The following is a 576716-nucleotide window of genomic DNA, read 5'->3' as shown; positions in this document are numbered from 1 at the left end:
GAGAGGGAACTTAACTGATAAATGGTGTAAGACCGTAATGAACTTCTGATCTACAGAACTGTAAAATAATAAATTTGTGTTACTTTAAACCATAAATTTTCTTGCAATTTATGATACAACAATAAAAACCTAATACAATGTCTTCACTCTTACCTTTCTCTGTGTTTACAATGCCCTTTCCTCTCCTACATTCTTCCAAATCCCACATCCTCAGTGAAGCAATCCTGACTTCACTCCCTACTCTGTTCTATGTGTTGGCACATATATTTATGTAGGGCAACTAGTTATTTCTTCATGCTTATGCTCTAACTCTATAATAAGATTGTAAGAACCTTAGGAACATGGATGATGTATTAATAATTGCAGTCCATTGCAAAAATGGCCACAAATCCTTTCCTTCCACAGTCTTGCAATGTGACTTTGAAGATATTCCCATCAAACGATGGATTACATTCCTCCACGCCTTGAATCTGGGTTGGTCCTGTAACCTGCTTTGATCAATGTAGATTAGCAAATGTAGAAGCAGAAAGTTGACTCTGAGACCACCATCAAATGAATGAGTCTGGACTAGCCCAGTCAACTAGCCCAATTGCTAGCCCAGCCAAGAGCCGATCAAATGTCAGACAGGTGTGTATGAACCATGGACCACCACTCACTGCAGACTCAAGGGTGGGTTCAGCTGAAATCAGCAGAAGAACCACCCTGATGACCCCATCCAAATTTCTGATCCACTGATTCCTGAGCTAATTAATGATTGTTGTTTAAAGTCAATGTTTGGGGGTAGTTTATTAAACAGCAAACGCTAACACATATAACTCAGTGCTCTGCATTGACCTATTTGTGAATAATTTTTGATGGTACTCACAATGATGATGACAATGACAATAACAATAATGACAATGACAAAGATTAAAGAAAGCCACATTCATTCCTAGTAAAACAAGAAGGTAAGTGGCATCGTTTCCATATCTCAATACCAGGAAATTTCAGTGCTTATAAATTGAAGAGTTTCAAAATTTTTGTTCAAGTAAATTGGAAAACACAGTGTCTATAGATTTTAGGTTTATTGGTCTGTTATTGGTCTCCAACAAATCCAAAATAGCTCTTAACCTAGCTTTGGTGTTGGTAACTTTTAGTGTTTCAATCTATCTCCCATTGTGTCAAAATATTGGGAGGAGCCAGACAGTCACTGTGCTGCCCCAGTTCTGAACATACAAGCACATTTTGGTTAAAATCTGCAGGGGACTTTGTCACATGAGAAAAACTCAACCAGGAATTTTCATCAAAGGTAGCTTTTACCCAGTAGCCAGTAAATAGCTTATTTCTCATCCAAATGGTCTTCTCTAAAATCTGTTCAACTCCCAACAAAGTCTTCCAAAGTATTGTGCTTATAAAAGTTCTTAAGTGAATTAGGTAATACATAAAACTCTAATATTTAGCCTAAGAAATCTTAAGTATGATGCACTTCTTTTAGCCTATATTCCATTAAAAAAAAAAATGTTTGGGAATGAAGTGGGAACAAAAAAGAAACAAAGAAAACAAGCATCAGAAAGGAGATTGCTTCAATATGGCAGACTAGAAGGACATGCTCTCACTCCCTCCTGTGAGAACACTGGAATCACAACTAACTGCTGAACAATAATTGACAGGAAGACACTGGAACTCACCAAAAAAGATATCCTACATCCAAAGACAAAGGAGAAGCCACAATGAGACAGTAGGGGGGCGCAATCACAATAAAATCAAATGCCGTAACTGCTGGGTGGGTGACTCACAAACTGGAGAATACTTATACCACAGAAGTCCACCCACTTGAGTGAAGGTTCTGAGCCCCATGTCAGGCTTCAGAACCTGGGGGTCCGGCAATGGGAGGAGGAATTCCCAGAGAATCAGACTTTGAAGGTTAGTGGGATTTGATTGCAGGACTTTGACAGGACTGGGGGAAACAGTGACTCCACTCTTGGAGGGCACACACAAAGTAGTGTGCAATTCAGGACCCAGGGGAAGGAGCAGTGACCCCATAGGAAACTGAACCAGACCTATCTGCTAGTGTTAGAGGGTCTCCTGCAGAGGTGGGGGGGGTGGTTCTGTCTCACCATGAGGACAAGGACACTGGCAGCAGAAGTTCTGGGAAGTATTCCTTGGTGTGAGCCCTCCCAGAGCCTGCCATTAGCACCACCAAAGACCACGGGTAGGTTCCAGTGTTGGGTCGCCTCAGGTCAAACAACCAACACAGAGGGAACCTGTTAGCAGGTCAAGTCGATTAGCAGTCAAGTGGATTAAAGTTTTACTGAGCTCTGCCCACCAGAGCAACAGCCAACTCTACCCACTACCAGTCCTTCCTATCAGGAAACTTGCACAAGCCTCTTAGATAGCCTCATCCACCAGAGGGCAGACAGCAGAAGCAAGAAGAGCTACAATCCTGCAGCCTGTGGAAAAAACCCCACATTCACAGAAAGATAGACAAGATGAAAAGGCAGAGGACTATGTACCAGATGAAGGAACAAGACAAAATCCCAGAAAAACAATTAAATGAAGTGGAGATAGGCAACCTTCCAGAAAAACAATTCACAATAATGATAGTGAAGATGATCCAGGACCTCAGAAAAAGAATGGAGGCAAAGATCGACAAGATGCAAGAAATGTTTAACAAAGACCTAGAAGAATTAAAGGACAAACAAACAGAGATGAACAATACAATAACTGAAATGAAAAATACACTAGAAGGAATCAATAGCAGAATACCTGAGGCAGAAGAACAGATAAGTGACCTGGAAGACAGAATGGTGGAAATCACTGCTGCGGAACACAATAAAGAAAAAAGAATGAAAAGAAATGAAGACAGCCTCAGAGACCTCTGGGACAACATTAAATGCAACAACATTCGCATTATAGGGGTCCCAGAAGGAGGAGAGAGAGAGAAAGGACCTGAGAAAATATTTGAAAGGATTATAGCCGAAAACTTCCCTAACATGGGAAAGGAAATAGCCACCCAAGTCCAGGAAGTACAGAGAGTCCCATACAGGATAAACCCAAGGAGAAACATTCTGAGGCACATAGAAATCAAATTGGCAAAAATTAAAGACAAAGAAAAATTATTGAAAGCAGCAAGGGAAAAATGACAAATAACGTACAAGGGAACTCCCATAAGGTTAACAGCTGATTTCTCAGCAAAAACTCTACAAGCCAGAAGGGAATGGCATGATATACTTAAAGAAATGAAAAGGAAGAACCTACAACCAAGATTACTCTATCCCGCAAGGATCTCATTCAGATTCGATGGAGAGATCAAAAGTTTTACAGACAAGCAAAAGCTACGAGAATTCAGCATCACCAAACCAGCTCTACAACAAATGCTAAAGGAACTTCTCTAAGTGAGAAACACAAGAGAAGAAAAGGACCTACAAAAAGAAACCCAAAACAATTAAGAAAATGGTCATAGGAACATACATATCGATAATTACCTTAAACGTGAATGGATTTAATGCTCCAACCAAAAGACACAGGATCGCTGAATGGATGCAAAAACAAGACCCATATATATACTGTGTACAAGAGACCCACTTCAGACCTAGGGACACATACAGACTGAAAGTGAGGGGATGGAAAAAGATATTCCATGAAAATGGATTCAAAAGAAAGCTGGAGTAGCAATTCTCATATCAGGGAAAATAGACTTAAAAATAAAGAATGTTACAAGAGACAAAGAAAGACACTACATAGTGATCAAGGGATCAATCCAAGAAGAAGATATAACAATTATAACTATATATGCACCCAACATAGGAGCACCTCAATACACAGGCAACTGTTAACAGCTATAAAAGAGGAAATCGACAGTAACACAATAATAGTGGGGGACTTTAACACCTCACTTACACCAATCGACAGATCATGCAAACAGAAAATTAATAAGGAAACACAAGCTTTAAATGACACAATAGACCAGATAGACTTAATTGATATTTATAGGGCATTCCATCCCAAAACAGCAGATTACACTTTCTTCTCAAGTGCGCACAGAACATTCTCCAGGATAGATCACCTCTTGGCCCACAAATAAAGCCTCAGTAAACTTAAGAAAGTTGAAATCATAACAAGCATCTTTTCAGACCACAATGCTATGAGATTAGAGATCACTTACAGGGAAAAAACCGTAAAAAACACAAACACATGGAGGCTAAACAATACGTTACTATGTAACCAAAAGATCACTGAAGAACTCAAAGAGGAAATCAAAAAATACCTAGAGACAAATGACAATGAAAACACAATGATCCAAAACCAATGGGATGCAGCAAAAGCCATTCTAAGAGGGAAGCTTATAGCTATAGAAGCCTACCTCAGGAAACAAGAACAATCCCAAATAAACAATCTAACATTACACCTAAAGGAACTAGAGAAAAAAGAACAAACAAAACTCAAAATTAGCAGAAGGAAAGACATCATAAAAATCAGAGCAGAAATAAATGAAATAGGAACAAAGAAAACAATAGCAAAGATCAATAAAACTAAAAGCTGGTTCTTTGAGAAAATAAACAAAATTGATAAACCGTTAGACAGACTCATCAAGAAAAAAAGGGAGAAGACTCAAATCAATAGAATTGGAAATGACAAAGGAGAAGTAACAACTGACACTGCAGAAATACAAAGGATCATGAGAGATTACTACAAGCAACTATATGCCAATAAAATGGACAACCTGGAAGAAATGGACAAATTCTTAGAAAGGTATAGCCTTCCAAGACTGAACCAGGAAGAAATAGAAAATATGAACTGACCAATCACAAGTAATGAAATTGAAACTGTGATAAAAATCTTCCAACAAACAAAAGCCCAGGACCAGATGGCTTTGCAGGTGAATTCTACCAAACATTTAGAGAAGAGCTAACACCTATCCTTCTCAAACTCTTCCAAAAAATTGCAGAGGAAGGAATACTCCCAAACTCATTCTATGAGGCCACCATTACCCTGATACCAAAACCAGACAAAGACAAGACAAAAAAAGAAAATTACAGACCAATATCACTGATGAATATAGATGCAAAAATCCTCAACAAAATACTAGCAAACAGAATCCAACAACACATTAAAAGGATCATACACCATGATCAAGTGGGATTTATCCCAGGGATGCAAGGATTCTGCAATATACGCAAATCAATCACTGTGAAAAAGCATATTAACAAATTGAAGGAGAAAAACCATATGATCATCTCAATAGATGCAGAAAAAGCTTTTGACAAAATTCAACACCTATTTATGATAAAAACTCTCCGGAAAGTGGGCATAGAGGGAACCTACCTCAGCATAATAAAGGCCATATACGAGAAACACACAGCAAACATCATTCTCAATGGTGAAAAACTGAAAGCATTTCCTCTAAGATCAGGAACAAGACAAAGATGTCCACTCTCACCTCTATTATTCAACAGAGTTTTGGAAGTCCTAGACACGGCAATCAGAAAAGAAAAAGAAATAAAAGGAATACAAATTGGAAACAAAGAAGTAAAACTGTCACTATTTGCAGATGACATGATACTATACATAGAGAATCCTAAAGATACTACCAGAAAACTACTAGAGCTAATCAATGAATTTGGTAAAGTAGCAGGATACAAAATTAATGCACAGAAATCTCTTGCATTCCTACACACTAATGATGAAAGATCTGAAAGAGAAATTAAGGAGACACTCCCATTTACCACTGCAACAAAAAATATAAAATACTTAGGAATAAACCTTCCTAGGGAGACAAAAGACCTGTATGCAGAGAACTATAAGACACTGATGAAAGAAATTAAAGATGATACCAACAGGTGGAGAGATATACCATGTTCTTGGATTGGAAGAATCAATATTGTGAAAATGACTATACTACCCAAAGCAATCTACAGATCCAATGCAATACCTATCAAATTACCAATGGCAATTTTTACAGAACTAAAACAAAAAATCTTAAAATTTGTATGGAGACACAAAAGACCCCGAATAGCCGAAGCAGTCTTGCGGGAAAAAAACGGAGCTGGAGGACTCAGACTCCCTGACTTCAGACTATACTACAAAGCTACAGTCATCAAAACAATATGGTACCGGCACAAAAACAGAAATATAGATCAATGGAACAAGATAGAAAGCCCAGAGGTAAACCCACACACCTATGGCCAACTAGTCTATGACAAAGGAGGCAAGAATACACAATGAAGAAAAGACAGTCTCTTCAATAAGTGGTGCTGGGAAAACTGGACAGCTACATGTAAAAGAATGAAATTAGAACACTCCCTAACCCCATAAGCAAAAATAAACTCAAAATGGATTAGAGACCTTAATGTAAGACTGGACACTATAAAACTCTTAGAGGAAAACATAGGAAGAACACTCTTTGACATAAATCACAGCAAGATCTTTTTGAATCCATCTCCTAGAGTAATGGAAATAAAAATGAAAATAAACAAATGGGACCTAATGAAACTTCAAAGCTTTTGCACAGCAAAGGAAACCATAAACAAGACAAAAAGACAACCCTCAGAATGGGAGAAAATATTTGCAAATGAGTCAACACAGGATTAATCTCTAAAATATATAATTAGCTCATGAAGCTCAATATTAAAGAAACAAACAACCCAATCCAAAAATGGGCAGAAGATCTAAATAGACATTTCTCCAAAGAAGACATACAGATGGCCAAGAAGCACATGAATATCTGCTCAACATCACTAATTATTAGAGAAATGCAAATCAAAACTACAATGAGGTATCACCTCACAGCAGTTAGAATGGGCATCATCAGAAAATCTACAAACAATAAGTGCTGGAGAGGGTGTGGAGAAAAGGGAACCCTCTTGCACTGTTGGTGGGAATGTGAATTGATACAGCCACTATGGAGAACAGTATGGAGGTTCCTTAAAAAACTAAAAATAGAACTACCACACGACCCAGCAATCCCAGTACTGGGCGTATACCCAGAGAAAACCATAATTCAAAAAGGCACGTGCATCCCAATGTTCATTGCAGCACTATTTGCAATAGCCAGGTCATGGAAGCAACCTAAATGCCCATCAACAGACTAATGGATAAAGAAGATGTGGTACATATATACAATGGAATATTACTCAGCCATAAAAAGGAACGAAATTGGGTCATTTGTTGAGACGTGGATGGATCTAGAGACTGTCATACAGAGTGAAGTAAGTCAGAAACAGAAAAATGAATATCACATATTAATGCATATATGTGGAACCTAGAAAAATGGTACAGATGAACCAGTTTACAGGGCAGAAATTGAGACACAGATGTAGAGAACAAACGTATGGACACCAAGGGGGGAAAGTGGCAGGGGGTGGTGGTGGTGGTGTGATGAATTGGGAGATTGGGATTGACATGTATACACTGATGTTTATAAAATGGATGACTAATAAGAACCTGCTGTATAAAAAAATAAAATAAAATGCAAAAATTAAATAAATAAATAAATAGAGACTAAAAAAAAAACCAAGTAGGACTTGCACTTTTTTAAGAAACATTATATTTGTAAGGGAAATCTCCGTTTGTAAGGGCATCTCCCTCTCTGACTCTGGAATCAGAGGATGACCAAATCTCCAGAAACTTATCAACGGAATGGGCAAAGACTTAAATCTGTAACAAAATCATCCTTGTTTACTGTGCTTTTCGTACAACCTCTCTTAACTGACTCTCCTCATCCTTGACTTCCTTTTTTCTTTAGCTGAGGATGGTATTTAAGGTAAGGGCTTCAGCCATTTTGACAGGTTACTCAGTGTTCCTAGGTCTCTCCCATGTATGTATACATGTTATTAAACTTTGATTTTCTCCTGTTTAAAAAAAAAAAAAGCATCAGAAACAAGGCAAAGACACCAAGAATGTCTTTGTTGCATATTGTTGCATAGATGCAAAGAATCTTGTAAATTCATGTCCCTGTGCCCAAGGAGGGACACCCCTGGTCACCTAGGCTTGCTTCTCTGTTAGCTGGTGTGGGTAAGGTTTTTGGCAAAGGCAGTCCTTCTCACTAATTATTTAAAATGTTATAAGCCCAGAGCAAGAAAGATTTTGTCACCTCCAAGTAGAAGAAGAGTTATTATATAATCTTAGAAATTTGATTTCAAGGCATCTCAGAGTTGCTCTGATAAAACTTCCCACACAGTACAGACATTCTTTCCAGAGCTAGTCCTCCACACCCTACTTGAATTCCTCAAGTGTTAGGAAAGTCACAATTTCCTGAGACAGCCCATTCTATTTTAAGCACCTATTAAGACAAAGTTCTTTCTCATAATAAGCTGAAATCTATCTCCCACCCACTGAGCCAGATTTTCCCTCTAGAACCACACCCCTAACCTGTTTTCTCCTTCCTCTACGGTTGGGTGCTGTGTTTGTTTACAAGGCCAGGCTTTAGAATCAGCTGGACTTGAGTTCAACTGTCAGCTGTTTCCCTTGCCATCTGCGTAAACTTAGGCAAGCCTAACTCTCGAAGAATCAAAATTTTCGACTATAATACTGGAGTCATCGTACCTGCCTTACAGAGTTGTGAAAATCAGAGAAGGTAGTATACATAAAGTGCATGGTACAGCGTCTGACACATAGTATGTTACCAATAAATGGGATCTGGCTTTATTATTTTGCTTGACAGCCTTTCCGACATTTGCAAGCATCTTATTTTTCCACATAGTCTTCTCCAAGCTGAGCATCTCCTTCAATTGTACTTCAGAATATGGCAAAAATTATTCTTTCCCAGATCTGGATACTACACTGGTTTACAGCTTAAGTTTGCATTTAGGGGCTAGTTTAAATTATACCTGGCTAACACTTCCTGATACAACTGGCAGTTTACCTATTCCCAGAAACTGGGAGGCATTTCCTCTAATAAATAAAACTGGATAGAAAAGCAGCTCATCTGAAGCCTGCCTGTTCCTCCTGACTGCACCCTGGTTCAATATCACAGGTCTACACTTTTAGAGGAGAATGCCTTTTTCTCATTCGTCTGGTCTCCAGAGAAGTCACTTTTGCTAGTATTGCCCCATCTTTTAGTTTGCCTCTTGGAGGTGAAGTGAGTTACCTAGTGGATAGGCAACATCCACTAGCCAAGTTTCTCATCAGAGTGGAACTAATCTAACAAGGTCTTGAGTCCAAGAGATGTGGTATCTTTCTCCTTCCTCTCCACTTGGACTAGCGAGAGCCAGTTGACCTGCTTATTCCAAGAACTAGACTGGTAGGGCGGATGGTAGTAAGACCCTCACATTAAGTTACATCCTCTAACTTAGCCTTTATCAATATAGAAGTGATATTGTGGTTCACCATTTGCACACTTTATGTTCTTATGTATCACATGGTCCAAAACTCAGTGAGTGAAGAGGGGCGCTATTTCCTGGCCACCTCCAGACCTCGATATGTTCTGACCATAATCTGGAAATAGTCCTACCACATGAGTGCTGATGTTCAAGGAAGACTGAGGGCTGCTCTCACCTCTGCCTGCTCCACCCCCAGCAGGAGTTCTCTTTCTACAACCAGCCAGAGAGCAACTATGAGAGGGACAGAAACAGAAGGAGACCTGGTAGGTTGTAGATTTTTACATGGTCCATCTCTTCACTGTCAAGAAGCTAAGTAATAGGGGGTCAGAGAAGATCCTATTTCAGTGCAACAGACTTAACAATAAATGACTTCCAGACACTAGAAATTGCACAAGGACCTACTCATTTTAACCTGCAGTCCAGCTGTAAGTTCTGAAAAAGAGATAAAATCCACGAGTAAGTAGAGAGCAGCACAAATGGCAAACAATGAATCCTGTACATTGACAAGCACTGGATAGATTTCTCATGATAGTATTTTTTTAATGCCAGATGTTCACAGCTCAGCTTCCTTTAGGGGTAGCTATGTGACCTACTTCTGACCTATGAGATGGGAGATATCTTTAGGGGAGCTCTTAGACTTTCCTGTCTCATGAAAAAGAGAGGCAAGCAAGCAGAAGCTTTTTCCCTCTCTTCTGCTTTGGGTGTCGTCGTGTGATTATAGCAGCCATCTTGGAACCATCACCCAACAACACTGAGGCTGATGAAGCAGAAGGATGCAAAGAACCTGGGCACTTGATGACATCAAGATGCTACTGAACAAATTCTGGAAACTACCTACAGACTTCTCAATTGTGTGATGATGAAACGTCATCATTGTTTAAGCATTTTTAGTTAGGTAGTCTATTACTTGTAGTTGAACATATCCTAACTGTTCCAAACCCTAGGCCCCTCTTTATAACATCTTTCTTTTGCTTACACTTTTTAAATATAGATGAGTGTACTATTTACAATAGCCAGGACATGGAAGCAACCTAAGTGTCCATCGACAGATGAGTGGATAAAGAAGGTGTGGCACATATATACAATGGAATATTACTCAGCCATAAAAAGAAACGAAATTGAGTTATTTGTAGTGAGGTGGATGGACCTAGAGTCCGTCATACAGAGTGAAGTAAGTCAGAAAGAGAAAAACAAATACCGTATGCTAACACACATATATGGAATCTAAAAAAAAAAAAAAAATGGTTCTGAAGAACCTAGGGGCAGGACAGGAATAAATACATAGACATAGAGAATGGACTTGAGGACATGGGGAGGGGGAAGGGTAAGCTGAGACGAAGTCAGAGATTGGCATTGACATATATACACTACCAAATGTCAGATAGCTAGTGGGAAGCAGCTGCATAGCACAGGGAGATCAGCTCGATGCTTTGTGACCACCTAGAGGGGTGGGAGGGAGATACAAGAGGGAGGGGATATGAGGATATATGTATACATATAGCTGATCCACTTTGTTATACAAGCAACTAACACAACAATGTAAAGCAATTATACTCCAATAAAGATGTTAAAAAAATTAAAAAATAAAAAACATAGGTGATGTATAAATATACATACATATAAATGTATGTCAATATATACTTTCTGGCTATAATTATGTACAATCAAATATACACAGGAAAAGAGATTTTTAAAAGTAGATGAGTACAGTAAAATGCTAAGAGTGGTAATGAATGATATAATTTCTTCTACGTTTCTATATTTTACAAATTTGCTATGAAAACAGACATTAATCTGCACATAGAAAAACACACTTTATTTTCAAGAAGCAAAACTTTCATAGGGGCAGATTTTTTTGTAGTAATATCAGAATTCAACCATGCCAACATTTCATAGAACTTTCATTTGGCTAAAAGCAGAGTATCCACTATAGCATTACTATACAAAGGAGGCTACGTACTTATCTACTACATGAGAATAGAAAAATGGGAAGTGGGCCTAATTTATACCAGGAAAGATTAAAAACTAAAGCACTTTCTGTTGAATAAAAATAGCAGGGGGCTGGGCTGGCTAGCTGATCTTCAGGGCTACCAGTCAGTGAACTGACAAGAAGTAAAGACATTCCCACAGTTGTTCCTCCCAGGATTTTAGCAAAATTGCATGACCATTGATTAGCAATGTTTAAGGGTTTTAGAAATCAAAAACACACAGCTTTACTATGCAAGACCCTGAGCAAAAAAGTATATGTGTAATTACTGAATGTATGTTCAGTAATTTGACCTTGAATTTAAAGTAGTAATTAGGACTGAAACTTATTGTTGCTTTTGTCAGTGTGAACAGAGCTTGGATAACAGGAATATAAATCTCCCCCAAATGACAGCATGTGATTTATACACATGGCTCATAATCCCATACATTATTACTCTGGGATATCCTTTGGCAAGATATGAGTTGGGAGATAGGATTTATTCTCAGTCTGTTTCATTAAGAGGAAAATATATGTGCAAGGAAAGGATCAAATCTTTTTTCTCTCAAAATTACTGTCTTCAACTATAAACATATATTAACGATTTAGTATATTTCAGGTAACTGGTTACTAAAAGGTAAAAGGCAGTATTTGCTCTACAAAAATAAAGAAATGAAAAATAAACCAAAAAAATCTTTCCTATCTAGTTTTGAAGATGACACACACAGTAAAACAGAGGGAATAAAAGGGAATATGTGGTACAATCAAAGAAGTGCAGGAGTTCTGTTGGGGCAGAGCTTATGGCTGGGGGAGCTCTGATGAGCGGGGGAGAAACAAAGTGAGCCTTCCTGGAAAGAAGGATGAGGGTTGGGTAAGTGATGAGGCACGAGGGGACTCCAGGAAGGTCCTTGAATGAACAAGTTACAGACACAGAACATGGGCCATGTTTAGAAGGCAGTGTAGAGACCAACTAGGCTATAGCGAAGGATGCAAGTAGGGGAGAGAGAGATTGGGGAAATTAGGGAACGGTCCCGTAGTCACGGAGGGAATTCCACACTTAACTAAAAACTCTGACTTTGTCCTACGGTACAGTAGTTACCATCTCATGCTCTGGAGTCAGACAAAGGTTTGAATCCCAGCGCCACCATTTAAGTTGCCACATGACCTTAGGCACATTAATTACGTTTTCTCCTTTACTTTTTCCCTTCCTTCTTTCCTACCTTCCTTCTCACCTCCCTTCCTTCTTTTTTTTTTCCAAGTTTGACTTCACTTTTTTTAACTTTTCATTACGAAAAATTTCAAAGATACGTACAAGTGAACTGTGCAATACATCCCATGTACCCATTGTTCCCCTTCAATAACCTTCGACATCTGACATCCTTTCTTTCATCTACAACCTTCCCACTCCCTCCCCGCTATCCTCCTTACCTATAGCACTAGGCCTGATGTGATTAAGCATCTGGGGAAACTCTATGTGTGGTGCCTGTTTAAGGAGTCCCTGCAGATGGGAAGAATTAGGAAAGGATATCCAAGGAGGACCCATGTGAAAGCAGCATTGCCCTTAGTTTGGAGGTACTGGGGTCCCAAGCTGGGTCTCATGCTTTAAAGGGCTTGCTCCTGCCTGCCTCCGGCGTCTCCCCTTCCCACACGGAAAGGGGTCCCAAGGAAATGTGCAAATCCAAAGCCTGTGCCTCCTTCAACAGGTCTGGTTCCTGGATCCCCGGAATTCCCTGCCTAAATGGCTTAAGGTCACTACCAGGACATGCTCTACCCTGTATGTGCACCACTACATGCTGGCAAGGTGGCTGGTTGAGAGGTGAGTATGGGCAGAGCTTGGACCTGTGGGCTGAGTCCACGCACACATGTGGAGGCCCCTCAGCACGCTGAGGCAGAAAGAAAGGCCTTGTTTCTGCAGACCAAGAGCTCTCTTCCGGAGATCCATTCTTGCCCCCATGCCCCACAAACAATAAGGGCAGCGCTTTAAAAGTGAGGAACGTCTATAATTTTCCTCAACGTTCTTGAATTTAAATTTATGCTACTGATGCCCTTTGTCAGGTCAGCCCCTAGGACTGCCAAAGACCCAGACGAGCAGTGTCTGAGTACCTGGAAGAATGGAATAAGAGGTCACACGTGAAACAAGGAAGTTGGCCAATACAGTTGTCATCAGAATAACAGAGTTGCATTAAACCAGGAGGCCAGGGCAGACCAACATTTCCTTGGTAAGCAGATCTTTTCAAGGGCTTTCTCTATTAGAGAGTCAAAACCCTATAGTATTTAAAAAACAAAACAAAACAAACGAAACTGTGGATGCTTCTGTACCTCTGTACAAAACAGAATTATTGTTTAAGCACATATTTCATTTTGGAAGAAGGAAAGTGCTACAAGTAATACCTATTACATCCTAGAATTTAGCCATTAAAGTACAAGGATGAAACGTAAAATAGATAGCTAGTGGGAAGCAACCGCATAGCACAGGGAGATCAGCTCGGTGCTTTGTGACCACCTAGAGGGGTGGGATAGGGAGGGTGGGAGGGAGGGAGATGCAAGAGGGAAGAGATATGGGAACATATGTATATGTATAACTGATTCACTTTGTTATAAAGCAGAAACCAACACACCATTGTAAAGCAATTATACTCCAATTAAGATGTTAAAAAAAAAAAAAAAGTCCAAGTATGGTGCAGGGGGAGAGTGTGCTAAATGTCTTAACAGGCATATACCTAAAGAAAAAAAGTAGAAAAGGCAAAGTAGGGCAGCCCAAAACAGCAATTAGGATTTTTCATTCCTGAGTGGATAATGTGTAGTTTCATTTAAACAGGAACACAATCTTCATTAACTTAATCTGTAAAAGCAGTAACTCCAACTCCCAGCTATTGCCCGAGTAAGGCATTTTTAGACACATCATTGCTACTTCGAAATTAAAAGTGAATCAGTCCTGTGGAGTTAATTACCAGTAAATACAACCTGAAGTAGGTCTCCCACATGGCACTGAACTAGCATAAGATGTTCTCAGTGTTAGCCAGAAGCACTGCAATGTATCAGATACTTGAAAAGCTAAGTTTATAGACTTGGCAACCGTTTATAGGAATAGCGGGAAAATCGTTAGTAGCACCCACAGTGAGAAACATGGATAAAGGCCTAATTAAAAGAAGATCTTTTTGACAGAGATTTAGACAAGCGTCCCCCAGCCCCACCCAAAAAAAATTCAGCTCTCTGTTGTTGCAGCCTATTCCCCAAATCAGTTATACTTACAAAAAGGAAATTACACTTATTGCTTTTCAATGCTGGCATATGGATCCTATTTAGTTATAAAAGGTAGAAATAATTTTAGAAACTAAAAGTAAAATTAAATAAAGCCAGAACAAAGAAATTACTTTCATCACCAATGCTTCAGGATACAGTGTCATCTGCTTCAGCGTTCTCAAGGAGGTATGCAAGAAGATCAGAGACCAAAGAAAAAAACTCGGAGGAATAGTTGTCTGAACTTTAATTAAATATTTGAATCAAGAAAAATGGGAACAGATGAAACCTTAGTAAGAGAGAAATGGTGCATGCACAAAGGGGATAGATTAATAAAATGGCTGCTGATCTATTATTGGTAATAAACACATTTGTTTTGTTTTGTTTTTCTACAAACATGTCAAAGTTTCCTGCAACTCCCATAATTATTCAAACGCACAAGTGTTCCCACTATCCTGGCTTACAAATGTCCAGGAGGCCAACAAAGCAAGCTGTTTTGGTTCCTGAATTACACAGTTAATTGAGGCTGTTCAGCCCCAGATTTGATGTAGTGAACAGTCAGAATTGCTGGTAGCTGAGTATCTTATTACTTTACTCTCATTTTTATTTTCTAAAGTGATTTCACACAATTTTGCATTTCAAATATTTCTAAATAAATTTAGTAAACCAGAGATGAAAATGACAAGCCTCAAATCATATGTTTTAGAACAGATTCCCATTTGAACTGTTCATTTTATATAACTGAGTTTATTACACCTTCTTTAACAGATATGATATTAATGGTAAGTGTCATGGTAATACATTAAAAACACTGTTACTTTCTAATGTGTGACTTGTCTAAACCCTAAAAAGAGCACAGGTGGCTTTGCAGAGCCAAATCATATTATTGATCCATCTTGACCATGGTTCATTTGCAAGATAAAGTCCCACCTGGGAGTCTTCTCATAAATTGGGTCAAGACAAGAAGAACTCTAGGTAGCCAGAGGTGTCTCTGTGTCTCTTTTCAAATAATTGATGGCCACTTCTTCTGGTGTGTGGAAGAAGTAAAATGTCCTTGTCAAATGGGTATTGCTTTAGTACCACATGCCCAATAAGTTCTAGCATCTAGGAGAGCATGCAATAGAGGTTAATATTAGCTATGCAGTCATGGTATTATTAGTGTTTAATTATATCATGTGCATTGAGATATTTTAAATGTTAAAGAGAAAACAGAAGGACTTATTCTCCTTAGCAACCATTAGAGTACAGAATGTTCACAGCTGCAATCACACTCATAAGGCAGGTTAAATTGATGACAAAATGAGGGTAGCAACTAATGTGCATGCTATAGAAAACCTGAAAGTGGTACCTAAAATAGATAGCCCCCTTATGTTTTCCAAAAATCCCATAGCTGGCTCAGACCATCAATCAACACAATGGAAATCTGTCGCTTTAACACTCAATGCCGATTTTCAGTCTTAGAAGTGCAAAGGGGGGGGGGGGTGTAAAATAATAAATCTGGGGGTTTTCCCCCTCACTGGCTATGATTCTATCTCATTGGGGAATGATTTTACTTTATAAAAATCCTTTTAAAAATAAAGGGCTTAAGGTCTTAATGGCAACTCATACTGGTGTGCACATCTGTGGCTTCATTCTTCAGGTTAATATACAAAGGCTAAATTATAGCAGAAGCATCATCGAAGGTAGGTTACTTTCTAAAATGCTTCATAAATATTATTTCCTTCAATATTATTTCCTTTGGCTCATGCACACTCAAGGCGCTTCATATATATTATAAGATGATGAAGGTGGGAATGGTAATTATGTTATCGAAGCTGTTTTTCCAAAACAGTGTTGAAAGAAATTAACCGGTTCTTTCAAAATGTCAGTGTGCAAGTTCCTGAAGTTTCCCGGTGTTTTGACTTTAGGATTTCTCCAAAACACGCGAACAAAGGGTAAAAATCAGGTGGCCGTCGAAAATGACTTCGCGGACCCCCTGTATACGGAAACCTCGGTTCAGGTATCCCACTGGGGTCGAAGGCGAAATCTTCGCACCGATATATTATTGAGCTTCACCCGCAGGAGTCTTCGTTCAGGCAGGGGATGCTTTCCAAGATCACGAGGCGGTGGTGCCCAAGGGCGATGGAAGCTGGGAATCTCCGCTTCCCGCCCGCCCTGCCCGGGTCACCAGTGCTGGCCTGCGGCGCGAGTGCCCAGCTGCGCCTGGGACACCGCAGGCACAGCCGTGGCGGCGGCGGCAGCGGCCGCCGCGTCGCCGATGCCGGGCAGGACGGAGCGCACGGAGCGGCGGAACTCCTCGTTCCTCCACGTGTAGAGCAGCGGGTTGAGCGCGGACAGAGCGCAGCACAGGAGCCAGCTGGCCGCCTGCACACCCCAGGGCACGGGCAGCGAGAAGCCGCTGGCCAGGCTCACCCACACCAGCGGCTGCGTGGCCAGCAAGAAGACGCAGCAGAGCAGCAGCACCGACAGGCCGCTGAGACGCCGCTGCGCCCGCCGCGGGTGCAGCGCTGGGGGCAGGGGCTGGGCCTGAGCCGGGTGCGCGGCACCAGCCGGGCCTGGCGCGTGAGGGGCGCCCGGGAAGGCGGCGGCGGCGGCGCAGCCGGGCAGCTGGTGCAGCAGGTGGAAGTTGAGGACGCTGACCCGCTTGACGCTGACGCGCACGCGGCGCACGATGCCCAGGTAGCAGTGCAGCAGCAGCGCCGTCTGCGCCAGCAGCGCCGCGGCGGCCAGCAGCGCCGGGTAGTGGACGCGCGGGGGCGCGGCGCCGGGACGCGGCGCCCAGGGCGGGAGCAGCAGCACGAGGCCCAGGGCGAGTGCCCAGGACAGCGCCAGCATGCCGGCCGTGTGGCGCCGCTGGTACAGCGCCTGGTAGGTGGCGGGCGCCCGGGTGATGAGCAGGTAGCGGTTCAGGGCCACCAGGCAGTGGGACACGAGGGACACGGTGAGCCCGAGGCCCAGCAGCCCGCCCCGCAGCAGGCGGTAGCTCCCCCCGGCGCCGTCCCAGTCCCCGGGGGGCTCCGCGGAGCCCGCGGGCAGGAGCCCGAGCACCGCCTCCTGCGGCATCCAGAGGGCGCAGACGCTGAGGTCGGCGGCGCAGCCGTTCACGATGAAGGCGTTGCTGGTCGTCTGCAGCTTTCGGAAGGACGACACGAGATAGATGACCATGCCGTTGGCCAGCGTGCCCCCGATGGCCAGGCCTGAGTACAGGAGGGACACGGGGATGCGCCGGCCCGCCCACGACTCCTCTTCCTCGCAGAGCAGCAACAGCGATCCCCCGGTGGCGGAGGAAGTGGACGTGGAAGAGTTGGTCATTCTGGCCAACTCTTCACACCTCTCTGGCTAGCGTCGGCTTCTCGCAGCGCGGCCCATCCTGACACCCGCCTGCAGAGAGGGCAGAGACATCCCTTCAGCCCTCTGCCACCGACACAAAAGGCTGAAGCAGAATAATGGGCTGGGGGAGGGGGAGAGACGGAGCTCTAGGAGAATGGGGGTGGCAAACGACAGGTGCCTGCCTGGGAAATGTCTCTAGTGCCAGGCGAAGGCCTCTTTACATTCAGCAAGCACCAGGGAAGCCCTAGGACAGAGCAATACAGAGAACAGTTTCCCCTTCTCCCCCTAAACACACACATAGACACACACACGGGAATGGCAGATGGAGCCCCTCGTTTCCAGGAAAAAGCAGAGCTATCCCACCTGGGAAAAATACCAGGGGAAAGGGGTTGGGGGTATCTTACTTTGGGGCTGGTCCTTAGCTGGCAGTAGCAGAGGGAGGGATGCCAGGAAATACCTCCTCAGCAGCAGCATCCGTGGTCCCGAAATCAATAGGAGGAACTCATCTGGGATCAGTGCCAGGAGCAAGTACCTCCTTCTCCAACGCGGCATCCACACACATGGCCCTAGGCAGAAACCAGCAGCTGCAGGGAGACTTCTCAGCTGGCAGCAGGGCTGGAGAAAGGGAAGTGGCAGGCTGCAAGCCCAGGCAGGTGGGCAGGTAGTCAGGCGGCAGCAGCAAGGATGCTTGGCTGCAAAAGCAGAAGCTCAGCTCAAGAGGAGAGCAAGCACCCCGTGCTCAGGAGCAAGAGTGGTGGCTGATGAGGGGAACCCACTCGAAGCTCTCTCCCTGCTCAATTATACATCACGCAGGGAAAAGGCAGCCTTTCCACACTTGCATGAATTATTCAATAGCTTCTAACTTGTGAAAGGGAAGAAAAATATCTTGCTCAGAAAGTCCTGTCATTAAACAAGTTTCTCTGTTTTTTCTCAGTCTCTCAATTGCCCTATTTTTCACTTTGCTTCATTTTTCTTTTCTTCTTTTTTTTTTCCTTCCATCAATGCTAGAATAAAATTTAATATACCCCCAATGTATTTCATCCCAGTCTGATGCATCCTGGGGGTGAGTTTTTCTGAGAGAGAAATATACTCCTAATACCTAGGACTGATCTCTTCCATCCCACATTTTCAGGGAGAACTTATATTCTAATTGAAATTCACTTTTTCTTTGGTAAGGTGGGACATGGGTCATTAGCCACACAAAATCCCCAAGTCTTAATTTCAATCATAATTTCAGTTTTTTGCTCATCACCAAACTCCTTTCTAGAGTGTGGCTTCTGTTTAGTAATGAAATAGAGGGTAAAAATGAAATGGTCAGAAGTTTACATACAAGTGGGTATCCGGGGGAAAGCAAGGACCCTGAATGATCCACAGTTTAAGAGGCAAAGTTGTCTCTTTACTGCAGAACTTTTAATCTTGTGGTCTGTCTTAGATAGAGATTTGCAGTCTGATGTTGGAATCTTCCACATGGGAAATTTTTCATAAAAGTCATCACCTCCCACAAATCATTTTTCACTGGGAAAATCATTTATTTGAAAATTTAACTCAATATAGAATATGGTAATATGGCATAATAGAAAAAAATGCTAGGTGGGGTTTCAGGTCACCTGGGTTCTAAGCTGCGTGTCCACCAAATAAATGGCCTTGTGGTGGATTGTTTTCATTCTTGTCAAATAAGAAGTTTCACTCAGTGACTTCCAAGGCCCTTTCTGTTCGAACTTTCTATGAATCCTCATGCATAAATTTGACATTTCTCCACCCTAGTCTGACACCTGAAATATACCTACTCTGTCTAACATGTAATGTAGTCAGTCTCAGGTCACATGGCAGCAGTTTTTTTCCAGTCTGTCCCTAAGGGTGCCTATTCAGGATGAAGCACAAAGTGCACCTCCTCTGCTCTCTGCTTCCCTCTCTCTCTTTCAAAGACAGTGTTAGTTAATGACAACTCTAAGGAGGGAGGGCTAAGTAGGACTTGATGGATTTGGTCCACTTAAGTGGTATCTAATAGTTGAGTTGGGGGATTTTCTGCCAGTGTCTTTTATCTGTTGTTATTTGTCTTAAGGCTTTGAGTACATCAAGCACAGCAAGCCTGCAAGAGATCCCTCTAATCATTTATAGTTAAAACTTGTTGAAATAAAAATTTCCTCTCACGTGACGGAGGAGGATTCAAGTTCCAGGTCCTTTGTCCCAGCTGCTGCCTTACGTGGAATGAGCGAAGTCCCTGCTGGGGGACTCCGGTGGCTTGCAGTCACACACTTCTGCCAAGACCCTCCCTTCTTTAGCCCTGGCCCGGAAAGGGACAAATTTTTGTTTGTTTGGGGGTTTGTTTTTGTTTTAAGCTACTGAATTTACATAATATAGGGTGGGAATTTTTTCTATCTTATTCCCAGCATCAAAACAGTACTCAATTATAATTAATATACTTGTTAGTGAATCAACGAATGGATGCGTGTATAAATGATTTCATTTCTTTCCATGGTGAGACAGTAAATAGTTTTCATCAGCATCTCTTTCCTCCTACCCCGGCAGGAACTTGCTCTGTGAACTATGCCCTCTGATGCTTGTCCAATCTCTCTGCTCTCCACTGCTTGCTTTCCATTGGCCTTACAAAAATGTTGATTTCACTGCAATCCGATAAAGTTTCCCTGCACTTCACCTCCTTCTCAAGGTGCCTACACAGCTCACTCCCTTTCCTGGCAAAAGTGCTCGCTTTCTGTTTCTATTTCCTTTCCTCGCATTGGATGCCCACCCCACACTGCTTTTGGTTCTCACCACTGAGACACCTTCCAACTGACCAAAGTTCTGCCCATATATAAAACTGCCTACTGGACATCTCCACATGGCTCTTCTATGGGTATCTCAAACCCCAGATGTCCAAAACTGATCCCTTCCTCTTCTTTCCAAATCAGTTCCTCCTTCTCCTGTGTTCTCAGTGACCAGTATCACCAGTATCCTGGTGCCTAAGTCAGAATCCTAGCTATCACCCTTGATTCCTTATTTTCTCTCTTACTCCTGATATCCATCAATCACCAAGTGTCATCACTCTACCATATTAATTTTTTTTTATCTTTTCACTGATCTCTGTTCACTTTGCCACTACCTGGCATCAGACAACCATCATCTCTTCTTTGAATTATTCCAACAAGCTCCTAACTCTATGTGCAATCTTACCTTCCTCCAGACAATATGATCTTTCTAAAACCAAAAGACATCACTTGACATATTAAATATATTTATTTTTATCTGTTTCCTACCCTCCACTCTAATATACATTCCTTGGAAAAAGGAGGTTTTACTTTGTTCACTACTATTATTGGCAGCTCCCAGAACAGCACCAGGCACATAGTAGACCCTTAATCAATATTTGTAGGAAAACTAGTAAGCAAATGTCACATTCTGCTTAAAACCTTTCAGTAGGTCACCTGTTGCCCTCAGGAGAATCATAAATATCATCATTGCTAATGATGTACACATACCATATGTACCAAGCATTGTTTTGAGTATTTTTCATCTCTTGTTTTATTTAGTCCTCATGCCAGACCTACAAGGTAGCCAGGCTAGGGCCTAAATTTGCAGGCCAGGGCAGGAGTCCAGATAGAAGTCCATAGGCCACATGTCTAAATATTTTAAAATTATAAATCAAGCTATCAAACTGTTAAATAAAACATGTTCTATTCTCCTATCTTGACAAATATGCTAGGAAGCCAGGCTCAAATTTAGAATTCTCGGATTTATAAATTGTTTCATGCCACTGGAATGTGACAACTCAGAGAGTTTGCCTCTGGCCCACAGTTTGCCCCAGTTTTTCCCCACTCTCTGTTCGACCATCACATGCCAGAGGGGCCTTATTTTAACATAGGACACGCCAGCCTGCCCATCCGAGTTTCATTCACATCCTTGTCACACAGTCACTCCTTGGCAACACCTCAGACCTAGGGTGGTACCTGGAAGGCATAGTCAGTCATCAGAAGGGCAAAGCCAGAGAGGAGGTCCACACAGCTCATGGAAGTGCGTTCCTGGCCACCAGGCACAGAATTCTGGGGTCCTGGTAACGAACATGGTCTAGAAAGGGGATGTAAGGTTTAGGGAAACTTGTCCCCTTAAATCCATTTAATAGATGACAAAACAGAGTCACAAAGAGGTTAAATAACTTGCCCAAGTTCAGCTAGGAAGTGACTTAACTAAGATTCAAACCCACTACCCCATACTCAACCACTACACTATACCGCCTCCTTTGGTGAAGTTTAATATTCTTAACGTGGATTAGCTGATATAGATTAAGCTAATGTAACAAGGAGACCCAAAACTATAGAGGTTTAAAAAAATAATGAGCAGTCCAGGTGGAAGAAAGATCAACCCCCCAGGGCCATTGAGAAACCCAGGTATCTTCTTAGTGCTCCACCACCCCTTAGGGTGATGATAGTATTCAATTTATGCGGGATGGTCCCTGGCCAGCAGCAACTGCATCACTTGGAAACGTGTTAGAAATGATTCAGACCTCCTGAATCATAATTCCTGGTGATGGGGCCCAGTGATCTGTGTTTTAACGAGCCCTCCAGGTAACTCTGATGCGTGCTACAGTTCAAGAGCCAGTGCCCTGGGATGTTATCCTTGTCTACATGGCTGACATTGTTTCCCTGCTACCATGTCCACATTCCAGGTGGAAGGGATTGGATAAAAAGAAAGTGGGGTAGCCAGCTTTCTACTTAAGGATGTGAACTGCAAATTCTACTTATCACTTTTGCACACACCCCAGTGGCCAAAACCCCAGCAGTCACATGGCTGTCCTTGCTGCAAGAGAAGCTGGGACCACTCTAGCTCACATGCCCTACTAAAACTGGGGAGGGGCAGGAGAACGGAGAGAATGGACGCTGGGCAGTGGAGGGGGGCAGTTATCAGGTTTACGCAGGTTTAAACCTGCAAGTTTAAAACAAGACATTATGATTAGGGCCCTATAAACACAGTGCCTAGAGCATACCAGCTTTTTATTTTTTCATTTTTATTTTATTTTATTTTTTATTGAAGTACAGTTGATTTACAATGTTGTATTAATTTCTGCTGTACAGCAAAGTTTATTTGGCTATACATACATTCTTTTTTAGGTTCTTTTCCATTATGGTTTATCTCAGGATATTGAATACTGCTGCCTGTGCTATACAGTAGGACCTTGTTGTTTATCCATTCTATATGTAGCAATTTGCATCTGCTGACCCCAATCTCCCATTCCATCCCTCCCCCCCCCGCCCCCCGATGGCAACCACAAGTCTGTTCTCTATGTCTGTGAGTCTGTTTCTATTTCATAGTTAGGTTCATTTGTGTCGTATTTTAGATTCCACATATTGGTGATATCATATGATATTTGTCTTTCTCTTTCTGACTTACTTCACTTAGTATGATAATCTCTAGCTCCATCCATGTTGCTATGTATGGCATTATTTCATTCTTCTTTATGGCTGAGTAGTATTCCATTGTGTATATGTACCACATCTTCTTTATCCATTCATCTGTCGATGGACATTTAGGTTGCTTCTGTGTCTTGGCTATTGTGAATAGTGCTGCTATGAACATAGGGGTGCATGTCTCTTTTTGAATTATAGTTTCATGCCAACTTTTTAATACCCTTTGAAAAGGTTTGGTATCTGAAAGAAAGAATTACTGGCTCTGAAAAACAAAAAGAAAACTTCGAAATAGAAAGGGACATGCTATTAAATAGTCAACTGCAATTCAACTCATTGTTATTCATAAATTAGTTTAAGGCGGAATCAGGATACATGTTTCATGTTTGCTATGACGTGTGATGGGGCCTCCAAAAGTGCTGAGGTCTGCAGAAGGTCCCGCATCAATCCCCACGTGACCTCTTACATCCTCACCTCTCCACCGCATCCTCACTCACCTCTGCTCCGGCCATGCTGCGGGCGTGCCCTTCCTGAGTGTGGCCCAGCCTCTCCTCTCCTTCCCAGCCGGGCATTTCTTTGTGTTCAGCGCATGCTATCCCCATGGCTGTCTCTCGACAATCTGCCCCCACTCTTGCCCAGCTAAGTCCTACTCAGCTTCCAGGTATGAGCTCAGGCTTCACCTCGTGCAAGGAGTCTTTCTTGATCTCCACGAGCGAGTGTCCAGCCTGGGTGCCCCCAAAGCACCCGAGTATATCCCAGCCGCAGCCAGGCTTCCCGGCTATATTTATTCCCTCTCCAACCCGTAAGCTAGTCCAGGGCCAGGCTCTGTTTTTGATCAGAGTGCCTGACACACTGGAAATACTTAAACATTTGTTGACTGAATAGGTCCCTTGGGAACCTTTGATGTGTGGGATCAAAATTTCTACCTCAATTTGCTTCTTAAGAGATACAACCAGCCTCAGTCAAGCTGCAAAGCATTGTGATTTTTCTCAAACACTTTAAAAGCTTCATGTAACCATATCTTCATGCTTTATGTCACCAGATTTTCTTTAAATAGAACTTTTGTTCCTAACAACCCCTCCTCATATAACCTCACCCATGACAGGATCCAGTGTGGATTTTCTAGTACTCAATTTCATAATCCACCAAAACAAGATCTAGCAACTGTCTCGAGTGCTTTGCGAAATCAAGGGGTAAGTGGCAGCACTGACAAAGTGCTCATTTCCTGTGCCTTTCCCGTCTGCTGTCAGCCAAGCCACCGAGCAGCCTCACTAAGCACAACACGGAGGCAGTCTAAAATCCCATTTCAAATCCCAGCTGTACTTCCTCGGATCTTGGTCTCTCAGAAGTAACACAACTGAGAATCGTGTTGGTATGGGCCAGTTTGGACTGTAAAAGAGATTTTTTAAAGAACAACAGCTTTTGATGTTTCACAGCCAAACTTAGGAATAATTCAACTGCATGCGAGCATTCTACCATTACCACAAAGCTCAATGGTCGAGTTTTGAGAAATTAAGAATTTAGAGAATTATGAAGCTGAAAATGACCTATAGTTTGTTCTATCCTGAAGCCCTTTACCTGGGGTACGTGAGACCATGTCATGATGGTCCTCAACTTTTCTCCTGCCCTCAGAGAGATTCTCTATTTCCTCCTCAGTGACGTCAGCTCACTATAGTAAAGTGATCGGGGCGGTTGTGGGGGGGGGGGTACCGTGGAGCATGGTTCTCAGCTGGGGGCTAGTTTGCCCCCCAGGGTACATTTGGCAATGTCTAGAGACATTTTTGGTTGTCACAACTTGGGTGGGGCAATGTTATTGGCATCTAATGGATAGAGCCAGGGATGCTGCTAAACATCTCCCAAGGCCCAGGACAGACCCCTGGGACAAAGAATCATCCAGCCAGAGAGGTTAAGAGCTCAGGGTCAAATCCAAGGCCTGTTTGTTATTAGCATGTGACCTCAGGCAAGTGATTTCACCTTTACAAACCTCAGTTTTCTCATTTGTAAATTGAAGATCATGTCAACTACCTCTGAGGAGTCACATAGTGATTAAATTTATGCAAACAGCTTCATGAAGTGGTCATCTTATAAGTGTGCCACACCTATCGGTGACAAAGGTGATTCCCTGCACGGGGCGGGGAGTGGAGGGTGCCCCTTAATGGAACAGATCTGAATGGGAGGGGGTATGAAACATAGTTTAGATGAGCCATTTCTCTCGCTCTGAGCGTCACTGCCATAGGAAGTCCCTGTAAGCTTGTTACGGGAACTGTCACCCTCCCTAAATTGGTGTGCAAAAATGTATGTGTGTATTTGTGTATTTTTCTGGAGAAAAGATTGAAGAATTTTATTAGCTGCTCAAAGGAGACTGTAATCTCAAAAAGGTTAAGGACCATTGATGTCATCCAGTCTCCTCACTTTACAGAAAAGAAAATTGAAACCCAAAGAGAGTGAATGACTTACTTACACACATAGTGACGGATCTGTGTCTCGAACCAAGTTGTCCCATGACACTAAGACAGGTGACTCCACTGAGGTGGGCTAAGAGATAAATTGTGTTTACCTCCTAACAAAACAACTTCACAGCAAAACAACGTAATAAACACAATTCCTCTTTCTAGTCTTACCAACTTATAAATCTCTCTGTTTGTCTTTTCAGTTAATTGAACTGTGATCTTCAAATCTCCTGTACCAAAACCACCCGGGTCTGGGTCAGAGTTACCGTCTGGAAATCTGCGTTTTAACAAGCTCCCCAGGAGATTCTTTCTTACACTAGTATTTGAGAATCACTGCAGTGGAGGACATATAGACTGTTCTTGTTAGTTTCTGAGTGTTGATTTGTAAAGTTGCCAAGGCATTGCTTTTCTGAACTACATTTTCAGCTTTTCCAGGAAAACCAATTTGAACTAAATTTGCTTTGGCTTGGTCTCTGTCCAGAAGTGACTTTTTTCCAGTAAGCTGTTTAATATAGTTTATTTTTTAAATCTGCTTAAAAAATATTTCTGTCTGAAAGAGATGGAAACTGGATGGAGAGAGTTTCATGTTGTCAAGTGTTTAGGAATTATGTTAGGTAGTTTTAGTGGTGAGATCAAATTACTTTAAGAGAGCGCTGTGTGTGTGTGTGTTTTCACATATCACTGCAAAGGAAAAAAAATCATACATTTTTGGGGGTTTGATCACAATTATCATTCTTAATGATGATGGTAAGCAAGACTGACAAGATCAGGAGAGAAATAACAAGAAAAATCTAAGAAATTTCCTTATAATTTTAAAGTCTAAATTAGATTAGGGTACAAGACAACCAGAAGCTGCTACTCTATTTCTGCCTCATCTAGGCAATCAGTGGTGGTTAGAAAAACTAATATTTTCTATTTTCCTCATCTCAGAAATAAGGTGCCCAATCCTCATCAATTTCCAGAAGCCCTTTTCTGAGCATATTCCTTTATTTTCTAATCCTTGAAGACTTTCTCTGGATACCGGGCCAGCCCCGTGAGCCCTGGTGAAAGCAACTGCTAAATAGGTGTTAGAAGACTCCCTGGCCTGGAATTTAAGAGTCGGGGACTTTGCCCCATTTCTGACTGTATCGTACACATCTCCACTTAGGTGTCCCTCAAACACTGTAGATAAAAGTAACCCCTCCCGTGTTGCTGCCCATTGGGTGTAGAGTAGGTGGCGATTCCCTGTGCGCAAACACCCTATTGCACCGCCGCGTTTCTTCCCAAACACCTCCATACCCCACACGCAGTGGGAAACCTAAGTGTATACATAGACCCAACCCTGCCAAGAGGCTGCTCCAAAGGTCCGGCTTTTCTTCAGGTGGGGCCAGCAATACTCTGTCCTATTCCTTTGCTCATTACATCTGCACCACACTCTCCTCCAGGGTTGTCCTGTAACAGTGTAGTGGACGCTTGTTTTGATGGCCCAGCAAACCCCTCCCTGCACACACTTTTCTGGGACTAGAACACCCGTTGTTCAGAAAACTATCCTTCACTTGATTTCAAAGGGAGTTGACCTGTTCTTCTGTGAGCCCAATCCCAACCCACTAGATATGGTTTGTAAGTCCAGAGGTGAATGTGAGTCCCTTCCCAGAGGTGTGGGCTTGGGTCTGAGAAGCAGCCAGGACCTCTCCGGGTGACTGAAGCTGAAGTTGTGATAAAGCAGCAGCTCCCAGCAGCCCTGTTGTCTGCCGTGCAGAGAAAGAGATAGGGCACACCTCCTGGTTTCCAGATCCTGGGTCCAGCTTTTCCTTAAGTCCAGCCACTTCCTAGTCCTTGGGCTAGAAATAAGCTCCTTGTGTCCTAAGCTGGTTAAAGTTGGGTGTCTCTCACAATCCAAAAAACAAACAAAAAACCCAACCAATACATGATTAGATAATTTCCCCAACTGTATTGTGAACTCCTTGAAGATATAGATGAAGGCGGGGAGAAGATACCTTCTTACCCTTTTCCCCCTTCTTTTTATTCCCCTATTCCCTTGGGTTCTGAGCACAAGCCCTTGAGCAATATATTTGTTAACTGATAGATGGGGGAGGGGCCCTATTTAGCTTATTATTTCTCAATCTGAATCTTGATTTTGAAAGCCACTCTGAACAATTAAATATCTTATTTTAAAAAGACAGTGTTAAATATTTGGAAACCTCGGCTTTCTCCCCTCAATTCCTTAATCCTACTGTGTACCAATAATTAATGAAGAAGTTTTTGTTTTTGTTTAATTTTAAAGCCTAAAAAAGCAATTTCAGGCCCCATGCACCACTTCCTGGTATAATTACTCTGAGGTAAGACCTTGGTGTCACTATTTTTAAAACACTCCCCAGGTGATTCTCATGCAGCCAGAATTTAGAATCATAGTTCCATATGAATCTCACCTTACAATCATTTTAATGTTACATTTACATACATCCTTAAAAGCAGCCAGTTGAGGAAATTGAGTGTCAGGAAAGTCACATTCCAATAAAGTTAAAGTGTTTTCATGCCTCTATTCCTGCAGTCCCTCTATGACCCCCTCCAACACACAACCCTGCCCCCCCTCCCTTAGTCGATTTTGTACATTTGTGGAAAAGCAGGAAGGATGGAGAAGGCAGTTCATACGTCCCGCAAACCACTTCATCTCCTCTGGGGCCCACCTTAAAGTCTCAAAAGTAATGATCCTGCTGGGGCAGAGAGCTGGTGGGGATCACCACAGCAGGTGACTCCACCGGTCTCAAGATTATTGTTTCTTCAAGTTCCTTGCTGGGTGAACACATTCAGGTTTTTAATTAGGAAAGAAATACCAACATTAATTCTACACCTCCTGCTGTCCTCAAAACCATCTCAACAAATGCTTGCTGCTCTGGGAAGCCTCCTCGTTTACCCACACGCTCTCCTCGGGACTGCCAGCATTTCCCAGGAAAAAGGTGTCATCAGACTGCATGGGCATTATTTAGGTGTCTGTGTTCTTCCTGAGACTGTGAACTTGAGCACAGGGGCTTTTACTTTATATCTGTAGCTCCTTGGCAGCCTCTCATAAACTTTGTTGAATGAATGAATGAAATATTAATCTACAGTCAACTTTCCAATCTCTGTGGGTCAGTATGAGTTATTTTTTTTTTTTGATGCCTTTCTCATCATCTCCATTCTTTCTAGACCAGCAGAGACACCAGAGCCAGCAGCACATTAAACTTTCCTAAATCCTTTCTGATAAAGCCTCTTCAAAGTTCTGCTCCCAGCAGGAAGATGACCTGAACCAGATTTCACTCAAACTTCTAGATCTAATGACTAAGAGTCTCCCCTAGAAAATAAAACCTATGTAGCACTTAATTTCTGAAGCACTCAGAGAAAATATGAAAAAAAGCAAAGTGAAATAAAAGGGTCCAAACAATCCTATTATGAGTCGGGTACCTGGGATAAGCAACAAAGGGCCTACAGTCTTAATAAAGATGTCACAGCGCAGTGAGGGGCAAAAAATGACAGTTCTCCGAATCCAAAGTAGGAAAAGGCTTTTTGAAGAAGGTAAAAAGTATGCTGACCACTAAAAGGGCTGACTGTATGTGGTACATAAAAATATGTAAGAAGAAGCCTTAAAGCATAACTCACAAGAGGGGACAGGGCCTATTTTTATCCAGCACATTGTTTGGAACACTGAGTATATTTGTGCAGGAACAAGAAAACACATAACATTTTGGGTGTTCAGATAGAGTCATTATTTAAGTACAGAACATGCTTTAGAAAAAAATTCTGGAAGTCTAATCTGTTATCACAATTACTTCAGATTTGAGGGAAAGGAGGATTTGAATCTTTTACTCTATACAGTTCTGATTTTTTTTACAAGAATCATATTACTTTTTTTTAAATTTTATTTATTTATTTAATTTTTGGCTGCATTGGGTCTTTGTTGCTGCGCACGGGCTTTCTCTAGTTGCGGCGAGCGGGGGCTACTCTTTGTTGTGGTGCGTGGGCTTCTCATTACGATGGCTTCTCTTGTTGTGGAGCACGGGCTCTAGGCGCGTGGCCTCCAGTAGTTGTGGCACATGGGCTCAGTAGTTGTGGCTTGGGGGCTCTAGAACGCAGGGTCCGTAGTTGTGGCGCACGGGCTTAGTTGCTCCGCGGCATTGTGGATCTCCACAGACCAGGGCTCGAACCCGTGTGCCCTGCGTTGGCAGGCAGATTCTTAACCACTGCGCCACCAGGGAAGCCCTGTGTTTTATTTATTTATTTATTTATTTCAGGGAAGCCCTACTTTTTAAAATAAGAATAACATATTAACTTAAAACCACAATGTATGCTTTCAATGAAATATTTTATTAAATAGGACTCTAATTCTGAAATGTCAGGTATGTTAATGCACAGTGTTTGAGCCCATTAAAACCAAGAGAACAATATGTTTTGGAAAAGAATTGCCCAGGATTTATTATTAGGACAATGTAAAAATTTATATTAAAAATTCCTTAAATGGCCTGTTTATTAGACATCGCTCATTGTCGTGTGAGGTTTCACTCAGGTATGTGAAAAAGATGCACGGCCAGGTGGCTGTGGAAACTTCAAACCTGAACCCTCTGCTTTTTGGCCATATTTTTTTCAACACTGTATTAAAACAATTTTTTAAAATTTCAAGAATTTAATTTTCTTCCATTAGATTCCAGCGCATGAATTCTCAGCCTTTTTAGATTTTTCATGCCAGCTGAGACTCAGCAAGAAATGATTAATTTATATACATGTCTCTGACTCCCTGCCTTGAAACATGCTCTATTTTCAAAGTAATAATACCTGGCGTGTCTGGTATTTTATTTTGATGTGTTCTTTCACAGCAATCAGGCCATATTTAAAACAGGCTCTTTGGCTACGTGTAATATAGCAAAAAGCTTAGGTGATGGGCTTCGGCATTAATTAAATCTGTGTTTAAATCTGGGCTGTCCCTCTTGCTAGCCGTATGAACTTGGACAAGTCACTTCACTTCTCCACCTCTGTTTTGTCCACCTAAAACTTCTCAGGTCTACATAGTAAGATAGCTTATAGATTTACTTATAGATTTATGGCACTTAGCACAATGTCTGGCTTAAAGCAATGACTCAATAAAAATAACGTATTCTTAATATTCCCCCAAGGCTTAACAGCTTTTGCAGGTCTGCACACGCCAGCCTGGAAATCTAACTGAGAGAATCTGAGCCGACAAAATGTCTTGTTCGTAGGTCTTTTCCTTGGAATATTCTGCCTGGGGATTTTGACTCTCACACCTGTCCAGGGTAGCACAACCTTGGAATAAGGCTAAATGGGAGGGCTGTGGGCATCTGTAACTCTCTCTGCTCAAGCAGCCCTGTTGCTTTGTTAAAAGTGTTTTAAACTTATCTTTATTTTTTATGTTTTAATTTTTTTTAATCCAGACCATTTTTGTTTGATTTATTCTTAATTTATTTTCGATTATTCTACCTCATTCTTTTAAATCTTCAGTTCCTTAATGGTATTATTCCACTGCATATTTTATTATTTAGATTTGCCTTTTATTTTAAGCAGTTTATCAACTTATATAAATCTTTTATCATTTTTATTTTCATTTAATTATATTTTATATTTAATCTTTCAATACTTTTTATCTTAATATTGTAAAAATTGCAATATTTTAAAATTATATTTCTGGGGGTTTTTTTCATATTAGGTGAAGTAAGTCAGACAGAGAAAGACAAATATCATATGATTTCGCTTATATGTGGAATCTAAAAAAATGATACAAATGAACTTATTTACAAAACAGAAATAGAGTCACAGATGTAGATAACAAACTTATGGTTACGGGGCGGGGGAGGGTGGGGAGAGGGATATTTTGAGAGATTGGGAATGACATATATACACTACTATATATAAAATAGATAACTAATAAGGACCTACTGTATAGCACAGGTAGTTCTACTCAATACTCTTTAATGACCTATATGGGAAAAGAATCTAAAAAAGAGTGGATATATGTATATCTATAACTGATTCACTTTGCTGTACAGCAGAAACTAACACATTGTAAATCAAGTATACTCCAATAAAATTTTTTTTAAAAAAAGAAGGAAACAAAATAAATATATTAACCCATATTTTTATTTCTTTTTACATATTAAATAATGGGTAAATATTAGGAGAAAAATTTAGACTAGTTCATCTCTTAAAGCAAAGAAGACTCAGAGAGTTTTTCCTACTCTAGTTTGCCCTGAAAGGGATTAGAATATTGGAGACATTGGGTGGTGGCATGTCTACTATGACCAGTAGTGTTTAGGAAGGGGAAGCTGTAGCACTTCCAAATTTATCCATTTAAAAACAAAGCAGAAACCGGAACTCTGGACCATCTGGAGCAGTGGAGACTCAAAGGATAGATCCCCTGTCTCCTGAATCACAACTCCTCCCCTCCACAAAGAAGTCTTTCGAAAACAGGGACTTTGGGTCAACTTCAAAAGATAAAACTAACTGCACATTAATTTAAATGGGCTTTCGTTACTACAAATCAGTTGGCTAAGACACAGAGTGTGCAAAAAAGGGTTTACGTAGCAGGCCTGAGACAGGTGTCCTTAGAAAAGCCTGCTTTCAAGGTTGGCCTTGGCTTGCACCTGGGAACTTGACTGGTAAACAGATCCCTGGGCTGTTATCAGACTTCCCCTAATGATAAGGGTGGTTCACTATCCTTAGACCATGCAAACAATAAAGTTTCTGCAGAATGCCTGCTTTCCTTCTGCGAGTCTGGAATTTTGGTTCATGCTGGGTGGTGGGTGCTTACATGACCAGCCCCAATAAAAAAAACCTTGGGTGCTTAGGGTCTAATGAGCTTCACTGGTAGACAACACTTCACATGCGTTGCCACTACTGGTTGCTGGAGAATTAAGCATATCCTGTGTGACTTTCTGGGAGAGGACTCTTGGAAGCTTGCACCTGGTTTCCTCCAGACCTCACTCCGTGCAACTTTGCTGATTTTGCTTTGCATCAAACTGTAATAAGTCTTAGCTGTCAGTGCAAACATGTGCTGAGTCTTGTGAGTCCTTCTGGCAAATCGTCAAACCTGGGGGTGGTCCTGGGGACACCGACAAACAGGGCTTCTCCTATCTCCAGACTGGCTGATAAATAATTAGTTCCCGGCTTAGTTCTTATCTTGGTATCTCTCCTCCAGACCAGATGGATGCACTTCCCTCTTTTGGTTTACTCTAAAAATGAACAATCCTGACCACCTGTCACTTAAACTGGAATCCTTAATTAAGGATAATTTTCCCCAACACTTGACTTTAAAAAGGAGATCAAACTATTCTAAAGTCTCAGTCTGTCAGCTTGGTGGATTATCAAGGTCTCTCTCAGCAGTTCCACTTCTTGTCGTGACAGTACAGTCATCTCAGGACCAGCGTCCCTCATTCGGCCGCTGGTGCAGTACCTGAGAAAGAGAACTCCACGGAGGTGCTCTCTGGTGAGGGGACACGAGAATCTCTGAGCGCAGTGATTCTGCCACCTGTGTCTCTGCTCTGTCTTATGGTTTCTGCAGTGTTCCCCTTCAACATGGCCCCGGGCATTTATTCTTTGGTCATTGAAGGCCTGTGATCTAAGTGGTCATGTAAGCTCCTGGCTAGGCCTCAAGCAGCAGGAAAAGTCTGGAATCGGCTGCTATGCTTGTGAAAGAAATTGGTATGAAAAGTGGCCAAGGGAGAAAGAGGAAGTGAATTTTATATATTTCCTAAAATCAGGAAAAACTAGGTCTATCCAACCCTGCTGGTCACTGTCAGCAGATGCCATATTACTTTACAACCCAAGCTACATGAGAGGTGAAATGGTTACACCCTTCTAGAATTGAAAAAAAAACTGCGTGGAACTTGCCTCTTGGAGTATGGGATCTCTCTTAGAATGTGCAGTATGGTGCTAACATTCTCTCTGCCTGCAAGAAACCTAGATTTTTAAAAATGGTTCCATTTCTTCCAGAGTTTTACTTTTTTTTTTTTTTTTTAAACAAAGACAAAATAAACGGGGCTTCCCTGGTGGCTCAGTGGTTAAGAATCCGCCTGCCAATGCAGGGGACACGGGTTCAAGCCCTGGTCTGGGAAGATCCCACATGCCGCGCAGCAACTAAGCCCGTGTGCCACAACTACTGAGCCTGCATGCTGCAAATACTGAAGCCCACGCACCTAGAGCACCTGCAACAAGAGAAGCCACTGCAATAAGAAGCCCGCACACCGCAACTAAGAGTAGCCTCCAGCTTGCCGCAACTAGAGAAAGCCCACGCGCAGCAACAAAGACCCAACAGATCCAAAAATAAATAAATTAAGACAAAATGGACTGACTTCTTTAATCTCAAGTCTCTGGGACCCCTGTATCTTCCAAATTTTACTTCTCAAGACAAAAAGGCACAAGTTACACTTTACAGCTTAGTGTACACTAGCTCTCAGTAAAGGTCAGATAAATTCTAGATAGATGATAGATAGATAGATAGATAGATAGATAGATAGATAGATAGATAGATAGATAGATGATAGATAGACAGACAGATACTTACATAGACTATTATTATCCTATTCTGATCTCTGGTTTCAATTTGTCTTTTGAACTTCCTATGCCATGTACCTTACGTAATCATTTTGGGGGATCTGGATATCAAGACTGACAATCTCACTTGGAGATAACCTCTTCTTTAAAAAAAATTTTAAACTACTTTATTGAGGTATGATTGACATACAAAAAGCTGTACATATTTAATGATGTATACAACTTGATGAGTTTGGAGGTAAGTATACTTCCATGAAAACATCACCACAATCTATGCCATAAACATATCCATCACCTCTAAAAGTTTCCTCCCATCTTCTTTATTATTATCATTATTATTTTGTGATAACTTAAGATCTACCCTCTTAGCACATTAGTCAAACAAATAACAAAGTTTCAGTTCCACAAGATGAATGAGTTCTAGAGATCCGCTGTACAGCATAGAGCTTATAATTAACAATCATGTATTATATTATTCTTAAAGTTTTGAGTAAAATAAGTACCAATAAGGAGCCCTGGAACCGACCAAAGGTGTGCATTTAGTATAAATGTGCCCAACCTAAGAGTAGACCCATATCCTATGACATCTGAGAGGCTGTTCATCTCAGCTTTAAGTCTCCGCATCAGTTGCCTCAAAATTTGGTGTCCAAAGCCCCTTCCTTCTCACTCCTCTATGATATGCCTTCTCCAATCTTTGAAGCCACCTTAAATCCTTTTGGGAGAGAACCATAATATAAATAAACACAACACATTTGATAGATCGTTACCCCTGATTCTGAAGTTTAATGTAAATGTAAACATTTGCAGCTGGAGTCATTTCCACAATTGACGACTCATTTCTCACTTGCAGTCCAGCTTCTCACAAAAGCTTTGATCAACTTAATTCAAACCAAAATAGAAATAGCAAGTGGCATTGTGAGTCATCTCCATTTTGGTGGTATGCAGGTTAAAGCAAGGTATGGTGAGTGAAAAGTCAATTAATTTATGTTCGTCCATTTAAAACCAATTCCAAATAATTTGAATTTTGTATTAAAAGCAGTCTTCCAATATAAGTTTCTACTTGTACTCACCAAAAAATGTTTTAAATTCTCTAGAAAAGCTATTTTTCTCCTTCTTCAGATGATTATCATAATTCAATCCATAGAGAAGGAACTGGGTGGGAATATATTAACATATCAATCCAGCTCAAAATAACTTAATGCAGTTATTTTCTGCTTTCCTTTCTGTGCCATGGGTGCCACCTCTACACAACTTATGTGTAAATAAAAAAGTTTTCTGTTATGCTGTAGATTGTGTCTCTCTGTAATTGGAAACCTCCCTAATTAATCTCCTGAGCAGATACACAGCGAGCAAATTCTTGCTTTGCTGAGTGTTGCCAAGAGGACTGCAAGGCTTTCGCAGGCAACTCTGCCTGAGGAGGGCACTTTGGGAAAGAGCACAGTCTTCTTACATGATATGAAACACCACAGAGTACTGTTCAGCTTACACACTGACAACTGGTTTAAGTAGAAACTTTTTAACATAGTGATGGTTTAACACATGTCACCAAGGAAAGCATACAAGTGAGAAAAATTTTGAAAATACATTTGTAGAGCTTACCATTGGTCAACTCATGTTCCTGCTGTTATTTGAATCACAGCTGAATACATATATAGGGTAGACTCTCCAGGTGTGTTTTGAGATTTAGAAATCATTTGACAGGGACTTCCCTGGTGGCGCAGTCGTTAAGATTCGCCTGCCAATGCAGGGGACACGGGTTCGAGCCCTCATCCAGGAAGATCCCACATGTTGCAGAGCAACTAAGCCTTTGCGCCACAACTACTGAGCCTGCGCTCTAGAGCCCACAAGCCACAACTACAGAGCCAGCATGCTGCAACTACTGAAGCCCACACGCCTAGAGCCCATGCTCCGCAACAAGAGAAGCCACCACAGGGAGAAGCCTGTGCACCGCAAGGAAGAGTAGCCCTGGCTCCCCGCAACTAGAGAAAGCCCATGCACAGCAACAAAGACCCAGTGCAGCCAAAAAAAAAAAAAAAGAAAGAAAGAAAGAAATCATTTGACATCTAAGGGTAACAAAACCATGTGAACTCAATGACCGGCAGGTGAGAAATTTATTGGAACTAGTTAACTGATTTTTCTACTATTTTTTTTGTAAGAACTAAATCTGATTTTCTGCTCTTCTAGACAGGTTCATGAATTCATGAGAAATCTCCTTCTCTAAGATGTGGTCCCGTGACAACCTCGGTACTCCAACTGTCTCATGCAGTGTTGTGAGAAAAGCTAATTGGCAGATTCCCAACTCAAGAAGTGAAACTATCTTCCCACCCACAATCTTTCCTATGTGTTCCGAAAAATTTCAGAAGACAAAAGAGAAGGGGAAAACCTCAGAAACATCACAACCCAAAGAGATCCAGATGAATACATAAAATATCTCCAATAAATAATGCAGCTTCTCCCTCCCACGCCAGCTCTTCAGGGCATAGATCCATCAGTGGCGAGGTTTGTGCCATCTGATTTATTTCTATAATTTCTCCTTTAAAAAAAAGCAGCTACTCTTTCTCCAAAGGAACTGATGACCAGTGTATCATACAATAGTCATAAATGATCAAGCAGGCCCAAAACACTGATATGAACAGTATTTTATTAACAAAAAGGAAAATTATATATAGAGGAAGACAGTAAGAGCCTGACATTACCTGACTCTTGTGAAATTCAAAGTATAAGATTTCTTTGTGCTCACTGTCACGTATTTCAGGAAATGACCACAACCTGGAAAGTCTATAAAAGATAAACTAAAAATCTGCAACGGAGAATTTCAGAAGCTCGAAAGGCACCAACCAGAGTGGATTAAATATAAAATTATAAAAATACTTCAGTACATTGATAACTCCAAATCCAAATTACAAAAGCCAGGGAGAATGTAAATTGCATAAAACTTTTATTATTTAGTAGCAGTGTATTATTCTACACTTTAAAATAGAACAAAATATCTTTTTGAAGGTAAACTATTCATAACAAAATACATGTCAAACAATTTTTATTATTGGAGTAGAATCACTTTGCTATATACTTTCTATATTATACACATATACTTCTTGGTTTGTCTATGTATGCACATGTGTATAAATAACTTTAAGACATACCCATGTAGATACATATGACTAAATACACACATAATTATGAAAAATTTACAGTAGTCAATTTTACAATCATTTAGTAGCTGCACATAAATTAGTATTCACAGAACTAAAAGTGTCAATATGGTTCCCTTTCCCCCACTTCTCAAATATCATCTGAATTACTCTTCGCTGATAATTTTGAAAAAATACTATCATTTTCCTATACAATTAACCAATCATTTTTTACAATAACTCATAATAAAATATTTTACTATTTTAGCTTTAGAAAAGGTATACAGTTTAATTCCAGTTAGTTTAATTTTTGATTCCTAAAACATACAATTCCTTTTTTCATCAGTTTAGTGCAATTGTTTGGTACTGCAGTTTTTGAAGGTTAAATTAACGAACCTGAGTCAAACATTCATTCAAATGCCTTTTTTAAAATGTAAAACATAAACAAGATGTTTTGATGAAGCATGTATAATAGTCTCAATGTACCCCCTTCTAATAAATATATGATAAATAACTCAATGGTTGAGAGTAAAGCACTTCATATGAATCCATTGAACTGTCTCTGAGTAGTCCATTCTTAAGCAGCATGGAAAACAATCAGGATCAAAGACTCCCCAACTCCCCACGGAAAAGAAGCTTACAGGCTTCTGGAGCCTAAATATAAGATTACATTTACATGAAAGGGCTGTGAAGTACCTAGGAGTCCCTTCATTTTCATGTTAGGTTTCAGATATGCTAGCTTGTGTGTCAGGGGTTTGTGATCTGTTTTAAACTTATCTCCTTTATTAATACATTGAACTACTTAGCAGCATCTTTTTCAGTTTTTTTTTCTCTTCGTTGATTTAGAACTGGTGCCAGACCATGTGTGAATACAGGCAAAAACCTCGTACCAAAAACCAGAATACTCTAATTGGGTTACAAACTCTTTTGAGAGGAGGAAAGAAAAGCATTTGGACTGTAGAGTCATTTCATAGAGAAAAACCATCCTTTCAGAAGAAATATTCGATGAATTCTGATCTTCAACTGGATGTTAAATTTTGTTAAAACCCCCAAAGATGCAAAACTAAATGGCTCAGCAACAAAAACAAAGGGAAATGAAATGGTCTAAATAAGCCATATCAAATGACTGTACTCTTGCTAGAGATAAACTCGGATAAACTTAAGTTAGACTGACTTCCCAAAAGAATGAACTGATCTGCCATATTCATAGTGGGAACAGAAAAATCACTTTCTAAAAACTTTCTCCCTTACTTTTTCTTAATAAAGAGGAATTATTTATTCATTGTAGATAAAACCATACCAATCAAATTCAAAATACAAATTTTTGGTAGCAAACAGGAAGAAAACCTAAGTCAAAATATAGTCTAGTTTTTACATAATTTTATATATTTATAAATTTATCAAAATAGTCTTTTGAAGTTCACAATACATACATCACGTAACACTGTACATGTAAATGTAATAACAAATGTATTACGAAATACATTAAAAAATAACCTTTCAAAATACCAAATTCAACATGAAAACTGTCTTAAAAAGGGTTGACATCTTCATAAACATAGTTTCAGTGCATTTATAGTAGTCATTAACCAGAGTTTTCTGGTTTCAAGTCTCATGAAGGTCTTATCTTAGTGCTCTCTTTAATTTAAGGTAAGAAGGCAGAGATATTCTTCTGGCAAAAGCAGCTGCTTTCTCTCTACATTGCTCGTCCAGATGAAGCAATTGTGTCTAAGAGTAGAACAGCTTTCACCGGAGTGGCAAGGCCTTAGTAATGAACATATTCAGACTGAAGGGACTGTGCAGGGGAGAGACATAAACTGAGGTTAAATTCCATCACACACAAAATTTCTTGTACATTATGCAGCTTCTTCCTTCAACACAAGGCAATTTGGGTCTATTATATAAAAGATAAATGAATAAACTAGAAAAGAATAGAAAAAGATGAGGGAAACAAAGTATTTGCTAAGAATGAGATATTCAATTAGGTAAAGCAATTGCAAGAAAACTTTATATTTTAAAAGGCTTACTAATTTAATACTAGTGATTAAAAATTAAGTATTATTTGGAAATTGGTAGGTAGCACTAAACTTGCTTTTAAGCTTTTGTACAATACTATTGAGTTTTACTCAAAAGTACTAAATGACATTTGTAACTAAATAGAAGATTATTAGAGTATACTTTAAGGAATATATATACTTTTTATTTAATGCAATGCATAGCAAATGAATGTTAATGCTTCTAATGCAGTAGAATTAGCTGTCATTTAAATAGATTCCTTAAGGATGTATGGATATAATAAATACCTTATAAATCCTTTCCACTTAGGGGGGACACAAAGCACTTCTAGCTTTGAAATCTGATCTTAAGACCCAAAAAGCTTTTGTGTAGAAGAGTCTTGAAGTCATAACATAATAAACAGTGGGCAACTTTCAAGGAAAATAAATAATGCAAGTTCCTCCCACATTACATTAGATAAGAACATATAAAAGGAGCATGCTTCGGATATGTAATCAGAATGCATTGATAATAGACATAAACCAGGAAAAGATAAAGACAGGTAGAGAAAATCTGCCAAACAGTTATTTTTGAGCAGCAAACAGCAGTTAGAAAGAAGAAACATAAATCAGTCTAAACATTAACAATTTCTTTGCATAATTCTTCTAGTCAAATACCTTAGAAAAATAAAGTTTACTTGATTTGCTACCAAATGCCCTTTTCTCTTCCTCCAATAATTATTTTTCAAATTTATCTGCAGCATTTTATTAATAGGTCATCAATTCTGAGAATGGTCCATTTTATTGATAGTATGGGTATCAGTAAAAAAAGAATCTGTCCATTTTGCATATAATTTACAAAAGGATTCAAACTACCTTTGAACAGCTTCAAAATCCCAGTGAACTTTATACCCTATCAACAGCCATTTACTACATAATTATCTATCAACACCGTGAGTCAAAAGTTATGGTCCTTGTCCTCAAGGGGCAAAAGACCACACTGTCACACAGACATAAAGTGAAAAGACAAAGGTGCCAACATTAAATAATAATATACATAGGGTGAGAGTAACATTGTGCACAAGCAAAAGATTAGGCAAGGGGTGGAAAAGGAAGGTCATGGCAGGGAGGTGCGTTCTCGAGGCTGCAAGTTTCAAGGAAGAGGTTAAATGTTAAGAGCAGCAAGAAAAAAAGGAAAAGGCTTGGCAAACTGGCTTTCTCACTGCAGGATGTAGTTTACGTCAAGGCTTCAAAACAGGAGAGATGATCAAGACTTAGGGTACTATAATGTAAATATACCTGAACTCACAGAGAGAATAAAAGAGGTACAACTCTGAGAAAGTCCAGTGAAACTGGTCCAATGCCTTGAAGCCCATTTAACTTGTGGGACGTCAGCTACCATCCTAGCAGTTAGAGCTTAAAAGTGGACTATCATTTTTCTAGGTGCTTTTTCCCAGTTTCTTCTGAAATCTCTGCAGAGAGGGCAGAGCCATGAGGTCTCCCCAGCAGCAAAAATGCCACACATGCATGCTATACACTGGCCAATGCTTTCTTGGGAATATTTTAACTTTCGCTTTTGTTCTAATTAGAAAAGTTATTCATATTATCAGTAACATAAATTATAAAGCTCCTCTGATTGCTTGAAAATTTACAACAAAGTTGTTTTTGCAAGCACCTCTAAAGTTCCATCAACTCTCAATAAATAGAAATACAGCAAATGAACAGACACTAGACAAGCGACCTTTGTTAAACTAACTTTCTTCCAGGTTAAAGTGTTTTACATTATGCATCAATATATAGGGGGTAAATATGTGTGTACATATATTTATTTATTTTATGGAATCATGATACTCACTGAACTAGAAAATGGAAATAGTTTAGAATATTAGACTAAGGATTTCAATCATTCATGTGAAGTATATATTCATTAGTCTCTGGCAGACAGCCTTTCCTTGCACACAGCAGAGGTCAGAAACTCTGGCTGGTGTTTAATCCAGCCTTCAGATTCAGATGACCACAGTCTTTACTGCTTCCTTTGGCACTCACCCAGTTTGCTCACTTACATTGCCTAATTCTCTCTGCAGGCCTCTGTAAACGAATGAAGACATGATTTGGCCAAAGAATGAAACTTCTGTCATGCTGCTTAATTCATTCAACAAACAATTATTGAACATCAATAGCATGTATATATTAGGTACCATGAGATAAAAATATGATACCAAAATTCTCGAAACCAAACATATCCCATGGTTTCTTTATATGGTGTAAAGAAAGTTAAAGAAAATAAGAGATCAGTAAAACGGGTTTAGCAAATTATTCTGACATCAGTGTTTTGTAACAAATTAACCCCTTTTCATTTTCAGTCTAAAACGAAAATCTTAATGTAACTGGACTTAGGTAAGAAAGAGAATTGTTAAAATCTATAAGACCTATTCACTTTTGAAAAGTATAACTAATATTTCAAGGCCTTTTCACTGGGGAAACGATAGTGACAGAAATTCAGATTTCAGGCACCACGTGTTTATATAATGCGGTTGTACTCAGGGTATCTGGTTCATTTGTTTTCCAAATGTACATGTATCCTAAAGTTATTAATATCCCAGAAAACACAGTAGCCAGTTATTGGCACTTTTAATTTTTATAGTAAAAATGAAAATGCACTGTGTACTCCATAAACAATATCATTATTGCTATTGATTTTATTATTCAAAAAATAGATTAACTGAAGTACAACTAACTGGAATTTTTGATACATTAGATATACTACTTAACAGGTCAACTATTCTGTAAAAGATGCTTATTGAGTACTTTCTACATACCGGGCACAGTTGTAAACATCTTATATGTATTAACTCATTAAATGCGCTGAACAACTCATTTTACAGATGGGGAAATTGAGGCACAAAGCAGTAAAGTAACTTGCCCAAGATCATGCAACTAGGAAGGAATTTGAACTCCAGCAGTCTGGCTGAAAAGCCCAAACTCTTAGCCACCACAATATAATGCCTCAAGACACTTCCAGCATTTGTCCTGTGATTTACTACATATTCAAATGAACATTCTCTATCACATGACACAGACAAATAATGAGCAGGGTATGATCCTGAGCGAGCAAAGAAATACTAACATACAAAAGAGAATGTACTATTTATTACTGTAAAGGAGATATGATTTTTATATGATTTTCAATAGAACTGAATCCAAAAGAATTTTCAGGAATATTCTATAAGGAAATTTTCTTTATAAGAACACCCATGTTTAAATATTCTGATTAAAGTTTTAATTCTGCTTGGCCAATTTTTTTTATCATTACCATAGAATTGATACCTAATGTATCTGGAAAAAAAAAAAAAACCCCTCAGCAATGACAATGATATGGTTATGAAGGAAGTGAGACCTGAGGTGTAAATATTATTTTACAAAGTAGCACTTATTTATATAACCAAGAGATTTTAATTTCTTAAATAGAAAATTCAAGTTCATGTGGCCATTAGGTTCAACTGGGTCACAGTGAGTTAAGACCAGATCAAGTTTATCATGATCATATGGTATTTTTACAGTATGAATACCCTAAACTAGTAATATAGCAATATTCAGCCTGCAAATGAAGGATAAAATTACCTTACATTGCAGCCCCCAAAATTTTTATGTCAAAATATAAGCTTCCAGCAAGAATTCTTGCTCTGAAAGCAGCTGGATTTGACACAAAACACAGTGTTAGGTAAGGAGATCAAGACAATTTGTTCTGTTCTGGAAATGTGCTACTAATCTGTTTTGGCAGATGTAGGTAGTGACATTAAAAATTTAGCTATGCTGGGGGTGTTTCTTTTTTAAACAGCCCAGTTACCTAATCATGGTAGAAAAATGTCTAATAATTATTGATATAAATACCGTACAAATAGTTAATAAATAAAACTATAAACTGACTATCAAAAACAGCAAATTGTAGGCTTCCCTGGTGGCGCAGTGGTTGAGAATCTGCCTGCCAATGCAGGGGACACGGGTTCGAGCCCTGGTCTGGGAAGATCCCACATGCCACGGAGCAGCTGGGCCCGTGAGCCACAATTACTGAGCCTGCGCGTCTGGAGCCTGTGCTCCGCAACAAGAGAGGCCGAGATAGTGAGAGGCCCGCGCACCGCGATGAAGAGTGGCCCCCGCTTGCCACAATTGGAGGAAGCCCTCGCACAGAAACGAAGACCCAACACAGCCATAAATAAATAAATTTAAAAAAAAAAAAACAGCAAATTGTAAAGAATAATGAAAGTTAAGGTCTTTGTGAGCAAATGAATGCAATAATGTCTTAGTGTTCAAACAACTTGAACCAAAGGACCCTACGATCTGGAGTGTTGGTTTCCTAGCAGGTCAAAATCACCGTGTGCTTTTGTCACACTGACTTTTTCTTTCCTGCATTTCCCCATTTTCCTAAGTCCCTTAGGAAGAAAAAATAGTCTACTAGTTACCTTGGTTTGAGTTCTAACTGCAGAAGCAAAAAGCACCTACAGAGGCAAAAAGTGATTTGTTTTACACTTTGCTATACATCTGAAACTAACACAATATTGTAAATTAACTATACTTCAATTTTTAAAAAGTGATTTATTTTAATGGCATCACTGATAGTTAAAGGAAAGAAACACATGTTTGGTAATGTATCTTATATATAACTCCAGTGTTTTTAAGTTTTAATGAACAAATGAGGAAAAAATAAACACTGGGGAAAAATTAATTTATCTATAACTGCCTCTATACCCCTGGGTCTTTTATGGCTTTGCAATGGAGTCTCCAGTTGTAATGTCTGTAAGTTAAAAACACACAAAATGCGTGCATTGATACATATTTCCACAAATATGGTTTCACAATACTACTGATAGTATTCACCTCTACTAACATGATAATACTTCTGCAATAACACTAGTAGAAGCATAGCTGGATAAGGTTTTATTGGCATGATATTAGGTTAAGGTTTGTGATAAAATCAGGTTTGTGATAAAATCAGCTTCAAAAGAGGTGTACGCATTTTTCTACAGTGCTCTCTAAGCATTTCAGGGACCCCAAGATTTAACAATGCAATTTTGGTTGACTAAAATGCTATACAAACTATTCTTTCACCTTCCTGCATAACTTTTAATAGAGTCTTTTTTCTAGGGGAACTTAATATGTGCTCTTCAACAATCTCAAAGAGCTCAATTGTTAGATGACAGATTGTTGACACTCAACTTGACTCAGCCAACCATTACATGCGTGTTTTCAGTTCATCTGAACACCAAAATTATATTGATGCAAGCTTGGTTGAAATGTATTTTTATTTTAGTAAAGTCACATTTCTAGAGAAAAACGAAACAAAACTCTCAGATTGCTGTATATTAAAGCTAAAGCTGAGAAGTTGTTTGCTTTTTGTTAGTGCTTCCTGCGCTTGCAATGATTACGGGCCCCTAATTAGCCCTTTGCTTAACTTTCATGAACCTAGATAGATTAGCCAACGTTCAATAAATATTTATTAGGTGCTTTCCACACTTTGGAACCTGAGAAAACAAATATGCCTCTGAGGAGCTTAAAAGCCAGCAGAGGAGAGAGAATCACACACAGCTGACTGTACTACGAGAGAAACCAGAGGGTGAGAACAAAGTCCCATGAGAGATGAGAAGGACAAGGCATTCCGCCTGGATGGGTCACAAATGCCTCATCAAAAAGATAACTAGTGAGCCAGGCCAGGAAATAAAAAACCAAGCAGAGACAGGAGGAAAAGCAGAGTAAACTGCTTGTGCTAGGGGCTCAGCAAGAGGCAGAATGTCAGTCAGGATGCCGGGTGGAGCTGCTGGAGAAGACAGGGTGGGAGGCACGTGGTCTGATGGGGAAGGGCGCCGAGGGGCAGGCAAGGGATCCAGACCAGACCCTGTGTGCAAAGTGGAGACGATGAATGACTCTTAACACAGGAATGATTTAATCAGCTGTGTCTTAGACATCTAGCACTGGCAGCGGTACAGAGGAAAGTTTAAGGGCACGAGATACTGAAGGCAGGGAGGAAATTTAAAATGCTAGCCCAATAGCCCACGAAGACCTCAGTGAAGGCAGCAGTGATAAGAATGGAGGAACAAAATACGGACATTTCAAAGGGAAAACTGCTAGGACTTAGTGGCTGGATGTGGCAGAGGGAAGGCAGAAGTGACGTCAAAGACGATTCCAAATTTCTAGCTTGGATGATTGGATGTATAAAGATCACAATCAGTAAGCCAGGAAACAAAAGGAGGAGTAGACAACTGAAAGAGTATGTATTCTTTCCCAGGACTGCCCACAGGAAGTTAGAAATGTAAGTTCAATGCTCAGGAGATGATTACCCAGAGAGAGAAGTAGACCAAGGTCAGAGCCTTAGGAAAAATCATTAAGGGGCAGGTGGAGGAAGACAAACAGGTCACTATTTAATGGGGGGAAAAGGAGAAATGGGAAAATAATATTCCAACACTCAGGAGACCAAAAATAACAGGAGAAAAGGGCAGTCAACAGAGTCAAATGCTGCAGGAAGACTAAGAAGAATGAAGACTAACAAGAGATCATCAGATCTGGCTGAAAGAAGTCAGTGGCAGCCTGTGGGACAGACTTTCACCATCCTGTGGTGCCACCTCCCTTGTCCAAGTTTGTCCATAAAGGAGACGCTATGATAGGTGACAGAACTGAGGGGAGGAATTGGTGAGACCACTCTGTACCTGTTCACAGGTGAGGAGACAGGCAAATGGATGGTAAGAGACTGAAGATCTAGCAGAGCAAGGACGTGAATGGGGCAACTCCCAGGAACAGTTTGGAAAGAATAGTTCAGGCAGGTAGGGTTACCACTGGAAAACAGTAGGGCTCCTTTTTCAAAAAAGGATTAAAAGGACAAGTCAGATGCAGGTACACTTTGAGGTAGAGAAGAGGACAGTTAAGAGGAATTATTCCTGAAAACTTCTATGTTCTCAGCAGAACTCAGGACCAGGTTAACTAAGGTTGGAGGAGCTGTGTTGATGAAGAGCGTGAAAAAGCTTCGGAACAGCCAATGTGGGGAAGAGAAAGGGAGCCAAAATGGGATAAGTAAACTACTTATGAGCACTGGAGGGTCAGGGTAAATTAGAAATTCATTTGAAATGGAGTCAGTTGGCAAAGTCATGGGATTTTCTCCAGCAGAGCTCAGAAGAGAGAGACTAGAAACAGACATGAGATGGCTGAACTGATCTAATTTGGGAGTCTAGTGATAAAGTGGCTACAGAAAAGAGGTCCAAGTGGAACAGAGAATGTTGGAAAAAGGAAGCAGAAATGACTATGGGGGCTACAGAAGGAAGTAAACTGTGAGGGGGAACAGGCAGGGGTCATAAAGAGGTCATGGGGAAGAGTCAGTAGGGTGGGGGGGCAGTATGTTTGATATGGGCCTTATAGAATTCAAGACATCAGAAGCAATGCTCTAAGCAATAAGAAGGTCCATGAAATGGATTTCCAAGTGAATAAAAGCAAAGATCACTGAAGTTAAGGAAGTTTAAAATACAGTAGCTGTGAGACTGAGCAAGTCACTGCCTCTCTGAGTCTTAATTTCCTCAGCTGTAAATTATGGGTTAAATAAATAAGATGATGTATAAATATTGCACCTGATACAATGTGAAGCACATAGGAGGTATTCAATAAATCATTGATGAGGATGATGGTAAGGATTAGAAAAATGTTACAGTTGTCACACATGCTGGCAGTAGCTTGGTAGCTAAAAAGTAAAGCCAAAGTCCTCAGTATAATGGTATTAGGCGGCAGAGGCTTTGGGAGGTAATTAGGTCATGAGAGTAGAGACTTCATGAATGAGATTGGGGTCCCTTTTTTTTTTTTAATTTTATTTATTTATTTTTGGCTGCGTTGGGTCTTCATTGTTGCACACGGGCTTTCTCTAGTTGCAGCGAGCGGGGGCTACTCCTTGTTGCAGTGCGCGGGCTTCTCATTGCAGTGGCTTCTCTTGTTGAGGAGCATGGGCTCTAGGCACGTGGGCTTCAGTAGTTGTGGCATGCGGGCTCTAGAGCACAGGCTCAGTAGTTGTGGCGCACAGGCTTAGCTGCTCCACGGCATGTGGGATCTTCCCAGACCAGGGCTCGAACCCGTGTCCCCTGCATTGGCAGGTGGATTCTTAACCACTGCACCACCAGGGAAGCCCCAGGATTGGTATTCTTATAAAAGGGACCCAGAGAGCTCTCTCGCCCTCTTACAGCCATGTGAGGATACAATGAGAAGATGGCAGTCTGCAACCCAGAAGAGAGCCCTCACCTGAACCTGACCATGCTGGCACACGATCTCTGGCTTCCAGCCCCCAGAATGGTGAGAAATAAATTTGTTGTTATAAACTGCTAGTCTAGGGTGTTTTGTTATAGCAGCCGAACTCACTAACATACTGGTTTTTTATGTCCTTTCTTTCCACTCTAATAACTTTCAATCAGAGACTGAACCAGTTCTCTCTCACACATATCAGCCATGTGAGTTCAGATATTCAACAGCAAACAGAGCCTGTGTAATTTACCAAAGATTTCTTCCATTAGGGGCAGATCCAATGACTTTACAAGTAACATGCATGGGGCATCTGTGCTTGTTTGCACATGCATGCACACCTGCATGTATGTGTGTCTGTGTGTAATAGGGGGTTGCAATAAAAACATGCCTTTCTGGGTTAAACGCCTTACACACATACAGTAAATTTCAAATTTTTGGAAGAAATAAATGACCTACTCAATATGAGAAAAGATGACAATATGGAATAAATAAACCAATAATCACATAAGTAAGCAGAGTCCAATGCTAGATACTATGAAGTTAATAAACATAAGATGCCATGGTTTCTAACCTCAAGTTTACCAACCAACTCAGTGGGGATCCAAGGCGTACACCCATGAGAAAGGTGACTCTCAATACGAAACAGAAATGATAAAGGCCAAATGACCAATACAGAGGGGACAAATTAAGAAAAAGTCAAGACTGCTATAGTTGGGTGAGGCCAAGGAAGGCTTCACAGAGGAGGAAGTAGGATTTAGGCTAACTTCTGAAGGGAAGGAGTCTGAAAGCAAAGGTGAACCAGGTTGGGAGCACAGCATGTAAGAAAAGGATGAAGGCCCTTGGAGCAGGGAATATTCAAGTTCCACATGGAAGAAGTAAAAGGATCATGCTCAGGAGTGAAGGGAAATGAGTTTGAAATGAGGGTTGGGGGAAGACTCAAAAAGACCCTGAATGGTTAACCCCAGAGACTGAACCTACTTCATGTCGAGATGGAGCTGAAAGTTATGCTCCAAATGACCACTCTGGGTATAAATCAAATATTTTTAAAATGTGAGGAAGAAAAGGCACAACAGGACACAAAAGTAAGATCAACATGTTCATGGCCCAGAAACGAACTAAGACACAGTGGCAGGCCACTGGCTACAGAGCTGGAAGCTGGTAGAGGTGGCCAGGTGTCCCATTCCTGGGGGTACACAGGCTAAAAGCTGCTGGCCTGAATCTGAGGCTGGGGTCAGGCTCTCCCACCTGTGAAAGGGGCCAAGGGAAGCCACAAACAATGCCTTGGGCCAAGTTTGTGCAAAGCTGCATCCTTGTCTGAGAAGTCAGCCTGCTGAGCTCACCAAGGGAAGAGAAGCTGGGACATGAAGATCTGTTTCTAGACTGGAACACCTAGGGGGTCAAGTGGAGCCAAGAAGAAAGCCAGTAGATGAGGTGGGGAAAACAAAGGGAGAGGGGAGAGAAACAAAAAGCTCCCATCCAGAGTGAATCTACAAATGAAAATTCTAAAACACACAAGGAACGTGAACACCAAGAGAACTGACAAAGTCTGCGATCAGGAGACAAATTCTCACAGGCTGAAGCAATAGGCAAATCACAAAGCAATCTCAAAACAACTTATCATCTGAGATCCTCAAGGTGAGAAAATGAAGAATAGCCATAAAAAGAATAAGAATTTATTAAATGAAATAGGCAGGTCCAATGAGAACAGATGACTATCATAAAGAATGAATTATAAATGCTGGAAATGAAAGCTATGGCTATGGAAATCAAAAAATAGATAGGTTAGGGATACATTGCAGAATGGACACAATTAAAAGAGAATTAGTGAACTGGAAAATAATAGGAGGGAGTCAATCAGAACACAGCCAGAGGGCTTCCCTGGTGGGGCAGTGGTTAAGAATCCGCTTGCCAATGCAGGGGACACAGGTTTGAACCCTGGTCCGGGAAGATCCCACATGCCGTGGAGCAACTAAGCCTGTGCGCCACAACTACTGAAGCCTGCGCGCCTGGAGACCGTGCTCGGCAACAGGAGAAGCCACTGCAATGAGAAGCCCGTGCACTGCCACGAAGAGTAGCCTCCACTCTCTGCACCTAGAGAAAGCCCATGCGCAGCAACGAAGACCCAACACAACCAAAAATAAATAAATAAATTTTTTTTAAAAAAAGGAACACAGACAGAGCAATAGGAATTTCAAAACATAAAATAGAAGGCAAGAATACTGAGGACAGATTGAAATGCTCTAACATAAATTTAGGGGTATTGCAAAAGAAGAGAGTAGGAGGAAAGGCAAAAAAGCACTATCCAGAAAGATAATGGTTGACAATTTTCCATAACTGAAAAAGTCATCAGCCCTTTGACTGAAAGCACACTGAGGCCAAAAAAGGACAAACTATAATGAATCAATATCTAGATATATTATGGTGAAACTGTAGAACTTCAAGGAAAAAGAGAAAAATCTGATAATAATTAGTTTTACTCTTCAACTGAGAAGCTTTGAGAGCAAAGGATAACATTAATAAACTAGGATTTTAAGCATACTTTGGCAGCAGTGCAAAGACAGACTGAAGGACCAGAAAAATGATGGCTGAAGATTAACTAAGCCAGAAGATGCCCTCATGGAGCTTTCAATCTAGTGGAAGACAATGGCTTACACATCTTTGTCTTACCTTCCTCCACTAAAACAATACTGAGCTTATGGTTGACACTCATATAAATATTGGATGATTTTTTAATTGGCTAAGCCTCTATACATATACAAAAAGCACTTACTCTCTTTTACTGCTGGCCAAAAATAAATAAACAACTAGAGGAAGATTAAAATAAGATCCTCTTCTATTGATTTAGCGTATTGTTGACATTATATAAGAAAAAAGGTATCAAATTAAGTTGAACAATGCAGGCAATTAATAACTCCAATGTATTTGAGGTTAAAGCAAGTTCTGTGTTTTAAAGAATCCTTTCAAATGGCGAGTCAAAAACAGCTGTCAGGATTTATACAGCAAACTAATGTAAACCACTATTTAACATTAGAAACTTGAACAACCTTCAGCTCTATCTGCAAAATACCGTGTGTACCTAAATAACTTATATGTAAAACTAGGCATCACCTGAACCGTGCTGACCTCAGAACAATTTGATGCTTTGTCAAGTAACATTCCCAAGTCCCCCTGGGAAGGGAACAGAAGAATACCAATGCTGAAAGAATGCCAAAGATGTAGTTCAATACTGAGACTGAGCTCATGTTCTTGATAGTATTAGTATCCCTTAGCCGAAAAATTGCATCAAATTTAAGGCAATGCCACAACAAAGAGGAGAGATGGAAAAACCACAGTAATTTGAACATACAGCAAGGTTAGAAAGCACGTACTAACCCTATATATTAAATAATATTTAATCCTTTATCAGGACAAGATGATAGTTTTTTAAATGAAGAACAGGCAGAGTGAAAAGACATCAAGTTAAATCAGGAAAAGCTATTACATACCATTGGAAAGTAGGCGCATTTTATTGGGAATGGATGTTCAAACAATCAATACGTAGTTCATCAATGTCACACTAACATTACTCCAAAGTAAAAATGAAGCATGCTTTAATGCACACACCAACTGCTCAGGTTTTTATCAAACTGGTTATTTCAGGAAGCTGGATCTAATAATTTGATCTTATTCCAAGTCCTACTTTAAGAACAAATAATACCTTAAAATATATATTTTCCCCCTAATGCTAGAACACAGAACTTAACCTATTCATAGGCTACCCAGGTTGTTCTGACACTGGTCAAATCTGAGATGGAAACTCATCCACAGAGTCTTCACAACCAAAGAGCAGACTAACCAGCTGAGTATAAAAATGGTAACGACCACTGGGACAGGGAACTGCATTTAAGGCAATTTCAACGGTGGCATAAGGAGAACAATAAAGTAAAGTAGTACACAATATTTCATTTCAATCTTCCTTTCAACTTTAAACCAAATGAGTATTTTTAATACTTTTCTGTGTTTAAAACTGCATTAGAAACCATAAAATAGAAAAGAATTTTATAAAATGTCTACACAAAGAAAGTTTAAACTTTGGAGACTTGCAAATAAAAATTGCATGTATAAAGTCTTGCATGTATAGACAATATGTAAACAAATACAGATGCTTGTGTATGCAAAGCAACATTACATATTGATAAAGTAGTAAATAGTCATCATGAATAGAAACAGAGGCTAAAAAGTAAAACATTTGGTGGGTTCGATTTCTTGAGAAGAGTTTCAGAGCGTATATGGAAGATAATATGTCTTCTCATAATGAGAAATTAGTGAAGACGGAAGGGGCCTTCCAAGAAAGAGTTTCCCAAAGGCCAGGAGGTAGGGGAGGAAACCACACTCCGGGTCAAGCAGGGTAAAGCTGGTACAAAGATACAATAAGGAGAACAAAGGACAGAGAGCCTGAAAGCTCAGCAAAGGAATTCAGGATCAATGTTCTAGCATTAGGGGATCACTGGTCACTTTCAAATGATGATGAGATCAGTATCTATTACCTGGCTATGCTCTCAAGCGGGGATCGGCAAACTACAGCCCAGGGGACAAATCCAGCTCACCACCTGTTTCTGTAAATAAAGCTTCATTGGAACACAGCCACACCCTCCATACACATATATAAAAGAGTTGGGACACAGAGCCAAAAATTTACTCTCTGGTCCTTTACAGAAAGAGTTTGTGACCCCAGTTTAACGTATGAATTAAGACTGAGTTAAGAAGATTATCAACAAGGCTAACACAACAAAGAAGATGAGAAAGCAGCAGAATAGAGAAGAATGGGAAAATTCCAAGAGACAATGAATGGCATCACTGACATAACCTGCAACATCACTAAAAGAATATTCTTGAAAATGTTTGAAGATCAATATATAAGAGTGAATAACAAAGCTTAGTATAAGCTACTACTTAATAATTTTAAAAGTCACAAAAAAGATTTTAATAGGTGATACCCGAAGAAGCTTTCAGAAGAGCCTTATTATAGGACTGCTTATCTTATTTATGTTTATATTCCCTACAGGTCAATACAATAAAAGCTTGTTATAAAAGGCTGTTCCCATAAAGCAAAGATTAACTTCTGACACAGAAGTGACGAAAAATTCTTTGTAGCCAACCTGACTATATATATGTATTTTTATAACAAAGCACATTATTTTACAACTCCTCATGTCAAATGTTGTAAAAAATATGTTTTCTAAGGACCATAATTTTTTTTCAATAGCTAAGTTTCCATTTATAAAAATAAATGTATCATTTAAAATTTCATAGTAAAAATATGTTAGAGCTATTGGTCATATATGATTATTTAATAGTATCTATACTACTACGTATGTGCATTGAAACACAGCGTAATTGTTGAAAAGCATAGAATTTACCCAAAGAAACCTGCTGAGGTAGGGTTGGGAGACAGCAAACAGGGCTCAAACTGGTCTCCTGCCTTCAGGGTTTCTGGCAAGAGCTCCTATCCCCATGAATGCCAGGATTATCTTCATCAAATCAGATCTGATCAAGTCACTCGTGCTGACAAGATTCCAGTAGCTCACACTGCACCTCCCAGTTTGGCTTCAGCTTAATTTTCCAGCCTTACCTTTAGGTAACCACCAATGGCTTTAGCTACACTGGAACACTCACTGCTCTTAAAACAATAATAGCTAAAATTATTGAGCATTATCTATAGGTACTGTGTAAACTATTTCATATGATTTATCTCAATTAATCAACACAACCACCCTATTACAAAGATTATTATCATTACCACATAAGCTTTAAGGCCTCACAGTCACACAAACCCCTTTCAAAGCACACAGTCATATGTCTGTATACAATTTACAAAAATAGTTTGTACTCTTTATCTTAAACAGATCCCACCAAACTGTATAAGTTTCAGGTGCACAAAACCTAAATATGCTCCTGATTATTATTATTCCCATTACTGAGGCTCGGAGAGGTTAAATAACTTGCCAAAGTACTCACCACAAGGAAATGGTAGAGACAGGATTTGAACGCAGGTCTACTCGTCTTTAGAAACTAAGAACCTAACTATAGTACTAAGGCTGTACCTCTGTTCTTGTAGCTCCCATTGTCTGAAATGACCATTCCTCATCTTCCTATTTTCATCACTAGATTTCTAGAAGGCTCCTATTCATCCTCCAAAGCCCAACTAAAATGTTATGCCTTCTTCACAGCTTTCCCTAACCCTTCTTGGAAAAAAAGGCATATCCTTTAGATAGCCCTCTATTTTAAACACATATCACAGCATATCTATGACATGATGTAATCAAAAGAATATGCTTTTTTGGAGTCAAACTGACCCAGGTACAAATTATGGCTCTGCTACATATTTGTGGTACAATCTAAGGCAAAATATTTAAACTCTCAAACCCTCAAGTTATTTATCTTTAAAATGGAAGCAATAATTCTTACCACATTCATTCATTTAAATATCCAACCATCCATAATATACCCATTCAAGAAATACTTAATGAATGCCTACCATATGCAAGGCACAGAGCATACAACCGTGAAAAACAGACACTGGCCCTGCCGCCACAGAGCTTACAGTCTAGCGGAGGATACAGACTAGTGAACAGATGATTAAAATTCAGAGCGAGAATCTGAGTATTGCAATTAAGACCAAGGCAGGGTGTAGAAGAGCTTATGGGGGAAGCATTGTGACCTAACCCAGACTTGCAGGGTCAGGTAAGGACAATGCAGATGAATAGCAATTCAGTGGTAAGTCTCTTAAAAATAACACAGAGCAAATATTCAAGACAGATACCGCAAGTAATTTCAATTTAATAAAATACTTCCACCCCACCCACGCCATAATCACACATCCCTCATCTCTTAAGATTTGAAAACGCCTCTGAATGTCAGGGAGGGAAAACTGATTTTTTACAGTAGGTGGGTCAGCCAAAATGAAACCTGGTGCATTGCACTGGTCAGTAGAAACCTCAAGACTAACAGAACAGTCCAAATAAAAATAAAATCTGCTTCTCAGAATTCTGTCACAACCATAAGGATTCTTTAACATTTGTTCCTGTTACCTGTGTTAAAGCATTTAATGACAGAACAAGGAAATCATTTCCACATTTTTCTGGGGGCTGAACTCCTGCACAAAGTGAGAAGCAATTGCAGCTTTCAAGAGAGATGCTAATTGCAGCTTTTAAAATATTAGACGCCCTCTAAACACCCAGCAACCCCCGTCCCCTAGGAGTTTCTGGGTCTTTCTTAAAGGTGTGAGGAGGATATTGCCATCTAGACTTCATTTCCTAGCTAAGAATTTAAAAGCATTTTTGTTGAGTGATTTATTCCTAGTTCTTCAAGGATCATATGTCTCACATCTTCAGAAGCATTGGAAAAAAGGACCATATTATTTAGACAAGAAACCTGTAACAATTAGAAAAGCTTCATTGAACCGATAAAGGAAAAAACTCCCAACCTCCTACTTTATTCCACATAAAATGGGAATTTCCATCTTAATTTAGACTTTCTGCCAGCGAGCCAGCAGGGGTAGGACTTGGAACCTTCCCTCTCACAGACGTTGTCTAGGCAAAGATGAAGGAGGGAAAATCGGCTACAAGACACCTGGCTATTCTTACTTCCTGGGAGGGTGAGAGGGAGGAAAATGTTGTCCTGCTGGCAATTCTATTTAGAAATGCTTTTCTTTACAATAAGATGACAAATTTAAGAAGGAGGAGGGGAAGGAGAAGCAGCTGCCCACACAGAGTATTACTTTAATTATTGGAAAATCACTGTATTCAGGCCAGGAGAGGGAAAATATGGAAGGAAACCAAAATTAAGTTATATAAACAGGGTGGCTAGGGGACCAACAATCATCTAAAGGAAGCTCCCATGCTGCCACTAGCAAAGAGGAAAACTGAGATCCAGAACAAGTAGAATGTCATTCTCATCAAGCTACCAATCCTGGTATTGAGCTATGAATGTGGATTACACAAAACCTTTAGCCATGAAATCTACAAGGTATTCATATAATTATCTATCTATATATACAACACTTTTTCTGAAAATGGAGAGATCTGTACTCTGGTCTAAAAAAGAGGCTGACCCACAATCAGTATATGAAAATATTGACTGAACTCAATCCCTGCTGTGAAGTATAATGACTTGTAAAACTAGTTATAAAAATGTATAATAAATACACTTCATTTTCCATCTAATCTCAGTTACTAGGATTTAAGTTTTACTGAGACATATGTACCCATAACTTAATGGGATTAGAGTCAAATTAAGGGATAGAGTGGGCCTAGGCTATAATCTCTACAGGAATCTAAAATAATGTTGAAAAACATCACTGGGAATAAAATCAGATTGGGGGAAATCATATGTGCCAGAAAGGACTGTGTGTGGATAGAGTGGGAAAAAAAACTTTGAAAGAGGCCTGAGGTAGGGATGGGAGTAGTAATGAGTCCAACCAACACACACACACACACACACACACACACACACACACACACGCGCGCGCTTCATCTTCACATTCACAAAGTGGTTTCTAAACTGCCTTCTAGGGAAAGTGGGTCCCATTAGCTTTTACCGTGGGGTATGGATTTGCTGAGAGGCGGTGAGAGGCACACTGCCACCTGCACTTCTCCTCCCCTCCCCTCCCCTGCAGAGACCCGCTTCTCCCAGGATAATGGCTGAGGAAGTGTTTGAAGAACAGTGGACATGAAGGGGTGCTAGACCACAGCCTTCCCAGAACACCTGGGGCTTGCTTGTGCCTGAGTGGAGTCAATGTCGCATTTTAACATTGACTGACATTGCCTAGATCTGTGGCATCTATTTCTATTTCTCCTTCCTATCTTGTCCTTGTTCTCTCAAATCAAAACTCACATTCCCATAGATCTCAGTTCCCTTTGAGGCAATCAAAATATGTGATTAAAGTGATTCACGGCAGGGGGTGGTGAACCAACAAGATTTTACTCTAATAGGGATTACTGGTCACAAAGGGGGCTTGGTAACCAAAATGAAGAGTTCATGGGTAAAATGTGTTTGGAGATGTTCCATCCTGTCTCTAGAAGAGTGACAGCTAATTTTAAACGTCCTCTTGTTACCCTGCCTTCCCCTCCCCTACATCCCAAGGACCTACCCATAAACCTGCCGTATAAGCACCCTCCATTTCCCATTTAATTAATTCTGGGTCAGTTCCCTGCAGGTGACCTAGTAAAGGGCTTGATGGTTAGTTCTGAGAAGACACTGTTCATTCAGCACCTTCCACATTTACATACTCCAAATTCATCCACTGATAAATGATGTAGAAAAAGCCAGGCTACCACTACAACCAAAGCAGATGCTGTCTGTCGTATGACTCGACCCCTGACTTTGCTCAGAGTGATTCGAAACTTCAGTGAAAAGTAACTGAAGACAACGGTGTCCGTGATGAAGGGAATGAAAGCTGTTTCCCTTCCTAGAGAAATCACTTAAAAAGGAGTGGGAAAAGGAGAAGAAAAAGAAGGAAGGAAGAAAACTGGGTCGACACTTGGCATTTACTTGAAGAGGAGCCAGCAGAATGTACGTGCAGAGACAGTTTCACAGCACAGAGGGAAGGCATCGATCAGAAGTCTTCCTTGGCGCAATTAAATTTCTTTGGTGGCGGCCTCGGCTGGGAAGGCAAGGCACAAAAGTCGTGTTCAGGGTTCTGAGGGCCAAGAGGTGGTGTCTGCGAACTTACGGGGATTGATCGGCTCAGGAATCTCGCTGAGGAAGAAGAAAGGCCGGTGTAGGAGGGCCTCAGGGCGGTGGTGTGCTCCTCAGTCTTGGCGCTGTGAGGGCCCGGCTGACTGTTCAGGGCACTCCCGCTACTGCCGTTGCTTCTGCTGTACTGGTTGTTGTTGAGCTCAGGGTAATTTCTGGCAGGCGGCTGGGAGCTGCCATTCAAGAGGCTGGTGAACGGGTTGGCTACGAAACCCACCTTGGAGGGTGAGGCAGTCTTTTTGTTCTCTGGATCGTCTGCTGCAGCGTTCAAGTTCCCTAGAGAACTGGCTAGCCGGGAGTTTATGGAAAAGCTGAATGAAAAACACAGGTGGGGCAGGGGGGGAACACAGACAGCCATGTGTACTCACGCAGAGTTCACGTTTCTAAAACACACGATTACGACATTAGGGGAATGGGATGAAGACAGTTCTGATCAACGCAAATGGCGACAGAATTGCTCTTGGTGATATTATAATATGTGGCCTTTAGTTATACATGGTAAGTTCCTCTGTCAAAAGTAGTTAAGACTCAAGAAGCTGGCTAAAACACTTTGACCAGAGATCCTGAAATAGAATATGTGCGGGTTTCTACTTGCCCTGTGGCAGGAAGTAAATGAAAAGGACTATATAAGGGGAGAGTACAAAGCAGATCTAAGTACAAGATTTAACGTCTATATATTCAATCACACAATTACGTCAAACATCCCTACCCATTTTAGTTTGGCCCATACACATCAGGGGAGAAACGACCATGTCATTTATTATTAGTCTGCGCCACTGAGCTCTGTTCCCTGGATCATGTTAGGCAAGCTCTGGAAAGGGATGCCGTATGGCATTCCCTCCACAGCCATGTCCCCACAATTCAAGACAGGAACAGAAGGCTAGAGGGTCGCAGCGCTTTTTGTGGTTTCTCCCCTTCCCCCGGTCCCCTCCTCTCACAAACTTCAGCCAAACTCATTGTCTGCTGCTGCCTTCCTTTACCTCCAGCCAGTGCCTCAGAAGGAGGAGAGAAAAATTACCTTCTTACACTGGTGCCTGAGGACAAGGAGCCTCTGTTTATCCTCTTGGCCATCACCGAAGGGGACAAAGCCACTTTTGAGGTCTTCAAGCCAGATGCAGATCCTTGTGGGGAAGAACTCAATCTTTGTGGAGAAAAATGGGCAAAGCGTCACACAAAAGCTGTGTTATCTTAACATTCAGCAATCGACTAGGACAAGATAAACTAATAAACGCTAACGAGATCATGGCAGGTCCTAATAACAGTAGCCAACATGGTCGCAGCCCTCACTCTGTGCTGAGCGCTCATCTAAGAACCTGACGGACATTAACGCAGCTCCTCCTCACAGCAACCCCACGAGGTAGTGAAGACTGCACTTTGCAAGTGAGCAAACGGAGGCACAAAGGAAAAGCTCCTCGTCCAAAGTCACTCAGCAAGTAAGAGGCAAAGCTGGGATTCAAATCCAGGATCCAAAGCCCTGGGGGTAACCACCATCCTGCCATCCTTGGTCACTTCCCTTCCTTGACACTGACATTCACTCCTTCCAAGTCCTTAGATTCTACTTCTCTATATTTCAAATCTATCCTCTCCTTTCCATTCTGCAACTGCCCTAGGTGAGGCCATCATTATTTCTTATCCTTGACTCCTAGCAGCAACTTTTAATCTGGTTCCTTAAAACTCACATTCTGAATAGCCTCCAACAAAATCTAAAATATCTAATCATGTGGCTTCACTGTTTAAACCATCTAATCTTTCTTCAGTGCCCAGAAAGCCTAAACTTCTTGGCTTGGCTTCTAAAACCCTCCAAAATCTGGCATTTGCCAATTCTCCGCATCTTCCCACCAGACACCTCTTCTCCAGCTACAGAAAATGCCCTGAGATCCCTGGACGGACGGCATCCACACCTTCGTCCAGTTTGCATACGCTATTTTTCCTGCCAAGGCATCTTCTCCTGTCCTTACCTCACCTCTATACACACCTTTTTCTTCCACCTCCATCTGACTCACTCCTATTGCTTATCCTTTAATGGTCCAATCAGCTGCTACCTCTTACAGCAAGCCTCCGCTGAATTCCCAGGCGGGGTAAGCATCCAGTTTCATCATATATTCTCATAGTAAATCACAGCTCTTGTACCACATTTCATTGTCTAATATCGTCTACTTCCCTCGAAATTAGCTCCATTACGAGCAAAGAACTGTCTCTCGTTTCAATTCCCAGACTAGCACAGTGCCAGACTCAGAGTAGGTGTTCAGGAAATATTTGCTGAGTGAACAAAAAGGGAAAATTGACTCAAATCTGGACTACTAGGGCCCAGTCATGGTTTTAATACCAAATGTGTTTTGTCCTGGACAAATCTTTTAATGTAGCTGGACCCTGTTTTCTTATCTGCTATAGGAAAGCTATTTACTTGTAGACTCTTTTCTTCATCATCTTCCCTCCAAACAGCAGCTTACCTCTAAATCAAGAACAGGAAAAGTTATACAAGGAAGCAGCTCAAGCTTCTGGAGAAGTCTGGGCCATCTCAGAGCTGCCCCCACTAAACAACCCTAAAACCTAGAGCTGAATAAGAACAGAGCTGAGGAGTGAATCAGCTTTTTTTCTCCATCTATTGATGACAGTTTGGGGCAAACATTTCTACGGCCCTCACCAAGACCTACCCTGGATCCTGGTACCACTTAGACCAACAGGGAGTGTTCAGGGAACATTTTTCCAGAGAAAAACACTAATGTTTCCTCCTCAAATGGAGAATAGGGAAGGAAATAAAACTAGAAAACAAAGGAAGGGAACAAATCCATGCAAAAATAGGAGGAAAGAAGAATAACAGAAATGTTAAAAATTCAAGGCAAAACCTATTACTGGCTTGAAAGGCATGTTGCAGAGCCACTGTAGTTTATTAGGCACTGGGCACACCGAGTACATTGGCATCATTCCCACAGCCATACGGCCCCGTAGACACCTCAGGAAAATAACTGTTTTTCATGGTGAGCATTAAATATAAAGCATATTATAACGATCTAGAATAGAAAGGAAGGAATTTTAAAAGTGAAAAGCTGTGGGCAGTTTATTTCTATGGGCTTAAGGGTTGGGAAATGTATCTAAAGGGTAGCATTTGTTTATAAGCTACTGGAAATTCAACCTGGTTGACAGTACCTGGAAGGCTGGGACACTGCTCTTGGATGCCCTTTCATATCCTCCAACCTACAGAAACCAAAGACAAATGTTCACACAACACCAGGGTCACACATTTAAGCCAAGACCAAAAGTCACATCATCTGGAGTCAGACCAGCAAAATTATTAAACGGGCAAGAGGGATAAACCTTGCAAATGGATATTAGTATTTATTCACTTTATAAAATAAATCCTAGAACCAGCAGGAAATCTATTTTAGTCATTTTGTTTCCTCTTGAATTTCATTTACAGCAAAATGCTTTTTCAGCGGAAGGTGGTATTGCATCTACTCAGGTTAAAAATGTTTGATCATGGTGCCATGATGCTGTTAAGAAAAGCTAAATTCCAAAAAATGAGCAGATTTCTGAGGATAAAAAGAAAAAGAAAAACACCATGTTGGAACGAGCCTTCTAAAGTTTGTGTAGTGAAGATTCTCTTGCTTCTTTCGCCTTCTTATTTGCCAAGTTACACCCCAACTTACCCCTTCCTCCCCCTTATGATTTCTTAAAAATCAAATATAAATCTGTTTGAAGTTAATTTTAATCAATATAATGCAATTTCTTAGAGTTTCAAACAAAAAATGGTGAATAAAAAAGATTGGTAATGTAAACTGATCTTGAAGAAACTTCCACCGACTTAGACAATATACACAGTGAAAAGAGCATGAACTTTGAACAGTGCTGGGTTTGAATAACAGCTAGGGAGTGATTTAACCTCTCTGATCTCAAGCAACCAACACAAATGTGGGTAATGGTGCACACCTTTCGTGTTAACTCAGTTAATCCTCATGTCCAAACTAGGCACCTAACAAGATTCCTGGCCCATAGCAGCTGCTCAGTAAATGGTACATTTCCTCAATTTCCTAGTGGTAGTTGGTGATTATTACTAAGTACCAAACTTGCTATCCCACCTTTCCATTTTACTATAGAAAACAATCACCTCAACTTTGAGCTATATGAACCTTCATTTTTCAGGGCAGGAAACCAGTACCCATAGCACAGATAACGGTATGACCAGACCCAACCTGACTTAAGTGTTATAATCCTCCCAGATAATACATAAAACTAAATTCCCTGTCAGGAGTCTGTTTGACATTTATCATACTAGCAAAACATCTCTCTTGCTATGCATTTCTCTCACTTAAAAATCAAAGGAAAGTAGCCACTTCTGGTTATATTCATTTGTGGACTTGCCCTTCCTTACATTACAATAAAGAATCTTGATATGTACAGATTTTTGTACCTACGTTGATTCTGAAGTCTTTTTTTTTTTTCACTTAATCTGAATTATCAGAAGATTCCAAAGGTTGTGGTCAGAAGTTAAGTCCCATCAATTGATTCTGATGAGTAATTTCAGACCTCCAAACCAAGATGGTTTATAACTTTACAGGCAAGAATTGCTTATTCAATTCTCAAAAATAGAAAGTAAGGCTAAGGAGTTAGGATATACAAGAAGCTTGGCATACTATACTTATCTGCACACTCTAGACTAAATACAAATGCTTGGCACATCTGTGAGAATTCACCATAGGACAGGAAACCCACTCACAAGAGAAGAGTCCATTCCAAGTGGAATTTTGAAGAGTCTCAGAGACAACCAACTGCTTAGCAGTTTAAGGTGGAATTCCAGAGATTAAGATGCAGCAGCTGCTTTCAATAAGCTTCTAAAATTTAGCTACTCCCCGCAGTGATAAAATAATTTAAAAAATGACACCAAATAGTAATAAACCAAAAAATGAGAGGTAAACATAGTACTTATAGAATGATATTCAAAAGAGAAGATTAAATATTCTATCCACAAGTGGAGGTACAATATAAATTTTAAAGTTTCAAATAGATCTACCTAAATGCACAAGATGGTGAGGAGCGTGGCTGTCTCTGACTTTTTAAGGCACGTAGTTTGTCTCCCTGGGTTATATTATTTTTCATTTCCACATCTTCATCCTCTTCTAAATTATTCTGGAAAAAAAAATTCATGTTCCACAGAAAGGTCATTATGAATAATTCTACTTTATACAGATTTCTTAATAGTTTATGGATTATCTCGGTATATGGATATGTTTTATACAGATTATCTTAAATAGTTTTAACGCACTATGAATTCAGCATTGGCCACATATATACTAAAGAACACTGGACTAATCACCAATTAAATATACTGGTCAAATTCCAAATCAAAGAAGCATGGGTACGGATGTGGTAGAATTTATTAAAAAGAGCTCTGTTACAATGGACCACAACCATGGAGACTTTCTTGCAGACAAAATCATGCTTTTGAATATAGCTTAGACATAGGTTGGCTCAATAGGTACAGTACAAATATTTTTCCAGAAGCTACCAGCACCCATCACTGCAAATTCCATAACTTGTTTACATAAGTGAAAGATAAAACAATTTAGGATATCTATACAGTAACTTATTAACATCATTTAACACTATTAAAAGCACTGAAGATTTTTGCAAGCTTACTAGACTGGGAAAGTGTATTTCCTGCTGAAACAAGTCTTGTAGTTGGAAATATATATATAAGTACCACACCAGGCCTTTTTTGCATACCAACTCACATTTAATTCTCACAACCCAGGGAGCGGGGGTGGGGAGGGCACCATTACCCTTAATTTAAAGATGAAAAAAGGAGGTGCTTGTGAAAGATAAGACTATTGCCCAAGCTCCCCTAAACTCTTCATGATAGAGCTGATTTTAAAATCAGATTTCTTGTCCTCAGATACAATGTTCTTTCTAAAATATACGCCACAGCACACTAACATTGCACCATAAAGATTGCATTTTGTATTCTTCCTCACCTGAAAAAAAATCAAAAGGTTTGAATTTGCTAAGATCATTTCTAGCCATAAGAGTCTCCTCTCTTCTTGAAAGCTAGAAGTCTTATTTGATGAAGAATGTACAAAAACGCACTTCCCTCAGTCACAGTTTAGTCATTTTTGACAGTCATTCCTGAATCAAAACACTTTTTTGTTCCTTGCCATATATTTTGGGGTCCATGGATTCATCTGGGGCTCAGTAGGCATGTCCTGGGTAAAAAGACCACACCTCACTACTACAGCTCTGATTTAAAAAAAAAAAAAAAGACATACAAAATATACAGCTAATAGGAAAGAAAAAGAAATGAAGATGAAAGCTTCCCAGAGGAGACAATCCCTTAGCTGAGTCTTAAAGAATGAGTACAAGTGAAGCAAGCCAAACCAAGATCACAGGAAGGGCCATGCTGGCAAAGAAGACCAATTTAACAGTCACAGGATCATGGAACCTCAAAGTCAGGGGGTTCTCTTAGAGTCATTAAGAAATGCCCACCTATAAAGTCCCGAGGAATCAATTATACTATTCATCTTTGTCCATACAATCTCAGTGGGGGGAAATCTACTACCACCCAAGGAAGCCTGCAGGAACAGAAATCAGGCATGCCTGAAGGCTAGGCTTGCAAGCAGGATAGTACACCTGAGAAGTTGAGCTTAGCTTCATCTAGCACCCAACATGCTGGGTTGGTAGCAGTTACTTCTGCCTGAGAGAAGGACAAGCACATAGCCAAGAGGCTCCAAAATATGAGGGGGTATCAAGAAGTATATAAGCCTTCATAAGATTGGCAAGGAGAGCTTCTTGAAGGTCTGACCGGATCCACACCCCAATCAGTTTCACTGTCTAATGAGTGCCTTAGTGAGAAAGCCAGGAAAGCATGTTTGTCTATTCAACTAGGAGGATCTTTGTGTTCCCAGCTCTAAAATGCCTTCAAAATTCTAAGGAAAAGTAATTCTCAACTTGAAATTGCAATATTCAACCTATCTGTCAAGTGCAAAAGTAGAACAAAGGTACAAAAAGTTACCTCCCTCACAATCTTTCTGCGAAAACTATTATAGGATATGCTTCAAGAAAAGGAAAGAAGACAACATGAGATCCAGGAAAATTAGGGATCCAACTGAGAAGTGTGAAGAGAAGGCCTTGGGTCAGAACTCTATATTTTGGCTGTAGAACAATTAGTCCAGGTTGGAATGCAGAAGTGTCTTCAGAAAAACAACGGACTTGGTAAGATTTTTTTGTTGTGTTGAGATTTTGAAAAATTTTTAAATTGCTTGGCACAATTTGGGGAGCAGGGGAGAGTAGCATTCTCTTTTCCCAAATATATAGAAAACTACACAAATAAAAAGAGCAACTAACTCTAGGGGGAAAAAAGAGAGCTTCAACAAAGAAAACAGTCATAGTGGGCTAGTAAGCTCAACAGTGAGCAATATTTACATAGTAATAATGTATACATTATTTGGGTTTAACCAAAAATTATAATATAGCTATATTGGGAAGCTAGGGGAAGTAGAGGTGATAGCAAGGTAGGAGAACTAATCCTATCTACCATAACCAGGAGGCAATAGAAAAATGTCCAAAATTGATAAGCTTTTAAAAGTAGCATTATAGCAAGATATTTAGAAATTTGGCAGTGAAAATATTAGTATAATTTGCTTACAGGTTTCTCCCGTTTGAGAATGGGTCTTGGGATACAGAAAGGTGGGATAGGGAACTGATTTTTTATCAGAATTCAATACTTTTGATATTTCTAAAACTGTGGTCATATATTATTTTCTAAAATAAAAATTAATTTAAAAATATACAGTTAAAGAAAGTAACAGTATATTTATATTATAGTTACTTTAGATGTGTTTATTTCTCCCACTTTATTGTAAATCTTAAAGGTGAAAAATTTTTAAATTATAATACATTTCAAACACGTAGAAAACAACAAAATGATGTAACAGCCAGCCATGTACCTAACTACCCAGAATTAATATATTTTTTCTTAAGCTCCTTAAGGAGTTTACTTAGGTACACTGGCTCTCAAAGAAAAAGAAAACATTATATATTAAGTCTCAGCGCTCAACCTCTGGAGAAGGAAACCATGTCTTTTCCAAAGAAAATATATATATGTTTTACCATATAATACTTGTTTGTCATAGGTAACAACAAACTACAGAAAAGAGATAAAAAAAAAATTAAAGCCACCTACATACTTACCATCAAAAGTAAAACACATTAGCATTCTGTCATATAGTCTTCCAGACTTTCCCCTGTGCTATACATACCCCACCGACATATTTCTTCCTCTCAGAAGGAGGTTGAATTATACATGCTGCTTTGTAACTTACTTTTTCACTTAAATATACTACGGAAGTGTTTCAGGGTAAATTTTAAAAATCTTCTACATTATCATGTTTTATGGCTCCATAAAATTCCATTGTCAAGATGTATCAAATTTTATATATTTTGCCCTAAGTCAGGCTGTTTGCTGTCTTTCATCACTATAAACAGTTCCCACAAACATCCTTCTATAAACACATGGTTTTTGAACGCTGTCCTATTATTATTGCCTTAAGATAAATGCATAGAAGTGGAATTGCTAGGTTAAAGTCTCCTGCTACATGTTATCAAACCGACCTCCAAAAAGGCTACACCATTTTAAACTCCAACTAGCAATGTTTAAGAGCTTTTTAATCCCCAAACCCTTGCTAATACTGCATACATTTCTTTAATCTCATACAAGTTGATAGGCATAAATAGCATCTGTGTTTCTTTCATTCCTAGAGAAGTAGCATATTTTTTTATATTTACCAACCATAAGGGCCCCCATTTTGTTTTATTTGTGTACATGGAGTTTTCACATTGATTTTTTTTTTAAATGTTGCATACATTATCAAATTTTATTCTTACAATGATTCTGAGAAGTAGGTGGGAAAGGAATTTTTTTTTTTAATTAGGGAGGAGTTTTACTATTTTTATTTATTTATTTTATTTTTGGCTGTGTTGGGTCTTCGTTTCTGTGCGAGGGCTTTCTCTAGTTGTGGCAAGTGGGGGCCACTCTTCATCGCGGTGCACGGGGCTCTCACTACCGCGGCCTCTCTTGTTGCGGAGCACAGGCTCCAGACGCGCAGGCTCAGTAGTTGTGACTCACGGGCCTAGTTGCTCCGCGGCATGTGGGATCTTCCCAGACTAAGGCTTGAACCCGCGTCCCCTGCATTAGCAGGCAGATTGTCAACCACTGCACCACCAGGGAAGCCCTGATTTTTTTTTTATAAATTTATTTATTTTATTTATTTATTTTTGGGTGCATTGGGTCTTTGTTGCTGTGCACGGGCTTTCTCTAGTTGAGGCAAGCAGGGGCCACTCTTCGTTGCAGTGCGCGGGCTTCTCATTGCAGTAGCTTCTCTTGTAGAGCACAGGCTCTAGGCGTGAGGGCTCAGTAGTTGTGGCACGCAGGCTAAGTAGCGTGGCTCGCGGGCTCTAGAGCACAGGCTCAGTAGTTGTGGCGCACGGGCTTACTTGCTCCGCGGCATGTGGGATCTTCCCAGACCAGGGCTCGAACCTGTGTGCCCTGCATTGGCAGGCGGATTCTTAACCACTGTGCCACCAGGGAAGCCACACATTGATTTCTTAAGGGTTCTTTACATTAAAAAAAAATACTTTCATTTGAATGTGTTGTAAATATTTCCTCCCAGTTGATTAATGTGAGGAGAATAACTCAGAGAGATCAAGACTGGGGGCGGGGGGCACAGCAGTGCTCTGGTGAGAGATGACAGATTGGATTAAGGTAGGAGAAACTGCCTGGAACTCAGGACCTGGGGAAGGAGGAGGGAGGGGAAAAGATCTGGACACACAGTACAGGTCTGAAAAAAATCTGCTAAAATATAAATCATGGGGTTTTTTGTCTCAACCTGTCTCCCCTTATTTTATTTCTGTGGCTATTGTAAGAAGTTTTAGCCATTTTTAGGACTAAGAATATAAAACATATGAGTTATAAGACTCTTAGTAAATGATTAACAGACTTCAAACTCTTGACAAAAATAGTTATATACAATGTTATTCAAAACACATTTAAATTACAAAATTAAGAAACAAAAAGCCCCACACACCTATGGTCAATTAAACTTTGACAAAGGAGGCAAGAATATACAATGGGAAAGAGAGAGTCTCTTCAGCAAGTGGTGTTGGAAAAGTTGGATAGCCGCCTGTAAATCAATGAACACACCCTCTCACCACACACAAAAATAAACTCAAAATGGCTTAAAGACTTAAACATAAGACAGGACACCATAAAACTCCTAGAAGAGATCATAGGCAAAACATTCTCTGACAGAAATCATACCAATGTTTTCTTTTATCAGTCTCCCAAGGCAACAGAAATAAAAACAAAAATAAACAAGTGGGACCTAATCAAACTTACAAGCTTTTGCACAGCAAAGGAAACCATAAAAAGAAAAGACAACCTACAGAATGGGAGAAAACATTTGCAAATGATGCACCCAACACGGGCTTAATTTCCAAAATACACAGCTCATACAACTCAACAACAAAAAAACAAACAACCCAATCAAAAAATGGGCAGAAGACCTAAATAGACATTCCTCCAAAGAAGAAATACAGATGGCCAATAGGCACAGGAAAAGGTACTCAACATCACTAATTATTAGAGAAATGCAAATCAAAACTACAATGAGGTTCCACCTCACACTGGTCAGAATGACCATCATTAAAAAGTCTACAAATAACAAATGCTAGAGAGGATGTGGAGAAAAGGGAACCCTCCTACACTGCTGGTGGGAATGTAAGTTGGTGCAGCCACTGTGGAAAACAGTATGGAGGTTCCTCAGAAAACTAAAAACAGAATTACCATATGATCCAGCAATCCCACTCCTGGGCATATATCAACAAAACTATAATTCAAAAAGATACATGCACCCCTATGTTCATAGTAGCACTATTCACAATAGCCAAGACACGGAAACAACCTAGATGTCCATCAACAGATGAAGAATAAAGAAAATGTGGTACATATATACAATGGAATACTACTCAGTCATAAAAAAGAACAAAATAATGCCATTTGCAGCAACATGGATGCAACTAGAGATTATCACACTAAATGAAGTAAGTCAGAAAGAGAAAGACAAATACCATATGATATCACTTATGTGTGGAATCTAAAATGTGACACAAATGAACCTATCTATGAAACAGAAACAGACTCACGGACATAGAGAACAGACTGGTGGTTGCCAAGTGGGAGGGGGTTGGGGGAGGGATGGAATGGGAGGTTGGGGTTAGCAGATGCAAACTTTTATATATAGAATGGATAAACAACGAGCTCCTACTGTATAGCACAGGAAACTATATTCAATATCCTATGATAGGGCTTCCCTGGTGGCACAGCGGTTGAGAATCTGCTTGCCAATGCAAGGGACACGGGTTCGAGCCCTGGTCTGGGAGGATCCCACATGCCACGGAGCAACTAGGCCCGTGAGCCACAACTGCTGAGCCTGCGCGTCTGGAGCCTGTGCTCCACAACAAGAGAGGCCCGCGCACCGTGATGAAGAGTGGCCCCCGCTTGCCGCAACTAGAGAAAGCCCTCGCACAGAAACGAAGACCCAACACAGCCAAAAATAAATATAAATAAATAAAAATTTTAAAAAAAATAGACCTATGATTTTAAAAAAAAAGTCCTATGATAAACCATTAACAGAAAAGAATATTAAAAAAAGAATATATATATATATATATATATATATATATATATATATATATATATATATAACTGAATCACTTTGCTGTACAGCAGAAATTAACACAACATTGTAAATCAACTATACTTCAATAAAAAATATTTTTTAAAAAAAGAAAAAAAACTATATAGAAGAGGACTTTGGTCTCCTGGAATCCTGAATAAGACATGCAGACAGGAATATAACCAACCCCTGTATTTATCAGGGCACTTATAACATATACTAGGTCACAAGCACCTGTGTGGGGAAAAGTATATTAGAAAATAGAGTTCCATTTGTCATGAGGCATAAATCAATCCCAAGAACTGGTGGACCTAGGGCAGTTTGAAGATGTTTCTCATCAGGTACTATTACACCGCATTCTTTATACCAAATTCATTCCTCATGATGACTAACGATAAACAAAGTCACAAACGATAAATGCCGAGAATCTAATCCAGGCCTCCGTGTGCTCTTGGGCTCCAGCCCCTTTCCCCAGAGTCCCAGTGCAGCCCCCCTCTTGCTCTCAGCTACTCTGGAAGCAGCAGATCCCCTGAAACAAAGCCACACGATTGCCGGCAATGGTGAAGATGCCTAGTTCAGGGAAGACCCTGATATCTTGGCTACCCCAAGAACAGGGGTCTGTTCTCAGACCCCCTGTCGCCCTCTGGAGGATCTGAGCATCAGTGCGTTTTCTTTTGGATACAAGCCTGCCCTACATAAAGACAGGAAAATAAGAGCCAACTAAAACACATAAGGAAGGAACATTTTTAAAGATATTGTTATTTATAGGTGATGGTCTAGCTAAAGAACAAATAATAGCATAAAATATGAAGATGTATTTTATTCCACCAGTTGTTCTCTATATGCAGACAAGATGAAAACCAAAATCAAATAAATTAAGTTGTGCCCATAGATTTCAGTTGGATAAATTACTGACCAACACATTAATAAAATGATAATGGAGAAAACTACTAGGGAGGCCATTGTGTATGCCATTAAGAAAAGATCTTTGAGATGAAATATAGCACACTATGGAATAAAGACGGAAGAGTTATAACAGAAAAATGACATAAAAGGAGAGTTTGAAATAGAAACAAGTAAAAATAGAAGTCTAAGGCCTGAAAGAAAAAGACAAAAATGGAATTTTTAGCAGATTTAAATGATTTGGCAAGGAAAAATGACTAGGTCATCTCTAAAATTCTTTTCATCTCTCAGATGTTAAACCTATGAGATGTAAAAGTTGGGGAAAGGCAAAGAGGTCATCTTCATAAGTTGTTTCTGATCAATAAAAAGTTTGGATTTATCAGAGCCCCCCAAATTCGTCTTCTCTTCCTTCTCCCTGCCACTGGTTCAGACCTCTGTCACCTGGACCGCTGCCTCATGACCAACTCCCTGGCCTTCCACCCCTGGCCACACACAGACACCAGCACCCCTTCCACAGCACAGCCAGGGTGAGCTCCTCAAAGGGTGAATCTGCGTACTGTCACTCCCCTTACTGATAGCCTCTGGTGGATCCCAGCGGCTTTCAGATTGGACCTGGGATGCCTTAGTGGGCCTAAGAGTGGAAAGAAAGGTGCTTAAAAGTAGGGCCTTAGAGATTTAATTTGTACTTCATAGATTTTTTTTTAAGATGTACCCTGCTCATGGGCAAAGGATTTTATAAATCATGGTAACTCAATGATGTAATTAAAACACCACACTCTTATTTACCTGATTGTCAATTAATGTGAACATGGCTAAACCTCAGCAGCACCTGTATCTCATTAATATCTCTAACTCAAGAGTACATACTGAGTGGTGTGCTAATACTGGACTATCACCCTAGAGGAGGAAAAGAATTAAAACAATTGCAATTCCAGGAGAAATTTATTAGGACACGTTGGCTAAGGTTATGTCCAAAATGACTGTATGCAATGTACTAGAGCCACAAAGAGGACCCAGTGGAGAGGCAGCATAGTACAGTGAGAGGCCTCAGGGTCAGAGGCCAACTCCGGAGCCAGAGTGCCTGGGTTCAAATGACAACTCCACTCTGTACTTTGTGATCTTGGGCACGCAGCTTAACTTCCTCTACCCCAGTTATGTCATCTGTGAAATGGACCTAGTAAAGGTGCCTATTTCATACAGCTCTTCTAAGTCCTAAAATTAATCCATGTAATAAAGTGCTTAGGACAGTGCCGGGCACATAGTAGGTGCTATTTAGGTTGTTGTTGTTGCCCTGTAAGCGCCTCATTTAACTCCTTATACATCTGGCACTTTAAATAAAGTGCATTAGGTTCCATTTAAAGCCATTTTTTAATAACCCCAATACAGAATGGATCCTAAGGCCACTCAATGTCAAAATGAGCACTTATTGCTGGTACTATTTTATATTTGAGCACATGCTACCCTTGGATAGCTTGGATTATTACCAGTTTCATGTCTGTATTCTTGTTTGTTTTCTGTGAAACTGTCAGTCTTCCTTCATTCAGGTAATATTTACGAAGGCCCTGTGGGCTAGGAATAGACTTATGATGAGGGCAGATAGAAGCCTCCATCCTTACAAAGCATATTGCCCAGCAAGGAAGGTGAGGTAAGGACCATGGAGGAAACGGACAGTGCAAGGCAGGGGCATGAAGCAGGGAGCCCACTCCAGACCCACAGGATGGGCTGTGTACATTTCATAGTTCCTAGTCCAGCACTGAAGACCAGGTTAAATAAAGGAAAAGCCTCTATTTTTAAAAGATTTCTCACAACTCTAAGTGCGTGAAAAGAATTCATTAAAGCCACAACCTACTCCATTACTATGGCCTGAATCATTCTGGTTCATACTTTTGATTATTTTCCTTTTACCCACCCCATAAGCACTGAAAAACTATACATTCAAGCTCCCCAAATCAGGTAACTATGGAGCTTCCCAAGCTTCCTAATAACCAATCACAGGAAAATTCCTGTAGGCTTAGAAACCAAAAAATAATTTGCTATCTCTGCTTTTAATTTGACTTTAAAAAAAAAAACTACCTCTAGAAGAACACTGGCTTTTTGCACTTTCTCTGTATATAAACTAAATAAATCCAGAATTTCCATGGGCTTCTGTCCTGAACATTGGTATAGAACTTAAAACATTAAAACCCTTGCAGCATTCTTGACGTATTTTCCCAATTGGAATTCACAAGAATGATAAAGAAATCACTAACTCTGTTACACTCACTTGAGTAAACTAACTCCCCATATTCATGGAGACAGCACCAGATAAGCATGGCAATAAAAAGGCTCAGAATCAGAAGAGGTACTTGCACAAAGCATCACCTAACTATAAAGTCGTCCAAAACCCATAGATATGTCACTGTCTATAATCTTAACCACACCATCATTCTCTAGTATTTCTGAACTCTTTCATTTCTGTCCTCTAATTTCAAAAATAATAGCACTTCTGAATGAGAGCTAAGTAATTAATTTGGGGGGGTGGGAAATAGGAAGGAGGTAAAACAGCCAATATCTGAATATATGCTCATATTTAAAACTGACTTATTTTAAATTTCAATCATATTGCATTCATCACCCTTCCAGTGATAAATGTTAATCAGTCTCAAGTTCAACAAATTGGGATCTAAAAGAGTATGAGAATGAAATGTTCTAACTACCAGATGTTAATTTAATACAGATTATGATATAAACAGCATTATGTTCCTGCAAGATAAATATATTTCTCAGATAGATGGATGGGTTTCGCATGTGCCTCTTTAGAGGTCATAACTCAAAAGACTTATTTACTTGAACTCAAACCTGGGGAGGAAATGCTGACCAGAGCAACAAAGTGTTCTTGTTTAGCTACATTATCTCATTAAAATGTCAGATCCTTTTTGTTTGCTTTGAAAAGGCCAAACCATAACACAGAGACAAGAAAACGTCTACAAAGGCTCTGAACATCAACACAACCTTGGGTAATAAGATTTACGCTTGGTCAGGACAGATGACTCAAACCAGTAAACTTAGCCACTTCATCAGTGGCTGTCCTGGAGAACATACCACAGGGTTGAAAACTCAGTTCCTCCAGCAGTCCCCATCCTTCCTCTTGAAGAAAACACTCCCTATCTCCAAGCACTCCTGTTATCTTTCCTGGTGAAAAAAAAATCTGTTTGGGATGCCAATTGTTGACCTAACAGAGCTATGATGCATTCTTTCCATCCTTGAGGGCTAAGCTTGTTCAAGGCCCTTGTCCATGTCTAATGGGTCACTGCCTAATTGAATGTAAATCTACACTTGCTGCTTAAATATTTTAATAGCTTTTTTGCCCCTTTAGTGACATAAAAACATAAACTAGGTGCTTAGCTTCACCTCAGGCATATTGTGGTAGAAAGAGCTAAACTAGGAATTAGACTACCAGCTCTTAAGGTGGCCCCACTGCTTAAAAACTCTGTAACCTTGGGCAAGTAAAAAATTTTGTGCGACCCGGGTTTCTGATCCACACAAGAGAGGAAACTAGAACAAATTATTTCAAGGTTGCTTCTAGCTCCAAAAATGCCCATGATCTTAATTCTTAGTAAATCACTACCGTTTTATTTAGAGGTAGCAGGTGTAATAGAAAAAAATATGGATGTGAAATCAGATAGACCTGGACTGGATCATGTTTCTGACACCGAGATTAGAACTTCTCTAATATTCAATTTCCTTATTATAAAATAGAGATAATATTGCCTTACTCACCAGGTAGTTATGGAGATTAAATCAGATGTGTATGTCAATTGTTCAAAGTGGTTTGTTTATAATGGAGTCTCAATTAAAAAAAAAAAAAAAGTTGCCCCTGATTATGTTTTCAACTCTGGACTTACTTTAGAAATCATGAATTTAAGGTTTCAATGTACCACTTGTGGTATGTAATATCCAACTGTCCCATTAAGATTTTTCTTCTTGTTATCTATTTCCATTTTCAAAGAGAAAGTTTGCTTTTCTATTTCTTTTTTGTAAGTATTTTCCAAACCAGATTAGACTCCTTTATAATTGTACTCCTTAAATTACAGCTTTTTTCTTTTTAAGGATAATTGCTTTCTTTGCTTTTATTATTGCTTTATAGGTGTTGACTCCATGCCTAAAAATTTAGTACTGCAGCATTCAGAGAAGAGATGTGGCTATGTTATATGAGTTCAATTGGGAAACAAAGAAATGTAGAACGTTAGTCTTAAGGAGACACAAAAATCTTTCTGGAAAAAACTCACCTCTCCAAATCTCTCCAAGTTTTGTATTTTAGATAAGTTTCCACCAATAGACATATCATCCAAGCTAGAAAGAATTTTATTAATACTTCCTTCACTGGATGGTCTATTTTTCAGTTTGGATCGGAAAATGTCTCCTTGGACCCATAACGATGCCTGTTTTCTGTAAAAAGGAGAAAAAAACAAAATAATCTTTGAAATAAATGAGTATCACCTCCTCAAAAGTATATCTTATAGACAAAAAGATTAGCAGATAGACATTTGCAGATCAGACTAGAAAGATTATGAAGTCTTAAAGAAAAATAAAGTCATTTTCTGAATGCCAAAATAAATTATTTAAAGTTGTACAGATGAACCGGTTTGCAGGGCAGAAATTGAGACACAGATGTAGAGAACAACCATATGGACACCAAGGGGGGAAAGCGGCGGGGGGTGGTGGTGGTGGTGTGATGAATTGGGGGATTGGGATTGACATGTATACACTGATGTGTATAAAATGGATGACTAATAAGAACCTGCTGTATAAAAAAATAAATAAAATAAAATTCAAAAAATAAATAAATAAAGTTCTATATTAAATACAAAACCCTTCTTCCAATATATGTCTATATAGCCCTACATGGGTTGACTATTAAGGTTCTCAGTGCTTAAAACAAATTCCACAGCCATAAAGATAGTGAGCCAATTTATCTTTTAAACATGAATTTGAAATCTGTAATATAGTTCTCAAATAGCAATTTGATACATCTGTAAAAATAGCTGGAGTGAAATGGACTCAAAGATGTAGGTGAATAAACTTAAGTTAGATGGAGATAGTACCTTAAAAAAGTACCAAACACCTAATTGTATGTGGTATCATGAAAAGCCATGAACATATAACTTTACAAACCCACTCTTATAACCTAAAAATAAGGTTTAGAGCCTCAGTTAGATGATCCTTTGGGAAAAAGAAAATGTATTTGACGTTCATCTATAAGCTTTCCTTTATTCAAACAAGACATTTACAACTGTTTTCAAGGTTATAAGAAAAGAACTTAAATGTATAAGTAAAATGACAATCTGGGGCTACTATTTTTACTGATCGAGTCACCTTCATGTATTTCTTTTAAGATAAATTACCCCACAGAACAGTTTTTGTTCTGTACTATACCATACTGTACAGATTAGAATTCAACCAGAAACATTATTGTTCATCATAAGGAATACCAACATGCAATGAAATAATAGCATTATCAGGGAGATGCCACCAATAAGAACATAGATTTCTTTTGTAAAGCAGCAGGAAGACCGAGTAATACTTTCTCTCAAAGGTTCCACATATCACAGAAAATCCAGGTTAAAACATGAGGAGAAAAACAAATAATGCTCCCTGAAATGTACTGTCTCATTGAGCCCTCAGGAAAGGAATCCATCTTTCCTTTTAAACAGGAATCCGTCTTTCCTTTTAAACCATGTTTATTCTCAAATCAGAACTTTATTGTTTACAGTTAAAAATTGTTGAAAGTCTTGAAGAAGAGTTTATCCTTTAAATTACAGCAAAACTTTACATATGCAATCCCTCCAACCAAGCAAATCCATATCTAGGTATCACACTACAGAAATACACGCTTGTGTACAAGATACAAACATGCTTGTTACAATATTATTTGTAATAGCAAAACAATGGAGACACCCTAATGGACAACAGCTTATTAAATTACAGTAGATCTATTCTGTGAAATATTATGTAGTCAGTAAAAAGCCTGGGATGGACTCTCATGTGGTGACAGGGAAGAGCAGCCATGAAATAAAGCATTAGTGAATGAATAATATAAGTGACAGAGTGTGGAAAGTGTGTTCCTGTTTTTAAAAAACAAAAACAAAAGGGAAAAAGGTTACAATTCACAGTTCACAGTTATTTAGAAGATTATATGCCAAAATATTAATGAGTTACCCCGAAGAACAGTGACAAAGGAAAATTTTGCTTTCTACTACATAATGTCTACACTTTTTTACTTTTTTAAAAACAATGTGCTTTGTTTGCTTTTGTAAAAAATAAATGATCTGAAAATAAATAAATAAAAATATAGCTCAAAGCAGAACAAAGAGTAATTTTGAAAAGGAACCTTTAAAGTTGCTATCATAAAAGATAGCAGGCAGCACATGACTACACTGTGTTAACAAGAGCACCTTTAGAAGTCAGAAGAAGTGCCCAAATGTTAACAGCATAGGGTAGAACTGAATGGTTGAGGGGCTTTCTTTATTTTAAATATAATATCCTACCCTACTTTCAAATAAGAAATTTTGTTTTTCTTTTACTTTGTTCTCATTTTTCAATATTTTCCAAATAAAGCAAAAGAGGAAAAGAAATACCTTTAGATATAATTTCTGAGACAGCCTGTATGGATACAGACATATAGATGGAGATGTAGAGATAGATATGATACATATATAGATAGCCACTATAGATATAAAATGCTGTCCACATACAAGACTGACTTTTCATTCCTAACATTGTTCTAAAATTGAAACTACATTAAAGAATGTTTCTAAATACATTAAATTTTAAAATAAAAATTTGGTAGATTTTTAAATATATGAATAAAATTAAAATTCCAGAAATCCACACACACCAATTCACTAAGGAGTGTGGCAGTATCTACATTCTATCATGGCAGATTTTTTTTTGCTTCTTGGAAGCAAACTACTGAGGAGTGTTTCCTGAGATTAGGATACATAAGTTGATGAGGTAATTTTTCTATACCAGTTGTAAAAATATGTATTCAGGGCTTCCCTGGTGGCGCAGTGGTTGAGAATCTGCCTGCCAATACAGGGGACATAGGTTCGAGCCCTGGTCTGGGAAGAATCCACATGCCGCGGAGCAACTAGGCCCGTGAGCCACAATTACTGAGCCTGCGCGTCTGGAGCCTGTGCTCCGCAACAAGAGAGGCCGCGATAGTGAGAGGCCCGCGCACCGCGATGAAGAGTGGCCCCCGCTTGCCACAACTAGAGAAAGCCCTCGCACAGAAACGAAGACCCAACACAGCCAAAAATAAATAAGTAAATAAATAAATAAATAAATAAATAAAAAATATGTATTCAAAATGAACTCTTCTTAACTTTTTCTCCCTTTGTGGAAATCTTCATAAAACCATGGAATAGCCTTCCTGATACTTTGTATCTTCAAAAATTCTTGCTTTAATTTTTTGCTCCTCCAAACTTTTTTCACTTACTGTTACATCTAGCATAACCTTTTATATGATGCTTGAATCTATATCCTTCCAGTAGTAGTAAACAAAAGCACAGTCCTTGGCACAGTATAGATACTTCAAAAAATAACTGTTAAATTTATAAATAATAGAGGTCTTGGACCTCTGGTCAAAACTCCCCAGTAATAAAGAACTACTTCTTCACAGGGAAAGAAAACTCAGCCCTGTCACAGATAATGAAAAAATCAGCTACATGAAACACACAGAAAGGACAGGGATAAACAGATAAGACAGAATTCCTGTCCCTCAAGAAATTCCCAGGTTAGTATGAGAAAAGTAAACAACTGAAATCCAATATTAAAGCTCTATGACCAAGATTTGCTTAGGAGCCTAGGAGAAGGGGCCCTTAACTCAAACTGAAAGAATCAGACTGAAGTTGTCTGAGAATCCAGACATTATCTAGAAAGATGAGCAGGGCTTAGCCAGCAAGAGTATTCCCCAACAGAAAAAACAATGTGGGCTTGAAGAAACAGTGATATCAAAGAACACAGCATGTATGGAAAACTGTTGCTTGGCTTGGCTGAAGCCCTTCTGCTTCATAGGAGAGGAGACGGGAAGCAGCTCCTGGCAGGCTCTGCACACCACGCTAAGGGGCTTACCTTCGATCTCAGAACTGAAGGAAAGACCCTGTAAGGATCTTTAGGTATAAAAAACATGAAGAGGGAACAGAAGCTGAGAAGCTGGAGGCCCAAGAGGATAAATTGAAAAAAATTCTAATTCCAAAATGTTATAAACTTGCTGCCAACCTAAAGATGAAGGTGACAACATGACACCTTTCACTTGCTCAGTTTAAAAGACTCAATCTATCCCATCACTGGAAAGACTTGATTTAAACCTGAATATACAGATGATAAGTTGTCAAAGTTGATTTGTGTGTTGCTAAGCGATGCTGTACTCAAGTGCTCCTTAAGAAAAAGCAGCACTTCATGCAAATACCTTTTTTTAATGACAGTGGAAACCACGCTAGCTTTTATTGTGGTGTCTATTACTCCTTAAAAGCCTCATCTCAAACAGAAGAAGTAAAACATGTATTTTTAAGTATTCAGCATTTAAAAATCAAATCCTGTGAAGCTAACACACCAACTCAAAGTAAATCCTCCAGTAAAGTAGTGCATTTTCTAAGAGAGTGTGACATAACTGACCCTTTACCAAAAAAGAACAAGTGCTTTGAAGTAACTTTGAACAGAGTCTTGTTGAGAAAAGTAGCCAGTGCTAGGGTCATTATTTTTGGCCATGTCCTGGCCCTAAGTTAGTCAGGTTTGGGCTAGCCAAGCCTGGGACATAAGAAAAAAACTAATTAACCTGGCCTCATTACAAGCCAAGTCATAGCTAATTCTGATATAAAACCTTCATGAGTCTTTAAAAAAAAAAAAAACTGCTTTTAAAATTCCTCTAAAGAAAGTCAGGTCAGTTGCATTGTTACAGATATTCCTGGTTTTGAATTCAGAACACAGTGGCAGCTACAGTGCAGCTTCTTCTGTTTGTGGCTGACCTCTTCTCTCTCACTTTCCTGACTGTAACCGAATCCCATCTCCACACCATCCTAACTCTTCCTCTTCATCACTTCTTCCATCCTCGACACATATTTTTCTCGTATGACCTAATCCTGACCCCAGTGTCCATCCAAAGCCACCATTTGGTCATTTCATATAGAAACCCAACCAACTTTCTACCTCGACCTAGGTCTCCTCTAGCTGTGACTTGAGCCCCAATCTGCCCTGTGTGCCTCCTTCCACTGCCCCAGGGCTCTTACGGAAACAGAGTAGTTCCTGGTTCAAAGAATTGGACTAATGAAATGGTCTAACCTGATATCAAAGGAAGACAGACTAGACAGCAGTACCCAAGATTCAGGGGGTGGGAAGGAGACAGGTATTCAAGGAGTTCTACTCTCACTTTGAAGAGTAAGAGTGGAAGATTTAATAGGAAGATGCTTAGAAAGAATTTATGAGGGTGTAGGGAAAAGTTCTTGATCCTGAAATACACAAGGAGAGAAAAAAATGACTTAGGGAATTCCCAAAAAGATTCAATTAGTTAATTCTCATTTAGGGATAGAACCCCACAATTAGGAGCTAGATCACTGGTATCATACCAAAGTACAAACTTTATAAGTAAACCTAATGCTTTATGGCTTACATTTTGTTTTTCCAACTCTAACCCTTTTACACAGGAAACATAGAACTAGCATTATTCAGTCAACAAATAAAACATATTTTAATAAGAAAAAAAAGGAAACAAAACAAAAATCATTCAATCTTCTATCTTCAGTAACTGATATGAGTATTTCAAGATAAATTTCTGATGCCATCGTTGCCAAAATTTCTTACATATACCTTATCCTTTTTACTTAGACCCATATTAGAATTTTATTTTTGCTTAGTTAGTAGATTCAATGCCAACTGAGAGTCAATAAATGGATCAAGTGATGCAACAGTAAATACTGAAAAGCAATATAACTGAGTGTTACTGCAAAAATATGACTGTCAAATAAACAGTGCAAACTCAAACCTATGCAATGTGCTTGTTAGCTTAATAAACAAATCACAATATTGTCTATTATTATTTTAAATTCTTTTGTTCACAATATTTCAAATTTTAAGTACTGTATTTTAGGAAAGACAAGTTCTTAAATCTTAAAAAAAGATTATTTAAAAAATTTAATCCATATTTCTTGACCTAGCCCACGTATCTTAAAAAAATACTATAAATAAATTATAATTTAAAACTCAAGCGGTTATTGTTAGACATTTTTAAGCACTTTTCCATTTTCTTGAACAGGTCTTCTTCATCTTATTTTTAGTAATTTCCTGAAATAAAAACCAATGGTTGAACTATTAATTTCTATCTTTGTTCAATCCAATTGTGAAACTAACCAAATGCCATAAGCACCAAACTAAATGTTGTATAAGCTGATATCTACAAGTAAAAATGAGCCACAGACTCTTGTTACACAATGTGGTTGGTGGTCCAGCAGCATAGTTATCACCTGGGAGCTTGCTGGAAAGTGCATTTCACAAAATCCCCAAATGGATGTGACACACTTTAATATCTGAGAAGTACTGCAGATAACCAAAGGCTTATAACTACATTACAATGCTGAAAAATATCCAACTTACTGGAAGTTGATGAAAATATCTATGATAATAAAGCAGAATGGGGCAATTTCTGATTTATGGATTTAGGAACAAAAGAGTTCAGCCACAACATTGTTTTCTTAAAGATAACTTCATTCAAAGTGGAAGCTCTACTTTGCAAATACAGAACTCCCTGCAGAATCCAGACTTAAGCTCTGAGTTCTTACTGCCTCAGGAGGATTTTAAAAAATAAAAACAATAACAACATCATATCAGTTCCCATAAGTAAAGGATCTCTGTGAGCTGAAAGTCCCCATGGGAACTGCATACCTGTCCCTCAAGGATCCTTTTCTAATGAATGAAAGCTTCAGTGGATCATGATCCAGAGGTCAGCATAGTATCACACAGTGAATATTCAATAAAATAAATCATAAAAGCAGCCTGATCCCATCTATATACTATATATATTCTACAGGCTCTCTCTGAGAAGGATGAGTCTAGACTTGGTTCAGTAATAAAAGAGGCATGTTTGTGCAGCATTTTAAGAACTTTGAGGATATTTGGCAGAAGACATATTTTGGGTGCAGAATGGTGTTTTTAGCTTAAGAATATGAACTTTAAGTAGAATAAAAACACCTGATGGTTGTTTTGCAAACAGCTTTATTTATATCCTAGAAAAAAATTTAAATATAAAATTTCAGTCCGTAACAAAAGGGATGTCTTGATCTGCCAATACATAAATTCATCAGCTCACAAGGATGTTAATAAACATCTCTCTTACTGCTGGTGACATTAAGAGGAAGATTTCTTCAAGGCATAGAAACCAACACCTGGGTACATTTTGGTGTTCAAGGACTAGCACGATGTGACAAACCAGCTTTCCTAAAGTCACAGATTTAGAATGAACATTATCTAAAAAGCACTGACTGGATTTTTCACTTCTGAAAGAATACAATCCCTCTAACTTGTTCAGTCATTTTCGACAGATGAAAACCTATTAGAAAACTTTTGAATCCTCTTTCTTTCCTAATGAACCTGTTACTTATTCATGCTTCTACGTCATCACTGACATCACGCTCTTCATTTCTCATATCATTAGTCAGTCTTCAAAGCCTGAGATGTATTTCCTTGAAATGCTCTGGTGCCCATCTCTAATTCTTCGGTCTAACTTCCAGCCCCTTTGACAAGTCCCCGTCCCCTAGATTTTAGTAGTAGTCTCCTTTTTAGCCTCTCTGACTCCAATCTCCCTCCATTCGATTCATCTTATACATTGTTGCAGCCCAATCTTCCTGAAATAACATGTCAATCATGCAACTCTACTACATCAAATACTCCAAAGTAGAAATATGATGAATAAGAGAAGTCTGGGGCTTCCCTGGTGGCGCAGTGGTTGAGAGTCTGCCTGCCAATGCAGGGGACACGGGTTCGAGCCCTGGTCTGGGAAGATCCCACATGCCGCGGAGCGACTAAGCCCGTGCGCCACAACTACTGAGCATGCGCGTCTGGAGCCTGTGCCCCGCAACGGGAGGGGCCGCGATAGTGAGAGGCCCGCGCACCGCGATGAAGAGCGGTCCCTGCACCGCGATGAAGAGTGGCCCCCACTTGCCGTAACTAGAGAAAGCCCTCGCAAGAACTGAAGACCCAACACAGCCAAAAATAAAGAAATAAATAAATAAAGTAGCTATAAAAATTAAAAAAAAAAAAAAAAAAAATTTAAAAAAAAAAAAAAAAAAGAGAAGTCTGGAATATACATGTTCAAATTAGGATCTGTGTATCTTACTGTACATATTTACTGACTATCTACACAAATGTATACAATGTACACAGCTGTATTAGTTTCTTCTCTGAACAAAGCTGCTATCACAAATTACCACAAGCTTAGTGGCTTAGAAGAACACGTATTTACTTTCATACAGTTGTGGAGGTCAGGAGTCCATCATCAGCTTCACTGAGCTAAAGTCAAATTGTTGGCAGGGTTGGTTCGTTCTGGAGACCATGAAGGGAGAATCTGTTTCTTTGCCTTTTTCAGCCACCAGTGGCTGCCCATACTCCTTGGTGTATGGTCCCGTCCTCCAGCTTCAATCCAATCTCTGTTTCTATCATCACATCACCTTCTTGTCTATTTGACTCCTCCTGTGTCCCTGTGATTATACTGAACCCACCAGAATAATCCAGAATAATCTCTTCACTCCGAGATCCTTTACTTGATCATATTTGCAAACTCCCCATTTATAAGATCAAGTGGGATTTATTCCAGAGATGTAAGCCTCATTCAATATTTTTTAAAAATCAGTGTAATCCACCATATTAACAGGCTAAAGAAGAAAACCACATGATCATATCAATCAATGCAGGAAAAGCATTTGACAAAATTCAACACCTGCTCATAATAAGAACTCTCAGCAATACAGAAATAGAGGGGAACTTCCTCAACTTGATAAACCTACAATTAATATTTCATGGTGAATGCCTGCATATTTTCCCCCACCAAGACTGGGAACAAGGGAAGGATGTCTATTTTCACCACAATTATTCCAGTTCTAGCTGGTGCACCAAGGGAAAAAAAGGAAGTAAAAGACATAGAGATTGGAAAGGAAACAAAATTCTCCCTATTTGTAGATGACATGATTGTCTCTGCAGCAATCCCCAGGAATTCACACACATTTCTCTCTCTCTCTCTCTCTTAAATTTCAGGATACAAAATAAGTATAGATAGAAAGTCAATTGTATTTCTATGTATGAGCAATTAATACATGGATATTGAAATTTAAAAAACAGTATCATTTATAATCACTCAAAAAAATTGGAGTACTTAGGTGTAAATCTAACAAAACAGGACTTATATGATGAAAGCTAAACAATGATGATGAAAGAAATCAAAGAAGATATAAATAAATGAAAAGACATATTGTGTTCATGGATTAGAAGACTCAACAACAGTAAAGATGTCAATTCTCCCAAAACTGATATAGCGATTTAACACATTTGCATCAAAATTGCAGCATGATTTTTTTGTAGATGTGGACAAGATTATTCTAAAATTTATATGGAAAAGAAAAGAAACTGGCATTGCTAAGACAATTTTGTTAAAGAATGAAAAATGGGAGAAGTCATTCCTCTGTTAAGGCTCTCTATGTAAGTACAGTATCAAGAGAGTACAGCATTGGAGGAAGAATAGACACATACATCAACAGAACAGAATAAAGAACAAAGAAATATGCCCATCTAATTGTTGACAGAGATGTAAAAGTAATTCAATGGAGAAAAAATAACCTTTTCAACAAATGGTGCCAGAGCAACTGGACATCTATAAGCAAAAAAAAAAAAAATGAACCTTGACCTAAGTCTCACATCTTACACAAAAGTAACTCAAAAGGAGTCACAAACTCATGGGGATCTATGGCTAAGCAAAGAGATCTTAGATTTGATACTAAAAGTGTGATCTAAAAAAGGAAAAAACTGATAAATTGGACTTCATCAAAATTTAAAACTTTTGCTCTGTGAAAGATTCTATTAAGAGGATGAAAGACAAGTTACAGACTGAGAGAAAATATCTGCAAACCATTTATCAGACAAAGGACTAGTACCTAGAACATTAAAGAACTCTCAAAACTCAATAATAAGAAAACAAATCACTCAAAGAATAAACAAAAGACTTGAACAGATGCTTCACCAAAAAGTTATAGGGATGGCAAATAAGTACATGAAAAGTTGTTCATTGTTACTTACAATTACAATTTCAATGCAAACCAAACCCACAAAGATATATCATTACACACCTATCAGAATGGCTAAAAAAAAATGCTGGCAAATATGAAGAGAAACTCTATCACTCAAACACTGCTGGTGAAAATGTAAAATGGTACAGCCACTCTGGAAAACAGTTTGACAGTTTCTTATAAAACTAAACACGTACCATACAATCCAGCAATTGCACTTTTGGGCACTTAACCCAGAGAAATGAAAACTTATGTTTGAACAAACCTGTACATGAACATTTATAGCATCTTTATTCATAATAGCTGAAAACTGGAAACAGTTCAGCTGTCCTTCAACAGGTGAACGGTTAACAAACAGCAGAACATTCATACCTTGGAATGCTACTCAGCCACAAAAAGCAACAATTATTGCTACATGCAACACCCTGGAGGAATCTCCAGAGAATTATACTGAGTGAAAAACACCAAGCCCGAAAGGTTACATGCTCTATAATTCCATATATATAACACTCTTGAAATGACAAAATATATAAAGGAAGAACAGATTGGCAGTTGTCAGGAGTCAAGGAGGGGATGTGGGCAGGGAGGAAGTGAGAGTAGCTATAAAAAGGCAATGTGAGGGATTCTTGCAGTGATGGAAATGTTATATCTTAACTGCATCAATGTCAATATCCTGATTGTGATATTATACTATAGTTTTGCTAGATGGTAGCATTAGGAGAAAGTGGGTAAAGGGTACACAAGAGTTCTTTCTGTCATTTCTTACAACGGCACATTAATCTACAATTATTCCAAAGTAAAAATTTTAATTAAAAAAGTGTGTGTGTGTGTGTGTGTGTGTGTGTGTGTGTGTGTATTATAGTTGGATCACTTCGCTCCTCTGCTCAAAACCCTCTGCTGACTTTTCATCTCATGCAAAGAAAAGCCAAACTCCTACAAAGGCCTAGAAGGATGCCTGATCTGACCTTTTTCCTCTTGGCCTCGTCTCCCTTGCTCTCCCCTTCAGCCATGGTGGCCTCAGGCACATTCCCACTCAGAGCCTCAGCAGTTGTTCCCTCAGAGGAAAACCCTCTTCTCCAAAACACCTATGATTTATTCTATCAGCTCTTCGAGATCTTTGCTCAAAAGTCTTCAATGAGCCCCACCACGACCACTCTATTTAAAACTGCCTTTTCTTCCTTCCCCTATTCTTCTGTGCTTCATTTTTCTGCATCACACCAATCATGTTCAGAGAAACTATATAATTTATGCATTTGTTTATTAATCACACAACCAATCAACCCCCCCACCTTCTTCTTCTTCTTCCTCCCCTCCCCCTTCCCCCTCTCCTCCTCCTCTTTCTTTTTCTTCCATCTCTATAGGTCAGGAGTTACTCTTTCACTGCAGCTTCCCAGGTGCAAAGAACACTGCCTACCAGTGGTTTTCAACAAATAGTTGTTGAAGGAAGGAAGGAAGGAAATGAGGGAGAAAAGGAGGCATCCCTGCAATCTGGGACAAAAATGATATGGACAGTTATATTAAAGGCCACTGAAAAAAAACTTAAAACCAACAGAAAATTGTAACAGTAATGTTCAAGATGGAAAATTATTTTAAAGTTTTATCATTAGGAGCTTGTTAAAAGAAAGTAGAACCATAAATGAACCCTTTCCCTCTCTTCTTATGGTTTATATGTAATAGAGGAAGTAAACTTTTATCAGCTAATAGGAGCAACATGAGAAAGGTAAGAGAAAAAATCATTATTGGCATAAAATGTAGCTTGGAAGAAGGCTTGAGGTCATGTTTGGAATGGTTAGAGAAAGGCATGTTAAATAACCTTTCCCAGCAGGATGGTTAGAAAAAGTCAGGGAAGGAACTGAACAGAAGTGCTTGACCACCAGAGCCCCCCAGGCTCCCTGTGACCCAGCACCTCCTCCAGCAGACCACAACACCACTCTGCAGAGGAGCGGAGACTACCTGGGTACCTCATGCTCCCCTGCTACCCACCTAAGCAAGTGGTCCTTCATCCCCTTGGTTACCATACCCCAGAAGTTGCTGGGTAGAAAGGCATCGGAGGGCTCGTACCCTCTGGCCTCTACTGATGACCCACCTGGCTCTAAAAGCTTTTCAGAACAAAACCCATCATGGTTCACATCCTGGTCTACCTTTGTCACACCAGACGATCAACCCTTCCAGGTAATCCAACATCAACCAGGTCCTTATTTCCAAATGACTCTCTCATCCCCTAATTTCCCATCCCACCCCCTCAAATCCAGTATTATCTTATACATAGATTCTTTGTAGAAAATAGAAAAGGAAATGCTTCACAACTTGTTTTATGAAGCCAGCGTAACCCTGATACCAAAACTTAACCAAAGTATTACAAGAAAAGAAAATTACACACCAATGTCCTTCATGAATAAAGACACAGAAATCCTTAACAAATATTAGCATATCGAATCCAGCCATATGAAAAAAGAATAGCACATCATGCACATCATAGCTCCACGTTCAAAAATCAGTGTAATTCACATTAGAAGATTATGATTATCTTGATAAATGTAGAAAAAAACTGACAAAAATTCAATACCCATTATTAATAAAAATTCTCAAACTAAAAAAGAGAAGGTAATTTCCTCATTCAGATAAAGGTCATCTATGAAAACCCCACAGCTAACATCATACTTAACGATGAAAGACTGAATGCCTTCCCCCTGAGACTGAGAACAAGACAAGGATGTCCATTTTCACCACTTCTAACTAACACTGTAATGGAAGTGTTAGCAACGAGAAAAAAGGAAAAAAACAATTACCGGAACTAATGAATGAAAATAGTAAGGTTGCAGGATAAGAAGTTAATTTTTAAAAATCAGTTTCAGCAAAATTTTTAATTTTGCTCATTAAAAAACATACAGCACATACATCTGACAAAGAACTCATATCTAAAATATATATACAAATATTGAATCATTATGTTGTACACCTGAAACTAATATAATGTTATATGTCAATCATGCCTCAATTTAAAAAAAAAAATCTCACTGAAAAGCAAAAGTGCTCTTGTAAAGCTGCCAGATACAACCTTAACTGCTTTTCCTAATATTAAATAATTTGTAGAATGACAGTATCAGCTCTGTGTGTAGTACTGTGAAAAATAATGGTTTTATATTAACTTCAACAAATATTTTTAATTAAAAAATAAAATAAAGAACTACCACAAATCAACAATTTAAAAAAATTTTTTTACTGGGCAAAGACTTGGGCCAAACACCTCACAGAGGAGATACATATATAAAAGGTGTTCAAGATCATGAGTCATCAGGAAAATACAAATTAAGATACTATTTCACACCAACCAGAATGGCTTTCCCCCACCAGTCATGCCCCTCCTCTGCTGCTGGTCTCTATTGTCATGTCCCTGTCAGAAATCATCTTGTATATAAACTTATACACTTGTTTATTGTGTGCTCCTTCCACGAGAAATACTGACACCCTGGGAGGAAAGGACCTCGTCTGTTGCATTCACTGCTGCACCCCCAGGATCAGGAGCATTGCCTGGCAGAGAGTGTGCACCTAACATACATCTGTTGAAAGAATGAATGTCACTAACACAGTAAAGTATGTCTTCTGCCATGAGGTACATCAAGACATTGTCTCTTTTTTTTTTTTTTTTTTAGTGAGTTGGGTTTTTTTTTAATCTTTATTGGAGTATAATTGCTTCACAATACTGTGTTAGTTTCTGTTGTACAACAAATCAGCCATATGCATACATATGTCCCCATATCCCCTCCCTCTTGAGCCTCCCTCCCACCCTCCTTATCCCACCCCTCTAGGTCATCACAAAGCATGAAAAGACAGCCCTCAGAATGGGAGAAAATATTTGCAAAAGACATAGTCTTGAAAAAGGAAAATAGGAAAGAAGGAGAAAACAAAAGTAGTGTGCACAGTCAAGTAAAGCAAAATACTACCTCTGGTGCCACTTAGAGGCATAAAGTAAATTAGGCCATAGACCAATACCTAGAAGGAGGCAATCGAAAAAGCCTGTGAAAGCCCATGAGTAATGCAGACATTTCTCCATAGAAAGGGCTCTATAGGAAATACTGCAGAATATAGAAGGTATAGTGCCTCAGATCAAGATCCTGCCTTCAGGAAGGTTCTGACCTAAATATTAGTAATAACTGATTTTAATATCTTGTTATATAAGGAAGTCACTCCTGCACCTCTGATTCACAGATAGTAGAAAACTACAGTATTGACTCACACCTAAGTAAATAAACTAAGTTTTGCCGCTTAAGTATCTATAAATGAAAAACTCTTCAACTTAGAATGCCTTTGCCTTATAACCCTAATTTCTTCTGTTATTATTCTGAGACATGGCAGAGAGAGAAGGCAGAGCAGGGTGTAGGAAGGAGGAGTATGCAGGCATGAAGTGGGAGGGTTGTGGCATCTGGTGGCCTGAGACATCCAGGAGAATTTGACCAGTGGTGTTCTCAGGAAAATCTCACCTTGTGAATTGTACCTAGCAGAGAGCCAGGGGCAAGGTGAGTATTCGGTAGGTACTTAATGAATGAACATTCTTCCAAACAATGATTTTAAGAGATGGCTTAAAGATCCAGGTTTAGGAATGTTTTTTGTTTTCTAACCCTAAGGCCATTTATTAAACTTTAGTAAGTAATTAGTACAACAAGCCCCTGGCAGATACACAGCACAAAGTCCCATGCTGTAGGCATACATAATGCAAAATAATGGAAACCACTGGCAGAGAATCTGACAAGAAGAAAGCTCTAAAATAATATAATTATTTTATTTGTTTCTCACAGGCCAAATACTTAGGAACTTGTCTTCTTAATGATCCTATTCTTGGGTATTTTTTCCTTGTGTATTCATTACACTTCCACCTCATTCTTTTAAGCTAAGGTATAACTGCACATGCTTCAGCATGTCTTTTCCTATCACTTATTCCCTCTGGGATTGGCAACTAAAGTAACTGCTCGGTAGGCTCAAATCCTTTTATCCATTTCAGATGCTTAAAGCTTGCTTACTGCATCTTTCTATGAAATTCATGATCATCTGTTTCTCATCGACATAAAATGATTTAAATGGGAAAGGAATTATCTGGAAAAGAATGTTATTCCATATAGATCCACACCAGAATAAAAAGAAAAAAATGAAATTTCAGTATAAAACATCACCAATTAATTTTAGAGCTGGACCTAAATCAGCTAGTGCTAATTTCATCTCTTCATTTTCTTAATGGGTAACTTAATGGTAATTTCTGAAATTTTAAGGGGAAATCAGAAAGGGTTGTACTCTTAACAGGTTAAACCTCTCCGCCTTGCGGGCTGGGGTTTGACAAATAGTTAATGAATGAGTACGTGAACAGATGAAAGAAGGAATTTATAAGTATTCTTGTAAATAATGGTCATAAAGCTAGTTAGTGGTAGAGCCAGGACTACCCAGTTTTCTTTATTTCTTCCTTGGTAACTCATAAGTTGCAGCTACATGAACAGCTTAGTTAGTTGTCAGAGGAGCGGCAATGTCATCGAAATCCCGGACTGACCTCTGTAGTGTGTTTTTTCTCATTCTGCTTTTAGATGTGCAAACAAAAAAAAAGAATGAAAAGTGCCAAGTGGGCTGACATAAGAAAATTGCACTGTAGCCAGATCACACATAGAAAATGACAGAAAAAAGGTAGGCAGAGATGGCTCTGTGATTTTCTTCTCACTCTCACCTGATCTAAGAAATACAAAAGGTACAAAGTTAGAATGCATTAGCTGTCAAATCAACAACGTTCCATTAGAGGTACAGCCTTCTCTAACAATGCAGCCATTTCACAACCACGGGCTTGACATAGTCCACAACCAGGGAACACGCAGCAGAAATAATCAGGAACAAGAACATCATGTGATAATGCAGACACTATACTTACTCTTCCAGGAAGTGCTGCTGGGGTCCTATAATAGAGCCGGGCCGGCATATTCTGATCCAAGCAATTATTTCTGCGTGTGTAAACCTGTAGTGTTTCATGACATAACAGGCTATCAAGGTCCCTGTTCTTCCAAGACCAGCTGTAAGAGAGGGAAACACAACAAGAAATACAAAATACAGCAAATGCACCCACAAAAACACTGAAATTAAACCCTGTCCAGAAGTTGCTATGGTTTCAAATATAATACAAGATTTTTAAACCCAGGCAATAATGTAATGCTTTTTCATGATTGGGGGGGGGGGGGGGAGGGGTTGAAAGATAATTCTAACTCAAGAAATTTTTAAAAAATAGATCATATGATCAAAATAAACATATGTAAAAATATATATAAAAATCAGAGCAAGGATCTTGAAAATTATGGAGAGTTCAACCCCTGAGGGCCTTTGAGAATGACTGTCATTGTGAACATTGTTAAGGCAATACTGGTTCCAGACAAGCACTTGCAAAATATCAGCTGTCAGGGACTTCCCTGGCGGTCCAGTTGTTAAGACTCCACGCTCCCAATGCAGGGGGGCCCGGGTTCGATCCCTGGTTGGGGAACTAAGATCCCACAATTCACCACAACTAAGCCCACGTACCGCAACTAGAGAAGCCCGTGCGCCACACCAAAGAGCCAGTTCAGCCAAAAGTAAATAAATAATTTTTTTTAAATATATAAACTAACTTAAAAAAAAAAATCAGCTGTCAGGTGTCCCCATGCTCCCCATCCTTAGCTCCAGCCCAGGCTGAGATGAACCTTCAGTTAACAGTTTGTGGACTTCCCTGGTGGCGCAGTGGTTAAGAATCTGCCTGCCAATGCAGGGGACATGGGTTCAAGCCCTGGCCCAGGAAGATCCCACATGCCGCGGAGCAACTAAGCCCGTGCACTACAACTACTGAGCCCACATGCCACAACTACTGAAGCCCATGCGCCTAGAGCCTGTGCTCTCCAACAAGGGAAGCCACTGCAACAAGAAGCCTGCGCACTGCAACAAAGAGTAGCCCCCGCTCGCTGCAACTAGATAAAGCCCACCCACAGTAAGACCCAACGCAACCAAAAAATAATTAATTAATTAATTTTAAAAAAAACACTTTGTGTGTGTGACTCTGAGTCAGTAGTGTAACTGATTATATTATCATGGTCATTTTTTTAAGCCTATTTAAATGGTGAGGTTTTTTTTTAACTTATCGTAGAATAAGGAATTATAGAATCAAAGTAACAAGACACCATAAGCATCATCAGGCCCCATTAGCTGCCTAACTCATGACTGCTTCAACACTATCTCCACCAGGTGGTCCTAACCTCTATGTAACTCCTTCAGAGACCAGGATTTCATTATTTCCTCAGCCAATAGGTATTGATGGAGCAGCTACTACCTGCCAGGTACTGTGCTAGAAGCTGGGGATAAGGCGATGAATAAAACAGACATGGTCCTGGCCCTTATGAGAGCACACAATCCACTAAGAACCAAGCCAATGGAAGTGCTCAAGTTTCCTTTCCCGAGGCTCTTACATTTTTTGGAAACTTTTGTGTCAACATATTTCTTATGTTGAACCCAATTTCTGTTATGTAGGAGAAATTAATATAATTAGAAATGATTTTCAAGGACATATTGGTTACTATCATGATCAAAATGTTCTTCAAAGTGTTTTTACAAATTGTGATTTTTTTTTCTCTCTCCAGAGAAACAAAAGTGATAGGATGAAGATGGCGGTGTGGGAAGACGCGGAGTTAGCGTCTCCCCACAATTAGGGTGCCTGCCGGCCACCAGTGAGGGACTCTGACGCCCAAGGAGATGGGAGGAACCCCCAAGTGAACCAGTAGGACGTGGGGGGACTGAGGGGGGAGCAGAAGTGGAGGCCAGACAGGATCGGTGCCCCTGAAGCCAGGGAGATCAGGAGAGGCAGGCAGGAGGGACTCTCTAGGAAGAGCGGGAGAGGAGTGGAGGGCGATCGGCTGGCCCTCCAGGGAGCCTGCTGAGTTCCCAAGCCAGTAGCCCCTCTCCAAAGCCCCATCAAGGCCACGTGGGTCCTGGGGCCATAAGAGGGAAGCTGGGGAGATCAGGAGAGACAGGCGGGAGGAGGCATCTGGGAGGAGTGGGAGAGGTGCGGAGGGCAATCGCCCCGCCCACTCGGGCCTGGGGAGCCTGCTGAGCTCCTAGGCCGGTTCCCTGCACTCCAAGGCTGCCCCCCCCCCGGCAGCATAGGAGGGAGGCCAGGCAGATCAGGAGAGGCAGGCAGGAGGAGCCCTCCCAGACCGGAGGAGCAGGAGAGGAGAGGAGGGCGCTTACCCCATCCACTCAAGCCCAGGAAGCCTGCTGGGCTCCTAGGTGAGGTCCCCTGCCCTCTGAGACCAGGGATGGGGGGCACGCCTGGGCCCCTTCTGTTCCTTGAGCCTAAGCCCCACCCACCACAGCTCCCAGGACATTTTCCAGCCCTGTGGGTCCTCAGCATTGGCTGCACCCACCGCCCAAACCTTGCCCTTTCTTAGGCCCCGCCCTCCACAGCCAAGACCTTTTCCCCCTTTATTTTTTTTTCTTTTCCCTCCTCCTCTTTTTTACTGTTGTGGTACTGATGTACCTTAGGTTTATTGATTCATCTATATTTTTATTTTTATATTCTTTCTAACATATCTGTCAGTTTCCTAATCTAATTTTATTTTTTACTTTGTTATTGTTCTCTTTTTTTTTTTTTCCCCATCCCATGCAACTTGCAAGATCTTGGTTCCTGAGCCAGGGGTCAGGCCAAAGCTCCTGCTGTGGGAGCTCCGAGTCCAAACCACTGGACAAACAGAGAACCTCAGACCTCAGGGAATATTCATCGGAATGAGGTCTCACAAAGTTACTCATCTCAGCACCAAGACCTAGCTCTACACAATAGCCTACAAACTCCAGTGTTGGAAGCCTCAGACCAAACAACCAATAAGACAGGAACACAATCCCACTCATAACAAAAAAAAAAGAGACAGAAAAAACGATGTCACAGATGAAGGAGCAAGGTAAAAACCTACAAGACCAAATAAATGAAGAGGAAATAGGCAATCCACCTGAAAAAGAATTCAGAGCAATGATAGTAAAGATGATCCAGAATCTTGGAAATAGAATGGAGGCACGGATTGAGAAAATACAAGAAATGTTTAACAAGATCTGGAAGAACTAAAGAACAAACAAACAGAGATGAACAACACAATAACTGAAATGAAAAATACACTAGAAGGAATCAATAACAGAATAACTGAGGCAGAAGAACGAATAAGTGAGCTGGAAGACAAAATGATGGAAATAACTGCAAGGAGCAGAATAAAGAAAAAAGAATGAAAAGAATTGAAGACAATATCAGAGACCTCTGGAGCAACACTAAACACATCAACATTCGAATTAGAGGGGTTCCAGAAGAAGAAGAGAAAAAGAAAGGGTCTGAGAAAATATTTGAAGAGATTATAGTCAAAAACTTCCCTAACATGGGAAAGGAAATAGTCACCCAAGTCCAGGAAGCACAGAGAGTCCCATACAGGATAAACGCTAGGAAAAACACACCAAGACACATACTAATAAAACTAACAAAAATTAAATTCAAAGAAAAAATATTAAAAGCAGCAAGGGAAAAACAAAAAATAACACACAAAGGAATCCCCATAAGGTTATCAACTGATTTTTCAGAGGAAACTCTGCAGGCCAGAAGGCAGTGGCAGAATATACTTAAGGAGAATGAGGGGAGGAGCTTCAAGATGGCAGAAGAGTAAGACGTGGAGATCACCTTCCTCCCCACAAATACATCAGAAATACATCTATATGTGGAACAACGCCTACAGAATACCTACTGAATGCTAGCAGAAGAACTCAGACCTCCCAAAAGGCAAGAAACGCCCCATGTAACTGGGTAGGGCAAAAGAAAAAAGAAAAAACAGACACAAAAGAACAGGGATGGGACCTGCACCAGTGGGAGGGAGCTGTGAAGGAGGAAAGGTTTCCACACACTAGGAAGCCCCTTCGCAAGCGGAGACTGCGGGTGGCGGGGGTGGGGGGGGAAGCTTCGGAGCCACGGAGGAGAGTGCAGCCACAGGGGCGCGGAGGGCAAAGCGGAGAGATTCCCGCACAGAGGATTGGTGCTGACCAGCACTCACCAGCCCGAGAGGCTTCTCTGCTCACCCGCCGGGGCGGGTGGGGGCTGGGAGCTGAGTCTCGGGCTTCGGTTGGATCCCAGGGAGAGGACTGGGGTTGGCAGCGTGAACACAGCCTGAAGGGGTTAGCGCACCACAGCTACCCAGGAGGGAGTGCGGGGAAAAAGTCTGGAGCTGCCCAAGAAGCAAGAGACTTTTTCTTGCCTCTTTGTTTCCTGGTGCACAGGAGAAGGGATTAAGAGCACCGCTTAAACGAGCTCCAGATACGGGCGTGAGCCGCAGTTATCAGTGCGGACCCCAGAGACGGGCATGAGACGCTAAGGCTGCGGCTGCAGCCACCAAGAAGCCTGTGTGCAAGAACAGGTCACTATCCACACCGCCCCTCCCAGGAGCCTGTGCAGCCTGCCACTGCCAGGGTCCCGTGATCCAGGGACAACTTCCCCGGGAGAACGCACGGCACACCTCAGGCTGGTGCAACATCACACCGGCCTCTGCCACTGCAGGCCCCCCCGCATCCGTACCCCTCCCTCCCCCCGGCCTGAGTGAGCCAGAGTCCCCGAATCAGCTGCTCCTTTAACCCCGTCCTGTGTGAGCGAAGAACGGACGCCCTCAAGCGACCTACACGCAGAGGCGGGTCCATATCCAAAGCTGAACCCTAGGAGCTGTGCGAACAAAGAAGAGAAAGGGAAATTTCTCCCAGCAGCCTCAGGAGCAGTGGATTAAATCTCCACATTCAACTTGATGTACCCTGCATCTGTGGAATACCTGAATAGAAAACAAATCATCCCAAATTGAGGAGGTGGACATAGGAGCAACGATATATATTTTTTTTCCCTTTTTCTCTTTTTGTGAGTGTGTATGTGTATGCTTCTGTCTGTGATATTGTCTGCATAGCTTTGTTTTTACCATTTGTCCTGGATTCTGTCTGTCCGTTTTTTTTGTTTGTTTGTTTGTTTTTAGTATAGTTTTTAGCACTTGTTATCATTGGTGGACTAGTTTTTTGGTTTGGTTGCTCTCTTCTTTCTTTTTCTATGTTTTTATTACTTAAAAAATTTTTTTTAATAATTTTTTTTGTTTTAATTATTTCATTTTACTTTATTTTATTTTATCTTCTTCTTTCTTTCTTTCTTTCTTATTTTTCCCCCTTTTATTCTGAGCCGTGTGGATGACAGGCTATTGGTGCTCCAGCCAGACGTCAGGGCTGTGCCTCTGAGATGGGAGAGCCAAGTTCAGGACACTGGTCCACAGGAGACCTCCCAGCTCCACATAATATCAAACAGCAAAAATCTCCCAGAGATCTCCTTCTCAACACCAAGACCGAGCTCCACTCAACGACCAACAAGCTACAGTGCTGGACACCCTATGCCAAACAACTAGCAAGAGAGGAACACAACCCCAGCCATTGGCAGAGAGGCTGCCTAAAATCATAATGAGGTCACAGACACCCCAAAAACACACCACCAGATGTGGACCTGCCCACCAGAAAGACAAGATCGAGCCTCATCCACCAGAACACAGGCACTAGTCCCCTCCACCAGGAAGCCTACACAACCCACTGAACCAACCTTAGCCACTGGGGACAGACACCAAAAACAATGGGAATTATGAACCTGCAGCCTGTGAAAAGGAGACCCCAAACACAGTAAGTTAAGCAAACAGAGAAGACAGAGAAACACACAGCAGATGAAGGAGCAAGGTAAAAACCCATCAGACTTAACAAATGAAGAGGAAATAGGCAGTCTACCTGAAAAAGAATACAGAATAATGATAGTAAAAATGATCCAAATCTTGGAAATAGAATGGAGAAAATACAAGAAATGTTTAACAAGGACCTAGAAGAACTAAAGAGCAAACAAACAGTGATGAACAACACAATAAACGAAATTAAAAATTCTCCACAAGGGATCAATAGCAGAATAACTGAGGCAGAAGAACGGATAAGTGACCTGGAAGATAAAATGGTGGAAATAACTACTGCAGAGCAGAATAAAGAAAAAAGAATGAAAAGAATTGAGGACAGTCTCAGAGACCTCTGGGACAACATTAAACGCACCAACATTCGAATTATATGGGTCTGAGAAGAATAAGAGAAAAAGAAAGGGACTGAGAAAATATTTGAAGAGATTATAGTTGAAAATTTCCCTAATATGGGAAAGGAATTGTTAATCAAGTGCAGGAAGCATAGCGAGTCCCACGCAGGATAAATCCAAGGAGAAACATGCCAAGACACATATTAATGAAACTACCAAAAATTAAATACAAATAAAAATTATTAAAAGCAGCAAGGGAAAAACAACAAATAACACACAAGGGAATCCCCATAAGGTTAACAGCTGATCTTTCAGCAGAAACTCTGCAAGCCAGAAGGGAGTGGTAGGACATATTTAAAGTGATGAAGGAGAAAAACGTACAACCAAGGTTACTCTACCCAGCAAGGATCTCATTCAGATTTGATGGAGAAATTAAAACCTTTACAGACAAGCAAAAATTAAGAGAATTCAGCACCACCAAAACAGATTTACAACAAATGCTAAAGGAACTTCTCTAGGCAGGAAACACAAGAGAAGGAAAAGACCTACAATAACAGACCCAAAACAGTTAAGAAAATTGTAATAGGAATGTACATATCGATAATTACCTTAATGTAAAAGGATTAAATGCTCCAACCAGAAGACATACACTGGATGAATGGATACAAAAACAAGACCCATATATATGCTGTCTACAAGAGACTCACTTCAGACCTAGGGACACATACAGACTGAATGTGAGGGGCTAGAAAAAGATATTCCATGCAAATGGAAATCAAAAGAAAGCTGGAGTACCAATTCTCATATCAGACAAAATAGACTTTAAAACAAAGACTATTACAAGAAACAAAGCAGGACATTACATAATGATCAAGGGATCAATCCAAGAAGATATAACAATTGTAAATATTTATGCACCCAACATAGGGGCACCTCAATACATAAGGCATACACTAACAGCCATAAAAGGGAAAATCGACACAATCATAGTAACACAATCATAGTAGGGGACTTTAACACCCCACTTTCACCAATGGACAGATCATCCAAAATGAAAATAAATAAGGAAACACAAGCTTTAAATGATACATTAAACAAGATGGACTTAATTGATATTTATAGGACATTCCATCCAAAAACAACAGAATACAATTTCTTCTCAAGTGCTCATGGAACATTCTCCAGGATAGATCATATCTTGGGTCACAAATCAAGCCTTGGTAAATTTAAGAAAATTGAAATCGTATCAAGTATCTTTTCCAACCACAACGCTATGAGACTAGATATCAATTACAGGAAAAATTCTGTAAAAAATACAAACACATGGAGGTTAAACAATACACTACTTAATAACCAAGAGATCACTGAAGAAATCAAAGAGGAAATCAAAAAATACCTAGAAACAAACGACAATGAAAACACGACGACCCAAAACCTATGCGATGCAGCAAAAGCAGTTCTAAGAGGGAAGTTTATAGCAATACAATCCTATCTTAAGAAACAAGAAACATCTCAAATAAACAACCTAACCTTACACCTAAAGCAATTAGAGAAAGAAGAACAAAAAGAACCCAAACTTAGCAGAAGGAAAGAAATCATAAAGATCAAATCAGAAATAAATGAAAAAGAAATGAAGGAAACGATAGCAAAGATCAATAAAACTAAAAGCTGGTTCTTTGAGAAGATAAACAAAATTGAAAAACCATTAGCCAGACTCATCAAGAAAAAAAGGGAGACTCAAAGCAATAGAATTAGAAATAAAAAAGGAGAAGTAACAACTGTCACTGCAGAAATACAAAGGATCATGAGAGATTACTACAAGCAACTATATGCCAATAAAATGGACAACCTGTAAGAAATGAAAAAATTCTTAGAAATGCACAACCTTCCGGAACTGAACCTGGAAGAAATAGAAAATATGAACAGACCAAGCACAAGCACTGAAATTCAAACTGTGATTAAAAATCTTCCAAAAAACAAAAGCCCAGGACCAGATGGCTTCACAGGCAAATTCTATCAAACATTTAGAGAAGAGCTAACACCTATCCTTCTCAAACTCTTCCAAAAGATAGCAGAGGGAGGAACACTCCCAAACTCATTCTATGAGGTCACCATCACTCTGATACCAAAACCAGAAAAAGATGTCACAAAGAAAGAAAACTACAGGCCAATATCATTCATGAACATAGATGCAAAAATCCTCAACAAAATACTAGCAAACAGAATCCAACAGCACATTAAAAGTCTCATACACCATGATCAAGTGGGGTTTATCCCAGGAATGCAAGGATTCTTCAATATACGCAAATCAATCAACGTGATACACCATATTAACAAACTGAAGGAGAATGACCATATGATCATCTCAATAGATGCAGAGAAAGCTTTCGACACAATTCAACACTCATTTATGATAAAAGCCCTGCAGAAAATAGGCATAGAGGGAACTTTCCTCAACATAATAAAGGCCATATATGACAAACCCACAGCCAACATCGTCCTCAATGGTGAAAAACTGAAACCATTTCCAGTAAGATGAGGAACAAGACAAGTTTGCCCACTTTCACCACTATTATTCAACATAGTTTTGGAAGTTTTAGCGACAGCAATCAGAGAAGAAAAAGAAATAAAAGGAATCCAAATCGGAAAAGAAGAAGTAAAGCTGTCACTGTTTGAAGATGACATGATACCATACATAGAGAATCCTAAAGGTGCTACGAGAAAACTACTAGAGCTAATCAATGAATTTGGTAAAGTAGCAGGATATAAAATTAATGCACAGAAATCTCTTGCATTCCTATATACTAATGATGAAAAATCTGAAAGTGAAACTAAGAAAACACTCCCATTTACCATTGCAACAAAAAGAATAAAATATCGAGGAATAAACCTACCTAAGGAGACAAAAGACCTGTATGCAGAAAATTATAAGACACGGATGAAAGAAATTAAAGATGATACAAATAGATGGACAGATATACCATGTTCTTGGAGTGGAAGAATCAACAATGTGAAAATGACTATACTACCCAAAGCAATCTACCGATTCAATGCAATCCCTATCAAACTACCACTGGCATTTTTCACAGAACTAGAACAAAAAATTTCACAATTTGTATGGAAACACAAAAGACCCCGAATAGCCAAAGCAATCTTGAGAAAGAAAAACGGAGTTGGAGGAATCAGGCTCTCTGACTTCAGACTATACTACAAAGCTACAGTAATCAAGACAGTATGGTACTGGCACAAAAACAGAAATATAGGTCAATGGAACAGGATAGAAAGCCCAGAGATAAGCCCACGCACATATGGTCACCTTATCTTTAATAAAGGAGGCAAGACTATACAGTGGAGAAAAGACAGCCTCTTCAATAAGTGGTGCTGGGAAAACTAGACAGCTACATGTAAAAGAATGAAATTAGAACACTCCCTAACACCATACACAAAAATAAAGTCAAAATGGATTAAAGACCTAAATGTAAGGCCAGACACTATCAAACTCTTAGAGGAAAACATACGCAGAACGCTCTATGACATCAATCACAGCAAGATACTTTTTGACCCACCTCCTAGAGAAATGGAAATAAAAACAAAAATAAACAAATGGGACCTAATGAAACTTAAAACTTTTGTACAGCAAAGGAAACCATAAACAAGACAAAAAGACAACCCTCAGAATGGGTGAAAATATTTGCAAATAAAGCAACTGATAGAAGATTAATCTCCAAAATTTACAAGCAGCTCATGCAGCTCAATATCAAAAAAACAAACAACCCAATCCAAAAATGGGCAGAAGACCTAAATAGACATTTCTCCAAAGAAGATATACAGATTGCCAACAAACACATGAAAGAATGCTCAACATCATTAATCATTAGAGAAATGCAAATCAAAACTACAATGAGATATCATCTCACACCAGTCAGAATGGCCATCATCAAAAAATCTGCAAACAATAAATGCTGGAGAGGGTGTGGAGAAAAGGGAACACTCTTGCACTGTTGGTGGGAATGTAAATTGATACAGCCACTATGGAGAACACTATGGACGTTCCTTAAAAAACTAAAAATAGAACTATCATATGACCCAGCAATCCCACTACTGGGCATATACCCTGAGAAAACCATAATTCAAAAACAGTCATGTACCAAAATGTTCACTGCAGCTCTCTTCACAATAGCCAGGACATGGAAGCAAGCTAAGTGTCCATCGACAGATGAATGGATAAAGAAGATGTGGCACATATATACAATGGAATATTACTCAGCCATAAAAAGAAACGAAATTGAGTTATTTGTAGTGAGGTGGATGGACCTAGAGTCTGTCATACAGAGTGAAGTAAGTCAGAAAGAGAGAAACAAATACTGTATGCTAACACACATATATGGAATATTAAAAAAAAAAAAGTCCAGAAGAACCTAGGCGCAAGATGGGAATAAAGACACAGACCTACTAGAGAATGGATTTGAGGATACAGGGAAGGGGAAGGGTAAGCTGGGACAAAGTGAGAGAGTGGCATGGACATATATACACTACCAAACGTAAAATAGATAGCTAGTGGGAAGCAGCTGCATAGCACAGAGAGATCAGCTCGGTGCTTTGTGACCACCTAGAGGGGTGGGATAGGGAGGGTGGGAGGGAGGGAGATGCAAGAGGGAAGAGATATGGGAACATATGTATATGTATAACTGATTCACTTTGTTAAAAAGCAGAAACTAGGGGCTTCCCTGGTGGCGCAGTGGTTGAGAATTTGCCTGCCAATGAAGGGGACACAGGTTCGAGCTCTGGTCTGGGAAGATCCCACATGCCGCGGAGCAACTAGGCCCGTGAGCCACAATTACTGAGCCTGCGCGTCTGGAGCCTGTGCTCTGCAACAAGAGAGGCAGCGATAGTGAGAGGCCCACGCACCGCGATGAAGAGTGGCCCCCACTTGCTGCAACTAGAGAAAGCCCACACACAGAAACGAAGACCCAACACAGCCATAAATAAATAAATAATTTTTTTAAAAAAAAGCAGAAACTAACACACCATTGTAAAGCAATTATACTCCAATAAAGATGTTAAAAAAAAAAACAAAAGAATGCAGTTCTCTCTTACCCTGTTCATTGAAACAAATTCTCCCAAAACGTAAATTAAGGAAGATTTGCTTGAAATTTTCATTAATAGGTTTATAGCTTTAATATGTTAATAAATCACACAGTTTTTTTCACTTAAAAAAAAAAAAGGATATACTTAAGGTGAGGAAAGAGAAAAACCTACAATCAAGATTACTCTACCCAGCAAGGATCTCATTCAGATTCGATGGAGAAGTCAAAAGCTATTCAGACAAGCAAAAGCTAAGAGAAATCAACACCACCAAACCAGCTTTACAACAAAAGCTAAAGAAACTTCTCTAGGCGGGAAACACAAGAAAAAGACCCACAAAAACAAACCCAAAACAATTAAGAAAATGGTAATAGGAACATACATATCAATAATAACCTTGAATGTAAATGGATTAAATGCCCCAACCAAAAGACAAAGACTGGCTGAATGGATACAAAAACAAGACACATATATATGCTGTCTACAAGAGACCCACTTCAGACCTAGGGACACATACAGACTGAAAGTGAAGGGCTAAAAAAAGATATTCCATGCAAATGGAAATCAAAAGAAAGCTGGAGTAGCAATACTTGTATCAGATAAAATAGACTTTAAAATAAAGACTGTTACAAGAGATAAGGAGGAACACTGCATAATGGTCAAAGGATCGATCCAAGAAGAAGATATAACAATTATAACTGTTTATGCACCCAACATAGGAGCACCTCAATACATAAGGCAAATGCTAACAACCATGAAAGAAGAAATCAACACTAACACAATAATATTAGGGGACTTAAACACCCCACTTAAACCAATGGACAGATCATCCAGACAGAAAATAAATAAGGAAACACAAGCTTTAAATTATACAATAAACCAGATAGATTTAATTGATATTTATAGAACATTCCACCCAAAAGTGGCAGAATACACCTTCTTCTCAAGTGCACACAGAACATTCTCCAGGATAGATAACATTTTGGGTCACAAATCAAGCCTCAGAAAATTTAAGAAAACTGAAATCGTATCAAGCATCTTTTCTGACCACAACGCTATGAGATTGGAAATCAACTGCAGGAAAAAAACTGTAAAAAACACAAATACATGGAGGCTAAACAGTGCACTACTAAATGACCAAGAGATCACTAAAGAAATCAAAGAAGAAGTTTTAAAATACGTAGAAATAAATGACAACAAAAACACAACACAAAACCTATAAGACGCAGCAAACGCAGTTCTAAGAGGGAAGTTTATAGCAATTCAATCTCACCTCAAGAAACAAGAAAAATCTCAAATAAACAATCAAACCCTACACTTAAAACCACTAGAGAAAGAAGAACAAAGAAAACCCAAAGTCAGTGGAAGGAAAGAAATTATAAAGATCAGAGCAGAAGTAAATCAAATAGAAATGAAGAAAACAATAGCAAAGATCAATAAAAAGAAAAGCTGGTTCTTTTTGATAAAGAATTGATAAACCCTTAGCCAGACTCATCAAGAAAAAAAGGGAGAGGACGCAAATCAATAAAATTTGAAATGAAAAAGGAGAAATCACAACAGACACTGCAGAAATACAAAGGATTATAAGAGACTACTACAAACAACTATATGCCAATAAAATGGATAACCATGAAGAAATGGACAAATTCTTGGAAAGGTACAATTTTCCAAGACTGAACCAGGGAGAATTAGAAAATATAAACAGACCTATCACAAATAATCAAATTGAAACCATAATTAAAAATCTTCCAACAAACAAAAGTCCAGGACCAGATGGCTTCACAGGTGAATTCTATCAAACATTTAGAGAAGAGCTAACACTGATCCTTCTCAAACACTTCCAAAAAATTGCAGAGGGAGAAACATTCCCAAATTCATTCCACAAAGCCACCATCACCCTGATACCAAAACCAGAAAAAGATATCACAAAAAAAGAAAATTATAGACCAATATCACTGATGAACATAGATGCAAAAATCCTGAACAAAATACTAGCAAACAGAACCAACAGCACATTAAAAAGATCATACACCATGATCAAGTGGGATTTATCCCAGGGATGCAAGGATTCTTCAATATATGCAAATCAATCAATGTGCTACACCACATTAACAAATTAAGGAATAAAAACCATATGATCATCTCAATAGATGCAGAAGAAGCTTTCGACAAAATTCAACACCCATTTATGATTAAAAACTCTCCAGAAAATGGGCATAGAGGGAATCTACCTCAACATAATAAAGGCCATATATGACAAACCCATAGCAAGCATCATACTCAATGGTGAAAAACTGAAAGCATTTCCACTAAGATCAGGAACAAGGCAAGGATGTCCACTCTCGCCACTCTTATTCAACATAGCTTTGGAAGTCCTAGCCACAGCAATCAGAGAAGAAAAAGACATAAAAGGATTACAAACTGGAAAAGAAGAAGTAAAACTGTCACTGTTTGCAGATGACATGATACCATACATAGAAAAACCTAAAGATGCCACCAGGAAACTACTAGAACTAATCAATGAATTTGGTAAGGTTTCAGGATAAAAAAATTAATGCACAGAAATCTCTGGCATTCCTATACACCAACAATGAAAAATCAGAAAGAGAAATTAAGGAAACACTCCCATTTACCATTGCAACAAAAAGAATAAAATACCTAGGAATAAACCTGCCTAAGGAGGCAAAAGACTTGTACTCAGAAAACTATAAAACACTGATGAAAGAAATCAAAGATGACATAAACAGATGGAAAAATATACCATGTTCTTGGATTGGAAGAATCAATATTGTGAAAATGAGTATACTACCCAAAGCAATCTACAAATTCAGTGCAATCCCTAGCAAACTACCAATGGCATTCTTCACAGAACTAGAACAAAAAATTTTACAATTCGTATGGAAACACAAAAGACCCTGAAGAGCCAAAGCAATCTTGAGAAAGAAAAACAGTGTTGGAGGAATCAGGCTCCCTGATTTCAGACTATACTACAAAGCTACAGTAATGAAGACAGTATGGTACTGGCACAAAAACAGAAATATAGATCAATAGTACAGGATAGAATACCCAGAGGTAAACCCACGCACTTATGGGCACCTAATTTACGACAAAGGAGGCAAGAACATACAATGGAGAAAAGACATCCTCTTCAATAAGTTGTGCTGGGAAAACTGGACAGCTACATGTAAAAGAATGAAATTAGAACACTCCCTAACATCATACACAAAAATAAACTCCAAATGGATTAAAGACTTAAATGTAAGACCAGACACTACAAAACTCTTAGAGGAAAACATAGGAAAAACACTCTTTGACATAAACCACAGGAAGATCTTTTTTGACCCACCTCCCAGAGTAATGGAAATAAAAACAAAAATAAACAAATGGGACTTAATTAAACTTAAAAGCTTTTGCACAGCAAAGGAAACCATAAACAAGACAAAAAGACAACCCCCAGAATGGGAGATATTTGCAAATGAAACAACAAAGGATTAATCTCCAAAATATACAAAACAGCTCATAGAGCTCATAATCAAAGAAACAAACAATCCAGTTAAAAAATGAGCAGATGACCGAAACAGACATTTCACCAAGGAAGATAAACAGATGGCCAAGAGGCACATGAAAAGATGCTCAACATCACTAATTATTAGAGAAATGCAAATCAAAACTACAATGAGGTATCACCTCACACCAATCAGAATGGCCATTATCAAAAAATCTAGAAACAATAAATGCTGGAAAGGGTGTGGTGAAAAGGGAACCCTCCTGCACTGTTGGTGGGAATGTAAATTGATACAACCACTATGGAAAACAGTATGGAGGTTCCTTAAAAAACTAAAAATAGAACTACCATATGACCCTGCAATCCCACTACTGGGCATATACCCTGAGAAAACCATAATTCAAAAAGAGTCATGTACCACAATGTTCATTGCAGCACTATTTACAATAGCCAGGACATGGAAGCAACCTAAGTGTCTATCGACAGATGAATGGATAAAGAAGATGTGGCACATATATACAATGGACTATTTCTCAGCCGTAAAAAAAAAACGAAATTGAGTTATTTGCAGTGAGGTGGATGGACCTAGAGTCTGTCATACAGAGTGAAGTAAGTCAGAAAGAGAAAAACAAATACCGTATGCTAACGCATATATATGGAATCTAAAAAAAAAAAAATGTTTCTGAAGAACCTAGGAGCAGGACAGGAATAAAGACACAGACGTAGAGAATGGACTTGAGGACACGGGAAGGGGGAAGGGTAAGCTGGGACGAAGTGAGAGAGTGGCATGGACATATATACACTACCAAACGTAAAATAGATAGCTAGTGGGAAGCAGCCACATAGCACACGGAGATCAGCTCGGTGCTTTGCGATGACCTAGAGGGGTGGGATAGGGAGGATGGGAGGGAGGCTCAAGAGGGTGGGGATATGGGGATATGTGTATGCATATGGCTGATTCACTTTGTTGTACAACAGAAACTAACACAGTATTGTGAAGCAATTATACTGCAATAAAAATCTATTTAAAAAAGTGATAGGATTTTACATTTTAGACAATTTTTTTTAATCTACACTGGCTTCCTCCTTTCCCAAAATATTCAAAAATTTGATCAAGCTGTAGGGTCTTCAGATATGGTGATTGTTGTTCACACACCAGAACTGAAGCCCAAAGATACTAACCAGTTCACTCACATTAGCATAACAAGTGAATACGGAAGTCAGGACTAAAATCCCCAGGGGTCCTGTGATTGTCCCAGAGTTCTTTCCACTCTCGGCTCATCCATTCAGTCACTCCATTCTACAGATACAAAGACCGGCTGAGCATGCGGCGCTGTGACAGACGCTGGGGCCAGAAACACGAAGACAAGCAGGATGCCTGCCCTCATGAGATATACAGTACTGAGCCACTAATGCTTATTTACAAGCTTTTTCTAAATCTTTTCATAGCCGGTTTCTTGGAATTAAATACGGTACTATAAACTTTTATTTGTTAAGTACCACCCATGAGCAAGGCACCGTGCTGAGTTATTTTTCCACTATTTAATCTCTTCCTATCGTAAACTCTTTTTCTTATAGAACGACAAAGTGGCTCTTTGTTTTTAATCCTTTGATTCAGCTAGTCCAGTGTTTATTTGCTGTCTACAAGCTACCCAGGACAGGGCTTTGCTCAGAGGATAAGGAGATAAGCAAGTAGAGGATATAATTTTGACCACGATATGTTATCAAAGGAGTTGTAGACACAAGAATATTAACCAAGAAGCAAAGAAATTAGGTTTAAACTGAAACTGGGCTCTCAAAGAAAGGGACTGTGTGAGTTGTGACACACAAAGAATGTGTCATCGATGACAAGGACTTCAACAGACTCTAAAGAATAGGAAGGTTGCGGAACATTTTCAGCAAAGGGTCCAGTGATGGAAAGCCTGGCTGGTCTGGAGAATGTGTCAGTGTGTGCTGAGTGGAAAATAAGGGCAGATGGGTGTGGAGGAGCCAGATTAAAGGGCACCTCTGATTTAAGTGGAGGAACCTGTACTTAGGGGAAGTAGGTTATCAACTGTGGGCCAAAGACACCAAAGACTGCTGAGTTATTTGGGAATCCCCAAATCCAGATGCAAAGTTCTCTGAGCACTGATTAGGACACATCTCCTGCATATACGTGTTATTACTCCTCAGACATGCAGATGAGCCTCTGATGAACGAAATTCAACTCATTTAAAAAGTATTATGAAATTCATGATATTATCAACAACTAAAACGTACAATTGGTATCATGCAAAAATCTGATTTTGCTTTTAATCAATGTAAAGGGCAAAATAAAGCTGTCATGTATTTGGGGGCAAAGAATGTGACATGATAAAAGCAGCTGGATGAGGCAGCAGCATACCTCTGGATAGGAAAGGACAGAGACGGGAGCCAGAGAGAGGAGCTGGAAGGCTGGGGCAGGAGGAAGGCTGGCTGACAGGCATGGACGGGGGAGACAGTGGTAATAACGAAGAGCTGAATTAGAAAGACATTTTGATTGGGTCACAGAGAAAGCTAAAGGCAACGGATATTTCTAGCCTGGAAAATTGGTACAATGTCATCCATGAAAACATTTAGTTGGGGGCTTCCCTGGTGGCGCAGTGGTTGAGAATCTGCCTGCCAATGCAGGGGACACGGGTTCGAGCCCTGGTCTGGGAGGATCCCACATGCCGCGGAGCAACTGGGCCCGTGAGCCACAATTACTGAGCCTGCGCGTCTGGAGCCTGTGCTCCGCAACGAGGCCGCGATAGTGAGAGGCCGCGCACCGTGATGAAGAGTGGCCCCCGCTTGCCACAGCTGGAGAAAGCCCTGGCACAGAAACGAAGACCCAACACATCCATAAATAAAATAAATAAATAAAATTAAAAAAAAAAAAAAAAACATTTAGTTGGAAAAGGACATAGGAAAATGTTGGTGGCTTCGTTTTTTATATGTTTCAGAATCTCCCGCCTCCCTCAAAACGAGGGGGCCTTTTGTCAGGTTTTTGTAGTCAAATAATAAAGAAAATCTTCTCTAATTTCCTCAGTACTTGGAAATACACAATTTTTCAGCAAATCTAAGATACCATGTCATCTAATGGTGTAACACACACCATTATTTAAGTTCCACTAAGAAAAAATTAAACTATGGTATGCGATCAATTTTAAGATCCATCCTAGTTTCATAAATGTGAAAAATTTTAAAACGCATGTCTCTAAGTCAGTATTTCTCAACCTTTTCTTCATTATTGTCCTCCCCCCCAACCAAGAGCCTCTCTAGGCATTTTCTTCCTAACTGCCCCCCATGAAATTTTACTGTCACAGACAGACCACATATTTCTTTATGTGCCGTGTATAAATCTGCACTTTATACAGAAAAAGAAAATGTTTTTTACCACCCAAAAACAATTTTTTCCCCCTTGAGGGCAGTATCACCTGGTTGAGAATACATATCAAAAATGTAAATGAAATTACAATCAAGCTCATGTTTATGGGTGCCTGGCATTTCCTTCCCATTCACTCTTCCTTTTTAAAAATTATATTTACACTATTTTATTAGATGAGGGGTGGGTGTGTGTGTGTGTCCTGTTTTCATCTGAAGTACATTTTACCCCAGATAAAACACCGACATTCTTTAGAAAAGAGTGAAGCTTAATCATGGTCTCAGTAGGACTCTCTTCCTTTAATTTGAGTTATTTGCCTTCATGTTTGTGCCCAGAGCAAATATTTTCTGTTTCTGCAGAGTTGTTAAGTCCTCAGACATCTGACAAGACTACAGGTAATCATATTGATACAACACAGCTGGACAGCCTGACGCAGGAAGCCCAGTTGGTTTCCAGTGTCCTCCTTCAAGTCACCAGTTTGGGTCTCTGTCTGGGGAGAAAATGGCCTTCTCTATGGAGATAACACTATCTCTCCCTGAACCCCTCCCTGTGCAGGCGGCTACCGTTCCCTTGGTTGGGCTCCTCATCACACACACTCACAACCAAGAAGAAAAGGTGGTGCAGAAATTTTTCAACTTTCTCTAAAACTAAAGTTGCTTCCCCCTTTTAAAAAGAGTCTATAATTTAGATCTATAAAAAGAACCTACTTAGCACTCAATAGTTAGGAGCTCTTACCACAATTCAACAGAATAGGAACAGTTCACTAAGTTTCTATAAAAACTTTAACAAATTTTTTAAAGCATTCATAATTAAAGGGCTCCCTGGCACAGCAAGAGAAGACTTTGAAACGTCTTCTATTTATACCAAGTTAAGCACTGATTGCCTTACAGTTCCAGGCGTTTTCTGAAACTGCTACAGAACATCAAACATCACATACTGGAACATCACAATGTTGTCGTTGTTTAATGATTATTTGTGCTAGAAAATTTCACAAAATCATAGCCATTCCTTTTATCAACCAGAAGGCAAACTGCAGATATTGAATCATTGTAAGATTTCACACATTCCCAGAAAATTAGTTTCCAGTTTGTCTCTGTTTTTAGTACTTTACATTGAGGCATGAAATAGTCATTTTCTCAGCAGCTACCAAAGTTCATTTGACATTGGATAAGGGTCTCTCTCCCTCCTCCTTATAGTTCAATTAAAATGCTCCCTGCTGCTTTAATTTCCAGGAAACTAAGCTGACTTAATTAGGGCAGATGTCGAAATAATTAACAGGCCTATAGTAGCTAAGCACGCTATTTAAAGCAATACAGCTGTAATTAAATCAAAAGTGTAATCCTTATGAAAGAATCCTACATGTGTGTACAAGTGGAAGCAAATGAAATAACACTCTCAAAAAGATGTCACCACCTGTAAATGTGACCTTCCTATAAAAGAACTGACTTCGATGCTAAAGGTTCTGATTAAAATATAAAAACCTCTGCAACATAAAATATATGTATTTCTTAACATATTCTTTACAAGGTCAACATTCACAGGTCAAGGATATAATAGAGAGAATACCTGTAACAAGAATGTTTAACACCAGAGCGGTTCATTTTCCCAATGTTTGTTAGGTGAGGAATAATATCAAGAGAGATGCTGAGTTTCAAGGAAAGCTTTGCATTTCTCCTCCCCTGAATTTGTCAATCCAAGACAATGACAGGCAGAGAAACTATATGCCTTGGTAACCATAAAACTAACTGATTAGGAAATAAGGCCAAATTAATCCCAGGAAAAAATACTGATTTTTATGACACAAAAATAAGCTTTGAAACAGAGCGTATGAATAGCTCCTACTAAACGTTAGCAGCTGCCATATTCCCATTAGCTTTCAAGTTCCACTGACATCTGAAATACAATGGTCTCTTGGTATGCGCGAGGGATTGGTTCCGGGACCCCAGCGGATTCCAAAATCCGGGGATGCTCAAGTCCCTTATAGTCACTTTGGCGGATGCAGAACCCCCCGGATACCACGAAGGGCCGACTGCGTGTGAAATGCAGGCTTTTCCTTGGGTCTGGGCAATCTTTAACAAAATGGGATGGAGAGGCAAAGCCGGGGCGCATATGGATCACTCGGGGTCAAGCCAGAGCACCGCCACCCCACAGTGACCTGGGCAGAACCGAAAGCAGCAGTCCTTCCTAACAGATCCACGCCCCCCGCACCCCTGAGACAGGAAGTCCAGCAAGTCGGGGCCCCGTCCTGCTGAGAAACGCGGAGGGGCGGGAGGGGGCTCTGTCAACGTGGAGGAAGCTTGACTGAGGCGCCCTCCGCTGAACCAGGGGCCACGTGCAGCTCGTTTCCCTCGCCGGGGCTCCCACAAAATGCAGCTTCCAGTTACCGCTCACATGTTCAGCAAAGTACCTCCACCTACTCAAATCTTAAACATAGAAACAAGGGGCTACAAAATGGTATTTTAATTTCTGTTAGAACCAAAGCCATCTCGTCTGAGTAAGTCAGTTACAGCAGCACTAGGCACATGAAAAGAACAGTACAATCCCTAACACCTACCAGGCAATTAGCATAAAACGCGACAGAAACCGGTTCTCAGACTCAACACCGGAGAACAGCACCACCCAGTGGCGGTATGAAAAGCTGCATGTGAAGAACTAGAGGCTCCACCCCTGGTGGCCAAAGTGATTTCTCCTCACTGAAACCAAAGACCCCAGTAAAATACCTTCCACCGTGCTGGAAAATCTACAATGCGAGCCTCCTCAGAGTTTATAACAACTAGGCTTAGAGCAAATGGTATTTCATATTTTCTGAGTAGCTGACGCAAGGTTGCCAGGTAAAATACAGAATGTATGTTTGGTGCACTATTTGAGACATGCTAAAAAAGTACTCACTGTTTATCTAAAATTCTAATTTAACTGGGCATCTTGTATTTTTATTTGCTAAATCTGGCGACTCCTGTTCCAAAGTACCCACTCCTGGAGACCACAGATGCATTTACATAAGTCTTTCAGTCTTTCAAAGAGGCAGTAACAGGCCTGTGGCAAGGAAGCTAGCGATAAGCCAGCCGAGTATGCTGCCGCCCCCTAGGGTTAGGGTCAGGGTTAGGGTTAGGGTCAGGGTTAGGGTTAGGGTCAGGGTTAAGGTTAGGTATGCTGCCGCCCCCTAGGGTTAGGGTCAGGGTTAGGGTTAGGTATGCTGCCGCCCCTTGCAATCGGCAGGTAAGACACTCTGTTCCACGATGCAAAAGGCTAACAGGGGAGAAGAAGGGGTGGGGGGGCGCAAAGTGGGGCTCCAGATAGCTGGGTCACGAAATGGGAGCATTAAATATCAGATGTGTGGAGGAGGATGGAAAAAGGATGGGCAATCATGGAAGAGAAGGAGAAAGGGGAACAAACAACCCTTGCCTCCTGACAACTGCGCCAGCCTACCGACGGTGCTGCTGCGATTTCCCCTCCTCGTGGCACCTGGTGTCAGCGATTGTGAATTGGGGAACGTAAGGCCAGAACAACTGCCTCGTCCAGAAAGCCGCACACCACCGACTGTCCACATCCAAGCGATCCTTTCTTTGGGAAGGGGTCGTTTAAATGGGTTTGTGTTCCAGTTTTCTCAAACTAAAAACAACTCATCTGTTTCCTAAGCCGCTAACTGGTTTTGTTTCACATGTTTTGCTGTCTTTTGGCTCACCCCCTCTCAGAAACCCAGTGCCCACCGCGGCCTCCTCGCTCTCACCTTTGCAGTGAACCGCGATCGCCCCCTCCGTGTTCTCGCAGATATTCAGGAACCTTCGCACGATGTTGTCGCTGGGTGTGCTGCCATCGATGAAGAAGAGGTCGTAGTGCTCGAAGCCCGCATCGGTGAAGCGCTTCGCCTCGTAAATCTTCTTGTTCAGCCTCACGATTGCAGTCACGTTATGCTTTTTGAAATAAGGAAAGTAGGCTTCGGGGGCGTGAAGAGGATAACCTAAAGGAAAGCAGGGGCTGTAAGCAAAAGGCACGCATTTCGTCTTACGTAACCCAGGAACACGAGAACCCTTCACAATAAAGATGATCAATCTCAACAGAACTTAGGAGGAAAGCGCATTTCAGGAGAGAGTAAGGTCGAAGCACGTTCCTAAAAGCAGCAGTCTGAAAAACTGAGAAAAACACCATAGGAGGGAAAAAAAAAAAAAAAAAAACCTTTTCTGAGTATTGGAAATAGCTCGTGAACGTTCAAAACCTCAAGCTTTAGGCTTCAAATCCTGGGAGCTCACTCCTCCCAAGCCAAAACAAAGGCATTCCTGAGGCCCTCAGATGCGTACAGTAGGCCTGGAAGGACTCTGTCCTTTTTACTCCTCTTGACAAATACTTTTGAACCGCAGCCTTTTTGCCAGGTGTACAGTTTTAATCTACAATGCAGCCCCCCACAAGAGAGACTGATTATTAAGCACCTACCATGTACAAGTCACGACTGCACAAATTTCTTTTAATTCTCCAAACAACCTATTGAGATAAAAATAGTAAACCCCATGGAACAGTTAAGAAACTAAAAGAGGTTGAGTGATCATTTTTGTAGACATTTTCTTTTTTGAGGAGAACAAGTGGTCGGGCTCTAACCCCCGTTCTACTGTGAGTGGGTCCAGCATCACGTGGAGCTGCAGTCAGCTGGGTTACAGACACATGACCTCGACTTGGCCAATCAACCAAGGTGACCCCTGGGGGCTTTGGCCACTGCAAGCCTTGCCTAGTGGCCCCAGGGTTTAAAAGGACTAATTTCTCAGCCCGTTGATTACCACATCTGTAACCCATTCAGGGCCTACCAGGTGAGGGGATCTCACTCAGAGCTCGTTCATGATGGTGGGCTCCAAGTGGGGCGGGCAGCAGTAGCCAGCAAAGTGAACCAGCAGTCTCTGCACTGTGGCTGTATTTCCTGCTGCCTCGAAGCTTGCATGGGCTGGTCATTTGCTATTTTCTCTCAGTTACAAGCCAACTCATATGCCGGGGCTGGGGTGTACATATAACATTTCCCAAGCTACCTTTCCCACTGGGCTCCTGTCCATCTGAAAAGTGGGAGGCACTAAAGCACTGCCGGAGCAACTGGAGGCCAGAGGAGGGAGAAGGGGTGTCTTCTGTTTTCCTGCCAGCATGGCTTCAGCAGCAGAAGAGAGGAGCTCCCAGCTTAGTCTGGCACTCCGGGCACCAGCCTGCAGCCCAGCCTCAGGGTCCCCACTCTTCAGGCTCCAAATGCAAGCAGCAGCTCTTCGGAGCTCCCAGCACCTGCCAAGGTCCCAGGTCCTGCTAACCTCACGTGTTCCTTTCTGTCCCTCGTTGCCTTAAAGGCAATAACTATTTCTTCCTTAATATGCTGGGTTTTTTCAGAGTTGTCCTTTTACTTTTTAGCCTTCTCTCTAACAAATTCTTTATATTGCATTCCCTCTGTCTGAAATAAAGTGGTTTCCATTCCTGCCTGGATCCTGCTGATACATGACCTCCCTTAGATCCTGTTCATTTTCTAAACCTCATTTTCCAGCCTTCGCTTGGAGACTGTGAGCTCCCCAGCATAATTCCAATACCTGCTGCGTGCAACCAAGAGCCCTAACTGGCACCCTTAGCCAAGGTCGCACAAGGGATGAAGGCAGAATTGGCAGGCAGGCCTAACTAATCCACAGCCCAGATACATGATTTTCACAAGCCAGGCTGCTTTTGAGCAAACAGGCAAGACAGAGCTTACTTACAATCTTCTGTGTAGAAACAGTGACTTATACACATTTAGAGAAAACAGATCCTTTCCACTTGGAAAAAAATCAAATCTGTTTTCCTAGTTGGTTTGTTTGCTCAAATCATTTTCCAGCCTAAAGGGAAAAGGAACTGTGGTTGGCATATGGAAACAAGAGCTTTTCTATCATGTAAGGAATGGGAAGGAGAGGGCTTAGGAACACATGGGATGGGACACGGTGTGACAGTCTGGCAGGCGCTTCTAACCCTGGGGTCCTAGTGATCACTGGCACCTGTGTAATGGTACCTGTCATGAAGCACGCTAATGGTTCTTTTGGTGTCTGTCCCTTCCCTCCTCCACCAAGGCTGTAAGAACTTCTCTTTTCATATATGAATTCCCATCATGAGTAAATGGCATTACAGATAATATACCTAAATCTACTATCAAGAGAAACTGCGTATATCTTTTGAGAAAAGAACACTGAACAGTTATCCAAATATGGTAATAGGGCACTGAAATAATAACAGTAATGGTAATCACAGCACCTAACATTTATTGAGCGCTTACTATGTGCCAGGCACTAAGCTAAGTGTTTCATGTATATCATCTCAATAAACCTTACAATTATCAGTCACTGATGCCTGGGAAAGTGAACTGGCCCATGCACACACTGCTGGGAAGAGACAGAGGCAGCATCTGAACCCTGACAGTCAGATTCTAGGGCCGGTGCTGGGGATGATTTAAGGTAAAATCCAACTCAATTCTATTTGTTAGATCTCCAAAAAACGGGACATTACGTGAACATTAGGGGCTGCACTTCCTAGATTTGTGAGGAAGTTTCTTAAAAATCCTCAAAAGCGTTTCAAATGAGTTATAACCAACAATGACAGTATCTTCTGACCTCTGAACAACTGTGTTTTCGATGTATTTGGATGCTTCTGACGGAGGACTGGTTTTAGCAATGTGCACGGAGCTGACCGAGCTTTCATCCGACCCTTACTCCATCTGGCCACTAGATGGTGCCCTGGCATCAGTAAAGCACAGGCAGAGCCCTGGCGCTGACCAAACAATTTCAAAGCAAAGAGAAATTGTAAAATTCATCTCTTCCCAGACCCTCATTTAAAGGAAACTGAAGAACAGCAGAGTCAAATGACTATCCACCCATTCATTATTAAAAGTAAAAACTGCAAAATAGGCAGGCAAACGTGGAAAGCAATAAAATATGTTTATCAGGTTCATTAATGATAAAAATGTAATCAGAATATCTGCTACCTAATAAGCACCTATTAATGTGCCCGACACTGTGCAAGGCACTCACTTCCTGTAATATCCCTAATCTTCACCAAATGCCTGCAATGTGCATCCTATTTCCCCGTTTGATGATGAGAGAAGTTGAGGAACTCACGAAGCTCACACAGCCAGTTAGGGGCAGAGCCAGACTTCAACCAGCCCAGGCTCTTCACACCTAGCTTCTCTCATTAAATGAGCAGGCTGATGCTTCAAATTGTTTGGATTCCCTGTCTCGAGCTGTCTTTCCCTGTTCTTTCTTTCCTTTTTCTTTCTTTCTTTCTGAAGTAGAGATGAGGACATTGCCACCTAAGAGTTTGGGGGTATTTTTGGAAAATTTGAAATCCAATTTGTTCTACTGCTATATTATTCATTTCTCAAGTCAAGCTTGTTTAACCAAAAAAGGGGTAGGGCTCCTCTTGTCACCCCTGTCAAAACAATGTGAACAAAGATGGCTGAAAAGAACTCCTAGTTGGTCTCTGTTGACAACACACACTTAAGACTGCTATAATGCATTCTGCCAGACCCCAAGATTTTAGGGCTTCCTTTTGCTACATCCTAGCAACAGCTATTTCAGTGCTAACTCCTTAAAAATCTGCCTTTTTCTACTAACAGACCCCTAAAATGACTTTCAGCCACCTCAGAAAATACAGGGGTTTCTCAACTAAAAAAAAAAAAAAATTTCTTAAGTTCAAAAAGAATTTACAAAGTTAAACCCCTTTACAAAAAAATATGACACTTCTAGTGAATATCAGATCTTAAAATGGGGGATTCCAGTAAAATATCAATATTTTACCAACAACAGCCTTAAATGAAATTATTCTAGACATAAAAACTGGCAAGTATTAGGTAAGCAGCACTTTCACACCTTTTTTTCTCAATGTGAGAGGGCACAGTATATGCATAGAAAAAAAAGATATAGAGAGAACGATATCTTAACAGTGGTTATTTCTAGATTATATAATTACAGGTGACTTTTTATCTAGATTGCTTAAAGTTCTGTAGTGAACATGTTCTTTCTCTGTAGTAAAATAAAAAAGAACACAGAATTTGGAATCAAAGAGACCTGTGTTTGAATCCACACACTGCCACTTTCTGGCTATGTCAACCTGGGCAAGTTAGGTTACCAAGTCTCCATCTTCTCTTCCACAAAATAACTACCACCTGTTCCGGGGGTGTTTCTGATTATTAAATAGATGAGGTGTGCACAAAAGGCTTATTAGCACCACTCCCAGCATATAAGCAAATGGTGGATAATTATTTCCCTATATTGTAATATAGGGCCCAAAATAATCTTTTTAAGACTTTTGACAATTAAGAATTGACACACAAAATACGTCCTTTTATCGTGTGATTCTACTTCCAAGAATTTAGAAAAGAAACCAGGGCTGCAAAAAAGATGTATGGACATGTATGCCAACCACTGTAGTTTTTAAAAAGTGAAAAACTGAACAACTTAGATCTCATTCAAAATTTAAATGATTGATTAGTAAAATTATGGCAGAGTCATTGAATGCAGTCATGGAAAATTATAATGAAGACCTACATTTATTGCCACGGAAAGGAGTATGTGATATATTAAGTGAAAAAAAGCTGCTATAAGACAGTAATCATGTTATGACTCCATGCTGGTAAAAAAAAAAGGAATATTTTTATAAGTCTGTGTGTGTGTGCATGTGTATATTCTTTAAGAGAGAAAAAAAAATATGTGCAAATAAAAAATACAGAGAAGCAGATGGAAAGAAAATTAAAATCCCCAATAATCCCACCACCAACTAGTAAACCTAGAAAACGTGGGTAGAATTATAGGTCACTTTAATGCTGTTTTTATGAGTTCATCTGCATTTTCTTCTTTTAAAAAAAAAATCATGCGTTACCTCTATAAAAATATTTTAAATGGGTTTTTTTAATTACACCCCTCATCTTCTCTTTAAGAAAATTTCATTTAAAAAGTGAATCCTATATGGCAAAATTCTTTCAGTTTCACCAAATGAACACCCAACAACAAAGCCACTACTGAAACCATACACCTACTAAGGTTTTCTGGGTCTGAGTCAGATCATTTTGCACAGAAGGCTAAAGGGAGGTTTAATCAATCCTGTCTTGAAAGACCAACGGTGGAAAGCAGTTTCCTCAGGCACTTAACAAGTTATTCCTAACAAACCAACATAACAGGTTAATCAATCAATGTCTGGAGCGAACCGGATTCATGAGCAAATGTGTAAATGAGAAGATCTAATTATGGCTTCAGTACAGAGACACCCTATTTGTTAGGGTAACTCTGTAGACCTGGATTACCCATCCCCAGAGGGGATGATTCAATTCCCATGATTTAAGCAGAGTTCCCTGTGAGATATGTCATAGGTATAAAATGATAAGCACATGTGTGGAAACTCAAAAAAATTATCAAATCTAAATGCATGAATAACCATATACAATGAAACTAGATTTTAGAATAAATACTTATGATGATGATGATGGTTATGAAAGAAGAATAAACCTATAAATCTAGACTAAGGGTTTCAAATTATGTTCCTCCAAGGACTAGTGTTCCAGCTCTAAGACTAGACAGGGAGCAAAAAAGGAACTATTATGTTCATGGGTGATATTTTTTTAATTTTATGTACTTCTCCCATAAACTATTCTTAAACCTTTGGTGCCTATCATTACTTGTCTTCTGGGAATGTGAGGTTAAAAAAAATAATTCAGTAAAAAATATATGTTAATGGGAAAACACACATAGCCTATCATGTTTCATTCAAGAGGCTTATTTTTTTTGTCTTGCTTTTTTTTCCTGAATATGTATGCCCCTGGCTCTACATATACTGCAAGTAAGTAATTTAATTATTGTCAGCTAGAAAGTTGTTCCTAGTTGCCATGATGGAACTAAACAGATCAGTGTAGTGACAATGTTTAGGAGCCCCGCTCTTGGCTGGAGTATCACCAGTTCTGCATATTGCTTTGTGAACTTGGGCAAATTTCCTACTCATATGCCTCAGTTTCCTCCTCTGTGAAATAGAGATAATAGTTCCTACACCTCATAGTGTTGTGTGTGCACTAAATGAGATAATGCTGTGATTAGCTAGTAACTAGCACTTAATAAATGACACCTATTGTCACCATCATCGTCATTATTCAACATGGTGTTACCAAAGAATACCTTGAGGTGTAGCACGCCACCACCACCAAATAAATCTGAGAACCACTGATAGAATTCAGCAATCTGCTTATTGTTTTGACCAGTTGGTTTCTCAGATTCTTCTTTGATAATTGGGTCAAGGTAAAGTGAACACTCTATTTATGGCAACCTAAAAATTTGATAGTTTTAAAACAGTGATTATAGTTCCACTTACTAAACTCTAATATTTAACACACTAATTACTGTTCAATTAGTAATTGAACAATTGAAATACTGTTCAATTTTTTTAATTAACAAATATTCTTTGGAGAATATTACCAATAGAAAGGATTATCTGAGGAAATTAAGAACTCAAGAAGATGAACTGAAATAAATTTTTGGAGGGTAAAGTAAATAAAAACCTACCATTTTCAATTTTGCTTTTTGGATGTGGTCCACTAAATGCTAAAAATTTTCCTGGAACAATCCAGTTGAAGTCACCATTTTCAACTCGCTGGGAGAATTTTGTGAGAAAAGAGAAGAAAAATATTTTATAATTCTTATACAATTTAGGAAACCCTTACAAATATAACTGTTTTTCACTCTATTAGTACTAGACTAGTTGGACATACATGAAGACAAAATAATATAGCTTAAAATAAAAACATGCATCTGATTCTCAAAATGGTTGTGAATTCAATCCGCTTTGAAAAATTTTTATCTAGACTATAAGAAAAGTTTAGAAAACTTTATTCAAAGTGGAGGTACTTTGCTAAAAATAATTTTGTTTCTTGGCCACTCTGCAATGAAATGAAATGAAACAAACATTGCTTGCCCCAGCAAGAAATAATGGGAAATAAGAGAAGACAGAAAATATAAGCACTTTCCATGAACATGGTAAACATACTTTAAACAATGAAAAAATCTATAAATATCAGGGTCATGATGAACACACCTCCATTTTTTGTTTGTTTTTACAGGTTTCTATCTGTTGTCGCTGCTGATTTTTAGACGGGGAAACAGAAGACAGGAGTGAGGGACAGAGGCTCATCAAACCCTCAGGGTGTACCACAAACCGGAGACTGCCACAGTCTCCTGCAGGAGCTGCAAGCCAAACAGCTACAAGGGTCAGGCAAGAGACATAAATAAAGGCAAATGCTCCTCAGTTCTGGCCAATTGACCACAGGAAAGCTTGATTGAATATAGCTGATCTGCCAATTGGATGTTCATGTAAAATCTCTATATTTGAAATGTTGACTGTTTTAAATTAAGTTTTTTAATACTAGGAAAGCAAATAAAACACATCTGTGGGCTGACTTTGATCACTAGCTGTCAGCCTCTGGTCCAAACACTCCAGGATCCTCAGAAAAGGCCTGAAGACCAGGCAAGGGGCCAAGCATCCTCCCACTGCTCCATTACCTCCTTCATTTCCTTCCCTTCCTGGTGTGCCTCTGAACCCAGGGAACACTGGGGCAGGGCTGAGGGGACCCAAACTTTGCAGGCTATTGGGACACAGCTGTGCAATGCATCACAAAATATATGTATCTCTTCTTCCCATAAGCATTCTTTAACCCACCCCCAACACCAATCCTACTCCCATCCTCCACCACCAGGCACAGCTTTTAGTCTCCAAGTCTCCCCCCTCTATAGCACTGCATAGATACCTCCCCAGGCAGGGAAGGAAGGCAGTTCTCTTTGCTGAGCCAAGGTTATCGACAGAAAAGGCTCTCTGCTCCACTACATGGCACAGACCTCAATGGTAGGAATCTGTGTCATATACAGAGTCTGCACTCTGCTGTAAGGGTTCATAAGTAATTGTTAAAATAAATTGGAGTAATCCCACCAAGGAAACCTGGAGCCTCTACTTTAATTACTTATACTACCCATTAGATTTGATTTCCACAAAAATCATAACTTGGCTGTATAATTTTCATGTTTAAAATGCAGATGTTTCTTCCCAGTTATAAAAAGTTATAAATGAAACTCTACATGACACCTTGTAAATGTCTGAATTGCATTAATCTAGTCATAATAAACATAAAATCTCCATAATGCCCTAAATAAAATCTTAGAGATGCTGAGTGCTATGATTACACATGCCAAATTAAATGTCAAGCATAGCTATCTATTTAGAACAATTTGAATAAAGAATTTAACATGCAACTCTTTATGATAATTAAACATTTTCTTGTTTAAATAAGGCAGTCTCAAATTAATGGCCCAATATCCATCTCAAGTAATTCTTAAGCTTAAAACATTATTTAAAAATTCAAAAATAAGGGTATACTCTAATCATGAAAAGGCTAAAACCAATTATTTATGAACAGTAGAAGAAAACAGGTTTCTATGTTCACTATTCCTGTATCCTTGACCACAAAGTTGGCCTAGATAAATATATACATTGTGCTATGGCTGTTTATTTGGGTTATAGACATCCATTTGGTTAAACAGTAACCTTTTATAATCAGTCATATGGAGAGAGGCAATGAACTCACTCACAGAACCAAAAGAATATGTTTGCAAATCTGCCTACTCAAAAAGATAAACATTAGATAATATTGGGTTATATTCAGTAACTTGGATAAGGTTGATGGAGTAAACAAAAAGATTTATGTCTTAGATCCAATTCTGAAAAAAAATGAATAAGAAAGTTACAGCTTTTAACTGACTAATATAACATAACCTTACTGGTAAGCTTCCAAAATTAATATCTGTGCCTTCTTTCACAGTGGATTATACAAATGTCAATATTTATCAATAATAAAATATTTATGATAACACAAGCTGGTTTTTCTAATTAAATGTGTTTGTGCACAAGTGCGAGTGCACACACACACTTCCAAGAAACCTAGATCAGACAGGAACTTAAGGTACTTTCCAACATTACCACATTTTATAAACAAATGTCTAGGCAAAGATGAGGTGAGAGAATAATTTTACCTCTTCCAATCCAAAGCCTACAACCTACCAAGTACTATGTAGAGAAACTGCAGATGTTCTTCACTACAAGAAAACCCCAAAATGAAAATGTGAATTCTTGAAACTGATACATTTAGGTGTTAATATTCATGTTACTATAAGATCCTTCAGCTTACATAAGACTCACCAGATTTCTTTGGAATAGCTAACTCTCCTGGTGCATTTAAAATAAAATTTGAAAAAAAAAAAAAGAAATCAAAGTGTCTTACAAAGTAAAAATAAACTGTATTAAAACTGAAAAAAATTAAAAATTAAATAAAATCTAATTTGACTTGAAAACATGAATTTTTATAACTTCTAATAAATAAATCTGTGCCAGTAAGGCATGCCTCTATTCTAATAGTCACAGAGATATTTTTCAGTTAAAACACTGAAAAACATTTGGCCTTTTTACCACTATGATAAACAGACTGTAAGAGAGAAAAGACAGACCTTCAGGTTGACAATTATTGGATTGGTTCCCTTTATCAACAGATGTGTTTTCTAAGGCAACATGGATAAACAGTTTTGAAGCACAATTCAACATTCATTAAAACATTTGCTTAGCCTTTATTATATATCAACTTGGTGTCACACATAAAATAATAAAAAGCATTCCCTCTGTGCCCTTAAGGAGTCTGAAAACAAGTAACAAATAACGTTAATAATAATAGCAGCTAACAGATATACCACGGACTGTCTGCTAGGCACTACTCTATGACATGCAACTCATTTCATCTTTAGGGCAACCCTGTGAGGTAGGTGTTATTACCATCTCCATTGTACCCATTGCTATAGACTGAATGTTTGTGTCCCCTACAAAATTCATATGTTGAAACCGAATCCCCAGTGTGATGGTATTAGGAAGTGGGCCCTTTGGGAGGTGATTAGGTCATGAAGATGGAGCCCTTATGAATGGGATTAGTGACCTTATAAAAGAAACCCCCAGAGAGCTCCCTCTGTGAGGCCACAGGGAGGACATGGAAGAATTTGGCCATCTATGAACCAGGAAGAGGGCCATCTCCAGACAACAGTTCTGCTGGTGCCTTGATCTTGGACTTCCCAGCCTCCAGAACTGTGAAAAATAAATGTCTATTGTTTAAGCCACACAGTCTATGATATTTTGTTATATCAGCCCGAACTAAGATACCCATTAAAGAAAAAGTTGCATTAAACTTTGATAAATGCTATAATACAAGTACATAAGAGGTTTAATGGTGGCACAAAGATTATTTTAAAAATAAAGACAGAAAGACAAAGTCTTTTTTATTCATTAAAAAGCACCTTCTTTATATTTCCTTACTTCTGAAACAATAAAATAGCGCTGATAGTATAGCTGTATTACGTAAACGCAAATATGCTGTCATGATTGGTACTTTATGAGCTTAAATCAAAGTAAATGTTTGAGGTATTTGGTTTAAATTAAGTTCCCTTGCCATTTGGCTTTAAATAATAGTCAAACTCTAGATTATTACTTAGGATTTGCTTTTGAGAGAAACAGTGTGGTAGAGGGAAAGAGGAGCCCCAGGTGGACGACTGCTTCGCCTCTAAACATAGAAAACATTTAGGGGCCTGCTCTCACAGCCCCACCCAGTGAACGCCCCTGCTAATGCAACCGCAGGGAGCAAGAATCTAGTGCACGTGTGCAGGTACCTTTCCAGTGCTCAAGACACGAAGATTTGATGCCATCAGCACATACATGGTTGTTGAAATTTGGAAACAGTCCCCTCACTCATGGAGAATGTATTTAACCAGAAATCACATGGCCCTAGAGACCAGCACATTTCGGGTGGGCAAGGGAAGAGAAAGGACTTGCAAGGGATCCTGAGACACATGGCCAGAGATGGAAGGAGGAGAAAAGTAAGAGACAGAACTTTTGAAGTTAGGGAAGGAAAGTGAGTTTCTAGAATTAGAGAGTGGCCACAGAGTAAATCAAGTAGGAAGAAGACCAAGCACAACAATTCGGTTTGGCTAAGTCTTGCATTAAGCAAGAACAGTTTCCGTTGAGTCACAAGAGTAAAGGCCAGACCATAACTTTGACTGACTGAGTGGAAACAGAGTCAAGATTGCTCTCTTAAGAAGTGGAGGTAAAAGAAGGGACAGAGACCAAACAATAATTAAAGAAGAAGGGAAAAACATGGGAAATTTCTTAGACCTCAAAACATTTTATAGATTTAACCAACATAATCTTTGAACCAGCAATGCGTGCACTGTATTAGTAGATGTGGAAACACTGGGTCCAGGAAGGACTGAATCTTGCTTCCTTAAACTTGTGGCCTTTGAGGGGTATAATCAACACTACAGGATAGCTCCAGGGAAATGCTTCTAATAGTTCTTTGAACAGTCAAATCACCGTGGGATGCACAGCTCCCTAGTTCCTCCAGGTGTGAGGACATGCCCATATACCTGCATTCTGGAGCTTGCCTGATCCCAGTCTTATGGCAGGAATTCACAATTACAGTGGCAGAAATTCACATTTTTCCAGTTCTATAATTCATGAACAAGTAGAGGGCAAATCAAGCAGAATCCAGGTTACATTACATTCTAATTTGCTGTACAAATTCTAATCCAAAGCAAAGCCTTGAAACATCATACCCTAGATGTTCAATTATTCCTGCTGTTGACCTGAGGTGACACACTGAGAGATAAGAGGCCTAACAAACCTTATTAGTTTTCAATGTGTATGCAAAAGGGCAATGTTGGGAGTCTACACCACCTTATCACTTGACAATTTACTTATTAACTGCAATGAAGGATGACATAATCAACCTGGAGACAGTCTCTCCAGGTTTAGTAATATTAAACTAAACTGGCCTTACATGCAAGCCCTGGTTGAAGATTACAATATCTAGCAATCTGTGCTGCAAATAACTGGTTGGAAAAACAACAACAACAACTCACTCTTGCTGCATAGATTGGCTGGTAATGAAAAAAAAAGAAACAGCATTTCAAGAAGTTGTCTACCATAGTCAATACATTTTCCCCCTGGAGTGTTACTACAAAATCAGAATGGATTCTTAACTAATATGTCTTGGTCATTTTCCATTGAAAAGTAGTTACTTTTAACAGATTATATAAAATATCTTGAAATGTGCTATACTCCTTTTTTTTAGAACTTATTGACTCATTTATTCATTAGTTCTTTCATTCTACAAACATTTAATGACTGCCCACTACAAGTATACTGTGCCAGTGGGTTACTTATTGACACAAAGATAAGAGAGACACATTCTTGACTTCAAGTACCCAGAGTGCAGGGAAGACACAGGTGTGTAAACAGAGCATCACACACGCTATGTGAGAAGAGCTCCCATCGAGCTAAAAATGACTTAGACATGTAAACACATAAATACGGTGGGCAGAGGAGAAAGGATCACAGGGAAGAGGAGGAGGAAACGAGCATGTCTGAGGCACAACAGCATGAAGATGCACTGCTGCATGGATCTGGGTATGAGGAGGGAAGGGAAAAGGACAAAAATGGGGAAGATGGAAAAGCCCATGTCCAGAGGGCTTTTTGCGCTGCATTCAGGAGTTTGTATTTCCTCCACACTTTCAGTCAGGGTGGAGCCCATGAAAGACTTAAAGTAGGGGAGTGATATAATCAGACTTAATTTCTAAAACATAGATTCTGAGAGTTATGTGGAGACTTGATAGAAGTGGCCCAAGGGCCAAGAAAGACCCAGTCCCAAGCATCCAGAATTGACTAACACTTTCTCACAAACAGTTCCCAGATGGGCTACATTGCAACGTGGCCAAGATAATGTGAAATCACCTTCTAGAACAGCAGTGCTCTTTTCCCAAAAGAGCATCCTTTAGTGATAATAGCAATAATGATGGATTATGAATTGCTGGATTTCTAGAATGCCTCAGGGGCAAAATTTTCCACATTCAGCCTGTCATAGATCAGTGAGAAATTCTGTGTAGACAATTAATCTGCTAAACATAAAGATGGAAGTATAACATATGAGAAGGGTCAAACATGATAACGTCTGCAGAATGAGACACAAGAATATATGGAATCTACAACAGCAGGTGATAAGAACAAAGGCTCTAACCCCACCTATGGAGAGACAAAATTACAGGAGACCTTCTGAAAACAAAATATTAGCCTAGTAAATATACTGAGCAAACAGGAAGTACTTAATAAACATCTGTTCAATAAATTAACTGAAAAGTTACCAAATTGAGGCCATAAAGAGTGTGATACATCTTCTTGGTTCACAACAGTTAGAATGGGCATCATCAGAAAATCTACAAACAACAAATGCTGGAGAGGGTGTGGAGCAAAGGGAACCCTCTTGCACTGTTGGTGGGAATGTAAATTGTTACAGCCACTGTGGAGAACCCTATGGAGGTTCCTTAAAAAACTAAAAATAGAATTACCATATGACCCAGCAATCCCACTACTGGGCATATACCCAGAGAAAACCATAACTCAAAAAGACACATGCACCCCAATGTTCATTGCAGCACTGTTTGCAATAGCCAGGTCATGGAAGCAACCTCAATACCCATCAACATACGAATGGATAAAGAAGATGTGGTATATATATATACAATGGAATATTACTCAGCCATGAAAAGGAACGAAACTAGGTCATTTGTAGAGACGTGGATGAATCTAGAGACTGTCATACAGAGTGAAGTAAGTCAGAAAGAGAAAAACAAATACCATATATTAATGCATATATGTGGAACCTAGAAAAATGGTACAGATGAACCAGTTTGCAGGGCAGAAATTGAGACACAGATGTAGAGAACAAACGTATGGACACCAAGGGGGGAAAGCGGCAGGGGGTGGGTGTGGTGGTGTGATGAATTGGGTCATTGGGATTGACATGTATACACTGATGTGTATAAAATGGATGACTAATAAGAACCTGCTGTATAAAAAAATAAATAAAATAAAATTGAAAAAATATATATTTTAAAGGGTAGAAATACAACATTCACTTGAAACATTTTTTGTACTTAAGTGACAGATAATAAACCTTCTAAAAATGAAAAAAAAAAAAAAGAGAGAAACAAACGTTGACCTGTACACCGTTATTTCTGTAGAACAGAGCTTCCCAATTGGTGTAACAGGATGGAGTTTCCTGGGCAGGGGCTGGGCCAGCCAGAGTTCCCCAGCCACTTGCCATAAGCTGTGAGCTATGATCACACAGTGCTGATCAAACACTGTCACATTTTCCCCGTGTGCCGTGACGGGAGAAACAAGAGGAAGCCTTGAGCTGTGAATCCACTCTCAAATAGGCAGGAACCAATTTGTCTCCAGGCCTACAGAAGCCAAGCCCAGCTCTAACCACTTCCATCAAGTAACCCATGGTGAAGAGGTGTCCCAGGTTTGCCAGCATGTAAAAAGCACAGGGGCAAGTCAATAATAACTTGATATTCTGGGAAATATCCTCATATTGACAAAATTATTTCATAGAAAGCATTTTTTTCTCAAAATAAAGGAATGATTTATGGAGAAAAAAAACAATGGCAGATACGAAATAGCTCAAAGAAAGAAGTCAAAGTAACTTCTTAGCGTTTGAAGTAGGTTTTACGTGAACTTTAAGCTCCAGCTGATTCCCAAAAGGGTATTTAAGGCAGCTCCTCAAAGTTGCATGGACCAAGTTCTGGATGCGGTAATTAATGTAAGCCACACTGATGAGGCATCTCCAAATGCTGCCACTGAAGCTGCATTTCTTTGCATTTCTCTCCCTCTAACCTCCCCTCAACTAGGCGCAGGGTGCTGCTCTGTGAGCTCATCTCTGCATGGCCAACACAGGGACGTCATCAAATATGGCAAGCCTTCTGGTAAACAGTGGAAAGTCCCATTTTGCTTTGTTTAGGGGACACCCAATATAAGGAACTGAAGACACAACTTCAAATTCTCTTTGATGAATAATGACTGCTTAAGAGTAGCATCATTAGTGATCGGTGGTGTTTAGACAAGGTCTTACCTGGTAAGGATAGTTCCCCAAAAGAACAGAAATTGACTGAAGGCAGCCTCTATGTGGGTGCTACTTCAGAGTCTTACAAGCAGAATACTGTCCTATATTAGCAATAAACCACTAAGCTTTACTACTAGAGAGGATACAGTTCCTCACATACCTCCAGGTACATAACTTGATTGAATACTCAAACTCTTTCATCTTCATTGCTTTTCCTGAGGGCAAAAGGTCTGTTTCTATTTTTCAAATGTACTGATCGATGGTTAGATTTCAAAGGAGTGACTGCTCTTAGCTCTCAAGTCCTTGGAAAATACCTTAAGAAGCCTGTTGGAAAAGGTGACACTGATTCCTAGCAGAAGCTTCTGGGCCACCATCTTGCAGTTACTTTACTGGACCTTCCCAGCATAGCTCCCAGGGTTACATCTATTTGATCAGTGCAAATATGAAGAATGCACAGTTCCACATCGGCTTGGCAAAGAACCTGAGAGACCGTATTTTAGAAGATACATTTGTTTATCAATAGTTAATACAGTGGACCATTTGGAAGCCACAAGAAAATTAAGCAAGCTATCTGAGATATCTTACCCCAAGCCTTCTAAATGGAACAGAGCCTTGAAATGAACTCTTATGTGAACAGTTAGGTCACCTGAAGCTAGAAGGTGCAACCTGTGCTGCTCGTCCTAGGCTTCATGTCATTCTGAGGGGCTATGAGAGTTCACTGGCAAGCCTGTCCTTGCAGAATCTGCACTTTAGCTACGTGTGAAATGCAGCTGGTCCAAACTGAGATGTGCCCTAGTATAAACTACACACTGGGTTTCAAAGGCTCAGTTCAAAGTTAGAAACATAAAATACCTCATTAATAATTTTTATATTGATTACATGTTGAAATAACATTTCTGGTATATTGCATTAAATATATATCATTAAAATTAATTTCATCATTTCTCTTTACTTTTTCCAAATATGGCTGCTAGAATTTTAAAATATGTATATAGATAGATACACTCTCGTATACTTCTGTTGGACGGCACTGCTCTGGACCCTTCTGCAGAAGGAGCAGAGCGGTTCCTGTGCTCTGCTGACCTTGTCATTAACGGCATGCGTAAGCTGCACTGTTATCATAAAGACTCCCTTTTTTTTTCTTCCGTAAGACTCCCTTTTAATCTCACAGAGAACTGCCGTATCATTACTTTAGGTTTTTTCTTGAGTCATATTATATACTAAATGTGGTTTAGTCCAGAAGTGCCTTTTTAAAAAGCTTTAACTTGAGCATTGCCATATTATCTAAGACTTACATTCTCATAATTTGCTATCAGTGATAAAATTTTACTTTGAAAACTACAAACGACGTTGGAATACTGACATTGTTGGAGCTAATGAAGCCTATGAATTTAGCTATTCCACAAGTTTACCAAATGTCCAGACTCACCGAAGCAGAGCAAACAGTGGGAGAAGTTATGACAAGGAATGAATGGTCCACAGTTTGTCGGGAAGAGAGTTCCTTTAAGTATATCCATTTATTCCTTAAGCAGCGTTTATGAAATGCCTACCACCTGCCAATCACACTTCGACTTGTGATTTTCTATTTTTTGGCTTTATGATAGAATGCATATATCGTTCTCAAAGAGGAAGTTATCTGACGGAAAACTTTTCAAATGTTCACCAACTGCCTCCTCTCCCTCCTGCCATTACCTGAGTGGTGGTGCTGGTGGTGGTGGTGCTGGTGCTGGTGCTGGTGCTGGCGGTTGTGGTGGTACTGGTGGTGGTGTTGGTGTTGGTTGTGGTGGTACTGGTGGTGGTGTTGGTGTTGGTTGTGGTGGTACTGGTGGTGGTGTTGGTGTTGGTTGTGGTGGTGCTGGTGGTGGTGTTGGTGGTACTGGTGTTGGTGGTGGTGGTGCTGGTGCTGGTGCTGGTGCTGGCGGTTGTGGTGGTACTGGTGGTGGTGTTGGTGTTGGTTGTGGTGGTGCTGGTGGTGGTGTTGGTGGTACTGGTGTTGGTGGTGGTGGTGCTGGTGGTGGTGATGGTGGTGGTGGTGCTGGTGGTGGTGATGGTGGTTATTTATTCAGGTTACTGTGTGACCACATTCTTACCAGATGTTTGGTTTGTTAGTTGGTTCTCAAGAATGAAATTATACTATGGTTCAGGTTTTTCAATAGCTTTTTCAACTAACTCTCAACATCACCATTAAAGTTTTTAAAAAGATAAAGGAATAAGTAAAACATCGACAAGTTTTCTCTCTTTACTGTGGCATGTCCTCCGCCTCCTCCCTCTCTAGCCTCCACTGTAATCTCTCCTTTAACTGAAATGGCTTTAGAGTTTTGCCATATATTTTTCTCCAGGTTCATAAACGTGGCACAGAGATTCAGGTTTTGGCAGCACCTGAAACTTATCTAATGTGGAGGCCCATTTTAAGAAAAGAATACAATGTTATGAACACAAAAAAGGCGCCCATGCAAGTGGGGCCCTCTAAAATTTAAGCTTCATTCGCTTCACAGGAAATTACCTTTGCTCATATAACACAGATACACATATACATGTACAGCGTGGAGGGGGTCTTGTCGTTGTTTGTTAAAAAGGGGGGATTATACTATAAGCACTCTTCTGTATCAACTTTTTCTAGTCAATATATGATAGAAATCATTCCAAGACAAGTGGTATAGCTCAAATCAATTTTTTCAAATGACTGCGTAACATTCCATGGTGTATCTGTACTACAGGTTATTTATTCAACCTTTCCCCTTATAAGTACATAGTCTTTTTGTTTCTAGTTCTTTTTTTCTGGGAGGGGAGGTAGGATTTTTTTCTTTTGACACTACTAGAAATGCCACAATAACGATGTCTTTGGAGTTTAAAAAGAAGAAGAAATTCTTTGGAGATTTTTAATAAATTGTACTACATATATTAATTTGGGGAGAAGTGGCAGTTTTATGATGTTAAATCTTTCTATCCGAGAACGCAATACATATTTTCCATTTAGTCATGTCCCACCCACAAGGAATTTACAATCTAATAGGGAAAATAAGGCTTGTGTGCAAATAGCCATGATGTGAGAAAAATGGAAAGCACAAATTTTGACACATGAAATTGAGAGGGAGAGAATTCTGTAGAGAGTGAGAGCTGACCTGTGGAGGATTTTACACACACAAGTGAAGGAGGAAAATGTTAAAGGAGACGGGCATCTGGAGAAAGAAAGCTCAGCCAGAGTGCAGAGACATTCAAGAAACAGTAAATAAGCGGCTCGGTGCGGCCGGAACAGAGAGTGCACACAGGGGAGAAACAGGAGACAGGCTAGCAAGGTGGGCTGGACCTCATCCAAAGCTAACAATACGAGGACAGGGGAGTTTATCCTCATTTGAGCCAGGTAATGAGAGCGGCAGCCGGTTTGGGGCCAAGACAAGACGAGAGCTCTGTTTTAAGACCACTCAGTCAAGTGTGTGAAAGACCAAGAGGAGAAGGGCCTGGGCTCCTTGAAGAGCAGTTATAATAGTCTACCGGAGAGGACACAAGACCTGAGCCAGGGGAAGGAAGTGAGAACAGAAGGGAAGAAAGAGATGAAATACACACTGGGTCCCTAGCAACGGGAACTCAAATACTCATTAGATTTGGGCGGGGTGGGGGGGGGTGGGAATGTTTCTAGTCTTGAGCCTGGGTGAACAGTAGAATGGTGATTCCATTAATACAGAGGAACAAAGCAGAAGCCCATGTTTGGGTGAAAGATGATTAATTTTTTCTCAGATGTGTTAAGTTTAACATGTAAGCAGGATATCCAAATAGACACATCCTGAACTAGAGCCCAGAATGTGAGGGCTACCCTTGTCTTGCTAAGGAGAGTGATAAATGTTATAACTCCTCAGGAGAGCCACGACAGACGAGCTCAGTTTCATGGAGTGGTCAGACTACTCAGAGTCTACAGATGTCTCATCTTTAGGAAAAGTTAACTACTTCTAGACCCCTCTACTACCCCGTAAGTGCTCTTCCTCAACATCTCCTTATAGCACAATGTAACTTGGACAGCCTTTGCCTAACCTGCTTCACGGAACAGGCAAGATACTATTCGGAAGCTTTGTAATGGCTCCATGGGGAAAAAATGCAGCCAACTCTTAGAACTGAGTACATTCAGACGTATTTCAAAATAAAATATATGCAGTCAAAAATATTATAAGGCATAAATCCGGTTTTGTTTTAACCAAAACATAAATTAAAAAAAAAAAGTTACAAAATTTTACTACCAAACTGTAGTTTTAAATTATTTTTTCTTACAAACTAAAGGTTCAAAGTAATTGTCAATAAAGGTTTGATGAAAGAATATAGAGAGATATGGCATTTTCCCAATGAAAATTTTGATAAGTCCTGGTTCAAAGGCAATAACCAAAGCTGAGAGGATGAAACTGACAAGTATAGAAAACTGCAGAATACTTTTATTTAGCAGCCAATCAATTTGCAATACCTGAGTGCTAGGAAAAAAAGAACAATTTAATCAACGTGAAATTATATCTTGCAAAAAGATAAAGTGTACAAACCTCATAATGTTCATATTCATCCACATCAAATGTCTCAAAGTCAAAAAATCCATGTTGTAATCCCTAAAATAAGAATTTGAATTAGTTTTTGCATGTGAAATTGATAACAACTTCTAGCCATTTCTGGAATTCCTGCTCACAAATGATCCTGCCTGATCTGAAGGAGAAAGCTTGAAACCTTTATTTGTAATGCATACTAAGCAATCATCTAACATCTAATTTTGCTTTGAGATTTTCTTGCCAGTGGGACTAAACACTTAGAAAAACATGAAAATATGTCCCACAAAATATGCCTCTTAAGGTCTAATATACATTAGTTTTGTATGTAAAATTACTTATGTATATAAAATGGAACATACTAGCAAATGTAGAGTTAAAACCTATTGGGAACTATGCAATTAATTTATACCTAACTATGACAGAGTATATAATAGTGATTAAATTTTCAGTTAGAAGAAAAAACAATTATTCTTAGGTTTTATTTTCCTTTTATCATTAGTGAGATAACTTAGTAAAAAGGGCATTTTAGGCCCTTATTTGTTCCTAAAACTCTACATTGAGAGAATTTGCTTTATGGTGATAGTTTCTGACAGAGTAAAAATGTACTTGACTACTCTTACAATTTAGAAGGAAGAATTGATCTGTTTAACAACACGAAGAAAAATTTCATACTCCTTTTTGTAACCAATGACTTAGAACTAAAACCTATCTGGCTTACTCAGATAAAATATTTTGAAGAGGACAGTCTTTTTTTTTTTGTATGTCATGAAGCTATACAGATTACAATAGAATACAAAACCACAGTTACTCTTAAAAGTTACATGATCAAGTCATTAAAAATAGAAGAAACTGTTAAGCCAAGATTAGTACATCTATCTTTGAAAATACCTTAGAGACCAGTGTTTTCCAAAATGTAGAACCTGGACCACCTGCACTTAAGGTAATTTATATTTAAAATACAGACCGTTAGGCCCCATCCCAGAACTATGAAATCAGGTTCTTTGGGGGTTGGATCATCGTTTTTAAAATGCCTTCCTAGGTGATTCTTATAAATTCTGACAACACTGATTTAGACAACCTCTACAGGATAAGCAGAACAAGCTATTTAAATTATCCCACCTTTAAACAAAGATGCTTACTTCATCCATATGTACCATGTCAGAGAAAACAGTGAGAATATAATGCCCTGAAGTATCACTTTCCTTCCTCTTTTCTTTTTTATAGAAATGTGTTTGGCTTTTTTTTTTAAATTAATTAATTAATTAATTAATTTTTATTTTTGGCTGTGTTGGCTCTTCGTTTCTGTGCGAGGGCATTCTCTAGTTGTGGCAAGCGGGGGCCACTCTTCATTGCAGTGCGCGGGCCTCTCACTATTGCGGCCTCTCTTGTTGCGGAGCACAGGCTCCAGACGCGCAGGCTCAGTAGTTGTGGCTCACAGGCCTAGTTGCTCCGTGGCATGTGGGATCTTCCCAGACCAGGGCTCGAACCCGTGTCCCCTGCATTGGCAGGCAGATTCTCAACCACTGCGCCACCAGGGAAGCCCTCCTTCCTCTTTTTTTTAGTGTGTTTCTGTTTGTGTATGCCTCTGTGTGTGGTTCACACATATATAACTGATGCTTATAATGACGCTAATACATCAAAATCAGAAAGATATGCTTCTTAAAAAGGGAAAAATGTGGCCATAGTGTGTCTACCTTCTTAGGAGGTATGGTGCTCGTTGCCACAAAAATAGCCCAGCACACGATGCTTTATAGAAGAATGTACAGAGCGACAGTGTGTCCCAGTTGCTTAAAGACATGTTGAACAATCTATCAGACCCTCTAAAATCTCATCTTCATTTGGGTAAAATAAACCCCAGCATTTGATGAAACAAGAAATTTACAGAAGACCTTATTAATGAACAAAGTCATGCCTTTCCTTTTTAACAGGAAGGATGTCATAAATGTCTATATCAAGTTACCAGTTACCATAACAGGCAAGGATATTCCAGTGTGAACTCTTTTTCAATTTCATAAGTTTTATAAAAGAAACAGCCTGTACCAGATGGCAGGATAGGCAAAATAATAATAATAGTAACAATAAGTAAATTACTTTTTTAAATGCTACAATTTTAGGTTGTATACTGGGTGATATATCCATAAGGGTTCTTAACTGGTGTTACTGGAAGTGTGTGTTGGTGATATTATTTGCAGGGGATAGGCTAGATTATCTTGATAGTTTTTAAGTGAAAAGAGAACTAAAGTTTTACAGAGTCTAAATTCATTTCTAGATGAAATATCAAAGTCAAAAATATACATACAGAAAACAAGTAGCATATTTTACCATAACAATTTTCTCAAATTAAAACAGGGCAAAAGCAATGTTATATTACATCAGAGAAAATAAACTAGAACAAGACTCACTACTGATACTATATTTACAGTCCACGATGACCCTTGCCAATGGGTTCTGAAACACGTACATTCCTGACTCGTAAGTCATGACTATATGTTCTAGATGGAATGATGTACCTTGAACCTTCATTAGAATTCACAGTATAGCATGCATGACTTCTCAGCTTGTAAATCAGTGTTTCTAAAACATGTTCCAAAGTTCTCAGAAATCTTTTAGATTAACTTCTCCATAATATATATAACTAACTAAATAATTATGACTCTAAACTTTAGAGTGCATCAAATCACATGGAGGGATTATACAAACACAGACAGCAGAATTTATGGTTCAATCAGTCTCAGATGAGGTCTGAGAATTTGCATCTCTGCACAAGTCCCCACCATTTGACAACCATTGATTTATGACATACCTGGATAGGATATGAGAAAGAACTCCAGATTGATATGGAAATCTGAGTTAGAATGAGCCCTCCTAATAACTCCCTGTGGCCCTGAGAGTGACTTAACCTCTCTGGGGTTGTTTCCTCAACTGTAAAAATGAGATAATAATATCTGACCTGCTTACTACTTCATGTTCATGGGCATGTAATACTATCAGTTAGAAAAACAATGTGGAAATGTTCTCCACATTAACAGAGGAGATTTAGATAACTTCATGTCCCTCCCACACCAAGATCTAGCTTGATAATGAAGCTGAGCAGGTGACAAAGCAACGTCACAGGCACGGCAGCAGATAGAAGTGATAACACAAATAGTTTAAGTGAGAAAGGGAGACCCCTTCCGCTTCTATAAGAGTTATCCCCTGAAACACCGCCCCTATTTGCCCTGTGGTCTGTGTATTACAGATCCATCATTGTTTAAGAAGTGGAAAGCCACCTTCTTATTCCCTCCCCTCTCTTCTCTCCAACAACAAACAAGGATATAGACATAATTCCTTTCTCATATTGTTAAACTACAGTGTCAACCACAGCAAGGAGATTGTTATTACCTTTCTGATTCCCTGCAAACAGTCGAGGATGGTGAGATTGTAAGTGCAATTTCCAAAGGAAGCATCCCTATGAACACAAAAAAGCTTAACATTAAAAACATGCATTTAGAACCCTCAAATAATAAAATACCAAAGTCAGTTGGAGACATGCTTATTTGGCGTCACAGCTGTCAACATGGTAAACTTATGTAACACATCAGATCCTACTAGCTTAACTCCAGAACTTCTGAAGTTGCTTTAATCCAACTAGCTGAATTAATAAGAAAGCAGATTTAGGAACCTGAGCTCTGGAATCAGGCTGCCTTCAAATTCCAACTCTGCCACGAATTGGCTGGGACCTCGAGCAAGTTATTTTACCTCTATGAGTCTTGGTTTCCTCATCTGTGAAATGAAGGTACTGATAGCAGCTACTGTTCACAGGATTGTTGTCAGATTACATTTAAAAAATATAAAGTCCTTCCTATAGTGCCTAGCACAAAGGAAACAATAAATATTATGACTATTCTTATTATTATTAACAGTGAGTATTTCATTAACTAAAACATGCATCATCATGAGAAGTATTCAGACAGAGAAACAACCATCTGTCAGGAACATGGCAAATACTAGCGTAAAAATTTAAGGGGGACAATGCATGCAGGTCAACAGAACCTGGCAGTTGTTTTCATGGATTAAATGCCATTTTAAAACCTCCATTTTGCCCCCCGCCCCACCCTCATTCCCCCACCCCCCCCCCACAAAAAAATGCCAAGGAAAATGCTTCCAAACAATCTCCTCTCAGGATCCAGGAGAGCTTCTAATGCACCATGAAGTGTTCTGTCAAAAGGAGTGGAGACCTACTGCACCGAAAACTGAGTGCTTCATCCTTTATTTAAATTTTTAGAGCAACTTAGCAGGCCTGCTTTAGGCAACATAAAACTGAAGTATCAAGTTCAGGTCAGTTAGCAAGAACTGGCACTGGAGCTTTAACACTAACAATGTTCCAAGGTGTCCAAGGCAAGAAACTTGACCTCAAGGCTCTCAGTCGCTCTTCCCAGCCCCCACTGCTGACCCGAAGGAATAGAGCTGTCAGGCACCTGCCAATCACAAAGTCAAATGTACCACACAAAGTCCATCCAAGGCGGGAGGGGGAGAAGGGGGCGGCCACAGAAGATGCTCCATGGGGAGAAAATGACCCTTAAAGGCTTTAACACATAACATAAAACTGAATCTTGTATCACAACCATCTAAGGTAACTTGAAACTATGGCTGCTAAGCCACGAATTTAAATGCGTCAACATCACTGAGTTTCAGCATCCAGATAACCTAATTTAAAAAGAGTAGGTTAGCAAAGCAGCCTAACAGAAATGTTTAAGTCCTGAAACATCAAAGTTAACCTATGTTAAGGAAGGGTTATTCTAGATATTTCATCCTGATTTTCAAGAGTTCTTTTTTTAATGCCATCTAAACTCATGGGTCAGTGAAAAACAAAATAACCCCATTTCAAATATCTTGTAAAGACATAAGCCATATATTAAGAAGCAAATTTTAAGGGATTCAACCAGAGAAAGGAGTAGCTGGGGATCTAAGACAAAATACTAGTTTATATAAATAACCACACATTCCTTTGCAGGAACTTGTCTTTTTAGGACAAGGGTTCAGAATCTTTTGCGTGTCATGGACCCCCCTTCAGCATTCTGATGAAGCCTGTGAATGCCTATTCTCAGAATGTTTTTAAATGCATAAAATAAAATACATAGAAATAACAGAACACTAATGCAATTAAATGTAAAGTCATCAAAATGTAACAAAACAAATTTATAATACCATACTTTATTAATATTGATATATAACAAGATCTAGTAGCAGGTCTGATAACAACTATAATTTTAAAGAAGGAATGAACATAAATATCTTAAGATATATGCAACAACTGCAATGGGATATAAAAATGTTTGTAGTTTCTATTGTGAAAAAGTCACTTATATTGCTAATACTACTATAGTTTATTTCCAACATTTATAATTGAATGCAATTTTATAAGTTATATGGTTAGTGAAAATAAAGATATTTTTGTCATCTGAATTCTCTCTATAGACCCTAGTTTAAAAACTACTGCTTTGGTAGAGAAAAGAAAAACTTAGGAAAAAATCTTCTCTATATTTAAAAAGAGTAAAAGAAATGATAAGAATTGAAGGTGCTCCTTACTTCCCTCAAGTGAATCTTCCCACCTAGACGCAGCTAAACCGATCCACAAATATAAGTTATCAGAAAAGCTCCAGATCCAGTCTCTCGTACTGTCTGCAAAGCATGGTGAGATTATCATGATATCTCTTGTCCTAGCACAGCCACTGTTTTTACCAACAACTGAAAAGAGAGCTCTGGTGACTTGGTGATCAAACGTGCAGACCTGAGAGCGAGGGAGCATTAACAGGCCATCCGACAAAATTAGGATACAAAGCTGTCACAGCAGGCTAGAAAGACAGGCTGACATTTACAAATTGAAATATAATAAGGGATACGATAAAATTAAGTCACATCCTCAGGACCGGGGAAAGTTGATGACATATCTTTTCCGACACTTACTATGCTGGGTAATTTAGATGCATTAACACATTTAATCCTCATGAAGGCAACAGGTTCCCAAAACCTGCCCTCGTAACTAGGCAAGAGAGAAATGGCTTATTAGTGGCACCTGGCTCATACATAGTCAAAGGAAAGTAACCATAAAAGTGAAGGGACACAAAAACATGTTACATATTCTCTGGGGGAAAAAAAGAGAGAAAGATAAAGGTGGCAGAGTAAATCCATGTATCTACAAAAACCCCACTAAAAAGAGAATTTTAAAAGGCTTTTTTAAATGGAATCCAACAAGGTCAGGGAGAATGAGTACAGACAACAGCAATAAAATTCTGAAAGGTGGAAGTCAGATACATGAATGATAATAAATTAGAAGACCAAGAAAACTGAATACTAAGGTGACGGGAATAATCAGAGCATCAACCCAATTAATACCAGATAATTCGCAAAAGGCTCAGGAAGTGGCAGCACTGGGTTCTTCTGGAAGTGAGAATGAAGGAAATGACTCTAATAACTTAGAAAGTACTTTAAGAAGCTGAAAAGTTTTACTCTGTAAAAGCAATATTATCTCCTATTTTATAAATAAATCTTCCCTGTTGAGTTTCCTCAACCACCCAATGTAGTTAGAACCATCTAAAAATAAAATGGTTGGTCCTGGAAGGCAGCAAGATAACCTGCCCCACACGACGTTCAAGTTTGAATGGGCAGATGGCTTGAAAGAAATATTTTTCACCTACATTGTTACAGGAAATGGAGGTGAAGATTAGGAAAACACCAGGCTCTATTAAACTCAGAAGTCCTTTCCTACTCTGAAACTGCATCATTATTCAACACAGTGGATGATTTCTTTCCTCTCCGTATCTCTCTTGGATCCTTCCCAATAGCATTTAAACATTTTCAAGTCCCTACCATCTTTAAAAGAAAAAAAATATCCGAAATTTTCTTGACTTTAGCCATCACCCTCTCTTTGGCCTCCTCTTTAAAACAAGGCTTCTCTGAAAAATTATTCATCTTCCTGCCCCCACTTTCTCTTCTCTCACATCTTAACCTCCTCTGTTCTGTTTCCACCCTCATCCATGCGATGAACATTTCTCACTGAGGTCACCAATGATCTCCATATGGCTAAGCCCAGGGGACTTTTTTTAAATTGAGATAAAATTCACCATTTTAGCCTTTCTAAAGTGTACAATTCAGTGACTTTTAGTGTATTCATAATGCTGTGTATAATGTTATAAGTCATAATTCTAGTTATTACTTTAAAATGTACATCTCAGAAATAACTAAATTTCCTTGTCAACTGCATTATTATGAACTTTCATCAAATCTTTAACCGTGGTCATTTTTAAGTCTTTTGTCATTTACAGACAGTTCTGGGTGTGTTCTGATGCTTTTGCAAATATGTTCCTATAAAAGGTTTTCATCTTCAAGGAATTCATGGAAAAGACTCTGACAAGTACAGGTTTCTGGTAACTGACTATACTGCTGAACTGAATGAATAAGCATTTTCAGAACTCTAATGAAAAACTGATGAATTCATAGAAGTGCTAACAAAAGATCAAGATGAAAAAAAAATTAATTGCATGGGACTGAGTAAACTGATGAGGATGATTATAATTTTTGTGACTTTCTGTTTGAATAAAAAAAAAATTCCCACAAGGACTCAGAGGCAAAAAATATACAAATCAATTTTCACTGCAAAGTAAAGGAGCTGTTACAGTGGAGGATTACTGGACTGAATGTCAATATTATGACATAGTATGAGCGTGTTTCGTGTTTGGTAATTGCAATCATTGTTGCTTTTGTTGTGGTCATCCATTTACAATGCTTGGTGTCAGTCTATCTCTTGTAAAAATAAAATACAGTGTGTGTGAAAAAATAATAATAATGCTGTGATTTTTAGTATAGTCACAATGCACACCACTAATTTGAAACCATTTTACCACCAGAAAGAAACTCTATACCCATTTGCAATAACTCCTCATTCCTTCCCCGTCCCCACTCCAACCCTGGCAATCACTAATCTACTTTCTGTCTCTGGATTTGCTTATTCTAAGCTCAGGGAACATTCTGCAAGCATCATTTTATTTACTCTGTCAAGATCAAGTAATTCCCTCTGAATATTCTCTTCACTGTTCCTGGATTTTGCTTCGACCTCTCTAAACACTACTCCTTCCCAATCTCCTTTACCTCTCTAAACACTACTCCTTCCCAATCTCCTTTACCTCTCTAAACACTACTCCTTCCCAATCTCCTTTGCAAAGTCATCCTTCGCCTCCCAGTCTCTTCAGGATTCAATTCCAGACTCAAACTCTCCGCACTCCGTACTCTCTTCCGAGACCAAGTGCTCTCAAACTTCAGCATTCATCAGCAACAGCATCTCCAAGATGGCTTCTTTAAACACAGAATGCTGGGCCCCACACGAGTTTCTGATTCAGTAGATATGGAACGGGGCCTGAGAATCTGCATTTCTAACAAGTTTCCAGGTGGTATCAGTGCTGCTGGTAGGAGGGACCACGTTTCGAAAATCACTGCCCTACACAATCTCATCTATGTAAGTTACCATCTATCTGCCAATGACCCTCAAATTTATCTCCCTAGCACAAAGTCCTTAAAACTCCAAGGCAGGACAGCCAACCACCTACATAACATTTCCATTTGGGTGTCTTAAGGTATCTCAAACTCATTGTATAATAAGAATCTCTTGAATCTGCCCCTACCTCAAAGCAACAACAGTAATCTGGTCCTCCAACCCTCTGTAACTTGGTAAAGGACACAGCTTCCAAAATCACTCAAGCTACAGCCCAGAAGTCCTTCTGTCTCTCTCATTTCCCGTACCCTACTGCACTGTGCCCCACTGTGTTTCCCTCCTAAACATCTTGTGAACGCATTTACTTCTCTTCAGTTCTGCTGCCTCTCACATAGCACCTCTCCATACACTACAAGAGCCTCCCCATGTCCACTCCTCGTCTTTCTAATCAGTTCTCTTCACGGCAGCCAGTGATTTCTTTAAAAGGCAAGTCTGATCCAGTCACTCTTCTGCTGTAGCCCTTCTCTGATTCCCACTGCTCTCTCGAGGGAAGGTTCAAATCCTAAAATGGATACAAGGCCTGTGGTATCTGGCCCTGCCTATCACAACCCCCTTCCCTGAGCCCCTCAGAGGGGCACTCAGAACCTTTGCTCCTCTGGTCACATGTTCTCCAATCGCCTTGCCTAGGTCACCCTACTCACCCTTCAGACCCCAGCTCAAAGATGACTTGTCTCAGGGAAAATCCTCCAACCCCACTCCGGCTAGATCAGGTCCCCATTTTTTTCCACTGGACTTAACTACAGTTTGACATTATATCATGATGTGCTTAGTTGATTCTCTGACTCTCTCTCTACAATAGTCCCTAAGAAGACAGGATCTATATGTTTTCTTACTCACCATTGTCTCTTTAGTACCTAATACAGTGCCTGGCATGAAATAGATAGTCAATAAATGTTTGTCAATAAATGTTTAAATTAAGTAAAGGAGCTTGGGACATCATACCAAGAAAATGTTCCATAATATCCTATGGCCACTTTTGTTAACTCAAGAGCCTAACACCCCTATCCTCACTAGCAAGAAGAGCTTTCTTTGCATTAACCCTAAATCCCTTCTGTCCATTTAAGATCATTTTTTTCTGTTCTCTTTGCCAAAGAGTATTAACTGAATAAAGCTAAAAAGCAGTGACATTCAAAGTAGTTTTCTCTTCCTTTGTCAAGTGGTATTAAACACACTTTTATTTTAACCCAGACACTTTAGAGAGGCTACACAGAGCTTTCAGGATTTAAATCACTATACCAATGTGCTACAGAGTTTTATACCCCCACAGTTTTTATTGTGTTTTGGTTCCCAATTGTTTATTTAACTCCTGGTTTGCTTTTTTACTCATTCATCCATGCATTCATTTATATTTATTGAGCCAAATAGTTACTGAGTTGAATAAGAGGACATGTATTTTTCCACCTCCCTCATAAAGGACCACTGAAATCCCATAGACGTCAACTGAGGGAAAACGCTTGCACATCCTATGCTGCCTGGGGAAACTACAGCTCTAACACTTATCTACCATGACAGTTTTACCATATATTGCATTACTCTCTTAAACAGGTAAACACAAGGCTGCTCTTCATTCAGGAGATAAGGTAATACCCCAAACACCCAGGATTTCTAATCATTCATCTCTGCTGAAGAATACATCATGTGTCTCTAACCCCCAATACAGAAGACTAATGTTAAAACCAACAGCTATCTAGAGACACCCAAATACAAATTTAGCTCAACCTCATGCTTGACCATCCAAATTCTATCCGTCCCGGCAATTCTATCTTTCTAAATGTGATTTCTGGCATAATAGTCAACTGAACCATAAAACTATTATGAAGTGGTTATAAAAATCACTGGCAGTCAATAAATATTTGTTGAATGAAAGACTAAATTATGAATATTTTAATAGGTGAAGCAATTGGGATTTTTTGTTTATTTTTATTTTTACATTTATTTTGCAGAGAAGCAGTAGAAGAAAAATTAAATTTAAGAAAACTAGAATCACCATCCACAAAGAGATACAAAGAGAAAGGGCTTGATTCCCTATTGTCCTAAAGCTGTCTTTCTACAGGCTCTCAAGAGTCAACTGTTAGACATTCAAAAATTTTGAGATCCCAAATCAGCATTGGAGGGAAAATTTACACCACAGAAATCAGCAAATGCTCTTTAATTACAGAGTCGGTTTACCAACACACCACTGTTTGCAACCTACGAATCTAAGAAATCACTCACAATGAAGCAACCCTGTAAATGTTAATAATGAGCAGATGAAACCAGAGATGAAAGAACATATTTACACAAAACAATAAGAAAGCATTTCTGGTAATGAAGTTGTTTGAAATGAAGAATAAATGAAAAACAGAGTCACAGTGTTCACAATGTGGAGACTACATTAAAGAATAAAAAAGAGCTATAGTAAATGGACTAAGAAATAACAGAAATGACTATGATTTACACATCTTGATTCTATGATTCTCTGTAAATTCTCCAGATAGCAAGTAGTTACGAGGTAGGCAAATATCTGCAGAGCAATGGGTTAGAAAGGATCTCAAAGGTCATCTGAGCACCTTTCCAATCACTGAACTGAATCCCATCTACACAACCAGCACAAGATCAAGAGTTTCCTAAGGACAGGGAATGTGTCCTTTATGTTGTATGCCCAGGATCTAGTACAGTGTTGGACACATTACTCTGTTGTAGCTGTTGAATGAATGAATGAATGAATAACCATTACACGGAGACCATTCAACATATGCCTGAACAACTCCAAGTGGCTGGGAACTACCGACATTTCAAAGCAAAAATTATATAAAAAATCTGTAATCATAAACTGTGTACAATCACAAAAACGTAATCTAGATCACTGCTTTCCAATGGAAATATAATGAAAGCCACAAAAGAGAGCCACATGTGTAATTTTAATTTTTTCATAACCATATTAAAATAAAAATAAATATTAATTTTAATAATATATTTTGTTTAATCCAATATATCTGAAATATTTCAGCATGTAATCAACATAATTATAAATAAGATATTTTACTTTTCTTATATTAAATCTTTGAAATCTAATGTGTATTTTATAGGCTTGTAGTCTATTTCAGTTTGGACTAAACAAATTGCAAGTGCTGAATAGTACATGTAGGTAATAGCTACTGTGCTAGACAATTCAGCCCTAATTTGTATGGATACTTGGGAATTAGACAATGTCCAAAAATACTTTACACAATTGTCCAAAGTACACCTGGTTTCCAGGCTCTGAACACATCCACGACATATATGCACCAGCTCCAGGGAAAAGAGCAAGCCAATGGTTTATATTATCTAGAGCTATAAGATAAAAATGTATTTGATAAGAATTAGTGGGGAGAACAAAGCTATTTCCCACTTACAAAAGAACAAAAATCAAATGGCTTCATGGGGCAGAGCCAAAAATTGAGCATGACCAGTACCTAACAAAAAAATAGGACACAGAATCTCCTGCTCTTCAGATTTAACATAAAGCTATACACTAATCATTTTGCTCATCTAAAGAAACAGATTTGTGAAAATTCATTTCTAAGTCATGGCTTAAAAGGTCATATAAATCAGCAAAACAGAATCTGTCTAGAACTAGCAATAACAGATACCAGAAAAACAGGCCAAGGGCTGTGCTCTGGGCCTTTTATCAACACCTGACTATCCCCCATTTAACCACAGTAATTTTGTTTTAAAGATAAAAATAATAGTAAATTATCTTTGACTCCAATATTGAAAATAAGAGCTTCATATATGAGGCATTCAACAAAATAACTATGTTCATTAACATAAATGATTGCAAACTTATTCCAAACCACCTTTATCAACTAAGGCTTGCTATCGGAAAAGTACTGTAAAGAGTACAAAAATTTGGCACTTACCCTTCTACAGAAAGTTTGGTACACTGGTCTGAAACCATAAAAAGAGGAAAAACAAAAAAAGTAATCTGAGCCAATTTTCACAACTCAAACCATTGAAGCACTGCCATGTTCCAAAAAAAAAAAAAAAAAAAAGAATAGATATAACTCACTTCCTTCTGCGTATTTAGTGGGTCCTAGAAACCTTGACAGTTGTTTCTGTCCTCAGATCCTGAATAGTGGTGCTTATTTAACACTTTAACAAGAAAACCGGATAAAGAGTCTGCTTTTCATAGTGGTCCAAGTTATTTAATATGCCCCAGCTGTTGAAAATAGATTCCACAGTTTGGACTGGATAATCTATTTTGTTCTATTTTCAAGACTCAGGAAACTGGCCCAACCTCGCTAATCAAAACTAATGCAGAGGGCTTCCCTGGTGGCGCAGTGGTTGAGAATCTGCCTGCCAATGCAGGGGACACGGGTTCGAGCCCTGGTCTGGGAGGATCCCACATGCCGCGGAGCAACAAGGCCCGTGAGACACAACTACTGAGCCTGCGCGTCTGGAGCCTGTGCTCCGCAACAAGAGAGGCCGCGATAGTGAGAGGCCCGCGCACCGCGATGAAGAGTGGCCCCCGCTCGCCGCAACTAGAGAAAGCCCTCGCACAGAAACGAAGACCCAACACAGCCGAAAATAAATAAATTAATTAATTTAAAAAAAAAAAACTAATGCAGATTCTTTCCCATCACATCAAGCATCAAAAGTAAAGGTTTATTAAAGATCCATAGAGGTAGAAATGACCCCAAAGATCAACACTGAGAAGCAGAGAGTTAGCCATCATAAAGAAAAGTTGAGAATGAAAGTCTTAAGAGAGCATAAAATAAATTTTGTTTCTACATTTTTGATACTCAGGGAAAAAACATGGTAAAGAGAACTTTCCCTTTGAAGTACCAAGTTAATGCTAAATAAACTTTAACAAAAATCACAGTATCATATTTAAACTAACAAATATCTGGTTCAACATCTTATGTAAAGAGATACATTTTATAATTGCATCTAACATCTACCAGCACATGTTTACTTTGCTTTAGAAGAAAGAAGGCAGCCTAATGCCAAGTTCTAAGTGGTTGACCCCTCTGAGCCTCTGTTAAGAGACCTGCAAGTTCTGGCATGCCCAGGTGAGATTTCGCATTAAGACTCAGCCGCATTAACACTGACTCAGCAACCGGGATATCACTAGGGGTCATCCCCAAAACACAACAAACCCATCCATGAACACAAACAGTATGGGTTCATTTTAATGACAAATGTCATTAAAGGATTGTTAGGGGGAGGTTTGTGGGTTCTCTGTTAAGGAAGGTTTTCTGGCATCGTCTGCTTTAAGAGAAAATTCGTTATTCCTGTTCACATTAGATAAAATATCATTATTTGACAAGCCATCTATTTCTAAAACTCAGGAAACCACACAAAAACATTTCCACAAATGGCAGCTTATTATTCTAATCCCAAGAGATCTATTCTGTTCCACACAGGTGTGGATCAGGAAATGTATCCTAGAGTTTCAGAAAGCTAGTTCTGCTGGATGTTAATAGAAGTGGGAGGGGGATGGGGAGGGATTTCAGGATGAAGTACTTGGGAAAATTCTGAGTTAAACAGGTTACTTTATTACTGAGAACCATTCAGAATCTTTAAAATGGGAATGTGCTCTGTAAAATCTCCAAGACGGAGAGTTCTAAACTTATTTGACTGTTGAATTTTTTTTTTTTTTTTTTTTTTTTTTTTTTGGCCAGGGTAAACCTTATAGAGCAGTAGTGCACAACCTTGGCAGCATATTGGAATCATGTAGGTAGTTTTTAAAAATCCCAACACCCAGACTTCACCCCAAGCCAATTATATCAGAATTTCTGGGAGTAGAACCTGGCATCAATATTTTTTAAAGCTTCCCAGACTTTTTTTGGCTGCGTAGGGTCTTCGTTGCTGTGCTCAGACTTTCTCTAGTTGCAGAGAGCAGGGGCTACTCTTCGTTGCGGTGCGTGGGCTTCTCATTGCGGTGGCTTCTCTTGTTGCAGAGCACAGGCTCTAAGCACACGGGCTTCAGTAGCTGTGGCACATGGGCTCAGTAGTTGTGGCTAGCGGGCTCTAGAGCACCAGCTCAGTAGTTGTGGCGCAGGGGCTTAGTTGCTCCACGGCATGAGGGATCTTCCCAGACCAGGGATTGAACCTGTGTCCCCCTGCATTGGCAGGCAGATTCTTAACCACTACGCCACCAGGCAAGTCCCCTTCCCAGACTTTTTAAAACCAAGTATGAGAACCAATGTAACTTTGGGAAACACTGACCTATAAGCCTCTTCTCCAAGCTAAAATAAAATAGCCACACAAAAATATGTTCCTGGACCTATCCAGGAAGAGACCCACCAAAAAAAATTAAAAACACTCAACTAAAAACTGGTGATGCCCTCACTCCTGTTAGAATGGGCATCATCAGAAAATCTACAAACAACAAATGCTGGAGAGGGTGTGGAGAAAAGGGAAACCTCTTGCACTGTTGGTGGGAATGTAAATTGATACAGCCACTATGGAGAACAATATGGACGTTACTTAAAAAACTAAAAATAGAATTACCATATGACCCAGCAATCCCACTACTGGGCATATACCCAGAGAAAACCGTAATTCAAAAAGACACATGCACCCGAATGTTCATTGCAGCACTATTTACAATAGCCAGGTCATGGAAGCAACCTAAATGCCCATCAACAGACGAATGGATAAAGAAGTTGTGGTACATATATACAATGGAATATTACTCAGCCATAAAAAGGAACGAAATTGAGTCATTTGTTGAGACGTGGATGGATCTAGAGACTGTCATACAGAGTGAAGTAAGTCAGAAAGAGAAAAACAAATATCGTATATTAATGCATGTATGTGGAACCTAGAAAAATGGTACAGATGAGCCAGTTTGCAGGGCAGAAGTTGAGACACAGATGTAGAGAATGGACATATGGACACCAAGGGGGGAAAACTGAGGTGAGGTGGGGATGGTGGTGTGCTGAATTGGGCGATTGGGATTGACATGTATACACTGATGTGTATAAAATTGATGCCTAATAAGAACCTGCAGTATAAGAAAACAAACAAAACAACTAATACTAAACTTTCATTGGGTTATTTGTATGGAAATATGTTAATATAAATGTTTCAGACATTACATGAAATTTCTAAAAATCTTACATTTGTATTTGTATGGAAATATGTTAATATAAATGTTTCAGACATTACATGAAATTTCTAAAAATCTTATATTTGTATTTGTATAAAAAAAAAAAAAAAAACTGGTGATGATAGGATATCCAACATTCAACCAGCTTTATTCCACTGGATATCAGCACAGCACCCTTCCTCAACCTCACCTCTGCACCTAGTCATTATTTTTTAAGTCACACTTTCTATATTTGTCTTCAAAACTGGGCCCCTAGATGTTATTTATTGTCTGTATAGTTGTATTCCCCATTTAATTTTATATGTCATAGAAAAATTGGGTTTTAGCAGATTTATGAATCATTAATACCAAAAAAGTTACCAAGCTAATACATATGGACCAATAAAAAAAGAAGTAAGCGCAAAGTGAATTTAAAAGCACAAAAAAAGATCTAAAAGCAGAGTTGTGCAATTTAGATGGGTTACCTTTTCAGTGTTCTGTGAGATTTAGAAAGTTTTCACAGACACTGTTTTATGAACACCCAAAAATGCAGATTTAAAAACCACTGCCATTGACTGCCAAGAAAATAATCTAAGAATTCCAATAAGGGTTGGTGGTCTTGTGGGACTTTAGACAGGCTGCAATTAATATGACTTTGTAGAATGACTGGTCAACAGTATAGACTATCAATTTGGTAGTACACTAACTGACAGGAAGAGAACCTAAAAAGATTCATACTGGGCTTGCCAATTCAAACTCTGGCCCCAGAACTGAAAAGCCCCTTGTTTCCTTGAAGGCCAACTGCCAAGCAAGCCTACAGTGAAGATGGATGGACTTAAATAATTAAAATAGGTGAAAAATACCCTCTTTCCCTAGCTTTGAGATAAAGTCACTGTTGATAAACGCATTGGCTATCCTTAGTACAAGTGAAAAGTACAGTTTTCGACAGAACTACTTTACCACTAAATGGAACACCCTAAAACTGACTTGCAGACAGTAACATCACAACAAATACTCCTTGAGTGTCACACCAAGCCAGAAATTCAAATGCCTCCAAAGTCTACTATACTTCATGTAATCAAGAATAGGCAGTAGGGGGTTTCCCTGGTGGCGCAGTGGTTGAGAACTTGCCTGCCAATGCAGGGGACATGGGTTTGAGCCCTGGTCTGGGAAGATCCCACATGCTGCGGAGCATCTAGGCCCGTGAGCCACAACTACTGAGCCTGCGCGTCTGGAGCTTGTGCTCCGCAACAAGAGAGGCCGCAACAGTGAGAGGCCCACGCACCACAATGAAGAGTGGCCCCTGCTTGCCACAACTAGAGAAAGTCCTCGCACAGAAACAAAGACCCAACACAGCCAAAATAAATTAAAAAATAAATAAATAAATAGCGTTCCCTTAAAAAAAAAAAAAAAAAGAACAGGCAGTAGGGACTTCTCTGGTGGCGCAGTGGTTAAGAATCCACCTTCTGGGGCTTCCCTGGTGGCGCAGTGGTTGAGAATCTGCCTGTCAATGCAGGGGACACGGGTTCGAGCCCTGGTCTGGGAAGATCCCACATGCCACGGAGCAACAAGGCCCGTGAGCCACAACTACTGAGCCTGAGCGTCTGGAGCCTGTGCTCCGCAAGAAGAGAGGCCACGATAGTGAGAGGCCCGCGCACTGCGATGAAGAGTGGCCCCCACTTGCCACAACTAGAGAAAGCCCTCGCACAGAAACGAAGACCCAACACAACCAAAAATAAATAATAAATAAATAAATTTAAAAAAAAAAAAAAAAAAAAGAATCCACCTGCCAATGCAGGGGACACGAGTTCGATCCCTGGTCCAGGAAGATCCCACATGTCACGGAGCAACTAAGCCTGTGCACCACAACTACTGAGCCTGCGCTCTAGAGCCTGTGAGCCACAACTACTGAAGCCCATGCGCCTAGAGCCCGTGCTCCGCAACAAGAGAAGCCACCACAATGAGAAGCCAGCTCACTGCAATGAAGACTAGCCCCCGCTCGCCGCAACTAGAGAAAGCCCGCGCGCAGCAACGAAGACCCAACGCAGCCAAAAATAAATTAATTAAAAACAAAATAAAATGGGAAAAAATCTTTAAAAAAAAAATAGTCAGTAAATGGGGGTCGGGGGGAGGAATTGAGTGAAGGTGGTCAAAAGGTACAAACCTCCAGTTATAAGGTAAATAAGTACTGGGGATGTAATGTACAACATGCTGACTATAGTAAACAGTGCTCTATGGGGTATTTGAATGTTGCTAAGGGAGTAGATCCTAAATGTTCTCCTCATAAGAAAAAAAATTGTAACTATATGAGGTGATAAGTGTTAACTAAACTTATTGTGGTAATCATTTCACAATATATGAATGTCAAGTCATTGTGCTGTACACCTTAAATTTATACAGTGTTGTATATCAATTACATCTCAATAAAACTGAAATAAAAAAAAGAATAAGCAGTAAATCTACCCAAATCTTTTTTTTTTAATTTGCTTCATCTTTAGTGAATTTTTAACTAGGTTAATAGAAAACTATTAATTTAAAATATTTAAGATAAATCCAAATAGAAAAACTCAATTAGACAGTACTTGTGGTTATAGTAATACACTGCAAACATCATATTATATAGTATCCTACCTAACCTACCATTATAAAAAACAACCTATGCCACACAAATGAAAACGTACAGCACCTAAAGCCAGTACCTGGATTGTTATTCTCCATTTTCATCTTAATGTGAAAGGCATTCATGATGCCTACCCTTAATAGCTCCTCCAATCTCCAGTTCCAGTGTTAAATCTCCTTCCTCCTGGAGCAGGTACCTAGTTGTCCTAATAATCTTTAGATCCGTAAGTCTAACATAGTGACTGGCACAGAAAAGCAATAAATTAATTAACTTATGTATTCCCTGGCACACAAATAAGGAAAGAGCCCAATCCCAGCCCTTGAGAGAAGAGTCAGCCATATTTGGTGCAGAGTCAGCCATGCAAACAAATAATTACAATATAAGACATTTGTTTTAATGGTGTATGTAGCAAATGTAATGGGGCATGAACAAAATGCAATAGGAAATTATAGGCACAAGACATGCCAACCCTCTCTAGAAAAATGAGCAAAGGTGCTACAGAAGAGACTGCTCCAATAAATGTTAGTTAAATCAATAAATCTTGAAGAACAGCATTATTTAAATTAAAACCTTAAAACACTTTTATTAGAAAGACTAAAACTCTATAGCACAAATGGTAACATAGGCATTTCAGTAAAGAGGGCAGGTAAAGATACCAACCACATGTCAACAAGCCTTCAAAACTGTCCTCATTTTTCTTAATTTTTAGACAATAAAAACAATCACATTTAAATAGAAGTTCCTTTGAGGCTTCCTGTTTTATAAATAAAAGTATTAATGCAGAAGTGGGATAAAAAAATCTAGACAATGAAGATAAAGATGTAATTTAACAATAAGTGGGGTGGAAAATCTAGTGGATGATAGAATCCAGATTATCAAAGGAAGGCAAAGGCAATGATGACTGACTAGAACTAGTATGAAGATGATTCTTGATAATACTGCATTAGCCTTAGTTGAATCTGGGCAGTAGACTAAAATCAACTCACATCTTATCTCAGCATTAGGAAAAAAATTGTTTCTGAGCAAAATTCCAGAAAACTAGTAGTATTCTATCAACTAAATTTTCCACTGAATTATGAATGCACACTGTGTGGTATTTTCTGCTTCAAATGTATGATTTATGAAGAGTCTTGATTTAGAAATGCAACTTAATGTAAATACATTAAGTTGTACACCAACTCTTGGTGCCACATTATCAGAAAAATACAGTTTAGTTATATTCAAGGTCAAACTTTTAGTTGGAAATAGGTGCCTAAACTAAGGGGAAAAAAATGTCACATGTCTGTGTTAAGCATTCTTTTATTCAGGTAAACAAATAACTAAAACTCTCTCTGTCTAACAACACTACAATATTCTCCAGAGTATTTTCTCAGTTTCTTTCTTCTAAAATACATTTGAGACCATGTGACTTAAAAAGCTACAGTTAAAAAGATAGGAAATGACCTAAATGTCTACCTGTCAGAGACCAATTAAATGCATTCTTGTACATTATACAGCAGTAAGACAAAATGAGGAAGGAAGCTCTCTATTTACTGATGTGAAAAGATATATCCAAGATGAGTTAAGTGAAAAAAAATCAAGATGCAGAATAGTACATACAGTATGTTACATTTTGGGATAAAATGAGGAAAATAAGACTGTACATCTTTATTTGCTTATATATGCATAAAGAAACTCTAGAAAGATATAGAATAAACTAATACCAGAAGTTATTTGGAAAGGACTGGACAGATAAGAATCAAGGGTGGGAGAGAGAGTTTTCACTGTAAACTATATATATTTTAAAATATTTGAACCATGTTAATGTATTTATATTTTCAAATATTTAAATAAAAACAATTTGGAAAAATAAGCTACAATTATAACAATTATGATTTAATTCTAAGTTAAGTAGTAATAATTTTCTTACTATCTTTTCTTCCATTCTAATCTTATCAATTATTCAAAGATTCTAGTTCTCAGGAAACAAATTAATTACCTATCACATATAAGCTAAAATATAATTATGCTTAAAGGAAGAATTCATTCTTTCCTTCTCCTTCTCCAGTATCTTCATCTAAATTCACAGTTAAGGATAGCAAGGCTCATCTGGCTTGTGAAACAAATACATCTCCCATGACTTCTGAGTAGATACTATCACAAGCATAAAAATTAATATATATTTTCCACTTAAAATGTCTGAATAACCACAATGTCCACTGAGTCTATTGACAGGAATTACAATTTTACAAATGTTACAGCATTACAATTCCCAGGTGCATGTGTTGTTTTCAAAATAACAACAAAAAATTGTAAATATTTTTCTGATTTAAAAAACAAATTTAATGAGGCCTCACTGTCTCAAGGAAAAGTACACCTATGATCCCTTCACAGTTGCTGGCCCTTCTCTCACCACGGATCCTATGGCTCCTACCACAGAGGATGTTGGAAATTGCCTCAGACACAGTCCCTTCCAGGGCTTTCCAATAGGGTACACAGATGCCTAAGTTTTCCTCCTCTACCTGCGAAACCCTTTAAAAGTTTAGTTTAAATGAGTCTGATACTTTCTCGCATTTCTGTCAGAATCTTTTCTTCTATTTTTATAAAACCCAACTTTTTAACAATTAATTACGTGCCTATAGAGCTACCTGCCCCTACTAGAATGTGTGATCATTAGAAATACTTCCTATTCATATTTATATCCTTGTGGATAATCCTTATTTCTTATTAATAATAGTAATAGTACTAACAACAACAAGAAAAACAAAAACCAGCTACTGCACCAGGCACAGTGATACATGCATTACCTCATTTAATCCTCAGGATAGCTCTGAAGCCCTTGTACAGAAAAGGAAACTGAAGCTCAGAGAGCATAAGTAATTTGCCCAAGTTACATATACTTACTTATTACATATAGAAAAGAGCAGAATGAACCTTCGAACCCAGGCAGTGTCTCTGCCTCCAAATCATGCACTCTTAACCACTTTGCTTAGAATTTAGGAAGTGATTAATATTATCATTATTACTGCAATGAACTGAAAGTCTGTGTCCCCCCAAAAGTCATATGTTGAAAGCCTAATCCCCAATGGGATGGTATTAGGAGGTGGGACCTTGGGAAGTAGTTAGGTCATGAGGGTAGAGCCCTCATGAATGGGATTAGTGCCCTTATAAGAGGTACCCCAGAGAGTTTTTCTGCCCTCTTTCCACTATGTGAGGACACAGCGAGAAGTAAGCAGTCTACAGCCCTGAAGAGAGCCCTCACCAGAACTTGACCATGCTGGCACCTGATCAGCCTGCAGAACTGTGAGAAACAAATTTCTGTTGTTTACAACCCACCCAGTCTATGGTACTTTGTTATAACAGCCCAAATTAGCTAAAACAATTACCCTTTTCTAAAAAATAGAATTGTACAAAGAGCTTTCAAACTATAGAAGCCATTAGAAGTGGGAGCAAAAAAGCTTTGTCTTCACCATGAAAACTCTCTTCTCCATAATCTGTAACCTTTTATCTGTCCTTCAATGGCTAATTAGCTCATCCTCTAGGTTGCTTGAGGATATCTTCCTCTCACTGTCCCAATTCCAGTACTTTACCCCTTGCTTTCATTGAGAAGATCAAGCATACTAGCTGCTGTTATCCCGATTCCTCCTCCTCACCTGACACCCACCCTGGGCCTAATAACTCTCCCTCTTGTGGTCTGAGAAACAGATGTGGGAATCCTTTGGATCTTAGGGGATTTAGTCTTAATTTATTCATTAAAACAAATATTTACAAAAAGCACTTGTAAGTGTCAGGCACTGGGACCTGCCCTCTGTGAGTTTACAGGAGAGTAATGAAGACAAAGAGGCCTCCTCAATCTTTCCTGTTCCTTTCTTTCATTATTGTTGGTAATTTTGATATTAGTAACAATAATAAGCAATCCATATGCTCGTAGATTTGGACACACAAATAAACAAAAAGGCAAAAATAATAGAATCATTCACAATTTTATCAGAGATGCCTGTTGTGGAAGTTCTTCTGAAGTAGAAGTAGTACATTTCCTTCTACTCTTTAAATAAGCTCAAGTTTACATGAAATTTTTAAAATATCTTCTTCAGGTGATACTTAAAAAACATTCTTTTCCAGCACTGTAATGAGAGACAGCCTTCCTCAGGATGGAAGCTAGATTTGTCTGCTAAACAGGTGATTTAGGGTCCCCACTAAATATGTACTTCTGGGAAGGTGCTTTGAGGCTCTTATTCTATATTCCCAGCCCCTGACATTTGGTCAGAGCTCCATCAATGCTCACAAAATGAAAGAATTTATGGATGAATCAGTGATGTAGATTATTGAAATCTAACAAATCTTGACATGGTTATTAGGTCATAAATCAGGCACTGTTTGTGCTTAAACTGTCAAGGTATAGAAAGAATTCAAGGAAAAAATTAATTCCTAAAAAGGGAAAGCTATTTTATTCTTACTAGATGGGGGAGGGGGTCTCTACAAAAATAAAACAATAAAAACTACTGTCTCGTTTCATTCCATGTAATATCATGGTCACACTCTTCATACAATTAAAAAACACAATTCTCTAATTCTAAAGTAGCGAGCTGTCTAGCAAAGTTGCCGTAGCTCAAGTCTCACAAGCAGTTATACCTGAATGGAAGATAGGGGGGATTTGAGCCAGATAGGAGTGCTCTGTAGGCTTCTTCTGGTGTCTTCTTTAAATAGATTACCTAAGACAAATAAATAGCAACATTTAGAACACCACCAAAGAATGACACAAAACTAACTTAATTACTCACCAAATTTGCATTTCCCTTCCTCCACTTTGAAAGTGGCAACTGTCATGATGATAATGTTGATCTTTAGACAGCAAGCAAGCTGCCAAAATTTCCTTTTCAGCTTGAAGCGGAACAACAGCCTTTGGCTTAAGGATGAGTAAGAGCTTAAAGACACAGGGCAAATCCATAAAGGGGCCATCCAGGGCTGTTTACAAGGCACACTGAACAGATACAATGGCAAGGTTTTCCCTTTTGGGAGCAGAATAATTGTACCTCCATTATTGAACTGTGTGTTCACCAAAGACCAATACAGACTTCCCTGTCCTTCGTAGAAGATCTGCTGTGAGGTAATTTAGTTCCTGGTGAATTCTGAAAGACATCTCAGGGCACAATACCCTTGGGAGATCTACAGGGTTCTCTGTCTGCTCTGAGGAAAGCGCATGTTGCTCTCTAAACAATGAATAAAATCACAACGAAATGGGGGGAAGTGCATGCAGGTAAGAGCGCTGGAAAACATATTGGCTCGGCTCTTGGTGTCAAGGATACTTAAACCCCTCCAGTCCAGCATGATAAACTAATCTTAAATAAAGAAACAAACAAAAAAGAGCTCTTAAAACTAGTAAACAACTTCCATTTAATCAACTTATTGACTATATACTCGGTGCTAGGCACTGTGTCAGGTACTGGCACCTCTCTTAAAAGAATTTACATTTGTGGGGCAAAACAAAATAATTAACAAAAATAAATACAGTCTGAGATAAGCGCTGAAAAGGAAATAAGCAGAGTATTGGAAAGAGAGTAGACTTACTAAATACCTTGACGTGGTCAGGGAGGGGTCTCTTGGAGATATTCAGGAGGAGAGCCATGGGAACAGCTAAGGGAAAGGAGGAACAACAAGGGCCAGGGTCCTTGAGGGGGAAAGAGCTTGGTGAGTTGGACAGAGGAGATGAGTGCGGCTAGAGCAGGCGGGGAAGGGAAAGCCAGGTAGTGTTCAGACTGTGAAGAGCACTGCAAACCACGAGGAGAGGTTGGTTTTATTCTAAGAGCAATTTAATATTTTAATTCTCAGACAGGAGCACTGATCATTTTCCTCTATAGTCTGAATCAACTTTCATCCCTAAAATCCTCTCTACCTAGAATGAATGACATTATTTCCTTAATATGTTCCAACATCAAAACCCTATGCATTAGTACATATAGTAATATTACATATAATTTTATATATTTATATAAATAAATACATACAATAATATATATGTATATATACATACATGCATATATATATTTATAAGCTTGTAAAGACAAGAGAGAAATAATTTTTGAAATGGTTGACTAGGCACTGTAGACTAAAATGGTTTTCCACAAACATCAGTCATTCCTATGGATATACAGATATCAAAAAAAAAACAAAACAAAAAACAACCCTATGCATTTCAATAAGAATGACAGAGTCCCAGTTCTTAAAAAGTAGGGTTTTCTTCTCTACTTACAAAGTTTCTTTGAGCTTTACGCTGTTCCACTAGCAATATATTACATGTACTTAATTATTAATAATTTCAGGACTAGAAAACACTTCAGTTCTCTAAAGAAAGAAAGCTAAAATAAATACATAAAAAGATACTTCTAACTTTATTAAGAAAGCTCCATATTCTTGTGACAAGTAAACAAGAAGGTCTGATAAAGCACACACCAAACAAAGCAAATTGAATATGAAACAAAAACAGCACAGAAAATGAAACCACAGTAAAAGAATGATCGAGACATGAGACACAGATTCCACAAACGGAGAACCACACCTCAAGCTGCAGCTCAAATAATTACAAAAATTCACTTAAACCAACCCTAGCTTTAAAGACCATTTTCAGTAACCAATATTAAAACAGGACTTTGTTGTTCCCTAACGAGTAGGTTATATAATATACTCAACAGAGTTGGTTATGATGCAGTGATTTTTCAAACCTAAAGATGCAGCAGTATTTGCAAGCTGACTGCGCCTGCTAAAAGGGAAAGCTGCTTGTAGAAAGCTCCTGTGTTTGGATTAGATAATTAAAGCTTATACAACCACCTTTGAAAAGCAAAAATACATTTCCCTTTTCAGGAGAATTACATTAATTCTCTTTAATTCTAAGACAATCATTCTACAGGAGGGACACAACAGCCCACATGAAAGACCTCTTTAGACTGGATACCCCACTGAGTTTTGCTACTCATCTTACCTGCATGACTTAGCACACATGACCCATGTTCTCACACTGTAAGATGAGAGTCTTTGTTTTTATTTTTATCCCAATGCTAAATTATTAATAAGTGCAAAGTGAAACCCAACTGAGGCCATCTAAATTCCAGGAAGATTCCAGGGGCAGGTAAATACAATGCCCTTTAACAACCTGATGATAGGTACATGGGGGGGTGGTGAAATGTTCTAATAAAGGAGTGTATTACTGAATGCATGCACATTGGGGTCATTAAAATACCAAATTCCATTTCTCCAGGAGAAAAAATGTCATGGATTCTTATGCCAGGTCTTCTTAGATATGTTTCCTATTAAAAAGAGACAGAGAGACAGACTAGGCCTGATCAGAGGTTGGAAATAAAACAACATTAAGCCTTTGCTGTTGAGGAAACTAAAGCTCAGAAAGGTAAGGAACTTCCCAAACTCGCATTGCTGCTCTGTGATGCAGTTAGAATCCGAACACAGATCTGACACCAAAGCCCACAGTAATTCCATACATCATATCTGCTTAAAAATATAGATGCAGGCAATGGAAGCAGAATCTGGAACACCAACAACAACAAAAAGATTCTTACTTTTCCAATTTCTAAATGCCATTACACTTGACTTTTAAAATTAGGTGACTTCAGGGCATCCCTGGTGGCGCAGTGGTTAAGAATCCACCTGCCACCAAGACCTCATGTGCAGCTTCTTTGCCTGGTTTTCAGACCACAGCCTTCCAGAGTCTGACAGGATTGCTGAGATTATCAAAGAGGACCTCTGGCCAACTCCACTGCAATACTACCTATGGGATGAAGGAGCCCATAGGGCTAGACTTCTCCAGACAAGGGAGCCAGCGGAGATACCCAGGCCCTTTGGCTTCCAATCTGGTTAACCTTTGCTCTTGGAAATACTCCCACACAGGTCCCCTACCACCTCCTGCCGGACCTAGGCCTTAGCAACTGCAAGGGTGTGCCTTTGGCTGATTTTGTGCTCACCTTTCTGCACCTTCCCTCCACTGGACATTCAGCTCTCCCAGCTTTCAAGATTGAGACCGTCGTGGCTATGCTGCTCCACTTCCCCGTGGCGTGCTGTTGTGCATTAACATCACATGCTGCGTGGCGGTAGTTCACACTCTTCTAAGCCAAATAGATGATGCTACAGATGGCACTGCCTTTGTCTGCACCGCTTGGACCCTGTTTGTTCCCAAGGCTTCTGGTCTAGTTACTACCATCTGGATTTCCAGCTATTTTTAAGAGCCCGTTTTACTCATTCTGCTCCGCACATGGCGTGTGGACAATTGCTGGGCATTAATAAAGTCAAGAGGGAGAAGCAAAAAAAAAAAAAAAAAAAAAAAAAAAAAGAATCCACCTGCCAATGCACGGGACACGGGTTCGATCCCTGGTCTGGGAAGATCCCACATGCCACGGAGCAACTAAGCCCGTGTGCCACAACTACTGAGCCTGTGCTCTAGAGCCACAACTACTGAGCCGCGTGCCACAACTACCAAAGCCCATGCACCTAGAGCCCATGGTCCACAACAAAAGAAGCCACCGCAATGAGCAACGAAGAGTAGCCCCCGCTCACCACAACTAGAGAAAGCCCGTGCTCAGCAATGAAGACCAACACAGCCAAAAATTTTTTTTAAATAAATTTATAAAAAAAAAAATAGGTGACTTCAGGGGAATTCCCTGGCAGTCCATGGGTTCCCTGTGACCCGTGTTCAATCCCTGGTTGGGGAACTAAGATCCCACAAACCGCATGGCACGGTCAAAAATATAAATAAATAAAATAAAATTAGGTGACTTCAAACTGTTAACAGTAGTTGTGCCTAAGGAATAGGGCTGAGGGAAGATTAGTGGAAGAAGAAAGAACTTCTACTTTATATTTTCTACTATCTCCACATTTCTTGTATTTTGTAGTAAGGTGTATTAATTTGTTTTTAAATGTGGAGTAACTAAATCAGTTATGAAATGTTAAATGTGTACTATTTCTAAAAATAAAATCTATATTTAACTATTACTCAAAGATTTGTTCCCAGATATTCTAATATTTCTAAAAATACTTTCTGGATAAAAGTAACTTCAAAGTCTCTTCTAAATATCCTGATTTTCCTTTTCTGCTTCTCAGGGAAAAAATAATATGCTGTCTACTCTTCTCACTAAATATTAGCATATATGAACCCAAACCAGAAGAATCTTCCCCAACTTTTGATTGATACCATTTAACAAAAGCCCTTTGCATAGTGCTTGGTTTGCCATGCCAATTTATCCTTGAAATTAGTGAGTATATGTATGACTTTTATAAAATTGCCCTACTCTTTGCCAGGAAGTCCTATAAACCTTCTCAATAGAACAGCATTTGACATATATGTTCTTACTTTTAACTAAGTAAGAGTCAACCAATTAAAGTGACTATGAGGTTTTTATTTAACAATTAATTAAAATTACAGTACTACAACCTAGTATAACATATTATTTACAAATAAGCCAATGTTTCCCAAACTTCAATTAATCATGCATCAACTTTCTCAACTTCTGCCACCACACGTAGTACCATGTATTACCATTTCTCTTTAAAGAGACATACCCTTTTAACTTAAATCAATGTATTCTAAAGTGGTTTATATCATTGCTATAAATGGAAAACCAGTATCACTTGCCACAGAGTCTACACATAAATGAATTTTAAAATACATAACTCTTAAAACTGTAAAATGTTTGTGAAGATTAATTGCACATACAAGTGTGGGTTCATTTCTGGGCTCTCTATTCTATTCTGTTGATCTATGTGTCTGTTTTTGTACCAGTACCATACTGCTTTTATGACTGTAGCTTTGTAGTACAGTTTGAAATCAGGGAGCATGATACCTCTAGCTCTTCTTTCTCAAGATTGTTTTGGTTATTCGAAGTCTTTGTGTTTCCATACACAGTTAAGCATTATTTGTTCTAGTTCTGTGAAAAATGCCATTGGGCAATTAATCTACAACAAAGGAGGTAAGAATATACAATGTGGGAAAGACAGCCTCTTCAATAAATGGTGTTGGAAAAACTGGACAGCTACATGCATAAGAATCAAACTGGACTACTCTCTCACACTATGCACAAAAATAAATTCAAAATGGATTAAAGACTTAAATATAAGACTGAAACCATAAAACTTCTGGAAGAAAACATAGGCAGTACTCTCTTTGACAACAGTCTCAATAATATTTTTCTGGATATGTCTCTTCAGGCAAGGGAAACAAAAGCAAAAATAAAGGGGACTATATCAAACTAAGAAGCTTTGCACAGTGAAGGAAACTATCAGAAAAACAAAAAGAACACCTACTGAATGGGAGAAGATATTTGTAAATGATATATCTGATGAGGGGTTAATATCCAAAATACACAAAGAACTCATACAACTCAACATCAAAAAAATAAACAACCCAATTAAAAAACGGGCAGAGGATCTGAATAGACTATTTTCCAAAGAAGACATACAGATGACCAACAGCCACATGAAAAGATGCCCAACATCACTAACCAACAGGGAAATGCAAATCAAAACCCCAATGTGATATCACCTCACACCTGTCAGAATGGCTATTATCAAAAAAGACAACAAACAGCAAATGAAGAAAACAAAACCCTTCTGCACTGCACTGGGAATGTAAATTGGTATAGCTGCTATGGAAAACAGTAGGGAGATTCCTCAAAAAGTTAAAAATAAAACTACCATAGGATCCAGAAATTCCACCCCTGGGTATTTATTCAAAGAAAACAAAAACACTAATTTGAAAAGATATATGCCCCCCTATATTTGTTGCAGCATTATTTACAAAAATAGCCAAGATATGCAAGCAACCCAAGTGCCCATCAATAGATGAATAGATAAAGAAGATGTAATACACAATGGAATATTACTCAGCCATAAAAAAGAATGAAATCTTGCCATTTGCAACAACATGGATGGACCTAGAGAGTATTATGCTAAGTGAAATAGACAGAGAAAGACATATACTGTATGATTTTACTTATATGTGAAATCTAAAAAACAAAACAAATGAACAAACATAAAACAGAGTGGTTGCCAGAGGTGAGGGAGGTGAGGGGAGGAAAGAAATAGGTAAGGGAGATGAAGAGGTACAAACTTCCAGATGCAAAATAAATACGCCATGGGTATGAAATGCACCATGTGGGGAATATAGTCAATAACTATACAGTATCTTTGAATGGTGACATATCACAACTAGACTATTACCATGTTGATAATTTTGAAATGTACAGAAATACCAAATCACTATGTTGTGTAACAGGAACTAACGTAGTATTGTAGGTATTATACCTCAAAAACAAACAGATAGGGCTTCCCTGGTGGCGCAGTGGTTGAGAGTCTGCCTGCCGATGCAGGGGACACGGGTTCGAGCCCTGGTCTGGGAAGATCCCACATGCCACGGAGCAACTAGGCCCGTGAGCCACAACTACTGAGCCTGCGCATCTGGAGCCTGTGCTCCGCAAAAAGAAAGGCCGCAACAGTGAGAGGCCCGCGCACCGCGATGAAGAGTGGCCCCCACTCGCCACAACTGGAGAAAGCCCTCGCACAGAAGCGAAGACCCAACACAGCCAAAAATAAATAAATAAATTTATATTTTAAAAAAAAACAGATAAACTCATAGAAAGAGAGATCAGATTTGTGGTTACCAGACGTAGGGGCTTACAGGAGGGGGAATTAGATGAAGGTGGTCAAAAGGTACAAACTTCCAGTTATAAGATAAATAAGTACTAGGGATGTAATGCACAACATGATAAATATAATTAGCACTGTTGTATGTTATATATGAAAGTTGTTAAGAGTGTAAATCCTAAGAATTCTCATCATAAAAAAATTCTGTTTCTTTAACTTTGTATCTATATGAAATGATGGATGTTCACTAAACCTATAGTGATAATATTTCATGATGTATGTAACTCAAATCATTATGTTACACACCTTAAACTTATACAATGCTGTAGGTCAATTGTTAAACTTATACAATGCTGTATGTCAATTGTATCTCAATAAAAGTGGAAGAAAAAGTAAAATAAAATAAAATAAAATGTTTGTGCACACCACACATTGAGAAACAATGTAACAAATATAAAGTTTGGACCAATTTTACAGAACAGCAGACCAACCTGGTAAATTAAAATCCTCTTAGAATTAATCTGCAAATACTTCTAAATCATTTCTTTAAACTAAATCCTATGGTCATTAAATCCTTAAAGCCTGTCAAAAAATAATATATGTGTATTTCAGAAGCAGTTTGAAATTTACAACTATATTTCTCTACTTAGATAATTTAATCTGTCTGATACACAAGGGATGATTCTTTAAACAACACATGGTTTAATATAGAAGTCTAAACCAGACTCTGAGTCATGAATTTGCTAATGGTCTTTCCCTGGGGACATTTGCCTCAGATCTTACTATGTTTTTAGCTTTGTTTTTAGGTGTTATTATTTCCCACAAAAAGCCTGATGGCAAAGCCAACACACACCCGTAATATATTTAAAAATGAAGCCTGAGCCCCTATGTCAATTATATTTATATTTTGTGATCTGGAAAGTAAAAATACTCTTGAAGATTCTATTTGGCCATCTGAGAGAGTATTCTTCAATTTTGGCTTTTGATTTCCTGTTATTTAATATTTTACTTGTTTATGAAAGAGGTAACAAATGCTGAGAACAGCCTTCCCCAGTCAGGTACTGCCATAGGAACACTGACATGATAGCTATGAAATCAGCATTACCAACCACTTCTGAGTCAATTAAATCTCTTCAAAATAGAAGTTTCCAGAAAACAGATGTTATAACTTGAAAATAGTCTAGAAGCACTAAAATTTGCTGAATATAGAAGAATCTATACCAAAGATACACCAAAAAAGGAGAGACTTTCTTTAAAGGTTTCAGAAAACTAGGCTTAGCATACACAGAGCACTAAATGCAGACATTACAAAGATGCCCCTAAGACATGTGCTTTGGGTTCTAGCCCACTAATTAGCAGTCATCTTTGGACCCCTTTCTCCAGCCCCCATATAACTTAAAATTATCACACTTGCGAGACAGCAATTGAGGATAGGGATGGGCAGAGGTTTAAAGAAAAGAAAATGTTCTTTCCCTGGTGAAGCTAACCAGTCTAGAACACTCGCTCGGTATGAAACCACTGCTCCCTAATCGGCTTCTCCCAACATCCCCCTTTCCTATCAGGTTCCTCCCCATCACCCAGACAAAATCTCGCAAGTCGTCTTTAACTCTGGCCTCTCTGCTTCACTCTATCTACCCTCATCAAATCAATACACAGACTGATTCTTTCTCCACAGTCTCTTTCAATTATGGCGTGGAACCAGGTTTGGGGGACTGAAACATACCATTTAGAGAAAGAAGCAAAGGATACAAATAGCTTTTCAAATTTTACAAAACCACCACTAGGATTCTGAGCATGTGAGGGGCCCTGAATTTTTAAGTTTCATTAGTTCTCCAGCAGATATGCACTTGACCTTTTTTTTCATGACTATCATCATCACCTTTTCTCAAGCCCTATCACCACATGCTAAGACTCACACCATTTCTCTCAGCCTCCATTTCCTGCCTACTCCAGGAATTCTAGAGCAGGGCTCTGAGAGACTCAATCCTGCTCTAAAAGCCCAGCCAGATTGCCAACTCTTCACCAAGATAAGGTCCTAATCCACCTTTCCAGGTGAATTTGTCATTGTTTCTTGAAAGAACTTCATCCACTAGCCTGGACTCCTCACCATTCCCTAATCATAGGTGATACTTTCTAGCACCTGAGGTTTCTTGGAATCCTCTCCACACCCTCTCTGCCTATTAAAATTCTTCCTATTTCATTTGAGACCTAACTCAAATACCACCTCCATGATGTCTTTCTTCTTTAGTTCAGAAACCCTTCCCCTTACCTTTAGGCTTGACCATAAGAGTGATAGTGACCATGATAATGATGATAATAATAAAAGCAAAAAGTTATATAGTATATACTATGTGCCAGGTACTATTCTAAGCGCTTTACATAATTTGGCTCATTAATCCCCACAATCACAATATCCATTTTATGTGTGAAATGCAGAGAACCCGTCGCCTCAAGGCCACAAAGCTAGGGTGCAGTGGAGTCAGGCAGTCTGGCTCCCACAGGCCCTCCAGCCCACTTCCTGAAGGGCCCCTCACAACTCTGTTGCAATTATTTTCCTTTATGCTAAAGTAGGAAGCTCCTTAAGTGCAGTAACCAAGTGCTCCATACTTCTATAAGCCTTACAAAGCCTCGTTTGTAGATGCTCAGTAAATACGTATATGTTTAGTGAATGACTACATTAACCTGGTCAGATACAACGAGTGCACCTGCCCTAGAGGGTTAATTCAGCTCATTTAATAATTAGTGAATGAGATTTTTTGAATGTGTCACTACAACTTTAGTGGTAATGCCCAGAGGACCTAGTGAAATTAACTTTCTGATCCCAGTTATATGAAAGCATCAAACTAGGTACTTAGAGACAATACTTCAATGGTGTGCTAAAAGAGAAAGTAAGAAAGAAACTGATTTCAAACATAGGGGCACAAGATCAAATTATCTGTATAAGCTTACAGAAAGTGTTTCGAGAGCCAAGGCAGGCTACCTGACCCAGACGTTCACTCTCCCACTTCCCCGTGTCTGTTCTGAAGCAACACTCGGCCACTCCAAAACGTGATAGAAGGCAGGAAGCAAGAAGTGGAACAGAACACAGTCACCAAAGACCAGCATGTATTTACTTAATGCTTACAATCTGCGTAGGAACCTGCACACATACAAGGACACAAGGAAAAGTCTGCAACGTCATGATGGTACTTAAAGCTATTGAGATCAAGGGGTCTAAAGGGGGCTGCGGAATGGTCCACAAAGGGACCAGACTCCACCTGAGTCTTCCTTGCATCGTGGTAGCATTTAGATGGCCTCCTGCTCCTCTTCACTGGCACCACAGCCCTCAGTCACTTTGGCAGGGCAGCCTTCTTTGGCCACTTGATGAGATCAGGCCCCTGCCTTATGTTCTCAAAGCTCCCTGCCCTTCTCCTTCGAACTCTTACCCTTGTTTGTCATCACACGTTTCTGTGGTTATTTTAGTCTATCTCCCTGGCTAGGCTTGTAACTCTGAGAGCAGGATTTCTATCTCTTCTGTATCTACAAGACTCACCACTGTGCCTGGCACACAGCACACACTCAAAAAATGTTTGACGGCTGCAGGAACAAACAGTGGAGAGAAAGAGAGCCTTTTATGTGAGAACAAGCATGACATGGTCACAGGATACTGATCACCTATCTAGAGAGTAGGTGACAGTGCGTAGCGGTTAGGCACCCCAAGTCCACAGCCAAACTGCCATGCTCTTCACTTATGAGCTGTATTACTGTGCTTCCATTTTCTTACCTATGAAGTGGGGATAATACTGTAATTGCCTCATTAGGCTGCTTGTTGGGAAGATTAAGTGAATTAATAATGTATGTAAAGTGCTCAGAATTGTACCTGACACATGGCTCTTCTATAGCAAGGGACCATAGGAAAAAGATAAACTTGGATCCCAAAATATTTTTTTCTTCTCCTTTTCACCACCTGTATCCATGTGAATCAGGATCCACAACTGCTATTACTTCTGACACCTTAGCCCTAAAGCCTGCCTATACATATAAACATCAAAACATGAGGATGTAAACATCCCTCATGATTGCTATATACCAAGGTGCAACATACAGACCATGATTTAGTTCAACCCTCTCATTTTAACATACAGATATCGATCCTACTCTCAGTTTTGCCTGTTCAAAGGGTCTCCTGAGTCTCCTGGTGCCTTAGTATCAACAACCACAAAATAAATGCACTGGTTCCTGTTTTATCAACCCATTGTCAAAATATCAGAAGATCGCTGATGTGGCCCACATCTCTCTCTAACAAAGTAACCAGAAGAGAGTTGATGTTGTACTCATTTTTCCTTATGTGAACTTCTCACGAACAAAAGAATAAGATTACCAGGTTGGGTTTGTTTTTAGGAGAGGAGAGCAATTACCAGTTATCTACAAAACATAAACCACAGAAGTCCATGGAATGAACATCTATAAAAACACATGATGAGGTGAGAAACTCTGCAAAGAGCTGAAACAAAACTTTTAAAGTCTCTTCCTTGCCTCCCAAGACTTGGTTCTCAGACTTCTTAAGTGTCAGGGCACTTAATTTATAAACTGCTTTTTCCTGAAGACAGCATTAAATCTTAATTGTCATACACAAGCACAAATAAAATGCTTAATTTTTTATTTTTAGCAACATTTTTCTTCTTTATCATTTCCTCCCATTATAACCAGAGACTGAGAAAACAATATCTGCATTCAACTTTAAAATAAAATTTTAAAATAGGAAAAAGGCAAACATTTCCCAAACGCACAGCTGATTCTACTTTTGTTCTAACTGCTTACAGAAATAAAAATATTCAGTGTTAAACAATCACGAATTAGATAGGTAAGACTAATTACAAACCAGAAATGCAACTGTATAGTTAAAACAACTTGCATTATTCAGTCTATTTTAAGTTTATTCTACTGGTCTAATTAAAACAGAACAAGAATGAATGCATCTTGAGTCTTTGAACACATTGTTAAAGAAAGTCATTCTTCCTGTTCTTCAAGTTTTGAGTCTATTATAAACCACAGATTACAAGGCCTGCAGAGTGTAAGACAATGCATCTGCTTAAAAAATATGGAGGCAACACTAATCATAGAAGAAAGGCAGAACCTCCTCATGTTAGGTCTCTATCTCCATCACATATTTCTGCCCCAAAAATACTTAAAAATCATCTGGCATCCTCTTCAGAACAAGGTCTAGAAATGACTGTGCTTTTTGGTTAAGGTGATGTCTGCTCTGTAATACTCTCATGTGTTGTCGCTTCACATTTGAATTTGAATTTGAATTTGGGATTTGATATTCAGTGAGTAGGCAGCAGACTTTTCTATTTATGTGAGAATTAGTTTAAAATAGAAATCCTCTCTCCATCACTCTCATGGGTGTAATTAGAGTGAAACCACTGGGAGCTCTTTGATGGGTAATTTAGGAAAATTGCAGACAACATCAGCCATGTGTATCTTTCCATCTAATTTGACGGGAAACAGAACTTTCATAATCAGCCTGAAAAGATGTCTTTCCAGAACTGACAGCTATAGCCACGACAAATATACATCTCTTGCTAGTAGTGTCTCAGTACCACAGCCCTCTCCTGCCTGAGGAGAGCTCATGTCCCAAAACAGATATTGCTGAGCTGGTTGTATCTCATTGAACTAGTCCAGCCCCTTGTTAAGCAAACCAAGGAAACACTAAGCCAATATTCTCAGCACACAGAAGTCTAAAGGGACACCTTTAAAGGGGAAAAGGAGAAAATATTTAGTCCCAAGAAAACCTGAGTCCCTAGCCTCACATAAGCTGAGTACAGGGCTGTTATGTTACAACACACAGATAAACATAACCTTGTATATCATCTATCATTCATCATCAGAAGGCAGTCTCTGCATAAAGCACAAAAATAGACTCACTTCAGAATACCACTTGAATAATACATACTCTCAAATGAAATGGTTTCATATTAAAAACTCCTCATACTGACATTCACTGTTTAATTCTGGGTATAATATGAGCTTTATTTCATAAAACCTTTCAAATTAAGAAAGAAAAGTAAAAAAAAAAAAAAAAGTGAGAAGAGTAGTTCTTTAAACCAAGGACTGAATTCGATCAAGCTTAGAAGGCAAGAACCATAACTTCATTTATTATGAAGATGCAGATGATAGATCCACTGTAATAGACCAAGAATCAGTGTTTAAATCCTCTTAACACCTATGACCAATTACAGAAAGCCCTTAACTTGCAAGCGAATTCTACTCCAAAAGCTTATTTGAATTCTATTCCAAAAGCTAATATTTAGATTTCTGGAAATAGTTTCCCAAAGATAAAATCTTATGGTTGTTAGTCTTGTAACCTAGTCCAAAAATGATAATATATTCCATATTATCATTGAAATCAGATATCTGAAATAAAATGTAGTAGAAAACATTATTTCAAAAACTAAAAACTAAAACAAAATAATTAAATAAGTATGTTTGCTTTTTAAATTATTTTCTCTCAATGCTAGTACTTAAGGAAAGGCTAGGTTAGAAAAACATAAGATCAATGAACATGTTTACAATGACTCTAAGGTGAACCCTGAATTATTTCAAATGTCTGACTGGTACTTTATTACATCTAATTCCACTTCAAAATGCATAGCTTTCCTCAATATTTGGCATTATGATTAGGACTAATTTCAAATCTGAGGCAACGGGAGGCAGGGCAAATATGAGAGGAAAAAGATTTTCTCAATGTAAATAGAGCAAAATAATTGGAAGAAAAACGAATGAGAGAGGTCAAAAACTTTCTGTACACACACAAGAGGAATATGGCCACACTTGCCAGGTATGGAACCCAACCCAGCCTCCATAAGACAAAAGTGTGGCTCGCTTCCCATGACTTAAGGCAACTTACAGCTGCCTAAGATTTCCTAGGAGGGAAGGAGGTAGACCAGACAATCCATTGTATTCATGTTCGTAACTAGAGCATGCACCTGAGGGACCAAAAACAAAAAAGCTTTTTCCTTTCTGAATATAGTCACCTTATGCTTTTTCAATGTGAAAACTTCTAAGACAGAAGCCACACAGCATGTGAACTAAATCTCAGATCTAGAATCTCATAGTAACTTGTAAGCTACTGTTCTCTGAGTTGACTCAAGAATAGAAAGCCAACAATGAACACAAACAGGGAACTGGTTGTTCTCTTCCAGTATTTACAGAGTTGTTGCTTAGAGAAAGCAGAGAAACAAGAGCTTTGCCCACCAGGCAGGTGTTTGCAGAAAGGATTCAGTGGCAATTTTACTGTGCATTAGCCCAAACTGTTCAAATAGATGCCACATGCCAGATGTGTCCTACAAGAACATAATATGGTTTATCATTCTTAAATGCATATACTTTTTTTAAGAAGTAACCACGTTCCCTAAATACTTTAGTTTACTAATTTCACAAACAGTAGAACTGAAACAAGTGAAGGAAACTTCAACTTAAATAAAAATAATTTAAATCCAGCCCACAGATCTATTGCATACATACCCAATATGTAATATATAGAAGTCCATCCACCTTCCCTGCAGCTACTGGAAATTTCCCTCTCATTCCGGCTCACTACTGCAGGTAGACCTCACTACTTCCAGAAAATACCCCCTTCAAGAACCCTGGCCAGCGATTTCTCACCACCATCTTTTCATCAGCATCAAGACTTGCATTGCAAAAAAAAAAAAAAGACTTGCATTGCAGATTTACTCATAGTAAGGAAAATGAGGAAAAGGGAGAAGAAAGGAAAAGAAGGAGATAAGCAGAGAATTCTCCAAAGTTCTACACACAGGTAATTAATTTCTTCATACAGCAGTTACTGGTACCAGGCACAATGGGTAATATGCAAGGACAGGCAAATATATTCCTGACCTCATGGAGCACCCTTTGTATGTTACTTCAGATCTTCCAAGCCAGGGGATCACAACTTCAAATATTCCTCAGAAGAACCTTTAAAGCCGTTTAAGATATAGATATCTTGGCTTCTCCCTCCTGAGATTCTGATTTGCCAGATATGACAGGTCTGGCCCACAGGTATTTCTGGTACATAATTATAGTTGAGGACCAATATTAGAAAATGTTATCCTTATAGAAGTCAGAAGGCTCAGTACCTGAATTATATCACAGTACTACAAATATTATTCCCTTAGCTTTAAGTGATAGTTAATGTAAGAAAGGAGGTCTCCATTCTCAATGAAATTCCAACAGCGCAATAGGCTTTGCCAATACCCGTGACAACCATGTGACAAATGCACCTCTTCTTTCACTGTCTACTTGTAGACACTGAGCTATATTTTAGGGATGTAAAAATGAAGATGACAGGGAAGGCAGACATGTAAATACTCAGACCATCGCGGCATAGTAGCATAAGAGAAATTTGAAACCCAGAGATAACTGGTATCATGGAGAGCTTTGAGTAGGTTTCTAAAAGATGAGTTTTAAAAGTCCTTTTAAGTGCAAATCAGATCATTTCAACTCTAACAGCTTCCCAAGTCATGGAGAATAAAATCCAAACTCTTCCCCCCACACACAAGCACTAGCAGAGACCTCACACCTCATCGCTGTATCAGCCTTTTCACCCACTGTGCTCCGGCCGCATCGGCTTTCTCTTGGCTCCTCAGTCATACACAAGTTCAGGCCCACCTTAAAGCCTTTGTACTTGCTATTCCCTCTGCCTAGAATGTTCTTCCTCTTTATCAGCTTAACTGTTATCACCTCAAAGACAGCTTCTCTGAACTTCCAATCTGAGCTAGCCAAACACTAGCACACCACCACAAAGCCATTATCACTGACCTTTTATTTCTTTGTTTGTCTCCCCCAGCAGAATATAAGCTCTATGAGGACAGGGATTTTTATCTCTCTCGTTCATTGCTATATCCTTAGAGCCTAGAACAGTATCTGGCACAGCTGCTCAATAATTATTTGCTCAATGACAGAATGAACAAATAAACCAGATAGAAGGGGAGAGGTAAAGACTATTTCCCATTAAAATGAATAAAGAGTTTTTATTAAACAGTGAAGGCTACAGGAGCCCTCTACTTCCCTCTTTTGACTAAACTACAAGGAAATTCATTCTAAAGTTTTGAGCTCGAGCAAGTCAGAGCCAGTTTCTGTTACACGTAACCAAAAAACTCCAATTATTACAATATTGCTACTCTATATACCAGCCAATTAAGACAGAAGGAGGGGTGAAAGGAAGGAAACAGAGTAACAGGAGAGATGTTATCAGAAACAGAGGAAGGAGAAAGAGATGGAAATAGTAGGGGAAAAAAAAGATGAAGATGGAGAGCTACACAGAGATAACAAGGAATGTGAACGAGTAACAGGCATAAAGGAAAGCCAAGAGCAAAGTGTGAGGAAAGAGGTAACTGGTTACTTCATACATGGTGTTAACTTGGCTATGGGTGTCTACCTGAACAGGGGTGCTGCTAACGAAGAGGGGAAGAAATGGAATGCCAATGATACAGGGGGTTCTTGTCACTCCCTGTTCTGCCTCTTGTGGCAGTTACTTAATTTCTCTAGGTCTCCTAGTACAATGAGGCAGAGGAGGAGGGAAGGGTACGGGTGGGCAGGCAAGGTGAGGGGAGAGCCTATCTAAGGTCCGTCTATTTTTGTATCTTAGGGGAGAATCACTGTATACAGCTCCACTGGAGCAGTTCTTCAGAGGAGAAATTACTCTCTGCATTGCTAGAGTAGACATTCCCACCACCATCTCACCCTGTAGTCTTCGTATTTAACTCAAGGTCTAGGTCAACTACTGTTCCTTTAAAAAAAAAAAAAGTAAGATAAAGTTTATCAAGAAAATCCACTTGCCCACATTCTGGGTAAATCCCCAAATTTTTAACTGTAATAGAATGATCTTAATCAACAACTAAAATCTAACTTCCTCTTCCATGAATTCAGAAGTAAAATACTGTCATCAGCCAGTACACATATATAAAATTTAATATCTAATATATTTTTTAAACTTTGTGTTAATAATGTCATAGGCCGATGTCAGGATATTCTAAAAGTTGTTGTTGTTTTTTAATTCAAATTAAAAAACTTACTTGGAGACAAGTAAACAAAATGATTTTAGAAACTGTTTTAAAATATTAAGCACATTTTGTCACTATTTCCATTATTTCACAGATGTGTTTCCAGAAAGACAATAAAACTTAAAATTTGGCTCCTGGCAAAATATGCAGCTTGCTGCCAAAACTACAGCTCCCTTACAGACACAGAATTTTCTCCAAATTTCAGAGATTTCTGAAGGGAACATAATACCACATTCAAACTAATAAGATTTAAGGCTTTCCCAACTCCAAGACAGACAATACCCTGCAACGCTATTAAGAGAGTTACAGCATAACACTAAATTCTTTGTACGGGATGGGTCCATTCCCATAAGTTTTAATAAGCAGTGGATTTCAAATTGAAAGCACTGCAGCTGAGACCTGGGTTACAGAAGTCAACGGCAGGACCTGGGGGTAGGAGTGGTGTGATGAAGACCTCGAGCTTGGAGTCTGTCTGCATCATTCCTCACACACTGTTAACACAAGATCAGTCACCTTGGGAATCTGAATTCCCTCCACGGCTGTCTCCTATCTTGTTCATTCCTTATTCCTTAAAACAACACAGACAGGCACTATGTTAGGTACTGAGGATATAAATGTGAGTAACGTCATTCCTCTACTCAAGGAGCTCATTCTAGTAGGAGAGAGATGGCAAAGCAAGTAATAGCAAAGAGCTCATTCTAGTGGATTATATCACACGTAATTAATTACAAGACAAGGTGAGAAAAGCTATAATTAAGCCAGGTTCTGGGTCAGATAATAAGAAATGACAAAATAAACAGTTGGGAGGAGAGGAGAGGAGACTGGACCAATTATGGAAAAAACATCAGAAAGTTTCTCTGAGAAAGGAATTACGGGTGTTTTTTTTTTCAATCAATTTACAAATTTCCCAAAGTAAGCCCCACTAATTGACTCACACACCCACTCACGAAAGAACTTTAAAGTCTGATTCATCCTACAGTATGTATCTTCACATGGAAAGGCTTGTCTGTCTGCTCCTTAATTTGAAACTATGAACCACAAATGTTACTCCCCTATTAAATAATTCTCTGAGGTACTACAGCAACTCTAAATATCTCTTTCAGGTTGAACTTACACTTTCCTAGCCCGACTATTTACTTTAACCGTGAATTTGCTAACTAACTACATCCCTCGCTTTAGGTTCTCATCATAAGAGCCTGGTTTTCCATAACGAAAATTCAGAAGCCCTATAAGCATTTATTATGGAAGGTAAGTGGGGGTGGACACCAGGAAGCAAGGCTGAGGCAGAGGCACAGTGAAGGAGAGAACTAAGAAAGATGCAGGGGCAGAGTGGCGCTGACATGGGACCTAGTAGCCAGCATGGGCACGGTCTGAGTTTATTGCCGTGGTGACCATATTTGGGGCACAAAGAGTCTTAGGAATAACTCAACACACAGCAACCTCAACGGAGCTGCAGTTAGCTCCTGCTTTATGTAAAATTTCAGAAAGTACATATGGAGAGGGCTTTTCAGTTATTGGTTCACTGTCCATAATGGGGAAAAGGCCACTATTTTATTCACTATGTCAAAAAGAAAAAAAAGACTTGAAATAAAATTTACATAGATTAAAAGTATGCATTCAAAAACCCTTACAAACCTAAGGTCTAAGATTAGATGTCGTGGGGCTTCCCTGGTGGCGCAGTGGTTGAGAGTCTGCCTGCCAGTGCAGGGCACACGGGCTCGAGCTCTGGTCTGGGAAGATCCCACATGCCGCGGAGCGACTGGGCCCGTGAGCCACAACTACTGAGACTGCGCGTCTGGAGCCTGTGCTCCGCAACAAGAGAGGCCGCGATAGTGAGAGGCCCGCGCACCACGATGAAGAGTCGCCCCCGCTCGCCGCAACTAGAGAAAGCCCTCGCACAGAAACGAAGACCCAACACAGCCAAAAATAAATAAATAAATTTATTAAAAAAAAAAAAAAAAAAGATTAGATGTCGTGAGGTCAATAGGGCGTTACATATCACGAGCACAAATTTAGAAATTACACTGGACAGGCACTCACATAACAGACCCAGAGGCAGGCTCAGCACCGGCTCCTCAGGGCCCCCAGTGCTGACCCACGCACTGACCTTTCTCATTCAAGGTTGTCCCCAAATGAATAAATGCACATTTTGGCTGCCAGGAAAAAGGGGATGTGTAGGAGAGGAGTTTGAGGGAAACATAGTGATTTAAATGGAAGCGCGATATGCAAAGATAAATTGTACTATTCGAGGGCTTAAAACAAACTCAGCTTTTTCTAATAATCAAGTAGCAAATGAATGAAAATCATGTGGGAGCCAGCTGTACATCTTGATATTTAGAGAGAGGCACCTCTGAGGAGTTCACGACACTTTAAAATTTACTTAAGCTGTTTGCGTTAATTGTAGACTAACCCAGATGGGCCAAACAATCACCTGCGTGTTCAGCGTCAAAATCGATGCCCTAAAAAACATGCAAATGCATTTCAGATCTAAGTACAGCAAGCAGATTCTCCAATGGCTGTGAGCAGCAAAATCAATTTAATGGATAAAGACTTTTCTTTAATAAAATAGGACAGAATATAAAACGTCAGTATACCTCACCCATTGTAAGGTAAAAATTGTTTCATGAACCTTTTGTTTCAATTATTCTTGTGAATGGTATGTGCATGTCTGTGTGTGTGTGTGTGTGTGTGTGTGTGTGTGTGTATGAGTATGTGAACTAAGCTGCAATGTAAAACATGTTTCTTACTGTGGATTATAGTGAAAAAAGCTTGGAAAACCCAGTCCTAACTATTTCATGTCACTCCTTGGTTCTCCTGTTTTTCTATCACTCCTGACACTTAGAACCACTTTAGGACATCCATAGACATCACTGAGGCGAATGTGAGGAAAACTGCCATTTCACCTGGTTGCTACACAAACTTATTGGGGTGTTAGCTCCATCAGCCAGAATTAACGCTTAGATGCTGCCTGGAAGAGAAACTGCATGACCAGTGTATTTGAAACATTGCTTTCCAACTGGAACATCCTACCCTTTCACACTACATGCTGTATTGAATCTTCTGCAGAATATTGTGGTTTAGACACAGTATTATTACAAGACTAGCACTGCTCAGCTATGCGCTGTGGGTGGATATACCTCCAACTGGGAACTTGGCGGAGGGTTCTAGTCTCTCTCTTTCACTAACTGGATTTGACCCTGGGCAAGACACTTGACCTCTCTGGTCTCAGATTCTCCATCTGAGAAAGCAGGACCGGAGCAGGATTTTTTTTTCCTAGTCAGTTTCTTACAGAGATACTTCAGTGGTTCTGCAAGAGTGAGTCTTTTGGGTTTTTTTTAGCACCAAGTCACATGATGATAATGAATAATGTCTTCAGGGCATTCAGTGTCTCTTTTCTAATTTTTTTCCATAAAAAATGAATACAGTTAAATTTTTTTAATGCAACTGATTGAAAATTTTTCCAGCATTCTTTTTTTTTTTTGAGCATTTGCATTAGTTCTTATTGAAAAGTATATGGAGAGTACAAGGACAACTGTTAAAAAAGTGATTGACATTTTTAAACAACTACTTATATGCATAAATAAGGATTTTCCCCTACTGAGAAAAACAGAAATAATGCTGGGGCTAAAATGAAGACTATCATCCAGAATACTGATTTCAAATGTTGATATATATTAACAAAGTCCATTTCAGTTCTCAAATTTTATAGAGCTATTTAAAACACCTTATTTTACTCCGTAAATTTAAAAAAGTAATGCCTCAAAACACTGTGATTCTTGTTGTTATTTCTATAATTAGTACTGACTTCCTAATTTATTTTTAAGCACTCCAGCTTTTTAATTACCCCATATCAAACTTTCAAGAATCGTGGAAGATAACTTGTTTATCAATGTTACTATGTTTATCAATTAAACATTCGGTCATTCATGCAAGTAGTCATTGAGCACTTAGGATGCGTCAGACACTGTTCTAGATGCTGGGGCTGCTGTGGGGAACAAAACGAAATTTCCCATTACATCCCGGGCTTCCCTGGTGGCGCAGTGGTTGGGAGTCCGCCTGCCAATGCGGGGGACACGGGTTCGAGCCCTGGTCCGGGAAGATTCCGCGTGCCACGGAGCAACTAAGCCCATGCGCCACAACTACTGAGCCTGCGCTCTGGAGCCCCGTGCTCCACAACGGGAGAGGCCACCGCAACGAGAAGCCTGCGCGCTGCAACAAGGAGTAGCCGCCGCTTGCCGCAACTGGAGAAAGCCCGCGTGCAGCAAGGAAGACCCAACGCACCCAAAAATAAAATAAATAATTTTTTTTTAAAAGTACATCCCCTTAATTCAGTATGGAAATGAAACAAACGGACATAAGCTTTTCACATAGAAAGTATATGCCTTTTCAAGGCTACTAATGAGATTCAAAACTGTGTAAGCAGACAGAGTATCACCCTTGAAATATACTGTCCTAAATACAGTGTGTGTGTGTCTGTGTGTGTGTGTGTGTTTACAGCACAGAGGAAACCTGTTAGCAGGAGAAGGGGGAAAAAAAAGACTGAAAAGACTTAGTTAAACTTGAGAAACAAACCTGCCACAAGTGAAAAGCAAATAGCTGATTTCTTTAGCCCACAGCTAAATGAAACATGCAAGGAGAGTTGAAAAAGATAATATCGCTCTATCCATATGCAGAAGATTAACAGAATTTCCAAATTCAAAGAGTTTGAAATTGAACATGCTTTATGATTTTAGGGAGACTGACCTGCTTAAAGACACCAAAAATGCAAGCCTGCGAGGATAAAAGCCTCTCTGGCCCACTTACAGGCACTAGCATTCTTGCCTATCAAGCTATAAAAGGAAGGAACTGCAAACAGGAAATTGCCCTGCCCCAGCCATAAGCCACTCCTCCCTTCCTCTCCACAATTTCTATAAGCAGAAGCAAACGCTACCTGGTAGGTTTACCAAGAAGCCACAGAGGTTGACAGAACACTGGTAGCTGACATCCACTTTATTACTATTTTAATAAATATTTAAGGTAAACACCTTTATTATTTTGAACCAACTATTTTCTTGATAATTTTACCTACATTTTAAATAACATTTGTTTAACCTATAGTTTTTTAATGATAATTTAAAGCAGTTCTGAAATTGCAATTTATGGATGAACTGTGAGTCAGAAATAAGACAGAAACAAATTCAGAGTCAGTTGGCCTGGTTTACCATTTTCCAATGATTTAAACACACACACACACGTTAACCACTTTTAAATAATACTGTCCCAAATATAATTTTTTGTAAAATTCAGTAAACCACTCAGTGTTAAATAATCAATAAGTCCATTATCAGCAGTTCCAATTAACCATCTTTGTATTCAACCACACAGAAGTACTTATTAATACAGCATTTTGATAAGTAACAGAACTTAAGGTATACGGACTTCCTAATTTCTTACAGAAACTTGGACTGGTGGGTGTGATTTCTAGGGGTCTACATCTATTGATACAAATTAACACAGGGAAATGACTTCTTTTTTTAAAGGAAAGAGACTGATAGTCACTTTTCAACTTTTGATGGTCCAAATACAGTAAACAAATTTAAAAAACACAAGCCATTCAGAATGTTAATAAACCTACAAATAAAACTACAGGAATAATCAACCTAGGTACTAATCATTAAAAAATGATTAGTAAAACAATGAAATATTTTCACCAATTAAATTTTTATGTTTTTTTATTTTACTGAAGTATAGTTGATTTACAACGTGTTAATTTCTGCTGTACAGCAAAGTGATTCAGTTATACATATATATTCTTTTTCATATTCTTTTCCATTATGGTTTATCACAGGATATTGAATATATTTCCCTGTGCTATACAGTAGGACCTTGTTGTTTATCCATCCTATATATACTAGTTTGCATCTGCAATTCCCAAACTCCCAATCCTTCCCTCCCCCAGCCCCACCAAGTAAATTTTTAAGTCTTTAGTGTTTATCCCCATTATGCAAAGGTATATAACACTGAAGAGTCCACATGACACCAGATTTAGTGGAAATTTGCTTAAATATGGTAATATACTCCAAGAGCCTAAAGTTATGCTGATTTTTTTTTTAAATCTATTAATCACACTTCTGGCAATCTAAAGACAAAAATCCACAAAAAGAAGCGTTTACCATGCAGAAAGTTGTTTGTCACATTATAAAAACTTTTGGAAAGAATCTAAAATGTTAAACAATGGTATGTACTCTAAAGGGAATATTATTTGGTCACATAGGTAGCAAAAAGGCAAAACATATGTAGGCCAAGTGAAAAAAGGTTCACAAAACTACACTGCAATTATACCTAAGTAAATAGTTCAAACTTAGAGAGATATAATTACAAGAGAAACTTCCTACTTTTCTTCTATAATGTGGTTATGCCAATTTGTTAGATTAAATTCATGAAATTATCCTTTTTTCAAACTAGATGTTTAAAATAATTTAATCATTTCCCAACCCCTCCTATCCTCCCCGAAAAGCATCCTCCCCTGCATGCCATGCCCCCCATCTGATATTCCCTTCCCAACTTGGCCTGCTGGGGTTGGTCATCCTTGATCCCTCTCAAATCTCTCCAGGTTTGACCCTAGTCCCCCAACACCGACACCAGAAGGCAGGGAGCTATTCACCTTAGTATCCTCAACTCCTAGAACAAGACCTCATGTATGACAAGGCCTGGAAAAACACTTGCTGAATGAATTTTTATCCAAATTTGGCACTTATTACTACACACTTTTCCCAAATTACTTGTTGCTCATCTGTTCCCCTATTTTAAAGCTAGGCATTCATTCTTTCTTCTTTTTTTATTTATTTCTTTTTTTTTTAATTTTTATTTTATTTCCCAGAGCCCACCACAATGCTGAGTCGAGCTCATGTGAGCTAAATAAATGCTCACTGAACTAACAAATACCTGAATACACATCTCAAAAATGAGAAATTCATTTGCTTTAGACAGGTTCTTCCTTTAGAATGCAGATAACATCCTAGGAAGGGGAAAAAAACTCATACGCACAACTTCACACCTTCCAGTGAATTATCCTAAGCAATCATCACATTAACAACCATCTGAGTATTACTGAGTCAAGGAAGGATCTAAGTGTGAAATGGGATGGAAAGGAGGGAAGACAAGCAGAGAAAAAGAGGCGAGCAGCCTTTGGCTCTTCAGGGGAAGTAAGACAATGGCTCAGAAAATGATTTGGAAGGCCACACAACTTTCCTGCCTAGAGCACCAGCCATTCCTAAGTGCTTAAAATGCCAGGCACTGCCCTGACACCTTCATGAGCATGACCTCCTTCAGTCCTCACCGCAACTATGTTAGGCGGGGTGTTATTATCTCTGTTTTAAAGATGGAAAAAAAAGGAGTTTGGATGAGTTAAATAACTTGGTCAAGACACACAGAAAAACAAGTGAATTCAAGGCCAAGCCTGTGGCTCTGCTGAAGTCTTTGCTCTCAACCACTACACCAGATGGAGAATGGCTTCTTTGCAATTAGTAGTAGACTTAGAGGTATAATATAACTGCTAAGGCCTTAAGTACAGTCTACAAAACAAATAGCAGACATAGATATGGTTAGAAAGTCTACAAAACTTAGACTTGTCATCCCTGATTCAGACATGACATCTGGTTCAGGCCAGTCCCAGTTAATCCATAATTAGACCCCTTATTTAGCAATACGAGGCCTTAACAAGTGCGTTAAGGAACATACAATGTGGTAACCAGAATCCTCCACATAGCTGAAAAAATTCTTAATTCTTTAACTCTGAATTATTTTCCAATCCTTCAATCATCATGGCCTGCTCCAAATTCTCCTTGATCTCTTTACCATAGTTCTGTGAACCGAAAGCAGTACAGAAACAAGTGAGGATTTGGTCTCTAAGCATGTGGCAAGATCCTAATTAATTCATGCTTTTAATTTTTTAAAAGCCATCTTCTTCAAATTCATATGGGAGTATTTTGGATGCTATGATAATCTAAGCATCCTAACTCTAAAACAGAAACTGCACTGAGTATTGTCCTGGAAGGGAAACATCTTTCCAACAAAGTTGGCCTGTTCTTAAAATCTGAGCCCTCCATCTCAAGGAGCACAACGTCACAGCTTAGGGATAAAGAGATGCTTCATGAGCGGGGACTGCCCCGAGATGGGTGCCTGTCATCTGCTGAGCGCCACTGTGATCTCCAGTGGTCACATCATTCCAGCAACTCTGGCTTTCAGATCACCCACAGAGAAGGGTTTGTGGATTTCCTACTGAACATGATGTTCTGTATTTTATCTCCTTTTTGATACTCATGACACCTCTAGGAGATAAAACATAAAAAGGCTCTCCCTCACTTACAGATAAGGAAATAGAAACACAAAAGCTTCTGTGACATACTTAAAGTCATGATCTAACAGAGAAACCACAGGCAAAGCCCTGACTCTGTAGGTACATAATGTCTGCGCAAGATGTCACACTCAAAAGCGAGGTATGATAGTTGCACAACAATATGAATGTACCTAATACGACTGAACTATACACTTAAAAATGCTTAAGGCTCATCAAAGAAAAAAAGATTTTTGGCAACTATGTATGGTGACAGATGCTAACTGGATTTGTTGTAGTGGTCATTTTGCAATTATTTACAGATACTGAATCATTTTGTTGTACCTCTGAAACTAATATAATGTTATATCAGTTATACCTCAATAAAAAATAATAAAAAACAAAGAAAAAATGACGAAGATAGTAAATTTTACACATAGTATTTTACCATAATAAAAGTAATTGAAAAAAAGTTTATCAAAAGAGAAGCAAGGTAATGATGTGCCTTTGTATACAGGTACTGCCCTTGGTCTATAACCTTTGCTTTGATTCTGCATCTTTAAAGACCATGGTTGAGGGACTTCCCTGGTGGCGCAGTGGTTAAGAATCTGCCTGCCAATGCAGGGGACGCGGGTTCGAGCCCTGGTCCGGGAAGATCCCACATGCCACGGAGCAACTAAGCCCCTGCACCACAACTACTGAGCCTGCGCTCTACAGCCCGCAAGCCACAACTACGGAGCCCGTGTGCCACAACTACTGAAGCCCTCACGCCTAGAGCCCATGCTCCACAACAAAGAGAAGCCACCGCAATGAGAAGCCCTCGCACCGCAACAAAGAGTAGCCCCCGCTCGCCACAACTAGAGAAAGCCCACGTGCAGCAACGGAGACCCAATGCAGCCAAAAATTTTTTTAAAATAAATAAATTAAAAAAAAACAAAAAACATGGTTGGCTCAATCACTACTGCAAATATTTCCAGTAATGAGGAAGACATGACTTTAAACTTTATGTCCAATTTGATCCAATTTGATCATTTTCAGTTTCTCTCTGAAGTTACCCAAAGAAAGTTACCTTCCTTCTTTCTTTCATATTTTATCGTTCCATTATTCATTCATTCAGTAGATATTTATGGAGCATCTACCATATGCCAGGCACAGTTCTAAACTGATGCTCAGTGTTCAAGTACTGAAATAGTTCCATTCCAGTTGGTAAATCCTCCAGCCCCCTCCAGGCTGGCCACCTTGTCTCTTCCCTGGGACCCCGCCCCCGACCCTGGACTTCCCCATGATTCAGCACAGCAGGAAGGCCCCACTGTGGCCAGCTTCCAGCTCAACTGGTGAATGCCTGGGCCTAACCCCTGATTAAATAGTTTATCACCTCCTAGACACAGCCATGAACAAAACTGACAAGGTCCCTACCCTCTAGTCTAGGAGAGAAATAATAAACAAGTAAATACACAAATGAACCAGATAATTTCAAGTAGTAGAGTGCTACAAAAAAAATGACTAAAACAGAAAAGGGCTAGAGGGTGACTGGAGGTGGAGAAAGCAAGGTAAAACTCAAGAGAAAGTCTCTCTGAGGAGGTGACATCAGATCAGAAGGAAGAAGCAATGCAAGAGTCTGAGGTAAAAACCTGAGGTAAGAGAGAACAGAAATATCAAGGCCTTCTGGCAGGAGCACACTTGAGATTCCATGGCTAGAAGGCCGGTGTGATGGGAGCATCTTGAGTAAGGAGATCACAGAGGGAGAAAGGGCCAGATCAGGGAGGACCTTAATGGCATTGGTAAGGAGGCTGAATTTCATGCCAAGAAGAGTGAGCGATCATTAGACAGATTTGAAAGAGGGCAATGATCTAATTTATAGTTTTAAAACATTACTCTGACAACTGTGTAGCAACTGGGTTAAAGGGAAGCAAGGGTGTGAAAAGGAGACAATGTATGAAGCTGTGGTGGGCACCCAGGTGAACGGTGACAGTAGCTTGGACGAGGTGATAGCAACAGAGAGGGAAAGAAGTATTCTGACTCAGTATGTGTTTTAGAGTTAGAAATTACTGATGAGTATAATGTGGGAAGAGGAAACAACAGGAATCAAAATGACTACTATCCTTTGATTCAGTAAGTTGCTGATGGTAGCTCATTTACTAAAAAGGCAATGAGTAGGGGAATAAATAGGTTTGTGGAGAGAAGGAATAAAAAATTCTGCCACAGTAAATGTGACATATCATTTAGATATATTGAGCTATCAAACAGGCAGTTAGATATTTGACCTTGATAATAATCCTGTGAAGTAGACCAGAAAACCCTGGTATTAACCAAATTTTACAAATGAGAAAAATAAGGCTCAGGGAAAAAGGCTTGTCTTAGTACAAATTAGTCGTCAGTGCCCCTTGATAGAGGGCTGATATCACGTATTAAAAAGAGGAACACTTTCACTGCTGGGGATTCTGAAAAATACACATGTACATAGTTCACCCCATTTGGCTACACAGCTACTCCAAAAGTAAAAGTCTTTTATGTCCAAGAAGATTCCCCCAGGAGATTATGATTTATCCAAATAGCAATACGTAATACATATGAATCTTAGCCGAGATGTATGTATAATGCCATTACTGTCTTCTTAAAATACTTGAGTCAACAATTAAATGCATACATATAATACAAAGTAAGGCACAAAATTCTCTTTAAGGAAAGTTTACAATTCCTGGTTCTCATTTTTATTAAGGGTTGTGTCAAAAAAGCTTTCTGGGGAACACATTTCTAAAATTCGAAAAGAAAATCAACTGGGAAATGACTAGTAAAATAATAATTACACCGCTTCTCAGGACGGTAACCAGCATGTAAGACAAGCTCATGCTGCCCTCAGCACTCCCTCTGGCTGCTTTTCTTTCATTTGGCTGCTTTAAAGTGGTGGAAACTTCTGCATTAGAAGATACATTTTATCCCCAAGCTCAACACATCTATTAGCACTAAACTTCCATTCAAAATTCCAAAGATGCCATGCTGAAATTAAGGAAGACACTAAAAACAGGAAGGACGGGCATTAAGAAAGAAAAAAAGAGAAAGAAGGGGTGAAGGAGGGGAAGAGGGGGAAGGAGCGAGTAGCAAATGACCTCTTCCTGACGGCAATCCCTGTGACAAAGGACTCACGAATAACATGCTCAGAAACATCACAAAACCCCTCAGGAAGACACGCTTGTTTACGTGGCTTGAATCCAGAGGTTATTACAGACTCTCCATATTTTAAACACGGTGTCAATTATCAGTTTCAAATAAACAGTAATTATCAAAGTGAAAAATAAGCATGCCTGCTTAATTCAGTTTACCAGCACTTTACTGAACCTTCATGCCAACAGCCAGCTTTTCATGCATGCTCTTAAAATAAAAGCAAGAGCCTGGCTGGTGCTACAAATAACCCTAGTATCCTCAGAATTGGAAGGAAACTTAGAGGTCATTATGTCCAACCCTCTCATTTTACAGATAAGGAAACTAAGTAAAGCTAAGAAAGATAAAGTGGCTTACCCCTCATCCCAGAGCCACTTCAGGATGAAAGACTGTGTTTCTGATTCTTAGTCATGATTCCAAATACTATAGCATGCTGTCTATGGAGCAGGAAAGAAAAGTACCACAAGGGATGGTCCAAGGCTTTACTGTAACCACATCCTGATGAGAAAAGGTGGACAGAGCTGGGCATCTCAGTTCTGGAAAAAAGGCCCCGGGCTGCAGTCTGGCTGTCAGCCTGCCACTATCCTCAGCCTACACCCTGCAACAGCTGACAGTCTTTTCAACAGCACAGCTGGGCTTTTTCCCCCAAAGCTTTTGGGATGATGTGACAGAGTTTGATGTCTAGTAGCTGGTGCCTCCTTCCATCAAGGTCTTCAGAAGGAGGCCGTTGAAAGGTCATGCAGCAGTGAGCTTCCAGGCTTTAGAGAAACACCGACCTTCCTGAAGGATGAGAGGGAAAAGGACACCTCTCTCCCCTGCCTGCCCAATCCCAGTATATATAGAAAATTCTACAAGTATTCACAACAAAATTGTATAGCACATTCATGTGGAACTCACATTTACATTTTAGTGCCTACAGAGAACAAAATTTCTAATCAAAATTATTTTTGAAAAGTCATGTCTAGTCATTAGGGAAGTTGCAATATAAGCAGGATATATATTCAGTTTGCTTACTGCAAACACTTGTATAGATAAATAAATGGACTGATAATAATAATAATAATAATAATCCTCCCCCATGCAATCAAGGATTTCCTCTTATCCCCAAAAAAAGGAAACCATTAAGTCTTTAATAATCTTCCACTATATATTTTTTTTCTGTAAATATCCTTTCTGGGTATTCTTTTTATTAAAAACACCTATACAACTGTGGAATACAAGCTACACATTGCAGTCCCAAGATTCTCTCATTAGCTAATGGAAAATAAGATCCAAGAGTAAACAGATGATCAATACTGGTCCACACTTTCCATTCCAGGTCAACTCCCAAGCTGCTAATAATCTTCACCATCTCCCAATTCCACTGAAAAAGTGGCCTGGATTTTGTTTGACAGTGTTAGCATTCCATTGGCCTGATTATAGAAAATAATCATGAAAAAAGTACTTACGGCATAAGCACCGATCAAAAATGCTGCATTTGCTCTTTTCCGTTGGTCAAAACAGGTGTAGTGCACAATTTTCTTTCGTGATAAACTGTATGACTAGAAAGAGGGAATAAAAAGAGTTAGTGTAACCACAGAGACAATGTTGAAATGTACAGAAAAACATCATCTCTTAACTTTCAAAGACATGTCACAATCAGTGAAATTTAACAACTTTCGACTTCAATTTCTATGGCATTCATACATAAGTAGTACGGGATGGAGGGTTACTAGCTCATACTTTTTACAGCTCAATCATAGCGTAAGAATTAGCACTATACCAAATATATTTCTCTCCAAGAAAGGAGACCGATACAATGGGAGATAAATTATTGGCATCTTTATTATAGCAGGAATCATTTTTGAAGATTTACTCTTGATCTTATATGTAAAGTCTGTTCATCCTTCTTCATTCCCTAACACACCACACCCACTCCCAGAAAATTTATCTATGCTTTTCATATTATGCCATTTGTTTTTAAATGTGTCAACCAATCTATTTTCCTCTCTGAACATTTTTAAATGTCTATATTAACCAGAGCACCAATATTAATATTTTCTTTTTATAATGTTCTATTAAAAAATCCCCTTTTAATTACCTGAAAATAAATGGTTAACGGAAAAAAATGAACCATCAAAAGGATTATGTCAGCAAACATCTTAATACAATAGCCATATATTAAATTCATGGACTCAAACGAACAGTTACTAAGCACCAGCTGCTATATGCCAGGCAATATGCTGCATGCTCAACTAAATCCAAAATAAGCAACATAGTATGTTGTATACATGCTAAACATGAAAAGAAGGTAAAAACAAAATGATCTGTTAAAATGAAATCAAATTATTAGTAAAAATTCAAACATAAAACAATGAGAACATGATACAACTCAATGAAATCCACTCCATTTCCTCATATTTCAAAACAGTTATATGGTTTTCCTCATATTTCAAAACAGACAAATGGTTTTCAAAATACAGACACATAAGTACATTTTAATATTTATCTATAAATTCATACCGACTAGAACGGCAGCTTTTTATACTCTACACACTAACCACAACCCGCAGAATATTTGCTTTTAGAGGCCCCTTAAAAATGTAAGAACTCAACTACATACCTTTCTTTACCCTGCTATTTTCTACAAGGAAAAGAAACTCTTCCACAACTCTGAAGTTTATTCTAAGATGAAACAGCAACATTCTGGCTTTAATGTGTAACCACAGAAAACGTAGTTCTATGCATCATGGCTGTAAGCCTAGAAACCCTCACCGCCACAAGTCAGGCATTTCTTTGATAACCAAGAATCACGTTCTGAAAATGGCACTGCTCTTTTATTTTTTTTTTAATTTATTTATTTATCTTTGGCTGTATTGGGTCTTCGTTGCTGCACGTGGGCTTTCTCTAGTTGAGGTGCACGGGCTTCTCACTCTGGTGGCTTCTCTTGTTGCAGAGCATGGGCTCTAGGCACGCAGGCTTCAGTAGTTGTGGCATGCAGGCTCCGTAGTTGTGGCTCGCGGGCTCTAAGGCACAGGCTCAGTAGTTGCGGCACACGGGCTTAGGTGCTCTGCAGCATGTGAGATCTTCCCAGACCTGGGCTCAAAACCTGTGTCCCCTGCATTGGCAGGTGGATTCTTAACCACTGTGCCACCAGGGAAGTCCAGCACTGCTCTTTTAAATTGAACTTTGAAAAATAAGTGTTTGCCTCAAACCTCTTTGAGGTTTGCTCTCTTATTACCAAAGTCCTTATTTCCAGACAAGCTTACTAAAATACTCCTATGATATAAAGTTTAAAAGAGTACATTTAAAAACAATAATAATAAATTTTTTTAAAAGAGTACATTTTATTCAATTCAGGTCAGTGGAGTTAAAGCACACAAGTTATCTAAAGACTTCAGGGTCACCATCAGTGGTGTTGACACTTGTCTACTTGCTTTCTCAATTTGGAATTGTTACCTGCTGGACATTTCTCGTTTGCTTGTTTTTGCCAGTGATTTATCTCCATCAATAGGTTATGTTTGATTTATTGAAAGAAGAATCAAGGCTCTTAAGACCTAAGCTGCTTCTATGGTCTCTAAATCCTACACTACCTAAAGACTGCCTTACAGAGGCCAGGACCCCGTTAACATGAGTCAGATGGAACACAAGGACTCAGCTCCTCTGGCTCTCAGCCTCTCACTATTTTCATTTCCTGGATCCCTAACACACCTCTGAGGAAGTTTAAATTATCTGTTTCGATGCCCTTTTCTACTAAGAGTTTAGGTTTCATAACAAGCTACTCTTATCATTAAATAGTGGAATTAAATTTATTTTACAAATTTACTCGCCAACAGTGACAAACTCCTATTGCTGTTCTTTCATCGCCAATGGTCTTTACTGTTGGATTGTTTTTTAACTTTTTGTGTTTGCTTCTTTTTTGTTTTTCTCTCTAATTCTAAAGTATACGGAATGCAGGGAACCATCCTACAATGGGAACCATGAGGACAGAATTCTGAAGGAAACTTTCTTTTCACTGTATACTTACACATTTTTTAAAGTAAACATAATACAAATTAAAATTTTAAGGGAAAATTTTTTTTTACCTTTACAAGCTTTCAGCAATTATATCAGAAAAAGAATATTCTTCACAAAATCTACCTAGAAATTTTAACTACTTTAAAATACCTGGACTTCCCTGGTGGCGCAGTGGTTAAGAATCCGCCTGCCAATGCAGGAGACACGGGTTCGAGCCCTGGTCCAGGAAGATCCCACATGCCGCGGGGCAACTAAGCCCGTGGCCACAACTACTGAGCCTGTGTGCCACAGCTACTGAAGCTCGCACGCCTAGAGCTCCACAACAAGAGAAGCCACCACAATGAGAAGCCCGCGCACTGCAACCAAGAGCAGCTCCCACTCGCCAAACTAGAGAAAGCCCACGCACAGCAACAAAGAGCCAACACAGCCAAAAATAAAATTAATTAATTAAATAAATTAAAAAATAAAATAAGATAAAACGAAATACCTCCTGTTGGAAGCTGCCTACAGGATGCAAACATAATTGACATTTTTTAAAACATCTGTCACCCTACCTACTCACAAAATTTTTTTTCTTGTGATGAGAACTTTCAGGACTTACTCTCTCAGCAGCTTTCACACATGCAATACAGTGTTATTAACTGTAGTCACCATGCTGTATGTTACTTTTTAAAATGAGAGTTCTCTATCTGACTTTTAGGAAAGCTTTTAAAACTCCTAGCATTTACCTTGCTTAGGGTTAGATATTTTGGAATTCAAGTGTTTTTCTCAGCACTGCAAGTCAAGAAATGATCTTCTGTTTAGTGAAGCTTGGCCAATATCTCCTAGGTCAGATCACAGAGAGGTGAGTTCTCACTCAAGGAATCAAAACTAATTCAAAGTGAAGGACAACAGAGAAAAATCTTACATATTACAAGCCTTGTCCTAATTTCCCTCCCTGTCACAGCCAGGCCTTCGCTTCCTCTTATGGGTCAGCATTCCCCAGTCTTGCAGCAGTAATGCTGTTCAACAGAGGAGATATTCTGGTACTAGGATGAAAAATTTCAGGGATAACAAAACATTTTGCCCATTGTTTAGCTGGTGCTTTATATGATTGAGTTGATCTACACAACCTCTTTAACGTTTTCTCCTTCCAAATATTAAACATGTCCTTATCTTAAAAGCAAAAACAAAAACTACCTATTACATATCAAAGCACACTGATGACTAAAGAGCCTTTAGAGGAACATTTGGCTCATTCTTTGAGATCTTTCATATGGAAGAACTTTACCATGCAAGAAAAGAAAGTCCTGCAGACAATAGGACTCTATTTTATAAATGAGCCCCGTAGATATTTTTTCAAGTTCTGCTCTAATATCAGGAGAATTTCATGCCTCCAAACTGGACAGTTGCCTCTTCCTTACCTGGCTGTCACCTCTACAGTCCGGTGTACCGGCCACGCCCTTCATGGAGATGACTTGCTAACTCATACCATCACCTCTGGCTCTCAGTGAGCTCCTTGCTCTAATACAGATTCTTTCTGCTTTACATGAAAAGCTTAGAGATTACAAAAACACTGTGTACGATAGCAAAGTAAAGTTAGAAATCGGTAAAACAAATGAATATAGTCTTAAATATAAAGAGGAGGATGTCACAGAAGGAATACTAAGACCTCTGGACTATTTGTCTGCTCTGCAGCAAGGCTGCACATGACCCACTGCAAATTATAACATGCAGCCACTATCCACACTATATTGTAGACTTCTATCTGGAAACTGGAGTATATAACCTTCTGAATCTTCTTAACCTAAGTGGACACAGCCAGCCCTCTATAATAACAACAACAGTAATATTTATTGGTCACTTGCTACATGCCATTATTTCTCAAAGCAGTAGGACAGTGCCAAAGGGGTCCAGTTTGACCAGACACAGAGTGACTCCCAAACCAGAGGACCTGGGCAAGGCTGAAGTATAATGAGCATGCTGTGCCTCTCTTTTACCAAGAGAACATAAGCCTGGAGCCATGGAGAGCCTGGCTTACCACACTTGGCCAATAGCTCCCAGGTCAGATGAGAGAGTTGAGTGCTCTCCACAAGTGTGGTAGACGGAAGGAATCCAGAACTCTCTCACTGAGCTTGATAACTTGTGTAAACCTTAATTCTCAATTACAAGGCCATAACAAGTTTCACGGTTCAAAATTTAAATAATTGTCAGGTTGAATTGGTCAATAATTTTTAAACTTTTCAGAAATAAAAAACAAACTAAATTTCAATCTAAATTATATTTTATTATATTACTATATTCTATTTCATCCTCTTAACAGACTGATTCAGAGTCACCTAGAGAGCTCATTAAAACACAGATTGCTGGGCCCCGCCCCTAGAGTTTGTTTCAGCAGGGAAGGGCCCGAGAATTTGCATTTCTAACAATTCCTTGGCAATTAATACTGATGCTGCTGGTCCCGGGACCACACACTGAAATCCACTGTGCTAAGATATTGCTAAATTTTGGAAAAGAGCTGCATGAAAATGTGGGAAAAGGCCCCATTCCTGGAAATGCTCTATATGGATCCGAAAATACCGTCCATCTGGTCAAGTAGCCCCAAAAGACATTTAAATTCTTTTAGGAACTCCAAATCATGCCATGTGACTTTTAAAACATGTTATAGAAAACACATTTCCCCAGATTCCTCAGAAAACTTTATTACAATTTGTAAATTCTTGCATTCCAGCTGATAACACCCAAGGAAAAAGTTCCTTTAATGTTTCAGCAACTAAGCTGCTTTAAATGGTGTTATATTCCAGGGCTTCCCTGGTGGTGCAGTGATTGAGAATCCGCCTGCCAACGCAGGAGACACGGGTTCGAGCCCTGGTCTGGGAAGATCCCACATGCCGTGGAGCAACTAAGCCCGTGCGCCACAACTACTGAGCACACTTGCCACAACTACTGAAGCCCGCGCACCTACAGCCCGTGCTCCACAACAAGAGAAGCCACGACAATGAGAAGCCCGCGCACTGCAACGAAGAGTAACCCCCGCTCGCCGCAACTAGAGAAAGCCCGCGCACAGCAACGAAGACCCAACGCAGCCAAAAATAAATAAATATAAATGATGGTGTTATTCCAGAGGTTCCAAATTCAGATGCTCTCAGGGGCCAAGAATTTAAAGTGGGTCAGTTGGGAAACTAGAAAAGCATGCCCTACCCAATGCAGACCTAGCTCTTGTGCAGGAATCTGGGCCCAAATCAGATACTGTAATATTTAAAAGAAGCCAGGAATCTATAATTTAATGAAAATTTTCATAAATTACAGATGTGGACCATGAATTCAAAATTTTTAAACAGCATTCATGCCAAAAAAAAAAAACCCAAACATGTCTGTGAACTGAAAGCAGCCCACAGGCAATCAGTTTGCTGAATCTGAGTGCTGGGATACTGCAGCTGAAGAAAGTTCTAATGGTTCGATCAGCATGAACTGAGCAGCTGTTGTGTGTCAAGCACAGTGTTGAGCAAGATGGTAACAAGGGAAGCAGAACCCCAGCCTCTAGCCTCCTAAGTGCTCAAAGTCTAATGAATATTTGATGCTAAACAAGGGGAAAATATTGGCCAAGGCTTATTACAAATGGAAGAGAATAACTACCTAGGGATGCATTCACAGCACAGCAAGGTACAATGGAATGATCTTAATTACAGGTACAATAATTGTTTCATTTAACAAGGTAAAAAATAGTAACTAAAAGACGGGATTTAGTAATGAATATCTATCAATTAACATAAGCAAACGTATGGAAATTTCCAGACCTGTACTGCTTCCCTGAGTGAGAGTTAAAGTTCTACCACTCTTATGTAAATCATGACAAGTGTGTAATATAGCATATAAATGTTTGATGGTACTTGTAAACCAAAGTACAATGACTGCCATATTAGAAAAATACAAACTAAGATGAGGATATTGACCCCAGACAGACATTTTCTATCTCAGAAAGGAAAGCTATGTGAAAGGTTGCATTCTAATGGGATCACTCCTTGTGAAAAACAAGCCACGGCAACTCAGAGAGAGAGAGAGAGAAAATGATGACATGCTACACAAATCACAAACACCCCAGGCTATCCTTGAATTATGGTGACAGACACAAATCATGCACTTGTTCAGTTTAGGTCAGGAGACCACAAACTACTTAACCATTCAAAATCAAAAGGTGATGCAATTAAGCTCAAAGCCACAAAAACAAAAACAAAAGAGTTAATGGCCAATTTAAAGGAACAGATTTTGGGGGCAGCCTTTCGGTAAAGTTGTTTGCCATGCTTAAAAGTAAAATCTTCAAGTCGTGTGGTTAGAATGTGGTGTTTAAGCTATGTCAATCAGCCTGATTGAGCTAAGGAAGACATTAGTGCAGCCTGGATTATATGCCCTTTAATAAAAAAAAAAAACTGAGCCCATGCACTTCCCTAAACAAGCAAGCTCTGCCAATGATGGTGGTCAGATTAAGTAGATTACAGCACAGGGACCGTGGTGACCAAGGCATCATTCTCTTACACTGACTAGGCTAGCCCAGTAATGGCCGCAGCAATCAGCGTCTCCATAGCAATCAGTGGTCATTCCATTGCAAAAGCGATCAAATGAACAGGTCTTCCTGTGAGCAGCCATGACCTCTACATGTTTTACCTCCAACTTCCCCAGGAAAGGAATATTTTTGAAAATTTTCTTTGGCTGTACAAAACAAAATACGGTTTATGTTTTTATTTAGAGCTAAAATAAAACAGATCGAATAGTTTATTGAAAAAGAAAACGGTGTCTCTTACGGTCCATTTTGTTTCAAACCCAGTATGTTTCATTTAATGAAATGGCACCTTTGAACAAAGTAGAAGTCAAAACGTCAAGAAAAGTTGCTCATAAAGGTTAATCGATCAGGCTGATAATATAGTTGAAGGCATTTGGGGATTCTCTATAAAAGGGGGTTTTCTTGCCTGAGGCTTCTGAATGGGCATAAGGGCTCCAGGCCTTGCAAACTCTACGTACGCTCACTCCTGTGGGAATTAACACTGTTTTAGCACCCCTGATACCTCTTTAAACTACATGAACACTCTCCAGAATGTAGTTTGCTTTTCTTCCCCCAAAAGCCCATGAACCTGCAACAGAAGATAACCTCATGAAGAAATCTTCAACATGTTTTTGTAGTTATAATAAGAGGGTGGTCTGATCACTGTATCAAAAGAGTGCTTGTGTACAACCACCTGATACCGTGGCAGGTACCTGGTTACCAGATAGGATTACTGCACTGATTCATTCAGCAACAAGGACATTCCCTGAGCCCCACCATCTGCCAGGTACTTTCAGTGCTTTAATATAATCATCCATTTCACCATGCCCCCCTCCCCTTTTTTCTTTTACCCTGAAAGGGCCATGTGGGATGTTTTGTACATTTAAAATTACATTTCTGTCAATATTCTTTTAAATCTTTCTAAATTGTCCCCAAGATTACTGTGATTGTCCTGTTGATTCATAAGAGCAGGTATTAAAAAAAAAAAAATCACTGCCCTAGAAAACGTCCCCTTTTTTCAGAAACGCTCTTTTTTCCCGCAGGCTGGGGTTTTGTTTTTCTCTGAGGAAAAGTGAAATCAACAGTTAGAACTGTGTTGATTATTTTAGAAAAAGCCAGTTCCATCATATTAGGTTTATAAAACTGTCAAATTATTGAATCAGTAATTGAAAGATTTTCTTAACTGATTAACTTTGAAAAAGGTACTCTGCTTTTCAAAACACCACTACCTTGTCCTTAATTACTACCGTCTTCTCTTTTAGAAGCTCGTATATTCCAGCCCAGTGTTCTCAGCATTGTCTGTGCCAAAAATCCCTTTGAGAACCTATTAAAAAGTTATGAATCCTCTCAGAAGAAAAATGTAAATACATACAAAATTTTATATATAATTTCAGGAGTTTATGGATTCTTTGAAGTACAAGATTACAATTCTTGGTCTAGCCTATCAATCACTGATGACACTTTAAATTAAATAACATACACAGTTTTGCAAATTGTCCTCACTTCATTAAATCTTCTTTCTTTGACTGATTCCCTTATTATGGTAACTCTTGACCAGAAATAGCAAACTACAACCTGTTACTGTATAACTCTTAATACTTACACTTTTTAAAGTATAGTTTAAAATAAGAAACAGGGTTTTTGCTGGTGGTAGTGGTTTCTGATTTTGGTTTTTTAATCTAAGTAAATGTGTAATGGATAATTTTCCATTTTAATTCATATAATTAAAATGAAGGCCATTGGGAAAAGAATGCATACGAACACACACACACACAAAAATATCAGTAAATCATCACCTCAAACCATCAACTTTAAAAAAAACCTTTTAACATATAAAAAATAAGAAATTTGGGTTTGGAATAGAATGTACTGTAAAATATTACCTATCTACCTAAGGTATCAAATAAAGGGGAAAAAATAATAAGAGCTTTATTGGAAGAAATAAAAATTTCCAAAGTAGAAAATGAAATACACCTCAAAGAGTTAGGAAACCACACAGAAAAAGAATTCTAAGAAGTTCTTTGTTAAAAGAATAGAAGTTATTTAAGTTATTTTAACAAAAGTTATTTGTTAAAATAGTGCCAATTATTCAGAGAAGCAAAAGAGTTTGAGGACCAAGTCAGTGGCATCAGTTTGGGTATTTAAGATGTCACTAGAGCAGTTTCAGTACAGTTAGGAAGACAAAGGTGGGAGAGCAAATGATAAGAAATCAGTGCGAAGGATGTAAACATGCTGAGGGCAGGATATTGAAACCTCTAGAGGCAAAAGGATGGAAGGGGATCTGTAAGTCATGGGGATCATGATAAGGCCAAAGCAGTCTCTGTGTGTTTAGTTACCCTGTGCTGGACACTTGGAGACAAAAGTCTCCATCTTTTGATAAGGCATGCCTCCATCCTCTAGGAGCTCAAAGTCTAGTGAGAAAGATAGATGCAATTGAAAATTGCAAATTATAACTGAAATTATAATTTCAATTAAAATTAAAATTACAACTCATCAGTAATAGAGATCTGCATAAAGAATTACAGGAAAACAAAGGAGGCACCTCCCACTTTGTCCAGCAGCACAAGGAGATGCTTACTAGGTGTGGTGGTGCTTGCACAAGGTCTTAAAGAATGAGGAGTTATCAAACCAGAGGGCAAGGGCACTCCAGCCGTACTGGATGTCACACACAATTGTGTGGAGCAGCGACGTGGTTCGGGGTAAAGTTCAAGGCTAGGAGTGGCAGGGGTACTGCAATCTTCAGTAAATCAGTAAGTTAGTGCGTGAAATCACCTGCTGGGAAGATGCCAAGGGTGGGAGTTGTCAAAGTGAGCAAGACAAAAGGCATGGAAGTATGGTGCCAAAGGTCTTACCAAAATGAGTGACCGTGGGCTGCAGACAAGAGACTTTGGAAGGGAGCTGAGAGCCTAAAAGAATAGGGAGACTGAAGGTCTGGAGATTACACAAGGATGAGAGAGAGACGATGTGGGAGGCGTGTAACAAGGAGGGTACGTTCAAAATCGGAAAGCCTAGAGTCTGGGTTCCAGGAGGCAAAGCAGCCGGAGTGGCAGGAACGGTCACTGGAGCAAAAAAGAAGCAGAGGAGCTATGAGGCCACCATGGGACAACAAGGGGAAGTTAGTCAGGGCAGTGCTATGGGTGAGTGCAGGAAGATGATAAACCAGAGCCTGCAGCTACCAGTGAAGGTGGAGAGAAGTGTATGAATGATGCAGTCAAGGGCCTGAGAACCTGGCCCTGACCTTACCTTGCAGCCTTGGGCAAGTCACATGCCTCTCCTGGGCTTCCCTTTCTGCACCTATGAAATCAGGAAGCTGGACTAAATGGTTATTTGGATTCCTAAAATGATATCGGATAGCTTTCGCGTATGTAAATGATAGCTATGAGGCTGAGAAGGTGTTCGTAAACTTTGCTGAAAAACTGTCTTTATTGTAATTCCTATCAGAATTCATGAATGTTACCTTAGTAACTTTCTTTTGTATAGGACTTCAAAATTTACAAAGCTCTCTTACACATATTTTCTAACCTCTGTACATACATAATCCTAACCACCTTTCTGGGAGAGCTCTATAAGCCCTATTTTAGAGCTGAAGAAACAGATTCTACAAGGCTGAAGCGACTGCGGCTTTGAATTGGTAACGTAAGTCTTTTTCTCCTGATAAAGAGATTCTACTTGGTATGCTTTATTGAGATAACCCATGACTTACTAACATTTAAAATTCATTCCCTCAGCAAGTAACAAGGGGCCCACTAATTGTACTAAAGCTAAAAATGTCATTCATTCCAGGCATCCATCAGATTACCTGATCACTGAAATGAACCGAGGGGACTGTCTGAACTTTATTAAATTTGTATAATGTTGAAAGAAAGCTTTGTAAATGAAAAAAATCAAACAAGTCCTTGTATACGTTTACCCATACTGTTTAGTATAGACCATGATAGTAAAATAGTCTTAATTCAATCCATCTACTCTTATGTACTTGTTATATAGAGCACTGAGTCAGACCAGAAAATTTGTTTTCCTGATAATGATTCCTTTCTCTTCAATCATTCCAGATAGTAGACAGGTTCCACACTGTTGATTATAATACCCAGTTCATACCAACTACATACTAACAGGACTAATCAAGAAAGTGTAGAAATTCCTAGGTCCTCAAAAGGAAGAAATGGATTTTAATTATTTATGAATTATCCTTTCCTTGTTAATTCATCCATTAAAAGTCCATTTAATATTTTTTATTGAATCCTTTTGGGGATATTATTTGCTTCCTTGGTGATAACAAAAATTTTAACTTTATCTTTTAAACGATAGGCAGTAGCTTCTTTTCTGAAAAATGTAAGTAGGTTTAGAAATTGAGTTATTTGTAGTGAGGTGGATGGACCTAGAGTCTGTCATACAGAGTGAAGTAAGTCAGAAAGAGAAAAACAAATACCGTATGCTAACACATATATATGGAATCTAAAAAAAACAAAAAATGGTTCTGAAGAACCTAGGGGCAGGACAGGAATAAAGACACAGATGTAGAAAATGGACTTGAGGACACAGGGTGGGGGAAGGGGAAGCTGGGACGAAGTGAGAGAGTGGCATGGACATATATACACTACCAAATGTAAAACAGATAGCTAGTGGGAAGCAGCCGCATAGTACAGGGATATCAGCTCAGTGCTTTGTGACCACCTAGAGGGGTGGGATAGGGAGGGTGGGAGGGAGACGCAAGAGGGAGGAGATATGGGGATATACGTATATGTATAGCTGATTCACTTTGTTATAAAGCAGAAACTAACACACCATTTTAAAGCAATTATACTCCAATAAAGATGTTTAAAAAAATAGAAAATGAAATAAAAAAATTTAGTATGAATAAAAAATAAAAATAAAATTTTTAAAAAATGTAAGTAGGTTTAGTTAAAGGAATGTACATACTATGTATTTCTGAGTCAGACACTACTTTAGAAATTAATCCCCTAAAAAGTTGATTACAACAGATCTTTTTTTTTTTTTTTTTTTTTTTTTTTACAACAGATCTTATGTTATGTGATTTTTGACTTTAAAAATCTCTCTTTGGTATCATTCCATGTCCATTTAGCATTTTGAGATCAATGGCAAACATCTGTGAATTCATATTTTACAGGAAATTCTCCATGATAGACTGTCTTTTATACCTAAGTACAATAAAAATCAATCAAATCAAAAAATTATCATTAAGCAGATAATATATACAAGGCACTGCACTGTGTCATGCCAGTAACATTTTACCCAGCAGAAAGATTAAACTATCCAAGCGTTATAATTTAGTGGTTATCCTCAAGAGCATGCTATGTAGATTTCACCTTGCAAACTGAAACATTTATTTAAGATCCTCATTTAGAAAATTGAGAGAAAAAGATAAATATTTCTTTCTATGTGATGAAGTAAGTTTACCAAAACTAGGAATATAGATGTCACTCTTCCTCATATATGCTTAGAATTTAAGAGGGAAAAAAAGCCACATGTAAAATTTAAAAAATAGAGATGAATAGTGAATGTATGACCCAAATTTTGTCATAACAGGTAAAATCCATGCTCTATTGCTGCTAGTTGATCAATCTCACTTGGCTGTTAACTCTACAGAGATGACATTCAAGAAATACACAAAAATTTCAATCTTGATCAGATAGAAAAAGCTTATGCTCCAGAGCTCCTGCAGTGCAATGATGAGCCAGCCCCCTTCATCGCCTGGTAACAGTGTACAGAAGTGGACCTGAAGGTTTCAGAAAAATCATCCTAGGAGGGAATTTGATAAAACCATTAACAACAACCTGAAAGGATTTGTGTTTTCTTTCTTAGATCACTATTTCAATGACTTCATTCAGCTCATGTTTCCATTGATCCTGAAAAATGAAAGAGGTTAACATGTCCTTTGTGGGGTAATCAGGTAGATCAATTTCAACTTCTAGGTGAACTACTCACTTAAATTTCCAAAAATCAAGATTACCTAACTAAATGGTATATGCACAGCAACCCCACCGGTTAGAATTCACAGTTCAAATTTTTAACACCAAAATATAAACATCACCACAATACTCACTTTTAGTTTCTTGTTTAGTTTACAGCAGTATCTGTACACCATTGCCAAGTTCAGAGGTCCAAAATCTGCATAGAAACTGAGATTTTTTTTAAAGTAGTATTTAGTAAAGATATTTTCAGTGACATCAATGCTCATTTTTATTTTCATTAAAGTTACAATCAAGTTTCAATTATCTTTGGGAATAAAGGTTAGTATACGACTGAATCATAGTAATCCAAATAACTAGTGACTTCACCCTGCCAATGACCTCCAGTTACTATAACCAGTCTCGTAACAGGGAACTATTTGGACAGTTTTGAGTTCCACCTCCTTTTATCTCCCTGCCAGGACATTAAGTAAAAGAATTAAAAAGCAAGCACTGAAAGAACCAACATGAACAAAACATATATGTGGCCTACACTTCCTGGTTTTATTTATCACCTACTTAGTCATAAAGCTCATGTACCCTAAGTTCTAATTCCAACTATTCCACTCAAACCTTGCTCTCAATTGTCAAGTACCTTAAATCCAGTGGTCTTTTTTTCAGTTTCATTCTCCTTGGACTTTCTGTATTATATAACACCCTGGCTCGTCTCCTTCTCTCCACCCCTTTACATCTCCAGGATACACGCATCAGTCTGCAGATCATCTGCTGTCATGAATTAAACGATAACACTATGGAAAACAGACGGCTCCTAACCCAAGACCCAACATCAGTTTTTCCCATCTTCAACTACCTGCTGGACTTCCCATCTATGGGTCCTTCCATCACCTGGAACTCAACCCATCTTTCCTTCAAATCAGCCCTCCAGGCTGAAAACATTTTGTTTCTCCCAGTTGCTCAGACATGAAACTTCCTATTAATTTAGTTCAAATAAATATTAATTTAGTTCTTATATATCAAATAAGCTACTACTCTAAGTCATCCCTTCCTTTTCTATTCCTACTTTAGCAACAAAAGTCCAGATCTTTCTTCATCTCACATCTTTAGTGTTTTAATTCTCTCTCTCCTGCCCAGTCAACCTATATTCCACACTAGAAATTAATCTTTATAAAATCTCACTTCTCACATATCCTCTCACTGTTCAAAAATGTTTAATGGCTCTTTACTCCCTTCAGAATAATTCCTTGGCTCAGAAATCAAAGCCCTAACCATCACAGCCCTAGCTTCCAGGCTGATCTCTCCTAATAGTTCCCATATGGAATCTTCATTCCAACAAATATGTCCATTCCTCATTCTCGAATACTCCATGCATATTCTTAATCCAAGCCGCTGCTCAGATTGGTCTCCTTGCCTGGAATGCTCTCCTTTTCTCTTTCTACTACCCTCTAGTTTCCTCAAAATCCAGTTCAAGTCCTACCTCCTGCACTCACCCTAAGAGAAAACTAACCACCTTTCTCTCAAAGTTCCCAAAACTTATCATCTGAGCCACTGTTTTGGCCCACGACACATACTATCACATACTATGAATTATCTTTTTAAGTGTAGATCCTACCTAGCCAGCTACAGTGTAAGCTTCTCACTCAGGGACTGGACATCTTGAGAATGCCCTGCTCATAATAAACTTCAACAAATAAGTCTTCATTATGACTATTTTGCTCATTAATACCCAAATTCAATTTAGCCTAGACTATAAATTTACTAAATATCAACACATTTCCAAAAAAAGTATCCCCTAAAGACATTTAATTTTTTAAATAAAAATTAGGATTTATTTAATTTTTTCTGCTACCCAAATTACACTACCATAGATATGTCATTACAAATCTGCCAAAAGCCTCTTGCCTTACTTAAGAATACTAAACTTGTATATTTTATCCATCTTAAACAAGTTGACAATATTTTGGCCCTTATTTTCAAGGTAACATGAAAATTAGCCATTCCTGCACACAGGTTTCACGAGAGTAAGAGTAGAGTTGCCAAAAAGGAAACCTGCAACGATTTGAAATTAAAAATTCTTCTATTTCTAGTCCCCAGTGTGATGCTGTGCTCTAAGTATAAAAAAATACCCATGAATCCAAAATGAACTATGCCTACGACAATTACCAACCAGTTCAAGCCCTGTCGACAAGAATCCACTCAAAAGAACCAAAATGAAAAGACTGTACAAATAAGTACGTACCAGCACTGATTAAGGCAGCCTTGTTTCTATCACAGAGATTTCCTTATCCTTGGGTTATTGTAAGCAAAACTCAACTAATATATCTTATTTTTGCTACTTGAACATGAATATTGAGACATAGAACTTTAAAGTAAATCTGGAATTTTTAGTTAAGATTATTTCAGCTTTTTTAACCCACTGTGAACAAATTTTAGGAAAGCATAAAGAATTCAGGTCATCTAATTCCAGTTTCATACTAACCATTACAAGCCAACTTCAATTCCAGACTCAAAGCTATTCCTAACAATAGAGCCAGCTTAGACACATGTACTTTTGGAAGCAACATGATTAATAAACACACCTATTTCACCAAACACCATGAAAATAAATTGGTATACTCCAACAACACAGGAAAAAGTAAATCAAATACAGACCTCGTCCTTAAGTTGATCTGCACTCTCCAATATGGCAGCCACTAGCCACATGTGGCTATTTAAATTTAAATTAATTGAAGTTAAATAAATTAAAAATTTAGTTCTCCCATCATATTAGCCCATTTCAAGAGTTCAAAAGCCACATGTGGCTAATGGCTACCAAGATGTACAATACAGATATATAACATTTCCATCCCTGCAGAAAATGTTCTGTGCTGATAGACAACACTGATCAAGATTTAAAAAAAGAAAGAAACAAAAATAACAAACAACAAGAGAAATATAAATAAATAACTTATTTAAAATAACTAGAGAAATAATCAAGTACCATGAGTGAGGTATAGATGAAATGTTTAAGGACAATGTCCTTCCCTTTCAGGGCCCCACATTTTTCCCAACAGTGAGATTAGGCCCTGGTAATTCTTGTCCCTTCCTGTTCAAGGGGGTCATATTTCCAGAAAGCCAGTTTGGGACCTAGGACAGGAGAGGGTGGAAAAATAGAAGAGGACCTAGTCCCCACTCCCCTTCACAGTCCCTCAAAGAGACAGTTAGCTCAGAGCATCAGATAGCTGCAGTGAAAGATGTATACCTCTATCTTGACCACAGCCCCAGGTTAAGGGTAGAAGAAAAACAAGCAATCTTAACCTAGAAGGTTTCTAACCTCACAATATCTTGAAGCTCAATGGGCCAGCGTTTATATCCTGCAAAAGGAGGGATGGCCTTCAAGTCACACTGAGAAATTTAGTCAAAAATTTTGCACAGCCAAGAGCAATTTAGAACATGTCTTCAAAAGTCAGAATTGTCACAGACAAATATAAAGCCAACAAACTCTATCTTAAGGTCGTTTTATATATCCTTTCCTTACAGTGTTTACAGTTCTAAAAATATATATGTATTTGTAATATAGCTTTATATACATATAATTTTCTAACAAGCTAAATACATTTCTGAAAATGTCAAGAGCATTGAAGAAAAAATGGTCACAGCTGCTCACACCATGCTAGGTTATCACTGACAGGTATAATAAAATGCCATGAACAGAGAAGACACCTTCCAACAACATGCCTCTTTGTAAGAAACTTCCTCACCAGAGGTGGGGAAAATGGAAACACATTTACAGGCCAGACCATTAGCTAGAGGGAAATGTTAAAATACAAAAATCAATTGATAACAATTGAAATAACTCAAATATGCTAGAAGGTATAAAATATGTACTTGAGCAACTTGGAACCAAGGCAGGAGAATAAAAGAATTGGGCTCAGGGCGGAAGAGGAGAACTGGAAAGTCATCAACCTGGGGTCAGTGAAAATGGCGAGGAGAAATGGCAGAGATAAGTCGTGTAGAGACACAATAAAGAAACCCGAGGGCTGAGTGGGCTCCTAAACCTGAGGTTAATGATACATGATAGTGTCTTCTCCATTCTGGCAATTCCCAGGAAGAGGCCTCCAGAGCCACAGCCAAGCAAGGGCCCCCACTTTTTCTAGGGTCGGGGGAAACTCGTCTCATTTGGACAAGGAAAACCATGGATATATTATTTTATTATTGCAGAGTACCCTGAGCTTCCTCCCCAGATGAATGCACGAATGAACAAATGAATAAGTATCCCTTATATATATATATATAAATTTCCCCTTGTAGGGTTGGTAAATTATGGGTCAATACCTAGAATGAAACTCATGAATTATTAAGTGAAAAACAGTCAATCTGTCTTTTTATTCAGTAAGTGTAAATAGCTAAAATCAAATTCTTCCCTGTTTTGATAGGAAAGAAATGAAAAGAATTGGAGTCCTGCAAGTGGGGAGGGAAGGAAAGATAGGGTCATCTTCTGGGGAGAATGAAGAAATGGGACCAGAGCAAATGGTTACCAGGGTCACCCGCTACCCACAGAATTTAAGGGAAATAGAATTTGGGCCTAGAAGCCTTTCTGTTATACCCTACATGTCTAGCTCTTCTCACGAGATTTATGAAGTTTATGATGTATCATTCTTTTGTGTTTGGTTTTTCTAACAAACTCTAATTTAAGTGGGTCCATTCCTAGAGGAATCATTATTTAAAGCACAGTTGTACCTTATTCTACATATCAGAAGTTTCCTCTGAAAACTGTCAACTCCTCAGCAAAAAGATAAACTATATTCCAAGCAATACTCACTGAACAAAATTTATGACCACCTACTCTGAGCAAGGCACTACAAGTTAACATAATAATCAAAGAGTGCTGACAGTACAAGAAAAAAAACATGAAAAATTCTGTAAGATCATTATAATGCATGCCAACTCTTCCAATTTTTTACCAGCACTGCTGACATGTTTCGTCTATTCATTCATTCACTCAAATATTCACTCAAATATTACTGAAAACCTGCTGACTACCAGTCCCTACCCATAAGGAGCTCACCACCCAATGATAGACAAGTAAACATAATTACCGTTGATAAATGCTAAGATAGCAGTATCCTCCAAAGCACAGTGAGATGTGTGTGTATGTGTGTGTATGTACATACGTGCAAAATTTTGGTGAAATTAATCAGCACTGATCTCTGGCTATATGCTATACCTAATATTTTCCCTATCACTAAAATATTATCAGCACCCCTCCAGACTGATGATAAAGATCCTGTACATGGCTGAAACTCACAATGATCACGTTTCAAAAAGGCCTCAAATGCTCAGCAAACATTAATCTAAGATCAAAGTACAAGCTTGAGTTTTTGCTCAGGTGTAACAAACCACAGTCACATTGATGTCTACCTCCTAGGGGAGAGAGGCTGCACATCTAAGAAGCTTCCTGCTCCACATCAGTCACCTAGAGACTGATGGAAAACTAAAGACCATTGGGAAGCAAGGGGTTCGTGTCTCAACTTGATCCCTCAAAGTCCCTGGGCTGATGTCTTAGCCTCTCTGGGACTCCACATCCTCATCTATCAATGAAAATGCTGAATTAGATGGCTTCTAAAGTTCTTTCCAGCTATTATATTATATTATATTATATTATATTATATTATATTACCCTATCATATCACATTCCTAGCCATTATATAAGACTATTATTTATATTATATATTATAGTGTATATATATATTTATATATTATATATAATATATATTATATATTATATATATTATAGTGTATATATATATATGAAATAGTCTAGATTGTCTGTGACTCTAGTTATACATACTGGACAAACCATTCAACAGTTCAAGTGTTTCTCAAGGGCTGCTCACCCTATCTGATGCACTCTGCCCTCTCAATGTGTTTGGTCTAGGTACAGAAGGCATTTTCCTCAGAGTGTCTCCTCAGAGAATAGAAAGAACCTCACAGCTTTCTTCCTGAAATTCACTATGCTTTCTACATAGCCGGAAAACAAACCCACAGTCCAGAGAGCGGCTTCATAAGGTAGGAACCTTCACATCAGTACTATTTACTTACCTATGTAAGGTAAGTAAATACCTTACGTTACATAGGTAAGTAAATTTGTTGAGATCACAAAGGAAGGAGAGAATCCCAATATCAACTCTCACGCCTGTCCTTTGGTACATTATCTAGGTTTTTAGGAAAGTCCAGATACACAACTGAGAATACAAGGAACCCTTCTCCACTTACCACCTTATTAACCTGGGGCAAGTAGAAGGGCCACCTAAGCCTTCAGCTGCTGCTTCTGTAAAATGGGTTGCTGCTTTGCCTTAAAGCCAAAAGACAGACTAAATGATATCAAGGAAGCTTCAGCACCAGGGTCTGTAATTCTGTAACCTCCCTCTTTGGAGCAGGTCAATTAATTAAACACCCCCTTTGACTCTCAAACTAATGTAAACAAAAGAAAACTTTTTCAGGAATGCACTGGCAAGATTAAAATTCACTCCCACAGAAACATTCTCAAGCAGTGGAAATTAACCCCTTTGTTTAATGACAGGTATTGAAGGCAAGAAGGCTATGCAGGGCTTCCCTGGTGGTGCAGTGGTTGAGAATCTGCCTGCTAATGCAGGGGACACGGGTTCGAGCCCTGGTCTGGGAAGATCCCACATGCCACGGAGCAGCTGGGCCCGTGAGCCACAACTACTGAGCCTGCGCGTCTGGAGCCTGTGCCCCGCAACGGGAGGGGCCGCGATAGTGAAAGGCCCGCGCACCGCGATGAAGAGCGGTCCCTGCACCGCGATGAAGAGCGGTCCCCGCACCGCGATGAAGAGTGGCCCCCACTTGCCGTAGCCGGAGAAAGCCCTTGCACGAACCGAAGACCCAACACAGCCAAAAATAAATAAATAAATAAATAAAGTAGCTATTAAAAAAATAAATAAATAAATAAATAAAAATAAAAAATAAATTTAAAAAAAAAAAAAAAAAGAAGGCTATGCAGACAGTATGCATGTGACTTCCGTAAAAAAACAGAATGGGGACTGATCCCCTTTACACAAAAGACTAACCTTCCTCACATGTCATAAAGCAAGTGAGGTCCTGAAAAGGAAAATAATTACTCTAAAACCTGACAATGATCACATTACCTCTCTAAGCTCTTGGAAGTAAAACCAAAACCCTCAAACTTGTCTGTGAGGCCCAGGGTGATGCAGCCCCTACCTATCTCTCTTTGGGGCCTCATTTTGCACCATTCCCCCCATTTTAGTACTAGTAAGCTCCAACCAAGCTGTTTCTTTTAATTCCTGCCTCAGGCCCTTGGCACTTTACCCTCCCTGGCCTAATTAACACCCACTTATCCTCTAGGTCTCAGCTCCAGTCACACTTCCTCAGGGAATTCTTCTCTGATCCCTCCCCCACCTCCGTCTTCACCCCACTTCACACACACACACGCACACGCACACGCACATGCACCCCTTCACCCTGCAGGCCAGTTTTCATTGTTATGTGCTTCCAAAACCATAGGTCTTTCCTTCAGAGAACTTACAAACAGTCTTATGTCTAAATATTTGATTAATAGCCTCCCTAAGCCTCACTGGACTATAAACTCAATGAGAACAGGGTTGGGTTAAAATTTGCTCATTAATGTCTCCCTAGCACCTGGCACGGAGATGACTGAGCAAATGAATGAAAGATTGACATGGCTGGTTCATCTGCAAAAATACCGCCTTCTTCCATTTAATCCTTCTAAGCTATACACCAGGTCAAATCTGGGGAAAGATGTCAGATATCACATTTTACTAGCTTTGGGTACAAAACTGAACTAAGTAGACAAAATTGACAAAATAACCTAAGAAGGAAAGGACAGTGAGGGCGATGGAGAATGGCGAGGTCATCCGCCTCTCTAGAGCAGGGAGAGGTTGGGAGCACCCACCTCCACAGTCTCCCCCACGGCCTGCATCTTTATTACTGGCTTGCTCCCAATGTGACCTGCTCCAGAAGTAACCCCCAATCTAAAAAGACTCACCCCAACTAAGCGCCATCCCAACTCCTTTTTTGCTTAGCAGCCCCTTCAATTCTATCTGAGAGTTTTGCCAAGTTAAAATCATTCTAAACCTTTACTTTTGGGTTTTCTAGAGCTGTAGGCAATCTGCTATAGGCCATATAAAATAAAACACATTTGACACTAGTTAAAGCATCTGGCAGAACAAGAAAGGCACTATTTTAAAGCCCACTATTCACAGTTCCCTAGAAGAGACCTTTAACCCGTTTCTTTATCACACACTTAGAAAAAAATAAAATGTTTTTAGCATTTCAGATTAATTCAGCTGCAGATGATCAATAATTTGATTACCAGGACTAATATAAATGCTGTATATATTCCACACTCTCTTAAAAGGAAGATAAATGTATAGAATAAGAAATCGGTTATACAAGGATCCCCAATTCAGAAATCTCAATCTGGAATATAAGTGAGAATCACAAGTAAGCCAAAAAACAAAGTCACATTGTTTCTTCTAAAGCCTGTCACAAACCCATGTCCTTTAGCGATGTTTATAAGACACTCTCAGACTCACCTGGAGTCTATTTAGCCTTATTTTGTATAAAATGTGATATCTAGTTCCTATGCCCATAGTATATTAGACTCATCAGACAGATCATAGGCAGGAGGCAGCTATTGGCAGCTGGTACATTGATAATAATGTCAAAAGCTAACCCAACGGTAAGTATCACCTAGAAAGTGCTCATTGTAGTCATCAACAAAAACTGACTGAATAAATTAAAACCACTAAAAGACAAAAGACATTTAGCAGGCAGGCACCATCTGCTACATAAGCAGAGATCCCTTTATTCCTTAGGAGCTCCTAAAACTATCCCTGAATTACAGTGAAACTGTACAACCAATGTATTCATAATAATAGAGTCTGAATATTACAGAAAAAAAAGCAAATCATAATCAGTAAATTCTTTAACAAGGCAAAAATGTACATTCATTTTAGGAAGGTTTCCATAAATTACAAAATTGCTTTGATATTTTAAGATGTGATTTTCTAACTCTTTGTAGAAGCTGCCCCAGTGAAATGCCACATTCCCAGACAAGACAAATGCATTACAAGAGTATATCTATCAAGGAGAGCAAATCTGAAATAAACCATCTTTTCTGGTTCTCAAAAGAAAATTAAATTTTATAAGAAAAGAAGAAGTCCAAACTAGCAAATTCTTTAATTTGTCAATAGGACGTGATCGTCTTTAAGACCAAAATATTAAACTAATAAATTAATAAATGAAACATTTTTCTCAAAAACTCTAGTTCACACAAACTATTTTCCATAAAGGAATTCCCTATCAATCACAAATAATCGTGATCCTTTACCAGATGTTTCCAAGTTGTCGAGGACTGGGACTGTTACGTCCTTTAATAAATACGGCAATATTTTTGATGGTTCTCATTCAACATCTGATTCTTTGGTGGTCCCGGAAGTATTCAGTCGATTAACAAAACCAACTTTTTAAATATAAAAAATTTTTTAAAGAAACAGTGAATTCCACACTTAAGCCCAACTCAAATCAGTGAGCCAGAAAGGAACTTGAGATCAGCTGTCCCACCCACCTCTCAAGATTTTAAACAAGTAAATATCTAAATATCCAGGGCAGACATTGTCTATTTTCTGCTGAAAGATCACAAAACACAAAGACTCCTCTTCTACTTTCATTATAGACACCCCCCCTTTTTTTACTTCTCTTCGCCATCCCCAAAATAAAACAAGGCAACAAAAAAGGCAGCTCCCCCTTCTGATTTACAGACATGGCCTACTTTAAGGTGTCCCTTTCTCCCAATCACCCAAGTCAGAAACCTTGAACTTAACCTTCAATTCTCCCACCCCCTCATCTGGTCAGTCCCAAATATAGTCACTCCATCCTCTCTAGCCTCTCCCCCACCGGGCCTTTCTGTTCCCATTGCTACAACCATAAACCAGCCTGGCCACAGACAACAGACACCCCACCTCCCAGCCATGGGAGTACTTGCCCTAAGCAGAGCCCTGCTCCGTCTCCCTGTCATTCATAAACCAGCAGAACTGAGATCCAAACAGCTTTCCATAGGCCAGTCCCCAACCATGTTTCCAGCCTCACCTGTGACCTCTCTGCACTGCAAGTATTTTGCCTCACCTGACAGAATCTTGCTATTCCCCAACACTGAAATCTTTCTTTCTTTCCTCCTTCTTCACTCACTCATTCATTCAGCTAAAATTTCACCATCTCTATGCCAGGCACTGTGCTGGGTATAGGGATACAGTGGTGAGCAAAAATGGGCAGTACTCGTCCTCACGGAGATCATAAAATTTACTCTTTTGCTCTTACACACCCTTCAAAAGCTAGTTCAAATATCATAGGCTTTATATCTCTTCCTTTCTTAGATTTCTAATATGTACATTTACAGCTCTTGTCATATATTGCCTTGCAATGTGTTGTTTCCACTTCCTTCTTTATGTATCTGTGTGTCCCCAAAGCATCAGCACAGTGCTCTGCGCCAAAATCTATCCCATCTAAATGTGAAGTTTCCTCTATTTCCAACCACTTACAACTTTCTTTCAAATTCTGCTTTTTTCACTTCCCAAAAAGATGTGTCAAGAGTCTTTTTTTCTTTTTCTTTGTTTTTTAAGCACAAAGGTGTACTAAGCTGTGGCTAAGTAAAGGTCATTTACTTTCAGCTTTGGAATGTGTTTATGAACAGACAAATGAGAACATCTGATGTCTTAGGGATCTACTTCAAACACAATAATGAAGCCGCCCTGTGGTGACTTGGCCGACAAAGAACTTGGACGGCAGACAGCTCCTCAATGGACTCTTGTACAGTCCATTCGGATCCCTCTCTCAGGCTGCCCGACTAAGACTAGCCCTGTCAGTTTTAACTGAGTCCTCAGCACCTCCGTTAAATTTTGCCTTTTCACCAGGCTTATCTCAAGCAAACTGAAAGAACTGAGTAACAATTTGTCCTTATGAAGAGCAGAGACTGACTACCCACTGTGAATGCCTGGGAGGTCAAAACAGCAAATATTTAATAAATCAATATCCTGAAAGTAACAGTGGACTCCAGTGGGTCACGGAATTAAGAACTGACCACTGAATGTATACAGATATGTCTATTTCCTTATCACGTACACAGCATAGTACTCTTGGTTGTGTACACAGGAAGCACACGCCTAAAACTCATGTGTTCAAAACAGAGAGTGGAAAAAGTGGCCCTGAACAATACTGGGTTATTTCTGCAAGGTTAGGATGGGAGGAAGGAGAAAAGGGGAAGAAAGTAGAAACCTATACCATCGTTTAAAAGCTAAAGAGTTTTCCAAGTTTTTAGGAGAATTCTATACAGAAATCATTACATCTTACGTTACACCAGTTAAGCAGCAAGAACATTTCACCAGACAGCCTGCAAAAAGTTTTCACAGGCTTATAAAAACTGGGCTTCTTTTGTTCTCATCTCTCCTATTAATATATAATGATAATTAACTCAATTTACTTTCTCTCTCCTTTTTAGGCGGGGCAGTCTACTGAAAGGAGAAAAAGCAAAATTACAGCCACAAAAGTGGAGCCGTGGAAAAACATTTTAATTACTATCACACATTCCCAGATACAGCCTGCGCACAAATTTGTGCACACAACGTCAGCAGCACATTTATTGCCAAAGCCATAACCACCCAAGTTAGAAGGGCCACGTGAGCCAGGGAGGGGCAAAGCTGTTCTGCACCCTCCCCACCAACCTCAGGCTCAGGACAACTGGGAACTTGCTGGAAGCATAAGAGCAAGACTTCAGGGCAAATTTACTAGCTCAATGACCTTAAGCTCTACATAACCCTCTCTGGGCCTCAGTTTCCTTATCTATAAAGTGGTGACAATAATAGCACCTAACTCCTAGGGTTGCTCTGAAGATTGAGTTAATGTGTATAAAGGATATAGAACATTGCCTGTCACAGGACTATAAATATCTGTCTATATCATAGCAATTTATAATGAAAGCTAAGGTACCAAATGATGGCCCCAAGGCTCTATATAAGATCACATATCTGTGTATGTATACATGTGCTTAGATGGCATTCAGCTGTCCGTTAAATAAACCTACATTAAATTTAAAATAAAAATTGAAAAACCAAAAGTGTTTCTTCCTACCTCTATCTAACCTAAATATCCATTCCCACAAGTATTTCCGGGCAAGAGAAGTTTTTCTGTATTTCTCTCAAAGATGTCCTAGGCTCGCATTTCAACTCAAACCTATGCTACAGGCTACATAAAAGAAATCATTCTTCTATAAATTACTTATCTAAAAATTCCCGGTTGTATTAATATCCGGCTGCTTTAATAAAGTTTAAATGAAAATTGAACATTTTAAATTATTTAAATCTTCAAGTTAGCTAATTAGTCCTCATTAGAGGCTGCTCATTCTTCCATGCTAAAACATTTGGTGAAATCCTTTGAATCGTTTCAGAAACTGCTTAATATTCAGTCCCCAGAGTATGACTATGAAGGGTTCTCTCCTGCATTTTCAATACCTTTCCTTTGCAAAGACAAGGAGAGAAGAAATGAAAATGGACAAGACTTTTACACTCTCCTTTATAGCAAACTGGCTTTCTATGCATAAACATCCAACCCTACACCCATCACCATTAAGAGGGGCACACAAAGGTTAAAACAATTAACGTATTTGATTTTGCTAACTTTTGAGCCAAAAAAATTTGAGCCAAGTTATGAAAAGTAAGCCTCTATTTAGATTACACGGCTCAATTCCAAAACCAAAGAACTAGCCTTTCTGGAGGGTTGTACATTATTTGTAGCTTAATCAAATACAGACAAATCTTTGAAAGGCTCCCTTTTTATGGGGCTATTTTTTTCTCACAAGTGTGTTAGTCTATACGCTGATGTTAATTCTGATCTGTGAAATCATAAACCAAGGACAAACGTATGCTTATTATCAACCACATTTTACTAAAACTGCTCAGGCCTTTATATTAATGTGATAAATTCTGTTTAAAAATCAAGGAGAAAATTCAGACTATCATTTCTAAGAGACAGCCTGACCTCATAAGGCCACTTTGTTAAATTTTCTCCACCAGCTTCTCAGAAGCTTGCCATTTCAATCATAATGCACTAATGTCTTTCCATAACTAAATAAACATCTGCACAAAACACAGCTGTGTCCAGAACGCCCACAGCCTAATATTTAAAGAGTCTACTTCCTGATTCAAAAATAATAGTTGCATTTCCAGGGTGATAATTTAGCCAGAAAGGCAGTATTTCACTTATACATTCAGCAAATAAGTACACAGATACAGGGCTGTACAAGGCCCTGTGTGATTATGTATACTAATATTCCCCTTTCCTTAGAGACATATACAATCTGATATGATAGTCAAGGTTTTCCTCACCATAAGCCATTCTCCATAGAAGAACCCAGATGTTACTCATCCTTCAGGGGCTTTATAGTCTCTCTCATTCAATACCTCCCTGAAGTGGAGCTGAAGGGATGGATTGCACCACTTCTGTCCCTCTCCCCTTTCTTCTCTCTCCTTCAGCATTTGTCCACCTCTTTGGCCGCTTATTTCCACCTCTTTCCCTTGCTCCTCTTATCCTGGTCATGCCTATGAAATACAGGCCTTGAAATTTTCCCTTTCTCCCCAGAAATCACATCATTCTCACGGCTTTATCATCTCTTTGGGGAAAATTCCCAAATTTAAGGACTTCAAACTTATGTGATATCCAACACTGACGTGCACATCCCTTAAATTCCTTAATTCCAACCTGACCAACATGGAATGCCTGATCTCCCCACAAGCCAATTCTTCTGCCCTACTTCTTATTTCAGTCAATGGCCCCAGCAGGTTCACCATGACCCAGGCTGTCTTAAAGACTTCTTTGACCCCTCTCTTTCCTCAGCACCCCACCAACCCACCCACCTGATCTGTTGCCAAGTCACATGGATTCAGAGCCCTTCTTTCCACCACCGTTGCCACCAGTCCTAATCTAAGCACTTATTTCTCCCCACTGAACATTTCGGAATTTTTCTAAGTGGGCTCTACCTCCTCTCTAATCCATCTTAAGTGATGATAGCATCATATTAATTTTTTGAGAGAGGATATATGTACTCTGGAACCAGAGGGCTTGGTTTTAAATTCCAGGTCTGCTACTTCTTACTTTTGTGACCTTGGGCAAGTTACCTAACCTCTCTGTACCTTACTCTCATCGTTTGCACACTAAGGATGGTAATAGTAGCTGCCTCAAAACTGTTGTGAACATAAAGTAAATTAATAGTTGTGGGGCACCTAGAACAGCATCTGGTATGCATTTAAATGCTCAATAAATGTTTGCCATTATTTGCAGTTAGCATAGGTCCAGTCATACCCTGGACTGCCCCCAGATCCTCAAGAGAGTCCCATGGCATACCATGCTGCATTCAGTCTGCCCAGCTGACCTTTCAGCTTCATATCACACAGCCCCACTTGAACCTGTACACACACCAGGCAAATCGCAGGTCTTACTATTCCCTGAACACACGCCAGAGCCTCCCTCCTCATCCTCGCTGTTCCCACTTCTGGGATCTCTCCTCTCATATCTCTGTCCATCCCTCAAGCCAGTCTTAACTCCTTCATGAAGCCTTTTCTGAACCCCTCAACCAGAAGTGCTCCCCAATGCCCATGAATTCCTCCCAGCACAGGGGTTATGTTACTCTATGGCAGTTATCTTTTCTCTCTGTCTCACTGCAGTCCTGTCTTTCTCCCTGCAGGTTTGGAGCTCCTTGAAGGTAACATATGCGTCCACCATCCGTGTAGTCACTACATCCTCTAGCCCTGCGAAATATGTTGAGGTGACAAAAAAATGGAGTTGTGGGTGACCAGAACCATAGCCACTACTGTGGCATAGTAGTTAGGCACCCCAAACAAAAAGAAGTACACACTCCGCCCAGACTGGAGTCCTCATCGTAGTTTAGAATGACATCAAACTCACAATATAAATTGGATGGTCTCTCCAGCAAGTCTTTCTTTACAGGATACCAGAAATACAGTAGAATCAATATAAGAAGAATGTGATTTGTAGCCCTATCCTAAAATACTAACATTAAAATCACACAAAAAATTTTCCTCATATATCAATATTAGAATCAAAAAACCACTGAGTGCTGTGTTTAGTTGACTAGACGTAATTTTCTGCTAGATCTACCGTCTAGCAATCCCAAGAGAAGCAACTTAGACCTCAACGCCTGGAGCGTGTTCGGTGACATATTAACCTCGGGCACACCACTGAAGAATTAAGCATAATGGCATATACACAGTCCCTACCCTCGGACTCATGAGAGGTCCCCAAACCCTACACCCAGAAAAGAGGGCGACAACAATGCACATTCGCAACAATAGAATGAACACTCCATAAACACTGCTGGCAGTGACATCATCCAGGTACCAGAGGTCAGGGAGCAGGCAGTGCAGGACTCCATGCTATCTAGGAGCAGAGCTGTAATCTGACACCAGGGATTTAAACCTCTTCGCCCAGCAACTCTGGGCATTCATGAGCAGCAGCAAAGGGCTCTTTCATTCCCACTTTCACTTCAGCCATTCAAGAAGCATCCTGTTCCCAGCACCACTAAGAGAAATGTCCTGAAGACATCAGTTTCAAGAATCCCTATGATGAAGTGAAATTAAAGAATGTTTTCCCTCAAATAAAAGATATGCTCTTGAAGTTCGAGAATACTCTCACTCTTCCAATACCTGGTGGTACCCACAAATCCTTTGGCAGAACTGCCAAAATCCCTCTTAACAGGACAAGTCCTAGGAAGCTTACTAAGTAACTATGGTTCATTTAACTATGTTCATTTAATTGCACGTTTGGTTAAGAAAACAAAGAAGTGGGCTTCCCTGGTGGCGCAGTGGTTGAGAATCTGCCTGCCAATGCAGGGGACACGGGTTCGAGCCCTGGTCTGGGGGGATCCCACGTGCCGCGGAGCAACTAGGCCCGTGAGCCACAGCTGCTGAGTCTGCGCGTCTGGAGCCTGTGCTCCGCAACAAGAGAGGCCACGATAGTGAGAGGCCCGCGCGCCGCGATGAAGAGTGGCCCCCGCTTGCCACAGCTAGAGAAAGCCCTCGCACAGAGGCGAAGACCCAATACAGCCAAAAATAAATAAATTAATTAATTAATAAAGAAAACAAAGAAGTAAAATTAAATGTTTGTTAGAATATATTGGACTACTCTGAAACACTAGCTCTTTTAATAAAAGGACGTAATTAAGTCAACTCAGCCTTCTTATTCCTTATTATATGTTGCTTTTATTAAGTAGAGATTTATCTCTCTTTAATTAAGTTTTTACTATACTATATGATATCTTTTTCCTGTAGGTCAATGGTCTTTCACAGAAAACAGTTCCCTACTTGTATCTTACACTCTCAAATCCTAATCCCACAGAGGCAGAGTAAACAAAGAATGTAAATTAGCACTTCTATACCACTTCCTCAAAGGCAAAAATAATAATACTCTGAAGCTTGGGGCACCCAAATAAAATAACTCAATAATTTACCACACTGATAAAATCTTACTCATAGATATGGCTTGGATACAGCTATCTCCAGCTAAGTGTGTCCCACTTTTCAAATATGAGCTGCACAAACACAGACATCCTGAGATACAACAGAAGCCTTGTGAACTGTAAAGCTGAAGCACCTATAATACACACACTGCCCTGTACTCTGTAGGTGCTCCAATAAATACTCCATGACTGATTCACAGGCCTACTACAGAATCTGGCAAGGACAGAGGGTGCGTCTCCCTGGTCCTGCTCTGGGGAGTGTTAGGAATCTACGGTTGCTGTTTATTGTGGTGGTAGGAAGAACTAATACAGATAGAGGTCTAAAAGGAATGAGGTGACGATAGGTTCAAATTATGTTAACTTTCCCTGCACCTCTCCCCAAGCATCTGAGCCTAAAGAAATTGGATTTGTTGCTTGCACCACTGGGGGAAGGTGAATAAAACTGCCATAAAGGTGCATAGCATTTCCTCACCAAAGAGCCAACAAACTAAATGGTTGAGAAAAAAAAGAAAAAAAGAAAGAAAGAAAGAAACTTACTTTTCATAGACCAGCTCCTCATCGATGGAGAAATAGTGGGTATTTACTGTGCTTTTTGGTCTATTCCTTAAAGTAGCAAAATATAACCGATCTGAAAGACAAGTTTAAAAGACAGGAGAAAACATATGAGAAGTAGGGAAGCTGGGGGCAGGGGGGGTTGCTAATGCAACAAGATCAAAATAACAACCGCCACCCATTATTTAAAGACCCCATTAACACATGGAATTCTTGCAGAGCCCTGATCTCTCCCACAAAGCGACAGAGATCCAAGAGCATACCAGTTAGAGAAGCGAGAAGAGGGCCCGACTGAGGGACTCAGCGGTGGGCAGAGCTCCCATATCCCCCTTGTTCAGGCCAGAGGGAGCAGGTAGAAGCTGAGGGTACCCGTAGCACTGGAGATGCAAGTTTGGTTCAGAAATCTCCAGACCTCAGCAGCTGCGGAAGGGGAAGGGAGAGGCCAGAGGCGAGCCTCTCCCCTGCAGCTCCGGAGACTTCAAGAAGAGGAAGGGAGGAGAGACGGGGTGTGTGTCTGGAGATGTCCCGAAAACCGAGTCCAGCAGTAGTAGGATAAAGGCAACCGAAAGGATCCCCCGGAGCAGGATCCGCACGAGCCACTGCATGCAGGAGCCCGGCAGAGGCCGGCGCTGTCCCATTATCGGGCGGGGAGGCCTTCCGAGGGTGCTGCAGAGGGAACGAGGGACGCAAGAAAGACAGAGAAGCCGGAAGCAGGGGGTCCTCGGGGAGAGGATAGTACCGAGAGGCGACGAGAGCCCGCGCAGCGACCGCAATACGCTGGGGGCCCAGGAAGAAGCCAGAGACAGTGGTTGGGACGTTGGGGCGAGAAGTGAAAAGAGTTGGGGGCGAGGGAGGGTTGGAGGATGCGGGGCGGCTGCTCCTCACCTTTCATGAACTCGCAAGCCCCGATTAGTTCCCCTGACTCCGCTGCCATCTTAAGCGAGATACGCACGGGGGAGGGCTGGGTCCCGGCCAGCGGAGGTCACCCGCCCCCGGGGGCTTCCCCACTGCCCAGGAGCGGGGAAGCTTGCAGTCCCGAACACCGAGCCCGCCCGAGAGAGGCAGCAGGCGCCGACGGCGGAGGCGGCTGGGGGGTCAGCGCGCAGGGCGCCACGGGGACATTCCGTGGGGAACCCGAGCACCCTCCGAGCGGGGCGCACACGCCCCGGTCCGTGGCCGCTCCGCTTCGGACCCGGCTGCTGCCGCTGCTCCGCCGCCGCCGCGCCTGGGAAACGCAGACCAGCTCTCACGGCCGGGCAAAGTCTTCCCCCGGCTCCCAAAGGGATCATGGAGGAGGAGACTTCTGGCCCCGATCGCGCCCGTGGCTACTCGTGCGGCAGCGGGCAGGACTCTGGTGCCCGCCGGCTGGCAGCAGCTACTCCGGCTCCTCCTTCGCCACCTTCTTTCAGCAGCAACTCTTCCTCCTCCTCCTCCCCCTGGGCCCGCCCCCGGACCTTCCTCCCCGCCCTCCCTCAGCCCCCTCCACTTTCACGGCTCCGCGGCCATCCCTTAAAGGGACAGCGCCGCTCCTTTCTCCGCGCCCGCCCAGCGCCCCAGTTACCAAGCGCCCCGCGGATCACTAAGAACCGGTTGCTAAGGCTTTGTTGCCGTCCACCAATTGCTGTACAGGAAACGCGGCCCTGGGCCATGAGGAGCCGGGCGGGGCCTCCTGACCAGAAAGTTATGAATGAAACGGTGGAGTTGGGAGTGGTCCCGGAGGGCACTGCAGCGGCTTCGCAGGCAAGGATGAGCCCGCCCCTCCGTTTTCTGCACCCACTTAGCCTTCCTAGTCCAGATTTTTCTTCTCTCTCTCTCTCATTCTCTACCTCTCTAGCCCCACTCACCCTTGTTCTTCTAAACTCTTGCATGCGCGCGTGCACACACAGACACACACACACACACACTCTTGAAGATCTCAGAACTCCGTGCCCCACCTTACCTATAGCTAATCTTTCAACCAACTCCCATCCTCACCACTGACGGATCTCTATCTTTATTAAAAAAAAGAAGCCCTACCTCCTAGCTCAGAAGAACACCTACTGGTTTCCTCTACACATATTGGACTCTGAATTAACTTGTGCTTTGTTCTCACTGGGTAAAACGTTCCCATCCGGTTCCCCACGTCCTCTCATTTGGGTTGCCGCTGTGGGCGCAAAATCATCACAAACACCTAACCTTTATGTGGCTCTGGTCCCGGAGGGGGGCGGGGCGGAGGAGCGAGGCCAGCCGGGGTTGGGGGGTGGGAGGGGAGGGAATAGGGGAGAGGGAAGAGGGCCACTTGTCCACGGGGAAAATTATCACAAAAGAATATCTTTACACAGTCTTAGCTGAAGCGCTGCAGGGAGTGGTTCATCTCAAAGAAGCCCTTGACTTGTTTCTGTGAGGCTTCTCGTACAGCTCAAACAACTTTAAAGCAGGGTGCCCTACCGGCGTGCCTAATTAGAGAGCAGTCCCTTCCATATGAAAATGGCGCTACAGACCCATCACCGGAGGAGCATGCGCTCTGAGTGGTTTCTCCAGAAACAGACAGGGATTTGTGCCAGCCTTCGGTTTCGCAGTCGTTTGTTTACCTCTTGGAGAAAGGGGGCGCGCAAGAGAAAGAGTCCACGGACTTTGAAGGAGCGCTCTGAGGCCAGCGAGTAAAGCTCAATCAATTGGTCTCAACCCGTTAGCTTTGCTGGCTATCCAAAAAGCTAAAGAGCCACAGAAAAATGATAAACGAATATTACTTAGATATTCAGGGAAAATATTCTGAACACATCAGTAATTCTAATCGAACATGCCCTTGCAAGACAGTTAAAAGAAAACCTATCATAACATCCAAATCTTTAAACTCTAAGGTAAGAACCATATAAATTTAAAGCTGGAAGAATCACTAAAGACGACCTCCTACCATCCCCTAATCTTCCCACGAGGAAAGACTATCTCAAAAGAGTTTTTAAAACCGTAAAAGTCCTGAAAAGATGAGTTGTCATGAGTGTTCCACTCTGCTGAGATGCAGTCCATGTTTTCCAGGCCCCCGGCCATGGCTGTGGAATTCTAAAGAATGAAGTATCTCTAAATGTATTGTCCACACTCAACAATTCTTTGAATTTTGCCTGATATTTACTCCCACAAATCGTGTGTCAACAATCATGTTAGCCAATTCATATTATTTTGTTGAAAAGTTCCAACTGAGACTTTATATGTGACAGTTATGGAAAAGCAAAGTGTATGAATGTCTCAGTAAACTTACCCACTTTGTTTAAAAAAAGCTAATTCAATGATGGCAATCTATTTCCAAATTTGATGATGTAAAATTCGTGTAGAACCTAAATTCACTTAACAAATTTCCTAACAACTTTTCATCCAAGTGTTTGTATTAGAAAAACTGCTTTAGAAAATGAAGCCCAGGTTCTCATTCAACGCATAAACTTTTAATTTTACTAAGTAAATAGACTAATGAAAATAACTCTAAATCTATACGTTCAGAGAAGTCAGATTTAATTAAACACCTCTTGTTATTTTCTGAAATGAATTTACAAAAACATTTTCTTTCATATAATTCTTCTGCTTAGAAATTTTGCTCATGAGGAGTGAATTATGACCTGAACAAATAGAAGTCCTTAAAATTAGGAACTCAGAATGAAAAAGTTTATTTTTCCTTAGCATATTTACAATATGAGTATTACAATGAAATTTTTGAAGTTGTTAAGACTTAATAATGTTTTTTTTGAAGCTCAATGAAAGGAAAATAAGTGATTGTCAGTATAATCAAATCTCTCTAAACCAAAATCTACACAACCTAAATGGTATAAAAAAATCCTACAAGAAAAATTATGAACAAGATAGTGCGCATACAGCACACATACATGTCAAGGTTCTAATGAGATCATAAAATACTATATTCTCTCAATTATCATGAGGTCAGAGTTCCTATTGGTTGTAGTTTCATAATAAAGGCATGATTTCACAGTCTATGGAGGAAGATAATGGAAAAAACTTTCCAATCACTCAATATGAATGTTAGGAACTGACTTTTATCTTAAACAACAATAAAGAATGGTGTTGCACACATAAAGAAAATACTAGGAGAGTAAAGATTTCACTCAACTGCAGAAAGGGAAGGTAATGTTATACAGAGAAATTGAGAAAGTATGGGGCTTCCCTGGTGGCGCAGGGGTTAAGAATCCGCCTGCCAACGCAGGGGACACGGGTTGGAGCCCTGGTCCGGGAAGATCCCACATGCAGTGGAGCAACTAAGCCCGTGCGCCACAACTACTGAGCCTGCGCTCTAGAGCTTGCGAGCCACAACTACTGAAGCCCCCGCGCCTAGAGCCCGTGCTCCGCAGCAAGAGAAGACACCGCAAGGAGAAGCCTGCGCACCACAACGAAGAGTAGCCCCCGCTCACCGCAACTAGAGAAAGCCCGCGTGCAGCAACGAAGACCCAACGGAGCCTAAATTAAATAAATATTTTAAAAAAGAAATTTATTAAATATAGAAGTGTCTCAAGTTTGAAAATGACAACATTTATTCTAACTCTGCAAACGTAGCTTGAATCCTGCCTCCAGTGCCCTGAGGGTAGTCTGCAGCCTATGCTCATGCACCTGGAGAGCTAGAAAACTCACTGCTAGAGGCAGCTCTAAAATATGTTGTCACCCTCTGGTTTTAATTCTGCCCCTTAAGGCTGTGCTGAACTCCCTTAGTTACTCTTGCATATGACAACTCTTCAAAAATGCAAAGGCAGCTCCCTTGGACCACTTCTTCCCCCTTGGTATTTCCCAGATTAAAATCTCCATTTTCTTCAACCTTTTCTTAAATTACATGGCTTCAAGCCCCCTTGCTGTCCAGTCACTCTCTTTTCCAATTTGTCTGCATCCCTCATAAAGTGTGTCCCAGAACTGAATGCAGGCCTGTGGTGACCTGGTGTGACTAGTTCTGAGATCAGAAAAAAAAAGCACTGATGAAAATTCAGATGGGAACAAAAGCACTGAAAAACATAAAAGAACTAAGTTTTATTATTTAGTTGCAAAAAATAAAATATTCTCTCGTTGGAAGAGGGGGGAGAAAAGTTGCTCAGGATAGTCAAAGCCCTGACAGCTGTGATATTTACATAGTCTATTCTTTTAAAATTATCTTCATTTCTCAGAATATCTGATTTTAACATGCTCTTTTAGCTGTTTGTTCAGTCATGATGATGTTATCTAAGTAAATAAAAGGTAATAAATAATACATACTTTGAATTCTTTCTAAAAATCAATTTTCAGTTTAACTATGAACCAAGGGGCAGTAGAAACCTACACTGCTGAGTAATTTGAAATTCAAAGTAATTTGAATTGTTTAAATATTTTGATAAATTGCTTATATAATGCCAAAAATAATTTAAAGCAGCTTTTAGTAAAATATATGTGATAAAAAGTCATTACAAGCCTGTCCCAATCTCATGAGAATGTATACAAAAGTGAATAATGGCAGAAAACAATTGAGGTTTATTATTATAGAGTATTATTATATTATTATATATTTTATATTATTATATATTATATTATATTATCAATTATATTATATATTAATTATATATTAATATATATTATATTATATATTATTATATTATTATTATAGAGTATTATTATTATGGAGTATTATAATAGTATTTTTTAAATGATCATTCTTTAGTTTGCTTTTACAATTAAAGATTCAAATCCAGAATGAGAATTCTGCCCTTGTTTTTCAGCTCATCTACTCTGCACTCATCCTGTTTGTAAAAACAACCTTCCCAAAGGAACCCCAGGCCATTATTGTTCTCCCCTGTTCCTGTCAGTATCTGATTCAGGAAACTTCCTTGAAAAATGGGGAAGAATGGGGTTTTCTACTTTATTATCATCACTGCCAAATATGTTATACACGGATTGTTGAAAATCTGAGTGCAATAAAAGGAATAGCAACCCCCCCCAAAAAAAATGTCATTACAGTACAAAAAGAATACCAAAAATTTGTAGACAACATGACTGCCCACAGATGCTAAGATCTTGGCCTGACCCAGCCATATTCTGCATCACACTAATTCTGTTTAAGGATTTCAAGCCAGAATCAAAGACAGTAAAAACCAAAAGGGACCTGGAAGATCAGCTAGGTCCAGTTTTCAAACAGACTCCATGGAGTCTAAGGTAGCAAGAGACGCCACATGGGGTTGGGGGTGGAGAGGGAAAGATGAGCAGGCAGGGCTTTTACAAAATATTTCATTTATAAAAGATTATGTGTCAAAATAGAGGAAAGAAAAGAGAAGAAACTGAGGTCCACAGCTGGTAATCAATTTTCCAAAGTTATGTAGCTGATTGGTGGTAGACTCAAGACCAGTATTCATTATTTGCTCTAGTACCAGCAATCTTTTCTCAGTTTTCCCCTAACTTAGCTTATCTAACATTGTTTAGTTCATAGGTTCTGAAACTTTTGAGATGATAAAGTATCAAGCAATATAATGTATATTAATAACTTTTTTCTTCAAAATTTTAGAGAAAATGATTTAAACTCAGAATGAAAAACTAAAAGATGCTTCATTATCTGCCACTGCTATTATTGTCATGTGGCTTCTATAAAAATCTGAATTATTTTTCCACTCCTGTGATTTATTAATAGTATACCAGCGTTCTACAGAACACAGCTTAAGAAATACTGTTTTAGTGAACATTAAATAAAATAATTCGATAATCATCTCATCCTTGACTAGTGCAGCCACGAAAGAATGATGTAGTTTTAGAAAGTAAAAGAAAGTTCCATGGGCAGGTCAGTATACATACAATTGCTCAATTTATTAACCACTTTGCTACATTTTTCAAATAGGCTAAAATGCGGTTTTTAAATTTACATAGTTTATCCATCTACATTTATCTATCTGTCATTCTTACTCTTTTTGGAGAAGAAATGAAGAAGTGAACATTTTTTTCTCCAAGAATATATAAAATAATATTCCTCACACCACTCCTTGCCCTCATCACCACTGCCTCAACTTACCACCACCCCTTTACCATCGCCCTGTTAAGAAATATCATTAGTCAGCTCATGTTTTAATCTTGTTTTCATGTTCACTCCCACATGCACATCTAATACATGCCCCTACTATACTCTGTATATGTTTCTATCAGGAAAATAATAGTTGAGTTTTATCAAAAACCAAGCAGAGCAATTTATACCTCAGGTCTCACATCAGTTGCCTATGAGGTAGGTACTATGATTACTCCCATTTTACAGTTGAGGAAACTGCCACAAAACAGATGCTTACAGAATATTTGGAGAATAAATAAATAAATGAGTAATTAAAATGTTGGGAGTTGATCTCTACTACCACGCTCTATTCACATTGTCATTTCTTACCTATCGTTCCTGCAGTTAATCTTATAATTGTATTTTTGTCCATAATTATGAAAATACAAATGAATTTCAAAGTTAAAAAAAAAAGGTTGGGAGGTGAACTTATGTGAATCGCTTGGATTTGTAAATTAGTTATATCTGTAGCCTAGAGTAGTGGAAAAAATACTGGATTTATAATCAGAAGCCTGGGTTTCAGGCACCGTTCTATCACCAACTGTAAGCATTATCTTAGACTATTTCCTCTGGTGTTAAATGGAGATTATAATAATTTCTAACTCACAGGAATAAGAGTAGAATTAAATAAGACTACCATGCCGTGATGCCGTTGTATACAAATATTTGTTATTAGTGTTAAAGCCGATATTAAATACTAAAATATTTCCAAAATATGATGATCAGAAGCCTCAAATTATATATTTGGATCTAGGTATCGTTACTTAATTTACTCCTAGATTAAAAACACAAGCAAACTATTTACAATAGCCAGGACATGGAAGCAACCTAAGTGTCCATCGACAGATGAATGGATAAAGAAGATGTGGCACATACATACAATGGAATATTACTCAGCCATAAAAAGAAACGAAATTGAGTTATTTGTAGTGAGGTGGATGGACCTAGAGTCTGTCACACAGAGTGAAGTAAGTCAGAAAGAGAAAAATAAATACCATATGCTAACACATATATATGGAATCTAAAAAAAAAAAAAATGGTTCTGAAGAACCTAGGGGCAGGACAGGAATAAAGATGCAGACGTAGAGAATGGACTTGAGGACACGGGGAGGGGAAAGGGTAAGCTGGGATGAAGTGAGAGAGTGGCATGGACTTATATATACTACCAAATGTGAAATACATAGCTAGTGGGAAGCAACCGCATAGCACAGGGAGATCAGCTCAGTGCTTTGTGACCACATAGAGGGGTGGGATAGGGAGGGTGGGAGGGAGACGCTAGAGGGAGGAGATATGAGGATATATGTATATGTATAGCTGATTCACTTTGTTATAAAGCAGAAAGTAACACTCCATTGTAAAGCAATTATACTCCAATAAAGATGTTAAAAACAAACAAACAAACACAAGCAAAATATACACTCACAGAAAAGCTCTTTTAATCAACTGAAGACAATTCCACAGGATACAAGTTAATGTTGTCTTTCATTTCTGATTGCCTGTGGCATGGTACTGTCCCTAGAATGTGATTGGGGCCAACGACCTCATTCAGGCATCCTCCATGGATTCCTAAATTCCCCTGCTCTGGCTCATGTTCTTTCAGTCATTCTGTTCCAGAAGCCTGGAACACAAATGTTGTTCCCTCTGGTTCCCATGGTGACCCTTGGTGCCCCTTTGGAATCCCAGGTTTTCTGGTGCCTACCCCTGTGCAGAAACTCCAGGAGAAAATAATTTCAACAAACTAATGGGAGATCCTTGGTTTTCATTTTTCCAATCACAAAATGCTATACAATTACTGAACAGATTCCTGATGGTTGTTCTTGGTGCTGTTGTTGTTATTAACACGTATAATTGTATTGATTCCAGTGGGAAAAAACACACAATATCTTCTGTGTACCAAGCCTTCCTGCATGAAGATTCTCTGTTATTCTTCAGATTCTATCCAAAGTATAATTTGGACTTGTTAGTGTAGGATAATAATGATATGAATAATGTGCACACAAAAATAATTTCTGCTTATCCTAAAATATATTATTTCTCTTCATAACCGTGTTTTATTTCCCATAACATCAAACATATATTTTCTTTTTATATTTATGCATTCATTCATTCAGCAAATATTTGCTGTTTACTATTTGCCTGGCACTGTACTAGGTGCTAGGATTACAATCAAGAACGAGGCAGATTGTTTTCTTAAGGAATTTACATTCTAGAAAGTGATATAGATAAGTAAGCAGTCTCCATAAGCACGAGACATATGATAGGCTGGAGTAAGTACAGAGCATTAGGAAGCTTTTGTGAAAAACATTAGCGCTGAGAAGTGAGGAAAGCGTTCCCTGCAGGATCCTAGACTTGAGCTTGAACAGGCGTTAGCCAGGTGGAGGTAGCCAGATTGAGAAGGGAGCAAGGTAGCAGGGGAGGTGGGAAGGAGGAAGACGCAAGGAGAGAGTCCCAGGCTGAGAAAACACGATGTACACTGGCTGGGAAACAATCATGAGAAAGGCTAATTCAGGGATCTGAAATAGTTCCATTGGGCTCCAGCAGAGTGTGAAGTGGGAGGAGAGGGGAAAGGATCTTGGTAAGAAAGGTTAAAAATGTGGACGTTATCCAGAGGGCAATAGGTCACCAAAATGAAATATATTAAATAGGAAAAGCCTAGTCAGGTGGGGATTTAAAAATTGCTGGAAATAGTCTACAAAGTAGTTACGCTAATTGTAAATAGATTGGAGCTTACCCCATTAATCCCCAAAGAAGCAGAATTATAACAAGAATATAGACTAAGCTCCACTTAATAGGCTCTTTCATTCTCTCCTTTTCTTCTCACTGTTAAAAAGACAAAGTCGAACTTGCCCATTTTTTGCAGAACATAATTAAGTGCATACAGGAAAGAGTTGTCTGAGATTCTGGAAACTTAATTTGCATATACTGAGGATAAATGTGGATAAGGCAATGCATATTTCCTCTAAATTGTGGGTATTTTTAGTAAAGGACCCTAAGCAAATGTAAAAAGTAAAATATACAAGAATTACACTTTATTAAAATATACTAATTAACTGAAAAATGTAAGGTGGGATGTGTAAAAAGTTGATTTCTAAAAAACTTTTTAAAAAATTTTAGAAATAGTAAGTTAACATGAATGATTTGATTACCTGACTTCTTAGAGGACAAGTTGATAGTGCCTAATGATTAAAAAAAAAAAAAAAGCAAAGAGGCTATAGGGCATGACATGTGCCCTGGAGCTCCCAGCTGGACAGGCAATCCCAATCTTGCCATCTCCTCTTAAGACAGAAAAGTATGCACCAGCGTACAGACATAATTCTTATCTAACATGCTCTATCTGTCTGTGTGTTGTGTGTGGTGCCTTTCTTGGTGCTCTTGGGTGGTTTGCCTAGCCAGGTTTTCCTGATGGACTTTACCTTATCACTACCCTTTACAGCATTCCTCTGAAAGTGATTTTAGTTCTTGGAACATCATTAACCTAAGTATTACCCACTTACCTACTGGAATGGGGGAAAAAAAAAAAAAAACTGACAAGAAGAACATTCACTTACCACACTGACTCATCCCTTTCCTAACACTTTGTTCCAGGCCAGAATTTTTTATTTCTGTCCCTAAACCTCTTCCTCCTCCAGACTTCTCCAGCTCAGTACATACTGCCACCAGTTACCAGTTGCTCAAGCACACTCCTAGCTAAGAATCATCTTAACTGATCCCCTGCACGGAGTCATTCCACATGAATTGCTTGCTCTGCCTTATAATGTATCCTGAATCCTTCTACTTTTGTCCAATTATCCCTTCCCCCGGACCTCTGCAACTGGCAAGACTTGTGTTTTGATCTGTAGGTAAGACCCAAGGACTATGGTCCAAGGAATTCCTTCCCTATTGTGTCTTTTAAGGGTGGGGGTGGGAGGCAGTTATTTTGTTAGTTCTTCCCGTCACAATCCCAAGAAAGCATCCTGGGGAAGAGATATCTAAGCATCTACTGCCTTTGGCTCGTGTGGGATGGGGTCACTGTCAAGTCTACCTGAGCCTCCTACCCTGTCTCATACTTCAACTTTGAATGATGGGACCTTGTGAACCCAACCTAGGATGTTTGGTCAGAGCATAGGTTCCTGTGCCTGGTCCGAACATACCTTCCTGTCTGGGGTCGGGAAGGCAAGGTTGGGGCTGGAAATAAGACAAGAGCCAGATTGTGAATGGTCTCATTTTGAGAACACTCAGAAAAATGTGGACCTTTATCCTTTAAACGATGGGAGTCATGGAACATTTCTAAAAAGGGAAAATCACATAACTAGTTTGATACTTTCTGATGCAGTACATAGAAAATTATGAGAATGTATTGAGTAAAAGTGAGAATGATGGGAAAGGACATGGATATTAGTGCCTAAGGGCTGATATTATAAGGCCCAAACCTATGTTTATTAGCCAGAGTTCAACATAACGCCTTTTCTGTGAGTGCTTGTGGGTGACCTAAGAACTCTGGAGTAGAGAAGTTCTACTGTGGGCTCCAAGCTCCATGTAAGAATTTCGGAAAAGCCCCTTACTTTTTGTTACTAAACACAGACTTTCAGTGATGAATGGACTTAGAAGTTAGGTGATGAGAAGGCAAATTAAAAGCCTATACTTCAGCTTTTGGGGCACTAATATTTTCTTTGGGTGAAAAGTTGTTTATGTAATGAAAAAGAGTTTACATAGAGTAGAAGTTAAGATAGTATTTTGGAACTCTGAGATATACAGTGATGAGATTGGATCACAGGATATTTTTGGATAATAATATTGATTCTGAAATGACCACAGAAAAAATTCAAAATATGGAAAGCAATTTCTGTACACAGTAGAGGATTGTTCAATAAATGACATTAGGATAATTGGTTAGAAATATGTGAGGAAATATTTAAATGCCTCACCCATATTAGAATGAATTTCACACATAGGAAAGAATTAAATATTTTAAAAATCAAATAATTGAAAATAAGACTAATTATTTATCCAGTCACTTCAGGAAGTAAAAGCATAGGCCCAATAGAAGAAACTGCAGAGGAAAAGATCAACAGGTTTGACTGTAAAAACTTAATCACAATGAAAAGATAAGCATCAAATCAGAGAAAATATTTTCAGGAAATATGACAATAATGAGTTATTATGTTTTATGTAGAAAATATGTACAAATCTATAAGAAATCACAACAATCACAGTTGAAGCAATGGACCTTCTCAGTCTTTAATACAATAAATTAGAAAAGACAGAAGGGTTAAATGTATAACATTATAACTGATCTAATGAATTAACTATTATGAAAAAGTCAAAGTGATAATTAGGAAGGTTATGTACATACATATATATAGAAGATAACTAGTTATTACACTGGTTATACTGGTGATTATTTTTGAACACCTATTATGTTCCAGACTATATGGCAAGCCTTTCACTTACATTATCATTTAACCACAATATTAATCATACATAATCATTTTCAGATGGTGCTACTGAGGCTCAGACATGTTTAAATGTGTCCAACATTGAACTGGAATCCAAGTATGACTATCCCCAAAGAGCAACCCTTTAACCATTATACTGTGGCCTTCTGTATCAAGTTCTACATTTTTTAAGGTATTATTAAAATTGTTATATTTTAATACTATTACCTAAGAAACAACAATATAAAACATTTAGAAAGATGACTGAAGGAGTATATATCACAATGATTGCACTGGAATTGACAGATTACAGGTCATCTGTATATTATACATTGTTTCATTATTTTTTATGACTTTAAAAAGATTTTATAAAGAACAGTGCCTTGGTTTTAGAAAAATATAATACATTACCCAGCTTATATCAGGTCCTACTCTAAACCTTGACAAAAATAACACACTAAAAAAAAAACCTATGTGCCCATTTCATTCGTGAACTTACTTGTGATTTTAAATATAATTGTAAAAATAAAACCATGCATTTCATCTGAAGAGTAATTCATCTTGACCAAGCTATGGAAATAGTTGTTCTGTTAGGTAAGTGAGTTATGGGACATATTTGTTTCACGTTTCTTTTAGTGTTGTTTATAAGATTATTTTAAGAATAAATAAAAAGAATTTAAACTAATGTACAAAGAAAAAAATTTTTTAATATGTAGCCAAGAACGAAGGTTCATATCCTTTGTTGTATGTTATTGTTTAAAATTTCAGCAACAGTATATTGTACCAGATGCTATGAGTTCCAGTTGCAAGTGAAAAACATCACACATTACCAAGCAGTTCTCTTCCCTTCATAAACATGAAACCTGGCTTTAATTGGACAAACTCATCATTGTTTCCTCTTTTTTTTATGTTTAATTTTCCTGCCCCCTTTATAGACTTCTCTTTTCTTTTTACAAATAGACTCTTGCAGGGCCTTCCTTATTAGTTCATCAGATATACCCAAGCAGATATGAATCCCGATAGTGGATAGACATGTGATGCATACACTGGAACCCCTGCTACTCAGTAATTCAGGAAAGAGACAATGAGGTTAAATGGCAGTGGACATAAAGAGAAGGCCAAATTCAAGACATCTTTAGGAAGTGTAATTGACAGGATATGTAAAAAAGATGTATATAGAAGTCAAGGGGGGAAAGTGGAGCCAGGAATAACTCCAAGAACTGTGATTCTTTCACTGGCTCAATGGTGATGCCATCTTCTATAGGATGTTCATGGGGAATAAAATGAGCTCAGTTTGTGTTATCTAGAATTTGAAGTATTTGCTGGGAAATGAGATGGAAACACATATTAAGTACTTGAATATATAGATCTGAAGCTCAGGACAGGTACATGGGCTTGACTGACATGTATAAGAGTCTCCACAGAATCAGCATAGTCTAAACTGCAGGATAAGCATAGTGATGTGAAAGAGTATGGCCTCTGGAGACAGACTCTTTGAGTCCAAATCCTGGCCCTCCTCTTACCAGAGGTGGGACCTTAGGCAAATTATTAACCTCTCTGTGCTTCTGTGTCCTAGTCCATAAAATGGGAATAATCAGAGTACCTATTTCATAACACCATTAAGATGAAACCAGTTTGAGATTGGTTCAAGATGGCGGAGTAGGACATGTGCTCACTCCCTCTTGTGAGAGCACTGGAATCACAACTAACTGCTGAACAATCATCAACAGGAAGACACTGGAACTCACCAAAAAAGATACTCCACATCCAAAGACAAAGGAGAAGCCACAGTGAGATGGTAGGAGGGGCACAATCACAATAAAATCAAATCCCATAACTGCTGGGTGGTGACTCACAAACTTGAGAACAATTATACCACAGTAGTCCACCCACTGGAGTGAAGGTTCTGAGCCCCACGTCAGGCTTCCCAATGTGGGGGTCCAGCAATGGGAGGAGGAATTCCCAGAGAATCAGACTTTGAAGGTTAGCGGGATTTGATTGCAGGACTTCAACAGGACTGGGAGAAACAGAGACTCCACTCTTGGAGGGCACACAGAAAGTAGTGTGTACATCAGGACCCAGGGGGAAGAAGCAGTGACCCCATAGGAGACAGAATCAGACCTACCTACTAGTGTTGGAAGGTCTCCTGCAGAGGCGAGGGTGTGGCTGTGGCTCACAACGGGAACAAGGACACTGGCAGCAGAAGTTCTGGGAAGTAATCCCTGGCATGAGCCCTCCTGGAGTCCACCGTTAGCCCCACCAAAGAGCCTGTAGGCTCTGGTGCTGGGTCACCTCAGGCCAAGCAACCCAAAGGGAGTGAACTCAGCCCCACTCATCAGCAGACAAGTGGATTAAAGTTTTACTGAGCTCTGCCCACCAGAGCAACACCCAGCTGTACCCACCACCAGTCCCTCCCATCAGGAAGCTTGCACAGGTCTCTTAGATAGCCTCATCCACCAGAGGGCAGACAGCAGAAGCAAGAAGAACTACAATCCTGCAGCCTGTGGAACGAAAACCACATTCACAGAAAGATAGACAAAATGAAAATGCAGAGGACTATGTCCCAGATGAAGGAACAAGATAAAACCCCAGAAAAACAACTAAATGAAGTGGAGACAGGCAACCTTCCAGAATAGGAATTCAGAATAATGATAGTGAAGATGATGCAGGACCTTGTAAAAAGAATGGAGGCAAAGATCGAAAAGATGCAAGAAATGTTCAACAAAGACCTAGAAGAATTAAAGAACAAACACCTAGAAGAAGTGAAGAACAAACAAACAGAGATGAAAACTACAATAACTGAAATGAAAAATACACTAGAAGGAATCAGTAGCAGAATAACTGAGGCAGAAGAACGGATAAGCGACCTCGAAGACAGAATGGTGGAATTCACTGCCGCTGAACAGAATAAAGAAAAAAGAATGAAAAGAAATGAAAATAGCCTAAGAGACCTCTGGGACAACATTAAACGCACGAACATTCACATTATAGGGGTCCCATAGGAGATGAGAGAGAGAAAGGACCAGAGAAAATATTTGAAGAGATAATAGTTGAAAACTTCCCTAACATGGGAAAGGAAATAGCCACCCAAGTCCAGGAAGCGCAGAGAGTCCCAGGCAGGATAAACCCAAGGAAAAACACACCGAGACACATAGTAATCAAATTGAAAAAAATTAAAGACAAGGAAAAAATTTTAAAAGCAACAAGGGAAAAATGACAAATAACATACAAGGGAACTCCCATAAGGTTAACAGCTGATTTCTCAGCAGAAACTCTACAAGCCAGAAGGGAGTGGCATGATATATTTAAGGTGATAAAAGGGAAGAAGCTACAACCAAGATTACTCTACCCAGCAAGGATCTCATTCAGATTCGATGGAGAAATCAAAAGCTACAGACAAGCAAAAGCTAAGAGAATTCAGCACCACCAAACCAGCTCTACAACAAATGCTAAAGGAACTTCTCTAAGTGGGAAACACAAGAGAAGAAAGGGACCTACACAAACAAACCCCAAACAAATAAGAAAATGGTAATAGGAATATACATATCAATAATTACCTTAAATGTAAATGGATTAAATGCTCCAACCGAAAGACATAGACTGGCTGAATGGATACAAAAACAAGACCCGTATATATGTTGTCTACAAGAGACCCACTTCAGACCTAGGGACACATACAGACTGAAAGTGAGGAGATGGTAAAAGATATTCCATGCAGCAGATGGAAATCAAAAGAAAGCTGGAGTAGCAATTCTCATATCAGGGAAAATAGACTTTAAAATAAAAACTATTACAAAAGACAAAGGATACTATATAATGACCAAGGGATCAATCCAAGAAGAAGATATAACAATTGTAAATACTTATGCACCCAACATAGGAGCACCTCAATACATAAGGCAAATGCTAACAGCCATAAAAGGGGAAACCGACAGTAAGACAATCATAGTAGGGGACTTTAATACCCCACTTTCACAATGGAAAGATAATCCAAAATGAAAATAAATAAGGAAACACAAGCTTAAAATGACACTCTAGACCAGATAGATTTAATTGATATTTCTAGGACATTCCATCCAAAAACAACAGAATACACTTTCTTCTCAAGTGCTCATGGAACATTCTCCAGGATAGACCATATCTTGGGTCACAAATCAAGCCTTGGTAAATTTAAGAAAATTGAAATCGTATCAAGTATCTTTTCCGACCATGACACTATGAGACTAGATATCAACTACAGGAAAAAATCTGTAAAAAATACAAACACATGGAGGTTAAACAATACACTACTTAATAGCCAAGAGATCACTGAGGAAATCAAAGAGGAAATCAAAAAATACCTAGAAACAAATGACAATGAAAACACGATGACCCAAAACCTATGGGATGCAGCAAAAGCAGTTCTAAGAGGGAAGTTTATAGCAATAAAACCCTACCTTAAGAAACAAGAAAAATCTCAAATAAACAACCTAACCTTACACCTAAAGCAATTAGAGAAAGAAAAACAAAAAAAAAACCCAAAGTTAAAAGAAGGAAAGAAATCATAAAGCTCAGATCAGAAATAGATGAAAAAGAAATGAAAGAAACAATAGCAAAGATCAATAAAACTAAAAGCTGGTTCTTTGAGAAGATAAACAAAATTGATAAACCATTAGCCAGATTCACCAAGAAAAATAGGGAGAAGACTCAAATCAATAGAATTAGAAATGAAAAAGGAGAAGTAACAACTGACACTGCAGAAATACAAAGGATCATGAGAGATTATTACAAGCAACTATATGCCAATAAAATGGACAACTTGGAAGAAATGGAAAAATTCTTAGAAAAGCACAATCTTCCGAGACTGAACCAGGAAGAAATAGAAAATATAAACAGACCAATCAAAAGCATTGAAATTGAGACTGTGATTAAAAATCTTCCAACAAACAAAAGCCCAGGACCAGATACCTTCACAGGTGAATTATATCAAACATGTAGGGAAGAGCTAAAACCTATCCTTCTCAAATTCTTCCAAAACAGCAGAGGGAGGAACACCCCCAAACTCATTCTACAAGGCTGCCATCACCCTGATACCAAAACCAGACAAAGATGTCACAAAAAAAAGAAAACTACAGGCCAATATCACTGATGAACATAGATGCAAAAATCCTCAACAACATACTAGCAAGCAGAATCCAACAGCACATTAAAAGGATCATACACCATGATCAAGTGGGGTTTATCCCAGAATGCAAGGATTCTTCAATATACGCAAATCAATGTGATAAACCATATTAACAAACTGAAGGAGAAAAACCATATGATCATCTCAATAGATGCAGAAAAAGCTTTTGACAAAATTCAACACCCATTTATGATAAAACCCCTCCAGAAAGTAGGCATAGCGGGAACTTACCTCAACATAATAAAGGCCATATATGACAAACCCACGGCCAACATCATTATCAATGGTGAAAAACTGAAACCATTTCCTCTAAGATCAGGAATAAGACAAGGTTGTCCACTCTCAGCACTATTATTTAACATAGTTTTGGAAGTTTTAGCCACAGCAATCAGAGAAGAAAAAGAAATAAAAGGAATCCAAATCGGAAAAGAAGAAGTAAAGCTGTCACTGATTGCAGATGACATGATACTATACATAGAGAATCCTAAAGATGCTACCAGAAAACTACTAGAGCTAATCAATGAATTTGGTAAAGTAGCAGGATACAAAATTAATGCACAGAAATCTCTTGCATTCCTATACACTAATGATGAAAAATCTAAAAGAGAAATTAAGGAAACACTCCCATTTACCATTGCAACAAAAAGAATTAAATACCTAGGAAGAAACCTACCAAAGGAGACAAAAGACCTATATACAGAAAACTTTAAGACACTGATGAAAGAAATGAAGGATAATACAAACAGGTGGAGAGATATACCATGTGCTTGGATTGGAAGAATCAACATTGTGAAAATGACTATACTACCCAAAGCAATCTACAGATTCAGTGCAATCTCTATCAAACTACCAATGGCATTTTTCACAGAACTAGAACAAAAAATTTCACACTTTGCATGGAAACACAAAAGACCCCAAATAACCAAAGCCATCTTGAGAAAGAAAAACGGAGCTTGAGGCATCAGGCTCCCAGACTTCAGACTATACTACAAAGCTACAGTAATCAAGACAGTATGGTACTGGCACAAAAAGAGACATATAGATCAATGGAACAGGATAGAAACCCCAGAGATAAACCCACGCACCTATGGTCAACTTATTTTTGATAAAGGAGGCAAGAATATACAACGGAGAAAAGACAGCCTCTTCAATACGTGATGCTGGGAAAACTGGACAGCTACATGTAAAAGAATGAAATTAGAACACTCCCTAACACCATACACAAAAAGAAACTCAAAATGGATTAGAGACCTTAATGTAAGACTGGACACTATAAAACTCTTAGAGGGAACCATAGGCAGAATACTCCATGACATAAATCACAGCAAGATCCTTTTTGACCCACCACTTAGAGAAATGGAAATAAAAACAAAAATAAACAAATGGGACCTAATGAAACTTAAAACCTTTTGCACAGCAAAGGGGAACATAAACAAGACGAAAAGACAACCCTCAGAATGGGAGAAAATATTTGCAAATGAAGCAACCGACAAAGCATTAATCTCCAAAATATACGGACAGCTCATGCAGCTCAATATCAAAAAAAAAAAAAAAAAAAAAAACAACCCAATCCCAAAAAGGGCAGAAGACCTAAATAGACATCTCTCCAAAGAAGATATACAGATTGACAACAAACACATGAAAGGATGCTCAACATCACTAATCATTTGAGAAAAGCAAATCAAACTACAATGAGATATCATCTCACACCAGTCAGAATGGCCATCATCAAAAAGTCTACAAACACTAAATGCTGGAGAGGGTGTGGAGAAAAGGGAACCCTCTTGCACTGTTGGTGGGAATGTAAATTGATACAGCCACTATGGAGAACAGTATGGAGGTTCCTTAAAAAACTAAAAATAGAATTAGCATATGACCCAGCAATCCCACTACTGGGCATATCCCCAGAGAAAACCATAATTCAAAAAGACACATGCACCCCAATGTTCATTGCAGCACTATTTACAATAGCCAGGTCATGGAAGCAACCTAAATGCCCATCAACATACGAATGGATAAAGAAGATGTGGTATATATATACAATGGAATATTACTCAGCCATAAAAAGGAACAAAATTGGGTCATTTGTAGAGATGTGGATGGACCTAGAGACTGTCATACAGAATGAAGTAAGTCAGAAAGAGAAAAACAAGTATTGTATATTAACACATACATGTGGAATCTAGAAAAATGGTACAGATGAACCGGTTTACAAGGCAGAAATAGAGACACAGATTTGGAGAACAAACATATGGACACCAAGGGGGGAAAGCGGGGGCGGGGTGGTGGCGGTGGGGTGAACTGGGAGATTGGGATTGACATGTATACACTAAATGTATAAAATAGATAACTAATAAGAACCTGCTGTATAAAAAGTAAATTAATTAAATTAAATTTTAAACAAAAGATGAAACCAGTTTTTTTCCTTAGGATAGTGCACAGCACACAGTAAACATTCATACACATATTTTTCAAATAAAAATGGTCTCCAAGAAAGAGTATATGAAGTCAACTATACCCCAATATAAAATAAAAATTAAATTTAAAAAGAAAGAAAGAGTGTATGGAACAATAGTTGAAGAAAACCAGAATTAGCCATGAGGAATATTAACACTTTAAGATGTGGGTAAAGAAATAGGTACCTTGAAAGAAAATGAGAAAAAACTTCAATAGTTTTTTTTCCTCCAAAGACACCAAAACTGAGACATTGAGACATAGAGGTAATAAGAGAATTGGGGCTTAACTCCTCCTGCCAGATTCTCTACAACTTTAACAGGCAGGCTCTCAGATGGTTTTAGAAGTATAACGTTTACAGGTTCCACAAGAGAGAAGGAAAGTCTTTAGCTATGTTGAACGGGAAGTGTCTAGTATCCTTTTTCCAGTTATAAAGAAGCCTCACATTTTAAAAGCTTTTGAGTGTGCTGTATTAGGAAAAATCACAGGCTCTCAAGAGGAATAAAGTTACTCTGACCATAAAATAATGTCTTTCACAGATTCTAGGTTGAATAATTAACATTCATAAAGTGTTCCAAAAAGAAAATCATTTACGAGCACTGAGTATTATTGTCTAATTAATAGTTTCCTAGACTTTACATGATTAGATACCACAGATACAAAATTAATTCACCTGGCATGAAATCTGACTTTTACTCTCATCCCCATATCCGGCAATGCTCATAGTGTGGTAATGCCTTTAAAATGCAGGAAATGTACCTTTTAAAAATAGTTTTTGATAGTTCTGTACTATTTCTACTCACAGTACTTCTGACACCAAATATGTGGGGTTTTTTTACACCAAGCAATTCTCCAATTCTCTGTGGACGTTAACTAGGTGTCCTACAATTCAATTCAATTCTGACACTGTCTACCTAGAGATGGCACAAACCCCATCGCTTTGTCCCACAAGACTGCCCCTACCTCAGATGCCAGTCACAAGTCCCAGGTTGCCACCTGTATTTCTGACCAACCAGCTATAAATCAGGGATTCCCATGACTCCCTCCTCAGGTTCAATAATTTGCTAGAATAGCTCACAAGACTAAGGAAAATATTTTATTTACTAACGCAGGTTTATTACAAAGGATACAAATCAGGAAAAGCCAAATGGAAGAGATGCATAAGGCAACGTCTGGGGGAGAGAGGGGCTCAGAGCATCCATGTCCTTCCTCTCTGGGCATGTCACCCTCCCAGCACCTTGATGTGTTCACCAACTCTGAAGCTCTCCAAATCCTTTCTTTTCATCATTGGCCATTAGGGAACTCAGTCTCAAGCCTCTCTCCCCTTCTCGGCTGTCTAGGGGTGAGGCTGAAAGTTCCAACCTTCTAATTACAAGGTTCATTCCTCTGGTAACCAACACCTATGCCCTCCAGAAGGTATCTGTGGGCCCACCAGGAGTCACCTCATTAGCATAAACTCAGGTAAGATTTGTTGCAAATAACAAAAGAGGCTCCTCTCACCCCTTCCATCAGGAAATTCCAAGGGTTTTAGAAGCTCTGTGTCAGGAACAGAAAAAGACCAAATATATATTTCTTATCACAGGTAGAAAAAGAAAAGCCTAGGGATTATTTGGGAAAGAAGGCTTTCCCAATCTTTCCATTTTCTAATGCCTGGGTACACTGCCCAAAACTACTTGTTAAGAAGGGGCTTTTAATTGCAAATATGTGAACTATAAGCCAAAAATCAGTATTTATTAACATGGGGCCATTTGACCTTTATTTAGATTATATCTATATATGCAGTGTCTTAGTTTATGTTTCCCAAGTGGTAGATTCTGAAACAAGGGTTCAAACGCAAGTAATTTATTTGGGAGGTGCAAGGAACTTCACCTGGGGAGTGAGGAAGTGGGCAGGGAAGGGAAGTCAACCAATAGAGGGTATGTTTTCAAGGCCGTCTACCACTCGGTGTACTGGATAAGGGTGTAAAACCACCTGTCCCAGAGTACCCCCAACTCACCCAAAGGGCAAAGGACCTCTGATATTTGTCTACCACCCCCCACCATCCATTGATTGAGGGCTACTCCTGGGGATGTTAATTCTCTGACACTTCCCTTTGGTGCATGCATGTTTCAGAGAGACTCCTTAAGCACAAAGATGCAGAGGTTGGCAGATGGAAGTCTTAGAAGCCAGTGGAGGTGACAGTCCATAGAGTCAAAGATAACAGGTAAACAAACTCAGAAATGACAAGTGTCTTTGGACTTGTCTATTAGAGGCTGTTTCACTGCTGCCTTTCATGACAAAACTCCTCAAAATGTTTCTTTCCTCCCTGTTGCCAATTCTGCCTCTCATTCTCTCTTGAACACACTCCAATCAGGCGTCTATCCCCGCTATTCCATCAAAACTGCTCTTGTCAAGGTCACCAATGGCCCACACAATGCTAAATTAAACAGTCGATTCTCTGTCCTCATCTTACTTGACCTACTAGCAACACTGAACCCCATTGTTTGCCGCCTCCGCCTCCTCGAGTCACTTTCCTCACTTGGCTTCCCTGACACCACAGCTCCTGATTCTCCTTCTCCTTCAGTCTCACTGGCTGCTGCTTTTTCGCACTCTGTTCCTCCCCGTTTTCTCAACCTCTTAAAATTGGAGTACCCCAGGGCTCAGAGCCTATACACTTCTCTTCTCCATCTCAGCCACTCCTGTTACAATCTCAGCTCATTTTTTGGCTTTAACTCTGATTGATGTGCTGACCTTCACAAGTTTACCTCCAACCCTGACATCTCCACTGATCTCCTGACTTATACATCCAACTAGACATTTTCACTTGAATTTTTTTTTTAATTTTTTTAAAAAAATTTTTTAAATGTTTCTTTTAATTAATTTATTTATTTTATATTTATTTTTGGCTGTGTTGGGTCTTCGTTTCTGTGCGAGGGCTTTCTCCAGTTGCAGCGAGCAGGGGCCACTCTTCATCACGGTGCATGGGCCTCTCACTGTCGCGGCCTCTCCCGTTGCGGAGCACAGGCTCCAGACGCGCAGGCTCAGTAGTTGTGGCTCATGGGCCTAATTGCTCCGCGGCATGTGGGATCTTCCCAGACCAGGGCTCGAACCCGTGTCCCCTGCACTGGCAGGCGGATTCTTAACCACTGTGCCACCAGGGAAGCCCCTCACTTGAATATTTAAAAGGCACCTCAAACTTAGTGTGTCCCAAACTCCTGATCTTTCTCCCAAAACTTGCTCCTCATACAAGCTTCTTCATCTCAATTAACGGCAATTCTACCTTTCCAGTGCCTCAGTCTAAAACCTTGGATTTATCCTTGACCCACCTCTCTATGTCATATACTGCATCTAATCTGTAGCAAATCTTGTCACCTCTACCTCAAATTATATTGAGAACTGGAACAGTTCTTCTCTACCATACACATCCAAGCCACCATCATCTGGGAATAACTGCAGCAGTCTCCTAACTGGCTTCCTTCATTCTGCCCTTGTCAACTATGGTCTTGTCTTAACAGAGCAATCAGAAGTTTCTTTACAATGCTAAGTCAGATCATATCACTTCTTGGCTCAAAATGTCCCAAATCATTCAGAGTAAAAGCCAGAATCCTTTAAATGGCATGTAAGGCTCTAAGTGACAGAGCCTCCCATTATTCCTCCAGCCCCTCCTCCTATCACTCTGCCCTTTATTCCTATTCACGCCAGCCACATTGGTCCTTGTAGTTCCTTGAACATTCTAGACACACTCCCACTTCAGGGCTCTTGTCCTTGCTGTTCTCTCTGCCAGGGACTCACTCACTCACCTCCTTTAGGTCTTTGCTCAAATGTCATCTTCTCATTGAATCCTCCTATGACTACTCTTTTAAAATCTGAACTTCCCACCCCCAACCAACACTCCCTATCTCCCTTCCCTGATTGATTTTTCTCCATAGTACTTATCACTTTCTAAAATATTCGATATTTTACTTACTTATTTTGTTCATTGTCTGTCTCCCCAACCAGATTATAAATTCCTCATGGCAAGAATTTCTGCCAGTTTGGTTCACCAAATGGTGTCCTCAGAGCCTAGTACAGAACCTGACACATGGTGGTAACCCAACAAATATTTTAATTGATTAACTAAATGGTGTAATTAATTAATTAAGCTGATTGGTTTAATTAAGTAATTAACTAACAGCAAATGGTGAGGACAAAAGTAAGCCTGAAGTGGTTCGAGGAGTGACTAGAAATTGAGAAATATGAGATCAATCATGAAAGCAACACTTTTAAGAAGCTTGGGTCAGTAGGGAAGATGAGAAATAAGACAAGGTCATGAGAGTGTTGAAAGACCAAAGGAAAGTTGCATTTTGTTTTATTTTGTTTTGTCTTAAGGCTGGTATGTTTGAGCACACTGATAGACTGAGGGAAAGGGGCCAATGGAGTTGGAGAGGCAGAAGGCAGAGGGAAAGCCTAAATGATCTGAAGGGAACAAGATTAACAATGAGAAAGATTAGCCTTGATCATGTGAGGATCACCCCATCTTCTAAGACAGAGATCAGCAAACTTTATCTTAAAGGGCCAAATAGTAAATATTTTAGGCTTTTCACGTCACAGGGTCTCTGCTGCAACTACTCAACTCGACCTTCAGATTGCAAAAAAAGCCATAGACAATACATAAACAAATGGGCACAGTTGTCTTCCAATAAAATTCTATTTACAAAAGCATATGGCAGACCCAGACACTATAGTTTGCCAACCTCAACACAAAGATTAGAGGGGAGAAGGTAAGAATAAGAGCAAATGTACTTACATTTATTAATTGGATTGGCAAGTGGTAAAAATGGTATACTTGCCTAATTACTGCTATTTTCTTTATGAATTAGAAGTTGGGATCACCTAACAGAAGGGTGGGACTAGGTAGAGACTTTTTGGAGAGGGGTGAATATTTGAAGTACTTGAAATATAGAAATGAAACAGCATGGGGGTGGGGGAGGATATTGCCCAACTGATATTAGAAACCAGTCCATTACAGCTGTGGTCCATCAGGACCAGTCTTGGGAACAGAGAAGGTCAATTACCTGAAAGAGAAAGGCTAAAGCTAGTCTTATCTTGGCCGGCTCCCTAGTATCTACTTTTACTTTCTTCCTCCAATAAAACCCTAATTTTCCTTTGAAATATTCATCCCTCAACCACCCTCGAACACATGGTTGTGGTAGCATTAACGTAGGCCTCCCCACTCAGCTCTAGAGGTGGGCTCTAGCCAGCTTAGCCAGTCAGCATATTCTGTCCCCCATAGTGGTCACAGTGACAGAGTCGGGGATGAAAAGGGGACACAATGTGCATCAAAGAAAGGGAGTGAATCCCAAACTCCTTGCCAGAGCAACTTCAAAAAAGCTGTTCCTTCCCCACAGGTGGATGGTATAGGAAGAAAAGATAATGTCTAGAGCTGTAACTGCCCTTTTTACCCCCAGGTGAAATCCAAGGATAAAGCCAGCCTGTGGAAGGCAGAACGGAGAGAGGAATAGAAGAGGACTTGGGGCATCACTGGATCAATCATGATGGAAGAAATGAGCTGGCTTTATCCTTGGATTTCACTTGAGTATGAACTGTCTATTCTTCTTTAAATTTCCCCATATTTAAGGGGTGCCTTGCATCTATTAAATCCTTGACAAATTTGTTACATTAAAAAGGTGAAGTGGGACTTCCCTGGTGGCGCAGTGGATAAGAATCCACCTGCCAATGCAGGGGACACAGGTTCGATCCCTGGTCCGGGAAGATCCCACATGCCGCGGAGCAACTAGGCTGTGCACCACAACTACTGAGCCTGTGCTCTAGAGCCCACGAGCCACAACTACTGAGCTCGCGTGCCAGAACTACTGAAGCCCGCGCGCCTAGAGCCCGTGCTCCGCAACAAGAGAAAACATCACAGCGAGAAGCCCGCACACCGCAACGAAGGGTAGCCCCGCTCGCCACAACTAAAGAAAGCTGGCATGAAGCAACAAAGACCCAATGCAGCCAAAAATAAATTAATTAATTAAACTGTAAAAAAATAAAATTAAAATTAAAAGGTGAAGTATGCCTGGGGTAAGTGAGTAATCCGATGTGACTGGAGCAAAGGGCACATGAAAGGAAGTTCTGGGATATAAAACTAGAAAAATAATGGAGACTTTCTAACACCAGCTGAGGCATAGGGAGTGTTACACCACAAACCTGTGCCTCCTGACGCCTTGCTCTTCCATTTATAGTAAATAAGGCTAATAGTGGTTTTTAAAGCTATAAGTCTGTGTCAGCATTCAAAAATAGAGCACTCAGATTTTTAGCAGACAATAAAAGAAAAAAATGCTCTCATACATATTACCCTCATTTGTCTGAAACTCAGACACCACTGAGGCAAAACTGAAAATATTGACTTTGGAGTCAGACCTATGATTGAGCCTAGGCTCTGTCACTAATGTGCTAGTTTCCAAACCTCTCTGAACTTCAGTTTTATCATCTGTAAAAGGGATGACACTGGTTGGTACCTATATACTGGGTTGTGAGGATGAATGACATAGTGTAATGTAAAGTACCTAGCCTTAGCACGGGGCCAGATAGTTGAGTGCTCAATAAACATTAGCTATTATTAGACATTACAGCGAAGTACCAGCTTATTTAACTACCACTCTATAACCTTCTTTTGCAGATGAATCGGGTGAAAATTTTGCAGGTATGACAATCGAGTCAAAAGCAGGTAAGAATCAAGAAGTATTGGAAAACATTCAAAAAGAACCTACATTTCCTATTTTCCCCTAAAGGTTTACGGTCTGTGCAAAGACTGCAAAGCTTAAGTATTGGGAAACGTCCTTCTAAAGACATACAGACTTTTGGATAGAAATTATAACTAAACATATTACATCTCTGATCAAATGACTACTACACTTGTAGCAGCTTCTTAATTAAGAGACTTATTTAAGCTTCTATTTGCCTCTTAAAGGGAAAAGAGCTGGGTGGGAAATTCTGAAATAAGCCTGAGATCTCTAACACTAGGAAAATGTATTAAGTGTGTGCCCTTAAAAATGATGTTCATGAAATATAGTATTACCTATCAGGAAGGTGACATCAGTTTTCCTAGAGCACTTTGCCACGTTTTAGAACTGTTGTGGAATACAGAAGCAGGACCTGGCTGAGAAAAGAGAAACAAACCGATATCCAGTCTCCTTGAAGAGAGTTCCACTCCTTTACCCCCACTCTATTCTTTCACTTCTTATTCTATTGTCTCTACGCTCTATAATCCTTCAGCTAAACCCTGAGCCCAAGAAGGGTCCCCAGTGCAGAAGAGTGGTTAATCACAGGAACCTTGGTACCAGCAGACCTGCATTCAAATCCCAGCCTAGCTGCCTTCTTACCAGCTGCCTTCTTACCAGACTTAATCTGGTATTGCTTAATATAAACTTCACTTTTCTCCTCTGTAAAATGGGGCTGAATAAATAAAAGGGCTGTTATGCAGATGAAGAGAGACAGCACATTCAAGCCGGTCAGTACTGTGTTTAGCACACTGCCGTCAATAAATGATAGCTGCTATTATCACTACTATATTATCGTTCAGTTTAAGATACTTAACCTTTCTGTAACTTTTAAAGGACAAGAGAAAAAAACCCACCAGGCAGTAGCCCCAGGAATTCTGAGAGGTGATTAATGAAATAGTGTCTATGAGACCTATTGAATGATATGGGGGAAAGGTAATACAACAGTCTTGATAACAAGCAAGAAAAAAGGTACTCACCCACCAAAAATCTTCACCTGCCAACCTCCCCTCTACATGATAACAGTTCATACTACAGATACAATAAAGAAGAAAACATCCTTAACATTCAGCCCACTGGAAGCTGTTACTGGCCCTGGGTACAAAGGTGTTTTCACTGTCAGCCAAACAGATAGGAATTCTAGGGAAGTTACTCTCTCTAAAAATTCCTAGGACCTCAAAATGAAACACACATATACCGTTCTCAGAGCAAGTCATTTCAGAAACTTACTGCGACCGAAACCACACTCGGTTCACACTAACCTGAGATCTGTAGGGCCCATACTTCCTCTTCTTCACAAGGATATCCGCTTGGGCTATAAGGACCCCACATATTCTGAATTACCTTTTCATTCTTCTCGGTGGCACAAGCCTGTTGTACTCAGGTGAGAAGACAGAAGAATTCTGCCCTATCACATGGGCAGACGTGGTGTTCGATTACCTTCTATCAGTTAGATTATGGGGTTAAGGAACTAGATCAAATTACAGTCCAGGGGTGTGCAGGCATTGTAATGCAAGTAAAGGTATGGATGACAGTGGACTGCTGCTTTGCCCTCGGAAAACACCAAACTGACAAAAAATGCAGTCTGAGCCTAAAATTTTACCAAAAACTGCCCAGAAGCTCTTAGTAAAGCAGAAGTGTAAAATAATGAAAAGTAAAGCTAAAGTGTAAGATAATGAAAGCTGACTGCATCAGAGCCTGTTAGCTCCATTCTGCTCTTTATAGTGTTGTGGCTCACTCTGTATCAACACAATCATTGCTGAATTAGATATGACTAACAGTTTTGGTTGATCCTGTTTAATTGGGTCAGATTAATGAGCCAGCTGCACACCCATGTGGGAGAACCATTCATCATAAACTAGATTGTTGATGTTTAATGTAATATTAGATTCTCTTTTCCCAAAATTGTTTTGAATTATACTGTTAAATTAACCTCTCTTTCCCCTCAGGCCTCCAGTAGAAGCCTAGAGCCAATAAAGGACTGAGCTAGCTCAGCCTGTCATTAAAGCAACTTCTCAGGAGCTAAGTCCCAGCTGAAGGGAGGGTCTGGCCTCTGAGTTAGAGATGCTAACTGTTTGTGGTGGTGAAGAGTGAAGAGCCAGGCATGCTGGATTCAACTCCCCACTCTACCACTTGTTAGCAATGAGATCCTGGCCAAGCTTCTTAACCCCAGTAAACCTGTTTCTCCATTTGTAAAACAGAGCTAATAATAATACCTACTCAGTAGAGTTTTTGATGATTAAATGGGATAATCCACTTAAGGTGTTTACCATAAATGCCTGGCATATAGTAAGCCCTCAACGAATGTCAGCTACAACTAATAATGATAAATATCAGGCTAAAGAAAGCTTTCCTGATAGTTGCTCTCTCAGAAACACACAATCGACACATACACTAGTCAAGGATTCTCAATCTCAGTACTGTTGGCATTTTAGACTCGATAATTCTGTTATGGGGGACTGTCCTAAGCACTGCAGGATGTTTAGCAGCATACTTGACATCTAACCACTATGGGGCACTGCCTCAGTTGTGACATCCAGTAATGTCTCTAGACATTGCTGAATGTCTCTGGGGGAGGAAAGGAAAGCAAAATCACCTCAGCTTGAGAACCACTGTGGTAGAACAATTAATAGCTGCTGTTAAGGACATTACCATCTTTGTGTTATCACTCTTGCCTAAATGTCCCATCAACTACGTCTACTAGGTAACTAAATGATAAATAAATCACATACATAGAAGGCTGCCTTAAAATTACTTCCTCCTTTGCTATTAATTCAACTCCGTGAAGATGAACAGCGTGTCATTTTTACCTCAGTGTTCTCAGTACCCAGCAAACAAGGGACAATGAGTGAATGGATGAATGAATATACCCTTGAGCTTTTTTGGTTTTTTTTTTGTTTTTTTCACACACACACACTGTATTTTATTTTTACAGGAGATAAATAGACTGACACCAAGCATTGTAAATGGATGACCACAACAAAAGCAACAATGATTGCAATTACCAAACACGAAACACGCTCATACTATGTCATAATATTGACATTCAGTCCAGTAATCCTCCACTGTAACAGCTCCTTTACTTTGCAGTGAAAATTGATTTGTATATTCTTTGCCTCTGAGTCCTTGTGGGATTTTTTTTTTTTAATTCAAACAGAAAGTCACAAAAATTATAATCATCCTCATCAGTTCACTCAGTCCCATGTAATTAATTTTTTTTTTCATCTTGATCTTTTGTTAGCACTTGTATGAGGTCATCAGTTTTTCATGAGAGTTCTGAAAATGCTTATTCATTCAGAGCAGCACTTAGGTTTCCTCACTCTTGACTCTAGTCAACACACAAAGGAGATAAACACTGATCATGCCCCGACACACTCCCATAGCATGAGGAAGCACCATAAGCTGGGCTGAGCCAGGTCAGGCTTGCAGGAGCAGGGGAAGGCAGGGGAAGCCTTGCCACAGAGCTTCAGGGCACAGAGCCAAAGGCTGAACACCAGCCCATCACCAGCAAACAGCACCGAGGGCCTAGCTGGAGAAGTGGGTCCAAATAGGTCAATGAGCAAAAGACCTGCAGAAGATCCTAGGATGAGAGAGGCTGAGCCAGCAGAGCCACAGAGCAGAGCAAGGAACAGCTCAGAAGGAGAAGTGGTCTGAAAAATCCCACAGACAGGCAGAAATGTTTCTGGCTGGATGTAAACATGTTTCAGACAACTTGTGATATGGTCACTTACGGACCCAAGATGAAATGAGACCCAGATTCTGTCTTCCATGGTTCCAATTCACACTGCCAGCTTCATGTCAACTACAGTTTTGTTTCATTTTTTAATCTATTCTTTTTCAAATTCTTTTCCCAATTAGGTTGTTATAGAATATTGAGCAGAGTTTCCTGTGCTGTACAGTTGGTCCTTGTTGGTTATCCATTTTAAATAGAGCAGTGTGTACATGTCAATCCCAAACTCCCTATCCTTTCCCTCCCACCCTTCCCCTCCTGGCAACCGTAAGTTTGTTCTCTAAGTCTGTGAGTCTGTTTCTCAGAACAGTTTTAATCAGTATATTCTCTCTTCATCCAGGTCAACGATAAACATGCTGGACAAAACTTTTCCTTAGAAACTACGATTATTTCCCCAGTGGCCCGTTAAATAAAGGTATTTAATTCTGTAGAGAACAACTTAAATATGCTATAAAATAATGATATGTATCACAAAGTTCAGCAAACAAAATTTTCAAGTGAACATCACTTCAACTATTTTCATATGAACCCCCAAAATGATCCAACTATACCAGGTGATTGCATGATATTTCTGAAGCACACAAATGAGGATTCTTAAATCCCTGGTTATTTGATACTGAGATATAAGCTGGTAAACAAATACACAGCTCTCTGAAGTCATGTCAGCTATACCTACTTTCCCTTCATTGTCCAGTGCTCAGCTAAAATTTATTTTCTCTTTGGTTTTGTGTCCTTTATTTTGCAAAGGTATGTGGATTTGAATGTGATAATAAAAGTTTATAGCCCAGGTGAGAAATTTCTTCTAGGGTCATGTGTATATACTTCCCTTAAGGAAATAGTGGGCTTTCGGGGGGCTGGCAGTGAGAAGGGGAGGGAATAACTAGTAACATATCACGTCTCCTTTTTCACTTTCGCCAGGAATCCTAGACCATACTTGAAACTCAATTCTAGTGGTTCATTTGTGTTCTACTTATATACCAGGGCACGACTTTCTACTCTAGTTTTTATTTCTCTGAGCCTGATTTTTAATTTATTTGTAGCTCACCACTTTATGGTATGTGCTTATTACAAGTCTCTGAAAATATTTTGTGAAATGACGTAAAGTATGAATAAAAATTAAACAATGATCAAAACTTTTAATTATGTAAATGGCATTATAAAATGAGAGGCAAGATTAGCCTTAGTAATTAGTCAAATAGTATAAAGGGAAAGGCATAAATACTAGAAAGTGTACAACAACATTCTTTTTTTTTAGTTTTGAGGGTTTTTTTTATTTTTAGGATTTCTGATAAAAATGCAGAACCCTCTTGAAGGGTTAATACCTTAAGACTTTATCAATAAGTTAGCAGCTTACTGAGGACTAGCTAACATGTGTGCAGGATTATATGCAGGAGAGGATCATGACCAGGAAAAAGATACAGAAAGGGTAGGTAAGATAGTGTCAAGGATCCACCCCAGCTCATCGTTTTTACATGGTGCTGCTAGCCACAAGGATCCACCTGGGAATATTTTATAGTTTCTTTGTGCTGTTATGCTAAACGTGTCAATCATGGTGACAGCCCCGCCCATTGTCCTACTGAAGGGGCAACCCTGGGATCCGCATTTTACCTCAGCAAGAGTCAGCGCTTGACCAGAGCACAGTCAACCCTGACTCCCATCCTAGCCTGATAAACACAAAAGATTTGCTATTTAGCCTAATTTAGCAGCAGATAGCACAACACAGGTGAAGTCATTTCCATAATCATATTGCTACTACCAAAATTTTCCCGTCATTAAATTAGAACAGCCGTATCTGAGCTAAATGAAAGTCTCTACTCTTTAATTTTGCTTTCCATTTTTTGTGTAATTAATACACAAACACAGTTCAGATTTCAAGAGACACCCTGCCTCCTGGGCCTGGAACTATTCTGTTCCCCGATGAAAGCAACAATGTTGCCAGTTTATAGTTAGTCTTTCAGAAATTTTCTATTAATTCATAAAAATTTATAGTCTCAGGGACTTCCCTAGCGGTCCAGTGTAAGACTCCCTGCTTCCACTGCAGGGGGCGCAGGTTCAATCCCTGGTTGGGGAACTAAGATCCCACATGCCGTGCGGAGCCGCCAATCAATCAATCAATCAATCAATCAAGTCTCACAAGCTAGGAAACTGAAAAAAAACCTCATTTTTTCCCTTTAACCTACGGCATCCAGTTAATTGACAAGTCCTAAATTATATTTCAAAAGACTTGTGAGCTTTGTTGTGCTTTCCCATTTCATCACTACTGCATGAGGGGCTTTAATTTTCTCCCTGACTCTGTTAATCTCCCTTCTTCCACATGGCTACCAGAGTAATCTTTTCTGTTGTTATTAAATACGTTATGAAATGTGTATATTACACATATGTACAATATAAATATGCATACAAAATGGCATATATGTGTGTGCTTTTTAGAACAATATAACATCCCACATGTCTACCACCAGCTTGAGTCATAGACTATCACCAGCACTTTGGAAACTTGCTTTGTGCCTTTTGTTGCCTGTTTGTCTCTCCCTCCCTCTACCCCAGAGTAATTACTTTTCTACATATTGAGTTTTCCCATTATCTTGGGATTTATTGCACCCCAATAAAATAAATGTATAGTTTTGCATGTTTTTGAAGTTTTCATAAGGGGAATTACACTGGGTGCATGTCTCTGTGACATGTCAGATATCAATTGTTTTCATCTCTCAAAGTTCTATTGTATCTTTTAAAATATCTTCTATGTCTCTAATTAGCATATTTAATCTTTCCTCTAGCTTTTTGAACATATGGAATATAGTCATAATATTTTAATGTTGTCCTGAATACTCTGTCCTGCAAACTCTAGCCATCAGGTTACCTCAAGATCTCAGTCAGGATCTTCAAATCAGAGTTCACCAGGCTGCACCTGGGTTTTCCCTCCCTGTGCCATGGCCTGAAAACTTTCTCTTGGCAGTCAGCTGGGGCAATTACAGGGCTCTGTTTTCTATCTCTCAAAGAACACTATCCTTCATTGCCTGATGTTTAATGTCTTCAAAATTATTGTTCCATATATATTTTTTTCACTTTTTAAGTTGTCTCAGGCAGAAGGGTAAATTTACTCCATCTTGGCAGAAGCCCGATAAATTGGATTTTTTATTCTGTTATGTAAATATCCTCAAATTAAAAAGTTATAAGCCCCTTATACATATAACTCTTACACAACTAAAAAGTCTTAAAATTAATTATAGTCAAATCCAAAAGTGAATTAATAACATTAATTTAAGGTGATTAAAGATGTGATTTGGTTTAAACAAGGCATAGTATTAATTGCTCCAGCATAGGTTTGCTTTAGTTTGGCTGTGGTGACTCACTTCTCCCACTAGTTCTCTGTATTTCAATCACTGAAAAATATTCATCTCATTCAGCCTTCACTTTGTTCAAACATGTCACTTACATGTTAAGTCTACTCCTGTTCTCTTTGGTGTCTATATGTGCAACTGTGAATACTGAACTTTCATAGCAGTATTTGGCTGCTATGATGATCCTGAATATGCTTATATTAATTTTTAAATAATCACTGAATTGAAAAAACAAAAATTTTTAAATTCTTATATAAAACATCCCGTTTGATATACATTGTTTCAATGCAAGACAATAAAACTTCTATCAAGTTGGTAGCCACACTGAAAAAGCTAAAGATGTATTTCAGCCAAGAGAATTCCTACAAGATAATCTCTACTTTATCTAAGATGATTGACAATGAGGAGAAACAGGGACTGAAGTTATGATGAGCTAAAAAATACCTGCAAGAGAAAGGTGGGGAAACTCTATGAGAATAACCAAAATACGTGCCAGAAAAAAGCACAGGGTATAAAAGTGAATGTGACAGCAGATCATCTACAAAGGAGGAAAATAAGAAGAGAGAGAAACTCAAGAGGAAGAATCCAAAGAACATCACTGTCTGATAGAAAAAAACAAACCAAAAAAATGAGACAGGGAAAAACAGATTATCTAGAATCTTTATGGATAACACAGGATTGACAGAAAAAGCAGCATCTCTGGGGCAGAAGAGAAGCTACATCAGCCAAATTGACAAAGAAAAATCATTGCCACTTTTACCAAAAGCCAGAGTATAGATCTGGATTACACCCCGAATGGAATAAAGTTCTTTCATCAGAGGCGAGGTGAGTTTTTCAACCCTGCATTAGACCAGCCTGTCTGGGAAAGTAAGTCACCTGCATCCGTCATCCAACAAGAATTCAGCAAGACAGCAAAAAGAGAACCCTACATAGTGCTTCCTTTCTCAGCTCAGTTTCAAGGTCTTGTTTGCGGTGCTCTATATCTGCTTCTGGTTTCCTGAGTGCTCCCCTGGTTTGACCTATAACTTCTACATGACCCCTGACTCTCATGAAATTTTTCCCACAGGGTGACTTGAGAGTAGCCCTTCTGTTTTCTATTGTGCTTCCCTCTTGGTCTTTTCACTGGCTTTCTTGAACCTGGTTTATTTACTTACTCTGTTTCTCCTTGATTCAGTGATCCTACATTCTCCCTCTCAGGGTGAGGGAAAGTCCTCCAGGGAACAGAAAGACCCAGAGTATGGAAAAGGGAGAAAGAGCCATCAGAGTAACTATACTCCCAGTGGTGAGGTCCCCATAGAGACCTAAGAGCTAGGTGGAATGCCAAGAAGAATATCTGCTTAGTACTTTAAACCTGCAAGACTGTTTGGCAAGTATGCCTACCTAGGAGATGTAGTAACTGTGTAAACCAACTGAATGATATGAAGTGCACTTGAGAAAAAACTCTCAGCTAGGGAGTGCTCATGTCTCAGAATCCCCACTGTGCAGCAGAGGTCAGCTGTCTACACAAACCTAGACAATGTGTGTTGGAGTAGACAGGTGGGTGCCGGGAAAATGAGAGAAAGTGGGGAAAAGGCAGGATTCCAGGATCCTGGTCTTTGATAGGAAAACCTTTCCCCTTTGTATTCTCTGGTGGTGACAGAGAGGGGGGAAATCTGAGACACATCAGGCGTGAGAGGAGATGCCATGCCCTATTTTAGCTCAAAGTCTCCTTAGGAATTTAGCATCATCTACTCTCCATATACTCCACTTTGGAGCTGGTAACATCAGGATCAGTGTGATGGAACTCCAGGTTCTCATCAGTGGACACTCTTTTTCATGATAGAGAGTCCACTGAGGACATTCACAGAATTTGTCTGATAACGCAGCACTTAAGGGGCAGGTCCAAAGACTGCCTGTAATTCAGGAGACCCTATGGCTTCACCATGTAGTCTCATTTCACCTGAAGTAATCACTGCCTTATCCTTCATTATTCTATTTAGGAGTATACTGATTATTAAAAGAAAGAAAAATTCTGCCCAAGGAAGCAGAATTATTTTAACAGCTTTCATCTCTACATTGTGATTTTTTTGTTTTCTGCAAGTATCTGAATGTTTTCACTTAGTTTATAATAAAAATAGGACCCTAGTAAAACATACAAAGAATTTTAGAGCTGGAAAGAATATCAGATTCTAGTCCTCTTTATTTTAGAAAAGAACTGAGGTCTACAATGATTAAGTCTTTCAACAGAACTCATACTCTGTAAGAGCTCAAAAATATTATTCCCATGAAACATCCAAGGTTCCAAGGGCTTAGTTAATTCACCCAAAATCAACAACTAATAAATGATGAAGCTTGTATTCAAATTCAGATGTCTCCACTGGCTTTGGAGGCAGCTGTGATATGGTCGTGAAAGAGCAATCGGATACCAGCACCCATTATGCTGTGTAGCCTTTCTCATGCAGATAGAGAACTGCTCTGCATACCTAGATTGGTAATGTGAGTGCAATGACGTGCTACATTTTGAATCAATGCTAAGCAAAGGAAAAAGGATTTGGGGTTGTCTTTCTACTTGTATTTCTGGAATCTGATCCTACTGTAAACAGAATAACAACTTACACCTGTTTTTTTCCCCAGAGTCTTATTTGAATTCTTCCTAGCTTTTCCCCAGTCCTGGAGCCTCCTGGAGTAGTGTTCCTTTAAAGATGTTATGTGGACCACCTCAACAAGGGTGGGCTCCTTTTTAAAATATACAGATTCCTGCATCCCACCCAGAGTCACCCAGTCAGTATTTCCAGGACAGAGAGGGGGACTGGGAGTTTTCATATTTATATCCTACTCCATTTTTTTAAAAAGGAATTCCTTTATTTTTATTATTTATTTATTTATTTATTTTTGGCTGTGTTGGGTCTTCGTTTCTGTGCAAGGGCTTTCTCTAGTTGCGGCGAGCAGGGACCACTCGCGGTGCGCGGGCCTCTCACTGTTGCGGCCTCTCTTGTTGCGGAGCACAGGCTCCAGACGCACAGGCTCAGTAGTTGTGGCTCACGGGCCCAGTTGCTCCACAGCATGTGGGATCTTCCCAGGCCAGGGCTCGAACCTGTGTCCCCTGCATTGGGAGGCAGATTCTCAACCACTGCGCCACCAGGGAAGCCCCTAGTTTTCATATTTATAAGTCTCCCTGGAGGCTTATGTACACTGAAGTTCTGAGATTATACAGAAATGTCACTGACTGAGACTGCAACAGTCTTTGTCTGAAAATAACAGAACTGAAATCGTGATTAAAATAGAGTAGCCTTGGAATATTACTCAGCCATAAAAAGGAACGAAACTGGGTCATTTGTAGAGACGTGGATGGACCTAGAAAGTGTCACACAGAGTGAAGTCAGAAAAACAAACATCGTATATTAACGCATATATGTGGAATCTAGAAAAATGGTACAGATGATCTTATTTGCAAAGCAGAAATAGAGACACAGACATAGAGAACAAATGTATGGATACCAAGCGGGGGCGGGGGGGAGGAATTGGGAGATTGGGATTGACACATATACACTATTGATACTATGTATAAAAGGTAACTAATGAGAACATACTGTATAGCAAGGGGAACTCTACTTAATGCAATGGGGTGACCTAAATGGGAAGGAAATCCAAAAAAGAGGGGATATATTTATATGTAGAGCTGATTCATTTTGCTGTAAAGTAGGAACTAACACAACATTGTAAAGCAACTATACTCCAATAAAAATTAATTTAAAAACAAAATAGAGTAGCCTCCAGGAAACCCTGAGTCAGGAAACTGAACTTTTTTAGGAGTGCAGTTTAAAAACTATCTTCAATTGCCTTCATAATTTATTTTAATATATTACTCCAGATACATGCTGATTTGGAAAAAAGGGAAAAATGGAAAGAAACAGCAATTCCCACTAGACAGCTACTTTTAACATTTTGATATATTACCTTCCTACCTTCTTTTTCTTTTTTTCCAAGACAGCTGCCTTTTTGTAACATAAGGATGACTTAAAAATGAACTCCTTAGTCAAAAGCAATATTGTGTCAAATCTCCGTCAGTACAAGGATAGTCATATTGGCAGATCCATTGTGATCGACCTGCCACGAGGTATCCTTCTGGTCTTTCTTGGGGAAAGGGCTGTGTAAAGGGCACAGCATCAGTCTCTGCTGTTGGCAGGTTAGGCACTCAGCAATGAGGATAGCCACACCAGCCCTGGGGGAGCGGGGTGGGTACATGGTGTTGGGGCCACGCATAACCTTTACCCCCACCACTGTGGCTGGTGAGCAAGCACTGAGGTAAGTGCAGAAGGAGGCTGCCTGACATTCACACAGCAGGTCGTTTTGTCCACCTGTTTACTGAAAGTCTCCTCTACATGGATGCCCTTTGCTGAGTATTACGGGACCCCAATTCTTTTCACACTCTATATTCATTCTGAAAGTTTCACCCACAGACCTCTTTCCCCATCTTCTCTGTCACCAACCTGCCAAAACTTCTTTTTTCTGAGTCCCCAACTTTTAGACAAACTGCCAGTCAGTATCCATGAATCAGTATATTTGCACTTTTGACCAGCTCTCAATGCAGACAAAGTGGACAAATGTATCGCTTGAAGTTCTACTCACTGAGAGGATTTTCCACCACAGCTGTCTCGCAGGGACACCCCTGAATGGAGTTGTAATGCTGCAGCCATCTGCTCCCAGTTGATGCCAACACACTGTGAAAACCAGCTATAAACTAGGCCTTAGCTTTTTTCTTCCTTGGTCAGATGCTTATGTCTTCAGGAACTGCTTGCACTTAATCTTATTTATACCATTTCCACTTGAGGTTGGATTGCTGATGCCTTCAACCAACCTTGTATCTTGGTGGATGAGAAAACATCCAGTTCATCATAGGAAGCTCAGGTCATATGGTCTCTTAGATGTTCCAGATCAGAAGTTCAGTTGGTACCAGGATCCAGTAGCAAACCAAGAGCTGTTTCTGAAAAGGATAGGTATCTATTCCAAAACCCTAGTGGCCTGTGCTTTTGCTAGCATGACTGTTGTAGCCAGCCTTTAAAATGGTTCCCAATGATCCCCACCTCCTGTTATTCATGCCCTTAATCCCATTCCCTTGGGTATGAGCTGGACTAGCAGCCTGCTACTTAATAGAATATGCAAAATGATGGGATGTAACTTGAGATTAGGTTATAAAAAGACCGTGGCTTCCATTTTCAGGTCAATATCTGTCTCTGCCTGTCTCTCTCTCTCTCTCCACTCACACTAGGGAAAGCGAGCAAGCTGCCTTGCTGTGAGAAACCCTATGGAAAGGCCCACAGTTTATCAGCCTGGAAGGAACTGAATGAAGACTGCCAACAACTATGAGTGAGGTTGGAAGTGGATCCTTCAACCCTACTCAAGCCTTAAGGTGACTGTAACTCAGCCCAGTGGCTTGGCTAGACTGCAACCTCAGGAGATGCCATGAGCCAGAACCACCGAGCTAAGCTGGTCCTGTACACCTGACCAACAGAAATTGTGAAATAATGTTTGCTGTTTTAAGCTGCTAAATTTTGAAGCAATCTGTTATGCAATAATGGATAAATACAATGACTATCTGTGGACTTAGGGTTGTTCTACACAATATTGCTTCTGACCAAGGAACTCATGTCTCAACTAAAAAAGTGTGCCAGTAAGCTCATGCCCACTGAGTTTATTGTTCTTGCCAGGTAGGAAGGACATCCCTCAGAAGCAGGAGAGCTGATAAAAGAGCCTCGTGAGTCAGTCACAGCGCCGGCTGAGAAACAACACACTGAAAGGTTAGGGCACTATCCTGTAGGAGGTAGGCTATTCTTGGGATCAGCAACTAATATAGGGTATTCTTTTCTCCCATAGCCTGAATACATGAACCAAGGGGTAGAAATGGGAAAGGCTCCTTCAATATAATAGTTAATTACAACCACCCCGCCCAAATTTTGTTTTCCATCCTTGCAAGTTTGATTGCTCTTGGTTTAGAGGTTTTAATTCCCAAAGGCAGAATGCTCCCATCCACTGGCTATGTTGAGCTTCTCATGCTATTGAAATAACAAAGAAGAGATCATTGCTTTTCCTGGGGCAAATGCTCCCAATTACTAAGGGTAAACTGAGTAGCTGCTGTAACAGTCCAGGAGGACTATGTCTAGAGACCAAGGCATTCTCTGAGTTCTCTCAAATCTGGTTGTACAAGTTAAGGCAGAACTACAGCAACACATTAAAGACAGACCACTAAGAACAGATTTAGGGTGTTTAGATGTTTTTAAATTATACAATGATATAAAAATATAGAAAAATACATGTGGGTTTACTTCCTGAAATAATGTTATATTAGTATACTTTTTTTTAGATATTAGAAATAAAGCATTGTTTTATTTGCCCATGTTAAAAAAAAACACACACAGACCACTAAGATTTAGACCCTTCGGGAGTGAAGTTTTGGATCGCCTCCATCAGGGAAAGAACGCTGACTGGCTGTGGTGCCAGCTGAGGGTAAAGGAAACAGAGAATTTATAGCAGATATGAGTGCACACAACTGCAGCAGTTATGCCGATTTTCTTCCCTCCTCCTTATGTATATATTAATATATATTTACTTATTTTTTCCTTCCCCTTCATTGTCCCTCTTTATTTTCTATGAGGACTATTACTGGTGATTAACTTTACAATTTGGTCTGTATGCTACAGAGTATTTATTTAGTTGGGATTGATTAAAACAGATAATAACATCCCCCAGAGATGGCTATGGTGACTGTTGGGACTTGAGGTTTCCTTTGAAGAAGAGGACGGAAGTATCTTGGTTTGTAAAAAGGACAGTTACATCTTGTGAAGCAAAAGCAAAGAATGTTATTGTTGTAAGATAGAAACACGTAAATGGATATTGAACGACCAAAAAAAAAAATAGATTCTGCTGTAGCTATTCACTGTCTCTCAGCTCCAAGCACACCTTTCAAGACTCTGTTCATGATGTTTGGGTGTATAAACTAAAACTTCCAGACTCTCTTGCCAATTGGTTTCTGGTTAGATTCTGCAAAAGGGAAGCCCAAGGTGGAACTTGGAAAGAGGAGAGAAGAAAGGACCCTTCCTGCTTTCAGCTCCTGTCAGGGACGCTCCAGCAGCAGCAACAACAGCAGCCGCCAGCTATGGCTCCAAGCAAGCTTTCTTCAGCTGGCCCTGCCACACACCCTGCTATGCTCCCTTGGCAGTAAGCATATTAGTTCCGCTGTGCTCCCTCACCTGTTGGGCCGTACCACCTGAACCGCCTAAGCACCTGCCAGGTCGCATCCCCCTCCTTTAAAAGTCTGAGTACCAACCACAATGCTCCTGAGGTCTGATAACCAGCTAAAGAGTACCCCTTCTTGGGAGATATGATCAGTCCCAGAGAGCCCCTCCTTCAAAGTTGTAGGTTCTGATAAAATCACTTGTATTAGTCAGGGGGTCTCCAAAGAAATAGAACCAATAGGAGAAAGATATACAGAAAAACATACAGACAGACAGAGAGAGACTTACAGGGTATTGGCTCATGTGATTATGGAGGCTGAGAAGTCCCACATCTGCAAACTGGGGACCCAGGAAGGCCAGAAGTGTTGTTCAAAGGCCTGAGAGCCAGAGAGCCGATGGTGTAGGTTCTAGTCTGAGTCTGAAGGCCTGGGAATCGGGAGCACAAAGGGCAGGGAAAAACTGATGCCCCAGCTCCAGCAATCAGGCAAAGGGCAAATTCAACCTTCCTCTACCTCTTTGTTCTATTCAGGCCCTCAAAGGATTATATGAAGTACACCTACATTTGGGAGGGCAATCTGCTTTACTCAGTTCACCAATTCAACTGCTAATCTCTTCCGGAAACATCCTCACAGACACACAAAAAAATACTGCTTAAACAGATCTGAGATTCAAAATTTTTCATCATAAGTTTCAACAGTTCTAGGAAAGAAGGTAATCAATGTTATAAATATTGTCATTTTAAAATAAAACTGTTCCATCACTCTCAATTTATCCACTAGACTCTAAAAACCATAGCTGTTTAATATCTACCATCTCCATTAAAAAAAAATACATTCCCTTCCCCCACAATTTTATATTTTTATGCTTAAAAGTTCACTGTTATATTTCTCTGCAATAAAAATACGTATTTTAATTTACATTGTTTTAAAATTTTCAGTGAACACAAGACTTAAAATTTTTTTAAATTTCTTCTGGCTTGATTAATTACTATCAGCATTATTATACAATGGAGCATAACAAACATATGTTTTGATATACCACTAAATATAAAAGTAAAATTTATGGAAATACATCTCTTGGGACTTCCCTGGCGGTGCAGTGGTTAAGATGCCGCACTTCCATTGCAGGGGGCATGGGTTCGATCCCTGGTAGGGGAACTAAGATCCTGCATGCCCCGCACTGTGGCCAAAAAATAGGGGGAAAAAAAAAAAGAAAAAAATGAAATATATCTCTTAATGAGATTGATGTTCTTTTTTAAAAAATTAGATCATGTATCTATGGACAGATAATGTTAATTACTGGGATAAGATAGAGCTCAATGGAAATCAATAACAAAAAGGTTATCAAGTATGGGGCTTAAAAATATATAATTGTTGTGTGTATTATTTACAAAATATTAATAATATAGATTATAGAAGCTACAACACACTCCACATGGTAGGGGTGAACAGATAGCAGAGAAGTAACTCATAACTCTTACTAAGCAGTAATCTACCAAAGTTTAAAAAAAAATAGATTTAGGGCCTCCCTGGTGGCACAGTGGTTAAGAATCCACCTGCCAATGCAGGGGACACAGGTTCGAGCCCTGGTCCGGGAAGATCCCACATGCCACGGAGCAGCTAAGCCCGTGCACCACAACTACTGAGCCTGCACTCTAGAGACCGTGAGCCACAACTGCTGAAGCCCGCGTGCCACAACTACTGAAGCCTGCAAGCCTAGAAGCCCATGCTCCGCAACAAGAGAAGCCACCGCAATGAGAAGCCCGCACACCACAAGGAAGAGTAGCCCCTGCTCGCTGCAACCAGAGAAAAGCCCGTGCACAGCAACAAAGACCCAACGCAGTCAAAAATAAAATAAAATAAATTAAAAAAAAAAAGATTTAAATTTTCTAGTAGCCTTTCGGCAAAGCTACTGAGAATGTTTCTCCTAATAATCAGAAAAATAAGCTTTATTTAAAGGTGTCATGTTGATCTGTGGAAAGTAAACATTGGAGCTTTCATCTCCCTACTTAAAATCATGCAAATATATATAATAAGGTCCAGGTTTATCTCTTAGTTTGAGAAGACTTTTCAGAGACTAATATTTCAGATTGTCCCTTTATTTGGTGCCTTTGAGATTTTCTTATATTCCAGGGGAATACACCATAGGAAAATTAGGCTGGGTAAAAAATAAACTTTCTTTTTGTAAAGAGGAAAAATTGAGATTGTGAAAGAGAAGGTAAAAAGGAGAAACTGCAAAGTTCTACTTTGACTGCAGGCAACTCTATTTTAGAAAGAAGTACATATTTAAGTAGAGAAATTTGGAAACATATTCTCTAAAAACTACTGACATCTGAAAACTTGAAATTCATGGGAAGGCTTTGTGAAACTCAAGTGGCATGAATACCCCGACTTGAAAGTCACTAAAGAATATTTTTAAAGAATATCAAAATATTAAATGTACCCATTGTGCACATAGGGTCCAATCAACAGAATTACTTGGATTAGGTCGTTATTAAAAAATGAAGACGCATACTGAAATATGAATACAATTTCAGATATAGAAGTAGGAAGAGAAGTACAATTTTGTTTGAGGAAAATAAACATCTTCTTCTAGAACTTCACAAAAATTTCTTTGCAGTAGTCCCTTTATTTTACCCAAGCTGAGACTAACAGTAGTGACACACCCAAGCCAAGATTAATCATAAACGCATCATGTACACTGTTGCCCTTAAATCTCTTGCTCCGAATTCCAAATCTCTGCATTCCAACCTACCTCGTTAACACTGCCACACACCTCATCAGAAGCAGCAGATATCATCACTGGTCTTAAAACCCCCAAACTTATCACAGCCCCTCCAACAGCTATACTAAAAGTGTAGTTTGACTCTAAAATAGAAAGACATTTCATGCCTTATGTGTTATAGAAATTAACTTATAAATTTACTCCCTGAAAATACAAATAGCAAGCAATACTATCATCATCATATTTAAAACAAATTGAACTCAACTGTCCAAGGCCACAGAAATCACTGACAAGAATTACGATTATGTACATGGAGTAGTTTTTTTCATTACACCTTTTTATACAGACTAATTCTGCACTTTCTGAATGTTTTATAATATCCTCTGGATCTGTATCTTGTACTATGTTTTTTTTGGTTTGTTTTTGTTTTTTTTTAATTTTTGAATTTTATTTTATTTTTTTATATATCAGGTTCTTATTAGTTAACTATTTTATACATATTAGTGTATATATGTCAATCCCAATCTTGTACTACGTTTTAATCATTACCAGATTAAGTCCAAGACAGAACTAAGTCTGAATGAATTCCTCACTATATTACAGTATGGCATATTTAGCTGTTACATAAAACTAGTTTCATTTGAGTCACAACCTCAACTGCCTACAGGGACCAGGAAATAATCTAAATGTGGAACAGGCTAGGTGTAAGACAATAGAGAGTGATGAAAAGCATTCTGTTCTAAAGGCAATTATTTTTTTAATACTATAAGCCAAACAAAAACATACCTGGGGCTGATTTGGCCAAATTTACTAGGGTTGAAATTTTGCAATTCTCATTGTTTAGCTTTCACAACATATTCAACAGATTCAAAATCAATATCTACCAAATACCCACTAGAAAGAAGATACATATAATGAGACAATGCTTATTAAATGTTATTGTTGACACAGCAAGTACATGTGTACAAAGTTGTCTCATTAAATTTTACATGAGATTCTAGTAGTGATTAGAATTACACACAAATTACAGATCAAATCTACATCCATAACTTAATATACTATATCAAAAAAAAACACACTTCAGGTGAAAAGAATATTTTATTTCAATACTTTAATACTGAAATCAGCTATCATACATATTCACCAACTCTTAAATTTCACTCTCCCTATCTATCTCAGAAGACAGTCAAAGTGAGATTAATAGGACGAAGCATTCTCAGCAAATATAGAACTTTCTGTACTTCATCTCCAAATTTAAGTCAGGTCCTTTAATAAGTTACTGCTTATTCATTGTTCTATAATATTTATGAAATGATTAGTGCAATACATCATTGAGGTATCATTTAAAAGGCAAATACCCTACAGATTTGGATTTGTCATCCCAATTCCTTGGCACTCAATAATGTAAGCGTCTTTAGAAGCATCTTCTTCATCCTCTGATTTCTTCACAGTAAATTTAGCCTGAAACCAGAAGAGCATTTAGTATATAAATAATATGAAAAGCGATAGAGGGACGAGCCCACAACTCCAGCTTAAATAGGCAGTAGTTAATACCAAACTCATTTTATTGAAGAAGCTAGAGATACAAATATCAAATGACTCATGAGAAATTCAATGGCCTAGATATAAAATATTCTGTTCCAGAAGCATGGTCCGTGTTCAGGGGTATACATACGTGTGGAGTTCTGTCAGAATATACAGCCTGGGCCCTACTCCATACCCACTGAATCAGAACCCCCCAGGAGTACAGCTTAAGCAAATATAAATTTTAAAATCTCAACTGTTAATAATAATGCATCTCCACTACCTACTTCCTAAAATTTTTCTAAAACATGGCACTGAAGCATTCATACTTCTTTTATCTTGTCAAGTATCAAAATACCCTTTAATTCCCTCAAATTTTCTTGCTAATTTAATTCCCTAGATATACTATTTAAAATACCTAGTTCAGAGCAGAAAGGTAGAGGGAGGTAACAATTAACATCTTCATTGATCTTTATTGGGCTTAACATTGTATTTTTCACTTAACTAATTCAAGTTTGGCTTTGAAACATTTGACCTCTATCATTATGTTGTGGAAACATGATTTTTTAAAAAGCAAATGTATTCATTCTAAGAAAACTGAATTAAAATCAAAACAACTGAGTAGGCTGACTGAATTTGTGACAAAGGGATTTCAAGTACGCCTAAAACCTTTTGATTCTCTGAAATACAATTTGAAAACCACTACTCCAAGGTCCTGTTGAACTGTAATATTTACAAATTATTCCAGTTTCAGTATTATGTGGCAGTGCGCTGACACACTGGACACTGAAAATTAATGTTGAATGAATAAACACTGACTCTGAATTCTGAGCTAGATAGACAATTTATTAGTATATATATTTTTCTCAAATTATAAGCACTATATAAATATGAAACACAGGTAACAATTATGGAAATCATTTCTAGCCTATATATAAACTTACTGAAAACTACGAAAATTTAGAGTTGGAAGGAGCCATAGGGACTACAGCACACTCTCTGACCTTACTGATGAATTATCTGCACTGAGACACAGACTGATGAAGCACCTTTGCCCCAAATCACTGAGTTAAAACACAACAAAGCTGAACAAGAAACCAGAGCTAAAAATTCCAGTTCACGGCACTTTCCACTGTGTATTCACTTCAAATAACATGTGAGTGTCTACTATGTGCAAAGTACTGTAAGAATGAATACAGGGCTTCCGTGGTGGCACAGTGGTTAAGAATCTGCCTGCCAATGCAGGGGACACAGGTTCAATCCCTGGTCCGGGAAGATCCCACATGCCGTGGACCAACTAAGCCCATGTGCCACAACTACTGAGCCTGTGCTCTAGAGCTCACGGGCCACAACTACTGAGCCTGCATGCTACAACCACTGAAGCCCACATGCCTAGAGCCCATGCTCCACAACAAGAGAAGCCACCGCAATGAGAAGCCCGCGTACTGCAATGAAGAGTAGCCCCTGCTCACCGCAACTAGAAAAAGCCCGCATGCAGCAACGAAGACCCAATGCAGCAAAAAATAATTAAATAAATTTATTTTTAAAAAAAAGAAAAGAATGAATACAGCCTTGCCTCTGCTATCAAGAAGATCACAGTCTACGTGGGGAGACAAATAGTAGTTACAAAATACAGCATAAGTAGAATAATAAAAAATACAATTAACTATCTTTTGACGTCAAATACAATTTGCCTTTGCCTCCTATCAAGCCTTTTCCCACAATTTAACCAAAATCTACCTATCCTTTCTAGTAACAAAAAAAAAAGTACATATTATTAAGAATCATACAAATAACACATTAGGAGTAGGGCAACCGTGGCTTTGCACTTGGTACACCTCTGTAATGCTTAATTTCTTAATACTACTGTACATTATTTTTATAACTTTTTTAAATGCTTAAGGTCAGCACCTTCCTTCATAAAATTCTGAGTTATAAATTTTATATTATTTTATAAAATTACATTATAAAGACTACGGCAAAATGGAAATATGCCACACATTACTGAAAAAAGCAAGAAATGAAGCTGTATGCATTAACTGCAAAAAAATGCAAAGAGAAAAAATTTTAGGAGAGGAGGAGAATACCTAAACGTCAAGAGTGGTTTTACTGGCAAGGGGGAGTTAGGGACAGCTTTTTTCCTCTATTTTCTAAATTTTCTATAAAGAAATTAGTTTCAGATGAAATATACATGTCACATTTTTTAAGTTAAGAATCCTGTAGAAAAGGTATAAATATGAGCTTATTCAATGTTAAATCCTTTTTCACTAAAAATTATAAATCTAGGGAATTCCCTGGTGGTCCAGTGGTTAAGACTCAGCGCTTTCACTGCCAGGACCCGGGTTCGATCCCTAGTCGGGGAACTAATATCCCACAAGCCATGCAGTGCAGCCAAATCAAAAAAAAAAAAAAATTATAAATCTACTTTTCTGAAGCTGAAAGCACTGGTAAATGTTAGAAGTCCAGCAAATACTCTAGTCTACCACAATAAAATCACAAGAAAATAAAATAAAACATTAAAATTTTTTATATAAATAATTTAAGTTTGTAGCCCACTGCAAATCCCTTGTGATTTGATTTTTTTTTAAATTCATTTATCACGTATTCATTGAGAACTTTTATTTATTTTTGGCTGTGTTGGGTCTTCGTTTCTGTGCGAGGGCTTTCTCTAGCTGCGGCAAGCGGGGGCCACTCTTCATCGCGGTGCGCGGGCCTCTCGTTATCGCGGCCTCTCTTGTTGCGGAGCACAGGCTCCAGACGCACAGGCTCAGTAGTTGTGGCTCACGGGCTTAGTTGCTCCGCGGCATGTGGGATCTTCCCAGACCAGGGCTCGAACCCGTGTCCCCTGCATTGGCAGGCAGATTCTCAACCACCGCGCCACCAGGGAAGCCCTTGTGATTTGATTTTATAATTCCCATTAAAACATCTTTACTTACTGGAAGGCAGTACCTACCACACATGAGCTTAGATGTATGCTCTCCCAGTTTGCTCAAAGCTCAGTCCTGCCACTAAGAAACTATCTTGAGCAATTAATTCCTCTGCCTCACTAGACTCATAAGTAAAATGGGATTAATAATAAATGGCCACCTAAAATGGTCATGCAGAGTGAGACAACTCAGCTTCACTGCTGAGTGAGCTCAGTGTCTGCCACGTAGGAAGTATTCACCGAATGACAGCAATTACAATTACTATTAAGTTTTCTGTTGATTAAAATGTGACTCCAAATTGGCCAAAATGAAAATCAATTACTCTTTCTGATGAATACTCACCTTTGCTAGTTGTTCAGCAAAATGTATAGCCGTTTGGGTATGGAGTGTAACTGGTCCTGTTTTTATTCTGGAAATTCCACTGGCTAATGCCATGAAAATGATCAGCTATTAAAAAAAGAACCAAGAAGAAAACTCTCACACATTTACTAATATTTGGGGTTAAAATTCTACTGTTTTCCATATGAAAATACTATTGATACTAGAAATCAACATAGCTAAAAAAGAATTTCTATTTCTTTAGGTTTCCAAAAGTCTTAAGATGATATAAAACCTGTGTTACCAAAAGTCTGTGGTGTAGCACAGAAATGCTTAGTAGCAGATCTCAATATAGATTTTTAAAATTAATGTTTCAGAATATAGAAAGTTAATAAATTTAATCAGACCAACTATCTGTGCAAGCTATTATATATAATATGAAAGTTTCTTCCATACTCTAGGATTACAACATTTTAACACATAAATAAACACACTAATACAGAATTACTGGAGTGTAGACTAGTAAGAAGGAAGAGACTAGAAATAAGGAAAACTGTCTTAAGAAACTGGTCAAGAAATCTTGAGTAATACATTTCTAAACATAGACATCTGATTTGCTATTAAGGAGAAAAAACTAGGGTAGAAAGGAAAATCTATCAAGACAGTGCACCATAAAAAGATTTTATTCGGAAATATTCACTAGCACTTCTCAATGTGAGTAGATATGTTAAGTTTGAGAGATGTATGACACATCCAAGCAGAGATGTTGACAGGCATAAGAAATATAATGAGCATGCAGTTAAGGAGACGGGTCTGGGCTAGTGATATAAATTTAGGAGCTGTCAGCATACAGATGGTACTAAAGCCATGAGACTGTACAAAATAACTGAGGGACTGAATACAGATAAACAAAAGAGGTGTGAGCCTAAGCCCAAGGGCTCTCCAAAATTTAGAAGTTGAGAAGAGGCAAACAACAATAACAAACTGGCAAAGAGACTAGAATGTATGGCTAGCGAGATACAAAGATAATAACAGTATTTCAGAAAGCAAGCGAAGAAAGTATTTCAAGGAAGGAGTGCTCGATTGTGCCAAATGCTGTAGCCAGGTCAAGTAAGATGAGAACTGAAATTTATGGTATATACATTCCAGAATAATACCTAAAAAATGGATTGAACTAGGACATATCAATCAGTGTCTGAAAGTCAATGACTAAAATTTATATTCAACCTAATTGCCCAATATTTGAATCTAATAGGCTTGAAGGTTTTTATCCTAAAAGTGTCATTACCTGGTCTTGCAGATACTCATCCACAGCACCGCCATGTCTAAGATTTGCTAACAGCATTTCAGCAGCTTCAATTCCAACCTTGTCTGCATTAACACCTACAACAGGCACAATGTAAAAAAAACTAAATTAATTACTAAGAGGCAAAAAGTTTAATATATCCCAGTTAGCACTGGTGTAATATCTTTTAGGCCTCTGAACTCACCCAATGCAACCTTTAGGATAAGATCTTCATGTATATTTAATCTTCTGAGAGCTAAGCATATGCAAATATTTTATTAAATGCACAAGTGGAAGAAAAAACAGGCTGCTTTGGCCCTGTTTAAGAAGTACTAATTACAGGGGGACTTCCCTGGAGGTCCAGTGGTTAAGACTCCATGCTTCCACCGCAGGGGGCATGGGTTCTATCCCTGGTCGGAGAAGTAAGATCCCGAATGCCACACGGTGCGGCCAAAGAACAAAAAAAAAAGAAGTACTAACTATAAAACCAATTTACAACTAAGTTATGACCCTATAACACTACACCTTGATTTCAAAATTTTAAATTTGCAATTCATATATGTTACAATTAGTCGGCAGCCAATTGCACTGGAATTAAAGGATTTTTTTTTAAGTCAGATAATTTTCATCTAAGGAAGAACAGAGAAAAATTCTCAGATCAAATATTATAAAGTTTTATTCCTTTAAAATTTGAACTATTTATTTATTCATTTATTTATTTACTGTGCCACGCAGCTTACAGCAACTTAGTATCCCGACCAGGGATTGAACCTGCCCCCTTGCAGTGAGAGCACTGAGTCCTAACCACTGGACTACCAAGGAATTTCCCAGTATCACCTAATTTTGAAAATAAGTCAGAAAATTTATTCCCATGTTCTACTTCCTACTTCTCTACACATACCACAAATATTTGGTACAATGCTGAATACAAAATAAGTCCATCAGAAGTAGTAGAATGTCAAATGACTCTTTTTATTTACTTTAAACTAAATGAACCCTTGGCTACAAATGAAAATGTCCTTTGAAAAATGAGAATGTGGTTATTTTTTATTTTATTTTATATTTGGAAATTCATTTGACTATATGCATGTCTTGATAAAATTTACCAGAAAAGGGGAAATCAAATTTTAACCATTTTTTCCCTTACAGCAATTATTATAATAATATAACAAATTAAACTATCTTCACAACATCAATCAGGCAAGATTCATACATATTCCAAACCATTTCATTACATGACTGAATGAAATGGTTTGGAATATGTATGAATCTTGACTTCTTGGGTAAACCACTCTGCCTTTTCCATTCCTTCTTCTAGATGGAGACGGAGATGATAATACCTAAGTTGCAAACTTGTTAAAATTAGAGATAATATTTATAAAGCTTCTATTACCAAGACTGGTTCATAATAAGCTATTAAGAAAAATAGTTAATATGGAGTACCTACTATGTGTGTACCATACTAAGTGATAGAAACTGGTTCCTTTGCTAAGGAGACATCAGAAAATACTCATATATAAGAGTATTTGAGGATAAGTGAGTGCTAAGCTCTATGGTATAAACTATATATCTAATGAGATTTCAGAAAAGGAAATTATAGGTTCTAGAATAACTTGAGAAGGTTTCATGGAGCATGAAGGACTTAGGTGAGACCTTGAAGAATGGCTAAAATTTGCATGGAAGATGCGAAGGAGAAGGAAGGAATTCCTGGCTTTGTATCAATAGTATCAGAGAGCAGTAGACACCCTAAGGTTTCTCTGCATAGGGGCAAAGTACTTCTCAGAGCCCTTCACATTCCGTCCTACCCAGCCGCCTTGAGAGCGAATAATGGTATGAATGGATCTAACATAATTACCACATATTACTAGCGGTCTGTGGCAACTGAACAAAATGAAGTAAATATGAAAATTTTTCTTATTAGTATTATGTTCGAAACAAAAGAGCAAAATCCTAGTTTCTTCTAAAAACTTAAGGCTTTTCTGACAAATACTCTTCTGATATTCTAGAGGTTTCTTAAAACGGTCTCAATTTTGATGGTTTATAACAAATTAAAATGAATATTCAATGATTTGGGGTTTCTTCTAGCTTATTAAAAGGACAAAACTATAAAATAGTTATCAGGCTGAACAGAGAAAGCTAGAGGACTGATTATAGCATCAGAGAGAGGCCATGAATTACCACATATACTGAAGGAGGAAAAAAAGTGCTTACTACAAGCTAGGCAGTTTCCATACATAAAAAAACAGGATTGATAAACCAGAGGTATAATTCATCTTAGCAAATTGATTTGTCCCATAGTAAAGAACACTAACTGGAAGGTTAGAAATCAACGAATACACAGATATTCAACAATGTAAAGACAAATACATTCTGTCCATACAGCAATCATATAAAGTTGGAAGGGATTCTTATACATAGATAATGGTCCAATCCCATTTTTCAGATAAGGAAAGCCCAGAGTCACCATGTAAGATAATGACAGACATAGGACCAAAACTTAGGTCTTCTTGCTCTCAGTTTAGTGTTCTCTGTTATAATGCACTGCCTCCATCTAAAACTGCAAGATTCCCTCAAAAAAAAAAACAAACACACAAACAAACCTCACCTTTGCAACAGGATTAAAGAATGTTATAACTGGAAGGATTTCAGAGATTCTTCAGGCTAACTCTCTCACTCAATAGATAAGGAAACTAAGGGCAAAATAGTTTTAGTAACTGAGACAATGACAAAAGCATGACTAGTTACAACTTACTGCTTCTAATACATATGGTGGTGTGCACAACCAGCCAATGTTGCTTCTGATAATAACGCTTAAACATTAGGATTCAGAGTCTAGTAATTTTCTAGTTAATTTAAATCTGAAATAAAAAGGGGATCTGGATATTGGGATCCATCACATTCTCTGAGATGCTTAATATATAGACTACCTAGACTAAGAGAGAAGACCCCAAGGTCTTTGCATTTGCTAATGACATCTCCTTTGACTTAACTGCCTGACAGGAAGCAAGGGCAGGCACCAGAAGGAGTCAGGCAACCTCAGTAAGTATGCTGCTCTATCCTGTATTCCCTCCTACCACTATAAGTCTAAAAATAAGTACTGTGCATTCTACATGAGCGTTGTCCAAAGACAACTTCAAAGTAAAAACTGTCTCATATGACAAAGTGAAAAAATATGTTTATGGAATATTAGGAAAGAAAGTTTTTCAGGGCTGGCAGTAAAGTTAATTCCAAGTGTTGCTCATAACAGAGTAACGGACCATTTATGATGTCAATGCAACATATCCAAAACTATCATCTACCCTGGCAAACCAACTACCTCCTATATTCAAAAGTTTTAAGTATTTCCAGTTACCCAAGTTAGAAATCTAGAAGGTCATTACACTGCATTCCTCACCCCCCATTTCCAGCTGATCACCAAATTGTCTATTCACCCTCCTAAATACCCTTATATCAGTACTCATCTCTCTAGACTCAGTCCCTGCATTCCTTGGTGTAGATCCTCACCATTTCTGACCTGAATTGCTGTAACAGACTCGTCTTCCTGCCTCCACTATGGTTTTCCTCTAATCCTCTACACAGCTATCAGACTTACTTCCAAAGACCTGGAATTACATCCCTCCTTAAAATCTTTATGTTTTCAGGATGAAACCCAAACTCCTTTATATGGCCTATAAAGCCCTTCAGAAATCTGTTGACCTCTCTAACCTCAGTCTCTGCGTTGACCCAGATCCTGTACTCATCACCTATGGTTCTAGTTGCCCAAACACAGAACTACACTTTTATGTCAGCACTTTCCTTTGTCCTTCTTCCTTAGCTCTCACTTTTCTATCTGGCTAACTTCTACTTATCTACAGAACCCACTGGAGGATCACTGAATGGCACAAGACAGATTTGAGGTCAATCAGCCCCCAAAGAATGAGCTCTTCTTCTCCTGTGTTCCTATGGTGCCCTGGGGATAGAACAATCGCAGCACTGGTCTGTCTCCTCTGCCAGACTAAGCCAGGAGGCAGAAACGGTGGCTCTTACTTCTGAATCCTTCGTACATAGTACCTGGCACATCTTGGTACCCAACGATAATACAAACAAACTGAACTCACATTCCACCCAATGCCTGCCAAGCACTTACTACTTGTAACATAGGGTCCTGGTCTCTGCTTTATACTTTGCATTATCTTTGCCCTCTCAAGACTTAAAGATATTGCATGTAGTGGCTCACTGATCCGTGTTGATTCCTCACTGCACCTAACAAGTAGTGAGTATACACTAAATATATGCTTTTGATCACTATTTCTCAAATTTTATAATACCTTAGAGAGCTTGTTCAAACACATTCCTGGGCCCCACTCTCAAAGATTCTAATCTGATACATGAGGTGGGCCCCAAAATTGGTATTTCCAGCAAACTCCCAGATGATGCCAATATGCTACCTGTCCGCCAACCACACATTGAACAGCACGGTTTTAAACAGAATTCATTTATGTCCAGTCAACCAAAGGTGTTGATTTTACCTATTCTATTACACTGGTTAGATTTGACACAACTGTATCTAGATCAACCAACTGAGTAGACTAAAATTACCTGGTTTTTTTTGTATTCAGCAGTAATAATGTGGTTAAATGGCATAGCGAGGGTAAGCATCTTTTAAAGATGCTACAAAGTAGGAATAAAGCAATCAACTGCCACACAAACAGTGAAAAGTTCAATTAGAAGTTGCCTCAATGGCAAAAGTAACTTTAAATACTAACCAAAAGATGCATACATGTACCTACTCTCCCAAATATACCACATACTACAGAAATTTCCCTTTCACAAAAACATTCAGTATTTTGAAATCAACACTGTAATAACTGATGCAGGGAAGAACCATCAACAGATCCTAAAACCACTGGATGAAAGTTGTATTAAGATAGGATAATCAGATGGTGTCAAAGTATTATCCCAGAGTATTTATTAATTATAAAGGGAAAAGGGGGAATTCCCTGGTGGTCCAGTGGTTAGGACTCTGCGCTTCTACTGCAAGGGGCACGGGTTCAATCCCTGATCGAGGAACTAAGATCCCACATGCTGCGAAGCATGGTAGAGAGACAGGCAGACAGACAGACAGATAGGTAGGTAGATAGGTAGGTAGATAAATAAATAAATAAGGAACCTTTATAGCAGACAGACGTGGAGAACACCACCTTAACCAAGTGATCAGTCAGCTGTACTGATAAAGGGCATACTGACATTATGTGCACCCTGATGTGATACAACAGAATGCACACAAAATCACCTGTGCAATATTCTTACTAAAAATGTTTAACCTGAATAAATCTAATCATGAAATAATCAGACAAATTCAAACTGTGGAAAATCCTATGAGAAAATGGCCTGGACTTTTCAAAATGTAAATATCATGAAAGGAAAAAAAAGGTGAAGAGACTATTCTGTGGTTTAAAAAAAAAAAAACTAAACAGACATGACAACCAAATGCTGTGTGTGCTCAAAAACAAACAAGCAAGCAAACAAAAAACCCCATATTGCTCTAAAGAATATTTTGGAGGCATCTGGTTATGTCTGAATATAATAGACAGGGAACTTCCCTGGTGGTCCAGTGGTTAAGACTTCACCTTCCAATGCAGGGGGTGCGGGATCATTCCCTGGTCAGGGAGCTAAGATCCCACATGCCTCACCGCCAAAAAGCCAAAAAATATAAACAGAAGCAATATTGTAACAAATTCAATAGAGATTTTAAAATGGTCCACATCAAAAAAAAAATCTTAAAAAAATATACATATATAATAGACAGATTCTTTGGGTATAAAAATGGTAATGTGATTATGCAGATATTATTCTTTGGATGGACACGCTGCAGTATTCAGGGGTGAGACTTGGTACCCGCAACTTGCATAGAGACGGTTCAGAAACACACACAACATGTAGCTAAATGTTCATAACCAGTGAATCTAGGCAAACAGTGTATGGATATTCACTAATCATTCAACTTTTCTATAAGTTTGAAAATTTTAAAAGTATAAAGTTGGGGGAAAGACTGAAAATTTAATTGACTCTAAAACAGAATCAGTTAACCATATCCTTTCAAACTTGTTATCCATCATTCTACAACATCCTAATCCTGACAGATAATTAAAGAATTGTACACTAGCACTGGGAACAGTGGACCCCCTTCATTTAGCTATACCTCGTTTACCAAGCGATGATCCAGCAAACAAACAGCCAGTGGATGTCTCAGCAATAATGCTATATAGGGAAAAAAAAGTATTACTATCTATGCTATAAATGTTCCAAAATTACATGCAAATATAACACAGGAGAACAGTGACTATTAAATAAGCAGAATTAGATCTGGCTAGTATATTACAAAAGTGAAAGTCTTCATACAGAGAGCAGCATGATTAGCATTCTCCATCTTCACCAGGGTATGAGTATCTTTCAGCACTTCGGACAGGAAGTCACACTAGATTCTAATCCACTCACAGGTAAGGAATGGCCCTCCCAGAAGTCTTGTCTTCAGCACTAAGTGGTACCATTTCAAAGGCATACTGCACTCATTATCTTAAATGAAAAGGTCTTTCTACAGAGATGTTTGGTTTTGTTTTATAGTTTTTAGATAGTACTATCATACAAAGAAAATGCATTTACTTTAAACCCTTTAATAGAAAATCTGGAAAAGAGAGCTTAAATTTAAATAACCACAAAAGACACTTTTACTCTTCAAAAATATTAATTAAAGCATTTTTATAACACTTAAATCAATAACTACTAAATGGATTAATATACTATATTTCTTTGTTAAATAGATCTTCGCCGTATCTAATATTTACTTGTAAACTGATTTCACATTTGAGATACAGAAAAGCAACTGGAAATATTTCTCTTAGGATCATCTTCAAAGGCTAACTTCCGATTAGCTTAAACATTTAAGTTCGCTATATAAACAAAAAGGCTCTTATAATGTAATAAAAGGTAAACCATCCTCAGAAAAAAAAATTCAGAATAAAATAATCACCATAATTCATCATACTGTTGTTTTAGGTAGAAATGCCCTTAAAAATATATCTTCTTAAAACTACAAATTTAAACAACAACAAAAAAAAGACAAATGTTTAATTAAAATAGAATAATTATATCAGGGCTCTCTCAACCAACATCTAGGAAAAAGTATATTGTCTCACATTATTCCATTTCCATTGCCAAAAGCTTGGTCTTTAGGTTCCTGAACAGGCTGGATGTTAACATACAGATCCCTAATCTCCTTTCTGATGCATCTTACGGCTGCCGCTGCCATATCTTTTGCTACCTATTTTGGCAAGACAAAAAATTAGAAAATAAATTAATATTATTTTGACAATTGCTTTCAAGCCTTCAAAGACATATAATTAATAACCTTTACATGCATCATATAAAAACACAATTTTCAACAGTAGAGAACACAGAATTTTAAGAAAAAGTTTTAATGAAAAGATTTATTTAAAAATTAAGTTATTTCAATAATTTCAAATTTTAGATGATATAATACTTATCAAGACATGCATACACTTCTAAGATCATCTAGACAACTTTATTTTTTATTACTTTATTTTATTTTTTTAAATTTTTATTGGAGTATAGTTGATTTACAATGTTGTGTTAGTTTCAGGTATACAGTAAAGTGAATTAGATAACTTACTTTAAATGGCAAAACACCAGCAACAAAAGCTCTTCCATATATCTTAGTCACAGAGCCACGGTCAGTTAAATTTATTGGGTTCAACTGTTTAACTGGCGACATTCGGATAATCACTTCACCACCTCCTTTTGGGTAGTAGCCCCTATGAAAAGTATCATAAATACATAAACTGATTGCATGACAAAAATAAAGCTCAATATTTACAATAAAATAACATGTGAGTGATATCCAACTACATAATTCATGTTTGAAACTTCCAAATAATGTTTTAGATCTGTGTTGTCCAATATGGTAGACTCAAGCTACGTGTGAATGAATGAATATTAATTAATTAATTAATCTATTTATTTATTTATTTAGGCCACACAGCTTGCAGGATCTTAGTTCCCTGACCAGGGATTGAACCCACGCCCTCAGCAGTGAAAGTAGAGTCCTAACCACTGGACCACCTGGGAATTCTCTATTTAAATTTAAATTTAATAAAATTTAAAACGTAGCTCCCCAATCCTACTAGCCACATTTCAAGTGCTCAATAGTCATATGTATCAAGTGACTACCATCCTGGACAGATAGGGAACATTTCCCTCAGTACAGAAAGTTCTATTCAACAGTGCTGTTTTAGACTTAAGCTACTTAATGGTAGGAGCTTGGTCTATTTTGTTCCTGCTATATTCCAGTGCCTAAAACAATGTCTGGCACATAGTAGGTGCTCAATAAATATATGATGAATATTTAGTAGCTGAACCACTAATAAAATTTTAACTCAAATATTTAGTGTCACTTATGCTGAGAACACACAGATGAGAATGACAATGCTCTTATCCACAAAGAACTCCCCATCCGGTAAGATGGGGCTCCACATATAATCTACTAGGACACAAGCCAGGCTGTAAGGAGGACTACAAGACAGATGTAAATAGGAACTCCAACTGAGGCGCAATCACTGACAATTCACATAAGAAATTACAAGTTTCATTTTCAGAAAATGTAGGATTTCCAATTTTTAGGAGAGTAGGGGAAGAAAAACATGAACAAAGATACGGAAGTCTGAAGGAACAAAGTATGTTTAGGGAATGGCAGCAATCATGTAGTTAGAATATATGGAGGGGAGGGAGAATAAAGCTAGAAAAGTAAATTGGAAAAAGACTGCAAATCACTTAAATGCCACACCAAGAAATATGGCCTTTTTATTATGTGGCCTTACAGAGGGAAGGGAAGCCTTACAGAGAAATAACCTGAATGCCCAATATGTCTCTTAGAAAAATAATTCTGGTTGCTCTGTGGAAGAGAATCCCTTTTATGACCCTGCAGTGCCCATTCCAGTTGTCTGCACACAGTGAGCATTCTGTCTGTGGTGAGCATGGATAATTCTAGATAGGAAGGTGCCTCAGTGTAGCAATTCCCTTTCAAGTCCCCATGCCTCTGCTGCTTATTGTTTTTAAGCCACGAAGTACTATTATTTCCTATAAGATATGTATTAAGTGGGTTACGGAATGACAGTTCTCCAAGATCTAACTTTTCCACTATTTTTAGCACAAGTAGTGGGTCAAAGGGTTAAGAAATAAGTGACTTACCTCATTTTAATGTCACAATTAAATGTGAAACCAAATTTTTCAACAATTGGCTTGAAAACCTGAAAAATCAGTTTATTGTTACTTTAATCACCATATTCACTGTCAACAAGTATATTTAGTAAACAAAAGTGCTCTGCACTGAAGTAGTAATGAGGCACCATGGATAAACAGTGATATAAAAATGTGTAGGCTAGTTCTATTTTTCAAATAAAATAACTGACATGTAGCTAAAATTAAAAGTTTAACATTTAATTAATCAGAGCTGTGCAAGTCTATCTAACGAAAAAGAAAAATAATCAGAACTCAGGATACTTGATCCTAGCAGTTTTTAACTCCAGAGGCCAGTATTTCCTAACCTTCTCAATATAATGTACCGTAAGAAATTAGGGGGTGTTGAATAGCACTCCATTCTGCGTTCTCAATTTTTTTTTATATAGTTGAAATCTCACTGCATATACAACGTTTTATACATTTTTCCCCATTTAATATTATAAACAAAAGCATTTTCCCAACATTATAAAATTCCTCTTAAAAAATATTTGAATGACTTCATGGCATTCTAGCATAATTTACCTAACCACTGTCCAAGTTTTCATTATTACATAATTATATATATTATATAACAATAATTATAGTATATAATGCTCTGCTCCAATACCTTTAACATTATCTTTTGCTGCATGTCACAATATTTAATTAGGGTCATTTCCTTGAAGTGGAATTACTAGGTGAAGAGAGATTAACTTTAACTTTCATTATACATACTATCAAACTGAATTTTAAAAGACTGTACCACCTATTAAAACGGCAAAAAAACTTTTAACTGAAATCTGAGACTATCAAGCGCTGGGGAGGATGAAGAAGAGCTGAAACTCTCCTACAGTGCTGGTGAAAATGCAAAACAATGCAGCCACGTTGTATGCCAAAACAATTTGGCAGTTTCTCAGTAAAGGTAGACATAAACTTACGATTACAACTGAGCAACCCCTCTGCAGGTATTTACCCAAGACAAATAAAAACTTATGTTCAGACAGAAAAACCTGTATGTGTTTATAGTGGCTTTACTCATACTTGCCAAAAACTGGAAACAGTCCAAATGCCCTTCAACTGATGAATGGATAAACTGGTACTGATAAACATCCATATAATAGAACACTACTTAGCTTTTATTGCTGATACAGGCAACATGGATGACTCTCAGACGTATTTTTTAAAATTTATTTTATTATAGTTGATTTACAATGTTGTGTTAATTTCCAGTATACAGCAAAATGATGCAGTTATGGGACTTCCCTGGTGGTGCAGTGGTTAAGAATCTGCCTGCCAATGCAGGGGACAAGGGTTTGAACCCTGGTCCGGGAAGATCCCACATGCCGCAGAGCAATGAAGCCCGTGTACCACAACTACTGCGCCTGTGCTCTAGAGCCCACGAGCCACAACTACTGAGCCCACGTGCCACAACTACTGAAGCCCACGGGCCTAGAGCCCATGCTCTGCTATAAGAGAAGTCACCCCAATGAGAAGCCTGCACACCACAACAAAGAGTAGCCCCTGCTTGCCGCAACTAGAGAAAGCCTGCGTGCAGCAACGAAGACCCAAGGAGGCAAGAATCAATAAATAAATAAATTTATTTATTTATTTATTTTTAAAAATGATTCAGTTATACATATATATGCATTCTTTTTCATATTCTTTTCCATTATGGTCTATCACAGTAGGACCTTGTTGTTTATTCATTCTGTTATATAATAGTTTGCATCTACTAATCCCAAACTACCAATCCATCCCTCCCCCATCCTACTCCCCCATAACCAGATGTATTACAAGTGAAAAAAACAGACTCAACAGGCTATATACAGTATTATTCTTTTATATGACATCTGAAAAAAAGGCAGAACTATGAGAGAAAACAGATCACTGATTGCCAGGGGTGGAGGAGTGGGATTGACTACAAAAAGGGATAACAGAATTTTCTACAGTAATTCTCTATCTTGATTGTGATGGCTGGTTCACAACCATACATCAGAAATCACAGAACGGTACACTACAAAGGGTAAATTTTAGTATACATAACCACACCTCAATAAACCTGGAGAAAAAAAGATGATACCACTTTTCTCTCCCACTAGTTGTATAAGCATGCCAATACTGAATTTTATCATTCTAAAAATTTATAGTCAAAACATGGTATTTAATTATTTTTTAAAATTTTATTTTACTGTGGTAAGAATATTTAACATGAGATTTAAGAGTACAACACAGGGCTTCCCTGGTGGCGCAGTGGTTGAGAATCTGCCTGCCAATGCAGGGGACACAGTTTCGAGCCCTGGTCTGGGAAGATCCCACATGAGCCACAATTACTGAGCCTGCGCGTCTGGAGCCTGTGCTCCGCAACAAGAGAGGCCGCAATAGTGAGAGGCCCACGCACCGCGATGAAGAGTGGCCCCCTCTTGCCACAACTAGAGAAAGCCCTCGCACAGAAACGAAGACCCAACACAGCCATAAATAAATAAAAATTAAAAAAAAAAAAAGAGTACAACACAATATTGTTGACTATAGTTACAATGTGTACAACAGATCTCTAGAGCTCATTTATCTTACTGTACTGAAAATTTATGTCCGATAATTATTAACTCCCCAATTTCCCCCTTCCCCTAACCAGCATTCCATTCTTTGATTCCATGAATTTGACTACTTTAGATACCTTACATAAGTGGAATCATGCCAGTACTGTCTTTATGTGACTGGCTCATTTCACTTAGCACAATGTCCTCAAAGTTCAACTGTGTTGTCACATAGAATTTCTTTTTTTTTTTTTTTTTGATTTATTTATTTTATTTATTTTTGGCTGCGTTCAGTCTTTGTTGCTGCACGTGGGCTTTCTCTAGTTGCGGAAAGCTGGGGCTACTCTTCGTTGCTGTGTGTGGGCTTCTCATTGCGGTGGCTTCTCTTGTTGTGGAGCACGGGCTCTAGAGCACAGGCTCAGTAGTTGTGGCACACAGGTTTAATTGCTCTGCGGCATGTGGGATCTTCCCAGACCAGGGCTCGAACCCGTGTCCCCTGCATTGGCAAGCAGATTCTTAACCACTGCGCCACCAGGGAAGTCCCCCACATTTTCTCTATCCTTTCATCCATCAGTGGACATTTAGGTTGTTTCCACATCTTGGCTATTATGAATAGTGTTGCAATGAACATGGGAATGCTAATATCTCTTGGAGATTCTGATTTCAACTCTTTAGGATAATACCTAGAAGTGGGATTGCTAGATTATATAGTAGTTGTATCTTTAATTTTTTTTGAGGAACCTCCATACTGTTTTCCACAGTTGTTGCACCGTTTTGCATTCCCATCAACAGTGTGCAAGCATTCCAATTTCTCCACATCCTCACCAATCCTGTCAAACATAGCATTTAATTCTTACTTTGAGTTTTTCTTCCGAATCATGATCCCTGTATTCAGAAAATAACAGACTTATACGATAAGCAATATAATATATATACATTATAAGTAACATAGTGTATATAATAACTGAGGCTTTTTAAAGCATTCACTAGGAGCACAGTTCTAAGATACAACACACAATCTAAAATAATCATCCTGTCCCACAACAGAACCAGACACCATTAAGAAATTAAACAGCTATGTACACAAAAACACTCAGGATATATTTACATAGAGAATGGAGATTCAGAAGACTATGTGAGATCATCTTAGTTTTACCGGTCGCAACAAAAGCCCTTACCATGGCTGTGTAATCAATCTGCGGTGCCATTTCAGCATTAGTTCCCCCTTTCAGACGAAGTTCTGATGGACAAGCAGCGAAGAGAGCACAGGGCATTGAGACCTGCATCAAGAGGCACACACTCCTGAGGAGAAGGCAGAACAGGCTTAGCTGCATTTTCTTTTTAAAGTCTCAAGAAAGAGACATTACTACTACATATCACCATTAGCTGAAGCACAGGCAACTGAGAAGGCGGGCACACGCCCTCAAGTTTAAAGTTAAAGAACACTCCAGGGACTGAATGATAACATCCGATTAGTATTTCGCAGTAGAAGGAACTGGCCTTAAATGAGAAGCAAATCTGGGTTTGAATCCAATACTAAATACATTAGCTGTGTGATCTTAGGTAAGTTCTAACACTTTTCTTTATGTTACAGAGAAGTAAAAAAAAAAAATTTTAATTAAAGCATCTCTACAACGTTTTTATAAAAGGATTCTTAAAAGTAACAGTTTATGAAAATGCATTCAAAACCATCAAGGTCTAGAAATATTCTAATGATTGTATCGGAGTCTCCACCATGCACAAGGCATCGTTCCAGATATTAAGACACAGTTCCTACTATTGTGGCATTTGTGGTATGATAGAGTAATGTTTTACAAAGACTGATAGCCAAATATTTTACATGGAGAAAACTGTTAAGGAGATAATCCTTACCATAACTCACCTCTGTTTGGTCCTTATAGTCAAATAATGTGAGAAATCATAAGAAATAATTATAGAATATGTAGCATTTTATAAAATGAAACGGTCAGATTTCTAAATGAGCTGTTATCTCCCTTCTCCAAAGTCAAGGGAAAACAATCATATTAAAACATAGATTGTAGTTCGAAAAGGAGTGCAACATAGCCTCTACATACCAAAAGATAGCCTTTACTTAACTTTCTTATAGCAATGATGCATGTGTACTGAATTAGACAGTCTCTATCACTGATAACGCATTTCATTAATTCAGTAAATATTTATTGACTGTATAATGTGTTAGGCATTGTAAGAGAAAATGCATGCAATATAATCCCTGTTCTCAGGAACTGAGCCTAGGACCAAGTGAAAAAAACCTTGCTCAGGAAATGTTCAGTTTACTATAAACCATAGGTTTACAACTACTGAACTTCTGTTTATTCTCTGAGAAACCCAACACAGTTAAAGTGTCTCTCTTCCATTCAATAAAATCAGATTCTAAGAAGACTAAAGAAAACCTTTATTTTAGAAGAGTAAGGAAATGCAAAGACAAAGGTAGACATGAGAAAACACATGGTACTGTAATCACAGTTAGGGATGAAAATGTTAGAATTCAAATAAATAAGATGTGTTTTCGTACTAGGAACAAGCTTGTTTGAGTCTACTGAATGGAGCTGGATTATCAACTTTAAACTCACTGCCCATACGTTCTAGTGGATTAGAAGCCAGAAGGCCTAGATTCTAATTCTAGCTCTGGTTAATCACTTAACACCAGAGGGTCTTCACTCTCTCATTCACAAAGTGGAGGAAGGGTTGGAACACCTGGTTTCTATCTTTTCTCCTGTAGCTTCAAAGTTCTATGATTCTGTGTTAGTTAATTTTTAGATAGCTGATTAACTATAACTTTTTCCCCCATTTTGTACCAGAGAATGCCCAAAATAATAAGCTCACTAGAAAGATACCTCAAAATGCTTTAATCCCCTTAAGAAAGTTCTCATTTGGCAAACTTCACCTTAGGCCTAGCAGCAAGCCCCTTTTAGCAGAACTCTATTCACATCATAACTCAAATCTCAATCGTCACTAAACATTTTAAGCTAAAAAAAAATCATAATTTTTTGAAACAGTCATTTCTGAAACAAACTGGCATTGGGTTTACAGTACTATTTCTTACTTTACCAAATTGCCTAGTAAATGGATAGGATTTTGGTAAAAGGATGCTGCTTACAATAACAATCAGCCAATAACAGAAGACACAAAAATTGCTCTCCATGTTTTATCAATAAAAGGAGGGATTCTTGGAAAGGTATAAAGGCTCAATTTAATTGTTAAATATCCAGTTTTCAATAGGGAGAAAAAGCCAAGATCATATATAAAAACTTCTAAATAGGGTTGTATAAGTATCTATTAAAAGATAACAAAAATACCTAGACTAAAAGTAGAAGATGGCTCATAATTTGCAGTAAGCCAAGAACTAAATATGCTACACCACAAAGACTACTATCACTATAGAGCATGAAACTACAGTTGTTTTCAGATGTTCATTTTCTAAGTGATAAAACTAAAGAAACAAATACGCTATACTACACATGTGAGAAAATTCTAGATAGGTATAGCAATAGCTACAATTAGGAAGCAATCAGGTATCTGAAACTTTACACAGTCTCTAACCCTGAAAGGTAAGTGTTTTAGCTCCATTTTAAAAGTGAGGAAACTACAGCTTCAAAGAGGTTAAGCCACTTGTCCAGTAAGTGGTAGTACCTGCATGTGCATCCAGGTCTAATTCCGAAACCCATACTTAAATGGAATGTAAGTGACACATACCCTGCTGTCTTGGTATCTGCTGTGTGGACTCCACCTTTGATCTTCTCTGGCGTAAACATTATTTCTGTTGAGCCGATTTCTGCCCCCTCCAGTTGCCCATCACAGAAATCTCGAATCATTTCCAGTCCAGATAAATGCTGAGGCCTTCAGGTCATAATACTGCATCAAAACGTGTGCATTCAGACTGCCTATATCCCCACTTTTTATGACACATTTACAAAACTTCAATGGCAAGAAAACAGCAAGCTCTAACCATAGTAAGTGCCAGAGCTTCCTTTTGGCTTTTTATGCACGTAGGCTACCTGCTGGTAGGCATTATTTTAAGGGTTCCTTCCAGACCAGTTATTTTAACTATAAACATATATGCTGATAATATTGTTGCAAATTAGAAGTATGCAAAAGAGGAAAACTAATAAAACTATCTAAGTGCCACCAGTCTCACTTGCATTTCACTGAATAATCTATGATACCTGCATGGGCTGAACTGTGTTCCTCTAAAATTCGTATGTTCAAGTATCTCACAATGTCACTGTATTTAGAAACAGGGCCTCTGAAGAGATGATTATGTTAAAAGAGGCAGTTAGAGTGAGCTGTAACCCACTCTCACTGGTGTCCTTACAAAAAGAGAAGATTAGGACATACCAGGGGTGCACATGCACAGAGGGATGAGCATGGGAAGAGGGGGCAAGAGGGTGGTCACCTCCAAGCCAAGGGGCGAGGCCTGAAACAGAATCTTCCCTTATGGCCCTCAGAGGAAACCAACCCTACCAGCATCTTGGTCTTGGACTTCCAGCCTCCAGAATTGTGCAAAAATAAATTTCTGTTGTTTAGGCCACCTAGTCTGTGGTATTTTGTTATGGCAGCCCTAGCAAACTAATAAAATACCTCACACAGCCTTAATGAATTAACTGCCCTATTGGTGAAATGGGTTACTGCAAACTACTGCTGTGACAGAGAATTACTGTTCACACATATCAGTAATTGCCTTTTAATAATTTTAACATGGAATGTGGATAAAAGACTATGAGATAGCTGATCGATTAGAATGAAATATATACATAATACAAGTACAAGGAATCAGTCTGTCTTCCCCCTGGGTCCTCTTCTAACGGGTGCATATACCTGACACTTAAAATAGTGGCATGCCTAGCTTCCCAGACAGAAGAAACAAGGTCAACTGTCAACATTTTTCCCTCTCCGACAACTGATAATCCTGGTCGTATCCACAGCTTCCTAGAGGTCTGAAAGCTGGAATGACACATCTCAGGGTCCTTATGAGACTAAAACGTGCGGCAGCAGAAAATGCACTGGTTAAAAAGTGGGGTTTCCTCCAGCCCTAGAGCCTGTTCTGCCCTGATCTACCTTGCCCGCTGCTACGAGCTCTCCGGGTACTTGGAATGCCCGATGAGGTGGGGAAACCGTTTAAAAGATAACTCATTAGGAAACGAGACAACTCTAGCCAAATAGAGAAAACATGGGCCTATTTTCTGAACTTGCCCCTTGAAACTTTCAAGGGCACACAAGCCCGGCTACGGCTAACCGCCCAGCCCGGAACACCGTCCCGCGGCCCGGGCGGCCCAGCTGCAGAGTCCTCAACCCTGGGGCCGGCGGATCTTCCCAGCATCACCGCCGGGCTCCAGATTCCCAGCCCCAAGACCCGTCCCCCATCCCCCAGTGGCCTGTCCCCCGCCCCGAGCCCCCAGCCCGCTCTCCACCCTCCAGTCCCGCCGCCTGGCTCCCCGATTTACCTAAGGCCCGGCGTGCTGCGGCCTGCTCGGATCTTCTGCACCCGCAAGGGGAGACCCAGGAGACAGCTCAGAGCCGTAGACACCCTCAAGATCTGCCCGCCCTGGTGCGGAGAGAAGAGAGAGAACATCAGATAGGCAAGCTCTGTGCCGCACCCCGGGCGGCAGCCGCAACCCGCCAGGCCTCGGGCTCGGCACTCACCCCTTCCATGATGCTGCCGTCCACCTCGACCCGCGGGCCCGCCATGGGGGGCGTCCTGGGGCCGGGCCAGCCGCGACTCAGCCTCGGCCCGAGCGGGAGGAAGAGGAGGCGCGGGCTCCTGCCCCACAGCTCCGGAGGCGCGGTCCTCGCTTGGGGCCGCGGAGCTCCACGTAAATGCGGAGGACGCGCCGGCTCCGGGAACGCCCGACCCAAACCAAGCTGCTCTGCGTGCAGAAGCCGGGTTCGCCCGGCCCACAGCCAGGGCGCATGCGCGCCGCGCGGCGCTTAAAGAGGCGGCGCCCACAAAATTCCGGCAAATCGGAAGCTGTCCAGCAGGAGGGGTGGTGGCCGGGGAGGTTCCCTGGAGCGTCGTAAAAAATGTGTCCCTGGAAGACTTGCGCCCTGAACACAGCAAAACGCGCAGATTGCCGAAAGCCTCCCTTTCAGCTCTAGTCGGATCCTCCAGTTGTCTCGCAGGCTTGTGCAAGCATCTGCGTTTATCTCTGTTTTCTCGGGGATCCTGCCGTACCCAGAACTGGAGACTCTTAGAGCTGAAGATGTAGGAAAGGTCCCTGCAATGCACCGACCACCCTCTCTGGTCGGGTTTGCCTTCTCTGCAGCCTGTCCCTTGAAATGTGTGTCCCTGGTGCATTGATGATACCCATGAGCCTCTCGTTCTTCGTGTGTGTGTGTGTGTGTGTGTGTGTGTGTGTGTGTAGAGTATTATCTGTTTTTCTTCTGCTAGACACCATTTATTTGGGGATGAGTGGAAAAGGACAGAATCAGAATCAGTAATATAATGCTCAAAAAAGCCAAAGTTATGCCACCTTGTCAGAGAATGAGTGCAAGTTCATGACTGCAATGAACAGTGCCACTAACGTAATTCACCTCAGAGGAGGGCAGGAACGACAACCCGCTTCTTGATTCCGCTTGTGGTTCAGTTCCTACATTAACTGAGTACCAAATCATATGCAAGCCTCTAGGTAAGCAAAGAAGAGTAAGGTATTTTCTGCCTCGAAGTTATTGGAAGTATATAGTAGAGACTGAGAAGTGATAAATTATAATGTCATTCTTCTTAATGATAATAATGTACTGTACTTATCTTACAGTTCAGTAAAGAGAGAGCAGCAATTAGAATATGATAAATCATAAAAATAATAGTCAACATTTATTGAGCACTTAGCCACTGCATGCATTCACAACCTGCTGAAGTACTTACTGTTTTTACTCTGATTTACAGCTGCATGTGTTAAACAATTTGCTACAAGGCCACACAGTTAACTAGCATACTGTGATATGAACCGTGGTGCTCTGAGGTGAACACAATTGTCTCCTAATCCCAACATTCCACCACTTTTGTAACAGAGAAAGCCCTGGGAATGCATATACTTTACCCAATCTCTGATACCAAAAGCAGACAAAGATGACATGGAGAAGAAAAATTTATAAATTTTATAAATTCAGATGCACCAGGATCAATCAAAATATTAACAAATAAATCCAACAACGTTTATGAAATACCATACAGTATGACCAAATTGGGATTGAATATCATTCTAACATTGGAAAAATGTTATGATGATATATCAAAAACCTAAGATCCCATTAATAGATGAAGAAAAAGCATTTGAAAAAAAATCAAGATCTATTAATGATAAAACAAAAGCAAATGAACCTAAGAATAAATGTAAACTCCCTTAACCTGATTAAGGACATCTGGAAAACTCTACAGCAAAGTTCATTCTTAATAACAGTAAATAATGGTAAAACATAAGACATCTTTTAAAATCAAAACAAGATAGTAATGCCCACAGTTATGGCTTCTTTTCAACAGATGATGGAAGTCTAGTCAGATTTTACAAGAAAGAGATGAAAGACACAAGACTGGACAGACAAAAACAACACCGTCATTATTCACTGGTGATATGATTACCTACATAGAAATGCCATTTGCAGCAACATGGTTGGACCTAGAGATTGTCATACTGAGTGAAGTAAGTCAGACAGAGAAAGAGAAATATCGTATGATATTGCTTATATGCGGAATCTTTAAAAATGATACAAATGAACTTATTTACAGAACAGAAACAGACTCACAGACTTAGAGAATGAACTTATGGTGGGGGGGGATAGTTAGGGAGTTTGGGATTGATATGTACACACAGCTCTATTTAAAATAGATAACCAACAAGGACCTACTGTATAGCACGGAGAACTCTGCTCAATATTCTGTAACAACCTAACTGGGAAAAGAACTTGAAAAAGAATAGATACATGTATATGTATAACTGAATCACTTTGTTGTACACCTGCAACTAACACAACATTGTTAATCAACTGTACTCCAATATAAAATAAAAAGTTAAAAAAAGAAAACCTCAAAGAATCTTTAGATATATTATTGAAAATATAGTTTCAATAAAATTCCAATCAAATGCCCACAGTACTTTTTTAAGGAGCCTGACAAGACAATTCTAAAATGTATATGAAAGAACAAAAGTGCAAGAATAATTTAAAAAGAATGAGGTGAAGGGTACTTGTCCTCTGAAAACCCAGAATTTCTATGAAGCTAAAGTAATTAAGATAATGTGAGATTGGTACAGTGATAAATAGATTACTTAGAGCCCTTAAACTGATTTCTTTGACAGATGAGATGGCAGATCAGTGGGAAAAGAAGAACTCTTCAGTTTATGGTGTGGAAACAATAGGTTAACCATAAGAAAAAATGAAATTGGATTTGTATTTCACACCATACACAAAAACCATTTCAAGATGATTTAAAGACTTAAATATCTCCCACCATATTTTAAACATTAACTCAAAATGGGTCAAAGCCCTAAATGTAAGAGCTAAAACTATAAAACTTTTAGAAGACGATATAGATGTAAATCTTCATAACCTTGGATTAGTTGATGGTTTCTGAGCTATGACACCTGAAGCACAAACAATTTTTTAAAAATAAATTGGACTTCAATTTAATTAAAATAAAAAACTTTTGTGCTTCAAAGGTTACTATCAGGAAAGTGAAAAGACAAACTAAAGAATGGGAGAAAGTATTTTTAAGTCATGTATCTGATGAGTCTAGTATTTAAAATATATAAAGAACTATTACAACGCCAAAATAAAAAGACAACCCAATTTTTAAATGGGCAAAGGATTTGAATAGACATTTCTCCAGAGAAGGTATACAAATGGCCAATAAGCACATGAAAAGATGTTCAGCATCATTTGTCATTAGGGAAACCCAAATCAAAATCACAACGAAATATTGTTACTGAACGCCGCTTGAAAGACAATTCAAAGACAATTCTGTCAATTCTTGAGAGGCAAGTGTTGGTAGGAAAGGAAAGGTTGCTTTATTTCGGAGGCCGGCAACCGGGGAAGAGGGTGGACGCCTGCAAGGGAACCAACTCCTGATTGTTGCTCAGGGGACAGGGGCTTTTAAAGGGGAGTTTCAGGGCTATATAGGCAGAGGGAGGGAGTAGAACAGCATAGTCAGTTCTGATAGTCATCTTGAAGTAAGTAATGTGGTGATCTGATCAGCATCGTCTTGGTTGTTTCAAGATTACTGATTAATCTTTAGTTCCAGGGTTTGTTCCCATTTCTTTGAGGCCACTTCTCAGAACTGTGGCAGCTTATGTCACGGCTTCAGTTCGGTCATCATGTAGTCATCCTCCTCCACCTGGTGGGGGCTTCAGTAGCTGCAAAACAGCTCACAGGATATGGCCCAGAATATTATCTAGAGCCCTTAAGGAGGAACTAAAGGTCCTTGACTATGCTTAATGATTAAACTATTATTATTTGGTCTCCTTTGACTGTTTTCCTTTGTTTCTGCATTTTCTCACTTCTCTGATTAAACTTATTCTTTGGCTAAAGTTTTTCCATAGACAAAAGGCAGGCTGAGGATATGGGGGGCGGGGGGCAAGGACCATAGGGTCCTGCTCCGTTTCAATATCACTTTATATCCACTTGCATGGTTATAATGAAAAAGACAGACAATAACAAGAGTTGGTGAGGATGTGAAGGAACCAGGACCTTCATACACTGCTAGTGAGAATGTGAAATGGTGCAGCCACCTTTGAAAACAGTCTGGCAGTTCCTCAGAGAATTAAACATAGGCTTATCGTGCAACCCAGCAATTCGACTCCTAGGTATACACCCAAGAAAAATAAAACACATGTCTACGCAAAAACTTGTACATTAATGTTCATAGCAGCATTCACAATAGCCCAAAAGTGGAAACAACCCAAATATCTATCGACTGATGAGTGGATAAACGAAAATATTTATATCTGCAAAATGAAATATTATTCAGCCATAAAAAGGAATAAAGCACTGATACATGTGTAAAATAGATGAAGCTTGAGAACATTAGCTAGTCATAAAAGCCACATATTGTATGATTCCATTTATATAAGATGTCCAGAACAGGTAAATTTATAGAGGCAGAAAATAGACTAGTAGTATCAGGGACTCAGGAGTGGGAGGGAGTTCCAGAATGGGAATTGATTGCTAATGGGCATGGGGTTTCTTCTGGGAGGTGATGAAAATGTTCTGGAATTAGATGGTGGTAATGGTTTTACAACTTTGTAAGTATACTAAAAATCTCCGAATTGTTCACAAAAATCTTTCTCTTGCCCCTTTGCAGTCATTCCCCATTCTCACACCCAGTGCCAGGCAACCACTCATCTGCTTTCTGTCTCTATAGATTTGCCTTCTCTGGACGTTCCATACAAATGTAATCAGGAAATATGTGACCTTTTGGATCTGGCTCCTTTTACTTAGCATAATATTTTTGAGGTTCATTCATGTTAAAGCATGTATCATTACTTCAGTCATTGTTAGTGATGAATAATATTCCATTATATGAATACACCACAGTTTGTTTATTCATTTATGTATGGAGGACATTTGGGCTGTTTCTAGTTTTTGGCTAATATAAATAAGGCTGTTAAGAACATTCTTGTACTAGTCTTTATGTGGACATATGTTTTTATTTCTCTTGGGTAGATACCTAAGAGTAGAATTTGCCAGGTAACAATCAATCATTATTATTTTTTTCTTTGGCCACACTGGCGCAGCTTGTGGGATCTTAGTTCCCCCACCAGGGATCAAACCCAGGCCCCCTGCAGTGGAAGCTCGGAATCCTAACCACTAGACCACCAGGGAATTTCCTCAATTAAATTTTTAAAAAGAGAAGAAATGGGTTATTTGGTTCTTTTGAGCTCAAGTGAAAGGATTAACTAGTGAATATGTGGCATATCTCTTGATGTTGGAAGGAAGGATAAGGAAACATACCATACTGGATTTGGAAGCAGTAATCATGTTGAGGTAAAGAGTATAAAAGAAAAGAAGTAAACTACACATTTTCTTAGGAGAAGGTAGAGTCAAAGGGAAAGTTAAGAGGAAGAAGGTAGTATAGGGGCTTTGGGAAGAAAACAATTCTAAGGCACAGCTACTTAATCTTTTTATACAAACACATGCATGTATTATTATGAAATATATTATTGGTGCCTATAAAATGTTTGTTAGTGGGAAAGTTAAAAAAAAAATCAAAGTTCTTTGACTATCCCAGGTTTTCTTATAAAGGTAATGATTTAAATTTACTGCTTATAGTTTGTGTGTGTGTGTGTGTGTGTGTGTGTGAAATACACTGAAAGGCAAATAAGGCAAAATAAAAAGTGTGAGTTTGAGTAATATCAGATAGTGAATTTGTGAAGTACCTGAGATTTTGTTTTATGGCCACTAATCTTCAGTGTTGAGAATTTATGATTTTGTCTTTGTTCCGGTTTTGTTCTCTGTAATTCTTTAGACATCTGTACAGATTTTCATTCCCTTATAAGAGGAAGAACAGACAAATATCCTGGACATTTCTAGAAATTTGTTTCTTAGTTGCTGTGAGGAGGATTGACCATTAATGTTCTGATCTTTTCTTTACCAGTTCCACTGACCTCAATTTGACCTTTCCCCAAGAGGCAAATAAATAAAGGTAGTATCTCTGACGTATATTGCACATGCTGGGCAGCTACATCTGACAGATTCCCTAAAAAGGAAAGATAATGTTGATGACATTTATCTTAGACATTATGGTAACCTTGTTTATCTTCCAGGAAAAAAAAAAAAAAAAAATCGAAAAGCCAGTTTCGGTAACCAAGAACACAATGCGAGTAAGAAATACCCGTTATTGGGAAGTATTCCAGTATAGACTTGACTCAACTAGCGGTACAGATCCTTGCTACAAAGTATAGAAATGTCCCATTTTCTGTAATCAAGCGGTTACAATACAAGCTGAAGGAAGGTTTTTGTCTTTGTTTTTGCTTTCTCCTACTTACCCCTCAGATCTTACTTCAACGTAAATTTCTCCAGGTGAGTGCCCTTCCTTTGTTTCCTTAACATACTCCGTCTCTCCCATTGCTCGCACTGAAAAGATGATCGCTGGCGCCTATGTACTTACACAGCAGTGCCTTACCCAACTTTGTCCCTGAAACTAAATTTGGGCAGCCCTCCTCCCCACTTGTCTCTCCTCCCCACTTGTCTCTCCTCCCCCTCCGCAGGGCTTTCCCACCCCACCCCCAGGGTTATCTCAGCCCCGCCCCGCTCCCTGATTGGCTGTTGGGTGGGAGGCTCGTTCCTTCGCTCTCCATTGGCCGCTCAGGCCTCAGGGGAAGGTTCGTTTCCCGGCTCCCAATAGGTCCCCCGCGCAAGCAACTCCTCCAACCTCAGAGCAATGGTCATTTCCGGAGTAAGATGGCTGCAGTGCGTGTGCTGAGGACCTGGAGCCGGACGGCCGGCCGTCTGGTAAGCAGGTTGGGCAGATCTGAGGTCGGGAAGGAGTGATTTGTTCGGAGTCACCCGGGAGAGGTGTGTTACTTTGTCCTCCGAGTGCTTCGCGTACAGGGCTCGCGTGATGGAGAGGTGGAGGGAGGTATGCAAAACGAAGGGCAGCGAAGGTGGTGCCCAACCTGTCTGGAGACCCACTCTCTCTCCTTACCTGGGCGCACTTATGTCGTGACTTGGTCGCCCTCCCGCTTCATCTGCACCCGAAGCCCAGCTAGCCTTTCGTTCAGCAGCCTTTTATTGAGCACCATCCGGGTACCGGGCATTGTGGTAGGCACTGGGGAAACAGAGATATACTATATTCATTAAACATTTATTGAGCACCCCTTAATTTCAGACACTGATATTACGACCCCTGCCCTCAAGGAATTTACAGTCTAGAGAAAGAGACTGGGCAAGGAAAGCATAACACCATAGGTCCTTGTCTCCAAGCGGCTGAGAGGCTCGAGCTTTGTTCTTTGGCTCTTTTGAGCTCAAGTGAAAGGATTAACTAGTGAATATGTGGCATATCTCTTGATGTTGGAAGGAAGGATAAGGAAACATACCATACTGGATTTGGAAGCAGTAATCATGTTGAGGTAAAGAGTATAAAAGAAAAGAAGTAAACTACACATTTTCTTAGGAGAAGGTAGAGATCTTTCCCACTAACAAAACATTTTATAGGCACCAATAATATATTTCATAATAATACATGCATGTGTTTGTATAAAAAGATTAAGTAGCTGTGCCTATCTCCTACATTTACACCAGTATCTTTCCAACCTTTTAAATCACCAGAGCTAAGACCCACCACCATCTCTCCTTCATTTCTCCCCTTTCACACAGTCTTCTAGCACCAAACAATTAACATCCCAATAATCATAGTGTTTCATCCTATTTGCATAGCGTTTTTCTTCCTGGGTCCCCTCTTCAGAATTTTCCTACAGTGTTGGGCCCCTGATCTTACAAAACCTTCCAAGAGCCTGCTATGTACCAGGTACTGTGCTAGGAATTGGGGGTGCAAATATGAATAAGACAGACACTGATTTCTGCCCCCTCAAAGTTTAATTACAGCCTTGTGGTATGGCACGGGGGAGAAAGGCAGAGATAGACATTAAACAAGCAGTTACAGCACAGCATGAGAAGATGAAACAAGTGCCTAGAGCTACAGGGACACATAGGAGGGATCTTGGGGGGTCAGAGAGTTCCCAGAGGATACTGTATAATTTGAGATTTGTGAGAGCTAAGTAGGAGGTAACCAAGAGAAGAAAGCTCTTCTCAGCAGCACCTTACTGGATATTGGCCTCCCTTCTTTTGAAAGCTCTCCATGCTTGGCTTCTGTGACACCGGCTTCCTGGTATTCTTTTTCCTACATCTTTGAACACTTTATCCCAACCTCCTCCTCTTTCCTTCCCTAACTTTTAAATATTGGTGTTTTTAAGGGTTCTGACTTTGCCCCTCTGTGTGCTTCTTGCACTTCCAGGGTTACCTCATCCACTTCTTCAAATTTAGTTGCCATTTATATGCTGATGATTCCTGAAGTTCCCCAGTCTTCCAGCCAGCTTTACTGCAGACCCATATATCTCACTGTCCTGGAAATCTTCAAATTGCATGTATTTTAGGTGTTTTTCAGCTGTAAGTAATAAACCCAACCAATAAGTAGGAAATTAAGTATCTGTGTATACAAAGCATCTGAAAGTTAGATGGCAGCTGGGATTGATTAAGTGGCTTATCATTATCAGGGTTGTCATTTTAGCAATTCATTTGGCCTTTCCCTCAGGGTCACAAGAGGGCTGCTACAACTTTGTATTCAGGGCAGTAAGGAGAAGTGGTGGTACCATCCAGACTCACTGGCTAGAACTGTGTTACATGGCCACTGCTAGCACAAGGGAGCTTGCAAGGACTAGCCTTTAGCCACCTCACAGTGACTGTTATAATGCCTCCGAGGAACATCAGACTCTAGGCTCTGGAACTAAACCCTCAAACCTGTTTCTCTTGATTCTAGCCTGTAAATCTCAAAAATCTAGTCATTTTTCTCCAACCTGTCTCCAGCTGCAGATATCCTGGACCTTCCTAAGTTGGACTTTCTGCCTCTAATCTTGTGCCTCTCTAACCCATTCTCCATAGTGTAGCCAGAGTGATCTTATAAAGTAGGACACAAATTTGAGAATGTCATTTCCTTGCTTAAAACTGCTTTCAGCAAAATGTTCAGAATTCAAATGACTATGAAGCAATATATGATCTGGATCTTTCCAACCTCTCCAGCTTCATTCCTTGCTAAAACCTACCTACCCAGTCCCCACTCTGACACTTCACCCTTAGCTCACACTAAACTACACTAGAAGTATATTGAACAATTTCAGTTAATTGAACACAGACTGTTTTCTCTCTCTTGACTCCAGACCTTTGCACGTCTATTTCCTCTGCTTTAAAGACTCTTGCCTTACTCCCCTATAGACTTCTCTGCAACACATCTCACCCCCTGGGTGACTTCTACTCATCCTTAGGTCTTACTTCACTTTCTCCAGGTAGGTTCCCTCCTTTGTGTTTTCTTAACACTATCTCCCCCATTATAATACTGTTGTAATCACCTGTTTACTTGCTTTTATCTTTCACAGTATGGACTATACATTCCATAAGGGAAGGAATCAAATCAATTTTGTTCTCTAATCCTATGTGCCTGGCACATAGTAGGTACTCAATAAACATTTGTTGAACGACTCAGTAAAAAAAAGTCTATTTTTTTCCATATGTTATAAAAAATCATAAGCAACAAGAGGTCTTATCACCTATAGTAAATTATTAAGAAAGCCTTATTATGTTGTGTTTATACTTCCCTATGGCATCATGCATTTGACTCTTGATTAACTTACCCTATTATCTTGAATTTTTCTGTTTTGTCTGTCTTCCTGCAGTAAAGTGTAAGCAATTTGAATTCAGAGACTGTATTCTGTATCTTATTTAGCTTTGAATTCTCGAGCACAGAACAATCCTGCCTTTAGGTATGCTCAACAACTGCCTGCTGAATTATTACTAATTTATTTCCTTATTATGTGAATCTGCTAAACCGTCTTTTCATTACTTTGTATTTTTTTATGTTGTTTGTAGAAGACAATGTCTTTCATACTTGAAAAATTATTTTTTTCTCCTCCCTTCCATTTTTTAAAAATAAATTTATTTATCTGTTTATTTTTGGCTGCGTGGGGTCTTCATTGCTGTGAGTGGGCCTTCTCTAGTTGTGGCGAGCGGGGGCTACTCTTTAGTTGCAGTGCGCAGGCTTCTCATTGCGGTGGCTTCTCTTGTTGCGGAGCATGGGCTCTAGGCACGTGGGCTTAGTAGTTGTGGCTCACAGGCTCTAGAGCACAGGCTCAGTAGTTGTGGCGCATGGGCTTAGTTGCTCTGCAGCATGTGGGATCTTCCCAGACCAGGGCTCGAACCCGTGTGGATTCTTAACCACTGCGCCACCAGGGAAGCCCTTCCCTTCCATTTTTATCCTTCTGTTTTCCTTTTTATACCTTTAGTCGGCAGCTTCACTAATGTGTTTTAGCTTTCTCTTAATAGCCACTCAATCGCTGTTTATCACATAATGCCTATTGCACTTATGTTGCTTTCTTTATCTACTCTAAATCTTCTCAGCCAGGAGCCTGTCATTCCATGCCTCAAATACAATAATTGTTTCTTAACTTTGTCCTTTCTCTCCAAGCTTTACCTGTTATAATCTAACAAACACACAAACACACACACACCTAGATTAATTTCTTTTTTTATGCTTTCATTTTATTTATTTTTTTATACAGCAGGTTCTTATTAGTCATCCATTTTATACACATGAGTGTATACATGTCAATCCCAATCGCCCAATTCATCACACCACCACCCCCACCCCCCTGCTGCTTTCCTCCCTTGGTGTCCATATGTTTGTTCTCTACATCTGTGTCTCAATTTCTGCCCTGCAAACCGGTTCATCTGTACCATTTTTCTAGGTTCCACATATATGCGTTAATACACGATATTTGTTTTTCTCTTTCTGACTTACTTCACTCTGTATGACAGTCTCTAGATCCATCCACGTCTCAACAAATGACCCAATTTCGTTCCTTTTTATGGCTGAGTAATATTCCATTGTATATATGTACCACATCTTCTTTATCCATTCGTCTGTCGATGGGCATTTAGGTTGCTTCCATGACCTGGCTATTGTAAATAGTGCTGCAATGAACATTGGGGTGTCTTTTTGAATTATGGTTTTCTCTGGTTATATACCCTGTAGTGGGATTGCTGGATCATATGGTAATTCTATTTTTAGTTTTTTAAGGAACCTCCATACTGTTCTCCATAGTGGCTGTATCAATTTACATTCCCACCAACAGTGCAAGAGGGTTCCCTTTTCTCCACACCCTCTCCAGCATTTGTTGTTTGTAGATTTTCTGAGGATGCCCATTCTAACTGGTGTGAGGTGATACCTCATTGTAGTTTTGATTTGCATTTCTCTAATAATTAGTGATGTTGAGCAGCTTTTCATGTGCTTCTTGGCCATCTGTATGTATGTCTTCTTTGGAGAAGTGTCTATTTAGGTCTTCTGCCCATTTTTGGATTGGGTTGTTTATTTTTTTAATATTGAGCTGCATGAGCTGTTTATATATTTTGGAGATTAATCCTTTGTCTGTTGATTCGTTTGCAAATATTTTCTCCCATTCTGAAGGTTGTCTTTTTGTCCTGTTTATGGTTTCCTTTGCTGTGCAAAAGCTTTTAAGTTTCATTAGGTCCCATTTGTTTATTTTTATTTTTATTTCCATTATTCTAGGAGGTGGATCAAAAAAGATCTTGCTGTGATTTATGTCAAAGAGTGTTCTTCCTATGTTTTCCTCTAAGAGTTTTATAGTGTCCGGTCTTACATTTAGGTCTCAAATCCATTTTGAGTTTATTTTTGTGTATGGTGTTAGGGAGTGTTCTAATTTCATTCTTTTACATGTAGCTGTCCAGTTTTCCCAGCACCACTTATTGAAGAGACTGTCTTTTCTCCATTCTATATCCTTGCCTCCTTTGTCATAGATTAGTTGACCATAGGTGCGTGGGTTTATCTGGGCTTTCTATCTTGTTCCATTGATCTATGTTTCTGTTTTTGTGACAGTAGCATATTGTCTTGATTACTGTAGCTTTGTAGTACAGTCTGAAGTCAGGGAGTCTGATTCCTCCAGCTCCATTTTTTTCCCTCATGACTGCTTTGTCTATTCGGGGTCTTTTGTGTTTCCATACAAATTTTCAGATTTTTTGTTCTAGTTCTGTAAAAAATGCCATTGGTAATTTGATAGGGACTGCACTGAATCTGTAGATTGCTTTGGGTAGTATAGTCATTTTCACAATATTGATTCTTCCAATCCAAGAACATGGTATATCTCTCCATCTGTTGGTATCATCTTTAATTTCTTTCATCAGTGTCTTACAGTTTTCTACATACAGGTCTTTTGTCTCCCTGGTTAGGTTTATTCCTAGGTATTTTATTCTTTTTGTTGCAATGGTAAATGGGAGTGTTTCCTTAATTTCTCTTTCAGATTTTTCATCATTAGTGTATAGAATGCAAGAGATTTCTGTGCATTAATTTTGTATCCTGCTACTTTACCAAATTCATTGATTAGCTCTAGTAGTTTTCTGGTGGCATCTTTAGGATTCTCTATGTATAGTATCATGTCATCTGCAAACAGTGATAGTTTTACTTCTTCTTTTCCAATTTGTATTCCTTTTATTTCTTTTTCTTCCCTGATTGTCGTGGCTAGGAAATCCAAAACTATGTTGAATAATAGTGGTGAGAGTGGACATCCTTGTCTTGTTCCTGATCTTAGAGGAAATGCTTTCAGTTTTTCACCATTGAGAATGATGTTGGCTGTGGGTTTGTCGTATATGGCCTTTATTATGTTGAGGTAGGTTCTCTCTATGCCCACTTTCTGGAGAATTTTTATCATAAATGGGTGTTGAATTTTGTCAAAAGCTTTTCCTGCATCTATTGAGATGATCATATGGTTTTAATCTTCAATTTGTTAATATGGTGTATCACATTGATTGATTTGCATATATTGAAGAATCCTTGCATCCCTGGGATAAATCCCACTTGATCATGGTGTATGATCCTTTTAATGTGTCGTTGGATTCTGTTTGCTAGTATTTTGTTGAGGATTTTTGCATCTATATTCATCAGTGATATTGGTCTGTAATTTTCTTTTTTTGTAGTATCTTTGTCTGGTTTTGGTATCAGGGTAATGGTGACCTCATAGAATGAGTTTGAGAGTGTTCCTTCCTCTGCAATATTTTGGAAGAGTTTGAGAAGGATCAGTGTTAGCTCTTCTCTAAATGTTTGATAGAATTCACCTGTGAAGCCATCTGGTCCTGGACTTTAGTTTGTTAGATGATTAATCCTTTTTCTTCAATAATCCATAATATATGAGTTCAGACTCCTTAATCTGACATTTACAGTTATCAGCAGTTTGGTACTTGAGTTCCTTCCACTGCTCCCTTTGATAAATTTGATCAAGGCAAATCATACAACTCAACATTTTAAAATGGGCAGAATTGAATAGACATTTTTCCAAAGAAGAAATGCAGATGGCCAACAGGCACATGAAAAGATGTTCAACACCACTAATCATCAGGCAAATGCAAACTAAAACCACAGTGAGATATCACCTCACACCTGTCAAAATGGCTATCATCAAAAAGAACACAAATAACAAATGTTGGCGAGGATGTGGAGAAAAGGGAACCCTTGTACACTGTTGGTGGAAATGTAAATTGGTGCAGCCGCTGTGGAAAATAGTATGGAGGTTTCTCAAAAAAACTAAAAATAGAACTACCATATGACCCAGCAGTGTCACTCCTGGGTACATATCCAAAAAAAACAGAACACTAATTTGAAAAGATATATGCACCGTAATGTTCATAGCAGCATTATTTACAATTACCAAAATATGGAAGCAACCTAAGTGCCCATCAACAGACGGATGGATCAAGAAGATGTGATATACACACATATATATATGTATCTATATACATATATATATGTAATGGAATACTATTCAGTCATAAAAAAGAATGAAATTTTGCCATTTGCAGCAACATGGATGGACTTGAAAAGCATTATGCTAAGTGAAATAAGTCAGAGAAAGAAAAGTACTGTATGTAATCACTTATGTGTGGAATCTAAAAAATACAACAAACTAGTGAATAGAACAAAAAAGCAGCAGACTCACAGATATAGAGAACAAGCTAGTGGTTTCCAGTAGGAGGGAGGGCAATGTAGGGGTGACGGTGTGGGAGATACAAACTTATGGGTGTAAGATAGGCTCAAGGATGTATTGTACAACATGGGGAATATAGCCAAAATTTTGTAAGAAACGTAAATGGACTGTAACCTTTAAAAATTGTATAATTTTCTTTTAAAAAAGTATGATGTAGTTAATCAGGTATTAATAACATTGAAATGTTAACTTTCAAAATAAAATATTGTACCTTTCACACACTTAGGTTTTGATATATCAAATGAAATACATTCAGTCCTACTTATTTGTGTAACATTGTATTTTATTATATTAGGATTTTATATAAAATATCAATAGTTAAATCTAAAGAGTCATCTATAAATTATGATAAGAAAACCTTTGGGGACAATACTATGTGTGTTTTTCAGTGTCTTTAGATGCTAAAGGAGTCACTTTTTTTTAAGAATAAAGAAATAATTATTTATTTATAAATTTATTTATTTATTTATTTTTGGCTGCGTTGGGTCTTTGTTGCTGCACGCGGGCTTTCACGGCGAGCGGGGGCTACTCTTCATTGCGGTGTGTGGGCTTCTCATTGCGGTGGCTTCTTTTGTTGCGGAGCACAGGCTCTAGCCACGTGGGCTTCAGTAGTTGTGGCACATGGGCTCAGTAGTTGTGGCTTGTGGGCTCTAGAGCGTGGGCTTCAGTAGTTGTGGCACACAGGCTTAGTTGCTCCACTGCATGTGGGATCTTCCCGGACCCGTGTCCCCTGCATTGGCGGGTGGATTCTTAACCACTGCGCCACCAGGGAAGCCTGCTAGCACTCACTTTTGAATTCTTTAGTTGTTTTATTTCAGGAAGCCTTTAATGACTCAAATACACCTACAAACTGTTTTGTTTATACAGAAAACATTGTTAAAACTTTTTTACTTTCATAGGGAATTTTAGGCAAGGATCATAAGCATGTGGACAAATCAGGATATAATTTTACTCAACAAGGGAATTCCCTGGTGGTCCAGTGGTTAGGACTCCCTGCTTCCACTGCAGGGGGCACAGGTTCAATCCCTGGTTGGGGAACTAAGATACTGCATGCCTCGCGGCATGGCCAAAATAAATAAACAAAAGAACAAGAAAATATTCTGGGTGCTAGGGTTTGAATTCCTTTGGTTTCTTGCCCAGAAACTTGTCACTGATGCCAAGTGTTCTGATTTCAGCCTAGATAATTTCATATTGTTTATATCATGATAACGATTGTTCTACTTTTAGAATAGACTTGAAATTCAATATATACTTAGAGATATGCCATTAAGATCATTTATAAAAGCTTTTACTGTTTTGTTTTCCCATCTCTAGATTTGTGTCCGCTACTTTCAAACATGTGGTAATATTCATGTTTTGAAGCCAAACTATGTATCTTTCTTTGGTTATCCTTCATTCAAGTATAGTCACCCACATCAGCTGCTGAAAACAACTGCTGGTAAGTGTAATGTCAGAATAGCCTGTACAACATAATGTTTTGTATTTATTCAGTAACTGAAGACTCATCAAAGTAAAAAAGTTGACCTTTTACTTCTAGCCTGGCCCTCCTTGCTCTCCCCCCATCTATCCAATTCTCATTTTCTTTTCTTTTCTTTTTTTTTGCTCCCACTCCCCTTTCACATACTTTCCCTTAATACTTGTGTCTTCATAATGCTGGGACTGGATTCTCTTGGGCCCTCTGTTCTTTATCATATGACTTACCTGAATGCAACACTCAGTGCAGCATTGATATGACTTAGATTAAATTGTTGACTTAGTAGATTGTGTCCTCGTACTCATTGTATTACTGTTTTTTTTGGATGAGGCACTTAATCTGTCATGTTAAGATAGTGTGATGAGGTGCTTGTATAAATAGAAAGTTCTCTGGCTTTTACCACTTAATTACCATTCCCCCAACTTTTTCTACCTTGCAAAGAACTTGAGACTTAAGTATTAGATTTGGCAAAGGCACTAAAACTTTTTTTTCCTGATGTTCTTTTTAGAACCCTGGTAAAGAACTCTAGACTTTCGTTACAACGTTAAGCTTTTGACAGATACTTGGTGCCTTAGTCTGTGCTAATGATGAAAAATAACGGAATTCCAGGCGGATCCAACCCCTGAGATCAATTAGTCCTTCCATGCCTGTAGATGTCTTCTGCCGCATCACCCTAAGATATGTAAACCTTATCTTCACCATTTAAAAAACAAAAATTCTATTTTCAAAAGTTGATCTTTTCTCTTTACTTCTCAGAGAAAATAGATGCCATTCAAGCAGAAACTCCAACCTCCTACCCTAGTCTCTAAACACTTAAGGAGCTTTGGGTTACTAGCTGTGTAACCTTACGCAAGTTACTTAATTTCTCTCTGTTTCATCATTTGGAAAGTGGGAGTAACATAGTATCCAACTTTGTATTCTTGTGAGAGCAAATCCATTCAACACAGATAACTGACTGATCACCAACTCCATGCCAAGGCACTGCTCTACATACTTGGGATACATCCTCTTCCTATTCTGCCCTAACTCAGTAAACAGTTAAGCTAGAAACCTGAAGCCATCCCGATACTTGTCTCACATCAAGTTGATTACCAGATATAGTAATATTACCTCTTATATGTTTCTTAAATCTGTCTTCACCTTTTCAGACAGCTTTGAAAATATGTAAATATATGAAGTTCTATGCTTCAGTTTCTTACCTACAATAGCCTCCTAACTGCTTTCTCTGCCACCCCTCCCCCAGTCCTTTCCATCACACTCCTGCCAGAGATATTTTTCTCTAAAATTATAGATATAAAATTATAGGTCTGAAATTGTAGATGGGACTCCTATCAGCTAATTATTGCTGAATAATAACCTTCCCCACAACTTAGTGTCTTAAAGGAACAATGATTTATTGTTCCTCAGGATTCTGGGGGTGGGTTGGTCGGGTGGTTCCTCTGCTGGTTTCACCTGGGCTCACTAATGTGACTGGAGTCAGCTACAAGGTCATCTGCTGGTTTCACCTGGGCTCACTAATGCGACTGGATTCGGCTACAAGGTCATCTGCTGGTTTCACCTGGGCTTACTAATGTGACTGGAGTCAGCTACAAGGTCATCTGCTGGTTTCACCTGGGCTCACTAATGTGACTGGATTCAGCTACACAGTCATCTGGGTTGGAAGGTCCAAGATGGTCTTACTCGTATGTCTGACAGTTGGTGCTGGTTTTCAGCTGGGGCATCTCATTTCTCCTCCACTTGGTGTGTCTCATCCTCCAGTAGACTAGAACAGCTTCTTAACATGGGGATCTCAAGGCACATTCCAAGAGGGAGAAAGTGGAGGCTGCGAGGTCCTGTGAGGCTTGCGCTCCAGAACCTACACAACTTTACTTCTGCTGCATTCTATTGGTCAAAACGAGTCATAGGCCAGCATAGATTTAACTAGTGGTAAGATAAACTCTACCTCTAATGGGAACAGCTGCAAAGAATTAATGACCATAATTATTTACCACTGGTTCCTAATCACCTCTAGGATATGTTCCAAACACCTCACCTCATCATGGCACAAAGCCTTAAATCTGGGCTGATTTCTTGCCACGTAGCCTATCCTCAGCTGTACGGAAGTGTTTGTCATTCCCTAACCATGCTGTATACTATCGTATTCCCATGCCCTTTCACATGCTGTTCCTTGCATAATATTGCTTCGTATAGAGGTGCCATGGTGTACTTACTTGCCATTTTTTGATTACTTCAGTTGGTTTCCAGTTCTTTATTATAACTCTATGATAACTATTCCTGAGCAGAAATCTTCGTGTACCTCTCTATTTCTTCAAGGAAAAAAATCTTAAAAGTAAAATTACCTATGGAGTCAAAGAAACAGACTTTTTTTTTTTTAAGGTTTTTGATTCTTAATGCCAAACTATTTTTCAGAAAGGTTCTAGTTTGTACTATGAGCAGCAGGCTATGAGAGGGCCCAACTTACTAGAGAGGAAACAAGAGGTGCTTAGGACCTCCGTATCAAAAATGTATTTTGTATTTCTTAACTACTAATCTCCTCATATTTATTAAAGGAAAATTTCCTACCTTAATCAGCTTGTTGTATATTTTATACGCAATTTTGATTAATAGTTTAAAGGTAGAGGAGCGCTCTTCAGTCACTTCAGAGCCATTTGTTAGTTTGGAAAAGTGAGAGGATCCATACGTACTTTCTGTCTTGGGAATAATTACCATAAATTATCATTGGCATCTAAGTGTTATAAAGAGGGTGTAGAAATTTGAAAAGGAGTAAAAACATGCTAAGAGAAAATAGAAGACTAAAATTTAAGAAGTTGGTAGAACATCATTAGGGCGAATAAGGATTTTCCAAGTCTTCTAGGTATGGATCTGCCTGATCTTTACACACTGGGAATGAGAAGAGTTGTATGAAGTCAAGAGATTTAAAAGCAGGCCATTGATGTTTATTATAGTTTCATAACATGAAACAAGGAGATCCAGCTGAACCTCCCTTTGTCTAATATCTTGTCCTATTATCTGTTCATCGCTATTATTGCAAAATCTCATTTGTTGGAAGGGCCTCCTATACCCTTATAAAAGAACATTATTTTGGAAATTGGAAAATGTCAGTTCTGTGGCAATATCAATAGGTCTGTGTCACTGAATAATTTATATAAATCTTGGGTTGTTATGAATGATGGTTATGCTTTTAAACATGATAAAATGCTTTTTAAATCTATAAAAATGGAATAATTTCTGCCTCTGCTTGAGAATATTTTCTAATTTTAGATGTCAAAGCATCTGTCTATTAGCAATACATTACATATTTAATGAGATCATTTCTCATTTGTCTTTGAAGCTCTACAGGGACAGATTGTTCAGTTCAAACTCTCAGACATTGGTGAAGGGATTAGAGAAGTAACTGTTAAAGAATGGTAAGTTATTCTGAAAAATTTTTTAAGTAAGTATAAAAATAATTTGAGTAAAAATAAGTAGAAATCTATTTAAATTGAGACATCTCTTTCTGTAACATATAATGATTTTTTTAAAGCAATAAGGTAAATCTAGTTTGTGTTGACAATATGCTGGTGGCACAATTCATCCTACAGTATGGCATTTTATTCAATGTAATTTATCAAGGATTATTTTTTCCTCATTTAAAAAATTTTTTCACTACCCACCCCTCACTTCAGCTAAAAAAGAGAAATATGCCACTAAAAAATATTAAGTTGATATGACCATGTGTTTTGAAAAGCATTTACTGTATGAACTTAGAGCTTTTTTCCAAACTATTTTGAAATAATCATGTAGTCTAAGGTCTCTTTACCAAAAATGACTTCAGTAAGAATGCAAGGGGCTTCCCTGGTGGCGCAATGGTTGAGAATCCCCCTGCTAATGCAGGGGACACGGGTTCGAGCCCTGGTCTGGGAGGATCCCACGTGCCGCGGAGCAACTGGGCCCGTGAGCCACAACTACTGAGCCTGCGCGTCTGGAGCCTGTGCTCCGCAACAAGAGAGGCCACGATAGTGAGCGGCCCGCACACCGCGATGAAGAGTGGCCCCTGCTTGCCACAACTAGAGAAAGCCCTCGCACAGAAACGAAGACCCAACACAGCCATAAATAAATAAAAATAAATTAATTTTTTTTAAAAAGTCTTAGAAAAAACAAACAAAAAAAAGAATGCAAGTACATTTGACTCACCATTACCTGAGAGTTTGCCTATATTTTTAGAAAAGGTTACAATATTAAACCAAAAGGCATGAATCAAAAAATAATTTTCGAAAGGTTAAAAAGATGTTAAAAAAGAAAGGCTTGAAACAAAACTTAAAAAGCTCTTTACTTAGTCATCCTTCTATCCCTTTCTGGAAAAAAAGGAAACACCTCTGGGTACTGAAATAATTTTCAAAGATTTCTAGAAGTAACAGTTAAGGTGAGTCAATAGATTCTCTCCCACAATTGTATACTGTTAAAGATCCTTTCAAAAATCTGATTCAGCCACCTGAACATTCTTTCCCTGCTGTTCTCATTATAATTGCTTTGTAGGTTAGAAGAGAACTATAATAACATAAATGTACTTTATGATTTTGTAGCTGTTGCATTGTGGGATCAAGGAAAGAGCAATGACCTCAGGTCAGAAGAACCTGAATCTGAAACTTATTAGCCATCTTAGAAACAAAGACTAAGAACTCAAACTAAAATTCATGAAATTAAAAAGGATGTATATTGAGGATATCAATTTTTTAAATTTAATTCTAGAAATAATAGGCATTATTAAAATTTGATAAAGCCTAAGACAATAAAAGGAAATAACACTTTTAAAATACATTTTTCATATTTGAGGCAGAAAACCTGACAAATTAATTAAATTTTGGGGTTATAGGTCTATGAATTTTTAATTATTTTGAAATTTTTTATATTTCTTGAATAGGCATCAAAGAGCCTCTGGAAGTCACTGTAGTCTCTTCTGAAACATTCTTTGGTATACTATCTGGGACCAAATGCTGGGCTCGATGGATACTGATCTAATTCAGTGTAACATTTATATTGTTAAGATGATCTGTATTATTGCTCATGTAAAAGTGTCTTACATCTTTTTCTTTTAGGTATGTAAAAGAAGGAGATACAGTGTCTCAATTTGATAGCATCTGTGAAGTTCAAAGTGATAAAGCTTCTGTTACTATCACTAGTCGTTACGATGGAGTCATTAAAAAACTATATTATAATCTAGATGATATTGCCTATGTGGGAAAGCCATTAGTAGACATAGAAACGGAAGCTTTAAAAGGTACTGTATATACATGTTCATCTATTTTGCCAAATTGATTACTGCTGTCCTTTTGTCACTGGGTACCAATTGAAAGTGGAGTTTACTTTTAACAATTTACAGGATTTGATTTGGGGGGTTTAGAAGCTGAAATCAGGAAAATAGGAAAGGTACTCTGTGATGCATGATTATCTTTTGACCAGTTACCATGTTAAAAACATGTACAGTAATACTTCATTTATCTGGAGGCCTACCTTCTGGAAACCTTGGTGTTCACAGAAGCAACAAGCTCTCTTGGGAATTAAAGATTCAAGCTTTAAACACTGGTCACTAATAAAACTTGGAATATGCAAAGATTAAATCTCACATAATGGGATTGCTCTGTTTGCTGCTGATACGAAAACCGAAACACACTCTCATTGGTGATGGTTATGAAAGCCAAATTTCTTAAAGAGAAGTAGAAGACAAAAGGAGGAAAATCAGAATGAGAAGCAAAGAAACTAGCATTCAGAAGCAGCAGCAACCATAGGACTTATAAGCAGTAGATGTCCTGACAAAAGGGAATTCGTTATGAGAACGTTACTGGAAAATTAAAACAGTGCGCTGTCCCTATGGTAGCAAATAGCTGGCTCTCTACATCCGAAGTTCCCTTTGGCATTGTTGTGATACACCAAGGTTATGTCATCTAGGAAGCTTTGATGTGGGGGCAAGGGGAGCAGAGTCTGTGATGCAACCCTAAGCCCACAATCTATCTGGAAGTGCTGAGATAAAGATATTTCAGTAGTGTAATTTGGAAGTCTAGAAGGAGTCTGAATTAGAGTGGCTGGCTGACTCTTAGTCCTGCAGTCTGTACAATAATATAATACTAATATCATAGTCACACTTTATAGTTTATACAATGTTTCACACTTAATATTTTATTTATTCTTATTTGTGAGGTATTCCAGTTTAATGGATGAAGAATCATTGGGTAATTTGCCCAGTGGCAGTGACAAAGCCAAATTTAGAAATCGGATGTCCTGAGTCTGTCGAGAATATTTTCAGCCATAACATGTTGCCTCCAAAAGCTGGAAGGTAACTTATTAAAGCCTTCCAATTATTTATTTAATTTCTATTATTATAAAAACAGGATGTGTGTATTGTAGGAAGTTACAAAATGCAGAAAAACAAAAATAAGAAAATGAAAACACATTCCTACAACTCATTAATCACCACTCTTAACACATTAGTGTATGTCATTCCAGACATTTTTCTAGGCACATGTACATATGCATTTTGGTTTTTTTTTTTCCCCCATCTTTATTGGAGTATAATTGCTTTACAATGTTGTGTTAGTCTCTGCTGTACAACAAAGTGAATCGGCTATATGTATACATACATCCCCATATCCCCTGCCTCTAAAGCCTTCCCTCCCACCCTCCCTATCCCATCCCTCTAGGTCGTCACAAAGCATCAAGTTGATCTCCCTGTGCTATGCGGCTGCTTCCCACTAGCCATCCATTTTACATTGGGTAGTGTATATATGTCCATGCCACTCTCTCACTTCGTCCCAGCTTCCCCTTCTCCCCCTGTGTCCTCAAGTCCGTTTTCTATGTCAGTGTCTTTATTCCTGCCCTGCCACTAGGTTCATCAGTACCACTATTTTAGATTCCATATATATGCGTTAGCAATACGGTATTTGTTTTTCTCTTTATGACTTACTTCACTCTGTATGACAGACTCTAGGTCCATCCACCTCATTACAAATTACTCAATTTCATTCCTTTCAATGGCTGAGTAATATTCCATTGTATATATGTGCCACATCTTTATCCATTCACTTAGGTTGCTTCCATGTCCTGGCTATTGTAAATAGTGCTGCAATGAACATTGCAGTACATGACTCTTTTTGAATTATGGTTTTCTCAGGGTATATACCCAGTAGTGGGATTGCTGGGTCATATGGTAGTTCTAGTTTTAGTTTTTTAAGGAACCTCCATACTGTTCTCCATAGTGGCTGTATCAATTTACATTCCCACCAACAGTGCAGGAGGGTTCTCTTTTCTCCACATCCTCTCCAGCATTTATTGTTTGTAGATTTTTTGGTGATGGCCATTCTGACCGGTGTGAGGTGATACCTCATTGTGGTTTTGATTTGCATTTCTCTAATGATTAGTGATGTTGAGCATCTTTTCATGTGTTTGTTGGACATCTATATATCTTCTTTGGAGAAATGTCTATTTAGGTCTTCTGCCCATTTTTGGATTGGATTGTTTGTTTTTTTGCTATTGAGCTGCATGAGCTGCTTGGATATTTTGGAGATTAATTCTTTGTCAGTTGCTTCTTTTGCAAATATTTTCTCCCATTCTGAGGGTTGTCTTTTGGTCTTGTTTATGGTTTCCTTTGCTGTGCAAAAGCTTTTAAGTTTAATTGGTCCCATTTGTTTATTTTTGTTTTTATTTCCATTTCTCTAGGAGGTGGGTCAAAAAGGATCTTGCTGTGATTTATGTCATAGAGTGTTCTGCCTATGTTTTCCTCTATGAGTTTTATAGTGTCTGGCCTTACATTTATTTATTTTATTTTATTTTATTTTTAACATATTTATTGGAGTATAATTGCTTTACAGGGTGTGTTACTTTCTGCTTTATAACAAAGTGAATCAGCTATACATATACATATATCCCCATATCTCCTCCCTCTTGCATCTCCCTCCCACCCTCCCTATTCTACCCTTTAGGTCTTTAATCCATTTTGAGTTTATTTTTGGGTATGAAGTTAGGGAGCATTCTAGTTTCATTCTTTTACATGTAGCTGTCCAGTTTTTCCAGCACTACTTATTGAAGAGGCTGTCTTTTTTCCATTGTATATTCTTGCCTCCTTTGTCAAAGATAAGGTGACCTTATGTGCGTGGGTTTATCTCGGCTTTCTATCCTGTTCTATTGATCTGTATTTCTCTTTTTGTGCCACTACCATACTGTCTTGATTACTGTAGCTCTGTAGTATAGTCCGAAGTCAGGGAGCCTGATTCCTCCAACTCCATTTTCCTTTCTCAAGATTGCTTTGGCTATTGCAGTCTTTTGTATTTCCATACAAATTAAAATTTCTTGTTCTAGTTCTGTAAAAAATGCCATTGGTAATTTAATAGAGATTGCATTGAACCTGTAGATTGCTTTAGGTAGTATAGTCATTTTCACAATATTGATTCTTCCAATCCAGGAGCATGGTATATCACTCCATCTGTTTATGTCATCTTTGATTTCTTTCATCAGTGTTTTATAGTTTTCTGAGTACAGGTCTTTTGCCTCCTTAGGTAGGTTTATTCCTAGGTATTTTATTCTTTTTGTTGCAATGGTAAATAGGATTGTTTCCTTAATTTCTCTTTCTGAACTTTCGTTGTTAGTTCATAGGAATGCAAGAGATTTCTGTGCATTAATTTTGTATCCTGCAACCTTACCAAATTCATTGATTAGTTCTAGTAGTTTTCTGGTGGCATCTTTAGGATTTTCTATTTATAACATCATGTCATCAGCAGCAGTAACAGTTTTACTTCTTCTTTTCCAATTTGTATTCCTTTTATTTCTTTTTCTTCTCTGATTGCCGAAGCTAAGACTTCCAATACTATGTTGAATCATAGTGGTGAGAGTGGACATTCTTGTCTTGTTTCTTATCTTAGAGGAAATGCTTTCAGTTTTTCACCATTGAGAATGATGTTGGCTGTGGGTTTGTCATATGTGGCCTTTATTATCCTGAGGTAGTTTCCCTCTATGCCCACTTTCTGGAGAGTTTTTATCACAAACAGGTGTTGAATTTTGTCAAAAGCTTTTTCTGCATCTATTGAGATGATCATATGGTTTTTATTTTTCAATTTGTTAATATGGTGTATCACATTGATTGATTTGCATACATTGAAGAATCCTTGCATCCCTGGGATAAATCCCACTTGATCATGGTGTATGATCCTTTTAATGTGCTGTTGGATTCTGTTTGCTGGTATTTTGTTGCAGATTTTTGCATTTATGTTCATCAGCAATATTGGTCTGTAATTTTTTTGTGTGTGATATTTGTCTGGTTTTGGTATCGGGGTGATGGTAGCCTCGTAGAATGAGTTTGGGAGTGTTCCTCCCTCCACAGTTTTTTGGAACAGTTTGAGAAGGATAGGAATTAATTATTCTCTAAATGTTTGATAGCATTTGCCTGTGAAGCCATCTGGTCCTGGACTTTTGTTTGTTGGAAGATTTTAATTACAGTTTCAATTTCATTACCTGTGATTGGTCTGTTTACATTTTCTAATTCTTCCTGGTTCAGTCTTGGAAAGTTGTACATTTCCAAGAATTTGTCCATTACTTCAGGTAGTCCATTTTATTGGCATATAGTTGCTTGTGGTAGTCTCTTATGATCCTTTGTATTTCTGCAGTGTCAGCTGTAATCTCTCCTTTTTTGTTTCTCATTTTATTGATTTGAGTCCTCTCCCTTTTTTCTTGATGAGTCTGCCTAAAAGTATATCAGTTTTGTATATCTTCTCAAAGAACCAACTTTTAGTTTTATTGATCTTTGCTATTCTTTTCTTCATTTCTCTTTCATTTATTTCTGCTCTGATCTTTATGATTTCTTTCCTTCTACTAATTTTGGGTTTTCTTTGTTCTTCTTTTTCTAGTTGCTTTAGGTGTAAGGTTATATTGTTTATTTGAGATTTTTCTTGTTTCTTGAGGTGAACTTGAATTGCTATAAACTTCCCTCTTAGAACTGCTTTTGCTGCATCCCATAGGCTTTGGATCATCGTGTTTTTGTTGTCAGTTGTTTCTAGGTGTTTTTTAATTTCTTCTTTGATTTCTTCAGTGATCTCTAGGTTATTTAGTAGCACACTCTTTAGCCTCCATGTATTTGTGTTTTTTACAGTTTTTTTCTTGTAATTGATTTCTAATCTCATAGCATTGTGGTTTGATATGATTTCAGTTTTCTTGAATTTTCCAAGGCTTGATTTATGACCCAACATGAGATGTATTCTGAAGAACATTCCATGTGCACTTGAGAAGAAAGTGTATTCTTCCGGTTATGGGTGGAATGGCCTAAAAATATCAATTAAGTCTATCTGGTCTGTTGTGTCATTTAAAGCCTGTGTTTCCTTATTTATTTTCTGTCTGGATGATCTGTCTGTTGGTGTAAGTGGGGTGTTGAAGTCCCCCACGGTTACTGTGTCACTGTCGATTTCCCCTTTTATGGCTGTTAGAATTTGCCTTATGTATTGAGGTGTTCCTATGTTGGGTGCATATATATTTATAATTGTTATGTTTTCTTCTTGGATTGATCCCTTGATCATTATGTAGTGTCCTTCCTATCTCTTGTAACAGTCTTTATTTTAAACTCTATTTTATCTGATATGGGTATTGCTACTCCAGCTTTCTTGTGATTTCCATTTGCATGGAATATCTTTTTCCATCCCCTCACTTTCAATCTGTTTGTGTCCCTAGGTCTGAAGTGGATTTCTTGTAGACAACATATATAAGGGTCTTGTTTTTGTATCCATTCAGCCAGTCTGTGTCTTGGTTGGAGCATTTAATCCATTTACATTCAAGGTGATTATCGATATGTATGTTCCTATTACCATTTTCTTAATTGAGTTGGGTTTGTTTTTTTGGTCTTTTTCTTCTCTTGTGTTTCTCACTTAGAGAAGTTCCTTTAGCATTTGTTGTAAAGCTGGTTTGGTGGTGCTGAATTCTCATAGCTTTTGTTTGTCTGTAAAGCTTTTGATTTCTCTGTTGAATCTGAATGAGATCCTTGCTGGGTAAAGTAATCTTGGTTGTAGGTTTTTCCTTTTCATCACTTTAAGTATATCCTGCCCCTCCCTTCTGACCTGTAGAGTTTCTGCTGAGAAATCAGCTATAACCTTATGGGGATTCCCTTGTATGTTATTTTTCTGCTTTTTCCTTGCTGTTTTTAATATTTTTTCTTTGAATTTAATTTTTGTTTGCATTTTGGTATTTTTTTAACCAGACTTGTATTTGGTATATTCTAACGTGTTTGCTTAGTTAATGACTCTACATGTTTTCATGACAATACATTTTCATTTTATCTGGTAGTCACACCATATTTAAATTTAAATTTCCCCAATTGCCACCAAAATGTCCTTGGAATTTCAACTGGTTTGTTCAAGCTAGGGTCTAGTACAGGACTACAAATTGCACCTGGTCTCTTTTAATCTGGCTCCTACTTCCCCACATGACACTGACTTGCTGAAGAGGTGGTGCCATTTTTTTTGCAGAATGTCACATCTTTTGGACTTGTTGCTTCTTCATGGTGGTGTTTGACTTGTTCCTCTCTTCTTTATATTTCCTGTAAACTAGAAGTAAGTTTTAAAGGCTAGGTTCCAGTTAAATATTTTGGCTAGAATCTACATCATGGAAATATTATGTACTTCATATTTCTCCATATCAGGACACAAATAACGTCTGGATGACCTGGTGTAGTGATGCTAAGTTTAAACATGGAATTAGGATAACCATACCCTTGCCCTTCCATTGTACAGTTATGTTTTTCCCTTTGCAACCTGAGTGATATCAATGTTGTAATGTTTTGGTACTATATAAGTAGTTTATAATATCATCTGAGAATCCTTGCCTAAATCAACAATTGTTTTAGTGGTTGTAGAATGATGATTTTTGGATTCCTTTAACATTATTAGGTGGCATTTTTCTGTAAAGTGGAGCTATCCCTTCCTTCATCAATTGGGGCTATTTGTTACTATGAAATACAGTTCCTACTGGAAAGACATTCCAGTCTTTCTTTACCAATTATTAAAATAAGGAGTTACTTTAATAGGCCCTTCAAATGGTGATATTAATTTTTCCAACATTCTCTTTGTTTATATTTCATTTGACCTGATGTTTTTATTATAATTCTTTTTAATGCTCAAATCATTAATAGTGGTGACCATTTCAAGGTGGCTTCTGTGTGTTCTTTTAACGTGACACTGTTACTTTTCAAAACCTTCCTTGCTTTTGGCACAAGAAGATGATCTGGGACTCACATTATATTGATACTTTTCCTGCCCCAGACCTGGAATTATCCATTCCTTGAGGGCCTCTTGTTCCTTTGAATGTGGAATAAATAAGAGACCATAATCTGGGTACTAGGGGTGCTTCCTATTATCTTGACTCCAAATTTCTATTGAAAGGCATGATTTAGGAATATTAAAAACAAAAAAGAATTTACCTTTTAAAATTACCTGAAATAAACACAGAATTATTTTGATAGATCAACAAGATAATAGATATAGATTTTTCTTTCATTCAGTGAAGACCTAGAAAGGAAAGAATTATACTCTTGGCATAAACTGAGACAACCAAAGATGCTGAACATTATTGTGGATGTCAGTAAATTAGAATACCCAGTCAAGTGCTGTAGACCAGATTAGATACCTATCTAGGCCATCCACAAAAGCAAATTATAGTCATCCTATGGTATTTGCAAAGGATTGGTTCTAGGACAGACACACACACACACACACACACACACACAAATGGACACCAAAATCTGCGGTTGCTCAAGTCCTTTGTATAAAATGGTGTAGTATTTGCATATAACCTACATACATTTTTTTTCTATATATCTTCGATCAGCAGTTGGTTGAATCCATGAATACAGAACCTGTGGATTCCCAGGGCTGACTGTATATGAACAAGTGAACAATTGGGATTTGTGGGGGGTTTTATTGTTTCCTTTTATTTCTTAGAGTTTTATTTTTTAGAGTTTCTTTTGGTATCTCCAATGAAATCCAACTTAATAAGTCTTGATATAGCAAATCATAAAATCATAGAAATTTTTCAGGAGGGGTATATTTTTTCTAGATAATTTTTTACAAAAATTAATTTCCTGTACGACATGGATGAATCTTGAAAAATTATGCTGAGTCAGAGAAGCCAGACATAAAAGAGAACATGCTGTATGATTCTATGTACATAAAGTTTTAGAAATGTAAACTAATATATTTTGACAACAAACCCATTAGTGGTTGCCTGCTGATAGGGTAGGAAGGAGACAGAAGGTTAGGAGGGAGGAATTACCAAGGAGTATAAGGAAACTTTGGGGGCTGATATGTCCATTATCTTGATTTTGGTGATAGTTATGGGTATATACATATTTCAAGACTTATGAAATTTTATATTTTATGTATGTGCAGTTTATTATATGTCTGTAAAAACTTAATGGGATTGGATAGGTTATGTTCAGAGTAAAAATTATCTGATAATTTTCCTCATAGAGAACTGATCATTGTTAGCTATTCTATTTCATTTGCAATTCAAAGTGTATTCTGAATAATTGCCTTGCATGCTAGTTTTATTTTGTGTGTGTACCGTTTTGCTTTTATATTTATGTTTTCTTGTAATTTTTATTGTTTTTTACTGTAAGAATAACTATGAAGCATAAACCTATATATCAAATAAGCAAGCCTATAGAATAGTAGGTTCAATTTACTAAGAAATTTATATGTGCCTCTTTTTAAATTCTGGAAACAGGAAAAGTTTCTAAGTATTTTGTGTACCTTGTCTTAAACAAGAATTTGTAGTAATACTGAATTTGTCTATATTGTTCCTTGTTTTAGTGCCAAGAAAGCCAATTATACTATAAATAGAAAGTTACCTAAAGAAAAGTCTTTTAGAAGTATAAGACACATTATGTCCATTTTATAGGTGGGAAATAATTATAGCATAGAACCATCAAGAGTGTAAGGGATCAAGAGTAGACGTCTTAATAGCAGTAATGGAAATTAAATCCTGTCTTTTAATGCTTGTTTAAATAATATTCTATGGTACTCTCTTTGTAACATGGTGTTGCAGCCTGCTTTTCAAGACTGGAGTGTCTTGATAATTCTGATGAGGGAAAATGTGTTTGTGACCTCCAACCCCTATCTCTGAGTGCTCTGACTGTAGGTAGACTCTACTTGAAAAGAGCTTACTAGACTCATTTATGCTGTTTAAAAAAAAAATTACAAATTGAAATTTAGTTAATTAATATTATCAAGATTATGTCAAAGCTGATCCATGTCTCAGTATGTTGTCTGCTGTGAACTCAGTTTTAAGAATATTGCCATGAGTTCTCTTTACAGCTAACCTGGCTTTCTCTAACCTTTATTTTAAAAAGTAGGATGACTCCTCACTTTTCTAAACAAGTAAAGCTTTTTGAACCCAAACTTTTCTAAACCATTTATTTAATGGGAATCAGTAGTTTTATTTATTTATTTATTTTTTAAACCTACATATTTTACACCTTCTTAAAGTGAGTATATTGAGTATAACCTAAAATCTTTTTTGATTATGCAAAGGCATGTTAATGAACATTCATTATTCTGGGAAAAACGCAATTCTGCCTCTGATTTTTGTTTTTTCAGCCTACCTCTTAGCCTTGTCATTGTGCCAGGCCATCACTCTCCTTCCTAACTTTCTGGCAACACAGATAACCAAGTTGTTAAGAAATATGTGCTAAGAAGATAAAATAGGATGTGATTGAGAGTCTAAATGACTTTTCTCTGGAGCAAGTGTATGGTTTTAATGCTGAGGCTGCGTGGCACGGTTTTAGGTGTTCTGCACCTGCAGCTATGTACAACATTAAGTTGCCAGAATGCTTGACCACCAGACAAGTGGAGAGTTACTATACCTAACTAGCTCTAATTGAGGAGTCTTGCCACCATGGGGAAGTATTAAGGGAAGAGAGGAAGGGACATAAGATGTAGCAGAATACTTTATAGCAGAAGGGACATAAGATGTAGCAGAATACTTTTATATTATTCTGCTGTTATATTGCATTTACCCTTTAACATGAACACCTATCATCGATTGAATGCTTTCTCTGTGCTAATGCTATGTATACGTTACCTCTTTAAATCATATAGATTATTATCCACATTTGACACATGCAACGTTGAGACCCACAGAGGTTTAATAAGTTGCCCGTGGCCACACAGCTAGTAATTGGTAGAACTATGATTTGACCCCAGCTCTGTTTAATTCTAAAACACATGTTCCTGACCGCTTTGTTACACTGAAAATTGTATTCAGAGACGGGGTGTCAGCTCCATTCTTCATCTAGAACACTGGGGCTAAATTTCTAACAATGTACATATGCATACATTCTGCTGTAACAACACAAGTTAGGCATCCTATAGAGTTTATAGTATTAAATGTTTGCCAGGATAATACAGTGTTTTAGAGTTAAAGAAAAGCTCTTTGACATAAAACCATTTGAACAACATAGCATGTCATTTAATTAAATTACACTCAATAACATAAATTGCATAGTACAATGCCTGGGCATGGTAAGTGCTCAGTAAATGGTAACTAAAACCTTATTTTGTATAGCTAATTGTAGACTGAATTGATTGAATTAGCTGTTTCAGTAATTTGAAGTGAGAAAGAAAATGCTATGCAATCTCATTGGTTTAGTTGTCAATAATTCTCAATTTATGATCATTTGAGCAGAAACTAAACTAAGGTTTAGATTTGTGCTATGAAGAAAGGTCTTCCTAAGAAGTTTTGCAGGGAGGAAAAGTTTAAAGCTTCTTACAGAAACAACTCTTTCAAAAACCTTTGAGTGCTTTGGTATTTCAAAAAGTATTTCCCATTGCAATCTCACAGTTTTAATATTTTTACTAATTCAAATTACTCTTTTATTTAATCTGAAATAATATAGTTTTATTATAAATTTGCTTCACATGATGAATTCCAGCAACACTAAATTGACAGTCTTCATGACAAAAACTTATTTACCAGAGTTCTTTTGTTCTTTCTTAAAATTTAATTAAGGTTTTAAAAACTGTATCTAAATCCACTACTGAAGGAATAAAATCCCACATTTTAGAGTATAGTGCAAGAACAGTGAAAATCACATCAGCTGGGGAGAGTCATGAAATTTTAGCTTAGTCTTAACTCCATCCCCCTTAGAGTCTGTTTCTACATTGGTAAAATCAAGAAATGTGCCCTGCATTCTTGTAGCATTATTGTGAACATCAAAGGAGAAAATAAGTATATAAAGTATACTTTATATAAGTATAATCATATAAAAAACTTAGAAAATTACTTCAAGTGCTATTTAACAAAGTAGTATTTTATTTTTATTTATTTTTTAAACAAGTTTCAAAAGATTTTTTAAGGCAACCTCATACCTGGAATACAAAACTAAGTTGAAAATTACTAAGACTTCATTTTTGCATAAAAGAAAAATTGCCTTTATCACACTGGAATTCTTAATTTTCTCAGAATCAAAATTAGTTATTTTAAAAGGCAAAGAATAAAGTACATTGAATGAATGGAATTATAAGCAAAGCCAGTATGATCAAGATCATTTTCCCCAAAGCCTCATTTGAAAAGAATTTGACATTTTAATGTGAAAAGTCACGGAAGTCCTTTACGTTTAACTAAGCTCCTCAAAATATTGTGCCAAATACTTAACATTTATTTTAAAACACTTTAAGTTGTACTTTTACCATATACATGTCCAAAAACAATCCTGAAAAGAATATTTTTTCTAACTTACAATAAAAAACTTCCTGCTTTTCAAAGTCTGATTGGTTACAATCATAAAATACTAGGTTCCTGTTTATAAGCTCATGATATGAAAACAATTATGTCCAATAGCTTCAGGGGAAAGTACAAAATAGAATTTACTATTAATAATTTCTTCATCATCTTGGTCATCTATGTGAAGTACAGTAGGAAGGAGTCAAATGTTAGGACTTACTCTTCAAAAAGTTGAAAAATGACAGGAGTTACTGCCAGGTCCCACTCTGTTACACAAACTCTGGTTTTACATCAAAGATCACCATGGTTTTATTTTAGTCATCCTCTGATTTACTGTCCACACTTTCTTCATATTGCATAGAACAATCATGTGTTTAATTAAATTTGGAAAAAGTAATGAGCATTCCACATTTTGGGGGTAGCAATATGGGCCTCCCCCTGTGTTAAACATGTCGCAGTTTATAGCTAAGCTGACAGTTCAAAGGCTAAACCAGAATAGCCAGGACAGCTTGACTTTGTTGGTTTCCCAGTTGTACAGCTTGCAATCTCTATTTCATCGAGGTAACAGGGCACCATAACAGGAACAGATTGTTCCATCAGCAAAATTGAACCAGCAGCAACTTTCTCCAAAACTGTAACTTTTCCAAATGTGCAATCTCTAGTCAGGGCTAAGGTTATTGAATCAAATGCTAATAGAAGTTATTGTGGCCACTAGCTCTCTAAGTTGAATTTAGAAACTGTTCCTTTCTCTCCTGCCTAAAAGATCTGTTCATCTTCCTAGATCTTTTTCCTAGTTGTTAGGTTCTGAACCAAATATCCTTTTGTATCTGTGCGAAATTGTGATTTGATGTTGATCACTCCGTTTATCTTGGCATCATGCCACAAACACTCATCCATTTAGAAAATGACATTCCCTCCATATCCTTATAATTGTGATTTACTTCTTCTCTACTGGGTCACTTTTAAGATCAGTTCTATGATCAAGGTAACAAAAAGACTGGAAACCCTTGGATCATGGAAATGGCTTTCTGGTAGATATTCTCTGTTAAATCTCTGTTAAATCATCCCTGGCTTTCCAATGTCCTTAGCAAGGTAGTATTTTAGTATTAAGAGAGCTTTCTTCCCACAACTACATGACAACTACAACTCATATATAATATGAGTGACTTCTTGCAAATCTTTGTTTTATTACTTAATACTTACACTGAAGTTATTCCAAAAGGCAGTACTACTTGGTGATATATAGAATGTTTTCCAGAAAAGTGAGTAGCAATAAATAACATGATATTTTGGTAAATAACCAAATATTTATTTTGGTAAATAACCAAATAAATATTTATTTGATAAATAACAAGTTATATAATAACTTGTGTATGATATGTATGGACATTTATGCATTTCTCAAACTGTAGCAAATATGCATTATTCAAGTTAGTATTTGGGATTCCTACAACTGAACCCCCTTGATTTTTCTTTGGATCTTAGTTCCTAATGCTAATCTTTCTTACTAGTTTCTCCAGTAACTTCAACACATGTGGACAATACACAGGGCTTCTCAAAGTGCAATAAAATTATGCCTTGGGCTGTAGAAGTTGTATTCCAACTTATTTGACCAGAAAGAAAATCTACTAGGGCCATGAACTAAAGGAAACAGCACAAACTGAGTCAGCCCTAGGATTGAATCCCAGCTCTTCACAGTTTATTAGGTGTTGACCTTGGGCCAATCTCTTCATCTCAAGTCTCATTTTTTAAAATCCGTAAAATGGGGATAATAACACCTATCTTACATACTGGAGTGAAGATTAAGATATTACATATGTAGTGCAGTATACGATATATACTAGGTGATTGTGGGAAGGAAGAATAATTTTCCCTGTACCTTCTCAGTTCTTAGCTGAGACCCCTGTAATAAAAGACAGATGAACAAGATAAAAACAAATTTATTAACATGTAGACTTCATGTATACCTGGGAGATACCCAGGAAAAATGAATAACTCAAAGAGGTGGCTTTAGGATTCAGGTTTAAATACCTTCTTAATAGGGAAAGGGGAGGAGGGATGTAGGCCTCTTAGGGAAGAGTAAATGATTTTTAGGAAGGATGAATTGGCTCTTAGAAGAATATATGGGAGGTATGATAGTTTGTGACAAAAGTTTATATGGGTGTGTTGCTGATTTCTAGTCTTTTCTCCTGTGATGAGTCAATCTTCCCTGGTTGGATGAAACTCCTAAGGAGGGAGTTTCTGACAGTTGAGTTCCTTTTGGATGTCTTTAGGTACATGAAGAGAGTTCAGAGTAAGCCTCTCCCTGCATTTGTTGTTTTTCAAGTGCCTACAGCTCTTGAAAATAATCAGTACACCAAAGTGGCATATTTTGGGGTGGCATGTCCTGAACTCCTACAATCACATTTTGGGGTGGAATATTCTACTACTCTTCATGTTCAATACAAAGTGTCTGTTTTTTCTCTTCCTTAACCGTAGGGGAACTTTAAGAGCTCCACCAGACCAATTCATAGACTAGTGAGGAGGAATGAATGAATAGAATGTCTTTCCATAGTTTTCCAGCAGTGGAAAATTTTTATTTGCTTAGAATTGAATGTCAAAGCTAACCAGTTTTCTGCTGATTTTCAGAGGTTGGCTCTAGTTTACTTATTCCCACAGAGATTCTGCTGTACTATAGCACTGATTTCCTAGCATCCGACCTTGACAATTAAATGCTCTCAAAAACTTTTTTTTTTGGTTGCAAAAATACATGCTAATAGCCCAAGATAGTTTTTCTTATATCACTACTCTACAGTTAGAGAATAAAACAACCAAATTAGTATTAGCCATGAAAATAAAACCTTCCACAGCATTCCTTAAGCCATATTCAAAGCAAAGAAAAAATTTAAATGCTGTATTATCTTAGGAAAGCATTTAAGATTGTCACAGATTTTACATGATTCATGTAATTTACCTCACATTTGATTCTCATTTCATATGTATATGAGAAATTTATTAGGAAAATGTTTACAATACAATGTGTTTTAAAATTTATGAAAGAAACTTGCATTTTTTAACTTGAAGCTGCTACATAATTTTAACAGAAATGAAGTAAACAGCAGGCAATAATAATCATTAAACAGTACCTGGTACCCGTACACCCCTCTCACTCACTCTAGTACCCTTGTATGTTTTTCCATTTTACAGTTGTGTTTTTTCCATTCTGAAGTAGCTCATCTATTATGCTTTTTGACTATATATTTTAAGTTGAATTTATTTATATATTATAAGACACTAAGCTTGTTGTTTTTGTTGTTTCAGTATTTTCTACTAAAGAGTAAAATTTTACCTTGTTACCAGATTCAGAAGAAGATGTTGTTGAAACTCCTGCTGTGTCCCATGATGAACACACACACCAAGAGATAAAGGGCCAAAAAACACTGGCAACTCCTGCAGTTCGTCGCCTTGCAATGGAAAACAATGTAAGTTTTCTTAATATTTAAGTGTGAGATCACACAGAAGGTATACATGTGTGTCTATGAAGAATTACCCAGCTATCCCATGATGAGATGGCTCAAGTTGGGATTAAAGGAAACATGAAAATGTCTGTTACTAAAAAGTGATAGTTGCGTAAAAGTCCTCACGAGCAATGAAAAGAAAATTGTGAACTTATTATTCATGTTAATTGAGAAGTGTGGATTTATTATTCTTCCTGAGAGCCTAATAACAGTCAGGGCTACCATTTATTGAGCACTTGTAAATACTAGTGTCTTAGATCAGGTACCCTACAAGCATAGCTTGAGGACAGGGGTTTGGGAACACATGATTGATTGATTGAGAGAGTGATCATCTTTACTAGGAATGAAGGAAGCAGTATAGGGAAGGGATGGGAAATGGGCCAGGCAAGGATGTGGTCCCAAGGATCTGCCTGATCCCAGGGAGGTAGGGAAAACCATAGAGCTATACTGACTTGAGTCAAGGAGCCTGGCCTTCTGTCTTCCCTCTTACCTGACAGTCATTGCTGCTTAACCTCCAAAGTGAGATGGCTCCTAGGCATTGTGCTAATAATTTACATGTTATCTCATTTAATCTTCACAACTCTGAGACAAAGCGCCCTTCTAAGACTTAGAGAGGTCAAATAACTGGTCCAAGATCACACAGCTAACCCAGTGGTGGAACCAGGATTCTGAAGTGAGTCTCTGCGACTCTGAAACCAGTGCTCTTAATCATTAATAGTGTCTCAACAATTTTTTTTGTGTGTGTGTGTCTCAACAATTGATGCCTCCATTATTTGAGCACTTCTGAGCCAGACACTATACATACATTATCGCTAATCCTCACAGTAACCTTGCAGACTGGTTTGGATTATCCCCTTTTGGCAGATGAGAAAAGGTAGAGAAGTTGATTAAGTTGCCTAAAATCAAGTAAGTAGCTGAACTGGGGATCTGAGCACAAATCTGTCTGGTTCCAAAGCCTGAGTTCTTTCCACTGTGCCTCACAATGCAGGCTTTTGTTTGTTTGTTTTTGAGAGAAGTAGTTAAATTACAGTTGGGGGGAAAAAAGTTTACATTTTGGGAATAAGAGTCATTAAAATGTTCATTCTCCTTCAGCTAGTTATCCTACCATTGGGGAACTATCCCAAGGAGATAATCTAGGATATATTAAAGTGTTTTATATAACCAAAAATTAGAAGGCACATATGTGTTCAAAATCAGGGAAATGCTTAGGAAAATGATGTTATAAACCCTTAATGAAAATGTATTAGCCATTGAATGTGTTCAAACATGAAGACGATTTAGCATAACAGAAAAATAGAAATAGTAGTATGGAGCACTACACTGTTAAGGGCAGCAGATGAAATAATGATCTTCTATATTGCTTTGAAAGCTATAAACATTTTACCATTTTAAAAAAAATTATATAGAAGGACTACCTGTAGAAATATATGATGTGGCTTTCCTCTTCCTAAAGATGTGTATAGTTAGAGCATTTGTATAAGTACTAGAAATTAAATAACAGATTTATTATTATAAAGTCACCTTTTTCCCCCTTTTTTTGCAGTTTGTATATTAACTAATTGAGTTTGTCTAAAATTAAAAACCAGTGGCCCTTACAGTTGTTTGTAATTACCTAAAAATTATGTTTAAATTCTTAGAGTTCATTTGTTATAAACTAAATGTTTGATGTGATAAAGTCCTTTACTCTTTTGTGGTCATTCTTAGAGAAGCATTAATACAAATGAAATAGGACTTAACCTTGAGAGTTTAACTAATATACACTATGCGTGAGGATATCATCCAAGCTAATGTGTCTTTTTATTTAAGTACAGTTCAATTTAGTGAAATATTTTATCTCTATTACCGAACATAGGAAGTGATTAAATAAAGCCAGATCACAAATATTTCCAAAAAGTATCATGAGTGCCCAGTAGAACGTGGAATTATATCATCTATTGTTTATTCTGTGGAAAGCAATAATAAAACTTAACTATTTGACCCTTAACTTGGACCAATGAACTCACATTCCAAGTATGCCTCAATAAAGTTAATTTCAGTGTTTTGTACTGATCTTTCTAAAACAGCCATCAGAAAAAAACTAATTCAAGAGAGCTTTTATAGGATGATTATTTTAACCATTATGTGTTTACTGGTAGCCAAGGTCAGAGACAGTGGTCTACATTTGTTATAGTGTTTAACTCTTGTTTAAACTCTCAGTTCTTCTTTTGTAGTCTCCAAGAATAGAAAAAAATCAAATAAGAATTATGCAAGAAATTTTGAAATAGTTGATTGTTTAAAAATATGTTTTCATAAATAGCTATATACAATGTAGATATTACATTGTTACCGCATGGGCAAATGAACAGTAAGCACAAAAGTAACAAATGATCACTTATGAAGAGTAGCTATAGTTTATAGCATTCTATTGAGAAGATGAAAATGTTATTTATAGTTTGTAGTGTTCTATTAAGATAATTAAAATGTTATTTCCTTATTCTAATTTATTGGGCAGAGATACTTTTTTACCTTCAGTTCATTTAATTTCACTTAGAGACCTCAATGATGGGTTTATTTATTTTTTAGGTAGTTTTATTTTTAGCATTAAAATGTGTCATTTTTTAGATTAAGCTGAGTGAAGTTGTTGGCTCAGGAAAAGATGGCAGAATACTTAAAGAAGATATTCTCAGCTATCTGGAAAAGCAAACAGGAGCTATACTACCTCCTTCACCAAAAGCTGAAATTATGCCACCTCCACCAAAACCAAAAGACAGAACTATTCCTATACCAATATCAAAACCTCCAGTATTCACAGGCAAAGACAGAACAGAACCCATAAAAGGTAATAATAATAGTAATGTAAGGTAATAGAGTAATTTATTTGGGGGGAAGCTGCTTCAACGTGATGAAATTACAGTTTTTCTAGGAAAAGCTTTAATATATACTGATAATTTTTTTTTATTTACTTATTTTATTTTTATTTTTGGCTGTGTTGGGTCTTCGTTTCTGTGCGAGGGCTTTCTCTAGTTGTGGCAAGCGGGGGCCACTCTTCATTGCGGTGCGCGGGCCTCTCACTATTGCGGCCTCTCTTGTTGCGGAGCATAGGCTCCAGACGCACAGGCTCAGTGGTTGTGGCTCACGGGCCTAGCTGCTCCGTGGCATGTGGGATCTTCCCAGACCAGGGCTCGAACCCGTGTCCCCTGCATTAGCAGGCAGATTCTCAACCACTGCGCCATTAGGGAAGCCCCTGATAATTTTTAAAGAGTAATATGTTAGCAGGTTTCTTACAGTATAAATTTGTGTACAGATAATTTTTCTGTTTGAAGACTTGCTCGGGATATTTTAAATATTATTTTTTGTTCGCTTTCAAAACAACTACTTCTGATTTGTTATTTACAAACTCTTAGGATGATTAACTTCCAGAAGAGTGGCTTTGCAAGAAGCCATTGTGTAAATACATGGCTTGCATCCTTTTGAATTTATTATTATTATTATTATTTTGGCATTATTATTATTATTTTTTGTTTGGCTGCGTTGGGTCTTCGTTGCTGTGCTCGGACTTTCTCTAGTTGCGGCGAGTAGGGGCTATTCTTCGTTGCGGTGCAAGCACTTCTCATTGCAGTGGCTTCTCTTGTTGCGGAGCACAGGCTCTAGGTGCGCAGGCTTCAGTAGCTGTGGCGCACGGGCTCAGTAGTTGTGGCTCGCAGGCTCTAGAGCACAGGCTCAGTCGTTGTGGTGCACAGGCTTAGTTGCGCCGCGACATGTGGGATCTTCCCGGACCAGAGCTCGAACCCGTGTCCCCTGCATTGGCAGGCGGATTCTTAACCACTGTGCCACCAGGGAAGCCCCCTTTTGAATTTTTTATATACCACAGTGTTGAAAGCAGTTACCTGTTATATTATTACAATTGACACTGGGTGTTGTGCTACAGTCAATGCTTCAGCATTGAAATTACTGGCTTTCAAGTTATGTAATGAAGATGGTAGCTCCAAGAGGAAGAGTTTAATTAAGAGTAAGTGACATTAGAGAACCTTCTATTTTAGTTTTTAAAGGAATTAAAGGATTTAAGAATTGTTATAAAGTACATATATATATGCATATATGTATATATATGCATATATATATGCATATTTAATGTTTTCCAGGCTTTCACAAAGCGATGGTCAAGACCATGTCTGCAGCCCTGAATATACCTCATTTTGGGTATTGTGATGAGGTTGACCTTACTGAACTGGTTAAGCTACGAGAAGAATTAAAACCCATTGCTTTTGCTCGTGGAATTAAACTCTCCTTTATGCCCTTCTTCTTAAAGGTAAGATTTTAGTCATTTCAAACAAGGCTTGAGTAAGACATTTAAATTTTGTTTTGCGAATATGCAATGTGTTAACTATGGGTTTGAATAAAAATATATTTCTCACAATATCACATAGTTAGAAAAATGTACAAGTACACTCTCTTTGTTTCATGGAAGTTTATAAAATTGAAATATCTGTGTCAGATTTTTATCTACTTATCTCTTTGAGCTAGGTGAGGATTGTCCTGCCATGTAGGTAAAGCCTTTAATTCTGAAAGGATCACTCCAGCAAAGTCCTGATTTGAAGAAAAGTGAGACTTGGTATTGATCTTTCACTTTTCAACAAACTTATATTGAGGCTTCTGGGAATCATTTCTAGTACTAGGCCTTGGTGCCAGTATAAAAAAGAATACGGCCATCAGCTGACCTTGAGCAGCTCACTAACCACCATTTAGAAAGCAGCCGCCATATGCCTGACCCAGTACCAAGTGTGCTGTATACATGATCTCTTTTAATGATCAGAATAATGCTAACATGTAAATACTGCTATCCCCATTTTCCATTTAAGGAAATTGGCACTCAGAGAAGTTGAGAAACTTGTCAAGAATTTATATCTAACAAGTGGAGAAGCTAAGTTTTCGGTTCTGGTCCATTTTTCTCAAAAATGTATACTGTTGTCTCTAAATCCAGTGTGGTTTCCTACCAGCCCTTTCCATGGTTCTTTTCAATGGTTCCCCTTCAGGATTGCCTTCAGGATAGTTTCTAAATGCGTTAACATGGCGTAAAAAAGTATTTCTATGCGTCTCTGCCGCCCACCTCTCCAGTCTTCTCTCTCACAGTCACTCTCTCCGCTATAGTCAGATTAAGCTACACATAGTTGCTGGAATACACAACTTGACCTGAAATGCCTCCTCCTCCCTTGATCAAATACATGTGCATCCTAAACACCAAATTTTGTTCCAGTATAGAACAGAATACAGAAGCCGGTTCCTCCTACAGAAGCCAGTGGCTGTCACAGTTTGAGTTAAATGGCCTTTTGTTTCTCATTGCAGTTTATCTCAATGTATTGAAAGTGTTTATACTTAGTTGTCTCTTCACTGATACTGAGTCTTGTAAGGCAGAAGCTGTTCTCCTATATGTCCATCTTTTTTAAACAACTGCAGGGAAAGAGATGGTCTATAAACATGAGATGTAGTATAGTGCAGATGTAGTAGGTGCCAGTAAATGAGAGATCTGGACTATGTTACAGCTATAGAGGGTCATCTGCAGAGACACAGCAATTGAAACACGTGGATGAGATCACCCAAATTATGTGTGAAGGAGAAGAAAAGAAGGCTAAGGGTTTTACATCAGTGTTTAAGGGGTAGGTAGAAATTGAGTTGGCAAAGACAATGGAAGAGGGTGAGTGGGGTCAGTGGTTTGACAATAGGAGAACCAGAAAAGAGTCACTTAATAGCCAAGTGTATCTATTGCTGTATAACAAACCACTCCCAAATTTCATGGTTTGAAACAATTACCATTTATTATTTCTCATGAATCTACAGGTGAGCAGGACCAGTCTGCTGATCTTAGCAGAGCTCACTTATATGTCTATAGACAGGTAGTAGATTGGCTAGGGGCCAGCTGGTGTAGGATGGCCTCAGTGAGGATGACTCATTTCTCTCCTGGATGTCTCTCCTATCTGCCCAGTATGCTAGCCTGCACATGGTCTCAGTACTGGCGGGGGTGAAGAGCGGAAGCAGAATGTTAGCACTTTCCCCAAGCTGTGCTGCACTGAGTTTGTTTTTAACTCATTGACCAAGGCAAGTCACATGACTAAGCTCAGAATCAGCTTGCAAGAGCACTGCCAAGGGACTTGGATACAGAGGCTCGTTAAAGATTGGGGCCTTTGATTCAGCCTCTCACACCAAGAGACAAGAAAAAAGTTTTAAGAGGAAAGTAGATAATGGTTATATGCATTACAGAGGTTAAATAGGATAAGGGATGGGAACAGGCTATTGGACTGGTAATGAAGAGGTCATGTGTGGCCTCAGCCAGAACTTACTGAATAAAGTATTGTTGAGGTAGAAGCTTGGTTGCAGTTAGTTGGGGAATGAAAGAAATTGAGGAAGAGGAGAAACCTGAAAAAATACGCAAAAGGGCAGACAGGGCATAGGTACAGGTGACAGTTATGGTGGTTGGAGTAGATTGAAGAAAGGTTCCACCTGCTCCCTCCCCTCCTGCACACCCTCAAGGAAGAATTGAGCAGATCTGTAGGCTGAGGGAAAGAGCTGGAAAATGGAAAGTTAAAAATGCATGAATGGGAAGCACTGTTAGAACAGTGCCTGAGCATGAGGGCAGAGTGAAGATGCAGACCCCGGTGGAGAAGTTCACCTGGAGGAGAAGAGAGTGCCACCCCTTGTTTCAGACTGGGTTCCTCTTACTGCTTCCCGTGACAAGTCTGTTTTGCAGCAAGGACAGTCCAGCTTTTTAATATGTTAAATTTATTTCATGATTGTTTTTCTTTATTGTTCCAGTCTGAATGAAATATCTGATCTTTATTTTGAAAATAAAAGTTAATATGCTTTGTTTTAAAATAACATTTTTTTTCCAGTCTATATAATTTTAGAACATTTGGAAAATACTACAAAGTATTGTACAGTGGGAAAAAAGGATCTCTTATCTGTGGACACACACCTTGTTTTTCCTGTTACAAAATTTGGATTATACTCAAAATACTGTTTTTAATGTATAACACTTTAACCTTAGTTATGGATTTTTATATAAAGAAGATTAAAGTTATAGTTATCAAATCAAATGCTTAATAAAACTTTCCTTAACTTTCTAGTTCAAGGATATGACTTCTTTTTTTCTGTCAAGACCACTGACCCACAGACAAAAATAACACTTAACACAACGCACATAAAGAACTCTTAATTGGACAAGATGAAGGCAGTAGGAGAGGGAATTCTTTTTAGGGACAATTTTAAGCATTTTTATTTTCCTTTTTTTGGGGCTGTGCCACTTGGCACTGCTTACAGGATCTTAGTTCCCCAGCCAGGGATTGACCCGGATCCACAGCGGTGAAAGCGTGGAGTCCTAACCACTGGACTGCCAGGGAATTCCCTATTTTCCTACTTTTTAAACTGACTATAAGGCATGACAACCAAATGCAGTGTGTGAACTTTGATTAGATCCTGGATGGGCAGAGAAACAGCTATAAAGAATATTTTGGAGACAGGTAAATCTGAACATGGGCAGAAGAGAAATGGTAGTAAGAGAAAAAAGGAAAAGGGAAAGGGAGAGATTAAGGCAGGAGAAGGCACAAATGCCATCAGTTCTGGGAAACGGGCTCTAAAGTAAATGTTTGCACCAGCTCTGCCCTTCGCTTGGCCAAGGATACCAGGTGGAACAGTGGCCTCTCAAATCCTTATCACTTGTTCTTTCTACACAGGAAAATAGCTTACTGCCTCTTTGTGTTTTAATTCCAAGTGTTTCTTTGAACTACAGGTTTGCTTCTCACGGAAACCTTAAGACTCTACATGTAAGTGAGGAAAACATGTAGAATTTAGACCTTTTTTTGGTACTTTGGTCAGTCTGCATAGTTACTTTGAAAATCTCCTTGATGTTTACAAGCTCCCTGACTACTTTATCTTTTATTCTTAAATGATAAGGGTAACCTAGTTCCACATTGCTGGGAGGTAACATAGGGAGTAATATGCCTGGTACATGTAGACTTGCAATTAAACTCAGCTTAAATAAGGGTTCTTTCCTTCCATCCTTTACATCTTATTGCTTCAAATCCCCTATCCTTTCCAAGCTAAAAGTGCTAACGTTGTATTTCTCTCTCTAAACAGGCTGCTTCCTTGGGATTACTACAGTTTCCTATCCTTAATGCTTCTGTGGATGAAAACTGCCAGAACATAACATATAAGGTTGGCTATGTGCTGTGATAAATAAAAGTGCAAATGTGCTTGTAGGTTAAAGAAGCTTCTATTATACCTCAAGTGGTGATCTTCTTCAAACTGGAAATTAAAGTATGGGGTAAAACATTAAACTGAAGATAAATCTGTTGCTATTGATGTTGGTTTTACTGGTTAATAATTAATGATATTATTCAGATATGCAGATTGCCATTTTTAACCCCTTTTGGTTTTCTGGTTAAAATAATGGAAATATACAGCTGTGAGGCAATGGTTTACATTTCCCATCGTACATACCCTCTCCGCAAACAGAAGAGCTCTCTCAAAATGGAATTCCTGCAGTTTTTAAAACAAGAATAATTTAGGGACTTCCCTGGTGGTCCGGTGGTTAAGACTTCGCGCTCCCAATGCAGGGGGCCTGGGTTCGATTCCTGGTCAGGGAACTAGATCCCTCATGTTGCAAGAAGATCCCACACACAGCAACGAAGATCCCACGTGCCGCAACTAAGACCCGGCACAGCCAAATAAATAAATAAATAAATATTTTTTTAAATAAATAAATAAAATCACATGCTTGTGTATTGATACCCATTTAAAAAAGTAGATAAAGGGATTTCCCTTGTGGTCCAGTGGTTAAGAATCCGCCTTCCAATGCAGGGGATGCGGGTTCGATCCCTGGTCGGGGAACTAAGATCCCACATGCCGCGGGGCAACTAAGCCCTGAGCGCTGTGGAGCCCGTGCACCACAATTAGAGAGAAGCCTGCGTGCTGCAACAAAAGATCCCACGTGCCGCAACTAAGGCCTGGTGCAGCCATAAATAAATAAATAAATATTTTTTTTAAATTAAAAAAAAAATAAAACAAGAATAATTTAAATGAGCAAAGTACTGAAAGTTTGAATTCATTGAGTGAACTCTTCTGTTTGGAGTGAAAGTTCATTAAAGCTGAGAACTCTTTTGAGGATGCGGCCCTTACTTGTATTTCTTATTAGAAATATACACCAGGAAGTGAGCTTTACGTTGTGGGGGGTTGCATCTAAAATCTTTCCATGTTATTAATACAATTTCCTCATTAAGTATATACTTGTTGCAAACAATTCAGACAAGAAAATAGTGATATTTACCTTCAGTCCCATAATCCTAAGATAACTCACTGTTTATGCTGAGATGTACATCTGTCTAGGATTTTATTTTTACACAGTTAAAAAATATGGAATTATATATATTATATATATATATAATATCATATATCTTTTTAAATTTAAAACGTTTTTCTTTTAACTATTTTCTTTTCTATTTAATATGTTTTAGACATCATTACATGTCAGTAAATATGGCTTTGTTTTCATTTGTTTAGCCAGTGACTTATTGATAAACATTTTGATCATTTGCACTTTCTCAATCTTACAAACAATCTGACTCAACATCTCTGTTCATCTCTACATACTTTTGCATTTATCTCCTTAGCACACATTTTTGTAAATGTTGGTACGTACTGTTAAATGTTCTCCAGAAAGTATATACCAGCTTACACTTCCACTAACAATGGATGGAAATAATCTATTGCCCTATATTCTTACCAAAAAAATTTTATCTTTTTCAAAAAAATCTTTTAATTAATTAATTTATTTTTTTTTGGCTGTGTTGGGTCTTCGTTTCTGTGCTAGGGCCCTCTCTAGTTGCGGCGAGCGGGGGCCACTCTTCATCGCAGTGCACGGGCCTCTCACTATCGCGGCCTCTCTTGTTGCAGAGCACAGGCCCCAGTCGCGCAGGCTCAGCAGTTGTGGCTCACGGGCCCAGTTGCTCCGCGGCATGTGGGATCTTCCCAGACCAGGGCTTGAACCCATGTCCCCTGCATTGGCAGGCAGATTCTCAACCACTGTGCCACCAGGGAAGCCCCGAAAAAGTCTTTTAAAATTATTTCTTTTAAATCATCACCAATATGGTGAAAATAGTTTTCTATAGTTGAGTTCATAAGGCAGTGAAGGTTGAGACTTTCTTTTCCGTTAGCTTATGAAAAGGCTGCTGTATAATTGTTGTTTGTTTGTTTGTTTATTTTTAGGCTTCTCATAACATTGGGATAGCAATGGATACAGAGCAGGGCTTGATTGTACCTAATGTGAAAAATATTCAGATCCGCTCCATATTTGAGATCGCCACTGAATTGAACCGCCTCCAGAAATTGGGCTCTGCAGGTCAGCTCAGCACCACTGACCTTACAGGAGGGACATTTACTCTTTCCAACATTGGATCAGTGAGTAATAGTGATGTTCAAGTTCATAAACCATAACTTAAGATTTGTGACCATATGCTCAGTTAAAAAATATAAACTTCAATTTGCCATTTGTTCCTCAGAAGCTTAATTTTTCTACTCTATTTTGTTTGTTTTTTAGATTGGTGGTACCTACGCCAGACCAGTGATATTGCCACCCGAAGTGGCAATTGGGGCCGTGGGAACAATTAAGGTATGTTTGCTACATAGTTGAAAAAAGAGTTTAAGCAAATTGGGGTAGGAAAAACAAAGAAGAGTGACTGTTTCTGAGGTTTTTCCCCTCACTTTGTAGGTTTGAGTATGGTATTGGGTTTAGTAAGCCAATTATTTCTTCCTGAGAACTAGGTCTACAACTCCGGTGGCTGCCTCTGTAGAGTAAATGCTTGTGATCTGAATTGTTTCTGTATGGATCAACCATTGTGGATTATGCCAGGCACAGGTGTGAGTCTTTATGAATAATCACAAATATAGCCAATCTGAGTCTATCAAAATATCTTTATTTCAGAATACCAAAGAATAATAGTAAGCCAATCCAAATTATTATTTATAACGGGAAAACACCATTGAGAGCGTTTTTCTTAAACTTTGCTCTGTTCAACAATCATTGGGAGTGCAGTTAAAAATGCAGATTTCTTGGCCTTGGGGACAGAGCCTCCAAAGTTTACATATTAAACAAGAACCCATGTGTCTATGTTATAGGAGACTGACTTAGAATAAGGGTTGCAGTGATTCTTTTTTTTTTTTTTTAAAGTAACTTGCCCTATTCTTTTTTTTTTTTCTTTTTTTAATTAATTAATTTATTTATTCATGGCTGTGTTGGGTCTTCGTCTCTGTGCGAGGGCCCTCCCCAGTTGTGGCAAGCGGGGGCCACTCTTCATCGCGGTGTGCGGGCCCCTCACCATCGCGGCCTCTCCTGTTGCGGAGCACAGGCTCCAGACGCGCAGGCTCAGCAATTGTGGCTCACGGGCCCAGCTGCTCCGCGGCATGCGGGATCCTCCCAGACCAGGGCTCGAACCCGCGTCCCCCGCACCGGCAGGCAGACTCCCAACCACTGCGCCACCAGGGAAGCCCTGCAGTGATTCTTAACCCTGGCTACACATTAGAATCATCTGGAGAGTGTGAAAAAAGTGCCCAAGCTCGCCCCATACCAACTGCACCAGAATTTGGGGGGGGCTGGGGCTTGGGCATCCCTATTAACTCAGGGTTGAGAACCACCAGAGTTAAAGAAATAAGCTCATAGATACCATTTCAATACCACCATTATTAAATGTCATTGTCACTACATTAACCTTGATTTTGATCTTCACGTTTTCAGAAGAAGCTTGCTTCTTCTCTGTATTTATAATGCTTCCACATGGAACATCTCTGGGACTTGCTTTTCATGAGTTTATTACTTTCATGTTGGCATCCAAAATCTTCACAGATACTTTCATTCAGCCTTTGATTTGCTTTCTAGCAGCTGGTACTTTGGCTGCTAAGTTACTCCCTCTTCTAGCTCTACTTTCCCTTCTGGCACACAGAAGAGACAGGGAGGAAAAATAAGAACACATAGCATGACACTGTTCTGTCCAAATCAGGAGTTTCTCTAAGGGATTAACTTCTCTATCACTCATCCGCCCCCAACAAGCATTCAGCATTTGATTCTCAAAGAATTCTGACTTTTTGCAGCTTACAAACAAACCATCATACCTATTTAACAAAGTTTTGTTTTCCCTTTTCCTGAAAGCAGTTTGTTTTCTTCTGAATTGTACATATAGGTATATAATTTTGGTAAACTATACATGACAAAGTTTAGCATTTTAATCAAAGTGTATGTTTCAGCAGCAGTAGGTACAGTCACACTGTTTGCAACAATCACCACCGTCCATCTCCAGAACTTTTTTATCATCCCAAACTGAGACTCTGTGTGTACAATATATACCACATTTTGTTAATCTATTCATCTCTAGTGAGTATTTGGGTTGTTTCCATTTTTTGGCTATTGTGAATAATGCTGCTATGAACATTGGTGTACAATTATCTGTGTGAGATGCATTTTTTCAGAATCATCTTACTCATGGTTTTTTCAAGTTATGAAGCATAGTTCTTGAAGTATAAATCTTCATAATGACTTAATGTAGTTAATCTTTGTTGGGTAGGGACAGTATTTCATTCCTTTCTCCCTTTGGGTCATCTCTCCTTTGCTATCTTTTGTTTTCACTGTAAATTTTAAACTGTCACTAAATAGTCTTAAGTCACTAAAACCTCCACATTCCTCAATTCTCAGTCCTTATCTTTCTTGACCTATTAGCTGCACTTGAGTTGATCAATACCGCCTCTTTGGAAAAGCTTCTTTGCTGCGACTTGCAGAAAACCTCGCTAGTCTGCTTCCCCCCTACCTAGTGCCTGTTCCCTCTGAGTCTCCTTTGCCTGTACCTCCTCGTCTCCCAATCTCTAAACATTGGAGTACCCCAGGGCTCAGTTCTGGCCCTTTTCTTTATCTGATCCAGTCTCACGGCTTTAAATACCATTTATATGCTGATGGCTCCCAAGTTTATATCTCCAGACCAGACTAGACCTCTCCTTTGAACTCCAAACTCTTATTTCCTACTCGGAAGTCTAATTAGGCATCTCCAGTTTCCTGCTCCTTCCCTCACCACCCCACCCTCTCACCTGCTCCTCCTGAAGTCTTCTCCTTTCAGTGACTGGCCATTCTGTTCAGAAACCTCCAATAGCTTCTCACCTCACTCCAAATCAAAGGCAAACTAGCTACAGTGGCCTACCATGGCTCTACACCGGTGCCACTCAGTGTGACTGGGACCCACATCAGGCTGTGACTGTTGTATCCGGCCTATGAGGGGAGAACTACAGAAGGGGAGAGGAGGGCTTAGAAACCTTCATTGCCCTTTGACAGAGTGATTTTATGTCTACTGAACCTAACAATAAGAGGTGGATCTTAACATTTTGTATATCTTTTTATATCATTATAAAAAGATAATATATTTTTGATATATATTCACTTTTGATATATTATTTATTTATTTATTTATTTATTTTTATATTTATTTTTGGCTGTGTTGGGTCCTCGTTTCTGTGCGAGGGCTTTCTCCAGTTGCGGCAAGCAGGGGCCACTCTTCATTGCGGTGCATGGGCCTCTTCACCATCACGGCCTCTCTTGCTGCGGAGCACAGACTCCAGACGCACAGGCTCAGCAGCTGTGGCTTACGGGCCCAGTTGCTCCGCGGCATGTGGGATCCTCCCAGACCAGGGCCCGAACCGCCTCCCCTGCATTAGCAGGCAGACTCTCAACCACTGTGCCACCAGGGAAGCCCCTATTTTTTAAAAAAAAAATAGCCTGCAATGAATTAGCTTTTTTTTAAATCTGTTTTTGGAAAAGTCAGAGACAGACTGGGAAGCATAACTGTTGTCTTAGCAACATGCCCCCCTTCAGCCTGCTCTTTCTGTGACCTCATCTCCCACCTCTCACCCCGGCCCCTCCACTGCGGCCTCCCTGCCAACTTTGCTGGTCCTCCAACACTCCAGCCGTGCTTCCCCCCGTCTTTCTCCACGTGTCCATATGGCTTGCTTCCTCACTGCCTTCAGTGAGGACACCTTCTTGGTGAGGCTTTCCCTGCCCACCTGTTAAAAAAAAAAAATGCAACCTCTCCCCTATTTCCACCTCCTGCATATAATCTCTATCTCCATTCCAAAGTGCTTTAGTTTTTCATTTGCACTTTTCACTATCTAACACACTATATATATTTTACTTATTTATCTTAATCGTCTGTCTCTCCCCATTAAAATGTTAGCTCCAAGAGGGCAAGGATTGTTATTTGTTTTGTTCATTGCTTTATCCCCAGAGTCTAGAAGAGTACCTGGTACATGGTAGATGCTCAATAAATAGCTGTTAAATAATTGAAATCTGAAATGAAGTTTACTGTACATACGGAAATTAGACAGGCGACAGGAAATACCTTGGAGAAACTCTGAAAGCTTGAAGCACACACTCACAAAGATGGGAAGAGTAGTAGTTGGCATTATCAAAAGTCATTTGGGATGCCCATTTCTTCTCTATTATAGGGAGGGAGGTTTGCCTAATCTTTCACCATTGTTTTTGCTAGAGCTTGCTTTGAGCAAGTGAAGGCTGACTCTGTCCTTTTCCTTATTTGTAGGCCCTTCCCCGATTTAACGAGAAAGGGGAAGTATATAAGGCCCAGATAATGAATGTGAGCTGGTCAGCTGATCACAGAATTATTGATGGTGCTACAATGTCACGCTTCTCCAATTTGTGGAAATCCTACTTAGAAAACCCAGCTTTTATGCTACTAGATCTGAAATGAAGATTGATAAGACATCCTTGAACTTTCTGAGCTTCGAAAGAAAATGCAGAGCCCAGCTGTGCAGCACACGTTCCTCATTGCAGTTTGTATTGTAAATGATTTGTAATGTATGATTACAGTTCTGAGACACAATATGTATCACTATTCTGTTAGGATTTTTACTGAAAAGGAATAATGGTATAATAGTTCTCCTGGGCTGTCACATTTTATAGGTCATAGTACAACTTCTTATAGTGCTGAGGTCTTTGTGTCAATGGATTGAAACTGGCAGGGACAACAAAATGAATATTACTGAAAGACAGGCCGCCATATACAGTATTTGCCCTATTTTTTTCTTTCTTTTTATTTTAGACTAACTCTTTTTATAAACTTTTTTTAATTTATTTTATTTATTATTTTTGGCTGCGTCGGGTCTTAATTGCGGCACGCGGGATATTCGTTGAGGCATGCGGGATCTTTCCTTGCGGCACGGGATCTTCACTGTGGTGTGCGGGCTTCTCTCTAGTTGTGGCGTGTGGGTTTTCTCTCTCTAGTTGTGGCGTGCGGGCCCCAGGGCGTGTGGGCTGTGTAGTTTGTGGCGCACGGGCTCTAGCTGAGGTACGCGAGCTCAGTAGTTGTGGCGCACAGGCTTAGTTGCCCTGGGCATGTGGAATCTTAGTTCCCTGACCAGGGATTGAACCTACATCCCCTGCATTGTAAGGCAGATTCTTTACCACTGGACCACCAGTGAAGTCTCTAAACTAATTCTTAATGAAATTTTTCAATTATACTTAGTTGGGAAAAGGAATTTATATGCAAAAGTATTTTCTATTTCCCCACAAGAATGCAAATTATTGTATAAAATAAGTGCAATTGTATTTACCTTTTAAGATATCCTGGAGTGTGTGTTGCTCTGTAGAGGTTATCATCTGTAAATGTCTTATTTGTATAAATTAATATCTTTTAAAAGGGAAAATTATAAGCTAATCTTAAAAATGCCCAATTATAGTTTTATAGCCAGTAAGGCCATGAAAAGTATTTGTTTAAAGTGGATATACTTTTAGAATTTGGTAATGGTTTAGTGTTTTATTGGGAAAAACTTCACCTTTACAACCTTGCTTCAATGTAAGGAAGGTACTTTAAATGTAGCAACCGCTGACATTGTGTTACATTCAGAAGTCCATTGCCTTTTAACTTTTTTTTTTACTTTCTTGGTCTTCAGCTAAAAAAATAGGATAGATTAAGAAGTTAGGGTCTATTCTATTCTTCATATCCTGAGAAGGAATATGAATAAGGGGAGAGAGAAGACTAATGGGTAATTATGGACATTAAAATAAAATAATAAATTTTGCACAGAAATAAAGGTATCCTCATGATCATTTTGTTAGAGGCCCACTTGAATCAGAAATTCAGGTTGTTTCTAATATTGTCTAATTGAATACTGTATGTTCAAGTGAAGTTTTGTGACAGAAGAAGTTGTTTTAATGTCTACTTGATTTTTTTCAAAATGGAAATGATGTATAATTCAGAAAATAATGGATCTAATGAATGTTATTTTTAAAATTCAGATAATATGAAGAGTTGCAAAGAAAATAAAATCAACCATAATCCAACCACTATTAACATTTTGATCAAGGTATCTGTATACATAGCTATTCTTTTTATGAAAATAAGATTGTGCTGTATCTACTATTTTATAGTTTGATTTTATAAATTTAACATTATGAGTCAATAAACAGTTCCACATTATGATACTTTTAAATGGCTGCATAATATTCTATTGTTTGCATTTATTACACATCTAAATGTTAAACATCTACTGTATACGAAGTGTGATGCTAAGCAGTGGGTACACAATGCCCATCCTCATGGTTCCTGCCTTCACTGGGCTTACAGTCTAGGGAGGGAGACAGATATTTAATAATCATAAAAATAAGAATATAATTAACTCCTAAGTAGGAGAAAACAGGGTGCTATGCGAGCATCTAATAGAAGTTACTGATCCTGTCTGGGAAGATCAGGAGAGGAGGTACCATAATTTAACCAATTCCCTGTTGACGGCATTTACAGAATTTTAAGTGAAGAATGACATGATCAGTAAAAATTTCCCCTTCACTTAAGAAATGTGAAAACTAGGAGAACAAGAGCTTTGAATTAAGTATGTAATATGTTCTCCTAAAAGTCCAACATCATTGGCTCAGAATAAACCCTTGAGCTATCTGTTCTATCCCAAATCCCTGCCATTACCACCTTCTCTTTTGTCTCATCCTTTGAGAATTCAGCAAAGGATTTGCTTTCCATTGTGTGTTGGACCTTTAAGATAAGAGGATCCACTGGGAGGGATGAGGGGGCCAGGAGCACAGCCCTAGTAGCAGTGCGGATCCGCAGGGCTCCACACGTCATAGGGCGGGAACTGTTTAAAACAAGGCCTTAGCCGTATTCCTAAAGGTCGAAATTAAAGGGAAGAAGCCAGAAAATTCAAGTCCTTCACTAGTATGTCTGGAGGTTGGAAGGTACTATATGTCCATGGGGGAGAAGCCAAAGTTATTGGCCCCAAATTATTGTTGGGAGCGCCCAACAAGAAAATCAAGGTTCCATTCATTATGTGGGTCATTCCTCTGATTTTGAAAAGGAAGCACAATAGGGAAGGAAGTTTGAAGGACAGAAGCCAGATTGGTATTAATTTCCATTTCAGAGATCAAAATGTACCAAATCTTGAAACATTCCAAGAAGTGGTTATGTAGGGAAAAGAGAGCCCACAAGCCTGTTTCGGCATTTCCCATGGCTTTCCAAAGTGGGTCCAAAAGGTCACTTGATGGGGGCTTCCCTGGTGGCGCAGTGGTTAAGAATCTGCCTGCCAATGCAGGGGACACGGGTTCGAGCCCTGGTCTGGGAAGATCCCACATGCCGCGGAGCAACTAGGCCTGTGAGCCACAACTACTGAGCCTGTGCGTCTGGAGCCTGTGCTCCGCAACAAGAGAGGCCGTGATAGTGAGAGGCCCGCGCACCGCGATGAAGAGATGGCCCCCACTTGCCACAACTAGAGAAAGCCCTCACAAAGAAACGAAGACCCAACACAGCCATAAATAAATAAATAAATAAATAAATAAATAAAGACTTTCTATTTAAAAAAAAAAAAAAGGTCACTTGATGGATTTCTTTGCTGACTTCTAAGTAAACTACAGTTTGAGAAAGATGATGGAACTCACTCAGCACTGCCCTGCAGCCCCGAAGTACAAACCTTTCCTTGACGTCTTCAGACTTATTTAACATTCACCCTATAATTGATTCATTAGTCCATTCTGCACATATTTATTACTGAATACATGTATTCAGTTCCAGGCCCTGGGATATACACTGTGGGTAAAGATGAAGAAGATAGATGAAGTTTCTGACCTCACAGTGAGAACTCTGGCTGGTGATTAAAGCCTTCACCAGAAGTGGGTCTGTGCCAGTAACATGGAGGAGAGCAGTGCTTCTAGAGTTGAGTTGTATCTCCAGTCAGTTCTTTATGGTGGTTTTGCTCCTTCCCTATAAACTTTTTCTCACTGAGGTTAGATCATCGTGTCTCCTTTACACACTAGGCCTGCCTCATCAATCCTGACTCACAAACCGTACACCTAATAATAAGATAGACTCTGTCCTTAGGTCACACAGACACAGGCCATTCAAGCTCTTCAGGTTACGGTTTGGGTGTTGCTTTTCATGAGGCAAGCAACATAGGGGACCTACATGAGCCCAGACATTTAGGGAGCAATATGCAAGGGCTGTACCATCTGAGCATAATATTTTCAGAGTGCACATAAAAGAGCTTCTAATTAAACTACCATCAATGAGTCATCTAGCCTCTATGCTCGTGAAATAGTGGTAGAGAGGGAAAAATTGAGTAAAATTTGAGACAATAATTATAATAGTGTCAGGCACCGCTAATGCTTTACATATATTCATTCGTTTCATCTCTCCAGAAACACTATGAGGTAGGTGCAATGATTAGCCCCATTTGAGGAAACAGAGTTTAAGCACTTAGATGCGTGTGGATTAACATACTCTAAAGAAGTATAAAAAGCTAAACTACTATACCTCACTTCGTGTTCCAAATGCCAGGATTGTCCATGATTTTATGCTGTTTGAGAAACCGGTATTATTGAGCTAAAAGAAAGAGAGTTTTTGTTTGTCTTAGGGATCTTAGCAGTTTGAAATGCTCCCTGAAGGCCCTGCGTTCTCCAGGCACCGAAAGGAAGGGGTTTTGGTGTTATGAATTCTCTGCAGCAGTAGTTTATGAGAGCAGCATGATGTCAGTTCACCTCAGAACAGCATCTACCAACATCCTCCTGTTCTCTTACTGAGCCAGCCTTTACACACCAGAACCAAACTGTAGAAGAGAGCTGGCTATTGGGGATTCTCAGAGTACAGGATGCTTCCTTTAGGAATGAGAGTGAAACCTGAAGCTGCCTGCAGTGACGTCCCAGTTGTTCCTGGTGGCCTGTAGCAAAGCATGAGGACGATATCACGTTCTTCGGGAGATGATCAAAGGAAAATCCTGAGGCTTCCAGAGGAAAGGATTGGGGTCTCAGTCCTTGGAGACAATGCCTTATCTTCCGCAGGTACAAGCACTCGAAAACTAGAAAGAGGTAAGCACAGAATTTGGGTTTCAGAAGATCCTCTTATGCGCTTTATCGTCCGTCATAATGAATTAGTCCCCATTCCCTGAAAACAACATGCAGTGTATTTCATGTTTCCATGCCTTTGCTGGGCTTGTTTCTCCGCTCTGGTCTCCACCAGAAGAAAATCCAGAACAAGTCACTTCCTTTCTTAGACCTCCTCTGACTGCGCCTCCCTACGTTTGAATCAATGTTTATTTTTCCTCTCTCTCTCCTGCTTTGTCCACACCTCCAACAGGACTCATGCAGTGATGTAGCTGGATGACTGTGTCTTCACTGCTGGCCTGTGAACCCTCTCAGTAGCCCCAGCTCAACTGCCTAGTACTCAGTATGTGCTGGTTGACTTAAATAGAAATCTATGCCCTGGATCTGATTATGTTTTTTTATGAAGTCCTCATGTAACATTGAAGCATTGCCAATGACCCAGAAAAGTATAATGTGAAGCAACCATGGCCATGAGGCAGCTCTTATATCTATGGAATGACTCTGAATGGCTATGCTTGCTACAGGAAAAGTATCTAGAGGAAAAGGAATCTGTTCAAACCTCCTTATAATTGGTAAGACATTTGTTTTAAATTTTTGACAAAAGACAGTTATATTTTCTATGTGTTGTGTATATTTCGTAGTTCATTGTAATTCCTCAGTTAATCAGAATGTTTAGTGCTTTCAAGCTCATTTTAGATTTTATAGAACTTGGATCATTATTTTGCTTTTTAAAATGTTTACTACAAATGATTCATTTATGCCACTACACCATGTGACTAAGCAAAGCAATGATTTATCTGAGGCCAAGCAGGAAATAACACAGCCAAATTCTCCAATGTTATTTATATGGGAAAACAATACCCACATTACAGGTGCATTTACTATGCCAAAAAAGTAGAAACTACTTAATTTATTGACTTACTGATTTATTGATTTATGCCCTGCCATTTTCAGAAAGAATTTAAGAAAGCAACTGTGTCCATAGTCATATTCACCACATTTGAACAGTATAACTATCATTGTTGTGTTGTCGTTTATAGCTACATTTAAATAATTTTTTTATAAATAAAGTTTTATTGGAACACAGTCCCACACATCCTTTTATGTATTTTTTTTTTTTAATGCTCTATGGAGTTGGGTTTTTTTGGGGGTTCTTTTTTTTTTATTTTTTGGCTGTGTTGGGTCTTTGTTGCTGTGCACGGGCTTTCTCTGGTTGTGGAGAGCGGGGGCTACTCTTCATTGCGGTGCTTGGGCTTCTCATTGCGGTGGCTTCTCTTGTGGCGGAGCACAGGCCCTAGGCGTGTGGGCTTCAGTAGTTGTGGCTCGCGGGCTCTGGAGTGCAGGGTCAGTAGTTGTGGTGCACAGGCTTAGTTGCTCCACGGCATGTGGGATCTTCCCGGACCAGGGCCCGAACCCGTGACCCCTGCATTGGCAGGCGGATTCTTAACCACTGCACCACCAGGGAACTCCACATTTTAAATTAAGCATCTCAGGACTTCCCTGGTGGTGCAGTGGTTAAGAATCCGCCTGCCAATGCAGGGGTCACAGGTTCGATCCCTGGTCCGGGAAGATCCCACATGCCGTGGAGCAACAAAGCCCACATGCCACCACTACTGAAGCCTGCACGCCTAGAGCCTGTGCTCTGCAACAAGAGAAGCCACCACAATGAGAAGCCTGCGCACAACAAAAAGCAGCCCCCGCTCGCCGCAACTAGAGAAAGCCCATGCACAGCAACAAAGACCCAACGCAGCCAAAAACAAACAAACTAAAAAAACAAAAGGAGAGAGGGAATCTTAAGTTCAGTCTTGATTTTTCTCTGTTTTTCCAGAGAGACACAGACAGCACCAAGTCAGTTGTCTTCATCCCACTTCCTAGTTCCGCCTTTTTGCATCCCAGCCTTGCCAAAACTGAATTTTCGTTCCTCTGGTTGATAAAAACTTATTCAGATAATTTATATATCCTTGGTAACCATCAGAAACCTAACTTGGCATCCACAGAATTTCCGTGAATGGGTCTCCCAGGGCATCCAACCCTGGGAAATCTACTCAGGGGACAATCTGAGTCCTTCCTGACTCAGTTCCTTCTCTGATACTCTTGATCAGGTTTTAGGAAGTAATTCTCTAGTCATCTTCTCTCTCTTTTTTTTTTCTTTTCTCTCTCTCTTTTTTTTAACATCTTTATAGGAGTATAATTGCTTTAGAGTGTTGTGTTAATTTCTGCTGTATAACAAAGTGAATCAGCTATATGTATATATATATTCCCATATCCCCTCCCTCTTGCATCTCCCTCCCACCCTCCTTATCCCACCCCTCTAGGTGGTCGCAAAGCACCAAGCTGATCTCCCTGTGCCATGCGGCTGCTTCCCACTAGCTATCTATTTTACGTTTGGTAGTGTATATATGTCCATGCCACTCTCTAACTTTGTCCCAGCTTACCCTTCCCCCTCCCTGTATCCTCAAGTAAATTCTCTAGTAGGTCTGCGTCTTTATTCCAGTCTTGCCCCTAGGTTCTTCATGACCTTTTTTTTTTTTTAATTCCATATATATGTGTTAGCATACGGTATTTGTTTTTCTCTTTCTGACTTACTTCACTCTGGATGACAGACTCTAGGTCCATCCGCCTCACTACAAATAACTCAATTTCGTTTCTTTTTATGGCTGAGTAATATTCCACTGCATATACCTGCCACATCTTCTTTATCCATTCATCTGTCGATGGACACTTAGGTTGCTTCCATGTCCTGGCTATTGCAAACAGTGCAGCAATGAACATTGTGGTACATGACTCTTTTTGAATTATGGTCTTCTCAGGGTATATGCCCAGTAGTGGGATTGCTGGGTCATATGGCAGTTCCATTTTTAGTTTTTTAAGGAACCTCCATACTGTTCTCCATAGTGGCTGCACCAATCTACATTCCCACCAACAGTGCAAGAGGGTTCCCCCTTCTCCACACCGTCTCCAGCATTTACTGTTTGTAGATTTTTTTGATGATGGCCATTCTGACCAGTGTGAGGTGATACCCCACTGTAGTTTTGATTCACATTTCTCTAATGACTAGTGATGCCGAGCATCCCCTCATGTGTCCGCTGGCAATCTGTATATCCTCTTTGGAGAAACGTCTATTCATTTCCTCTGCCTGTCTTTGGATTAGGTTGTTTGTTTTTTGATATTGAGCTGCATGAGCTGCTTGTATATTTTGGAGATTAATCCTTTGTCAGTTGCTTCGTTTACAAATATTATCTCCCATTCTGAGGGCTGTCTTCTTGTCTTTTCTATGGTTGCCTTTGCTGTGCAAAAGCTTTTAAGTTTCATTAGGTCCCATTTATTTATTTTTGTTTTCATTTCCATTACTCTAGGAGGTGGGTCAAAAAGGATATTGCTGTGATTTATGTCATGGAGTGTTCTGCCTATGTTTTCCTCTAAGAGTTTTATAGTGTCTGACCCTGCCTGTAGGTCTTTAATCCATTTTGAGTTTATTTCTGTTAGGAAGTGTTCTAATTTCATTCTTTTACATGTAGCTGTCCAGTTTTCCCAGCACCACTCATTGAAGAGGCTTTCCTCTCTGCATTGTATACTCTTGCTTCCTTTATCAAAGATAAGGTGACCATAGGTGCGTGGGTTTATCTCTGGGCCCTCTATCCTGCTCCACCAATCTGTATTTCTGTCTTTGTGCCAGCACCACACCACACTGTCTTGATTACTGTAGCTTTGTATTATAGTCTGAAGTCTGGGAGCCTGATGCCTCCAGCTCCATTTTTCTTTCTCAAGATGGCTTTGGCTATTCAGGGTCTTTTGTGTTTCCATACAAATTGTGCAAATTTTTGTTCTAGTTCTATGAAAAATGCCATTGGTAGTTTGATAGGGATTGCATTGAATCTGTAGATTGCTTTGGGTAGTATAGTCATTTTCACAATGTTGATTCTTCCAATCCAAGAACATGGTATATCTCTCCATCTGTTTGTATCATCTTTAATTCCTTTCATCAGTGTCTTATAGTTTTCTGCATACAGGTCTTTTTTCTCCTTAGGTAGGTTTATTCCTAGGTATTTTATTCTTTTTGTTGCAGTGGTAAATGGGAGTGTTTCCTTAATTTGTTTTTCAGATTTTTCATCATTAGTGTATAGGAATGCAAGAGATTTCTTTGCATTAATTTTGTATCCTGCTACTCTACCAAATTCATTGATTAGCTCTAGTAGTTTTCTGGTAGCACCTTTAGGATTCTCTATGTATAGTATCATGTCATCTGCAAACAGTGACAGTTTTACTTCTTCTTTTCCGATTTGGATTCCTTTTATTTCTTTTTCTTCTCTGATTGCTGTGGCTAAAACTTCCAAAACTATGTTGAATAATAGTGGTGAAAGTGGGCAACCTTGTCTTGTTCCTGATCTTAGAAGAAATGGTTTCAGTTTCTCACCATTGAGAATGATGTTGGCTGTGGGTTTGTCATATGTGGGCTTTATTATGTTGAGGTAGGTTCTCTCTATGCCTACTTTCTGGAGAGCTTTTATCATAAATGGGTGTTGAATTTTGTCAAAAGCTTTTCCTGCATCTATTGAGATATCATATGGTTTTTCTCCTTCAATTTGTTAATATGGTGTATCACATTGATTGATTTGCGTATATTGAAGAATCCTTGCATTCCTGGGATAAACCCCACTTGATCATGGTGTATGATCTTTTTAATGTGCTATTGGAATCTGTTTGCTAGTATTTTGTTGAGGATTTTTGCATCTGTGTTCATCAGAGATATTGGCTGTAGCTTTCTTTTTTTGTGACATCTTTGTCTGGTTTGGTATCTGGGTGATGGTGGCCTCATAGAATGAGTTTGGGAGTGTTCCTCCCTCTGCTATATTTTGGAAGAGTTTGAGAAGGATATGTGTTAGCTCTTCTCTAAACGTCTGATAGAATTTGCTTGTGAAGCCACCCGGTCCTGAACTTTGTTTTGTTGGAATATTTTTAATCACAGTTTCAATTTCAGTGCTTGTGATTGGTCTGTTTATATTTTCTATTTCTTCCTAGTTCAGTCTTGGAAGGTTGTGCTTTTCTAAGAATGTGCCCATTTCTTCCAGGTTGTCCATTTTATTGGCATATAGTTGCTTGTAGTAATCTCTCATGATCCTTTGTATTTCTGCAGTGTCAGTTGTTACTTCTTTTTCATTTCTAATTCTGTTGATTTGAGTCTTTTCCCTTTTTTTCTTGATGGGTCTGGCTAATGGTTTATCAATTTTGTTTACCTTCTCAAAGAACCAGCTTTTAGTTTTATTGATCTTTACTATTGTTTTCTTCATTTCTTTTTCATTTATTTCTGAGCTGATCTTTATGATTTCTTTCCTTCATCTGACTTTGGGGTTTTTTTTTTTTGTTCTTCTTTCTCTAATTGCTTTAGGTGTAAGGTTAGGTTGTTTATTTGAGATTTTTCTTGTTTCTTGAGGTAAGTTTTATGGCTATAAATTTCCCTCTTGGAACTGCTTTTGCTGCATCCCACAGGTTTTGGATCATCGTGTTTTCATTGTTGTTTCTAGGTATTTTTTGATTTCCTCTTTGATTTCTTCAGTGATCTCTTGGTTATTTAGTTGCGTATTGTTTAGCCTCCATATGTTTGTATCTTTTACAGTTTTTTCCCTGTAATTGATATCTAGTCTTAATAGTGTTGTGGCCGGAAAAGATACTTGATATGATTTCAATTTTCTTAAATTTACCAAGGCTTGATTTGTGACCCAAGATATGGTCTATCCTGGAGAATGTTCCATGAGCACTTGAGAAGAAAGTGTATTCTGCTGTTTTGGGATGGAATGTACTATAAATATCAGTCCAAACAATAGAAGTCCATCTTGTTTAATGTGTCATTTAAAGCTTGTGTTTATTTATTTTCATTTTGGTTGATTTGTACATTGGTGAAAGTGGGGTGTTAAAGTCCCCTACTATTATTGTGTTACTGTCGATTTCCTCTTCTATGGCTGTTAGCATCCACCCCATGCATTGAGGTGCTACTATGTTGGGTGAACAAATATCTACAATTGTTATATCTTCTTCTTGGATTGATCCCCCGATCACCAATATAGTGTCCTTCCTCGTCTCTTGTAACAGTCCCTATTTTAAAGTCTATTCTCTCTGATATGAGAATTGCTACTCCAGCTTTCTTTTGATTTCCATTTGCATGGAATATCTTTTTCCATCCCCTCACTCTCAGTCGGAATGTGTCCCCAGGTCTGAAGTGGGTCTCTTGTAGACAGCGTATGTATGGGTCTTATTTTTGCATCCACCCAGCCAGTCTATGTCCCTTGGTGGAGCACCTAATCCTTCTACATTTAAGGTAATCATTGATATTATGTTCCTATTACCATTTTCTTAATTGTTTTGGGTTTGTTATTGTAGGTCTTTTCCTTCCCTTGTGTTTCCTGCCTAGAGAAGCTCCCCCAGCATTTGTTGTAAAGCTGGTTTGGTGGTGCCGAACCCTCTTAACTTTTGCTTATCTGTAAATGTTTTAATTTCTCCGTTGAATCTGAATGAGATCCTTGCTGGGTAGAGCAATCCTGGTTGTAGGTTTCTCCCCCCCCAACACTTTAAATATGACCTGCCACTCCCTTCTGGCCTGCAGAGTTTCTGCTGAAAAATCAGCTTTTAAGCTTATGGGGATTCCCATGAATGTTACCTGGTGCCCTTCCATTGCTGCTTTCAATATTTTTTCTTTGTATTTAATTTTTGATAGTTTGATTAATATGTGTCTCGCATGTTTCTCCCTGGGTTTATCCTGTATGGTACTCTCTGCACTTCCTGGATTTGACCAACCATCTCCTTTCCCATGTTAGGGAAGTTTTCAACTACAATCTCTTCAAATATTTTCTCAGACCCTTTCTTCCTCTCTTCTTCCTCTGGGACCCCTATAATTCGAATGTTGGTGCATTTAATGTTGTCCTAGAGGTCTCAGAGACTGTCCTCAACCCTTTTCACTCTTCCTTCTTTATTCTGCTCCCTGGCAGTTATTTCCACCATTTTATCCTCCAGCTCACTCATCCGTTCTTCTGCCTCAGCTGTTCTGTCATTGATTCCCTCTACAGCATTTTTAATTTCAGTAATTGTGTTGTTCATCAGTTTGTTTGCTTCTCAGTTCCTCTAGATCCTTGGTAAATGTTTCTTGTATTTTCTCCATTGTCCCTCCAAGACCCTGGATCATCTTTACTATCATTTCTCTGAATTTTTTTTCAGGCAGGTTGCCCATTTTGTCTTCATTCACCTGGTCTTGTAGGTTTTACCTTGCTCCTTCGTCCATGACAAATTTTTTTGTCATTTCATTTTTTTTTTTTTTTTTGATGGGTGGTGCTGTATTCCTGTCTTCCTGGTTGTTTGGCCTGAGACGTCCAGCACTGGAGTTTGCAGGCAGTTGGGTAGAGCTGGGTCTTGGTGCTGAGATGAGGACCTCCCGGAGGCCTCACTCCGATTGATATTCCCTGGGGTCTGAGGTTCTCTGTTAGTCCAGCAGTTTGGACTCAGAGCTCCCACCACAGGAGCTTGGGCCCGACCTCTGGCCTGGGAACCAAGATCCTGCAAGCTTCGTGGCATGGTAAAAAAAAAAAAAAAAAAAAAAGGAAGAAAGAAAGAAAAAAAGGAGCAGTATGATAGCAAAGAATAAAAAAAATAAATAAAATTAGAAAGATAAAAAATAGATTAGGAAAAATAAAACTATAATTGAAACAACTGCAACAAGGTAAAACAAAACCGCAAAAGAAAAAAGAAAAAAAAAGAAAAAGCCTTGGCTATGGGGGTGGAGTTTAGGCAGGTGTAGAACTTAGGCAGGAGCAGGGTTTAGGGTGCGGTGCGACCTAGGCGGGTGGGGGTGTGATGTTTGAGCATGGGGCGGGGCCTAGGCTCAGGACCCACGCAGCAGGGAAAGGCCCTGGGGGTGGAGCCTAGGCTGGGCGACGTTCAAGCGTAGGGCGGGGCCTCTGCTTAAGACCTGCACAGAAGGGAAGTGGCAGTACGTGGAAAGGAGGGCCTCTGGACGTGGAGTTCCGGAGTTTGCAGGTAGGGCCCTAAGTGAGGGTGTGTGGGTGGGGTTTAGGCCCAGCGTGTTGGAGGGGGTCTCCTAATGTAGAGGTAGGGCCCTGGGTGGGGGTGTAGGGGCGGGGCTTGGGCTCTGCACCGCAGGAGGGAGGTTCCGAGGGCAGAGGATTAGGTCCAGGAGTCCAACAGGCTCCCTGGTGCCTACGTGGACAGGGAAAGCACTGGCCGCATTCCCTTCCGTTCCTTCGTGCCCCTCCCCCACTGTCTCCCCTAGGGTCTCCCCCGTCCCCGCTGGACCCCTAACCGTGGGTGGGTCCCACTGGGTGTAGGAACTCCTCCCCTCCCCCAGCCGCCCCTCAGGGGTGCCGGTCCAAGAGGTCCGGCCTTTATTTTTGCTCCCCCTTCCCTCCCTCCCACTCCCTCAGGACCTGCCAGCTGGAGGGGGCCTCGGTGGGCAGAGGATCAGGCCCGGGATCTCAGCAGGCTCCCGGGGGCCCAAGTGGGCAGGGGAAACCTGGCCATGCTCCCTTTTGATCCTCTGCTCTCCCAATCGTTCCTCAATTAAGCTAGTTAAGATTCCCTTGGCACACTAGTTAAGATTAATTTCCAGTTCTTCATGGCGAAGTCATTAGGGACTCAGTAGGAAATACTCTAAATACACTCTAAATTAAAAAAAATTTATTGTTGATAAATGTGATAAATGTGGAAGTTTAATGTTGAATGTCCCTAGAGCCATTAACTTTTCCTTCTGGGCACACAGTTAAATATGTACAGCTTAGCCTGCAGTTAGGTAGGGCCATGTGATTTATTTCTAGCCATTAGAATATGGGTAGAGGTGATGTAGGCCATTTCCAGATGTGTCCCATTAAACCTCCCAAGAACTCCTCCACACTCTCTCTCCTTTCTCTCCACCGCCGAGAAGCCTGCATGTTGAAGATGGCAGCTACACACAGTGGGGGACACCAGCAAAGTCCCCACCCCCCATATCCTAGCACTAATTGGTTTGAATGTAATGCAGGTGAGAAACTTTTGTTGTTTTAAGACACTATTTGGAGACTAATCTCAAAATAATACCCTAACTCTAAGCTGTCCAGTGCAATACCTACTAGCCGAATGTGACTATTTAAATTTAAGTTTTAATTATTGTGGCTATTGCACACTTGAAATGTGGCTTGTGTAACTGAGAAACTGATTTTAATTTTAATAAATTTAAATTTAAATAGCCACGTGTGGCTAGTGGCTACCATATTGGACATTGCAGATATAGAATATATCCATCATCACAGAAAATTCTGCTGGACAGTGCTGCCCTAACTAATAAAATAAACATATAGAGAAAACTGTTCTTATTTTTAAAATAATCCCCCCCCACCACCAAAACAAAAACAAAAACAAACGAACAAAAAAACCTCCCTACCTCTTTAATGGCTAATTTCCCACTACCTAAAAGAAGATTCAAAACGCTCCTTTTTCCCATTGTTACCTCTGCTGCCACTGCCTGGACAAGCTTCCCGTCCTGCTCCTTCCTGCCTTTGCCTAACTTGAGTTCAATTAGAATTGAATGGGTGGTCTTGAACCCCTTGCAGTTTGGCTTCCTTCCCTACTACTCACCTGTGCGCTTGGCAAAGTGTCTGGTCATATCTCTCTCCCAAATGTTTCCTAAATAGTTCTCTCCGGATCTACCTCTCTCCTAAGCTCATTTTCACTCTTTAGCAACTCAAGGTCACCACACGTTTCAGGGACATCTCCTCAGACAGACCAGGTCAACTCTGAACTATTTATGCCAAACCACAGATGGGTCATGTTACCATTGTTAACCCCATCAAAATAACCACAGGCTTTTCAATGTGACAGAAGGCATTCGCATTTAGACGAACACTGAAGGTATCATGAATCCTTGATGTTTGCAAGCTTAGAATTAAAAGGAAATAAATTCATTAGGAGGCAGTCCCGGTACTGAGCAGAAAGGCTCTGACCACAAGCTAATTCGTATGCGAGTCAGAGCCCTGCGAGGGAACTCTCGGCCAGCTTGCTAAAACTGAGCAGAAGAATTTGGAGACGGTCCAGAGGGGAGCCACAAAAACAACCGAAGCATGACAAGAAAAATGGCAGTTCGGTTAGGAAGAAGCCATCTGTATCAGGCTTTTACTGGGTACCATGTGGAATGTTACAACGCCCAGCATGGGGAGCAGCTGTTGTGGGTCTTACTAAGAGATAGGATGGAAGAAATGAGAACAGGTGGGAGGTCAAGAATTTAGGTTAGACACAGGGGGAAGTCAGGACGCTTAAAGGTGGGCTCACCCTCTTCTCAGCTGAGCGGGCGGCAGCCTCCTGTCACGAGCAGCACACTGCCCCCACCCACCCGCCTTCCCAGGGGAGCCATCAGACCGGGTTGAACTTGCAATAAACTATTTAACTTCAAGTTTGCTGCAAGAAGCTTCTAAGTATGTGGTAGATCGTTCTAAAAATATGGTGAAAAGGAAAGTAAAAAAAAAAAAAGAAAAGAAAACTTATAAAGCCTGTACAGAGTGCAATTATCTGGAAAAACTTAGCAATTTAATTTCCTTGAAAAATGCAACCAGAGTTCAGAGTGCAGTAACCAAGGCAAGTTAACAAAGTTGATGGCAGGTCTAAGTAAGTAATTGGAAACTGCAGACATGAATATAAATCCGAACATGACTAACAATTTGAAACATTAGATATTCAAATGTGACAGAGAGGAATCCACAGGCTAAGCCATCAGACTAACAACTCTGCAAGCCAAAGGCTCACAAATTGCGCCAGAACCTGGCCTTAACCTTATTTTGTTTCTGGCACAAGTTTAGAAGGGCCCCATTGGTTCAAGTGTTGCTTGGACAGAGCAGGACAGATTGTCAGAGAGATGGCATGATTTTTTAAAACCACCACTGTCATTTACTGCCCTAGTTTCCCAAATAAGTTTATGAATATTAAAAATATTGATATATAAATGCAGTGCGTTCCAGTTTCAATAAAATGGCATTATTTCCATAAGATGTTTCTTTTCAGTTTATAATACTTTCTAAATACAATAAAAATTCTCATAGTTTCTATCTTTATTAGCTATTAAAGGTTCTGCATGGTATTTGTGGACATATGAAAAAATAATTTTTGTAGTTCCCCTTTGAAATGTATACAATATCTCAAAAGTTGGGTCAATATCCTGGAAACAAAGTATTATGTAATTCATACAAAATTATCCAGTGAAAGTTTAAAATTTAGTGTAACTTTTATTTCCATAGAACTAAAAAGCAGTGCATAAGAATAAAAGCAGAAGGAGCATATCTTTTCAATTTGTTATGAGGTAAAAATATCTCATTCAACATATAGGAAGCCAGTGCAATTTTTGTGCCAATATTTGGTGGGTATGGAAGGGGTATCGTTTTTTCTATTTTTTTTTTCTTTCAAAGCAAGATTATAATGGCTTTTATTTTGTGTTCATCTGATTTTAGGTTTAAATTGCCCAAGGAAGTTGCATAATATTGAGTACTATTGCCTAGGTTCTATATTTCATGTGAGAATTATCTTTACATAAGAAAGACAGTTTAAGGGGAAAAATATGGCAACCACTTCATTCATAAGAGAAATTATGTTTTGTTCACTTGTATTTTGTTGGCTAAATGACATATTTGTTACCTGGATTCACAGCATACTTTTCACAAATGAAGATTAAATCATTTCCATGACCTTCTAATTTTTGGCCCATCCCCAGTAGGCTATAGAACAAATGGTTTTCATGTAATATTTTCTTGTGTCTCCACCGTTGATTGGTTTAGGGAAATGATGTGTGTGTGTGTGTATCTATCAAAAATGACAACCAATACAAAAGTCTCAAGGTCAGAAGTACATTTTAAGTACATGCCTGGTGAAATACATTAACTTTTTGTTACAAAACACATATTTAATAATAGGGAAAAGGGAATAATTAGCATTTAAAATGAGATATTCGGGGCTTCCCTGGTGGCGCAGTGGTTGAGAATCTGCCTGCTAATGCAGGGGACACGGGTTCGAGCCCTGGTCTGGGAAGATCCCACATGCCGCGGAGCAACTAGGCCCGTGAGCCACAATTACTGAGCCTGTGCGTCTGGAGCCTGTGCTCCCCAACGGGAGAGGCCGCGATAGTGAGAGGCCCGCGCACCGCGATGAAGAGTGGCCCCCGCTCGCCGCAACTGGAGAGAGCCCTGGCACAGAAACGAAGACCCAACACAGCCAAAAATAAATTAATTAATTAATTAATACATTTAAAAAATGAGATACTCTTCTCAGCCATTTTAGTAACTTCACTATTAAAGTTATTAAAACATTGCAACTCTATGGAGTAATGTGGCAGAAGTCATTTGAGACTGGCTAGAATCTGAGAGCCGGAGCTCCAGGGGAAAGACATTTGGTGCCTAATGGTATTTCCTACTGTCTCAGGAGGAAATAGCTGTTTTGTCAGACAAAGTGGAACAAGTTAGTATGTAGCTATAACTTTCTAATATAAGTATCAAAATATGGAGAAGAGCTGACTTCCTAATATTGGGCAAGTATGTGATCTGTTATTTAGGACCTTGGGTACACAAACACACACACACACACATGCACACACATTCACCCAACCTTTTTTACTGGAACATTTCCACATTAAAGAATATCAGTGTTCCAGAAAGTTCTAGAGCTGAACAAATCAGTTTTTAAAGTATTCTTGTTTGTCTTTCAAATATTTGAAGTGCAATTATAGAGGCTTCAAATTCTATCTTTGCAAGATAGAATTTTTAACATTGAAAAATTATTGATCTGATAAATGAGGGTCTCATATATTTATTTTTCTTTGTTCTCTAGAGTTATATGGTGTTTCCGTTTCAAAGCCTTGCATTCTGACAAATTGCTAATAGTTTACTTGTTTTATTAAAGGACTCTAGAGGGTCATAAAAAGAGCATTACAGATCAAAATCCCAAAGTAGGGACTTCCCTGGTGGTGCAGTGATTAAGAATCCGCCTGCCGGGCTTCCCTGGTGGCGCAGTGGTTGAGAGTCTGCCTGCCAATGCAGGGCACACGGGTTCGAGTCCTGGTCTGGGAAGATCCCACATGCTGTGGAGCAACTACGCCCGGCGCCACAACTACTGAGCCTGCGCACCTAGAGCCTGTGCTCAGCAACAAGAGAAGCCACCGCAATGAGAAGCCCGTGCACCGCAACGAAGAGTAGCCCCGCTTGCCACAACTAGAGAAAGCCCGCGCACAGCAACGAAAACCCAACACAGCCAAAAATTAATTAATTAATAAATTAATAATAAAAATTAAAATCCCAAGGTAATACACTCTTATTTTCCATTTTTCCTTGTGTACCATTATTTTCTCCTGTTCTTATTTGAACGAATGGGTCACACACAAAATAGAGGCTTGTATGCTTGATATGATTACTTATAGTACTGTAGTCTTGTTAGAATTTGTGGGAAGAAGTTTGACTAAACAACTATTAATCCTATTGTTTTATTATACTTTGTAAAAGAAGACACTCTAGGTTTCATAAAATCAATTTAAAAAAAAAAAAACAAGGTAATAACTGCTTTACTTAGTGTTATGTGTTTAAAAACGTTACAATCTTTCTCTAAATGTCTGCATTTATTAACACAGGTTATGGAATAGAGTGAAAAGGAAATAGAACTAGGTAGCATGAACTATTCTCAGCCCCCTGTTACTTTTACATTTGTTCTCCCATCTTCATTCACTGCCTCTCAATAGACAAATTAAAAAATAAAAAAAATTGCTTTGATATTATTGGTGTCTATCTACAAATATAATTCTGTGTAACTTCCATAAACTTGTTTTTAAGAGGAAGCAGAATAGCCCAATGATCAAGGTTTGGGGGCCAGATCCATTTGAGTTGGAATTTAGCTCAGCTATTTTCCAGCTGTGTCTTTGACAAGTCCCTTACTCTCTCTAAACCTTGGATTTTTTTGTGCATACAATAGGGATGCCTACTGTGATGGCTAATTTATGTGTCAACTTGGCTGGGCCACAGGATGCCCAGACATTTGTCAAACATTATTCTGGGTATGTCTGTGAGGGTGTTTCTGGATGATATTAACATTTGAATAGGTAGACAGAGTAAAGCGGATTTCACCCCTTCATGTGGGTAGGACTCATCCAATCAAATGAATACCTGAATAGAACAAAAAGTCTGTAACCTTTTCTTTCTTGTAACTGGTATCATGAACATTTCCTCATATTATTAACCTTTCTACTTTCTGTTTTTGTGACTTTGACTACTCTAGGTACTTCATGTGAGTAGAATGATATATAATTTGTTCTTTCGTGACTTTTTAAAATTTTTCATTTAGCATAATGTTCTCAAGTTTCATCCGTGTTGTAGCATGTGATATTCCTTTGTAGGTATACACCACAATTTCCTTATCCAGTCATCTGTAAATGGATATGTGTGTTGCTTCCACTTCTTGGATATTGTGAGTATTGCTGTGATGAACATTGGGTGTACAAATACCTCTTCGAGTCCTGCTTTGAGTTCTTTTGGATGACGTTACATTTTTAATGTGCTTTTATTCCCTCTCTCACCTGGCCATCCCACTTGGCCCTCTTCTAGATTTGTTTTCTTTTTCTAAACACAAGCATTGCAATTGAATGCAGTCAGGGCCGTAGTTTCCAATGAAATATATCCCTGAGGGACCTCAGAATGCAAACCTGGGCACCAAGCAGCTGGCAACACACAATGACAGGAAAGGATAAACCAATGTGTGCAACAATGTAAAATGAGATACTTTGTGTGAAGAGTGAAGCCATTTAAGATGAGCGCATTTATCTCCCCTCCACTGTAAAGCTTTCTTCTCCTTAATTTTGTCTCAGTCACAGAAGAAAATTCCTTTAGACTTAGCCAATCTTCTTATGATCATATGGCACTCAGATCCACACCCAGCTCCTCCCTTCTCTTGGCTCCACTACTGGAGGGTGGAAATAATAACAAACCCTCATTGAGTACTTATTATGTTCAGGCATTGTCCAAGCTCTGAATTTCATATGTTAACTCACTTAATACTCACGAAAGCCCATGAGAAGCCCTAATTTTTATCTACATTTTACCAATAAAGAACTGAGGCACAGAGAAATTAAATAACTTGTCCAAGGTACAAGTGGGAGCTGGGATATTCAAGTATATAAAGATATAGTAATAGGTACACAAAAAATTAAGCAAGTTAAAAAAGTACACTTAACTCCAGAAAAAACAAAGTTCCAAAGCAAAGGAATGTAATCATATCCACTATTTAGTTCATCTATGAATAATATTTTCATAATAATAATGAACACTACTGATTTAACAAAAATTGTGATAGAACTAGATTGTGAGGACAGGAGGAGGAGAGAGATAATGAGTGGGTGGTTTAAGACCACAGAATTTTCATCTTTCATGGTACAAAGTCAATAGGTGATTCTGAAATTGGTATATGAAGAAATAGCAACGTAAGAATATATTTGGAAACATAACATGAAACCGTTAAAATAGTTGTTGTGTCATTTTCTCGGATGCAGATAACAGAATTCTCCCTAGCAAGTTTAAGGAAGGGATATTAGTTCACAAAACAACTCCTGGAGCTACATTACAGAACTGGCCTAGTAAGGATGCTGCTGAGTTTGTCTCCAGAACTAGCTGTGTCTACTGTGGTCAGGAAACTCTTGCTGCCAAAACTGACCCCTGAATATATTGTCTGCTCTACCCATACCAGCCAAAATGGACTCCAGTCACCCAGCCTCTGTCCTCACATTCTTTGCCTCTAAATCAAAGTATATGATTAGCAGAACCTTAGTCACATTCCCTAATCCAGCAGCAAGGGAGACTGGGATTTTTTCCCCTTAATTCTATCTTGGTAAAGTGGGATTCACAATGAGGGGGTTATCAAACTATGGAGAAGGTGTTCGCAAGATTTGGGGCAGCCATGAATGACAGATATTCACTATACATGCCTTATCTCTTCTTTCTCTCTAATCCCCTGTTGTCCTCAAATCACTAGAACTGTAATCTCCTTCATAAATAGCTCATAAATCTGTTCACTTTTCCCCGCTCTCCCTGCCATTTCTCTAGTGTAGGTCACTTTAACAACTTCTCAACTGGTCTCACTTCCGGCAGTGTTGCCTCTTAGATCTGAGTATGGAAAATAAGAGGCTAGATAAGAGAAGGAGAGAGAAGCTTTGAAATTTATGGGTTTTCTATAAACTTTGTCAAGTTAAAATTTAATTGTAGACAGTGCCAAAGGCAGAAGTAAATCTAAATTGTTTCCACGGGGACAATTTAGTCTTCTTTTAAATGGAAACAAAACTCCTCCTTGAACTTCAGTGTTGACTTATGAACATATTCAAGGCAGCCACGTGTGGGATGGTGCAAACTCTCTGGACAGTGCAAACTCTCTGGACAGGATCACAGCTTAGGTTCTGTGATCTTTACTCTTTCTGTAATCTTGAGCAACCCCATAACTCTCTGAGCTTATTCACTATAGAAGCATTAGAGAACTTCTATGGAATAATCAGGCATTTAAAAGCACTGAGGTTGTTGGAAGTGTCCAAGTGACTAAACAAATTATGACCAACCTACACACCAAAATGCTATGTAGGCATTAAAAAGAAGGATGTAACTCTAAATATGCTAATATAAAACAATTTTCAAGATATTCTAAGTAAGAAAACATGGTATAGAACAATGTATATAGTATGCTACCATTTGTGTGTGTGTGCATACCAGCATGTGTGTGGGCTTTTAAAGAATATAGACATATTCATGCTTGTAAATTCACAGACCATCATTGGAAGGGCACAGAAGTAACTAGCAATAGTGGTTGCCTTCAGAGAAGAGAACTTAATGGCTGGAGGCGAGAAGGGTTCATCATCTTTTGAATTTTGTTCCATGTTCATATATTACCAATTCAAAAAATAAATACATATATTTTTAAAGAATTTGGAATTAACTCCTGTTTTTGAAGTCTGAAGAGATGAGAATTAAAACCTGGATGCAGCAGAAGCTTGGGGCTCCTCTGTTACCTGAATTTCTCCACACCTTCATTTTTCTTTTTTTCTGAAACAGTTGAAACTTTAGTTTAAATATTTAAATATCTATGGCTTACTAGGTAGGGTTTTTGTTATGCCATACATCTGTGTATTTCTCAATTTCTTTGCTTGGAACAGATTCATTAAATTCTATTAAATACCCAAAAGGTATAAATCATGAAAAGTGGAAGGACTTTCAATAGGAGTTATTTTTCAGGAGCTTAGAAGTAGTTACGCCTGATGGTTTTATAATACCTGCAGTACGGCATTTTGCAGTGTACGGAATGCACTCACATACATTATCAGCTGATCCTTTGTGCAGAAGCTCCATGTGATTTTTGCTATTCTCAGCTTTGACCATGAACTAAAATTAGAACTAGGCTGACATTACATTTCACTTGGTTACGGTCTGACTGAGGATTTTAATCATTCGGAGTCACACTGAAAACAGTTCTCCCAGCAATCCACTCCTAGTTGATACACTAACTTTGGGCATGTCAGCGTTTTCATCTACCGACTGTGGTAAGTATTTTTCAAAAACATTTATTCCCACTCTTGACATATAAATAAATTGCTGTTGATGTTTTTACTGTGTCAGTATTTGCTGGAATGTACAACTAAAATTGGAATTGAATTTAAAAGTCTCTTGGAGGTTCATAGTCATTCAGGTAGTTGTCCTTCTCTGGAAGATTGATTTCCCCAGAAGTCAAGAAGTATTTCTTCTGAGATTGTATTTCTTTTGTTTTCTTTTGACTCTGGGAAGCTGACTCCTGAGTCATGTCACAGCCATGCCTACTTCACCGCCACGCGATGTGCTTTTCTGTTGTAGTAATCAAGGTAGAGAACACAATCCCATGCTGGAGGCAGACACACATATCACTACTGACTTGTTTTCCTCAAAGGGGCATTGGTCACTATTACAGAAAAACAGATGGCTGACCTAAGTTTAATGGCAAACGAGGACATGAATGAGCACATGAATAGTTATATATGTCCAGTAAAATACACATTTACATGTAGATACTTGAGATTTTAAACTTTATTATTTGATAAATAACTACTTCAAACCTGCTTACAGCTGAGATAATAAATTGTAACTGGACAGGGGGTTGGATTATTAGCATAAATATCCCAAGGTTTCTTGATGGCCAAAAGATCTTGCAGATCTGTTTCTGTTTAAATTCTGCATGCATTGCTTAAAATAAGGACCTCCTCCTAATAATTTTCTGCGTATTGGCGCTTATACATTCATCCTGAAATGTTAAACTTTTTCCCTCTGTAATATCAACACATTTTTCTCCCTCTCTCTGTCTCTGTCTTTCTTTCTCTCACACACACACTGCATACTTTTAGTTTAAAGAAATCAGTAATTTAGAGATTAATAATGAAAAGCAATATTATCCACCTCATTTCTATCACCCTAGAAGTAACTATTTTTTAAAATAGATCTTTACTGGAGTATAATTGCTCCACAATACTGTGTTAGTTTCTGTTGCATAACAAAGCGACTCAGCCATATGCATACACATGTCCCCGTATCCCGTCCCTCTTGAGCCTCCCTCCCATCCTCTCTATTCTACCCCTCTAGGTCATCGCAGAGCACAGAGCCGATCTCCCTGTGCTATGCTGCTGCTTCCCACCAGCCAACTATTTTACATTCAGTAGTGTATATATGTCGATGCTACTCTCACTTTACCCCAGCTTTGCCCTCCCACCCCATGTCCTCAAGTCCATTTTCTATGTCTACCTCTTTATTCCTGTCCTGCCCCTAGGTTCATCAGTACCTTTTTTTTTTAATTCCATATATATGCGTTAGCATACGGTATTTGTTTTTCTTCCTGACTTACTTCACTCTGTTATGACAGACTCTAGGTCCATCCACCTCACTACAAATAACTCAATTTCGTTTCTTTTTATGGCTGAGTAATATTCCATTGTATATATGTTCCACATCTTCTTTATCCATTCATCTGTCGATGGACACTTAGGTTGTTTCCATGTCCTGGCTATTGTAAATAGTGCTGCAATGAACATTGTGGTACATGTTTCTTTTTGAACTATGGTTTTCTCAGGGTATATGCCCGGTAGTGGGATTGCTGGGTCATATGGTAGTTCTATTTTTAGTTTTTCAAGGAACCTCCATACTGTTCTCCATAGTGGCTGTATCGATTTACATTCCCACAACAGTGCAGAAAGGTTCCCTTTTCACCACACCCTTCCCAGCATTTATTGTTTCTAGATTTTTTGATAATGGCCATTCTGACTGGCGTGAGGTGATACCTCATTGTAGTTTTGATTTGCATTTCAATAATAGTTGGTGATGTTAAGCATCTTTTCATGTGCCTCTTGGCCATCTGTATGTCTTCCTTGGTGAAATGTCTATTTAGGTCTTCCACCTATTTTTTTTTTTTTTTTAAGATTTATTGATTGATTGATTGATTGCTATGTTGGGTCTTCGTTTCTGTGCGAGGGCTTTTTCTAGCTGCGGCAAGCGGGGGCTACTCTTCATCGCGGTGTGCGGGCCTCTCACTATTGTGGCCTCTCTCGTTGCGGAGCACAGGCTCCAGACGCGCAGGCTCAGCAGTTGTGGCTCACGGGCCCAGCTGCTCCGCGGCATGCAGGATCCTCCCAGACCAGGGCTCGAACCCGTGTCCCCTGCATTAGCAGGCAGACTCTCAACCACTGTGCCACCAGGGAAGCCCCTTCCACCCATTTTTTAAACTGGATTGTTTGTTTTTTTGATATTGAGTTCCATGAGCTACTTGCATATTTTGGAGATTAATCCTTTGTCTGTTGTTTCATTTGCTAATATTTTCTCCCATTCTGAGGGTTGTCCTTTTGTCTTGTTTATGGTTTCCTTTGCTGTGCAAAAGCTTTGAAGTTTAATTAAGTCCCATTTATTTATTTTTGTTTTTATTTCCATTACTCTAGGAGGTGGGTCAAAAAAGATCTTGCTGTGGTTTATGTCAAAGAGTGTTTTTTCCTATGTTTTCCTCTAAGAGTTTTATAGTGTCTGGTCTTACATTTAAGTCTTTAATCCTTTTGGAGTTTATTTTTGTGTATGATGTTAAGGAGTGTTCTAATTTCATTCTTTTACATGTAGCTGTCCAGTTTTCCCAGCACCACTTATTGAAGAGGCTGTCTTTTCTCCATTGTATGTTCTTGCTCCTTTGTCGTGAAGTAACCATTTTAACTATTTCAGGATTAGTTTTCAGTGGTTATCTCCATAATACATTTTTCTTTTCCAAAGGCAGTTATGCTGTGTCTTCTCAGCTTTAGACATTGTCTATGGAGTTTCATTATGAAAGATGATGCTTAAGTTCACTTGCACCCCCATAGAGTTATATCCCTATTTTAATTTCTCTTTTGACTGCCTTATAACTTAAATACTTAAATCTCTATTTCTTGTTCCATAAAGTATAGACAGTATCTCTTGACTTCCCTACCCTCTACTTCCCCATTTCCTTCTTCCACATTCTATTAAAAGTACTTTTATTTTTATATTTTCAAGATGTACCACATTTATTACATTCTGGTTTTTAGCCATAAATAAGTCTGCTTTTTCATAGGTTGATTTATTTCAAAAAGTTGATTTTCATCATTCAAAAAAGAAACTTCGTACCCTTAGCAATCACTCCTATTTCCCCTTCTGCAAAGCCCCTGGTTATCACTAATCTGTTTTCTTTCTTCATGGATTTGCCTATTCTGGACATTTCATATAAATGGGATTATACAATTTGTGGTATTTTGTGTCTGGCTTCTATCAGCATAATTTTACTCAAAATTTCTCCATGATGTAGCATGTATCAGTGCTTTGTTCCTTTTTATGCCAGAATAACATTCCATTGTATGCATACACCACATTTTGTTTGTCCATTCGTTAGTTAATAGCCATTTGTTTTCTACTTTAGGGCTCTTAAGAATAATGCTACTATCAACATTCATGTACAAGTTTTTGTGTGAACATATATTTTCATTTCTCTTGAGTATAAACCTAGGAGTGATCTTTTTCTTTTTCGTACTTTCCATTTTTTTCTATCTTTATGTTTTAGGTGTGCCTTTTGTAAACAATACACAGGATTTTGTCTCTTATTCAACTGGACAATCTTTGTTTATTAGCCTGGAGCATTTATTAATCAGGAAAGCGTAAATGATAATCACGATGAGATATCATTTTATGCAGTAGTGTATTGGTGAGGATATACATCGATGGGGACCCTTATACAGTTGTAGTAAGAGTATAAATGGGCATAATCATTTTGGAAAACAATTGGGCTCTATCTTATAAATTTGAACAGTCCACATACACAGTGATCTAGCAATTCTAGTCCTGGGTATATACTCAGTAGGAATAATACCACTTGAGCAACAAGAAGATAAGAACAGGAATTTTAGAAACAGTATTACTCATAATAGCAAAAATCTGGGACCCAAGTATCCATATTAATTAGAATGGACAATAAACTGTCATAGTCATACATTTTGGAGATCATGGTATATCAGTATATAAAATGCTTTTCCTTCTTTATGGAGCTATATAATTTCCCATGATATGCATGCACTATAATTTATTGGTGGAAAGTTATGTTGTTTCCAATCTTTTGCTGTTATGAAAAACACTGTAGTGAATAACTTTGTAATATGTCATTCTACAATTGAAAATATTTACAGTATATATTCTTATGAGTGTGAATGTGGCTCTGTAAGTTTGATAGATATTACTAAAATTCTCTCCATAGAGAATATAACAATATATACTGTCACCTTTAGTGCATGAGAGTACCTTTTTTCCTATGCTGTTGCAAATTTCACTTTTTCCTTTCCAAACTTTATACCTTTCTATTTAATTTTCTTGCATTATTGCATTCCAGTATAATGTTGAATAGAAGTGGTAATTGTGGACATCTTTGACTTCTTGAATTTTGAACAAAATAGTTAAATTAATTGTGAATCAAATTTTTTCATTATTACTAATATAATATGGTGAAAAATCAGTACTATTATTTGTAAGACAAAGAGCATTCCATCAAATAGATCTACCATAATTTACATAACCGTTCCCCTATTATTATTTTCCTCCCATTTCTGAGATTCACATCACAATCCTCAGTGTTAGATGAGTCCGTTTGCCATTTATTTTACACAAGAGAAAACAATACCAATATATCCCACTTAACTGAATTCCAGCTTGTACATATAGCATCTAGATTAAGCAGATATACCAAGATACCTGCTTATCTTGTATATCCATTATTAAACATTTCCTTATAACTGGACACGTAAACTAGTTGCAGTTTTTCATTATTGTGAATTAATAGTAACAAAGGAAGTAGACTTGGCATCAGTTCCCCCCTCTGCCACTTATTAGAGATGAGACCTTAACCAATTGCCCACGTTTTTTAGGGATCCATTTTCTCATCTGTGTGTTAGAGACAATATAAGTACCCATGTCATGATATTTTTATGAGAATTATTTAGTGAAATATGGCATGTTAAGTGCATAAAATAGTTTTGGGAACATGGAATGTGTTCAGTAAAAAGCTGTTATGATCATTGTGGTACTCAGTAAACATTCTGAAACACTACTGTTTTTTTTTTCCCTCTGGTACAATCAGGCCCTTTCTGAGATGGCATCTGTGATTCAGCTATTCAAAATTTAATGAAGTTGGTGACTCTGTGACAATGTGGAGAAGTCATGTCAGAAAATGTGGTTTGTACTGGGGCTGTCAATTCTTTAAAGGAAGTTTGGGAGAAAAGAATAAAGAAATACAATGAAGACCTGAAGCGAGAGAAGGAATTTCAACTAAAGTATGCTATAACATGTTTATTATCTTGAATTAGCAAAAATTCATAACATCCTTATTATTAAAAATAGTATTTATTAAATGCCTATTATTGAATTTGATAGAGGTTTCTGTTTACTGAAAACCCAAAATATAACTAAAGGAAGCACCTGACAATTAAGTGTGGCCATGTGATGGGGGCCACAAAAAATACAAGTGTCTGTAAGTGAAAATAGTAGTTGCCCTAGGAGTCTGTTCAACTTTCATCAAAGTTTGATTAGTATCATTTAGTCTACTTTTCAGAGATTGTTTGTTCAACATTATATTCCCTAGGATCTAAAACAACAACTGGCAGTAGAAGGTACGGTAGATTCTCACCTATTTAAATAGCTGTGAGTTCCAGCCAGGGCCCCTGTGGATCACCTGATTCCTCTATTTGGGCTATACTTAAATAGTTCGGCTCTCACTTCCTCTGCCTTATTGATACCAACCTACCTTCCTCATTGGATATCTCCAAATTATCCTACTACTCTTGCAAGGATAGCCCCTTTCCTCATAGATTCCACGTAGCTCCCTTCAGTTATCATTTGTTAGGTCTCTTTCTAAACATTAAATGGTCTTGCAATAGGTACAAATATCAAACCATTATGTTGTACATCTAGAACTAATATAATGTTATATGTCAGTTATATCTCATTTTAAAAAATGGTCTTGTGTCAGCAAATAACAGGAAACTCAACTAAAAATGGCTTAAACAATAAGGAAGTCCTGAGGTAAGGCAATTCCAAAGCTTCAACAGTTTTAAAGACTCAGCTTCTTTTTATCAGTGTGTCAGTTTGGTCCTCAGGTTAGCTTCTCTCAGTGTCACAGGATGACTGGTATACTTCCAGGCATCACAGCCAGGCATCATTACGTTATCAGAAGAGCAGGAATTATTTATTTCTGTATCTTCTTTAAGAATGAGAAAACCTTTCTGAGGTCTCCATCAAACTTCTCCTTCACCCCTCATTGGCCAGAATTGGGTCATTAGTACACCCCTAATCCAGTTACCTTCCAGGGAAATGAGATTGTATGATTGGTTTAGACAAATTAAGATTTACACTTGGGTAACTTGGAGGAAGCGTAAACACTTAGAAATAACTGGCATTCTCCCAGCAAAGAAGAGGGCTGGCACAGCACTCCACTGAGTCACACGTTCGGGCTTTTATCTTGTTGCTCAACTGTGCATAGTCTCCATTCCTTTAGGAATGGACTTTAGTCACCTCATGGCCCCCAATACATAGATACACCAACTGTGGCCAATGTACTTGATTCCAGCCAGCAGGAAGTTGCACACATTACTATTTCTGCTAACATCTCACTAGCCAAAGCTTCATATGACCCATACCTAGCTGCAAAGGAGGATGGCTACATGAAGTCTTGTGCCCAGTTAAATTTAGAGGATCTGTTACTGAGGAAGAAGAGGAGTAACAGATACTGGGGAATGATAAGCAGTCTCTGCCACACATAGGTGATATTATTTACTCCATTTTAAAGATGGAATACCTGAAGGATAGGCCTAGGTAACTTGTCAAAGATCACACGGCTAATAAATGTGGAACTGGTATTCACGTGTATTCGTACCTAAGCAATGTGACTCAGTAAGCTTATATTCACCTTAGGTCTTAAATTTCCCTAGACTGAAATATGTAAAACTACTCTTATGACACATATTATGTTTATATTATACAATTATGACAAACTTGACTCAAGTACTCTTTTTAAAAAAAAAATTTATTGAAGTATAGTTGATTTACAATGTTGTATTAATTTCTACTGTACAGCAAAGAGACTCAGTTATATGTATATATATATATATATTTTATATTCTTTTCCATTATGGTTTATCACAGGCTATTAAATATAGTTCCCTGTGCTATACAATAGGACCTTGTTGTTTATCCATCCTATATATACTAGTTTGCACCTGCTAATCCCAAACCCCACCCCTCCCTTGGCAACCACAAGTCTGTTCTCTGTTCTCTATTGACTCGAGTACTCTTATAAATCCTATCCACTTTTTAAAAAACTGTGGTCAGAAATCACGAGTTGGTTCTAAACTCTTGAATTTCACCTGTTATATGTGTCTAGTTAAGAATCATTTAATTTCAGCAGCTTCAAGTTTTCTCTATACAAAACAGGCAAGGGGTAAAAATGTAATCTAATGCTTCTTCTCTCAGCTAAAAGTGGCTAAAGATTTAGCTCAAAAAGCCTTAAGTTTAAACAGAAATTGTTCTGTCTTTGGATGCCAAGCTGCCTTGAAGAAAGCAAGCACTTGGGTAAGAGTTGGTATAACAACATTGGAGAAAGTCTTTAGACTATAATAAAAGGGTTTTAGAGGAGGTAGAAAATTTCTGTTCAAAACTTTGAAAGAACATCAAGCTTAAAATAAACAGTGTAGGCATTATAGAATACTAGAGCTAGAAGAGACCTTAGATATTATTTAATCCAAACCCCATGTTTTATCAGCAAGGTCCTTAGAGGTGAGATGTCTTGCCCATGGTCACCAAATTAAGTGATACATTCTGGACTTAGATCATAGTAATACAGAGCCAGAAAGAATTAATGAATCATTTAAGAGATGGAAATAAACTTGTTTAATAATAGTTAGCCTCACTCATTAAGGACAGAGCTTTTTGTATCCACAATGTCCAGCATAGTATTTGGCATATAATGGGTGCTTGATGAATTCTTTAACTGAAATTAAACATGAGGGTATAACACACTTCATTGCCCATCATTAAATCTTGCTCTGAAATACATATATTTCAGTGAGTAATAAGTAATTAATAATCATTATGTCTACTGTTTAAATAGTTCTATTTTTATAAAACTTGGTGTAATTGAATAGATGGCAGTATACATTTTGTCTCACTTAACCACACCTATTGGAAGCTTAGCTGTTCAGTCTAGAAGGCTACACATAGCCATTGCCACAGTGCACTTGTTAGCAGATTAGTTAACTTTCAGACAAGCAGTGGATGAAAATACGCAGACTCCATAGAAATGTTTTGCAAACACAAACATATATAGACAGCAAATATTATACTTTTAGAGATATTTGGTTTTCTGTTCATTAAAATAAAATCCTCACTGAAGATCAGTTAATACGCAGAATTGCTAAGAATATATATTAACTCTTAGATGTCAAGAGAATTTTGGCAAATAAATATTCAAGTTAATTAAACCTATCTTCTTTGATGATTGCTTATATTTCTTTATTATGTATCATTCTAATAGGCTAAAAGTGCAAAATTTCAATTCTAAACTTATTCTTTATTTTTCATACATGAAAAATTTCTAGTATAGAAATAGAAAACCATCTGCAACCTTTTGTTAGTCATTTTTATAAGCTTGACATTATGTATGTTTGCTATGAACCAAAAATCAATAGGATGTGCTCTAGAATTTTGTACATTTTTATATCTGAAAAACTAAATCTGGATATAATAGAATATAGTAATATACAATTTAACTCTGAAGTTGAACTATATCATTTGCAAGTCTTTAAAACATTTTTAATTAAATATCTATGGATTAGATATTTAATAAATGCAAGTCAAAACAACAGTGAGGTACCACTTCACACCCCTAGGATAGCTATGATCAAGAAGATGGACACTGGGTTTCCCTGGTGGCACAGTGGTTAAGAATCCGCCTGCCAATGCAGGGACATGGGTTCGAGCCCTGGTCCGGGAAGATCCCACATGCCACGGAGCAAGTAAGCCCGTGCGCCACAACTACTGAGCCTGCATGCTACAACTACTGAAGCCCACGTGCCTAGAGCCTGTGCTCCACAACAAGAGAAGCCCCCGCAATGAGAAGCCCGCGCACCACAACGAAGAGTAGCCCCCGCTCGCCCCAACTAGAGAAAGCCCGTGCGCAGCAACGAAGACACAATGCAGCCAAAAATAAAATAAATAAATAAATAAATAAATAAATAAATAAATTTTTTTAAAAAAAGAAATGTGACATTAAAAAAAAGATGGACACTAACAAATGTTGGCAAAGATGTGGCGCAATCAGAACCCTCATACACTGCTGGTGGGAAGGTTAAATGATGCAATCAATTTGGACAAAGTTTGGCAGTTTTAAAAAAGTTAAACATCGAGTTACGAAACGACCCAGCGATTCTACTCCTAAGAGTACACAAACTCAAGAGAAAACATATGTCTACCTCAAAATTTGTACATGAATGTTCATAGTAGCATTATCCAGAATAACTAAAAAATGGAATTGACCCAGATGTCCATCAGCTGATGAAAGGATCAACAAAATTTGGCAGAATATTATTCTTCTATAAAAAGGAATGAAGTACTGATACACGTTACAGCATGCATAAACTTTGGATAAAACTATGCTACATGAAAGAAGCCAGACACAGAAGACCACATATTATATAATCCCTTTTATATGAAATGTCCAGATTAGGCAAATATAGAAAAGATAGAGATAGAAAGTAGAGATAGAGAAAAAGAAAGATAGACATAGAGATAGAAAGTAGATTATTGGTTGCCAGGGGCTGGGGGAGGGAGGAATGGGGAGTGACTGCTAAGGGCATGGGGTTTCTTTTTGAGTGCTGAAAATGTTTTGGATCAGATAGTGGTGATGGTTGCACAGCTCTGTGAATATATGAAAAAATACTGAATTGTATACTTTAAAAGGATTTTTATGGTATGTGAATTATATCTCAATAAAGCTGTTACAAAAACATCTATGGAGAGTTATGATACTTTTCAAAAACTTAAAAATAGGGCATTTATCATATTAATCATATTTATAATTCTTGAAAACTAAATTCTTGTCTGATTTCCAGACACTGTCAATCAAATGGTTGTTTTTGATGGGTCACTTTTTCATACAAAAGTGAATGCTACCTATGTCATTACTTGTGAACTAAAATGATTTCCTGGTCTCCTAGGCTAGTGGGAATCTGGGAAGAACGAGTGAGCTTAACCAAGCTAAGAGAAAAGGTCACCAGGGAAGACGGAAGGGTCATTTTGAAGATAGAAAAAGAGGAATGGAAGGTAAGCTTTATAGAAGTAATATTTGATTTTTTTATATTTCGCATTTTGTGGGAGAGTTGAGAGAACGATTCTTAAATTATGTGCTTAAGTCTGGAATAGTTAGGAATTCTAATTTTAATAATGTACCAAATGAATTTGGGCAACATGAACTGAAAATTAATGTAACTTCACAACTTTTTATTGCAAATCTTCAACCAATGTGCTTTAACTCTGCCTAAATTTAAGTCATTTGTAATATTTCTCCCACTAATCCTTCTAATAAGCAATTTCTCATTTTCCATAAAAAGGCGACCATCTGCTTAACAAAAATCGTGTAGCTTTTTCAAAGCAAATGCTCAATTAAAAGCAGCGGAAGGTGTTTTAAATAAAGCTTTGGCCTTAAAGTAAAAAAACAAAAAAGGAAATGCTCAGTTAAAACTTCACAAAATGGAAATGTATATTAATTTTTTTCTTAGGTCCACAACCAGATTCACATTATCTCCTCTTTCTCTCTTTCCCTCTCTTTCTCTCTCTCTCACACACACACACAAACATAGTTGCTTATTTACATTAGGCCTACTCTAATTTTGACAAGGGCCACCTCTATCCCTTGAGTCAGTGTTTGTTTTCATACATATCGGTATATTTAGCTAGAGGGTAGCTCCTTTATTTTGTCTTTTGGCTACTTTAGGCTGAAAGGGAAAAGGCATAGAGTTCAGAATAGTTGAAACTTTTAAAATTCTTAAATTAAAAGAAAATCTGCTTAAAAAAACTAAACTATTTCAAAACAGAATGGGAAGTTTGAATTGATTAGAATGATCTTTTTCTCTATAATTTCAATTAGCCACCATATTCTCATGTTCAAACATATGTACTCTAGTTAAGCCTAATAAAATAGAATCTTTAGAACACAGCTCTATGTGTGTGCAATATTGACTGAAATATGTTATTTTCGTTTATGTTATTATGATTGGGGTTTGAAGGTTTAGCACCTGCCAAAAAAGGAAAGTTCTTAAAACTTAGAAGTAGCACAAAGTATTTGGAAATATAACCCATTAAAGAAAAAATATTCCTAAGTTCTTTTACAAATCAAATAGTATCTCTACAGTCATATTTCTGTATGGCATGATACTAAAATAATTTAAGTAATATAGTAACTCTTTCATTTTTTTTACTTGAGTTTAGACCCTCCCTTCTTCTCTAGTAAAACTAAATCAGCTACAGGAATGGCAACTTCATAGAACTGGCTTGGTGAAAATTCCTGAATTCATCGGAAGATTCCAGAACCTTATTGTGTTAGATTTATCTCGAAACACAATTTCAGACATACCTCGAGGAATTGGTAAGGAAAATTGCTTTTATTCCTGTGTTTTTCACTGAGAATTTTTTTTTAAACTAACTTTTTTTTTTTTTAATTTATTTTTATTTACTTATTTTTGGCTGTATTGGGTCTTCGTTTCTGTGCAAGGGCTTTCTCTCTAGTTGTGGCAAGCGGGGGCCACTCTTCATCGCGGTGCGCGGGCCTCTCACTATCGCGGCCTCTCCTGTTGCGGAGCACAGGCTCCAGACGCGCAGGCTCAGTAATTGTGGCTCACGGGCCCAGTTGCTCCGCGGCATGTGGGATCTTCCCAGACCAGGGCACGAACCCGTGTCCCCTGCGTTAGCAAGCAGACTCCCAACCACTGCGCCACCAGGGAAGCCCCCGAGAATTTTTTTTTGATACGTGGAATAAAGATCTCATCTTTATATAGTCCTGAATCTTAAAATTTTAAACATCTAGTCTAAACTGAAGCTTCCAGGGAATACAAGCTTCTGGATTTACTGAGGTGATTCAAGATGAGATTTCAATGCAAGAGAAGTCTCTTTGGAAATAATATTGTGTAGATTCTGGAAACAATATTGTTGGTTTGGTTATTCCTCCTAGAAGGGAACAAATTGAAGACAAGAAAGAAAATTAGAGAAAATTCCTTAAATGAGGAAAAAAAAAATCCCCCAATGGAAAACTGGTCAGGATATAGTATAGATAAAACAGAATGAAAAAAATATTTTTGTCTAAAGCACTGATAAATCACCAGCTCTTTATCTGAAGAAGGGGCAGGGACACACACTGGGAAAAGGGAAGAGCCTAAGTGTGAATTTGCCAATATGAAACGGGCAAGTAAGTTATGCTGTAATACTTAATAACTGGAAACATTATTTTATATCCCTCTGCTCTTTATTGTGTATTATTTTTCTGTAGGACTGCTCACTAGACTTCAGGAACTGATTCTTAGTTACAACAATATCAAAACTGTCCCCAAGGAACTAAGTAACTGTGCCAGCTTGGAGAAACTTGAACTTGCTGTTAACAGAGATATACGTGATCTTCCACAAGAGGTCAGAATGATATAAATACCTATGATTTTATTTTCCTTCTACTAGTGGTTTACTTCTCCACTGTGTGATCATTAAAAATAACACTGATGGAAAAATGCTATAAATTTTATTTCAGAAAATATTTAGTGAAAACCATTTCCTATTATTATAAAGCATGTTTTTAATTAGAGAAAGATTTATTTAGCATAAAAAGCTATTTCTATTATTGTCACAGTACTGACATCATTAGTTGACTAGACTGTGATCTCCTTGAAGGCCAGAGTGAGAATCTTACTTATTTCAATTCCCAGAATTGAAGGCACAGCCTGGGTTGTAGATGTTACTTAATGCCTATTGAATGAATAAATGATAATCATAAAGCACAGACAATGTGGTGATAGAAAAACTCTTTTGTTTATTAGTTAGTTTTTATAGGTGATCAGCTTTTGAGATAGAGGTAAAGTAAAAAGACATGAATTCTTCAGTTTAGGAAATGTGTTTGCTAGCTTCCTAGGCTCTACCAAGTAAAGCAAGGCAGTGGGCTTGGAAAGCCCTCAAACTTTGATTTGGTATGATATCTTGTTCTTGGTAAGACCAAACTGATCATGGAGATATAGACATTCCTATTATTTTTCAAGCATATTTAAGGCTCTTAGAATCAGCAAAGGAAATTTCCATGGTGCTTTGCCTTGAAAACAATGATTTTGCAAGATAAAAGTTAAGAAAAATAAGAAAACTCAAAATAAAAGACTATTCTCCTTTCCCACTTTATCTTGGTAAGAATGTCACTTTCCTCCCCAAATCAGTAAACATGCACCAATTATTGTTGCTCTTGCAAGTAAAACATAGTTTCTATAGCTATATCCATCTGATCTTATAATAGTTCAGTTTAGTGAAATGTATACACTTGATTATGATGAAAATCATGATCACAGGGACAATTTCTTTATACCTAAAAGAGGGCCAATACACATTTTATTTCTAATTTTTAATTATTGTGATTTTATTTCTAGCTTTGGTTCTGTCACTAAAAAGCTATGTGAATTTGGGCATGTCTATTAACCTGTCTTTACCTTAATGTCTTTACTTAAAGAAATACGTTTTACAGGAACAATTAGTGAACTGAGATCTTGAGCCTGGAATTATTTCCAAGTGTGGCCTTTAAGTAGCTGTGTGGCCTCGAACACACCACTTTACATAACTAGGTCTCAATTTTCACTTATGCAAAATTAAGACTTAGATTATAATGGTTTTAATATCTTTCTTCAAGCTTTTAAAACCAAAGGGTTCTAGTCCCACTGAGAAATCTGCAACAGGAGACTTAGCTCTCAGTCATTAAACTGCACACACTGTAACACACAAACAAATTTATGCTAATGTAAAAACAATCTTTTTATACACTCTTCTGAATCATTTGAAAATTTTAAAAGTCTGATGACAAGTTTTGAAAAGTGTTTTATTCATGACGAATTATAAAGCTAGAGAAATATCGGCTACTAAATGGAAAACTGCTTTTTTGCATTACCCATAAAACACTATATTTGTGCATTTTTTGAGGTGTTAAAGGTGTGGAATGAATCTGAATGTGCCCTGAGATAGAAATAAAACATAGAACTTGCCTAGCTAAATGGAGAGTCTTTTGTAAAAGTTAACTAAATTCTTACATTTTGAAATTTTCACTACAGAGGAAAGAGAAATTTAGACATTTTGCAGCTTTAGGTCCACGAAAACTTGAGTGCACATCATAGCTCCATCATTTCTAGTCACATGGCCTCCCTAAACCATTTTGTCCATAAAAGGGAAAAAGGGTACTCACCTTGTAAAGTTGATGAATAAACTAGAGCTATATGCATCAATGTGAATACATATAAAGACTGATATTGAGAGAAAAAAGCAAGTTAAAGAAAGATAAGTACAGTATCATCATCTTTAAATAAAATTCAAAAACATATAAAAAGATAATTTTGTTTATGAAAAATACACATAATAGTAATATAGAGAGAGAACTATATAGAAAACATATATTTATGTATAGTAATAAAAACATTTAAAAAATGCATGGGAATAATAGATACCAAATTCAGGATAGAGTTATCTTTAAAGAGGAGGAAGGGAGAAGTACATTGAGGGCGGTCATATTGATATATTTGTTTTCTTAAGCTGAGCACACTGGTGTTGTTATATAGTCTTAATAAATTTTTTATTGATGTTTTCATTTAAAAAATAGAATTACCAAACAATAAATTCTATGACTGAGATAACGTATGTAAAGCATCAGGCGCAAAGAAAGGGGGTTAACAAGAGTAACTATTATTCTGAAGTTTGGGTTTTCCCAAGAAAATCTCGGCTACTAGATAAAAGGAAAACATATGTTTACTCCCAGAATGGAAAAAAAAAGCTTCTGCCAGGCAGGTGCTATAAGCCCTGGAGCTTGGTTATTTTGGGAGATAAGTTTTCTTTGAATAGATGAACTTTCTATGAGAGAGTTTTTCACTTATCTGGAGGTTATTTAGCATTATTGTTATCTCAAATTTGTTGTGGACTGCTGTGACTAAATAAAGTGCAAGCATCATGTAGACAATCCTTGATGGGATATATCTCCTGTACCATTGTGAGTGTTCTAGTAGCTTACATTGTGGACATTTATTTTGAAAAACCTTGCCTTCCTCTTCAGCTCAGCAATTTGTTAAAGCTTACGCACCTTGATTTGAGTATGAACCGCTTTACTACTATCCCTCCTGCTGTGTTGAACATGCCTGCCCTTGAGTGGCTTGATATGGGAAGCAACAGACTTGAACAACTTCCTGATACTATAGAAAGGTAAAGTAAATAAATTTTTTTGCTACCAAGAGATGTGTTGAAGCTCTCTATGATAAATAAGAAAGAATAAACAAAACACAGGGGACCCCAAACATAATCAATCACAATAGATCCATTTAGTTCCAAATAATGTATGCTACTTTTCAACAGAATATATTCATGTACTCCAAATTAAAAAAAAAAAAAAGGTTTTGAGGAACTCCCTGGTGGTCCAGTGGTTAGGACTCAGCGCTTCCACTGCAGAGGGTCGGGTTTGATCCCTGGTCAGGGAACTAAGATTCCCACAAGCCACGTGGTACAGCCAAAAAAAAAGGGGGGGGGCGGGTTTGGGAGAGAAAAACTGGCTATCTGACTTCAACAAATTGACAAGAATAGGCCACAACAATAACAACATTGCTTAGTGCGTGCCAGGCACTTCTGTGCACTTTAAAAACATATTGAGGAAACTAATGTGGAGATGATAGTAAATTGCTCAAGATCACAGTTAGTAAGCGTGCCAGTTAGGATTTGAACCCAGGCACCCTGGCCCCAGAGTCCATGCTGTTAACCATTATGCACACCTGCCTTGCCCTAAATGGGCATATTAATAATTTCTGAGTTTCCTCTTAAGACTCTAAGTCAGATTAGATAGCATTTTAGCAGTTCTTCTGCAAGAAATCCTATGAGAATAGTGAAGAATTCTAGAATACATTGATTTAATTTCTACCACTACATGATGAGAGCTATACTGTAGATAGAGATTAACTCCCTTGTTATAGTTTCCCTAAAATCAGGTAATGTGAAGTCAGTTAACTCAATAGGTATACTGGTTAAAGGAGTTGTTATACAAGATGCCATTTAAAAAAATTTGGGGTTAATAAGAACCAGGGTTTTCATATTATATGTGATTAATCACAGAAACCTCTTAATTCTTCAGAATGCAAAGTCTACACACATTATGGCTCCAACGGAATAAAATAACATGCTTGCCAGAAACAATCAGCAATATGAAAAATCTGGGTACTCTTGTTCTCAGCAACAATAAACTGAAAGATATTCCAGTGTACATGGAAGAGATGACCAATCTAAGGTAAAAGTTGTAGACACAGAACTGACATGTTCCTTTCTGGCTGCAGAACAAAGTAATATAAAGAAATTGTTATTAACAGATTTGAGTTCTCATTCACATAAATGAATACATTTAAAAATCTTTTCCAACTTTGAAATTCTATAATTTATAAATAGGATTAATATAATACTGGTCTAAATTATTCAAGAAAGAATCCTTGAAACTTAAGCCGTACTGGGATTTATCAGCTTTAAGGAATGCCCTGTGTTGGTGACATTTTCCTGAAAATCATCTTTATAACTGCTAACAAACTTTATCCATGATATGAAAACCAAAACCATAAGAATAGTGATTATTTTCCTCCTAAATAACTACAAATGGACAAGGCGATTATGTTAGAGGTAAATATAACTTTTTACTAAGTTAATTACTAACAGAACTTCCCTCAGATAACTTCTAAAACTTAATTTCCTGACAGTGAGCATAAGACGTGAGAATTCACACCAAATCCCACAACTTTCATAACAAAATCATTCACTTACTTATTCAGCAACTACTGAGCCTTGTACTAGATGGTGACGATACAATGATAGATAAGACATGCTTTATAAAATATGCAGAAATTTTAAGTTCATAGCATTAATTGTATATTTGAGATGCATTAGGGTTGCTCTTGGAAGTTTAAGTGTACCACATTAAACATATGCTATGGACTAATAGTTGCTTTTACAAGCTTGGAAAATAAGCTGTCTAAAGCTAATATTTTTTTCCTCTAGGAAAGAAACTTAAAGATTCTTGGGATATATCACATCTCACCAAGATGTTCAGTTACTGAAACCAGTTAAAAAAAAAGTAATTTAGTATATTAACCACTTGATCTTTCTCCAGGAAAATAAATGTACACTTCTATGGCACCTATAAAAATACTGTTTTTTTGGTGAACTGCTAGGTTTGTCAACTTCCGAGACAACCCACTGAAATTGGAAGTAACACTTCCTCCCTGTGAAAGCATAGATGAGGAAGAGGAACGGGAATTATTCGGCCTTCAGTTTATGCACACATACATACAGGAGTCACGGAGAGCAGGTATGAGATTTGTATATAACACAGGTTAAAAATTCTTTTTAGTAGAGGAATGCATATATATATATAAATTCCTTTATAGACTTTTCATTTCATCTTACCTTTTGTCAAATTCTGGTCTCTTAGTCAATATTGTTGAAGGAAAAAAAAGTGTAATTCTAATCTGTTCACGATTTTGATAAAGGCTTGGAGAGAAAGGTTGTAAAGATACTGAAAGTCTTTCAAGTAGAGTCAGGAAATAATCTTTGGTCAAGCACTTGAAGCACGACCAAGTGAATGAAGATGTAATTCTTAAAGCTTCACTACCTCATTCTATCAGTTTGTCATGTCAGTTTACTCATGAACAGTGCCTTCCCTGCCATTTCCTCTTTTTCTACAATCCACAAATAGCAAAAAGAAATATTTTGACTAGGAATGAAAAATATTTTGCTACTGTGCCTAGGAATGAAAAATATCAAGAGAACATAGATTTTAGCCAACAGTTAAAATATGAGTTTTTGATATATAGATTTCACTTTTATCTCTGATAATTTAGAATTAAAACCTCTTTTTTGTTGTTTTTTTAACTAAGGAAGGAATGACTTTAACTTAACCCAAGATTAGGGGAAGAGGACAAAGAGCATAACTCTCTGTTAATAAAAAAAAAAATAGAACTTCCCTGGTGGCGCAGTGGTTAAGAATCCGCCTGCCAATGCAGGGGATGTGGGTTCGAGCCCTGGTCCGGGAAGATCCCACATGCTGTGAAGCCACTGCAATGAGAAGCATGTGCAGCACAAGGAAGAGTAGCTCCTGCTCACTGCAGCTAGAGAAAGCCTCTGTACAGCAACGAAGACCCAATGCAGCCAAAAATAAATAAATAAAATATAAATTTTTTAAAAACAGCTTTATAAAAAAAATAATAAATAGTATAGTAATGGAAAACATGGTTTTATAATTCACTAAACTGTGAAGAATTTTTGAGTTAAAAGGTAGAATTTAGTTACCTCTTCAAACAGTTACTTTGAAGAGCAGGTATAATCTGAGCAAACAGACATGAGATTATTTTCAGCTGGAGAAAATATTTTTACCAACATCCAATGGAGGTCATTAGATCTGTTGTAGCAAGGTCACAGAAACAGTAACATGGAGGTTAGATTGGAGGAGGAAGATATGTAAAAAAGCTGTAATACTTTGGGGCCTAGGTTTGAAAAGTAGAGTATAAATATATAAAAGACAAGTAGGAGACAGAATTGATGACTGAATGAAGATGAGAAGAGGGAGGAGTCCAGGATGAATGTGTTTTTGGTTAGAGCAACTGGATGAATGGTGATGCTGAGATGGGGAAATGAAGTATAGAAGCTGGTTTGGTGGTAGACGTGGAACATGAGCTTCAGTTTTAACAGTACATTTGATATATCTGTGGGACATGCAGGAAGAGGTAGTTGTATAGATCAATCTAAAGTTCAAGGAGTTTGCTGAACCTGCAACTTCTGCAGGTCGAGAAACAGCTACATGCATATCCCATGCATTCACTGTCTCATGTAATCTTAAGGGAAATAAGCAAGGTTGGGGAAAACAATAATCTTGGTCTACAGCTGGCATGTTGAAGAACAACCTTATCTTCCCATAGAGGACTTGGTATCATTGTCAGAAACATTCATTGGGCCACAGGACTCTATCAGTATAATTCTTGTGTGTGTGTGTATGTTTTATGAAATATAACAGAGATAATGCCTGTTGTAGGATAGCTTTTATTTCTGGGCATAAATTGTTGAATGAAGCAAAACAGACTGTATAACACAAATTAGCATTGCCTAACTGAGTAAAATCAGGTTAATTATTGAACGACGTATTGTTATCTTCATTTATGTTTTGATTTGGGGGCATGAGTAGCTAATTTAAACAAACTACCTTATTTTAATAATATTTGACATAGAACTTATAAGAGAAAAAAGGTTACAACTTAAACAGAGATAATAAAACCAAGTCTGCCTATTTCATTAAAAATATTATGAATTAGTACTATTAAAAATGGTTAATATTTATTGAGTACTTACTCTGTACTTAGAACTGTTCTAAGCATTTTAATGTGTTATTTCATTTAATGCTCATAACAACCTTGTGAGGTATTATTATTATCTTCATCACCCCCATTTTAAGCGGGGAATTGAGGCACAAAGAGATCAAGTAGTAGGGTTGGGATTTGAACCTAGGCAGTCTCCTAAGACATGTAAGATTAAAGTAGAAAGGTCAGAAACTATAAATCAGCTAGACTTCTAATTTATAATTAAGGTAATCATAGACCTACCAATAATAGTTACCTAAGAATATCATTATAATATCTACAATCAGTAATTCTGTATCTTTGTCTTGGCAAATGTACAATGATTAAGATAATTTTTACAAATAAGGCAGAAATAAACCAAGGATAAGATGAGGAAAAGACTAACAGTCTTACCATATGTTTGGTTTAATGTTTGCTTGTGCATAGAAACTGCTTATGAGCTAAATGAGGCCCGAAAGTGAGGTTTTTGGTATCATTATCTAATTTCTACTTTATTCCAAATTATTTTCCCGAACAGGAGAGAATATACTTATATTTGTTCTTGTATATGTAAAAATGACCTTTTAAAAGATATGACACCTAATTAACTTCAGAAGTTATTTGCAAATTTCAATTTAATTTGTGAATTAGGCTTAACAAGTATCTTTTTGCAAGTTCTCACTAGATAATTAACTAATTAAAATAATGAAGTGAAATAGTTTTTTTCCTTGAAAATATCTTTTTAGTTTTGGTGTCTGTCATGGACAAATTCTGATTGATAATATATAAACACAGGTATGGCTCTTGAAATCTGAAGGTGAATTCATTAATTGATCGTGAACATCTCTGAACTTGTTTGCAGTAGAAACAAATAATCACAATGAATTATTCTTTCCAGATCTGCCTGGACAAAAAAATCCATACATAAACGAACTTCTCAGATTGGTCCTTGTTATAAACTGACAATTGATTATTACATCTTGAACTTGAAAAATAAAAAGTATTAAATAAAACCAAAGGAAAATAAGTTTCCAAAATAAATGCAAATAGAAAGTTAATGTGCTAGTTACATGTTGACATGTTACGTGTGTTTCAGGTAACCAAGTCAACTGCTCTACTACTTTACCAAACTCTGTAAATGCTGATGGATAATATAATTCAAGATGTCCTGCTGAAGAGGATTACTTTGGGAATTTGGTGAATTCTCTAATGTTTGGACTTCTAAAGTAAAAAACAAAGCCATTACCAAAGTTCAACGAGGCCACATTTTTTAAAGTTCATATTATCTGCTATTTAAATTATATTTTCATGAATATAAAAATACAATTAAAAAATTTTTTTTGGTGGAAGACAGATGTTCAAAATTTCTTTTCCATTAAGCAGTTGTTTCTGGTGATGAAGAATGATTTGGTAGAGCAGTTAACAATACATTTTCCAAAGACACCAGAGGGTCTGTATAATACTGTAAAGCGGGATTGAATCCTTTCTGCTGTAAATAGTTGATTCGGCCTTGGTCAATCAGCAATTTACAAAGATGCCCTATTTTCTTCTTTTCTTCAACAGTAAGAAACCTAAATTGAATAAACACACACAACACATTGTTAAAATTCTGTAAAACCTTATGACAAATTATTTTAGTTAGTCTTATTCATTGATAAGCTGCTAAATAACCCACAACATACTATGTGCTATGTCCCATGCTTCCAAGATACGTTTTATTAATGCCACAATTAAAGTGTGTATATTTTAACTTATTCTAAAATTAGTAAAATATATATATATATTTTTTTAGTAAAATATATTTTCATGAATGAATTTTTGGTAATATTCATCTAAAAATACAGTAATAATAAAGTATTTCTGCCCTAGTGTTGTGCATTTCAAAGTAGTCACTTACCCAGGCAAACTCTCAGCGCTGTCATCTGTGATTCTGTATCCTCCATCATCATGCTCTTCACTGCCATCATTCTGTTTATCTTTTCTTTTTGTGGAGATATTTGAAGCTTCCAAAGATGTTTTTTGCATCCCACAAGTCGCCCAACTACTCATTCGCTGGAAATAGTGGAATTCCACTGCTCCAAGGCCTAGAGCCCTGAAATATTCTTTGCCCACATAATGTCTCCAATCACACCTGTGGTGACAACAGAGTGCAATAACAATGCCAGCCACAGGGGTCCACTTCTCTGGGATATTTTTTTCATTTCCTTCCTTGGCCAAAGTGTTAATTTCTTTTTCTGTTTTATCATTCTTTACGCGTTTGGCTAAAGGTTCTTCATTCCTTTCCTCACAACTGGCAGCATAGGTTTCAACCAAACATCGTAATGCAAGATCTGCAAACACAATTATGTGGCCCCCCAAACCACATCATCTTTAAAAATAAGTATTTTTTACATTTATTAGGCAGTATGGTTTTTAAAAGCCCAACAAAAACTTACTTAGCTCTATACTTGTACTAATTCTTTCATGAATTATCAACTTTGTTCATATTTGCCCTTTTCTCATTATTGTACCATTTTCTCTAATGATTTATTCTGCATAAAGTCAACTTCCCCCAAAAAACTGTGTGAAGCTTAAGATCTAAAATTTGTAAAACTATTCGTCCAACTACTCAAATTTGCTCTCATTTTTCTCCTACCCTTGTTGAGGAAATGACTTGTATAGAAAAAATTTATGTCTCTACATTTAACATTCCAGGGAAGGTTTGAGCTTAAAGAACCCAAAGAAAGAAAGAGGAAAGGCATCGGCTAAGCATCTGCTAAGTTGATGTTAGGTGTCAGTCTTGAAATGTAAGATGTTCACAGCCAATAGTGAAGAGTTGAGAAGAGTGGGGTCAGAAGGTGGAAAGTAGGCCTCGCTGAGTAGCCTTAGTATAGTTATACATTCATTCAGCAAATAGTTACTGAATGTCTTTCATGTGCAAGGCTTTGTGGATGTATGATGATTAATAAACACAGACTTAGAGATAAATGAACTTTATATTAAAATGAAAAATTTACAGTCCACTTAAAAATTAAACAAATGGATTTTTGATGATTATGATAATTTCCCACTGACGACTGCTATATTATTGACAATACTAGAAAGACTCCAAATATATGCTGTAAAATCCACATTTTCTGACTGATTAGAATGTCACACTGTGTTTGCTCAATCAAAAACATACGTATTTTTAAACTTTATTATCCCAAGATGTCACAGGTGAATAGTAAATGATCTGATATTTTATAGTGTATATAATACAATATATGAATTTAAGTCAACAAACTATTGGGAACCTGTTATTTGGAGAAGGCGATAGCTGATCTATTATTTTATAAACTATCATTTTCTGACAAAAGATATTCAGTCACTGTTTTACTTATATTGGAGTTAAGTAAATGATTTTCAGAAATGGGGATAATCAGAAAAATTATTAAAAGAATGAAGTTATTTTAGAATCAGAAGGAGCTTTAGCAATCCATCTCAACCCCTCCTTTACAGAGAACTTGAGGGACAAAGCCATGTACCTAGAAAGGGACAAGGAAACAGCACATTTTGGCCAAGATTATTTATTCATTCAAAGATTTACTGAGTTCCTGTTATATACCAAGCATCAATGTTAGCACACTCCTTATGCTCAGAAAAACAAACAAACAAAAAAACAGAGCATACTGGGAGAATTAGATATATAAACAGAAAATTAATATACAATGAGCTTAAGATATGCAGAGGCAATTATGATGAACACTAAGGAGGAGTATGTAGGGAGGTTCCCTGAAAGTGGTGACAATGAGCTGAAGAAGGAGTAGAAATTGATCAGTTTAGAAACGGACACAGTATAGTATATGGCAAGGGTCAGAATGTATAGGCCAATAGATATAGAGGCAGGAAGTGGCAAAGAGAGGAAGGCAGAGGCCAGATTAAGACTAGGATGTCATGTTAAAGAGCTTAGACTTTAAGGTGCAGGTGACTGGGAGCTACTGAATAGTTTTAAGAAGGGGAAAGAGACATGAGGTGTGTGGAAGATGGGTGTGAATATTAGTATTTAAAGGACAAGCAGTGGAAGGACACCATGAGATATACAGAAAGAATGGCACAGATGTAGGGGAAGAACCAGGAAAGAATGTCACAAAAGAGAAGAAAACACAATTTCCAGAAGGGTAAGCAACAATAGCAGAGATTTTTCATTAAGATGATGATAGAGTGATGAAGGGAGAATTCAGATAGAGTGAATCAAGGAGGGAAAAAGTGTGTGGAACAATGAGAAATGGCCAGTGTAGATAACATTTCTGAGAAACTTGGGTTAGATGGGTAGGAGTAAAGGAGCATTTTTTGTTTCCTCCCCAGGATAGAACTGGCTTACTTCAGAAGGCTTTTATGAGAGTTAAATGAGACAGGGTACGTGAAAATCATCTAAAAACTATGAAGGACAACACAAATATATAATACTTAAAGTCATCTCCAGCCAACTTGAATAACTCTTATGGAGGCTCCAAGTTCCCCTTATGGGTAGACATGAAATTAGCGGAAGCCAGAAGAAGATGTAACAATAGTTAACATTTATTGAGCACTGATATGTGCCAGACACTTTATATGTAAACTGGCAAATTATATGTTTTTATTCTCATTTTACAGATGAGACAACCAAAGCTCAGAAAGGTAAAGTAATCTGTCAAGGTTATACAGCAAAGTTGAACCCTGTACTATCTGATTTCAAAGCCCATGTTCTTTCTACTTTCACATGCTACATCCAATGGATCCAAGTGCTAAGACAAATCTTAATATTTCCTTTTTTGTTTTCCTTAGAATCCTGATACATAATCATCTTCTAGTGGGAGAAGTTTCAGAGTCCTTCCCAAGCAACTCCTCTAAAAAAATGAGTAGCTTCTGGGATAGAATCATACAGTTTCCATAAATGATTTATTTCCTTTTTGGTTGAAGTATAACCCAACGAACTTTAAGGTTCCATATGACACAGTATTTACACGTAAAACTCTTTAATTCATCCTGCAAAATGGCCAAAATGAGCAGATAAGTAGGAAAGCTCTAAATCTGATATAATACAGGGCCAGTGCTACTATGAAGATTAATGAGTTGCAAACAAGGGATAAAAACTACTGAAAAGAGACTCTTTAAATATTTGGGACCATGTTAAGCTAAAACTTAATGTGTTCATCTCGACATTATTAGTATGTTTACATACCTGTTGCCACACCACACAGATGTTTTCCAATTCCTACCACAGGTAGTTTTTCTTTGCTTAGCAAAGGAATCTTGTCTGAAATAAAAAGAAATGAGAACTAAGTTAGCTGTCTTGTGAATTAAGGCATTAAGTGGCCTCCCAAAGAGAGAACTAATTAGAATCTTTGAATTTTAGGGCTGAAAGAGACACAGACAAAAAATTCTCACTTTATAGCTTAGGAATAAGAGGCTCAAAGATGTAGTGACTTGATAAGTAACACAGATGGCTACAGACATAGCCAGAATCAGAGTTAAAAATTTTTATCTTCCTTTTCTTCCCACCTCGCCCCCAGCTGGTTCTTTACTCCCGAGTTAATTTCTTGACTTTTAGGCCAATGATATTTTTTCTACACTGACTCAGGACTTTACCCTGTAGAAGCCTTATTTTGCTAAATATTATTACCCATTGATAAAAGGACTCAAAAGTTTCCTTACTAGATTTATTTTGCATAACTTATATGATAAATACATATAATACAACTGACATTTTATATTATAGAATACTATACTCAATATTATAATCAAATGAAAAATATAGCTTTCATTATATCTTGATAATCAAGGATAAGATATTATTTTAGCTTTCACACTGTTCTGAATATGAATAAAAGAAAATATTCATAATAGTAGTATAAAAGTAAAATAAAAAAGGACATCTACAAGGTAATGCAGTAAAATGTAGTATATCACAGTTAAGGCTTCCATTTTTCCCCCCCTATTCATTTTCCTTTTTCTAAGATTCTGAAATGAAAAGTATGTTTCCTCCTACAAATCCAGCTACAGCACCCAGCACAGTGAATTGTCCACTGGAGGTCCTTAGTAAATATTTCAAATTCTTTGTTGCTTGTTTTCAGGTGGTATCACATACTAGGAGAAGAAATTGGTACCAACTGGAATAGTTTGCCTGTGTAAGGTGGTTCAAGAAACTTATCCTCAATCAGGGTGAAGAGAAAGGTTGTCTAAGAAAGCCCTTAGGGAATTGGGGGCATCAGGAACCTTGGAAGTAGAGCTGAGTTAGTTACTGATAACAGAGTGTGCCTACAGAAAGTCTATTTAAGAAGTAATCAGATCCTCACCTCATAGCCACCTGGTGACTACCTCTTTACCAATTGGTGGAAAACTGTAGATTAATTCTCTCAAGCAAGTAAAACAGGAGGTCACTGGGTTGAAGGATAATAGGAAGTTGAAAGTTGAAGTGTGGTAAAATAGCAGGATTAAGTGAGTATGCATATAGATTAAGCTCTTACTTGTCACTGGGTCCCAGAATGTTGGTAATCAGACCTTTACCCTCTAGGCAGGTGATCAGAAGAGTCTTCTCTGGGGAACCTGACCAGCCCAAGAGGAAAGATCACATTCTAGACAGGTCATTCCAAACTGGAGCTCAGAGTCAACAACTCCACCTGAAGACTCAGAGCTCTTAGTCCCTCAATCCTCACTATGAACACACCATCAAAAAGCACAGATGTTTGAGCAGAGCCTTTAAGTTGAAAGAGACAGACCAAAACAAATGGAAAAGAGCAACTTAGTGAAAACAGAATATGAAGGGAGGATACTTCTAAAAAAAATCATTAATATCCTCACAAAGATAGTACAAGTATGAAAAAAGAACAGGTTACAAAGATAAATTCAGAGAAAAACAATCTTAGAAATAAAACTATGATAGAAGAAATTAAGTTGAAGAAATCTGAGAAAGTATACAAAAAAGGCAAAAGATATAGAACAGAGAAGTAAAGTCAAGAAAAGTAGAGAACCATTCCAGGAGGTCTAATAACTAAATCATAAAAGTTCTTCCATTAAGGGAGAAAAGAAAAAATGGAACAGAGAAAACTATGAAAGAAAGAATGCAAGGAAATTTCCCAGAAAGCTGAGAATACTGGAATCTCTCAGTCAGGATTTCTCATCCTTGCCATTATTAACTTTCGACCCCAATAATTCTTTGTTGTCGGGAGCTATACTGTACCTTACAGGATATTTAGCAGGTCTCTGGTTTAGCAGGCTCCCTGGCCTGTATCCATAAGATGCTGGCAGCACGTGCACTCTTATGACAACGAAAAATATCTCAGACATTGCCAATGTTCCCTGAGGGCCAAAACTGCTTCTAGTTGAGAACCACTGCTATACACAAAAGAGTCCATCAAGTGCCCAGTACAACAGATAAAAATATAACTACATCAAGACACATCACTGTGAGAATTTAAAACACTGAGGACAAAGAAAAGAGCCTATAAATCTCTAGAAAGAAAAAAGCAGATGACACACAAGGGATCAGGACTCAGAATGGCACTGAACTTCTGAACAACAATACTAGTGGAGTAATAGTTTCAAAATTCTTAGAAATAGAAATACCCAGGCAAATCAAGTGTAAGGATAAAGTAAAAGATACTTTCAGACAATGCAAGGTCTCAAATTTATCTCTAATGCAATTGTTTCTCAGGAAGCTATAGGAGGAGGTGCTTTCCCCAAAGACAGTAAATCAATAGAGGAAGATATGGGATAAGATGTGGAAAAATAAATCCCAACCTAGGAGAGTGAAGGGAATCCCCAGGATGAAAATGAAGAGAATTTTAAGGTTGACAATTGTGCTCTAGGAACAGAGGGCAGCCAGTCTACATTGGAACGTACCTGAAGGATCCAGGAGAGAATTTTTCAGGAAGATAGAAACTAACAGAATACTTGGCAAATGTATTAAAACAAATACAAATTTTAAAGTTATACCTTTTTGTTTAAATTGAAGTATAGTTGATTTACAATGTTGTGTTAATTTCTGCTGTACAGCAAAGTGATTCAGTTATACATATGTATATTCTTTTTCATATTCTTTTCCATTATGGTTTATCAGGAAGTACTGAATATTCCCTGTGCTATACAATAGGACCTTAAAACAAACACATTTTTAAAAGACCAAGTAAACAAAATTTTAAATTAACTATTAACTCAATAAGCAAATTTTATTTACTACATGGGCCAGCTGTGGTTTGCGTCACAGGGCTGAATTAAAATTAGCAGAAGAGGTTGCTGGCATATGTTTGTATTATTTTCATTTTATTTATTTTTTAAAATTTATTTATTTTTGGCTGCATTGGGTCTTTGTTGCTGCATGTGGGCTTTCTCTAGTTGCGGCAAGCAGGGGCTACTCTTTGCTGCAGTGCGCGGGCTTCTCATTGTGGTGGTCGCTTCTCTTGTTGCAGAGCACCGGCTCTAGGCACACGGGCTTCAGTAATTGTGGCTCGCGGGCTCTAGAGCGCAGGCTCAGTAGTTGTGGCGCACAGGCTTAGTTGCTCTGCGGCATGTGGGATCTTCCCGTACCAGGGCTCGAACCTGTGTCCCCTGCATTGGCAGGTGGATTCTTAACCACTGTGCCACCAGGGGAAGCCCATATTTTCATTTTAAATAATATGAAAAACTATTAAAAGGTACAGAAAGGGCATTAAAGAGTATGACTGATGGGTGTGTGTGTGTGTGTGTATGAAATATGAGGTCCATAGAGATGGGTTATTTTCTTTGGTACAATTTAAAATTGTAGGAAGTATTTTTTACATATCAGCTAGGCAGAAAGTATCTTTTACATATTAGCTAGGCATTAAGTATCTTTTACATATTAGCTAGGCAGAGAACTACCTCATATCTGTAAGAGTTTAGCTAAAGTCATGTTAACTATAGGCAGAAGGCTAGTGTATGGTATGAACAGACTCAGTAATTAATTTAAACAGGATAAAGAAGCAACATAAGGACATATTCTCAAAACTTTTAAGCTATTCCCTAGTATGATATTTCATTTCTAGTTGATACTGAAAAACAATTTCTTAAAGTTTCAACCCTAATTCCATTTATATTTACCTAAATGTTAGATATAACATTCTATATTAACAATGGATTAATCTCTGTTTTCCCTGAAGCAGTGTTCTGTGGGATTGGATTTCTAAGCAACCCTCAGAGTTTGAAACTTCTATGATTTATGGAAGAGCAACTGCAAGTTATGCAACTTACTCAAACACAGGTGCTGAATATCAATTTGAAGTCTCTCAAACACTGAATTTTTCTTTCTGTGTTTGCCATCTACCTGTGCAAACAGAACATTATTATAACAATGGCTTTTATGTAAAAAAAAAAAAAAAAAGCTTTATGAAAAAAGATTTCTATTTGTTTTCAAAATTCAGAGCAAATAATTTTCCATCTTAGTTTTTAGTGTTTAAAAAGTAGAATTGTTAATTAAAAAATTTAAGATTGTATATTCTGTGATGAAATCTCCAAAATAACAATATCGTACATCTTTATAAGACTTGAACATTTTGTAAATTATTATGTACACATTATTTCCTTTAACTCTAAAAATTCCCAATTCACTGATGAAGGAATTAAGGTTCATAGATAATAAAAAGCTCTACTTCAACAGCAAACTCATTCAAAACTGAACTCATTATTTCTCCCTCCAAACTATTTTTCCCTTCCCTTCTTCTGTATTCCCTATCTGAGGGAAGAACACCACTTAGTCACTTAAGGCACAAAAGGTCACCAGAAGTAACTCCTCTTTCATACTTAATGGATAACAAGTCACCAAGTCTTGGGGCTTCCAACATCGTAACATTTCTCACACTCTTTCCCTCCTCTCTATCTCACTGCAACATCCTTAGCTATGGCCCATGTCTTACCTGGATTACTGGATAATAATGATCTTATTATTAATCTCCCTAATTCAAGGTTCACACTCTTCTGATACAGCTTCAATGGTACTGCTAGGAGGAACTTTTAAAACCCTTTTCTATTTACTTCACCAATTCTTATATATTCTTTCAATCTCCTCTCAGCTACCACCTCCTCCAGGAAACCTTCAGTGACCCACATTAGACTGAGGCTGGCATTCTATCTTCACACTCCTATAGCATCTGGTACTTATCACTATCATAAGACACTTAGCATACTGAGCCAAGATACTTATAAGTCTGTCCCATTAGATGTAAGCTTCTTGAAGACAAGAATTAAATCTTGTTTCCACTGTATCCCCAGCATGTAGCAGGATAAAGTCAAACTCCTCCCTTAGCATAAAATATGAGCCCTTCCAGAGTCTAGGCCGCCTCTCCCATCTCATCACTGCTGAACTCTACTTCACACCATGGACTTCCATCACACAGAAATGTTTCCATGTTTCCCTGTCGTTTCAGGCATTTGGTTACACTCTTCTTGCTTCCTAGAATGCTCCTCAAACCCTGTATCTAGCAAATACCCACTTTTCAAGATATAGCTCAAGCACCACCTTTTCTGTGTAGCCATTCACCATCCCTTCTCTACAGTAAAACTTGTCACTCCCTCCTTTGAACCCACACTGTACTCTATACAACCCTTTTTCATATTTTAACCCTTTTCTATAATCATTTATCTGTTTGTCTCTTCTTTCCAATATAAGTAACAGAACATAGGGACGTTGTCTTATTTGACTTTACCCAATATCTATCAAGGTACTTGTGGTATGCTCAATAAATGTTTACTGAACAAACAGTTGGTAAGTTTCAGATGTAAGTTAGGACTTAAGACTTTTAACTCCTAGCTTGAGCTTGGCTCTTTCCACATAATTTCTTGTCTCCGTAAATATTTTAAGAACTCAGATCAATGAACTATCAAAATTTAGATTAAAAAATTTACCTTCAGTTTAAATCATCAATATAATTAGAATAAAAAGCTATAATCAAATAAACACACAAAAAATTCATTTTCTTTAAGAGGCATGTTTCTGAGTATCATTTTTTGTTTTTCAAACAAGAAAAGTGCAAACAAAGTTTGGTTACCAATATACTACAATGGTTTCACTTACCTTGAATCTTGTGGTCACCTTTTCTACTAGGATGAAGTGAACTTTTTCAGCATCTTTTAAGGCAATATCAACCCAATGAGATAATTTTCCCTTTCCTGCTCCAAACTCAACAAAGCATCTTCTTGGACCAAGTAACTTTAATTTTTCAATGTTACCTAAAATAGAAGCCTGCAAACTTCACGAGATTATTTTATAAACTAGAGCAAAAACATTCGGCTCAAATGGGAAAATAGCAAGATAATTTCTATATAGGGCAGCATGTTCACACTGATAATTTTTGTTTGGCTTTAAAGCTTTTCTCTTGCTTTTAAATATTTAACATGTAGTACTCAGAACTATATCCATTCCAAGGATTTTTTATATATGTTTATATACATTTTTTGAAATGGGGATTCTGTACCCTGAAAGATAATCTAAACAAAATCTCATTAATAACTATATTTAGAAACAACAGAATGTTAGTTTTGACAAATGAACAAAAAGGCCATTTTCAGTAGAGTTGTTATGGCTTAAACATACCTGCTGTTTCAGATGTTTGGTTGCAGAATCACCGTTTTTAGGGTCATTAAGGGCATCATGCAATGCTGGATGGGACATAATTTGATCTTTAAGTGTAGAGTTCAAACCTGTGCCAAATAAAAGCACAAAAGCTTAAACAACCAAACATGAAACCGTAGGGCTCTAAACAATGGTAGTAATATCTCTTAAACCACAGTGGAATTAACTCATATACCACCTGATTATTCTAAAAAAATTTAACTTGCAAATTTAGGCAGACTTACCCTCACTTGCTTTTCTCAGTTTCTTAATTAAGTTTTCCATCTGCTCTTCAGAGAGAAAAGAAATTGGAACCTATATACAAAAATGGGGCGTGAGCTGGTCTAGGAACTAATAAATAACATTGATTCTATAAGAAAATGCATTCTAAATCAAAATAGTTAATTTATTCCAAAAATTGGAACGCAGCTTATTTACAGTGTGGAGATGCTCATAAATACTTTGTAAAATTAAAAAGTCAAGTACTTACTAATTGTTCAGGTATTTCTGTTTCATCTTTTAAGCCTGCATTAATATCTTGAATAAAGAAGTCCTGAATAAAAACAAAACAAAACCGTAACAATACCGTTATTAATGTGACGAGTTCACAAAAATTAAGCTGAAAAACTGATCCGTGCCTTCTTCCAATACTTTGTACCTGCCATCCTCCCTTTCTTCTGTTCGTTTATTCATTAAATAATTACTGAGTGACTATTGTGGTTCTTAACTTGCTTTAGGTGCTGAGGATTTACCACAGTGAACAGTACAGGCAAAAATCTCTGTGTTCACGGATCTTACTTTCTAGTGAGGTGGCTATTTGAATAAACATTTATAGCCTGAAGAAATTCATTAGTAATTTTTATTAAAGTTTTTACCTGTCTCCAGCATAGACTGAGGACTGTGTCATTTTTGCTAATGGTTAAAGCAAAAACAAAGACCCAACTACAAATGGCTGCTTATCAGATAGGCAGCAGGGCCAAAAACAGAGACAAGAAAAAATATTACAATGGTTTAGGTCTGATTTCTTCTATTTTAAAATACTAATTAAAATAGAAAATAGAAATATCCTGTGATATTATGTTGTTTAAATTAACATAGTGAGATATTTCTAGTCCATTTTCAGAGAGAGAGACTCTAGGTAAGGATCTAGATTAGCATTGTCCAATAGCACTTTCTGCAATAATGAAAATGTTCTATATTTACCCTGGCCAACATGGTAGCTATTAGCCTTGAAATACGGCTAGTGTGACTGAGGAACTGGATTTTCAATTTTGTTTAATTTCAACTTATTCAAATTTTAATAGTTACACATGGCTAGTGGCTACCATATTAGACCACACAGATATAGATGAATGAAATAGCACAATATTTACAAATTGTTTTGAAAGTGAAAACAACTCCTGGGACATTATGCATAGCAATGGGCTTTAGTTACGCAGATAGGAGAAAGGTAACATGTGGATTGTATGTTGCTACCTTTACCTATGTGGGTAATAACGGAAACCAGTGATTAAGTGAACAGGTGAAGAAAGCAGGTATTAGAATATTTTGTTGGATGACTGGCAAAACTATAAGAGAAAATTAACTATAACTATTAGTAAACAAACGAGTGATAAGATTTTACCTGGGTTTCATGTTATACATAGTGTACTAAACACTGTTCTGCATTTCTTTCCTCTTATCTCGTCATCCCACTACTTTTCTCCCCTTCCTTTCCACTGTGTCCCAGCGTGCAATGGAATCTGTGCAGGGGTATTCCATTTTTTCTTTTTTTTTTGCCCGTGCCACGTGGATTGTGGGATCTTAGTTCCCCAACCAGGGATTGAACCCAGTCCACTGGCCATGAAAGCACGGAGTACTAACCACTGGACCACCAGGAAATTCACAGGGGTATTCCATTTTTAATAAATTCATTTCTTCTCTCAAACTGTTCCCAGAACATGTATTCAACCTGCTTGCTTTAACTAAAGCCTGACACTTAGGTAAGGAAGATAACCTCCATGCATACCTGAAAGTAAAGGCAACATTCTTTCTTCTTACTGAGGGTCTAACTGGGGTAGTCATCACTTTTCTTCTACACGTTTTTTTCTTTCTTTTTTCTTTTTTTTTAATTGGAGTATAATTGCTTTACAATGTTGTGTTTCTGCCATACAATGAAGTGAATCAGCTATGTGTATACCTATAACCCCTCCCTCTTGTACCTCCCTCCCACACCACCCCCCCATCCCACCCATCTAGGTCATCACAGAGCACCAAGCTGAGCTCCCTGTGCTTTATAGCATGTTCCCACTAGCTATCTATTTTACGCATGGTAGTGTATGTATGTCAATCCTAATCTCCCAATTCGTCCCACTCTCCCCTTCCTCCCCTGTGTCCACATGTCCATTCTCTACATCTACGTCTCTATTCCTGCCCTGCGAGTAGGTTCATCTGTACCATTTTTCTAGATTCCACATATATGCATTAGTATACGATATTTGTTTCTCTCTTTCTGGCTTACTTCATTCTGTATGACAGACTCTAGGTCTGTCCACATCTCTACAAATGACCCAATTTCGTTCCTTTTTATGGCTGAGTAATATTCCATTGTATATATGTACCACATTTTCTTTATCCATTCATCTGCCGTTGGACATTTAGGTCGTTTTCATGTCCTGGCTATTGTAAATATTGCTGCAATGAACATTGGGGTGCATGTGTCCTTTTGAGTTATGGTTTTCTCAGGGTATATGCCCAGTAGTGGGATTGCTGAGTCATATGGTAGTTCTATTTTTAGTTTTTTAAGGACCCTCCATATTGTTCTCCACAGTGGCTGTGTCAATTTACATTCCCAGCAACAGTGCAAGAGGGTTCCCTTTTCTCCACACCCTCTTCAGCATTTATTATTTGTAGATTTTTTGATGATGGCCATTCTGACTGGTGTGAGGTGATACCTCATTGTAGTTTTGATTTGCATTTCTCTAATAATTAGTGACGTTGAGCATCCTTTCATGTGCCCCTTGGCCATCTACATGTCCTCCTTGGAAAGATGTCTATTTAGGTCTTCTGCCCATTTTTTGATTAGGTTGCTTGTTTTTTTGATATTGAGCTCCATGAGCTGCTTATATATTCTGGAGATTAATCCTTTGTCTGTTGCTTCATTTGCAAATATTTTCTCCCATTCTGAGGGTTGTCTTTTTGTCTTGTTTATGGTTTCCTTTGCTGTGCAAAAGCTTCTAAGTTTAATTAGGTCCCATTTATTTGTTTTTATTTTCATTACTCTAGGAGGTGGATCCAAAAAGATACTGCTGCGAGTTATGTCAAAGAGTGTTCTGCCTATGTTTTCCTCTAAGAGTTTTATAGTATCCAGTCTTACATTTAGGCCTTTAATCCATTTTGAGTTTATTTTTGTGTATGGTGCTAGGGAGTGTTCTAATTTCACTCTTTTACATGTAGCTGTTCAGTTTTCCTAGCACCACTTATTGAAGAGGCTGTCTTTTCTCCATTGCATGTTCTTGCCTCCTTTGTCATAAATTAGGTGGCCATGTGTGCGTGGGTTTATCTCTGGGCTTTCTATCCTGTACCACTGATCTATATTTCTGTTTTTGTGCCAGTACCATACTATCTTGATTACTGTAGCTTTTTAGTATAGTTTGAAGTCGGGGAGCCTGATTCCTCCAGCTTTATTTTTCTTTCTCAAGATTGCTTTGGCTATTCGGGGTCTTTTGTGTTTCCATACAAATTGTAAAATTTTTTGTCCTAATTCTGTGAAGAATGCCATTGGTAATTTGATAGGGATTGCACTGAATCTGTAGATTGCTTTGAGTAGTATAGTCATTTTCACAGTGTTGATTCTTCCAATCCAGGAGCATGGTATATCTCTCCATCTGTTTATGTCATCTTTGATTTCTTTCATCAGCGTTTTATAGTTTTCTGAATACAGGTCTTTTGCCTCCTTAGGTAGGTTTATTGCTAGGTATTTTATTCCTTTTGATGAGATGGTAAATGAGAGTGTTTCCTTAATTTCTTCCAAGACTGAACCAGGAAGAATTAGAAAATATTAGCAGACCTATCACAAGTAATGAAATTGAAACTGTAATTAAAAATCTTCCAACAAACAGAAGTCCAGGACCAGATGGCTTCACAGGCGAATTCTATCAAACATTTACAGAAGACCTAACACTTATCCTTCTCAAACTCTTCCAAAAAATTGCAGAGGAAGGAACACTCCCAAATTCATTCTATGAGGCCACCATCACACTGATAGCAAAACCAGACAAAGATATCAAACAAAAAAGAAAATTACATTGATGAACATAGATGCAAAAATCCTCAACAAAATACTAGCAAACAGAATCCTACAACACATTAAAAGGATCACACACCATGATCAAGTGGGATTTATCCCAGAGGTGCAAGGATTCTTCAATATATGCAAATCAATGTGATACACCATATTAAAAAATTGAAGAATGAAAACCATATGATCACCTCAACAGATGCAGAGAAAGCTTTCGACAAAATTCAACACCCATTTATGATAAAAACTCTCCAGAAAATGGGCACAGAGGGAACCTACCTCAACATAATAAAGGCCATATATGACAAACCCAAAGCAAACATCATTCTCAGTGGTGAAAAACTGAAAGCATTTCCACTAAGATCAGGAACAAGACAAGGACGTCCACTCTCGCCGCTCTTATTCAACATAGTTTTGGAAGTCCTAGCCTCAGCAATCAAAGAAAAAGAAATAAAAGGAATACAAATTGGAAAAGAAGTAAAACTGTCACTGTTCGCCAATGACATGATAGTATATGTAGAAAATCCTAAAGATGCCACCAGAAAACTACCAGAACTAATCAATGAATTTGGTAAGGTTGCAGGATACAAAATTAATGCACAGAAATCTCTGGCATTCCTATGCACTAACAATGAAAGGTCAGAAGGAGAAATTAAGGAAACAATCTTCTACACATCTTTATGTAAAAATACTTTCTTTTTAAACTTATGCCATCTGTCCTACTAGTTCTCACCTGGGAGGCATCTGGAAATGTATGGGGATATTTTGTTCTCAAAATGACTGAGAGGTGCTATTGGGAGACAATTATCTACAGGTCTCTCAATTTTCTGCATGTCTTATAAGCAAAGGCACTGACCCCACTCTGTTCCAGACTATCTTTGCAAGGACATTTGTATACCAAGCAATCTTGGAAGACAGAAGTAGTGTCTCCTTCTAGAGCAGTGGCAGGCCTGCTTATTGTACAATACAATAAAGAAATGTCTACTTACGGAACAAAGGTGAGGCAGGTTTCCTTACTGCTCATTTAAAAAGACGTATTTCCTTAGCTTGGCCTTCTTCAGCTATGACACAAGCTGTGCACAAACATGTGCAGCATCCACCAAGACCACTTCAACTTGAGGGAACTTAGGGAACAAAGGGAGGTGATGCAGACAAGAAGCTCACATTGCTTGCTGTGCAGCGAGTAATAAAGCCCTTTGTCTCTGACCCAGGAGTCTCATATCTTCTTCCAGCATCCACAAACCTATGGTAGGCTAACTTGTTAGCTTGAAAATAAGATTAAATTTCAAATCCTTCCTACTTCTTGACAAGGACCTTTGTCATCTGCCACTCAGAAGCCAGGAATTCTAAATACAGGGATGCTCTGCAGTGCACAGGATAGGACTGTCCCACTCGAAATGCCAAAAGCCCCCACTGAGAAACACTGGGCTGTTAAACATCTTCTAAATCTCCCAGCAGTTGTCAACTATCAACCTGTTGGTCATTATCCAATATTCATTAGGAACTTTGACACCAAGCTGTTCTTTCCACTAAGTTCAGCCAATTTGACTATGTTTTCAAGCCATCCAACAAATAGCTCTGCTTGACCTTCTTAATTCTAATGACCTTTGCTCCACTTTGGCAAACTACTTTCGGGGCCCTCTAGATTCTGGCGTTACTATGAACCATTTAACCTCTGAAACCTTAAACTTCATTAGCCCATTCTCTGACTGTAACTTTGTACTATGTTAGTACAAAGTGTAGTGATTCTCTTGTTCTGAATCATATTCTTTCACCTTTTAAAGACCTCTATTTCTTCTCAGCTAATTTCTGGCTTCCCTTTCATGCCACCCAGCCTGGACACTCAGTACCATTGTTATCATTATCTTTCACAATCTGGTTCTCTGTCAAACCCACCCTTACAAAACCTAATGCCTGCATTAATATGACTTTTAACTCCCAATAGTTTGAAAGTTAAAACTGCTGAACACTGCTGAAGCAAAGCTCCTCAGTCATTTGGACTGGTACCAGTTCAAATTCAGTATCTCCATCAGTCTGACTCTCAAAGATGCCTAGTAATTATTCTGCATAACTCTAATTCTAAACTTCTACCTCTCTCCTCAAATCTCCTACTATACCATCACCTCCCTTAATCACCTTATCTCTTACTTCAGGAAGGAAGTGTAGCTATCAAATGACATCTTTCTCAATTAACCTCCTGTCAGCTCAAATTTGCCTGAACTGATATCCATCTTATACTACTTCCCATCTACGTAAGTGGAAGAGCTATTTCTTCCCCTATTTCTTCCCTTCTACCTCTATTTTGTACCCTATTTCTGCCTGCTTCCTGGGGAGCCTCACACTATCAGTGATGCCCTCTTCTATTTCCAATTTCTTCTTCTCTACTGGCTCATTACTCTAAGCATCCAAATAACACTCTTTTCTCCCATTCTATCTATCTATCTATCTATCTATCTATCTATCTATCTATCTATCTATCTATCTATCATTTATTTAAATTCATTTTTGGCCGCACCACGCGGCACATGGGATCTTAGTTACCTGACCAGGGATCGAACCCACACCCCCTATATTAGAAGTGTGGAGTCTTAACCACTGGACTGCCAGGGAAGTCCCTCCCATTTTAAAACACACTCCTTCTGTCCTACCTTCCTCTCTGACTGCTATTCTACCTCTCAAGTTCCATTCATAGACTAGTTTCTTAAAAGAATAGTCGACACTTAAGATTTCTACTGCCTTGTCTTCCATTTACTCATATATCATTTCAGTCTGATTTCTGCCCACTCCACTCTATTTTTTTTTTTTTTTTTTTTTTTTTTTTTTTTTTTTTTTAATGAGGATCTTGAATCAGATGCGTATGTTTGATTGATTGATTGATTGATTTTGGCTGTGTTGGGTCTTCGTTTCTGTGCGAGGGCTTTCTCCAGTTGTGGCAAGCGGGGGCCACTCTTCATCGCGATGCGCGGGCCTCTCTCGTCGCGGAGCACAGGCTCCAGACGCGCAGGCTCAGCAGTTGTGGCTCACGGGCCCAGCCGCTCTGCGGCATGTGGGATCTTCCCAGGCCAGGGCTCGAACCCGTGTCCCCTGCATTAGCAGGCAGATTCTCAACCACTGCGCCACCAGGGAAGCCCCTCCACTCTATTTAATATGCATTTTGCTAAACTCTTTGATCTTTAACAACTGCCATATTGCCAACCCAATGGATTCTTCTCTGTCCCTACCTTACTTGACTCCACTGTGATGCTAGACACAGCTGATCACTCGTTTCTTTTTGAAATTCTCCTTCCCCTGGCTTCCCATATACCATGCTTCTCTGTTTTCTTCTCTTTCCTACCTCTCCAGCCATCTCTTGTCAATATTTTTCTATGGTTCCTACTAGCAGTTCATCTTTTAGGTGTCAGTGTCACCTAGAGCTCTGTCCTTGGTCTCATGCTCTAATTCCTGCCTACCTCTCATCTTCTATTCAGCTCTCCCCTTGTATTTCATACTTGTCATGTGAGTTACCCATGTTTTCTTCCTTGTCTGGATGACTCTCCTTTGACCTTAAGGTCTCATCTTATGCCATTCCTTCAGAAAAGCTTCCCTGACTCCTTTCCCATCTCTCTAAACCCCTATGTCCTCCCCCAAAAGGGTTAGGCTCTTCTCCTTTATTCTTCCATAGCACTCTGTACTTAATCTATTTTAACACATATAATATTGTATTTTCTATCCTTCCACTAGATTGTACTGTTATTTTAAGCAGGGTGCTTGGTACAATGTCTGGCATAAGTGCTCAATTAATATCTATTGAATAAACAAGTCCCCCAACTTCCCCCCAGTTCTAACTAATCTCTTACCCTGGGTAACTTAAAATTCCAAAGCTTCACCTGTGATCTGTATGTATTTGACTTCTGAATCTTTATTACTTGCCCAACCTCTCTACTGAGTTTTGGACTCACATATCCAACTCCGAATTTCCAATCAGTCAGCAAGTTTTATTGATTCTGCTACCTAAATAATTCTTGTATTTATCTATATTCTTTCCATCCTCTTTAATTCAGTCTCTTATCATGTCCTACCTGGATTGCAGCAATGCCCCCCTAACTAGACCTTCTGATTGCAAGCCATCCTCCCACATTGCTCTAAGAGAAAGTTTTCTAAGAGATAAATCTGACCCCACCATTTCCTCGCTTGCAATCTTTCAATGGTTCCCTGTATCTTTTAGAATAAGTACAAGTTCCTTGAAAACCTCAAGTGGTTTCTCAATTTCTGCCTCTGTACATATAGTTTTTTCCACTTAGAAAGATTCTTCTTTCTTTTCTTTGCCAAATCAAGACTTAGCTCAAGTGTTATTCCCTCTGGGAAGCCTTTCTTGACCCCTTGGATTTAATTTTAATGAAAGTATGTGCTCTTATCACATGTGTACATACTTCTTTCATTGAACTTATTAAATAATGCCCATTATTTACAAGTTAGTTCCATGAAGGCTGGGATCATATTTTATTGAAATGAATTTAGTAGGCAGTAAGTAAATATTTTTGAATAAATAAACTGTGGAATTATTCTCTGAATAGCACTCTTCTTGCATAAAATTCTATTATCTCAATTAGGAGTCTAAGTGGATTCACAATCTGATGTCCTATATACACTCAAATGTATTTGCCATATTTAAGCTTCCTGAGGCAAGAGCCTTGTTAAAAATTCACATTTGTAATCTACTAAGTATATATAAACATTACATACTACACATTTCACCATTCAGTTTTACTGATCAAACACTTACAGGTTTTGGCTTCTCTCTTGAGTTACATTTTTTCAAATGTTTTGCTAGTTGATCTTCATATACTGTGCTAAATTTAAAGAGAAAATTATTTAAAATGAGACTGGGATAATCACTGTTTCCAGCACAGAAAAACCCTTCTCTGACCCATACTTACTGTTTTGGATCTAAAGGACACAGGATTCTTTTCCGAGCATTTTCTTCCTAATTAAAAAAAAAAAAAAGGACATATTTATTTAAATAAAATATCAAGTTCACTGCTTACAGATACTAGATACAACTTCAGTGTAATCATAAGCTTATGCTATACCAAAACAAGGTAAGGAAACCTTAAAAGGACATTAACAAAACACTGGCAAAATCAGGTCATAGAGTTTAACAACAAAAATCTCCAGTGTCATGTGATATCACCTCATATCTGTCAGAATGGCTATCATCAAAAAGAACACAAATAACAAACGTTGACAAGCATGTGGAGAAAAGGGAACCCTCCTACACTGTTGGTGGGAATGTAAATTGGTGCAGCGGAAAACAGTAGGGAGGTATCTCAAAAAACTAAAAATAGAACTACCTTATGACCCAGCAATTCCATTCCTGGGTACATATCCAAAAAAACCAAAAACACTAATTCGAAAAGATACATGTACCCCAATGTTCAAGGCAGCATTATTTACAATTGCCAAGATATGGAAGCAACCTAAGTGTCCATCAACAGATGAATAGATCAAGATGTGGTATATATATATACACAAACACACACACATACACATACAGTGGAATATTATTCAGCCATAAAAAAAGAATGAAATTTTGCCATTTGCAACAAAATGGATAGACTTGGAGGGTTTTATAGTAAGTGAAATAAGTCAGACAGGGAAGACAAATACTGTAGGATATCACTTATATGTGGAATCTAAAAAAATACAACAAACTGGTTAATATAAAAAAAAAAGAAACAGACTCACAGATATAGAGAACAAACTAGTGGTTACCAGGGGGGAGAGGGAAGGGGGGAGGGGCAGTACAGGGATAGAGGATTAAGAGGTACAAACTGCTATGTATAAAATAAATAAGCTACAAAGATATATTGTACAACACATGGCATATAGCCAATATTTTATAATCACTATAAATGGACTATAACCTTTAAAAATTGTGAATCACTGTATTGTACACCTGTAACATATAACACTGTACATCAACTATACTTCAATAAAAAAAAAAACCTTTGGTGTAGCTCATTTATGTATGTCTGAGCAAATACTGCTTTGGACAACAAGGGTCTATAGCTTCAAACAGGTTATAGAAAAGGCCTACATATGGACTTTTGAATCTACGACAGCACTGACTATAATATACATTATTATTTTAGGTACTACTAAGAAAGAAAAAATGTTGCCAATTTAAATTATAACATGTCATTGATTTTAAGAAGCATTCTGATTTCAGAGATGTTAAAATGTGAAAAAAAAAAAGTATCTCAGAAACAAGGAAAGAGATCTTCCTCAACTTATGATGGAATTACAACCTGATAAACCCATCATAAGTTGACAATATCTTAAGTCAATAATGCATTTAATACACCTAACCTACTGAACATCGTAGCATAGCCTCGTCTATCTTAAATGTGATCAGAATACTGACATTAGACTACAGTTGGGCAAAATCATCTAACAGCCTATTTCATAATAAAGTGTTGAATATCTCATGTAATTTATTGAATATCTCATGTAATTTATTTTTGGGGGAGGACATAGGGGTTGAATATCTCATGTAATTTATTGAATACTGTACTGAAAGTGAAAAACAGATGGTTGTATGGGTACAGAATGGTAGTAAGCATATTAGTTGTTTACCCTCGTGATAGCATGGCTGACTTGAAGCCCTGGCTCCCTGCCACTGCCCAGCAGTGCAGATCGCTAGCCCCGGAAAAGATGAAAATTTAAAATTCAAAGTACGCTCTCTACTGAATGCCTATCGCTCTTGCAACATCATAAATCCAAAAAAATCGTAAGTTGAACCATTCATTGTAAGTTGGGGACTGTCTATATGGTATTTTAACCATTTGGTATGTGGCCCTACTCTACTAGCTTTGCAACTTTTTAGTATAGAAGAGTTACATCCTGTTCGTTTCTAAGTTACATGGATTTAACTACATATACTCAGGGGAAAAAAAGGAATTAATAGTGTTGGCAAGTCTACCCAACATTGATATGAATCTGTATATAACAGGATAGCATAACAGTTAAAACCACAGGTCAGCCAGACTACCTAGGTATGATTCCCAGTTCTATCTATAAGGCTCCTAACTATCAGCTCCTAACTCTACGACCTGAGGTAGTCTTACTGCCTCATCTGAAAGATGAGAATAATATATCTTACCTCCTAAGGGTTGTAAAAATTAAGTGAGCTAATAGGTTAAAGAAAAAACAAAACTGCTTAGCATGGTGCTGTTCATACAGTAAATGCTAAGTGTTTGTGATCAGTATTAACAATTCCTTTTTCAGTTTATTTCAGTTCTGACCTGCCTCCCAGCATATCCATGAAACTATGTACACTGAATTTCATGAACATGCTAAGAGACTTTTCAGTATCTTTTGAAAATATAGTACATTATTCTTCCCTATTTGCTGACTCGAAAGTCTAACCTCCATGAAAGAGAAGACTCTATACTAACCTCCCAAAGCTTAACGATAGAGTAGGGGAAAAAAGCACTTCTAAAATTTATTATTTGGGTTTACAAACAGAGCTTCTCAACCTTGGCACTACTGATATTTCAGGTTGGGTAATTCTTTTTCGTCCTGTCCATTGTAGGATGTTTAGCAGAATCTCTGGCCTCTCTCCACTAGAAGCAAGAAACACTCTTCAGTTGTGACAACCAATACGTCTTCATTGTCTGGGGGTGCTAAATCACCCCCATTTAAGAACCACTGCGTAAAAATGAGTACAGGTGATCTCAGCCATATATGACACTTAAGAAAAAAAAAAAAAGGAAACAATACACCCAATTATAACATAAATTACAGATTCAGTAGGATGCCCAAAATTGAAAACCGAATCATAGTCATGGAAAGTGTTTCCACTTAGTGTTTTGCAGTCTTTTTTCAAGGGATTAATAACATGATGTCATTCCTCTCCAGGAACATGGATCACCCTGTAAGGATCTATTCATATTCTACCACTGTCACCGTCTGCAGTCACCTCTGGGTGTCTGATTAAGGTGAAGTGTAAGGTCTGAGAGTGAGAACAAAATCCTCCTTCTATCAGAAAGTTCATTTTTCAATCAGGGGATGTTTGCTGGTGCTCTCAAAACCAGCCAATACAACAGAGAGTGTACTTCAAAGAGCTCCCATTAAGTCACAGGTCACCCACATTCCAAAACAAGAATAAGCTTGTTTCAGTACACTTCACCCTAGGCAAATATAAGCCAAATCAAAATATGAACTAGAGCTATAGCTATGAGGGACAGTAGGAGATGAAGGGGTTCTGGGGGCTTATCTGTACTGGATATTGCCTAGAAGGATAAACCATCTAACAAAGAAAAATAATGTAAATAATACTGGACATTCAGAAGGCATAAAATCAGACGCTTGTCTCTGGTTTAATCTTTCTAAAACCTATTAAACATGCTCTTTTTCTATTAGCATTTTACTGTTCTTGTTTTTTAAATTTCCTATCATATATATCCTAAAGAAACATACATACTAAAGTTATATGTTGTTTGACAATACAATCATATGTATAATTGAACAAAACTGTACACTTTTTGTTCTCAATTTTAAAAGGAGAGTCAATTCTTCCATGTTTTTAAATCTTTCCTTCCCCTTTTCAGCAAAGTAGTTATTAGTTCCTTTCAAAAGATTGTACGTCTAAATAAAAAATTTAAAAAGTTTCTCTCAACCGCATTGACAAGAAGTTATTATCATTCACGGAACAATGAAAACACAATTAGTGAAACCTTGGGATGCTTCTTTGATCGCTCTTCTTTCTAAACCACCATTTCCCATCAGGAAGGCGGAGAGTGAGCGGAGGGCAAGAAGCGGTAGTCTGCCGTAAAACTAAAATCTAGCATTACCATGAGTTGGTATCAAGATAAACGGGTCACTGCTGGCGCTTTACTTAGTACAAGAAAACACTGCACTTCACTACGGCTCATCATCTCTCCCTAGGGAGGCCAGGACTGCGTTTATCACAGGAAAAGCTGGAAAATCCAGGGGACTGAAGCAGAAATCTGTCAGAGGGGAGGTGCCGGACCAGGAAACTTATTTCCGACTCTCGAGAGGGTAAGGCGATACCAGACCTCCGCGGCTCCAGCGTGTTCACCACAGAACCTTTTTCCTGCTGCCACCACCATCCTGCAGAAGCGCTTCTTCTTTTCCACATAGTAGCCACATCGCCCCTCTGCTGGAAAGCCAGTTCCGTGCGGCGTCGGCGCAGAAGCCGCCATAATTCAGGGCTCACTTTGGGTGGCAAGCATTGATCGGGTAAAGAGAGAAAAAGTTGTCAGCTTCTCTCGGGTCTCCTTCCCTTAACAAATATGTCTGCCTCGGGTCCAGCCACGCAGGATAATGCCCGGAACTACCGCCCCATCCGCCGAAAAAAACCGGAAGAAGCTGATGGTGGCTGGCGAGGTCCAAAGTTTTCGCCTAGCCACTCTGTTTTATTTTTTCCCCGCCTCCTCCGCGGAAACCGAGCGCCAAACTCAAACTTTAACAGGACCCGGACGTCTTTTAGGCTAGTGCTGCGGGCCGGGCTTGTTGGAGTTTCCCGCACACCGGCCGGGGAAGCGGTTCAGCATGAGCCAGGTTCTGTTCCAGCACCTCGTCCCGTTGCAAATGAAATGCAAAGACTGCGAGGACAGGTGAGGTCCGCGTTACCCCGTGTCCGCGGATGGCGGTTGGGGTCGAGCCAAGGGGGAAGATGGCGGCTCCAGCCAGTGGGCCCCGGCCTGCGGCTGGGTGTCCGGCAGGAGCCCCCGGGACGGGGAGGGAGACCTAGCTGGGACCTAGTGGCTACCTCTCACTAAGTCCGCCGTTGCTGAGGAGGGAAGGGTGTGAGGAATGGGACGCTGACCCGCATCAAGCTAAAAAAAAAAAAAAAAAAAAAAAAAACAACTTTATCGCTGAACATTCTCGTGGACAGTGTAGCCCCTTTCTCTCTTTTTGACAGGTAAGAACTCTGGCTCAGAGAACTTTATTTACTCGAGGGCTCACGAGTTTACAGCAGGGCAGGCACTAGAACTCAGGCCTTGGCTCCCAGCCTTTTTTTTTTTCTCTCTTCTTTGAATTATATTGGAAGTAAATTTAAGCTTCGACTTAAAAAAAAAATCAACTTTATGGTATATCGCCTTTTTTTCACATTAGTTACTAAAAATAGATTACGTTTAGTAGACTAAAGACAGTTGGGGAAAACTACAAGTTCATCCATTCATTTTTTCATTCAACAAATACTGCACACTTGCAAAACGCCTTGCTGGGCCCTGGGGATACAATGGTCAGGAAAAAGTCCTTGTGTTCGTGGAATTCACAGTCCAGTGGGGGAGGAAGTAAAGGCCAGTCTCACAGGTAAATGCGAAATTACAACTGACTAAAGAGGTGGTGCTGTTGAGGCTTAAATAGAGAGATCTGGTTGGAAGTCAGGAGATTTCAATTTTGTGTCAGTTCCACCACTGAGTGTCATCTGTCTTAACTTCTCTGAACTGTAAGTTTTCTCCTTTGTAAAACTGATAGAGCAGGCCTACCTACATGGTTGGTTGTTAGGAGGATCAGGTGTGAAAATGTGTGTGAAGACCAAACGGTGTGGAAATGTGACATATAAAAAACGGAGACACTGCTATATTGAGCTCAGTAATGTGAAAGTAGTATATAGTGCAGAATCCGATTCAGAATCAATTGGCAGGCCAGGCAAGGAGATGGTACCAAGACCAGCAGCTGTAAATGGAGATCTATAGGTTAGTTGGTCATTCTTTTGTGCTGCCCAGCATGGGAGCCACTGTGGTTGTTGGACATTTGAAATGGAGCTAAGCTGAACTGATGTGCGTAAGAGTAAGATGCACGTTGGACTTTAAGACTTAGTAGGAGAAAAAAGGAATGTAAAATATTTCAGTTTTTATATTGATTATGTGTTAAGGTGACAATAATGGTATATAGGGTTAATATTAAAATTGATTTATCTGTTTCTTTTAATTTTTTAATGTGGCTTCTAGAAAATTAAATATTACATACGTGCCGTATATTTGTGCCTCCATTGTATCTCTGTTGGACAGCTGTGTTCTAGAATGATTACAGAAAGATAAAAGAAAGGGAGGGCATAATTCCTGATCCCAATGTTGAAACTCCTAGCTCTTCTCCATCTCACTACATTGTCATCACAGTTATCTTCTTAAAACACAGTTTCAGGGCTTCCCTGGTGGCGCAGTGGTTGAGAATCTGCCTGCCAATGCAGGGGACATGGGTTCGAGCCAGGGGACATGGGTTCGAGCCAGGGGACACGGGTTCGAGCCCTGGTCTGGGAAGATCCCACATGCCACGGAGCAACTAGGCCCGTGAGCCACAACTACTGAGCCTGCGCGTCTGGAGCCTGTGCTCCGCAACAAGAGAGGCTGCGATAGTGAGAGGCCCGCGCACCGCGATGAAGAGTGGCCCCCACTTGCCGCAACTAGAGAAAGCCCTCGCACAGAAACGAAGACCCAACACAGCCATAAATAAATAAATAAATAAATAAACAAACCCAAGAAGTTAAAAAAAAAAAAAAAAGTTTCAGCCTTTTTAGTCTTTCTGTCTAGAAACTTTTCATATATTCGTATCACCTATAGCAGGGGTCAGAAAACTAGAGTCCGTGGGCCAGATAGCCCACTACCTTTTTTTGTAAATAAAGTTTTATTAAATTCAGCCATTCTCATTTGTTTAGGAATTGTCTGTTGCTGCTTTTGTGGTATAAGGGCAGAAATGAATAAATGTGACAGACCTTATAGCCTGCAAAGCCTAAAATATTTACTATTTGGCCTTTTACAGCTAAAGTTTGCTGACCCTTGACTTATAGGAAAAACAATCCAGACTCTTTAGTTAAAAGTATTAAAGGCCAGTTCAGCTCAACAAATATTTATGAATGCCTACTGTGTACCAGGCACTGTCCTAGGTGCTGAGAAGCTCCCTTCCTCCTCCCCACCTTCCTCCAACAACAGCAACAGCAAAAAAAACCAATTTTCATTCTATCCCTCAAGGAACTCACACTTTAACAGGGGAAACAAAAAGATCTTCTTTTGAGAGGCAGCATAGCATAGGTTAAGAGTTCAGGCTCTGATAAACAACAAGGTCTTACTGTATAGCACAGGGAACCATATTCACTATCCCATGATAAACCGTAATGGAAAAGAATATGAAAACATATATATTTATAACTGAATCACTTTGCTGTACAGCAGAAATTAACACAACATTGTAAATTAACTATAGGTCAATTTAAAAAAAGGATATATAATCCCTCTGTTTTGTACATTAAAAAAAATAGAGTTCAGGCTGTGGAGCCACATTGTCTGGGTTTATTTTATTTTATTTTATTTTTTAAATTTATTTTTTGGCTATGTTGGGTCTTGGTTGCGGCACACGGGCTGTCTAGTTGTGGCGCGTGGGCTCTATAGTTGCAGCATGTGGGCTCTCTAGTTGTGGCGTGTGGGCTCCGTTGCCCCGCGGCACGTGGGATCTTAGTTCCCTGACCAGGGATCTAACCCATGTCCCCTGCATTGGAAGGCGGATTGTTAAGCACTGGACCACCAGGGAAGTCCCTGTCTGGGTTTAAATTCCAGTTCTACCACTTACTGCTTGCTTTCGTACAATTTTTCTTACTTCTCTGTGCCTCATCTTTAAATTGATAAAAATAAAAGTACCTGCCTGTGGGATTATTATGAGCATGTATTAAATAAGTTAATACATATCAAGTGTTTAGAACAGTACCTGGAACTTAATGAGCATTCAGTAAACATTAGCTATTATTAAAGTATGATTAATGCATGAAGTAATGTAAATGAATTAAAGTCATAGAGTAAAAGGGACTTCAGTTGAAGACAGTAGTAGTGCTCAGAGAACTCTGGAGGAAAGTGATGCAAAATTTTGAAGCCCACGGTTTAACACCAACCTGCTTTTTCATTTTTTTGTTTTCCCTAAGCTCCTCTCTCCAATATATTAGTCACACAGGACTACTTGTTATCCTCTGAGTGTACCTGATACTCTCTCAATATCATAACTTTACTCTGGCTCTTCCTGATACCTCAAATGCTTTTTCTTTCATAACTTTCTAGGTCTGTCTTAAATTCTTTCGCTATAGGGACCTTTTCAAAGTTGCCTAAGTTGAAATTAATTGTCCTTGATCATTTATTAGCATGGTGTAGGTGAAAACTCTGAGTTCTCATTTGGGCTCTGCAGTGTGACCTTAACCAAATTTGTAATTCTGTGCATCTCAGCTTCTTCCTTTGTAAGGCAGAGATAATGTTTACTTGACAACATTATTGTTAAACAAGATGATATAAGCAAAGTGTCCAGCAGGCACTCAGTAGTGAATGAATCGGTAAGTGCTAGTAACCATTCTCTCCTCTCTATTGAAGCTTTAAAATACAATCAGAAGCAAACCTAGGGTAAAGTCATTTAATCTGATCTCAATTTGAGGACATGGACCATGTTTATTTCTGTTTGTATCCCTAGCACCCAGCATAGTACCTGGCTTAGAGTAGCTTTTGTTTGAATTGAGAGTTTTAAGGTCACAGCTACTATGTGGCAGAGGTGGGCTAGAATCCAGTTCTGCTGAATCTAACTGAGAGGGAGGATGTTATGCAGATTTATGCATTGTTCAGAATGTGACATTTATTTTGAAAAATAGCATTTTTTAAATTGTTTTTTAAACTTCATTTTGTATTGTTCCTATGACATTAACCATTACAGTGGAGGAAATAAGATTTGTGATTTCAGGTCCTCTGAAAGCTCACGCTTTTCTACAAGATATTTCTCTGGAGGTTTTTGAAATAAACGTGGGGAATAGTTTTAATCAATGGGCTTCTCCTCCTCTTTTTCCCCCCAGCATCTAATGCATATAGGCTTTTGGAATATATGCAACAAAATCATTAATAGGATTGGAAATTTATCATAGTAATAAAACTTCCAGTGTTATGTAGAGAACACTTTATTTAATGGATGCTTCCTGAATTTTTTTACAAATTTATCAAGTATGACACACTTTTAAAAGTGTAAAGTTATCAACCACAGTGTCATATCACTATGGCAGTATGTACTAGAAAAAACTTCAGAAGATGAAAACGAAGCATAATGACATTGTAGAGCTGAAAAGGTCCTCACAAACCTAACTCAGTCCACTTTTTTTTATAAATGAGGGAATTGAAAGGTGTCATCCCCCCCCACCCCCACCCCCCGCCAAGAACACTTAATTTAAGTGGAATTGGAGTAGGAGTTTAATCTGTTTCACATACATTGCTTTAGATACTAGGAAGATAGAAACAAAACATTCTCTTGTTTTAAAGGTAATTCTTCCTATCTTTGTGGTGTTTACCAGCGCTGCTTGTTGCTTTTTAGATAATGTACAAGTTATGGTAACCTCATCATGTGAACTAAGATTTAATATCCAGTCATATATTTAATAAGAAATTTAACTAAAATGACATGTATTTAACCAATATAAATTACAAGTCAGAGCATAAAAAAAACTAAACAACTGAATCTAGCCTTAGTCAACTATTACCAAGTTTTTACATCAACACTCAGTTACTCTGTCTGTACTTCTGTAGAAATAGTAGAATGTGGAAAAAGTTTAAAACATCTTTAAAAGAATAACTTAAAACTGAACAAATTCAATTTGTTAGTTTATTTTCCCTTCACATCAGGGAAAGACCATTGTTATTTAATTCTAGCAGAATAGTTTGAGAACCACTTTTGCAGAGATGATTTTTCACCATTTCCCCTTTGTTTCCTGAATTATTTAAACATTTTTGCTTAGTTTAATTAATGTTTATGAGCACCTTTATTTATATACCTCTGTTCAATACTGGGTTTTCTAAGATGCAGTACAGAATGTGTAAAGCAATGGTTTTTTCCCTTTAGGGTTTAGATTTACTCTGGGATTAGATAGATAATAAACTTGTTGACAATACTTCTGTGGATATATTGCATAGAGAGTCTGTTGATCAGATGTAGTTTGTGAATCTGAAAAAAGTTTTTTTGTGTATGCATAAGGGAAGCGAACACGTTTTCTTATTTCCTTTGTTGTAAACATTAAAGTATTTCAATATTATTCACACTTTAAATTTTTCAAATGAAATCTCTCATAAATCAATTTGGTCATTTCAGGTGGCATTTTTTTTTTTTTAAGTTATCACTTATAGAGGGAATGTAAAAATCACTACACATGAACTGAATTACAAAACAGAACAGAGTCACACATTTAGAAAACACACTATGGCTGCTTAACGGGAAAGCTGAGGTGGGGTGATGCATAAAACAAGGGTTTGAAATTAGCACAGATCAGGTGGTATTTTTTAATGTGAAAAATTGTTATAAAACTGATGGTTTGTCTTTCAATAGATGTTATTTGAGAATCAGCCCAGTAAGGTTGTATACCAGGCTAACAGTAGGCATTCCACATCATTTATCTCATTTAATCCTCACAACAACCTCTTTTTACAGGGGAGAAAAATTTATCCTCAGGTTGAAAACCTGATTGCTTACTTGTAGAAAAATAGGAATTTAAACTTCAGATCCAGCGTGCTTTCCAAACATCTGTTCATAAGTTAGGGACAACCTGTGGAGGATCTTGTGGCTTAAGATGGAAAATGTTAGCTATACAAATGGTAGTAATAATTCATTTCATGTGAATGTTTCTGATAGTTGGGCATATCTTTTCATACAGGAGAGTGAGTATTAGACTGAGCATTGAACTACAATCAGTTTCTAATCCAGTTCACAGAAAGGTTGGTATTTATTTCTTTTGAAATAAATATTTTTCTTTTTTTGAGATATGGTAATTCTGTACATTATAATTATTTTTGTTCTTTAAGAATGTGAGATCTTTGTTATATCATCTTGCTTTTTAATTTTGGGCCATCTTATAACTTGCAGATCTGGGGTGGTAGAATCTACTAAGACAACAACTGAGAGATTATTATATCATATATTTCTAAAGCATGCAAGAATTGGGGATTGGGACAACAGTCTCCTTAGATTTGCCCCATTGCACTTTTTTTGGCCACCCCTTGTGGTTTGCCAGATCTTAGTTCCCGGACCAGGGATCGAACCCCACCAGGGATCAAACCTGTGCCCGCGCCCCTTGCAGTGGAAGCTCAGAGTCCTAACCACTGGACCTCCAGGGAATTCCCCCATTACACTTTTTTAAGTTGCTAGAATACATATTGCTACCCTGTAGAATTAGCATTTCATGTAAATGTGAGAACAGAATGAATTGAAGCACTGCAGAGAGATATTTTTGAATCTTTTTGCCTTTTGAAGAGAGGTGTTTAGAGCATCAGTCTAAGCTGATTTAAAAGTATGAGTCATTAACAGAAATGAGGATATAGAATGGAGAGCTAAGAAATACATCTGTTTTCTCTGTGTCATAGCTTTCCCTATGCATATTCAAGGATCTAATGGTGTTAGTAGCAGCTTCAGTTTTTTATAGCATCTTGGGGTGGATTTCAAGAAATACTTAAATAGAAGCTGCTTTAAGAACAGCGCCTTCTGAAGCAGAGCAAACACCTAGGTTGCTAATTTTCCAGGGTAGAGATTATATATTATACTTCTTACATGTTATTCCTATGCCTGCTGTACCTCTTCATTTTCCAGCTCTACTCATAAAAGTGGTTTAGATTTTTCTAGGACCCTAGCGGTTCCTCAGTAGCCACAAGTAGATTTTATTTCTAAGTAGAAACTTAATCTTAACCTCTCTTAGCCCATCATCTTCTAGTCCTGTTTTCCTTGTGCCATTGTGCTCTGAAATACATAATTTCTGTGTACTTTTCTGTGAGTTTTAGCTGCTGTGATAAAATGGTCTTTATGAAAGGTATTCACTTCATTTGAAACTGAAAACAGATGGGGTTCCACATCAGTGGCCACTTAGAGTGGGAGAGAATAGGCTCTTAGGAAGAAGCCCTGGCAGCCTGTCACCTGATACCCCTGTCCTCTGCCTGAGAGACAAATGTTCCTTTCTTATCTAGGGTAGATGATTGTTTGTCATTTCTGCTGATGTACTTACCACTTTGGAAATACTAGACAATTAACTTGAGGGAAACTGAAAGTATAATTGAGTATGATATGATCAGTGGTAAAGAATACTTTTGTTATGGTATCATAGTGCACCAAAGGGTGGGTCTAAACTTTCTTAAGCCTCTGATAGAATGATATATTCTTCAACTTTCAACTCCTAGCATTTAATTAGCTTTTATAGACCCCTTTCCTTCCTACCTTCCACCCTATGTGGCTCTCAAGGAGCAGAATATTTACCCCTATTTAAGATGCTAAAGTCTCCAAAGACCAATGAAAACCCAGCAGCACCAGAAGACAGAGCTGTCTGAACTATAACAGCGATACGTTGATGATACTAGATGATTTCACGTCCAAGAAGGAAGAAATTACTCTAAAAGCCAAATCTACTGAAAACATTAAAAATAACAATCTTTCTTTTAGGATTTAGTTATCCGTCTGACTGATGATACTGATCCATTTTTTCTGTATAACCTTGTTATATCAGAGGAAGATTTTCAGAGGTAACTATATTTTTCTGTTCTTTGATCTAGGAATAAGTAAGTTTTTAAGTTTTATGAATGTATCGGTACTATCCTCTTTGAAACACATACCTATTAGAAACATTCGGGCATTTTGGGAACATTGGACTATTTATACTATAATTATTCAGGCTGTTTTTGAAAATAAATATTTCATAGATTATCAGCATTTTGCTTAACAGCTCAGAAGTTTGGAGCTTTAGCTAGATTTATTGACCTTTTCCCTCCATTGAATAAGCTCTATAAAAATCAAAGTTCCTTAGCTTAATTCTTGATTATAATGGGTGTTCAGTAAATAAAAGAATAGTCTTTCAGGATGTTATTTGTAATTAAATACAGTAATTAAAATTCTAAAAAAAATTGTTTTCCTGTCTTCTGCATAGTTTAAAATTGCAACAAGGTCTTCTGATAGACTTCTCAGCTTTCCCACAAAAATTCATAGATCTCCTTCAGCAGTGTACTCAAGAACATGCCAAAGAAATTCCAAGGTAAGTCTCAGAAGAGCACTATATCATTAAACTTCCCTCAAGACAGACTCTTCTTTGTAAGACAAGTTGATGGCAAAATATTCTATATATTATAAGTACCTCTGTCTATTTTCAAAGCTGTGGTGAGAGGTTCATAAATCTCAAATTTATAAAATCAGAAATATTTGCCCCTTAATTTTCACGTTTTGGCAAAGCCATTAAAGTTACCTGAAATATTTAACAGCATCAAATGTATATTTTTTCCAAAGGTTATATTCCATTTATAGTTATTATAAAATATTGGCTATATTCCTTGGGTTGTGCAATATATCCTTGTAGCTTATTTATTTTATACATAGCAGTTTGTACCTCTTAATCCTCTACCCCTATATTGCCCCTCCCCCTTCCCTCTACCTACTGGTAACCACTAGTTTGTTCTCTATATCTCTGTGTGTTTCTTTTTTGTTATATTCACTAGTTTGTTGTATTTTTTAGATTCCTCATATAAGTGATATCCTACAGTATTTGTCGTTCCTGACTTATTTCACTTAGCATAATACCCTCTAGGTCTATCCATGTTGTTGTGAATGGCAAATTTCATTCTTTTTTGTACTCTATTGTGTATATATACCACATCTTCTTGATCCATTCATCTGTTGATGGACACTTAGGTTGCTTCCATATCTTGGCAATTGTAAATAATGCTGCTATGAACATTGGGGTACGTGTATCTTTTAGAATTAGTGTTTTTGTTTGATTTGGATATGTACCCAGGAATGGAATTGCTGGGTCATAAGGTAGTTCTGTTTTTAGTTTTTTGAGACACCTCGCTACTGTTTTCCACAGTGGCTGCACTAATTTACATTCCCACCAACAGTGTAGGAGGGTTCCCTTTTCTCCACATGCTCGTCAACATCTGTTATTTGTGTTCTTTTTGATGATAGCCGTTCTCACAGGTGTGAGGTAATATCTCATTGTGGTTTTGATTTGCATTTACCTGATGATTAGCCATGTTGAGCATCTTTTCATGTTCTTGTTGGCCATCAGTATGTCTTTGAAAAAATGTCTGTTCAGGTCTTCTGCCCATTTTTTAGTCAGGTTGTTTGTTTTTTCGATATTAAGTTATATAAGCTGTTTATGTATTTTGGATATTAGCCCTTCATTGGTCATAACATTTGCAAATATTTTCTCCCATTCAGTAGGTTGTCTTTTTGTTTTGTTGATGGTTTTCTTATGTTATGCAAAAGCTTTTTAAATTTAATTAGGTCCCATTTGTTTATTTTTGCTTTTATTTCCTTTTCTTTTAGGAGATAGATCTAAATATTGCTACAATTTATGTCAGAAAGTGTTCTGCCTGTGTTCTCTTCTAGGAGTTTTATGGTTTTCGGCCTTACATTTAGGTCTTTAATCCATTCTGAGTTTTAATTTTTTATATGTTGTTACAGAATTTTCTATTTTGTTCTTTTACATGTAGCTGTCCAGTTTTTCCAGCACTACTTATTGAAGAGACTGTCTTTCCCCATTGTATATTCTTGCCTCCTTTGTTGTAGATTAATTAACCATAAGTGTGTGGGTTTATTTCTGGGCTCTCTGTTCTGTTCCATTGATCTATGTGTCTGTTTTGGTGCCAATACTACTGTCTTGACTACTGTAGCTTTGTAGTATGGTCTGAAGTCAGGAAGTATGATTCCTCCAGCTGTGTTCTTCTTTCTCAAGATTGTTTTGCCTATTCAGGGTCTTTTGTGTTTCCATATAAATTAAAAAATTTTTTTGTTCTAGTTCTGTGAAAAGTGCCCTTGGTATTTGGATAGGGATTACATTGAATCTGTAGATTGCCTTGGGTAGTATGGTCATTTTAACAGTATTGGTTCTTTCAGTCCATGAACATGGCATATCTTTCCATCTGTTTGTATCGTCTTCAATTTCTTTCATCAGTGTCTCGTCTTACAGTTTTCTGAATACAGGTCTTTTATCTCTTTAGGTAGGTTTATTCCTAGAACTTTTATTCCTTTTGGTGCAATTGTAAATGGGATTGTTTCCTTAGTTCCTCTTTTTGATAGTTTTGTTGTTAGTGTTCAAGTATATGTTTTTGTAATGAACTTGGAAAAAGGGAATAATAAGATTTTGTGTGCACGTATATCTGTATTTGTTTAGTGTAACACCTGATCCTTTCCTTGTAAAGCTCGCAAACCTTTTATGTATAAATTTCATCAATTGATGATTCTTGTTTGAATTAATTATTTCATTAGCAACTATAAAATTATGCTTGTCCAATTCCATCATTCTTCCTATATTTATTAGATATAATTCTTCTATAAAGAAGAACTTTCCTTTATCAATTAGAGCTATTTGATTACTCTGAAAATTCATACAGGAAAGGATAAATGCTCAATTCTTACTTTTAAATTGTCAGTTTTCAGAGTAAGGAGTTGTTACTCTAGTTACTTTTGTGGTTTCAATGGGTTTTTGATTTGTTTTTGTTTTTAGTGTTTTGTTTTCTCTCTCTGCTCATCTGTTTCTCATTGTGAACTCATGGACATTTATATATTCATTGTTTTCAATCAATAGATAAATCTCCGTTTTACTGTTTACACTAATTAATCCAGTTTTACCATTGGGAGTCCTTTCATATTGGCTCCTATGATTCCACTATGCTCCCTTTTCTGATCCTTTTAATCATTGATGATCCAATAGAGCTCATGATTCAATGGGAGAGTTTCACTGTCTCATGAATGTGTTATGTGACACTTTCTTTTCAAAGGTTTTTGCTACAGTTAGTTTCTCCAGAAGCTATTTTGGATAGCTCACCTGCTTTTTTAAATGTGGTAGAGACAAATCCTTTTAAGCATCTTACACACCTTTCATTAAAACTGTTACCTGGAAATGATGTGGAAATAAAGAAGTTTCTAGCAGACTGTTTGAAATGTAGCAAGGTAAGATTTAAATTTAAGTTAGTCTTTTAAATAAGTCCCAAAGCTCTCTGATAAACCACTGAAAAGCTATATTGCTATTAGATTTTGTTTTCTGAATAAAGTTCTTTTAAAGATGTCCAGGAAATTTTTATAGCATGTACTGACTTTATTGTTTTAGTCAAGGTACAACAGGATAGAACTGGACCAGGAATTGAGAAACTTAGGTCCCAGGATTTTTACTAATTTTCTGTGACCTTGAGCAGTCACTTAAACTCTTGGTGTCTTGGTTTCATCAACTGGTAGATATGTATGGAAATATGTACCCTTTCTAGGCTATCTTAAATGAGATAAAATATATGAAAGTGTCTTGAAGATTAGAAAGTGCTCTATAACTATATAAGGTACGTGGCACAAGGAAACAACATTGGGATGCCTTGTAAGAGTTTTCAGAAAGTCTTTTTAGTCAAATACTATGGATTGGTGCATCTCAAGATTTAAGGGTTAGGCAAATCTTCTAGAGATCTTGCTCGTGCAGATTCTAACTCAGAAGGTTTGAGGTGGAGCCTGAGATTCTGTATTTCTGACAAACTCCCAGGGTGGTACTGATGCTTACTTTTCTGCACTTTGAGTAGCACAGCTACAAATGATTAAATTAAATTGTAAGCTGCATAATTTTATTTTTATAAATAGGAAGAAAAATTATCATTGACACAATCACTAGATGACGTTACCAGGCAACTGAATTTCACACAAAAGGTAATTCAAATTTCATTTTGTCTTTGTAAGTCATCCAAACATAGGCTCTGAATTGCTTCTTGAATCAAATCTAGGCTTTTGTGTATTTTTTTCAAAGCACACTGCCATTGAATTCCCCCTCCTTTTTGCCACCCTTCCCCTACCAGTTGTCTAAATCTGATGCTTTTTCTTCTTGATAGTTTATTCTATCCAAACATTTCTGTTATCCCCAGTATATGACACATTCTCTCCAAGTCTTCATTAAATAATATATAGTATCTGTCATATGTTAGTTCTGCTCCTCTTTAATTCACCTCATTCCTCTTGTCTAAATGGCTTTTCAGTTCCTGTCTTCTAAATCTTTCCCTTCCTTCCTTCTGTTAAGTTTAGAATTAATTCCTCTGATAGGCTTATCATCATTTCAGTCATAGCTACTCCTTGAAATTGAGGACCAAAGTATCTGATAAGCTGCATGGCTTCAGGTAGAAAATAGTCCTGCACCACATGACCCATCTTGGGAACCTGTGTTACTGGGTTTTAGGTGTATAAGTAAACTACAGTTGACCCTTGAACAACACGCAGGTTAGGGACACCGGCCCCCTGCACAGTTGAAAATTCTTGCATAAGTTTATAGTCAGCCCTCCGTATCTATGGTTCCACATCATCAGATTCAACTAACTGTGGGTTGTGTAGTATTGTAGTACGTATTTCTTGAAAAAAAATCTGAGTATAAGCGTACCTGTGCATTTCAAACCTGTGTTGTTTAAGGTCATCTGTACTACTTATGACTTGGTCTACCCTGGGTTTCTTTTTTTCTTAATGCCAGAGGAGAGGATTGAGAGGCGAAGAGCCAGATTTAACTAAAAGGTTAGTGATTGTTAAACTGTGGACCATTTTAACTCTAAAATTGCTTTTATTCTAATCTTGGTTTCTTTAAATACAGAGAAATCTGTGTAAGAAAAGACTTTGAGTATGTCTTAAAAAGCTGTGATTCCATCTCCTTTAATATACTTCGCAAATATTTTCATGTTCCAATCTAATAACATATTCAAGAATTTTAATATTTCATACTGAACTCTACTGCAGACATTATCAGAAAAAATCCAAGAATTAGATAAGTTACGGAACGAATGGGCATCACACACAGCAACATTGTCAAATAAGCATTCCCAGGAACTGACGAATGAGAAGGAAAAAGCTTTGCAGGTATGAATGTTAAAAAAAACTGGAAAAATATTTTGTTATTGCCGTTAGTCATTTTGTTAATTATAAAAGTAATACATGCTTGCTTTAAAATTTTCAAACAGTGCGGAAGTATATAAAAATTAAGTCTCTCCTTAAAAATCTTGCTCCCCAGAGATAATTTATAAACATTTTGATATTTGTTTTTCCAGACTTTACATATGTAAATAATATACAATTTATAAATAATTGTTTATATTTGTAAATTTAGAAATATGTAAATTGGGAGATATGTACACACGTATCTGAGTTTTGGTTTTGTTCTAAGCTAACGAGGTCCTCCTGGATATATTGATTGTAACTTTTTTTCACCTAAATTGATATCATTTTTTTTTTTATCAGTTCAGAAGTGGCTGAGTAGTATTCATTACTTGGACATAACATAAATTATTTAAGTACTTACTAACTGATGGACATTTAAATGCTTCAAATCTTGGTTATTGCAAATAATATTGCAGTGAACATTTTTATTCCTAGAAGTGAGATTGCAATATACCCATATAAAATATTAACAGATATTGCAAATTCGCCACCCAAAAATGTTGTACCAAATGGAATCCCAAAGACAGTGTATGATCATACTTACTTCCCCATATTCCTGATACTATTAACCTTCTTAATATCTGCTACCTGATAGGTATTATAGTAGTATTAATTTTAATTTATACTTCTTAGATTTTTAGTGAAGATAAGTATCTTTTAATATGACTTTTGGCCATTTTAATTTCTTCTGTGGATTATTTCTTTTAATATCTTTTGCTTTCTCTGTGCAACTCTCATTTTCTACTGCTTTGTAGTGTGGATTTACAGTATTTTATACCTTTTATATCATATTAATTTCTTTAATTAATGTTAAATTATTCTTTAATATAAAATTCTATTTTTGCTTTTTGCACCTTACTAAATGTTTGCTTTTAAGGGTACTGCTTGATAACAGTTTATGTGTACTTTCACCCAAATTAAGATTCAGAAAATTGTACCACCCCTTTAAAAGGTTTCCTTGTGTTCCTTCCCAATCCATTTCATACTCCCACAGGAAGCCCATCACTTCAAAACAGGTTTTGCCTGTTCTTGAACTTTAGATAAATAGACACATACAGTATGTACTTATTTGTGTGTGGCTTCTTCACTCAGCATAATATCTCTGAGATTCAGTTATATTCTTGGGTGTTTCTTTTTGTTGTTGTGTAGGATTCTATTATATGAACATGCCGTAACTTATCTATTTTCCTGTTGGGAGACATTTGAATTGTTTCTGACATTTTGCTATTATTAAACTGTTATGAACTTTCTTGTACATGTCTTTTTGTGAACACATGTACTGATTTTCCTTGGGTATATATTTAGGATTAGAATGGCTAGGTTCTAGTGTAGACATATGTTTAGCTTTAGTAGAAACTGTCAAACAGTTTTCCGAAGTGGATATATCAGATCACACTGCCATTCAGTGGGTGTATGGTAGTACCTCATAATGAACACTTTTTCATGTGTATGTAGACCGCTTGGATATTCTCTTGTGAAGTGCCCATTTGAGTCTTCAGCCTATTTATTAATTGTGCAATCTGTGTTTTTCTTAATGATTTGTAGGAGTTCTTCGTATATTCTGGACAGGAGTCCTTTGTCAGATACATGCACTGTGAATATTTTCTGTCCATGGCTTGCCTTTTCATTTCTGGTGTAAAGCAAGGATATTATACCTTTACCTACTATGTATATTATAAACATTGTATTTTAGCCTGTCGTTTGCATTTATTAGTATCTCTTGCCATATATAGTTCTTTTTTTAATTTTTATATTCTTAAATTTAAATTTTAATTATTTTATTTATTTTAAAAATTTTGTTTATTTATTTTTTGGGCTGCGCCATGCGGCATGTAGAATTTTAGTTCTCCGACCAGGGATTGAACCTGCGCTGCCTGCATTGAATGCGCAGAGTCTTAACCACTGGACCGCCAGGGAAGTCCCTATAGTTCTTTTTATTTGATTGTCATCCAGTCTTTCAATCTGTGTCTTTATGGTATAAGGCTTCATTTTATATTTGGAAAGCCTTTGCCACACCAAGGTTATGAAAGATATTCTCTGGTATTCTCTTCTAATACTTCTATAATTTTCTTGTTGAATTTAACTTTTTAATCTGTTTGGAGTATATTTTTCTGGAATATGAGATGGATTTTTTTTGGCATATAGTCAGTGAGTTGTTCCAATACCATATTTTCCAGTGATTTAAAATGCAACCTTTAATATATACTAAATTCCTTTATTTATTTGGTCTTGTTTCTGGGCCATTGGGTAGAACTGATATCCTTGGAATTTTCTTGTCCAGTGTAGAGAAATATCTCTTCATTTATTTGAAGAGATATTTCTTATTTGTTTAAAACAGGTTTATAGTTTACTCTTTATTTACTTCCTTTTCTCTTTCTTTTTCTCTTTTACAGTTCTTGTTAAATGTTTTTGCCTAGAGATTTTACAGATTTTTGCTCTATAAATGGGACCATCTATCACACCCCACTACTGTGATAATTTCTAAGTGTTTATTGCTTATGTGTATTAATGTCATACCCATTAATTCTAGGTTATATTTACAAATTTGCATTTTAATTTACATATTCTATTAGTTTTAGAGATTCTCTTAGGTTTTTCTGGTAGATATGTAAACTATAAAAAATGGTAATTTATCTCTTCTAAGATTTGTATCTTTTTTTTCTTATGCAGAGAAATGATAAATAATAGTGGAATCCTTGTTTCAGTTTTTTTAAAATTTTTATTTTATATTGAAGTACAGTTGATTTACAGTATTGTGTTAGTTTCAGGTGTATAGCAAGGTGATTTCAGTTTTATATATATATATATGTATATCCATTCTTTTTCAGAGTCTTTTCCCATATAGGTTATTACAGAATTATTGAGTAGAGTTCCATGTGCTATACAGTAGGTCCTTGTTGATTATCTGTTTTATATATAGTAGTGTGTATGTTAATCCCAAACTCCTAATCTATCTCTACCCTGCTCCTTTCCCCTTTGGTAACCATAAGTTTGTTTTCAAAGTCTGTGAGTCTGTTTCCATTTTGTAAATAAGTTTATTTGTATCATTTTTTTAGATTCCACATATAAGTGATATCATGTGGTATTTGTCTTTGTCTGTCTGACTTTCTTCACTTAGTATGATAATCTTCAGGTCCATCCATGTTGCTGAAAATGGCATTATTTCATTCTTTTTTATGGCTAAGATTCCTCTGTATATAAGTACCACATCTTCTTTATCCATTCCTCTATCAATGGACTTTTAGGTTGCTTCCATGTCTTGGCTACTGTAAATAGTGCTGCAGTGAATACTGGGGTACATGTATCTTTTCAAATTATGGTTTTCTCCAGATATATGCCCAGGAGTGGGATTGCTGGGTCATATGGTAGTTCTATTTTTAGTTTTTTAAGGAACCTCCATACTACTCTCCATAGTGGTTGTACCAATTTACATTCCCACCAACAGTGTAGGAGGATTCCCTTTTCTCCACACCCTCTCCAGCATTTACTGTTTGTAGACTTTTTATTACTGGTGTGAGGTGATAGATACCTCACTGTAGTTGTGATTTGCATTTCTCTAATAATTAGTGATGTGGAGCATCTTTTCATATGCTTTTTGACCATCTGTATGTCTTCTTTGGAGAAATGTCTACTTAGGTCTTCTGCCCATTTTTTGACTGGGTTGTTTGTTTTTTGATATTGAGCTGTATGAGCTGTTTGTATATTTTGGAGATTAATCCCTTATTGGTTGCTTCATTTGCAAATATTTTCTCCCATTCTGTGGGTTGTCTTTTCATTTTGTTTGTGGTTTCCTTTGCTGTGCAAAAGCTTTTAAGTTTCATTAGGTCCCATTTGTTTATTTTTGTTTTTATTTTCATTACTCTAGGAGGTGGATCCAAAAAGATCTTGCTGTGATTTATGTCAAAGAGTGTTCTGCCTATGTTTTCCTCTAAGAGTTTTATAGTATCCGGTCTTACATTTAGGTCTTTAATCCATTTTGAGTTTATTTTTGTGTATGGTGTTAGGGAGTGTTCTAATTTCATTCTTTTACATGTAGCTGTCCAGTTTTCCCAGCACCACTTGTTGAAGAGGCTGTCTTTTCTCCACTGTATATTCTTGTCTCCTTTATCAAAGATAAGGTGACTGTATGTGCGTGGGTTTATCTCTGGGCTTTCTATCTTGTTCCATTGATCTATATTTCTGTTTCTGTGCCAGTACCATACTGTCTTGATTACTGTAGCTTTGTAGTATAGTCTGAAGTCAGGGAGTCTGATTCCTCCAGCTCCATTTTTCTTTCTCAAGATTGCTTTGGCTATTCGGGGTCTTTTGTGTTTCCATACAAATTGTGAAATTTTTTGTTCTAGTTCTGTGAAAAATGCCATTGGTAGTTTGATAGAGATTGCATTGAATCTATAGATTGCTTTGGGTAGTATAGTCATTTTCACAATGTTGATTCTTCCAATCCAAGCACATGGTGTATCTCTCCATCTGTTTGTATCATCTTTAATTTCTTTCATCTGTGTCTTATGGTTTTCTGCATACAGGTCTTTTGTCTCCCTAGGTAGATTTATTCCTAGGTATTTTATTCTTTTTTGTTGCAATGGTAAATGCGAGTGTTACCTTGATTTCTCTTTCAGATATTTCATCATTAGTGTACAGGAATGCAAGAGATTTCTGTGCATTAATTTTGTGTCCTGCTACTTTACCAAATTTATTGATTAGTTCTAGTAGTTTTCTGGTAGCGTCTTTAGGATTCTCTGTGTATAGTATTAAGTCATCTGCAGACAGTGACAGTTTTACTTCTTTTCCGATTTGGATTCCTTTTATTTCTTTTTCTTCTCTGATTGCTGTGGCTAAAACTTCCAAAACTATGTTGAATAATAGCGGTGAGAGTGGGCAACCTTGTCTTGTTCCTGATCTTAGTGGAAATGGTTTCAGTTTTTCACCATTGAGAATGATGTTGGCTGTGGGTTTGTCATATATGGCCTTTATTATGTTGAGGTAAGTTCCCTCTGTGCCTACTTTCTGGAGAGTTTTTATCGTAAATGGGTGTTGAATTTTGTTGAAAGCTTTTTCTGCATCTATTGAGATTATCGTATGGTTTTTATCCTTCAATTTGCTGATATGGTGTATCACATTCATTGATTTGCATATAATGAAGGGATAAAACCCCACTTCATCATGGTGTATGATCAGGTGAGGATTCCTGGGATAAACCCCACTTGATCATGATGTATGATCCTTTTAATATGCTGCTGGGATAAACCTGGGATAAACCCCACTTGATCATGGTATGTGATCTTTTTAATGTGCTGCTGGCTTCTGTTTGCTAGTATTTTGTTGAGGATTTTTGCATCTATGTTCATCAGTGATATTGGCCTGTAGTTTTCTTTTTTTGTGACATCTTTGTCTGGTTTTAGTATCAGAAGTCTCTGAGACTGCCCTCAGTTCTTTTCATTCTTTTTTCTTTGTTCTGCTCTGTGGTAGTTATTTCCACTATTTTATCTTCCAGGTCACTTATCTGTTCTGCTGCCTCAGTTACTCTGCTATATGATTCCTTCTAGAGAATTTTTAATTTCATTTATTGTGTTGTTCATCATTGTTTGCTTGCTCTTTAGTTCTTCTAGGTCCTTGTTTAAACATTTCTTGTATTTTCTCCATTCTGTTTCCAAGATTTTGGATCATCTTTACTATCATTACTCTGAATTCTTTTTCAGGTAGACTGCCTCTTTCCTCTTCATTTGTTTGTTGTGGTGGGTTTTTACCTTGCTCCTTCATCTGCTGCATATTTCTCTGTCTTCTCATTTTACTTAACTTCCTGTGTTTGGGGTCTCCTTTTTGCAGGCTGCAGGTTCATAGTTCCTGCTGTTTTTGGTGTCTGCCCCCAGTGGGTAAGGTTGGTTCAGTGGGTTGTGTAAGCTTCCTGGTAGAGGGGACTGGTGCCTGTGTTCTGGTGGATGAGGCTGGATCTTGTCTTTCTGGTGGGCAGGACCATATCCAGTGGTGTGTTTTGGGGTGTCTGTGAATTTAGTATGATTTTAGCCTCTCTGCTAATGGGTGAGGTTGTGTTCCTGTCTTGCTAGTTGTTTGGCATGGCATGTCCAGCACTGTAGCTTGCTGGTCGTTGAGTGGAGCTGGGTCTTAGTGTTGAGATGGAGATCTCTGGGAGAGCTCTCGCTGATTGATATTATGTGGGGCCAGGAGGTCTCTGGTGGTCCAGTGTCCTGAACTCAGCTCTCCCACTTCAGAGGCTGAGGCCTGACACCTGGCTGGAGCATCAAGACCCTGTCAGCCACATGGCTGGAGTGCCTTGACAGTAGGAGAAGCTGGCCTGCAGTGTCTCTCCTGCGCTGCACATTAGAATCACCTGTTTCTTCCTTGTTTTGCCCCAAAGGCAGTGTTCCACAGAAAAACAGTAGCCTTGAAAATAGTCACAGCTCTAAGACAGCTTTTTTTTTCCCTTTGTGCTTAGTTGGGTTTCACTTGCTCACAGGGGCCCACGTGCAGAGGCCTTGCACCCGGCTCTTCTGACCAGAGTTCCTAGTGCGGAGTGGCTACTGCCAGCACCTCAGCTCAGGCGGGTCATGTGCGTGGGTCTGATGCCTTTTTAAGACATTTTTCTTTAGGTTCTTTTCTGATTTCCTTCATGATTATTGGTCCTTTTGGATTTTCTGTTTTTTCTTGAGTTAGTTATGTTAGTTATATTTCCTTAAAAAGCCATGTATTTCATCTTTGTGTTTAAATGTATTAGTAAAATACCTTATATGTTGTTTTATGATTTTTAAAGTCTTCATACCATTTCTCTTACGTTCTTAATGTCTTTTTTTAAATGAGACTTGATTGTCTGTTTTTTTGTAGTATTTTTAAAGAACCAGTTTTTTCTTTCATTAATTAGTTCTACACTGTCTCCCCACCTGCCCCGATTTCATTAATTTCTATTGTTTACTAAAGTTTTTTTTGTCTCTATTTTCAAACAAGTTAGGTTCTAAAAGTCTCATAATAAGTGTATTTGTTTATAACCCAAAATGACTGAAGGATTTGTTTGCATTCCTTACTGCATTTTCTAATAGGATTGTGAATCAGTCCTTTGAGACTTTAAAATCAAGCAAGCCACTCTTCTCTTCCTGCTGATAGTCTATAGGGCAGTGATTTTAAGACTTTAGTGTGCATCAGAATCACCTGAAATAAACTAAGTAGAAAATGTAAATATTGTAATCCTATCCATTACACTTTTTAAAACAAAAGCTCCAAAATTCTGATTATCACTAGGATAAAGCCAGTTCTTTATTTTTATAATCTTTGGTCTCTGTTGCCTTCAGTGTGTTTGATTACCCTCTTAGACAGTTACAGTTAGCATCTGAACCAGTTTGCTCATTGTTGTTTTTTTTTTCTTGATTGCTCCTTGAGTGTTTTCTTCGAAGGTTGCATTTTCAGTTTTATGTGGGCTCTTTTTTTCTGTTTTCTCTCTTTTTCTTCCTTCTTCTCTCAATTTCAGTTTTCCAAAAATGAGGAATTTTTAAATAGTTATGTAAAATTCCCAAAGTATTTTATGAGAGAGACACTCTCCTGGTTTTGTGGTAGGAATTTTTGAATGGGTACAACTTTTCTGGAATGCAGTTTTGGAGCTAGTATCAAGCTTAGATTTGTTTACATATTTTTGACCTATAATTGATCATAAGGAATAATCTGAATTTGGATGTATGCTTACGTACAAAAATATTAACCATAGTTTTATTTGTAATTGGGAAAAATTGGAAACTCAGTATCCATAGTAGAGCAGGGGTTAATTGCATTATGGTATAGCCATGGGATAGAATATTGTGCAGCTATTAAAAGTATTTACAAAGAGTTTTTTTAATGATGTGAGGAGGTGCAAATGCTAAAGTATTAAAAAGCATGATTAAATTGTGTAAACAGGTTGGTCTCATTTTGTTAAATTTAACTATGTGTGTTATGTGTGTATGTGTGGTGTCAGTATAAGTGTATAAATGACTCGAAAGGAATATTCCTAAATATTTAGAATGACTCCTTGGATGAGAGTATCGGTTATTTGTGATTTCTTTCTTTATGCCTTTAAGAGAATGTGTAACTTTCATAATCAGAAAAATGCTCTTTATTTTTAAAATGTATTTAGGATTTGATAGTGTTCATCAACAGAAATTATTATTTAAAATTTTTTAAATTTGTTATTGAAAGATTCTTTAAATTCTATAGTGCTTTACAGTTTTTAAAGTTTCACATACATAATTTTATATAATCCCATAATAACCCTTTTTTAATCCTCTAACCCTATATAGCCCCTCCCCCTTCCCTCTCCTCACTGATAACCACTAGTTTGTTCTTTATATCTGTGAGTCTGCTTCTTTTTTGTTTTATTCACTAGTCTGCTGTATTTTTTAGATTCCACATATAAGTGATATTATACAGTATTTTTCTTTCTCTGACTTATTTCATTTAGCATAATGCCCTCCAAGTCCAATGACAGAAATTATTAAGATAGATTAGTGGTATGATTCAAAGAGGTACCAGAGATTTCAGAGTTACAACTATGTTCAAATTTTATTGTTGGTAAAATGTAACAGCTAAATGTAAGACTGAGCAATACCTTGTCAATTTTACAAGTTTAGATGTTTCTTTCATTAGAAGACATATATACTGGTTGTAAAAAACTGAAACAGGGGCTTCCCTGGTGGCGCAGTGGTTGAGAGTCTGCCTGCCAGTGCAGGGGACATAGGTTCGAGCCCTGATCTGGGAGGATCCCACATGCCGCGGAGCAGCTAGGCCCGTGAGCCACAGTTGCTGAGCCTGCGCGTCTGGAGCCTGTGCTCCGCAACAAGAGAGGCCGCGATAATGAGAGGCCCGCGCACCGCGAAGAAGAGTGGCCCCCGCTTGCCACAACTAGAGAAAGCCCTCGCACAGAAACGAAGACCCAACACAGCCATAAATAAATAAATAAATAAATAAGCCCAAAGTTTAAAAAAAAAAAAAAACTGAAACAGTATAATGTGGTTTAAAGCAAATACTGAAACTTCCTTATGTACCTGCTCATTTTTTTTCTCAGAAATAGGTTCACACTATATATACTATTTTGCAATTTGCTTTTTTCTTTTTTAACTTAATCCTATATCATTCTTCCCTTAATTTGAAGACCATTATGTCTAAACATGTGGGTTTAGGAGAAGAAGAAATTATGAACAAGATCATAGTGGTAAATTTGACTTTGTTGACTTTTCTTTTTCATGAAATCCATAATTGAAAATAGATTCTCTTAAAAGCAAGGAAATCTTATAAAGAAGAATAATTAAGATTTTTTTTCCTTCAAATCTCATATTTGTATTTTTTTTTCTTTGAACTTTGGTACTGTATTTTATTATATAATAGGCACAGGTTCGATACCAACAGCAGCATGAACAACAGAAAAAAGATTTAGAAATCCTCCATCAACGAAACATCCAGCAGCTACAAAACAGATTGTCTGAGTTAGAATCTGCTAATAAAGACCTCACTGAAAGGAAATATAAAGGAGACTCTACCGTCAGAGAACTTAAAACAAAACTGTCTGGTGTTGAAGAGGTATGGAACGTTGGGATTGGTCTTTCCACCCCCCAATTTAAAAGCACAGTTTAATTTGATTTTAATTTGTTTACTTTATTACGTGTACGGGTGGTGTTCTGGATGCTCTGCAAGGAACTCTTGTAGTTTTAGGGTAGTCAGTTCAGACAATACGAAAAAAATTGAGAATCTGAAACCTAATAAAATGGACTAATTGAGAACAGTGCTAAGGTAAACTTGGATATTTTTAGTTGGGGCCTTGAGAAGCAGCTCATTGGCACGGCCCTCAGATCTCTCAGTGTACTTTCAACATCAGCACAGTGTCTGTGGCTCAGGGTGCTCAGTGTTGGCAGGGCTGGTTCCTTCTTTCAGTCTACTCAACATATTAAACAACTATATGAAGTTTAGTGTCTAGAAATAATAATGCTAATAATAGAAATGATAATAGCTAATGCTTACTGAACACTGTTTTATGTGCTTTGCATATATATTAACTCATTTAATTCTTATAACAATTATTTTAAAGAAGGTACTGTTATTATCCCCATCTTACAGATGATGAAACTAAGGCACAGAGAGCTTAAGTAACTTGCCCAAGTTGGCATGGCCATAAGTAGAAAAGTGAGGATTGAAATCCTTTATTTACCTGTCTCTAGTACTAGTACTACCTTGTTCTTTTAGGCAACAGAGACAATTTAAAATATTTTGCTATAGTGGTACTTTTGTTGATACTTTGGCAGTGATGATAGACTCCTTCCTAGCATTATTATACATTATTGTCATATGAGTTATTAGAAAACATATGTAGATTTTGTTAAGTCTGTCCTGTTTAAATGTAAAGATCTCCAGTGTTATTCTAGCTCACAAGACATCCAACTCCATTTCACCAGTCTGTTATGCTTAGAAACTCTAAAGCCTGACTGATTTTATGTTCAGATCCTCACAGCATTCTGCCCTAACAGATGTCTTCAGTCCTTCTCACTACCCCCTTCACCTTTCACACCAGTTAGTAAAACATTTCAGCCTGCATAGTACATTGGATAGTGAATACTTCATTATAATGCTATGTGGTTTCTTCTGTTTTAGCACTGACACTGGCCAGTGTATAAACAGTGTGCTTTGTTATGTTGATTTTCATATAATGTAATCAAAATATTTCTTCCAAGGTTTGCATAAGACTTGCAAATTATGAGTCCTGGGAATTTTCTTTTTTAAACTTCTGAGTATTGTTACCTAATTATGTTAAATTATACCTTTTAGAGATTAGTTACCCTAAAGTTAATAATTACTACCATTTATTAGGTATTTACTATGTGCCAGGCAATATGCTAAGTAGTTTATGTAAGGGTTTTTGTGAAGATGAGGTTAAATAATTTATGAGGTGTTGTTTCTATTCTACAAATAAGGGAACTGAAGTTTAAGGAGGTTAAGTAATTCCCAGGGTCACACAGAAGAGCCAGGATATGTATTCTAAGTCTGCCTGATAGCAGAGTCTGTGCTTCTAAAACCACTATGGTATAATACTCTAAAATTATTTTGTAAAGTTTTTGTTAAAATCGAAAACTAGCTAGGAATACTACATACTGGACTTTAGTATAGTATACTGGCAACATTTGGACTGATATTAGCTGATTGAGATGTGATCTAGTATAGATTTTTTTTAAAATCTATTTTTTAATATTATTTTTCATATTTTCCATTATGGTTTATTATAGGTTATTGAATATAGTTCCCTGTGGTATACATTAGGACCTTGTTATTTATCTGTTTTATACATAGTAGTTTGTATCTGCTAATCCTAAACTCCTAATTTATAGCCAGCCTGCCCCCCCGGCTTCCCCTTTGGTAACCATAAGTTTGTTTTCTATGTCTATGAGTCTGTTTCTGTTTTGTAAATATGTTCATTTGTATCATATTTTGGATTCCACATATAAGTGATATCATATAGTATTTCTTTCTCTTTCTGACTTCACTTAGTATGATAATCTGTTTTTAATTAGCAATTATTGTCAGTTAACAATATCTCATGATTCCTTGCTGCCCTTGGAAACAGTTGAAGAGCTCAGGCCATATCTCACACTAATGAAATCAGAATCTCTTGGGCATGGTACCAGGCATCAGTAGTTTTTAAAGCTTTCCAGGTGATTTCAATATGCAGACTAGATTGCGAGTCACTGCTTTGGTGGTAGAATGATAGGGCTTTCTTTTTATTTATATATTTTATGTATTTTGAAATTCTGTTATAATGAGCATTTATTACCTAAGTGATTTTTTTTAAAACTGTAAATTTCAAGACATCAGAAAATTCTTGTTACTGGTTTTCAAAAGTTCTAGTAATTTATTCATAAATAAGGATTGTTTTATTTTCCCTTGTTGTCGTTGCATTAGATACTAGTGTATTTTACAATTATATTTCAAATCTACAAGTTACATATGCCTTTAGAGAGACCTTCATTTCTTTAAAAGGACACCAGTACTAGAACTTTAAAGTTATTAAAGACTTTTTTTTCTATTTTAAATATCTTAATTATAAATTACCGGACCAGCCAACTTCCCTTTTTCATAATGCAACTTTTTTTTTTTCCCTCCTCCAGGAGCTCCAGCGGGCTAAGCAAGAAGTCCTCTCTTTGCGAAGAGAGAATTCTACACTTGATGCTGAGTGCCATGAAAAAGAAAAGCATATTAATCAGCTACAAACAAAAGTGGCTGTTCTAGAACAGGAAATCAAGGATAAGGATCAGCTTGTTTTAAGAACAAAAGAAGCATTTGATACAATCCAGGAACAAAAGGTCTATTTTAAAATTTTCTAAACAAATTGATGGTTTATAAATGATCTATAAATGATCACATTTATAAATGATGCTTTTCCTAAATAAACACAGACTTCCTAATTATTCATGTTTTTAAAAATATGTATCAGGTGGCTTTAGAAGAAAATGGTGAGAAAAATCAGGTGCAACTAGGAAAACTTGAAGCTACAATAAAATCATTATCAGCTGAACTTCTTAAGGTTTGTTTTTAAAAGCTTAATAGAATATTGATATTTCATTGGATTATGTAGAGATGTACATATGAAGTTCTTTTACAGGCAAATGAAATTATCAAAAAGTTGCAAGGGGATCTGAAGACCTTAATGGGTAAATTGAAACTGAAGAATACAGTAACTATTCAGCAAGAGAAACTCTTGGCTGAGAAGGAAGAAAAATTACAAAAGGAACAAAAAGAATTACAAGATGTTGGACAGTCTCTCCGAATTAAAGAGCAAGAGGTAGTTAATATTTTATATTTTTGCATGTGTGACTATTTGCAAAGCATAATGAATGTCCTCATGTACTTTTAAAACTTCTACTTCGTTATATTAGAGAATAGTTTTGGCTTTTTTTCCCCAAAAGAACATGACTATAATCAACAGAACTTAATAACCTATTTCAGTTTGAAAAGTTAGTTATCATGGCTCAAATACCTTGAGTGTTCATACGTATATATGTGTATGTATATGTGTGTATATATGTAATTATATGTATATATTTTATTTCACTGCTGAGCTAATTCCTTTCTTATTTAATAGTAATTAATAGTTGTTAATTATTTAATGAATACATTTAATGAATTATTTAATGAATACATTTCTTCAGTCTTTGTTTTAGCCTTTATTATGCTTACTATAAGGATTAACATATTTCAGGTATGCAAATTACAAGAACAATTAGAAGCTACAGTTCAAAAACTTGAAGAAAGCAAACAGCTTCTAAAAAATAATGAGAAGTGTAAGTATTTTACCTTTTTATGTAAATGAGGTTCGTAGCTTTATTCTTAACCTGAAATTTTTTTTGAATTCATAAGTCTAGGTAAATCAAGGTACTGCTATATACAAATAATCTGCTTTAAATGTACCATCTTAATGTCTTTGCTGTAGTAAATTATATCAACTGTCCTGTAAAACAGTTACCATCATTATTAAAAAAAAACCCTATTACACGTGTCAGTAACCCAAAATTAAGTGTTGAAAATATTAACTATAATTTACTATTTAAATTCTTTACTACTACTTGTTATAATTGCTGTGTTTACCTACTGGCAATGGTATGAACTATTTGAAACAAAAATATGAGATTAAGCCTTTAACATTTTCTCAGTTTCTAATATTGATTATGAGAAATAAGAGCTTGATTTTTAAATAAACTGTAAGGTATCATTCTGGAAATGAAAGCCTTTAAAGAGATCCTTGACTAGCAGAAATATGTGCTTCTGATAGTAAAAGAATAAGGAGTCCTATGTGGCAGTTGCTAAAATAAGAATATTTAATGACAAAAATTTAGGTGAACCTATGTTGTTCTCCTGTGATATAAGGTAGTTTTAAAAACTTATAATTAAAAAAATTTCAATATAATTTTTAAATATTTAAAATTATTAGAAAAATAAAAATATTCAAAATTCTTTACCTTGTTTCTTGTTCTTTTATTTAAGTAATCACATGGTTAAATAAAGAATTAAATGAAAATCAGCTAGTGAGGAAGCAAGATGTATTGGGACCTTCAGCCACTCCACCTGTACATTCTAGTATCAACACCATCAGAAGTGGAATTTCTCCTAACTCTAATGTGGTAAGATTTAAATTAAGATGTTGTGAGTGGTCTTAGTAAATTTTCTAAAACAAACATATTTCCAGATTGTTAGGTGCTGGTACCTAATATGACTAGAGTCCTACAATTTTTAGCACTGAAGTAGAGTTTAAGTTCCATTTGGAAGTGGGACATAAAGGTACACTTATTCTTAACAAAGAGGCCATATTTTAAGGGTACACATCTTTGTAAGATTTTAATGGATATTGAAATCACTCAGTATTAACTAATGCCAAATGTGCTGAAAAACTGTTAACACACACACACAGTATTTAGGAGGCCTCAGGGAGAACAAGGTATGGGCTCAATTTTGGCACTGTAGTGGAGGAGCCTAATCTGAATTCTGTTAGAAGAAAAAGAGAGAAAGAAAAACCCTGTTACCAGGCTTGTCAGCTCTAGATTCTGGAAGAAACTCCTTAGAGTTTTTTAGCTCCGAGTACCTGGATCTGGCTTGGTATTATCAGCTAGGTCTAGGGATTGCTGGGAACTGACCTTGCACTCAGAGCAAGGTTTTGGGGTTCTCCTGCTGAACCTAAACAGTTTCACAGAATATGAGCATCAGGCAAGGCCACTCTCTGACTGTGATGGATCAAGACAAAAACAAGACCACTTCATAATCACGTCTGAACACAGACAAGAATATGACATTGCCAAACCACAAAAATGGGCAAGTCTCCTTCTATCCTGGCTAAAGTGAGTGACTGCTGCTCATTACTAATTATAGCTTCAGCCTTAATACATGCATCCTACCTTATTAGATAAGATTTATTCAGATACCCAGTCATATAGTTATCCCCATTTCTTGATAGCGTGCAGTCCACAGCAGAGCCCCGTGTTCTTAAACTGTTCCTTAACTCACCTAACACATGACTAAGTCCAATAAATAACTCCCTTTTAACACTGTCTTACTGAGACACCTCTCTTACTAGGTTCCACGTGGTGTGTAGTCTTCCTTGTTGCAAAGAGTGTGTACACCTCTAGATTTGTTTCTGGTGGTCTTTGACTGGAGGGCATTGGCAGAGGATTTAAAATGCAAATCCATAATAGAATTTTTAATCTACTCTAGTAAATGAGATAGTACTTGATGTTTAAAGGGAAAGGATTTGTGCTAATTTGGGAAAAGGTGCAGAATGAAGTGCCTGGTACTGAATTACGAACTTGAAAAAACTTGACAGGCTTAACCTCAATGACTGATGATAAATAGCTGTGTAAAGGGTATTTTTGTCATACAGCCACTTTTGTACATGAGTGCTTATTAAGATTTGTGTTGTAATTGTCCTCTTGTAAAAACAAACTTTTCATGATGTTCGTTAATGGTGGTGTCACTATATTGAAAATTAGTGGTAGAGCAAATTATTTCTAAGAACACAAATACTGTTTTTACTCAGTCTGGCAGAAAATTATTTTTATTTTATCCCTTATTGGCCTTTTGATCTATGACTACCCCTCAACCCCCTTTTCAGTAATTTGAGGCCTCGAGGGAACCAAGATGGTTTAGAGGTCTTTGTTTTACTTCAGTTCAAAGGCAGGTCCAGTGGTTTTGTTTTGTCTAAGCTTGCAGAGCCACTCTGAAAAGCCCTCTGGGCCAAAGGTATTCCAGCCTCGTGATATATTATATAATGAAGCAGAGTTTTGTGGTGTCATGATAAACAAAATCGGCTTCTGAGATAGTGTCCTTAACTGTTAGTTATTATAACAGATGCTAATGCCTCCTGGATCACCAAATACCATTTAGAACTAATTTCTCATCCTTAACCTTTTTTATGCTTTTATTTTTAGGTTGAGAGTAGACTGACTTACCCAACTTGTGGGATTGGTTATCCTGTCTCCTCTGCATTTGCATTCCAGAATACCTTTCCTCATCCTATAGCTGCCAAAAATACCATCCACCCAGTTTCAGGACCAAAGGTAACCAAATCTAATACTTTTTATTTTTTTTTTCTAATACCTTTTTTTTTTTTTTTAAATAGCAATTTATTTTTTAATTTAAAAAATTAATTTATTCTTTGATCAGTTGCTAAGTGTATTAGGTGATGTATTAGATGAATATATTTCTGAATATCTAGTGTATATGCTTACAGGAAATACTATCTACATTGTATGATTTTTTTTTGAGTCACTATAATTTATAATAACCTAGATATCAGTATGTTTAAACTTTTTTTATTCCTGTTCAACCTCTCCATTTTTATTCATTCTTCTCCTTATATCTTCTACAACTCTCAAACTTATCTAGGATTACTGACTTCATACTGCCGGTATATTAGCTGTGGTGACATTTTGGATCCCACTGTCAGAATTTAAGGGTCTGATGAGCAGGGTTATAACGAGTTATAAAATGTAGTTCTGGCAACATTATCTCAAATTGCACACGCTTAGCAATCCCTCCAAACCTTGATTTATTTGCGAAGGCTTTTTTCTGCTCACTTGAGTTTTTCATCATTGTTATTACTGTCTTAGATATATACACTGTTTTCACATGTATTATAATTCTATTTTCACTGTAATTTAATCCACCCAGATGAGCCACTGATTCTGTTTTCATTCCTAACTTCAGGTCCAAATTGATTTTTTTCCCTAAATCATGGACACAAACATTTTTGAAAAGAATATTTTATAAAAGGTAGAATTGAGGACTTTGAAACTGCTATTATAAACTCTTTCTCAAATTAGTTTTGGGCTGCCCTAAAAATAAGTTTGCTGTGTTGCTTAGGCATGTACTTCTTTTTAGCCATAACCTTATTAATTACTATTTGGAGCTATTGAGAATTCTCAGTGAAATGAGAATTAAGCCTGAGTTTTTATGCTTAGAATGTTATTATGTAAGGAGTATTTAGTTGCATTTAATTGGCTTTTCTTATACTGCTTATTGAAAATTAGATATGTGTAATCAAAGGAATACTGTTGTTTTTAAATAAATATCAGTATGCTCAAGTGTGTTTACGTCTTGGTATCAGTTTTTTCTTGAGAATTATTATCAAATTCACAATTGCTTTTTTATTTTAAACAGCTTTCCAGGAATATATATAATGTCCAAAATGAGGACAGGAACTACTACAGATAATTGCTTAGTTGGTAGGACTAAATATGACTTCTAAGATTAGCTTTCTTATAGCTCTTTTGGAATCGGAGGAATCATTATAACAATCCTGTTCTTAAATACTGACTCAAGACTTTAAGTGTCTCCTATATTATTGATCTCCATATTCTTTTGATATGCATCCCTAATAACAACAACCAAAAAACCCTAATACTAACAAAACACTTTGAGCTTGAATCTCTGATACATGAATATTTATTTATTTGTGAATTGAATGCATATACTACTCAATTATAATGGTTAAAAACATGGAATCTGTTGTTAGAGTTTAAATCCTGCCTCTGTCAGTATGAAGTTGGGCAAGCCAGTAACGTTTAAACAAAAAACAATATCCAACTGTTGTGTTTCAGTTTCTCCATTTGTAAAGTGGAGCAATAATTTTATCTATCTTACCTGGATTATTGTGAGTGTTAAGTGAGCTGCTGCATTTGCTTAGAATAGTGCCTGGTACGTAAGTGCTTCATTAATGTTACCTGTTATTATTAATAATAAAATGTATTCCAAAATAGAAATTAAAGAATGAGATTAAAAAATGTGTATAAATCAAAGTTAAAAGATCTTCTTCTCATACCCCAATGGGTGGTTGTAATCACTGCCTGCTATGGAGACCACTAATCTAGGTAGTCTTGTGCTAGCAGCCATGGCGATTAAAACATGTTCTTTTTAGTTGCGGTAAAAAAAAAAAAAAAAAAATCATTTAATGACATTGAATCTGTGATGTACCTGACTTCTTAAAATGTTACTGTCAAGATTTAGTACATTCAAGTAGTTGTTTAACTGTGAGGATGTAGAATAACATGAGTTAAATTAAGAAAGAAACAAAATCATGGTGAAGGAAATACATAGGAGTGTTTTAAAAGATCGTGCCATGCTGACAAATAGAAAGATCACTTGATACTTTTAAAGCAAAATAGACAAAATAACTTCTTCACTTTTATTTTTGAAGACAGTAATCTCTAAGGAATTCATTCATTCGGTATATATTTAATGAATGTCTGCTGTGGCTAGACATTGTTCTAGTTGCAAGAGATATAGCAATGAACAAGACAAAGTACAGTTTGTGGTGAAACACCATTATGATGGTAAACTGTAGTATCTTTCAGACTAACCTTTTATTAAAGAGGAGATGTTATTTGATGTCAAAGAAAGTACCTGTGACAGAATCTCTTAAAAACTTTAGAGTATCTGATTCTGATTCTTTTTGTGTGGCATAACTTCACAAAGTCAAACATGATCAGATTTCATCCTGGAGATTATGAAGTAGGTGAGGGATTTTCTGCAGTAAGAAAGAAGCTGAGATCAGATGATTGATTAATTTTTGATGGTGTTTAGCCCAGAGTGTGTATTCAGAGACAGATTTTATCTAGAGATAGCATTTCTCAGTTTGATTAACCACCTCATTCCACAGATGGTTCTAAATTAATTTTTATTTCTTTTGTATTAACTATTTAAAAAATAGATAAAAATATATGAGCATGGGAAGCTCCCAAATATTTAAGAGGATGTATTGTCTAAATGTACCTCCTGTGGTCCCTAGTCCCCTCCTCAGAGAAAAAATCCTGGGAGTTTTTTGTGATATATTTGAAAAATACTTAAAATATATACAAGGATATATGTATATGTCTGTATGTTTGTATACATGAGTGTTGGTATAGATAAGCATAAATAGTACATGCCCACTGTTCTACACCTTGCTTTTTTCGTTTAACAGTATTATCATGGTACAGGTCCATTTTCATGTATTAGAATGTAAGTTTTTGCTTGCTTGTTTGTTTTTAATAAGTTAGAAGTATTCCAGTATATGGATGTACTATAATTTAATAGTGTTCTGTTAATGGATGATTAAGTTGTTTTCAGTCTAGATAGTCATACATGTTTCAGCAGTTATCTTTGGATATACTTCTTTGTGGCTTTGTACAAATAGATTTGTAGGATAAATTCTTTTTTTTTAATTAATTTTTATTGGAGTATATAGTTGCTTTACAATGTTGTGTTAGTTTCTGCTGTGCAGCAAAGTAAATCAGTTGTACATATACATATATCCACTCGTTTTTTAGATTTCCTTCCCATTTAGGTCACTACAGAGCATTGAGCAGAGTACCCTGTGCTATACAGTAGGTTCTCATTAGTTATCTATCTATTTTATACATAATAGTGCATATGTGTCAATCGCAATCTCCCAGTTCATCCCACCCCCTCTTCCCCGCTTGGTAACCATAAGTTTGTTCTCTACATCTGTGACTCTATTTCTGCTTTGAAAATAAGCTCACCTGTACCATTTTTCTAGATTCTACATATAAGGGATATTATACGATATTTGTTTTTCTCTTTCTGACTTACTTCACTCTGTATGACATTCTCTGCATCAGTCCATGTCTCTGCAAATGGCACAATATCGTTCCTTTTTATGGCTGAGTAATATTCCATTGTATATATGTACCACATCTTTATCCATTCCTCTGTCAGTGCACATTTAGGTTGCTTCCATGTCCTGGCTATTGTAAATAGTACTGCAATGAACATTGGGGTTCATGCATCCTTTCGAATTCTGGTTTTCTCTGGTTATATGCCTAGAAGGGGAATTGCTGGGTCATATGGTAGCTCTATTTTTAATTTTTTAACGAACCTCCATAGTGTTCTCCATAGTGGCTGTACCAATTTACATTCCCACCAACAGGAGGGTTCCCTTTTCTCCACACCTTCTCCAGCATTTATTGTTTGTAGATTTTTTGATGATGGCCATTCTGACCAGTGTGAGGTGATACCTCATTGTAGGTTTGATTTGCATTTCTCTAATAATTAGTGATGTTGAACATCTTTTCAAGTGTTTGTTGGCCATCTGTATGTCTTCTTTGGAGAAATGTCTATTTAGGTCTTCTGCCCATTTTTTGATTGGGTTGTTTCCTTTTTTGATATTGAGCTGCATGAGCTGTTTGTGTATTTTGGAAATTAGTCCTTTGTCAGTTGCTTTGTTTGCAAATATTTTCTCCCATTCTGTGGGTTGTCTTTTCGTTTTGTTTATGGCTTCCTTTGCTGTGCAAAAGCTTTGAAGTTTCATTAGGTCCCATTTGTTTATTTTTGCTTTTATTTTCATTACTGTAGGTGGTGGATCAAAAAAGATCTTGCTGTGATTGATGTCAAGGAGTGTTCTACCTATATTTTCCTCTAAGAGTTTTATAGTATCCAGTCTTACATTTAGGTCCTTAATCCATTTTGAGTTTATTTTTGTGTGTGGTGTTAGGGAGTGTTCTAATTTCATTCTTCTACATGTAGCTGTCCAGTTTTCCCAGCACCATTTATTGAAGAGACTCTCTTTTCTCCATTATATATTCTTGCCTCCTTTGTCGTAGGTTAGGTGGCCCTAGGTGCATGGGTTTATCTCTGTTCCATGGAACTGTATTTCTGTTTTGGGGCCAGTACTATACTGTTTGATGACTGTAGCTTCATAGTATAGTCTGAAGTCAGGGAGCCTGATTCCTCCAGCTCTGTTCTTCTTTCTCAAGATTGCTTTGGCTGTTTGGGGTCTTTTGTATTTCCATACAAATTGTAAAATTTTTTGTTCTAGTTCTGTGAAAAATGCTCTTGGTAATTTGATAGCGATTGCATTGAGTCTGTAGGTTGCTGTGGGTAGTATAGTCATTTTCACAATATTAATTCTTCCAATCCAAGAACATGTTATATCTCTCCATCTGTTTGTGTCATCTTTGATTTCTTTCATCAGTATCTTATAGTTTTCTGAGTATAGGTCTTTGGCTCCTTATAGGTTTATTCCTAGGTGTTTTATTCTTTTTGATGTGATGGTAAATGGGATTGTTTCCTTAATCTCTCTTTCTGATCTTTCGTTGTTAGTGTATAGGAATGCAAGAGATTTCTTTGCGTTAATTTTGTATCCTGCAACTTTATCAAATTCATTGATTAGCTGTAGTAGTTTTCTGGTAGCATCTTTAGGATTTTCTATGTATGGTATCATGTCATCTGCAAACAGTGACAGTTTTACTTCTTGTTTTCCAATATGGATTCCTTTTATTCCTTTTTCTTCTCTAATAGCTGTAGCTGGGACTTCCAAAACTATGTTGAATAAAAGTGGTGAGAATGGACATCCTTGTCTTATTCCTGATCCTAGAGGAAATGCTTTCAGCTTTTCACTGTGGAGTATGATGTTAGCTGTAGGTTTGTCTTATATGTCCTTTATTATGTTGAGGTAGGTTCCCTCTAAGCCCACTTTCTGGGGAGTTTTTATCATAAGTGGGTGTTGAATTTTGTCAAAAGCTTTTTCTGCATCTACTGAGATGGTCATATGGTTTTAATCTTCAGTTTGTTAATGTGGTGTATCACATTGATTTGTATATATTGAAGAATCCTTGCATCCCTGGGATAAATCCCACTTGATCATGGTGTATGATCCTTTTAATGTGTTGTTGGATTCAGTTTGCTAGTATTTTGTTGAGGATTTTTGTGTCTATGTTCATCAGTGATATTGGCCTGTAATTTTTTTTTGTGTGATGTCTTTGTCTGGTTTTGGTATCAGGGTGATGGTGGCCTCGTAGAATGAGCTTGGGAGTGTTCCTTCCTCCGCAATTTTTTGGAAGAGTTTTAGAAGGGTAGGTGTTAATTCTTCTCTAAATGTTTCGTAGAATTCACCTGTGAAGCCATCTGGCTGTGGACGTTGTTTGTTGGAAGATTTTTAATCACAGTTTCAATTTCATTACTTGTGATTGGTCTGTTCATATTTTCTATTTCTTCCTGTTTCAGACTTAGAAGGTTGTATCTTTCTAAGAATTTGTCCATTTCTTCTAGGTTGTCCATTTTATTGGCGTGTAGTTGCTTGTAGTAATCTCTTATGATCCTTTGTATTTCTGTGGTGTCCATTGCAACTTCTCCCTTTTCATTTCTAATTTTATTGATTTGGATCCTGTCCCTTTTTTTCTTGATGAGTCTGGCTAATGGTTTATCAATTTTGTTTATCTTCTCAAAGAACCAGCTTTTAGTTTCATTGATCTTTGCTATTGTTTTCTTCATCTCTATTTCATTTATTTCTGCTCTGATCTTTATGATTTCTCTCCTTCTACTAACTTTGGGTTTTGTTTGTTCTTCTCTAGTCGCTTTAGGTGTAAGGATAGGTTGTTTATTTGAGATTTTTCTTGTTTCTTGAAGTAGGATTATATTGCTATAAACTTCCCTCTTAGAACTGCTTTTGCTGCGTCCCATAGGTTTTGGATTGTCATGTTTTCATTGTCATTTGTCTCTAGGTATTTTTTTATGTCCTCTTTGATTTCTTCAGTGATCCAATGATTATTTAGTAACATATTGTTTAGCCTTCATGTGTTTGTGTTCTTTACACTTTTTTTCCCTATAATTGATGTCTAATTTCATAGCGTTGTGGTTGGAAAACACGTTTGATATGATTTCAGTTTTCTTAAATTTACCGAGGCTTGATTTGTGACCCAAGATGTGATCTATCGTGAAGAATGTTCCATGTGCACTTGAGAAGAAAGTGTATTCTGCTGCTTTCGGATGGAATGTCCTGTAAATATCCATTAAATCTATCTGTTGTAGTGTGTCATTTAAGGCTTGTGTTTCCTTATTAATTTTCTGTCTGGATGATCTATCCATTGGTGTAAGTGCGGTGTTAAAGTCCCCCACTGTTATTGTGTTACTGTTGATTTCCCCATTTATGGCTGTTAGCATTTGCCTTATGTATTGAGGTGTACCTATGTTGGGTGCGTATGTATTTACTGTAGGACAAATTCTTAAAAGTAACTAGGTCAGAGGCATTTTGCCTATCTAGTGACTGATGTTAATCAGCATTTCCCTGATTATTAAGTGAGGAACATCTTTTTATGTATCTATGGATTATGTTTCCTCTTCTGTATAATTTCTCTTCATTTCTTTCATTCATTTTCTGTTTGGGATGTTTAACCCCTGTAAGATGGCATCATAAGTGTTCTTTATATATTCTGAACATTCACTGGTCTGCTGTTGGTTTTATATGTTAACTGTTATTATTTCCCAATTTTTGGATTATCTTTTTACTCTTTTTAAGGTGCCTTTTTAAAAAATTTAAAACTTTATTATAGTTCATACATGCAATCCTCCCATGCTTAAGTTTACAGTTCAATAATTTCAGTCAGTTTATAGAGTTGTGGAACCATCATGACAGTCTAGTTTTGAGCATTTACATTTCCCCAAAATGTTCCTTAGTGCTTTTTTGCAGTTAATCCACACTCTTGCCCCCAGCCCTAGGCAACTACTGATCTGCTTTCTGTCTCTATAAATTTGCATTTCAGATGAATAGAATCATACATTATGTCTGCTTTCACTCAGCATGACTTTTTTGAGCTTTATCCAGGTGGTAGTGTGTATCAGTAGTTCATTCTTTTAATTGCTCAGTAGTATTTCGTTGTATGGGTATACAACAACTTGCTTATCCATACGTTCATCAACTGATGAACATTCAGGTCATTTTCAACTTTTGGGTACTACAAATAAAGCTATGAACATTTGTGTACAAGTCTTTGTATTTCTCTGGGGTGAGTACCTAGGAATGGATTGGCTGACGATATATATTTGATTTTTAAGAACCTACCACACTTTTCCAAAGTGGTTGTGCCATTTACCACTAGCAATCTGAGAGTTCAAGTTCTATATCCTTATCAACACTTGATATGGTCAATTGTTTAATTTCAGGCATTCTAGTAGATGTGTAGAAGTATCTTGTGATTTTAGCATGCATTTCCCTAAAAGCTAATGAGGTTGAGAGCAGTTTTTTATGTGTGTGTTTGACATCAGTATATCTGCTTTGGTGAAATACCTATTTGAATCTTTTGCCTGCTTTAAAATTAGGTTGTTTCTCTTGAGTTATGAGTTCTTTAAATATTCTGGATACAAGTCCTTTATCAGATAAATGTTTGCAAATATTTCTTCCAGTCTGTGGCTTCTCTTTTATTTTCTCTTTTGAAGAACAAAAAGTTTTTAATTTGATGAAGTCTAGTTTACCAAATTTTTTTCTTTAGTTGATGATGCTTTTGGAGTCGTATCTAAGAACTCTGTGCAACCACAGGTGGAAATAAGATCTATGATCCATTGTGAGTTACTTTTTTATGTATAGTATGAGTTTTATGTATGGAATGAGGTAAGGGTCTTGGGTGTTTTTGTTTTGTTTTGGCATGTGGATATCCAGTTCTCTCAGTAACAGTTGTTAAAGACTTGATTTAGGCAAATCATTTGACCATAAATGTAAGAATTTCTGGACTCTTAATTCTGTTTCATTGATTGTCTATCCTTGTGCCAATACCACACTGTCATGATTACTGTGACTTAATAATATTAAGTTTTGAAATTGAGTAGTATAAATCCACCAACTCTCTTTTTCAAACTTGTTTTATTATTTTAGATACTTTATATTTCCATATAAATGTTTGGATTCAGCTTGTCAACTTCTACAAAATAGCCTGCTTGAATTTTGATAGGGTATATAGAATTTATAGATCAATTTTGGAAGAAATGTCATTTTGACAATATTTTGTTTTTAAATCCATGAATGTTAATATGCCTCTCCATTTATTTAAGTATCCTTTAATTTCTCTCATCAGTGTTTTGCAGTTTTCAATGTCAAATTCTGCATTTCTTTTACTAAATTTATTCCTAAGTATTTTACTCATTTTGATGCTATTGTGAATATAATTGTTTTATTAATTACTTTCTCAGAATATTCATTGATGCTGTATACAAATGTAATTGATTTTTGTATATTGACCTTGTATCCTGAAAACTTGCTATACTCATTTGTTAAACTCATTACTAGTGGCTTTTTAATGAATTGATATGATTGTGTGATTTTTCTCTCATCAGTTAATAGATGTATTATGTTGATTTTCAAATATTGTATAAGCCTTGCATTCTTGGGATAAACTTCACTGATCTAAATGTTAGTCAAATTCAGTTGGTTGATTTTGTTCAGTTCTTCTATATCATTGTTGACTTTGTATTAGTTACTGAGAGAGGAGTGTGGATATCTCCAATTATTATTATGGGTGTTTCCATTTCTATCATTTTCCATTTAATTCTATCATTTTTGGCCTCATGTATTTTGAAGCTCTTTTGTTCGGTGCATACACGTTTATAATTGTTATGTCCTCTTGGTTGCTTGACCCTTTCATCATTATGTAATTTCCTCTTTCATTTTTGGTAATTTTTCATGCTCTGAAGTCTACTTTGTTCGATATGAATATAGCTACTCAGGTTTTCTTTCGAGTGGTGTTTCCATGGAGTATCTTTTTCCACCCTTTTTCTTTAAACTTGTGTATATCCTATTTAAAATGGTTTTCAGGTAAAGGGCATATTTAGTTCCCTCTATTTTTCATTCCTTTGTTTCCCCTTTCTTGACTTCATTTTTGGATTATTTGCACATTTTTTAAATATTCCTTTTTAGTTCTTCTGGTGTGTTTTTTAATTATATCTCTTTGTACACTTTTTTTTTTAGTGGTTGCTCCAGGCATCATAATAAACATAGTTAGCTTTTCGCAGTATGTATAGAATTAATATTTTACCACTTCAAGTGGAATATAAATACGTTACTACCGTATAGTCCATTTACCTTTACCCCTTTGTTTTGGTATGTCATATGTATTACAGCTATACATTGGAAACTATCAGTGCTGTAATTTTTGCTATTAACAAATATACATATGTGTAAAACACTTGAGTGGAGAAGCATGGTCCATTATATTTATCCCTGTTTACCATTTCTGTTGCTCTTCCATTATTCCTGGTATTCCATGTTTTCCATGATATCACTTCCCTGAATAATAAAATATTATTTAGCTTTTGTTTTAGAGGAGGTTTTCTGGCACAGAAGTTTCTTTGTTTTTCTTCTTCTGGGAAACAGGCTTCTTTCACCTTCATTCCTGAATGATATTTTCTCTGGACATAGAATTCTGTATTTATAGTTTTTTTTCCTTAAGCACTTTAAAAATATTCTACTTCCCTCGACTTCCATGATTTCTGATGAGAAATCTGAAGTAAATTCCAACTGTTGTTCAACTATATATAATGCATCCTTTTTCTCAGGCTGCTTTCAAGATTTATTCTTTTCCTTTAGTTTTCAGGAGTCTGATGATGTGTCTAGGCATGAATTTCTTTGTATCCTTTTTGGGATTTGCTAGGTTTCTTGAATCTCTAAGTTGATACCTTTTACCAAATTTTGGAAGTGTTCGACCATTATTTCTTAAAAATGTTTTCTGCCCTACACTCTTCCCCCCATCCTTCTGGTACTCAGGCAACATGAATGTTAGACCATGTCTGTTTTCCCATAGGTCTGTGAGGCTCTCTTCTTCCTTTCTTTTTTCTGTTTTTCAGATATGATAATTTCTATTGATTGATCTTACAGTTTAATGCTATAGAGTCCATCCAGTGAATTTTTTCAGTTCTTAAATTTCCATTTTCTTTTTTACGTTCTATTTTTTTTTTACTGAGACTTTTTCTTTACATTTGTTTCAAGAGTATTCACTTTTACTTCTTAGAACATGGTTATAATAGATACTTTTAACTGCCTTTCTGATAATTCCATTATCTTTGCCATCTTGGAGTTGACATCTGTTGGCTTGTTTTTTGCCTTGCAAATTACTTAGATTTTCCTGGTTCTTTGTTGAGTGATTTTGGATTCTGTCTGGATCCAGTATTGAATGTTATGAGACTCTAGATGTTGTTTAAATCCTAAGGAGAATGTGAATTTAAAACTTTTTTTTAATTAAAAAAAATTTTTTTTGTAGCAAATGGTTTTGTTAGGTTCAGATTGCAAATTCTGACTTACCGTTTGTAGGCTGTGGTTTCTGTGTCAGTTCAGTCCTTAAAGAGTTAGCCCATGTTATTTGTATCTGTCTATGTGTGCACCATCTAGTGCCTGTTCTGTGACCTGGGTGGTGGTTTACTCCATAGTTGAGTTCTCAGAGCCTTTGGTATGGTGACTATGGTCAGATCTTGCATGTCCAGCTTAGAATAGAACCCAATAGTTCATATACAGCTTTTATAGGATCTCTTTCTTGAGTTCCTTTCTCTCTGTGATTTCCCTCCAGATTTCAGAATCCCCTGAGTCCTCCTTCCTGAAAACTGGCTAGAAATCATGAACCTAAATTCCCTTGGTCTAAGACACAGTTCCTGCAATTGTGTCTGTGTCTGGTGCCAAACATTGGGAGGACAGAGAAAGAAAAAACATAATGAGAATTTGTATCATGCTTCTGAGACCACAGCACCTCTGGTCAGAGGGCGTGATTCCCCTCTTTCAGAGTTTTAGGTGCCTGCTTGGCCACTGCTGTTATCATCATTACCCCTGTCGCTTCTGTTTCCACTGAATTGCCTGAGGGTTGGGGCAGATAAGAACTGTGAAAGAAGGGGGATTTTCCTTACTCTCTTTGACCCTTAGGAATTTGTTCTTTCATTTCTCAGAGCAGAAAGAAGACTATACCTTGATATTAATATTGTACTCTGGCTTTCTTAGCGTTTACATGATGTATCACTTTCTGTCCTTTTACTTTTACCAATCTGTATCTTTATATTTAAACTGGATTTCTTTTAGATATTCTATACCTGACTCTTATATTTTCATCCATTCTGACATTGTCTTTAACAATTTAAAATTTAATGTATATACTGATACGTTTTATCATCTTGCTGTTTGTATTCTATATATCCCATCTGTTCTTTGTCCCTCTTTTCTACTTTAATCCTGACTTTTCAATTAATTGCTGATTTTATTTTGCATTCTATTTTGTCTCTTATTGGCTTTATTTTTTTTTTGCTCTAGAGTTTACAGTATACATCTTCACCTTATCATAATCTATCTTCAAAATTTTATACTACTTTCCATATAATGTAAGAACCTTACAATAATTCCATTTCCTCATTCCTGTCCTGCTAACTATTGTCAAAATTTTACTTCTGCATTTGTTATAAATCCCACTTTTTTTTTTAAAACAGTCATATATCTTTTAAATAAATTAAACAGGGAGGAAAAAGTCCTTTTACCCATATACTTACTATTTACACAACTCTATTCCTTTATGTAGATCTACATTTTCATCTGGTATCATTTTCCTTTCTCCTGTAATGAAGATTTCTTACAGTGCAGCTCTTTAAGATTTCTTATAGTGCATGTCTGTGGGCAATTCATTCTTTCTGCTTCTGTCTCATAACATTTTTATTTTGACCTTATCTTCTCTGCATTTAGAATTCTAGGTTGACAAGTTTCTTTTTTCCTTTCAGCATTTTGAAGCCATCATTCCATAGTTGCCTGGATTGAACAGTTTCTGGCCTGGCCATTATTTCTTCACTTTTTTTTTTTAACTGTTGTGTATTTATGTATGTGTGTATGTATGTATGTATGTATGTATGTATGTATGTATTTGCTTATTTATTTATTTACTTGTTTACTTATTTATTGCTGTGTTGGGCCTTTGTTGCTGCGTGCGTGCTTTCTCTAGTTGTGGCGAGCGGGGGCTACTCTTCGTTGTGGTGTGCAGGGTTCTCATTGCAGTGGCTTCTCTTGTTGTGGAGCATGGGCTCTAGGTGCACGGGCTTCAGTAGTTGCAGCACACAGGCTCAGTAATTGTGGCTCACAGGCTCTAGAGCGCAGGCTCTGTAGTTGTGGCACGCAGGCTCAGTAGTTGTGGCGCACGGGCTTCGTTGCTCCGCAGCATGTGGGATCTTCCTGGACCAGGGCTCGAACCCGTGTCCCCTGCATTGGCAGGTGGATTCTTAACCACTGCGCCACCAGGGAAGTCCCTCTTCATTTTTTTTGTTATCTCCTTTTAGTATTACAGTTACTCATGGTTGATCACATGATATTGTCCCATTGAGTCTGTTCATTTATTTGCTTCATTTTATATATATTAGATTCTAATGCTTTCTTAAAGTTCACTAATCTTTTCTTCTGCATTGTTTAATTTGCTGTTAATTCTGTCCAGTGAGAACTTTTCATTTTAGATATTTATCATCTCTAGAAGTTCCATTTCATTCTTTTTTATATCTTCCATTTTTCTCATACTTGTGATTTCCATTACATCCTTGTTCATAGTTATAATTATTTTAACATGTGCATCCTTATTCTATCATTTGTATCATCTCTGGATCTGTTTCTGTTGAGTGATTTTTCTTGGTATGACTCATGTTTTCCTACTTGTTGTCATTTCTAATTTTTTTTTTTTAATATTTATTTTATTTATTTATTTTTGGCTGCTTTGGGTCTTACCTGTGGCACGCGGGATCTTCGTTGTGGTGCATGGGCTCCAGAAAGCGAGGGCTCTTCGTTGTGGTGTGCAGGCTGTCTAGTTGAGGTGTGTGGGTTCAGTAGTTGTGGCACGTGGGCTTAGTTGCCCCACGGCATGTGAGATCTTAGTTCCCCGACCAGGGATCAAACCCACATCCCCTGCATTGGAAGGCAGATTCTTGACTACTGGACCACCAGGGAAGTCCCTTTAATAATTCCTGATAGGATGTGGAACATTGTTAATGTTACATTGTTGATTATCTGGATTTTGTTATCTTCCTTTAAAGGGTGGCAGGTATTTAAGTTACTTGTGGATCCCCTGGTCCTTTTTGAGTTTTTTTTTTTTGTTTCTCTTTTTTCCTTTAGCTTTACTAGGATGCATTTAAAGTAGCTTTTACTCAAGGGATAGTTCAGCCCTGTTATGAAGCTCCCCACAGAATGCCCTAAATGATTACCAAGGACTGTCCACTTTGTCTCCATGATTATGAACCTTGGAAATTGTTCAGCTTGAAACTCCCATTTTTATTTGCCCAGCATTGTGGAGTTTTACCCTATGCATGTTCCTAGTACTCAGCAAAAACTCAAGGGGATTCATGTGTAGATTTCTGGGGCTTGTTCTCTTTATAGCTCCCTTTTCTTCAGAATTGTGCCTTGCAGCCTCCAGGCACCTCATCCTCCCTGAACTGATTTTAATCTCCTCCATTTAGCAATTATGTTCCTTCTCCGTACCTATAGTCAGGAAGTGCCTCTAATTAGAAAGCTGGGTCACTTGTAGGGATCACACTTTTCTTAGAGATCACAGTCCTGTACTACCTGTTGTTCAGTTTTGGGACCATTCTTTTTGTTTATTTTGTCTGGTTTTCTAATTATTGGTGGCTGGAAACTATATTATGTATTAATATCTTATACTCTTTAAATTTTCTTCACTCTTGCATGTTTATTTTTCTATAAGGAATATGAAAATCAGCTTATCTCACTTTTTAAAAATCCTGTTTGTATTTAATATGATCTGATATCTTTAGAATATTGAACCCTGATAGCCAAGGACAGCAGCATGTACCTTTCTCATTTATAATTTTATCCTATTAAGCTAGTATCTCTCCCTATTTTATTAGGTTTTTTTTTTTTTTACCAAAAATAGATATTTCTTATCTTCTCATGCCTTTTTCTCTTTTTTTCTTTCTTTCTTTTTTCTGCATGCGAGTTGTCATACCTTTTTTCTTTCATTTATTACTATGGTGACTTATATTTATAGACTTCCTAACATAGAACCCATTCCTGGTATGAAACCCCCTCAGTCATAGTCATTATTACTTTCAGTAAACTGCTACATCCTATATGCTTGATATTTTAGTTTGGACTTTTGTATAGATTCTTGGATTACTTTTGACTATTTCAATATTCAAATTCCTAGCACTCATTTAGAATCCTTAAATATGACAGGCTTTAAGTTCGTGAAAAGGGAAGAATTCTCAGAATGCATGAGGTAAATGCATCATTGCGGTACTTGGTTACTTTTAGCATTAAAAATAACATTTAAATGTATTAGTGTTCATGTTTTGTTTCAAAATAATTAAGATAATTTGTGCTGTTCAGCTTGCTGATATGACAGGAACTTTTTTGTTAAGGAGAAATAGGATTTTTAAATTAAATCTTCTCAATAAAATGTGCTTGTGTTATAAAATATAGGTTGAACTTCTGTGGTCTATATTCATCAGAGAAAAAATTTAACCACCTATCTCCATATAGAACTGTCTCAGTTCTCACTAATTCAGTTACATGTTTTCCCTCTTCACAGGTGCAGTTTAACTTGCAGTTTACAAAACCAAGTACATCACTAGGAGATGTTCAATCAGGAACAACTGTTAGTATGCCTTGCTCAACTGATAAGGAAAAGTAAGCTCTTGACATAAAATTTAATGTTTGTAATTTTGAAAGTCAGGGAGTTTTTACCAGTGTTTGAAAGCTATTATGACCACTTATTTATGTAACGTTTTAAGTTGCTGATCAGTGGGATTTGACTTAGTCCCTTTTAGCTATAAGAAAGAGGTTTCTCATATTTTTTAAAACTGTAGCATACAGTAAAATTTAATTTTTTTAAAGGGATTTTCCTACATAACTGAAGAACACCCTTTTATATATTCTCGGGCAAATAGATAGAAATCTTTTAAATTCCTCAGAGTTGGCTGTTTTGCTTTTGTTTTCCTGTATGGCTGTGTCTGTCTCTAGAAGCTCTTTGTTTTTCTGAGTAATTGCTTCCAGTGTAAAGTAAACTGAGAAATCAGCTGGTTAAACTGTTAGAATTCTGGGGTAAATAAGAGTAAAAGGGTTTGTGAGGTTGCCCCCTAGCCAAGCTAACATAAATAAACTTTAGTGCCAATTTGTGACTTCTCTTTTGCCTACTCAGAGATTCTTTGCCTATTTTTTTAGATCTTAAGCAGGTTTTATGTACTGAAGTTTGCTGAATCAGTGAGTTGTAGCTAGAGTAAACAACTTATAGATGCAAACTTGTCTCTCTGGGTAGTCTTTATGTTTGTAATACTGTTTTCTTATTGTTCCTTTATTTACTTAAAATGTAATTGCTTTAAGGCTTGTCTGCTGGCGCTCATTATCATGAGCTATCACCATCCCCAATATATTACAAACTAAAAAATTACTGTCATGGCTCAAAGAGGCGTCTTATTCCAGCTCTCTTCATTCATTGGCTCCTCTAAAATTAGTACCAAGACGAGTATTAAAATAGTTAATGTTTATGAGCCTCTGTTTTGTTTTGTTTTGTTTTTATAAATTTATTTATTTATTTATCTATTTATGGCTGTGTTGGGTCTCCGTTTCTGTGCGAGGGCTTTCTCTAGTTGCGGCAAGCGGGGGCCACTCTTCATCGCGGTGCGTGGGCCTCTCACTATCACAGCCTCTCTTGTTGCGGAGCACAGGCTCCAGACGCGCAGGCTCAGTAGTTGTGGCTCACGGGCCTAGTCGCTCCGCGGCATGTGGGATCTTCCCAGACCAGGGCTCGAACCCGTGTCCCATGCATTGGCAGGCAGATTCTCAACCAGTGCGCCACCAGGGAAGCCCCGAGCCTCTGTTTCTTAAAAGTGAGAATTCTTTGAAGTCCTGAAATGTATGTGCTTGTTATATTTAAGCTCATATTTGTTAAAGTGGCAGAGCACCTAAAATTCATATTAATGGTAGAACACCATGATGCTTATATGTTTAACTCCATCATACACACTAAGAACAATTTTACTTACAGATCATATTTGTGGTACAAAATCAAACATAATCATGTGTCCATAAAATTGGGACTGTTCAGCTATTTTGAGATTTTTGTTTAGAATTGGTTTGTTGTTTTGTTGTCAGCTAGTAATAAGTGGCAACGGTTAAAGAAAAAATTTAAAATTGGAAAAAACACCTATTCACCCACTTAATTCTTTTCTGAAAATTGGGAAAAGACCATCATTTAATTTTAAAGATAAAATGTCATTGTTTTGCAAGAGCCCTGAACTACTTCTTGCAAGTGTACTAATATAGAAACTGTTAATACTGGACAGATTTAGAAAGAAGGAATATCGTGGTTGAAAGAGGAAAAATACAACTACAGAAATATCCTCTCCTTTGTTTTTTCAAATTTTCATATTTGTATTCATCCGACCAGAATTCATTATTGTACAATGTGTATTAATGTTTAATAATGACAACTTTGAAGCATTACAAAATTTTGAGGAGCTTTTGGTCAAAGGAAAAAGATAACTTACTCTTTACTGGGAAGAAGTATACTTTGGCTTATGAATAGATAAATTATTTGCTTAAGAACCCAGTGAAAAATGGGATTTGTTTTGAACAAAGCTATAAATACAACATATTATTGTATACATAGTGTATGTATGTATATAGATTAAACATTCAAACTTTACTGAAGAGAAAGTAAGACTTTGTTAAAATAAGTAAATAATTACTATTTTCCTTTCAAGTGGTGAAAATTTAGGGCTGGAATACAAATATCTGAAGAAGAGGGAAGACAGCATTCCTTTACGTGGGCTCAACCAAAATCTATTTAATACTCCAGGTGAGAAGACATTTCTGAAATGGATTGTACACTGTGGTTTAAGTAAATGTATTATATAAAGACTTACATGAATGCAGATAATCTTTTTTTGTCCTCATTTGCAGACCATCAAAAAGACGGCACTTTAGCATTACAGACATCTTCAAAACCCGCAGTGCTCCCTTCTGCATCTTCAGCATATTTCCCTGGGCAGTTACCAAACAGTTAATCCTAGTGTCATCTTTTACTTTTATTGAAATTTTAGAAATTCAGCGTGGTTTTAATATAGAAACAGCACAGATCAAATTCTGAATAAGCAAGTTTCAAAGTTTACTTGAACTACTTACTGTATTAGATTGTTTGGATCCTTTAAGTACTGCTGTTGTTTATGCAGTTTAGAGGGGCAAATTTGTACTAGGGAATGGGTGAAGATTCTTTTTAGTTTGGAACATGGTGTTTTGTAGAATAATAGTATGAATTTTATTAAACTAATCCTTAGAAATTCTCAAATGTTCTAAGGAAAGAGTTGATCCTTGTAAGGGACATTCTAATCATATTCAATATCTCAGTTAATTAAAACCTGCTCAGATATATATACTAGTATGAAACCAAAGAATGCTATCAGTTCATTTTATCATTTTCATTAGTACAATAAGTTTTAAATTTGCCACCTGAGAATTTTAAGGGAAAATAATTATCTCTTGAGATGTATTATTGATGACATTTACAGTAAAGGGAAAAGTCCTGAAATTACCTTAAATGAATAAATTCTTCATAGCAAGTAAATATTTTCCTTGAAACCTTTAAATTATCTTTTGAATAAGTCTGTTAAGTAATTTTGATAAATTTGTTGTACAGAAAATCTTGGACAGTCTAATTACATGACCAGATTAGGTACAAAGTGCTTTTAGTCATTTGAGGTGCAGAGTTTATGGATTTTAATGCTTCCTGGAAGTCTACAGTCATCCAGTTTTTCTCCTTCATTTGGAGTTTTGTTTGTTATACAGTTAAATCTGTATTAGTGGAATATTTGTTTTAAAAATTAGTACTTACACAAAATATTTCCTGAGAGCATCATGAATATTCATTTTGTTTATATCAAAATAGGTTCATTTTCATGTTTGCTTATTAGTAAAGTAGGCAAAATGAATAATGTTAGAAGTTACAACTTTCTTCTCTTCCCTATAATTAAAAGTTTCAAGTAAGAATTGTTCCTTGGGAAAAATGAGGTAATTTTTAAAAATTCACCCATAGACACAGGGTTGCATTTTGTTTTCTTACTGACAACCATCCAGTAGAGTAGCATTCTCTTAAGAAAACTCTAAATCAATTTGTTTGCAGAGATTGCTAATGCTCATGTGATACTTAAAAAAAATATTTTCAAGGACCTTATTACACAGATGAGGAAACGAGACATTTCAGGATATTGATGACATGCTAATGTTATTGGCTTCCATGGTAAGACAAAAAGTATTTGCTAATTTTTTTATGAAGCCACAGTATTGAGTCTTTCCTTATACTTTTGAAACTGCTGGCAACCACAAGCTGTCTTAAACTAGGGCTCTTATCTAAAAAATTTAATAACCGTTATTAGGTAGTCAATTTTTATATATATATTTTTGTCATTTAGATATACTATATTAGTAAGAATACTCAGTTATAATAACTTGAAAGCACTAATAATCTGGAAAGAAACTTGCTGGCAATATTGGAATCTTTCCTGTAAATAGTATGTAATATAAAACTTTGTGACAAGGGTTTGGATAGGATACATGACATACAGGTAGCTCTTTTTTTTAAATATAGGTATCCTTTTCCATATCCACACATGGAAAATTGGGAGAACTCCCAAAAGATAGGATAGAGATCATTTTGATATCAAACTTGCTACAGACTTTTTGGTATTAAATGTATATACACAGACTTTCGAGTGTGCTAATTATTTGCTCTACCTCTTAAACTTTTATTTGAAATTGTTTTGCTGTGTGCAGTTGGACATGCGTTAATAATCAAAATATTGCATTTAATGTATTTCTGTAACTGTGAGATTTGTTAATAAAAGTATTAATATTTTGGGAATCTGACGTAAACAGTATGTAAAAACAAACATAGGACTGACCTACAACACCTGTGCTTAGAAAATTAAGTACTTACAGTTAATTTATGAACTAAGTTTTCATTTCTTTGCTTTTGTCTTCCTACAACAGTATTTTATTGAGGGAAATGAAATGGATTTAAAGGGGGAAGGTATAATGCTTTGATTTGTTACTGTAAAAAATATAGTAACAAAGCCAAAACAGGCCTCATAAGGGAATCACAGATCAAGACTTTTTCTTTAAAAAAAAATCATTAAAATATTTAATTTTATTAACAGAATATTTACATTTCTTTTAAGACCTTATTATTTAACCATAGTGAATGTTCCAAGTTTAAAAAGCATTAAGCAGTAACCACACATAAGATGAAAACAGTGTAAACTATACAATACTTTATGTACAATTTTTACAAAGTAACACTTTTTTAAATAATATAACTGGACACAAAAATATACACTTTAGAGAAATTCACATCAGTAATTGTATAAAGCTCTCTTCTAGGGTCCTGAAAATTTAGGACAAACATTAGCTCTGTAAATAAAGTGTTACTGTGACAGTCCTGAAAGGCCACTATATATATTTATCTACATATAGATATCACATTGACATTTTCAAGGCTACCAGCTTTACTATATAATTTTTAGATTATGTATTCAAGTGTTGAGGTTCTTATGATTATGCAAACATTAAAAGAGTAGTGGTATAAGTAGCTGGGAACAAATGCGAGCCAGCATTTAGATTTACAGGCTCCAAACACCCCAATTTAAATTCTAAATGGCTGATATTTTCTCATTTCAAAAACAGTAGTGAATAATGTTTAAAATAAAATTACTACAAACAAGCTTGAAACATGATTCAGATTTAGTATCGTTTTCTTAAAGAGTTTTGTTTTTTAAATGCAAACAGTTCATTTACCATTTCTTTACTTTAGTGCATCTGCATTAAGGCTTTGAATTATTTGACCCAAGATTTTACAATATTAAAATCTGACTCACGATTTTACAATGTTAAAATGAACAGTTCCACACTATACTATCATCTACTCTCTCACTGCGAGTCAGCATAGAGTTAAAGCTCAACACCTGAAGGAAATGGTAGCAGAGACATTGCTAGTATCTAAGAAGTTACATATATAGTTTTTAATTTTAATTAAAGGATGTATAATAAAATAAAAAGCTTAGTGGCAAGAAACTGGTGCTAATAAACAAAAGGTTTCTTTTCAAAGGAAATTGTAACATCTTTGGAAAACTGTCCAGTTCTTTTCTTTAGTTCCCACGGAGTTCATGCAGATACATTTCTTAAGACAATCTTAAAAAGTACATTGTAGATGGAAATGGAATGTACATCCAGAACTATAGGTGAAAACTAAGACCTGGGTGCTGATAGAAAAGTCTTCCTGACTTCGGTGTCACACATTTGTGTCCTGGAGTAAAGGTTCTTTGGCCTCTCCTGGCGCTTGCGCGCTATGAGGATGGCTGTGACTGCCGCAGTGCTTTCTCCAGCTGCTGGGCCTTAAGCTTAAGTTGGTGTGCTCCGGAATAAACAAGGCAACGAGCAGAGCCAGCAGCACTGAGCAGGCGCCAAAGAGGAAGGGGGGGCCAGGGATGATGGAATTCTGAGGAGGAAAAAGAGAATTAGGATTTTTGCGAAGACTTCTTTGTTCATAACAAGAAATTGCTTATCTTTTAGTAGTAACTGATTGCTGTGAATTATAAGCCAGTGACTCCTCTCTTTCTTCATTAAAGCCACGGTTAGAAAAAACATTCCCTTTTCAAGGGGAAAAGAAACACTATCACACTCTTAACGTAAAATTCTGGGGGATAACAGCTGACCCAAGAAACAGCCAAAAGATTTTTTTAAAACAAATACATGCAAAATTATCTTGTCATTTACAGCATAAAATCTGAACACATTCTATGAACCTTCACTTAATTTGTTAGTTCAAGAGGAAAACAGGGAGATCTCACAAGTAAAATCAAGTAACATACAATATTAACTACAGTAGCAGAATCAATTACCATTTTCTTTGTTAAAAAGATAACTATATTCTCTAGTGACTGAAAGTAAGAAAAACACAGATAATGTTGTTACCATGAGAAGAATCAAATAGACCTGTGTTTTAGCCCCAAATCACATTCATTCTTAGCAAAAACTTGCACTGCCAGTTTTACCTGTGTAGAGCCCACAGACAAACATTCTTTTTCATTTAAAAGTAGTCTTAGCTGGTTAGAAGTTTAGTGTAGAACTCTGCTAAATACAAGGAAACTAACTAATGAGTTGTTTGTATTGGCTAAAATAATGTTTCGCTGTTAATGTTTTCAGTTGTAAGGAGGGGAGTATAGTGAGCAAGTGAACAAAGATGTTTGCCAGCACCTAACTGACTCTTCTACAGAAGGCAGACCTGATACAGGGAACCTCTCACATTCCAGAAGCCTCAGATGAAAGAAGTACGTATATGGGAGGACACAGTCCCTTAGGCTTTGGTTTTAAGTGTTTTTATTCACTCTAAGAATCTCAAATAAAAGCTTTAGTGACCAAAAAACATCACCTTTCAATCCAGCCAAATGAACTATATTTTATAATTACCTGTTCAAAGTGGTGCTGTGGGCTTGTGTTTGTTCCCAAGTCTGTTCCTGTCATTGGCAGTTCTTTAAGTTCCACATGGAATATGTAGAAAATGAATCCATAAAGGGCTGGTCCCAGACCATTGCATAATCCTCTAATTCCTGTTATCATCCCTTGGACGACACCTGAATTGTTTACACAAGTTATTTAGTGTACCACTTATTTTTTCCTACCCTAGGACCGATACAAACATGAAATCACTTATTTTAAAGGCAAAACTTTTATCAGACACTAGCAACTTATTGCAGTGGCATCAAAATTACTTAGAAGCTATAAGCTCTACAAAGTATAGTGAGCTATCTGATGCAAATGTAAGCTCAGGTCTAATGTAGAAACAAGGGGGCAAAAGCACTTTATTTCCTTTAAAAAAAAATCTCTTGGCTCAAAATCAGCATGAGTTCATAAGCACAGCTGTTAAAAACTGTCCCCAAGCAGCTACTTAAGACCCCAAATATAGCCCCTTTTTATAGTGTTTGATTTTTGTTTACCTCTGGGATCTTATCCCAAATTTAAAATGCAACTTGATTTGGCCACAGGCCTTTCCTTATTTATAACTAAGTGACCTCTGCCACTCTTGTAATGCCCGTTTTTCCTTTTGACATAAACAGGCTTTTCAAAGAATTATTCCTCACCTATTAGTATTTTAAGAATTAAGTGTTCCTGCCACAAAAGTGTAAGACAATACGTTTTCTATGTGTCTTTAGGTGATAAACACACAATGTTAATGAAAGGGTTATCTGTGTATCCCTGAGATGTCTAGCACATCATAGCATATTGTTTATGTAATAAATAAATGGTTAGTGAATATAAGGTGACTAACCTTCATCACTGAATTCTCTAGCAAAAGAACAGACAGGGCCACATATTCACAGTGACAGACAAGGTTATCTACCTAAGGATAATACCCTAGAATCTGCTTTTCCTCTTTACAATGAAAGCAATTTATTTATTTAAAAAAAATTTTATTGCAGTATAATTGATTTACTATGTTGTGTTAGTTTCAGGTGTACAGCAAAGTGAATCAGTTATACATACATCCACTCTTTTTTAGAGTCTTTTCCCATTTGGGCCATTACAGAGTATTGAGTACAATGAAAGCAATTTAAAATTCTCTACCCTGAAGATACGCTTATGTTTCAGAACTTAGGAAAGAGACAGAACAGAGGATTAGAATATTCTGTATTTTTAAATAATTATCATTGGGTCCTATCAACTCACCTTGTTGATCAGCATCAGCAGTTCGTGAAACGAGTGCACTGACAGCTGGAAAGGTAATGCTAGACATGGCTGCCACTGCCCCAGCAGCCCACATCATCCTGCAGTCAGAAGCAGCAAAACAAAAATAGTATGTTGTTGTTATTCTCCACTGTACCTGTCAAAGTCAGGAGAACTATACGTGCTCTTCCTTCTTTCCTATGTGACTGGGCAAGTAACTGAAAAGTCTAACCCTGTTTACTCTTCTAGAAAGCAGTAAAACAACCACTTATTCACAAGAATGCTGTGGGTTTCAATGTAGAATTGGGATATCACATATCACATCAAAACTGTAAAGTGTGTTGGGTATTATTTCTGCAGGACTTGGGCGGGTGGGGAGAGAATGTTGAGAAACATCATTAAATGTTTCCAAACGTTCGCTAGTAGAACGGCAAGGTTCCCAGAGATCTGTGATTCAGTGTGAAGAAATCACTAATTTGATCTAAATGTGCTACTGGCTTGATGTTTAAAAGAAATGTTTTCGATAAATTGTGAGCACCTCTTTTGCAAGGCTAGACTGAAAAATAAAACATCCATCAAAACATACTCTTGGTGCTTACTCATATCCAAGTCCAAACAGAGATGATGTGTTCAGTTGAATGAAACACTACTGCACACTGTGGAGTTCAGTCCTGTAATACCTGAGCACAAAGGTGCGCATGGGCAACCTGACAGCAGCACTATTCTCACCCTGCAGGAAACCAGACTGGCAAGAAAAGCAGAGAGCTTTCCCAGCATAAAGCCAGGACCAAAACAACCGGACTTCTGGTTTGCCATCAGTAATGATCACTGGTGTTACTCAACTTTTTTTTCCTAACCTTGCTGCTTTGGGATTACATGTGTTTTTCTGACAAACTAAACTGGATTAAATGCTCATTAGAGATTGAAAAACTCAATCTCATTCAAAAACCCAACCTGTTGCTTAGATACAAAATGTCACTCCGCTATCCTCAAGCCACTATAGAATATACAAATACACAAGTGAGAAACCTGTGTTATATACACTTTGAGAGAAAAAAAAGCAAATTAAGAGACATTAAAGTCTAAGCCTTAATTGAGAAGCAAATTAAGAAATATAAAAGTTTTGTCAGTTACACCTCAATAAAGCTGAAAAAAACAAAAACACGGCAAACAACAAAATAAAGAAAATTAAAATATTTGTACCTACCAAGGTTCTGAACCGAAGCCATACCATGCCAGCTGTAATATTTGAAATCCCAGGCCCAATAAAATGGTGTTCTTATTTCCAATTGACCTCATAAGTAAACTCAAGACTATGGTCTAGAAAATATGAAAAATAAAGTGGCTTATTAGAATAGAATAAGCTTTTTAATACTGAAAAGAAAAAAAGCTATTTGGTGACCTATTTCAATCTATAATATAAAAGGACTATTACCACTTTTCTACATTTTGGCTTTTCAGCAACAATTGCCCTGAATATATCTGAAACCATTACTCCAGGTCATATAAGCAGATGAAAGGTGCCTCTGCTGACACAGATCCAGATTCAGGGGAAAAGTCAGAAAACTGAAAATAGAAAAGGTGAACTTCATGTTCAGTACATTTCTCCTGAGGACCACTTAAAGTCAGAAATTGTAACAGTAGGGTTGAAAGGTTCTAACTCATGGTTTAGAGGTCCCTGTTATGTAATAGCTTAAAATTTTTACAGGTCCAAGTTAATCCAAAACGCTTATTCTCCTGACTAAATAAAGCTGAAACAGCACAATTACTCATATATCCTTCACCTTAATCATCATTTTGGCTCTAACCATGTGACCCTGGGCAAGTCACTTCACTCTGAAACTCAGTTTGGTCTCTTAAAAGACTGTGATAATAGTACCTACTTCAGAACTGTGTCATGTGAGTTAGATGAAATGATATACTTCGCATTGTGCCTGGCACATTTAATAAACAACATTATGAATTGGGTTTTCTTGCTTTCCTCTCAAATTAATAAAAATTCAGCAATCATTTGGGGACATTAGTATTAAACATACCCCTTAAGATAGCTATTAAGTCCATAGAGGAAGAAGTGAAAATAATTCAGGAAATCACTACTTGATGACTGGCTGATACTCTAAACTCAAAATTATCAAGTATAAGTTTAAAATTCTTTAAATTGAGACAATCATTTAAGAGTTTAATCAGGCTTAATCACAAATAAGCCAGCGGGAAGCAAATGAAGATTCTTTTAAGGATTCTTGAACAATTAACACTCATAACTTTCCTCTCTGAGATTTTCCCTTAAATCGGGTGAGCGTGAGATTGAATTCCACAAAGCACGGAGCCCTGGAGTACATTCTTCAACAACCACAGCTATGAAAGGGAACTCACCCAGAGCGAGCACTCAGAGAAGAAAAACTTCCTGTGTATATGATACTCTAACTGGGACATCGATTTTCTCCCAAGGGCAAGGACTTCCTTCTCATTTATCTTTGTATCCCCAGCACCTAGCATAAGTTCTTTCTTTAAAAAAAAAAAAAAATTTTAAAGAGAACAGAGAGAACCAAGAGAACCAAGTTGTAAAGGTTAAAATGACTTATGACTTAACCAAGATGACACAGCTAATTAACAGTTAACTGACACCAACTTTGGTCACTCAGTCAACAAATATTTGCCCAGTTCCTACTGTATCCAATGGCTATTCTAGGTCTGAGGGCACTGACCCAGGTCAGAGTACTGGTCAGCAAAGAGATTACCTCCCAGTAGAGGGAAAACGGACATAAGCATACTTATCAAACCAGATAATTCCGGGTTGTAGCTGCTCTAAGAAAATAAGACAGGGTAGTGTGATAGAGGGGCTGCTCAAACCAGGACATGCAGGGAAGGCCCTTCTGAGGCGACATCTGAGGTGAGAGCCGAATGAGGAGGAGGAGGTGGCATGTGAGTATCTAGGCAAAGAGCACTCCAGTTGCGGGTGACAGCAAGCACAAAGGCGCTGGACTGGAGTGTATTCAACAACATGGAGAATGGGGGAAACGGGGGCTCCATCAAGAGCCTAGATTTTATTCTGGTTGTGACAGGAAGGGAATATTAAACAAGAAAACACTATGGCTCAACTCCCACTTTACAACAGTTCCTCTGCCAAGTGGCAAATAAGCCGTAGGGAGACAAACGTGGAAACAGACCAGATGGAGGCTACGGTCTTGGCTTAGACTAGACTCCTAGTAATGGCGATGGTGAGAAGTGCTTCAATTCAAAATATGTTTTGGAGAGAAGTGAAAGGAGATACCATCTGATGTGCTGGATGTGGGAGAAGGAGAAAAAAAGCAATCAAGAATGGCACCCAGGTTCCCGGCCCCAGCAGCCAGGAGAGCGGTGATGCCACTGAACGAGACGAACAGCACTGGGTGGAAGGAAGCCAGGTGGCGGTCACAGCCGCGTCAAGGGTGGGGTGCCCAGCAGGCGTGTGAGACAGCACTGAGGAAGTGTGTACAACTATCTCCGTGCACTCGCGTAAACGTTTATCGAGTGCAGATGTTATGAACCCGTGCCTGCTAGTGCCAAGGAAGTGATGGGGCCTGTGGCAAACCAGAGAGCAAAGGCCCGAAGGGGCAGCGACCATGGGGCTGTCACTGAAGGTCACATTCATGTTACCACGTCTCCTCATTTGGGGGAGAAGCTGCATTTCCATATTTTCATATCATACCTCCCAATTTTTAAATGCTTACTACTACTTTTTAAAGTTTTAAAATCACTATGGGAAAAAACCAATGACCTCTAATTTAGCACCTGCTGGGCTGCAGGCACAGTGCAGGGTGTTAGCCTGACCAAGACAAATATGATATAATTCTGACCTCGCAATCCTCTCAGAGCTCTACTAGAGCTCACAAAGCTACTGAGGCAAAAATAATAAGAAACAAACAGAGGTAAAATTCATAATACAGTGCATTCTGTACCATGATAGAGATACACCCAAGTTAATATGAGAACTCAGAGAAGGTATACTTAGGGGTGAAAGGGGGATGCAGTAAAGACGGCAGGAACAAAGGCACAAGGGCAAGCAAGAAAATAAACAAAGAGAGGCAGGCTCTGTGCTACCGGAGAGGAGAGTCAAAGACACTAGTCTTTCACTTAGAGGTCAACAGGGGAGAAGGCATTCTCAACTGTATACTTGCCATAAATGAGAGCATAAGCTAATGCTTCTTCCTTTGGGGCTATAAATTTTACTTGATATTTTAATTCATATAATGACAAACTTAATTATCAATATTTACATGCAGACTACATATGCCTATTCACCTGTTTTTGAAGTTCAACTAATTTTCTCACTTTCAGAAATGTGATTTTACATCTCAAAAACTATGCTTCTATGTAGGCCCCCAAAGCTGAATGGTCATTTAAGTACTGTATTCCTTGTAGACCATGTTTCTGTTCACAGTATCTGCTGTGCTAGCAACGCTGGCTGGGTCGTGGCTCATTCCTTCCAGATTCACAGCCCTCATGACCCTGCTGCTGCAGGGCTCTTTCCAGCGCAAAGCCAACCATGCCCCCTCCTGGGTTCACGTCTGCCCTCCTGGATTCTGAGCTCTTAGGGACTGTTTTCCATCCTGTATTCCTTTGTGCCTGATGCAATCTACTGAGCAGAGGGAAAATTTCCTCTAAAGCACCTTCAACTCATCATTCAAGCAGTCCACAGTATGCCCAAATTTACTAGGTGCCCACCTACAGCTTGCATGCTCAGTTAAGTATGAAATGGAACTTAAGACCTTACAACTACCAACCTCTTAAGTGTCATTATAGTAAATGTTAGCCTGTTCTCTTTAAGATCTAAATCAAATAAAATAGTAGCAAATCTAATCTCAGCAATATATGAAAAAGATAAGACATAATGATCAGGCTGGATTTATCTCAGGATTCAAGGTCAGTTTAACATTTGATAATTCATCGAGCTCTAGTCTTAGTACACTCTCCTTTGTGTTCAGAAAGGTTTTTTTAAAAAATAAATTTATTTATTTATTTATTTATTTCTGGCTGTGTTGGGTCTTCGTTTCTGTGCGAGGGCTTTCTCTAGTTGCGGCAAGCGGGGGCCACTCTTCATCGCGGTGCGCGGGCCTCTCACTATCGCGGCCTCTCCTGTTGCGGAGCACAGGCTCCAGACGCGCAGTCTTAGTAATTGTGGCTCATGGGCCCAGTTGCTCCGCGGCATGTGGGATCCTCCCAGACCAGGGCTCGAACCCGTGTCTCCTGCATTGGCAGGCGGATTCTCAACCACTGCGCCACCAGGGAAGCCCCCAGAAAGTTTTTTTTTTAAGCTATTTTTATATATGGGCAACAATAACCCCAAAGCTAACGAGCACATTTCTGAGGCCTTGGGGGAAGTACAATTGAAATTTAAATTTGAAGTTTATCACTAAATCTACCAGAAATTCATAAATGATGAGATATGCAGAAGCAATCCTACCTCCAAGATGGTGAAACATCCTAGAGTACTATTAAATGGACTTTACTTTCCATTTTAAGAGTAGAATAAAACAGAAAAAGCTGCAACCTAGTAGACTGGATCTAAGGTGGGAAAGAGTGTTAGAGTAGATCGTTTACAGAGTCTGGAAAAAACAAAGCCCAACAGAAAGAAATGGGAGGGGTTTTTTCACAGAAAGGAGAAAGAGTGGAACTGAGATAGTTTGAAGGCCAGATGAAATATCTCCTAAGAAAATCCAGATTCTTGCACTGATTAATATCTTATTCATCAAACAACCACCAGCTACCAACTGGGTTTCCAAGATAAAAATACTTCCATGTCACTTCTCTGCTCAAAACCCTCCTATCTTCTTGTCAAGTCTTATGATGACCCAGAAGGCCGCATGCGATCTGGTCCCTCTCCACCTCTCAGAATTCATCTCCTGACACTCTCTCCCTTGTTCACTCCACCAGAGCCATACTGTCCCCTGGCTCTTTCTTACACATGCCAGGAATTGTCTTTCAGAGTTGTAGTTCTGTTCTGGCATATTCCAGTGGATTGTTCCTCCAGGTATTCCAGTGGACCGTTCCTCATTCCTTTGGGTCTCTGCTCAAACGTCACTTGTATCAGCAAAGCCTTACCGACCCTTCCAAATAAAATAACACCCTGCCCCCAGCCACGCTCTACATCCCTTGTGCCCTTTTTCTCTATAGCTTTCATTATACCTGATATGCTTACACTGACATGCTTATTCATTCTCTTATCCCACAAGAATGCAAACTTTACAATAGCAGGGATCATGAGCGCTTGACACATGATAGGTATTCAATAAATATCTACTGAATGAATGAATCAACAGTAGAACAAGACTAACATAAAATTTCTGATTTTATGCAGGTGAATACTCTAGTGTAAATCAATAAACTGTCTTTCTGGTTTACACATCGTATGTTGATTAGTACGTGTCAGTCCCAAAAATCTAATCAATACTACCTATACTAACAGAATTATGTTTCCGAACCTTCGAACATCTCTCCCTCTAACGAAAAAGTAACTCACCTGTGCAATAATGGAAAGAATGCCAAGGACTGCTATAAATGCTGCAACACTTTCTGGTGAAAATTTCATTATCTAGAAGGTTTCCAGAAAAAGAAACATTAATAAAATAAGCTCAACAAATACCATACTAATGCAACTACTTGTATATTAACATTAAATCGGCCAGAAAAAGAAAATGCAATTCATTTATAACCAAAGAACTCCTCAGAGGAAGAATCTGGCTTTCACTGAGGACCAAAATTATAATAAGTGTTAGATACTGAAAATAATAGCTACGTAACTTAGATTAAGTAAATCTAAGTCCCATAATTTCGATTTCCTAAATAGGAGACCACTATCAAGCACTCAAAATCCATTTTACAAATAAATATTGCACCATTTTGTGCTTTTTAAAAGTACTGATAAAGGCTTAATCTCTGCCTAGTAAGACTAGTGTCAAGGAGAAAAGAACTAATGCTCTTATTTTGGCTAGCTGCTTTACAAATATATGCTCTAAATCACAAACAGACTGGAGCAGGTGAATGGATTAAAGCATCCCATCACCTGATAAGCAACACATAAACAAGCTCAAATGACACACTTTGACAGGAAAATTCTCTCTTTTTGCCTAAGCCACAAGTCTTCATAGAAACACATAAGCAACATCAGCCACACTAAACAGGAGGTTAATTCTAGTGAGCCATTATTTTAAAAATGATAGTCATTTCTAAAAGGCTCTGCTCTTAAAGTTCTCTCAAGATTAAATATTTTGTATTAAGGCACTAAACAATGAAAGAAAAGTCCACCTTGGTAGAACAGAATTTTACCTGTCTGAGGTATAAAAAAAAGCTGGAATATTGGCCTGCCTCCGGCAAGTAGGAGAGAAACACCGTAATGCAGATCAGCAGCACTATGGAGTCTTGGCCCACTTTTTTTAAGGACTAGAACAAAAAAACAGACCAATGCAAGGTTTTATATCAAAACACTGAACTATTCTTAAGAACATGCAGAGATATCTTCTGGCAGTGTACATACAGATACCTAGTTGTCTTTTTTTCCCCCCAGTTTATTCTCATCCTCCCCAAAAGTATTCTGAAAAGTATTTCAAAATATTTTAAAAAATCCATCACGATGTTTTCCCCAAAGAAACATCCACAACAAAACATTAATGCTGCGCTGAATCACACATTCATTTTTTTGCCAAAGTGAATGAAAAAGCATTAACTTACTGCAAAGGGGTCAGCCTGTTCCCAGGAAATGGGTGCTCCCCATGATGCGGGCCGCATCTTCTCAGGTAATGACTCCGGCACAGCAACAAGGATAAAACAAATATCTAGCAGAGCTATCGCTGTGGCCAGGACCACCACCAAGCTGTCCCCATACACTCGCCCAAGATAAGCGCCAATTGCAGGGCTGGTTACCAAACTTGCAGCAAATGTTGCCGAAACCTGCAACAAACCAAGATCAATAGAAAGAGATTAGGCAGGACATCTGGCTCCTTTACTTCCACACCAGAGACTCTGACTTATGTCAGTTCTCCTGCTGCAGTCTCCCTTTCCTCCTCCTAACTGTGCCAGTTTTCTTATACTTTCTTCTTTTGCAGGAAGAGAAAAGAATTAGATTCTTAACTAAAAAATATGTAATAACCTCTAAGATAGTGGCTTCAAACTTTCTTTTAAGCCTTGAAGCCCTCTGCTTAAATAAATCCTACTGACAAACTTGCAAGTAAAAACAGATTTAAAAATAAAACACTGTTTTAGCTGGAGAAGGGTTGGGGGCCTGGATTACCATCCAAATACCCCCCCACCCTGACTGCCAGGCGTGCTGGGCCCTGGGGTGCCCCATAACCCCACAGTGCTCTGTGAAAGGAGTCTAAAACAATACTCTAAGGAAAGCCAATGCCACTGCGACTTTTCCCCCAATATTAAAGTTACAATTAAATGAATGTTTACTTTGATACATATTTAAAGCTGGCTGAAATAAAGCTTAAAGACTTTAAAGTTTATCTTTTCAGCAGTAATAGTTTTAAGCCACAGCACAAATCTGAACTTGGTCATCATTAGGTGGCAGGGTTAGGAAGAACGAGATCATCGAGATCATCTCTAACCATGTCTCTCTAACATCCTGAGGAAGCCCATACAAGTCTGGTGAAAATGCAGATTAAAGTAGAGAAAACAGGGGGAGAAAAACTGTTAATCCCAGAAATATCTGGCCTCCTGGACAAAGTGGCCTGCAAATCAACAGTAGGTGTGACAGCAGGTAACACCTGATAGAGACCACACTCTTCAGAGGATAATTAGAAATCAATGTTAGAGGTGCATGAGCTTCTGCTCCCTACTCTGTGCTTTATTCTGTTTGTATGCTCTTTCTGACTTTTGCATGGAGGATTTAAACTTCACAGGAGTGCTTATTTACACAAGCACTTATTTGACAAGTACATAAAATTCTAATAACTATAAACATCTAGCTATCAACCCAACCGTTCATCAACTAGTGAATGGATAAACAAAATGTGGTATATCCCATACAGTGGAATACTACGCAGCAATAAAAAAGGAACTGTTGATATATGTATCAGCATAGATAAACCTCCTAAGATTATGCTAAGTGTAGACACAAAAGACTACATTTTGCATTATTTCATTTATATGAAATTTCTATTGAAAGCAAAACTACAGAGACAGAAGGTAGACTGGTGATTGCCTGGGGTCAGAGGTAAAGTGGAGACGGATGGCAGATGGGCCCAAGGGAACTTTTTGGGCTGATGGAAATGTTCTAAAACTGTATTGTGGTCGTATTTTGTTACAGTAGCTCTAGAAATTCATTACAGTGGGCTGTGGTCTCAGAGAGACCTGGGTTATGAGCAGAGCTCTGGCACTGGAGTCGGGAAAGGGGCAATGGTTCTCACTGTAAGCGTCAGTGAGGTATCTGGGAATAGGAGAGAGCAAAGGTCTAATCAGAGTGCAGGTATTTCATGTCATTTCCCTTCTCCTCAATTCTCCTCCCTGGTGGCTATTTTCTTCTGGCCAGACAGAAAGAGGACCACAAAGATCACTTTATTCCCTTTTATCTGCAGCCATATTATTTCTAGAAGATTGAAACTGTCATTTCCTAGATGTGCCTTCAATACATAAAGCTTCCAGGTTGAAACTATTAATTTCAAAGATTTGGCTATGACAAAATAAATTACCTCAGCAAAAACGGAAACAACCTGGACTGTGGGCATGTTGCAAAGCTGTATAAATTTACTAAAATTGATTTAACTATACACATAAAATGGACAAATTTTATGGTATGTAAATTATATCTCAATAAAGCTGTTTAAAAACATCCTGGCTATCATTAACTTCATATCATTTAATGTTCTTGAGTTTACAACTGATCATTAGTTTTTTTGGTAAGTTTCTCACTATAGGTATTTCCCTCCAAATCCTCTTAATTCCATGATTCTTTGTTATATTTTTTGATCTTTGAATCAAAGACAACAGACTCTCATAAAAGTAAGATTCAACCTGACACAATATTCAGTCCTTATTTAACAAAAGATGCTTGCTCCCTGCTGAAGCTCATCACTGTCCTACTTCTGGCTAACAGTGATCTGTTAACTTATTTTATTTCTAGATTTGATAGACATTAAGTGTTCAGAGTTTGGCAAACTACTGCCTGCGGGCCGAATCTAGCTATAAATGTTTCTTCCATGTTAAAAGTGATATAAACACATGTCCACAAGCAAAAACAAAAGAATATGAGAGACAAACTTGCAAGGAGTAGTGAATAAGCCAAAGAGATCCAATGCAAAGTAAAATGAATATAGACAACAATATTGTACTATAATTATGTAATGTGATAAATATAGCTATAACAGGAATCATATTACAATATATAAATGGATCAAAGTAACACTTTGTGCACCTTAAAGTTAAATAATGTTATTATGTCAGACTTATTCAATAAAAATTAATTTTTAAAAAAGCTATGTTAAAAAAAAAAAAGAAAAGAAAAAAGAAAAAATATGAGAGAGACTCTGTGTGGCCCAGAAAGCCACCAAAAAGGTTTGGGATCCCTGAGATGGGTGTTAACCTATTATATTTTAGATTAGCCATTAAATAATAGTAATTTTAAAACTCATTACATATTAAATAGTTCTTTACTTTTAGTATTCTATTAAAAAGAACTTATATAAGGTAAAAATATTCCACTGTAATTTCAAATCTGATATGTGTGACTAATACTGAATGAAAATATCAAAACTTACATGGCTTTGTACTGAAAAAACATTTAATGTAGTCTAATGGATGATTTTATTATAAAACGTATTTATGCAAAAATAAATCTTATAATGCAAAGGCTTGCACTCCTTGTAATAAAAGACAATAACAGGGTGTTTTTCAGCAGATACAAAGGTACAGATTAAAAATACATACCAATCCATAAGCCATACTTCTTTCATGTTCTTGGGTTATATCTGCTACATATGCAAATACCACAGAGAAAGTCACTGCAAAAACCCCAGAAACAGAGATAACAGCAAAGTACCACCTAGAATTGAAAGACAATTGACAAGAAATGGTTAGAAAACAATTACTATTACCTTAATCTTCCTTCATTTCTATAAGTGAACTAATGTACGTATAGCTAATTTCAGTCAACAGCTTACTAGGACAGTTCATAGATTAATTCTTCTATAAATCATAAGCCCCAGATATTATGTAAACAGGGCTAGATGTGGGCCTTCGATAGCAACTCAGCTACTATGCAGGAATACTTAAAATTAGAAAATTCAGGTCAATTTTTTACCCAATTGTTGAATTGTTAAGTGGCTTTGTTGTTGTTTCTACTAAAACTAGCAACAAACTAGAGTCTACTATAATTCATCTATTACAATTTCCCATCACAGTACTACACAAAAAAACAAAATCCAGTAAATAAAACTGAGGGACAAGTTAGTCTATATTTATCTTGAGTCTATATATAGAAACTAGATGTTTTTCCATAAATTAACTTTAGTTCTTCAAATGTTGGCAAAACAACCTGTATGGCAGTGTCCAAAATAAAATGAACAAAAGCTATTTTAAAAAGCAAATTACATTTTGCTATACATGATTCAAAAATACCTGGCTGAGAATAAGAAGTCTCTATTGTAATGCTGATGTTTAGTTTTTAAAATCAAGTGAAATCATATTGCACTTTCATAGTATCATGCCACCGGGACTTTATTGCTTACCAAATTTTTTTCTAACATGCTGCTTTCCACAGCAAATAACTTGTTCATGCCCTAAATTTGTTTGGTAAGATTTCATTTAAATGATTAGCATTCATCAAGGGTTTGGCCTTCAGAGTTATATCTCACCTATGAGAGGAAGGAAGATCCTGCCTCATCAATAGCCCTGACCTTTCTAGATTCACCATGGAAATACAGCCGATCTATGATATAGAATTAACTAACATTAATATTCAAGTGGAGTAGAATATTAGTCAAAGAATTAAAAAATGTACAACTAAATTGGGCTCTATTATCTTGGGAAAATCATTCTCTTTGTGAGCTTTCCCTCCCTTCCTCCTCAGTGGAAGACTCTTGATTTTAATCAGAGTGGCCAAGAGCCCAGCCTCTTGTAACTAGGAGCAGCGTATGCCTGAAATCTGACCAAACAGACGCAAGCAGAGGTTGGGTGGGAATTCCATAGTTTCCCTAAAGGAAGGCAGTATGCTCTTTGTAGCCACTCCTTCCATCTTTTCTGCCTGAAGGTGACACAAGCTGGAGCTCACTTAAGCAGCCATCCTGGACCGTGAGGTGAGAGTGGAGGATGGCAGAGCATGAAGATAGAAAAAGTCTGGTTCCCGGGAACTGCCCTACCAGCTCTGGACTACTCAACTCCAGACTTCTTTTATATGGAGAGAGAAATCAGCAATGAATTTCCTTGTTTTTAAGAAACTATTATTTGGGACTTTACTGATATATAACAAAATCTATTCCTAATTAATATAGATAATGATGATAAACCTTGTGTTTTTAACATCCTACTTAAGAAAATAAAAAGTTAGCAACCCTATCCAGTACCTAAAATATTGTTTTGAAATTTGGGCTGTGAAATCCAAAAGTAGATTAGCTGGTAGTCTACATGCTTCCTATAGTGGCATCTAGTTCAAAGAACTTTATTACTTACTGTTATATTACTTAGCGACTACATTTTTAAAGGCCCTTTTATCTGTATCAAAGAATAAATGTATTAGAAAAATAAAAACCTACATAGATAGGATGGAAAAAAAGTGAAAGAAATAAGGGAATATTCAGAAAACAATTAATAGTTGATATTTAGTTGTTATAATGTGCACGTACCATGGGCTGATCTTCATTAAAGGAATTGGGGCACACGTGAAAAATACTGTTAGCAGCAAGAAGGATTTTCGGCCCCAAACATCAGAAAGAGCACCAATAAGTGGGGCACTGAGGAATGACAACAAACCCTAAAAAAAAGTTAAATGAAGAAAATACATATACCATGTATACTGATGAGCCAAAACCAAATCATTTTACTACCACAGAAGAATTTTAAACAAGTTTATTTCTAAAATAAGTATATCACAAAACTTTAGATAAACAACGTGTTTCCTGTCTGTATATAATTTTAAAATTTCTCAAGACCGTATAGAACCATCTGCGTGCGGGCTCTGGTAGCATATTAAACACAAAACGTTCTAATGAATTCTCAACCACAACTCTAGCAATTCTAGAAGGAATATCATATGCTAATTATCAGTTTATAAACTTGTTGATCAAATGGAATCAAGAGTAAAGAATATGTAGAATAATCAAAACTTTACCATATTGATATATTTTATACTCATGCATTTTTTAAATAGTTCTTTTCTCTTCAATCTATTTTCTTGTTGCTAGTTTACAAAAAGCACTCAGATCTCTGTAATGAAAGTGCCAACACATAAAACACAGGGGAAATTTGTTATGATGTGCTTTATCATTATTATACATAGTTGGCTATATGTGAGTCAAATCATATTTAAAACCCAGTTCATTTAAAAAATGCTAAGTAATCCCCCAAGATATACTCCAATTGTAAAAATTAACACTTAGGAGACTGATCAACTAACTTAATAAACTGGCAGAATTACATATATTTACATAAGTATATATGTGCATGTTTGTGTACATGCATATACATATGTATATATATATGATTGATCTTACCTTTACTCCTTGAATTAGGCCATTCATCAGAAATGTATGTTTAGGGAAGGTTTCATGTAATACCTAAAGAATAAGAACAAAATAAAAAGCTCATGCTACATTTTAGTCCTAGTAAAACTTAAAACATCCCTTCATAACACAATCCAATTTTATTTCATATAAATTTTCAGGTTTGTATGACACTATGCATATGAGTAAAATACTAATAATACCAAACATTTATATGGCATTTACTATGTCACAAGGCACTAAATTGGGCACTTTATCACATTATCTCCTTTCATTCTTCATAATGGCCCTATTAGAAAACTGATACACAGAGAGGTTAAATGTCTTATCTAAGATCACATAGTAAGTGGCAAAACTGAAAGTGAACACAGGAAGTCAAGCTTGAAAGTCCATGCTTTTAATCACTATGCTATCCTGTTTCCAACATATAACCGACTGACTTATAACTCCCTTTACAGACAGGTGTATTATCTAAGATAGGAGACTAGGAGAATAAATAGGGAAATTTTAATGCCAAAAAGTGGACCTAGAGATTCCATAAGGTAAGAAAGAAAAATAAAAAATCCCAACCCATGAAAATGTATAACAGGTTTCTTTATCCTTTCCAAGGCCTGGTCTCAAACCACATGGCATCAGTCTGTTCACTGGGTAACAAGTGAACCATTGGGAACTCAATGGTTGAGAAAGTAACTGGGGGAAAGGTAACTAAAAAAATAAAAAGCAGCAACCACCATTTTCACAGCCTATGTATCAGAGGCTTTATATATACTTTTATTTAATCCTAACAATATTATGAATTAGATATTACCACTTTACAGATGTGGCAACTGAGTTCTTGCTTGACTTAAAGCCAATGCTTCTTCCATTATACCATAATGTCTCTCAATAAAAACAATAGAGAATGGCAATGTGGGGAATCAGACAGGTCGGAAAATCTTCTCTTTAGGAAGAAAAACTAAGCTGGTTGTACTTTCTAACATCCTGCAAGTAAAACCTTTAGAAGGATTAGAAGGCTCGCTTTTCTTCAGTTACTCTTCTGCCAATAACTAGAAATTTAACAAAAATTGGCTTGTATGTAAAAATAAAATTAGAAATGTTTAGTATTCAAAGAAAATCACTAATATGGGAAAAATCACATATTTATGATATTCATATATTTTGTGATTCTCAACGGAGGGTGATTTTGACCCCCAGAGGACATCTGACAATGTCTGGAGACATTTTTATCACAACATGATGGATGGGGGAGGGCGGGGGTCGGGGGAAAGAAAAGACGTTACTGGCATCTATGAGGTAGAGGTCAGGAAGGCTGCTGAACATCCTATGATACATCCTGCCCTCCCCCCCAATAATCATCTGGTCCCAAATCTCAATAGTTGAGAAACCCTATTATTTATTATTTATAGTGAAGACCCACGGATCCAAAGAAGGTGGGTGCAAACTTTTTCTGTAAAGAACCAGACAGTAAATATTTTCAGTTTTTTCTAGCTTTGCAGGCCAAACAGTCTCTGTCACAAGTGCTCAACTCAATAAAAGCAGCCATAGACTATATGTAAATGAATAGGTATGGTTGTGTTCCAATAAGACTTTATTTACAAAAAACAGGGTACTAGCAGTATTTGCTCTGGCCATAGTTTGCTAGTTCTTGTACTAGAGAAAAAGATTTAAACTCCTTAAACTGGTATCCCCAAACCTTTCACAACAACTCAAATCTGCTTTTGTTCCAGTTATTACTAAGGGCCAATTCTTTCTAGGGACAAAGAATGGATTTGGTGTTAAAAAGAAAGAAGGACATAACAAATGCTTACAAGAAGTTCTGTAATACACTAAATCTTATTTCTAACAATTCACTTTGCCAAGCCATCTTCCATTCCAATCAATCCGGTCTTTTCACTATTTTAGAAATATTCCTATGCTTTCCAATATTCATACTTTTATACATGATATCTTATCTACCATAAATGTTTGTTCCCCTTATCTTCCCTATCTAGTCGACCCCAAAATCTTCCATATTGCTCCTTTGCTACCAAACTTTCCTGTCCAAAGCAATCAATTTCTCCATTAGGACCATATAATAGGTGATTACAGCACTCCCTTGGTCATCACATACAGCTTTCTAATATTTTTTATATTACAGTACTCTGTTACTTAGGTCTTGTATTTTTCATCTTTTCAGGTATTTGATAAATATTTCTTTTCAATTATATTTCAAACTTCTTAAGGGCAGACAGGCACTATATCTACTACACTTTGCATTTAATATATTTTTATTTCTATTAGTCCCTCATCAATAGAGTGCCTTCATATACTAACTGTTCACTAAATGTTCATAATTAACAGATTATAAATTCTGCCTTCAAAATGACTTAATAGAACATGACAATTATGCAAATTGATTTAACCAATGTTACAAAATAAAAACTTTTATAACCCCTCCAAAGGAGTATAGCTAAAGGTAACAAACCCTCACGTTTGTTTTTTTTTTTAACAAAAATTTTAACACAGAGACAAATATTAATATAAGAAGTAATAAAAATGTTGGTTGTAAAGATTTTTGATCCTGGGGGACCCTTAAACACTGGAGCTGAATAGGAAAAAAATGTATCATTTTTCAATAAATTTTATGCATCTTAAAATTTTTAAGAACTTAAAAAATTTTGAGAGTAAATAGTCCTTAAAATATTAAATGCTTCAGGACTGTCTCTGAGCAAAGAATGCTAAGCCATTGATATAGAAGAGATGCTGGAGGACTGGAGCGCAGGGTCTTGCTCTGTAACATGGATTGTGCATCTAGCAACTTGAACCATCAAATATTGGCCTAGTATTTCTAGAACCATAGGTCTGTCAAAAAAGTGAAGCCACTTCTCAGCATTATAGATCCTTAGACCTACTGTCATTAATTCTCTTCATGTAAATGTATATTATTTAGTCAATCAATAATCACTGACTGAACACCCACTATGAACCAACCATATAGTCATAACCTCTCAAAGTGTTAGATTACTGTCCTTAAAAATGTCAGTATAAAATTCTTCTGTGTAATTAACATAAATCCCCTTGTTGGTGGAGATTTCACCATCCTCCCCTGGGCAGGTCCTCCACATAGAACGCAGCCTTTGTTCTTTGACTGTATTCTAGAACAGTGTTCTGGAAGCTGTATGGGCTTAAAACTCAAAGATAATTGCAACCACATGAAATTTTTTAAAAATTTCTTTTAACTTCACATTACTTTTTAAAATGAAGGCTATTATAAATCCAAAACCAAACATTTATTATAATTAATATGTTTTAAATTTGGTTATCTGTTAAATGAATTAATTCAAAGAGTATCTTTGAAAATTGAAACGCTTAAACTTTATAATTTTTGAGAGCTATGTATGGGAAGAGAGAGACACATAAAATGCAAATAAACTCAATTATATCTACATCCTCACTTTCCCTTTTTAAATGAATGTTAAGAGCTGTGACTCTCTAGCAGGCACCATTTATAATCAGTTTCAAAACACCTAAGACAGAAATAAAATGTTTAAAGGTTAACAGACTTTTGGAAAAGAGAGCAAAGTGCTACAACTTGGTGTCTTCTACCCCGAAACTCACTTTTCCCCACACCCCAACACCGGGGAGTATAGGAGTCCAAAACAAAGAGAAAAAGGCTGCTAATAAAATCAATAACAATAAAAAATTGCAAGCAGAAAGTCTCAAAATGAGCAAAACCTTTTTTAAAAGCTCACACTGAATTAGTATATTGGTTCTTAATTAGTGATATATACTAGATATATGAGAATCACTTCTAAAAAATACACATGCCTGAGCCTCCCCCCTTGAAAACTCTGATTTCAGCCGGACAGGTTGTAAGGCCTAGGTATTTGGGGGAAAAAACAAAAACAAAAACAGGTATCACTAATATTCACCTCTGGTTTAAAAAAATCACTGAATTACTAGATACCACATTCTAACAGCTGAAACCTTCATCTCCAGTTGGCCAATCTGTCCTAATGGGGCTGGTAAAGCCTACCCTGAAGCCAAAATCTCCTAAACTGATGGTTGCCTGGAGGGATGAGTAGGACTGCAGGAGAACTTTCCTGTTCTTACACTTTTCACATTGCTTAATGGTCTACAACAGGCACACACTGTGTTTCTAATTACTAAAAAGTAACATATATAACATGGAGAGGACTGTATATATATAGATTTCCCATGCACAATTCTTTTTCAGTGATGTTTCAAAGATTCTTGCTGTTCCAATGCCCAAAGGCCAAAACACCAGGAAGTACCTAGAGTATAACAAATCTCAACACTTAGGTACATCTAATCTCTACAATTCAATCCTTGTTTTGCCTAAAACTCGCCACCCAAGGTTTTCCCCATCAAGCAAAAAAATGTAGAGCACAAACACTGCAATTATTTTTAAAAATGTGTATACATTAAAGATGAGAAAAGAATCAGAAAAATAAAACTCTGAGCTTAACATTCATTAACATTTGAACTTATTTTTCGTGAGAGAAAGCTTGATTTTAAAAAATATAATGAAGTGAAAAATTGAAAAAGGTAAAGAATTATGACGATAATATTATGGACAACTGCCCCATGTAACACCTCATCATTTCACCATTTAAAAAAATTCAAGTATTAAAAACAAACATGGGAATTAAGAGTAACTGTTACAACAACAATGGGGCAAAAAAAGTCCTTCCATAAATAAAATAATTGGCAACAATGTTATAGCAATTATTCTAAGAAATGTATTTATGCTGGCAAAAGAAAAATAATTCATTAAGTCCCAAATTAGCACTTTTCATTTTCCTGACCATAATTCAATTCAGTGTTTTAAAAAGTAAAAGAAAAGAGAAAAAGAAAAAGAAAAATCAAAGGTACTATCCATTTTTTAATTAACAAAAAATAGTTAAGAACGTACTAAGCACACAGTTTTCCCATAGCTATGAAAAATGAACTAACAAGCAAGCAGTTATATCTAAATAACTGGATTTCTTCCTTGTTCTTAAAGAAGACACTCTTTTTGTCCGATTAGAAAAAATGATACCAAAGTTAGACAAAAAGTTGAGATATCTAAAAAATATAAATGAGATACAAATTTAAAAAACAGCTACACACACTTCAAATCATGACAAATTATGGAATCATCACAAAAAGCTTTTTTTTGATGGCTTGCTCACAGTTTACCCAATATTTTAATCTCTCTACTTAGCTAGTAGTTGGGCTGCAGATAACCTCAACTACCTAAAACATGGGTATGAACCACTTGCTACCAGTATTCTCCAAGACTGAGCACTGGGAACAAAACAAGCCTAGGTTTAAAACCAAAGTTGCAGTTTACTATCAGAGTAACAAGTTGCTTAACTCTTCTAAACCTTAACTTCCTCATCTGTATTACTGAAACCGAGGAGGACCCTGTAGGGGCTCCTGGGCACAGGGAGCGTTTCTGTTCAGCCTCCATGACCTTCCCTGAGTTCCAAAGGGCAGATTTGAACCGTTGCTAATCCAGGAAGGGAAGGGATGCAGAGCCAAGGGAGGAACAGTCAAGAAACAATAGTGCAGCCTTGGGGCAGGGTCCTGGTTCCACCTCAAGGGACACACAACAATATCTTTAAGCCCTTGTATAGAATTAAAACCAACAAATGGAAGATGTCAGCATTCTCCATACCAGAGAAGACCAACTGAGGCCAGACTAAAGGAACCAGAGAAGCTCATCAAGATTACCTGAGATGAGATTAAAGGAGTGCAGGCCCTACACATACCCTCCCTAATCTTATCAGCAACTCCACCCTTGAACTATTGCTATAAAACTCTTCACCAAATCCTCCCAGGTTGGGACACATATTCATAGTTTCACAGAGGGCAGGAGCCAGCTGTGTTCCTCTTTGCCTGGCAAAGCCATAAAGCTATTCTCTTCTACTTCACCCAAAACTCTGTCTCCAAGATTTGATTTGGCACCAGTGTACAGAGAGGCTGAGCTTTCGGCATCATTACGAGGCTAATTCCTCATTGATAAAGTGGTTTTGAGGATTTAAAGTAACATTTACAGTGCTTAGTACCATGCCTGGACTCATCATTATATAAATATATACAAACTGCTATTACAAAGCTCAAGTACTTTAAACCACAGGACTAATGATCCACCAGACAGATTTATATGTTAAATTGGTAGATTATAAATAAGCACACTCTAATATTAGAAAGCTAATACAAAGGTGTGAGAACACATAGTTATTACAGCACCACAGTAGCCCTTGACATCAGGTTATTACAGTATAATGAGGTTACAAATGTCATAATCAATGATTATTAGACTAGTTCAATCTATCTATATATATGATCATTCAATTTATTTATGAACAAACTTTTTATAAAAGTCTTTTTTGTTTATCAACAAACAAGCTCATGAAAATACAAGGAAGTATATCTCTTTAAAAATCTGTTCTTCTGGGATTTAGAAAGCTGTACATTTATCCTGATTACACCTTTCAAGATATCATAGAGGTCTACCATTACTCCTTCCTTCATTCCATTCCCCTCATCTAAACCGACAGGCGAAAACTAGCTATCACCTAAGATGTTTGGTCTGGCAGGGAGGTCTTTTTGTCAGGTTCTAAACCTGGGAATATTTGAGTAAAATCAGCTTAGAGCTATGAAAAGAATGACCTCTCAAGATGGCTACCTCTAGATCCTCTGCCTAAACTAAAAGAAACTTGTATTTGGAAAATGCAACTGCAAGAAAGAATCTCAAAATAATAATGTTGAGTGATTCAGGGCACAGACACCATTCTTCCTACGCTTGTCAGTATAAGAATCCTTTCCACCTTACCCAGAGCGGGGACTGAGCCCTGCTTAAACTTGTCCAGTGTTCACCAGAGAATCACACCCGCCCAAGCCCTGCTAAAAAGTAAGGGAGAAGTAAAGGTTGGAAAAGACAACTAAACCAGTAAAATACAGTACTAAAGGGCTGACGATATTGGTGGGAGAATTAACCTTGGAAAGGAAAAAGGGCCTTTTTTCCCTCCCAAAACTGATTTCCCTCCTGAAACCGAAGAAAAAGAAATTTTAAAGTCAGTGATAAATAAGTTAAAAGATTACTTACCACCAAGGTGGGTGCTGTCAATAATCCCCAAGCAAAAAACTCCAAAAAGATGACGATAACCGCATGATAAACACTAGGAGAACCTATTCCTTGAGGCTACAAAAACAGAGTTTTAAAACATTAACGGTGCATTCCAGAATTACTAACAATGACAACAGTCGCTAAACATTTATGGAGAACATGCATGTACTGGGCACTGTGCCACATATCTGGACACTCACTGTCCCTGTCCTCAAGGTGATGGGGGCAGACAAGGAAACAAATACATACATTATATAAGCACAGTGTGCAATGGGAACACAGAATCCAGAGTGGGGAGGGGAGTATCAGAATTCCAGGAGGAAGGCTGAAAGGATGTAAAGGAAGTAGGCCAGGAGCAGGAGTGGGAAGGAGGACAGCAGAAGTCAAGGAAGCAGCCTGCACAAAGGTGGTAAGGCTTGAGAGCAGGAGGTATTACAGGACTCATACAGTTCAGTACAACTAGAGCACGGGCTGCACGCTGAGAGTATTGAGAGATGAGCTTAGAGGCACACAGGGCTAACTTCCATGCTAAGGAGTCTATGTTCAATTCTGAAGGCAATGGGGAGCCACTAAAAGATGTTAAGTAAAACAGATGAAAGTTTTAAGAAAGATCATTCCGGCAAAGGTGTAACAGATAGATTAAAAGGGGGCAAAACTAAGGAAAGTTAAGAGGCTACTGCACTGATCCCAAAACATAAATGAATCATGTGGCAAGAATGGTAACAGACACCAACATGGTTCAAAAGCAGAAAAGTCCCGAGTAGTATATGAGAGATCTGGGACTTGATATACACAAGAAAGACATTACAAAATTAACTTTATACTGCTGCTAGAGATATCTTAAGAATTACTTCAGTTGCTGGAGTTTATATTTCTAAGGGCAATATTAAATTGATAGAAAAGCAAATGACCTATAACATTAACTCAGTCACCATTAACAAGTTTATATAACAGAAAGACAAGCTTAATGAATACATATAACAATGTCATACTTAAGTTTTAAAAATATATTCAGTAGTCTTATATGCAAAATATTAATAGTATTCGGATTTCTCTATACACTAAAAATGATGCTACATCATTTTATAAAAATAGATGTCTCTCCCAACCTGCAGAATACAGGTACCTGAAAACCCCCTTTGTAGGAGAACTTGCAGTTGAGGAATCAGACAACAAAGGTGGGGTAGGGGTTGGGAGACATAAGAGCTGAAGGACCACGGCTGGGAATGAGTTTGTACAAGACCTCATTCATTCAACAAACATTCAGAGTACCAGAGGTGCTGGGATTACAAAAAACCAGTAAGACACACTCCCTGATCTCAAGGAGCTCACAGTGTAGAGAGGAAGAGGCCTCACTATAATCATCTGCTTATATGTAAATGCAGTAAAAGAGACATATACAAGTTAGGAAGCAAGGAAAGGTTACTGCAAGAAAATGAAGTAGTGTGGACAATCACATCAGAGGAAAAAAAGCAGACGAAGTAGACAATGGCCATGACAGTTTAAGGCTGAAAGGAAGGCAGGAGAAGTAGCCTCTAAGCTTTGGTAAGGAGTTTTTCATCTTCACTCTAGAGATATAGGAAACCACTGAAGAGTTTTAAGCAAGAGAATGGTGTGATGAGACCTGCATTTTTCAATACATCATGGTGATTTCCTAAAGGATGTAACAGGAGCAAACTGCATGCAGAAGCAGGCTATTAGAATCAGTTCAAACAAGAGGTGATGAGGGCATGACATAGGGGAGTGGCATGGACGCTGGAAGGGAGGGAACGGAAATAAGAATTTAGGATTTGAAACTGAAAGAATTTGATAAATGTGGGAGGAAGAGTCAAGAAGACTTCCAAATTTTTAGCTTGGTTGTCTACTAGTGGAAGCTGGTAGCTTCCTAGCTCTTTTTCCCCCATGAGGCTCAGATTTACTTCAGATTCCATCTATAAGATAGCCCTTGTACTTAAAACATTTCTGTTGTCCTCTGAGGGCTGATTAAAACAATTAGTCAGCAGCAAATGTGATATCTGAAACCACCAGAGTAGGTGAGATGAAGTGTGAAAAGAGCCGTGGGCTAAGACAGAGCCCCAAGAAACACCAAAATTTAAGTACAGTTGACCCTTGAAAAATGCAGGGGTTAAGGGGCACCGAGCCCCACACAGTCAAAAATCCATGTATAACTTTACAGTCAGCCCTCCATATCCAGGTTCTGCACCTGTGGATTCAACCAACTGCAGATCATGTAGTACTGTAGTATGTATTTATTGAAAAAATCCATGTATAAGTGGACCCGGGCAGTTCAAACCCATGTTGTTCATGGGTCGACTGCAGTGGGCAGAAGAAAAGGAACCCATGAAGATAAAGAAGGAACAATCAGAGAAACATCAGGAGAATCAAGAGAATACAGTGTCACAGATGACAAAGGAGCAGTTTTAGGAAGGAAAGGGTAATGCCCAGTACCAAATAGATAAGGTAAAAACAAATGTCCACAGGATTTCGTTAAGCTCCAAACTAGTTTTGTTCACCATCACATATACTCAGCACCTATCAAAATGCCAAGTAGAACTTCTCAGGGCCTTTAACATGCTAATTTATATTATATTATTTATATTATGAATCTCCAAGAAGATATTATTTTCCAAACTTGACCATGAAATCCTCTGTCATATAAGAGACAGTATCTCACCAACACTTGAGTTCCTTGGAAAACTGTCTGAGAAATACTGATAAAAAGTAAGATGATAATTACATAACAATGTGTATAAATATACACATAGGCCAAAAGCCTGGAAGTGGCTGCTTAAGTGAAGAACACTTAATCATTCAAGGACAGTGTTGGGAAAGCTTCGCAAAGGTATTAATAACATAGAGGGAGTAGGGATGGAGCAAAGTGAATGGATACAAAAAATATTTAAGAGGTAGAATAAGGACTCAGTCAGTGGATGACTAGATGTAGCAGAGGAGGGTAGAGAAGATCAAAGATGAAAAGATTTCAGTTTCTGCCTTGGTCAGCTGGACAGTGAAGAAAAGGGAAAGAATAAAAGATTAGTTTTAGGCATACTGGTTTGAGAAAAACACGTACAGCATTAGCTGAATTTAAAGAAAACAAAGTGAGTAAACTGTGCAAGAAAGAGCAAAAGATTAATATCTTAACTAGGTAAAGCATTCATGAAAACCAATACAAAAGCACTAAGACGCTATAAAAATATAAAGAATATAAACAAATAATTTAAAAAATAGCTCATAACATTCTATCATGGAAATAACCAAACATTCAGTAAAAGCTCCACCACAAAGATGTTCACAGCAGCATCATTTATAGTAGTAAATATGGAAATCTAAATGTCCAACCTTTAGTTACATATCCTATAATCAAATCATGGTATATAAATTAGACAGAATAATATGCAGCCAAAAACTGTTTATTGATAATCTTTAATGACAAGTAAAAATGTTTATGGCAATGTTAAATTTAAAAAAATCAAAGGAGGATATAAAATTGTATGTGTAATTTCAACTATGAAGAACAAAATAAAAACTCACCTCAATGTTAACAATGGTTATATTAGATAGTGATTTTAAGTGACATGAAATTGTTTATTATGTTGTTCTGAATTTTCTGAATCTTTTCTAATAGTCATGACTGTACTTTAAATAAGAGGAGGGGCTTCGCTGGTGGCGCAGTGGTTGTGAATCCGCCTGCCAATGCAGGGGACACGGGTTTGAGCCCTGGGCCAGGAAGATCCCACATGCCGCGGAGCAACTAAGCCCGTGCGCCACGGCTGCTGAGCCTGTGCTCTAGAGCCCGTGAGCCACAACTATGGAAGCCCGCGCTCCTGGCGCCCGTGCTCCATAACAGGCGAGGCCACCGCAATGAGGAGCCCGCGCACCGCAATGAAGAGTAGCCCCTGCTCACTGCAACTAGAGGAAGCCCGCGCGCAGCAGCAGAGACCCAACACAGCCAAAAATAATAAAATAAATTAAAATAAAATAATCACCTTACGTCGGTCAGAATGGCCATTATCAAAAAATCTAGGGCTTCCCTGATGGCGCAGTGGTTAAGAATCCGCCTGCCAATGCAGGAGGCACGGGTTCGAGCCCTGGTCCGGGAAGATCCCACATGCCGCGGAGCAACTAAGCCCGTGCACCACAACTACTGAGCCTGCACTCTAGAGCCCACGCGCCACAACTACTTAAGACTGTGCGCCTAGAGTGCGTGCTCCGCAACAAAAGAAGCCACCGCAATGAGAAGCCTGCGCACCACAACGAAGAGTAGCCCCTGCTCGCCACAACTAGAGAAAGCCCGCGCGCAGCAAGAAGACCCGACGCAGCCAATACATACATACATATATACATAAATAAATAAAATTAAAAAAAAAAAGACTAGGGAATATTTAAAAATATATATATATTTTAAAAAAAATCTAGAAACAATAAATGCTGGAAAGGGTGTGGTGAAAAGGGAACCTTCCTGCACTGTTGGTGGGAATGTAAATTGATACAACCACTATGGAAAATAGTATGGAGGTTCCTTAAAAAGCTAAAAATAGAACTACCATATGACCCAGCAATCCCACTACTGAGCATGTACCCTGAGAAAACCATAATTCAAAAAGAGTCATGTACCATAATGTTCATTGCAGCTCTATTTACAATAGCCAGGACATGGAATCAACCTAAATGTCCACTGATAGATGAATGGATAAAGAAGATGTGGCACATATATACAATGGAATATTTCTCAGCCATAAAAAGAAACGAAATTAAGTTATTTGTAGTGAGGTGGATGGACCTAGAGTCTGTCATACAGAATGAAATAAGTCAGAAACAGAAAAACAAATACCGTATGCTAACGCATATATATGGAATCTAAAAAAAAAAAAAAAGATACTGATGAACCTAGTTGCAGGGCAGGAATAAAGAGGTAGACACAGAAAATGGACTTGAGGAAATGGGGTGGGAGGGCAAAGCTGGGGCGAAGTGAGAGTAGCATCAACATATATACACTACTGAATGTAAAATAGTTGGCTGGTGGGAAGCAGCAGCATAGCACAGGGAGATCGGCTCGGTGCTTTGCGATGACCTACGGGGTGGGATAGGGAGGATGGGAGGAAGGGGATATGGGGACATGTGTATGCATGTGGCTGAGTCGCTTTGTTGTGCAACAGAAACTAACACAGTATTGTGGAGCAATTATATACTCCAATAAAGATCTATTAAAAAAATAAAAATAAAAAATAAAAATAAAATAATTTAAAAAAAAAAATAAATAAGAGGAAAATGTTTTACTTATCTAAGAGAAAAACTATGTAAAAGATAGGTAGTTGCATATGCTTGTCCCTCTTAAGCCATTCTCTCATATTTCCCAGAGTTGGGGGAAAAAAGTGTGTGTGTGTGTGTGTGTGTGTGTGTGTGTGTGTGTGTGTGTGTGTGTTAAGGCAGGGCAGGGGGAGAGATAGTTGCTTGCCCTAAGGTACTGGTAATTTTGAGAGTTGTATTATATCCATAGTCTCTATCCTGTTTTAAATGAATTCAAAAGTAATACAAGATCTTAATAAAACTGACAAATTTTTAAAATATTTTACTAATCTGGAATTACAGAAACTTCTAGGCAGGACTTTTGATGTAAGTTTTAACGGAATACCGATCCATAATCAAAATTCCAGGACAAATTGGGAAGAATACAAGGGTCATGGCCTCAGCAGAAAGACTAAGGGAAGAGGGTTAACAGACAGGTAGGGGGCAAATATTTGACCAGTGCGTGGTTTACAACATCAAGAGTAGAAAGTTCAGCATAATGAGATCATATCAACATATGACATTTGAAGATTCTCAAAAGAATTAAGAGGTACAAAGTGAAAAATTCTGAAGGAGACAAATTTGAACATAAACTAACACGTACCCAACCCCAAATGCCAAGATATTCCGCCTAAAAGCGTAATAATTACTATACCAAAAGTCCATTCAGCTGAAAATTTCCCTCTTATGGAGGCATGAGAGATGATTCCATGGCAGTCACCTTCAACCTCAGAAGTCGGGGACAATCTCCTTTAACCCCACCTCCACCCTCCAATCTAATTCCATTTCCCAAAGCATACTTTCCATTGGTAACATATTTGGTTTCATCATCTAGGCTTTTGGCTAAGCCTTTTAAAAATCTACTTATTTATTCTTCTATTCTATAACACTAGATAACTTTTACAAAGTTATATTTTGTTTTGTAAAGTACCTATTTCATTTTATTTAACTTAAACTTACCTTTTTCAAGCTCACGCTCTCTGAGGCAGGCCCTATGCTTTATTCTTCTACAATCTGGAGCATGTGGTACATGCATAGCACAAAAGTGTTTGCAGAACTGAAATGAATTACTCTGTAAGTCTCCTCTACCTATCACTTTAGGCATTCAGTATATGGTTACTGTATTTAAATATTGTTAAAAGGGCAATATATTCATTAACTAAATTTGCAACTTCCCCTATTAACTCCCTCCTCTATACTCTTACCGTCTGCTACTGTACCATCTATCATATGGGTTTACTGTACACATACATGAGATTAAAATAATAAAAAAATCACTAAAGACTTAGAATGATTTACATTCATAATCTTATTTACCCCTTCTAACCTTTCAAGTTAGATACTATTATCTCCATTTTACAGTCCAATACAGCACACAAGAGATGGATCAGTCAATCCAGGCAACTGCAAAGCCCACCCAAGTCTGCAGCTACACTGGTTGCAGTGGTTACACCGCACATATTACCACAGACTGTTACTTAAGAGTAGGGATCCAATCTTAACCATCTTAGTATCTCGATGCATAGCTCAATGCCTAGTACAGGAAGGGTATTTTATGCTCATGGAGTGACTGATAACCCTTATCATGAGAGTCAGTAGCTGTTAAATGACTTAAGTAAGTCACTTTACCTCTCTTAGCAGTTAGGGGTAAACTATTAATTTCTTACCTAAATCCTCATCTAACTCTCAAATTCCACATCTATGATTGTCCAATCAATATGAGTTTATGAATTCAGCAGTTATTGTGGGGAATATGGACTTTAATAACATGTTATATTCCTATCAATGAATCAGGGACTTATATGGGTTGTTGGCCAGGAGAAAGAAGTAATTCCACCAGTAACTGGGCATTATAATGCCATTATAATCCTATTTATTAAATAGAATGTTATCATGTGAGGAAACCATGAGAATAAGCCAAACTGAGGATCATTCTTCAAAACAAAGGCTTAGACTATTAAAAATGTCATAGCATGCTATTCTTGCAACTTTTCTGTAGTTCTGAAAATTCTCAAAATAAAAGTTGGGGAAATAAAAAACACAACAAAAAAAATAAGGTATAGGGCTTCCCTGGTGGCGCAGTGGTTGAGAATCTGCCTGCCAATGCAGGCGACACAGGTTCGAACCCTGGTCTGGGAAGATCCCACATGCCACAGAGCAACTGGGCCCGTGAGCCACAATTACTGAGCCTGCGCGTCTGGAGCCTGTGTTCCCCAACAAGAGAGGCCGCGATAGTGATAGGCCCGCGCACCGCAATGAAGAGTGGCCCCCGCCTGCCACAACTAGAGAAAGCCCTCGCGCAGAAACGAAGACCCAACACAACCATAAATAAATTAATTAATTAAAAAAAAAAATAAGGTATGAAGGAGAATAATTTTTAACTTAGAATTTAATACTGACAAGTTATCAATCGAGAATGAGGATAAAATAAATCTTCAGAAAGAAACACTGAATTTTCTCTGAACAATATATAACTAAGTTTACTAAAATAATTTAATGTAAAAGTCTTGCACAAAAAAAGACAAAGATTCTTAATTATAGACATCTAAGACCTGGAGCTTTTCATGGAAGAACACTAAAACAAAAATTTCTACAGAGAATACCATAACTACAGAGCTGCTTTCCTGGGATCCTGACACATTATGGAATAACTGGAGGAAATAAGACTTTACTGCTAGTATTTGGTATCATGTTTCCTCTCTCACAAAGTCAGCTGGTGTTTTCTTATTTTCTATGACTTTAATCAGGCAAGGCAAGGTTTACTACATTTGTGAACAAAAAGAAAACTGATCCTTTATATCCTGAAAGTATGAATCACCATAAACATGTAGAGACACCATTATACTAATTAAGTCACTTTGGCTTAATTTGCAGCGAGACTTCAGAATTATTTTATGGATACATTATGGATCAATTTAAAAGAGATATTCAATATTTGTATATCACAGAAGTGAAGAGGTATTGGTTAGATTGCCCCTAAACAGAATGAAATACACTTCCTATAAATATTCAACAAGAGTATAGTGAGATCAAGTTTTACTCTTAAAAAAATAAAAAAGGTTTACAGCTTGAGATTGTACTGCTTTGAGGTAAATTTTGAAAAGATAAGTAACATGACAATCTATTGCATCCCTCTCCATTCTTGAGGGGAAAATATGTGGCTTGCTGTTAAATCAAGTCATCATTACATTAAGTGCTTATCCCCATGAACACCGAATGGGTTACACAGTTCAAATGACTACAAACTAAACTCACTAAAAAGGTAAAATAAAATTAAAAATTAAAAAAAACCCATCAACACAAAAATCAAACTGTCACCAATGTCTAAGATGGAGCCTAAGCTCAAGACCGGTCTTAGGGTAATCTCTAATTACTCAATTTATAGAGCTAAATGATAAAATATAGACCACCTCTTGTTTTAAAAAGACTCCCTAAGAAGTATTTCCTGCGGTAGAATTCATAACTGTATTTATACACTATTGAGAAAGTAGACCTATTATTAAGAATAAGCTACTATATCTGGCTCTGAAAGAAACAAACCCATTTCAGGGATCTTGATGCACCCTGGCTGAAATGGTCAACTGTTACTTTAACTGACACTTCTAATTCAAAATAATGCCAAAAGACAACTCAAGCTTTTAAATAACTGAAAAATTTAAATCATATATACCTCTCAGAATGATACTTGAGAAAAGCTATTCTTTTTACTTAACTTCAACACGTCAACTATAAGTGAATTTCCACAGATGATACTGGAAAGCAGGTCTTCAAACTATAGTAAGACAAACTGGAAATATAATCTGAGAAAACTGTTTACTAATTTACCCTCAAGCACACTAACCTAAAGCAAATGTTGACTCAAGGAGGTAAGGAGGTAAGTCATTCATGGTTCTGCCTGCCACAAGCTTGCCAAGGACATATATACATCCTGATGTTTCTAGGCATGCACTGCTGATTTCAAAGAACAGCTGCTTTTTGAAAGGCACCGTTGCCCTCTTCATGGCTTGCACTCTAGGAACCATAGGCTGCTCTCTGGGGGCTACAAAGAGCTATTCTGCAACTCCTTCAGCCATCCTAGCAGGTGAAGAGTGCAAATCATCAGAGCTTAGGTCCAGACTTTTGAAATGATTTTTGACTCCTATTTATTGTGATTAAAATCAGAGATATCAGGAATAAATATCTGGTGCTCTGCATCTCTGGGCATATCTGAAATGTCAATTTTACTTTTTTCAGGTACTTCCAATAAAGCAATACACATATGCCTTGCTTTCTATCTAATTTTTAAAGTCATTTTACCAATTCACTTGTGAAAAAAATGGACATTTTTCACTTTGTCAGAGATGCAGACCCACAACTGTATTCACAAAACAATAAAGATCACAATACAAAACAAAGAAAACTTTAAAAAATCATAAGGAAAATTCTATCTTTGATAATACAAATAACTCACGTAAATAATTCTTTGGCTCTTAGCCTCTACCAAGAATACTTATAAACTATCTGCTAATACATGGTAATGATTTAACAACAAAACCCGAGGTATTCTAAAACGTCAGAATGCACTTTCAATTCAACTGTCCTAAATGGTCTGCAATGCATAAGAGATGTAGCAAAATGTTACATACATTAAAACATAATTAAACACTGTAATCCTATGTGCAGATGCTTCAAAAAGCAAAATCACCAATAATGTCACAGTCACTTTCATCAGTAAAATGGTGTAAGTAGATGATTAAGTAAATATTTATTGAATTTAACCTGTGAAACTATTCTTTAGTTACTTATGTTGTTTTCATATAGAACAACTGTTCTTAAACTTTCAGGAAGTATGGATCCTTTTGTGGAATCTCCCTAGAAAAATGTGTAGTCAAAGAAAATTTTGCAAACAACTTCAGGGTGAACAGACCCAAGTTACGAACTCCTGATACAGAATCACACACCTTCATGTAATTTATCTTAATTGTGTACTACTCAAATGAACAACATAATAGCCAGCCTTACCCTGGCTTCAGCGCCAACTGAAATACAATTTCAAGAAAAAAACATTTAGTTACTTACGATTAACGTGGTTTGCTTAGAAGGGTTCACTTCTTCAAAACTGTTAAAAACTACAATAAGTATGTGCTAAGTTTTTGACAAATTAACAGCTCATTACTAATTTTGTTTATGAATATTACAACTGGCTGATCAAGTTTACAAAGATGCCATTAGCAGAAGAACAAAGCAAAATAATCTTAACATTGTTGAACACTAGGAAGAAAATGGAAGGGGATCAGGTCAGTACCATTGGCCAGGGATGTGAAATACTGTTCAGAGCTTGTCATGTGTGACCATATAGCCTCAGACACCTGGATGTTCATAACAGTAGTCCGACAAATTTTAAGTAGAGAGGCAGAGAAGTAAATGTCATTTTAAAACTATTTTTATAACTATAATAATTCCACATATTTTCACTTACAGCTAGAGTAGATTAAAATACAAATACTGCAAAACATTACCTTGGCACTTCTAGAAATATAAATATCTCCTGATTATATATAGGAATAAATAAAATTACACTAAAAAATCATCTTAAGAATGTGCTACTAGACACATTTTTAAAAATCACTTTAAATGTGTTTTTATCACTTTAAATTCACATAGTAGGCCCTGTAGGATTAAAAGATGCATAAACAAAGTCCCTATTCTAAAGAGGTGTCCAGTGCTCTTAGAATGGAAAGTTCAGCATAAGTGTACAAAGATGATAAATGATAATACCCCCATGCCCACATCCCTCAAAAGAAGCTTTCATTTATTTTATGATGGGGTAAAAACTGTATTTTGTGTCCAAAAGCAAGCTATGAATTCACAACAACTTCAGTAAATATCAAGATAAAAAAAAAAATAACCTCTTCCAAATCGCCCAGGATTTAATTGCTATAAAGCGAATTAAAAAAGTCAGAGGTAACAAAACTGAACTTTACAGGGTAAAAGGTGTGTTTCTTGAAAACATGCTTCATTCTTATCTTTTATTAAAAAAAAATATGTATATATATACTAGGGGCTTCCCTGGTGGCGCAGTGGTTAAGAATCCGCCTGACAATGCAGGAGACATGGGTTCGAGCCCTGGTCCGGGAAGATCTCACATGCCACGGAGCAACTAAACCCGTGCGCCACAGCTACTGAGCCTGTGCTCTAGAGCCTGCGAGCCACAACTCTTGAGCCTGTGTGCCACAACTACTAAAGCCCGCGCGCCTAGAGCCCGTGCTCTGCAACAAGAGAAGCCATGCAATGAGAAGCCCGCGCACCGCAACGGAAGAGTAGCCCCCCGCTCGCCACAACTAGAGAAAGCCCGAGCGCTGCAATGAAGACCCAATGCAGCCAAAAATAAATAAATAAATAAATAAATTCATTAAAAAAAAATACTAATCTTAAATATCACTTGCTTTTACAAAATACAATTCTTTGATGCTTCTATTTTGTAAATTGTAGATGAACTTAAAATATCAAATCCCTATGATTGACAAAGGCAACCAGTATTCTTTCAAGCTATTTCTCTCCCCACATAGTAGTTCTAACCAGCTTGGTCAAAAGAGCCATGACAATTCATAACTGACTTAATCAAAATAATGTTTTAATTAAATAATAATAAATTAAATACAACAAAATGATCTGAAGACTTGAATTTCAAAGTTTCTTTTTTCACCAAATGTCAAAGTTATGACATCTACAGATTTGACAGTTAACTAAAAGTATATTCTGAAATTGCTACATATGTCCCAAGCTTTCTAAATTTTAGCATAACTAACTGGGCCGTATTCTGAAATGTCAAAAGAAAGTTGTCTCTGATTTCAAATGAATTTAGCAAATCCTCAATGGCGACCTAATTACGTATTTAGCACTATGCTAGTAGCTGAGGGCTCCAACAAAACACAAGCAAATATGCAAAAAAGGAACCATTTCTGCACATTTCTCGGAAAAGTGAAGTATGTATTTCACCTTTGCATTCTATTTCGGAACGTGATATCAAAGAATGCAACAAAGACCAGAGAGTGTAGCAACGGAGAATTTTCAGCTAAAAAAAAGTATAGGCGAGTTACTGTCAATTAAAAGGCCTACGTCCCCTGCCGGTTAACAGCACAACGCATAAAGTTGACTGTGATGACAACTGTTTCTAAAAAGCAAAAAATTTTTTCTCGCCCTCAATCTTTCTTTCAAAGGTCTTCCAATCCTCAGGCCATGATCAACTCTACCTAGTATTTTTTGTTTTAAAATACACCAGGTGATTTTAAAACAACAGGGTGATGACTCTTCTTTGAAAACTAGCAGATTGAAGCCTAGGCCCCAGGTGTCCTCCGTCGCGCTCCTGACTGCGGGAAGCGAGGAGCAAAGCCCACCTTCTGACAGTGTTTACCGTACTGGAAGCAGCCAAGAGCAGGAGCACTGCCCCAGAACGCCGCGGAAGAAGGGAGCGAGCGCACTACGGGGCCCCAGCGGGGTCGCCGCGCCAGATGCCACCCGGTTAGCAGCATATGGGAGGGCAGGGATTGCTCCCGGCCTCTTCCAGAGCGCGGCCACGGCCTCGCGGGGCCTGGACGGCGCAGACGAGGCTGCGGAGGCGAAGGGGACGGCGGAACCAGCTCCGCCCCGGCGACCCGGCCGGCAGCGGAGCCCGGCGTCGATTCCTCCCCGCGGCTGAGGCTCTCGTGGGCTCAAGGCCGCAGGGCCTCCAGGGGCGGCCAAAGGAAAGGGTGGCAGGTGCGGGAGAGGCGGGCGGCTTCTCCATTCGAGAGGACGGGCCCCGGAGGCCGCAGGCCGGGGCGAGGAGGAAAGCCCCTGGAGCAGAGGCACTGGGGGCCCGGGAGCCCGAGACACCGGCACCGCGGGCGGGGTGAGGGAGGGCGGGGGCAGTCGCGGGCGGCCGCAGGCGTCAGCGTTGGGGGCAGAAAGAGATCCGGGCCCCAAAAGACCCTCCCGGCGCGGTACCCCAGCTCACCGTGCCTCCGTCCTTAATGATGATCTTCTTGGCCAGCATGATACTGCGGTTCGCGGCCCGTTTCTTCTTCTTCCCCTGGGTCATTTTACCATCCTCGATTCTTGGCGTTGCTGCAGCCACTCCCGGGGCGGCCGGCCCCAGCGGCGAGTGCCGTCCCGCCACTACTGCCGGGCCGAGCCGCTCGGGGCGCCCGCCGCCATCTTGAGGGCCCGGCCTGCCTCCGGCGGCGCGTCACATCGTGCGATCGGTCGACCAGCCCGCCCCGCCCACGTGACGCGCCCCGCCCGCTCAGCCGCTGGGCAGTCGGCGCCCGCGGAGGGAAGCCCCGAGGGAAGCGGGCGGCGCGCGGCGGAGGCAGCCGGTGGAGGGGGCGGCGCGTGGAGGGAGCCGTGTGCTCTCCGTTCACCAGCTCGCTCAGCCCTTACTACAGCCCTGGGCGCTGGGGACGGTGATAGATCCCCTAAACAGAGGAAGAATTTAAGTTTCTAAAAGTTACCTGCTAGTGGAAGTACAGCTGATAAACGGTTGCACTGGAATTTTAACAAGGTGTCCTCAAGTATGAGGGCTGTCTCCAACTGTGTTCTAACCAACACCGGAACCGAAGGAAACGGTTGAAATAGTTTTACAGAAGTAGTGGGTGACTGAAGGAGTAAAGATAAACTGAGTTTTCCTAGTCTTTCGTCCTTCTGGTGCCGGGGGCGGGGGTGGGGAAAGCCTGGAGCTCAGCTGAAGCCCGCCTGTTTCCAGGAGCTCCCTGGCCCCAGGCAGGATCTTTTCTCTAATCCCTGCCAATAAAAATTTACATAATCTAGGACACACTTTGTAGCCCACTACCTGTTTTACCGTGTTGTTTAAAAATTAACGTTGTTAATTAACAGTTGTCACAAGTGGAGTATGGACTTCAAATTAAAGTATCACGATGTTAAATTTTCGATTACTGTGTTATGTAAGAGAATATCCTTTTCCTTAAGAAATATACGCCGAAGCCTTAAGGAGTGAAGGAATGTGATGCATGCTACCTACTCTTAAATGGTTAGGAAATACCATGTATGTATGTGAGAGGAGGGGGTTGAGAGAGTGATAAAGCAAAATGGTAAGGTGATTTTAAAAATAGTGAATTTGTGTGTGGTGGTTTTAAGATATGTTCACAAATTCAGTGATATTCTCTTCTGGAAGAGGCGGGGTCTAATTCCCCTTCTCAGGAGTGTGGGCTGGGCTTAGTGACTCTCTGTTATCTAATAGGATATTGTAGAAGTGATGTATCTGACTTCGTAGGCTAGGTCATTAAAAGGCTCTGCATCTTCCCGCTAGCTTTCTCTTTTTCATTCACTCAGGACCCAAGTCTAGTGGAAACCAGCCGCCATGCCATGAGGACACTTAGGCAGCCTGTACTGAGGCTTTCCACCAACAGATATGTGAGTCATCTTGGAAGCCAGTCCTCCAGTCGTGCTCAAGGCTTTGGCTGACAGCATCCCATGCCAACATCCTGACTGCAACTTCAGGAAACCCTGAGCTATGCCTGCCCAGCTAAGCCACTCCTCGTTTCCTGACTCTCAGAAGCTGTAAGATAAAAAGTACTTGTTTTAAGCCACTAAGCTTTGGGGTAATTTGGCACACAGCTGTAGATAACTAATACACAGGGTAAAGGGAGTGTATGGTCTTGGTACTATTATTGCAACTTTTCTGTAAGCTTGAAGTTATTTTAAAATGTTAAAAAATAAATTTGATTGAATTTTCTTTCTATTTTGATAACTGACTAGAAATAGAAAACAAATCAATTTCCATGGAAGGGAGAAGAAAGGTATTTTAGCCTGATAATTCAAGTTCCATGTTTCCTCAATAAGTAAACTCAACATTTGTTTAAAAATATTCTCTTACTGAAACAGACTTAAAGCTCTTTAGAGAAAGTAAGATGAGATAGATTTCATAGTTAAATCCCCAGGAGTTTGTTTTGGATGGATAGGGAGGGTTGGTAAGTTCATTTATTGTGTGGTTACTCTGACCTTTTTCAAAATCATACTTCATCTAGCTGCACCATCATCATCTGCACCATTTATCATCAGCTGCACCATTTATCATCCTTAACAACTGATTATTGTTCAGTCATTCAAAAAAATATTTGAGTACCTCTAAGTGTCTGCCACAGTTTTACTAGACACTGGAGATACATCAATAGATGACATGATATTTATCTACATAGAGCTTAATTATACTGGGGGACAGAGTTATAAAACAAACACAAAATGAAGATAATTACAAATTGTGGTAAGTGCTGTTGTAAAAAAGGTAATAAGAGAAATTTAGCAGATATTGAATGTCCAGAATGTCCCAGGCATTGTGGTAGAAGAGCTGCAATAGTAAACAAGAGATGAGTCTTGTAACAGACTTACTGTGCATATACTTGTGGCTTTCTGTGTGATTTGGGGTTGTGAAGATTCACAAACTTTACGTTAAGAGGTTGATGTGTCAGTTAGGGTTCTTTGGTTATAGTCAACAGAAACTAGCATTAGCTAACATAAGCAAAATGGAGTGATTTGGAAGGATCCTGGAAGTTCCCAAAATGAATGAGAAGGTGAATAATCAGGCTTGAAAACAGGCAAGAACCAGTATTTAGAAAGTTCATGAGAACACTTCATGAGGCACTTTGGAAGGGAGAGAAATCCCTTGGAGAGAAGGGCAAGTGGCTGAAGCTAAATATTCCTAAAGAAACAAGATTGTATGGCAGAATCCAATCCCCCCAAATGTGCCGTTTATTAAAGAAACTGCACTTCACCATACAAACAGAAGAGGGCCTCCTTAACTATGAAACAGTCACCTACATTCTTTCAAGCTTTCCTTCTGTAGAACAATCTGTTCTTGCTGATCCAAGAAAATCTTACATGTTTTACGAGGGACAGAAAAAGCCACCAAAACCCCATAAAAGGCTACTATAAAAAGAAAACAGAAAATAAAAACTTTTAAATTAATGGAAAATACTACCCTCTAGAAAGTATGAAGCAGAGGAAAACTATATACATCACTCCAATATGAATTAAATATTAAATGAGCAATTGCAGATGTGAAAAAATGTAACAAACTGTTAAAAACTCAATAGGAAGATGAGAGTTGATCAAACTCAGGCAATTTACTGAAAATGTAAAATCATCTAAAAAAAATGAAAACTAGCAATACAAGCCTACCTCAAGAAACAGGAAACATCTCGAATAAACAACCTAACCTTGCACCTAAAGCAATTAGAGAAAGAAGAACAAAAAAACCCCAAAGCCAGCAGAAGGAAAGAAATTATAAAGATCAGGTCAGAAATAAATGAAAAAGAAATGAAGGAAACAATAGCAAAAATCAATGAAACTAAAAGCTGGTTCTTTGAGAAGATAAACAACATTGATAAACCATTAGCCAGACTCATCAAGAGAAAAAGGGAGAAGACTCAGATCAATAGAATTAGAAATGAAAAAGGAGAAGTAACCACTGACACTGCAGAAATACAAAAGATCATGAGAGATTACTACAAGCAACTCTATGCCAATAAAATGGACAACCTGGAAGAAATGGACAGATTCTTAGAAATGCACAAACTGCCGAGACTGAACCAGGAAGAAATAGAAAATATGAACAGACCAATCACAAGCACTGAAATTGAAACTGTGATTAAAAACCTTCCAACAAACAAAAGCCCAGGACCAGATGGCTTCACAGGTGAATTCTATCAAACATTTAGAGAAGAGCTAACACCTATCCTTCTCAAACTCTTCCAAAATATTGCAGAGGGAGGAACACTCCCAAACTCATTCTACGAGGCCACCATCACCCTGATACCAAAACCAGACAAAGATGTCACAAAGAAAGAAAACTACAGGCCAATATCACTGATGAACATAGATGCAAAAATCCTCAACAAAATACTAGCAAACAGAATCCAACAGCACATTAAAAGGATCATACACCATGATCAAGTGGGGTTTATCCCAGGAATGCAAGGATTCTTCAATATACGCAAATCAATCAATGTGATACACCATATTAACAAATTGAAGGAGAAAACCATATGATCATCTCAATAGATGCAGAGAAAGCTTTCGACAAAATTCAACACCCATTTATGATAAAAGCCCTGCAGAGAGTAGGCATAGAGGGAACTTTCCTCAACATAATAAAGGCCATATATGACAAACCCACAGCCAACATTGTCCTCAATGGTGAAAAACTGAAACCATTTCCACTAAGATCAGGAACAAGACAAGGTTGCCCACTCTCACCACTATTATTCAACATAGTTTTGGAAGTGTTAGCCACAGCAATCAGAGAAGACAAAGAAATAAAAGGAATCCAAATCGGAAAAGAAGAAGTAAAGCTGTCACTATTTGCAGATGACATGATACTATACATAGAGAATCCTAAAGATGCTACCAGAAAACTCCTAGAGCTAATCAATGAATTTGGTAAAGTAGCAGGATACAAAATTAATGCACAGAAATCTCTTGCATTTCTATACACTAATGACGAAAAATCTGAAAGTGAAATTAAGAAAACACTCCCATTTACCATTGCAACAAAATGAATAAAATATCTAGGAATAAACCTACCTAAGGAGACAAAAGACCTGTATGCAGAAAATTATAAGACACTGATGAAAGAAATTAAAGATGATACAAATAGATGGAGAGATATACCATGTTCCTGGATTGGAAGAATCAACATTGTGAAAATGACTCTACTACCCAAAGCAATCTACAGATTCAATGCAATCCCTATCAAACTACCACTGGCATTTTTCACAGAACTAGAACAAAAAATTTCACAATTTGTATGGAAACACAAAAGACCCCGAATAGCCAAAGCAATCTTGAGAACGAAAAATGGAGCTGGGGGAATCAGGCTCCCTGACTTCAGACTATATTACAAAGCTTCAGTAATCAAGACAGTTTGGTACTGGCACAAAAACAGAAATATAGATCAATGGAACAGGATAGAAAGCCCAGAGATAAACCCACACACATATGGTCAACTTATCTTTGATAAAGGAGGCAAGCATATACAGTGGAGAAAAGACAGCCTCTTCAATAAGTGGTGCTGGGAAAATTGGACAGGAACATGTAAAAGTATGAAATTAGAACACTCCCTGACACCATGCACAAAAATAAACTCAAAATGGATTAAAGACCTAAGTGTAAGGGCAGACACTATCAAACTCTTAGAGGAAAACATAGGCAGAACACTCTATGACATACATCACAGCAAGATCCTTTTTGACCCAGCTCCCAGATAAATGGAAATAAGAACACAAATAAACAAATGGGACCTAATGAAACTTAAAAGCTTTTGCACAGCAAAGGAAACCATAAACAAGACCAAAAGACAACCCTCAGAATGGGAGAAAATATTTGCAAATGAAGCAACTGACAAAGGATTAATCTCCAAGATTTACAAGCAGCTCATGCAGCTCAATAACAAAAAAACGAACAACCCAATCCAAAAATGGGCAGAAGATCTAAATAGACATTTCTCCAAAGAAGATATACAGATGGCCTACAGACACATGAAAGAATGCTCAACATCATTAATCATTAGAGAAATGCAAATCAAAACTACAATGAGATATCATCTCACACCGGTCAGAATGGCCATCATCAAAAAATCTAGAAACAATAAATGCTGGAGAGGGTGTGGAGGAAAGGGAACACTCTTGCACTGTTGGTGGGAATGTAAATTGATACAGCCACTATGGAGAACAGTATGGAGGTTCCTTAAAAAACTACAAATAGAACTACCATACGACCCAGCAATCCCACTACTGGGCATATACCCTGAGAAAACCATAGGTCAAAAAGAGTCATGTACCAAAATGTTCATTGCAGCTCTATTTACAATAGCCAGGACATGGAAGCAACCTAAATGTCCATCGACAGATGAATGGATAAAGAAGATGTGGCACATATATACAATGGAATATTACTCAGCCATAAAAAGAAATGAAATGGAGGTATTTGTAATGAGGTGGATGGAGTTAGAGTCTGTCATACAGAGTGAAGTAAGTCAGAAAGAGAAAAACAAATACAGTATGCTAACACATATATACGGAATCTAAGGGAAAAAAAAAAAAAGGCCATGAAGAACCTAGTGGCAAGACGGGAATAAAGACACAGACCTACTAGAGAATGGACTTGAGGATATGGGGAGGGGGTGGGGTGAGATGTGACAGGGTAAGAGAGTGTCATGGACATATATACACTACCAAATGTAAAATAGATAACTAGTGGGAAGCAGCCGCGTAGCACAGGGAGATCAGCTCGGTGCTTTGTGACCACCTAGAGGGGTGGGATGGGGAGGGTGGGAGGGAGGGAGATGCAAGAGGGAAGAGAAATGGGAACATATTGTATGTGTATAACTGATTCACTTTGTTATAAAGCAGAAGCTAACACACCATTGTAAGGCAATTATACTTCAATAAAGATGTTTAAAAAAAAAAAAATGAAAACTAAATTACAGGGTTCCTAAGAGAAAACAGATACACATGAAAATAAGGAACATGAAGGAGAGGAATAAATCAGCTATAATGAAAAAAAGAGAAAATAAGGATCAGAGAGAAAATGACATGGAAAAAATTGTCTGGGCCTCCAGGAAAAAAACAACAACAAACAAAGTTAATATTTTTTCCAAAGGGGGGAAAAAAAATCAAATGGTGCCAGATTTCTTGACAATAACACCAAGCAACACAACGATGGAGCAACATTTTCAAAAAAACTCACAGTGTGAGCCAAAGATTTTATAGTTCATCAAGCTGTACTTAAAGTATCTAGGCTCTAGAAGAAATTTTAAACATGCTAGAACTTGAGGAATATTGTACTTACAAGCCCTCTTTGAGTACTATACTAGAAGAGCTTCATCCAGCCAAGAGTTGATTGGGGAGCCTTCAGCTAAAGTACTGGTGAAGAGTATTAAATATACTTAAAATATATTTAATTTTATAACAAATGCAGGGACTAGGGTGAAAAAATAGTGTGTAAATGTTATATGTTCTAAAACATTTCGAATAGAAATAAGGCAACTAAAAAATATGAGAAGATGGGAGGAAGGAGTAGAATAAGTTCATTGGTTGTCACAAAGGCAATTAGATGGGAGTCAAAGAACATTTAAAACGGCAAACAACAGTAGAAGCTTAAACAAGCAAAAAGAGGTCTTTTATGGCATTACATAAAATGTTATCAGTAAAAAGGTAACCACTAGAACAGAAAACCCTTTCTAAACATAAAAAGAAATTTTAAAAGCAAGGAACACACTCCACATGGTGAAAGAAATGCAATAAATATAGCAATGTACACACATTTATTTTTTAAAAAGAAACACAGGAAAGATAAACTAGCAACTAATGAAAATAATTATCTATAGGAGGTGGTTAGGAATGAGGTGGAAGCATAGGCATGGCGGCTTGGCTAATCTGAGTATACTTTTTATATAATTTTAACTTTGAACCATGTAAATGTTCCACGTATTCAAAAGCAATAAAATTTTTAAATTAAATATAAAATTGAATACAAACAAAAACAAACTAAACTAGTTCTATCACAGTGATAGCATAACCATGTAGAGAAAATAGTAATTTACATTAACTTCTGAACACTGTACTCTTAGTGGACTATTATTCTAAGGACAAAGAGAACTGCAAAGAGATCTTAAATTTTATTCAATATGTTTTCCATTAGTAATACTGGTATTGTAGTGCTGAAACATAAGCTATATAATAAAACATATAAGCAAATAAGTTAATGTTACTCAGAACCAATATTTTCACTGTAAGAGAAAAGAGAGGCAAAATATAAAATAAGAAAAAAAGCTTGTAATACTAATTTTAATTGTAAACATTGATTTAAATTCATGAACTCTTAAAAATGTTATTTCCTAGCTCTGCCCACTGATATATGGCCCATAAGCAAATGGAGTTCAAATTTCGTTCCCCCTAAAAGGAATAGATAGGGCTCCTTGGAGAAATAGCTGATATTCCCCAGCTTTGGAACAGGACGAGTACGAGGCAAGTCTGGAACATATTGTTGTACCTGAAGAAAGGAGGCCCTCAAAGACTAATGTGGTCATGTCTAAAAGAACAGAAGCTAGCTTCTAGTGACCTCCACTGGCTACTGGCTTACAATATGAACATCAAAAAGAAATGTGACTGGGGAATTCCCTGGCGGTCCAGTGGTTAGGACTCCACACTCTCACTGCCGAGGGCCTGGGTTCAATCCCTGGTCAAGGAACTAAGATCTCATAAGCCGTGAGGCGCAGCTAAAAAAAAACAAACAAAAAAACAAAACAACAAAACTGTGACTGTAATTAGCTATAATATATTGAAGATTAAGGACAGTGATATCTGGAAAGAAAAAAGAGGGCCTTGGGAACAAGAAAGGAGGGAAAATAGTCTTTTTAAAATAGAGGAATAGAAACTATATAATAAATGTAGAAGAAAATTAGAGAATTAAAAAATTTTAAATCACTATTTTGCACCTCAGTGTGATAAATGATTCAGTTAAGAATCATCAGGCTTCCCTGGTGGCGCAGTGGTTGAGAATCTGCCTGCCAATGCAGGGGACACGGGTTCGAGCCCTGGTCTGGGAAGATCCCACATGCCGCGGAGCAATTAGGCCCATGAGCCACAACTACTGAGCCTGTGCGTCTGGAGCCTGTGCTCCGCAACAAGAGAGGCCACAACAGTGAGAGGCCCGTGCACCGCGAAGAAGAGTGGCCCCCGCTCGCCGCAACTAGAGAATGCCCTCGCACAGAAACGAAGACCCAACACAGCCAAAAATTAAAAAAAAAAAAAAAAAGAAAAAGAATCATCAGTTGATGCTAAAACCATTGAATGAAAGGCTGGTAGGAAAAAGAACATTCCCATGGTGCCAAAATATTACCCTAAAGAATACTAATTACTAAGGGGAGAAAATGACCTTTACAATGGAAAGATCTGTTAGTCACCACCTTGACTGAATGATTATCATCAATAATGAGACAATCTAGAATTATGTGTCTTCTAATGTGATACAATATAAAACCTACAAGATAATCTATGAAATATTCTTTCCCAAAACATTTAACCTGTAGTTAATCAAACCTACAGACTTCTAGTTTGAAGGAAATGCAAAGAATAAAGGGAACAAATCAAGGATATTGACAGATCATGGATAGATGCCAAGTGACTTAGATTCTTCAAAAAGTCGCATCATGGGGAAAAAAAAGCCATTGGGGTACAGGGAAGGATCTTCTAGACTAAAAGAGACAATCAAATAGAAAGTATGAACCTCAACTGAATCCTGGATCAAAGCCAAAAAAACTGTAAAAGGTCATTTTTGAGACAACTGGAAATATCTGAATATGAACGTAGATGATACAATCAAATTAAATTTTCTTAAGTGTGATAATGGGATTGAATTTAATTAGAAAAATGTCCATATTTTTAGAAGTGTCCTGATAAAGCTAGTATGGCAAAATGTTAATAATTGTTGAATTCAGGTGGAGGGCAAATGGGTATACTATTATTTCAAATTTATATACTTAAAATTTTTTTCAAAATGAGAAGCTGGGGAAAATTTAAATTAAAAAAAAAAAGGTCTTTAACAATGCTTACTTTGTGAGTACATGGAGATGACCCATGAATTTTTCAAAACTAAGCTGACAATCTATCATAGCATGATTGAAGTTATTAAAATGGCAATAAGAGTATAAAAACGAAATATTAAAAGCAAAAACAGGGGAATTCCCTGGTGGTCCAATGCTTAGGACTCGGTGCTTTCAGTGCTGAGACCCAGGTTCAATCCCTGGTCAGGGAACTAACATTCCGCAAACTGCGGCACGGCAAAAAGGCCTTTAAGGTGAATGGAGACAAATATAAAGTAATGAAAATTTGGGGCATTATATATATATAACATCCAAAGTAAGCTTCAGATTTTAAAATTTTAGAATTCATATCAATATTTTGAAACGGCTGTAAAATGAAACATAAACTGACCTCTGTCATTTTCTGTAATCCTATTAGCATCCAAGAAACATTACTGTTGCTATGATATTTAAAAACCTATTGAAGCAGCTTGCATATATTAGAAAAAGCACTTAGCATCATAATTTTTAATTGCTGTATTTACTGTCCAAGCAAAATAAAATAAAATGGAACATAATAAAACTTCAGCCTAAAGGAGAAAACTTAAACCCTCAATTATTAGAAATTGTGTTTTTGTATATACAGTGTTTTTTAAAAGAAAGAACACATAAACTCACATCCACAGATTTTGTTTAAAATATACAAGTGAAGTCTGATTTAACACTTTTAACTAAGCCTTTTAAATACTTTAAAGTACATTTTTTTAGAGTGAATTTTCAGATGATTACCCAAAACACTGTAACAGCATTCATTATTCTTTTAAATCCTCAGTAAGTTCAAGTTAAAAAAGGATGAAAGTGTGTATCTCAGGTAAACTATTCCCAAAGGAATATCATTACTGTTTGTTTTAAAGAAGTTACTTTTAACATGTTAGAAACCCTAAATAAATAAATGTAAATAAATGCATAAATTTAAAAACCTGATTAGATCCAATGGAGGGCTGATACTTAACCCCAATAAAGGATGACTGGAAATGTGGAGCTGTCAGTTAACAGTGAAGGCCTATTATGAGCCAACCTAAAGTGATGACTACTGGTAATTTACAATTAGCTCAGGGAGCACCCTTCTAGTTGCTAGATGGGATGCTGCCCAATTCATGAATCGTCAAAAAAGCCAATTAGAGCTTCTAAATAAATAAATAAATAAAATTAGCTCAAAATTGTATGTTAATATACAGCATAGATTAAAAGTTTATAATTTTTATATTTGTCTTTTAAATATTCCAACACTTAATAACATTGTAATTAAATATCAGAACTGAAAACTAAATAAATACTACATATGCTACTTAGCACTGTATCTGATTATGTTTTTCTGCCCTCGAGTCATATGTTCAGAATCATTTCACAAAATTTCTGAAATTAAAAATGACAATGTATAAATGTCTCCAGAAACAATTGTCATTGCTTGTGTCATCCTCATCAGTTCAGAAGAATGTGTATTAGAGACGAATGGCCACTGTGTAAGGAATTTGGCCTTACCCAAAGAGTTCTGGCCTTCATCGTCAGGAGGTCCCAGTGAGAGGAGTGTCTTTGTTATTCATGTTGGGCTCCTCAAATCACATCTGATAATTTATGGTAACATGAGCCCCTAGAGCCTGAGGTCAGCTAGTTCTCCAGGGAGGGTCAGGGCTGGAGAGTGAGTTCAACCATGTGTGCAAAGAATCAATTGGTCATGCCACATAATAAAACTTCAGTAAAAATCTGAACACCAAAGCGTGGGTGAACTTTCCCGATTGGAAGTACTCCCGTGTAGTATCATAAATTGTGGCCAGAGTATATAATATTGTCTAAGACCCCACAGGGAGTGGACAATTGGAAAGGACGACTGGAGTTTGGACCCCTCCTAGACTCTGCCCTATGTGTCTCTTCCTTTGGCTGGTTCTAATTTGTATTCTTTCTCTGGAATAAATGTGATTATAAGTATAATAGCTTTCAGTGAGTTCTTTCTAGTGAATTATTGAACCTGAAGGTGAATTTGGGGAACCTCTGAATTTATAGTCACCAAGACACTCTACTATATAGTACAATTTCAAATCTTTGGGATTTGAAGTTCGGCAATTTATTTCCTCTGATATTTTCTCCTCTGGAATGTGTATGTAATCAATCCTGCTTTGAAAAAATTCTCTTTTTAAGAACAGTAAGAAAGACAATTATGATTACTAATGCTGGTCACTATCTGACTGTGTTGAATGGCAGTGGTATCTATAAGATTTAGATTATGAGGCGTATTTGCATAGCACAGGATTCAAGGATTTTGATACACTTTGAACGAAAGTATTCCAATAAAAAAAAATTTAAAGATTTTCAGTTAGTGCTTCTCATGAGAAGATACCAAAGAAGAGTATACGTTTTAATGCTGATATTCTTATTTTAGTAACATTTTAAAACAGCATTTTGTACAAGGTTACTTCAGTAATAAAGGTGGAAATAAAATCCTTTATATTGCTTATCATTTGATCTCTATGCATTGGATAGTCACAATACAAGCAATTATATTCAAATTATGAAGAAAATTGGGGATTTCCTGGCAGTCCAGTGGTTAGGACTCCGTGCTTCCACTGCAGGGGTCACGGGCTTGATCCCCGGTCGGGGAACTAAAATCCCGCAAGCCGTGCGGCGCGGCCAAAAAAAATATATGAAAAAAAAATATACCAATTACTGTAATTTCTTAACTTTGAGGCTAGCAAAGAGATAATTTATTTAAAGCAAAAAAATTTTAGACTGTTATCATCATACAGGTAGAGAAATTCTAACGAGTTTAAATAAAATCCAGCCTTTCGTGCTAGGGCATAGGCTAGTAAAAAGGAAGATCACACACATGATAAAGGTAACTAGAGAGGTAGGGAAAGGCTCAGTGAGTCATTTTTGATATATAGAGAGGAGACTAATTCATGGTTAAGTCAAGCACAGGTGAATAGGGAAACAAGGAAATATAGGAAAAAATTTACATAGTTATGAAAATAATCTATTTCCATAAATCTACTGAATAGATAATAACTGGATACCAAAAAATGACAAAGAGAAATTTATCAATTAAAAAGCCATTTAACAAAAGACCAATTTACAGATTCCTTTGAATTATGTCCGTAAAAAATTTAAATATACAAATCACAGCCCCAAACCCAAAAGAATCTTCCTAAACAAAGGAAATACACATATAGACAAATTCAGAATCCAAATCATTAAAAAAATAGTTTAAAAATCACAGTAAATTATATCTTATAATAAGAAATAAAAAACCAACATGACAGTTATTTACAATTGTTAAAGTTTCAAAATTTCAATGATGGAGCAATAGTACCATAATTTATTTAAATAAGTTCTGTTCACTAATACTTGTATAATATACCTATTTTAATATTCTGTTAGATAATGGATTTAAATAGCAAATGTTGAAACAACGAAAAAATTGAATTATAGTTATTCTTAAAACATCCTAATTTTGCCTATGTGTCCAAAATTGTGAATTACAGTATTGTCCTCCAGAAAAGTCAGGTATTTGGTAAAGCAAGGCACATAGGACCAGATTTTGATAAAGGTGCTTTTTCTTTGGTCCTATAATTACTTTAAATATGCTACATATCTGGGAGATCCTTAAGATGACTTTCAATATAGCATAAATAACTTTTATAAACTTTTTCTTATGTAGAGCATACATTCACATGTAATTAAATATTATAACAACGAAAGTGTAAATAAAATGAGTGATGCTAAACCCTGTTTTTAAAAACAAAACAAAACTCAGGTGAGTGACTATACAATGACATATTAAAAGTCTAATAATTTGATATGTAGGAAAAGTGTATCAATTCTTAAGAACAGTTTGTATTACACTAAGTCTACTGAGCACAAAGTCAATTAGTTTCCACTCAGATTCTGTCTCCTTAGAATCTAGTTTAAATATCAAACCACCTTTCCTTCTATGAAACTGTGACATTCAATATAAATTGATGTAAACATTTAAGTTTTGCATCTCTAAACTACATTTTCCACCATAAAAGTAGTCTACAATGTCTCTAAAAATCACTTATTATAGAATTGGTAATATTACTGTGTTGATACATCTACATGTTGCATTTCAAAATTTTCTTCCAAAATACCATATTCGTAAGTTTTATAGAACTATCAATTGGCACTCTTCTCCCATGAGTTAGCACATTTTTATAATGAACAAAGTAGTAACATGTAAACTCTAAAAAGTATAAGAATTTAAATAATCAAGGAGTCATCATTATAAAAGATTGATACAATAAGGCTTCTGGAGGTCATCAAAACACAGCACACACAGAAGAAAACAGCATTATCTGTATATATGACATGATCTAGGATACAGGTCCACCTTCTCAAATATGATTATTTCTTTATGAATCATAAACTACACAACCAAATCTCTAATAACATTTTCAAACCTACTAGAAAAGCAAAATATAAATTATGCCTGTCTAAAAAAGTTTACTTTGAAAATAGACTATTTTGCCCTTTCTCAGAACTCTTGATTACATTTTATAAACTTTGGTGGGAATCTTGAAAATTGTGTTATTTTGGACACCTGAAAATATATTACTAGTGTAACTAACATGTCTGATGTCCAATAATTTGCTGTATCATTTTTTGAAGTGTTAAAATTGAGAGACTAAACCTGAATTAACAATAAATTATGAATGCACACCGAATTAACACATAAATACCCAACCAGTACTTCAGTGTGAGCTGAACATAAATCTTTACATTTAGTCTAGAATTCTATGCATTATAGGACTTAGATTTCCCTTAGCAGTAAGTAATAAGATGTAAGCCTGAATGTTGTTACAGGCTAAAAACACCATTCTCAAATTGTGGTAAAGTTATTAAATAAATACTCTAAAAGGTGGTCACTGAAAGTCGTTAAGTCAGAGTTCCAGAAAGTTTGCTTGGTGCCAACTTGGAATCACCAGCAAATTAATTTAAAATACTTTGTAATTTTAAGCATTTTGTAAAACTCTGTATGGAATATATTAGGCTTTTGTCCTGTAGAGGCTAGGTTTGCCTCAGCAAAGTAACACAGCCAGTCCTAATTAGCCAAAAGTAGCCAACAGTTTGTAACATAGTATTTTTCAGCCAAATTTTGTTTAACAAAATCCATTAGAATTATATAAAAATATTTATTTTTTACAGATTTATACTATTAGAACAGGAGACTTTTAAAAATATAATAATGTATGAAAGAAAAAAAATAAATTACTTCCTATACATAATAGGTAATTCTGTCTCTAGTCAATAATTAAATTAAACCCATATTCCAATTTTAGAAAGTATTTGTGCCCACCAGTTCATTTGATCATTTCTGCTATATTTTCTCTGCCTGAACCAATTTATTAAATAACTCATGTAATTTTCAATCTCAACTCCAGTGCTAAGCAAATGGAAAGGAAACCACTATTGTAAAGCAAAGCTGTGGCGCCTTCCTGGCAGCTTTGGTAGGGCCACAGAAAGGGAATTCAGAATTCGGCTGCCTCTCCCGGACATGCATCAGAGAATTCCTGGAAATGGTGGGTTTATGTGAGGCCTAGAAAGTTCTTCTGAGCAGCCTTGAATTTATACTTATAGTGCCATTTAAAATAATGTAATATCATGGCAATCTGGAATGTCTCCAAGAAAAGTCATTTTGGTCTCAATTTATTGATATCTGTACTACTATTTTTTTGGTTGTTTTGTCAACAGTTGTAGATTAAAAGAAGTTTTTACAGATCAATGAGTAAAATATTCATCTAAAAATGCTCTAGTTATATACAGTATATGCTTTGATAGTTCATAATTCTCCAAATGGAGACATTAGACAATTATTATTATTTTAAATTATTATATGAGTATTTAAATTACATTTTAAAACTTTAATGGAAATTAACACGCACAGAAATTTATTTTAAAGTAATATTAAGGATTTATCTGATTTACAGAAAAATACAATTAAGAGATTAAGGACAAAACTCCATTAGTGTAAAACTGGCTACTATCTAGTACAGGAACAACTGGATTCCTTGCTTCCAGCAGTTCTGAAGCACTAAAAGATCTTAAAATGTAGATGGAGAAATAGATGTGTACATTTCTTTACATTAAATTTAAATATGAATTTTATTGTCTGACAAACCAGACCCAGAATGTTACTTTATCAATTTTTATGCAGTTGAACATTTGCAACATATAGCAGTCCTTTGTTTAGTAATCTTCTGTATAAATATAAAAATCTGAGATACATGAAAATGTTTTTCAAATCATCCTTCTATTTCTTCACAGCTTTATAGGTAATTATAATTTTCAAACTTTGAATATCCATGTTATTTGATATATCTATACAGAAAGAGTAAGATAAAAAACATTTAATAAGATTAAATATATCTAATTTGCAAAACTGATGTCTGACATTTGTTGTGTGCTCTTGCAAAGAATGCATAGGATATTTCTGCAGCAATCAAAAACATAAAATCTTTTTAAACTCAGATTTCAAGTTTCCTCCAATAATTACTCTAATCCCTGGAAATACTTTCAAGTTTTGATTTCTAGATGCAATAGGCATTTTGTTACATATACATATATTTTATCCTTAAACTTTTATATTTTCAAACCATTTGAACATTATGATCAGATTCAGCATGATGATTTTTTTCTTAGAATCTGTAGAAGTCCTCTGTGCAGGATTAATGTTGAGCTTCCTAGTGCACCATTGTGAAAAACCAGATAAAGATAGTATTACCACTATGCTTTAGTGGGATTTCCTGCAGGTTTAGGATCATAACCATATAGGAAAGTAGCTGTTATTACAAGGATGGCTCCAAGGAAAAAGACACTAAATAGATGAAGAAAAAATGAAAAAGAGAAAATCAGATTAAAAACAAAACAAGTTATATTTCTTTACTATAAAAACATATAATTTGGGACAAAATGTTCCAGTAACATGGCTAACAAATACTGAGTACTTACTATATTCCATATATTTAGCTAAGTGTTTTACATGCATTATCTCATTTAGTTCTCACAACAACCCTATGAAGAAGGACTAGCATTGTCCTCATTTGTTTATATATGAGGAAACAGGTTTAGAGAATTTAAATAATTTGCTTAAAGTCCCACAGCTTGAAGTGGGAGATGGAATTCAAACTCAGGTATGTTTAACTCTAGAGCCAAGCCTGCACTTTCATCCACTGTGCTATATACTGTAGTCTCCCAAAGCAAAGATGTATAAAATGTTCTATTTCATCTTTTTTCAAAACCATTTTTTAAAATCGAAGTATAGTTAATTTACAATATTGTGTTAGTTTCAGGTATACAGCAAAGTTATTCAGTTACACATATATGTATATATAGTATTTCATTGTAATGTGCCTTTTGCCTATAATACATTGAATAATAAGAGATCTCAATTTTTTTTTTAATTTGAATATACAAAGGGAAAATTGCATTCTTTTCAAACCACAGTAAAGTTCAGTTTAAAATACAAGGTAGTAATAAGCAAAACTCGGGATTTTTATAGGATGCTTTACAAAAGGAAATAAGACTGAATGCAGGAAGACTTGGTTTCTTCCATATATATAATATACCTTACTATAAACAGGAAATGAATTTAAACTGGTACTGGAACTCAAACTGAATGTAAACTGGAATATCAGTCTTAACTTTTAACATGTATATTCTTCAAAGTGCTGTTACAGGGACATGAATTGGTCGTGCTTTTAAAGTTTTTATTAACAGTTTGAAGTCATTCCCCTGCCTCAAAAAAACAAAATTGTTCTAGAAGGGAAAAAGATCACTAATCCTTATTATGAGTTAAAGGGCCCTTCATAATATGGTCCTTCCAACCTTATCTCCCACACTCCACCCCACCCCATCTATAATTCAGCCACTCCATTTAGTGAACACAACATGCCTTTCAGGGCAGTATCCTTGTAGATACTATTCCTCTGCCTGCAGTGTCCCTCCCAAGAAAACTGCTTATTCATAGCAACTCAGGTCTTAAGTCTCCAAGACTAACTCCCCTAAGCAGAGTTACTCTATGGTAACACTTTATCACACTGTAGTAAATAATGTGTTATTTACATTCTGCTCCCCTGCTCAACCATGTGTTCCTCATTCATCATTATATTCCTAGTACCTAGCATATATAGGGAGCTTAATCATTATCTGTTATGATAAATCTAGTGTTGATGCAGATGTGTAACTTTTCAAAAGCCTTGAATACATGTATACATATAAGAGAACATAAAACTTGCTATAATGTAAATATCTTGAATAAAATTACTACCACAGGAATATTTGGTAACTATTTAGGCTGCATAAGCTTCTGACTGAGCACTTTCTTTGTCAATCATTATGAGCTTCTCTTAACTTTCCAGAAATCTGGAATTACATAGAATCACATGCTCAGTTGGAAAGTTGTCTGATCCAACTTTCTACCCACCGTAGGAACCCACTGTATGATATCTCTAACAGGATCTACTACACCAGGGGTCCCCAATCCTGGCCTGTTAGGAACCAGGCCGCACAGCAGGAGGTGAGCGGCAGGCAAGTGAGCGAAGCTTCATCTGTATTTACAGCCGCTCCCCATCGCTCGCATTACTGCCTGAGCTCTGCCTCTTGTCAGCATTATGGTGAGTTGTATAATTATTTCATTACATATTACAATGTAATAATAATAGAAATAAAGTGCACAATAAATGTGTTTGAATCATCCCGAAACCATCCCTCCTCCCAAGGCTGTGGAAAAACTGTCTTCCACAAAACTGGTCCCTGGTGCCAAAAAAGGTTGGGGACCGCTGTACTAGACTATCTGCTGTCAGGAAACCCCTGCTTCCCAAGCCAGCTATTTTTTAGGTGGTTCTGAGAGAAAAAATTTTGTTAAGGAAAAAGCTATCAGAATTTAATATTTCAAGGATTTAAGCCCCCTCTTTCTAATGGAATTGTGTATATACTTCCATTGCTGCATTGATCATAGTTATAATTTATTCTCATGCCTGTCTCTCCAGTCACTCGGACCTCCTTGAAGACAGAAAATCATATCTTATTCAGGCATTCCTGTTTTTCCAGGATCTAGTACACTGGCAGGCAGACATATAGTGGACACAATAAATTTTTGATAAAAGAATAAGCAAGCCTAAATACAAGGATGGTAATACCAATAAGCAAAATAATGAGCACAAAAAAAAAAAACAGGAAAGGGAATACTGGTGATATATCAGTAGAGATGTCTAGCAGTCAGTTGAAAATAGGGATCTAGAGTTATCTTCATAGAGAGGACAGATAAGACATGGCAGTGGATGAGATAGATAAGAGAGTGAGTGAAGACTGACAGTTACCAAAGGAACAATCAGAAAGGCAGGTACAGGGGTCAGGGGTACTACTTCTGAGAAACCAAAAAACTGTTTCAGGAGGTGAAATGGGGATAACAAAGGAAAATATATTATTACATTCACAATACAGATCATTGCATTTATTGGATAATAGAAGTTCTCCACAAAAGTAAGAATACATAAAGATGGAGGGCTTAGCTATCTATTTTAGGAAAAATAACCTGTCTTCTCCATCTGACTTGGTGTCCTATGCATATTCTCAAAACATTCATTCATTCAATAATAACAGTATCATTGTCTTTTCTCTTTTTAGCTTAATCCCTACATACCTTACATGCTCCCTCAGAAACATGGATTTACAAACGCAGGTATGTAGCTTACTGAAAAACTCCTACTCTTTTGTCCCTCTGCTGGTTTACTTGATCATTTACTTGTTTTATTCCCTGCATGATTTGAAGATTTAAAGTTAACAGTTTGGCCTTATTTGAGGTTTTATTTTTTTTGAAAAAGGTATGCCTTTTTAAGTTACCCTAAAAACCTACAAGTTCCAAACATTCTCAAATAATATTAAAGCATGTAACTTCCCCATTTAATACGTAGGGAATAAAGCATCACTAAGACATAGGTGCTAATTATTACGGTTGTCTCAATGTAAGTAATTCATTCCCATACCAAGTTAAAAACAAATACTTTTAAATTCATGCCTCAGAAAAATTACAGATTTCAACATGCATGTCCCAGACCTATTGTCCAAGTTGCTAGAGAAGAACCAAACCATAAATGTTCAATATAGAAATAGAATGAGCATATTACATTTTTCTACTACCAAATTCCACCCACAATCCTATCTCACTAACACAAATTAATTTTACTAACTGTATTAAAATTTTAAGGTCTTGAACATTCATTCAACAAACATACTGAGTATCTATTATGTGCCAAGCTCCAGCCTTGCTTACTTATTATCAGATGGTGTAAGTCTTCTGAAGACAGGAGGAAAGAATGTTGGAAGAGGGGGTGCTTTTTTTTAGAGAGATCTCTTGATAAAGAGATATTTGAGCCAAGATCTGAGGACATGAGGGAGTATGCCATGTGAATATGTAGGGGATGCGTTTTCCAAGAAAAATAGGGCAAGTCAAAGCCCATAGCAAAGAAGTTACAATAGCAAAAAATAAAAATAAAAAAATTAAAAAAAGGTAAACAAGAGGAAAGTAATATCAGGTAAGGATAGAAAGGTAGCTAAAAGCCAAAGCAAATAGGCCGTCGATGGTGACAACTTTTGAGTGACATGGGAAGCAATTAGAGGGTTTCTGAGTATGATCTGATTTACACTGAAAAGAATCATTCTGGTTACTGAATGGAGAAAATTCGGGGACACAGGTGAAGAGAAGAAGCAAGGAGACAAGTCAGGAGACTATTTCCTTAATCTAGACGATAAATGAGGGTGACTTGGATCGTGGTGGTAGCAGTAGAGGTTGTGAGAAATGGTCAGCTTCTGGAGATATTAAAAAGGAAGAGTTGACAGGATTTGTTTCTGGATTAGAATGACATGTGAGAGAAGAGTAAAGAGAAGCTGATGACCTTACTTCACTAAGAAAATAAAAAATTTCCATACATTTTAACTTCCTCTTATAAATCTATCTATATCCATATCTATGGACTCTGCCTTCTCTGAAGTTACTGTGGATATACTGTGTTCCTATCTAAGTCAAAAAGGATTTTGGCCTAAGCAACTGAAAGAATGAAGGTGCTGCCACTTACTAAACTGGAAACCCTGACAGAGATAGGGAATGAGTTAGACATTGAAAAAAATGTCAAATAGACAATTAGATATAAAAGCCTGGAATTCAAATTTAAATTTGAGAGTTATTAGCCTATAGATGGTATTTAAAGCCATGAGAATAGAGATCACCAAGGGAGTGAGTGCAGATATAAGAAGTCCAAGGACAGATGAAGCGAGTACTCTGAAGTTTAGAGAATGAGAAGATAAGGAGGGGAGTGAAGTTAGAGGAAACCATGAATGGTATCCTGGAATCCATTAAAATATAATCTCATTACTCTGGGATTACAAATTAGTAATTGTAAAAAAAAATAGAACTTTATTACACTTTATTCTTCCTCACTCTGTCTTCTCTCTTGGCATCCATGACACTACACGATCCTGGGTCTCCTGCCTCACCCATCATTCCTTTTGCAATTCTTTTTCAGACTATTCTTCTCCCTGCCACCACCTAACTGAATTTTCTCATGAGCCACCTTCTCTATATAAACAAACTAACCTCTTCAAGAATGTCACCTACTCTCTTGGCTTTAGCTATATAAATTCTTCATTTAAAAATGTAATTATATGACTTATTTTATGACTTTTATGACTTATTAACTTTTAAAAATATGACTTTTAACTTTGGGGGAAAAAAAACCTATTCAGATCCATTGGGAAAATTCTGGCCAGCCAAATTGTATAAATTGCTTTCCAGTGTTAGATTTTCTTTCATGCATTTAGTTTGAAACCTTTTTAAAAAGATAGTTAAATGAATCTTACTATATTTCTTTGAAAGTTGTAATAGAACAAAATTTTTCAGATTAGATCTTATGAAGGACTCTTATTTTTCTATATACTTTTGGAGATTTAAAGAAATAGAAAAGAATACACTACCTGGTTGGTACGAAATCTTGTAGCCAAAAGTAAGATATCAGTGTTGATAATATTATGGACAGAGAGGTTGCAAATCCTTTTAAAATGTTATCTGCATACTTAATAACAGCAGCTATTACAAGGCCTCCCAGTGCCTGCAGAAGTTTTAAAAGATTATTTTAAAAATTAAACATATATAAAACTGCTTTTCAAAACAATCTCAATGAAGCATTAGGCTTTGTCCTATAATCTAATCCCATTAAAGTAAGTGATTTTTATTAAACATCTCATAACAAATGGACTTCTAGGTTTTGTTCAATAGCCCCCTTATTTCAAAAGGTATCTGATAAAATAACTACCAGCATAATCTGCAGTTTGTTACAATGGAGTTTGACCGTATTATGAATAAAACATCTATCCTCATCCAATTTAGTAATTAAATATCACTTGTTCAGACAAATGTGGGAAAATTGTACAGACTGATTAGTGAAATATTTTTACTTTTGATTAAAAATAAACTGTAACTTGAAAGTTATTTTACTAGCCTTTTAATAGCCAACTTCGATTTCTTCCTCTAGTTTCTTCCCATTCTAATCTACCTTTCATTGCTGTCAGATTACTCTTCCTAAAGCACTTTAATCATTCTCTTTGAGAGTGAAGAACTTTCTACCAAATCTCTCTCAAATTCCAAATTGTGGCTACTTAAATAACAAAGTTTTACCATATCCCATAGTTTTGTTTTCTACCAAACCCTACATATCAGCTCCCAAGTCTGGGTTACCCACTTTCACTGCACGTCTTCAAATGGTAGAAGCTTTATGAGAGAAAGTCACAAATTATGCCAAGTGAGCTCACTACAAATTGATGTTTGAGTCCTGGTATTTCTTAGCAGTGTTCTCATTCCTCTATTTACTCCCTCATACCAACTGTACCAAACCTTTTAAATTTTTCTCAAGTCTTTAGCCCCCTCTTAAGGAAAAAGAGCTTCCCTCCTTGATAGGATAAAAGCCATCATACATAAACTCTCCTGACTTACCCTATCTCTACCTCAAATTTTCTCTGAATTTTCACTTACCCTTGTCTCCTTTTCTCCTATATTAAAAATAGAAGTATCCTTCCTGCTTTCAAAACACAACTATCCTTTGCCACCTTCACCCATCCTCCCTGAGGGACCTTGTTTCTTACAGCTTCAAATACCTCTAGAGAAAGGCTTTGTGAAGACAGAGACTTCTATCTTCATTTTTGTATCCTCCAGAGTACTCAGTAAGTATTTTTTGAAGATGAAATTACTCAACCCTTGAATAATTTCAAGTTATAAGCCGAGGTAATTTGATAGGAATACTCCAATATGTAACCAAAATATAAACTATAAACTGTTACAGATTTAAATATCTAGATCTGCTTCTTGAGCCTGAAATAGCTGACCACAGACTTCCTGTAAAATGATCAGAACAGTAGAAAAATTACAAGTTATATGTGTCCTCAGCTTTCAACTCTTTTATTCTTAAACTTGCATTTTCGTTATGTTAAATTTAAATACCATAAAGTTCATTCATGATTCATTTTCAAGTAAGTTTTCATTACGGCATTTAGATCAGTTCTATTTTAACTTCCCTGAATAAACTAGAGATAATGAGAGTACTGATAGGAGGGACCCTTTTTACTCATATCAGTATATCATAGCTACTTTGATTCTCTATCTTAAAATAAAATTTATTAGCGTAAATGTAAGACTTTAAATGCTTTACCTGAAGAACAACAACTATCCAGGTCAGCCGGTTATACCCCTGAAAAAATCCATTCTTTGATACCAGTTCTCCATCATAAACATATACACCCATTAATCCAAATATACTCCCAAAGAAACCTAAAAAAAAAGTAAAGTCTATGTCATACATCATTTAGTTTGTCTGGAGAGATATTTTTCCATTAACATTCCAAATAATTTTAAACTTAACTTTTCCTTTTTGATAAAATTAGACTACTTTAAAATTTTTTTACTTGTATAATTATATAAACTTAAGAAAAGTATACTTAGTACTATATTATGACTGTAATAAAAAGACATGGGAATATAAAAAAGAACAGAGATTACCAACTTTGGAGGACTGAAAAAATATAATGTGTACATTCCAGGACTAAATGGCTGTCCCATTCAAGTATTTATAAAATGCTCACTTTTGGTGTATTTCATTGTATCTTATATCTTCCTATTTACTAGATCTAGATTTTCATATATTCACATTCATACATGCAGATATAATAGCTCAGGTATGTGGTGCAGCATTTTCCTTTATTTAGAAATTTTGGATGTACAATAATTAATAAACAAAAAATTAGAGCTAAGAAACCATCAGCCATAGGCAACATCAGAATGTTGTTATTGAAGTCTCACTGTTAGGGAAAGTCAGCTCAGTGAGAGCCTGAAATGTGTCTTATTCACTGCTGAATCCCTTACTTCTACCACAGAGCTTATCACATGACTACTGGATCTGAGATTTCCTGGAGCAATCCTAAACTATGAATAAAGAAATGGATACTACAGGGGTCATCTCTTTGGGGCAGTCTGTGGTAAGATATGCAAAGATTGCAGGGTAAAGCAATTTTTTATAAAGCCACAACTAATCAAAGTATTCCACAGTGAAAAAGAACTAAAAGGGATGTGAAATGTTCTTTCTAAAATTTTATTTATGCCAACTCTATCATTTTAATATGTCTAATTTAGAACATGAAAATAATACTGGCATAATACAAAATCACAAAAATAAACACTTCCAAGGGTATTATTCATTTCTTTTTTAATTATAAAAATAACACTTGATAATTACAAAAAATGTATAGAGTACAGAAGAGTACACACATGTCAGTATGTACAGATCTACTGCATTCTTTCTATCAGTTGTATAATATTACATCGTACGGACAATAATAGTACGAAATACACATATAACGCCACATGCAACGAAATGTACTAAGTGCTTTATGTATGTTAACTCATAACAACCCTATGAGGTAGACACTTCTAGCTCACTTTACAGATGAAGAAACTGAAACAAAGAGAGGTTAAATAAACTTGCCCAAATTCATGTTGCTGGTTAGTGATGGATTCAAAATTTTAATCCAGGCAGAGTGGTTTTGAAGTCTATGATCTTAACCACTACACCATTTAATCATATTGATAATTTATTTAACCAGTATTCTAAATGTTTTCTATTTTTTACAATTGTAACCAATGCTGAAATGAATAAACTTGGACATTTATCTTTGTGCTCTTGTATAAATATTTATATCTGTAGGATAAATTCTTATCCAGACATGGAATTTTTACATTAAAGCTGTAATTTATTTAAAATTTTGTTATATATTCCCAAATTGAGATCCAATAAGGTTACATCAGTCTACCAGTTGGCCCTCCATATTCGCAGGTTTTGCATCCACAGATTCAACCATCCGTGAACCAAAAATGTAAAAAAAAAAAATTCCAGAAAGTTCCAAAAAACAAAACTTGAATTTGCCGGCACAGCAACTTATTTACAAAGCATTTACACTGTATTAGGGATTATAAATAATCTAGAGATGATTCAGTGTATATGAGAAGATTGCAAAAGTTATATGCAAACACTATACACCATTTTATACAAGGGACTTGATCATCCACAGCGGTCCTGGAACCAATCCCCCACAGATACCAAGGGAAGACTGTACTCCTAGCAACCTTAGGTAACAAGAGTTCCTGTTTCTCCATTCTGTGGCTAATTGGATCTTATCAATTAGCTAATCTTTGACCGTTGATGTTTGAAAACTTCTATACATTGTTTTGTTTTTGTAATCTCGAGTTATCTATAACTTACTTATGTATCCTTTTCAGAACTTTGAGTTATTACCATTACCATTAGATTGTGTTATGAGGTCAAACCAAGGAATAAGAAATCCATGTAATACCACAGAATCATGAATTCCGACCTTTCATTTTTATCTTATAATCGAGAAAATTTGGGGCAACTCATACAAACCTGAATATTTCTTTCTTTTCTGATATTTGCATATTAATGTAAATAGCTGACATAAGTGCTTAGGCACTAATAAAGCACAAGGCACTTTATTCTAAACACTTTATATGTATTATCTCATTTAATCCTCATAGCAACATATGAAATAAGTACCATAATTAAGTATATTTTATAGATGAGGAAGCAGAGAGGAAGGTTAAGTAAGTTCTGTAATGCCACACATGTGGTAGGTAATAAAATCAGGATTTGAGTGGTCAGACTACCAAACCAAGAGTTCTTAACCACTACGCTATAGATATACTCTTTCTGAAATGGTGAATGCTTTTCAAGTCTGAACTTGCCTTCTAGACCAACTGAACAAAGGGAAGCTAATGTAATTCTGTTTTCAAAAATATTTACCTTGAAGTTCTTAAAAAAAAAACACACACGATACATTTCTACAAATTTTGCAGAGAAACAAATAAATACTGTGTGATAAAATGAAGGTTCAGTCTGTTTGTTATCATATTATGTGAAAACAGCTGAAAGGATGGACTTTAATCAAATTTTGAAGGTTTGCCTTAAAATACAGGCCATTAGGATTACAGACAATTCACTGTATAGGGCCTGGAAGGGCCTGTTATGACTGCTATCATGAAACATGGTATAGCTATTAAGCTGATGTGAAGAAAAAAACAGTGGCTTCAAAGAAAAAAACAATGGTTTCAAAGGTGAGCTCCAAAGTCACAGGGACAGAGGCTTAAAACAGAACATGTTGATTTGCAATTGAGCTGCTTCTCACATGTAGCATCTTCCAAAATGAATATGACAAGAATACTAAATTCTGAAATCTTTGTATGAGGAGTTAAATGTTACAATACTGTATACAAATAGTTTAAATATCTATTCAAAGGCAATCTCTCAATCTCTTTTTTCTTTTAAACTATTCACCTTCAGTTTAAAAAATGCTGTAGTATTTAAAAGCTAAAATGTAACAATTTGAAATAAAAAAGCATAGTAAGATTTTAAAGAGACAAAAATTTCTTCATTTCAAACTTCCTCCATTTAAGTATCTATTTTTTTCAGCTTTATTGAGGTATAATTGATAAGTAAAATTCTAAGACATTTTAAGTGTACATTGTGGTGATTTGATATACAACATGGTGACTGTAGCTGATAACACTGTATCATATAATTAAATTTGCTATCTTAATCTCTTTTTCCAGGAGGAAAATATGTAAGTTATTTGCAACATCTGTGGAAAACATAGCAACCAAAGACAAAGGCTCCAAATGGTGAGGACAGAAACAGGCTTCATACACTCTTATGAGCACAGACCTAAAATTCCATATTCTTGAATAAAAGACATTCATTTAAAATACAGTTTTTCAAAAGGCAAAAACCCTGCCAGATATTTGCATCAACAGCAGCTTTTATAAAAGGTTTATTTAATTAAAGACACATAGGACTTCCCTGGCGGTCCAGTGGTTAAGCCGCTGTGCTCCCAATGCAGGGGGCACAGGTTCAATCCCTGGTTGGGGCACTAAGATCCCACATGCTGTGCGGCGTGGCCAAAAAATTTTTTAAAAAACAGAAAAACATAGAAATCTTTAAACATAACAATATAATCCTTTAAAAATAATATTAGAAAACATTTAAAACTTACCAAGTTGAATGTTTCTTATCCACACTGATTGTTTGGTTTCTTTTAAGATTTTCTCAAAGTAAACCCCAGCAAAGCCACTTGAAAAACATGCTGTGAGAACTGCCATGAGGCCTACGAATTGTGAGCCAGCTGAAAGTTCCTTCGAATTAAGCTCTTGAGAATCTGAGGGCCACTGAACAAAAAGAAAAACAAAACTGAAGTTTAATTCCTATAATGTTTTACAAAATACATATTTAGAGTCCACTCTTAGACCTTAAGGTAAAAATGCAACCAATACCATTCTTGGGGATTGCAGAGGAGAGCTTTTGAAAGAAAAACTTAGAATCATTTTTTTTTCCCCATAGTGATATTACTGTTATAATTTATAATTTCAAAAATACCCTAAAAGAGAGAAAGAGTATAATAAACTCACAGATGCACAAAATAGCCTCCACAAGCAGTTCAGTTGTAGAAATTCAGAGTGTGAAGTGTTGGAGCAGCAAAAATGAGTATGGAGCTGTTGTTTCATTATGGAAGGTCCATTTCATGCTAACCATTCTGAGCTTTATTCTGTAGATCAGTGTTCCTAAAACTTCACTTATTTCCCTATCATCTTCATGGTTTTTGTCAAATGTATGTTCTCCCTAAACTATTAATTACTTGATATTTTAATTTAAAATACCTCACTTTTAAAAACTGAATACCGACTTTACCTTACCTTAAGCAGGATCTATGAAAATATGGATTTGATATGCCAATTATATTTTTCTAATAACCACTTAAATAACTATTAGAAATATTTATTCAAAATATACATACCACACTCTGAGGAAAGTGATTGTAGGGGAGGGGGGCTTTGGACGGCAGGAGATTGACATGATTGGATTTCTTTTAGATAGACCACAGTGGTGACTAAGTGGAGGCTGAATTGTAAGACAGAAGTTAAAAAAAAAAAAAAATCAATTAGGAGGCAAAAGATTACTTGAGACACAAAGAAGGCATGAAATGGGGAAGTGTTAGTAGAGACAGACAAGGACAGAATCAAGAAGTATTAGAAAGCAGAATCAGAAAGTCTTAGTGATTGACTGGATGTACAGGCTAAAGGAAGAGTCTAGGACAACTCTCAGGCTAAGTAAATCATGACTGGAAAAAACAGAAATAAAGAACAGGTTTGGTGGGGAAAAGGTAAAGTATAGCTTTGGATACACTGAGTTTATAAGGCCTATTGAACAACCAAACAAAGATGTCCAATGTGCTTTTAGATATATAAATCTGAAACTAGAGGTGATAACCAGAGCTGATGACACAGACCAAGAAGCTATAAGCATATGTGTTAGTAAAAACCTTCAGAAAGAATGAAATCTCCAAAACTAAGCACATAATTTAAGAGAAATAACAAGCCTATCAACAACACAATATCTAATGGGAATATCAAGGAAGAGGACCCCAGGAAGGAAACCAAGAAGGAATCATTAGAAAGATGTGAAAAGAACCAGGAGCGAGTGGTATCAGGGAAGCTGAGAGACAATAGGAAGGGAGTGGTTGATCTCAAATGTCCAGACACTCAGTAAAAATCAGCTTTGTTTTACCTACAGTGTCTTATTTCCCTAAATAGACTGTTCATTTCTTTACGTCGGATAATTTGATTTTACTTCTTTGTGTCATTTACAGTCCCAATGTAGTATCTTGCTCAAAGGAAGCCCTCAAAAAATGTCAGTTGTGAGAATAAGCATTAATTTTCTTCAACAAATAACAGAACCATATTCTCCAAAATGAGGTTTGAAACTGTGATAAAAGTAAAAGTTATACTTATCTTGAATAGTTACCTGTACAAAAGCAACTCCTGTCATCAAAATTACTAGGGAGAGCCACTGGTACACACCTAATTTTTTACTAAGCATCGACACAGAAAATAATGCAGTTGTAAGAATTTTCAACTGATACGTGACCTGAAAGAGAAAACAGCTAATATTATTGTTTCTTTCTTTCTTTCTTAGAAACACTACTAGAAATGTATTTTAAATACCTGATAAGTAGCTGCATCTAGATTTGACAGTGCCACATAGAGTAAATTATTCTGAAGAGTATATATCCCTGATGGAATAGCAAGTTTAAGTGTTTCCATAGGTTTATTAAGAATTTCATCATGTAGTATTCGATTCAGTGCTCTTAGACTACATTCTAGAAAAAACATGAAATGGGCAAAATCAGTAATTAAGTAACTCCAAATAAGTTACATACTCTCAAGTCCTCAGTTTTTTCACCTGTAAAAAATGGAAATTTGGCTACACGTTAAGATCCTTTTAGGTCTAAAATATACAGACGTACCTCAGAGATATTGCAGGTTCATTTCCAGACCACTGCCATAAAGTGAATATCACAATAAAGTGAGTCACAAGAATTTTTTTGGTTTCTCAGTGCATATAAAAGTTATGTTTATACTTTACTGTAGTCTGTTAACTGTGCAATAAGATTATGTCTAAAAAAAACAATGTGCATACCTTAATTAAAAAATGCTTTATTGCTAAAAAATACTCACCATCATCTGACAATGGAGGGTTGCCACAAATCTTAAATTTGTAAAAAACACAATATCTGCAATAAAATAAGGTATACCTATACCTTTAATGATGCTAATACTAAATATTATAAGGTAGCATATTAAGAAGAGCATTATCTTTATATATATATTTTTTTCATTGGGAAATAAATCAAATTGATTATATATACACATATGTATTTATGATAACCAAAACCTCAAAGTATTAACTTGTCAACCAAGTATTCTTACTTTATCATAGCAATATTATAATATTGATACTTTGTATTTTATAATGTATTTTATCATCAGCCATTAATGCCAATTAATAATTATGAAGACTTTAATCATGAAAAGAAGGATACCAGGAAGTGGGTTTGGCTCAAACAACAGAAAACCCAACCAACAGTGGCTCAAACCCATAGGGATTTGTCTCACATGTCATGAGTCCAGGTCAAAAGCTGCTACAGCAGCTCCGTGATGACATCAGGGACCTAGCTCTCCCTGTATATATATTGGCTTTTTATTTTCATGCTTTTCATGTATTGTCTACGTGATTTTTTGCAACAGGTTACCAACTGACTGATGCACCTCTGGTTCTTCTTTCTGGAAGGAAGAAAGAAGAGGAGGAAACAGTGGCCTAGTAGGCATCTTCTTCCCTCTCACTGACCAAGACTGTGTGTTGCATGACTACCCCCTGCTACAAGGGAGCTGGAAAATCAATTCTTTTCTTTTATATTCTCCACATTAGAGATAAGAAAGGGAGAAAGGAGTTAAAAATGGACTCTGAGCTAGCCAACCCACAGTATCAATCACAAAAAAATGCCCAAAGAACTTTCAGAGATACATAAACCCCCAAAGAAAGGAGAAATTCTAAGGAACCCTACCACCTTACCAACAATACACTTCACAGATGATTTTCTCTCCCAACATAAAACTTGCAAACTTGGGCTTCCCTGGTGGCACAGTGGTTGAGAATCCGCCTGCCAATGCAGGGGACACGGGTTCGAGCCCTGGTTTGGGAAGATCCCACATGCCGCGGAGCAGCTAGGCCCGTGAGCCACAACTACTGAGCCTGCGGGTCTGGAGCCTGTGCTCTGCAACAAGAGAGGCCACGATAGTAAGAGGCCCGCGCACCGCGATGCAGAGTAGCCCCCACTTGCCGCAACTAGAGAAAGCCCTCACACAGAAACGAAGACCCAACACAGCCATAAATAAATAAAGAAAGAAAGAAAGAATCATGGTCAAAAAAGGTGATGATAAAAGAACTTGCAAACTTTATGAAAAGTTTTAAAATGAAAATACCTTTTTTTAAATTAATTTTTATTGGAGTATAGTTGATTTACAATGTTTAGTTTACAAAATGAAAATAACTAAAGAATGCTACTTGATAGTCAGCCTTTCCTGACTAAAATAATGGTAAAAAAATTATGTAAGTAAAACAAAAATTACCAAAAGATTTTTTTTTAGTTTTAGCAGAAAAAATATAAAATATTAGCTCATCTTTAAAATTAAATTTTTAAATAATTGATGCTGTCACATATTTTTCTCATTAGCAGTATGAGGGTAGTGGAATTGAGTCTTGTGGCTTTAATTTGATTTCTCTGATTCCTAGAGAGGTTGAACATCTTTTTATACATTGATTGGCCACTCAGGTTTTCTCTTCTGTGAGTTGCCTATTTATATCTTTTGTCCCTTTTTTGTTGAGTTTCTTATCTTTTTCTTATTGAGTTGTGGGAGTTCTTTGTACATTCTGGATATTAATTATTAGTGATTACCTGTGATGTAAATACCTTCTCTCAATCTGTTGCTTGTCTTCTCATTTGGTTTGATATATAAAAACATGAAAAAAGTCTGTTTTTCATTTTAATGTACCCCCAAATAATCTAACCACATGGAGCCCTAACCACTGGACCACCAGGAAATTCCCTCAATAAAGATTTTTTTTTAAAAAAACTATATCAAATTAGTCACTGCTGGACTAATCATGCAGCAAATAAAATAAAAAAGCCTTGACTTTAGTAAAAAAATTATTACTCCTCTAAATTACTTACTCTCAAATTATTATAAATGCAAGAAACTTTGTTTCATATTTACAGCATTAACCAGAGGACATGAATCAAAACATAGATAAGAATAAAATACATTTATTACTAGACTAAAACCATCTTAATAAAATGAAAATTGAAATGTTCTTAAATAATGCAAGTGTTCAAATGTGTAGTTACCTATATATAATATATATGTCATATATAAGTACCTATACATATATACTATATATATATATATATCACATGTGAATAACTGCAAAATAATTAAATAAATTGCAATGACTTAAAAAACCTAGATACCTACTGCTGTCTTTGTAGACTAATAAAATGCAGGCCATTATCTTCAAAAGTTCAGCAACAACCACGGCTGTAGATGACAGATAACGAGGCCCCTCCTCTTTTAAAGTCCTAGAATAACGCATCGTTAGAACCAGACTGGTAGTCTGAAAGACCAAAATTCCCAAGGAAAGGTATTTTAGGTTGGCTGACATTGTTTTATCTTCATTTGCCTGAAAAACAAAATACACAGGGCAAATAAACAGAAAATACAGAAATTATAAATATTTTAAAAACCAGTAAGAGATGTCTGGTTCCAAACAAGATAAATTAAGTGCACTGCATCCTACTCTTCCTGCTAATTACAACTATAAACCTTGGACCAAAGACAAAGCAACTACAAGGAGACTCTGAAAAGGTGACAAAAATAAGACAAACTGGCTAGAGACTGCAGATCTTGAGTGATTAAACAATCTTGAGATTTGCCATTCATGTATCTCACCCTGGGTGTGACAGCAGTTTACAACCTGGAACCACCAACAGGTGTAGGTCAACAACAAGCCATAAGAAAAAACCCACTGTCTCCAACCAAAGGACTGGGAAGACAGCAGCCCTGAAGGATGCAACCCTCCCAAATGAGTGCTGTATAATCTGTGGGGCAGAGCCTTGCTGACCATCCCAACCCTGCACAAATGACAACAGAGGTGGTGGCCCTCCCATCCCCCACCAGGATGCAGCCACAAAGACTATGGGGGCAGAGCCCTGCCAACCGTTCCTGCCCTATATAAGGGGAATGTCAGCGAAGATGCAGCACCATTCCTCCCTCTCCAGTGGCTGCCTACTAATACAGACGATTTAAGTAGGAACCAAGGTCTCATAACACTCAAAACATCCAGGATACAATCCAAAATGAGTATACTCATCATTCCAAAGACAGAAAAAAAAATCTCAACTAGGATGAATAAGGACAATCAAAGGACAACAACACATAGTTGATACAGATGTTGGAATTATCAGACAAGAATTTTAGAGAAGTTACTACAAAAAATGCACCAACCAACAGGCAATTATAAACATTCTTGAAATAATTTTAGACTTACATAGTTGAAAAAAATAATACAGGAGTTCTCATGTACCCTCCACCTGGCTTCCCCCAATAATAAAAGTAGCAAAGTTTCTGTATTTTTTCTAAAGCAATTTAATATTAACTCTAAGAGACTCACTTTAAATATGAAGATACAAATGTGTTAAAAAGTAAAAGGATGGAAAATGATAAAAGCCATGAGGAAAATAACTATGAGAAAGTTGGAGGGGTTAGGTTAATATCAGGCAAAACAGATTACATAAGAATTATTTTTAGAATTAAAGGACACTTTGTAATGATAAAAGAATCAACACATCAGGAAGATATAACCATTATAAATGTATATGTGCTAATAACATAGCTTCAAAATACATAAAGCAAAAACTTACAGAACTAAAAGGAAAAAACAGGTAAATCCAGTCAGAATGTGAGATTTTAACCCACCTTTCCCAGTAACTGATAGAATATACACACACACAAAACCCAGTAAGAACACTGAAGATTTGAACAACACTATCAACCACTGTAACTCTGTAGACTTGGAGATGCTCCACTAAGATCCTCCTTCAAGGAAGGACTTAATGTAGTGTGCATGATCAGTCAACTGCCTCTCCAACCCAGGTCACATCCTTTGCTTCAAATTTATCTAAAGATTCAATCTCAAACAAAATCTCTGAAGGTTTTTTTTGGTAGAAATTGATATCGATTTTAAAATTTATAGGAAAATACAAAGGACCTAGACCAGCAAAACGATTTTGAAAAGGAAGAATAAAGTGGAAGGAGTTAAACTACTGAAATTCCAGACTTACTATAAAGCCCTAGTAATTAAGACTAATATTGACATAAGGACAAAAGAATAGGTCAATGGGATAGAATGAAGTCCAGAACAGGGACTTCCCTGGTGGTGCAGTGGTTATGAATCCGCCTGCCAATGCAGGGGACACAGGTTCGAACCCTGGTCCGGGAAGATCCCACATGCTGCGGAGCAACTAAGCCTGTGTGCCACAAATACTAAGCCTGCGCTCTAGAGCCCATGTGCCACAACTACTGAGCCCACGCGCCTAGAGACCGTGCTCCGCAACAAGAGAAGCCACCGCAATGAGTAGCCCCCACTCGCTGCAACTAGAGAAAGCCCACACACAGCAACGAAGACCCAACACAGCCAAAAATAAATTAAATAAATAAATTTATTTTTTAAAAAGCTAAAACTATAAATATTCAGGAAGAAAACATAGGAGAAAATCATAGCCACATAAAAATAGGTCGAGATTTCTTAGGATACAAAAAGCACAAACCATAAAAGAAAAATATGGAAAAATTGGACATCATCAAAATTTAAATCTACTCTTCCAAAGACACTGTAAAAATAATGAAAGGCAAACCACATCATGGGAGAAAGTATTCTCAACACAAAAATCTGACCATGGTCTTGTATCTAGAATGTATACAGAACTCTTACAACACAATGAATGTATACAGAACTCTTACAACACAATGAGTAGAAGACAAACAACCCAAATTAAAATGGACAAAAGATTTCAATAGATATTTCACCAAAAAAAGATAAATGAATGGCTAATATGCACATGAAAAGATGTTCAACATCACAGTCATTAGAGAAATACAAATTAAAGCCACAATGAGATAACATTATACACCTATTAGAATAGCTGAAATCTTAAAAATTGATGCTACCAAGTGTTGAAGAGGATTTAGAACAAATAGAACTCTCAACTTTGCCAGTGGGAATGTAAAAAGCCACAACCACTTTATCAACCAACTATCTCATTTTTATAAATCTGCATTAGCAGAAGAATCCTAATGTGAAATAAAATTATAGCATTTTAGAAGTGGAAGATGCTTTAGAAATCATCTAGTACAATATCTTCATTTTAAAATAAAGAAAATAGTGAACAGAGAATTTAGATGACTTGTTCAAGGTCTTATAATTATTAATTGAAAATAACAGTTATAAAGTTAAATATCAAGTTCCGCAGATCCCATTACAAGCTACTGTAGAATTTCAAAAGACTTCCTGGTGGCCTTTATCTCTGTATAAAAGGAGAACAAGTTGCCAGCAGTCTACATTTGGCACATGCATCTGATTTTCCTGGAAAATGCCAAACAATTATTTCAAACCTGTTCAAGAAAGTCTTTTGTTTATTCTGTACAACTAAGACCATACTGTATGTGTTATAACAGCAATACTCTGATTTCTTTTCAAATGAAAATTTAAAGGTCAGATTCTAAGCCAGGATACACTATTTGTACAATTTTGCTTTTCCATTTCCAAGTACATACAACATCAATATAAACATTCACTGTGATAATACAGTTCGTAATATTTTTAGTCTCTCACAATGTTTTGTTTTGTTTTTCTAAGTCTGTGAGATAATAGAAAGACATATATATTGGTCTCTGGTGCTGGCTCCTGACACAGGGCTCCTGAAACGCTTGTAATTTCCTAAGTGATAAGAGCACTAGGAGCATCTTTTGTTCTAATATTTGGTCTTTGACCCCAGTTCCTGACACAGAGCTCCTGAAACCCTTGTAATTTTCTGGGTGATAGAAGTGTCTTTTGTTCTAGTGAGGCAAATTTGGGCAGGCTTCTAGATGGCTTCTGAAGAGAGCTGCTCACCAGAAAGAACAAGCCATGATTAGAAGCTTAGAATTTTCAGCCCCATTCCCCAAGCTCCCCTACTCCCCATTCTCTTGAGAAGGCAAAAGGGCTGAAAATGGAGTTAATGATCCATTTTGCCTACATGATGAAGCCTCCATAAAATCACAATACTATATAGGGTTCAGAGGGCCTCCAAGTTGGTGAACACATCCACACAGGGAAGGTGAGGCACCCCAATTCCATGGGGACAGAAGTTCCCGTGCTGGGGACCTTCCCAGACCTTGCCCTATATATTTCTTCATCTGACTGTTCATCTGTATCCTTTATCATATCCTTTAATAAACTGGTAAACATAAGTGTTTCCCTGAGTTCTGTGAGCCACTATAGCAATTTAATCAAACATGAGGAGAAGGTCGTGAGAACCTCTGATTTGTAGCCAAGTCCAAGTCAGACAGAAGTTGTGCCTAAACTGAGGACCTACTACTTGTGATTGGCATATGAAGTGGGGTGGGAGCAGTCTTGTGGGACTGAGCCCTTAACATGTGGGATCTGATACCATCTCCAGACAGACAGTGTGAGAACTGAAGTAGGACATCCAGCTGGTGTTGCAGAGAATTGCTTGGTGTGGGGAAAAACCTCACATACATGTGATGACCAGAAGTGTCAGAAGTGAAGTATTCTGTATGAGGAGTAGAGGAAACACATAGGAGGAAAGAACGGCGTTGCTTTTCTAATATGAAGTCAAGAAGTAAAATACATGCAAACACACGCTCATTTGCACTAGATCACCTGTAAAGAATTACAATTTAATTTACAATTCTGCCTAAGGGAAGAAAAAACTCAAAATGAAAAAGTTCAAAATACTAGTATTTCTAAGATATACAAATACTTAGTTTGGTTGGAGTACAATATAGGTAAAAGTTAGTACTTTCACTTAATACAACCCCTAAATGCAAAGCAAATACATAAACACGAAATAGACCAAAACAAAGATTATGTTCCACCTCTATAATTTATAAGATTAACATTGTTTCTTCATTTTAAAGTCTACAATATTTTCTCATTATAATTGAAAACAATCTTTTACCAATTTCATGTTTAAGATTTAATTTCAGTTTCCTACATTTTTTTCTCTTACCGCCGAATTCCCCTTCTTTTATCCTTTCAGGTGTTGCCAATCCTCTGGTTTCCAGATTATTCTTTGTTTCATAAAAATTTCCTATCCAAGAAACTTTTATATCAATAATAAGAAACTGTTAGGTTCTTTCACAAATGGAGCCTCATTCAGTTTACTGTCAAAAAGTCATGAACCAGTCAACAAATTACTACCCATGTTCCATTAAAGACCCCAATTACTAAGCTCCCTAAACCCACTTGGAGTTCAGTGAGGCTCTCAGATTTACAGCAGTGTGAAAGAGACAGGATGCTTAGATGCTCCACTTTTACCTTAACACTTAAGACCTGAAAAATGTATTCTTCCTGATCACTAGAGTAAATGGCACTATTTCATTCGGATTGCTTTCCTTTGTTTTCGTTTGTTCTGGTTTCTCTAAAAAAACATTTATTATTTTATTTACTTTAAAAAAGTAGTATATTCTTAGTGAGAAAAAAATTAATAAACTTAAAAATTATATTAGTAAGTAAAAATTTGAACCATAATCTCACCACTCAAAGACATCTAATGATATTTTGATATAGATTCTGTCAATTTTTCTTAAGTTTTTTGGAAATCCCTAAACTCAAGGACGTTAGCAGCAAGGTAAAATAAAGTACCTAGACCATTTCATATTCCCACTGAAAGGATTTCAACAACTTTTGGGGATTCTTAGTTATATAGAAACTAGTCTTGTAATCACAAAGTTCCAAATTCTCCTAAAAAATAATAGATCTTTCTTGAGGGAAAAAAATGGATTTTAAAAATACAATAAAGTACCAAGAATATAACAAACATCCATGATTCTACCACCCAGAATTAACAAGTGTCAATCTTGTCACATTTGCTTACCTTTCCTTTTTTAAAGGAATAAAACACTACAGTTAAAGTCCCCTTTAAGCCAAACTCTAAGTCCTATTCCTTTTCCCCTCCCCTATTATCATGCATTTGGAGTATGTATTTCAGTGCACTTTTAAAATTTTATACACCTATACAGAAATATCTGTAACCCTAAATATTTTAATATACATACATGGTATCAAACTGTATACATTATTCAGCATCTTCCTTACTTTATTCAGCATTGTCTTGCTATCTACATTGATATACAGACCTAGTTCATTGCTTTAAATAACTCTATATTATTCCAACAAATAAGCAGACCTTCTATTTACCCATTCTCCTACTGATGAATATTTAAGATCCTTTCTTTTCCTTTTAAAGATTTATTTAAAAGTTTTCTTTAAAATTTTCAGGAGGAACCAAGATGGCGGAGTAGAAGGACGTGCTCTCACTCCCTCTTGCGAGAACACCAGAATCACAACTAGCTGCTGGAAAATCATCGACAGGAAGACACTGGAACTCACCAAAAAAGATACCCCACATGCAAAGACAAAGGAGAAGCCACAATGAGACGGTAGGAGGGGCGCAATCAGAGTAAAATCAAATCCCATAACTGGTGGGTGGGTGACTCACAGACTGGTGAACACTTATACCACAGAAGTCCACCCACTGGAGTGAAGGTTCTGAGCCCCACGTCAGGCTTTCCAACCGGGGGGTCCAGCAACGGGAGGAGGAATTCATAGAGAATCTGACTTTGAAGGCTTGTGGGATTTGATTGCAAAACTTCGACAGGACTGGGCGAAACAGAGACCCCACTCTTGGAGGGCACACACAAAATAGTGTGCACATCAGGACCCAGGGGAAGGAGCAGTGACCCCGGGGGAGACTGAACCAGACCTACCTGCTAGTGTTGGAAGGTCTCCTGCAGAGGCGGGGGGTGGCTCTGTTTCACAGTGGGGACAAGGACACTGGCAGCAGAAGTTCTGGGAAGTACTCCTTGGTGTGAGCCCTCCCAGAGTCTGTCATTAGCCCCACCAAACAGCCCAGGTAGGCTCCAGTGTTGCGTTGCCTCAGGCAAAACAACCAACAGGGAGGGAACCCAGCCCCACCCATCAACAGTCAAGTGGATTAAAGTTTTACTGAGCTCTGACCACCACAGCAACAGTCAGCTCTACCCACCACCAGAACCAACCATCAAGCCTCTTAGATAGCCTCAACCACCAGAGGGCAGACAGCAGAAGCAAGAAAAACTATAATCCTGTAGCCTGTGGAACAAAAACCACATTCACAGGAAGACAGACAACATGAAAAGGCAGAGGGCTATATACCAGATGAAGGAACAAGATAAAACCCCAGAAAAACAACTAAATGAAGTGGAGATAGGCAACCTTCCAGAAAAAGAATTCAGAATAATGATAGTGAAGATGATCCAGGACCTCGGAATAAGAATGGAGGCAAAGATCGAGAAGATGCAAGAAATGTTTAACAAAGACCTAGAAGAATTAAAGAACAGAGATGAACAATACAATAACTGAAATGAAAACTACACTAGAAGGAATCAATAGCAGAATAACTGAGGCAGAAGAACGGATAAGTGACCTGGAAGACAGAATGGTGGAATTCACTGCTGCGGAACAGACTAAAGAAAAAAGAATGAAAAGAAATGAAGACAGCCTAAGAGACCTCTGGGACAACATTAAATGCAACAACATTCGCATTATAGGGGTCCCAGAAGGAGAAGAGAGAGAGAAAGAACCAGAGAAAATATTTGAAGAGATTATAGTCGAAAACTTCCCTAACATGGGAAAGGAAATAGCCACCCAAGTCCAGGAAGCGCAGCGAGTCCCATACAGGATAAACCCAAGGAGAAACACGCCGAGACACATAGTAATCAAATTGGCAAAAATTAAAGACAAAGACAAATTATTGAAAGCAGAAAGGGAAAAACGACAAATAAAATACAAGGGAACTCCCATAAGGTTAACAGCTGATTTCTCAGCAGAAACCCTACAAGCCAGAAGGGAGTGGCATGATATACTTAAAGTGATGAAAGGGAAGAACCTACAACCAAGATTACTTTACCCGGCAAGGATCTCATTCAGATTTGATGGAGAAATCAAAAGCTTTACAGACAAGCAAAAGCTAAGAGAATTCAGCACCACCAAACCAGCTCTAAAACAAATGCTAAAGGAATTTCTCTAAGTGGGAAACACAAGAGAAGAAAACGACCTACAAAAACAAACCCAAAACGATTAAGAAAATGGTCATAGGAACATACATATCGATAATTACCTTAAACGTGAAAGGATTAAATGCTCCAACCAAAAGACACAGGCTGGCTGAATGGATACAAAAACAAGACCCATCTATATGCTGTCTACAAGAGACTCACTTCAGACCTAGGGACACATAGACTGAAAGTGAGGGGATGGAAAAAGATATTCCATGCAAATGGAAATCAAAAGAAAGCTGAAGTAGCTATACTCATATCAGATAAAATAGACTTTAAAATAAAGAATGTTACAAGAGACAAGGAAGGACACTACATAATGATCAAGGGATCAATCCAAGAAGAAGATATAACAATTATAAATATATATGCACCCAACATAGGAGCACCTCAATGCATAAGGCAACTGCTAACAGCTATAAAAGAGGAAGTCGACAGTAACACAATAATAGTGGGGGACTTTAACACCTCACTTACACCAATGGACAGATCATCCAAAATGAAAATAAATAAGGAAACAGAAGCTTTAAATGACACAATAGACCACATAGATTTAATTGATATTTATAGGACATTCCATCCAAAAACAGCAGATTACACGTTCTTCTCAAGTGCAAACGGAACATTCTCCAGGATAGATCACATCTTGGGTCACAAATCAAGCCTCAGTAAATTTAAGAAAATTGAAATCATATAAAGCATCTTTTCTGACCACAACGCTATGAGATTAGAAATGAATTACAGGGAAAAAAAACATAAAAAACACAAACACATGGAGGCTAAACAATACGTTACTAAATAACCAAGAGGTCACTGAAGAAATCAAAGAGGAAATCAAAAAATACCTAGAGACAAATGACAATGAAAACACGACGATCCAAAACCTATAGGATGCAGCAAAAGCAGTTCTAAGAGGGAAGTTTATAGCTATACAAGCCTACCTAAAGAAACAAGAAAAATCTCAAGTAAACAATCTAACCTTACACCTAAAGGAAACAGAGAAAGAAGAACAAACAAAACCCAAAGTTAGCAGAAGGAAAGAAATCATAAAGATCAGAGCGGAAATAAATGAAATAGAAACAAAGAAAACAATAGCAAAGATCAATAAAACTAAAAGCTGGTTCTTTGAGAAGATAAACAAAATTGATAAGCCATTAGCCAGACTCATCAAGAAAAAGAGGGAGAAGACTCAAATCAATAAAATTAGAAATGAAAAAGGAGAAGTTACAACGGACACTGCAGAAATACAAAGCATCCTAAGAGACTACTACAAGCAACTCTATGCCAATAAAATGGACAACCTGGAAGAAATGGACAAATTCTTAGAAAGGTATAACCTTCCAAGACTGAACCAGGAAGAAACAGAAAATATGAACAGACCAATCACAAGTAATGAAATTGAAACTGTGATTAAAAATCTTCCAACAAACAAAAGTCCAGGACCAGATGGCTTCACAGGTGAATTCTATCAAACATTTAGAGAAGAGCTAACACCCATCCTTCTCAAACTCTTCCAAAAAATTGCAGAGGAAGGAACACTCCCAAACACATTCTATGAGGCCACCATCACCCTGATACCAAAACCAGACAAAGATACTACAAAAAAGAAAATTACAGACCAATATCACTGATGAATATGGATGCAAAAATCCTCAACAAAATACTAGCAAACAGAATCCAACAACGCATTAAAAGGATCATACACCATGATCAAGTGGGATTTATCCCAGGGATGCAAGGATTCTTCAATATATGCAAATCAATCAATGTGATACACCATATTAACAAATTGAAGAATAAAAACCATATGATCATCTCAATAGATGCAGAAAAAGCTTTTGACAAAATTCAACACCCATTTATGATAAAAACTCTCCAGAAAGTGGGCATAGAGGGAACCTACCTCAACATATTAAAGGCCCTGAATGACAAACCCACAGCAAACATCATTCTCAATGGTGAAAAACTGGAAGCATTTCCTCTAAGATCAGGAACGAGACAAGGATGTCTACTCTCACCACTATTATTCAACATAGCTTTGGGAGTCCTAGCCACGGCAATCAGAGAAGAAAAAGAACTAAAAGGAATACAAATTGGAAAAGAAGAAGTAAAACTGTGACTGTTTGCAGATGACATGATACTATACATAGGGAATCCTAAAGATGCCACCAGAAAACTACTAGAGCTAATCAATGAATTTGGTAAAGTTACAGGATACAAAATTAATGCACAGAAATCTCTTGCATTCCTATACACTAATGATGAAAACTCTGAAAGAGAAATTATGGAAACACTCCCATTTACCATTGCAACAAAAAGAATAAAATACCTAGGAATAAACCTACCTAGGGAGACAAAAGACCTGTATGCAGAAAACTATAAGACACTGATGAAAGAAATTAAAGATGATACCAACAGGTGGAGAGATATACCATGTTCTTGGATTGGAAGAATCAATATTGTGAAAATGACTATACTACCCAAAGCAATCTACAGATTCAATGCAATCCCTATCAAATTACCAATGGCATTTTTTACGGAACTAGAACAAATCATCTTAAAATTTGTATGGAGACACAAAAGACCCCAAATAGCCAAAGCAGTCTTGAGGGGAAAAAACGGAGCTGGAGGAATCAGACTCCCTGACTTCAGACTATACTACAAAGCTACAGTAATCAAGACAATATGGTACTGGCACAAAAACAGAAATATAGATCAATGGAACAGGATAGAAAGCCCAGAGATAAACCCACGCACATATGGTCACCTTATCTTTGATAAAGGAGGCAAGAATATACAGTGGAAAAAAGACAGCCTCTTCTATAAGCGGTGCTGGGAAAACTGGACAGCTACATGTAAAAGAATGAAATTAGAACACTCCCTAACACCATACACAAAAATAAACTCAAAATGGATTCGAGACCTAAATGTAAGACCGGACACTATAAACTCTTAGAGGAAAACATAGGAAGAACACTCTTTGACATAAATCACAGCAAGATCTTTTTTGATCCACCTCCTAGAGTAATGGAAATAAAAACAAAAATAAACAAATGGGACCTAATGAAACTTAAAAGCTTTTGCACAGCAAAGGAAACCATAAACAAGATGAAAAGAGAACCCTCAGAATGGGAGAAAATATTTGCAAACGAATCAACAGACAAAGGATTAATCTCCAAAATATATAAACAGCTCATTCAGCTCAATATGAAAGAAACAAACAACCCAATCCAAAAATGGGCAGAAGACCTAAATAGACATTTCTCCAAAGAAGACACACAGATGGCCAAGAAGCACATGAAAAGATGCTCAACATCACTAATTATTAGAGAAATGTAAATCAAAACTGCAATGAGGTATCACGTCACACCAATTAGAATGGGCATCATCAGAAAATCTACAAACAACAAATGCTGGAGAGGGTGTGCAGAAAAAGGAACCCTCTTGCACTGTTGGTGGGAATGTAAATTGATACAGCCACTATGGAGAACAATATGGAGGTTCCTTAAAAAACTAAAAATAGAATTACCATATGATCCAGCAATCCCACTACTGGGCATATACCCAGAGAAAACCGTAATTCAAAAAGACACATGCACCCCAATGTTCATTGCAGCACTATTTACAATAGCCAGGCCATGGAAGCAACCTAAATGCCCATCAACAGACGAATGGATAAAGAAGATGTGGTACATATATACAATGGAATATTACTCAGCCATAAAAAGGAACGAAATTGAGTCATTTCTTGAGACGTGGATGGAGCTAGAGACTGTCATACAGAATGAAGTAAGTCAGAAAGAGATAAACAAATATCGTATATTAATGCATGTATGTGGAACCTAGAAAAATGGTACAGATGAACCGGTTTGCAGGGCAGAAGTTGAGACACAGGTGTAGAGAACAAACGTATGGACACCAAGGGGGGAAAACCGCGGTGGGGTGGGGATGGTGGTGTGCTGAATTGGGCGATTGGGATTGACATGTATACACTGATGTGTATAAAATTGATGACTAATAAGAACCTGCAGTATAAAGAAACAAACAAACAAAACAACTAATACTAAACTTTCATTGGGTTATTTGTATGGAAATATGTTAATATAAATGTTTCAGACATTACATGAAATTTCTAAAAATCTTATATGTTCTGGTATAATGTTATAAGTCATAATTCTAGTTATTACTTTAAAATGTATATCTCAGAAATAACTAAATTTCCTTGTCAATTGCATTATTATGAACTTTCATCAAATCTTTAACTGTGGTCATTTTTAAGTCTTTTGTCATTTACAGACAGTTCTGGGTGTACTCTGATGCTTTTGCAAATATGTTCCTATAAAAGGGTTTCATCTTCAAGGAATTCATGGTGAAGACTCTGACAAGTACAGGTTTCTGGTAACTGACTGTACTGCTGAACTGAATGAATAAGCATTTTCAGAACTCTAATGAAAAACTGATGAACTCATAAAAGTGCTAACAAAAGATCAAGATGAAAAAAAAATTAATTACATGGGACTGAGTGAACTGATGAGGATAATTATAATTTTTGTGACTTTCTGTTTGAATTAAAAAAAAATCCCACAAGGACTCAGAGGCAAAGAATATACAAATCAATTTTCACTGCAAAGTAAAGGAGCTGTTACAGTGGAGGATTACTAGACTGAATGTCAATATTATGACATAGTATGAGTGTGTTTTGTGTTTGGTAATTGCAATCATTGTTGCTTTTGTTGTGGTCATCCATTTACAATGCTTGGTGTCAGTCTATCTCTTGTAAAAATAAAATACAGTGAAAAAAAAAAGAATCCGCCTGCCAATGCAGGGGACACGGGTTCAAGCACTGGTTCAGGAAGATCCCACATGCCGCGGAGCAACTAAGCTCGTGCGCCACAACTACTGAGCCTGTGCTCTAGAGCCCGCGAGCCACAACTACTGAAGCCCGCGCACCTACAGCCCGTGGTCCGCAGCAAGAGAAGCCACCGCAGTGAGAAGCCCACGCACCACAACGAAGAGTAGCCCCCGCTCACTGCAAGTAGAGAAAGCCCACACGCAGCAATGAAGACCCAACGCAGCCAAAAATAAATAAATAAATTCATTAAAAAAAAAGAAATAGACAACTAGATAGCAAGATAAAAAATCCATGAACAACCCAAAAAGGTGACAAAGTATCCCCATTAACTCCAGAATACAAGGAGATGGGAACAGATTACCGATAGCCGCAAGACCTAGATGTTTTCGGCTTCCATGTCGGGGGAAGCAGCGGGAAAGAGCAGACGTCTCTCAGACCTGAGAATAGGGGAGTCCCCACACCGTCAACAGACATTCGCTAAAAGTGCAGAATGCCCATTTGAGAAACTGAGAGAGACTGTGCCCAATCCAATAGGAGTGCAAACAGCCTGCGGATAAGGACCAGAGGGACCGGAACGGACCAGCCCCCCTGAGCTCTCAACATGGACTAGTCATGACTCCATTCATAACAGAAGAGAAACAATAAGATATGAATAAAAATTGAGGACCGAGACAATAGAGATGAAGGAAAGAGAAGGTCCAGCTTCATTCCACAGGCAGAGTCTCTTGATATGGTGGAGAGATGGCTGAGGGCATCTATAAGCCTACATTCTCACAACATATGATTCAAGGGGGAGAGACCTTCTATGTCCTCGTGTCCTTAGAGCAAATCTCACGGAAGATTGTAATTGGCTCTGCTTCATTCCACTAAATTACTGTGCTGGGCGAGTGGCTAGTCTGATTAACCGTCATAGGTCAAGTGCATCTCACTGTGATGAAGAGATGTCATTGACAGCCCCACTTGGACGACCTGGAGAGGGGAAGTCAACTTTGACAAAGAAAAGAATGCTGCTGAGGAAACAGTATATATCTACCAGGGAAGAAGAGGTGAGGCTGCAGACAATATGTAAGGTACAAATGTACGTAATGACAATGTAAGAGAGATTTGTTTTTATTAACAATTCCCTGCAGCTCTGCTCGATATTTCAATGGAGCACCACAGTGGCTCTAACCTGTTCCCTCCTCTACAGTTTTTAGAAGTTGGGCTCTCTCCCGTATCTCTCTCCCTAACTGCGACTGCTCCAACCAGCAAACTGTGGATGAGGACAGAAAGGATAAAGAGTTGCCATTTGGGGAGTTGATGTTGCATAACTGAAAATGATCTTTCTCAGGTTATCCTTCAGAAACGATCAGTTGCTCAGAAAAGAATTAAGTACCCACTCTGTGCTCAGGATGGCCATAGGCACTGAGGATACCAACGAGAGCAAAGGAACAGCTTCTGTCTTCGAAGGTCTTAAACTTTACTTGGGGGTTGCTATGGACTGAATGTTTGTGCTCCCCAAATTTGTATGCTGAAGCCCTAATCCCTAATATGACTGTATCTGAAGGTGAGGCCTTTGGGAGTTAATTAGGTCATGAAGGTGAAGCCCTCGTGATCATTCATGAGTAAGAAGAGATACAAGAGAGATTCTCTCTGTCTGTCTCTCTCTCTCTCTCTCTGTCTCACTGACCGGTTGTATCTTCTGCATGTGAAGTTACAATAAACCAGCAGGAGGGCTCTCACCAGACATCGAGTCTGCCAGCACCCTGGTCTTGGACTTCCTACTCTCCAGAATTGTGAGAAATAAATGTTTGTTGTTTAAGTCAAAAAAAAAATTTTTTTTCAACAAGTAGCTCCTAAATATTATATAAGCTACAAATATTTCAAGCCATTTTGCTAAAATTTAATATTGTATATGATTACTTAGGTCTCTTCCAATTCTAATACACACACACAATTTTATTAAAGTAATTTCAATTTTTTCATCTAAAAGTGTCTCAATTTTTAAATTGTAAACTTTGAGTATACATACAGTAATAAATAACATATATAATCATTAACTATTGTAAAATTATTAGTGTATAATTATTGCATAATAATAATGTATAATTATAATTTTTGTGTATGTGTGTATATACTATAATCATACTTATTCGATACAGTCACACTGCTAGTACTTCTAAAAGTCCTCTGCACAGGAATATTTCAGGATTTGGTTAGTCACTATAAAAGATCTTGTACTTGCTTTCCAATCATTATTTTTCTCCTGAATTGTTAGATAAGTGTGATATTTACAAAGTTGAATTTTATTATTTTTAAATCCCTTCTCACCTCTTGAAAGAAAAATGTACAACAAAAACTTCATTCATCTAATAAGCTCCATTCATTTGGATTTGATGATGACTTGGTTAGAATTGTGTGCAAAAAATATTAGTAAGCTTATTAAGAGTTCAAAAAAATTCTCAGTAATTAGTTATTACTCTTAAGGGGGATAAAAAGGTTTTTAAAACATGCTAGAAGGTATAATTTAAGTACATTTGATATGCTAATTACATATCCCTCATTTCCATTAAAGTCGCTCCCTAAGATCCTTGCCTTTACAGTGCTTTGTCAGCCAATTCTGAGTTACTTTACAGGCCTTAAACATTTAAAAAATATACATTACATAAAGTATATGTATCATTAATGCACACTACTACTACTTCCACCCTTATATTAATCAGGGTTAGTGAGAAATTAGTTGTTTATACCACCATTATTGCACTAGATATGCATTAACTAAGTTCTGAAATATTCAAAACACTATATACTAATAATTTCTATTTATCTTTTCAAACAGAGATAGGTACTTGTAGGTAAATCTGAAAATCAGTCTTGGCTACATTATATCCAATAGGTTACATGTATAATCTTTAGGTCTGTGGATGAAGCCCATTATTCTACTGAGACAATAATATCTGTATTTTGCTGTTATGTCTTCAGTCACTAAAAGTTCCACAAAACTAAATCTTTAGTCAATGTCTTTAAATTGTAATAAAATTTATATAGAGAGATTGGTTCAAGATGGTGGAGTAGAAGGCTATGTGCTCACCTCCTCCAAGCACCGAAAATGACAACTAACTGCTGAACAACCATCAACAGGAAGACACTGGAACCCACCAAAAAAGATACCTCACATCCAAAGACAAAGGAGAAGCCACAGTGAGATGGTAGGAGGGGTGCAATCACAATAAAATCAAATCAAATCCCATACCCACCAGGTGGGCGACCCACAAACTGGAGAACAATTATACCACAGAAGTTCTCCCACTAGAGTGAAAGTTTTGAGGCTTGCTTCAGGCTTCCCAGCCTGAGGGTCTGGCAACAGGAGTAGGAATCCCCAGAGACTCTGACTTTGAAGGCCAGCAGGATTTGATTGAAGGACTTCCGCAGGACTGGGGGAAACAGAGACTCCACTCTGGGAGGGCACACACAAAGTCATGTGTGCACCAGGACCCAGGGAAAAGGAGGAGTGACCCCATAGGAGACTGAACCAAATCTACCTGCTAGTGTTGGAGGGTCTCCTGCAGAGGCAGCGGGCAGCTGAGGCTCACCGTGGGGACAAGGGCACTGGCAGCAGCAGTTCTGGGACGTACTCATTGGCATGAGCCCTCCCAGAGAGCACCATTAGCCCTGCCATACAGCCTGTAGGCTCCAGTGCTGGGTTGCCTCAGGCCAAACAACTAACAGGGAGGGAACACGGCCTCACCCATGAGCAGACAAGTGGATTAAAGTTTTACTGAGCACGGCCCTGCCCATCAGAGCAAGACCCAGTCCCTCTTAGATAGCCTCATCCACCAGAGGGCAGACAGCAGAAGCAAGAAGAACTACAATCCTGCAGCCTGCAGAATGAAAACCACAATCACATAAAGTCAGACAAAATGAAAAGGCAGAAGATTATGTCCCAGATAAAGGAACAAGATAAAACCCCAGAACAACTAAATGAAGTGGAGATAGGCAACCTTCCAGAAAAAGTATACAGAATAATGATAGTGAAGATGATCCAGGATCTGGGAAAAAGAATGGAGGCAAAGACTGAGTAGATGCAAGAAATGTTTAACGAAGACTCAGAAGAACTAAAGAACAAACAAACAGAGATGAACAATACAATAACTGAAATGAAAAATACACTAGAAGGAATCAATAGCAGAATAACTGAGGCAGAAGAATGGATAAGTGACCTGGAAGACAGAATGGTGGAAATCACTGCCACAGAACAGAATAAAGAAAAAAGAATGAAAAGAAATGAAGACAGCCTAAGAGACCTCTGGGACAACATTAAACACACCAACATTCGCATTATAGGGGTCCCAGAAGGAGAAGACAGAGAGAAAGGACCCGAGAAAATATTTGAAGAGATAACAGCTGAAAACTTCCCTAACATGGGAAAGGAAACAGTCAACCAAGTCCAGGAAGCACAGAGAGTCCCAGGCAGGATAAACCCAAGGAGAAACAAACACACAGAGACACACAGTAATCAAATTGACAAAAATTAAAGGCAAAAAAAATAATAAAAGCAATAAGAGAAAAATGACAAATAACATATAAGGGAACTCCCATAAGGTTATCAGCTGATTTCTCAGCAGAGACTCTGCAAGCCAGAAGGGAGTGGCATGATATATTTAAAGAGATGAAAGGGAAGAACCTACAACCAAGAATAATCTACCCAGCAAGGCTCTCATTCAGATTTGACAGAGAAATCAAAAGCTTTACAGAAAAGCGAAAGCTAAGAAAATTCAGCATCACCAGACCAGCTTTGCAACAAATGCTAAAGGAACTCCTTTAGGCAGGAAAGAGACTAGCAACTTAAAAAAAAAAAATTTACATAGATTTTTAAAGACTACTAAGTACCTAAGTAATTCTGCAAATCAATTTTCCTTCTATTATAAAAACAAAAGGTTAAATTTCTAATTTAAGATTTTTAGAGTGAGCTATATTTACATTTTCTAAACATTAGTTCTGAAATATACTAAGTGTAATATTATAATCTATTTCAGGTTAATGACACAATAGAGTACATATGAAAACACACACATTTTAAAGTGCTATGCAAATATAAATTCACATTACACTAGTCAGAAACAGCTATTGGTATAAAAACAAACCTTTTAAAGTTTTTCCAAGTAAACGAACAGAAAAAGTAATGCTGACCTCAGCCGCAATTTTTTGTTCATTATCTTCCATGATGCCAAAACTTTAAAACTGCAGCCTATAACTATGTGCTAAATAATGACAAAATTCATCACAACTGGCTTTACTTCTGACACTGGCATTTATATATCTTCTTGCCAAACTATCTCAGAAGTAGAGACAGTATTCCCCCAAAGTAGCAACAATATGTTGTACTTGAAGTCCATAATAATCCTGTGGAAAACCCAAAATCTTATTTATAAAAGTGAAAGAAATATGAATTAAAGGTACTTTACATTATTGATATAGTCACTTTTGTTTCTACAGTAAGAATAATAACCTCCACTAAGTTAGTGAACTTAAGTTCACTCTTAAGTGCTTTAGAAAAGCAAAATCCTGCTCGATAACACTTAACAACTGACTCTTTACATTCTATGGTTCCTATTACACTCTAAGTTAAACAACTTTTTATTGTTTCTCCTTCCTTTTCTTCCTCAAGGTGTCAGGTACCTGTTTACAAAAGACAATATCACTTGTATGTAAGTTACAGTACTGTCAATTTTTAACTTGTTCTTTTATAGACTGCAGAATTTCCACTCCTACATTCAGATAAAATCAATAGTACTCAAATATTCCTTCAACTTAACAAACATAAAGCCTAGTTGCATTCTAATTTTTAGATTATAAATTGTTCAGTATTATTGTACTCTTTACATACTGTCAATGACTGGGAAAACATAAAGACCTAATAAATATAGCCCTAAGATCCCCTTCTAATGGGAGGTGCCATGTAGAAACGTACTCCTTTCTCACCCTCTCATTTCCCCACCCCTGTGCTATTCTGCTCAACCACTTTCTGCTATGGTCTCTTCCCACCACTTACAGCTAAAGGCTGATGTTGTAGGTATTCTACAAAGAACAGAGACGACTGTACAATCCAGGTAGGATCTGTAGGGTAGCAAAACTTGTCACGCCAAAATCTCTCTTTGGCATGTGGGTTATTTCAAGCTGGAAACAGTGAAGGCCCTAAAGACTCAGCAAGATCTTTGACCTTTCCCCTAACTGATAAAAAAAAAAAAAAAAAAAAAATTAGATAGAGGGCCTGTTCCCACAGTATCACCAGAGATATCTGCAAAGAATTAAGAATATGGGCTATGTGTGGTGGAGGGAAACTCTAGACAGAGTCTAGAGATCAGAGTCCACTCTGTGTCCCGCTGTCTCTGCATGGCCCAGCAACATTTATTTACCAAACTTTGATTTTCCATCTCCATGTCAATTGCTTTCCTCCCCTTTGAAGCCTCAAACCACTACCCCCAACATCCTCTCTTGTCTTTAGCTGCAGATGGTATGTGAGGGTTTCAGCCATTTTAACAAGTTACTCAGTTTTCCTGGGTCTCTCCCATGTATACATGTTATTAAACTTCTGTGTGATTTTTCTCCTCAATCTGTCTCATGTCAATTTAATTCTTAGACGGGCCAGAAGAACCTAGAAGAGTAGAGGAAAAATTCCTCCTCCATGACAGGTCCACAGGCACTAACCATTAGTAAAGTTTCAAGACTCAGGAGATGCGGGTCAGAAGTAGAAAATAAAGGTATCACACAATTCACCATCAATATTTAAATACTAACTATGGTCAGGAACTATGGTGAGCACTGGATACACAATGATGAACAAAACAAATATAATCTGTTTCTTCATAGAGCTTATCCTCTAGCATGGAAGACACATATTATTCAAATAATTTAAGGAACAGTATAAGGGTGTAAACTGATATGACATCGGAAAATATCATAGGGAAATTATGGTCCTTGTATTATTACTGTATCAACTTGGTTAAATGCAAACACATTTCCGCAAATCCCCTTCTCTATATGGGGCCAGGTCAGAATTGGCTAAACACAAAACCTGCACAAGATCTGGAAGGCAGAAGTGAAGCAAGAGCCATTACTCCAGATGATTCTCAGTTAAATGTGGTGAAACAGAAACAAAGGTGCCGGCAGGTTCCAGTTATCCTCCCTTCCCTGCTTTAGGTCAACTCTTCCCAACTGCTGACCCTACTGAGCAACAGGTCCTAATCCTTAAAACCTGTAAATGTTACCTTATTTGGAAAAGGGAATTTTGCAGATGAAATTAAGTTAAGGATCTTGAGATGGGAAAATTATTCTGCTAAGTGAGGCCTAAATGCCAACATAAGTGTCCTCATAAGAGACAGAAGAGGAAAATACAGATACTCAAGAGAAGAAGGCAATGTAAAGATGGAGCAAAAAGAGATTTGAAGATGCTGGGCTTGAAGACTGGAGTGATGCACCCACAAACCAAGGAATGTTGGCAGCCACCAAAAGCTGGATGAAAAAAGGAACAGATTCTCTCCTAGAGCCTCCAGAGGGAGCATAGTCCCTCTGACACTTTGATATCAGCCCAATGATACTGATTTTGGATTTCTGGCCTCCAGAACTGTGGGAGAATACATTTCTCTTATTTTAAGCAACCAAATCTGTGGTAATTTGTTACAGTAGCCCCCGGAAACCAATACAAGCATCTGAGTCTATACTGAAAATATGTAATTGTTCCCCAGTCCATGTCTAGTCAGGAAGAATGCATTTAATATGTGTGGGAAGAAGACTGGTTAAAATTAAGTTTTCAGTACTCAAAAGAATTAATAAGTTATCAGGAAAACTGGATTATACTGAAAAGTGCATAGAACAATTCCTGGCACATAGTATGTGCTAAAAAATTTTCTTTTAAAAAATAAATGCCGGTACTGCAGTGATTCTATGACTAACATCGCATTTGTATCAGTTTATCTAAAGATATTAATAACTGTTTTCTAAAAGTATTTAGTTTTTTTCTGGGTGGAGAGTCCATTTGTAAATAAATCTTTTATTCACAAAGACTAGCAAAATTACTCCTTTTCCTTGCCATTTATCATCTGTATTTTTATAGTTGTTTTATTATAATAATGTTTTAGGAATTCAGATCTGAACAAAAATTTAAAGTTCATACTGTAAACCACCTTATTTTACAGAAGATGAATTTTGGTCCATAGAGGTCACCAGTCTTATTGTACCCAGAGAGTTAATACTTAGAATCTGCTATAAATAAAAGAGCAATGTCCTTTAGCCCCTTAGACAGTTTAATAAAAAAAGATTTTAAAGAATTAAACTATCAATACATGTATTGATAGTTGTGTGTATATACAACTATATAGTTGTATATACAACTATATAGTTTGTGCATACACAAAGTTCAACCTTCACACAGTTGGTGACAGAAAAAACCCCTAAAATTTATTCAAATTTATCTAGTATGATGCTGTTATGGGCTAGGTTGTGTGCCCCCAAAATTTGTATGTTGAAGTCCTAACCCCCAATGCTGCAGAAATGTGACTGTATTTGGAGATAAGGTCTTTAAAGATGAACTAAGTTAAAATGAGGTCATATGAACACCAATCTGACTGGCGTCCTTATAAGAAGAAGAGATTGGGAGACAGACAGGGACGAAAAACAACGTGAAGACACAGGGAGAAGATGGCCATATCCAAGCCAAAGAGAGATGCCTCAGAAGAAACCAATCTTACCAACACCTCGATGTCAGACTTCCAGCCTCCAGAACTGTGAGGAAATAAATTTCTGTTGTTTAAAAAAAAAAAAATAAATAAATGCCAAACTCAGTAACAAATCAAGGATACCAAAAAAAATGAGATATTAGTCTAGTGATCATCCATCAGGGAAATCTGAAGCCCATTCACTTTAGCCCAAAACTAAATGATTAATAATAACATTTCTTAGGGAGGGAGAGGCAAGAGGGAAGAGATATGGGAACATATGTATATGTATAACTGATTCACTTTGTTATAAAGCAGAAACTAACACACCATTGTAAAGCAGTTATACTCCAATAAAGATGTTAAAAAAAAAAGAGAAACCAAAAAATAATAATAATAATAATAATAACATTTCTATAGGGAAGGTAAAGACTTGACCAACATTACAAAGTAATTCTACTACAGCTAATTTTAGAAAACATCAATTTCTTTGCTATTTTAAAGAACATAAAGGCAAAAGGAAGTACAGATGATATTTTTATTAGTCTGTTTTTATAACCTGAAATAGTAAGAGTAGGTAATCAGAGATAAAGGTTATAAGCTAGAAATTAATTTCCAATTTTGTTTTCAGTCCATATTCGATTATTCTCAAATTGACTCCTTTAAACATGATTTACTGTCCAATTTCAGGTATACTACATGTGTCAAAACATGCCATCTGAAATATATCTACCTATATGCAGAGAGTCAAACATAATCATTCTATAAGATAGTACTGATTCTTAAGCAGTAACATTAATAATAGGGTTCTAGCATTTTCTAACAATTTTTTATATGTTTATTAAAATGTACTAGGGTAATCAAGAATAATGTTTAGCTATTTATTTAATTCAGCCTGAGGATAAACCTTTAAGATAAGGGGCCTTTAAATATTTTTCTTTACAGCCTTCACAAATGGTAAAAATTTTAGAAAAATGTATTTATCAGTGAAAATAATTTAACTGAAACTTAATAAAACACATAAAATGAGCTGTTATTTATTTATGGCCTGACAAACTGTCAAGGATTTTAAAAGTTTTAAAAATCCTAGCTGTTAACTGTGCTTGGGTAATTAATGAAAGATTACCACACTCCCCTAAGGACAAAATTCCAATATTAAAATTCAAATCCTTTCTAAACCTGAGAGTGCAACCACTCCCAAGTAAACCTACAGTCTTAGAAGTTTATATATACTATGGGCTTTTTAACTATATAGAATATGAATATATTTTATTTTATTTATTTCTTGTTTTTTGTTTCCAAATGTTTTGTTTCTTAAAAAATCTTTTTTATTGACGTATAGTTGATTTACAACGTTGTGTTAGTTTCTGGTGTATAGCAAAGTGATTCAGTTATACTTATAGATATTCTTTTTCATTATAGGTTATTACAAGATATTGAATATAGGTCCCTGTGCTATACAGTAGAACCTTGTTGTTTATCTATTTTATACATAGTAGTTTGTAATCTGCTAATCTCAAACTCCTAATTTATCCCTCCCCCCACCTTTCCCCTTTGGTAACCATAAGTTTGTTTTCTGTGTCTGTTGAGTCTGTTTCTGTTTATGAATACATCTCATGCCCTGCTTCCTAACTGATGGGGACAGCCTTCAGACTCTTCCAACTCTAAATCTATCCTGCATACAGCAGATATCTTAATAAAATGTAGATCTGATCACATGCCTTCCCTAACTGTGAAGTTAAACTGACTCCCTACCAAATAGAAGATACAGTACAAACTCCTTCACTTAAAACAGCCCCTCATAATCTGGCCCCAACCTAAATTTCCTGTCATAAAATATTACTGATCTCAAACAGTTGTTCTTCATGCATCCTTTGAACAAATATCCTTCATAAAAAAAGAAAAAGCAAACAAAAAAACCTCCTTTTCTTTATCTGTAGAACTTCTATATATCCTACAGACCTCACAATACAAGACTCCTCTCAGTGAAGCTTTCCTAAGTCTTCTAAGTAAACTGAAGCCTTCCCTCTACTATACTCCCATGCCATTTTGCAGGTATCTTTCATAATACCAAACTAATTTGTTGACATTTATTCATCATTGTATTTCCTTACCAGTGCCTGTCACATATTAGTCATTTACTCTAGTTGGATTTATAAAAGAATAAATAAAACTCCACAATATGTAAACTCTCAGAAGGGAAGAAGGATTTCATCAATTAAGTCTCTCTGTATATACATAAAAGACAAATGCACGCTGAAACTGGTTCTCATTAAATATTTTCTAATAATTGCAGCTTCACAAGAGAAGTTAAATTAATGAAATAACATTTACTGAGCACCTTCAACCCATCAGACATTGTGCTAGGTGCTTCACAGGCATCATCTCATTTAAATCTCATTTAATCTGTAAAAGGAGGTACCACTCATTTTACACATTGAAAAACTGAGGTACTTCCCTGGTGGCGCAGTGTTAAGAATCCGCCTGCCAATGCAGGGGACACAGGTTCGATCCCTGGTCCGGAAGATCCCACATGCCGTGGAGCAACTAAGCCCGTGTGCCACAACTACTGAGCCTGTGCTCTAGAGCCCGCGAGCCACAACTACTGAGCCTGCGTGCTACAACTACTGAAGCCCACACTCCTAGAGCCCGTGCTCCACAACAAGAGAAGCCACCACAATGAGAAGCCCGCGCACTGCAACGAAGAGTAGCCCCCGCTCATCACAACTAGAGAAAGCCCGCGCACAGTAATGAAGACCCAACACAGCCAAAATAAATAAATAAATATATAAATTTACTTTTAAAAAATTATTATGTTGTACACTGGAAACTAATACAGTTATATGTCAATTACATCTCAATTTTTAAAAAATTTTTAAAGAAGGAGGTCGCATTAAAGAATAAGTATAATTTCTACGAAGATGGTAAGGAAGGCCTTCCTTGTAGGAAGAAAGGATGTAAACAAAGACCAAGGCAGGTAGGCATAGAACATGTTCAGAAACTACATTTCAAAGTAACTACTATGATTTAGCTAAAAAATAGAATACGTGGGATAAAGTAATTTTTAAAAAAAGAATGAAAGGGACATGTTGATCTGATTGGAGCCATGGACAGCTACAAATTTTGAAGAGTTTTGGATACTACCCTAAATAATTTTAAATTTATTCTGGATTCAATAGAGAGTCACCGAGTATTTCTGAGGGAAAAGAATACACAAGACCTCTGGCTTTAAAAAGCAATATGGAGGGGAGTTATTGGAAGGGAGACAGGCTGAGGACAGCAAGTCCAGCCACCGCTATAGCGCAAGTAAGAAGAGGAAAGAGAAGCCACGTTCAGCACAGGAATGAAAAAGAGAAGAAGAAAATTGAGATGCTGAAAAAGTAGAATCAATACTTGGAAGGAAAGTTTGGACCAGAAGTGTAAATTTAGAAGTCATGCCTTTAAAGGAAACAACCTGAGTTTACAGTGAAAATAAGTAAGCGCACGAAGTGAGAAACTGTACCAAATTTCATCTTTAACTACCAAAGTTGAATGTTGATCGAAAACAAAAAACTTAACTCTGGTTCCATTTTCAAATACTACATGTAACAGAACATAATAAAAGATTCAGTCTTCTACCATAAAGTACTGACACGTGTTTTACTAAGCAAGGCCCAGTACTACATTTAATATTATTATCCTTTAATTCATTTGAACCAGCGTTCCCCGGAGTTTAGTTGGTTTAAATAAATGTTAATTAAAATCCTCCCTTCCTAAACACTCAGAATCCTCTCCCAACAAACACACCTGTTCTGATAGGAATCCCACCTGGCCTCAGACAGCCCTTGCCTATGTATTAACCTTACCAAGGACTGCTTTTCCATTTTTTTAAGTCCCTGCGGCTTCTTCAGCGCAGGGCCCCCGTCTGGTGGCTCGGTACCTGCCACAGGGCCACACACCGAGCAGGAGCTCCGGGGCAGCTCGCTGACAGAATGACCGCCAGCCTGGCCCTCCGGCCGCGGCTCCCCACGCCCCAGCCTCTAAGGCACACACTGCGGTTTTCATTCGCTTGACACACCCCTTTCCCCGGGCCCTTTTTTCCTCCTCCACCCAGCACATTCCTCACGTATTCCCTCGGACTTAACAACGTGTCACTTCATCCACTCCCACCCCTACTTAGCTAGTACTTAAGGTCTTCCACACCGTCCCCTTCACTCAGACGGATTTCACATCACTGCCCTGGCCGGAGCCGCGGTCACCGGCCTCCCCGTGCCCGCAGCCGCCCAGGAGCGCGCCGGACTCACCTCCCGCGCGGCTCGGCCGGCTGCGCGCACTGGGGGCGGCGGCTCCGCTCCGCCGGGACCCCAGGCTGCGGCGCCCGCCGGGTCCCCCGCGACCCCTGAAGCGCAGCGGCGCCCGCTCCCGCCGCCGTCTCTGCCGCCGGCCCGGTGCGGCCCAGGCGTTTCCGGGTTCCCGCGGTCCAGTCCCCCAAATGCTCCGGCTTCCTCCTCTGCCCGGGCGAACACCGTTCCCGACTCCGCTCTGGTGGCCCCAGCTCGGCACTGGCCGGCTCCATCCCGAAGGCGAGGCACCCGGGCGGCCCCGCGGGCGACCCCCGGTGCCGGCTTCACTGTCGTGTCACCGCCCGGGGCAGTGCCTCCTGCTAGATGTGTCCTGAGGGGACCTGGCGGACGGAGTAACCAGCGGCGGGCCTCTGCCGAGCTGCCCGGTGGCGGAGGGCGCCAGGGTGTCATACTGAGAAAGTAAAGTCAAACTCCTTTGGGGCAAAGGACCCTGAGAGGGAGTGAGGAGGTGGATTCGGGAAGGAAACAGACCCGCTTCTAAAAATGACTGTCACTGACAGTGAAAACCAACGAGATTCGCTGTGGCGCAGGCTGCCACCCAGTCATCTGGAAAGCTTGTTCGGTTGGAAACGACCAATTCTCCCACCCTGGCTTAGACCCTGAGGCTGAGCCGTGCCCAAAGCAGCGCCGCCAAATAGTAGATAGAGTAGGATTGTCCCTTTCCTCTTAACACAATGCCGCTATGAATTAAGCCTGTCTCTTTATATTGCAAATGATTAAAACTACGTCCAAGAAAGACAAACGGAGAGAGAGCAGTAAAATAAAATTAAATAACTGTGTTAGAGTAGAATAACTGGCTTTAAAATGTTCTGTAACATGATCTTCAGAAATTCCCTGGATGGTGGAATATATATCAGATCTTAATGTTTGTCCATATATTTTGGAAGTAAAATGTGCCTGGTGCATAATAATAATAGCTAGGCACTATTCTAAGATTAAGAGATAGATAGGTAGATAGATATAGATAATATATAATGAATATATATTTATTAAAAAATAGTAGTAATTATGTGTGGTTGTAAGGGGAAAAAAAGATTTAAAATATTTTAAAAATACACCAGCAGGAAAAATATACCCTATGACATAAGTACAGCTTTTTAGAGAAAAGAAAGACCTTTTAGTCTGTTCAAAAAGCTTTAAAATGAAAAAAAGAGACATGGAGGCACTTATTAATTACAAAACAGTAACATATGCTTTGGCATCTTGGAAAATGACCAAAACTCTAGACAAACAAAAATAACAATGAAAATAGAGGGTTAAATATATGAGACCCACAACTGATGTAAAGATATGAGTCCCAAAACTGATGACCAAAAGAAAGTAATACTTTCATTAACCTCTCCTAGCTTTACAATTTATACTCTAACAACACTGAACAGCTTTGAGTTTCCCCGTATATACCATTCATAGTACCTTTTCCTATTCCTCATGCTGTTCACTGAATGTAGAATATGTTTCCACTGCTCCTGCCTATATTTTTTAAAGTTAGCCCCATTCATCTTTTAATTCTCTGTTCAGATATTATCACAAACTTGAAGGCTTTTCTTGCTTCCTTCCTCCCAGGGGTCTGAACTCCTTCTCTGTGGTTGCATAGCATCTTGAGGCATCTTGCGCGTATCAAAATATTTTACTTCACTGTATTGTGATCTGATTTATATATATCCTTTCTGCCCAACACTCTCCTTGAGGTCAGTGCTATCCTATTTATCTCCGGATCTCCAGCACCTAGCACAGTGCTTAGCACATAGTAGAAACTTAACACGTATTTCCCGAACGGAACTGAACTGGTTGGTAATGATGGTGAAGACAAGCCGGACAGTACAAAAGCTCAGCAGGGAAGAGTGTCCAGCAAAGCCTAAACTGCAAGTCTAGCCATCCAACACATTTAAAGAGTCAAGTCAGCACCCAAGGCCTGAAGCTCCCAATAAGGATTGTACCTTTGAGTAGTTTGCCTGTATCAATCTCATTTAACCCTCACAACAGCCCTATAAAGTAGGCATTAGTACCTGTATTTTACAGAAGGAGAACCTGAGGCTTACAGACGCTAAGTAATTACTGAAGCTCCCATATCTACTGAAAGGTGAACTGGGATTCAAATCCTAATTTGTCTGCCTTTAAGTCCCTGCTTTAAAACAGTACACTTAGCTGTCACAGGAAGAAAAAATGGAACAGAAAAGGAATGAGCACAGTATAGAAAAAAGGTGGCAGACAGCAAAAGTAGCAATAAGGGTAGAAGTATCAGTGAAGAACAGAGATGGCCGTGAAGGAAGAGAGAAAAACAGCAATCTGGGGGCACTGGGGCAGAGGACCGGCTTTGGTTTTTCTATGATAACAGATCTGAAAGGCAAAATTTTGACACCCTAAAGACAGACAAATTAGAATAACGTATCAGTCTAAGGGCAGCCAGAGCCAAACAGGACTATGTATCTCACTGGTACTTGATTAGGGCTGCCAGATAAAATACAGGACACCTAGTTTAACTTGAATTCCAAATAAACAATGAATAATTGTTTAGTATATGCAATATGTGGTGTACACTGTGGAAAGGGAATGTTGCCTGCCATTCCAGTTGTACAAGCCAATGCAGAGCACCCTACCCCTAGCACCCTGAGGCGAATTCAGGATGGAGAAAGACAGGAAGCAGTCTAGGCTTCTGGATACTGGCCTTAAATAGTTGAGATGTATATCTAAGGAATAATTTCAATGCATTGGTCCATAGAGAGAAAAGCACTAACATCATTAACTTTAGATGTCTGTTTTTTTGTGATTAGCAGTAATCTTTTGATGTTAGACTGCATGTTTTGTTTTGTTTTGTTTTCAGCAGAAACTTCCTATATATCCTGGCTCCTCCCTTAACTCTTCAGAGCGGTTCCCCAGAGCTATCTGAAGAGGCTGTCTCCCAGGCTACAGTTCTCAGTAAGATCCACAAATAAAACTGAACTTGCAACTTTTAGGTTGTGCAAGTGACAATACTTAAGCTAAAAAGAATTTATTGTTTATCAGAAATACAAAATTTAACTGGGTATCCTATATTTTTATTTTCTAAATCTGGCAACCCTATTGAAAGCATGAGTGTGTTATAATATTGCACAATAACTGTAGTTTCCAAGGGTGGCCCAGAGAAATTAAGACTAAATTAAATTATTTGTGGTGCAGATGATACTGCAAGAATTATGCACACAAAGTGACATTCCCCAGATCAGTATCTTCAGGCAGAGTCAAGGCTGATAGTTTATGATCTTTAATGGCTTAAGACTCCATAGGAAAAAAAGAAAAGATAACAAGAAAGAAAGAGAGCAGGGACTATGGTGATTTATATTTTTAAAGAATTGCTTACCAAAACAGTTAAAATACAAAAAATTTCAGTGCTTAGGGAATTAAACCTCAGGTTTCCAGGTGTCACTTATACTTTGTTCCTATGCTATTATAGTTCTTAAAACTATTGAATTGAAAGTATAGCTCACGAACAGGAAAAACCAGTTGTTCTCTCAAGCTACCAAATTAGCTGAATCTGGCATGTTCTTGTTAGTTCTTCAGGGCAAAGAACCTGTGTGGAAAGAATAGCCAAAGGTTATTTGCTAGTCCATCATTTACCTCTAAGAGAAGTTGAATGAGGTCACTTCCATATCATCAATAGCTCCATAGTCATGTGATTCTTTTGCTTCGTGATAGATCTGTAGAGTTTAACATTCTATAGAACAGCTATTTGACAGGTTTGAAAGGAACTTACTTTTTATTTCCTTCTTTTCCAAGGAGGGGCTTCTGCTTGGCTTTTCCTGTTATAACAGACTTACTTTTGTTTTGGGGGGAGTGGATCAGGGGGTGTTTTAATGGAAGTGATGCCATTTGCTCTATCTATATATTCAGAAACTGGGAAAATTAACCTGGATGATTGCTGCCCCATGGTGCTTGTTGATTCTGGTCAAAGCGTCAGTTATAAACTGATGTTCTTTTAAGTCTCTGATTGGTAGATAAATTTGGTGGTCTGGGCATCAAGGAATTGCTTTTATCTCAGAGTCAGGGGATTCTCTTTTACCTGGCATAGTTACCTGACAAAATCACCACAGATCCCTTTGTGGAAGTCTAGGAGAAAGGTACATAGTATGTACTCGTGCGATTAAAGCTGGTCACGGGCCTCTTAAGTCTGAGAGTGGATGAGGGGGTGCAATTGAATGAAGTTTGGCCTCTATATAGTCCTAGAGTACATTTGGTTGTACAGTTCATATGCATTTGGATTATGCTGTTCACAAATACTCCCTGCTCTCTACCTTCAGGACATATGGTAGGTTGTGCTTTCTGACTTTCTTATGGTTGAATGGGACCACATGACTAGTTCTGGCCATAGGGGAACAAAATTTACCACCCCAAAATTTCTCTTTGGCATGCGGATAATTTCGAGTTGAAGCCAATCATGGCCCAAAAGACTCAGGAAGAAACTTGGACTTACCCCCTAGCTGCCTGAAGAATGTAGATAGAGGACTGTAGTATGAATTAGGTGTGTAGACAGGGAGGAACCTAGCAAAGTCTGTTTATTAAAATTTCTCTTTGTGTCCCACTGTCTCTGCATGATCCAGCAATGTTTGCTTACCAAACATTTGCTTCTCCATCTCCACGGCAATTGCTTTCCTCCTCTTTGAAGTCCCAAACCACTAACTCCCAACACCCTCTTTTGTCTTTAGATGAAGATGATGTCTAAGGTGAGGATTTCAGCCATTTGGGTGTGTTACTCAGTTTTCCTGGGTCTCTCCCATGTATACATGTTATTAAACTTTTGTTTGATTTTCTACTTTTAATCTGTCTCATGTCAACTTTAATTCTTAGACCAGCCAGAAGAACCTGGAAGGGCAGAGGAAAATTTCTTTCTCCCCGACATGGCCAATCAGTTGTAAGCAGATTGTGTGTCAACAAGGGCCATAGCATTGAATTGCTATTTTGTGATCCTCTGGAACTCTCTTTCTCTCTGCTTTGAGTCTGGCAATGTTCGTGATCATGATTCCATGAGCCTACATAGAGTGAGGAGCTGTAAAGTGAAGTCCTCAGCAACCGGCAACAGACATTCAGCATGAACAAGAAATAAACCTTTGTTATTATATGTCATTAAAATTTTGACAAAACCTGGCATATATTGATTGATACAGAAATTGATACCCAGAGATGGGGTGTGTTTTAATAAAAACCTTCCTTTTGTAGAATTGGCTTAGCGTTCAAGTAAGCTGATTTTATAAGCTGGAAGAATGATTATGTTATGCATTGGAATATTTGATAAAACTGTCACCTACAATAACTTGGAAGGTAAATGATGAATGTAGTAGGCTTGTAGCTCTGGGAGAAGAAAGTAGAAAACAAATGTTGACTGTATATGTTGGTTAGTGTTGGCTGCATTTGACAAGATGCTTCACGAAAGAGAAGCACTCAAAACATAATTGACTTTTTTATAAGCAGAAATGGAAAGGAATAAAGAGAACAGAGAAGTTCAAAAACTTTCAGGGTTGGGAGTGGCAAATGCTTTTCACCTCAGTTGGTAAATTACAAAATTGAATAGGCTTTTTGTCTCCAATTGGTAAACTGTAAAACTGAGTAGCCTTTGAAACAAAAAAAAGGCTATTAGAATTAGGCCTTAAGGCAAGGATCAAGTCAAGCATATCTCTGTCATAACCATCTTTAAAATCTCTGCCTGCTGCTATGTACCACAAGTTCAAGTCTATGGTATAATGCAGAGAGAATGTCTACTCATGTGACTTTAAGCATTGCCATAATTTGTAAAAAGACAAATTTATAACAAGACTTGTGAAAATGAAAGTGCCTGTTAGCACAAAAGACATTATTTTTAAGCTAGGAGAATTCTACTTCAAATATGTTTAAAGCAATACAGCCTACCTAACATACAACTTGAGGAAGTATATCTCAATAGGTCACACCCACATAGCAAAATTTCTTGAATTATTATTAAAAGTATAGGTTCCGGGGCTTCCCTGGTGGCGCAGTGGTTGAGAATCTGCCTGCTAATGCAGGGGACACGGGTTCGAGCCCTGGTCTGGGAAGATCCCACATGCCGCGGAGCAGCTAGGCCCGTGAGCCACAACTACTGAGCCTGCGCGTCTGCAGCCTGTGCTCCGCAACAAGAGAGGCCGCGATAATGAGAGGCCCGCGCACCGCGATGAAGAGTGGCCCCCGCTCGCCGCAACTAGAGAAAGCCCTCGCACAGAAACGAAGACACAACACAGCCATAAATAAATAAATAAAAATTAAAATAGTTTGGTTTAAATTAAAAAAAAAAAAAAGTATAGGTTCCAGCTCTAGTTAAATGGCATAAGCATACTCTATTCTATTTCTCCCAGTAACTAAAAAGTTAATCCTATAGATATACGTGTGTGAAGTTCTAGGATCACCCCAGGAACTCATGTGTGAAACTAATCTGATAAAGAAGACCAAAGGCTTTGAACATTGGTCTATGGTAAAGACCACTACCCAGGCCCGTTTAGCCCCTGGGGGAAACATATAGAACAGATCCAAATAATACTGCAAATGTTTGAAAACTGAAGTTACATTGGAACCATGGCCCAAAGAAGGCAGGCTAAGACATTTGGCCTGTAGCCAACTGGGACAACTAGCTGCTAAAACAAAACAAAGAAAAACTCAACATTCTCCAGAGGATTTTAACAGACCTTAGAGTCTCATAACATAGCAATTAAAACATCCAGGATATAATGCAATATTACTCAATGTTAAAAAAATAAATAAAACAGAAGCAAGAAAATTGTAGCAACTCACAAGGGAAAAAACAAATCCCAGTTTGAGATGACTCAGATGTCAGAATTACCAGAACAAGACTCAATAGCTCAATAGCAGAATGGAAAAGAGGAAATTGTCTGTGAACTTGAAGATCAATAGAAATTATCCAATCTGAACCACAGAGAGAAAATATTGGAAAAAAATTGGACAGAGCCTCAGGGAACTGTAGGATGATTTCAAATTGTCTAACATTAATGCATTTGAGAGGCAGGAGGAAAGGAGAATGAAATTAGTGCAGAAAAGAATATTTGAAGAACAAAATTAGAGGATGCACGCTACCCAATTTTAAGAATCATTATAAAGCTACAGTAATCGACACAGTGTGATATTGGTGAAAGTGTACACATATAATCAGTGGAACAGAATAGGGTCCAGGAATAGACACAAATATAGTCAACTGCTTTTTGACAAAGGTACAAAGTCAATTTAATGGATAAAGGATGCTCTTTTTAGAAAATGGTAGGGAAAAACAATTGTACATCCAAATGCAAAATAAAATGAAATAAAATAAAATGAAATGAAATAAAATAATAAAATAAAATAAACCTCTACCTCAACCTCAAAAAAAAACCCCAAACTATAAAACATTTAGAAGAAAACATAGGGGACTTCCCTGGTGGCACAGTGGTTAAGACTCCACACTCCCAATGAAGGGACCTTAGGGTTCAATCCCTGGTCAGGGAACTAAATCCCACATGCATGCTGCAACTAAGAGTTCGCATGCCACAACTAAGGAGCCCAAGAGCTGCAACTAAGGAGCCTGCTGGCTGCAACTAAGACCTGGAGCAACAAAATAAATAAATAAATAAAATATTTTTTAAAAAAAAAGAAAACATAGAAAGAAATCAATAACTGTGACCTTGAGTTAGGCAAAGTGTTTTTAGTTATGACACCAAAAGTACAATCCATAAAAGAAAAAATTATAAATTGGACTTCATCAAAACTTCAAAGTATTTTTTCTGCAAAAGACACTGTTAAGAGAATTAAGATACAAACTGTAGACTGCTAGACAATATTTTAAAATCTCCTGACAAAGGACTTGTATATAGAATTTACAAAGAACTCTCAGAAGTCAAGAATAAGAAAAAGCCCAATTTAAAAAATGGGCAAAGGATTTGAAAGGATACTTTCTCAGAGAAGATATACAGATAACAAATAAGCACAGCAATAGATAGTCCACATCATTAGCCATTAGGGAAATGTAAATTAGAATCACAGTAAGATACCATCACACACCTATTAGAATGGCTAAACAAACAAACAAACAAAAATTGGCAATAAGTGCTGACAAGGATGTGAAGCAAGAAACTATCATACATTGTTGGTGGGAATACAATATCATGTAGCTGCTCTGGAAAACAGCTTTGCAGTTTCTTATTAAGTTAAATATATACTTATATGACCCAGCAATCCTGCTCCTAGGTATTTATTTACCCAAGAGAATTAAAAACTTATGTTCACACAAAGCCCTATATATGAATGTCTATAGCAACATTATTCATAATTGCCCAAACCTGCAAATGCCCTGATTGTTTTTGAATAGGTACATCAATACAATGTACGATTCCATTATATGACATCCAGGGATTATAGGGACCAAGTAGGAGGGATTAGTAGTTGTCAGGGTTTAGAGGTGGAGAGAAATTTTGATTACAAAGAAACAACATAAGGAAATTTGGGGGGTGATGGAGCTGTTCTGTATTCTGATTGTAGTGGTGGTTGCATAAATCTATGCACGTGTTAAACCTAATAGAACTGGACACCTTTTTAAAAAAGTAAATTGTAGTCTCTTTCTCTCTCTCTGCCTCTCTGTCTGTCTCTCTCTCTATATATAAAATACCTTTACCAACACTACGTTATAAATTCAACTTTGTCTTGGCAGCAGGTTGTTTTGATGGTATTTTCAGCAAAGTGGAATTTGACGAAAATATAAGTATTATGCTACACTTTTTTTTTTTTTATTAGAGAGGTACCAGGTATTTGGGAAATATGTATGTTAACAAGGTACTGACATTCCTCCCTCTTAAATTCTGTGCTAGGAAGGCCACTCCCTCAATTAAACAGCAGCTCCAGATCTGGAAGATTGCGTTGTCTTTTTTCTAGCTCCTCACTACTACTTTTAAAATATTATTCCCTCACTGACAAGGAAAAAATTTCTCCTTTGCCATCTTTATTCTCCCACCTTATGCCCCTCCTTATCCCTGACATCTGCTAACCACATTTCCACATTTCTCAGGAGCATTACCACATGATTTACAGTCTATTTCTTTTACTGTACTTTAGCCACTTATACCCATGACTACATTTTAGACTTTATCACCATGATGCTCCATCCCTGAAATAATAAATCTCAATAGTCCAGTATTTATCCAGAACTTCCTTTCATTTCAACTGTGTCATTTCCTTACTCTCACTATACCTATTTATTTGAATTCTTCAGGATTTTTAGTCATTTTGTTTCCTCCATTTGCCTTATTTTATCTTTCCCCTCTTTCTTTCTTCTTTTTCTACCTAGATTTGACCCCCAATGTCCATAACCTCTTCCTGTTACCATCCACTGCCATGTCCTTTTGTACTTCTATTCACCCAGAATTACTTAACTTGGATCAGTCCACTGATCTCCTTTTCCACTCATACACTCAGTCAACAAATCTGCCAAAGATTCCTGGAGAAAACTACAGAACCACATAACTTAGTGGATTAGAGCCATTGCAAATTTACAGTCTCTGGTATTAAATAACGTGTCTACTCATGGTGATCTTCAATATCTTCAATTCACTTACTCTATGTTTCACAATAATCATTTCAAACCTTCGCAAATCTCTAGACAGCCCTCCTCCTTATGTCAACCCTCCCCATCACACACATACCTCAAAGAGAAAACTGAAGTTATCAGGCAACTTTCTGAGCTTCTTGAACTACCCCTGTTGTAAGCAGAATTCTAAAATGGCCCCCATGTTCTCTGCCCCTGGTGTCACACCCATGATTCGATTGTGTTATATAGTGTCAATGTTAAACTTTACCTGAGCCTGGAAAATAGAGGTGCTTAAGAAATCCCCCCAACCCTTTGTTTTCCAAAATTCCTCTACCCTTTCAGGTTCTGAGAAATGGCTTACTATAAAGAACCACTTCTCCCAATACAACTTAAATAAGATTTGCTGTCCAACTTTCTCATGGTTCCCATAAGACTCACAGGTGACCCTACCATTTACCTGTGACAAGTTCCTTTTATCTGAATCCTCTGACATGGGCAGACTCAGAACGTCCAACTTCCATTTTCTGTCTCATGATTGATTAGCTGAGATTAGAACTGTTTGGTCCACCTGAAACTAGCTATCCACAGAGAAAAACATTTCTTGTTCAGCTAACCAACTGAGACTTCCCCTGTTTGCAAAACAATGCCCACTGTAAATCACTCTACCTGCAACTTGTTGATCCTTCTTGTTTTAGTTCGGGTTGCTATGACAAAATGCCAGACTGCGTGGCTGATAAACAACAGAAATTTATTTCTCACAGTTCTGGGGGCTGGGAAGTCTAAGATCAAGGTGCTGGCAGATTAGGCGTTTGGTGAGAGCCTGCTACTTGATTCATAGACAGCACCTTCTAGCTGTATCCGCAACATGGCAGAAGGGGCTAGGGAGCTCTGTGGATTCTCTTTTATAAGAGCGCTAATCTCATTCATGAGGGCTCCATCCTCATACCTAGGCACCTCCCAAAGGCCCCACCTCAAAACCATCCCATTGGGCATTTGGATTTCTACATGAATTTTGGGGGGACACAAACATTCAGACCATAGCATTTCTCTATGAAACTCCAAGGGAAAACCACTTGCTGAGATACTCTAACCTGCTCTCTCTAATAGCCTGAATAAAATCAATATCCTGACTTGTCCAGCTTTTGTCTTCAGTAGTGTGGTGTCATGGACCACATGGGACTGGACCTCCCCCTCAATCCCTCTTTACTCCATTCAAGCAAGGGGAACTCCTCGAGCCCTTTGTGCTCTGCTCTTGACTGGCGATCCAGATATTCAACAGCAAGTCCCACATTTGGACCTGTGTTCCAGACTCCTGTCCATCAGCAGCACAGTAAGGACTTGATTTGTATTCTTTTTGAGTACTGGCTTGATTTCTGGTGCTAGCTTCTTTTGGTTCTATGGTCTGAACTTTTGATGACCTCTGTGAATGTCTTAAATGGTTTATAGAAATCTTGCCTCTGTGGGTGAAGCATAGCAGAGGATCTGGTCTGTTACTCTGTTTTTTTTCTATTTTGTCTACTTGAAACTCAAATCAATTAAAAATTTGTACCTAGGGGCTTCCTTGGTGGTACAGTGGTTAAGAATCCGCCTGCCAATGCAGGGGACATGGGTTCAAGCCCTGGTCCGGGAAGATCCCACATGCTGCGGAGCAACTAAGCCTGTGCGCCACAACTACTGAGCCTGCGCTCTAGAGCCCGTGAGCCACAACTACTGAACCCATGTGCCACAACTACTGAGCCTGCGCTCTAGAGCCTGCGCTCCGCAACAAGAGAAGCCACCGCAATGAGAAGCCCGCTCACCGCAACGAAGGGTAGCCCCCCCTCTCTGCACCTAGAGAAAGCCCGCACACAGCAACGAAGACCCAAATGCAGCCAAACATAAATAAATATAATTAATTAATTAATTAATTAATTAATTAAAATTTGTACCTAATGAGAACAAAACCCCTTTTTTTTCCTACTTGGCTGAAATACAAAATTGACTGAAATTTAAAAATTGAAGCTATAAGCTCTCTGTTTGGGTCTATATATATGTTTACGTGCTTGTGAGTATGTATTATTTTCTTTCCTTCGTAGTACTACCAGATTATAAAATCTCTTAAAAGAGTGCTACTTGGAGTGATTTAGAGATAAGTAAGCCTTATCTAATTCTAAAATTCTCAGAAATTAAGGAAATTGATCTTCTAAAAATTTCATTATATATATATATATATAATATTAATGCAAATGGCTTAGGAATTTGAGTTCACATTATTTAGGTAAATCTTTGGCAAATGAGACTAGTTTAATATTGTTGGTTTAATAAAAAGAGCTATATTTTCTGAGTATTAGCAATAAGCATAAGTATATTTGCTTGATACATATTTATTCTAATTGGGTATGTTTTTCATAAACTTGTTCATTTACTGATCAAATAAGCTAGCATATATCAACTGTATGTTTAAGATTATGAAAAAAGTAAATTTGTGTTTAACCAAATTGAATTGTTATTCTGGCAAACTTTATTTCAACAGTAATTGTGTTTTGTAATATGTCCTATTGGAAATAGCTTCCAAGATCTCTAGGTGACTTAAACTCTTGGACAAATGCTAAGTTGAGTTAATTAACGGATATTCATAGATACCTAGATCATTTCTAAGTAGGATAGATAGGATACTGAAACACTAATTGCAAAGCATAATTTTTAGTTTATATAATTTTTGTACACTTTTGCCTCTCATTTTTATTGATACGCAGAGTCTATATATTTGGATCTGTTAATGAATGTGTTCATTTTCTGCAGCTTTGGGATGTGTATGGCTACAAAAAGTTGTGAGATGTATATTCATAAGCTCTGCTGATCTGCTAAAAATGCTAATGTATTACAGATAGTCACAATTACCTACCTCTTAGTTTTCCCTGTGAAATAGAAGTGACTGTGATTAAAAGTTACAATCAATATATGTAAATGAGTCTCTACTCAGAGCAATAGTGGGAGAGAGGAACTCTGTATGCAAGGTATGCAGGATGGGTTTTTGTTACGCAAAAAGAGTAGTTTTCTGCTAAAGTAAACCGACTCTTTGTTTTAGAATGAGAAGGAGGAAGGTGTAGGAAAAAATTGGGATGGATATAGAAAGTTGTAGCAGGTTCTCAGAAAGGAAATTTTAATTGTGGTGGTCAAAAGTGGCTAAAGTTTAGTGGATTTATTCATGAGATGATTGTCAAAAAGTGTTTTAGTAGCAAATGTACTGATAAAAACTAAAGACTTTAGTTTTCTCTCTCTTCTTGGATTACTTGCCTGCTTTATTTAGTAAGAGGTTGTAAGAGATTTTTCTTTACCTTCTGAGTAATTTGCCTGTATAACAAGGATCCTGTGTCTTATCAGAATGACTTCCTGTGCTTTATGTTGATTGATCATGTCCTTGATTACTTAAGAGTACAAAGTCTTCCTACTTTTGAAAGAGCTAGGTTCTTTACAATCATGTTATCCCTTATGTACACTTTTAAAATATTTAACCAAATATTTTCATTTTGGTTAAATAGGTGGCCAAGTATTGTTTCACAGTAGCCCATGATTCTATTTAAGCAAGTGTTCAAACCTAACAATTCCTGATACTCTACATTCCAAATATCAAACTCCAAATAATATATTTTGCATCTAAAACTGATTTCCCAGAAGGCCCTTGAAAAATCGCAAAGAATTTGTTCTTTTATCTTATAAAAAGAGAGGTTCTAGAAATAATTAGTTTTATTTGATATGTTACTATTAATGAGCTGCATGGGAAGAGTTATCAAATCAGAAGAAAAGCTTAACCTTCCCTATGCTTATTTTGTATAGGTAACATATTACTAATATAAATATTTCAGAAATTATATGTTGTTTGAGAAGTTCCTAGAGATTTGTCAGTATCCTCACTGTCTATAGTATGTTTCTATTTATTAGAGTTGGGTGCTACTTTGCCTGATATGAGACAACAAAAGGATAATGAATACAATCATAATTTCAGTAATTTTTTAAAATGTTAAGTTAGTCTCCACTTTCTTTAATTCGAATGTAGCTTCTTCTAGTCCAATGGTTTTAAACTGGGAATTCATATCACTTACCTATGGAGTTCTATGAATACACAAATATTAAGGTCTTACTCCATTCTACTGAATCTCTTTACCTGATAAATTTGATATATTCTTGGTATATTCTAATTACGTACTTGGAATATCCATGGTATGTTATGTCTCAGGATTATTATACGTTAAATCTGAAGTTTTTTTCTCTGTAAAGATTATATTCATTCATTTTCATAAAGTAAATGTAATATACACTGGTCTTTGAAAATAGGATTGTTATGTTTATAGATATTTTGTCTAAAATTTCTTTTGGATTGACTTTGTTTTGCATGTCACAGAAACAATCTTCTTTGTCAGTTTCATTATTCTGATAATGAACTCTCATCAGATCTTTCACTTTTGAAAATTATTAATAATAAATTAACCACAGCCATTTTAAGTCATTTGTTATCTACAGATAATTTTTTGTTTTACTCTGACATTTTCCTGAAAGGACCTGCAATTGGCCACAGGCCAGAGTGTGTCAACAAAGATGGACTTTCTCAGAGCCCTGTGCCCAGGTACTCTTGGCTTTCCAGAACTCTAGTCCAGAAACAGATGGGTTCCTGAGACTGCTAACCCAAGGTCAAGTAGAATAAAAATTAATTACACAGGGCTGAATAAACTGATGAGGGATGATTGTGGATTGGAAGTCATCCAATCCTTTAAAAGCCAATGGAATATTGTTGATGTTAATATTATATTTTCTAGATAAAGGAACCCCTTTCTCTTTCTTCTTAAGCTATCTATAACTCATAATAATTTAGTATACTCTGCTTTTGTAAACAGAAAATGAAACATTTATCTTTTTCTTTCTTCCTGACCCCTCCAGAATTCGAAAACTCTTATTGAGTATTCTTATTTTCATGGCAATGTAGGTATTTACACAATTTCAATAGGAGTCTGTCTTCCTTGTTAACAGGACTTAATTGAAAACATTGGTTATGCAACTAAGGCCTTGCCTGGAATGAATAATTGAGACTAATGCTGAATTTAATCAGATATGACCAGACATTTTTAAGGAACTACAGTTAACTTTATGGCACTAATTCTTACAAACCATGCTTAGGAAAACGGGACTGTTCTCTGGTTTACAGGGTGAGTAACAAAGGTCCCTTTCTGGCAAGCCTAGGAACCTTAGGATATTTCGGGAATTTGAGAAGAGAGGAATTTACCTAAGTTTATAAATACTACAAGTGAAATCTGACGGTGAGTTCTTAGCTCAAGAGGCTTTTGAAAATCCAATTTGACATTTCTTATTAAACTTTCAGCAAAGCAAATATAAAAAGTATTATATGATAATACCATTATCGCTGCAGCTATGTAAATATTCAGGCTAAATTTGATGAGACCAGATTTATTTTATGATCAAAAATAATCTTTCTTTGAGGTTATCTTTGATTAACAGGGTAGTGACTATAGAGAGAAATTTTGTGTTTCAATGGAAAACAATAGCACACCCTTCTGACTCTAATCCCAAGTTAGCAATAGTCAGAGTTATAAGACTCTAGCCTTGTTCACTATCTTTGTGCTCTTTGCTCACTTAGTAAATTACAGGTAATTGATGGATGTGCAAACTCCATCTTCTCTGGTAGAGATTTAAGTGACTTCCTCTACCCCACCCCACCCCCCCGCCCCACCCTTGTGGAAAAACCAGTTTAGGAACCTACCTATGATTTGGACTGGATCCTGTTACCTTACACAAATCATTAAAACTTACCAAATGTTCAATTCTTCCAGATTCCTTCAATATCTGGCTACAGCCCTCTAAACTAAGTTTTCCAAATTCTGTCCTTCCTGTGTTCAGAAACTAAAATCTGACCACCCAGATTCCTTTTGTGTGCTGCACTGGCCTTTAACCCCAGGATCAGAAGAAGCCCTATGAGCTAAAGCCCAATAGTTTCATATAAAACTTGAAGGACTCAAGGACTCATCACCATAGCAGACCATGCATGGGTTGGATTTTTCCCTGGACAAGCCACTGTCTGGGCCAGTAAGGAAGCTTGGCAAGATACTGGGTCACATATGCCCTTACATGAGAGGTAACCAAGGCTGTGGACCACATCACCAAGAGCATCAACATCTTCCCTCTGGACCCTTTGAACACCTGCAACTGCCTTCATTCAACTGACACTTAGTATGGGTTATCAAAACATACTTATTATGATGTGTATGTTTTCCAGACGGGTTAAAGCCTCCCCTTGCTGCAAGTCTGATGCCCTCATAATAGCAAAAAAAATTGAAAAATGTTTCCTACTTGGGTATACCTTCAACAACCTTCAGTGACCAAGACGTTGACTTCACTAGGCAATTCATAAGAGCCTTAACAAAAACCTTGCAAACTTCTTGGAATTATCACTGTCCCTATCACCCTCAGTCATCAGGCAAGGTTGACAGATCTAATGGAAAAACTGGACTCAAGCAGAACAAGGATTAATTACATAGGATTGAATGAACTGATGAATATGATTACAATTTTTATGACTTTTTGCCTGTATTACTGTTTTTTAAATCTTTTGTTTTCTAGATACAAGGAATTTTTTTAAGACTTACAGCAACTTAGTAAATTATACCTTTGTAAGCAGAATTGAAACATTTATCTTTTTCTCCATACCTGATCACTTCAGAATTCAGAAACTCTCAGTAAGTATTATTTTCTTGGCAATATAGTTATTGCATAAGTTCAGTAAGAATCTGTTCTCCTTATAAAGGGACACAATTGGAAACATTTAGTTATATTACCAAGGCTTTGACTGGAATGTCATATATGAAACTCAGACATGTAGACTCAGATATGACCAGACAGTTTGAAGGAACTAAGGTTGACTTTATGGAGCCAATAAAGCCCCTTGGAAAATCAGCCTGGTACCTTACTTACAGGATTCCTGGCAGCCTTACCAGGTGAGTAAGGAAGGTCACTTCCTGGCAGGTGCAGGAACCTCAGGATATTTTGGGGACCTCAAGAAGAGAGAAATTCACCCAAATCCATAGGTATTATAGGTGAGTCTGATGATAAGTCTTTGGTGTGGTTTCCAGGCCTTGAGAAGCATTTAAAGTTCAATCTGGAGATTCATTATGAAACGTTCCAGCAGAGCAGATTTAAAAGAGCCTATATGGGGACTTTGCTGGTGGCGCAGTGGTTAAGAATCCGCCTGCCAATGCAGGGGACACGGGTTCGATCCCTGGTCCAGGAGGATCCCACATGCCACGGAGCAACTAAGCCCATGTGCCACAACTACTGAGCCTGCGCTCTAGAGCTGCGAGCCACAACTACTGAGCCCATGGGCCGTAACTACTGAAGCCTTCGCGCCTAGAGCCCGTGTTCTGCAACAAGAGAAGCCACCGCAATGAGAAGCCTGTGCACTGCAATGAAGAGTAGCCCCTGCTCGCCGCAGCTAGAGAAAGCCCATGCGCAGCAACGAAGACCCAATGCAGCCAAAAATTTTTAAAAAATTAAAAATAAAAAAGGAGCCTATATGGCCAACCGCTATTCTTGCTGGACGTATATACATAATCAGACCAAGTTTATCAAATCTAAACTTATTTTGCAAACAAATCAGTCTTAATTTGGCTATCTTTGATAGAAATGAGGGTGATTTTAGAGAGAAAAATTATGTTTCAATAGAAACTATAATACACACTTGTGGATATTAGATTCTAGTGCTATTAATATTCCTTGAGGTTTTGTTATTTCCTGAAAACTGGACTGGATCCTGAATTTTTCTAGTTTCCTCCAAAATCTGGCTGTAACTCTCTAACATTTCCAGTTTTCTCCCATCCTTTTGATTTGGAATCATCGAGAACTAAAACTGCCTTTTTTCTGAAATCCTGCAAACTGAAGCTAGATGGCTTGATATAAGCTTCAGAGAAATTACCACAAACAGCTCACATTTAAACAATCCTTGTGCCTGTTTCTGTATGAGCCTCTCAGAAAGTTCACCTGAACACCCAATGACATCATCAGAGACATTTCAAACTGCAAAAGATGCATGACACTGACATCTAGAAATCTTTTTGACTGACTGCCCTCTGGGCTCAGAAACTGGCTTATAATCTGCTCCAATCACTAACCATTGTTTTTTGTTTTGTTTCCATATAAATGCCTCTTATTAAAGGCCTGATTGTTTGTGCCATAGGACTAGCTTTGGGAGCCCATCTGCATCACTGCCTCCTGAAATGAGATATAACTGTTTAACTGAACTGACCTCAGAACTAAGAAAATTATTCAGTGCAATGGAGGACTTTACTAACACTTTCTCTCTCTCTGCAGTCAGCAGCTCAGCTTTAATATGTGAGTCTTCCAGGGATGTTTCAGAGGAGGGAACTGCTGTGGCCCAGGGTAGGCTGTCCCAAAATGTGCTTCAGTGGCATATTGACTTTTTGAATTAAAGTTACTTAATAAATCTCTCATGTGAAAGGTGCACTCCCTGTATCTGGAGATAGAAGAGCACCCTTAATAAGCCAGATATAAATTTTGGGGCCGAGAAGCTTGTATAAAAAACCTTGTTACTTCTTTAAATCACTACCCCAATCCCAAACTCTATTTAGATGCTTCACTCATTGGGTACCCAAAACCTAAGTTTTTTTGTCCTATCAATTCCTTACAAATTTGTTTTTTGTTTTTTGTTTTGTCTAAAAAGTATAAAAGCTGTCTGCTCTGGCTACTTCTTAGTTCCCATTTTTATGAGGCCTCCATGCTCATGAACTAAAATTTTTCTTTTTCTCCTGTTAATCTGTCTTGTGTCAATGATATTATTAGGTCAGCCACAAGAACTCAAGAGGGGTAGAAGGGAAACTTCCCCTCCCTGATAATAATAACCTGAGATCCCTACAATTAAGGAGAAACGAGGAGGAGATAATTATCTGCATAAGTTATATTTACAACTGTTTTCTTTTACATATAAATCTCTGAGTCATAAATGTGAAAGTCATGCTGGACCTCAAGTTTCTTCACATTTATTATTCAAAAACACTAACTTTGACTAGAAATGACAGACCAGAGCAATTTTTGATCATTTTGAGGTGAAAACAAACAAACAAACAAACAAACCCCCTCCAAACATCCAGGATCTTTTTCTTTTCTCCCAGCACCAAACAGAAATTTATGGTAACTTAATTCACCATCTACAACTTGTTTGATAAGGTTTAAAATGCCAGGTTAAGACTGGCATTTTCCTGACTTCATCCAGGAAAAAAAGGACCAAGGTTACGGATCTCTCTTCTTAACAGTAAACTGTCATATTTTAAGTACAATCATGTCTCATGTTTCTAAAATATTCTCCAGACACATGTTCCCTGAAAGTCTCTGAGTTGAGTAGGAGAGATTCTCTTCCACATTGGCTGTGAACAAAATATGAAATGATTGAGTTACTTTGTCAACTAAAGGGAAAAGATTAAACTGATAAGGGTCATCAAAATGCTGAGACATTTTAAAGAATCCTGAGAATGCAGAGCTTGCCTTTCAATCTCTCCAACTTCTAATATTTTGCAATAAGGAAGTGTCTCCCATCTTACTCAATTTCCTACCTACCCTTAACTACAGGAAAGTATTTGAAGGCAGTGGGAATATCATCTTCCTGACCCAAATCGGCTGCATAGTGTAAAACAACAAAAATTCAACTGAGTATATTCAAGAACCAAATTGGTTTTATTAAATGATTCATGAATTGGGCAGCACCCCATGTAGCAAATAGAAGGGAGCTCCTCTAAGCTGTAAAAAAGGAAAGGTTTTTAAAGGTGGAAGGGCTGTGAGAAAAGGAAGTTATTAGCAAAGAATGCATTGTTTCGGGCAAGGTCACCCTCCTAAAGGGAACCAGAGGGCCTGTAGGGATTACCTCCCTCAGTACCAACCAGCTAATTCTAGGTTGACTGGTTAAAGGTTTCACTTCTGGGAAGGTGAGACTGCAATTAGGTTAGGTAATAAACTGGTTTGGTGACGGTGACTTGGGCTTAACACAAGTGACTCCATTTAGGGTATGTTGTTTCTTCTTAACAATAGAAATACCTTATCTTTTTTTTTTTTTTTTTTTTAATTAATTAATTAATTTATTTTTGTCTGTATTGGGTCTTTGGTTCGTGCGAGGGCTTTCTCCAGTTGCGGCAAGCGGGGGCCACTCTTCATCGCGGTGCGGGGACCGCTCTTCATCGCGGTGCGCGGGCCTTTCTCCATCGCGGCCCCTCCCGTTGCGGGGCACAGGCTCCAGACGCGCAGGCTCAGCAGCTGTGGCTCACGGGCCCAGCTGCTCCGTGGCATGTGGGATCTTCCCAGACCAGGGCTCGAACCCGTGTCCCCTGCATTAGCAGGCAGATTCTCAACCACTGCGCCACCAGGGAAGCCCTTTTTTTTTTTTTTAACATCTTTACTGGAGTATAATTGCTTTACAATGGTGTGTTAGTTTCTGCTTTATAACAAACTGATGAGGATGAGTATAATTTTTGTGACTTTCTGTCTGAATTAAAAAAAAAAAAAAAAATCCCACAAGGACTCAGAGGCAAAGAATATACAAATCAATTTTCACTGCAAAGTAAAGGAGCTGTTACAGTGGTGGATTACTGCACTGAATGTCAATATTATGACATAGTATGAGTGTGTTTCATGTTTGGTAATTGCAATCATTGTTGCTTTTGTTGTGGCCATCCATGTACAATGCTTGGTGTCAGTCTATTTATCTCTTGTAAAAATAAAATACAGTGTGTGTGTGTGAAAAAAAACAAAACAAACAAACAAAAAAACACAAACTGAATGCTTCGTCTCTTAATAGTAGGCATTGTTATCCAAAGAGGCTTTATGCAAAAGTGTTTTTTTTTTCTCCCATACCATTACTAAACTGAAATTAAAATCTCTTTATTGGTTGGAAAAAAAAAAACTTTAATTTTCTCATGAATTAAAACTTCAGCCTTATCTATTATTGAGATAATATGTATTTAATTTGGGGTTTCGGCCTTAGTCCCTTTTCTTTTTTTTCTAGCTTTATTCAGATATAATTGACATATTTATTTAAGGTGAACAACATGATGATTTGCTATACATACATATTGACAAATGATTACCACAATATAGGATTTCTTTTCCATAAAGTTCCATGAATGAACTTAGTGATAAAGAGACTGATGACAATTGGAAAAATTACCAGGACATCATGAATGAAAATGTGAAGAATTCATAATTTCAGAGCAGACTTTGATAATTGGTACTGTCTCTTACTGAATGATTTATTTAAAAAAGTCATCTCAAAAAAAAAAAAAAGTCATCTCAGGAGATTGGAATTAACAGATACACACTATATATAAAATAGATAACTAACAAAGACCTACTGTATAGCACAGGAAACTCTACTCAATATTCTGTAATAACCTATATGGGAAAAGAATCTGAAAAAGAATATGTATATAACTGATTCACTTTGCTGTACACCTGAAACTAACACAACACTGCAAATCAGCTATATTCCAATAAAAATAAATAAATAAATAAATAAATAAATAAATAATTCTGTCCACCCCCCCCCCCCCACCTCCCCACCAAAGAGCCATCTCATTTCTTTTAGAATTGGTCAATTCTTCTCAAAGGGAAATATCACCTATCCCATTAGATTACGAAGTTTGGGGATATTTGGAAAGGCTTATGTAAAGGGTAACAAGGTAGAGCAGATATAATTATGTTCAATATCAATCCAAAAAGGAAGGCAAAGTTTCACTTATGAGAAGGGAAAAAGAGCCCCTGTCTTAGTATAATTTATATTAGGGTTAAACTTACTATCAAGTTAGATTCATTATGAAATTTAAAGCAAACATACATGCCCTGATTTCAGCTGGCAAAGTCCTTAGTTAGCTAAAAGTGTTGGTTCCCCCCGTGGGAAAGAACTGTTCAACCGCATCTGTCAAAGCAGTGGGGGTGACTCAGAGATATAAGGTGAGCACACACTGTCCTCTGCTGGCACTTGCTCAAGCTTGCTCAGCTCCAAGCGGAGCTCAGCACTCAGCAAAGCAGGCGCTTGATGGGGTGCACTCCTGATTGTCTACCACATTCCCATGTCTTCAGTGAGCTTGCAGAATGGCTCTTGGAGGGACTTTTAAAAATTAATCATAGGGACTTCCCTGGTGGCGCAGTGGTTAAGAATCCACCTGCCAATGCAGGGGACACTGGTTAGAGCCCTGGTCCAGGAAGGTCCCACATGCCGCGGAGCAACTAAGCCTGTGCACCACAACTGCTGAGCCTGCGCTCTAGAGCCCACGAGCCACAACTACTGAGCCCACGTGCCACAACTACTGAAGCCCGTGTGCCTAGAGTCTGTGCTCTGCAACAAAAGAAGCCACCGCAATGAGAAAGCCCGCGGGCAGCACTGAAGACCCAACGCAGCCAAACATAATAAATAAATAAACAAACAAACAAATAAATAAATAAATATCATAAGTTTAAGAATTAAAAAAAAAAGCTTAATTGTACCTAAGTTTTCAAAGATGACTTTTTGTCACATTCTAGAAATAATGATTAGAAGTTTTTTAATTGGAAAATTCTCTTTAGAATACAAGAAAAGGGACTTCCCTGTTGGCACAGTGGTTAGGAATCCGCCTGCCAATGCAGGGGACGAGGGTTCGATCCTTGGTCCGGGAAGGTCCTACATGTCGCAGAGCAACTAAGCCTGAGCGCCACAACTTCTGAGCCTGTGCTCTAGAGCCCGCAAGCTACTACTACTGAAGCCCGTATGCCAAGAGCCCGTGCTCCGCAACGAGAGAAGCCACCGTAATGCGAAGCCCGCGCATCGCAAGGAAGAGTAGCTCCCGCTTGCTGCAACTAGGAAAAGCCTGTGCGCAGCAACAAAGACCCAAAGCAGCCAAAAATAAATAAATACATACATAAATTAAAAAAAAAAATACAGGAAGAATTACCATGTTCCCCAGAAGTCAAATACTTTAAATAAATGTTGATATCATTTTGATGTGAATTCTAATTTCTTGAATTCCCCAAACTCGCCACTATAGGGTCAATTTTATATCTTGGTCCAAATGACTGGAGAGCCCCGTGTTGTCACAAAATGGCAATGGCAGCACTTACATCAGGGATGTCCCCCAAGAGGCACCCAGCTCTTGTCTTACACCGTGGAGACACAGGAAGAAGAGTGCTGAGCTGGGTATCAGGATACTTACATCTAAAAATCTGTGTAACACTTAGGCTCTAATTTTTTTTTAGAAGTGTGTAAAATGATGTGTGTGAGAGGCAGAGAGAGAAAAGAGAAAGAGAGAAAACAGATTATAGATTAAAAGATTTGGGATATGCTAGAAGCCTATAAAATAATCAAGCTCATTATATAAATATAATTAGGATAAACACAGGTTTACTGATCAAACTGAGTAATAATTCTGAAAGGATACATTTTGCTAAATAAAAAAAAAATGGACTACTTCACCAGCAGATAGTGAACCTTTAAAACCTGAAGTAGTAAATCACAAAATATAATTTAATTACTATTGAAATAATGCAAGGGCTCTGTAACACGTTTTAATGGTAGGGCTGGGGGACATTTTATTGAACTTTAACCTACAGACAGAATACTGCACAAATCGTAATTGTGCAGCTCAAGGATTTTCTACAAACTGACCTTATACGTATAAACAGCAGCTGATCAGGACACAGAACATTGTCAATGCCCAGAAGCCTTTCTCATGCCCTTTTGTAAGCACTGCACCCCCTACACAAGGAAAACCACCATCCTGACTTCCAACAGCATGATTAGGTTTTTTCATTTGCATATTTTATGTAAATGAAGTCATCTAATATGTACTCTACTGCATCTGACTCAACACTATTTTTGAGATTTATCTTCCTAGTTGTTCTAGCTGTAGTTCATTCTTCTCACTGCTGTATACTCCACTGTGCAAACGTACCAGAATTTATCTATTTTCTGTTGATGAGCATTTGGGAAGTCTCAAGTTTGGTCTATCATGAACTGTGTTTCTTTGAACATTCTTGTGTATGTCTTCTGTTGAACATATGAACACGTTTCTCTTAGGTGTATACTCAGAATGGAACTGTTGGTATGTTTAAGCTCATTAGGCAATGCCAAATAGTTTCCCAAAGCAGTTGTGCCAGTTCGCACCCCTATAAGCAGTGTACGAGAGTTCCAGCCACTCCATATCCATGCCAGTACTTGGTATTTTCTTTTTTTGTTTTATTAGCCATTCTGCTGGGTGTAGCTGATTTGTATTTATTCTAGTTTGCTTTTCAAGGCCTTATCCTGTATCTAATCTTATCATAATTTATCCCAGCACAAATTATGTTGCCCACATTCCTCAGATGTACTACACTCACTCTCACCTCCATCCCTCTACTTGTTATAGAAAACTGTTTAGGCCTGTCCAAGCCCCACTATTTTCCAAATCCTAATTTTTAGTGCACCTCTTCAATAAAGAACTCCTACAAGTTCAATGTAAGCTAGAAAGCTTACCTGTTTCGTACGTATATCAGATTGCGAGTTGTAGGTCCTGGGAAATAGAATAACATATTTATTTAGCCGTGATGTCATATTTCAGTTCAGTTGTGGATGTTTCTTAGCCACTGTGCTCCTCTTTTGTCAGTCCTGACAAAACGAAATTTAGTCATTAATTTATTGAGCATATGCTGTATGTGAGGCTAGAATATTCAAGGGTGAACAAGACTCATGGAAATTTCTTCTTGTAGGGGAAACCTCAAAACCCCCATAATGATTCTCAAAAGGTTTCATGAAATAAAGGTAATACACTAGAACCAAAAAATTAAAAATATTCAATATGTTAAGGTGCCATATTTTGGGGTAGTATGTCCTGAACCCCATCACAATGTTCTAGGCGCTGAGCTCCATTCTTCATGCTGTTTTCAGGTTAGAAATGTCTATCTAGCAGGGGAACTATTTTAATTAAATAATGACTAATGTAGAATTGTAACTATTTAAATGCTGCAAATAAATTTCACAGAGTCCGACGAGAGAGTATAATAAGGAAATCTGGTCTATAGGACCAGGAAAGGCCCATTGAATAATGAAAAAGATGTAGAATACAGAATAATTTTTTAAAAAGTTAAAGTAAATACATGCTATATTGAATGAGGCTATGAGTTTTCTAAGCAGGGTTTGAATTTGTAATTAGTATATAAAATGAATTAGTGATTTTCTTAAGCATCTTTCTTTTTATAAACAGCACAGAATTTAGGTTTTGCTCATTCATAGTGGTTAAAATTTTCAAATGACTGGTTATAATATTCCAACAATTGGCAGTGACTTGGAAGTTTTCAATTTTTACTGAAATAGATGACATGGTCTTTGACAACTGCATGATAAATATTGGTGAGAGAAAATGTTTTACCTGTTTGTTGGGTTTTCATCAGGAACTGAAACATAGAACCATGTAGTACAGCCCATCTCAACCTGCTTCACTTAAGTAACCCAAATATCACTTACCCACTTTCCTTCTCTCTCAGTTGTTAAAGCTCATCATTACTTTCCTTCTTAAAAGACTTTGTGTACAAGAGAATATCTCTTGTATTACTTCCCAGACAACTATCATGAGGAGTAACCATTTACTGGAAGATGAATCAATACTAGCACAAGAGGTATACTAATTGTTAAAAGAAAGGGTAGAAAATTCAGCTAATTAAACCATTTGGTAAGCAAAGTCAGAAATGCTAAGAACTTATTTTTGTAATTTCTAAGCATAAATAACTCTGTGCACTACATTTACAAATAATTTTTTGTTCATTTTTTCCCTTTAACTGCATATTTTACTCTAGATAGAATGAGATTTAATGTAATATTCCGAAGAAATATATATATATGTCACTAAAAATTACTAAAGAAAGATAATTACACAATCCTCAGGTCCTACTTTTAACTAAACAAAGATTCAGATATCTTTTAACTTTTAAACATCACATAATTAAATAGGACTAATCCAGCTCAAGATTCAACTTGGGAATTTAAGTTTGAATTTCCTGACTCTATTGATTACCTTTGAACTATTTGGTTATTGCCTTCAGGATTTTTAATTTCCCATTTGTAATCAAATTGTTCTGTAATCACATCTGGCTCTTGACTGACTTTTCCCTTTTTTGAAGGTTCTTCTGAGAAGAGCAGTCATCTCTCTCCTTCTCCCCACCATATAATAATTTTTTTTATTGTTGAGAATTTTAAATTGAGATATAATTGACATATAACATTATATTCGTTTCAGATGTACAACATAATGATTAGATATTTGTATATATTGTGAAATGACCACCACAACAAGACTAGGTAACATTCGTCACTATAGTTAACAAAATTTTTTTTCTTGTGATGAGAACTTTTAAGATCTATTCTCTTAGCAACTTTCAGGTATGTAGTACAGTATTCCTAACTATAGTTGCTATGCTATACATTATATGCCCATGACTTTGTTATTTTATAACCAGAAGTTTGTACCTTTTGACCGCTTTCACCCATTTTACTCACCCACACCCTCTTCTTACCGTGGGAATTATCACAACCCGAAGAGGAGATGTGGAGTGAAATAAACTACCAAGGGTAAAACATCTATTCCAGGTATCTTTACTGGTATAGCCTGACTTTATTTAATGATAATGAAGATTGTATTATATATAATACCATAGGATAATTTTCCTGTATCTATGGTATGAAAGTTTAGAGAAAACTGTTAAACCCACAATTGTAACAAGCCTTGAAATATATATAGTTGGAACACCAAAAATCTTTTTGGTTCAACAACTTAGGATCAGAATACACAGGCTTTAATGATTTAAATAAATAGTTGAGATATTTACCTGACATAATTGTGACTACTTAAGCTGTTTTATTTATTTATTTATTTATTTATTTTTTAATTTTTAATTTTATTTTATTTTTATTTATGTCTGTGTTGGGTCTTCATTTCTGTGAGAGGGCTTTCTCTAGTTGTGGCAAGTGGGGGCCACTCTTCATCGCAGTGCGCGGGCCTCTCACTATCGCGGCCCCTCCCATTGCAGAGCACAGGCTCCAGACGCGCAGGCTCAGCAATTGTGGCTCACGGGCTTAGTCGCTCCGCGGCATGTGGGATCTTCCCAGACCAGGGCTCGAACCCGTGTCCCCTGCATTGGCAGGCAGATTCTCAACCACTGCGCCACCAGGGAAGCCCCTTAAGCTGTTTTAGAATGTTTTTGGCTGAAGGTATTTTATTTCCTATAGTAACAATGGGAATATTAAAAGATTATTAGAAAATGAAATTGCTTCACACAAATAACATTTCTAGTATAAAATCTGAGAATTACAGTATTGATGGAACTTAGTCAAAATCACTGAGAGTTCTTGCAAAAGCAAAGATATTGAACCAAATAATCTGGTTGCTTTGTCACTGGAACAATTATTTTCAAAGTTTAGTCCAAGGAGTTTTAGATTTTGTAGGTATTGAACTCAAAGCTGTGCAGTTTTTTATCTGCGAATACTGCTATGAGGCCATGCAATGCTTATAGTTCCTATGGTAAGAATAAGGTACTTTCAAGGAATAAAATAAAATAGGAGAGGGGAAAAAAGGGAAAGAAAGAAAGAGGAAAAGGGAGTAAGGGAAACAAACAAACAAAAAAGGATGGTGAGATAAAAGGAGAGTAGGGTTTTAAAAAAACTGTTCAGCTATTCCTAAATAGGACTTTTTTATTTCTAAAATATATATATATGACCATTTCAACAGGATTACAAAAGACAGAAAAGAGTCAAATACAAAAATAAAGCTGGAAGAAAAATAAAGAAGAGGGAAAAACTTGTTATCCAAGTTTTAAAACAGTAGGTTATACAAAATATACATATTTTAAAATATTTATTTATTTGGCTGTGTCGGGTCTTAGTCGTGGCACGTGGGATCTTTGTTGCTGCGTGCAGGATCTTTAGTTGCGGCATGTGGGATCTAGTTCCCTGACCAGGAACCGAACCCGGGCCCCCTGCATTGGGAGTGCAGAGTCTTAGCCACTGGACAACCAGGGAAGTCCCCATACAAAATATTCTTGAACTACCTGACTGGATAGGAAAGGAATTATGACAACCATCTGGTAAATGCATTTTCGAGTTAAATTTCAATAAAATGTAGCACCTAAGAACAATTTTTGTAATTTCAAAGATGATGTTATATTGGGGAGCATTCTCTAATACAGCGGTCCCCAACCTTTTTGGCACCAGGGACCGGTTTTGTGGAAGATGATTTTTCCACGGACGGGGTTGTGGGGGGGCGGTTTTGGGATGATTCAAGCACATTACATTTATTGTGCACTTTATTTCTATTACTATTACATTGTAATATATAATGAAATAATTATACAACTCACCATAATGCAGAATCAGTGGGAGCCCTGAGCTTGTTCTGTTCTTGTTCACTTGCCACTTACTGATAGGGTTTTGATATGAGTCTGCAAGCAATTGATTTATTATGGTCTCTGTGCAGTCAAACCTCTCTGCTAATGATAATCTGTACTTGCAGCCACTCCCTAGAGCTAGCATCACCGCCTCAGCTCCACCTCAGATCACCAGGCATTAGATCCTCATAAGGAGCATGCAACCTAGATCCCTTGCATGTGCAGTTTACAGTAGGGTTTGTGCTCTTATGAGAATCTAATGCCGCAGCTGATCTGACAGGAGGCGGAGCTCAGGCGGTAATGCGAGTGATGGGGAGCGGCTATAAATACAGATGAATCTTCACTTGCTCACCTGCTGCTCACCTCCTGCTGTGCGGCCTGGTTCCTAACAGGCCATGGACTGGTACCGGTCCATGGCGTGCAGGTTGGGGACCCCTGCTCTAACACACAGCATGTGGCCTTTCCACCATCCTGCTTACTTCTGTAAAGAGAGTAGCTTGACTAATTGTCTTGAGTTTGATGCTGTGGCTCTCACAGGCCTGTCGGATGGTTTGATGAATTTGGAAGGTGTTTGACTCCCAGTGTTCAGTGTAAAGCTTGCTCCATTCCCAAGGACCTATGAAGCAAATCTTGCTGCAAATCTCATCAGAAAAATATTGCTGTGCAGGCTGTTTTAGTTATTTTACAATCTTATCTTCCTAGAGCAGAATTCCTGGAATACACTGCTATTATCTTTGCTTGGTCTCAGTGTTGTTTAAATTGGGGACAGGAAATTTGTTTCAGTTTTCAATTCTGTGTCGGGTTCATGGTTATTCATTTAATTAATCTTCTTTAAAGGTGCACATGTTATATATTTTTTATATGGACAACATATTTCAAAATAATTTTTCTCTAGGAAAGCACTTGTACTTGAACATTCCTTAAGACGTTTCTAGACTGAAAACTGATAAGCCATATCTTTAACAAGCCCAACAAACCATTACCCCTTTAATTATAAATGGTTTGCTCTTCCTTAGGTTGGGCATAAGGTAAAGTAGCCTCTGTGTTGAGAGCAGTTTTCCAACCAATGTGGGGCACCATGGTAAAAAGGTTCCAAGAGTGATGAGATAGTTTTCTTTAGCCCTACAGGCCAAACATCTCTGACTAGTTGTCAGCAGCCAGAAGCATCCTCCTTTCGTTTACCAAAATGCTGTTTAAATAGCTTTTTCTACATATTCCACAATATATAAATGATTGGGTATCACTGGTTTAGGGAACTGTGTTTTGTGGAAAATGGCATCTCTTAAACACTAGAATCACATGACATCTTTTAATCACTAGAATCCATTGACCCAATGGAACAATCACATCATGAGAAACACAAAGAAATGACGATCCCCTTCATTCAAAGTAACATATTTGTTTATTTTCGAGTAAGCAGAGCTGAATTCCAGTAAGTTAAGTGAAGCTCTAATAGAAAGCTACTCTAGGTCTTAGAGTTAGTGCTTTGAAGTTGCTTTAAATAAAAAAGCTTATGTTTTCTAAAGACATTCAGAAACAAGGGAATTCTAAGTCTATTAAACAATTGCATTCTAGGTAATTATTCCAAACCATTTCATTTATTTTTCTGCTGAAATACATTTTTTCCCCTTTAACCAGTGATGAGAACCACCCAAACCGAAAACAACAAATATTTGTACAAAATTCCATCTTGCCTTATTAGTAGAGACTTCAATAATAGCTATTTTGCTTCTTTAAACTTTAATGTAAGTGTAAAATTATGAATTAAAAATGTAAATATAAAATTATAAATTATAAAATTTGTTCTTATTTTAACCAAGCCATAAAATTTACAACCAATTTGAAAGATGTAAACCTTGAATTCTTTTTTCCTCAAGGTAAGGCTTTGGGAAGTCAAGAAGACAAAGAATTTGGAGAGACCACTGATCAAAATAAGTGAATAGGTTATTGTACATCTGTTCACAACATCTAGGAGACAATGAATTCACATTAAGAAAATTATATCTAAGAAATTATAGAATATTTTTTTGTAATTAGATGCTAGCCTCAGTTCCTGATGACCACAGAACCAGCATATCAGCCCTGGATTGCACACTTCTGGACTTCTGTCTCATAGAGACCACTGTCATGGGCTCTGTTATGTGCAGTCAAACTTAATCCTAATGTACTATGGGTTGCCTTCATGAATTCTTACTGCCCTGCAAGGTAGGTATTACCATCATTCTTGTTTTTACAGTTGAAAAAACAAAGACTCAGAGTGGCAAGTAATCAACTTTGGAAAGAGCAAAAAGTTATTGTAACAAAACTGGAATGAGATTGGGGCCAAATTATAGAGTATCTCAAACGTCCTCTGATCAGTGGTGGGATATAAGCAGTGTTCAAGAAAGGTTTTCCTCAGTTCTATGAGGGATGGTGTAAGTTGTGATCAATTAAGCAATCGTTATATTTGTTTAAGGACAAGAGAAGAATGCAAATACAAAGTGGGGAATAGACGAGAGCCCAGGCAGGTAAAAGTGAAGCCTGTGATTCATTGAGTGTGATGCGGGAGTCAAGATGAATCATCTTTGGAGCATTTCCTTATGTTATGATTATAAGAAAAGATGTTTAGCGCTCAGTTTTGTGCTTTCAAAATATATCAGTTACAATAAATATATTAACATTGAGTGTTTGCCTAATTAAGTGCCATATTTGTTAGTAAACTTCTATAGATATAACTTGCTTCCTTTGACCAAGATTCTCATGGACCAATACGTTCCCTACTGCCTTTGAATTTTCTCTGTCTCACTTTGATAAGACACTTATATTTGCAAATTTATCCAAGTTGTGTAACCTAACTCATGCATTTTGAGTCTGAATATTGAGCCAGTAATATACCAGTTATCCTATCAAGGAAGATTGCTGCAGATACATTTTGACCAGGGAGTCAAATGTATTATCTGACCAGGATAATAAGGGAGTATATCTAGACCCAAGCAGAACAGCATCTAAGGATTTCCATAATCATGTGGGCAACTAATAATAGCCACAGCTCGACCTGTGGATGGATGGTGGCAAGAAGCATGAAGGTGAGCACAGAAGACTTCAGTCTTGAGGATCTTTGAAAAAGGATTTGTGGTAGGAAGATCAGGGGTTGAGTTTTGGTCCAGTAATTTATCAGTTGTGTGATTTAGGGCAAGATGCTTTAGTAATGTTCTCATACATAAAATGGGTATAATACTTCCAATATAAAATTGCTTATTATATGGTAGAGGCTCATAAATGTTTGTTAAATCTGAGTTTTTTATTCTAACTGGCAAAACAAACATTAGGAAGAATTTCAGCAAACTAAAAAAATAAAAATTGAATGAATGCAGACACTCTATGTTCTTAGAAGATTAAATACTGTAAATGTCAATTCCTATCAAATTACCTTACAGTGTAAGTATAAGTTTAGTAAAAATGGTAAGAGAATACTTTGTGGACATGGAAAAGTACTTGAGAAGAACAAATAGGTAGGTATATAAAACAAGATTCTAAAAAAGGAGTAGGGGATTAGTGAGAGAAAGACGGTGAGGAAAAGCTCTAACAAATATTAAAACAAAAATTATAATAGTTAAATGAGTGAACAGGCACAGATAACTTCAATGGTATATCCCAGAAGTACACCCTATTATTACATAAAACTTCAATAATTTAAAAAAGGAATCACTACAAATCAAATTCAATTCATGAGTTTGGATATAACAATTTTGAAAAAAAAGCTAAGTAATGTCTCAACTCATATTGTATGCTGCTGTAAATAGATAAATATAAAACCAGAATATAACACAGAAACAAAAGTTTATTAAATTATTGGATCAATTAAAATGTCAATTAAATTTTGAAGAGATAGAAGAGTTCACAAAGATAAACACTAAAAAATTTGATTAAAGGAAAATGAAAAGCTTTTGTAAGTTAAACAAAAAACCTCCAACCAATACCAGATATATTAAGAAATATATATTAGGAAAAAATTGTGCCAAAATGACAAAGTATCAGTATTACTTAATAATTCAAATCTCATACAAATGGGAA

General features: G+C 37.9%; 9 protein-coding genes and 1 long non-coding RNA gene across 25 annotated transcripts; 3 read left to right on the top strand and 7 right to left on the bottom strand.

The window, feature by feature from the left end:
- Positions 1–16668: 16668 nt before the first annotated feature.
- GPR88 (G protein-coupled receptor 88) lies at positions 16669–17817 on the bottom strand. Its single transcript, XM_057534907.1, has one exon. The coding sequence runs from the start codon at positions 17815–17817 to the stop codon at positions 16669–16671; it is 1149 nt and encodes a 382-aa protein (XP_057390890.1).
- Positions 17818–36963: 19146 nt separating this feature from the next.
- On the bottom strand, positions 36964–216136 carry CDC14A (cell division cycle 14A). Of its 3 annotated transcripts, XM_028163371.2 has the most exons (17): positions 215606–216136; positions 214706–214796; positions 197742–197817; positions 191803–191847; positions 184614–184706; positions 154642–154721; positions 135208–135274; positions 131827–131889; positions 118836–118923; positions 112043–112273; positions 90155–90293; positions 74215–74374; positions 62329–62444; positions 60468–60515; positions 58339–58461; positions 57298–57631; positions 36964–39121 (listed from the first exon to the last, which is right to left on the bottom strand). In XM_028163371.2, the coding sequence occupies exons 1-17, from the start codon at positions 215652–215654 to the stop codon at positions 39092–39094; spliced, it is 1833 nt and encodes a 610-aa protein (XP_028019172.1). In that variant the 5' UTR covers positions 215655–216136; the 3' UTR covers positions 36964–39091. The 3 variants fall into 3 exon arrangements, with proteins under 3 accessions (XP_028019172.1, XP_028019171.2, XP_057386723.1); XM_028163370.2 differs by lacking the exons at positions 36964–39121; positions 191803–191847 and having other exon boundaries at positions 57157–57631; XM_057530740.1 differs by lacking the exons at positions 36964–39121; positions 191803–191847; positions 197742–197817; positions 214706–214796; positions 215606–216136 and adding an exon at positions 191674–191787 and having other exon boundaries at positions 57157–57631.
- A 43459-nt stretch (positions 216137–259595) lies between these two features.
- Positions 259596–288520, bottom strand: RTCA (RNA 3'-terminal phosphate cyclase). 3 transcript variants are annotated; one of them, XM_057528101.1, is made up of 11 exons: positions 288374–288520; positions 281843–281943; positions 280095–280253; positions 277556–277679; positions 273814–273872; positions 272240–272381; positions 271746–271870; positions 270752–270810; positions 264574–264668; positions 263310–263414; positions 259596–259977 (listed from the first exon to the last, which is right to left on the bottom strand). In XM_057528101.1, the coding sequence occupies exons 3-11, from the start codon at positions 280211–280213 to the stop codon at positions 259876–259878; spliced, it is 930 nt and encodes a 309-aa protein (XP_057384084.1). In that variant the 5' UTR covers positions 280214–280253; positions 281843–281943; positions 288374–288520; the 3' UTR covers positions 259596–259875. The 3 variants fall into 3 exon arrangements, with proteins under 3 accessions (XP_057384084.1, XP_007169589.1, XP_007169588.1); XM_007169527.3 differs by having other exon boundaries at positions 280095–280238; positions 288374–288519; XM_007169526.3 differs by lacking the exon at positions 288374–288520 and adding an exon at positions 282042–282306 and having other exon boundaries at positions 280095–280238.
- Positions 288521–288757: 237 nt separating this feature from the next.
- DBT (dihydrolipoamide branched chain transacylase E2) lies at positions 288758–334356 on the top strand. 2 transcript variants are annotated; one of them, XM_007169528.2, is made up of 11 exons: positions 288758–288839; positions 297461–297584; positions 300952–301027; positions 302696–302877; positions 317685–317806; positions 320444–320660; positions 321964–322130; positions 325949–326026; positions 328076–328267; positions 328407–328478; positions 332437–334356. In XM_007169528.2, exons 1-11 carry the CDS (start codon positions 288789–288791, stop codon positions 332602–332604), a joined length of 1449 nt encoding a protein of 482 aa, XP_007169590.1. In that variant the 5' UTR covers positions 288758–288788; the 3' UTR covers positions 332605–334356. The 2 variants fall into 2 exon arrangements, with proteins under 2 accessions (XP_007169590.1, XP_057385526.1); XM_057529543.1 differs by lacking the exons at positions 288758–288839; positions 297461–297584; positions 300952–301027; positions 302696–302877 and adding an exon at positions 303813–303930.
- Positions 329762–336746, bottom strand: LOC103003352 (uncharacterized). Its single transcript, XR_449935.2, has 3 exons — positions 336664–336746; positions 330938–331129; positions 329762–329794 (listed from the first exon to the last, which is right to left on the bottom strand). It is a non-coding gene; the product is annotated as an uncharacterized LOC103003352 (long non-coding RNA).
- Positions 336747–354673: 17927 nt separating this feature from the next.
- LRRC39 (leucine rich repeat containing 39) lies at positions 354674–383637 on the top strand. 3 transcript variants are annotated; one of them, XM_057548021.1, is made up of 9 exons: positions 354674–354798; positions 359892–360084; positions 365020–365125; positions 366290–366446; positions 367344–367480; positions 370134–370279; positions 371196–371348; positions 372277–372413; positions 383550–383637. In XM_057548021.1, the coding sequence occupies exons 2-9, from the start codon at positions 359972–359974 to the stop codon at positions 383603–383605; spliced, it is 1005 nt and encodes a 334-aa protein (XP_057404004.1). In that variant the 5' UTR covers positions 354674–354798; positions 359892–359971; the 3' UTR covers positions 383606–383637. The 3 variants fall into 3 exon arrangements, with proteins under 3 accessions (XP_057404004.1, XP_057404013.1, XP_057403998.1); XM_057548015.1 differs by lacking the exon at positions 383550–383637 and adding an exon at positions 375530–375782 and having other exon boundaries at positions 354675–354798; XM_057548030.1 differs by lacking the exons at positions 371196–371348; positions 383550–383637 and adding an exon at positions 375530–375782.
- TRMT13 (tRNA methyltransferase 13 homolog) lies at positions 375703–399584 on the bottom strand. 6 transcript variants are annotated; one of them, XM_007169529.3, is made up of 11 exons: positions 399335–399584; positions 395192–395238; positions 395038–395104; positions 386487–386549; positions 386242–386311; positions 385979–386085; positions 385460–385627; positions 383641–383713; positions 379616–379690; positions 376331–376763; positions 375703–376004 (listed from the first exon to the last, which is right to left on the bottom strand). In XM_007169529.3, the coding sequence occupies exons 1-11, from the start codon at positions 399479–399481 to the stop codon at positions 375809–375811; spliced, it is 1446 nt and encodes a 481-aa protein (XP_007169591.1). In that variant the 5' UTR covers positions 399482–399584; the 3' UTR covers positions 375703–375808. The 6 variants fall into 6 exon arrangements, with proteins under 6 accessions (XP_007169591.1, XP_028019114.1, XP_028019115.1 ...); XM_028163313.2 differs by lacking the exon at positions 399335–399584 and adding an exon at positions 399110–399259; XM_028163314.2 differs by lacking the exon at positions 385460–385627.
- A 116-nt stretch (positions 399585–399700) lies between these two features.
- SASS6 (SAS-6 centriolar assembly protein) lies at positions 399701–449153 on the top strand. Of its 3 annotated transcripts, none has more exons than XM_057547955.1 (17): positions 399701–399895; positions 405943–406003; positions 407712–407791; positions 408193–408297; positions 411038–411209; positions 411879–411944; positions 413010–413129; positions 422568–422759; positions 425333–425527; positions 425659–425748; positions 425848–426006; positions 426424–426505; positions 427206–427342; positions 429140–429268; positions 444521–444618; positions 446694–446788; positions 446866–449153. In XM_057547955.1, the coding sequence occupies exons 1-17, from the start codon at positions 399831–399833 to the stop codon at positions 446994–446996; spliced, it is 1977 nt and encodes a 658-aa protein (XP_057403938.1). In that variant the 5' UTR covers positions 399701–399830; the 3' UTR covers positions 446997–449153. The 3 variants fall into 3 exon arrangements, with proteins under 3 accessions (XP_057403938.1, XP_007169697.2, XP_057403933.1); XM_007169635.2 differs by having other exon boundaries at positions 425827–426006; positions 446893–449153; XM_057547950.1 differs by having other exon boundaries at positions 425827–426006.
- An 87-nt stretch (positions 449154–449240) lies between these two features.
- Positions 449241–487016, bottom strand: MFSD14A (major facilitator superfamily domain containing 14A). Of its 2 annotated transcripts, XM_057547962.1 has the most exons (13): positions 486773–487016; positions 473491–473586; positions 466386–466448; positions 465519–465646; positions 463606–463720; positions 460411–460629; positions 460009–460122; positions 459203–459274; positions 455077–455208; positions 453911–454023; positions 452707–452804; positions 451450–451613; positions 449241–450478 (listed from the first exon to the last, which is right to left on the bottom strand). In XM_057547962.1, exons 1-13 carry the CDS (start codon positions 486854–486856, stop codon positions 450272–450274), a joined length of 1605 nt encoding a protein of 534 aa, XP_057403945.1. In that variant the 5' UTR covers positions 486857–487016; the 3' UTR covers positions 449241–450271. The 2 variants fall into 2 exon arrangements, with proteins under 2 accessions (XP_057403945.1, XP_007169593.1); XM_007169531.2 differs by lacking the exon at positions 455077–455208 and having other exon boundaries at positions 486773–487015.
- A 10620-nt stretch (positions 487017–497636) lies between these two features.
- On the bottom strand, positions 497637–544801 carry SLC35A3 (solute carrier family 35 member A3). The gene is made up of 8 exons (XM_007169532.2): positions 544631–544801; positions 518901–519105; positions 516033–516187; positions 515833–515955; positions 514028–514199; positions 510121–510239; positions 508394–508527; positions 497637–503240 (listed from the first exon to the last, which is right to left on the bottom strand). Exons 2-8 carry the CDS (start codon positions 519085–519087, stop codon positions 503150–503152), a joined length of 981 nt encoding a protein of 326 aa, XP_007169594.1. The 5' UTR covers positions 519088–519105; positions 544631–544801; the 3' UTR covers positions 497637–503149.
- Between the last annotated feature and the right edge of the window lie 31915 nt (positions 544802–576716).

Source organism: Balaenoptera acutorostrata, chromosome 1, assembly GCF_949987535.1.
Source record: "Balaenoptera acutorostrata chromosome 1, mBalAcu1.1, whole genome shotgun sequence".
Lineage (NCBI taxonomy): Eukaryota > Metazoa > Chordata > Mammalia > Artiodactyla > Balaenopteridae > Balaenoptera > Balaenoptera acutorostrata.
This window is presented reverse-complemented; position numbering and strand designations above follow the sequence as displayed.

Coding starts and splice junctions, on each gene's coding strand:
- MFSD14A (XM_057547962.1), bottom strand. CDS start 486,856: ATGACCCAGGGGAAGAAGAAGAAACGGGCCGCGAACCGCAGTATCATG. Junction 473,587..486,772: donor TCATTAAGGACGGAGGCACG/GTGAGCTGGGGT, acceptor CTGTTTTTGTAG/CCTCAAGGAATAGGTTCTCC. Junction 455,209..459,202: donor TTCTTTCCATTATTGCACAG/GTGAGTTACTTT, acceptor TTTTTTTTAAAG/AAAGAACTTATGCTAGGTGC.
- SASS6 (XM_057547950.1), top strand. CDS start 399,831: ATGAGCCAGGTTCTGTTCCAGCACCTCGTCCCGTTGCAAATGAAATGC. Junction 411,945..413,009: donor AACTGAATTTCACACAAAAG/GTAATTCAAATT, acceptor ACTCTACTGCAG/ACATTATCAGAAAAAATCCA. Junction 446,789..446,865: donor AAATCTATTTAATACTCCAG/GTGAGAAGACAT, acceptor ACATGAATGCAG/ATAATCTTTTTTTGTCCTCA.
- SLC35A3 (XM_007169532.2), bottom strand. CDS start 519,087: ATGTCAGCCAACCTAAAATACCTTTCCTTGGGAATTTTGGTCTTTCAG. Junction 510,240..514,027: donor GATAAGAAACATTCAACTTG/GTAAGTTTTAAA, acceptor CTTTTTTTTTAG/GTTTCTTTGGGAGTATATTT. Junction 503,241..508,393: donor CAAGATTTCGTACCAACCAG/GTAGTGTATTCT, acceptor TCATCTATTTAG/TGTCTTTTTCCTTGGAGCCA.
- RTCA (XM_007169526.3), bottom strand. CDS start 282,086: ATGGCGGGCCCGCGGGTCGAGGTGGACGGCAGCATCATGGAAGGG. Junction 277,680..280,094: donor GCAGATACCAAGACAGCAGG/GTATGTGTCACT, acceptor CCTTCTCCTCAG/GAGTGTGTGCCTCTTGATGC. Junction 272,382..273,813: donor AATTGTGACATTAAAATGAG/GTAAGTCACTTA, acceptor TACTTTTCATAG/GGGCTACTACCCAAAAGGAG.
- DBT (XM_007169528.2), top strand. CDS start 288,789: ATGGCTGCAGTGCGTGTGCTGAGGACCTGGAGCCGGACGGCCGGCCGT. Junction 317,807..320,443: donor GCCTTGCAATGGAAAACAAT/GTAAGTTTTCTT, acceptor GTCATTTTTTAG/ATTAAGCTGAGTGAAGTTGT. Junction 326,027..328,075: donor GCCAGAACATAACATATAAG/GTTGGCTATGTG, acceptor GTTTATTTTTAG/GCTTCTCATAACATTGGGAT.
- GPR88 (XM_057534907.1), bottom strand. CDS start 17,817: ATGACCAACTCTTCCACGTCCACTTCCTCCGCCACCGGGGGATCGCTG.
- CDC14A (XM_028163370.2), bottom strand. CDS start 215,654: ATGGCAGCGGAGTCAGGGGAACTAATCGGGGCTTGCGAGTTCATGAAA. Junction 112,274..118,835: donor AAAAAGCAAAATTGAAAATG/GTAGGTTTTTAT, acceptor GCTTTCCTTTAG/GTTATCCTCTTCACGCCCCC. Junction 90,294..112,042: donor GATCGCGGTTCACTGCAAAG/GTGAGAGCGAGG, acceptor CCTCTCTTACAG/CTGGTCTTGGAAGAACAGGG.
- TRMT13 (XM_007169529.3), bottom strand. CDS start 399,481: ATGGCGGCTTCTGCGCCGACGCCGCACGGAACTGGCTTTCCAGCAGAG. Junction 395,105..395,191: donor TGTCCTTTAGATCCAAAACA/GTAAGTATGGGT, acceptor CTTTAAATTTAG/CACAGTATATGAAGATCAAC. Junction 385,628..385,978: donor CCAAACATCTGAAACAGCAG/GTATGTTTAAGC, acceptor TGAAGTTTGCAG/GCTTCTATTTTAGGTAACAT.
- LRRC39 (XM_057548021.1), top strand. CDS start 359,972: ATGTCAGAAAATGTGGTTTGTACTGGGGCTGTCAATTCTTTAAAGGAA. Junction 366,447..367,343: donor AGACATACCTCGAGGAATTG/GTAAGGAAAATT, acceptor ATTTTTCTGTAG/GACTGCTCACTAGACTTCAG. Junction 371,349..372,276: donor GAAGAGATGACCAATCTAAG/GTAAAAGTTGTA, acceptor GTGAACTGCTAG/GTTTGTCAACTTCCGAGACA.